This window comes from Chionomys nivalis, chromosome 8, assembly GCF_950005125.1.
Source record: "Chionomys nivalis chromosome 8, mChiNiv1.1, whole genome shotgun sequence".
NCBI classification, from domain to species: Eukaryota; Metazoa; Chordata; class Mammalia; order Rodentia; family Cricetidae; genus Chionomys; species Chionomys nivalis.
This window is the reverse complement of record NC_080093.1, coordinates 70,827,259-71,401,484: the sequence shown is the minus strand read 5'-3', so window position 1 is coordinate 71,401,484 and position 574,226 is coordinate 70,827,259. Positions and strand designations below refer to the sequence as shown.

Genomic DNA, 574,226 nt, shown 5'->3' with positions numbered 1-574,226 from the left:
TGTGTAAGCATGGTGTGTGGATTGTTCGTGTGCGCATGCACACACAGAGGTAGTTATCAAGACATCATCAGTCTGACTTCGGAGATTTCACATGACTTCCTATAGCCTGTCTGTACTTTTCTGCATCACTTCAACTTTCTGTCTGAAGCTTGTGGCATCTTTGCTGATGTCATGCTTTGAGAGCCTCAGCAGCATGTGGTATGTCTGTGGCTCCCATAGTGGTAAGTGTCAGTGATGCTCCTGCCTGGGCTGGACTCCTGCCTGGGCTGGGCTTCTGCCTGGACTGGCTGATTCAGACTGACTTTAGTTGGGAACACTACAGCAACCTTGCTCTCCATGTCTCTTTTCCTCACAGGAAAGCCCAGCCCAGAGACATTCTCCTTGCAAAACAGAAGTACAAGTAAATTCAAGCATATGACGGAGCAGGCTCCTGGCCCCTTGCCAGTTGTTAACATCCATTAGTCAAAATAAGCCCTACAGCTGAGCTCAGAGCCAAAGAGAGGGAACTCTCATGAGTCTGATGGTGAGGGACCTAGATGAAGGAAGAGGTAAGAACTGTGGCCGTCAGTGCAGACACGCATGCTGTCGCAGTCAGCAAAAGCAGCAACGTCGGGAAGAAGTAGGATGGCTACCCAGTCTCCCACCTGCCTCCATTATGTGGTACAAGTGACAGGCACCTGCAGAAAGGACAGTGACTTTATCTCAGCATCCCAACAGACCTCAGAGGGCCTCCTTGATTCTCACTGGGCCACAGAGCTGTCTCTGGGCTGGCTCGTCAGAGTCTGGAAGGGAGCTTGCAGTACATTGCCTAGCTACCCTAGAATCATCTTCTATTCTGGTTGGCCTCCTTAGCACTATCACTTGCTCTCGTTGGTGACTCCAGCATCACATACTGTTCCGATTGGCCACCCTGACATTACTTGCCCACTCTGTGAAGGGAGAACCAATTCTATCTGTATGGATGAGAAGAGGGATGGTTTACTGCAGGCATATTAATGATGTGTCTCATAGAAAGTATCTGACTTAGGTTAGCTGACCCAGCAGCTGGTTAGGAGGTGTACACTGTGGTGAAAGGGGTTCACCTAGGGGTGACCACAGGGAGCACTAGGGAGGAGGTAGAAAGTGGAGAGGCCAGAATGCCCAGCTCAGTGAGCATTATGAGCAGATTGATGATAGGGGAAGTAGTGTGTATGTGTGTGTGTGTGTGCATGCACGCGCACACACACACACAACCCACACACACACCCCACCCACCCACCCCCACAATTCTCTGGGACATAAATAACCTGAGGCTCATCTGCCATTTCCAGTCACAGTGGTTGAGGGCTGTTCCTGGGGACATTCCTTCCGTGGCCATTGTGGCCTGCCTTGGTGCAGGTTGAGCAGGTTCCTGTGGCTGAGGCAGAGAGAGAATCACAGGTGCTTTCAGCAGGAAGCTGATAATGGCCAGTGCTGGGGACACAGATGCACCAACGCACACGACACGGGCTTATTTTGTTCTGTCAGTTAGTTTGTCCTTGGACAGGTAAGACTTTGAACACAGATAGACTTACTGCTCGGGATCAAGATCCAGGATGAGCCCTCAAATGTTATGCTCAGTCTTTGAGGACCACAAAAGACCACCATGGAGACCGACTTACCAAAATGCAAAAGCAAGGTTTATTGTGCGCACAATACAAGCCAGCAGGGACCTCGTCAGTGCAGCAGCAGCAGCAGCAGCAGCAGCAGCAGCAGCAGCAAGAGGAGGTACCCCACCCTTCTAGAGGGCATTATTTAAAGGCAAAAACCAGAAATGTTATATTAGCAGGGTGTGTGCTGGCAGGTGAGCCTGTCTACAACGGTTGGAACATTAGGAATTTCCTTTGAATGATCTGCTCCTGGGTGGTGCCTGGGTGGTGCTTGGGTGGTCTCAGTTCGTGGTCTTTATTGGAAACCAGGTATTGCCCCAGGGTAAACTACTGAGACTCAGGCCTCTATTGAGCTTGTCATGGCTGGGTCCTACAGTCCTAATCCTGTGAGAGAAACACATCTCAAGCTGTGGGTGCACCATTCCCTGGGCTACGATTCTGGATTGTATAAAGAGAAAAATACCAATAATTTATTCTGGTTTGCTGTTTCAGAGGGTTCAGTCCACCATGGAGGGTATATGTGTGTGTAATGGAGCATAGTGTGTGTGTGTGTGTGTGTGTGTGTGTGTGTAATGGAATAGAATGGTTCTCATCACAGCAGCCAGGAAGCAGAGAGAGTAACTGTGCCAGCCAGTGGGGCTTTACAGCCCACAGGCAGGGCAGGTGTTCCTTTGTGGAAATGCCTCATAGACACACGTGGACACGCATGTACCTAATTTGATAGGCATCTCTTGATCCAATCAGACCGGTAATCAAGAAGCACAGCAGCCTGCACACTGCCCCTCCAGGCAAGGAAGCCAGAGGCGGGGCCTCTGGACAGAAATCCCAAAGAGGAAGCATGGCGCAGTGGTTCCAGCACACTGTGGAGGAGGGGGTGTGTAGGCTGGTCTCTGCTCTGCCAGTTCTGGCCAGAAGGATGTCAACACTATTTAAATCTTTGGGCGCAATGGCCGTCCAAGGGTTCTGAGGAGACTAACTAAACTCCTATGAACAGTTTGATTATACAATGATAGGCACGTGAGAAGGGCCCAAGAACTCAGTCCGAGGACTGAGAACAGCCTGGAACATCCCTGAGAAGAATGTCCCTACACTCTGAGACGAGGAGAAGGGAGAAGACACCGTGGGAGAGAACTGAGTCAAGGCTGAGGATGTGGGCGGCACTAAAGAGAAGATGAAGAACACCCTCAAAAACGAGCAGAACAGATGCTGGTTACAGACTGAGAGGGGACCCAAGAGCAGCCCGAAGCAGGGCAGCCACCCTGGGTGGGGGACCTGCCATGTCCCTTTTCAGAAAACCTGGTACCACCTTCTGATCCTCTTGCAAAACAGCCAGAAGCTGGCATAGGACGCTGCCCCACTCATAGCTCAGCTTTGGTGTCTTCATGTTTCCTTTCCTGGGGACCAACCCTTCTCAGCTCTGGGACAGTTAAGATGGAAAATCCAACCAAGCAGCCTGAGGAAATAACCCAAAAGCCCAAGTAAAGGGGTGGGCGGCAGACCTGGCTGCCTCCCCAGAAGGAGTACATTAATTTATTGTTTATTCCATGTGGAGCTTCGGTCTGGCAGGGCTCAGTGGGGACAGCTGGCTCTGCTCTTCTGGATGTCGGGTTCAAACAACAGCCACATTCATTTTACTGACGACTCAGCAACTAAGTCAGAGGTCAGTGGGCTCAATCATCTCCGTTTCACTCGGTGTCAGCTGGGATGACTCAGGGCTGCCAGGGGGAGCCATCTGAAGACTTTCTCAGTCTCAGTACTATCCGGGCAGTTCCTAAGCTCAGTGCCCACTGTACACGGGCTCTCCGCTGGGCTTCCCATAGCATAGTGACTCCAGGCTAGTGGACTGACTGCTTACATGCCACGCAAGGACCTCAAGACACATGGAGAACTGGGCATGGTGGCACACACCTGGGGCCCAGAGGAAGAAGAGGCAGGGTGTCAGCAAGTCCAAGACCGGACCTAGCTGCAGAGTGTGGGGTGGCCACAAATCATGTGTGTGCAGGGCCGAAACACTTTATCTTATCCTCAGCTCAGCTTTAGAAGGCACAGTGTCATTTCTAGCATATTCTATCCATTGAAGAGTCACTGAGACTAGCCATGGTGAAGAAGGGGGAAATTAGCTTTTAAAAAAAATGGAAAAAAATGGGAGAAGCCACGAAGGATGGGAAATGTTTTAACAGTGAACTGTTTGGACCGTGGCTCCCACTAACAGCTGGAGCTGTAACGAATGGGCAGTAAAGCATTATGCTGGGGGAAGAACGAAGTGGTTGGTGAAAGGGTTCTCAATGCGCCCTTCTGGGGGCGAGGGATGCAGCCCAGTGGGTAGAGAGCTTGTCTAACACGTGTGACGCCCTAGGTTTGCTTCCCAGCACTGCATAAACCAGGGTGACACTGCATGCCTGTATCCCAGAATGCCTAAAATTCCAGGACTCAGGAGGCTGGGGCAGGAGGGCCAGCATGCAAGGTCATCCTTGGCTACTGTAGTAGTTACTTTTCTTGATGCTGCCTCAAAATATCTGACAATCAGCCTAAGGAAAGAGAAGCTTGTTTTTTACTCAAAGTTCCAGGGTTCTTGTGCCAACCAAATGGATCAGCAGGTAAAGGCGCTTGCCATCAGCCTGACAACCTGAGTTCCATCCCTAGGACTCACATGCTAGAATGAGAAGACCGTCTTTCAAAAGTTGTTCTATGACCTTCACACAAGAACTGTGATACGTACATATGCACACATGTGTACGAGATAAGTGAATGAATGAGAGAATGAATGAATGAGTTCCAGGGCACAGTCCATCACAGCAGTCATTCCACAGTCGGGAAGTGAAGAACAATGAGCATGCTCTTTGCTTTTCATGAAGCTTAGAACCTCATCCCAGGGAACGGTGCTGCCCACGGTGAGAATGGATACCTTCGTTACCTAGCCAAGAGAACCCTTCACAGACATGTGCAGTGATTTCTTCCTATCAGCTGACAATCAACATCAATGATGGCAGCTACACAACAGACTCTGGGCCAGCCTCAGATCAATGAGATCATCTGGGAGACAGGTCTTCCAGCACAAACCAGGCTTGGAAGTGAGCCCTTCGTGTATGTATGGTTCAAGTCTGAAGTGTGCCCACAGGTTCTTGTGTGGAAGGTGAACACAGCCCGGTTGCACCAAGAGTTAGTTATTTCTGGATGCTCCGTATTAGCTGGTTATACAGAACAGTCACCTTTTTGGTTGATATTAGCCCTGTGATGCAATCAGCCACTTTCTGGACAGTTGGTATTAGCACAGTGGCATCCATCAGCAATGAACTTTGGTGTAACAAACCCAGATACACCAGAAGGCCCCATTGAGATGGTTTCTCAATGCCTGGTTACACCATCTTCAGGCCAGCTCACAAGCATTTACTTTCAGGATGGTTGAGGATAGTCCCAACTACTTCAAATCACTTCCCGGTGGTGCTCTTAACCACTGAGCCTTCTTTCCAGCCCAGGTCCCAGCTACTCCAGCACTCACTTTCTGAGTAGACTCTACCAACCATTCACTGGGACATTTGCTTGCTGAATGACTGATACTATTCAATCACACAAGCACTATTATTATTTATTTGGTTTTGCTTCAATTGCTTCAAGATGGGCTCGCACACTGTAGCCAGTCTGGGCTGGTGCTTTCTGTATATTGTATCCTGGGCTTGAATCTTGGCAATCTCCCTGCCTTAGCTTTTCCAATGGTGGGATTATAGACAAGAACACAATGTTCTCTTTTCAGTGGTCATTTTAAATGTGACTGGTGTCAATACACCAGCTGAAAGAGATTGCCATAGGGGATTTTTTTTTTTTTAAATTAAGTCCTGAAAGTAATGGCATACACTTTTAATTCCAGAATTCAGGAGACAGAGGCAGGTAGATCTTTGTGGTTTTGAGGCCAGCCTGGTCTACAGAGTGAGTTCTACAACAGTCAAGACTATACAAGAAGACCCTGTCTCAAAAAGGAAAAAAAAATTTAAGTATATTCTGTCTATAGGAAAATAAATATCAAAACAAATGTAAAAGGAACCAAGAGTGCCCATATTTCTTTCCAACAAAGCAGGCTTCAGATAGGAATATTAACACTGATTTAAAAAAGAATGCTAGTACACATTTTAAAGGAACAATTATACAACAACAAAAGAGGAAATTCTCTATAAAAATATGAATGAAGATCTTTAATGTGCATGCACTCCCTCCAACAAAGTCAGAATTCTCAAGGCACAAACTGATGGAACTTTAATGAGAAATAGAGGAGTGATTCATCAGATGTCGGAGATGACACCTCTTCCAGTGACTGACAGGTACAACAGGAAGAAAATCAGCAAGGCTGTATTGCATTGCACCACACTGCACTGTGTTCACCAGTACTGTCAATCACCCATATCCAAAGGGCATATAAATGTTCTGTAAGAGCACCTCAGCCATCCCCCGACACTGGAACATTCACTAGGATGACTGGTCTGCTATTCTCTACTCTTCTTCACCTTCTGATTATTCTCTCTGCATGCCAGCCCTGCCTGTCCTTTTCCTGCCTAGCTATTGGCCATTCAGCTCTTTATGAGACCAATCAGTTGTTTCAGGCAGGCAAAGTAACACAGCTTCACAGAGTTAAATAAATGGAGCACAAAAGAATGCAACACATCTTTGCATCATCAAACAAATATTCCACAGCATAAACAAACGTAACACATCTTTAATATTCTATGACAAATATTACGAACAATTCTCTTGTCACAATTTTTAAAAGTTTTAAAGTATTTTATTGTATGTGTCTAGGTGTTTGCCTGCCTGTGTATCTGTGCACCATGTGCATGCAGTGCCCTTGGAGTCCAGAATGGATCCCCAGAGCTGGAGTTACAGGTGGCTATGAGCTGCCACGTGGGTTCTGGGACTCAAACCTGGGTTCTCTGAAAGAGCAGCCAGTGTTCTTAATCTCTGAGCCATCCCTCCTGCCCTCTTACCACAAATCTGATAGAATATAAAACAGATTAAAAAGCCTTTTTTTTTCTTTTTCTTTTTTTTTTTTTTTTTTTTTTTTTTTTTTTGGTTTTTCGAGACAGGGTTTCTCTGTGGTTTTGGAGCCTGTCCTGGAACTAGCTCTTGTAGACCAGGCTGGTGTCGAACTGACAGAGATCCGCCTGCCTCTGCCTCCCGAGTGCTGGGATTAAAGGCGTGCGCCACCACCGCCCAGCTAAAAAGCCTTTTAAACACACAAATCACTACAAGGAAAGATGGAGAAATATGTATCTTAATTTACTTGCTATCTATTAAAGCAATGGAATCAATAATTAATAAGATCAGAAAAGAGAGCCACAAGGTTGGGGATGGCAAGATGGCTCGAGCAGTGGGTAAAGGTGCTTGCCTCCAAGTCTGAGGACTTGAGCTCATTCCCTGGGAGGAGATGCAAGGGGAAAACTGATTCCCCAAAGCTGTTCCCTGAATGAATGCACAAAATAAATAAATGTAATTTTGAAACTTGTCAAAGGTACAGATGGTTGCAATGGTGAATCCTAATAAGCAGTTGAGGAAAAATGATGCCGATTACCTATGACACTTTCCAGAGAGCAGTAGAAGAAAGATTTCGTTCTAAGTGATTCCCTGTGACTGGTGTTACTCTCACACCAGACCCAAAAATGACATTACAAGAAATGAACACTGCAGACCAGTATATCTCGTAAGCATAGACGCAGAAGCCCTCAGCAAAATGATCAAGTCAGATCCAATTCCATATGGGAAGAGTCATAAGCTGCCGTCAAGCAGGATTGATCCCAGCTGTGTACGGCTGATTTAACGGTCGGAAGTGAATTAGTACCATCCTTCACATCCACAGGCTGATGAAGAAACCATCTTACCATGCCCACTGGGTCAGAAGGAGCATTTTACAAAAATCCGATGTTCATGATCAGAAAAAAAAGGGTAACTAAAATTCCTAGTATCAGAAAACTAGGAATTGAGTGTGGGAAAAAGAAGGAGGAGAAAAAGCCGGGCGGTGGTGGCGCACGCCTTTAATCCCAGCACTCGGGAGGCAGAGGCAGGCGGATCTCTGTGAGTTCGAGACCAGCCTGGTCTACAAGAGCTAGTTCCAGGACAGGCTCCAAAACCACAGAGAAACCCTGTCTCAAAAAACCCAAAAAAAAAAAAAAAAAAAAAAAAAAAAAAAAAAAAAAAGAAGGAGGAGAAAGAGGAGGAGGAGGAGGAGGAGGAGGGAAAGAAGAAGAGAAGGAGGAGGAGGAGAAGGAGGAGGGAAAGAGGAGGAGGGAAAGAGGAGGAGGAGGAAGAAGAAGGAGGAGAAGGAGAAGAAGAAGAAGGTGACAGTAATGACTAAGAAGAGAGTAACATGTCTTCAACTTGATAAGGAACATCCGCAAAAAGCCGCACAGCTCCCATGTCCCTCACTGGTGAGATTCTAGATGCCCCTGCACACCCAGATCAGCAATATGGCAACAGTGTCCCTTCTCCCACCTCAGCATCACACCAGAAATCCTGTCTATTTCTTCTTCTTTTTTTTTTTTTTTTTTTTTTTTTTTTGGGTTTTTCGAGACAGGGTTTCTCTGTGGTTTTGGAGCCTGTCCTGGAACTAGCTCTGTAGACCAGGCTGGTCTCGAACTCACAGAGATCCGCCTGCCTCTGCCTCCCGAGTGCTGGGATTAAAGGCGTGCGCCACCACCGCCCGGCCAGAAATCCTGTCTAATGCAAAAATACAGAGGAGGTCAGGTGTGGGGGTGCATGCCTTTCATCCCAGCAGTTGAGAGGCAGTGGCAGACAGCTGTGAGTTTAAGGCCAGTTCTAGATGACGAGACCACCCAGGAGACCCTGTTCAAACAAGCAAATAAACAACAATAACAAAAACAAACAAAAGAAAAGGAAACAAAAGCTGGGCAATGGTGGCACACGCCTTTAATCCCAGCACTCTGGAGGCAGAGGCAGGCGGATCTCTGTGAGTTCGAGGCCAGCTAGCTCCAGGACAGGAACCAAAAAGCTACGGAGAAACCCCGTCTCGAAAATCAAAAAAAAAAAAAAAAAAAAAAAAAGAGGAAGAAAGTAATATTTTTGTTTATATTTTCAAAAATCTGGGGACTTGAGAGATGTCGAAGTGATTACGAGAACTGGCTGCTCTGTGATGCCCTCTTCTGTCCTCCATGGGTACTGCACTCATGTGGTGCACGTATACATGCAGGGAAAACACTTAAACACATAAAAATAAATAAATCTTTTTTTTTTTTTTGAAATCCTAAAATGTCAAAAACAATAAACTCCTGGAAGTTGTGGCTGTTTGAGGAAGAGATACAAGATATAAGATTAATAAACAAAAAGCCGACTGCTTCCCTATAGTCCAGGCATGAAAAGCTGGGCTCAAAATGAAGCACATAAAGCTAGTCACATTTGTACAGGAAAGGAAGGCACTGTGCTTTACACCCGCATCCCTGAACTTGGGAGAATGAGAGAGGAAAACAGATGTGTATTTGAGACGCCAGCCTGGTGCCATATAATGAGATTCAGGGTAGCCTGAACAACATAGCAAGACCTTGTCTCCAGGAAATAAGGGGAGGAAGGAGGGAGAAGAGGTACTTATTTGCAGACTGCAAATAAGATACACAAATGGCAATGTAAAAAAAAAAGCATATAAAAAGAGTGGCTAAAATCCAAAACTCAACAGCACCAAATGCCAGAACAGAAGAAGCACAACCAAATGGATGTGTTGTCTGACCGCTTTCTAAAAGAAAAACCCACGTTTATATCCATGTGTTAGGGCTCTCGCAGCCTCGCTCAGACAAGCTTCTTACAGTGGGCGGCAGCTAACGCAGACTGAAAACTGGTCCAAGCGTGAGGATGGATGGCTGTTGAGAGCTCAGCCCTAAACAGGTCATCTCTGTCACCACTCCCATGGCTTAGAGAACACAGCGGAGGAAGGCGGAAAGGATGTGAGAACAGGAGGTTTGGGGATGGCGCTGTGAAACACTGTCTTCTGGACATGACACAGCTGTTACACTCATGAAATTACAGCAGCGATGGTTGACCCACACAGACTGGACCCTTTAAACACTCCATGATAGAGGAGAGTAGATCCCGGGAGATCTAACCTCTCTCCGAGGAGCCATCGGCAGCTTCTGACTTCTACCCCCATCATTCCTTCTCTTACTAGCATCATCAATAGTAGAAGCTAAAGCAGGAACAGGTTGAACTGTATAACAGCTACCAGAGGAGAGGGGTTATTTGTTCAATGATACAGCCACAAAACAAAACCTCCCCCCAAACCCCATGAAACTGTAAGGGGCTCTACAACAAGGAAAGGGTGCAATGGGCAGGGTGGGGGGCCTTAGTGAGGCCACTGAAGAATATACATGCATAAAATCATCAAATAGCACTTTTTATTACATGTATTTATTTATTCTCAGGGAAAGGGTGCACGCAATAACCCATGTGTGAGGGACAACTTGAAGGAGTTGGTTTTCGCCTTCCATTGGTCAGGAATTGAACTCAGCTCGTCAAGCTTGGCAATAAGTGTTTTTACCAGAAGAACCACCCCACCAGTCCTGTTCTGTGGGTTTTGGTAAAGGCATGACATATGAACCTATGTAAAGATAGAAGGAGAAAACTGACTCCACAGAGTAATTCTCTGACTTTCACAAGCGTGTGGTGGCATACAGGCATCTCCCTCCAAGAATAACAAATAAAATGAAGGTTTAAAAACACTATCCAAGACAGGTGCCGGGTGAGCTCTCCGCTCTGCCGACGGAATGGCGGGCAGGGGTAAACTAATCGCGGTGATTGGGGACGAGGACACGGTGACAGGTTTCCTGCTGGGCGGCATAGGGGAGCTTAACAAGAACCGCCACCCTAATTTCCTGGTAGTGGAGAAGGATACTACCATCAATGAGATCGAAGATACTTTCAGGCAGTTTCTAAACAGGGATGACATTGGCATCATTCTCATCAACCAGTACATCGCAGAGATGGTTCAGCATGCCCTTGACGCCCACCAGCGCTCCATCCCAGCCGTCCTGGAGATCCCATCCAAGGAGCATCCCTATGATGCAGCCAAAGACTCCATCCTGCGCAGGGCCAAGGGCATGTTCACGGCCGAAGACCTGCGCTAGGGCTCCTCAGCCGCCAGCCCCTCATTACCAGGCCTCTCCCAGTTTGCCATCCTCTATTTAAGTTTCCAGCCCCTCCCTTCCTCTTCGCTGAGTGGCTCCTAAGCTGTTGGGGTTCTGCTGTTCAGATCCAGGCTGGTTAGGGAGAGAAAGCCTAATCATCTTCTCTCCCCACCCTCTCCTCCCTGTGCTGTTACACAGTGTCATTGTTGATATTAAAAGAATATTCTCTCCAAAAAAAAAAAACACTATCCAAGAGGAGAGGGAACATTCGAGCTAGTCTGGACATGGGTAGTAACTGTTCCACTCTGTGCAGAATGTGGATAATGATAACTGGGCAGATTGTGTGTGGAGTCTATTTTTGAGTCAGTCAGCTGTCATCTCAACATCACTGTGACAAGGACCTGGCATGACTTAACCAGAGGTTCACTTTGGTTCATAGTTCCAGACATTTCTGTCTGAGTTTTGGCTTGCTCCGTGGTTTTTGGACCTGTCTAGGCTTAGTATGTCTGCAGATGACGGTAACAGGGCAAGGCAGAGGAAAGCTGCTTGCCTTGAGGCAGCCAGAAAGCAGAGAGAGCAACAGGAAGGAACCAGGGACCAATCTACCCTTCCAAGGCACACCCCTGGTGACTTACTTCCTCTGGCCAGCACTCCCCAGTTGTGCCGTCAGACAGCGAATCCACTGGTGGGTCGGTCTAGGGAGTAGGTCAGAGTCCTTAGGATCCGGTCAACTCTCAATGACTGTGTCCACAGATTGGAGACCACGCAGCAGCAGAAGAGCCCTTTGAGGAGTCTTCCCAGGGGGACAATTGCAGTATTACATGCTCAATTCTTTGTTTCATCTGCGTGTATACGTGTATGTGCAGGTGCTTGTTTGGGCGGGTTTACAGGTCGGTGGAGGGCATAAGTCAACTTTGGGTGTTGTTCCTCATGAATTGTCTGCTTTTTTGTGGGGGGTGGGGAGGTACTCGGCATTCAGCCTGGGTCCTCATGCATGCATGCTAGGCAATTACTCTACCATCAATCGATAGCCCCAGCCCTCACCTTGTTTGTGTTTGTATGCGAGGCAGGATCTCAGACAGCATATGTTAACATCAGACCTGCTATGCTGACCTTAAACTTCATTTACCTCCATTTCCCCTCCATCTGCGATCCTACACTGAGATTACATGCATTTGCCACCATGGACTGCTGGCGATTGAACTCAGGGTCTCACTCATGCTAGGCAGATACTCTACCAACTGAACTACAGCCCCCGCTTGGTGTTCTGCTCTATCGCTCTCCACTTTATTCCCTTGGGAAAGAGCAGCTCACTGAATCTGGCAAGGTTGGCAGCCAGAAAGCCCCTGCAAACTTGCATCCACTTCCTACAGCGCAGAATTACAGGCAAATGCAGCTTTTCACTCCCATGCTGGGATCCAAGCTCAGGCCCTAAGGCTGGTACAAGTGCCCTTCCTTATCCACTGTGCCTTCTCTCCAGCCCCACCCTCAGCTTCTTACATGGGTGCTGGGATTCAAACTCATATCCACTGAGGGGATCAAACTGAGCTTTCTGCCAGGCGGTGGTGCACGCCTTTAAGCCCAGCACTGGGGAGACAGAGGCAGGTGGATCCTGAGAGTTTGAGGCCAGCCTGGTCTACAGAGTTAGTTCCGGGATAGCCAAGATGGTTACACAGAGCAACGCTGTCTCAAAAAACCAAACAAACAGCCGGGCGGTGGTGGCGCACGCCTCTAATCCCAGCACTTGGGAGGCAGAGGCAGGCGGATCTTTGTGAGTTCGAGACCAGCCTGGTCTACAAGAGCTAGTTCCAGGACAGGCTCCAAAAACCACAGAGAAACCCTGTCTCGAAAAACCAAAAAAAAAAAAAAAAAAAAAAAAAAAAACCAAACAAACAAAACAACTGAGCTTTCTCCTCCCCAGCCTAGTTTGGTTCAATTTTGCTATCACACTGTCACTGTTCCAAAAGCAGTCTATTAAAATCTGAAGTAAGCTCCAAGGCAGCTCTATCCGCTATGCTGGAATGTGCTCTGAGCCTGTAATGAGGCAAGCTTGGGAAGCCCCTGCACTGAGAGACGGAGCCCGGATTATCTGGGGCTCCCAGCCCTTTCACAGACCAAGCAGAGTGGTCACTCAAGAAGTCTGGGACTGTGGCAGGAAGGTAACCCACTGCTATGGTCTGTCTTCGTGGCCAGCTTCCTTGGCTCTGTTTCGACATCGGTGCAGATTCATAGAAAGGTTGCAAGAGGAGCGCTGAGAACTCCAGCCGCAGTGCCCCCAACATTTCCAAACGCCTCCCCTGACCGCATGAGCACTGGCCTTCCCGTCTGTCAGCACTGTCTAGATTCTGATTTCACAACCAGGCATGCAGTCTCTGGCCCAGCTGTTTTCTTGGCCTAGTTCTGCAGAGCTTCTCTGAGTACCTAAGCCAAGCAGCGCTGCTTCCAAGCACCAAGCCTCTCACGTGGTTCCTTTTCCCAAACTTTGGTCAGGGAGTGTGGCAAGGGTAGCCCACCGTGCCGAGTCATCCAGTCACCATAATGCAGAGCCAGCACACAGACAGGTGGCCCAGGAGGGATATAAAGGTGACTTTCAGACTCAGAAGACAGCGAGGTGTGGTGGCTCAAGCCTGTAATACTGACTTGGGAAGCTGAGACTGGATAGCTGTGAGTTCAAGTTCAGGCTGGGCTACAATATGACAGCTATCGCTGCATAGCAAGATCCTGACTCAAAAACCATAAACTAAGCAAAACCAAACCATAATTCAAAAAGCAGGGTGGCAAGCCGGTGGGATGGCTCAGCTGGCAAAGACTCTGGTCGGCCACAGTTGCGCCGGAGTAAGTGCTGTCTTTTTTTCATTTTTACAAGGATTATGGGGATAGAACTCATATCCTCAGACTTGCAGGCTATCTCACGGGCTCCTGAGCAAGTTTCTTAACAGCTCCATCCATGCCTCTGCTTTTCCATCTGAAAAGAATGGTTGCACATGACTCCCTCGTGAGGTAGTGGCAGCATGGACTGCCAGGACCTGACGAGAAGCACTGGCTCCTGATTGATGAGCTGTTTTGCTTTCTAATTTCTCAGGCGCAGGCGCAGGGTAAACATTGGAAGAATGAGCAAACAGCCGCGATCACAAGCCCGGCTGGTCTCTTGGGCCAGGACAAAGATTCGAATCCTGAGGTCCTGGAACTCATAAGCCAGAGCCCCCGACGGCTGCGGCCGCTTGAAGTAGGGCACGCAAATGACCGGGCAACAAAGCGAAGACCCGCCGACCGCGAGTGAAAATGAGAGGACGGTGGGGCGGGGCATGTAAATGATCGTGCACGGGGCGGGGCGTCTCATGTAAATAAGGGGCGCCAGGCGCGTAGGAAGCCGGGCGAGGTCCGCGCGCAGGAAAGCCCCGCGCGGCGCGTGGAGCCTAAGCGCACAGGTAGGAATGGGCGGTGGGGAAGGCTCAGGACCAGCCAGAGGTGGCCGCGGAATTGAGCGGGCCTGGGACCAGAGTCCGCGGATCCTCGGGTGGGCGTGGGGCTGCCGGGCTCCCCTCCCCGTCAGGGTCACCAGCCGTTGGGCCGCGGGTCGGAAGCAGGTGGACCGCCCGCCCTTAGCAACCCAGGCAGCCTCGGCTGTCCCAATCCGGACGGGACGCTAAGGGGATCTTCTAGAAGCCGAGACTTCCAGGCTCCTCCCAGGTTCCGGTTCAAGTAACCCAGGAACCTGAGTGTTTATTGTGGCAAACTGGACGTTGTATAAGCCAGCCAGTTTCTGATTCAGAGCCTGTCCCCAAACCAACACTCCTGGGCCCTGCCTTTCCCCAGCCCTCTGGGAAGTGTGGGGCCCATTGTGGCCTTCCCCTTACAAGTTTTTCGGAGTCTGGGGGCGTTTGCTGGGACGTTTGTCCCATCTTAAAGTCTGATGGGAAAATTGAGGATTGTGGAAATGTCTGGCCAGAAGAGAGTCATGAGATTCCACAGTCCTGGCAAGGCCTCTTAGAAATCCACCCGAGGAGTCGTGACTGCACTGGGGGACACTGAGGCAGAGATGGGAAGTGGCCAGTGTTCCATCCGTTTGTTCTCCATCTCATCTGTGCTCTGCTTGCTATTTCGGGCTCTGCTATCTAACTGAGGGAAGAACACATAAGACAGGAGGTTAGGGTTTAATGGGCAAGACACCTCTTCCTAGGGAAGTGCAATCCCTGAGCCAGTTTTTGGGTGTGGGAGAGCACCTTGGCAGGTTGAGAATCCGAGGCAAGAGAAGGCACGCTGAGCTGTGGATACAGCATGCGCAAAGGCTAGAAAGTAGGAAAACTCACTGTACCACCTAGCTAAGAGAAAAGCCAGATGTGTGGAAAGGTAGACAATGCTGCGGGAGGTCCTGGGTGCCCTGCTGGTGGGCTTGGGTGAGTCACGGGGCTAGCCTCCTGGGCCTGCTGATCCTGGATCTTGAGGGCAGGGATGGGGAACCCCGGGTGAGTTGCCAAACTGGCCACACACTGGTAATCGGGCAGGGTTGTGGTCATCTGACCGTTGGCAGTGTCTGGGTTGTGCTGTGAAGTGCTGAGGTCTTCTCCAGTGCCCTCCCAGACTGAGGAAGGCCAGGTGGTCAGGGAGGCTGTCCCTGAGGCAGGCACAATGGCCTGCTGCTACACTTGGCGACGGATGAAGAGAATGCTTGGCCTTGTCCACAACACACCTCACTTTGCTGCCTTTGGGGCCTGGGGCAGCCACCCAACTGGGGTACACATTCAAACTTGGCACAAGAAGCTTGTCATGATCCCCATGGCCCAGGAGGCCTGTTTGGGAGGTGAGGCTTGGAGGGTGAAAGCCAGAGCTCCTGCCCAGCAAAGGCTTGATTTATTTCTTGTGTGCTTCGAGCTCAGTCTCTGTTGTGAAGTTCTGAGAACACTCTGGCATTGTGGTGAGGGTACATGACGTCATTTATGCCCCATTCAAAAGTGCACCTAGGGGCAGCAGGCACTAGGGAGACCATGAACAAATCTTTATTGTCACCCACAAGGATTAATTTGGCAAAGTGAGAATCCTGACATCCAGTTATGCAGTGACTTTGCTGGGGGTCCCGCATCAGAGAGTGGCAGAGGCAGGCAGGGACCAGAGGCTCCTTTCCTCCCCACCTGGCACTGCCCTGTGCCTGTGTTTGCCGTGCCAGGACACTCTTGAGCCTCTGAGGTCAGTCTGGCTGTGTCTGGCTGGATTTCCTATTCTGGGCTGGTATATCTGCATGAGGCTTGCATGGGTGCAGATATCCAGCATGGATCAGAGCGTCTTGGAGTCCAATGTTTTGAGCCAGAGGAAGGGAGTGGGGAGTAGAACTAAGGACAGGCGCCCAGCTTCAAATCTGACCTTGCTGCTCCTACCTGTGTGATCTCAAGAAAATCTCTCTGCATCCCTGCACCTCCCATTTGTCAGGTATCTGGGATGAGAATGGTCGGGAGATGGTGTTTCTAAACCATTGCTTGGAGGAGGGCAAGGCAGTTGACTGTGTTCTCCCACTTAGGGTGACATTGCTTTTCCGAGCTGCCCCTGGCACTTCTTCACTCTGAGGGGCCAGGTGTGCTGGGTGCTGTATCAGGACAAAGATGGGGTGTTTGACAGAGTCCTTGCAGTTTAGACTGCCTGAGAGGAAGAGACTCACCGCAGACTCTGAAGAGTAATCAGCGTCACTCCGTAGCACCACGCTTGCCGGCCACTGATTGAGGGGTGAGGCCAACCCTGTTGGGTCTTGAGTGGCAGCTAATACAATGAGGAGAGATGGTGTGTCTAAGCTCCTGGGGTTTCCCAGGCACTGGCAGTCAGTGGCAGTGGTCCTGCGGAAAGATGGGAGTGGGAACAAGGGTCAGTAGGTGTCTCTTGGAGTGGTGACACAGGGCTTCCTGTCGCCTGTGGGCTACGCGTGCCGTTCAATCTCTTGAGCACATCATGTCTTTCTAAGAAGCGCTGATGTCAAGCAGTTCCAGGTGCTACCACCACTGACTCATGCAGACACTGGGGCCCACAGCCTCTTGGAGGCAGCAGAGCTTCAAGTGGGGGCCCCGGCTGAGGGACTCCTAGATGTGTGGGCATTGGGAAGGCAAGAAGTAGGTTTTAGGGGGTTGGTGGGAAGATAGGGGGTGCTCTGGGACTGAGAGCCTCCAGCCCCCAGAAGTCGTTACAGAGTGAAGGGCAATGCTCGTGTGTGTTGGGTACCAACCAAAAGGCCAGGGTCAAAACCCCGAGTGACCAGGCAGTAGAGGCCCCCGGAAGCTGACAATCCTGAGGAGAAGGTGACTCTAAGGAGGTGACTTTGGAGTTGAAATCCCGAATAGAAAAGAGCAAGTATAAAGGTGCTAAGCAGCGAACCTTACCCACAGTAAGGAGACAGTGGGATGGGATGGGATTGGGGGAGCAGAGAAGGGCAGGAGGGGAAGTCAGGGGAGGAGGGAGGAGCCAGACAGACACCTGTATTATCTTATTTAGTTTGTTTAGACCCTGGGAGGCGAGGAGCTGTAAGACGCTCAACTTTTCTGGATGAAGTGACAGAAAAATTCTGTAACTCAGTTGGGGTCACTCAGCGAACCTCTCATCTTCACCACTGGTCATAAACAATGAAAATTAGTCTCACAAGATGAGCCCCCCTCCTGGCCCATGCAGCTGAAGTCAGTTTTTTACTTGGCTGTGCCTAGTAATCTTGTGAAAGCTGCCAGACCTCCACCTAGCCAGTTTACAGATTACCGGTAGATGAACCCCTTCCCCACAGCCCTAGAGAGCAAGGAAGCTGTGTGGGGGTGGGGACAAGTACATAGGAGCCTGTTGGGTTGAGCTCCAATCCCCAAGGAAGAAAACAAGCTGCTGTAGAGACCTGCCAGGTGACACACCTCTGTTCAAGCTCCCTGGGGGAGGAGGAGCGTTTAAAAGAACAAGGTTGTCTTGGTTGGATCCGGGAACCGTCGTTTACAGACCCATTTTGGAGAACTTGGTCGGCCTGAGGTTTTCTAGGGCAGCCAGAGGGGTGTTCCGTCTTTTCAAATGAGGAAGTGAGACCCGGGGAGGGGAGGAGAGCTGTGGCCTGGCCCCTGGCCGGCCGTGGGCTGGCTGTCCTTCCAACCAGCAGAGTTGCAGTCTCCTGTCCACTGGCCTCTGGGACAGCGAGGTCCTACCGCATTGCTCTGGGGATGACCACTGAGACCAACTTTCCGGGAACCTCAGATTCCTGGCCCTGGTTCTGCTCCCTTGGAGATACTGACTATCGCTCCGCTCCAGCCTAATGCTCCTCTAGTACAGGCTGTTTGGCTACAGTTAGTTATTCTAGGTGTTCCCTCTACCTTTGGTGACTTTTGTGTTCAGTTTGGCTCCGAATTTGACTTGGTTGGAGTCCTATGTAAAGACTTTGAAGTCAGAGCCCAGGGAGACCGTGAGACTGTCACCTCCTTCTATCCTGAGCGGGTCCTATCTCTTGCTATCTGCAGTCATAGCTTATGAGAGCCTGCAGCCCCCTTGGCATTTGTAATGGTTGGGCCGAGGGAACCTCCATCTTTCTCTACAGTGTTTTTCCCACCTGAAATGTATTGTTTGAGGCTACAGTTGTTTTCAATCTTTCTTGTTTTCCAGTATATTTCTGGCTAAATAAGTCTTTGTTGTCCATCCATCTGTCATTGCTGGAGAGGTGCTAATTTCTTCTTGTGTCTGCTGCCGAAGCTGTTTGGAAATGCTGTGTGCTTGTGGGGTGTTTTGTGGCAGGTGGAGTTTTCTGTGATCTCTGCTATGGATCCTAAATCTGGTCCTTCAGGATGCAGCGGTAGGCACACGTAGCTTCTGTCTCAATAGTAGGGAATTTGTTGGTCTTTTAAAAAGGATTTTTTTCTGGCCATTTTTTTCCTAGCTGCTCTGATGTGCTTGAAAGGATATATGTGTGTGTGCATATGTGCGTGAAGTCCCGTGTCTTCCTGGATCGCTGCCCCCTTGTATGCACAACTGGGTTTATGTGCGTGAAGTCCCGTGTCTTCCTGGATCGCTGCCCCCTTGTATGCACAGCTGGGTTTATGTGCGTGTACATGAAGTCCCGTGTCTTCTTGGATCGCTGTCCCCCTTGTATGCACAACTGAGTGTATCCCCCAGAGTTTGCCGATGGTGTCTGTCTCCTCAGCCAGCTTGCCTTGGGGATACCCTGGCTGCTTTCCTAGACACCCACCCAGCATTTATATGGGTTCTGGGAAGCCAAACTCTGGTCCTCATGTTTGCACTTGAACCACTGAACCACCCTTCCCCAACCCCAATAATAGATGTTTGAAGTTCATCACATACGCCTGTATCTCAGCACTGGGTCGGCTGAAGCAGGAGGATCCTGAATGCAAGGACAGCCTGGGTGACACAAGTAACTAACTCTTGATTTAAAAAAAGAAAAAGAAAAAGCGTGTGTTTTCTATTGAGAGTGAAGTCCTAGAGAACTCATCTGCTGGTGTGAGCCCCCTCACCACGCCAGCTGTTTAAGTGGGCTGTGCGCCCCAGCTCCGAGCTCTCCTTCCGTTTCTGTTGGTCTTGGCCTAGCCTTTGAAGCAGTGCAGTCAGATGCAGACCAAGCAGCCACAGCAGACTTTGGATGTCACCTCCCCACCCTCCGCGTGTATCAGCCTGAGCTCCTTCCTGCCACATTTGAAGTGTCCTACTCCCTGGCAGTCCCTCCACACCTGCCACGCTTGCTTTTTCTCCAGTGACTTCGTGCCTGCTTGCTCCTAGGGGACTAGCACTCCAGTCTGCGCAGGAAACAGAATCCCAAGTGAGCGTGTTGCCTTCTCGTTCATAGTGCAGGGTGTGGCCTGCCCCGCCTGTCTGCCGTAGGGGTGTAGCTGCATGCATGGCAGAGCACTGGCCTCGAATGTGTGTTTGTGGGCCTGGGTTTGGTCCCTAGCATCCTAAGTCAGTGCCGTACTGAAGAAGTCAGGCATTGCAGGCCGATCGTATCCGTGTTCCTCCTCAGGCGCAAGCTCCTTAGCTGGCGTTTCAGCAGTGAGGCTGACAGAGGCAAAAGTCCTGGAGTGGGAAAACACCTGGCCAGGGTAGTTATGAGACAGTGGATGACTCTGGTCTGGCCGCCTCCGCGTCCATGGGTGTGAGACATGAACCTCGAGGGACTTTCAGTTGAGAATTGGCACAGAACTGGTAAAGCTCGGGAGAGTGGAAAGGAAAGGGATGGTTGGACAGTGGAAGGCAGACCGGGGAAGGAGGAGGCTTGTCTGGGGTGGTGGAGGTGTGTGGAGGAGGGCAGTGCTGGGGGAGGAGAGTGGGAAGTGAAGGGGACAGTGTAGGTGACCCAGCAAGGGGGACTGCCCAAGGTGTACCTGGGGACCTGGGTGGCAGGCGAGGGTGTGGACTTAAAGGACAATTCTTTGGCTCCTTGTCTGCCTAATGAGAAAGATGGTAGTGTGTGTGTGGGGGGGGGGCTCTAGAAGTTCTAGAATCTTCTCTAGCACCTTGATGAGCTACTGAGGAGGCCTCTCTAACCCATCTCCCATCCCATCATCATGGTGACCATTATTGGGGCGTGGGAACGGTCATAGGGACAGTAAGGGTGGACTTTCCCTGGTGCCCATTCTGGAGTGGTCATGGGAACCCCTTCTGCCATTCTGTCCCTCTTGCTGGGGTCCCCTCACTTCTCAGGTCAGCTCCTACCCACTGGGCGCCAGCTAATGGTGGTGGCCACATGGGAACCTCAAGCTTAATTCAGTTATTTAGTAGTTACTTCATTATTGCTGAACACAGGGCCAGGCTCAGGCTAGGCAGTACTCTGTTTATAAGTACAGAGTGCCTTCCACTCTTCACGCCAGGTCAGCATAGGGAGCCTGTGGTGCTCAGACACAGTGGGGTGACCGTGAAGTGTAAGGTCTGCGACTTGAGGGACCTTGACAACACTAAAGGGTCCTGAGAACCCCACAGGCCAAGGCCTTTGTTGATCCCACAGTAGACTGACCCTGGAGACTCATCTTTTTTCTTCACTTTGCCCATTTCTCTGAGATAACTCGCAGCATGGGGATCAGGTTGGCCTTGAACTCCTCCTGTCTTAGGCTGTCCTCATGGCTGGCTGCAGGGCATCCTGTCATGGCCTTTCTGTCAGCTCCCTGAAAACAAAGCTCTGACTAGAAGTGTAGCCTATACCTCCAGAGCAGGCCCTCTGCTGCCATGTCAGTCACCCATCTCCTGAGGTCCTGACTTCTCACCCTGAGATCCAAGTCTGTCCACCGTGTCCCCGACTCATGCTGTGTGCCATGGAGTTGGGGACCTTGTGCTTCTGAGACTTTATTCCACAGTGGGAAGGAAGCTTCTGCCTGTGAGATATATCCCTGTTGTCGTGGAACGGTCCCTTTTTTAGGTCTCAGGCTTTTCTCAGTGGATAGAGGTAAGCCCTTCCCACTTCTCTGTTAACCCCGTCCCAGACCATGGTCAGTATCTTTGCCCCCTTGAACCTGCCCACTAAGGCAAGTGAACCTGCTCCTACTTCCCAGAGGAAGAGACTGCATTCTGACCTCAGCCTGCTGGTCTTGGGCCGTCAGGGTGGAGTTGCACTTTGTCCCAGAGCCTTGACCTGTATCTGAGTTGCTCTGGGGTCCTTGCCCACGTGAGAAGCCCTTTGTGCCAGGGCTCAGAACAATACAGGGTTGAGACAGCAGGAAGAATGCAGGCGAGTGCCCCTTGCCCTCACCACACCTGTCTGCAGCTGGCACACAGGGTATTTACCTATGTCCAGTGTCTCCTGCTGTGGGTGTGGGGGAGGGGCACAAAGTCCCAGTCACCACTAGACAAGTTTTCTGTGGAAGGCTGTGAAAACAATGACAAAGCCTGAATTTTGGTTCCACCACTTCCAGCTACCTCTCTGCCAGGCACTGGACCAAGAATTACACAATCAGAGACCTGGGTTCAAATCCCGGCCACAGTAGTCACCAACTGTACATCCTTAAGCAGGTTCAGAACCTCTCTGGGCCCAGGTTGCCCTATCTCTAAAATAGAGCTGAGACACCTGCTTGGAAGTCTTCTCAGTTGGTATCAGGGGTCAGTGGGTTCTTGAGAGGGAGGGGAGCTGCACCCAGCTGTTGAGAGCCGGAAGGATGGGGACCGTGCAGGGGTAACGGCGCTGGCTTCTGCAGATCTCTGGCATCGGCCCTCACTGGACAGCATTTAATCAGTGTTCGGGAGCCAGGCATCCTGTTTCTGCGGCAGTAAGTAATGACCACAGTAGAGCTAGATGCCAGCTCGCTGGCCACAGCCCAGAGTCTTGCTGTGGGCCAGATATGGAAAATTCTAGTAGAGGAGGGGGCATCATGCGTCAACATGTCTCCATGGAAGCCCTCTGTACCCGCTCCAGATGTCCTAACAGGGAGTTGGAAATGTAGCACCAGCTTAGCTGCCGTGGGGCTGCCGTGCAGCATGCCGCAGGGCCGCCTCCAGAGTTCTCAAGGAGGGGGCTGGGCAGGGTTAGTCAGCCTGAGTGGATGCTGAAAGGAGCTGGACCTAGGTGCTGTCTTGGGCTTCAGAATTTTCCATAAGATGGGCTGCAGGGATCCTGGATGAAGTTGCCTGAAGGCTTCCCCAGGGACACTGTTGGCCTTGTGTGTTTACAGCTATCAAGTAGTGCTTAGCTTTTGGTGACTCTGTCCCCATGATAGCTTTGCGGGGGGCTTGGAGCCCTGGTCCACAGAGGGAGGAAGGGTGCCCAGGCACCCCTGCCTCATCTAGAGGAGGCTCTAGCCATTCTACAGCCTCCTGGGCTTCCTCACCTTTCTCCTCAGGACTCTCAAGCTGTCTCCAAGCCACTGGAACATTCTGCCCCTGGGGCTAGTGGTCCCTTAGATCAGTGTCCACAGTTCTTGCTATTCCTGTATGTCCTTCTGTGGCCAAGTGCCTGAGAACACTCTCCTCTGTACCAGCCACCAAGTGTCACTAGCCCCATCCTTTCTCCATCTCCAACGGGGTCTGCTTCTCCTGCTTCTGTAGAGTCCTCGGTGGCCCCCTATCACCCCCAGACAGCCCTAGTCTCTCCACCTTGGTAGACAGTGCTGCCACCTGGGCCTGCCATTATCGCCGACGCACCTGCAACTCAATCCATCCAAGACCTCAGCTGCAGGCAGGAAGTTCCAGGCCCTCCCTGGTGTCTGGTGGGTGAGTCACCTTCCCTTCCTCCAGGCCTCCTTGGGAATTTTCAATTGTCCTGCCCTCACAGGGAGCTTTGAAAGCCGACTCTTGGCTCACAGAGATCAGCCTGCTTCTGCCTACTGATGCTGGGATTAAGGCACGTGCCACCACACCAGACCGTTGTGCTGGTAATTCCTGATGGTGAGGTCGTCAGTCCTTCCCCCATCGTCCCTTCCACCCTGGTGGGAGCTCTGGGACCTCTTACCGGGACTGGCACCCTGGCCTGCTACTTGGCCTCATGTTTGCCCCTGACTCCAAGGTCCTGCCCATCACCAGGCACAAGATCATCATCTCTAAAATCTCACATTTGCTTAAAAAACTCCCGGATCTTCTCATCACACTCTGGTGCCTGTTAAAAGAATAAGAGTGAGGGCAGCTGATGCTCAAGAAGTGGAGACAAGGATCCCAAGGTAAAAAACAGTCTCAGCCATGTAATAAGGCCCTGCCTCAAAATAACACACACACACACACACACACACACACACACACACGGCTGGGCATTAGCTCGGATGTGCAATGCTTGCTCAGCATGCATCAGACCTTGGGTTCAATCCCCTGTGCCAAGGAAGAAAAGTAAAGGAGTTGAACAGTGATATTCACACCTGTAGGAAGTGTACCCAGCCAGAAAGGGTACACAGGGAGGCAGGTGGCATCTATGGGCTTTCTGACTGCTTCTCACTCCAGCCACAGCAGGAGCAGGCTGTGCCAACCCCTCCCTGGGCTGAGCCAGCACAGATAAGAGCCCTGGCCTGCACTGCCTCCCTGTCTGAGGTGGGGCTGTTGACGTGGCCACCATTTCTGGGAACCCCAGTGACTGCTGCCTGGGAGCAGTGTGTCCTTGGCCCCCAGCCAGGCCAGCCCAGCTGCCTTAAAGTTGGGAGGAAGCTACAGTCTTACTGAGACTGGAATCTTGGGTCGCTCGCTTCAGAAGCCGCCCCAGCTCCTTGCTTGACCTTGCTTCCAATGCACGTGCAGCTTGTCATATTGCCATGTGCCCACGCTTGCCCTGCACTGCAAGAGGCAGCAAGGTGGTCAAGCCCACACAGATTGTGGGTCTCAGTTTGGCTCTGAGACCACAGCGAGCATCTTACCAGTTCTGCTTCAGTCGCCAGTGGAATGAGATCCTGACGGCACCTGCCTATAGGGTGTCTGAGAAGTAAGCTAGGGTAGAGTCAGCATTACATAAAGTCATCAGGGCAGAGGCTTGGCCCAAGGTCTGTGTTCAGACAATGATTAAACGCACAGTACATAATATGCCAGGCAGTGTTCTGGGGACCAGGGACAAATTAATGGTGAAGGCAGACACAAACTTGTCTTCTCATGTCTAGCACTCTTGGAGACAGACCCATAGTAGCTCAGGTGGCAAATACAAGGTTTAAATGACCAGTTTCCTTTCTTTTTCAAAGAGGAGTTAAGTCTCGCTATGTTGTGCTGGCTGGCCTTGAATTTAGAATCCCCTGCCTCTGCCTCTCAGATGCCAGGATTATGGGCATTCGCTGTTATGCCTGGCCGCAGGTTACCCCATAAACTTTCATTTCTCAAACCAGGAGCATCCTAAGGGGGTTCCACATTTTCCTATTGTCCCAGTTAATTTGGTAAACCTTTTGTATGCTTTGCCTGTTTTTCTCAAAGAGGTGTCACGCTGGCTTGTAGGATCTGTATTACAGCTATTAACTCTTCGTATATTGCTTCCTCTAGTCTTTATTGTTTTCGTTTTCCCCTTTCGCACAGCTGGAGATGAAACTTAGGGCCCGCTGTAGGCTTCAACGTGAGCTTTACCACCTGGCCACATCTTCAGCGCCCTTCTTCTTCCTCCAGTCAAGTCCCTCTCTCCACCGTCCCTGTGCTAGGGCCAGAGATGTTTCTGCTTAGCCTTCCTTGTCGGGGTTGAGGTTGTACCAGGCTGAGGCAGAGGTGATTGCTCTGGTGACGGGGAGGGGAGCCCTCAGCATGGGGGGGGGGGCAGTTGTGGCTCACAGCAGTGTCAGTGAGAAGGGAGCTGGTGGCCACTGCTCCCTGGAGGTTTGTGGGGCCTCGGGAGGATGGGTGGAATCTTTGAAGTCATGTCACATGGGACTTGGAGTTTGTTTTTTCCATTTTCTTAAATTTAAACTTTATTTTCAGATATTTGAAGATTTAATGCAGTTTCAAAAATAACAGATAAACAATGGGGGCCCCTAAATCCCAATGATGATCTTGCACGCACATGCTTGCTCACACGTGTGTGTGCATGCGTGTGTGTGCATGCATGCCTGCGTGTGTGCATGCATGAGTGATGTTGAGTGTCTTCCTCTGTTACTTTCATATTACTTCTTCTAAGGACCTATTTCTTCTGTGTATATGGTTATTCTGTGTTCTGTGTTATCTTGCCTGACTGTATGTTGGTGGACTTCATGAGTTCTGTTGTCCTTGGAGGCCAAAAGAGGGCACTGAGTTCCTTGGAACTGGAGTCACAGAAGGTTGGAAGTGTGGATGCTGGAAACCAGACCCCAGTTCTCTGTGCTCTTAGCTGCTGAGCCTTCTCTCTAGTCCCCCCATGCCCTTTTTTGGTTTTTCGAGACAGGGTTTCTCTGTAGCTTTGGAGCCTGTCCTGGAACCTGCTCTGTAGACCAAGCTGGCCTCCAACTCACAGAGATCCACCTGCCTCACCTTCCGAGTGCTGGGACTAAAGACTTGGGTCCCCACCACCTGTAGCCCATCTATTTTGAGACAGGGTCTATGATAATAATAATAATAATAATAATAATAATAATAATAATAATAATAGCCTGGAGCTCACACATTACGCTAAACTGTAGCCAGCGCACTCCAGGGAGGAGCTGTCCCCTCACCCTGAGAACCAGAGTTATACACACGTAACCCAGGGTTACGTGGGTCCTGAACTCAGGTCTTTATAATTGTGTAGCACGTGCTTTACCCGCTGAGCCATCTCCTCAGCTCCTTGCTGTGTTGCTTTCTTACACATCTATATACAGAGTCACAGCCCAAGCCCTGGCCTCATTGGTTCCCAGAGCTACTCCTAGTGTCAGCATCTCCTTAGGCTTATGCTACTCTCACACCAACATCTTGGCCACAGTGAATACCAGGACATCGCTCAGCGCAGGAGCCCACGTGTGACTCCTTCAGTCTTGGGCCTCCTTTCAGCCCTATGGCCCAAGCACTCGTTCCTAACGTTACGTGATTCCCACTGTGTTGTGTGAGAGTCCAGACGCCTGGACTTGACTCTGAGGCAGGCTGCTTTGTGGAGCCCATGGTCTGTGGCCCAGGTAGAGCCGGGCAGGCCTGGGCTGTTGAGGGGAGTAGTGGTCCCTGGCCTTGTTCCTCATTTAGGAATGACTCTGGCCCCAGTGTGCGGAGGGTGGCCCATTGGCGTCAACAGCCAACTGCTCCGGACATCTTGCAGCTCCAGAATGAGTTTTCAAAACCCCTCATTCTTTGAGCACAGTGTCTTCCTGTGTCCCCTCAATCTTTGAGCGCCGTGTCTTCCTGTGTCCCCTCAATCTTTGAGCACCGTGTCTTTCTGTGTCCCCTCAATCTTTGAGCGCTCCCTTAAGCTCATCTGTTGTTTGCCTTCCAGAAATCATCCATCTTTCTCTGGAGCTCCAGGTCCCTCAGTGAGGAACTGCAGACTCCTGTATGGTGACAGTTAGGTTGTGATGGACCGGCGTGCCAGTGAAGTCCCTCGGGTTGCAGTGGAGCTGAGGCACATGGCAGCTGTCATTGTGTCACAGTGTAGCATTGCTTGTGGGGCTGTGTCACGCCCTGAGTGCTGCAGGTGCATTAGGAATTCACACTTGGTGACAGTGCGGACGTGTCTCTCTGCAGGGTCATCTCTGCAGGACAGTGTCCCGCAGGGTCGTCAATAGCATGAGCCGTTGGTGACTGGAACTGGATGAGTGTGTGGTCAGGTGTCCACCTTGTGCCTTGCTTCCTCTGTGTGTCTATGTCAGGCCCAGCTTGACAGGCCCACGCAGCAGAAGAAGGTAGAAGCCAGAAGCTGAAGAACCCTGCTGCAGGCTCACGGCTGCTCGGGGCAAAATGGGCCTGGAGCTGCAAGTTTCGATAAGACCCCAAGAGAGACCCAAGCAGGAGGGGGCACTGGGACTAACAAACCCACTGCTGCTCAGAGAATGGCACCCAGCTCCCCTTGCGGCACTTTTCTCCCTCCTCTTCCCCTTACCTTTCTTCTCCTCCTCTCCCTCCCATGCCCCCATTTCCTCTCTTTCCATGTGCTTTGAGCCTCTCTGCTGCCTCCACCATGCTGGAGGTGGAACCCAGGGCCTGGCACATGCCAGCCCGGCACTCAGCTGTCCCTAGTCCCTGAGCACTCCTGGACCTGGGATCCCCGTGTCCTTTCCCTCCCTATCCTGGGGTTGCCTTTATTACCGAGTCAGTTGAAGCACTTCCAGACTGTTCCAGCTGCAGTGTGGCCCCTGATGTCTTTGTTCGTTTAAGCTGCCAGCACCCCCTAAAATGGGGCTGTCAGTAGATGGCTGCTTAGCAGATGGGGATGCTGAGGCACTGTGTGTGGCTTGCTTAGTTTCACAGCTGGTTTGGGAGGGAGCCGGGATTTGAACTTGAGAAAGTTGTGAATGTATGTATGTATGCCACCGCTCTTCTGGGGCAGCTGAGCAGTGGCGTGGCCTCTGGCTCTGTGTGGAGAGGGCACAGAGTCACATGTGAGATGAACTCCACTGAACCCGGATCAACACTCACCCGCTCTCTTTTTTTCTTCAGGCACCTCTGCATCCCCAATGGGGTGGCTTTGCGCTGAGTTCCTGTGCTCTGTCGGCTGTCTGATTTTGCTGTGGGTGTCTGGCTCTGGTAAGTCACCTCCCTCTGCTATTCATGCAGCAACCATTAATGACATGTTAGGGTCCCGAGGTTCATCAGCGAACCCAGCCAAGCCCTTGTGGAGATTGTGAGGTAGCGGAAGGGGACAGCTGATGATCAGCGTCCTGACCAGTTGTTTGCATTGACACTGACGCACCTTGAAAATTGAGGTTGTCCTGGAAAGGTTATCAAAAGATGGTGGGAAAACTCAGCTCAGAGCTGAGGGGGGGAGGCTTGAGGGGTTCGGTGGCGAGGGGCAATTGCAGGATGCTCAAGAATATTCTCTCAAGGGGCAGTGGGGTCAACTTGAAGGAAGGCAGGGGAGGGCTTGCCAGTGCCTGCAGGTGTGTTCTCGGTGAACCCCCCACTCCCCCCGGAAAGAGCTACCTGGCATGGGATTGGGGAATGACACATATGTCACAAGGCCACTGAGTGACATAGGGAGAGTCTGAACTGAGGCTGGCACTCGAGTGAAGACCAGGGTGGAGTGGAGATCTGGGCAGAAAAGAGGTTTTTGAGTCAACCTGGAAGATCAACGTGAGGACCCAAAGGAACTGACTGCCTGCTTTCTCATCCATGCGGCCAGGTGTGGCTTACCCCTGCCAGCTTAGCACTAGGGAGACTGAGGCAGGAGGATTGTGAGTTTGAGGCCAGCTTGGGCAACATAGTAAGTCTGAGGCCAGACTGATGTAGCTATGGAGACACTGTAAAAAACAAACAAACAAACAAAAAACAAATGGGCACACGAATTCTGCACCAAGCCCAGACGGGGGCAGACTGTTCTGTGTGGCGGGGAAGACCACAGCAGCTGCTGGACGAGTGGGGTCAGGAGGTCAGACTTTTGTTTACTGTGTGAACACTGCATGGCGGGCTACACCCACCGGCGTGGGTATCGTGACTTTGTCTGGAACATGACCCTGCAGGGATTGGTTCAGAAAGCCCCTGAGCCCCCCCCCCAACAGTAGTCAGAGCGACCAACAGTCAACAACCCCCCACGGTCACAGGCTGCACCACAGCCCCGGGTCTCTGAATTGTTGGCAGGGAGCTGACATATAAGTGCCTGTTTCCTCCCTGTCTCTGAATTGTTGGCACGGAGCTGACATATAAGTGCCTATCCCCTCCCTGTCTCTGAATTGTTGGCACGGAGCTGACATATAAGTGCCTGTCCCCTCCTCCTGCCCTCCTTCAGTCTCTTCTGTTGGCTAAGCCTCTTACAAGAGCTTGAGCAGTACAGAACAGGGTCAGTCTCTTGCCCCATTGATAAGGGGTGGGGAAGGAGATGTAGGAGGTGGGAAACTACAGGGCCCACCTCTTCCTCTGTGCTTCTGGGGTGACGTGGCGCCTGTATGTGTGTGTGTTTGTGCGTGCGCATGCATACGTGCAGGTGTGAGTACTTGGTCCTGTTTGCACTAGCCTCTCTCTTACCTTGGTGGTGGGAGTCCCTTGCCATGATTTCATTGCTCAGGCCATCTTGTCTCTGCAGGGAGTGTCACGGTCCTGGGGGAGCCCACCTGCTTCTCTGACTACATCCAAAATTCCACTTGTGAGTGGTATCTGGATGGCCCTGTCGACTGCAGAGCTCAGCTCCACCTGTCCTACTGGCTGGACTTTGAGGTCTCTGAGTAAGTAGGTTAGGGACATAGTGCCCAGAGGTCTGTCTAGACCTTTGCTGCTCCCGGCAGGCACCAGGCTATGTTGTGCTTTGTGGCTTGTGGCAGCTTACTGGGTGGGGCCTGAGGTGGAGCCAGGTCTGGGATGAGGCATCCTGTGTGATACTGCATTTGAGCTGGGCTTGAAGCTTGGTGGTGCAGACCTATATAACCCAGCAACTTGGGGAGCTGAAGTAGGAGGGATAGGAGGGTCAAAAGTTCAAGGCCTGCCTGGGCAACTTAGATCCTGTCGCAAAATTAAACAAGCGAAAGGCTGAGGATGTAGCTCAGTGGTAGAGCACTTTCTGACAGAGGACCTTGAGTTCGGGCGCCAGCGCCCCACAGGGCACAGGGGACACTGCAGGACTCTGGACCCACTGCCACTGTGTCACGTGACCGGAATATTCAACTCGATCAGCACTTCTCTCACTTCTCCTGCGCCTGACGTTAGCAAGGGCTAGAGCTAGATCTTGTCTCAAAAAATTCTTAACTGAGGTTGGCAGGATGACTCAGCTGATCAAGGCTTGTGCCTGATGGCTTAAGTTTAATCCCAGGAGAAAACTGGAAGTTTGGTTGAGCATACTTAGCCATAGGACTGGACTGTGTGGAGTTGGCTTTGAAGGCACGGTGTGCTGGCATGGGGTCCAGGGCTTGCTCTGCGCCATTCCCTGGCAAGTAGGTGTTCTGGGTGTTCTGTGAGCATCGTGCCTAGGACAAACCTGAGTCTACAGACCCAGTGCTCCAGAGACACACCCAGACACCGCGGAGTGACCTTCCACCCTCCTATTGCCTTGAGGCGAGTAAGCTGTACTCATTGGCACAGAGCTGTGGACTCTGGCAAACCGTGGGCCTTGGGTCAGTTGGCCACTACTTGGTTTTTGGTTTTGTGTTTGTGTTTTGAGACAGGATCTCTCTGTGTAGCCCTGGCTGTCCTGGAACTTGCTATGTAGACCAGGCCAGACTCAGCCTCGCAAAGATCTGCCTGCCTCTGCCTGTGCTGGAATTAAAGGCGTGTGCCACCACAGTGGGCAGACTACTGTTTCTGTGACCAGTAGTGTTTTATTAGCATGCAACTTTTCATAGTTTGCATCTTGTCTGTGGCTGCTTTGGGGCTACATCAGCAGTTTGTTGTGACAGAAGCTATGTTGTCTTCAAAAGCCTTCGGTTTCCTGTCTGGCCTTTAACAGAAAATGAGTTTTAGCCCCTGGCCCATGAGTTGTGGGTGGCCCATCTAAGTGGCCCATTGGCAAAATTATACTGGTATATACAGGACGGGGTCTGTGGGAGGTGTGCTGGGACTTGTCACAGTTCACTGTGAGCTGAGGGATGCTGACTTTCTTAATGCCCTGGAGCTAAGTCCTGGGACTGAGGTCTACAGTCAGAACAACACAGGAGTGTCCAGAATGGGGTGGGTCAGGGCTGTGGCCAGCAAGATGCTAACACCAAGTCAGGTGCCCGCCTCGTCCTGGCTGCCTTGGTCTTCCTGTCCGGCAGTTGGGAAGCTGATGACCATGGGAAGTACCCTAATCTAGCCTGTGTCTGCAGAAACAAGACATGCACCCCAGAGAACATCGCCAGCTCCGTGTGTATGTGCCGCATAACCACAGAAGAACCGATCCTGAGAGACACCTACCTGCTGGTCCTAAGGGCTGAGGAGCAAGTGCTGTGGCATGGCTCCTTCAAGCCCAGTGATAATGGTAAGGCCTGGCTAGGCTGGTGCTGCGATGCAGGGAGGTGAGTTGCACGCTGGCTGCAGGCTGGCTGCTGGGTTGTCATGTGGCCTTGACTGTGGAAGGCTCACCTGCTCACCTGTCCCACATAGTTTGTTTATTTGTATTACTGGGGACAGAACCCAGGACTTCACAGTTGCTGGGCACTGCTACTGAGCTATACATCTCCGCGAAGGTGTAGTTACAACAGGAATCCAAAGCAAGAATTTGTTGCTGGGTGACACGGGTCAAATCGCATTACTTATCTGAACCTCGGCTTGCAAAAGAGATAGATTGCCTCCATTTTGTAGATCAGAGAAGGCAGGCTGCTTGCCTTTAGGTCACACAGCTTCTCAGTATCGGAGGCAGAATTGGAGAGCACATCTCCCCAAGGACTCAAGGTTTTATTTGGCTGTGGTTAGAACTGCTGCTCAGACCACCAAGGACCCATGAGCTATTAGAATTAGCCCATGGGTGAGTTTAGGGTCATTTCATGTTAGCTTTAACATACACGCTACAGCTGTGACTTCATGGATATGATTTCGGAAGAAGTGACGAAGCTGGGTGAGGGAGCACACACCTGTAATCCTAGCACTCAGGAGTCAAAAAAGGAGAGTCAGGGGTTCAAGGCTAGCCTCCCCTAAGGAAGGAAGGAAAGGAGGGAAGAAGGAAGGGAGGGAGAAAGGAAGGGAGGAACGGAGGGAGGGAGGAAGGAAGGGAGGGAGGAGGGAATGGGAGGGAGGAAGGAAGGAAAGGGAAGGAGGGAAGGAAGGAGGAAGGAGAGGAAGGGAGGAGGGAATGGGAGGGAGGAGGGAAAGGGAGGGAGGAAGGGAGGAGGGAAAGGGAGGGAGGAAGGAAAGGGAAGGAGGGAGGGAGGGAGGAAAGAGAAATGAAGTTGCAGATCTCAGGGCTCAGGCCCCTCATGCAGGCCCCCTTCCTCCCCAGTGAAGCCCAAGGCTCCAGATAAGCTCACAGTTCACAACAATGTCTCCGATTCATGGCTGCTGACGTGGAGCAACCCATACCCCCTGAATAGCTTTCTGTACAACCAACTCATGTACATGGTCAACATCTCCAGAGTGGACCACCCCGAGGAAGTGAGTGGGCACCATGGGTCCCTGCTATTGCCTGGGAACGGGGCTGGGAAGGAGGGCTCCATCTTTGGAGTAGGGAGCTTGGGGGTGGCAAGGAGTCGGACTAGAGAGCTCCCTCCTCACCAGGCTCCACCCCAGGCACGCCCTTCCCCTTCCTGGTCCTCCATTTTCAGTGTGCAGCTGCGTTGACCAGTTTCCTGTCACTATCAAGTTCTGAGATAATCAATTTTTAAGAGGCAAGGTTTATTCGAGTGCATGATTTCCTAGAGGGCAGTTTGTGATCGTGTGGCCCCATCACTCTGGGCTAGTGTTGACGCACCGTGGCAGGAGCAGAGCAGAGCTGCTCACCTCCTGGTGGCCGGGAAGCAGAGACTCCTAAGAACATGCCCTTGTGACCCACCCCTTACCAGATGCTACTGTCTCACAGTAGCTCAGTCTAAGGACCAGGCCTCTACCAAGTGGACCGTAGGGAACATTCTGAAGCTGGACCCTACTGTCAGGAAGAGGACCTATCCCTGCCATCCTAACTCTGTTAGTGAAGGACTTTGGGCCCCACCTGCTTCCCAAAAGGGGATGCTTGAGGTTATGGGTGGCAGAGTGGTCACTTCAGGCTGGATACACTCCTGGTCACTTTGGCTTTCGTGTGTCATTCATGAGGACCTGTCTTCTGTGCATGGGTGACACCATCACTCCTTGCTGAATGTCTAAAAGTAGATTTAGGCTGGTTGTGGTGGCACATACCTGTCATCACAGCCCTCAGGAGACTGAGAGGGAGGATGGGAAGTTCGAGACTATCCTGGGCTACATAGGCCTTTCAAACAACAAACAGAATCCCAAAAATTTCCTGCACAGGAAGGTATTATCAACTAGACAAAGGCAGGTGTCTGTAGTGGCTGCCTGGGCCCCTGCATTAGAAGCAGGTGGGGGTCATTTCCTACCACACATGTCCTCCTGCCCCTCCTTTCCAGCATTCCCAGTGGTGGGATGACCCCCAGAAACCAAGGGGTGAGCCTGCTGAAGACAGTTTAGTTAGTCGTAGTTTACAGTGTGTTCAAACCCAGCTTAATCCACTTGTCCAGATCACAGTTGATGTCGCATAGCTAATCATGGGAGGGGCTGGGGGAGGGCTGGCACCCTCTGTTTCCTCTATGGCGGCAGGGGTGTGCCCAGCATGAAGGGATCATTCAAGACAGCAGCCATGCTGCACATAGCACATCCCTACCAGCTGTGCATTGTGTGTCCCTCTGTCCTGACAGTTCGTAGTCCATAATGTGACCTATAAGGAACCCAGGTTGCTCCTCCCAACCAAGACCCTGAAGTCGGGGGTGCAGTACAGGGCACGGGTGAGGGTCCTGGCCAGTAGCTTCAGTGGCACGTGGAGTGAGTGGAGCCCCAGCGTCACCATAGACAACCGTGAGTATCGGGGCCCTGGGCTGTGAGGGTCTATCTCTACAGCCCTGTGTACTCTCCAGTTGGGAACTCCCCCTGGATGACCCTCGGGGTTTTCAGTCCTGGAATGTGGTATAGTGGTCAGAGGCTGCTGTAACAAGCAGGTCCACAGTTCTATGGTGGTCACTCTTGAGTCCATCGTGCAGCAGTGTTAGTCTGAATCCTTGTGTCCAACACAGCGTGGCTTCGCAGTCAGGACCAGGGATGGTTGTGTGGTTGGTTCCGTGGTAACTGCTGAGGTGGGGAAGAGCTTGTATGCAGCGGGCACAACATAGGCCACACATTTTCCAGCAAATATTGACGAGCTGTGATTGAGTGACCTTGGGGCTCCAGCAGCAAGGAAGTCCATGGGAACCTGGGTGCAGTGGAGCTGACCTGTGTCAGAAACAGAAATGTGGGGTTCAGGAGATGGTTCCCATGCCGTGCAAGCGAGAGGACCTGAGTTTGAGTCCCCAGGACCCACGTGAAAGCCTGGCGCAGCAGCACGCATCTGTGCCCAGGATGAGGATTAGGAGACAGGAGCCTCCAGAAGCTGGTGGCCAGCTAGCGTGTGTAGACAAGGATGAGAACAGACCCATTTCAAATAGTGTGAAAGGCAAGAACCGACCGATAGATGCTGTGGCTCACACACGCCTCCCCTCAGACCCTAACACACGCACACGTCGTGAGCGAAAGATTACAAATTGATTAAAAACCAGAAGTGCAAACAAAGAAACCAGGTAGGTGACAGCAAGGGCCAGGAAGGAGGAGAGGCAGAGTGGAGGGTGGCAGAGGTGGTGGGGGACGGTGTCACAGAGGTCTTGTCAGAGTCAGTAAGCAAGGAAGAGACACCTGTGCTCGTGCTGAATGTGTGACCTTGTAAATCCTGTGGTCCTCACAGCTTGTGAGAAAGGATGTTTCTAACCCCACTGAGCAGATGAGAACCCCAAAGGAATAACCAACTTGCCCCCCACCCCGCCCTGCTGGGCTGCTCAGCAAGGACTTGATAGAGGCAGGCTTTGAACTCAGGTCCTCCCACTTGTCAGTGCATTCCTCTGAGCCAAGGAAAACAGGAGCGACAGCTTCAAGCTGTTGTGATCTGACCTTGGATCAGGGTTGGTGATGTCGGGGGGCGTGATAAGGCCTTGGTGTGTAAGGGGGAAACTTTGGGAGACAGGTGGGAGGGCTGTCCTCAGCCAGGTCACCAAGGGTCTCAGGGGAACTGAGTGAGTGGAGGCGGACTGCACAGGGCACAGGGCGGGCTTCCAGCTCACGGCTCCCTTCACCTTGCAGACTTCCAGCTGCCCCTGGAGCAGCGCCTCCCACTGGGAGTTGGCATCTCCTGCTTCTGCATCCTGTTGTTTTGCCTGGTTTGCTACGTCAGCATCAACAAGTGAGTTTCTGCTTTGGCCGGTGCCTCAAGCTGGCCCTTCTGCGGTACTAGTTGCGGGTACCCCACTTACCTGTCCTGGCTGCCGTGGCTGAGACCAGGATGACAGCATCCCTGGTCCAAAGTCGGCCTCTCAGGGCAGGCCAGTAGCCAGCATTCTCCACAGTGGCTGTGCTCTGGAGAAGCAAGCCAAGGGGTGTGTGTGTGGGGGGGGGGGGAGGAGGTTAGTGGTGGTGGATGTTCTAGAGGGAAGGAACTGTCTTGGGCTGGGGATGGAATCTTTCTTTGGCACAAAGCTAAATGGAGTTGTCTCTGTGTCCCTCTCAGGACTCATGGTATGGTCCAGGCATTTGAGCAAATGATGTGAGTGAGGCCTAGCGAGGGTGCTTGCTGGTAGGTGGCTGTCAAGCTGCCCATAGCCTGAGCTCTTCTGTAGGCTCTGAGTGACCATGAGACCACGACCTCCAGGGGAACTGGACAGGGCTGGTAGATGGGGGGAATCTATTTCTGCTGAGCTCTACCTTGGAACTCAGGCCCAGGGCCATGTTTTTTTGTGTGTGTGAAATGAGATTAGAAGAAACTGAGGATGGGTGCCAGGGAGTTGCCCAGAGTTGGCGATGGATGAAATCGTCCTCGGCAGGTTAGGACCAAGATGGTCTTTGCATATCCAAGTGGAATCAGTGTGGAATCAGTGTGGCCTCGGTGCCCTGGGAGGAGTGCTGGCCAGGATGCTTGCAAGAGCACTGTGGCCACTGCATATTCAGAGATCGGCTCTCTCCTTTTCTACCCTCAGGATTAAAAAGGTGTGGTGGGACCAGATTCCTACCCCAGCACGCAGTCCTTTGGTGGCGATCATCATTCAGGACTCACAGGTAGGAGGATGCAAGTGTTGCATAGTGTGACTCCCAGCCACGGGTAGGGTGGGGGCAGGGAGCTGAGGAAGGTGGTGCTCCGGTGCTGACAAACTCACAGTGGGCAGCTGTGAAGCCCATATCCAGGTCCAGGAGGACCCAATATTAGTTCAGCCATGTCCCGCTGGTCACAGTGAGTCCTATGGCCAGAGTTAAGAATGGAACAGGGAAGCTGGAGTGTCTGGAGCCATTTGCTGTCCCCAATGCACCTTCATTCATGGGGTAGGGGGAGCTAAGGCTCTCAGACCTCTGTGGGGCCTACGTGGACCTCAGCTGTCCAGGCACAGCTGTCTGTGAAGACACTGAGCCTTCTGTAACGGGCCTGGGCAGACAGCACCCCAATCTCACTTAACTGTCTGTTTTAGGTGTCCCTGTGGGAAAAGCAGACCCGAAGCCGGGAGTCAACCAAGTGCCCGTATGTATCTGAACTTGAACTTGGGTCATAGCTTTTGAGGATTTGGGAAGTGTGGTAGTTACTCAGCCAACAGCAGGGTCATTCCTCCCCTCTGTGCTCCTCCCAAGGGTGTCAGGAGGCAGTTGTGGGTAACTTGAGTCCCCAATCTGCAGTGAGAACAGACAGGATATTGATTATAAAGTCAGAAGTCTTACCTATAACACCCCAATATCAATCAATACAGGATGATTCCTTGCAGGGTTCTGGAGGGCGAATAGGAATTTCTCAAGTGTGGCAAAACTGAACCCTAAGTTTTATTTCTGCAGACGCTGGAAGACGTGTCTGACGAAGCTGCTGCCCTGCTTGCTGGAGCATGGCGTGAAGAGGGAGGGAGAGTCCCCAAAGGCTGCCAAAACTAGGCCTCTCCAGAGTCCTGAAAAGGCAGCCTGGCATCCTGTGGAGGTCAGCAGGACTGTCCTCTGGCCAGAGAATGTCAGGGTCAGTGTGGTACGCTGTATGGAGCTGTTCGAGGCCCCAGTAGAGAGCGAGGAGGAGGAAGAAGAAACGGTCAAAGGGAACTTGAACATGCTGCCTGAGAGCAGTGCCGGTGGCTTCCAGGAGGGTCAGGCAGACATCATGGCCCGGCTCACTGAGAACCTGTTTTCAGACTTGCTGGAGGCTGAGGATGGGGGCATTGGCCAGTCGAGCCAGATGGAGTTGTGCTCCCCTCTGCCTTCAGAAAGTGGGCAAGCGTCTGTGGCCTGGGCTTGCGTCCCCATGGGGTCCAAGGAGGCCACAAGTCAGGCCACAGAGCAGCCTTCACACCTGGGCCCTGCTTCAGGCAGCCCAACGCCCAACGCACCTGACGTGGCCTGCACACAGGTGCCACTCATCATCACAGACAATCCTGCCTACCGTAGTTTTAGTGACTTCTGTGACTCCTCTCCACATCCTGGAGAGCTGGCCTCAGAACAGCAGCAGCACCTGGAAGAAGGGGACCCTCCAAGCCCAGCTGATCCCCATTCTTCAGGTCCATCTGTGCAGCAGGAGGACAGCTGGGAGCAGATCCTTCACCTGAGCATCCTGCGGCATGGGGCAGCTGGCCCCGCCCCAACCCCTACCAGTGGCTACCGGGAATTCGTGCAAGCAGTGAAGCAGGGTGCCACCCAGGACCCCAGGGTGCCTTGCTTTGGGCCCAGTGGAGATGCTGGTTACAAGGCATTCTCTAGACTGCTCAGCAGCGGTGCTGGCTGCACAGACACAGCAGGACCCGAGACTGACAGTGAGCATGGCGGCTACAAGCCTTTCCAAACAGGATCAGGGACTGACAGTGGGCCTGGAGGCTACAAACCCTTCCAGAACCCCGTTCCTAACCAGTCCCCTAAGTCTATGCCCTTATTCACCTTCGGACTGGACATGGAATTGCCGTCCAGTGCTCTGAACTCAGTCCCACCCAGCAACACCCCAGAATGCCTTGAGCTGGGACTCAAAGGAGGTGACAAGCTGAAGGTCCCTCCTCCCACAGATCAAGTGCCCAGTCCCTTTGGGGACGACCTGAGCCTTGGCATTGTCTACTCTTCTCTTACCTGCCACCTGTGTGGCCACCTGAAGCAGCACCATAGCCAGGATGAAGGTGGCCAGATCCACATGGTTGCTAGCCCGTGCTGTGGCTGCTGTTGTGGGGACAGGTCACCATCCCCAGGGAGCCTCTCAGAAGCCTTGGAATCCTGTCCTGGGGAAATGCCATCAGAAGCCAGCCCCACCTCAACACCCAGGACACCTTCAGACTTGTCAGTGGAGGGCAAGACTCCGGGTCATGCTATTTCCAGCCGGACCCCCAAGGTGTCTGCAGGCACCCTGGGCATGGCAGTTTCTTAGGTGAGCAAGTACGCTGTTGTTGCTGAGGTCTGCACTGAGGCCAGGGTTCATCCAAACCAGGAACGTGCCTCTCAGGAGACAGCCCAGCTGGCAGGTTTCCCAGAAATCCAGAGAATGGTGAATTGAAGATGTGAACTTAGCCTGACCCTGGGGCCTGGAGCCTGGCTGACTCCCCACCACTGGCGTGAGCTCTCCTCTCACAAGGGATTCGGGGGCTCAGTGTGCCGTGTCCCATAGCAGTCCTGAGGATCCTAAGTCCCCTTCTCTCCTACTTGTTGCTGCCCTACCTGCTCGGGCCCAGTTTTTTCTCACCAAATAGACCTGTTGCCCAAGGCTCACAGCTGTTTGACTCTCCTTGAGCTGGAAGCTGACCCTAGAAACTCACATCTGGCCTGGCAGTGGCTTAGGTAGGAATTGTAAGTTCAGGGAGGGCAGTTATTGGCCCCGAGGTGACCATTCATTGAGCAGCTGCTGTGGGTTGAGGCAGGAAGCAGAATCTGCTGTCCCAGCTAACACGGCTGTGGAGAGCACCAAGGCTACAAGACACTTCTAATTGCCTGAAGCAGCACAGTCACCACCAGTTGCCCACCTGCAGCCAGGGCTCCTGGAATCTGGAAGTGGAGATCCCCCAAACAGTGGTCACTACTGGCAGTCAAGGCGAGACCCCAAGGGGAGGCTGCTGGTTCTGGTTGGTGGCCAGGAAGTCAGGGTAAGCAGACAACAGACTGCAGTCTGACCTTGTTCTAGAAAGATGGGGCCGGGTTGAGCAGTGTCTGTATGTCTCTACCTTGTGACACCTAATACGTTTGCAAAGAGGGCAGGCCAGGCCACGTGGAGCCTTACATCAATAAAGACTCTTTATCTTGTCAGTTCTCCTTTATCTCTCTCTCTCTCTCTCTCTCTCTCTCTCTCTCTCTCTCTCTCTCTCTCTCACACACACACACACACACACACACTGAGGCCTCCCAGCAGCCTATGCAAAGCAGCTGGCGTGCAGTCCGAGAAATCATGGGATAAGGTTCCAGCAGTTGGTTTAAGGGGGGTGACTTGGGCATGGGGCGGGGCTGCAGCTGTTCCATCCCTCACCCTCCAGCCCTGGCTGCCACAGCTTGTGCCCAGGTATGCCTGCTCAGGGGAGGGAGCCGGTCACCTTTCTCCAGTTGGCACTGGCTTTAGTGGGGGCCTGTCTCCACGGGTAGGGGTCTTCCTCTGTTTGTTGTCTTTAGGCAGAATGCTGAATATGTCGGATGCTCCTTCGCACACAGAGGACGTGATGCTGCTATGTGTTGCTGAAAGTGGCATGGCATTGGCAGGCCCCACGTCAGGCAGAAGAGTGGTGGGGTAGAAATCTGCAGGCCAGTGGGAAAACTTTATAGTCTGTATTTTGAATATGGTGCTCGGAAGAAAAGACCAGACAAGTCAGCGAGGGAGGCCTAGAGAAGGCCACGTTTGAGATGAGCCCATGGCATCTGCAGAAAGCCAGGAAAACCTCAACATGCTGGACAGCAGGCAGCTCATGTCCAAAGTTTGAGGCACAAGGATCTGGTGTGGTCACAGCATCAGAGATTGGGGTCCTGGCATGATGGGGGCCAGTGTGCCCTTGGATACTGAGTGTGCCTAGTTCTGCCTGCTGAGAGGTGGTCCAGGAGAAGCCAAGCTCAGTCTTTCACATCTCAGCACGATGTTTCTAAAGGTCTCACGGGGGCTCAGACTAGCCTGCGACGCATCACTCGTTCTCCTGAGGGCTGGGATTGCAGGTGTGCGCCATGACACGGCTCCCCAGAGTGATCTCACCACACCCCTAGGCAGGAGTTGAGAGGAAATGGAGCCTCCCAAGGTATATCTCCTGTGTGGGGTCCTCCCACTTGGCAGAAGCAGAAGTCAGGTTCTTATTTGCATCCTGGAGGGAAATGACTCCCACAGGAATAAACTGACTGTGTCAGGGAATTGTTACCAGCCCACCCTTGGAACTTCCTCTGTAAAGTACCTCTTAAAAACTCCTTCTGGTTGGGCCTGATGGTGCATGTTTTAATCCCAGCAGTTGGGAGCCAGAAAGTCTGAGGCTAGCTCAGGCTTTGTAGTGAGACCCTGTCTCAAAACAGCCTCATAGTCTGGCACTTGACCTTCAAGCTCTGGTCTCTGAGTTAGCCCGGGGTAGACCACTGGTCCTCTCTCCACCTTCCCCTTATACTGCCTGTGCGGCACTCCCCGTTTGCAGATCAAGGAAGCTGCTAAGACCGTGCTGACTCCATTGGCACCCTCTTCTTGTCCCATGGGTGTCCACTGATAACTTAGGTGCCAAAGTGGAAGGTGTGTGCTTTAGGCATTGGATTCTCTGCCTCCTGCCTGCAGTCATTTAACAGAGAGGGTGTCAGCCTATGCCCTCCTGGTTCCCATACCCTGCTAGCTAAAACCTACCCACTGTGAGTTCCAACCATCACTAGTCCTGGTTCTTCATAGTATTACCCAGTCATTTATCAGGCAACTTCTCCCTGATGGACAGTTGTTCAATTTTCTCGGATCATGGGCGCAAATCAGAATTTTTACTTCAAACTTCCAGCAAGAGGATCAGGATACACAGAGAAACGTTCGTGCTTTTTACATTTCTCGACTGATGAGCCCCAGAGAAACAGCCTACAGAAAGAGAGGCCTGTTTTGGTCTACGGTTCAGGGTGCTTAGTCCACCATGGTGAGGAAGGCATGGTGGCCACAGGAGCTCTGTCGTCTGCAGTGGGGCTTGTACACACCTCAGTGGCAGGAACTGGAGGTGGTTGTCACCTTCCAGGCTCACCAGTGACCCATTTCTCCTAGAAAGGCCCCAGCATCAAAAGGGCCCCACCACCTCCAAAACAGCGCCACCAGCTGGGGACCAAGTGTTCAAACACACAAGTCTGTGGGAGAACATTTTACATCCATAATAGTGGGACTTAGACTCAAACTCCATCTGAAAAGGGACCTTGTAAACAAATGATGTGTCCAGCAGCTGCACCCCTTCAGACCTGTGTGCCGAGGTGAAAACCGAGGCTGCTGTTTCTGTACTCTCGCCCAATACCACACACCAAGTGAATTATAAGAAAAGAGGTTTATTTTCAATTCACAGTTCTGAAGTCAAGAATGGAATCTAGAAACACTCTTTTTTGATGATGAAGGAAGGCCTCAGGTGATTCAGGGCATCCCATAGAAGAGCACAGAAGTGTGTGTGCGTGTGTGTCTCTGTGTGTGTGTCTATGTGTGTGTGTGATGTGAGCATGTGTCTGCTTTCTGTGTACAGCAATTGTGATTCAGCCAGGGCCTACTCTAATGAGTTTATCTAACCCTGATTGCCTACCAAATGCTCCTCTAAATACCACAGTGAGTAATTTCCTCCTCTTAATTCGTCTCCAAAGGCATTCAACTCCGGCCAACTTTCCTAGGGAGACACACCACATTCAAACCACACAGGAAATGCTTCCCGTCGCTCAGTCGGGTGCCTTGAAATGTGGCTGGTTCAACTGAGGAGCTGAAGTTTTCGCTTAAAGTGAACAGTTGTGGGAAGTAGGAAAAGGCAAGATCTCTTGAGTAAACTGGGAGCAGGGTTAAAGGGTTAAAGGGAAGGGGAGAGGGCAGGGAGGGGAGCAGAGAAAAATGCAGAACTCAATAAAAATCAAATATATATATATATATACATGTATGTGTGTGTGTGTGTGTATATATATATATACACATATATATATGAGCTGCTGTTTATCAGCTTCTAAGTTTTGTTTCTGTATGCTTTTGCCAACGGCTTCCAACTAGAGGGGATAGGGAAAGAATTAGAAAGTCAGAAGAAGAAAAGACCTGAGGATTGGTAAGACATCTGGGGTGGGAATGCCTGCAGGCTGTGGGCGCGGTCAGCCCAGTACGGAAGGCTGGGATTTTCCCAGCAGCCGCCGCTGCCACGATGAACGCATCTGCTTTAGCTTTGTGGAAGAAAACGCTGCTTTGGGCTCATCCTGGTTCCACCCTCGTGGGCGTCTGCGGAGCGCGCGTGCCCTGTTAAACCTTTCTGACATGGATTTCCCACGAAGATCATTAAATAAAAACTGAGAAAAAAAAAAAAAGGAAAAAAACCCGCCCTAAATCACAGCAAATTTCTGCCCTACGACGGGAGTGCTGCGTTCTGTGAGTTCAAGGCGCCCGTGACGTCTCGGACTTGCCGTGACGTCACACGTGGGCTCAGGCGACATCCTTGTTCGTGGGACCCTCGGCACGGTGGTCACCACTCTGGAGTGAAACGGGGGCGGGAAGGAATGTGGGGAGGAGCAAGTGACACCCAGTGGCTACTGTGCCCAGAGGGTTCAAGGTGGAAAGGAGAAGGGAAGGGCCGTGCCCTGGTCCCTGCTGCCCCCTGGTGGCCCACATTGGCCCAGTACCGGCCTGCGTACCCGGGGCTCTCCAAGTGCAGCCCAAGGAGTTGCAACCCAGCTTACCTGAGTCGGCATCATCTTCTGCTTTTCTCCCACAGATTCTCCTGCCCTGGAGAACAGCACAAGCATTCAGGGTATACTACACCCAGCTGTGTGGCGCCGGGCCAGTCTGTCACCTCTCTAAGCTCCCATCCTCATCCGTAAATGATACCTGTCTCATGAGGCCAACTAAATACATCACTTCAATGGGCCCTCGGAATGGTTCTTGTACGCTTAAAGCTTTAAAAGCGCTGGCTAAGCTGAGTGTGTCTGAATGCCCACAGGGCATGCCCAGAGTGACTCTTCACTTTTTCCTTTGCAGTGCTGGGGATGATGAAGGCAGAGGCCCACAGCAGGCAAGGTCTCCACTGCTGAGGCACCCCACATGCCTCTGGCCCTGCAGGGTACCAACCTCTCAAAGATCCAGTTCCTTCACCCCACCTCTTGCCAGGCAGACCCAGATCAAGTCCCTCATAGAATGCCCCTCCCTAGTGTTATTAATGTGTGACCTGGACAGCATGCAGCTGTACGGCACACTGTCTCTGGAGCCTGTCCCCTTTGTCCTCTTATTTACTTCTGTGTATTGTGTGCCCACCTTGGTGTGGTCCTGCCTTGATCTCCAGCTGGGCATCTCAACTCAAGTCATTCCACACCGTTGTCCTTTGCTATCGTGGGACCACAGGCCACACTGACAGTTCTCCCTCACCAGAGAAAGCATCACAAGGTCCTTGGCCACTTTTCTTCCACTCTGTCTGTGATGTATGCTTTGCCAGGCATGTTGTGATCAAGAGGAGACAGTGTAGAGACGGAAGATAGTGGAAATGCCGCACCATGGAGAAGGAAAGTTTGGACGCATCATCGAATCAAAACCCGCCTCTCCATTCTTACGCTGTGTGCTTTTGTTTAAACCAAAGCTTCTTTTGCAATGGGTAAGCGGTCTTAAATGTTGTTGCAGGCAGAAGATGGAACGCTGAAGACAGGCATGCCCTAGTTCCTGGACCCCATGAGGATGTTTATACTGTCAGGGAGGCAATGAATGTTATAGTCAGAATAAAAATTGCAATACCAAGCCAGGGCCATCCTTCCTTCATTCAGCCACTGGGGGGGCTGATGCCCATTTGGCCTCCCCATGCCTCCTCCTATTCCTCCTATTCCTCCTTTTTCCATTCCTTTCTCTTTCTTCTTTTACTCCCTTCATCCTCTTCCTTGTCCTCTCTCCCTTCTCTCCTCCCCCACGAAGTTAATTGCAATCTTTTCCGAGTCTGGTCTGGCAGAGACAGTGCTACCAGCAGGGCACCTGTGACTTGTAAGAGGACAAGGGAGCTGGCGATGTCCTCCGTTGTCTCTCTTAAGCGCCAGTCTGTTCCAGAGCCACCCACAGGAGCTGCTGGGCACGGGCACAGCTAGTGTTCAGCCGCACCAGTGTTCTAACTGGCACGTGTCATTATCTCATGTCGCATGTACAACCGTATGTTATGGAGCCCCCCTGCCTCTTCCAGTGGGTCCTCTAACCCCACCCCCACCCCAGGTGGGCTGCATTGCTGAGGCCTTTGACTGCTGCATGCTGAATCCAGAATCATGGAGCCTGACATCGTAGTTGCTCACCCAAACTCTCTTGACCCGAGATGTCTGCCACTCAGTGTGGCACCCTGGCCTTCTCTCCCCGAGCCCTCTCTCAGTTCTCCTTCTCTACTGATCGCCCACCAGGACAGCATAGCAACCACAGCAGTGAGCGTGGGTTTCTGTTTCAGTGTCTGCACTTCCCTCCTGCTTATGGTAAAGGCTGCTTTCCATCTTGAGGAGACGAGGTTTCTTTTGAAAATAAAGTTAAATAAAACATTTGAAAAAAAAAAAACCTAGAGACTAATAACAGGAAAAGTGTAACTGGGGGTTGGGAGGCAAGCCAGTGGGAGAAGTGTTAGCTAAACAAGCCAGAGAACCTGAGTTCAGACCCATGTCAAAAGCCAAAGGGTGCCAAGCACCTGCGACTCTGGAATGAGGGAAGCAGCAGTGGGAAGATCCTAAAACTGCTGGTAGCCAGTTTAGGAGAATCGGTGAGCTCCAGGTTCAGTGAGAGATCCCGTCTCAAAAAGCCTGGTGCAGAGCCATTGCAAAACGCTCAGAATTGACCTCTGGCCTTTGCACCCACACATGTGAGTGCGCACAAGGACACACGCAGAGATCACACAGGCACAGTGTGTGGCTGTGCACACAGGAAACAATCCACAGTCAGGTCTCCCCACACCCACACCTCTCTCTCCCTCACTGCTCACCACTTCCCATCCCACGACCTGTTAACTCCTTAGACCTTCGGCTACTGTGACCTTGCCACGTTCTGCAGTTTCAGACTCTCGGCCTCCCTGGTGGCCCTCCCTCTGCCCAGCCTTCCGCCTTCTCCAGAGCCCTCCTGCTTCAGGGAACCCTATGGTATCAGGCCAAAGTCTGTTCTCTTGATGACAGAGTGGCCACTTTGGGGATCAGCTTGTGACTCCCACTTCACCAGGCTTCTGTGGACCCGATCGCACCCTCAGCTCCCCATCACAGCATGTGACTCATGCTCAGCCAATCTGAGAACCCCTTCATCACCCAGTACAGTGGGCAGCACAGGAAGTCACGTGAGGTGAGTAAAGCTGACCATTGAGAGCTTTCCCAGAACTAGTACTGGACTTGCTAGGGGCTTTCTTTGGGCTCCACGGGCTGGTAGTGACAAGCTTAGTCTTATGATTACCCAACCACCACCACCACCACCACTTTCTGTTCCCACGGAGGCCTCACTGCCCGTGCAAATGAAGCACATCCCTGAACCCATGCCTTCCACTCCGAAGGAATTACTTCATCCCTTTGGCCCACCCACGCATGAAACCACAGCCTTAAACTTTTAAAACACGGGGTCAGTAAATGCACTTTATTTTATCCCACTGATTGGTTCTGGAGCCAGGTTTGTGCGGGAAAATAGCCCCTTGCTTCTGCCTCCCACGTCCTGGGATTGCAGGTGCGCATCACAACTTAACTTGAAAAGCCAGTTCTGGGCCTGAGGAAGTGGCTAGGAGGGCGGAGCTTGCTTGGCAAGTGGGAGGCCTGCGTGATTCCCAGCACCAGATAATCCAGGTATGGCAGGTGTCATGCCTGACACCTCAGTGTGGGGGTGGGAGGCAGAGACACCCTGATCCCTGGGGCTTGCTGGCTAGTCAGCCTAGACAAATGCAGGCGCTCTAGGTTCAGCGAGAGATGCTGCCAAAAAATAAAGCGGTGAGTGATTGAGGAGGACCCTTGATATTGATCTCTGTTCTCCGACATGTGCACACACACTTGAATACCAGCATATACCCACACATGTACACATACATTCACACATGTGCACACACAAAGTAGTTCTGTTCTTTGCAACCACAACCTGCCAATTGAAACAGAGACTGGCCCTTCCTTCCTTCCTTCCTTCTTTCCTTCCTTCCTTCCTTCCTTCCTTCCTTCCTTCTTTCCCTCCCTTCCTCCCTCCCTCCCTCCTGCCCTTCCTCCCTTCCTCTCTCTCTCTCTCTCTCTTTCTTTCTTTCTTTCTTTCTTTCTTTCTTTCTTTCTTTCTTTCTTTCTTTCTTTCTTTCTTTCTTTCGACCATAGATGCCTCAAGCTCCCTATGTGACCAAGGATAATCTTGAACTTCTCTTCTGGTGCCTTCACCTCCTGAGTGCTGGGAGTATGGATGTATGCCACCTTGTGGGTTTATGCGGTACCAGGAATCTGTGTTAGTTCGCTGTGATAAAACTCTGGCCAAAAGTGACTTGGAGAGAAAAAGGTTTATCACCAGGGAAGCCAGGGCAGGAGCTCAGAACAGGAACCTGGAGGAAAGAACTGAAGCAGAAGCCATGGAAGAGCACATTTATTGGTTTGCTCCTTGCGGCTTGTTTAGCTTGCTTTCTTTCACAACCTAGGACCCCCTGCCCTGGGCTGGCACCACCCACAGAAGGTTGGGCCCTCCCACATCCATTATTAATCAGAAAATGTTGCACAAACATGCAGGACAGTCTGATGGAGGCGATTCCTCAGTTGAGGCTCCCTCTTACAAGGTAGCCCCAGTTTGTGTCACATTGACTGACAAACAAACAAACAACCTTGCCACCACAGGATGGAACCCAGGGAGGCAGGAGGTTATCATTCATTAAGATCTAACGCATGTAGCAGAAAATGTACCATTTTAACTATTAAAAACATACACTCCAGAGCTGGGAACATGGCTCAGTCAGTGTAAGTGCTGGCTAGAAGAGGCTGCAGACCTGAGACCTGTCCTCAGCACCCATGCAAAACAGCCAGATCCAGAGGCAGGCACCTGTCAATCCAGCTCTTGGGAGGCAGAGGCAGGAAGCTCCCTGGTGTTTGCTGGTCAGTCAGTTTAGCAGAATTGGGGAGCTCCAGATTCAGTGAGAATCTGTCTCAAAATACACTGTGGAGAGGGATGATGAAGATGCTCAACATTGACCTTAGGCTTCCGTATGCACATGCTACAGGCACACACACACACACACACACACATGAATGAATGCATATACATATACATGAGCTCACATGTACATACACACTCGCACACACATGCATGCACACACACACACATGCACACACATGCAGTCCAGCTGGCTTTAGTATATTTGCCATGACCTTTCCATCACTGTATAAAACTCCAGGACAATACCATCAAAAGCTAGGAGTGCCACCATCCATGCTCCCCTCCCCCAGTAACCAGAACATCTTTTCAGGGCCAGCCTCCATCATTTCTCCCTCTGAGGCTTTGAAAACAGGACAAAATATTCTCTCCAAGTGCACATCCCTCTTTTATCATTTATTAATTTTTTTTTTGCTTCTTTACTTAAAACAAGGTCTCACTGTGAGGCCTAGGCTAGTCTGTAGTTATTGTTTTAAAATAGAACATTTGTATTATTTTTTGAGAAAATCATGCATGTATATTTACGCTATCATTTTATCATATTTACCCCAAACTCCCTCCCCTAACTCCTCTTAGATCTACCTCTCACCCTCACCCCTACCTAACTTCATGTTCTCTCTCTCTCTCTCTCTCTCTCTTCTCTTCTCTCTCTCCTTTCTAACCCATGGAGTCCACTTTGGGCTGCCCAAACATTGGTGGGCGTGGGGCCATCCTCCGGAGCATAGTTGACCTACCAGGGGCCACGCCCTTAAAGAAAACTGACCCTCCCTCCCTCAGATGCTGGCAGTGGCTCCTCCGCTAGTGGTGGGGACCCATAAACCCCTTCCCACTCCGTGCTGGATTGTTGACTGGAGTGAGCTTGTGCCGTCTCTCACAGGCAACTGCAGCTGCTCTGAACTCACTAGCGCAGCAGTCCTGCCGTGCCTGAAAGACACGGTTCCACGGGTTCTCCCCAGCCTCTGGTTGTTATGATTTTCTCCTCCTCCTCACCCTCAATGGTCCCTGAGCTTGAGGAGGAGGTGGTGGTGCAGCATAGATGCCCCATTTTGGGCTGAACACTCCACTAACCTTTTCTGCACATTGAGCAACTGTGAATTTTGGCATTCACCACTGTCCACTGTTACATAAAGAGACTTCGTTGATGAGCTGTACCAGTAGAGAGATGTGAATTCAGAGGTCAGCTTAGTACTATGTCCACTTAGTCAAGCGATAGTAGTGGGTTCGCCCCAGGACCTGGATCTCTGGTCTCCTGGCTTGGTCTCACAGATATGAGCACCCACACCGGGCTCTTTTATCCTTGAATAACAGAATATTTTTAACACATAGAAAGCATGATTCCTGTTCACCTTTTAGTAATCTCCTTGATACCAGAGCTGAGATTTGTTCTTTCTTCCATCCCAGGCCCTAGCCCAGGGCCAGGCTAGCATAGGTACTCAGTAAAACAAAATAAAATGGAAATAAGGGTCCCTCCAGCCTCTCATCCCTGAGTCAGACCAAGACATAAACATTCTCACCAATGTTTGTTGATTGGCTGACTGACATTGTTGGTAACCCAGACAACAGCTGGAATGTGTGAAGGGCTGTGCTGGGAAGGAGTGGAAGGAGCTTTAGCGGAACCCATCACTTTCCATGCTAACAACTCATTAAACCCAGAATTAAACTGACAGTGACTCAACATGGCTGGGTACCCCCCAAAACCATCTGCATCTGCACCTACTTCAGACGCTTCAAGGCAAAGGAGTGGGTAGACAGGCAGAACAGAGCAGGTATTGCAGGCATGGTGGCTTCTCATGGGGCTAACAGTATTTATGACATCTCCAGGAGATCGTCTGGGGGTTTCCATGAGTGGGTCCTTGCAAAGCCTTCCATATGTGCACCAGGACACATGAATGAGGACACATGCACGCGCGCGCGCGCGCGCGCGCGCGCACACACACACACACACTGATAACTGGAAATGGTTCATGTGGTCTACAAGCTTCTCCCTGGGGCTAAAAGAATGACCTCATCACCCTTCAGCTCAAATGTCACCACCTTCAGGAGACTCCTGTGCCTCGGTCAGATGTTTCTCTTCTGAGTCTCTCAAGCCTGGGCTTCTTTATCAGCCCCAGAAGGAGCCCGGCACAATGTGGGTGCTCCTTTGGTGAAAGAGCAAGTCACACCACTGCCCTATTCAACTGGGTGCCATGCTGTCCTAGGAACCAAAGCTCTGGCCTTGTCACCGTGTGGCTCTGTGTCCCCCGACTCCCCTTGATGTTGACTGTGATGGACTGTCCGTCACCACATCCCAGGGTCAGCTTCTCTGTTGTCACCCCGCAGCACATCCCAGTTGGGACCATGAACTTGATTGCTTCAGTCTTCTGGTGGCATGCATTCCTGCTGCCTGGCTACTTCTCCTCTGTGGGCCTCGGCTTGGGTTCCTTCACCCTGCTCCCTCCCCAGCGTGTGAGCAACAGCTATCAGTAACTGCTTATTGATCGACAGACAGTTCTCAGTAAATACTCTTGTCAGAGTCTGACCTTTTTGATGTGGGGAAACCACAGTAGCCAGTGCTTTCTGTAAAGCAGGGCCTCTGTGAGGAAGGGAGTCTCTGCCGAAACTCACCGCAGCTGCCTGGAAGCAGAGTCATCACATCCCCACCTCCCTGTGGGCACCCGTTCTCAGGAGACCCAGTGTCTGTGAACCATGGCAGAGAGCAGGGAGAGTCCGAGGCCCTGGAAGGGAGGGGCCATGCCGAGCAGCTTGCACACTAGTGTACACATAGGCATGGACCAATCTGTAATGCACTTGGCACTCACCCATAGGATCACCCATAGGGGATTGATGGAGGCTCAGGGTCCTTGGGTAACATGGGGAGTTCTGGTCTCTGTATAGTACACGCCACCACCCACTCATTCCCAGAGCCCAGTTGTGCTACAATGGCTTCTGAGAGAGGATTATGCATGCTCATGTGTGTACGTGATGTGGGTGAGGTTGTCATAGTTACTTGATACACAGCAAAGTCAGCTCTGAGTGCAGAAGAAGCATATAGGAAGTGGGGGCTCTCTTGGATTTGGCCACCGTCTGTACATCTTGTCCCAGGAAAGATCATGCAAGCTAGACCTCCATTTGTTTCTCTGCATTGTTCTGAGCTCCTAGCATATCACAGGGCCTACAGTGGGTCTTCATGAATACTTTGTTATCATGCAAAAGTGTGCACACACACCCCTCTGCACATTGCCACTTTCTTGTGCATGTGTGAGCCGGAGTGGATGGAGGTTCTGCATTTTTTATGTAGGCATGTGGATGAGGACATGTGAGCCTATGTGTCTCGGCTGACCTGTTAATCATGTATGATGAAATTCATGCTATGTCCCTACATACATCCATGTCTGTGAACTCTGGGTATATATACATGTATACATATGACATATGAGCAAGAGGGCAGTGTTCACATGACAACTGGTACGTGATGTCTGTGAGATATGTTCTCTGTATGCAGAGGGCTTGCATGAGCATTTGTGAGAACTCTGGTCCCTCTCTGGCTCCGAGTCTGCCTCCTTCATCTTTCCTCTTGAGTCACCTTGGGCTCCGGGAACAATAGGACTGATAAACATCCTCATATCAAGAACCTGAAACTACCCCCAAGGGAGGGACAAAACCGCCCCAGGTGATGGAGTTATTTATGGTCAGAGTCTGCACCTGAGTAGCAGTGGGTGAGCATCTCAGGGGAATCACAGTGCCCCTGGGGAGGTGACAGCAATTCTCTTTACAGGACCATCCTTCAGGACCGCAACTGAGACGAGACCTTGGCTGCCCCAGCCACCTGCCCAGAGTGACTATCGCACGAGCCTCCTGCCCTGCTCCAATTCCCCTTCTCCTTAAGCAGAAAGCTCACATCAGGATCCCAAAGACAAAGATGGATTCGGGGTCACTGGACACCCCCTTGTCTCTCCCTCCTCCACATAGATGAATCTCCCTTCTCAGCTTCTCACCATTGCTTGTTTTTTTGTCGGGAAGGAATCCATTGGCATTGGTCGGGCTGGTGGTTTGTCTTAGCCTAGTGATAGGGTAGTGGCTAGCAGATACAACTTGGAAGCCAGATGGCAAGTCCCAAGTCCTTGCTTCTTATGTGGGTGACATAGGCAAGTTAAATTCTTTGTGCCTCAGTTTCTTCATCTGTGAGATGGGTCCATCCTAACAACCACCTTCTAGAACTGTTTGTGGAGAGGACAAATAAGGTGGAAGCACCAGGCATACAGTAAGTGCTCAATGCATTCTCTCCACTGTTGTCGCTTGTGTGTTGCCCATACTGTATACAGTGCTTTCTGTGGGTTTTGTTTGAGACAGGAGTTTTTTGTGTACCCCTGGCTGCCCTGGAACTAGCTCTGTAGACCAGGCTGACCTCAGACTCAGAGGCTGCCTCTGCCTCCTGAGCGCTGGGATTAAACATGTGCGCCACCAACACGCAGCTAAATAAAATGTTTTTAAATGAATTTTTCTTTATTATGATCATGTGCATGTGGCACAGCATACCATGGAAGTCAGAGCATGGCTTTGTGGAGTTGGTCCCCTTCTTCTGCAGCGGGTCCCAGGGTCCCCCTTTTCTGCAGTGGGTCCCAGGGTTCCCCTCTTCCACAGCAGGTTCCAGGGATGGACTCAGGCTTATGCCTCAGGTTCTTATTCTATCTTTGGAGCACACCAGTTTTTCTTTCTTCTTTGTCTCCTCATCCTTCTCTTCTTTTTAACATCTGCTCCATCACCTGGAAATAGGAGATGTTGAGCCGAGTCCATTTGGAGTGGTGCTGGGGGTGCCCGTCATTGAGTCTGTTCTTCCATGAATGGTGAAAACACTGGAAGGGCCAGGAGGATTTGGGAGTTCAAAAGGAATCAAGCTGCTGAGAAGGGAACCCAAGGGTGTTAGCCCTCCACTGACTCTTGCAAGTCTCCTGATTTAAGCCTTGGCTTAGCTCTGGGCCCTGGGCTTGGAGGCTACTCCCTGCCCACTTTGGCCTTGTGGTCAAGGAAATGAGCAAGAAGAGCTTAGTATGCTCTTAACAAGACTGGGCGGTGTGAGCATAGAGCAGGAAAGATCTCCTGATGTGGGAATCAAGGAAGCTGCCTATGGCAGATGTTACCTAAGTGGAAATACAAAGGGGAAATTGTCAGCCAGGAGATGGCAGGGCTGTCCACTGGGCAGAGGCACAGTTCACGCAAAGGCCACGGAAGCTGACTGATGACAAGGACAGGGAATGCCAGGAGGCGACTTGTGGCCACACATTGGGCTGGGAACTAGAGGGTCTTGTCACTTGCAGGCCTGCCTGGCTCAAGTCTGACAGAAGCAGCTGTGTCCTCGGTGAGTCCTAAGTGGGGGCGGAGCAGAGCAGAGAGCCTTAGACAACTCTGTTCATTCTGTAAGTATTTAGTGAGCACCTCTAGGTGCCAGACACCGGGTGTGTTTCCACGTGGCACTGCACAAAGTCCCTGTGCGTATGAAGCAGAGTTGAGGGCAGGAAGCAGATGGTCAGGGGATGTCACAGGGACATATAATGTAGCTTGGATAACATTTGTGCTGCGCAGGACCGGCAGAAGAAAAGTTGGAGAAACACCTAGATCCAGTGGGTGGGTAGGAAGACCGTGATGACAAAGGGGGGGGGCATTTGACCGCAGGATGAGGGAAGTAAAGGAACAAGCCCCACAAACACCTAGTGCCATTGGTGGAAGGGACAGCCAGGGCAAACATGGACAAGGAGAGAGGCGAGGAAGTGAGATGGGCAGGGACCCCGGGAAAGATGCAGGCTCAGTGTGCAGATGCAGAGCAGGCTTGGAAACTCAGCCACAGGCACGTACTGATCCCGTATCTATTGTAGAATGAAGGCACGAGTTGCAGTGAGAAGAGTACATTTTGGTAAAGGGGACCCAAAGGTCAGAGAAAGCCCATTTCTGTCATGTGAGCAGGGGCACGGGCGGCTAAGTGCAGGTGGGAGCTGTGGTTTCAGCGTACGTGTTATAGGTAAATAGAACCAGCAATAATTCTTAGCAAGGGAGGCATCAACGACAGTGTGCCGTGGACATTCTTGGGCCAGCTCCACACTGTCGTGGAATATTCCTTTACACTGTGTGAAGATGTGTCACTGTGATTGGTTTAATAAAAAGATAAACAGCCAATAGCTGGGCAGGAGGTACAGCGGGGACTTCTGAACAGAGAGAGCGCTGGGAAGAAGAAAGGCAGAGTCGCCAGCCAGATGGAGAGGAAGCAGGATGGGGCGTACAGAGTAAAGATAACCGAGCCACTTAAAAGAACGGAGATGAAAAGACACGGGCTAATTCAGGTTATAAGAACTAGTTAGGAACAAGCCTCAAAAAGACCGAACTTTCATAATTAATATTAAGTCTCCATGTCATTCTTTACGAGCTGGCGACCCCAAAAGAAAAGTCTGCCTACTCCTCACCTGCTCAGTACTAACCTTTAGCCAGGCCCAGGAGCAGGAAGAATACTGGTCCCTGAGCACACAACCCTAACCTCCCTCTCCACTGTTCCTCCAGCCTTCCTAACACCATCATGCTTCCCCTGGGGGAGCCTTCACTAGAATCTGTGGTCCTTAGCCTGGGAGAAGTTTGGGTGTCCAGGGGACCCTTAGAGATATTTGGAGACACTTCTGGTTTTCACAGCCTTCGGTGGGAGCATGGCCCAGGGAGGACAGACCCGAGAATGTCCAGGATAGCTTCACGGTGAAGGCTGGCTGTGCAGACCTGCTTCAATGGAGCAGTCTGTCCACAGCGCACTACAAAGGTACAGAGCCTGGGCCCCATGGCCTCCAGCGGGTCCTCCCAGGCACCACTGAGAACTTCAGTCCTTCTAAGAAGGAAGCAAACCTGTACCCAGGAGGCAGTGGGCAAGTGTAGTGATGGTTTCACCCTACAGTGCAGGCTAGTTTCTGGAAAAGAGAGTTTGACGTTTTCTTTGGCTCCGACCCTTTCACCAGCCCTGGCTGTCTTTGGCTGATGGTCTTCAGGGGCCTCAGGCCCTCAGCCCGGGGTTCCCTCCTGGCTCATGGCTACTAAGTCCCTCCCCCATGGGATGCCCCTTCCAGCTCCAGCCTCACCACTTCCTCTCATTCTCGCAACCACAGGGTCCTCTCTCCCCACACCAGAACTTCATCATTCCCAGAATTAGCCACTGCAGTCACACACCCATGCCCGTGGCTCATCCAGGCGCCGAGGCTGGGTTGGGTCACTGCCCTCTGGCCCTCCGTACTGTTCTTCCCTGGTGGTCCCCCAACCCCAGCCTCACCCCCTTCCTTCTCTTTCTCCTCGGTCGGTCTTCTGTCACCTCCCATCTTCTCAACAGAGTCACCTTCTCCTCCTCTCCACATAGACTGTAGGGTCTGATCACCCCTTACTGATTTAAACATAGAAAGCCCAGTTCCACATTTTGGGATGTTTTGGGGGAGACCTCCTCCGTTATTCAATAATCTTTTTGTACACTGTGAAGATGTGTCACTGTTACTGGTTTAATAAGAAATGAATGGCCAGTAGCTAGGTAGGATTTCCAGACACAGAGGACACGGGGTGGGGGTGGGGGGCAGAAAGGCGGCGATGCCAGGAATCGCCAGACAGACAGAGAGGAAGCATGACGCAGAGGAGATGGGGCAACAAGCCATGAGCCTCATGGCAGCACTTAAATTAGTAGAAATGGGTTAATTTAAGTTATAAGAGCTAGAAGCAAGCCTAACTTATTAGCCAAGTTTTTATAATTAATAATAAATTTGTGTCACTTTTTCTTGTGAGCTGGTGGCCCAAAAAGAAAAATCCACTACACTTCACCACCTTTTCAACTGCTCCTTGTTAGTATTCAGGCGTCTGTACTGGCCTGCCCTTGGGGTTCTGACAGGATACACCCTCAGCTGCAGCCACTAAGAACAGCTCCTGTGCACACCTTCTGTACACATTCACTGTGCTCTCTTTTAAATGAGCCCTGCCCATCTCCCACCTTCCCACCTTTCTTTTTCTCTCTCCCTCTCTGTCTGTTCCTCTCTCTCTCTCTCTCTCTCTCTCTCTCTCTCTCTCTCTCTCTCTCCTTCCCTCCCCGTCTCTCTATCTATTCCCCTCTCTACCTCTCTCTTCTCTTTTGTTGCTCCTGTCCCCAGAGTCTGTTCTCCTTCTTTCCATTCCCTCTTTTTATGTTCCCTTTCCCCTAATAAAAACCCCTCCATGTAAGTAGCCTTAGACGCATGGGCACAGGAGAGCACTTCCTAAATATAACACCAGCAGCACAGACACTGAGAGACACAATTAATAAATGGGACCTCCTGAAACTGAGAAGCTTCTGTAAGGCAAAGGACACAGTCACTAAGGCAAAACAGCAGCCTACACAATGGGAAAAGATCTTCACTAACCCCACATTGGACAGAGGACTAATCTCCAGAATTTATGAAGAACTCAAGAAACTAGACATAAAATTACCAAATAATCCAATCAAAAAATAGGGTACAGATCTAAACAGAGAATTCTCAACAGAGGAACCTAAAATGGCTGAAAGACACTTAAGGAACTGCTCAACATCCTTAGCCATCAGGGAAATGCAAATTAAAACAACTCTGAGATTTTATCTTACACATGTAAGAATGGCCAAGATCAAAAACATTGATGACAACTTATGCTGGAGAGGATGTGGGATAAAGGGGACACTCCTCCATTGCTGGTGGGAGTATAAACTTGTTCAGCCGCTTTGGATTTCAGTATGACAATTTCTCAGAAAATTAGGAAACAATCTACCTCAAGACCCAGAAATACCGCTTTTGGGTATATCTCCAAAGAATGCTCAATCATGCCACCAGGACATGTGCTCAACTATGTTCATAGCAGTATTGTTTGCCATAGCCAGAACCTGAAAACAACCTAAATGTTCCTCGACCGAAGAATGGATAAGGAAAATGTGATATATTTACACAATGGAGTACTATACAGTGGTAAAAAATGACATCTTGAAATTTCATGCAAATGGATGAAACTAGAAAAAAACATCCTGAGTAAGGTAACCCAGACCCAGATAGACAAACATGGTATGTGTACTTACTCATAAGTGGATATTAGACATAAAGTAAAGAATAACCAACCTATAGTTCACAATTCCAGAAAAGCTAGATAACGAGGAAAACCCTAAGAGAAACATACATGGATCCTCTTGTGAAGGGGAAACAAATAAGATCTTTTAAAAAAAGATTGGGAGTATGTGGGAGGGAGGAGAAAGAAGGGTGGGATAGGAGGGGAGAGGAGAAGGGGAGGAAGGAGGAGAACATGAGGAAATGGGATGCTCAAGAAGGGGGAAGGACAGAAAGGGAGAGCAAGGAAAGAGATATCTTGATTGAAGGAACCATCAAAAGGCTAGCAAGAAACATGGCACTAGGGAAATTCCCAGGAATCCACAAGGATGACCCAGCTAAGACTCTATGCAACCGTGGAGAGGATGCCTAAACTAGCCTTACCTTAATTGTCATCATAGAACCTTCATCCAGCAACTGATGGAAGCAGATGAGGAGTGATAATATGAGCAAAGGGGTCAAGACCGTGATGGGGATACCCACATAAACAGCTGACCTGAGCTAGGGGGAGCTCCCTGACTCTGGACTGATAGCAGTGGAACCTGCATAGGACCAAACTAGGCCAACTGAATGTGGTGAACAGTTGTGAGGCTTCGACAGTCTGTGGGATCACTCGCAATGGGACCAGGATTTATCCCTAGTGCTTGAACTGGCATCTTGGAGCATATTCTCTTTGGAGGGATACCTTGCTCAGCATAGATATAGGGGGGAGAGCCTTGGTCTTGCCTCGCAGTGAAGTGTCGGACTTTGTTGACTCCCCACAGAAAGCCTTACCCTTTCTGAGAAGTGGATGAGAGGTAGGGCAGTGGGGTGGAAGGAGGGAGTGGGAATGGGGATATCTATGTAAATGAGAAAAGACTGTACTAAAAAAATTCTTAATAAAAAATAAAATAGGAAAAAAAAACCCTCCACACAAGTTCTGTCGCATGGCGTCTTTCTCTCACATGCTACTTTTTTCTTTTTCTTTTTCTTTTTTTAAATTACAGCACTCATTGTCCTTCCAGATGACTGTGCAGTGCCCCTGTCTGCCCAGCGTACCTCAGGTTCTTCACCCTGCTGTAATCATGATTAGCAGGGACTTCTCTTACTCTCCGATCGCCCTCCATACAGACTGCCACCACAGAGAGCAACTCAAGTGCATAAAACCAAATGACCACAAGCCCACCTGTTTCTCAGACAGGGTCTTACCTTGTACCAGGTGAAAAAAATCATTCAGATTCCTTGTTTGTCCTCATGGACACCCTGGAAGCATGGCCTACTGTTCCCCAGGAGTCCCATTCTGGTGGGTTCTATTCTAGTTGCCTAGAGCAGTCACTTGTTCCTTAAAACACTTTGATTGGCTGCCTGTCCTTCCCTGGTACCCCCCAGGCTCCTTTGGTAGAGACCCAATCTCCAGATGGTACACTACTGAGAGATGATTGGATCATGGGGCTTCTGATTTAATCAATGAATTGCTCCATGATGGACAAAGACTTGAGTAGATTGCGGGAACCATAGAGGGTCTGCTGACTGGAGGAAGTGAGTCACTACACACAATGTCTACTGTCTTAGTTACTGTTCTCTTCCTTTGAAGAGATGTTATGACCAAAGCAACTCTTACAAAAGAAAACACATAGTTGTGGGCTTGCTTACAATATTAAAGGGTAAGTCCATGACTATCAGGGCAGGAAGCAGGCAGGCATGAGGCTGGAGCAGTAACTGAGAGCTTTACATCCTGGTCAGCATGAAGCAGACAGAGAAAGACATTGGGTCTGGTGTGGGCCTTTGAAACCTCACAGTCCACCGCAAGGGGCCTACTTCCTCCAATAAGGCCACACCTCCGAATCCTTCTAATCCTTCTCAAACAGTTCCACCCCCTGATGACTAAGAACTCAAATATATGAGCTTAAGGGGACCATTTCCATTCAGACCACCACACCTGCCTTGCTCCTTCCATGCCACCATGAGGTGTGAGCAGTCCTGTTCATCTCTGCCTTCTCTCCCATGTAGCTCTACCTCACTGAAGGCCCACAGCAATGGAGCCATGGAGTCATGCAATTCTGAATGCAGACCTTTGAAACCCTGAACCAACACAAAGCCTTTCTCGTGTAGGGAGGCTCAGACACGTTCTGCTCACTACCATGTTGCTCTCCATGGTTCCGAGTTGTAACTCATCTGGTCCTTTTGGAAGCCCAAAGTCATGGAGCCCCTCTGATAGACAAAATGGCCTGTTGAGGAACACTGCTAAGGAAAAGTAGGGGACATTTCACTGGAACAAGCCCCAAGGAAGAGCTTCCTAGGGACCCAGGAGGAAGGCTGGGCTGCATATTGTGGATCTGATATGGGGAGATTTCTTCTCACTCGCTCAGTTACCTTGTGTTTGTTTTATGGGCATATCCATCAATGGTCAAACAGAAAGGAAACACCAGTAAGTCACAGCATACTCTGTTATGTATGCATGAGCAGAGGGTCCACAGTCACCTGCTGCTATCCCCTGCCCTGTCTGACATCACATCAGCAGGGACAGGATTTGAGAACACGATACAAGTGCCTCAGGATTTTGAAAATCTCTTTCCACACTGGACTCTCCAGTGAGCCAACAATCCTAGATGCTGATTCCTTTGATAAATGTTTGGGAAATTCATCCAAAATTAAAATTTAAGTCAATCAGTAGATCTCTCCCTTGAGAAAGTCAGAAGACCAGCAAGACAGATGTGACTTGTCACAGACAAGATCCAGGAGTCTTACTCTAGCTCGTGGTGGTCTAGAACTCACCGTGTTGCCCAGGCTGTCCTTGAATGTAGGACAGTCCTCCCGCCTCAGCTTCCCCAGTGCTAGGACAACAGCTGACTTTGTATTTTTCATTTCTCAGCACTCTTTGTTCCCCATAAGATTAAAAAAACAAATGCATAATCCAGGTGTGGTGGTGCATGTCTTTATTCTCAGCTCTTGTGAGGCAGAGGCAGGCAGATCTCTGTGAATTTGAGGGCAGCCTGGACTACAGAGTGAGTTCCAGGACAGCCAGAGATATACAGAGAAACCCTGTTTCAAAAAAAAAAATTTAAATGCATAGGCAATAAATATAGATCTGTTAGTGGGTGTTAAATAAAGGTGTAGTTTGTGACAATAACAATATAAAGAGAGAAGCTGTGGGACTGTCGTGTGTGTGTGTGTGTGTGTGTGTCTTTCTCTCTACGTCTCTCCCTCTCTCCTTCCCTCTCTCTAGTACAGTCTCATTGTGTAGTTCATGCTTGGATTTGTGATCCTCCTCTTCAACCTGTTATAGTCTTGGATCACAGGTCCACCATACCCAGCACAAGTAGAGTTTTGAATGTTATTAATACCAAGTTGAACTAAACTCAAGTTACATCTTTCTTCTTTTTTTATTAATTTTTTATTTATTTTACATACCAACCACAGTTCCCCTTCCTACCCTCCCCCATTCACTCCTCAGAAAAGGTAAGGCCACCCATGGGGAACCAACAAAGTATGACTTACAAGTTGATGTAGGACCAAGCTCTTCCCTCCTGCATCAAGGTTGACTGAGGCATCCTACCATAGGGAATAGGTACCAAAACGCCAGCTCATGTGCCAGGGACAGATCCTGATCCCACTGCTAGGGGCTTCACAAACAGACCAAGCTACACAACTGCCACCCACATTCGGAGAGCCTAGGTTGGTCCCATGTAGGCTCTCTAGAGTCCCATGTCAGTCTAGAGTCCCTGAGCTTCCACGAGCTCAGATCAGCTGTCTCTGTGGGTTTCCTCATCATCCAAATTACATCTTTATAAATTCCCTGTGTTGAATGCAAAGCCACTGGTAATCATTAAAAATAATTTTAAGAAACAGGCATTCAATGAGGAGAGTATATAAACAATACAGTAGGAGAAAAATCAATCAAACCTCAGATAGAGATTCTGAGGGAACTGAGTGACAGACAAAGGCAAACAGCAAAATGCAGAGCAATCCCTGCTGGTAATCGCTTCACACTTAACAGAGTAGAGAGTGTTTAAGATACACATTGGCAGAAGGGATTTAAAAAGCATTACCCAACTATATGCTGTCTACAAGACACAAACGAGTTTAAAGTGAAAGATTTAAGAGGACATTTCAAACAAAGAAAACCCAAGAGCTCTGAGTGGTAACGCCATGAAAAACAAAGTTTAAGGAAAAATTATTTCCAAAAGTAAACAAGAGTTTATGCTAACAAACATGTAAACTCATAGGAAACATATAATTAGCCATATGCATATGCATTCCATATTGGAACACAAGAATAAATGAAGCAAATATGTACAGAACTGAACAGGAACACCAGTGTTATACCATAATAGTTGGCAGCTTCAGTGCCACACTTTCAATAATGGAGAGATCAGCTAGGCAGAAGGCATTGAGGAAGGAAAACTGGAATGATATTAAAAAACCAATTAGAGCAACAGACAAGTATAGCACCCCATCAAAATCAGCCATGGCCAGCAAGAACAGACGGAGCATTCTACAAGGCAGATCATGGGTTAAGCCACAAAGCAAGTCTTCATAAATGTGGTGGTTTGAATGAAAATGGTTCTGCTAGACTCATATATTTGAATATTTAGTCATTAGAGAGTTCAACCATTTGAGAAGGATTAAAAGAAGTAGGAGGCATGGCCTTGTTGGAGGAAGTACGTCACATTGTCATTTCCCGGTGAGCTGTGAGATTTCAAAAGCCCATACTATTCCCAGCTAGTTCTCTTTTCGCCTTGGGCTTGCAGATCAGCTGAGAGCTGTCAGCCACTGCTCCTGCACCAAGCCTGCCTGCCTGCTGCCCCTCTCCCCGCTGAGGCAGATATACACTCACCCTCTGCAGCTGTGAGCTCCAATAAGCTCTTCCATAAGTCGCCTTGGCGAGCACGTCTCTTCACAGCGACGGAAAAGTAACTAAGACGATGAACTTAAAAAGACTGAAATTGCCAGGTGTGGTGGTGTACACTTTAATTCTAGCACTGGGGAGACGGAGACAGGTGGATCTCTGTGAGTTTGAGGCCAGCCTGGTCTACAGAGTGAGTGCCAGAATACCTAGGGCTACATAGAGAAACCCTACTTCTAAAAAAAAAATTGAAATTCCATTGTTTTCTCTGACCACATTGTTAGAAAAGTGGAAAGTGTACAGCTGTGTGAGTTACACAGCACACCCTAACCAGCCAATGACTCACAGGACTCATAAAAGAGATCAGAGAGCAAAGATGAATGAACACGACCGTCCTGATTTGGATGTCACCCAAGGCCATGTGCTCAAGGTTTGCTCATCTGCGTCTGGCGCTATGAGGAGGTGGCCGAGCATTTAGGAGATGGGACCTAGTGCGGGCAAGTTAGGTGACTGGAGGTGTACTTTTGAGGGCACTATGGCAACTCCAGCCTCTCTTCCGAGCTTCTCGGCCACACTGAGATGAGCAGGTTTCTCCCTTCACAGACCGCCATCACAGCAGGTTCCCTTGCTACAGGTTCAAAAGCAATCATGGACTGTGAAAATCCCGAAACCTGGAGCCAAAATTAATCTTTCCTTTTTTTAAGTTGAGTTCTCGGGTGTTTTGTCAGAGTGCTGGAAAGCCGACACACCGGCACACCGAAACTTAGGGGGAATGTATTGAAAGCCAAGAGAATCAGAGCTGCAGACACATTCTTTAGACTAAGAGCACAGACCAATAGCCTAGCTACACTCTTTTACATGACTGTTGGAAGCTGCAAACACTGCAATCTTGGCCTTTTTTTTTTTTTTTAATTTTTAATTATACGTGTACACATGAGCAGCTGCCAGAAGAGGCCAGAGCTGTCAGATTGTTCTGCAGCCAGAATATAGGTGGTTTCCAGTTCTCTAACATGGACACTGGGAACTGAACTCAAGTCCTCTGTGCAAGAAGAGCAAACACTTCTAACTGCTGAATCATCTTTCCAGCCCCTTAACTGTACTCCTTAAGGAACTAGAAAAAGAAAGTGAAACCCAATGCTTGCTAAAGAGATTAAGTAATACACGTTAGGGTGGAAATAAATAAAAACTAGAAGAACAGAAGAGAGGATCAGCAGAACCAAAAGTTATTTCTTTGAACAGAAATTGGAAAAGTTTAACAAACCTTTAGCTAGACTAATCAAGGAAGACAGAAAATTAAATAAGATCAGAAATGGAAAGGGAGATGGTGCCTTCGTGCACATAAAAGCCAGAATTTTGTGATCACCCATCATCAAAATCGACTCAAAAAAAGAAAGAAAGAAAAGAAACTCTTAATAGACATAACAAAACAAACAAAGTAGGAAGTTGAACTGGTCACCCACAAAACTCCTAGCAAAGACAAGCCCAGTCTTTCCTGGAGAATTCTCATCCTCTTTCACAAAATAAAAGAGGAGAAAATGATTCCTAAGGCACTTATGGTGCCAACTCCAGACAAGGACACCAGAGGGGAAATTAAAAAACAAAACAAAACAAAAAAAACCTAGAACAACAGTCCTTATGATCATAGACACAAAATTCCACAAGAATACTGGGGAAAAAATGAGGAGCAAGGTAAACAGACTAATTCATGACCGCGTGGTTTGGCTGTGTATTCAAGTCTTGGTTACAAGCTGCCTAGATTTGAGAAGTGGCTGGATGATGAGGTCTCTGACCTGATGACACTGTTGGGAAGAAGTGGAGCCTGCTTGGAGTAAATACGCCTACTCCCTCATCTGTCTCTGCTTCCTGGCTCATGTGAAGTGAGCAGCCCTATTCTCCCACACCCCCGCCATCATGAAGCTCTGCCTCACCATTGCCCAGAAGTAACAGACCAAGAAGACTGAAGCCCCTGCAACTTTCAGCCTCCCAAATCTTCCCCTTTTCCCCATTGTCCTATCAAGAATATGTCAGCCATGAAAAGTCTGACTAAGTAGAGTTACCTCAGGAACGCAAGGGTGGTTCAACACAATGTGAACCACCACAGTCCATGATAGAGGCTAAGGGGGAAAAAAAAACCCCACGCGGGTATCTGTTATAATGCAAACTAGGAACAAAAGGGACTTCCCTCAGCTTGGTAAAGGACATGAGCCAAAGACTCTCAGTCAACAGCATGCTCACAAGCCCCAAAACCCTGAAACTTTCCCGTAAGGTCGCCCACTCTACCACTGCTATTCAACCTTGCACCAAATGTTTTAACCTGACAATTCAGCCGGAAAAAGAAATGTAAAAAACAACCCAAAGGTGAGACTGCCTTTGTAAATGATGGCATGATCCTAAACACACAAAGTCCGAAAGTCCATGGAGCAATCACTAGATGTGATGAATGGCCTTAGCAAAGCAGTGGTGTGCACACCAACCGTGCTTCTGCCCGTGTGAGCCCGTGCTAGCGAGGAAGGCTACCTCACAGGTAGAATTCTTAGCAACAGAGAGAACCAAGGCAATGCAAGGTGTGTTCACGGAGCAGTGCAGAACACCCTGAAGAGAATTTAAGGAAATGCAGGTAAGCTGCAAGACACCCCATGCCCACAAAGTAAAACAGTTAACATTGCCAAAATGGCAGCATTTCTAGAAGCAATCTATGAGCTGAAGGTAATCCCTGTCAAATCCCAGTGCCTACTTTTACTTTTAATGGAGAAGATGTGTTTGGAAGTGGGTAGAAATGGCTGAAACCTTCTCTAGGAAAACAACCAAGTTGGAGAACATAAAGTCTCAATTTCAGAACTTACCACAGGTCTCCAGTGTTAACTGAGTGCTGCCAGGACAGGAAAGACCAGGAGAGATCTGGGGACATATCTGGGGACAGCTGGTAGTCTAGAAGGGAACCGCATGCCTATAGACAGTTGATTTTCAAACACCAAGACAGGTCACTGGGGAAAGAAGAGTGAGGGAGGAGGCTGTGGGATATTTGGCCTTGACCCTGGAAACGTTCAAAAGCTGATGCAAAGCAAGCCCAGGGTGAGAGATCACCTCACCTCCCTAGGAATGCTGTCATTCAAAACCTCAGGATCAGGGTCTGGGGAAATTGCTCAGCCATTAAAGTACTTGCCGTGCAAGCAAGAGGCCTGGGGTTCAGCTGCCTAGAACTTACGTAAATGCCCGGTGGGCATGGGGACCCATCTGTAATTCCAGCCTTAGACATAGGAGACAGAAGATCCCAGAGCAAGCTGGCATGTCCAACTAGCCACAGAGGCAAGCCGTGGGCTTGACTGAGACCCTGCCTTGGTGAATAGGTGGAGTGATTGAAGAAGAGTTGAGACACTTCAGGCCTTCATACATCCATACACACATTATCCATACACAGGAAAAGAAGGAAGGAGAGAAAAAAAATCAGGACCAGCAAGTGTAGAGAGAGTGGGCCTTCCCAGCTTGTTGATGGGTAAGTGATACAATGCAGCCACTGTAGACCAAAAGCTAGCCAGCTTTTAAGTAAACAGAATTATTATATAGCTCAGCAGTTTAACCCCAGGTATACCCACAGGAGGCCTGAGTATTCTTGTTTACTCAAAGGCTGGTATCACCCCAAATCAAGAAAGGACAAAAAAGGCCACTATCCACACAAATGCGCATCAGTGCATGGAAGCACAGCTGGGGCAGTCCTTCCACGCCACTGGATGTTACTCAACAAGGAAGAAGACTACCAGTTATGACGCCAAATCGCCAAGTCAAAGTCTACTCTGAGTGAAAGAGGCTATTTACAAAAGATACGTTATTACCAACTTATGTGACCTTCCCAGAAAAGATGTGAAGCTGAGACACCCGCAAACATATCAGGTACACCTGGGAGTGCAGATGGGGCTGGCATCTCGCAGAAGGGCTCTGTTTAGGGGACAGAATGTTCCACCAACTTAGCCGCAGTCATGGGTGTCCAAATCACCAAGTTGACTTTTTTAAAAAATCATTGAATTGTACAGCTACAGTGCCCAAAATATATGTTAAGCAAATCTCTCCTCCAAGAAGTGATTTTTAAAAAAAAATTAAAAAGAGGAAGTGGGTTAGAGAAGGCTTATCCTGTTATTTCTTCTCAGAAGACCCCTGGGCAGAAGAGCAGAGTGACCACTTTCTCTCCTTGGCCAGCTCTGCTATTTGGAGTGCTGGGAAGGTGTGTGAGAGCCTCAGAGATCTCTCCAGGGCTAACAGCTACCCTTTGATGACTTTTAACAGAGCAAGAGGGACCCTCCCCTGAATATAATTCTACTTCAGAGGTCAATTCTCATTCACCCAGCTGGACATGACCAGCTCGCGACCATCCACTTAAGTACCAGTGGACTAAGCAGCCTTGGCTGTATCCCCCACCCACCCACATCACATCTGCAGCTCTGCTCCCCTGCCTTGAGTCAGTATCTTAGTGTGTAGCCAGGCTGGTCTTGAACCTGCTGTCCTCCTGTGTCAGAGTCCTGAGCGCTGAGATCGCTACACTGGACCACTCCTTCATAGATGTAAACCCAATTGAGCTGCTTTTCTGCAAGCTTGACAGGAATTCTCATTTCCACCCGAACCAAATCTGCCTTCTTCCCAGCTCCACCGGCAAGGAGCCCAGAGGTGAGTGTCCTATGTGGCTCTGATCCTCTGCTCTGTGTATTCTTTCCCATCCAACTGCCTCTGTACTTGTACATCCTGCCTTATATGATGTCCTCAGGATGTCGGTCGGTCTGTCTATCTGCTGTCTGCTCTACTAGAAAGGGGCTCCACGAGGGCTGTTATTGGTACATCTTTCCGTGGAATTTCCTCAGGACATACCCAAGGGTCTAGTTGATAAGGAAGGAGGGAGGGAAGGCGTGGGCTGGCTGAGTTGACAGAGGAGGGAATGAGTGGGCGGGTGGTGGAGAGGGGGTGGAGCTGACTGCCTCCAGCCCTCCCACACTCAGAAGTAGTTCTGTGAGTTGGATGGAGGGTGGGTGTAGAGTTCAAACCTTCACTCTCCACTCCCAGGGTTGTGACCTTGGGCAAGTTCCTTGACTTCCTTGACACAAGGAAAGTGAAAATTCAGAAGGCAAGGCCACTTTCAGGGTTCAACCCTCCACATGGGGGTGGGGAGCACACCCCTGACAATGTGCAGCTGCCTAGTTCAGTTCGCTGACAGCAGGGACTCTGCAGATAGTGAGTAACTCCTCTGCTATCCTGCCTGTGAGTTTGCTCAAACTCCAGGCTAAGACCTCGGAAGAGTCACTGTGAAGATCAAGAAAGGAGAAAAAGAAAGAAAATCAGAGAATGGAAAAAGAAAGACTAGCTTCCCCCAGAAACTCTCTCTCCAGACATGAGGTCCTGGTCTCAGGGAAGCCTAGAGCTGACACCAACCACGAGGGACCCTGTAGGAAGGTCCTCGAACACAGTTGTGGAAAGGAAAGCTCAAGACAGACACGAAAAGTGGAACGCTCTTTCTTAACCTGTCAGTCATGAGGGTTGCTGCCCGGCCTTTCACAGACACTGTCCAGTGTGAAGGTAGTGGTGTGTGTATCCGAGCCAATCAGGGCCATGGAGGCAGCTCAAAGTAGTCCCCACCCCTCCTTGTAAACCCCTATCTGGATGCACTCCTTTTAGGCTCCAATGAACTAGGTTTAAATACTGGCTCCAAGGCCTCATAGGCTGGGGGGTGCTGGTTTCCTCTCCTGTGTTGTGGAATATTAGTTAAAGGTGTGATGCATTCCTTTATGCTGTGGATCATTTGTTTAATGATGCAAAGATGTGTTGTATTTTTTTTAATGTTGTATTTATTTAACTCTGTGAAGCTGTGTTACTTTACCTGTCTAAAACACCGAATTGGTTTAATAAAGAGCTGAAAGACCAATAGCTAGGCAGAAGAAAGGATAGGCGGGGCTGGCAGGCAAAGAGAATAACAAAGAGAAGGCAAGAGAAGGAGGAAAGAGGACAGCAGGGGTCAGTCACCCAGCAACACGGCCAGCCACGGAGTAAGAAATAAAGAAAGTTATATTGAATAGAGAATGGTAAAAGCCTGGAGGCAAACCGTAGACAGGATAATTTAAGTTAAGAAAAGCTGACAAGAAATACACCAAGCTAAGGCTGGGTATTCATAAGTAAGAATAAGTCTTCGTGTGGTTATTTGGGAGCAGGTTCCCCCAAAAGCAAACAAACAAACAAAAAACCACTTCTGAGCCACAATCTCTTCATCTGTGAAATGGGAGCAGGCCAGTTAACCAAGGTCTGGGAGGAGTTGGCGGCTCTGTTTGGCTCTCCCTCTGTGGGGCTGCTGGGTCGGAGCTGCCTGACTTCTGTCTTCTGAATTCCCAAATGTTTACTCATTGCCCCCCACCCCTTTCTCCTGGACTTCCCATTTGCTTGGAGACAAGAAAACAGTCTGAGGAATTTCTTTTCTATTCCACCTGTCAGAAAAGGCTGCTAGCCACGCGCCAGCTTCAATGTACCTCAAGGAATGGTGAGATCAGAGTCTCCACGCTTTAGCGATTGCCAGGAGCTCACCCGTGTTTCTCTCAAGGCAGAGGACTCTGAGGCCCACAAAGGGAAGGTCTCTCCTCTGGGTCTCCAGCTGGGAGATGCATAGCCCCTGCTGGAGACTTGGGGAACTCAGAAGAGGAAAGGCACTGAAAATGTGCCGTCTCCAGACACACAAAGTGAGGGATCTGATGATTGATGGAACTCCCGGGCCTGGCCTCCCCTTGCTGGGCATGGATGAGTGCTTGTCATGCATGTTATGCTTAAACTGTTTGGAAACATAGACAAATCTTGTTTCTCACGTGTGTGTGAGTATCTTGAGGGGATCGATGCTGCCAGTGGGTGAGAACTTAGGAGCTGCCTCGAGAGTGACCGTAGGCAGGGCACTGGGTTCAGGTCAGCATCCCTTTCATTGGTGGAGTGTTGGACAAGTCCCTTCAAAGGCCGACTAAGCACTGGCCTGCTGGGTACAAGTATGGGCATTGAGTGAGGACCAGAGTATCAGTCTGCCCAGGACAGATAACGTATAAACCAGATGTGAGTTCTGAAGAGATGAGAGGATTTGGAGGGCAAGTCTCAGGGGATCCTAAAAGCTGCTGTCAAGTTAGGGGAGACACCCTTGGACTGGAAAGGGAAGAGGCTAAGGCAGGAGATTGTCTGGTTTCACAGGAATGGTACCTCAGCAGGGTCAGAAAAATGTATGGAAATCCCACTATCTTGAATCGACTTGAACTTTCGATAATAAAGTCCTTTTTCCTGAAAAAGAAAAGAAAATTAAAGCCGGGCTGTGGTGGCGCACGCCTTTAATCCCAGCACTCGGGAGGCAGAGGCAGGTGGATCTCTGTGAGTTCGAGCCCAGCCTGGTCTACAAAAGCTAGTTCCAGGACAGGCTCCAAAGTTACAGAGAAATCCTGTATCAAAAAATAAAAAAAGAAAAGAAAAAAAGAAAGAAAATTTAATATTTTTTTTTTATTATTTCTTTCTTGTATTCCCAGCTCTGTGTGGCTGCCCTGTCCTCCTGGCTGGGTATCCACATTTGACAACTGGGCACAACAAGACTCTCAGGTCTCTCTCCTTCAGGGCAGCAGGGAGAGTCCTCCTTCCTACAGTGCTGAGGCAGGGGAGTAGTGCTTAATGTAGAAAGTCTGGGTCATGCTGAGGGGGCAGGCAAGGGACAGAAAAAAAATGGACCATTTATCCACATGCAGGAGAAAGGTTACGAGTGGGTGTCCACCTTCTGTCTCTCCTGTCTGAACTGAGGGGCTCAACGTGGATACCGAGGACCTTCTCACACCTGCGGTCAGTTTCTACATCCGTGAGAAGTGGGGAGTCCCACTTCACTGCCTGTCTCATGGGACAAGACTGTGAGGTCTGTGGGATGACGTCATCTGCCTGCCAGATGTCACCCCGTAGGCCCCAAATGTCTTGCCGAAGGGTAACCTTTGGGAAGCCGTGGGCGCCTGCTTGAAGGCGTCTTAGTTTTCTCGCCCCTTCTGGAGGACCTGGCTGGGCTGGGCGGGCACTGCTTACCACATCCTCCTGATCCCCACCCCTTGCTTGGCCTCAGACAGACACCGCAGCCTCTGCTGGCGGCTCTGTGCATCAGGCGAGCGCAGCTGTCTGCCCACTTCTGTGTGTGCCTGACAGCTGCTTGCCTGTCTGACTGCAGGTCTGTCCATCCCCGGGACAGCCAACTGGCCCCAGCCCCAGCTGTGCCCTGTCTCTGGCTACCCCAGCTCCGCTGACTCCCTCTATGTAAGCCCTGTCTAAATGCCCAGCTAGCCCTCAGTCCCAGGACTGTCTCAGTGGTGACTCCTTTAGATTCTGGACTTGCACCGGACTGGACCCCTGCCCTTCTTAAACCCACACCAACCACCATCACTCTGAGTCCCTCTGTGACTCCCCCCCCCCAGGAGGCCACCTGGTTGCCCCAGTCTGAGGAATGGCTTTCTGAGGAGGACCTTGAAGAAGCAGGTAAGTAGATGGTAGCCCTGTTTCTCCCTGAGCCGACAGTCCTCGGGCTTTTGCGTCGCACCATGGTGGGACTCTGAGCTGTCCTGTGCCTGTGTCGCAGCGGGGACACAGAGGCAGAGAAGGTTATATGCAATTAGACTTGGTAGAATCAAGGCTGGGGGTCCCTTGTTCAGCCGGCTTAGAATATCTGTGGACTTTAGTGTGTGCTTGCGGGTTGTTGGAGGGTTGTGGAAATAGGGGCATGGCTAACATGATCTCTTGCCTGAGCAAACTGCCTGCAAGAAGTGTTGGGGAGAAGAAAGTGAGATCTGGATAGGGAGCTAGTCTGCCGGACAATGGGTCGTAGGCAGGAGCATTGGGAAGCTTCCATGGGGGCTGTTTTGTGGGGGAGGGCATCAGAGATGACCAGCCACTGTGGTTTATTACTTAAACTCCATCTAACCCTTCCAGGCGGGTGGGCTGCCTACTTCACAGATAAGGAGACCTGGCTCCACAGGGGAAGTATGACTTTCCTTATGGGACTCGCCAGGATATGGCAAGGTGGGCAGTCCAACCAGGTGCTGCCATCCAAATCCAGAGCATGGGTCACATGGTAAGAGACAATACCTCTTACATGGGGAGGAGAGAGGAGTCTGGAGGTTGTTGGAGACCTAGCCTGGAAGGATGTAAAAAGAGAAGGCAGAAGGGTTGAGTGGAGCTAATGTCAGTACTTAGGACTTGCCAAAGGGACCGCAATAGGTCACAGAGGCATGAGAGTGTCACAGGCAGCTACTCAGAGAATACCTATGCTCTCTGAGGCAGCCTGGGTGTGAGAGCACATGTCAGCCTTTCTGAGTCTCGCTGGAGAACCTGGGCGAGTCTCGCTGCTTCTTCCAGCCTTCTGGGTTCTTTTTTGTTGCATCTGTGAACTGAGGAGCAAAGTGGCTCTATCTCTGTGAGGCTCTTTAAGAGAACTCCCAGACGTCAGCATCGAGACTATGCTTTCACGCGTTCCCACTCCCAGCACCTTGAGCTGTGGAGGAGGAGGAGGATGCTAGGAGCTACAGAGAGAGCAGGACAGGCTAGAACAGCCCTATCTACAGAGTTGTAGGCACTTAGGGACCTCCCAGAATCCCCAGAGTCCAAGTGAGGCCAGTGGTCCCACAAAGTAGAGTGCATAGATGTCAATGCTGGGCTCCTTGGGGACACACCTGTCCTTGGGTTAAGAGTGATGGGGAGAGTCCGAGCAGAAATTGGAACCCGGCCTGTATGGTGGATGACACCCCATGGGAAGACTCACGGCCTGGAACACCACCTCAGGTAGTTCCTCAGAGGGCACCTGGCTGTGTGATCCCCACAGTGGGGTGCTTACTCTCTGCAATAGCCCTGCCCTAGAACTGCGGTCTGGGCCTCACTGGGCCTCACAGAGATTGGTCCCTCATCCGAGGCTTCCAACGTGCCCCTCTCTAGAGGCCACTTCAGGCTTCTTTAGCCTGAGAGAGGGAGGTGAGAGTTGGCACCATAAGGGGCGTCTGGCACTGGAAGGTAGGTGGCTGTCAGTAAGGAGAACAGCATGGAAAAATGGACGAGAGGCAGTCAGGCTGCGTGCTCGGGGGAGGGCTTTCCTTTCTGTCCCAGGGCCAAGCAGCACCAGACAGTCATGAGAAGGAGGGGTGTGCTTTCTCCCAAGGCCAGGCTCTGTGCTTAGCAGGGAAGAGGGCAGCCATAGCCAGGCAGTGTCCTCGACAGGGGAACGCCTTCAGGGACTCACAGCCGGCCAGCCGGAGATAGCATCTGGTTTTCTTTAATTACTAGGTGTCCGCCTTGTTGCCGCTAACAAAAAGGGAAGGTTCTTTCTCCATGCCACCCAGTCTGGTTCAAATCTGTGATTCTCCTGTCTCAGCCTCCTGAGGGCTGGCATTACAGGTGTGTGCCACCCACTGTACCACATGGCTGTGATGGTGCTTCAGCACCTGCTAGTGAGAAAACTGAGACCAAGGGAGTTAAGGTGGTTTTCAAGGCCACCCAGGGAGCCACTTGGAGGGGCTTTGTCCCATGGAGGTGGGACAAAGTCTTCCCCAAGGAAGGGGTTCTCACCCTGGCTGCCTTTCCTTCAAATGCTGGTCCAGGGCCCCAGAAACACGAAGTGGGGGGAGCTGGGAGAGGCCCCACCCACAGCCCACAGCTTGCAGGTGTCACCCCCCTCCCCCACCACTCTGGCCCGGGACGAAGGGACTTTTCATGACGACTCAAACAGAAGCGCTGAGTAAACTTGGAACTTCTGAAACAACCTGAGAACATTCCCTGGCCGGCGCCCCTGAAGGACATCTGTACCAGGGCCTCAGCCTGCTGCTGTCCCTGCGGTCCCCAGGGAGAGTCAAAACACAGAACTGTCCCAGGAGGAGGGGCAAATGTATGGCCTGGCTCCCCCTCATGCCTCAACCTTCTTCGCTATGTGGCTACAGATACGGCCCTGGGCCTCTCTGGGCCTTTGCTCCTTGATCCACTAAGTAAGTTTGGTGTGAGGACCAAAACTGAAGCTTCCCAATTCTGCCCTGTGTGGATTAAAGGCTCGGGCCTCCATCAAGCCAGGGTGAGCTGCGGAGAATGGAGGACCTGGTGCTTCTCAGCCCAGTTCTCTGCTGGAGCTTCAAGCAGTCATGCTTCAGACCAGCCCCTGTCTGTGAGCCTCAGAGAGAGGCTGTACACCTGAGCAAGGCTGCAAGAATACTCGATTTTGCTCAGGTTGTCCAGGCTGGAGGAGGTTCTGGCGCATGGAGCCACACAGCCACTGGGAGGTGGGGGATAGGTCCTTCCTCATGGCTAGCTGCCACCCACCAAGCCATGAGCCTGATGTCCTCAGCTGTAACACAACCCACCATGCTGGGGAAAACAGGCACCGGTAAACTCAGCTGCCTACTTCTTTGCTTCTTGCTTGAAGCACAACCTCTGAGCCTGGTCTACAGATGTACAGAGCTGAGCTCAGACAAAGCCAAAAAAGGTGGCTGAAGACCCACAAGAGTCAGGATTGTCTTCTGGTCCAGGCCTGCTGGTCTCATTCATCCACCTGGAAACTCTGCTGAATGGAGCCTGCGGTGTGCCATCTCTGAATATCCTCGGTCGTGTCTAATCTGAGGACAGTCTTCTCTATCCGACTCTAGGAGCCGGGACTGCTGCCCAGAGCATGTGTGTGTGATGGGGGGGGGTGTGCCTCCTGGGGATAATGACAAAGCTGATGGGAAAACCGGGTCTCCGGGGACTGCTCAGTGGCTGTTCCATCGCGTGGCCCCCATTCATCCGTTCACTCATTATCAATGTGTTCTGCACCTCATTCTACCAATGGGGGATGTTGTGGTGAAGAAAGCTGGTGATTTGTCAACCTCTGGGACTTGATGTGTCCAGACAATGATGGGTCTTAAAGACAAGACAGAGGCAGTTACTGTCCTGATATTACAACAGCTATGAAGAGGACCGGAGTGGACCCACTTCCAAGGAAGCAGGCAGTCTCTCTAGGGGGGGGGACCCTGAAGTTGAAATCTGTGGGTGAGGCTGCAGAGAACCTGGGGGGAGAGAGTTTTGGCAGAGCAATCGCATGTGCAAAGGTCCTAAGATAGGGGTTATTGGAGCACTGATGTTCTTATCCTACACAAATGCCGAGGTTTTCAGTGTCTCAGCTCGCTGAAGTTAAGAAACAGGAACCCAAGAGAGTCAATTAACACTGGAGTGCATAGGCTGCATGGTTCTTCACCAAAGAAAGGGACCCCTGTCATTTAGCCATCTGTGCAACCTGTGTGTGCACCTGCTGTGTGTGAGGCAGGGCTTAGCCACAGGGGGCTCAACAGGAACCAAGCCCATGTGTTTTCTGCCGGGTTGTTGCTTAGAAGGTGAATGGAAACGGGGGGGGGGGGCAGAACCCAGAGGAAGAGGTGACTCACTCTCTTTGGAGAGATCAAAGAAGACAGCCATGACATTTGAACTTAGCTTTGAAGACCCAGTAGGAGGCCGACAGTCAGGGAGCACAGAAAGTTCCAGTGACTGAAAGTTCCAGGTGTGAAGGGTGAAAGCCAGGCGAAGGCAACTTATGAGTGAGACCCTGGCGGTCTGGTGTGCTTGGAGCCCAGAGCAAGCCATGAAGGGGTGGTGTGTGTGTGTGTGTGTGTGTGTGTGTGTGTGTGTGTGTGTGTGTACGTGCTAGGCTTTTTTCTCCTGGTCTAGGTGAGATTGTGGAATGATGCAGAGGAAGGATGGGTTGGAGGACATAGCCAGAGACCGGGGCCAGAGAAGAGCAGCAGACAGGTCCGTGCCTGGAGGAGCCAGAGGCCCTCCCTCTGGTTCCCCCTTGGGAAGTCCCTAAACAGACACACTTCTCCTTCTGGTGACCTGCTGGCTCTTGCGCATGGCTCTTCTGGGGAGTCCCTCTGCGCCTGCCCCATGGCTCCTCTGTCAGGGTAGGGATGGGACATTTTACTTTCACAATATTTTCACCTTGCACTTTCAAGCCTGTTGCTCCCACCTCATTTATCATGAGCTGATTACAGCCTGAAATTGATCCAGTAGATTCCGTTCCTTGATCATTAGTGGGAACAGGGCAGGGGAACCAAGAACTCAGGGTCTTCCAGTTCAGGGGAGGTGGGATGCATGCCACGGATGCACAGTTCTGGTTAGGTCAGATGGGGACTTGCTTCTTGGCACGGAACCTTGAAGTGGAGGCTCTGGGACCCACGTGGCAAGGACACACTTTCCAAGGCAGTCCCGTCGGTTCAAACCTTTACTCAGTGTAGACTCTGAGGATGCAGAGAAACCATGACAAGGACTGACTGTGGGCTCTTCCCCTGGCACTTGGAATTCTGTTCTGTTTTATGTATCAGGTAAACTGAGTAGTGCAGGCACGCGTGGAGGCCAGGGGTCATTGCCGAGTTCCCTTCTCCATCGCTGTCCACCTTGTTGGTTGAGACGGGGTCTCTCACTGAACCGGGCGCTCACCATTTCGACTAGGCTGGCCGTCAGCGAGCTTTAGGGCTCCACCTGTCTCTGCCTCCCAACACTGAGGCTGCAGATACATGGAGCCATCCCTGACTCTTGAGTGGGTGCTGGGGATCTGAGCTTGGGTCCTCGTACTCGTTCAGCCGGCACTTCGCTCAACAAGCCACTGCGTCGCCCCACTAGGTGAACAGCCTTTCTTAATGTTCATGAAATCCAGTTTATCACTCTTGTTTTCTCTTTTATTCCTGAGCTAGAAGCGTGTTTAGGAAGTTGGACTGGCACCAAGGTCATTAGAACTCAACTCCCAAATAAAAACACAGAGATGACGTCTTACTTATGAATGCCCAGCTTTAGCTTGCCTTGTTTCTAGCCAGCTTTTCTAACTTAAATTATCCCGTTTCTCTTTAACTACATTTTGCCTCTGGGTTTTGAACCTTTCTTTATTCTATATATCTTTTTTCTCTTCTTACTCCTTGGCTAGATGCGTGCCTAGTGGGTTGACCCCTAGCACCTTTCTCTCCTCCTTTTCTCGCCACTCTCTCTTCTTTTGAGCCTAGATTTCTCCTCCTATTTACTCTCTCTGCCTGGCAGCCCCACCTATCCCTCTCCTGTCTAGTTATTGGCCATTCATCTCTTTATTAGACAGTCAGGTGCTTTAGACAGGCAAAGTAACATGACATAAAAGAATGCAACACATCTTTGCATCATTAAACAAACACTCCACAGCATAAACAAAAGTAACACATCTTAAACTAATATTCCACAACAGAACCTCATTCCATTTTCTTCTGGGTCGTTTATTATTTGACTTTCACATTCAGCCTACAGCATGTCTGGAACTGGCTTTTATTTCCTGACAGTACTGGGTGGTTGAAGCTAAGGCCTTGTGCGTGCCGGGAGAGCACTCGACTCTTGAGCTATGGCCCCAGCCCCAGGAATTGGCTTTTATGCACCATGTAAAGTAGGGGTCAAGGGTTGTTTTTACCTGCATGATTATTCAACTAATATGCCATCTTTGTTGTTGTTTTGATTGCTTTTATGTGTTTGTTGTTTTGAGACAGAACCTCTTTATGTAACTCTGGCTCCCCTGCAGCTTGCTACATAGACCAGGCTGACCTCAAATTCACAGAGACTCTCCTGCCTCTGCCTCCCTGGTACTGGGATTAAAAACATGTGCCATAGAGCCTGTCTTTGCTGTTGTTTTGAGAAGGCAGTCTCTCCATGTAGCTCAAGCTAAACTAAAACTTTCCAATCATTTTAAATGCCAGGCCTCCTCCACCCAAATGCAGTGGCAATTTTGTCGGCAGTCCAGCGGCTACAAGCCAGTTCATTTGCGGCCCTCTTTCTTTCCCATTGGGCAGTTTGGTTTCTTGGCAGTGACTTCCTTTAAATGACTCCGCTAATGTTGGAATAATCTTATCAGTTTCCCTGGGGAGCCCGGCTAGAGATTGTATGTATGCTGAGATTTCCTTGAAACTTCTCTGTCCATGAGCGCAGTCTGTCCAGCCCCTCATTTCTCGCTCCTCTCATTCATCTTAGCAAGTCTGACATTGTTTGAGCCTTTCTTGACTGGCTATCTCTTTGTTGTTAACGTTAAGTTACACCACTTTACTTATTTACCTGAGGGGGTGTGGCACGGCATGCATGTGGTGGACAGAGGGCAACAGAGAATCAGTTCTCTCCTTCTGCCTTGTGGGTCTGTCTTAGGGGTTCTAGCTGTGGCAAAACAAAGGTAACTGTTGGAGGAAGGGTTTGTTTCATCTTACAGCCTGTAGTTAGTCATCCAGGGAAGTCAAGGGCAGGAACCTGGAAGCAGGAACCGAAGCAGAGGCTGTGGAGGGGTGCTGCTTACTGGCTTGCTCCACTTATCAGCTGCTGCTGTCCTTGGCAGTCATCCCCTGGTCCTGCCATTTCTAAAACGCTGGAGTCTCCACGGCAACTGGACTGCATTTTCACATAGAATCTCTTCTGAGCTCTCCTCAGGGGCTCTGATCCTACCACAGGGTTTGCCAAGCCTCAACTTCTCTCCGTGACCCCTTCAAGCCTTCAAAGCCAGCATCACCTGGAGAACGCGTACACATTGCCAAGTTTCGCTGCCAGCCTGGGTTCTGCCTTGGGGGCCTCTGGAGCACAGCTTTGTGTGCTGACTCTGAGGAAACATCTAGAAGATTTCCCTCAATGATGCTGGTATCTTCTTAATCACAGCCAGTTTTTCAGCCCCAGTGGACCAGAACCACAGATTCTTAATTCATCAAAAGGCCTCAACCAGGTCTTTCCCAGGCCTCCCATGTCTGTACCACTCTCAGAATTATTTTCTACCTTCCCAGAGCTCCTTAGTTCTGGGCACTCATTGACCTTTCCAGCCCAAAGTTCCAAAGTCTTTCCACAATCCTCCCCGCAAAATACAGTCAGGTCCCATCACAGAAACACCCTGTAACCCAGTACCAATCTCTACCTTACGTGGGGGGTTTCTATTGCTGGGATAAAATGTCATGGTCAAAAGCAACTTGGGGAGGAAAGGTTTTATTTCAGCTTCTGCATCTCAGGTCACACTCCCAAACCGAGGGAAGCCAGGGCAGGAGCTCATCAGAAGTCACGAAAGAATACTGCTTACCGGCTTGATCTCCTGTTTCCTCATACCACCCAGGACCAGCTGCCCAGGAGCGAGGCCTCCCTGTGGCCTGGGCCTACCCACATCAACCATCTGTGGAGAAAATGCCCTAAAGACTTGCTTACAGGTAATACAAATGGAGGCATTTTCTTAATTGGACTAATTGAGATTCTAGCCAGATAAAACTAGTGTTGAGTTGACAAAAACAACCACCAAAAATCCCAAACAAAAACAGCCCAGGATCTCGGGCATCAAATTCAAATTGTCTGGCTTGGCAGCAAACACCCTTTGAGCCATCCCACTGGCCTGAAATGACGTAATTTTAAAATTTCACATTTGATCTTTGTATATGAAAATAGACGTTTACCCAGGTGGTGGCATACACCTTTAATTCCAGCACTCAGAAAGGAGAGGCAAACAGATCTTTGTGAGTTTGGAGCCTGCTTGGTCTACAAAGCGAATTCTAGGACAGCCAGGAGTAGACAGAGAAACCCTGTCTGGAAAAAAAAACAAACCAATGACAGAAAGAAAGAAAGAGAGAGAGAGAGAGAGAGAGAGAGAGAGAGAGAGAGAGAGAGAGAGAGAGAGAAGACTGTACATTTCATCACCCAGTGACCGCATTTCTCAGGCTGAAGGAAGATATAGCCAACTGTAGACGTAGCTCGCCACTTCACTGACCACTTGATCAAGTCAGACCTCTCCATCCGCCCTCCTCCTCCTTCCTTCCTCCCCCTCCCTCCCCCCATCTATCTTTTCTTTTTCTCCTTCAAATGGTAAATGGAGTCTCATTGTGGTTACAGGCTGACCTGAGAGCTGGGAATGTACGCCAGGGGGGTCTCTGTCTCTCTGTCTCTCTCTGTCTCTCTCTGTCTCTCTGTCTCTCTCTGTCTCTCTCTGTCTCTGTCTCTCTCTCTGTCTCTCTCTCTGTCTCTCTCTGTCTCTCTCTGTCTCCATGATATCTCATTCTGTAACCCTTCAGACTGACCTGAAATACTGCTTCAGACTCCTCAAGGCTGGGTTACAGGTGTGAGTCTGCCTACCTTGCCTTTGTTTTTGGTTTCTGCCTTTGGCAGTCTTGTACAGCAAGGTGTGGTGCTGAGCAGTGTCCTAGACTTGGGTTCAGTATGCATATGTGTGCATACTCATGTGCACGTGCATATGTATGTGCATGCATATGTGTGCGTGTGTGTACATGGTCACTTGAGCTCTTGTGGAGGCCAGAGGTCACTCTTGGTATCTTCTTCAGTGGCTCTCACCTTCCATTTTTAGACACTGAATGTGGAAGTCATGATTAGCTAGACCGGCTGGTCTGTGGGCTCCAGGGATCCTCTTGTCTCAGCACCCCCAGCGTGGTATTACTCATGTGCTCACCCAGCTTTTGCATGGGTGCGGGCATGCAAATCAGGTCCCACACTTGGACAGCAGGCACTTCACGGAAGGAGCTGCCTACCTCCCCTTTACTGTCACCCTGTTAGAGTGGAGGGCACAATGCTGTTCTAGACTTGACAGTGCCAAGTGGCAGAGTGCTAGCCCTCCTCCCTCTTGCTTGAGAGAAAGTTCTAGAGCGTTCAAACAACAGTGCCCCATCTCTCCTTTCCAGCCTGCTCACGGTTTCTGAGATGGAGTGGAGCCCGGCAGCATTTGTCTTTCTGTGACTGGTTTATTTCACTTCTTAGTTTCGCCCACACTGTAACACATGGCAGCAGTCCCTTCCCTTTTAAAGACTGAGTCTGTTCCATTGTATGCTTAGAGCATATTTTGTCTGTGGATGGACTACGATTGCTTACGCAAGTCATTTATTGTAAATATTGGGGCAATAAACAGGAGTGTGAAAACACATGAATGAAGTGCCACTTTAAATTATTTTGAATAAATACCCCCTACTTCTAGTTTTAATTAAATCTTTTTCATCATTGTACAACCCTACCAAACATGCAGAAGAGTTGATTCTGCACACCTTCACCCATACTTTTATTTATTTATTTTATTTTGAAAGATTTGTCTCTGGGTCTGGTGTCAGACATGCCTTATTGGACTTCAATGTCTATTGCCCCACAGTGATATTGAGATATTCTCCGTATGCTTGCTGGCCATTGGGAATTCCTTTGGAGAAATGGCCCTCATGCATTTTAGCATGGGGCTATTACTGAGTTGCAGCGTTTTTTTGTATCTTCTGGGTCCTAAGGCCTTGCCTGACATCTGGTTTGGGGGAGCATTCCTCTCTAGCTGCTTTAAGTTTGTGTTTGCTCTGGTGGCTTGGGTTCTATCCTGGGATGTTTGTTTTAGGATAGTGTAGTTTTAGGCTTCCGATCATCTTGTGTTCATTCCTGCATGTGGTAAGATAGGCGATCAACTTCACTGACTCCTCTGGATGAGCCTCTTCCTCAATCATTCCTTTTTTCTTGTTTGTTTGCTCCAGGCTGGCCTCAGACTTCCTATGTGTAGCCTAGGATGGCTTGCAACTCCCGAGGCTCCGGTCTCTACCTCCAGATGCTGGGATTACACGCATAGGCACTGTTTCTTGAAGCCCTGTTCTTTCACCCTTGTGGTTCTGGTGCATGTGACTATGGTGTCCATGGAGTCCAGGATGGAGCATAGGCTCCCATGTGACTAGAGTTACAGATGGTTGTGAGATGCCACGTGGGTGCTGGGAACCGAACCCAGGTCCTGTGGAAAAGCAGTCAGTACTATAACCTCTGAGCAATCTCTTCAGTCCATTTGTTGTAATAAGAGCGGCAGGGACTGCGTCTCCGGCACCCGGCCGCCCACATGGCTAGCTTATGCCCCGAAATAATTACACGGAAACTGTATTCTTTTAAACATTGCCTGGCCCATTAGTGCCAGCCTCTTATTGGCTAGCTCTTACATATTGATCTAACCCATTTCTAATATTCTATGTAGCGCCATGAGCTGGCTTACCAGGAAAGATCTTAACCTGCGTCTGTCTGGAGTGGGAGAATCATGGCGACTCCTCACTCGGCTTCTTTCTCCCAGCATTCTGTCTGTTTACTCCACCCACCTAAGGGCTGGCCTATAAATGGGCCAAGGCAGTTTCTTTATTAAATGAAAATAACTCCTCCATCATTCATTGATCACTGTAATTTTAAAATATATTTTGAAATCAAGAAAGCCTCCAACTTTACTTTTCCATCTCTGGACTGTTTTTGGCTACTCAAGATTCTTCACGATTCCATATAAATTCTATGATGGGTTTTTCTATTTCTAAAAAAAAGCACTATTAGTGTTTTGATAAAAATTATTTAACTTTGTAGTTACTCTCAGCTTAATATTGTTAATTAACATCTTAACAATATTGCCTTTTATCCCATGAAGTGATATCTTTTATTTATTTTTGTCTTGTAAATGGAGGTTTCTATCCACCTGGTTCCACAGTCATTCAGTCCCAAAGAAACACACAGAGGCACATATTAATTATAAACTGTTTGGCCTATTAGCTCAGACTTACTATTAACTAACTCTTACAACTTAAATTAACCCATAACTCTTATCTGTGTTTAGCCATATGGCTTGGTATCTTTTCTCAGAGTAGCCTTCTTATCTTGCTTCCTCTGCATCTGGTTGGTGATTGAATCTCTGCCTTCCTTCTTCCCAGAACTCTCCTAGTCTGGTTGCCCCACCTATACTTCCTGCTTGGCTACTGGCCAATCAGCATTTTATTAAACCAATACGAGTGACAAATCTTTACAGTGTACAAGAGCATTATCCCCCTGCAGTGTTTTTCTTAATTTCTTTCAATATTGTGTTATTGGGCTGAAGAGATGGCTCAGCAGTTAAGAGCACTGACTGTTCTTCCAGAGGTCCTGAGTTCAATTCCCAGCAACCACATGGTGGCTCACAACCATCTGTAATGATATCTGGTGCCCTCTTCTGGCCTGCAAGCAGACATGCAGGCAGAACACTGTATACACAATAAATATTTAAAAAATTATGTGTTACAGTTCTCCAATAAAGTGTTTTATTATTTTTGATGCTATTATAAATGTGTTTGATTAATTTCTTTAATTTTTATTATTTTTAATTGCATATAGGTCTGTGTCTACATGTGGAGATAAACATGTGCGTACAGGGGCCTGAGGAGGCCAGAGGCATTGGATCCCTGGAGCTTTAGGTACAGGAGGTTGTGAGCCACCTAATGTGGGTTCTGGGGATGTAGGGTGCTCTGGGAAAGCATCAAATGCCCTTAGCCACTGAGCCATCTCTCCAGCCCCTTGATTTCCCTTTTGATTATTGTTTGTGTATAGAAAAATGCAACTAATATTTATTTTTTTAAAGCTTTTTATTTATTATGTATACAGTGTTCTGTCTGTATATATGCCTACTCTCCAGAGAGGGGACCAGATCTCATTACAGATGGCTGTGAGCCACCATGTGGTTTCTGGGAATTGAACTCAGGACCTCAGGAAGAGCAGTCAGTGCTCTTAACCTCTGAGCCATCTCTCCAGCCCGGCAACTAATATTTATGTCTTGATTTTGTATTCTTTAACCTTGCTGGATTCCTATATTCAATTTAACTTTTCAGTGTGAGCTCTTAGTGTTTTCTACATATAAGATCCCGTTATCTTCAAACAGAGATAATTTTCCTCTTTCTTTTTAAGTGCCCTTCATTTCTTTTTCCTTCTTAATTGCCGTGGCTAAGACTTCCAGCTGAACAGCAGTGGCAAGAGTGAGTCCTTCCTGTTTCTGATCTCAGAGTGAGTTGGGTTCTGTTTGTTTATTTTACTGTGGACTTTCATATGTGCCTGTACCATGTTGAAATGCTGTTTGTTTGTGGCATGTTTCAGACTTTTCTAGGTACTCAGAATCCTGGCTGTCCTGGAACTCACTCTGTAGACCAGGCTGGCCTCAAACTCACAGAGATCAGCCTACCTCTGCCCCCCAAGTGCTTGGATTAAAGGCGTGCGCCACCTCTGCCTGACAGGCACTAAATGTTTTGATCTTCATGAGATTTTTGTTGCTGCTGCCTTGCTGTGTTGGATAGAACCATTATCATGATAGATACTTGTGCGTCTTTTCCCTATCCTCAGGAGGGACATGTTTAATATTTGATGTGGGCATGTTGGTACAGGCTGGCCTTGAACTCACAGAGATCCGCCTGCCTCTGCCTCCCGAACGCTGGGATTAAAGGCATGCACCACTACCTCCCGATTTTTGACAAGTTTTCAAAACCATCAATGGATATCTCAATTCATTAAATATGTTTTCTGAACCTACTGAATAGTCAGATGAAATTTTACTTTCTTTCGTAAATGGAATAAAATAGATGGTCAAACCTACTTCCATATGGATATAAATGATGTGAAAAAGTATTAGTTACTTGTGTATCATTATATCTAAATATTAGTATTTTGTTTGGGATTTTTGCATTTTACTTGTGAAATTTTACTTTTTTTTAACCTCACTTATTGATGTCATGGTTGGGTTACATTCCAGGGTCAAGTTGATTTAAGAAGTATGGATATGTTTTGGGGTAAAGTCTGTAAAAACAACTGTCTTGTTATTTTTGTCTTTTTGTTTTTTGTTCCCTTTTTTCTTCTTGTTAGATGTTCTGTTCTTGAACATGTTCTTATTCTCAAAGAGGCATAGTGGTGTGTGCCCGTGGCCCCAGCTGCACAGGTGTTGATATAAAAGGATCCTGTGAGCCCAGGAGTTCTGGGCTATCCTAGGCTACATACCAAACCTCCCATCTCTCAAAAATTCCACTCTCTGTTTTCTATTCTCTTGCTTGTTATTACACTCCTTTGTATGAGCTTGGTGTTTATCTGAGAGCCCTTAAAGGAAATTTTTGCTAGATATAAATTTTTCTAGATAAATATATGTATATAATATATTTGTATAATTGTATGTTTACATTTAAAAATTTCAGCCTTTAAGGTTTTTTTTTTTTATTGTTTCTTGACTTCTGTTACTTCTGAGGAAGCCAGCTGTCAGTCATATTATGTCCTCTTTGAAGGTAAATGATTTTCTCTTTGCAGTACTGTTAGTGTATCTTTGTCTTGAATTTAACTTTATCATTATAATAATCATTGGGGGCTAGAGAGATGGCTCAGCAGTTAAGAGCATTGTCTGCTCTTCCAAAGGTCCTGAGTTCAATTCCCAGCAACCACATGGTGGCTCACAACCATCTGAAATGAGATCTGACGCCCTCTTCTGGCCTGCAGGCAGACACACAGACAGATATTGTATACATAATAAATATTTAAAAAAATAATAATCATTATTTTTTTTTTGAGGCACGGTTTCTCTGTGTAGCCCTTGCTGTCCTGGAACTTGCTATGTAGACCATACTGGCCTTGAACTCAGAGATCTGCCTGCCTCTGCCTCCAGATTAAAGGCATACATACCACTGCCCATTTTGTCTTTAATTTTAAATATACTTTTATAGGGTTAGAGATGTAGCCCAATAGGTAGGGTGCTTGCTTAGTATACATGAACCACTGGGCTTGATCGCCAGCCCGGTATAAACCAGTGTGATAGTGCACACCTGTAATAATAGCATTTGGGAGGTGGAAATAGGAAATCAAAAGTTTAAAGTCGTCCCCAGTTACATAGCTACAGGATCTTGAGGCCAGCCTGGGCTATATGAGACTCTGTTTGAAAAGAGAAAATGGAAAAGGAGGAAGGAAGGAGATATTTCTGTGATGTCCCCAGATGGGGTTTTCTTTGAATTTATCTTCTTTGGGATTTGTAGAACTTTTTGAATTGGTAGCTAAATGTCTTTTGCAAGTGTAGAAAAATCTTTAGCCAGTAGCTCTGTTATTACTTCTGGCTTAGTCTCTTTCTTTCCTTTATTAACTGCTGGGTTCATTGCTTATCTAACTACTGTGAGGAAACATCTAACAAGAACAATTTTGGAAAAAAAAAAAAAAAGAACAATTTTGGGAAAAGGTTTATTTTGGCTCACAGGCACGAAGGTATCAGTCCAGCACGGTGAGGGAGGTACCAAGGAACAGAGTAGTTCACGGCATGGTGGCCAGGAAACAGAGACAAAGAACAGACAGGGAACACAGGAAGGGGCCAGAGCAAGACAGACCCCCCCAAGACACAACCCCAGTTACTGACTTCCTCAACCCCACATCTTACTTTGCACCATATTGCAACAATACCTCATATCATAAACCCATCGCAGGGGGTGATCACTCAGGAGCTCAGAACCTCAGACTTCATCACCTCTGGAAATGCCTCACAGCACCCCCAAAGGTCGACCTTCTCCGGTGTTTATTAATCTGATCAGGTTGACCGTTAAGGTCATCCTTGGCTACGTGGCAAGTTCTGTTTCAAAAACTAACCAAGCAAAGGTCCCCAGTAAAAGACACAAATTAATGCACAGAATAGTAATTCTACTTACAAAAGGTACGTGCTCTTTAAAAAAAGAAGGTGGGATCAATACCGTAAAGGGATTAATAAGAATTCACACTGCGTGTGGCTAAGCTGTGTGCGTGTTATATGAGAATCTGTGATTCTGGTTCTTGGACAGTAGGTGTGCGTGGGTGACCAGCCATCCTCACAACGCTGCAGGTGTGTCGTTTGCTGATTTCTGTGCGTCGAAACATTTCTTCCTCTGTCTGCTTTCAACTGAGCAACCTTCATCTCACAAACCCCCTTCCGATGTTTCTCATCGCTTGTCAAGTCCATCCCTTCACTGCTTATGAATTCCAGGAGTTTCGGGATTTTGATTTTCAAATATAACAAGTAGAATTCTTATCCCCGCTCCTTCCCATCCCTTCTCCCCCCCCCCAATTTCCTCCGCTCCTGTCATCAAGGCCGTCACACTTCAAGCCTGTGCTGTAGAACAGAGCTACACCCTCTAACAAAGAACTCTTTTTTAATTGTTTTTCTGAGAAAGGGTCACACTGTGTAACCTTGGTTGGCCTCGAACTCACAGAAATCCACCTGCCTCTACCTCCCTGGTGCTGAGATTAAAGGTGTGCCCCACAGAGCCAGGCCCCAGGAATTCTTAACCAGGATGCCTGCTGTGATGTAAATGCAGTACCGGGCTCTGAATCACTGTGCTTTTCCGGCGCCCTGGGCTCTGCCTGCTGGTCCTGAGCTCTGGGCACAGCTCCCCTTATCCCTTTAACGGAACTCGGGGCAGCGAGAATGAAGATGTGGAGCCTGTGGATGATGCTGATGCTTTCCAGATAGATTCTCATTTCCTTCTAAGAGGCACACTGCACACACAACATTTCCGTGGGACAGCTGATTCTGCGCACTGACCAGCCCTGGCTCCAATTCTTCCCTCGGCTTGGTGAAACTGCCAGAAACTTCTGTGGGCTCTCAGCCCACCTCCAGGTGCCTTGTGGCAGACTTCTGGCTGTTCATCTTCAGTGACTTGGGAAGTCATTGATGAGGGAAATGCAGGACCGGAGGGCTTGTTTCTTCTGTCATTTTCCATCTCACCTGGCTGCCCGACTTCTCCTCTGGCTTGCCAGTGGCTCTCAGTTGGGTCATCAGCCGATACCAGCCCCTCCATCACCCCACAGTGGAAGTCCTAGATGCATGTGGTATTCTACACAACTAAGATTTGCTTGGGCTAAAATTGCTTACCCTTAAATTGCTGTGAGATGGTTTAGACATGGGAAAGGATCACCCAGTGTCGCTTGGCTTTCCCAAATCATGCAGATCCCAGAAACACCTTCCCAGCCTCTTCCTTCTGTGCATTAGTCAAAACGTAGTGCTTCAGGCTGGGCACAGTGGCATGCACGTTTATTCCCAGCACCCAGGAGACTGACACAGGCCCAACTCTACATGTTTGCAGCCATCCTGGTCTACATAGTTATAGTCTTGCCAAGGCTATGTAGTGAGATCCTGTCTCAAGGAAAGGAAAGGAAAGGAAAGGAAAGGAAAGGAAAGGAAAGGAAAGGAAAGGAAAGGAAAGGAAAGGAAAGGAAAGGAAAGGAAAGGAAAGGGGTGCTTGTCTCCTCTCCAGGCTCCTTTATGTCATACAACAGACATCCATCCACTTAAACAGCTTGTGGAATTGTTCCCATGGGCCTCCAAGAATGACAGGGCTGACGTCATCCTTCACGTTCTTTCTTGCCTTCTTTTCGGTGCACATTCCATCCTGTGGATCACCTGCTTTGCTGTGGGTGTGGGCCATGGGAAGTGACTCATTCCCATGTTTGGCCTGCAAAGCCCCACTTGTTTTCCTCCATCTTTCCACAAATGAGAACTCGGGTTGTTTCTAGTTTCTCGCTATAAAGCCTGGTGAGGCTTCCGACAGCTTCTTGTACGCTAGTGAGCATGGGCATGGTGTGACCGGTTCCTAGAGAAGCCATTGTCTGCGTTAATTAGGTCAAAAAAAACCCCTAATTTCCGGATCAATGGTATCTTCATCTCACCCTGGCCATGATTAGCAGTCCCTGTATCAGATTCTGAGTGATCCTCCTGGCCCATCTGATAGTGTCCGTGGTAAGCCGTTGTGGTTTTATTTGCATTTCTCTGCGTGGTGAGAGGTTAAGCTCTTGTGTTCTCTGTGGCCCTTACATCAGTCTCATTTGCTACCCAAAAGCTTCCCCACTTCCCTCTGAGTTCCTGAAATGTGGTCAGCTATTAGTCTGCATCATCCCAACCCCAGCGCTGGGGCCTGGCGGAGAAACAGGCTGATAGGTCCCCCATGCAATGATGCAGTCGGTTCTCACCATCAGCTTCAGCAAAGGCCCTTGACCTCCGCTGATAACGGAGAATACTGAATTTGAGAGGCGAGGTAACCTGCCCAAGGACACATAACTGGGGCGTAGCAGGTTTCAGGTTGTCTGCTTCCCACTGTGAGGGTCTGCAGAGAAGCTCCTGGAACACCTACAGCCTTTCTTGTGAGCCTCATGTGCATCCCAGGAGAGGAGTCAAGGCAAAGAGGCCAGAGGGGTGAGAAGTCCCCTTTGGGGCTGAGAGTGTGAGGAGGGGTCACGGGGACACCTTGGTGCATAGCCACTGGCATGGCCTCAGATCATGGAGCAGGAGTGTAAAAGAAACCTCAAAGTAGAGAGCCAGCCTCTCCATTTGGTGCTAGGCCTTCTTCAATACTTCTGACCCTCCCCCCCCCCCCCCACACACATTTTAAAGAAAAACAGAAGGGAATCGCCAACTCCTGGAGTATTCGGGAAGTGGCGTGACTGGGTTGTGCCTTCTTTCTGTCAGCTTTTATATCGCACAATGGTGGGCTAGCTCCCCAGCAAGCTGGTTGTGGTTTGTTTAAGAAAATGCGATGTAAGCCCACTATATGGCACAGCGGGTAAGGTGCTTAGCTGGATGACCCGAGTTCAATACCTGGGACCCACACACTGGAGAGAAGCAGCTCTTGCAGGTTGTCCTCTGACATCCACATGTGTGCTTTGGCGTGTACACACACACACACACACAATGCAATTAAAACAGAAACATGTACCATCTATCCTGAGCCTGCAACTGGCTGTTGCAACTGTTTCATAAGCACCAAGTTATCCCAAGGGTCTGAGAACCTGGAGCCCTTCCCATCAGCACTTATAGATGAGGGCCTGGGTTTGGAATAGTTAAACCACCGGCCTGAGATGACACAGTCTGGGTTTGAACTGAGGCCCTACCAGCTTCACAGGGCGTTTACCCAACATGCTTGCTGCCCACAGCCTCTTGGCTTCACCCTGGTATCTGTCAGTGGTAACAATGTGCTATTTTCTTTTGACACAAATTTATTGGAGTAAAGCAATGGTCGGCAAGGGAAAGACAGTAAGTAGAGACAACATAGTGGAAATGTGAGGAGGAGTGAATGACAGAGGTTCTAGAACATTCCACAAAGGATTGGAAGGACTGTGGCTCAGGAAGAGGGCTCAGCTTGCACAGAGGCGGGGAGGTACTGCAGTGCGGGTACTTGGGAGAGGGTGTCTGTGCTGATTGGTTTTTGTCAGCTTGCCACAAGCTAGGGTCATTTAGGAAGAGTGTAACTCAGTTTGGAGAATGTCTCCATCAGGCTGGCCTGTAGGCAGCCTGTGGGGCATTTTATTGATTGATGATTGATGTGGGAGGGCTCACCCCACTATGCTATCTCTGGGCAGGTCCTGGGCTCTATAAGAAAGCAGGCTGAGCAAGTCCCAGGGGAGCAAGCCAGCAAGCACCATCGCTACATGGCCTCTTCATCAGCTCCTGCCTCCAGGTTCCTGTCCTGACTTCCCTCAGATGGAGCAAGACCTGAGAGCTGTAACATGAAATAAAGCCTATATTCCCTAGTTGCCCTTGGTCACGGTGTTTATCACAGCAACAGAAGGCAGATGAGAACAGTGGGCCGTTCAGACAGCTGCCGGGGTGCACAGGAGTTGGTGTTCACACCTGACACCTGCCTCCCGGCTGACCGCTCTCAACTGTGAGGTTCTGGGATAGAGAATGTGCCCATTTCAGAGATGGCAACTGAGGCCAGGGGACAGAAGGGTCAGAGATCAGCTGGCTGCCAGTACTGGGCCCCTCCTCCACTCTGCTAGTCCAGGCCTCTTTGGAAAAAGCAACAGAAATCTAACTGACAGTGATGGCGGGTGTTTGGGCTCATGTAAATGGAAGGTTCAGATATGGACGTCAGAGACAACCTGATCCATTTCTTACTGTAGCCCTGCTGTTGTGGCTTGAATCCGAAGTGTCTCCAACGGGCACCCTGGGGAAAGTGGGTGCTTGGCTTGGCCAGGCCTGGCTTGGTACCTGCTCATGAACCATGCAGAAGGGCTGCAGTTTGGCATGTCACGAGGAGGGTCGCTCATCCAGGCCGGCAGAGAAGCTGCTATCGCTGTGGTGTGAAGAGCGGGAGGAGAGGCTCTTGACAAAGGACAGAGGCTTTCTATTTTCCCTGCAGCTGAGATGTGACACAGAGTTCTCCTGGACTGGGGCTGGGTTGTAATTTGACACTGTAGAGCCGGGCATGCTTGGAGTCACCCTCTTCAGACTGTAACATCAGCATGGCCCCTCTCCTCCCTCATCTTTCTTTGTCAGCGCTGGGACCAGAAACCGGGGACTCCCATAGGCAAAGGCGGAATACTGAGTTCTGTTCCCGCCATGCTCTATTTAAAACTCACTACTGCCAGGACGGGCCCCACCCTCATGAGCTCAGCTAATCCTAATCTCTATTCTATTAAGTGTGATTTGGGCATTAGGTTCTAACATACAAAGTTGGGGGCACACAGTCAAACTATACCACAAGATTTGTGAGGGCAAGGGCCACCCAAGATCAGCGTTACTCAAAGTAGCAAGTCGAAATTTCCCATAACATTTTACTCTGATACTGATGTTAGAGCAATGACTATAATTACAATCATTAGATGTAGTAGGGCACAGAGGGCTGCGTCCTGCCACCTGGCTCCTGGCCACTGGCTAGCTTTATACCCGGAATAATTACATGGAAACTATATTCTTTTTTTTAGTTTATTTATTTATTTTTTATTTATTAAAGATTTCTGCCTCCTCCCCGCCATCGCCTCCCATTTCCCTCCCCCTCCTCCAATTAACTCCCCCTCCCTCAGCAGCCCGAAGAGCAGTCAGGGTATTCTTTTAAACACTGCTTGGCCCATTAGCTCTAGCCTCTTACTGGCTAACTGTCATATCTAGATTAACCCATTTCTAATGAGTGTAGCACCACGAAGTGGCGTCTTACCAAGAATATTCTTAACCTGCATCCATCTCAGAGAGGAGAGCTATGGCAATTGCCTGACTCAGCTTTCTTTCTCTCAGAATTCTGTTCTGTCTACTCCACCCACCTAAGGGCTGGCCTATCAAAGGCCAAGCAACAGATAGACAAATGACACTCCCACATCAATTAGAAGGCAAAGGCAGAAACAGTGAGTTCACAGGACCAAAATTAGCCTCGGTTACATGGTCAAGACTCTGTCTCAAGAGGGAAGGGAAGGAAAGAGGGGGAAACACACCCTTATGGGGAGAGGGAACGTGAGTAGCAACATTTAAACTAGGGTTGGAGTCAAATGTTTAAGGCTATTTATAGAAAATATTAAATATATAATTTTGAGAGTGAGGCATTTTGGAAGCCCCTTGGGTACACTGTTCTTGGGGTTCTGTTCTAGAAGCTTCTAGACTCTGCTGTAGCTCAGTCATCTTGGCGGTCTGTCAGAGCCTACGCTCGGCTTTCTTGCACATTACCTGGTTGAATTGTTACAAAGCTCTGGACAGGCCTCCATTGCTTCCTTTCATGAGGCTCAGAGACAGCAAGAGGCTGGCCTGGAGCACACAGCTGCCTATCTGAACTTTGGGCCTTTACTGTTTCTTTGATGATGGTCAGGTAGGCCAATTGGTACTGCTGGATCTAGGGGAACCCCAGATGAAGCATTGTCTTATTGTGGGGTCAGGATGGTGTCTGGGAAAAGCCATGTGTCTGACCAGATCTGTGCATGGGCCAGCTTCCCTCAAGGCCCTGATCCCAGCTCCATGCTGGAGGACCTAGCCTGCATGGGGTCCTTGAGCCCAGGAAGGTAGTCCCCCTGGGCTAGCACTTCCACAAGCAAAGGGCAGGAGGAGACTGGTGTTGGCCACCTATGGTTTGCTGCCCACAGTATCATCACGTCCTTGGTTCAACAAGGGCCTTTGTCCATCTCAGCTGGTCCGGGGGCTCCAGGCAGCTTTGGTCTTGCTCTCCTTGTGTGCCCCTGTAGGCTAGCTGGGCTTCCTTTTAGAATAAGAAGTACCCCTGTGGGCTAACCTTATCTTTAGTATTCAACATGGTGGGGGGAGCTTCTTTGTGAGCCTTGGACTGGTTGATCCTTTGATGTGGCAGGGACAGACCCTGTCATGGGAAGGCTAATCAGTGCCCGGTAGGAGCTGGTTCATCTCACATCCCACACACTTCTCTTGCAGGTCTGGGACACAGCATGCCACAGGGCTTGACTGCTCCCTTGCTCCTGCTGATCCTCCAGGGAGGTAAGTCTTAACCTCATGGCTGCAGTGGAGGATGGGTCCATCTCCTCCCACAAAACCGAGCATGGGCCACATGGTGCCGTAGGCTCCTGGTCATGGCCGCTGGCCGCTTACCCACAATCTACAGCCTCTGTCTACTTGACACCAAAGTTAAATGCCCCGTTTTTCACTAACCAGAACCCAGGGAACCAAAAGGCTCCAGTAAAGAGAAAGGCTCACCACCCTCATGGGAAGGAAGTCCTGCCCTTGGTCTAACCTTTGTTCTTCTTTGTGCAAGACTCCCACTTGGGCCAAGAACCTTCAGTAGGTGGGAGGGGAAGAGGGTGGGGACAGAGGACCAAACTTTGTAGTAGTCCCTGGGGGAGGCATCAGGGCTGCAAGAGTCCTGTTGAGGGCATTCTCTCCACCAAAAGCCAGAGGCTGTGTAGGCCACCCAAGTGAGGGGAACTTGACCTTCTGCAGACTCAGCAATATTTGCTCTGGTTTTTACCGAAATATCCAGTCCTTTAAATAGCTCCCCCAGGAAACAGGCCCAGCTTTTGATTTCCCTTTCTGGTGGCGACACCCTGCCTGCTCTGGAAATCCCTTTAGTGCCTGCACTGGGAGCAGGGTGTAAGAGTGTGGTTTGGGTAACAGAGCCCTGTCACACACTGAGGCTAGAATGTCGCCTCCCACTCCTCCTGTGGAGCTTGGCTACGTTGCCATTAGTGGAAGAGACAGAGAGAATGCAGACCCTGTGGAGATCCTGGGGATGGCTGCCTGGCACTAAGACATGGACAGGGCAATGGCTTCTGTGATGTGCTTGTCCTTCTAGCTTCGGAACCCCAGAAGGGACTGGGAGCAGTTGAGTGTATCTAATATCCCAGCCCTGGGGAGGTGGAGGCAGAGCTCAGGAGCACGCTGGCCTGGCTGCTTAGCCAAATTGGTGAGCTCCAGGCTGAGCGGGAGAGTCTACCTAAAAAACCTCTCTCTTCAACTCAAGTGTGCATGTGCTTGTTCACAAACTCACAAACATGGTCACATGTGTGTCTTTCACAGTCCCAGGGCTGGGTGCTCAAGGCAACAGTGCAGCGGGCTCTATGGTTAGTGAGGTTCAGCGTCTACTTCCAGTGTGGTGTTGGACCTCGTGTTTTTACGATGGGAGCCAGGATGGGGCAGAAAGGAGTTTTTATGGTGGGAGCCCCTCCCGCCACTCCTAACACCACTAGACCTGGGGACTCTAATGACCTCCTCACATGTTCTGTGGCCTGAGCGTTTGAGGGGACACATAGATCCTAATTTTAGCAGGGCCCCAGGCACCTGCTGTGCTGTTTGTTCGCTCATTCATTCATTCATCCATCCATCCATCCATCCATCCATCCATTCATTCTTTTTTTTTTTTTTTTTTTTGGTTTTTCGAGACAGGGTTTCTCTGTGGCTTTGGAGCCTGTCCTGGAACTAGCTCTGTAGACCAGGCTGGTCTCGAACTCACAGAGATCTGCCTGCCTCTGCCCCCAAGTGCTGGGATTAAAGGCGTGCGCCACCATTGCCCGGCTCTTTTTTGAGTTTTTGAGACAAGGTTTCAGTATGTACTCCTAATCCTCCTGCCTTAGCTCGCTGCTGTGTCAGGGGGCTGCTGTATGAGGTAGCTTATGTGTTACAGTCTTGACCTCACCTGAATACGGGTGTGGAGGCTGGGGACCTGTGCAGTCGGCTTAGGGATACTAGAGAGGCAATTTTAATCCTGGGGCTGTGGTCACCTAGTGAGGGTGCAGCTGCATCCTGTACCCTATAGTAACCTCTACGGGATGCCTGAGTGCCATCCAGTTGTGGGGAGTTGCCTGGCTTGTTCACTCACTCTGACCTTGGCAGCCACCTCTCAGCAGTCTGTGGGCTCTGCTCTGTCTGTCCCAGTGGCTTGTCCCGTCTCAAGTTAGGGTACAGCTCAGTGGTAGTATTTGTCTAGTGAGCACAAAGTCCTGGCTTCAGGTCCTGGCACTATATACTGTTCTCTTGCTTCTTCCCTTCCCTTCCCTTCCCTTCCCTTCCCTTCCCTTCCCTTCCCTTCCCTTCCCTTCCCTTCCCTTCCCTTCCCTTCCCTCCCCTCCCCTCCCCTTCCCTTCCCTTCCCCTCCCCTCCCCTCCCCTCCCCTCCCCCTCCCCTCCCCTCCCCTCCCCCTCCCCTCCCCTCCCCTCCCCTCCCCTTCCCCTCCCCTCCCCTCCCCTCCCCTCCCTTCCCTTCCCTTCCTTTCCCTTCCCTCTCCCTCTCCTCCCCTCTTCTCCCTTTCCCTTCCCTCTCCCCTCCTCCCCTCCCTCCCCTCCCTTCCCTCCCCTTCCTTTCCCTCCCTCCTTCCCTTTTCCCCTCCCCTCCCTTCCCTCCCCCTCCCTTCCCTCACTCCTTCCCTTCTCCCCTTCCCTCCCCTCCCTTCCCTCCCCTTCTCTTCATTTCCCTCCCTCCTTCCCTTCTCCCCTCCCCTCCCCTCCCTTCCCTTCCCCTCCCTCCCCTCCCTTCCCTTCCCTCCCTCCTTCCCCTTCTCCTCTCCTATATGTATGTGCTATGTATGTTGCCAAAGAGGCCAACTTGCAGGAGTCGGTTCTCGCCTTTCCCCATGTGAGTTCCAGGGATGGAAATCAATTTGTTAAACTTGGCAGTGAGCACTTTTATCCACTGAGCCCTCTCACTGGCTCTGTCTCCACAACTTCTGGTGGAAGCTACCTAAGAACTGCGTCTGCCAGGCGTTATGGCTGGGGGATGTTTTTTCCAGGGAACAGAGCTCAGCAGCCCGGGAAAGCTATCTATCCTTGGAGCCTTGGTGCTGTCCTCCACAGCCCAGGTCTAGTCTTGGAATCTAGGTTAGAACCCAGAAGTTGCCCACTGTTTCAGGGTCTTCACTGACGCAGAAGGAAGAAGCCACTGAAGATGAAGGTCTTTTAAGAAGTGCATTTCCAGGGTGTGGGGAGAAGATACGAGTGCTGGCATGCAGTTTTACAAAGCAAAATTCAAAATGGCTCTGCTCATTTGGCCAAACATTGAACAAAACTTGGACAATGACTCTTATTTTATTGTTTTCTTACGCATGTATACTGGATGCTAAGCCTAGTCCCTCTGCCTTGCCCCACTTACTTTCCCTTTTCCTGAACCTCCCTCAATTATTTTCTTTGTTCCCCTAGATGTCCTCCATAGCTGCAAACCTGATAGAGGCAGTAATATCTAGAGTTCTTATTATTTCGATTTAGTAATTAGTTAGATAGTTTTTCTTCCCTTTTGAGACAGGGTCTGGCTCTGGAGCCCAGGCTGACCTTGAACTAGCAATCCACCTGCCTCCGTTCCCCAAATGCTCAGAAGCCAGATGTGCCCCCATGTCTGCCACACCTGTCATTTGGAAAGTGAAACAAAAGGCTGGGGTGTTGGGGGAGGGGAGGGTAGAGGTGACTCTTCCAGCCAGCCCCTGCTGTGGCATTTACTTTGACCACATCTTGGTAGCCATGGGGTCATTGACAGTGACAGATAAACTGTCAACTGCAGAAGTCTCTCCCACTTTCACCGTCCTCACTAAACCCCTCCCCTCGTTGAAGCTGTAGGCTCAGACCATGACCCGTGCTCACTCCCTGGCCTCAGGGATCTGTCCATCTGCCTATGGGGAGTTCAGAGTGTCTGACCCTATGGTGGTCAGTGGCCCAGTTTCACATTAGAAGAACCTCATCACCATGACCAGTCGTGAAATGTTGGCGCTCACACAAGGAATTCCACTGATGAGGGTTCCTGGGTTCCAGGCTTTCAACCCAGCCTGTGACTCTACCCAAACTTGTCTTCAGCTTCAGACAGCTTGCCAAGGCCTTTCCAGTGTCTCTCACCTAAAAGGGCCTCTCTGCTATCCCTCCAGCTCGGTGCTGCCTGGACCTCACCTGCTACACTAACTATCTCTGGACTGTCACCTGTGTTCTGAAGACACAGACCCTCCACCCCTACACACTTACTCTCACCTGGTGAGTAGCCACGCCTCCCGAGCTGAGGAACTGCTTGGAGAGGGTGGTAGGATGGGAGGAACCCCGGGGTTGAGCTGACCTGTGGCCTGCTCATCAGGAAGTTTAACTACAAACAAAGGCCTGCCCCGCCCACCAGCAACATCACCCACCAAGACTGCAAGAGCGGAGAGCCAGGTCCCCACCTTACAGATGACTGAGCTCACAGGACTTGCTGGGATCACACAGATAGGAAAAAGACTGACCACACCCAGGGTTACCCCAAGGGTCAAACTCTCTTGCCCTCATAGACCTACTTAGGTTAGCAGCCCTGGTTAGCAGTCTCCAGTAATCTTATAAGCACCAAGTGCCCTCACCATAAATGATATTGAAATTATTGCTACCACGTTCCAGAGGAGGATGCTGAAGTTCAAAGTGGTTTAGCCGCTGGCTGGAAGTCTCTTAGCCAGTGTGCTCGTGATCCCATGTGCTGCTTAGGATAGAGACTGCTTGTCCTTCATGCCTTCATTCACTTTAAGTATATTACGTTCCTGCCAGACATGTTGTAAGGGCTGAGGAGCCAAACAAGACTCAAGACTGCAGGGTGTGGAGCCAGCGGTGGTCAGCTGAGGTGGTCAGTTGGGTTAGCCAGAGCACCCGCGGCAGCAGACACAGCACGTGTGAAGGCCATGGGGGAGCATGAACCACGAGTGTAGTTGAGCAGCTGCCTGTGACCTGAGCAGAGTGAGGGAAAAAGTAAACAGAGAAGTCGGTGGGTGTGTGAGGGCTGTCTGTGCTGCTGTGCTGCATGGGGAAGGGCAGCAGGTGTTAGGGAGCCTTGAAGGCCCTTCTGACTGCTGCCTGAGCAGGATGGAGCTCAGAGATGCTGGATGAGGGAGCGATACCAGGCTAGAGGCTTGCTTGGACAATGTTGTGCAGCAAGGTTTGTAGTACAGAAAATTTAGCAAAGAACTAAGTAAGTCTTCAGATCCACATTGGTCCTGGAGGGTGGCCATGTTCAGTCGCTGAACATTTTCAGAAGGAAGAAAATAAACTTCTGTGAGTCCATGTATATACTCTAAACCCCATCCTTGAGCTAAAGAACTAAAGCTTTCACTACTACCCCTCCTGACCAGTGCATAGGACAGCAGTCTGTAGGTCACTCACTGTGAGCAACAGAGACAAGTTTAGGCCCAAATTCCCAAAGCTGAGAGCTGCTGTCCTGGTCAAGGTACTGAGTGGCTGGTCCTCTGAGGCATGCAAGCTGCATCTGAACTCAGAGTGTGCTGGGTGCTGCAGGGAGGTCACTGTCCCTGGGAGAGGGCTGGATCATGACCCTCAACCTTACCTCCAGCCCCTCTCACCCTCGTGCTTCAAGTTCCTGCCCTGCCCCGGGCACTGAGCTTCACTGTCCCCATTCATGACTGGCCACTCTGTCCCTGAAGGCAAGATGAATACGAGGAACTACAGGACAAAGAAACCTCTTGCAGCCTGCACAGGTCGGACCACAACGCCACACACGTGCTGTATACATGTCACATGCCCTTATCTGGATTCATGGCCGACGACATTTTCATTGTCAACAAGATGAACCACTCTGACAACAGCTCCCAGGAATGTGGCAGCTTTGTCCTGGCTGAGAACAGTGAGTACCCACAAACCCAAGCTGAGGAGAACTCAGGACCCTTCTCTGACATCAAAGCAAGCTCTTCTCATGCCAGCAAAATCTACTGTCCTTAGAGTGTCCTTTCTAGATGCCCTGCTTTTAGTCATGGTTTGATATAGGATGTGGTCTAAATGTCTAAGTGGAGCATCACAGGCTTGGAAAGATGTGGGGCAGGACCCAGCTCAGCCCTCCCTGTCTGCCTAACTCTGATTTACCTTGGAAAGACCCCTTTTATGTGACCTAGGCTTTTGTTCCTAGTCATGAGCACCAGTCAGCTAACACGGAATGCTCCCAGCTGAATGGGAGGGGCCTAAGGTTAGGAGGGCCCCAGGGTGGATATGGCTGCAGCTGTCCCTAGAGCCTAGGCTGGGCAAAGGAGGGGTCTGGAGCAGCAGTTTTGGTACATGGCAGAGTGTGTATCTGTTTATGCATCTGTATGTGATAGGGGGCACCTTGCTTAGGCATTTTCCACATTAGGCATTAACATCAAATCTTAAGAAACTTCCTTCAGCCGTCTGGATTTCCAGCATTTGCTTTTTCTTTTCCTTAGCGGGACTGTGCTGGGCCCGAGTCCTGGCTCCAGCCTTTAAGCCTGGGAATACTCTCTCGTTTCCCATAGTCCCCAGTCCTGCTTCACTGTATTGATGCTTCACCTAGATCTAGTCCAAGGGAATAGGGGCTGTGACCAGGGACTGCTTTGTTCAAAGCCGCGCAGGGCCTTTGAGGAATGTAGGGCGCGGGGGTGGGGTGGGAGGGGGAGGGGGGAGGTGAGGTGGGGTAGGAGGGGGAATGGGGGGGGGAGGGGGACAACTCTGCTTCCTGTAGGTTCTTACCCTGTTTCATCTTCCTGGGTCTTCCTTCAAGTCAAGCCAGCTCGCCCTTTCAATGTGACAGTGACCTTCTCTGGACGTTACGATATCTCCTGGCATTCAGATTATTATGAAGACCCTGCCTTCTACGTGCTGAGGGGCAAGCTACAATATGAGCTGCAGTATCGGAACCTCGGAGACCCCTATGCTATGGTGAGGCGGCAGGGCACGGGGTGGAGCAGCAGGCGTAGGTAGGCAGGCCCCAGCAGAGCGGGGGCAAGGAACGGGACTTGGCATTCCCTCCCAGCCTGTAACCTTCTCTTACCTCCTCCCTGGGCCAGGGTACCCCTCTATGTCTCCACCTTGACTTCTCTTCTATAGCCTACCTCAGTTACAGTGGGGCAAGGTTGGAGCATTGCCCTTGCTTTGAATGGGAAGGCTCCTTAAAGAGGGCGCATCTGGAAGGTTCCAGAATGGCCCACTGTTTAGACAGAGCCTTGGGCTTCTAGAATTATACATCTATTAGAATGGCTCTTGTTGAAGATTTCAATAAAGGGATCGTCTAGAATGTTCCCTGGGAGGCTTCTCTAGCCGTCCATTGATAAGATGGTTTACTGAGGGACTTCCAGAGGTACACTGCTGAGGATGTCCTATGTCATCTAAGACATGGAGCCCAGGGGCTGTCTGTGGAGCTTCTGGTTAATAATGTGCAGGGGTGCCCATGGTTACTCTCAGAACATTGTCAGTTGGGGGTGGGTCCACTGCTACAGAGAGAGCTATTTTTCCAGGTAGCTCTAGTCAGGGATGCATGCTACCTGTGGAGCCTGCCTGCTTACTCCTGTGGAAGGACTTTGCACCCCATTGATGACTTGGGTGACTACAGAGCTTCGCGTTCCTTCCATCTTGGCAGAGGCCGGTGACCAAGCTGATCTCAGTGGACTCAAATAACGTCTCCCTTCTCCCTGAAGATTTCCACAAAGACTCCACCTACCAGCTGCAGGTGCGGGCAGCACCCCAGCCAGGCACTTTATTCAAGGGGACCTGGAGTGAGTGGAGTGACCCTGTCATCTTTCAGACCCAGGCTGGGGGTAAGTGTGACGTGGATGGGAACCCCTATGTCTGGTACTGACTCTTGTCCTGATGCAGCTTTCTCAAGGCCTGAGGTTCCCCCGCATGGCTGGGAGGTGTGTGCTCTGTTATCCGTCCCCCGACGCAGACACTCATCTTTGCGAGGGGAGCTGCTGCGTCTGATGGTGCATTTGACTCCTAACTCTGAAAGGGGAATCATTGCCCCATTTTACAGAAGAGAAAGCTAAGGCTTAGAGAGATGACATCACTTTCCTGGGATGAGAATAAAATTCCTGATAGAATCAACTTGACAGAGTATAAGGGTTATTTTAGCTTCTGGTTTGGCTCATGATTGTAAGGCCCTGTTGCACTGCGGGGAGTGTATGCCACTGTTTACTTCATGGTAACCAGGAAGCAAAGACAGAGGAAGGGATGGGGTCCCAACATACCTTTAGTGTGTCTGTAATGACCTAACCATCTCCCACTAGACTCGGAGTCCTAAGGTCCTACAATCTTCCAGTAGCATCCAGGTTGGGACCATACCTCTGACACAGGAGCCTTTGGGGGAAGGGTCATTTGACAGAGGAAGAGATCAGACCCCAGCTTCCTCCCAGCCTTCCATCCAACCCAACCATGCTCCATACACCCACCCACATTCTTCTGGGAGACTTTTCTGTTGGATCCATGGTTTGCTCTCTATGCAGAGCCCGAGGCAGACTTGGACCCTCACCTGCTGCTGCTGCTGCTGTTCCTTCTGTTTGTCTTGGTGCCCTGCCTGATTTTCTTGGGTCTGAAGGTGGACCTGCCTTGGAGGTGAGGCCAGGGGCTCAGGGAGACAGAAAAGGGGTCAGCTTGGGTCACAGCCTCTCCAACCAAGACCTGTTCTGTCTGGGCAGGGGGCTTGGTGAGAGCTGTGACACCAGTGAACAGCGTGTATGTTCTATGTGCTGGACATGGCAGACAGAGCTCTTGCCCCTGCTCCATGACAGCTGTGAGAGCCTGGCACACTGCAGACACCCCCACTCTTCAGACAGGGGAAACGGAAGCACAGGGTAGCCAAGCTACTTGCCCAAAGTCACAGAACTATGGTGTGGCAAGGGTAGGGAAGAAACTTCATGTTCTTTGAGGGGATCTTGACCCGGACCTTGTCCAGAGAGTGAACTTGGAGGCCCAAGGGGTGATCACTCACCCTGCCCATCCCTTCGTTTCAGCTTAAAGGTGGCCTGGGATTTGCTTTCCATACAGGGCTTCCGTTCTGCATGCCATGGAGAGAAAGGAGGCTGCTGATTCAAAACAGAATGTACCACCTCGGCACCAGCAGTGTGGCAGACTGCTGTGTGCAGTCCTTTGATAAGCGATAGAGTGGGGCTCTGCACACTCATTTTGTTCCCCTTCAGTGAGATACTCAAAGACAGAGACAGAGAATATGGAAGGGAGAGACCAGGGTGCTCATCACAGTTGGTGGCAGCCTGGGGTTCTCTCGCCCCCCACCATGGTAGATGAGGAAGTCAAGGCCCCAGAGGGCAGTGTGCGCCTAGCCCACAATAGATGCCAGGGGCAGGAACTTGAGCATCTGCAGGAAGCTTGGGGGTGAGGGTAACTGCTGCTTCCGTTTTACTGATGGGTGGGCAGGAAGGTGCCTGGCAGTAGAAGCTGTTGCTTCTGCAGGAGAGAGGCCAGACCACAAGGGCTTTACACACCCCTTTCTTTGCAGACTTTGGAAGAAGGTTTGGGTACCAGTGCCCAGCCCTGAGAGTTTCTTCCAGCCCCTGTACAAGGAACACAGCGGGAACTTCAAGGTGAGACACTTTGGATGCACCCTTTGGATGTTTACCCTTTGGGGGAGCCCTAATAACTCTCACCCTAACCCCAGTACTGCTCTGTGAGTCCAGAGTATTCAAAACCTGACCTGGAACCAGGCCTCAGTTTCCCTATTCTGTGAGGTGCAGAATTGGTCTTAGACTTAGGCATTGTGATGCATTTCCAGCTTAGAGTTACTGTGAAAGTGGGCAAGCTGGGTGGCCCTTGGGTGCATGAGCTAGGTGCCTGTGGTTTCCTGTGGTGACTTTGATCTGTGGTGGGAACGAATCTTACCTGGGAAGGACCTGCCCTATCCCACAGCACATCCCTCTCCCTGCCAAGTACAGCTGCCACTACTGTCATTTCGGAGTATCTGCCCTGCACTGCTGTGCAAAGCCAGCAGGGAGGGTGCCCTGGAGAGAGGATGTGATGTCAGGGAACAGCACTTGCTGCAGCCCATGGAGGTCAGAGCAGCAGGGCACCCAAGGAACAGCTGCTGCACACCTGGTCTGTGGCTCTGCCTGTACTGTAGCCCTTGCAGTGAGTTCCCAGCAGCCCTCTGGGTCTCCAGGAGGAGGCCCAGGCTCAGAGGGACCAGTGGGCCTTTCAGAAAGGGCAAGGGCGCGCCCACACCCCTTCTTACCCCGAAACACAGCATTGCTGCCTGCTATGCTGTGCTGATGTTGCTGTTGATCTTGTATATCTTGCCTTGTCAGCAAACAAACATTACCTCACTCAATCCTCAAGACACTGCCATGGGTGGGACCATCCCATAGCAGACAGAAATGAGACATAGAGGGCAAGGGCCTAACTCAAGGTCACACAGTTCAGAAGTGATCCCAGGTCAGGGATAGGGGAACATTGTGGTTCTGAAATGTTCTTTTCAGGGGACCTTCTCACACCAGGGTGATCCCTGTCAACTCAGTGGAGGCTCCCCTATTGTCATCAATATCCTGGCAGGCAATGGGCAAGAGGGTTCTCAAGGCTCTGGGGCCGCTGTGTCTGTCCAGCATCCCCTAAAGGCCTTTCCGCATATCTGGTTACTGATTCGCTCCCTCCATAGACGTTTATGGCTGACCTGCTGTGTGCCGGTACTGAGGACACAGCTGTGAGCGGGCTGAGTGCTCGCTGTAGTGCGGATACATAGCAGAGCTGTAAAGGCTTGTGTCGAAAGACAGGATATGGGTGGGGCCCCTTAGACCTCGGGACTCAGGAGCCTGGTGCCAGCACCCAGCCGATCCTACGCTGGGGCACTGGTTACTAATGTGAAGGCAGTCCATCCTTACTGCAGGTGGGGACACAGGCCCTGAAAGAGAAGGACAGCATTGGGGGCCCACAGGACAAGGGTTCATCATGGTCCTGTCTGTCTCTCTGCTGGTGTCTTGTTCCTCTGTTCTCCCTGTCTCTGGCCCGTCTCTATGTCCCAGCGTCCACGCGTCTTTGACTCTGTTCACACCCAAGCATCTGCCTCAGCCGATGACTGTCTCTTTCTCATAGAAATGGGTGGATACCCCTTTCACGGCCTCTAGCCTGGAGCTGACACCACAGAGTCCCACAGCAACCTCAGTCCTACAAGTGCATGACAGCTGTTCGCCCTCATACCCAGCCAAGGAAAAGAAGTTCCTGGGGCTGCCAGGCCTGGAGGAGCAGCTGGAGTGTGATGGGACGTCTGAGCTTGGCCACTGCTGCACAGTCCCCTTGGCAGCCGGCCCAGGCCCCTCCGCCTACAGTGAGGAGAAAGACCGGCCATATGGTCTGGTGTCCATCGACACAGTGACTGTGGGGGATGCAGAGGGACCATGTGCCTGGCCCTATGGCTGTGAGGATGACGGCTACCCAGCCCTGAACCTGGATGCTGGTCCAGAGTCTGGCCCTAATGCAGAGGATCTGCTCTTGGTCACAAACACCACTTTTCTGTCCTGTGGCTGTGTCTCAAGTGGTGGCCTCAGGCTGGGAGGTACCCCAGGCAGCCTCCTGGACAGGTTGAGGCTGCCCCTTGCTCAGGAAAGGGACTGGACAGCAGGCCCACCCTGGAGAACGGGATCCCCAGGAGGGGGCTCTGAGAGTGAGGCGGGCTCACCCCCTGGCCTGGACATGGACACTTTTGACAGCGGCTTTGCAGGATCAGACTGTGGCAGCCCTGTGGAGAGTGATGAAGGGCCCCCTCGCAGCTATATACGCCAGTGGGTGGTCAGGACCCCTCCACCTGTGGACAGCGGCTCCCAGGCCAGCTAGCATACAAAACTAGCTGCCATAAGAAGGGGCCAGAAGTGGGCGGGCTTTCGAGCCTGCCATTTACAGTGTGAATATGTAGGTATGTGTGTGTCCATGTGTGGCTCGGGTGCGCGTTCCCACATCCTTGTGTGAGAAATGCCTGTACATGCCTTGTGTTCACGGTCATACCTGTGTGTGTCTGCCTGAGCTCACTGTGTACATGCGTGAGTATAGGTGTCTCTTAGACATGAGCCTCTGACTCCTCCCCTGCAGAAGTGTGGGGTGGCCACAGTCAATGTCTAGAGACTGGTTCCGGTTCCTGCCCCAGGGCACTATCACCACACCCAGCCCTGTCAGGTGCCACCTCCAAGAAGCTATGAAGTCCAGGCTGTTATGATCTTCTCTCCTGGGGCAGGGAATAGAGTGAGCCTACAGCATCTACTGGAGTGGGAAGATTTTGGGGGAACCTAGGGCTGTAACTGTGAACCCCAGTACAGGTGGCCCCAGGCTATGCATCTTGGAGAAGCCCTTTCTGAACTCTGCAGGCTTCGCTTTCCTGGGCATTAGGAATGGTGTGGCTGCCCTGGCTCAGCCCTATGCAGTTCGCAGCCCCTTCCAGCTTCTTGATTTTTGTGGCTTTTAAGACCAAGTGCATGCCCCGAGAAGGGAGAATGGGAAAAGGCAGCCTACACCCACAGCCTGGGTACATATGGAGAATCCTGCCACGGGCACTCAGTGGGATTTTGGGCTGTGACATACACAGCCCAGTCCTCAGAAGCAGTACCACCAACCAAGGTTTTTTTTGTTTTTGTTTTTGTTTTTTGGGTTTTTTCCTTATTAAAAACAAAATTCCTGTAAGTACTCAGGGAATATTTATCAAATATCAGGCATGGGGAGAGGGTACAGAGTGCGTTACTCACAGAACCCTCTTTATGAGACCCAGAGTTCAGGGGACACAAGGGAGCCATCAAGAAACAGCTTCTAGGGGCTGGAAAGATGACTCAGTGGTTACGGGCTGCTCTTCCAGAGGGCCTGGGTTCAATTCCCAGCACCCACATGGCAGCTCACAAGCTGTTCCAGGGAACCCGAAACCCATGGCAAAACACTAATGCACATTAGAGAGAGAGGGGGTGGGAAGGAGAAGAAGGAGAAGGAAGGAAGGAAGGAAGGAAGGAAGGAAGGAAGGAAGGAAGGAAGGAAGGTAGGAAGGAAAAGGAAGGAAAGGAAAAGGAAGGAAGAAGTAGCTTCTGGGCACTCTGTAGCCAGTACCTGCTCTTCCCCTGCCTGTCCTTGATGCCACATTTATCCTAGGGACTTAGGGAAGGTCTCCTTGCATCCAGTGACTCCTGTGAGCGTGCTGTGTGAGGAAGCTAAGAAGTACGGGGTGGTACTTCTTCCTGGACAGCAGGGCAGTATAGGAGCTAGACAGTGCCAAGATTGCTTAGCCTTTGCTGGCTTTTTCTATCTTTTCCCTCCCTCCTTCTTCCCTTCCTTATCCTTTGTCCTCTTCTTCTTGAATGGTCTGTTCTTCCTACAAGGGTGCCCACCCAAGATGTGGTATGGTATTGCAAAGCCAGACAGGTTGGAGATAGCCCAGTGCCTGACCTGCTCTGGACACAGTGGGAAGCCTCCATCTTGTCTGGGACTCTAGGGTGCAGCATTGCCGCTCCATGGCCCAGGGAGGAAGGCTGTCTATCTGTCCAGTCTGCATAGCTGAACTGGAAAGCGGTCAGCAGAAATCAGCCAAAAGCTCCCTCAGACTCATGCATAAAGCAGGGTAGCTGGTGGAGACACCCAGGAAATGCACAGATGTCCTCAGTATCTGACTCAGGGCTGGCTGGAAAGTTCTGCAACACTGGTAGTTTGAACAGCGAGACTGCACCTAGGACCAAGGTGTGTGAGGCTCTCAGACCAGCAAAAACCACAGCTCCCTCCCTGCACGTGCATACAGCCCCACCCTGCTGCACCCCCCGCCCCAGACACTTAGACCAAAATGTGCTGTGGTTTCACATCCTCTGGGAGCCACAGACTACAGGTGTTCTTGGCAGCTCTCCAGGGAACCAGTTCAGCACCCCCCACTTCCCCCCCACCCCGCATACAGGAAGAACATTCAGGGCTGAGGTGCTGACCCCCACCGGATCCATTTTTGAAGGAACACCTCATGAAAAAATGTGAACGCAAAATTGGAGGCAAGAACTAGACCACCTGGGAGTTAACAGTGGGTGGACAGGAGGGCGGTGAAAGGTTTGACGGAATGACAGCTGGAATGGTGGCTGGACGGAGAGACAGACAGACACACTGCACAAGAGTGGGCGGATCAGATACAATCTAGGAGGCTAGCTGCTCTGTCTGCTCCCTGTTTTATCCCCAGCCCTACACACAACAGGTGCTTAATAAAGTTTTACTAAAACCTGGATTGTGGCCCATCTTAATTCCAGGATCTCAGGCTGTGAGCTAGATTACTCTAGACATGGTTGGTGAGGGATATCTTCTGGCCAGGAGGAGCTGGCCAGTCGCTGATGGGCGCCCAGGGCACGGCATGAGGATGAGGCTTTAGGAAGGAGGCAGGGCTTTTCAGACATCGGGAGGTGTGGCATGCATCTTTATTCCAGCAAGGGTCTCCAGCAGATACGGCCAAGAGGCAGAGCCATTGAAGGTGGTGGGTGCCCATCCCCTAAGACCAGGTAGAGCTGCTAGAAAGGTGTTCTGAAAGGATGGGGTTCACATCACACTCCACCAGCGTGCACGGGCTTTGATGTTCAGGCTTTGCCCATCTTGACTTTGAGGGCATGGGCAGGATGAGCTGGACCTGCCTGAGATCTGTCACCCAAGGAATCAAAGAGGCAAACCTCTTAGCAAACACTCATGGGTGTCTGCCACTTTGCTAGCTCTGGGACAGGGCACTAGATGTCCCCCCTCCCCCCATGCTGCTGTGTAGTCAAGGCAGACACGTGTCCTGACCTGCTTCACGCTTCTCTCTGTAGCAGTGCTGGGGCAGGAACCCAGGACCTCACAGATGCTAGGCAGGTCCTCTGACTGAGCTAGCTTCCCTAGCCCCCACTTTTACTTTTCCTATTTTGAGTCAGGATCTAAATTGACTGGGCTGGTCTTGAACTCTTGATCCTCTTACCAGAGCTTCGGAATCCCCAGGCCTGCTGTTTCAGCCTTTCCTCTGGCTACTAGGAGGAGCCAAGCCTGAAGCTGCAGGGGGGTAGGGGGAGTCACAACAGGAGAGAAGAGATAGCCTGAAGTGCTGTGAGGTAGAAGCCTGGGAGCTCCTGGATGGAGCCATGCCTGACTGAGGCTCATGAGGGGAATAGTCACTGTGAGCTTCACTCTTGCCAGCTTTTGGCTTTCTAGGCAGGTGAGCTTCCCAGCCCCATGGGGTCAGAGAGGATGCAAGCAGAAGTTCATCCTTTCTAATGGAGCACTCATGAGTCACAGCACCTCCTAGCTGTCTGTCCTCCTGTGCCATGGGCATTGGTGGTGACTGAGTTGGCCCTCTGTGGCTCTCTCTGTCTGGGGACGGGACTGAGTTTCCCGTACCTATGATGGTATGACATGTGAGCCCGACATTAACTATGTCATTCGATACTGCGGAGGTGTTAGGCAGCACACCCTATCTTGTCCTGACCAGTCGAGACATCTCCAATCTGTATGTGTCAGCCGGTTTGACGTGGATGAAGTTTCTACACCCCATAAACCTCTCCGCTGATGCAATAATCCAAATCAGAACAAATTAAACCGAATTAGAAAAAGCCCAGGTTTAATGGATACCAATGCTCCTGAGTGACTCTCCAGCCCCCCAGGGAGGAGCCAGGGAAGGAAGACCCAGAAAACCATGTGTTTATTCTCTGAGGTGCTGTTTAAATACCCTGTGGGAGTGGTCTTGAGCATCTCTGGGAAGGGGTCATTGTTTGGCGGGCTTTTTTGGAGGTGGAGTCTGGACTGTGACAACTCCCAGGGGAGGGGCTTGAGATGGAACTTCCACCCAAACATTCCAGACTCTTTAGATATATGGATGCCAGGAGCTGGGGTGACGCTTCCAACCAAACAGTGGGTTCCTGTTGCTTGTGGCAGGAAGTGCTCTATAACAACCACAGTGAAAAGACAACTCCCTTCCTAAGGACCTCAGTGAGAAGAGAGGGGGTTGAGGGCATGGTTCACAGGCACAGCGCTTGTGTGGCATTTGAGCCCTGAGGAAGGGGGATGAAAAACACCAGGGGCCAGGGTAGAGTTGCTTAGTTGTTTGTCTGTGGCCTCACGCGGAGCTGGGCACTGACAGAAGGTGGCACTCCTCCTCTGCCCGCCTCCTGATCTCTTGAAAGCTGTGTCACCTCTGCCAGAACCCCAGCAGCCTTACCCCACTGTCTCCAGGGCATTCCCACTGTGGTGTGGTCTGGGGTCTCCAGGGTCTCATGTAGGAAGGTATCAAGGAGAAATAAAAGCCACCTCTCACCCTGGGAACAGAAGCCACAGTGAAGGACTCCTCAGGCCCACTGCAAACTGTGCTCCTTTTGGCATCCTCAGAGAATAGAAAGAGCCTTGTGTCTCAGGCTGCTGTTGCCTGGACATGGCTACCACTTACCAAGTGGCACAGTCCACAGTGGCCCATCCAGCCCCAGCCACACCACAGAAAATGGGTGGAGGACTCTCGGAGAGTCCTGATGAGCCGTGTCTCCTGTGGCGGTAACTTCCTGCCGGTAGAAGAAGCATAGACCCCGATGACAAACTGGAGAGGGGACATGCTCTGTCTAGAGCTATCCACGCGCTTACACAAATGTGTAAGGACCAGGGTCCGGTTTACACAGCACCTCAGTGTGATGATTGTGGTGGGGGCCCTTATTCCCAGCTGCAGCACACACCTGCCTGGCTTTGCTCCCAAACAAACGTGTTAACAAAATCCACCTTGGACTTTGTTACCTGTCTGTTCCAATCAGCAGGGGCAAGGATTGAAGTTGCTGCGTGTCAGAGCCCAGATGGGATGGCTCTGAAGGGATGCTCAGCTATGGGAGATGACTGAATGGAGGAATGTCCTCACAGGACCTACAGAAGACACAGGAAGGGGGCAGAGTTCCCAGGAAGTTTGTAGAGGCCAGAACTACACCCAACCACGTGACAACCTGAGGTCCTGCCCTTTTAATTTGGAACTTTTTCTTTCCCGACTTGACAGCCCTGTGTAGGAACCTTTGCCTTATGCCCTTCCGTGAGCATAGGGCTGATTCTCCATCCCTCCACCCTAGGTGCTGTGGAGGGGGCTTTGAGGCAGGCAGCCTGGTGGGAAAACCATCACACCCGCCCTACCACCAGCTTCCAACTTTGCGGAAGCTGTTTTTGAAACAGGCACGAGTCACGTGTGCTTCTCAGGATGGCCGTGACATGAGCTCTCAGGATGGCCATGACATGAGCTCTCCGCAGTGTCCAGAACCGGTGTCTGGTGTCTGATGTGAGTGTCTGATGTGCGTGCAGGTGTGTGCTCTCAGTAGCATTTTTGCAGGAAGTCACCCTGGCTCCGGGAGGTTTCACAGGTTGCTGCTGCCCTCTGCTGCTGAGCTGGAGTCAGACAGCCTTCCAGCTCTCCCGCCACCCAGAGGCGGGAACCAGAGACACTGGTGAGAGTTGTGGGTGCTAAGGCCAGGAGACCAAGCGGCAGTTTAATTCAGCAAGGCCTGAGCCCCAGCCCTTGAGTGAACGGACTGCCTTGCGCACTGAGGGGTGGTGAGAGACACACACGGACACACATGTTCACACAGCTGGAAAATTGCTGTGGTCAAGAGGCCAGGGGAAGGATGGCTAGCCAGGGAGCTCAGAAGAGGCACCTCACCATAGCTGACGTGCAGGCTGCTCTAGTCCTCGGCTGAGTCAGCTGAAATAGAGGGCTCTGACCGCAGTAGAGTGACTATGACCTGAGCAGGGCTTGGAGAGGGAAGGGACTGAGCCCCCTAAACAGGCTGGAGGATGAAGACCCTGCATGAGATGCGCTCTGGGGGCGGGGGTGGGGGCTGGGAAGTTCTGTGAGCTTGCTCAGTATAAACTTGGGCTCCAGCGCAGGAGGCTGTTTTGCTGTCTTGGTAGCTCCAGGTGTCCCAGGGATGTTATGGAAGGAAAGTGAGCTGCATAACGGGCATCATTCGCAGCAAATGACATGAAGGACTGTGCTTCCCAGGGTGTGCCCTCACGTGTGTAAATGCAAAAGGCCTCCGAGTGTCCTGGAGGGGCAGGCACAGGGAGGCCTGAGCCATGTTGAAACGAAAGAAAGGATAAAGAGGGCCAGACTGTAGGTAAACAGGGAACTGAGAGGACGTGTGGCCGGCCAGGTGGCCCAGTGCCACCTCCCACAGTCCTTGGTGAGAAGTGACAAGGTCTGGCGAGGCTGGGAGCCAGTAAGCATAGCTCTTGGGGTTGGAGGCGCAGCAGCCCTGTATTGCCTTTTTGAAGTCTTTGCTACGGCTTGTTCACCATTTCTTCTACTCTGAACCGGAAGTTCTCAGCAGTCCAGCAGTTCCCTGGTTTCTAGCTGGAGGTCTCTCTCCTTCCTCCTGTCCTCCCTAGAGACTCTGGAGTCCTCTGGACTCACCAGCCTGCTGAAGTTTCTAGAGGTCTTTGTGTAGAGCTTGGAAAGGCTGCTACTATCCCGCTGTTTGGGTGAGAGGTCCGTAGGTGGACAGGCAGATGGATGCATCATAAGTGGATGATGGACGAAAGGGCAGGCGGTAGAATGAACAGACCGAGAACTGGTGGCTACAACGAAGGGAGGAGCTTTGGGAACGAATGCTCAAATAAGCCCTGTGTCTGCTTGAGTGTACCCTGAAACCTCATGTCCCCTCCCAAACATGCTCCCCAAATGGTTCACGTAGGTGGCTTTGGGGAAGAGGGTACTGCTGAGCTCTCTGAGTCCATGCTTGATGGCCTCCAGGTCCCTAGGCCTCCTATCTCAGCTGAGACCTGGATGTAAGGCAGAACTTGATGGCCGGCTTCCAGCCTCGTATGCAGCGTGACAGGCAGGCTCTGCGCCTGAGCACAGCACCTTCACTGCCCCACTCACTGTTTCCCAGAACATTACCAAGGGTCTATGTGGGGCTCCCTGTCGTGATCCCACCCTCAGCGTTTTCCACAGGGGCGTGGCTTACAGCCATCAGAGCAGTGACGTGGAGGATGAGACAGGCAGGCTGCAAGCCGGGTGAGGTCACCAAGTGCCACGCCCCTTAAGTAGGCAGGAAAGATAGACAGGGAGGGGCAGGGGACAGAGGAAGATCAGGCCAGCTGTGGCTCTCCTGACTGTCATAATGAAGGCAAGTCTTGCTGCTAAGACTTGCTTGCATTAAAAATAAAATAAAGTAAAATAAAAATCTAAGTTTTCAGTTGGGCAGTGATGGCGCACGCCTTTAAACCCAGCACTTGGGAGGTAGAGGCAGGCGGATCTCTGTGAGTTCGAGGCCAGCCTGATCTACAAGAGTGAGCTCCAAAGGTAAAGAGAAACCGTCTTGGGGGGGAAAAAAAAATCTAAGTTTTCTTTACCCCATAAAGTGAAACTTTTTTTTTTTTTTTTTTTCGAGACAATGTTTCTTTGTAGCTTTTGGAGCCTGTTCTGTAACTAGCCTGCCTCTGCCTCCCGAGTGCTGGAATTAAAGACGTGCACCACCACCGCCTGGCTGAAACTCAAGATTTTTAACTGTTGCCAAAAACAAGTTAAATGTCTTTCTAGAGAACTTGAAGGGACCAGAGGCTCCCAGGCAGGGCTAGGAGCTGCCCTGTGGAGGGGCAGGCCCGGGCCCTACTGAAGGAGGCTATGCTGGCCTTTCCCAGGGCCAATGCTTACCTCCCTCGCTGGGAACCACCAACTTGGGCAACCACACTTGGCTGGGCCACAGCTAGAAAGTAGGGGAATCCCTTGGGGAACAACGCTCATTAGGCAAACACACAAAACTAATGCATTTGATCTCACTTTAATTAAAAAATAAATAAATACATGCCAGGGGCTTGTATCTAATGAGAAAAGAACACCTAGGAGGGGTCTCCACGGAAAGTCAGAGACCTGGGCATGGTCCAGTCCCAGTTGGGAGGTCCTACCTAGAGGGGAGCAGACTCTGCTAGGCATCCATGTGGCAGGTCTCCACAAAGCCCTCCTCTGAGTGGTGTGTGGGTGTCAGAAGACTGAGGGCTTGGCCATCAGCTCTGCTTCCAAACAACATCCACCCTTGTAGATACTGCAGATGCTGGAGCCTGAGTTCAGAGCAGGACAAGGGCCTGTAGGAAGGCTGGGCATCTGGGAGCAAGAACAGCAGAGTGGAGGGGATTGAAGTTACCTTGCAGTTGCTACACATAGGCTAGGCCTGGCTGAGCTGTGGTAACATGTGTGAGGGATAGGGCTCGTGGGACAGTCCAGGGTGAGCTATAAAGCATGGGCAGAGGCTCCTCCATTGGCCTGGGGGCAGCATCTATAAGTGGATCCACTTATTCCAGTTGACATCATGGGGGAAGACACGGCCCAGGCGGATGGTACAGTCCAGAGTAGGCTCATAGAAGGTGACAGTGCTCTCATGGCAGGAGAGGGCTTCAGCCTCACTGGCCTGGCCCAGGCCTTCCACCACAGGCTTGGAGAAAAGTGAGACAGCTGCTGGCTTCCTCAGCAGGCGCTTCTGGATACAGCCGAGGGACTCTAGGCCCTGCAGATAAAGACGTGGGATTACAATAGTGCTGACCTGCTTGCCTGGGGGCCTGGCCTGGCTCCATGTTTGGAATGCACATAACTCTCCCTGAGTAGAAGATGGCCACACATGGCCTTGAGAGGAGGCAGGAGGAGGGATGGCAGGTATGGGTGTCACCGTGACAAGCACCTCTGGAGGACAGTCAGGTACTCTTCAGTCACCAAAGGCTGCAGTGGCTTCCCACCTCCTGGCTGGCCCCACATGAAACTGCCTGGAATGACTGCTAGCTGCTAGGAAGTTCAGGGAATGTCGCACTAAATGTCAAGTTCCTAGTTTGCTAGGAAGCTGGGGCCCAGGGCACCGTGGGAATGGGAGCTCAGGTGGGGTAGCAGCTGCTTGTGGGAGTAACGATCATACTGTCCTCAGCTTTCCATGCCACCCCACTTGTTTACCTCGGGCTCCCGAGAATCTGTGAGCATGTGAACCCAAGTGTGAGTTTGGAGGACAATGGCAGGGCAGGGTAAGACAGACCAAAAGTGCAAACGTTTCCAAGGGAGAGGGAGCTTGCTTCAGGGGTGGGCTGCAGCAGGCCAAGGGAGAAGGGAGTCAAAAGCCAGGTAGGGCCTCAGCAACAGTAGCAGACCCCTCTGCTGATGGAAGAAGGCACTGAAAGTAAGCTGAGGCGGTGACACCTGAGGTGCAGTCTCCCATGGACCCACCCCGCCCTGTGTGCCCCCCCACCCTAGCTGGGCTCAGATGCCAAGCCCTACCCGGAGCAGCTCAAGCACGGCAACAGGCTGCAGGACCCCCTGGTAGTACTGCAGCAGGCAGCTCTCGGGAACACCAGGCCTGGACATGATGTGGTACAGCACGGCCTCCATCATTCCTTTGCACACCGGCATATTCAGGCGCCCGTCCACACCACGCCATGGGCGGCCAATGAAACACACTCTTTCACAGCCGCTGAGAGATGAACATTTGATGTCAGAGAGGGAGGGGACATGCTGGTCACAAACAGGCTACTTTGGCTCAGGGAGGCCCAGGACTTGGCTACTATCTAGGCAACTGTTCTTCAGTCTGTTTGCTCATCTCTGGCTGAGGTCAACCATAGCCTAGACCAGAAGCCTAGACCAGAGGCTCCCCCTGCTGGCTCCCTCACAGATTTCTACCTCTGGTACAAAGCTGTCACTAACCCAGGGCTTTGGTAGCTCTAGTGGTCATGGCTGAACCCTGGAGGGGAAGATTCAGAGTACAAAGCCTTGGTGGACTAAGGCCACATACTCATGGAGGAAGGAACTTCTGGAGGGCCTCTGTGGGCCCTGACCAGGGAGGGCCACTGAAGGTGCCTCTTCAAGGCAGAAGAGTGCAACCCCTCGAAAGCCATCTCTCAGCTACAGGACTGAGGGGCTGCCCTGGGCAGGCAGCTCTGAGTTCTGGTTAATGTGGTCACAGGCTGACAGCGAAGGCCCCCTCCTCATCTAAGATGGGTGTGAGGGTACAGTGGGCTATGGGAGGAGGCCCAGGAGAGGACTGCTCAAAGCCCTTGCCTGGGAACCTCTGTTCAGGGAAAACTACCCAGGCTTGCGTCCTATGAAGAAGCCTCATACAGTGACTGACATGGGGTCACACTTTCTCCATCCTCTGTCCCTCCCTGCCAAAGACCCCCATTACCTTTCCCATGCTGCCTGGGCCATGTTGCTCTCTGTAAGTCCTGTAAGAGAGGAAAATGTGGCAGGCTCTTAGAAGGCAGAGTGGGAGGTCATGTCCCTTGTCCCTCATTCAACAGACACCAAAGTGAGTAACAGTGACCAGAAAGACAGTCTTCTGCCCATTGTATGGTACTCTACAGTACACCAGAGGCATAGCCAGTACATGGCAGGTGCAGAGCTGATCCTGGCCCAAGGGACCCTGGCACGGGGAAGTCAGCAAGCCCCTCATTTTCCAGCCAAGAGCCTTGGTCACAGGGCAGAGTGAGTGTGTAAAGCTGTCAGAAACAGCTCATAGGAGCAGCAGCAGATCTCACAGGGAAGTGCCCTGCCACTGGCCAAGGCTCAGAGGCTTCTAGGAATAAGGGTGCTCTGTCCAGAGAACCTCCCCCTGGTCACCACTGCAAGCCTGGGGCTCCCCACCTGCTAGGTTGTCCAGGCAGGGCCCTGTAGGCAGAGCCACTGAGGGCAGGGCAGGTTCCCAGTCTGAGACAGGGCTGGAGCAGTCAAGAGATGGACAAAACATAGGGACAAGTGTTAGGGTTAGTACCTCGGGGGTCTTCAGAGCCTTCTGGAAGCGGGAACTCACAGCCCAGCTGCTCTAGGCCCGAGACACCAGCACTCTCTTGGTTCTCCTGCCTGGGGATCCCTGCACCTGCATCTTCAGGAGCTGCAAACAGAGCCAAGGCTTGGGCCTCTATCTGCTCTTCTCCCCCAGGCCTAGGGCTGGCAGCCACTCGGACATCCTCGAGTGTGGGCCTCTTGGCAGGGAGCCCTATGGCCTCCTCGGCATCAGTCTCGTGGCTCTGAACAGAGCTGTGGGCACGCTTTCTGGTGCCATGGGAGCTGTCTGAAGGCACTGCTGTCCCCTCAGAGGTGTGATCTTCGCTGGTAGATCCCTCAGGGAGTCTGGCTTGGGAATCATCCCCTGAGGCTTTGGTGTCTCCTTCTGTGTCTCTCAGACGCATTGAATGCAGGAGCCAGGGATGGGCAGAGGCCATGGCCACCAAGCGTACAGTGTTGCCTCCAACTTCCATCACTTGTTGCTGTTCCAAGAGGTCCTAGAAAAAGAGACCAAGGTCTGTGTGGGAAGAAGGCATGGCTTTCACTAGGTAGGTGACGTGTGGATGGCGCTCCCAGCTAGTGTCAAGCATTCTCAGCAAGCATAGCCCAGGTCTAAAGAAACAAGCCTAGCATCCTGCCCTGGAGCTGTAAGCTGCATGGACCTTTGTGGCTCTCTCTGTCCCTACTGTGTTACTCATGACACGGCCTGATGCCTGAAATCACAGAAGAGCTGCACCTCTGACTCTCCTGCCCTATGCATCCTACAAAGGTGGCCACTGCTTCAATACAGTGACAAGACTCTCCTTGTGTTGAGGTCACACCTGCCCCTACTGTCAACTTCTATGCAGGAAGCGGCCAGGAATCACTACCACTCCTTTTTCCTATAAACCCCTCAAGCTCATTGACAGCCAGAGCCCAGGCCTTGCACCTTGCCAGGGTGCCGAGGCCAGTAGAAAGCGCCTGGCTTGTAAACCTCTCTTGGTCAGCAGGCTCTTTCTCCACAGCCTGAGGACATCTGAGGTCTCTCAGTTAGTTTCCAGGATTACAATAAGTAAGGGTAAGAACACTTTAAGCCATGCAAATGGTACTCCCTAGGAGGGACAGCTGCTTCAGGGCTCAGCCAGGGCCTGGAATGGAGTTTAGGGGACATGTTCTGACTTTCCAATTAAAGGGAAGGAAACCCCAGCACCACGGGCACGCACTTCTGCTCTGCAACTGTCTGCCCCTGGGCTGAGCCTACCTGGACATAGTCGCTGAACGTCCTGGTACGCTCGCCCACTATCTTCTCCAAGGCAGAGAACTGTCTGCTTAGCTTCTCCCTGTCAACCCCGAAGCAGTCAGCAGCTGCCACAGCTTGCAGGATCTCCAGGGAAGCAACTACATCCTCAGGGCTGTAGCCAGACTGGGCCATCTGGTGGGCAAACTCTTCTGGGGAGCAGGTGTGCAGCTGTGGATCCACCAGGCTGGTAAAGGAGGCAGGGAGGCAGGAAGGCCCTGCCTGGAGCTCTTCCAGCGGTGTGGCTGTGAACCCTGAGACCATGACGAAGAGTTAAAATCAGCAAACAGAGAAGCCCTTTCTTGGAATCAACACATGGTTACTGAGGCAAGATAGATCTGCTCTAGCACCAATTCACTGCTCCCCAAGAAGTTATGGGGTCACCTTCTGGGGATCCTAGCAGTCAGACTCTTGGTACGTGGCTAAGGGTCGGGTTGCAGTCCCACTGCAGGTAGTAATGAGTCACCTCTTAACCTTGAGTTAACTTTAACCTTGCGTGGCCCTGGGCCACTTCCATGCAGTCACGTTTTTACTCTATCCAGGAAAGCTTGCTTGCTTCCTTCCTTCTTTCTGTCCGTCCCTCCCTCCCTCTGTCCCTCCCTCCCTTTCCTTTCCTCCTCTCTCTCCCCCACTTCCTTTTCCTCCCTTTCTCTTTCTTATGTATACAGCAAAGATGGCACCAAATCTCATTACAGATGGTTGTGAGCCACCATGTGGGTGCTGGGAATTGAACTCAAGACCTCTGGAAGAGCAGCCAGTGTTTTAACCTCTGAGCCATCTCTGCAGGCTCCTAGGAGTTTCTTTTTTCTTGGTTTTTCGAGACAGGGTTTCTCTGTAGCTTTGGAGCCTGTCCTGGAACTAGCTCTTGTAGACCAGGCTGGCCTCGAACTCACAGAGATCCGCCTGCCTCTGGCTCCTTAGTGCTGGGATTAAAGGCGTGCGCCACCACTCCCACCTCCAGGAGAGTTTCTTTAGCTGAGACAACAACCTACAGGCTGGCACTGTATTTCTGCCTCAGACTTCAGACAAAACAGAGTTCTGACAGGATAAAGGGGCAGCAAGAGCAAACACAATCCACCTTGACCATACAAAGGCCAGCTGACTGCATTCTGTGCCAGCACAGACAAAAGTGTAAGCTATCTAGCACTCCTTGAGTGATCTTGTCTGAGCTCCCTAGAGTTCCTCTGCCATGAAGGAGGTGGTGGAGGCATGGAGCTGATGTCCCATCTTTCACAGCAAAGAGATAACATGATTCAACAGTGTATTCATAAACTATGGGACTCAAGGTTCTGGAGGTGTCACATAGGCGATCAGAGTCATAAAACATAGATAGGCCCAATGAGGTGACAGCTATTGACAGTAATACTACTCTTCATGTCTCTAGCGCTGGGTGCCTGGCCAGCAGCCTCAGGGTTGCCCATACCTGAACTGTGGCAGGATACTCACCGGTGGGTCCAAGCTGGGTGGGTGCAGGGGTGCTGCGTAGCCGGAACTTCACCTGACAGGAATTGACCACAATGCTGTCATTGGGGTTCAGGTTGCGCGTACTGACCACTCCAGGCATTGTGTAGTAACCCCTCATCAGCAGGTACTTGGTGTGTGAGGCCTGATGGGCCTTTACTTCCACACCCTGGCGCTTAGTCCCTGAACCTTCATCCAGGTCTTCCTCCTCCTCGTCATCATCCAAGCCTCCATCTTTCCCTAAGCTGCAGAAGAGAAGACAACTAGGTGGCTGGACTTGGACTAAGTCCACCTGCCACACAGCCATCTTTGATTTCACTGAGTGGTGACAGTTGTCACAGAGACCACTCACTCCAGGTGCCCCTGATCCCCCAGCATTTGTCTCTACTTGAGACAAATTTTTCTGTCACCACCCAAAGCCTCTACTTTCCCATGAAGCCCCAGCTCAGCTCTGCCACAGTAAGGCACCTGGGCTCACACTTCCTTCCTTGCAGCACTTCACCTAACGCCCTGGAAGGTACCAACAGGTAACACACTGGACATTGCCCTGCCAATCCTAGTCACAAACATGACAGATGCTGGCCCAGCAAGATCCCGGAACATCAGACCCCTCTGCAAAGGGTCTGCACACCCACTAGATGCAAAAGTCAGCATGTGTGCTGAATGAAAAAGGTCAGTAAAGTGTCTGCCGTGCAAGCATGGGGACCTGAGCATCCACATAAAAGCTGGGGTGGTAGCAGGTCTGTAATCCAAGTGCTTGGGAGGCAGATCCCTAAAGCTCACTGCTCAGCCAGTCTAACTGAATTGATGGGAAATTTAAGACTGTTAAAAATGAGAAGAGTGGGAAAGGCACTCAATTCAACCTCTGGCTTCTGCATCTGCATTCACATGTGCACACTCCAAGAGAACACATACATATACAACGTGCACACTCCCACGAGAACATGTACATATATAATATGTACACTCCCACAAGAACATGCACATAGAACACACGCTCAGACCAAATAACCCTGCCAGTACCAAAATAATGAGAATAAATGACCACTCCTAATGAACACCCCAAGAATCTGCATGTCCCCAAATTGTGACCAGAGTCACATGCATGGTTCTGCTCTGACCTTTTCATGACCTCACTCTCCACCATGGAGCTGTCCACCACCACTATCTGCTCCGGGATTCTGACATCAACAGAGAGGAGGCCCAGGGAGAAGAGGGCCAGGGCTGTCACACAGTAACCTCCAGGGCTATCCAAAGAAAAGGCCACCAGGTCACTTGGAGGGTCACTGCTATCCAGGTCCTTGAAGGAAAAATGATCGGGCTGGTCCAGCATATTGGCGGCCCGGAGTCTGTCGTAGAACTGGAAGGACTCGGTGCAGATGGTGGTGGGAAATCGCCAAGTGAAAAGCCTGCAGGCAAGGCAGAAAAAAAAAGGCCACTGAAGAGTGCTGTTAAAGCCTGTGCTGGGCCACCTGTGGAAGTCACAACACTCAGAACAGTCTGCACCCTTGTGCCCGGAAGCACTCTTACCCATTGTGATGGGAGACAGTGCTGCAGCCCAGCGCCAATGTAGTCTAGGCATTTCGTCCCCACTCACCTTGTTCATCCCAGGTGGGGTCAGTTCATCTAACCCTGCAACACTTCTCGCCAACAGCTGCTGACCCAAGGAGGAGGAACCTCCTTTTTTGACAGTTGATAGGACACATGTATCCAATCTCACTGTCTGCAGATGTAAGGAGAGGCCAGCTCTACAATACAGGGGCCCACTTGCTGACCACACCCATGCCTTTTGTTGCTTTACCCTCCCCAGAAGCAAAGGAGCCCAGTTCATCAGGGCGAGGAGCTGAGAAGGAAGAAGCCAAAAGGACTAGTGGTGGAGCCATCTAATGTCCAAATTGTGGCCCCTGCTGTCTTGAGGCTGGCATGATATGCCTGAATGAGGGCTTCCCCACCTGCAATGAGAGGCTAGTGGTGCAGCGGTTCTGAGGGCACCTTGCCCAGCCCTGAAGGGTGCAGGTGATGCAAAAGGCCCTGAGTTGAATGGGGGTGGAATAAGGGTAGCCCACTAGGCAGGTGCTTTGCTACCTGGGTTGCTTACAAAACTTGAAACTAACTTTCCCTCACTTGTTTCACGGCAGTGCCCCTGCATGGGAGACAGGCAGAAAGAGAACCCGTTCCTGGACCAAGCTCTCTGCTCCCAAGGACACTCACTTGTAGTATGACTGGGAAAGCTGGTAGGACATGGGCACGAAGGGCACAGCACGGTTCTTCTTGGGACCCTGGGAATGGCTGACACGGCGCCGGTTGACCAGGCTCCTCTTTTGGCACTCCATGAAGGCCCGCACCAGTACAGGTTCCCGGAACTCCCGGTAGAGACGGAAGATCTGTAATACCACATGGCAGGGTGAGGTGCTTGGCCAGAAGGGGAGCTAACCATGGCAGCATAGAAACTGCAAGGGGCCACTCACAGGAAGGCTGGCTCAGCTGACCAGCCTGGATGTCCCAAGAGGCTCTAAGGCTCTTGGGTAGTACTGGGATTTCCTAGTGACAGCGCACACTAACAGTGAAGTGACACTCCAAAGCCTTGCTGTGAGGCCTAAGTGAAACCAAGAGAGGAAAGTGACCTCACTGCTGACGGGCCAGGTGGTCACTGGGGAGTGGGTCATAAGAAGTGGTCTCCTAGAAGAAGCCATCTGAGGGTCACACACCCTGATTTTTCTAGTCAGTCTGGCTGACAGGTCTGCGTGTGCAAACTTAGACCCCAGTGGGGAAACTGCATGGGGCAGAGAGCATGAGGTCGCAATGTTTTTCACCTTTCCTTCCTACAGAACTGGAGTAGAAGCTGCGGCCAGTACTGGGGCTTGGCTGCCTATGATTTCTGCTCTTGAGAACTTGCTGGGTACATCTTCAAGATACCTGCTGCTGTGTGCTGGACCACACTGACCAAGCCTGGGGGTTCACCTGAGAGCCTAGACTGCCACAGGAAAGTATCCTTGTAGCTATCTGGCACGCTTGCAGTATTTACCCATTCCTTCTGTCTTCTGAGAATAGGTTGCTGGGGAGCCTCTGTCATCACCGACGGCCCAAGTCCTCAGAGCTAGCTCCTGGGAACCATAGAAGCACCTTGCCTGCTCTGGGGGCTAGGTGGTCAGGTGGTCTTTCTAAGTGTTTGGGGTACAAAGCCAGTCTTAGACACCTTCCATCTGAGCCTACAAGTCCCTGGAGGTAGACGCAGAAGTGGGAGAGCAGCTGGGGCAGAGGAGGCAAACAGGATGCTGAAGGCTCCTAGGCCTGGACTCCCTGCTGAGCGTGACAGGAATCTCTGCTTTCTTTTTAAACAAGCATGAGCCCACAAAGAATTGCTATGGCCGTGGCTGAGGACTTAGAATTTCTGCCTCACTGTACACCCTTGCTGTAGTTTAGGCTTACAGAGGGCTTCATGTCCTCCAGCTGCACAATGCCCATGAGGCCAAGGGACAGGTGATACCAATAGCCAGGTTCTCACTTAGAACTGTGCAAAAGGCAAAAGTCAGTGCTGCCAGGAAACAAGTGTTTGCTGGCACTGTCAAATATGGGGTCCTAAGATTCTTGTGGGAAGCAACTGTACCAGGTGACTTAAAGCTGGAGAGCTCTAATGACACCGAGGAAGGCATGTCTACTGCTGTCGGGGCAGAGCTCTAATGACACCCAGGAAGGCATGCCTACTGCTGCTCAGTGTCCAGGGCTGGGGCAGAGCTCTGAGGCAAGGTATTAAAAAGCATCTTCCCCTGCCAGGCACAGTGCTGCATCCCTTTAACCCTTGCACTTGAGAGGCAGATCTTTGTGAATTCAAGGCTAATCTACCTACACAGTGGAGTTCTGGGCTGGACAGGACTACATAGGGAGATCATCTTGAAAAATGGGTCGGAGAGATGACTCATAGGTTCAGAGTATTGACTACTTTTCCAGAGGACCCAGGTTCAATTCCCTGCACCCAAATGCAGCTAATAACTATCTGCAAACCCAATTCCGGGGAACCAGACTCACTCTTGCGGTCTCTGTGGGCAATGCATTCTATGTGGTTCACAGACGTCTAGACATGCTGGCAAAACACCCATACACAAAAATAAAAATAAGTAAATCTTAAAAAATAAACAAGAAACAACAACAAAAAGATAAAACTAAACATCTTCCCTCAGCAGCCCTACCTTTTCCAGTCCTATGGCACAGGCCTTATGAGGTGGTGTCTGCAGCCCCAGCAGGACATGCACCAGCAGAGTGGGCTGTGACGGCTAGTGCCATCAACTTTACAGAATCTAGAATCTCCTGCTATACCCCCGGGCATGCCCATGAGGGATCATATTGAGTACACTGAGGTAGGAAGACTGCCCACTATGGGTGGCACCATTCTGTGGCTGCGATCCATGGTGAAAAGGACCTGAGCGGCAAACTCAGCAAGCACTCATTCCTCTGGCTTTTGACTATAGATGCAATGTGCCTCAAGCTCTTGCTTCCTTGACTTCTCTTAGGTTGCTTATTAGAATACTTTATCATAGCAGTAGGAAAGACTACACAGTGGCCCAGGGCCTCTGAGTCACAACCAACGACAGTGAGGTCCAGGTTACTGCAGCCCCACCCCTCAGTAGCCTGGGATTGGCTTGCCGAGTGAATGCAGCATGCAGGAAGCCTTAGGTTTGATTACAGCAGCAATAAACACACAAGTCAGAACTCTAACAAGAATTAAAGGCACTCAAGGCCCCTGAGACCCCACAGCTAAGAAGAGCAGATTAAGCTCTGGTTCCCTAGGGTCTAAGGCCCTGCTGTGCTGAGGAGGCCAGCACCCACCTGGAAGGACTGGCAGGAGTTGGACTGGCTGTTAGAGAGAGACAGTGTGCTCTGGATCAGGTTCTGTAGCACCAGGAAGTGGATGTCCTCCACACTGAAACACAGCAAGTACCGAAGCTGCAGGAGGCTGCTGGCCCACAGCAGCACCCCTGAGAGGGTGAGTGCACACACGAGAAATAGTTAAAGACATTTCAATCCCACAAAAGCGCTGAGTGCTGAAGTAGTCACACAACTAAAGTAAACGGCAGTCCCTAGGACATACTAATTGTTCAAGTCTCAACAAAAACATTGTTCCCGGTCAGATGTCTGTCTATAATCCCAGAACTGTGAAGCTGCAATGGGAAAGCTGCCCCACAGAGCAACTTTCAGACCAGGGTGAGAAACAGAGTAAGATACTGTCTCAACAAAGCAAGTGCTTTCCCTTGGTGGGAAAGAGGCAATCTAGTGTGTAACTGGCTTCTAAACCAGCAGGTAAAAGTCAGCTTTTTCTTTCCCTGACTCTAATGAGAAAAGGGATCACTGTGTACTATTTTACAGAGCTAAAATTCAGATAAATATTGCTTTGCAAGACATTTTCTGTTGGGTTGAGCTCACTGAAAGACCAGGCAAATGACACTTGAGGATAGGGCTTGGGCAACTTCCTCTGTAAAAGCCAGACTCCATGGGCTCTATTAAAACCACTCAGCACAGAAAGGAAACAGTACAGACAGCACATCAAATGAACATGGCTTGTGTTCTAAAAAACCAATTATTCACAAAAGCAGGTGGCAGGCTGGATTTGGCCCTAGATTCCCCATGGAGGCTAGAGCTGAGAAATGGAGCTTACCTGTTAAGTTCATCCTCCTTCCTGACACGGTCCTTTTCATCTCCAATTGCCAACACTCGGTATCTGCAAAGGAGGAACAAGAGCATGCTGGTGCGACAGGGTGGACGCACAGAGCTGGCACTTGCTCATGGCAGTCATTCATTGCTGAAGGCTGAACACGCCAAACTCAGAACTCACAGAAACCACACCAGGTTTCACCCTTCAAACAAGCCCACTCTTATGACCTGAGGAGCGGGAAAGCATGGGAACACATGGACAGGCAGGGACAATGGGTGTAAAACTGTGGTTCACTGTGAGCAGAAGACAATCAAAGAGAGGAACTTGGAAAAGTACCCAAAGAAATGGTGTGTGTGTGTGTGTGTGTGTGCGCACTGTGCATGTGCTTATTTATAGGTCACAAGTGCATATGTATGTGCGAGTATATGTGTATGGATGTCAGAGGTTGGCCTTGAGTATCTTCTTCAGTTACTGTCTGCATTATTTATTGAGGAAGGGTCTCACAGGAGTAGTCTAGCGGTCAGTCTGCTCAGGGATCCTGTCTCTGCTTCCTCTTCTATGATTAGAGAAAGGCTGCCATGATCACCTGGCATTTTTGTAGGTCTGTCTGATCTCATGGAAACCAAACAGGAAGGTGCTATGAGGCTGAAGGCAGGAAGAAGAGGAGGCAGAGGGTAGAAACTGATGGAAGGTTATGGTGAAGGTAAGGAATGAGTTCTAGTGATTTATTGTGCTTACAGATCATGACTAATAACATACCACATATATTATTATGCACCTTATAAATATATAGCATTATCATCTGTCAATAGGAAAATAAGTAAATTGGACATGATGATGCACACCTGTAATACGGTATGTGGGAGGATGAGGTTAGAGAACATGAACTCAAGACCAGCCTGGCTACATATAAGACCCTGCCTCAAAAACCAAACAAACCACCAAGAACAAAATGAGGGATTGGGGGTTTGCTCTGGAGTACAGCATTTGCCTGATATGTATACGGTCCTGAGTTTAATCTCCAGCACTAGGGAAAAGAATAAATAAATCTTATAAATAAGTGACAATCTTGAAGGCAGAAGAACAGAACATTTCCTGTCTTTTCTGTGAGTTTTATGCAATATCATGTTACATGACACTCAAGTCAACACAAATTCATGAAACTGACTGTTAAAACTCCAGGTTTCACCAAGCCTTTCCTTTGGCTTTTAGAAAACTAAAATAAAACCTCAATTCTGCAATGGTAAATTTATTGACAGAAAAAGTGCTTTTTCAGAAAATCCCCCTTTCATTATATGGGCAGGCATGGAGGTCTCTCCTATCTTGCCTGGTCCACAAAACACTCCAGGCCAAAGTCAATGTTATCGGCCACATCTGCAACTCACTTTTCCTCTAAGTATTTAGAGCTCTACTTTTACGTCCATAACTGTCTTCATTTAGGATTACAAGCGGCCTCTTGTTTGAATGCACATGTGTGAGAAGATGAACAACAAGCATGGGCACAGACACTGAGACCCCATCAAGAGTGTGTATAAATCACACATCCATGCGGGAACTGTAGAGAGTGCTTTACGGCCAAATGAAACAAAACCCAGAAAACAGCTACAGCTGGGTGTGGTGACACATGCCCATAATCCTAAGGATCAAGAGGCTGAGGCAGGAGGAATGCCCAGACTTAGAGACTAGCCTGGGCTACACAAATCTGTCTCACAATACATGAAAAAAGGGCAACTGCCATGGAGGTCTGAAAGTGGACATCATATTCACTGCTGGATGAACCTTAGTGGTTCCAAAGGAAACACAGAGTGAAGGGTGTTTCTACAGGAAGGAGGAGTGTGACCCCATGAGGACGGAGAAAAGGGATCTACATCTGGATATGACTGTGGAAACAGGCCTGGTTTATGTTCCTTCAGATTGTCCAACTCCCCCAACTACTTTCAAACTAGTATGTTCTTCCACACAAGTGTGAGTCAAAAGTGTAAGCTCTGTTATGAGAGCCACTGAGCACAGGCCCTGGCCCCGCTCAGAATTTAAGCTTTGTGACCCTGGCCTGGGGACAGTGGCCAGTGCCTCCCTAGGACTGAAGCTGTGCAGGATGGAGACAGTTGTTCTGACACCTGGTTGTGGCCCTAAGGCAGAGAGCACTGAGTGGACCTGGAGCCACCACCTCTTCCTTTCTTCCATCTTATAGTCTCCTAATAGTAAAAAAAGAAGCATACACAACACAGAGTCTGGATTAGTTAGGTGGGCAGCAGGGACTCAGTGGAAAAAGAAACACAGGTGTCAAGGTATCTGACATCAGGTGGTCCTTGGAGGGGCAATGTAAGGCCAAGTATAGCCAGGCAGGCACTGTTCAGCTGGCTAATCTCTGCTACACACCTGCACAGTGCAAGGCTCTGCCCACTCAGGACAAGGCACCTACTTGGCAAAGAGCTCCTGCAGTGTGTCGGGGATCTCAAGATTAGGGTTCCTCAGGCCAGAGCTGAACTTTTCTTTCAGCTTCTCCACAAATTCTTTAAACTCCTTGGCACAAACCTGTAACACAAGAGCTTAGATGCCACACCTTCCCATGGGAGGGAGGCTGTGCAAACACCAAGGGCATTGTGAGCGAACTCCGCTGGCAGCCACACCCCCAAACACCATACTTGCTGTCTTTTCCACCCCTACCCTGAGTCTACCTGCCGCCTGAGTGGTGAACACTCACTGCCATGCCAGGAATCTGGAGCCCAGGTGACACTGAGAGCTCTCAGACCTGTAGCTCACCTTCCCCAGACTGAGGAGAGATGCAAACACGACCTACACTGTTCCCGCCATGCACATGGACATGCTAGCTGCCAGACACTCGTTGCTCTATTACCTCCTTCCTCTCAGCTTGGTTTCCCCTAGCTGCCCATGTAAGCTGGTTTATCCAGATCCTCCAGCACCCCCTGCTCACCTGTGGCCCGCTGCCTCATGCAGAACACTATTATAGAGAAGTCTCTACTTAGCCAGGGCAGAAGTACCTGGGCCTGCACAGCTAGCCCCTTCCCGTCAACCACCATCTGGCCCCTGACCAGAAACCCACAGAGCAGCTTTCAAAAGCCTCTGCCTGCAATTTTTAAAGAGTTGCTTTGTTTCCTTAACAGGCCCCAAGCTCAACCGCATTTGAAAGTACCAAGTCATACACATGGTCATCTTTAAAATGGATGCCTGGAGTCAGGGCTAGTGGGTCCTAAGCACTGACAAGCTGACTTCCATGTTTGCAGGGTCCTGAGGGCTGGCCAGTTCCTCAACGCCTATATTCAAAGTGCACTGGGCCCTGCAACTGCATGGGACCTACCTTTGGGTCTTCGTAGTTACCCTTTCGACTCATGAAATCTCCAACGAGTGCCTTGTCCTGGTACACCTCCGCCAAGCAGACCCTGGGGGAGGGAAGATCCAGTGCTGTTCAAGTTGTACCCTCCTCCCATTCTGAACACTGAGGGTATTGGCTTCAGCTCTCTGAGAGCTATGATCTACCTAAGCACCAGGAGACAACTAGCTTTGGGGAATGAGTACCCTGTAGTGAGCTGTACCCAATTCAAGTAAGGCTGGTCAGGCTCACATTTTCCATCCTGCTTCTATCTTCCATGGGGAGACCGATGACAATGACATTCTCCTTCAGCCCTACCCCAGCACAGGGATTTGGACAGGACCAAGAGGACCAAGAGAAGTGTGTGTGTGTGTGTGTGTGTGTATGCGTGTGAATTTGAAACTACTGTATACCACTATCAGATTCCTGGCCATAGCACTGCTGTCCACCTGCCAACCTGCCCATGCCTGTGAGGGTAGTGGAACATGGCCTGCCCAAAGGGAAGCAAAGGAGAAACAAGCACATCAGGGAAGCCCAACCAGTTAGAGCCTGCCATCTCTGCTGTCAGGGGAAGGAGAGAGCTGGGCTGAGATAGCTGTCCTTGACATTTCATCATCTTAGTACACAGGCCAAGAGATCTAGTACATAAGAACCCTAGGCCTGCTGCCTCTGAACCCCCCTTTTTCCTTTGTTCCAGGGTATGCTTGGAACAGGGAGCCCAAGCCTCAGATCTTATTCCTTGACAACTCTCTACCACTTTGACACACCTATTGACAGGTCTCCTCTTCTGAGAAGTCAGGAATAGGAGGGCATTTTTCCTTCAGAGAATTCTTTCAGGTAGGAAATAAGAACATTCTACAAATAAGCAAAAGTGGCTTTATATAAGAAAGGCCCATGGCCTGGCTGACTGCAGGTCACGATGTGCCCTGGCTGCTCTGAAACCGCAACAGTACAGGACATTCTTCTGTACCTGCCTTGCACTACCCAACTCTTGCACTGGTGGCATGTTGTGGGTACCTCCCAGCCTCACAGAATCCCTCTGGCCTTCTCTCCTTGGTTCCCTATGGAGAAAGCTGTGGAAGGGCCTGAGGGCCTGTAAGGAGACGGTAGATCAGCCCTGTAGTCAAGAAGATGCTTTGTGATTCCTAGGTACCTGCTGTCCCCACAAGGCCTGTGCTCCACCTGGAAGGACGTGGGGATAGCAGTTCTGCCAAGGGGATACAGTGTTCTTTGTTCAGTGATCCTGGGTCTGTCTTGCTTTTCCCAAGAGTGAGCTCCATGAAGAGTTGTTAGGACTGCTCTGATCACAGCAGTCCCTGCCCTCCATGCATGGGGATACCAGGACAGACGCACAGTGAGCCTCACTCTGCACTTCACACCTGGCTCTGGAAAGTCATGTCTGTTTCACCTGCAGATTCCAATACCTGGACAGTCACTGTACTCATCACACTCCACCTGAATTCCACACCCATGTCTGAACAAAATGGGTAAAGGGGAAAGAAGGAACTAGAAGTGCTGGAATAAGGGCTGGCGTGATCCAGCTGCAAATGTGGCTTACTTGTAGTTCATAAAGGCCTGGGGATTTTTGACTATGTAGCGGGCTCTTCGTCCAACTGAGTGAGATGTCTTATCCAAAGATTCTTCAAAGGTAGCATGCAAAATATCCCGCACAACCTGCCAGGTGACAAATGGTCCTTTCACCTAGTCCAAACACAGAGTGTGACAGTTAGTATCTGCAGAACCCATATATAGGACAGTTAACAAAAGGAATGGGAATGAATGTGTCTTGGGAGCCTGTTTCCCCAGGGAGGCTCAGAGCGCTCGCCTCAGTGTTCACCTACATTGTACCAAGTGAGGTCTGGGGACAGAAAAACAGGACAAATCCTCAATGTTGTATGGGACTGTGCTTTCTGGCATGCTCTGTAAGGGAGGCCCCGGTATCAGGTAAGGTTAAGAGGATGCTAAATGTACTTCGGTAGAGTTTTGTTGCTTTCTTTTGGTATTGAAATACGGTCCTCTCTGTGTAGTCAGGGCTGGTCTGGAACCCTGACTCCTAGGAAAAAGGCGTGCACCACCCCTTGCTGGGTAAGTAGAGCATTAAAGACTGATACATTCTGCGCTCTCAGAGTCATTCTGTATCGTTTGCCTTATATCACATCATCTTCCGATACACATACATACATACACACACACACACACACACACACACACACACACACACACACACACGTATCGGAAGAAACAGAATGAACTAAGATAGTAGAACATGTCAGAAAATAACGCACGGGAGAGGGCTAAAGACAGAGATTTTCCTAACAACACTAACAAGATGCCACCAAGTTCTAGAGAGGAGTAGGGGGCTATGTGATGGGGAAAGGAGGCATTTGTGAGGCAGCCGAAAAAGTTCAGATGGTAATGGGCACCTCTCCATCTTCCTTAGGGAAAAACAGGGATGGAATTTAGGAGAGGGTGGGGTGCAAGAATTAGAGACATCTTCCTTTCCAATTCGAATCCCCTTGATCCCCTTATGTTGTCTTATTGCTATTGCTAAGACTTCAAGAACTATATTGAAGAGGTATGGGGAGAGTGGACAGCCTTGGCGTGTTCCTGATTTTAGTGGGATGGCTTTAAGTTTCTCTCCGTTTAATTTGATGTTAGCTGTCAGCTTGCTGTAAATAGCTTTAATTATATTTAGGTATGACCCTTGTATCCCTAATCTCTCCAAGACTTTTGGATGTTGAATTTTGTCAAATGCTTTTTCAGCATCTAATGAAACTATCATATGGTTTTTTTCTTTCAGTTTATTTATATGATGGAAAGGAAGAAGTTAAACTTGCGTTATTTGCAGATGATATGATAGTGTACTTAAGCGACCCCAAAAACTCTACCAAAGAACTTCTACAGCTGATAAATACCTTTAGTAATGTGGCAGGATACAAGATCAACTCCAAAAAATCAGTCGCCCTCTTATACACAAAGGATATGGAAGCAGAGAGGGAAATAAGAGAAGCATCACCTTTCACGATAGCCACAAACAGCATAAAATATCTTGGGGTAACTCTAACCAAGGAAGTGAAAGATCTATTTGACAAGAACTTTAAGTCTTTGAAGAAAGAAATTGAAGAGGATACCAGAAAATGGAAGGATCTCCCTTGCTCTTGGATTGGGAGGATCAACATAGTAAAAATGGCAATTCTACCAAAGGCAATCTATAGATTCAATGCAATCCCCATCAAGGTCCCATCAAAATTCTTCACAGATCTTGAGAGGACAATAATCAACTTTATATGGAAAAACAAAAAACCCAGGATAGTCAAAACAATCTTATACAATAAAGGAACTTCTGGAGGCATTACCATCCCTGACTTCAAACTCTATTACAGAGCTACAGTAATGAAAACAGCGTGGTACTGGCATAAAAACAGAGAAGTCGACCAATGGAATCGTATAGAAGACCCGGATTTTAACCCACAAACCTATGAACACCTCATTTTCGATAAAGGAGCTAAAAGTGTACAATGGAAGAAAGAAAGCATCTTCAACAAATGGTGCTGGCACAACTGGATGTCAACCTGCAGAAGAATGAAAATAGACCCATATCTCTCACCATGCACAAAACTCAAGTCCAAATGGATCAAAGACCTCAATATCAATCTGAACACATTCAATCTGATAGAAGAGAAAATGGGAAGTACCCTACAACATATGGGCACAGGAGATCGCTTCCTATGTATAACCCCAGCAGCACAGACATTAAGGGCAACATTGAATAAATGGGACCTCCTGAAACTGAGAAGCTTCTGTAAAGCAAAGGACACTGTCACTAAGACAAAAAGGCACCCTACTGACTGGGAGAAGATCTTCACCAACCCTGCAAGAGACAAAGGTCTGATCTCCAAAATATATAAAGAACTCAAGAAACTAGACGTTAAAATGATAATTAACCCAATTAAAAAATGGGGCACTGAACTGAACAGAGAATTCTCAACAGAAGAAGTTCAAATGGCCAAAAGATACTTAAGGTCATGCTCAACCTCCTTAGCGATCAGAGAAATGCAAATCAAAACAACTTTGAGATATCATCTTACACCTGTCAGAATGGCTAAAATCAAAAACACCAAAGACAGCCTTTGCTGGAGAGGTTGTGGAGAAATGGGTATCCTCATCCATTGCTGGTGGGACTGCAAACTTGTGCAACCACTTTGGAAATCAGTGTGGCGGTTTCTCAGAAAAATTGGGATCAACCTACCCCTGGACCCAGCAATACCACTCTTGGGAATATACCCAAGAGATCCCTTATCATATGACAAAAGCATTTGTTCAACTATGTTCATAGCAGCATTATTTGTTAATAGCCAGAACCTGGAAGCATCCTAGGTGTCCTTCAATGGAAGAATGGATGAAGAAAGTGTGGAATATATACACATTAGAGTACTACTCTGCGGTAAAAAACAATGACTTCTCGAATTTTGCATGCAAATGGATGGAAATAGAAAATACTATCCTGAGTGAGGTAACCCAGACCCAAAAAGAAGATCATGGGATGTACTCACTCATAATTGGTTTCTAGCCATGGATAGAGGGCCACTGAGTCTATAATTTGGGGTCCTAAAGAAGCTGAACAAGAGGGCAAACCCAAGGAAAAACGTATAGTTATCCTCCTGGCTATGGGAGGTGGACAAGATTGCCGGGCAAAAAATTGGAATCTTGGGGGTGGGGTGGGATGGGGGTAAGGGGAGATGGAGAGAGAAAGGTGTGGGGGAGAGGATGAGGGGAACGTGGGGAAACGGGATGACTGGGGATATAGGAAGGTTGGATAGGAGAGCAGGGAAACTCATATCTTAGTTAAGGGAGCCACCTAAGGGTTGGCAAGAGACTTGAACTTGGAGTGGCTACCAGATGCCCAGGGCAATGTCCCCAGTTAGTTCCTTGGGCACCTGACGATAGGGAACCTGAAATGAACCTATCCTATAGCCATATTGATGAATATCTTGCATATCACCATAGAACCTTCAACTAGCAATGGATGGAGATAGAGACAGAGACCCACACTGGAGCACCGGACTGAGCTCCCAAGGTCCTAATGAGGAGCAGAAGGAGGGAGAACATGAACAACAAAGTCAGGACCACGAGGGGTGCACCCACCCACTGAGACAGTGGGGCCGATCTGTTGGGAGCTCACCAAGGCCAGTTGGACTGTGACTGAAAAAGCATGGGATGGAACCGGACTCTCTGAACATGGCGGACAATGGGAGCTGACGAGAGGCTAAGGACAATGGCACGGGGTTTTGATCCTACTTCAGGTTCTGGCTTTGTGGGAGCCTAGACAGTTTGGATGTTCACCTTCCTAGATCTGGATGGAGTGGGGAGGACCTTGGACTTTCCACAGGGCAGAGAACTCTGACTGCTCCTGGGACTGGAGAGGGAGGAGAAGAGGAGTGGGGGGAGGGGGAGAGGGGCGGGAGGATGGGGAGGGAAATGGGAGGTGGGGAGGAGGCGGAAATTTTTTTTTCAATAAAAAAATAAAATAAAATAAAAAAATAAAAAAAAGAATATGTACACATAAAAAACATAAGACTCCTATCAAAATTAAACAAACATATATGATAAAAAAAAAAAAAAGAATTAGAGACAAACTGATGAGAAGAGGGATGGAAAAAGCAATGCAGGTCCTAACTGGTTTCTTCTGGTTGTCATGCTGGTGACTAGGAGACAGATCAGTCCTTAAGAACTGCTCTATTTGTTGGCATCACTGCCTGCAGTGGCCTTGACCCAGCTGACACGGAGCTCATGTCCTGTTGGCCTCTAAAAAGGAGCATGGTTTAGTTAATGCTTTGTTGCATACTATGCTGGCAGGAAGCACAGAGCCAGAGGTCACGAGCTGCTATGGGAATGTGAAACACAAGAGCTCTGGCTAGGCTATAGAACCTGTCACCACTAGAAGCAAGAAAGGGTTTGCTGACTGAAAACAAGGCAAGGGAGGTACAGTGAGAGTGGAAGACAAATGTGTAGGGCTATGGCCAAGAAATGCCAAGTGGCTTTTGCCTTAGGGCACAGCTACTCCTGGGCCAGGGGTACCAAAACTACAGAGCCAAGGTGGAAATCAGGGGTTCATGGTACAAAATGCACCAAGCCACCACAGACAACACAGAAGGAATGGGCAGCAGACAAGAGCAAAATGACTTGATCTGCTCTACTGTAGCCAGACAGAAGTGCCCACACATCTGACTAAAGGCTGGGAGAATGTACAGGCTGGTTGTACAAGTACAAAGGATTCTGGGAAATATTCTTCTGGGCAGCCACTGGGAGTGGGTAGTAAGTCCAGAGCCATAGCGCTCACAGCTTAGCAAAGGGCTGGTCCTGTGGGCTGGGGTGATGGCAGGTACCTTGGTATTGAGGACATTGCTGGCAATTCGGCAGAGCATTAGCAACCCATCCTCCTGCATGGACCAGGAGACACGCAGCCGGGTCATCATCCGGAGGGCATTCTGGTCAGCTTCATCTTGGTAGCGCAGCTTTTTGCTTTTGGCTTCCGGGTGCTCTCCTAGAACCACAAGGGGAGAGGAGAGGGATCTTGAAGCAGCTTTTCTACTAGAGGGGAAGGGCCCCAACCACACTGGTAAGAAATGACCAAGGCTACCAGCTACTAGACAATGCCCAGTTCCAAACAAGCAAACCATGAAGAGCAGTTCTTTAACGCATTTCTCTCGGGCTGAATGCCATGGATTCAGGTTAGGCAGTGTGAACGTGACCCTCATAGCCAGAGAAATGACAGTGGGCCCATGATCATGGAGTCCACTGGTTTTACCATCCTGAAGCAGCTAGACAGATAGAAAGATGAAGTGATCTTTTGAAGACATAGTTACAGAGCCAATTAGGTGGCAGCAGCCTAGAGGGTTGGGGCAGGTTTTTCAGAAGTTTTGAACCAGTGTCCAATATATGGTACAGTTTCTCCCATAGCCAGGATCTATGGGTCCAGGAATCAAGGAGTGGAAAGGGAGAGCTCCACTCACTATCACACTAGTGACCTACTAGGAAAATTTTAGTTCCTGTTCCTGGGACCTTAACTTCTGGTCCCAGAGTGGGGACCAAAGGGGAGTGCTCTTGCCAGGAGCCAGAACAAACTTGCCATTGAATGAGAGGCTCATACGTCTCCCCTTGCCACTCTGGACTTCTGATGCCAACAAGATAAGAAAGGAATAACAGTGTTGGGAAGATGATCAATCCAGATTACCAAGGAGAAATTGAATTGCCTCTCCACAATGGAGGTAAAAAAGATTATGTCTGGAGTGCAGTGGCTCTCAACCTGTGGGTCCCCTTTGGCAAATCCCTATCTCCAAAAATGTTTGTATTACGATTCAAAAGAATAGCAAAATTACAGTTAAATGAAGTAACAATGAAAATAATTTTATGGTTGGGGGTTGTCCCAACATGAGGAACTGAGGTTGAGAACCCCTGCTTTAAGACATCTATGTCTTGGTGCTACCATGTTCTGTGATTAAAGTTAATGGGAACTACAGCCTAACTCAGACAGGATGACAGAGGGCACAGGCCCTTCAGAAATGAAGTTATGGGTCACTCCTCCAAGGAGAGAACTAAGACCTGCTGAGGTGCTTGCTAAAGGTGGAGGAAATACAGAATTGGTAGTAGAAGAAAGCTTGCCCCCTCCGTCTGCTTGCTTTCATTTACCAAGTCCATTTCATCCTGGCACTAGAGCCTACTTCTTTGGGATTCCAGTGCATACTGAAGATGAGCTGAGACATCCAGCCTCATGGACTAAACAACAACTGGATTCACTGGTAGACGGCCACTGCTGGACTGGCTGGACCACCCCCTGTAAGTCACCATAATAAATCCCCTTGGTGTATTCCTTCTGTACGTCTCTGCCCCTCATCATCTACCAGTCTATGATTGCTTCCACTGGGTTGTCAAGTCCTCTGAAGGTGCCTTATAGAGATGTTTCCAGAACAATCATGTTCAGAGCATTAGTGAGGCAACCAAAAGCTGTCTCCAAACCCTCAAATATCTGTGAGTCTGTGACCTCAGGGTGCATGCAGATTCTAACAGGGATAGCAAAGCCTATGTTCTAGGGCTGTCTTGAAGATCAAAAACAACAGTAGGAAGCATGTCCTGGGGTCAGGAGGTAAAGATGGGTCAGCAGATAAAGTGGCTTGCCATCAGGTCAACCTGTATTCTAGAACTCTAGAAGCCCTCTTGACACCCACACATTCACTGTGGCTTGCATGTGCATACATGCACACATACAGAAACACACGTGTATACACATATACATATACATAGGTCAATGTAAAAATATTAAAAGAACACTACTACCTCCTGCAAAGTCCACCTTGAGGCTAACCTTGACTGTCACTCAATGGAGAAGCCCCTGAAATTGAAAGCAAAGTGTGCCTCTGGGTGTATCCCACAGGCTGAGACCATGATGGAATATCAGAAAGGAGGAAGCTCCTAACACAGGCAGCATAGCATCTCTGCCTCCTGTCTGCCTGAAAGGGAGCCACTCCCTATCAACTGCCCCATCCCGCAACTCCCACCCCCGCCGCCATGAAGCTCTGTCTCATCAGCCTAGAAACAGACCATGGCACAAACCTCTCAAACTTTGAGTCAAATAGATCCTTCCTGAAGTGGTTGGTACGGGTGTTGTCTGCGACAACAAAAACACAGCAGCACAAAGTGCCTGCTCTACAAGAGCTGGCGGCACCATCATCTATTCCCTCTGGGAGCGCTGGGTTAGGATCTACATACACACATTAGCCACTGCATTTTCCTTCTGAGGAATACTGGTCTATATACTTACTGGTCTTTCATGTATCTGAAACAGGCTAAGTTGAGGTCTATGTCAAGCGATGGGATGTTTATTATGAATGCTAGCAACACAAACCAATAAAGTAGGTTCTTGCTTAAGCACTCTTCTTTGAAGAATCTGCAGCCATGGTTGGTGTTAAAGCAAATGGCCTACTTAGGAAACAGTCCCCTCAGCGCTCACTTCAGTTAGAAATACAGTTTAGATGAGGAACGAGACTAGAAAGTGCCAGGGAGGGATGTGCTGGTTCTAAAGGAACAGTGCAGGTTTAAGCAATTCCAAGCTTCCTCCTAGTTACATTTCAACAGGACTAAGCTTGGCCAGATGAGCAGAGGCAGACACTCAGAGGCAAACAAAGAGAAGAAAGGGACTTCGTTTTGACGACAACAGTCTTGCTAGGAAGATTTTCCAGGTGAGATGAAATCAGAAGCTTGCTAAACCAGAAAGCTGCTAAAGAGAAAAGCTGGCAAATCATACAGCCAGAGAAAACTGGAGAAATGGGTTCATTCTTAGATGGGCTAGAGACACAGCAAGTCAGGATTGCAGACAGGATGAACCCAGACCCTGTGGGAATAACACTGCAATGTGTGGGACATACTATGACAAGACTCAGGTCATGAACACCCCCAGGTACCTCTTCTTCTTCGCTTGATCTTTCTGATAGGCTCCTTCTTCAGCCGTTTCCGCTTCTGGTTCTTCCCACCACGCACTTTTCGGTTCCTGCCAGCAGTAGGTTCTCGGTCCAGTTCAAACTGCTCCTCCTTGTCAGCACAGAGCTCGGCATCAGCTCTCCCCTCCGACCAGAGCGGCAAACGGCCACTGCCTAGAAATAATTAGGGAATACAACTGCTTGGAAAAGCCCCTGTGGAGGCCGCACAAGCCAGCAGAATCCATGGTGATGCTGGCCTGAACTAGCCTCATAGTTGGGACACTTTAGTGTGGAAGCTCAGCACACACCTCCGGACCCAAGTGGCATTGGGCGCTTAGACAGGAACGTCTGGAGTCTTCCTGTGAGCCCATTCTCGGGGGTGTTGTTCTGAAAGGTAAGCACAGCACTGGGGTGAGCTGAGAACTTCCATGGATCTCCAATCCATTCAGTTCTTGCATGAGCCCTACCCCTGGAGGCAACTTGCCACCAGACTTTCTGTGCATCTCTAAAAATGAGCACTCGTGCATATGACAAAGTAAGCCAGAAACCAATGGGAAAGCAAACTCTAGGCTAGGCAGATATTCATGTGTCGCCTCTTAACACTGGCTTCACAAGCTCTCAGAAGTCCTGAGTGGCAAAGGGCCAGAGTTGAGGAGATAGTGACGATGGCTCCAGGTGCTGGGATGGCGTGTCCCCAGGAACCTACCTTTCTGGCTTTGTTGATAATGTAGCTGGTCCAGACCCAGTTGCGCTTCAGGTGTGCATAGAAGCTAGAGTCCAGCCCAGCAGCTCCCAGCCCATCTCCAGGGACTAAGCCTTCATCCACAACTTCTCGGCTCCCCCTGAGACAAGGCAAATAGAAAAAGCCCTTCCTGGTAAGTCAAGAGCTACCACATGGAGTGGGAGGACCATGTGTGATTATGTGACAATGTTCATTTTTCCAGGACAGGACAGTAATGAGCAGATAGAAAGAAAGAGCTTGGAGTGCTAGGTTGGGAGGTTGTTAAATTTTCAGAAATCAAAAAGTTTGATTTTCATGTGAAATTGGCAGCTTCTAAATTCTGACATGGATGGGATTTCAGAAGTTACGTTCAGAAACATGTCTAGGGTCAGATATTGGCCATGGCAACCAAACTTCTGCCCCTGGCTTCCAGCCTAAGTTGTTAGCCAAGGCCAGGGTCAAAAGATGGAGGTCACGGCAGGATCACCATCAGGGGGTGGTACGCACGTGGTGTACTCCAGCATGGCACACTTGCGCTCCAGGTTGTGCTTATCCATGGCGCTTTCCTGCTCCTTCCGTAAGCTGCCTTCTGGGTCACTGCCCTGGTCAGGGCAGATCTTCTGTGCACAGGGGCAACGCACCACACCTGGACAACCAAAGCAGGGCTCAGTGACGTATTTCCTGCCAAGTGCTGACAGTCAGAGGGAGTGTGAAGAATGGACGTTTGGTCTGTGAGGTGTCCCTACCCTAAGGAGAGGGAGCCATGGTCTCAGGTGAAGCCCTTCTCACAATGGCATGCAGAGAGAGGTGGGGAGAGAGCAGGGAAAGCAGGTGAAAGCAAGAGCGGGTTTCCTCTGACGGGATCTCTACTGGCACAGTCTGTTAAGGATGGGAGGCAAATGACAACCAGGGGAAACCTCCTTCCTGACTGATACAGGCAATGGCTTGACGGCATGGCCAGTGAGCGCAGCAAAGGAAGCTCAGGCAGCTTTTCTTGGTTAGAATGATATCTAAGATACTTTGCTCAGCTTCACTTTGAGACTCTACACATGTATGCTGACAGTTTCGGTTCAAAAGGCAAAGCACTGAGGCTTAGGGAGACTGCACTTAACCCACTCTGTCATTTTTGTTAAAGATGCCATCTCTGAAAGTTAAAAAAAGGGGCCATCATGGGGGTGGGCAATAGAACAAGCAGGGTACAAGAGAGGAAATGGTAAAAACAGGGGGTTTTATTTAGGGCAGGGGAGGGGGATAAATACAGAAGAAGGAGGGTGTAATAAAAATTGTCTGAAAAAGTTATAAGGAATTATCTAAGAACACCTATAATACATGCAAGTCTGTACATTTACATATAGTTTAAATGCAATAATCCCTTCTGGGCTGATAATGCTCCTTTCAAGAGCTATAGACCATCTAACAAAAATCCCAACACCAGGTACGAGAAGCTTTCTTTTGAGTTGTTGGCCAGTATTGTCCAAAAAACTTCTAAAACATTACAGGCTATTGATACTGCCCTTGGTAACCTCTCAGAGGAGGAAGATAAGTCCTTATTGCTGAAGACACCATGTACTTTGGGTACATGTACATGGCTAGATCTGACCTGAAAGCCTGCCCCCTGAGGACTAGCTTCAATGGTACCAAGAGGCACCATACAAGCTTTCAGCTATGATGCCTATGAACCCATCAATGACTAGCATGGCACGATAACTCTAAAGGGCAGTACTGGCACACATACTTTGGCAGTAACCAACACTTTCTAGTTGGACATAAGGCCTGCTCAGAAAGAGGGAAATATTCTTGGTCCTGGAAACCTAGCCAACCACTCAGGGCTAGAAGTCATAGATCTTGGAGGAGAACCTACAACCTCTCTTTACTGATATAATCCTGACTACACTCTAAAGAATTATCTGTATACACTCACAGAGAAGTACAGTTCTCACCTCTCATCAAGGAGACTCTCTTCTAAAACAAACAAAGACCATTATAACAAGCTACAGGCAACCCCAATCAGTTCCAACTAACACATCTACAGCACAACTCCTGCACTGACGCTCAGGGATCACTGTGGAAGAGGAAATGGAAAGACTAAGAGCCAGGAGAACAGGGAGTTTGTTGCCAAGATGAAGCCTCACCAGCATGACTGCCTATAAAAGACCCGAACAAGGATGGCACCAATACCCACACTAATGCAGAAGGGGAGGAACTAAGGAGTGCTGAGAGCAGGAGAAAGCATTTTCCCCAGAGAAGGGCACACCAACTGGCTATCCAATAGGAAATGATCAGCCCTGAAAACATACATTCAAGTAGTATCATATAACCGAGCAGGTTGTACTTATATACTTAGGAATGAATGGCACGCGCGCGCGCGCACACACACACACACACACACACACATATTAAACAACAACTAAATAAAAAGTAGCCACATGATGTAGGTGGGTCTTCTATCTATCTGTTGCTTTCATTGGTTAATTAATAAAGAAAACTGCTTGGCCTGATAGGTCAGAACATAGGTAGGTGGGGAAGACAGAACAGAATGCTGGGAGGAAGAAGGCAGTGAGGCAGACGCCATAGCTCTCTTCTCCAAGATGGACACAGGTTAAGATCCTTCCCAGTAAGCCACCACCTCGTGGTGCTACACACATTAATAGAAATGGGTTAATCAAGATGTGAGAGTTAGCCAGTAAGAGGCTAGAGCTAATGGGCCAAGCAGAGTTTAAATGAATATAATTTGTGTGTTGTTACTTCTGGGGCAAAGCTAGCTGTGCGGGAGCCGGGCGGGATGAAAAGCAGGCTTGCTCGTCTCTTCACTACAGCCACAAATTTGAGAGAGAGCAAGAGGTGGGGGTACATGATAGAGGTTTGAAGAAAGAAGGGGAAAATGATGTAACTATAATCTCAAAAAATAAAAATATACTAAAAAATAAATAAAACTTAAAAACAAAAAGCAAAACAAATGCCCTCCCTGGGCCCAGGAAACAGCACTCTAACGTGGTGTTCAGATGACCTGTGTGCATGCTGGCATTTGAGACACCCTACTTCACAATGTGACAGCATCCTGTGACATAGCGCTTCTCTACGTTACTAGGGGCAGAATCTCCCCAAATGTTTGTTGAGACAATGGATGTCTGATTAATGACTGCAATAAGCCTGTGACATCTCTGCTCATCTAAGAGAGACAAAAAAAAAAAAAAAAAAAAAAAAAAAAAAAAAAAAATGCAATTGTCAGGCCCGAGAAACTGATGCAAATTACATACTGGTTCATAAAATTTTATATAGGTATAAAATACAGGGGAATTAGAATGCTTTAAAAATCTACAGTGGTAAGAGTTTCCCTCACTTTTGAATCCCAAAGCATCACTGAAACATACTGCAGTAAGATCTGTCTGGACTCCTTAAAGCTCCCGAGAGCAATGACACACTACAGTGTGGGCATTCAGTAACTCTCTAGGTGTAAACCCTCTCTAGAGTTTCCCTCATGTGGAGAGAGAGCTCTGATGGTGTCTGTGGGGCTTTGCAGTAGGAGCTGTTCTTGCCCATGTACACTGACAGGATGTTTGCTCCAGAATGGCACTTTGCAATACTCTGGAGATGTGCTAAGGACATCATAGGGGGAAACAGGATGGGGACAAAATGCTAAACAGGCTTTCTGGGACACTTAAACAGCAATGACCATCATAGAAGACAGACATTCAGGGATAAGACTGCTGAGCCCAGCACCGTCAACCCACTTGGTCATTAGTACACAGGGCTCCCTTTCTTATCTTCTTTCTTTCATTCCCAACCCTCAGTCCATTCTCCAAATGGCAGTGGGGTGCGCTTCAAATCACAACATGTGTAAGCATTCCATAGTTTCTTTCTGCTTTTCAAATGATCCTGCACTTCCTACAGAGCCCACAAGTCTGCTCCTAACCCTCCTTCCACTCTCAGCTGCCATGCTCCTTCATCGCCTCCCTAACACACTCAAGGCCTTGGCTCAGGCCACTTCCCTGCCTTGTGTCTTCTCCAGTCCCAGTGGCCTCAGCCTACAGCGCTTAGCTCAGCAGTGGTCTCCTGAGGTGAGCCTCAGCCCTGTTACCACGATCTGCAGTCTACATCTTAACACACTCTGGGTCTCTCTTGACTCCTCCCTCCCTAGAATACAAGTGCCAAGAAAACAGAAGTGACGAACTGAATGATGCTGGATAAATACTGGCTGGTACAGATCATATGCTTGGGTGGGGCTGGAGCCCCAGAGTCAACCCAGCTTAAGGGAGTGGTTTAAATGACAATGAACTCCATGACCCCTAGACTCTCTTCTGGCTCTGTATCCTTGACCACACCAAAGGGAAAAGAAGCAGGGGCCCAGCAAGCCAGGGTACCTAGTGGGGTATTGAGGCAGATACACTGAAGATCAAACCAATAGCTTTCCACATCCTGCATGGAGTCCAAGACGTAGAGACGCCTCTCAAAGGGCCGACTGCTGTGGGCCAGGTTGTAATGTGGATCACAGATGGTGGTGTCCACAATGACTGCATTCTTCTTCAGGAAAACAAAGACCTGCAGAAGACGCCCATCAGGAGAGGAGGCATACAAACATAGGCACCATGATGCTTGGGGTTGGGTAGACATTCAGGCCCACCTCACTGGGCGGACGGCACTACCTGGTCTTTATCCTGGAACTTCTCTGTGGGTCCAAACTGTAGCAGCCCCATGTAGCACAGTCGCTGCAGGTTCTCCACCACCGAGAAAACGTACCGCCTAGAACAGAGGGCAGCTGGTCCTCCACCACACAGTCCACATAGCTCTGAGGCCAGGAAAGGGGATGAGCTGTTCCTTTTTCTTACCTAGTCCCCTAGAGCACTAAGGCCCACAGTCACCGTGGGGCTTGATTTGGAAAGTAGATACAAGGAAACAAACCAAAACATTCTAGTAGCTGTAATTCTTTAGCAGCAAATTTTACTTTTTAAATCAAGTAATAAACATACCAGCTCATGTCTTTGGTGACTATACTACTAAGAACCTTGAGGCTGCGCAGCCTGGCAGGCAATACCTTTCACTTTTCCCAGGTCTGAGCAAGCACTTGGGTGCCTACCTACTGGGATTTCCTCTTTTTTTTTTTTTTTTTTTTTTGATTTTCGAGACAGGGTTTCTCCATAGCTTTTTTGGTTCCTGTCCTGGAACTAGCTCTTGTAGACTAGGTGGCCTCGAACTCACAGAGATCCGCCTGTCTCTGCTCCCGAGTGCTGGGATTAAAGGTGTGCGCCACCACCGCCCGGCTGGGATTTACTCTTACCTCTTATACAGGAGCTGCTGCCGGATGTGCCTGGGAAGGAAGCGGATCAGTGTGTGCTTCTTCAGAGGGTCATTTAGAAAATCCTCCAGGTTGTCCACCTGCAGAGATCACCTGCAGGTTCAGCTCAGCCACAGGGCTCATGAGAAAGAACCTAACACTATGACCTCCCCATGTCTGCTTTGAGTTTCTGTATCTACCCTCCCAGTTCACCCAGCACACAGCAGAGGGCAACAATACACACCAGGCCTGTAAGAAGGCACACAGCTGCTAAAGCCCTTCCTGGAAGCAAAAGGAGCACACTCTAACCAAGAAAGGATGACTGCTAATCCCCTAAGGTCAGTGATTTTGCCTGAGGAGAAGTTTCTGGAAGTATCCACTCACACACCCACTAAAAGTGTCCAACAACATTTCATCTGCCAAAGCAAGAATTGGAACTCCAATGTCCCCAGGTAGAAAATATACTGCTAAATTGTGTCAATGGAGAGGACATACAAGTGTAATCGCAATTCAGTTAAGGACACACACATGCACGTACACACTCACACGAAGACTAGAAGAAAATACACCAACAAAATGAACAGTGAATGACTCTGAGTGATAAGGTTTTGGGTAATTTCTATTTGCTCCTGTTTTGACATTTACCAAGCTTCCAAAAAGTGTTTTACCGTTGCAGCAGATCTATTTATCTTCTTACCTCGTAAATGATATACACACCTCAAGTACACACTACCCATCCACTTAGCCGATTCTCTTATCAATTCTTTTTTTTTTTTTTTTTTTTTTTTGGATTTTCAAGACAGGATTTCTCCGTAGCTTTTTGGTTCCGGTCCTGAAACTAGCTGGCCTTGAACTCACAGAGATCCGCCTGTCTCTGCCTCCCCAGTGCTGGGATTAAAGGCGTGCACCACCACCGTCCAGCTCTCTATTCTAATCTAATCTGTGAGGAATAACAAACATCTGAAATGTCTTCCCTTGACTGACCATCTTGCAGCCCACCCACTACCCAGTCATCCATCACCTGGGAAAGCTCTGAGTACTTTCCCTCCATCATGTGAGTATAGGCTTCTAGCCCCGCTACCCCACATATGGCCTGGCCCAGAGTCACAGGTACCTTGTAGCTCACTTGAACAATTTGGACAAAGATGGAGAGGGGCAGGCAGAGAAGAATGTCACTGACAAGAGCCCAGCCAAAGCCGAAGTCCCTGTGGATCGGGATGGGAGGGACGTAGCGCATCCACGAGATTTCATCCACGTACACTAGGAAAAGCTAAGAGTCACTCCAAGCAGACAGTATGCTCAGGAAAAAACTGTCTCTCCCTGCCTTCCCCCATTACAGGTCTGTGGTTGGCACTTACTTCTGCTCCCCTTACACCTCCACGCCCAGATGCAGGCCACTGGCTCTTACCTATCTCTGTGGAGAGTTCCATTTCTGCCTCCCAGGAGCTGCTTTCCGTGTTGTCTCTGGCTTCAGAGGTGTCCCAGTCATTTCCAGAGGAGGTCTGAGCCCCTAATCTGCTGGACTCCTGTTTTCCTGTTTTCCTCTCACTGTGGTAAGTAGGCTGCTCCCCAGTGTGGCCAGCAGGATGACCGTAGATCAAGTACCACAGGAACAGATGCATCACCCGAAGGCGGGGCATCTTGGGAAGGAACCCTATGGAGCGCCCTAGTCCAGGAACTGTAGGGAGAAAAGTGTGGGCAGTGCTTGAGCAACCCCAGACTGTGTCAGGTCCAGTTCATTCCACAGCTATGCAGGGTCTAGGTGCCAGGGAGGTGATTTATCTACCACCGTGCAGAACAAAGGTGGCAAAGGTGACTATGAAGCTGCTCTTTACCTATGACAGGTTTATAATTTTTGAGTGGGGTTATGCCCATTTTCTCGTCCGTCTTTTTCACCCGTCCGCTTTCTGACTTTAAGGATGTGTTCGGGTCAGAGTCTCCTGATCCACTTGGGACCTCTGGCTCTTGGCTCTCCTCTTCTGCCTCCTCTTGGGGTGCTGGAGTCTGTGGAACTTTAACCCTGCAGGCCAAATGCAGGGTGCAGAAATACATTGGAAACAAAGGCAAGGCTTATCTGCTAGGCCTGGGGTTTCAGAGTACTCAATTGATCATGGGACCAGGCAGACGACACAAGTAAACAGTGTCTAAAACATGAAGCAACTATGTGGAGGAACCTTCAGAGGCTACCTGCCACCAAGAAGGGAAATAAGTCCAGTTTGTTAGGTCTCAGACACCTGCAACCAGGAACATAGAAAACTAATGGCAAATGGTTCAGATACTGAGACCAACCACTGGGGTTCTACCTCCAGGGTGGCCCTCTGTCCACCAGGAACCTAGCCACCTTAAAACTTGTTCCCTCACTGGTAAGTATTCAGCCTCTTAGACTAAGATGAGTGAGACATTGGGAAAACAAGTACAGTGATTTATGCCACGATGAGACTGAGCTTCCTACACGGAAGCATCAATAAGAAGTGCTCTAACTGGTTACATTTACCAGACGGATAAGCAATAGGGCAGGCGGTGTAGCTCAGGAGGGAAAGTGTTGGCCTAGCATATGCAAGGCCCTGGTCCCATCTCCATCCAAAGAAAAAAGAATGTATGTTAGAATAAAGAATACTAGAAGTTCAGAATTGGATCACCATGTAGAGTAGGTGGGCACAAGTCACAGCTGCTAGCCAACAAACCCAGGATCTCATTCAGGTGCACACAAAGCTTTCAGAAGGCTGCTCCACTGGTTGCAGGCTAGAACACAGACCTGGGCAGGGTAACTGTGAGTTCTTCCACTTGCCTGTTTGCTGTGCTGGAGTTGGAGATCCGAAAGCGAACCTGCTCAATAGCACTTCTTACAAGAGGGTCATTCTGGTCCATGGATGGGTGCACGACCAGATCCACCTGTGGGGGAGAGGTTGGAGTGTCCCAGAGGGCAGGGCAGGTTTGAACTATGGTTCCACAGCAAGATTTCCAACACACCCACAATTCAGAGAGAGGTGAAATACATGGCAGGCAGTTTACTGTTTCAGCTGCAAGAATCAGAACTCCTTTGTGGACCATGGGGCTAAGTCTTAGATCCTAAGCCATTGGTCCTGCACTTTCCATGGCCAGGCTGCCACATCTCACCAGCTCTTCTGATAGTGGGACAGCTCCCACACCTGCTCTACTGAGATCCCTGACAGTACATCAACCTGGAAAAGCAAGTGGGGCATAAGAGCAGTCTCTCTGGCTGTGTGTTGCTAGGACCCTGTCAGGGCACCTCTGAACAACTGGCAGAGGATGGAGGGATGCTTTGTTGTTACTTCCCCAGGCAGAATGGTGACAGTGGTTGCTATTTCTCGGATAAAATCTGGGAGTGTAGGAGTCAGGACATTAACTTTAGCCCTGGCAGAAGTGGCACAGGCAGGGGGAACAAGACAGGTCATGAGTGATGAAACATGATGGACTGGGTGCCCCAGGAGTAGCTTTCTATGCTGTCATTGCAGAGTGAAGGGCAGCAGCCCCACCCCCACAGTCCCAGCTCACCATTCTTGCTGGTAAAAAAGAAATTCCATGCCCCCTTCTACACTGCATCCTATACTGCTGACTTCTTTGCAAACGACAGCCAGAGAAATGAAAAGTACTTAGAGATGGCAGCTCCCATTGCCCACTGTCCCAGAGCAGCAGCAAATTCTTCAACAGCCTCAGGGTTAGGGCAAGATGTAGGTATAGGGAAATGGGTTCCAGGCAATCACTGGGAAGACAGCTACTGGGGAATCAAGTCTTGGTGGTAAACTTCAAACCCAGTTCAAAAGCATACAGCTCTCCACTCACTGCCCTGAAGCTGGAGGCTCTATTTCTGTGGTTATGTGACCCTAAACATCGACCTGACATCCTCATCCCCTCCCCCAGGCTGGGTCATTACTAGCCTTCTAGATTAGCACTGGAGAAGTCAATCCTGAGGCCAGATGTCTTCTCAGGCCAAACTAGGGGAGGACTTGTTATCCTCGACAGTGACAACAAGGCAGTCCAACAGAGTAGCTTCTGAAAAACCTACTGAAGTCATGGGTGTCCCTGCTGATGGGGCCTTAATATGTCCTTCAGTGAGACGGATTGGCACATGACTGACTGCCCCTTAAGTGGATTCATAGCAGGCAGCTGTGGAGGAAGGAGGTAGGTCAAGGGGACCTGATGGCTTTATTTTGAAGTGACTTCAGCAGATATAAAAGCCCATGAGTTCTGTCTCCATGCAACAGCAAACTATTTCTTAAGTCATTTTTTGGTATTACTTTGTATATCAGAAGAAACAAAAATTTATGTAAAAGCAGAAATGACCTTGCCTACTTATGAGATAAACAAAGTATCAAAGCAGGGCTCCCTTACAGCTGAGATGGAAAATCCAGTCAGGAATTAAGGGGCTGTGAAGACAGCCCCACTGCTTTCAGTCCTAATGTCCAGCTGTGCCATCCCATTTACTCTGACCCTGAAAAATTGATGCTGTAAAATGTGTGCAAAGTTGCTGAGCTACAGTTACTATGGGAACAGCTCCCATCACAGTACCACAGAAACAGACACATCCCACAGACTGGCCACCACCCTTCCACTGTTTCTGTGGAGAAGGTTCATGCATTCCTAACACTGCCCTACTTAACTGCACCAGGCCTGCTTCCCTCCTCTTCCTCCAGGCTGGACAATTCACTGCTCTAAGGCTCAGGTGGCTGCTCCCAGCTGCCACGGAATGTTGGCAGGATCCCTGCCCTCCACATTAAGAGATAGAATTTGATGTCCCAATCACTACAGCAAAGGATCAATCAAGATACAACAATAACAAGGGATACTAGGTCAGAAAGTTTTCCATAGCATGAGGATGGCTCTGTGGGCATCAGGAGAAGTCCAAGAATTACCTTCTTCTTGATGCCATCTTGAATGACCGTTGTCCGATACAATCTCAAGAGACCCTCCTCAGACAGGTTCCGCACCAAGCGGATAATGGATTTCTTACAGCACTTGGTGGAGACACCCTCTTGCTTCTCCTGGTCCATGATCATCTTCTGAATCCTGGATATCAGAGAAGGTCACATTCCCATTTCAACATGCAGAGACACAAAGAAGTCACAACAGGTCTGTTGGGAACCAGGAAAACTCTGGGAGCTCTTCACATGCTACATAGGGGAGCCTCTTAGAACATGAAATTCCATCTTTTTAGAGTAAACAAACTAGCTGAAGTCAGGCCACTACCCACAGCAGCTCCACAGCACCAGAGATCACACGATCTGACCATGAAAAGGAACAAGGGAAGGGAAAGAGTACTAGAATGAAAACTGTCTCTTTGCCAAGGCGGCATGCTTACTGAACACTAGCGAGGCAAAGTTCTAGTCTCCCACTGTTGGTTTGGTCTGAAGCTCTTTTTGACTCTTCTACTGATCTCTCTCAATCTTCTGATTCACTGTGACATTTCTAGATACCAATCACAGTAAAGCAAGGCCAATATGGACATCAGGACGCCCAAATAAACTTCTCAGGGCACAGAAGGGATCAAGGTGAAGATCTAGCTTATGAGGTCCCTATCCCCAGTCAGCCAGAGACAGAGTAAAAAGGCCCCACATCTGTGACCCTGAAAATGCTGACCCCCCAGAGTGGTGGCTTCTGGAGCTGCAAAGACCAGCCCTTCTTTCCTTAGCACGCAGCCCCACCTGTGCCTCTTGCTATGCCGTTACCTGCAGGCTTCTCAGTTTCCCTTCCCTTGTAACAATTCCCCAGTGTTAGGGTTTGAATGAGATGTGTCTCTACATCTCATGGGTTCAACGACTTGGACCCAGAAGGTGGTGATACCGGGAGGTTCTGGAAACTTTGTAAGATGAGGCCTGGCTGGAAGTAGGTCACTGGAGATAGACCCTGCCCTCTCTTTGCTTCTTGGCTCTCAGGAGGTGAAGCTCTTGGTAGAAATTCCTGCCACCACACACATGGAGCCAAGAGAGCAGAGAACCCCTGAGCCAAAATAAATCTTCCTTCAAGTTATTCTCATGTACCTGTCATGGTCACACAACAGTAACTCACTCAGGTACGGAGAGAAGTCAGTGCAGGCTCCGTGGCGTCTATTATTTTAATTCTCAAGGTCTACCTTCCCCAACAGCAGGAACAAAATCTACACCCTATTGACCACAATGGGACACCATAAAATGCACACGGTGAAGCAGCAGCTCCGAGGCCTTCTCTGGCTGGTAAAGAGGGCAGTGACAGAGACACTGGCACACTTACGTGAACAGGCTCTCAATCAGGCGGAGGTTGGTGACCGCTTCTATGATCAGATTCCTGCGCTTCAGCAGTCGGTATGTTTTGTGAGGCTTGTCCTGGCCTGGGCCATGCCGCCCGCCTTTCTGGGAGCCACCACTCTCCTACATAATGAAAACCCAAGACCAGGGGTCAGAAAGGGTAGGACCAGATAGACACCACACTTGAGGGACACACTCCCTTTTCAAAAGTCAGGTCCTGTTATTCAAGGAGAACCCACCTGGCCAGCTCCCTGCACAAGACCCCACCACCTTCTCAGAGGTACCTGCCAGTCGATGATCAGCTAGTTTGGGATCAGCTAGTTTCAGAGCAGGAGTTGGGCATCACCTACTGCGACGCCTCCAAAAGTAGACAGTACCTCCATGTCTACCTGGCTTCTCCCCAGTGGGCGGGAAGAGGCCAGCACCCTTGCCAAGACTGCTGTCAGGTCATGGAAAACCCAACAGCACCTTCATTACTTCTCATGTCCCCAAGGAGGAAACCAGGGCTCGAGAGGCCAGGACCTGCCCAGGGTCATAGAGGATGAATGTGCACATGCAAGGGCACTGGGACAGGCTTCTGACTTGAACACCAGAGCAAGTTTCTGGAGGCTGAGGCAGAGAAGGCTGGGAGTTCAGACTAGGCTTCCTGGGGGAAAGATGGAAGGAGGGGACAGAAGCCTGTGCTTTCCCCTCATTCCTGACCAAGGCCCAATTCACTGATTTTGTTTTTCTCTTTCAGGCTTATTTATGTGTATATATGTGTCTGTCATATAGGGACAGATGTCCAAAGAGGCCAAAAGAAGGGGTAGAACCCCCCGGAGCTGGAATTACACGCAGTTGTCAGCTACCTAGAGTAGGTGCTGAGAACCGAACCCAGGTCTTCTGTAAGAGCACCAAGTGCTTCTAAGTGCTGAGTCATCTTTTCACCCATAACTTCTTTCAATATTTTAGAAGATTGTGTTAATTTTTATGTCTGAGTATTTGTAAGTCCTGCATGTCTGTGTATCGCACGTATGCAGTACCAGAGGATGCCAGAAAAAGGCATTAGATCCCAAAACTGGAGTCACAAACGGTTGGTTGTAAGTTGCCACAGAGTGCTAGGATTCAAATCCAAGTTTTCTGCCAAAAGCAGCCTGTACTCTTAATTACTGAGTCCTTTCTCCACCCCCTCCTCTCCTTTCATTCTTAAGGTCTATCTACATCATGTGGTAAGGCCAGAATATGAAGCCTGAATGGAAAAAGAATACCTGTTGGTATCATGTGGCAGTCACAGGGCATGTTTACCTGGGTGGCCACGGCTTGGTGCAGTACTTTCAGGAATGGGAATGTATCCCAGGAAGCTACAAGTTGGTGCTGCGATGACAATATAAGAATGGCTGGGCCTAACCTGCTCCCTTGCCCACCACAGGTGCTCCAGGTCAGGCAGGGTTCTCTCACACTAGGGAAGGGAGTTTCGAGGATTTTAGAATGGTCCTTCATGATCAGAGCAACATTTTGGAGGAAACCACCCCAAATAACAGGAGGCTGAAGAAGCAGAGCTGTGCTCTGCCAAATCAGAGCACCGTGGCTATAAAACGAAGTGGTTTTATCAGAAGGAGCAGTGCTACGAGAGAGTACAGCAACTATGCCCTGGGAGGAGGGCCTGCTCTACCAGGAGTAGAGGACCTAAACGTCTCAGGAGGCATTGAGAACCAGTAAAGTGTGGAAAGAGTCTAGACTCCAATCACCGAGTGCCTGACAATTCCGCACAAGGCATGACCAAAGCCCAGGCTGCTCTTCCAGCACAGAATGGAAGCTGGAGCAGTGCCCGTGCTTCACTCCCACAGCAGGTCAGCATCCATCCCATGGCACTGCCTTTCATCCTCACAGCCTAGACTTCACATGTCCCCTCTGGGGCTGTGAAACCGGAATCAAACAGCAGCAAGAACCACCTGGCCACAGGTCTGGTCCACACCAGGCACCAGATCCTCTACTCTGTTTCCAAAGCAATGACAGAATCAGAGGCATCTTCAGGAGACAAGGGACATGGCAAGGTGAAAGGTATCATGTAATAAGCAGGGATTTCTGTGACAACTATTTTTTGTTTGTTTTTGTTTATCAAGACAGGGTTTCTTTGTATAACAGCTCTGGCTGTCCTGGGACTCAAATTATATACCAGATTGGCCTTGAACTCGAGATTCACCTGTCTCTTCTTTTCAAGTTCTGGCATTAAAGGCATGCACCTCCACCGCCTGGCTGGCAATACACTTAGGGTTTGCCCCTGTGGTGTCAGTGGTACTTGAACAGGTGACATCTAGCCAGAATGTACAATTTTGCTTTTCCTTTCTATTTTATACCAAGTGATACTGGCCTAGCATTGAAAGCAAGCTCTTAACTTTGGTTGTGGCCATTCTAAGTCACATGAATTATTGCTTTAAGACTGTCTGACATCATTCTTGAAGCTAAGGGCATGGCTCAGTGGCACTGCACTTGTCTTGCATGCAAAAAGACCTGGGCTCCATCTCTAGCCCCAAAATATAAAGAAAAATTTAAACGCAGTGTAACTAAACACAGTGGCACATGTCCGCAGCATTCAGGAGGCCAAGGCAAGAGTATTGTTTAAGTTTAGGAGTTGGAATACAGCCGGGAAACAGTGAGGTCCTGCTTCAAAATAACAATTATGATAACAAAGCATTCTGCCCTCCACCCATTCAAGGCCATCGATGTATCTCTTCTTAAGTGTGATAATCAAAAAGGCCCAGGCACTCACTACCAACTATCTTCTAAGAGGCAATACTGGCGATCTAAATTAACCAGACAAACTTTCCCTCTGAACTTAAGGGAAAAGACCACCTTATCAAAAGTCACGGAAGTTTTGGGAGTGGGCCTAGCATGGGGCAGAGGCAGCAGATGACACTGTGTCACCCTGTCACGGCCCACGCTGTGCCTGGCAGGTGACATTCTTATTGCTATCACCTACCTGCTCCTGTCCCTGGGACTCAGGCCCAGAACCAAGAGGACTGGCGTCTATCTGCCATAAGCCCCATGGTCATTACTGACCTTGGGGTTATCGAGCCGGACCTCCTCAATCACAGCAATGTCGCCACTGTGATTCTCCATGTTGTTAGGGTCGAAGGATGTATTGAGCTCAGAGGAACTGCTGGTGTTCAGGCCATTCCTAGCACGCGAGCTTCGGCGGGCTCTTTCCTCACCAGTGCCCAGTGCCTTTGGCTTCTTCAGTGGGTGCAGGTTTAGGACTTTCCACCCACCTACAATGAGAATGGGCACAGCTGGTCAGGGGAAAACAAAGAAAAGGGCTTCTCTGCTTAGCAGTCAGAGCAGGCTAGCCCGCGGCCTCCTCAGGCTCACTCTGCAGCCTTGGGGTGCAAAGCTGAACATGAAATTCACAAGTCTATCAACTGTCTACCTTCCATACATGTTTTAAAGCAGGATTTCAAGTCATCCAAGGTCACGTACACCTGAAATCCCAGCACTCAGGAGGCTGACGTGGGAAGGGTGAGTTCTAAGTGGGTTACACAGGGAAGTTCAGTCTCAAACAAGAAAACAAAATACACTGGGTTATAATAGCTCAATTGGGAGGACATTTGAACACCCCTGCCTCCACAGTAGTGTTCTATAAACTAAACCCTAAGTGGTTCTTGAAAGGACTGAGGGAAGGAATGAAGCTCACAGAACTCTATCTCTTTAATAGTAAAACCATGCTGTAAAGAAGGTGTCACTCAAGGAGACTACCTTACAAGTAAGCAGGGCAGGGCACACTCACACGACTCCTCTCCACACCTGTGACAACGGTGTGAAAAGGACACTTCTAGGCCCCAAATGGGGGTAGGACCTAGGGGTCTCCAGGCTGGCTGGGCTGAACAACTGTTTCTTGGTGATGCCCAGCAGTGCCAGGGTGCTTGGCCCTGCCGCCCCCATATGCTTCAAGCAGTCCTTACCCTTAGCTGGAGTGGAGTGATGAGGCTGAGAGCCAGCAACCCCTGAGGCTCTTGAACGCCCCCGGGACCCTCGGCCCTTACGCTTGCCACTGCAGCTGCTCTCCTCCTCACTTTCTGAGTCAGAGAGGAAGGCCTCTTCACCCTCAGGCATGAGGGACTCATCTTGCACTGAGGCTAGGCTCACAGTGGTCAGTAGTTCTCCTCGGGCCTTTTCACGTGCATACTGCCGGCTCAGATCACTCTCCTCTGCAAACACGCAGGAAATGTACTTGGTGGTTCGCTGCCGGCCTTCATCTTCCATGAATCCCTAGGGTAATCACACGGGTTAGCGCGTGGGGGGGGGGGTGTTAATGCCGACAGGTATGCAGGTGGTCCCAGTCTCATAGTGCCTTCCTGTCAGAGCTGGCATTATCCGGACAGTGTTTGCTCTCCGAAGCTAGGAGCTCTTTGTTGATAAGGCCTTGACTTGGTCTTCCATGTACTTCTGTGCCTGACACTGGACCTGGCTCATACACCCAGTTAGGATTTGTCTTGTGCTGATTATGCAGAACCCAGGGTCCTACACACTGCAGACACCCACAACCTTGCAGACCTGTTGTCTGGTTCATCGCCAATCCACGATCATCTTGCCTTCTAAAATAGGAAAGGAGCTTGTCCCTCGGCCTATAGTGAGAAAGTACAGACTTTCTATGTACCCTTCATGTGCCACGGATAGTGCCAAGGTCCCAGTTATACTTACCTTAACTAATAAAGCCCTGCCTTATGAAAAAATGCCCACAGTAGCCCACCAAAGGGTCTGGATAAGTATCGCCTCCTCTCTACCTCCCACCCACCATGACCATTTTCTGTCTTCCTTTGGGCTCAGGATGTGACAGTTTATTCTACCAACGTATTTCTGTCATGAGGTGCTTGCTGTCTCATTACAGGTTCTCAAGCAATGAGAACCACTTGATTTTGGACTAGACTATCCAGAACATACCAAACAACCCTTCCCTTTGTAATTAACTGCCTTAGCTGCTTCACTGCCGTTACAGGAAGCCAACTAACAGCAGCTTTGAATCACAAAAGGGAACACTAGGCCTACAGTTAGCTGCTTTGATGTTTTGAGGTGCCAGGCAGGTCACACCAGTGGGAGGGCAGGCAGCTCATTATAGACACTAGCCAGCTGCAGCTGACTGTCCTCACCCAGGAAGGGGCTGCAAGGGCAGCTGCTATACCATCACTCTCCAGCACTTCAGATTTAAGAAGCAGAACCAGACAGGCACTCAGTGAGGGGGAGGCCTAGTGACCTCATACAGGTTCTGCCTCATGGACACAGTAAGGCCTCTGCTTCTCTGATGTTTAATTCTACTGGCACACGAGATGAGGCACTGTAGGGATGACAGGGCATTACCTTGACAACCTTGAACCTCTGAAGGAGCCGACACAGCATTCTCGCTTCCAGCTTTCCCACGTTCATAGCAACTCGGATCTCAGCTTGGGAAATTCCTTTCGTGCCTCTGCGCTCAACTGTGAATAATACCACGCTTGAACCCCACCACTGCACAGGGGTAGCTGCTCACAGCTACTTCCCTGCTCCCTTGCTAAGCACAGAGTGGAACACAGAAAGCACACCCCGCCCCCCCCCCCCCCAGGAGTGCCCTGCTGCCAGGCTGAAGAGCACTACCTGACCCCAAGAACACCGGCAGCTCCTTTTGGGTTTCTGCTCTCTGGCTCCCCATGCTAACACTGAAGGGAAAGTGAGTAGTGGCTCTATTCAAATCGAGGCGGACCTATAGTCTCTAACTTACCTCCATCACTTTTAAGAAGCAGCAGTAGGAAATTAGCCTTCCCTTATAAATGAACTTACTTAGATAATGAACTTACCCTTTCAAAAAGCATCAAAATAACTTTAAGGGTTTTTTTTTTTTTAATTTTGGCTAGCCTTGAACATGTGATCATCCTGCCTCGGCTCCCAGGCACATGTCCCCATGTCCAGCTCCTGACAACTTTCTCTGAGAGTGCATTACCTGTGTTCCTGTTGCTTCTTTTCTCCCAGCCAGGCCAGCAGGAAGTGGGGGAGGAAATGATGGCAGCAGCTCCACAGCAGAGAACGGGGAGACGTTGCTGCCTGGTTTTGGCACTGTGTAGTCTGCAGTTCCTGCCCTGAAGCCCGCACCTATATTACTCAATATCAGCACACCTGCCTTTCACAGGCCCTTTCTAAATGGTATTGGACACTCCAGGGAGGAACCTGGCTGGGAGCTGCTACATGACCTGTAGGCAGATGATGGCAAAGCTCTTTGTTCAGAAAACACTGGCCTTTCTTTTTCAATGCATCCACACACTTGAAGCTGCCAGGCAAAAATCATCAGAACGCAGGCTTTCTACATCAGTCACACACAAAGACAACCATTAGAATGAGAGAGGTGGCAAAGATGTTTCCCTCTACATAATAGGCCATACGTGGGGACAAGACGTCTATAGATAGCTGTTTTCAGATTGTGTTATGAGGAAGCAATCTGAGCCACCATGAGAACTGTCAATCAACCAGCCTTCATAAAGTCTGAGAGATTAGCCAGCATGACCTGCTGGTAGGATCTAAGACGGAACCAATTCAGAAGGCAATCGTGGCTCCAGAGCCCCTGTATAACAGAACAGCACAGAGGCTGAGTTCTGTCACCTCCGCAGAACTGCTAGGCTCACTTCCTCTCTGTAGCAGCGCTAGGGTAGAGGCCTTGACTTTGCAATAAGATTGTGTTCTCCACCGGGCTGTTCCAGAAACAACATGTGGTGCCCACTTCATGTGTCTGCTTACCCTCTGCTTTTCTTCCTTCACGCAGGAGCACAGTCCCCCACCAGAAAACAGCAAATACAGCGCCTAATCTGAGCTCACCAGTCTCAGAGCTATAAGTCTTATCTTTAAAAACTGCCAAGAGCAGAAAACAGACTAAGACAAACAGCTAAGCTTCTTGAGTATTCCTGTGGGGGGGGGGGCACTATTGTAGGTAATCTATGCCTCTGCCTTTTATCCTGAGAATGTGCTCACACAGGTTTTATCCCAATGTGATGGTTAGCTGTAAGTTGGTTTAATGGCCAGGCACCATTCTTGGAAGAGGCTCATGAGGATATTTATTTCTGGAGGAAAGTGGCCTAAGAACAGTTTAAAGGGTGATGTGGGAAGATATGCCCAAATATGGATGGCATCACATCATCAACTGGGAACCCAGTGAGAAGAAAAAGGGGGGGGGCAGGGGGAATGTCACCTCACATTTTCTCTCTCCACTTCCTTCCTACCTGGGTCAGGAGCAGCTTCCTCTCTTGCTCTGGATCATGAAACGTATAGGTTCTCTAGGAGTTTCCCTGGGTCTTACACTTGTGCCAGCTATGGGAGGCCTCAATGTCTATGTCATGTGAAAAAAACCCTAATAAACCCCCTCATAGACATATTACAACTCTAGAGAGCTCTATTGTTCTAACACACCCCGTTTTACAGACAGGGGAAGCAAGGCTCAAAGACCTAGTTAAAGCCATGTATCAAGATAGCAGCAAGGCTCGACCCTGAACCTCACCCAAAGTTAAAGCTTGGAGAGAAGCTTCCTAGGCTTTATGCACTGGAGCCCATTTCCCACCTGGGGAGCACATTTCCCACTCCAGTGCTCACTCAATGGCAAGTGTGGGTGAAAAAGACTCACTGAGCTCGTAGGTCTGCGTGAGCATGTCCCGCTCAAACACGATGTCCACAGGAGGCACACCCTTAGAGATGACCTCCTCATCGTCGTCGTCATCATGGTCATCCTCCATCTTCCGCTTGAACTCCTTCAGTAGCTTAAGGCACCGAACCATGACATCAGTCCCTAGGAACAGGGCACACATGAGCAGATAGCAGGCATGGGCCTCATGGAGAGCAGTGCACGGCATCCTGAAAGGTCTTAGCTGAACTGGTATCACAGCTAGCTCCTTCCCTACGTGGGATGTTTGCAAAGTCTAAAACTATACATCTTGGGGCTGGAAAGATGGACTGGTGGTTAAGAGCACTTGCTGTTACAGAGGACCCGGTTTCCGTGCTCGTAACTGGCTGGATCTATTTCCAGCTGCAGGGGATCCAATGATCTTTTAGCCTCCAGGGCATCCACACACTTGTGGCACATGCCCACGCATACATTGATAAAAGTAAAAATTAACATAAATAAAATATAAATTTAGGAAGAAAAACCAAAAATACCTGCAACTCTTAGGAACAAGACTATTGTGTCTTGTGATTTTAGATCAGGAAGAAATATATGTGTAAGAGGAGTAGGGAGGAGCCCTGCCAGCTTGCCAGAGTAGCTCGAGGAATGGCCTATCCCTCTGAACAGTCTTCCAGGACCCACACTTGGGATCTGCTGAAGAAATGAAGAACAATTTTTCCTTTAAAGCCAACAAGAGGCCCTTCTGGGACTCTAAAGGTGGAAACTTAGTTCACAAAAATAACTCAAAAAGAAGCCAGGGCAAACCCGACTAACAGGTCTGAGCTAGCACCCTTTAAGATATTAGCTTCAGTGATAAATATAGACAAGGTGGGGCCCAGCTGCAACAAAACCATGCTCTGGGCTCTGAGGGAAATTTCCATCTACAGTCAGTTAGCTAACTGCAACCTAGCATACCAGGAGAAAAACCAACACTCACGTCCAACAGAAAAGACAACAGAGGGAAACTATGAAGATGCCTGGTACAGACACATGCCAACTCACTGATACTACTGACCCCAGGAGTCATCTCACAGATAAGGGAACTGAAGCAAGGAAGGGTTGGATCACCAGCCCAAGCTCCCAGTGGCTTGTCAAAAACAGAAGCAAGTCACTCTGTCAGATTTCTTCAAGTAAAAGGAGAGTTAAGGGTGAGCAGGGCAAATACCATGTGAGTTCAGAGTGTGACACTCACCCCAGTGAATGAACTCTGGGAAATTTATCACTAAGCCCTAGGACAACTGGAAGAGGTGACAGCCTTAGTGACCACAAAGAAGCCTGCCCAGAGTCCAGAAGCCAAAGGGAATGAGGGTGGTGGGTGATGAGAACATGATTGGTGTAAGCCACCTCTGCCAGTCTACCTCTTTGACTAAGTGGTATGTTCTCTCTGTGCCTCAGTTTCCTCGGCTGTAACAGAGACAAGAATAGCACCGGGGAATCAGATGGCTCGGTGGATAAGGTGCATGTATGCAAGTCTGATGATTTGAGTTCAGATTTTCTGTTCCAAGTGGTAAAGCGTGCCTAAGTGCCAGAGCACGGGAGGCTGCAGGAAGACAATCTCAAGTCCAGGGCCATTCTGGGCTTCGGTAGCAAGGCTTTTCCTCAAACGGGGAAAAATTCTTTCCAATAGATCTCAGAGATGGTGCCTGCTCAAGAGACACTCACTACTGTTTCTCTCCTTACAACTGCCCCGGAAGGACACAGTTGCTAAGGGCCAAACATCACACTAAGCTGCTAGACTGTGAGGACCTTAATTCCTTAACAAATGTTCCACAAACATTTATTCTGTACTGTGTCCAGAACAGACACAAACAAGACAGGTTTCCTCCACTATAAAAAGAGACACAATGAGTCTGGGCAAGGCAGGCGGATACCGGGCTTGCTGTGACACAGCCCAGGTTGACAGCCTGGCTCTGCCCACCACAGGGAAGTCCCTTTCCTCCTTGAGCCTCGAGTTTCTCATCCATCAAGCAGAGCTAATTCTAAATGCATCTGGAATGGACTGAGCACTTGGGGATGCTTAGAAATGAGCTGGGGGCAGGGTAGAGCAGATGGCTATCCACTGCATGGGACAATGAAGGGTGAATTGGGTAGTCTGATCCGGCCATGGAAGACAGGCACTCTAGGCAGAGAGGGTAAAGAAGAAGCAATGACAATGGCACTGAACAGCAAGGCAGGCTGTAGAAGGAATGTCTACAGGCCAGGCAAGTGATGCTGTGTTTATTCTGTACACAAGATATTTGGGGCTATGGGAAATGTGGCCAGTGGCTTGATGGGTGGTCTGTAGGGAGTAGGATCTACAGGCACTAGGGCCCTGGGGGTCTCTCTTCAGCCCAGACCCAAGCCTAGACCCCCATACTTCCCTTTCCTCATGGTCCTACTCAGTCTCTCCAGTGTAGCATAAAGGCCTGAAGAACTAGCCACTGCAGACTTTGCCACGTCTTCTTTGCTCAAATCCCCACACCAGCACCACCCTCCTGATGATCTGAGCAGTAAGCATCGCAACAAAGGAAAAATAATAAAGAGGTCAGGAATACTAGAACTCAGCTCAGTGCTAGCACATTATCTGATGTTCCTATCCCTGCAAGGCTGACCCCCCAAATCAGACAATACTGATACTGTCTGGTACTGTATCAGGTACTGTCTGGCCTGGTTTCCTCTTTTTAAAGTCTAGGACAAGTGCAAAGACAGGTTTTCCTTACTGCACAAGGAAACAAGAATACTAGTAACAACACACATGGGAGCTTGACAAAGGTTTAGACACTCTCATTGTTTTTAGGCTACAATTTCAGAGTTATCAAATAGCCAGTGCAAATGTCACCTCTCCAAACACTTGGTCTGAGTTGGCACCTGGCACAATTAGGCCCCCTCAGTGCTAAAATATAGAGAAATGTTGGAAAAGGTTGTTGGAGCTGCAGTGCTGACCAAAACTGCACCAGAAAGCTAACATGACTCAGCTACCTCCCCTATAACCAGGCTGGCCATCTGATATAGGCAACTATGTGACCAAGAAGTGTCCAGGCTCAATCTCCACCCCAAGCAATCAGCAGACTATACTCTAGGAAGGAACAAAGAGAAACCTCTCCTTCCACACACAGTCAGCCATTGGTCCAGAACGTGCTGTCTGCTGCCATCACTGCTGACACCAGCCCCCAAAGGTGGGACATGCCTGCACATTCCTGTTAAGTGCTAGACAGCGGCCACCTCAGGAGAAGGGACAAGGGCTGCTCTAACATGCCCTTGCCCCAGCACAAGTGACTCAAATCTCTGTGTTTACACCCTGGTAAAGGTCAGCCTTCACTCGAGTTTTCCCTTTAACAGTTTCTGCCATATTAAAATGTTTCTGCTTCTTTTATGTACATTAATTACTCACAGCAATTACTTTTAATTCTTATAGCAGGTGTCCTTTAATCACTTTTATGTAAATAAAACTGCTTATTTTAGCTGGTTTCATCATCTTCAAAACACACCACTAAAGTTCTAGCTTTTAAAACCTGAAAGAACCCCAGCATTTTATGCTTGTCTTTTATTCTGTTTTCCTGGTTTTTATTCTTTTCCATTCTTCTTGGCTTTGACACTCTTTTAGGCCTGTTCATTTATTTTATTAAATTTCTGTATTTCTTTATATGACTTGTTTCTCTCCTAGGTTGTATACTTTAATACTACTATAATTTTGCTAATATCCCCCTTCTTAATGGTCATAATTTACTTCGCTGTACCCTGTTATATTTCTTGGTTTAGTTTTTTACTTATTTCAAATTTAACAGCTTGAATGAGATTTAATTCACATATTGTACAATCTATACTTTCAGTGGGTACAAGTCACAGCCAACTTTAGAAGATCCTTAACCACCTCCACTCCTCTATCTGAGCTGTCCCCTAAACATTACAGCTTGCTTCCAGATTTTCCCACTGGACTTTCCTACAGGTAATCACATGGCAACGCCACCTTGGGGGCCACTCTTTCTCACTTGTCTTATTGACAACCAACTGACCCACCACAGAGGCTTCCTGTGGGCTGACCCACCTGAATGACCTACATGTCCTCTGTGTCATGTCTGTCACTGATTTCTGGTGCTGTGCAGGGTTTGAAAGTAGAAGTGTGAGTTCTACTTTATTCCTTTCCCTTCCGGATTTCAGAATCAGACCCTCAGCTCCCACAAGCCTCCACCAGACAGGGACTGAGAAGTCCTATAATGAACGCTAGCTGCTTCAGTCCATGTCTGTTTACAGAGCCCTTACATTTCAGTGGTGTTTTACAGTGCTCACGGTAACTGATCTGTACAGATTCTGTTAAACTTGTTCCAAGTTTCTGCAAACAGAATGCTTTCTCAGCTCGACTTTCAGATTTTCCACTTTAAGTACAGAAACCCAGGAGAGGGGATGCATATTGAAGTTAGTGTCTGTGGAACTGTTTATTTCTTAAGAGTCACAAAGACAAGAGATCAGAAGGGGGATCAACCCCAACCCGTGAGAACTGGATGTGAGCTGACTACGTGGTCATCAGCCCAGCGCAGGCAGATGTGTGCTGCCCAGTGCTTCCAACTGTGATCCTATTTACTGGAAGGGAAGGGCAAGTTCACTTCTCTCTCTTTCCTTCATTTCCTCAGCACAATTTAATAAACACACGGTGGCTAGTAAATACTTGAGGAAAATAATTTTGTAAATCAGAGCAGTTCAGAAGAACTGCTTTCATTACAAAGTTTATGTTGCTTTTGCCAAATAGATATGGCAAAGTGTAAGTACAAAATATGCCTAAATCCAAACTCGTTTTAAGGGGTTAAAACAATTCATATATACTCAGGCACACCTATAAATTTATATGAAGTTATACATTATCTTTATTTATTAACCTCTCTTTTCCATAATGCCTTGGAAGAAACATTTTATTTTATTTTTTTAAAACAGAACTGACAAAGCTCAAGGCTAAACCCCTGAAAACTGTATTCAGCTCTTGTCTCTTGCACAAGAAAAGCAACTGTAGTGGTGATTAAATTAAATCCACAAAACAAGGACCAAGCACTTGGCTCCAAGATGATTCACCAGGCACTCGGAGTACAAAGCAAAGGGTATGGCCAGCTCAGGACAAAGTACAAGGTCACTCAGACAAGCAAATGAACTAGGGCCGTGACGCCAATGGGAGGGCTGGCTGTGAGTCCAGGCTGCAAACTCAACAGAGATGGGAAGTTATGTAGGTACAGGGGCCCATGGCTAAGAACAACTTTTAACAATCAAGATGGGCTTGGTGTGCACATGACAGTCTAAACAGTCTAAATGTCCTGACTGATCAGCTTGGGTGCCAACTCTTTATCACTAACTATATTCTGAGTCACACTGACCATTCATGCCTTCCTAGGCCAGGCATAAGGTGATACCCCATGGACAGACACATCTTGAAGGTGACAATAGACCAGAGGGAAACAGACTGTGTTATGCAGCAGCAAGCAGGTGTCACTGATGAGTGGGGAGGTGGACCCCACCTGCCTGTCAATCACCATAAAAGAAATGTATTACTACTTACTTTCCCTTTGCACATAAGCTGGAAGTCAGACTTCCCAGGTTAAAAAAAAAAAAGAATCCATGTTTTAAATTCCAGAAACCAACTCAATGAAAACAAATGCTGCTGGCTAAACAAAACACACCTCTAGCCTGCTGTGGCGATACCTGCCTTTAATCCCAGCACTCAGAGCACTCAGAAGGCAAAGGTAGGTGTGAATGAATTCTAGGCCAGCAGTGTCAAGAGCAAAATGGTCTCAAAAAAAAAAAAAAAAACCAAAACCAAACCAAAACAAAACAAAACAAAAACTAACTAAAAAACCCCTCTAGATCTATCCTACCGGCCATGAAGCAATGGCCCCACTCAGAGCCCAGCAATTCCCACGATCACTGTAGCACCTTTAAAAGGTAGGGGCTATTACTCCCGTAATCCAGCTGAGGGAAAAGGGACATTTCTAAGCAGGACTGCCTAATCTCCAAAGCCCACTCGGCCAGATGTGTTAGCACACACTTTAATCCCAGCACTCAGGAGGCAGAGGCAGGTAGATCTCTGTGAATTCTAGGCCAGCCTGGTCTACAGAGTTCCAGGACAGCCAAGGCTGTTACACAAGAGAAACTGTCTCGAAAACAACAAAAGTCCATTTGCATAGCTGTTGGTATCAAGTGGTTACTTTGAATTCACAGGAACCTGTGTCTGGAAGAAAGCTCTGGCCACAGTATCTCCCTTCAAGCTCTTCACAGAAGAAAACATCAAATTATTTAACACCTTTCTTCCAACAACTAAAATGTACCTTTGTTCTCCTGGCCTGGATTTGCCATCTCTTACCAGGGTTCCCCTTCACCAGTCTTGGCTCCCCATGTTTCCCTGTGTCTTGGTTTCTTCTGTTACTTGATAATTCCTAAGACATGTAAAATGTGTATGTGTAGAACCAGTCCTCCTCAGTCCTCATTCATGGCAAAACTATAGAAAGGACTCCAGGCTAAATAACCAATTCCTTCAGAATTTAAAAAAAAAAAAATCAATTTGGAGGCACGTGGGGGAGGGGTGCAGGCATGGGTGTGCAATGGAGATATGAGGAGGTCAGAGCACAATTTTTTGGAGGCCGGTTTTCTCCTTGTTTTTGAGGCAAAGTCTGTGATTAATTTGAGGCTGCATTTTGTGCTGTTCTGTCCTGTGTGAGCTTAAAGCCAATTCTGTCTGCCTTCCATCTTACTGTGGGAGTGTGGGGCCTAAGATTACAGATGCCAGCTACCACATCTGGCATTTTAAAGGAGAGTTTTGGGAATCAATCTCAGGTTATTGAGTTTCGATGAGAAATGTCCCTCATAGCGTCAGCTGTTTGAATACCTGGTCCCCAATTGACAGTGCTGTTTAGAGAAAGGTTTCAGTCACATAGCCTTGCTGGAGAAAGTATGTCATTAGGGGTAGGCTTTGAGAGTAAAAATCCTTCCTCATCTACTTCTAATTTGCCCTCTCTGCTACATGCTTGTGGTTGAGATGAAGGCAGTCAGCTCCCATTCCTGGCATTATACCTACGATTTGCTCCCATGCCTCTTAGACAAACCCTCGGGAACCACAGCCAAGATGCCCTTCCTCTTAGAGCTGCCTTGGTGTTCATCACAGCAGCAGAAAGTGCCTACTGTATCAGGGATTCCAGGTAAGTGCTTCTCCCGACAGATCATCCTGCTAGCCCTTCCTGTGCAATTCTGACGGCTCTGATACAATGGCATCCCACTTTAGTCCACTGGGAAGCCTGGGGTTTCCTGGAGAAGCCTTGCAGTGTTGGATCTCAGTGTGGATTTATGTTCACTATGCTAGAAACATGACGGTTCATTTTCATCTAGAAGCCTATGTCCATCGGATCTCAATCTATTTTTGACTTTCCCCTTCTCCAACCCTCTGTATGTTTCTCTGTGTTCTTCTGTTCTCTGTGCTGTGGTTTGGAAAGTGTCCCCAAAGGCCCATTGTTAAGGATCTGGCTGGCAGCCTGTGCTGCTACAGAGTGGTTCAATTAAGATGTGGGGCCTCCTAGGAGGAAATGGGTACCAGCAGCACCCAATTTCAGGAGACATGGGGCTCTAGCCACACACTCCTCCCCAACTTTAGCTTCAACTTGGCATTCCACTTCAAGTCTCTGAGGTCTTTCTCTGCACTTTTCTCTCACTCTCTCTCATTCCACTAACTGCTGACAGCCCTTTCCTTCCTTCTCCCTTCTTCACAGCCCCTGCTCCGCTTTCATGAACACAGCACCCGTTCCTTTCTGAGGATTAAATTTTATTCTACTTTTCTTTCTTTTTTCCTCTTTTTTTGGGGGGAGGGGTGGAGACAGGGTTTCTCTGTGTCCTGGAACTAGCTCTGTAGACCAAGCTGGCCTCGTACCCACAGAGTACTGCTTTCTGAGTGCTGGGATTAAAGGTGTGTACCACCACTGCCCAGCTTTATTCTACTTTTCAATGGTTTCTGTGTCCTTGGATTCTATTAGACTTTATTTTCCTCAACAATGTGGTCACCAACAATGTGGTCACTTTAGGCTGCTGCCTGGAGACCAGTGTTTCAGAAGGCGGTAGGAAGGGGAAAGCTGCATCATCTGGTAACCAGGGAAGAGTGAGCTGTCAGATGTGTTGGAAATGTGATGAGCTGTTTTCCTTAGCTAGAAAACTCCGGCCTTCAGTATGTAGAGGACTCTGTTCTTGAACTGGTCACTTTCTTCAGAACAGAAGGCTCCAGTCCCAGGCCTAGGGTTCTAAGTCTAGCTGTCAGTGCTCTAGAGACTGGACAGTTCTAAGAGATTATGTTCCCTTTTAGAACAAGGTACTAGAAAGTTGGAACACAGTTCAGGGGTATATATAGGGCTTACCTAGCACACACAAGCCCCATGTCCTATCTCCAGTCCCTCTGCTGTTTAAGAGGCTGTGGCTGGAGGCTTAATGAGCACAGACAAGGCATTCCCAACCCACATTCCTTCCCTTTGGTCTCACCTGCAGCATGTGGCTGTGGAAGTGGAGAAAGTCTAGGAAACTATGAAAGAATGTTATCAAAGGAGACGAACTAGCAACTGCTGGGAATCACACCTCTTGATAAGCATACATTCTCCACTGCCAGAGCTCCACATTGTCTCAGACCTGTTCTCATGCCCATGCATCTAGAAACCCTCCAGGCTCCTGGCATATGGGACACAGGAGAAAAGTGAGGTGTAATGCTTCTCCCACAGACTGTCAGCCTGCCCAGTTTTAGCCCCATCCATATTTATCCTCTCAAAAGCACCTGGAATCTCTGATTTCCTAGCTTATTTCCAGTTGAGAGGTGTCAGCTCCTAGTTGCCACCCTTTATAGGAATTAACTTTTCCCAGTCTGTTCTGCCTGCTACTACACCTCCAGCAGTTTTGAGCAGCAAGTGTTGCAAGAGTCCCTGCATACCTGCTGCCCTGTTCCTTGTACTTCTCGGTTTACTCCTACAATGTCTCTACCATCACTTTGGATGCACTTGGGCGGAATACAGAGAAAAACATTTATCTTCCAAATGTCCTATCTTGCTGAAAGCTCCAAATTTCAGATTTTACAAAAATTTGGCTAAATAAGAAATAAACAGCAATGGGACAAGAGTAAAAAATAGAGAAAAATAAAGGCCTTTCGGTTGCTAAGGTTTTATAGCCTACTTGTGCTTGTGAAAGTTTCTTTTTATAAACTTATGTGCATGAGTGTTTTGCCTACATGTGTCTGTGTACCATGTGTGTGCTCTCAGAGGCCAGAAGGTATCAGAACCTCTGATCTAAAGTTTCAGATAGCTGAGAGCCCCAGTTGGAATGCTAGAAATTGAACCCAAGTCCTCAGGAAGAGCAGCCAGTGCTCTTAACCACTGAGCCATCTCTCCAGCTTCTAGCTTAAGCTTCTTTAGTCTACTCCTGGAAAGTATCAACTGCTTAACCTTTGTGCACGTGGTGGTGTGCGTGCATAGAGGTCAGACATCTGTATCATGTCTAAGTCAACTGCTCTCTACCTTAATTTTTTTGAAACTGGGTCTATCATTGAACCTAAAGCTCAACAATTAGTTAGAAGCCAACAAGCGTCAGGGACCCACTTATCTTCACCTCACACCCCTCAGTCCCCCTAACAATGAGATTACAGTAAACTCTGCTTTTACCTGGGCTCAGATTTTTTTAAAAAATGATTATTTACTTTTGTGTGCATTGGTGTTTTGCTTACTTGTATGTCTGTGTAAAGGTCCCCTGGAACTGGAGTTACAGACAACTGTGAACTGCCATGTGGGTGCTGGTAACCGCACTCAGGTCCTCTGGAAGAGCAGCCAGTGCTCTTAACTGCTGAGCCATCTCTCCAGTTCCCGTGAACTCAGATTCTTATGCTTTTTTGGCAAACACTTTACCTACCAAGACATCTCCCAATCCTGCTTAGCATCTTGGAACTTTCTTACATGTAAGATGTTGATGCTAAGATCTACCTTGTAGGGTCACAAGAAGAACAAGAAGCGCAAAGCAAGCAGTCTTGTGTGATGCACACAGAGCAGCTACGGTATCAGAGTTAAAAATCGCCATCATTTAGTAACCTTTTGCTGTGACAGTGTAACAGTTTCTCCTACATTTGTGGCAAAAGTACAGCATAGTGACATATAGTATATAATGCTTGATAATCAACTACTATGCTACTGGTTTATACAGCACTATGATAATTTTAGAATGTATTCTTTCCACCTCAAGAAAATGTTTATTTCAAGTAAGCAGTATGCCTGTATATCCAGCCAACTTTGTAACACCTTGTGCTGACTATTTCTTGATTACACCAAGAGGCCACACCAAGTGATTGACCCTTGCATTTATGTGTGAGTACATGTTGTCCTGTTCATACCTTGAACACATCCTCATGTTATCTGACACGATTGTGCTTCAAAATAGAGCTCGGTAATCAGCTCAGTGGTAGAGCCTTTGCTGGGTTCAGAGGTTTACCCCCCAGTACCAAAAAAGGAATGAATGAAAGAACGAGGAAGGGCCTGGTGTAGGAGAAAGACTGAAGGAAGATGCCTTTATAGAGGAGTCTGCTAGAATGCAGGGCTGCTATGGTTCAGTGAACATGTCTCAGGTCCCTTTTAGACGAAAGCACTGAGCACTAAAGAACTGAATAAGGAGTGTAACCTTCACACTCCGAGGCAGAAGGTCACCAAAGTAGAGGACAGCAGGGAAACCCAGGTGGAAACAGGCTCTGTTCTTACCTTTCTTGGTCTTACAGGGACCACACTCAGGGTGAATCTCCTGCAAGGGCAGGGACACCACCTTGGCTAGCCCAGCATTCAACATGTACTGGTACAGGCGCTTGAATGTCCTTTCACACAGCCCCTGCAAAACACAAGCCCATGGGCACTGCTAAGCAAGACACTTGAGAATCCCAGCATCGAGGAAACACCAGAGTTCAGGATGGGAGTTACCAAGGGACAGTAAATGAAGAACAACTGCAGGTACTAACAAGACTGCCAAGCTGCATTTGGGGAACCGAACAAGCTCTGGAGTAGCACAGAAACCACCCTGCTGTGGATACAAGAGGGGAAAGGGATGTACATAAGAGACCCTGGACAGGTAGACAGGGAGGGGGTGAGACAAGTGGGGGCAGCGCTAAGAGGATTCCCACCAGACACTTTCCATACTGTATCTTTTTAATCTAAGTGTGCATATGAATTTTTCTTTTCTCTCTCTCTCTCTCTCTCTCTCTCTCTCTCTTCTTTTCTTTTCTTTCTTTTTGTTTTTTTTGAGACAGAGTTTCATTGTAGCTTTGGAACCTGTCCTGGAACTAGCTCTTGTAGACCAGGCTGGCCTCGAACTCACAGAGATCCACCTGCCTCTGCCTCCCAAGTGCTGGGATTAAAAGCGCACGCCACGACCACGTGGCATGTGCATGAATTATTAATAAAAAGACAGCCTTCTCCAAGGCAGTGGAGCAAAAAAGAAAACAAAATTTTAAAGTTATCTACGGAGCCAAAGAGATGGTCCAGTGGGCAAAGCACTTGCTAGCAAGCCCAAGGACTCGAGTTCCATTCTCAGGACCCACCCGGTAACTGGGAGAACTAGCTCCAGCAAGCTGTCATTTGACAGTCTGTCAGGCACCAGCCAGGGAGAGGTAACCACAGACCTTTGGAGTCATCAGAGCACGTGGTCCCCAAGGTGCCGTAGGCCTACACTCCCTGGCAGACCCTTACACAGCACAGCTGAAAGTCGGCTGATGTCTGTTACATGTCTGCCACATTTCTCTAATGGCTGACAACCAAGTTTTAAAAAATCCATACTGGGTAAAATGTCCTGCCTCCAGCCAATCTACTCCTGGCCCTTGCTGCCACCTGGCTGTATAACCCCTGGCCAAGCAAGGTATGAACTGGTTGAGAAGATGCTCATGACTCAGGCCTGTTCTGAGTCTTAGGGACTGCTTCATTCACTAGAGTAGACAGCAAATGCCTATGGGCCTGGCACACATCTGCAGCCCACTCAGAGGAACCAGCACTTTCACCGTTGGGCTATACAACATATGGTTACCCAAGATATCCAGATGAATCCCGTCTGGCTCCTTCAAACGCGCTGGCTTATACATGGTGCCTGTCATTAATCTAGCTGAGCCTCTCAGTGACAAAGAGCCTTTGGAAATTCATCCATCAAAATGCAAGCCAAGAACATGGTGTTGAGCTCTGGACCATCCAGAATGAGGGAAGATGATGTGGTCCTGCCTTCCGGGGACCTGCACATTCTGCCCAGCAGAAAGATCAGCAGGAGCCCTGCCAAGGGCAGCACCCACCTCAGCTACAGACCAATTTAGTTGGCTCTCCTTGGACTCTACTGCCAGGGGCAGACTGGACATCTCCAGAGAACACAGAAAGCCTTCGTGTTCAATAAATCTCAGGCTCAGGTTCACAGAGTGCCGCCCCTCCCCCCACTGTTCCTTTTTCCTACACTGCCCTTAGCACAGAACACACAGCAGCCCAGCACGAGTCCATGACCTCACCTTCTCACCAGCAGCCTGCTGTCACATCCGAGTCTGCCTGAGTGTTGGCCATTCAAACTAAAAGTCTGAGCTGCACCTTCAAACCTTGTATCAGTTTTCTTACATCCTAACTAGGTCACCGCTCACCACTGTGTCACCTAGCCTGTTGGCCAGGATCCAGGCCTCCTCCTCTCAGAGCCTCATGCTCCCCGTTTCCTTCTTCCTGGGCTTCTCCATGCACCTACTGACACAGAAACTTCCTGAGGTTGGAGCTTCCAGACTCCAGTCTAAGCCAGGCTCTCAAGAACTCCGTCATCTTCCCTCACCTCCAGCCATCACTATGCAATCATTGTTGGCCTCTGAAAGCCCCATCTCTGCTGGGGAAAGTCTTGCCCCACTGTGAACTGCTCTGTGAAGCAGCCCCAGCTGTCTAGGGCCACACCTCCCACTTTGCTTTCACCTACTAGTCCCCCCCAACACACCCCAATTACACGGTCCTATGACAGTACCACCTGCCATCATCACCTACTTCTGCAACTGTGGAGTTTGACCCAGCTCTGACTAAAAACACTCGCTGAACCACATGCTCAGAGATAACCATGTTCCGGAGCAGTGAGGCCACAGTGCTGAGTGGAGCAAGATTAGCCCGCTTCCTGTCCTGAGGGAGGCATACAGCAGTGTCCCAGTCCCTAGTGAGCACACAGGATCGGGACATCAGAGCGAACACTGGCTCTCTTCAGCCTGTAGCAATTTTCCTCACTTCTATTTAAGTCTCCTGAAAGTTCTGTTCAACCTTCCCTTGATTTCCCATTTTTTGATCAACTGAGACAGAGAAATTACACTCTGATCCCAAACTACAGGGCATCTGGGATGGCAAAGGCATTGGTTCTCTCAATATATGGGAGGTAACAGGGAGTAGAGGAACTTGGCGGAGCTGGTAGCTGCAGATGGTTGCCATCATGAGAACCTACGGGGCAAGGCTTGCCTGAGCTTTCAAACTTAAATTTCTATCTGAAATCTCAAGGTGAACAAACAAGGAAGCCAGGTCACTTTGAGGTCCCTTGAGGAGACGGGAATGCACTGGATACCATGATGGGAAGAGGCCTTCTACCGGTAAACGATGAAATCCAAGTCTAGCAGAACACAGGGGAGACTCCTGTCTACTGTCCTCATGTATGTGATCAGAGAGACCACTGTCCCCCTTTGGAGACTAATTACTGCACTAAAAAACCCACATTCTGATGTGCAGCTTCCAGCCCTGTGGTTTAACCTCCAGGTAGTCTCTTCTAATGCCTAATACTGGCTCTTGGCTAAGTTCCACTCAGAACCATCCCTTGGCCGTCAGGCAGCAACGCCACTGAGTCTCCTCTCACACTTACCCCTTCACAGCTGCTACTCCTGAGCCCAAGACACAGAAGGTCAGTAATTGCTTTTTTTCTTCCTGTTACTTCAGCATAAAACCACTGGGAGTAAAATTGCAAGTTTCACGATGAAAGAAAATCTAAAGTCAGTCAAGGGTAAGAATTTCAAAGAAAAGCAACATTTTTTCACTGTGCAAAAGAAAGGAAAAGGCCAGGGTTGGGGATATAGCCCTGGTAAAATGCTTAGCAGGTTTTAATGTTCGATTCCCAGCACTGCAAAAAATAAAAAAAGAAAGGAAAAGGCCATTTGAAGGGCTCTGGGAGGGGCAGCAAGTCTTCAGTGCACCCCCTTTCAAAGCTCCCCAGGTGGTATGCAACTTGCCGGCCCACCTCAAGGGCTTACCAGTTCCTCCCTCAGCTTGCCCAGAGTTTCAATCTGGTTGCTTCGTGTGCTCAGCATCATGGACAGCTTCTCCATGAGGATGTCATACTTGCTCCTCCTGAAAGAGATACCAGCCAGTCACCTGCTGGTCACTCAAGACCAGCTGACCTTTAGAGACGACAGTTCATGTCCAAAGCTATAGTGACAGTGTACAGACTAGATCCCAGGGCAGAAACATCAGTCAATGATTCTCTAAACCTCCTTACCTTTGAAGAGCGCTTTAAAGGTTATGGGGGCCTCTCAAGTTCTGCCTCATGTGCCACTTGAAGAGAAGTGGGGGGTTATTTCATGATGAAGGTTTCTCCAAAATCCAGGCCCAAGGCTAGAAGCATCTTTGCATTTATGCTGCGCTCCCTTCACTCCATCAAGCCCTCTCCTGTTTCTACTTCTGGCTCCCCTGCTGTGACTGACCCACTGCCCACCTCCCCTATAATATGAAGTTGATGCATCATGATAAATGTTTCCAAGGTAACAGCATCCAAGGAAGCTGATGCTCATGAAGCCTATGTCTGGGGAAGGGAGGGAATCGTTCTGCCAGTTCAGCTAGCCATGGACAGCCTGGTTTGACTCCTCGTTTGAGGGGAAGTGAAAGCACATGCACGGCATCCTCGGTGAGGGAAAGAACAAACAGGACATGGGCACTGTATTTGGCTCTGGCACACGGGAAACAATGTCATGACCACTTTACACAAGGGGAAATAACAGGTCAGAGGCACAGGGACTCTGTCCAAACTAAAACGAAGACACTGACTTACCCTGAGCGCTTTCCCTAACCCCCAGCTGCCACCCTGTGCATTCTCTCCAGCCCTTCTGCTCTCATCAGAGGTTGCTGGGAAACCACCTGCTTGAGTGAGCTTTGTCGCTATTTTGTTTTTTGAGACAGTCTCACTCTGTATCCCAAGCTGACCTCAGCCTCCCAGGTGCTGGGATGACACCTGTAGGCCTCCATGCTAGGCCAGTCACAAGTTCGACAATATAGTTACTTAACTAATGGATAGTATGAACCATTAAAATGTAAAAAAAAAAAAAAGAAAAACTTTCCAAAACAGTATTTTTAAAACACAGGCTGAGAGATGGCAGAGTTGGCAGTAATGGAAGATGAATTAGGACTTGTGACATTTTGATGTACAGGTGTGAAGGGCACTCAGAATCACAAGATGTCTGACAAGAGTACCAACGGCTTTTACTGGACACCTAGTCAACAGTCTGCATCTGAGTATCCACCTGAGCCAAGTCATAGGCACCGCGATGGGCGTTAAAAATTAAAGTCATACTTAACCCCGAATGCTTATTCACCAGCCTGTCTGAGGGTGCACCTGGCTAAAGGGAGTAAAGGGCACAGACTCTGACAATTGGCTAGAGGAGAATCGTTCATGGTTCAGGGATGCGTCTGTTCACCTGTTTACCAGTGGCCTTTTGGTACTGCCTATCTCTACCATGGAGTTTCATGACTAAACCTGAGTTTTTGGAGCATATACAACTCAGGGATGCTTTTCTAGATCCTGTACCTGCTTGTCTATTACCCACCCTGGCTTCCTGTTCCTCCTACAGAGATGGTCATGGTGAACTAGGCAAACAGCACAATTCTTGTTTCCACGCTCTTTTCCAGGGTAATTACTCACTCAAAAAGAAAACACTTGCTCATCCCCAGACTCCGCAGTCCTTAGAAGGAAATATGCTTGCTTTCCAGCGGGACTGTATTACGCAGCTAAAATGGCACCTTCCCACACTGTGACCATCTGGATGAACCTCAATGTATCATCACACAATGATTATTAGGACGTACGACTGAAACACATTCAATCTGAGATCAACATAATTCAACAACTTTTCCACTGCATCCCATCAAACTTCAAATATTTTCTTCCCCACGCTTCAACAAAATGCTAATTACTAGTGCTATTGTTGGATTGCATCCCCCTTTCTTTCTGTATGCAGAAACCCTCAGTCAGGCTTTCTAAATGAGCGAGACAAACTTTCATCAGAAACAAACATATCTTTCTGGAAAGTTTAGCTTTCGATTTTTAAGAACCTTAAAAACACAACACAAGTAGTTACAACATACAGCCAAATATTTTGTTTTCTACAAACCACACCTGTCCACATGAAAGCGGTTCAGGAGCAGAAGGATGGAGTGTTGCTGGGCTCCAGTAGGCAATCGGATCACATGTGACTGCATTGTAATCAGCCCATTCTTGTTGAGGATCTTCCTGTGATAATGAAGCTTCCCAGCGTCGACCCTGCAGAAGGGAGTGTGTCATCCAGTTTGTTTTACGGTAGCTTTACCCTCACAATGTAGTTTCTCACATGCACATAAATACCACCCTCCCACCCCAACCCCACACACACTATCTAGCCTGCTAGCCTAAAAAAGTCAGAAGAGGCAATGGCCTGGAACAAAAAGCCACACCTTGGGGAAGACATGACAGCAGGCCCTTGCATTTGGGGTACATACACAGGCCTTGTAATTTAAAGCAGAGGCACTAGCTTGGCTCTTACTTGAAAGCCGTGGTGTGGAGGTCTCTCTGAAGCTCCCCTTGCCACCTGGACCGGCCTAACCGCTCCAAAATGCAGTAGGAGAAATCAGGAAGCTTCAGGTCAGGATCCCCCTCCAGGCCTATCAAGGCCCTGTAGCGCATGTCCTGGGAGGCCACGATGATGAGCTTCTTACCCCACCTGCAAGTTGCAATCACATGTAAGGAAACCAAAGCACAAGAAAGCAGGGCCTTCTGTCATTTCTGCTTCCTCTGAAACATTCACAGTACCCCAGGTCTGCCTCACACCTTCAGAGTCAGAGCTGCTGTGGGCTGGACAGATCGGCTGCCAAGATACATTCACAATCTCACCACCACAGCACCCTGACTGAAGAGTCTGCCTGCTTTCCCCAGAAGCCACCTTCTTGACACAGCCCCAAAGTTACTGCCTAGCTGTGGTTCTCATGGACCTTTAGATAATTCCCAATCTCATTGTTAATAACACAGTTCAGCTATCAACTCCTTAGGCCTTCCAGAAAATGAAAATGCTAACCCCACCCCAACCATGGCCAGATTCCTCAGGGTACTCAGTACTCTTGGCAGCAGCCTCTGTAACACTGTCTCCTTTACTTAGTTCTGTCGTTGCAGGCAGTGTGCTCACCTCCTGAGAACACAGCAGCAGGAGCAAACTAGGACATAAAGGGGTACCCAAACAGGGCGCTGCTGTCATGGGCCTGACCACATGGCTTCTATGTCCCAGGCCATTTTGAGGGAGAAAAGTGGAGGATTTGGGCCTTTGGGCAGAAAAGCCACTGAATATTGAGTTTAATGGGCTGTTGTGGAACCTGGAAGACAATGCTAACAGCACTTCAAACACAGAAGCCCGGCCTGTGAAATTCAGAGGGAATCAAAGACTACTGGAGCCATTCCTGTGATATTTTGGATTAGGAATCCATGGAAGTCAAATGTTTGATTTACTGGGACAACAGATGCTGGCTAACTGAGGCTAAGAAATCAGCTGTGCTTTATAAGTAAAAGAGAAACATCACTCAAGCAAAGGGGAGTTTTCTTCAGAGCAAATACACAGAAGTGGTTCAGAGGGGACCAAGACTGCATCCCAAGCTGGAAGCTGAACCACAATGTGTAAGTCCCACATTGCACTGGTTCTGAAGGCATGATGGGTGGAGAGCAGTGTGACTCTGCGTTGTGACAAGACCAGAGGTCACTGCTAAAGTTGTAGCCTCAGCTGCACAGGAGAGCCCAGGACTCAGAGGTCACAGTCATAAGTTGTCACTACATGACATGGTGGGAATCTCTGAAAGGAAGGAGACCACTGGTGAAGGGACAGTCTTAACTACAATGGATAACCCTCCATACTGAAGACACCGAGACTGTGGGACAACCACCAAGGACAAAGGTAGGTGTGGAGTGTGGCTGGTCTGGATCTCTAAGTTAGATGTGCTGCAGACGGTAGTCCTAGACCTTGGAGACCAGATCATGAGCAGCAGACACGAGCTTTGTATTTTGCTTTGATGTGCTTGTAACTATGCCTTAGTTCTTCCCTTTTGAAATAAGAAAGAATGTAACTATTTTGGATGCTACAGAATCACAGTTAAAGACTTTGAATTTTTAAAAGAGAGCTTAGATTGCTAATTACTAAAATTTTTAACTTCCTTTTTATTTATTCTTTGTATCATTCACATCATGTCTCCTTAACACACCCATCTCTCTCTTCCCCATCCCAGAACAAACTAAAGTTTAAACGAAAAGAGGAAATAAAAAGGGAGAAAGGGAAATCTTATCATGGAAGCTTCAGTGTGACAGTGAGCCACATAGAAAAGTTTAATCCATACATTTTTACATGCAGGCATTCATTGCAAAGAATCACTGGTCTGGTTCAAGGTCCCTAGTCTCTGCTATACCATCAACACTGGGCCCTCACTGGGACTCTTCCAGGACACACTGTAGCCCTGGGTCCACATGACTGACCCCGCCTCCGTGTTCCAGTGGATCACAGACGGGATGGATGTTGGGGTGGGCCAACACATAACCGTGGTTCTGGGCCTGGGTAGCTGCAGGGTTGGTCAGTCCATCAGCTTTCTCCCATCTTCATCACCAGGGTGAGCTCTCCAGCACTGCCCTGTCTAGTTCACCCTCTGCAGCATGAGCAAGGGGCAGGGCCAGCTGGCTGCTCCCACATCCTCTGGTTGGTTCTCCCATATTCACCTTCAGGACCAGCTCTACTGAGGTGCAGGGGCCACTCTGCTGAGTGTGGCAGGTGACAAGGAGCAGGACCAGGTCTCCCGCTCTTATAAACTCAGAGACAGCTCTTCCACCTGCCTCAGGTGTTGAATCACTGGAGTTTTTACAGGATGTTAGGACTTTTGAAAGGAATGATCATGGCTATAGTGATATAGTTACGCATTAAATCGAAAGGGGGTCATCTGGAAAGAGAGACCTCAACCGAGGAATTGCCTTGTTCTTATTATTAGACTAGCCTGTGGGTATGTCTATGGAACACCTTCTTGATTAATGAAGATACCATAGGGCCCAGACTACTCTGAACAGCCCTGGCCAGGCGGTTCTGGTTATATAAGAAAGCAAACTGATTTGCAAAAGACCTAGGATTGGTTCCCAGCAACCATGCAGGGGCTCACAACCATCTGAAACTCAAGTTCCAGGGGATCTGATCTGCCTTCTTCTGACCTCTTTAGGCACCAAACACATATGCAGTGCACAAACATACAGGCAAAATACTCAAAAGAAAGCAAACTGAGCAAACCATTGAGAGCAAGCCTTGCAGTATTCTTCCATGGTTTCTGCCTTAGTTCCTGCCTCCAGGTTCTTATCTTGGTTTCCATGAATGATAGACTGTGATTGGACATGTAAGCCAAATAAATCCTTTCTCCCTAAGTTTCTTCCCAAAGACCATGGTTACAGTGGTATTTTATTTGTGTTTTAATAAATAAAGCTTGTGTTTTAATAAATAAAGCAGCCACACTAGTCAGTCATAGAGGCCAGGCAACCGTGGTACACCTCTAATCCCAGTACTAGAGAGGAATACAAGCGGGGAGGGCACAGTAACTCGCTCTCTTTCAGAGGTAAGAGCTCTCTAGTGGCTTGGCTGCTTTTGCTTTTCTTTTTTTTTTTCTTTTTTGTTTTTTTTGTTTTGTTTTGGTTTTTTTTTTGGTTTTTCGAGACAGGGTTTCTCTGTGGTTTTGGAGCCTGTCCTGGAACTAGCTCTTGTAGACCAGGCTGGTCTCGAACTCACAGAGATCCGCCTGCCTCTGCCTCCCAAGTGCTGGGATTAAAGGCGTGCGCCACCACCGCCCGGCTTCTTTTTTGGTTTTTGAGACAGCATTTCTCTAAAGCTTTTTTTGGAGCCTGTCCTGGAACCAGCTCTTCGAGGCTGGCCTTGAACTCACAAAGATCCGTCTACCTCTGCTGGGATTAAAGGCGTGCACAACCAATGCCTGGCTGCTTTTGTTTTTCTGATCTTCAGGTTGAACCCCAATATCTGTCTCTGGGTTTTTATTATTCTTGCTACATATAGTATTTCTCCCAACAACAGAGAAATTAAGTAGAACACCTGGGAAGAATGGTGGCACTCTTAATTTTTTTTTAAAAAAAAGATTTACTTAATTTATGTATATATTTTGTCTGCATGTACATTTGCACATCAAAAGAGGGCATCAATCCCATAGGACTACAGTTTTGTTTTTTTTAAATATTTATTTATTTATTATATATACAGTATTCTGTCTGCTTGTATGCCTACAGGCCAGAAGAGGGCACCATACATCATTACAGATGGTTGTGAGCCACCATGTGGTTGCTGGGAATTGAACTCAGGACCTTTGAAAGAGCAGGCAATGCTCTTAACCACTGAGCCATCTCTCCAGCCCCAGGACTACAGTTTTAGCTGGTTGTGAGCCACCATATAAGTGCTTGGAATTTAACTCAGGACCTCTGGAAGAGCCTGAGGACTGTTGAGCCATCTCTTCAGTCCCCAACACTCAACTCTTTAAACAATGTGTGCGGAGTGAGGCTGTAAATGAACTACCTTGTATGCGACACTAATAAAGCCTCAGGGTTGAGATCACCATGTGGTCAATGAAGTGGGGATCTGAGTTTTGACTCTGCTACTGAAAACCATTAGAACTTCCCACTACTGGATGTGTTATGAACAATAATGTCCCAAGGAGATCCAAAGACTTTCTAAGAGCAAGGCTCTTCAAGACGTCCCAGGTAGAGTACTGTGGGGGCAATGGTTAAAAGCTCTTTCTGCTCTCATAGAAGACCTATGTTCCCAACCTGTAACTCCAGAGGGTCTGATGCCCCCTTCTGTCCTCCTCCATGTTTCATGCTGGGGTCTCTGGATCCATAGTGTGTGATGTTTAGCTTTTAGTTTCAAGTATCAATTTGACAGGGTTAATTAGTCCCCAGTACACTTCTGAAGCACCTGAGTACACCTGAGAATACTTTTCGAGGGGATAAGCCGAACGGGGAGACTTCCATGAACAATGTGGGCTGCGCCATCCCCAGGCTAGTGTCCTGAACAAAAGGGAAACAAGAAGAAAGCCAGCAGAGCACCGGCATCCATCTGTTTCATGATCTGTCAAGATGTGCACAGCTTCATGATCCTGCCATGCCTCCCTGAACATGAGGAACTAACGGCACCCTGCTCAACCATGACAAAATAAATCCTTCCTAAGTTGTTTTCCATTAGGTCCTGTCACAGCAGTGAAAAAGCACCTGACGCATCCTGTATTACCACACTATGGCTAGAACCTCACTGCGGCCTTGATAACACTGCAGACTGAGCTGCTACACTAGCGCTCTGGCCCAGCTCCAGGGAGACCCAGCCTCACTCATAGCTTGGCTCCAAGTGTCTGAGCTGGAGGACTGCCCTCTCCCAGGTTTACAGAAAGCACAGCTACCCATCATGCCTTTCCTCGAGAGCCACTCTGGCTCTTTTCTGTTCTGCTGTTTACTAACAGCTGGTCCTTGAGGTCTCAGCAGCCCAAGTGCTCTGCTCAGCCACACAGTTTTCCGTGCTCCTGCACCTGCCAGATGATTTCACTTCTCCACGTAAACAACAAAAAAAGAGGTTGTCTTTGTAACATGTGAGTCTATATAGTCCGTCCTTAAAGACTAAGATGCAAGCCATTTTTTTCCTCAAAACAGGCTCATTAAGGCAAACTACAAGAGCCCAGTTGGGTAAAAGACTTGCTGCTTATTCAATCTTGTTCAATTTCCACCCACATTATCATCAGGCCAACAGCTGTGTTAAGGACTGACTGTCATACCACCTGGATGTGTCAGATCTCGGCTGCATTAAGAACTGCTCAGTGGGCGGTGGTGGCACACACCTTTAATACCAGAGGCAGGTGGATCTCTGTGAGTTCAAGGCCAGCCTGGTCTACAAGAGCTAGTTCCAGGACAGGCTCCAAAATTACAAAAGAAATCCTGTCTCGAAAAAGAACTGCCCAGCTGCTGGTCCCAGGATTCTTGCTACTACACATCTGTGGATTGTGACACCACTTTGGTGTCTGATACCAAGTTTAAACAAAACAAAACAAAACAAAACAAAACAAAAAAAACCTACCTTCAAAGAGCTCATAGGGAAAAGCCAGAAACTGAATGGTCACACCAGGGGCTCTCTCTAGAACTTCTGAAAGGCATCTGTGCACTCAGCAGCGAGTGCACACCACAGTCTCAGAACCCTCTGGAGCCAGCAGGGAGGGGGGAGAAAGAAGGGCAGAAGACCCTGCCCAGTAACAGGGCAGGCTTGCTATGGAAGGCCAGGGGTGGCATGGCTGGAGTGTGGTAGGTACACGCCAGCAACTAAACAGCTAAGGAAAGTTCACAAGGTCAGCATGGCTGGAAACTCTAACAGGATGGCACAACTTCAAACCCAACAGTCCGCACTGCATTGACAAGTACAAACGTGCCAAGCACACGTAAGACCTGAGAGGGTCAGTGTTGGGCACAGTGAAAAGGCTCTGCCATTGTCGAGCTAATGGTCTCCTGGTAGGGAAGAATGCTGCCAATCAACACCTAAAGTGACTTTGGCCCAACTCAATGGTTTTGCTAGCTCTAAATGTGACCTTCTCACACATGGTCAAATTTTGGAGACCCAAAGACACTCAACTGTTCACTGTGCCACTCTTTCCTCGCTAGACCAGAGTAATCTGGTGGTGCCTGGGCAACAAGACACTTGGTGAGAGGTGCAGCTGAAGCTGGGATGGGGTGCTGGTCTGAGGGCAACACACCCCTTCCTTTTCAGAAACAAGGGGGCGGTGCTGGCAGGTTCCACGTGAAGCACAGGGAAATCAGCACCTTGAGGGTGGCTAGGTGAGAGCGGGGACAAGGTCACAAGGGCCTCTGGGCCACAGTAAACAGAACAGGTAGCAAATAAGAACATGACTGCTGGTGTGGCAAGTGAGTGGCTGGTACCCAGCTTATCTGAAGGGGACTGTGGCCTATGCTACCTTATAAAAATCAGACTTTCATATGGCTAAACCTTGTGGGCTCCCGGAAATCCATGTTTCTAGACATTAGAGATAAGTAATCTCTAAAATAAATACAACCTCAATCTGGGCAAACAAATCTGTGGATGATGTGGTCAGTTCCAAACCCTGGCCCCAAGCAAGGGGAAGACCATCTACCACATTTTCATCCTAGGAAAAACTTCCCATAGGTATAGAAGGTGGAGGAGAGACTGAACCAATGTGGTGAGACTTCCTGATTACTGGAGACAAATTTAGAAAGGTAAGGCAGTAGGACAGGACAGACAACTGAGTGTAGACGTCACAGAGAGAAGGGGCCTAGGAAGAGACAGCCTGGCTCGAGAGCACGCCTCTGACCAGGACAGAGATGAGCAAGGGACGCACAACTGTGAAGGAAACAACCACAGAGCATGAGGGGCTCCTTACTGAAACACTATCACTACGTGAGACGTGGAGCCAATACCTGACAGGGTAGGAGGAGCAGGGATCCACCAAAAGCTGGTGAAGATTCAGTGGGGAAACAACAGAATGCAGGGAGCCCAGGGGCCAAAGCTTCTAGAACCGTCAGTGGTCCACCTCAGGGGATAAGGACTTGCTGGTTAGGACCTAAGGAGTGATAGTGTCAGATCTGTAGGGAGCAGAGAGTGAGAGGGAGGGGAAGACCCAGAGAACCCTGGGTCTCTTCCAAGAAGCTTGCTCATGGGATCAGGAAAAGAGGTAGTTATCAGGTGGGCGAGCCTGTCGGTGTGCTCAGGAAAAAGCCCCAGAATGTGAGCAAAGTGGGAGGGCTGGGCTTATGGAAGGGGAAGGAGAAAGATGTGTCCAGACCACAGCTTTGGACACTGTAACCTTATGGCCTCAGATAACAAGGAGAGGGTAGTGTGCCAGATCCCAGAGCTCATAAGGGCAGTTTCTCCTTGACCTGGAAGATAGGAAGGAGGTGGCCCGTGGTCTGGAGTGGACAGCTATGGAAGAACAGGATAGGGACTGAGAACTCACAAAGGGAAGGTGGGGCGTGCAGTGCAGAGTTAGGACAAGAGTAAAAAGTGCTAGGCACACTGGCTACCACCAGCTCCAACTGTTCTACATCTCTGGACACAAAGGATAGAAGTCAGAACCACTGAACTCAGAAGGCAGGTCTCAGGGGTGAATGAAGGTCGAGGCTAGGGAGCTCTGGCAAACACTAAGGAGAGACACCAGATGCTACATCTGATTTCAGAGACTGCTGAGGAATGTGAGCCAATTACCTGCTGAAGGCTTCCACCATCGTACAACGAGGTTGCAGACACTTGGTCCTGATGTTACTGGTAATGTCTTTCCTCTCTTTAAAGTATCGGCAGGAGCCCTGGATGCCATCCTTATTCTCTAAGATCATGTGAATGGGGTAGACATCCTCCAAAGTGACTGGGTCCCTCCTGGATTCCAGAATTCCAGTTTCCAAGTCAATTTCTTCATATCTAGGGAGGAAAACACATACATAAAGCTGCAACTCAGTTTCAGAGATAACGTGTACCTGGCATCTTCTGCCAACTCCCTGCAGAGACCAGTGGGAAGAGATGAGACACATGGTAGCATCATCTCTCAGTCTTTAAGACAATACTACTGTGCAGCCTGGAGTGGCCTTGAATTTTTGATTCTTCTGCCTCAGCTTCCTGAGGGCTAGGATTACAAGCAGGCACCACCATGCCTGGCCTGCCGTTAATCTTGACAAGCAGGCCTTTTCTTTTTTTCATTTTGAGACAGGGTCTCACATATCTTAAGCAAGGAAAGACCGCCAAGAATGACCTTGAAGTCCTGGTCCTCCTGCTTCACCTTCCATCCCAACCTACCTGCTTTATACTAAAGCTCAACCTAACTGAGCTACACCTCTAGCCTGAGTTCTTATCTCTCTACCGCAGAGAACAATATCTCTCTAGGATCCCAACCCACCCAGAATTGGAGACCTGATTCACCTTCTTGGCCAGAGCCTTTGCCTTCCCTCCAGATCTGTTTCCGGTGTTTAGACTGCCCACCAAGGTTTGTCCTCTGACAGCTTTCTCTTTAGTCATCTCTTCGGTTCCCTTATCCATTTGCATGGTCTTGACAGTTGTTCCAATTCCACATAAGCCTGCTCCCCTGCCTCCCATCCAGTCCCGGGAGCCTAGCACACACACCCTCTCAGCTGCCTCTTATCAGCAGGCATCTTTCAGTTGCATGCCTGAAGCTGGTGAACTAAGGTAAGGTATTGTTTGCCTTTGAAGCCTGGCTAGGATCCTTCTCCAGCACAGCGGAGGTGCCACTATACAGTTTTAAACTTAAAAAGCAAAACAAAACACCACCTTGTCCTTTCTGTGAACTTTGTCCTATTTATCTCTCAATTTTCAAGTCTTCCAGGGAATACTGTGCCCTGTTTTCTCCCCCACCCACACTTTAATCTTAGTTGAAGGCACTGCGTCCTCATCCAGCCTCGAAATGTAGGTGTAGCTTAGGGAGGTGTCCAATCACAACAGACTCCTAAGGATGATCTCTTAATTACCAAGTGCATGGAATGACTCACAAAGGTCTAGCCTAGTCCTTCCCTCTGGCTGCTTTACCCCCCCCCCCCCCCCCCGCCCCATTCTGTTTACTAAACAGAACCTCCTCTTAGACTCAAAGGAGACTCAGCACAGTTAGCGCCTCACTCGGACTCTCACCGTTCTGTGCCCTCCGTTCAGTGAAGGGGTTAGTGTTCATTCAAGTGTCAGGGATTACAGGCGTATGCCACTATACCAGGCTACCTGGTATGTACTGATCCCATGTTCTCTTTATTCCCATCCCCACCATGACAAACTGGTCCCTGAGAGCTTATGCCTGGGTCTCTCAGTTTCACCCTGTCACTAGTCTTTCTCCCCACTCAGTGACTTCTCATCGTGACTTCTATGGTGAAAGGATTGCTTCTTCAAGTGGGTTAAATAATTACAGGTTCTCTTTCAGTCAAATTCGGTTAAGGCAGAGTGGATCCTGGACCCAGATTTCCTGGATTCAAGTTTTGTAAACCTTTTTACTAGTTGACAACCTTCACCACTTAACCCCTTGGAGCCTCATTTTCTCTTCAGAATGCAAACCTCTTCAGGGTATCTTCAGTCAACCCTCACAATAAGCATACATAAGTTGCAACTATTCTCCGCTTCCAGGTACATGCGGCCTTCTGTTAGGCTATCCTACTTGGTGCTGTCTGCTCGGAGCACTCTTTGCCAAGTGGCCACTTATGCCTAAATTTTAAGTCTTGTCTGGTTCCTTATTACTTCTGGGAACCTCCTCTGACCTGCATAATATAGCTTAAGAGTTCCGACTTGCCAGGCATAGTGGCGCAGGCTTGCATTCCAAGTACTAGGGTGCACAGGCAAGACGGTATGACGCCAGACTGGACTATACAGTCAGCCATTTCTTGCCGTAAAATTGAAGAGGGGTGGGCTGAGGCTAAAGGTGTTCTCAGTGGTAGAACTCTTGTCTAGAACATGCAAGGGGGTGGGATTCTATTCCTGGAGAAGGACGCATAAACAGAAGGTAAAAGTGCACTTAGCAATCCCTGAATTCTGTGCACATCTCTTAACATCTCTGGGGTCAGTTTTCTCCTCTGTAAAATGAAAAAAAAACAAGTGTCTTGCTCACAGGTCACTGTACTGATCTGAGCTCTGTCGCTTCTAGAGATGGGTCTGGGACCAGAACCCACTTATGTGGCGAGCCCAACACACCTCAGCTATTCGTTCACTGCTATGTTTGGTGCTGTGCGGACCTCCAGTGGCCTTAGTTTTCAGAACAAACGCTCCCTAAAGGTCCCTGAAGGACCTCACCTGGGTGCACTCTTTAGCCACTTTCTTGTTCCCGTTCTACCGTCCAACTTAAAGGAACTTTCTGACTCCCGCAACACACTGGGAAACGGTTCGTCTCAGCGGGTGCCCCCTCCCCCAGCTCATCACTCTTGGGCCTGCCAGGGCGCAGGGAGCCCAGGTTAGCCCGCCCCCCGCACCCTTCCCCCACGCCCCACGGTCCCGGGCAGGCGCTCTGCACCGCACCGCTGCACCCAATCCCCTCAGGGCTCTCAGCCCCCACCCCACCAAGGTGGCTGACCGGTCTTGGAGCTGCAGATCGGGTCGCTCTCGCGGCTCCTCGTAAAAACTGATGCCCGGGTGCGTGGCTAGGGCCCGCCACAGAAACTCTTGCGTGTAGGGTTCCAGCGGCAGCGGGAAGGGAGGCGAGCGGGACTCCAGGCGACTCCACAGCGCGGGCAGACACAGGCCGTCGAGCCCCTCCAGGGCCACCTCGTCCAACAACGACTCGAGTGCGTCCATGGCCGCTTCAGTTAGCAGCGCCCGGGGCGCCTGCGCACCTCGCCGCCGAGGTCCGGGCCCAGAGCGCCTGCGCACAGCGATCGGCAGCCTGGGGAAGGCGGACCAGACTCTGAGAGCAGAGGGGAAGTCCTAGCGCTCCGTAGTGACGTCACGATACGGGGGGGCGGGCTCAATGACGGAGCTAGTTCTTCATTGGTCCGGAACCTCGTAGTAACCAGGGGAACTGCAAACACTGTCAGGGCTGCTTCCGGTTTGTGCTCCCGGAACCGCCGCCTCTAGGGATGGACGGTTAGTGTCCGTGGGCCCCGCCGGGAGGTCGGGCGGCTGTCCCCTCATCCCTCGGAGGCGTCTCGGGGCGAAATGCCAGGCCGCAGGGCCCCCGGCCCAAGATGGTGTTTGGTGGTGCGGGATGGGGACCGTGACTGGGGAGTGATCCTGTAGGCAGCCCGCTCAGACCAAGGGAGTGGAGACTGGGAAGAGATTGGTGCCGGGGAGGCTTGAGGGAGATCGCGGGGGTCTCGGGATGGGCAATGGACAAGTGGTAATTGGTTGGAGATAAGCGTGCCTCCTGGGAGTATGTTTGTCAGCTACTGGCATCAGGAGTGGAGAGAAACGGTTGGGAATACTTTATGTGCTTTGGTGTTGTTGGTAGCTCATGTTAACTGAGTACTTACTATTCGGAGCTAGGGCCTTTGTAATTACCCACACGGACGCACATTTCACAGCATTCTTTTGGGGGTAGTTATTCGTTTTGCAGACAAGGGAACTGAGGCCAGGAGGGCAAGCAACGTGCCTGCTCCAAGTCAAGCGGCTAATAAGCAACATGAGGAAGACTGTGTCTGAAGTAGACTTGTTGGAGTTTGAAATTGGAGGAGGTTTTTAGAAGCCTTTCGTTCCAGGGCTTGCCAGTGCACACGGCTACAGGGACCACTTTGGTGGGCTGTGACAGAAAACCCGTTTCCGATCTGTACAGAAGCGGCTGCTCAGATCTAGTCAGATGTCTTAAGGAGCAAGTCTCAAACTATGCCGGCCAGTCAGCTTTAAGGCCAGAGACAGACTGGTTAAGAATCAGTATGGGTGCTCACAAGCCACCTGGGAATAGTTATTGTGATATCCAGCTTTCCAGATGGGAACACTGATATCTGGGGAGACTGGAATGGTCTATACTAACATGCTGTTTCACAGTGTATTACTGCTTCTTCTGGGGAATTTGCGTTTCTTTGATAGCCAATGGATGCAGCATGGAAAGACGTGCTACTATTGGATGTATTATATGTGCCCAAAAGATGACTTTGTCCTTTGTACGTGAGGCACTATAAAAAAATTTGTTGTAGGGGGCTGGAGAGATAGCTCAGAGTTTAAAAGCACTGGCTATTCTTCCAGAGGACCCAGGTTCAATTCCCAGCACCAACATGGCAGCTCATAACTGTTGCTCCAGTCTCAGGTGATCTGACACCTTTGCACAGATATACATACAAGTAAAACACTAGTGCACATGAAACAAAAATATTTTTTTTTAAAAAATGTGTTTTAGCCGGGCAGTGTTGTTACACACCTTTAATCCCAGCACTTGGGTGGCACAGACAGGTATATCTCTTAGTGTAAGGCCAGCCAGATCTACAAAGTTAGTTCCAACCAGGTGGTAGTGGCGCAGGCCTTTAATTCCAGCACTTGGGAGGCAGAGGCAGGCAGATCTCTGTGAATTCGAGGCCAGCCTGGTCTACAAAGTGAGTTTCAGGATAGCTGGGACTATTTCACAGAGAAACCCTGTCTCGAAAAACAAAACGAAAAAAGAAAGAAAAAAGAAAGAAGAGAAAAAAGTTAGTTCCAGGTCAGCCAGGACCATTACACAGAGAAACCCTGTCTGGAAAAATAAACAACAAATAAAAAATGTGTTTTTACCAGTTTACTTTGAGGGAAGGTCTATGTAGTACAGCTGTTAGATAATAGTTCTTAAATCTTTTAGGGTTTGAACACCTTGAAGCCCTTCCTTTAAAAGACCTTTGCTTGTGCCAGGCAGTGGTAGTTCACACCCTCACTCCTTTAATCCCAGCATTCTGAGTTCAAGGCCAGCCTGGTCTACAGAGTGATTTCTAGGATAGACAGGCTGGGCTACACATAGAGAAACCCTGACTCAGCAAAACAAGAAGAACTTGCTTGCATGTATTATAGCTGTGAGCCGGGCAGTGGTGGCGCACACCTTTAATCCCAGCGCTCAGGAGGCGGAGGCAGGCGGATCTCTGTGAGTTCGAGACCAGCCTGGTCTACAAGAGCTAGTTCCAGGACAGGCTCCAAAACCACAGAGAAATCCTGTCTCGAAAAACAAAAAAAAAAAAAAAACAAAAAAAAAAAAGTATATCTGTGATGTTGCCATATAAATACAAAATTTCAAAACATCAGTTCCCTTAGAATTTACATCAAACCCGAAGTGGTGGTATGTACCTTTCTCCCAGTACTCAGGAGATCACTGAGTTCCAGGGTGGCCCAGTCCACAAAGTGAGCTCCAGGTCAGCCAAAGCTACACAGTGAGATGCTGTCTCAAAACAAAAAACAATAGACTTTTACTCCTCAACTTTAATTCCCCCCCCCCCCCAAACAGTAAAAGAATTGTATTGCTTTACATTTCCTCTGCCCCTCTCTTTGTTTCTCTTGTTTTGCTTGGTTTTGAGACAGGGTCTTATGTAGCTCAAGCTAGTTTCCAACTTGCTATGTGGACAAGGTGGAGCCTGGGCTCCTGGTCCTCTTGCCTCAGCCCATGAGTACTGGGATTACATGCAAATGCCAACATCCATTTAACCGTCTTTCTCTCTTTCTTGTCTTTCACTTTTTTTAGGAGTAGGGATTAAACTCTGACCTCACTTCTGCTAGCAACTTCCTCATGGCTGAGATATATACCAAGTGGCTCTCCCATCCCTTTAAAAGAGTCTTAGTAAGTTGCACAGGCTAGCCTAGGAGTCTGTAGCCGAAGCAGGCCTTGAACTTTTGAACTTCCTGCTTCCGTATCTTGAAAATTAAAGGCATAAGAAACTATACATGGCTTGTTTTATATTTTCTCAAATTTCCCTGTCCAACTTAATAGAAAACAGCTAAACCAGATGCAATGGGTATTGCCTGTCTGTTATCCCAGCACTTGGGAGGCTGAGTCAAGATCATGACTTCAATGCTAATTTGACCTATATAGTGAGACTTTGTCTCAGAGAGCCAAAAGGAGGCAACTAAACTCTTACTTCTGCTTTAGAATCCTAACTTCTATCAATATTTACGCTATTTTGGCTAATGAATATGAACAGATCGCCTCACATGTCCATAAGTGGATGAGGAAATGAATATCTTTATCTTTTCAGATAACTGTAGACACTTTGGCACTACATCAAAACTTAGCAAGTGACAGTTTCTAAAAGGTCAATTACAATGTGGTTTGTGAACTTGGAACTCATATAGTAAAATCCATTGATCTGTGGGCTATTTTCTCCATATCCAATTTATAGCTTCAGCTATTGGTCATTTTGAAACTAACATGCAAATCCTCCAAAAATGGTGACATTAGAAATTATCCAGTATCAAAAAAAAAATCATATTAAGAGTTGAACATGGTGTTTCAGGCTGAAGAGATGGCTCAGCGGTTAAGAACATTGGCTGCTCTTCCAGAGGACTCAGGTTCAATTCCCAGCACATACAAGGCCGCTTATAACTGTAACTCCAGTTCCAGGAGATTTGACCCTCACACAGATATACATGCAAGCAAAACACCAATCACTACTCATAAGGTTAAAATTTCTAAATTATTTAAAAAAGGAAAGTGGTGTTTCACATCTATAATCCTACCACGTGTGAGCCCGAGACAGGAAAAGTCCAAGTCTGAGGCCATCCTGGTTTACAGAGTAAAACTGTCTCAGAAAGGCAAGGAAAATAACTCAGATTATTACCCTTGTCATCGTCTCTGTTTCGTAAGAAAGGGATTAAGTCCTGGGAACTGCAGAAGCAGAGGAAGCACCTTGCCACTTGCTTTCCCTTGAAAGCCTGATTTTATCACTGACAACAAATATTGTCAGTTGTTTCCCTGGTGACAGGCTCACTTCATTTGTGCCCGAGAAAATATCTGCCAGGTCCCTAAATCTGAAGAGCCATAATTAGTGTCTTGTTCGTACAAGTTCATATTATAAAAATGATATTCTATACAAGACACTGTTAGCTCATCTGGCAGCCCCCATCATTTCCAGTGTTTCTGGGAAGAACTACTGTTCTTAACTTGTAGCAGAATTACTGCGTGCATACTTCCCATTTCTTCACCTGGAATATTAAAATGATACATATGGGGACCGAGGCTTAGAATTACTGTTTTACCTGGCTGGTTCTCTCTCTCTCTCTCTCTCTCTCTCTCTCTCTCTCTCTCTGTGTGTGTGTGTGTGTGTGTGTGTGTGGTTTTTCTTTTTTTTTCATGCAGTCTCATGTAGTTCTGCCTGTTCTGGAACTCACTATGTGGACCGTGGTCCAGGCTGGCCTCAGATTCACAAAGATCCACCTGCCTCTGCCTCCCAAGTGCTGGGATTAAAGGCGTGCACAACTCTGTCTGGCTAACCAGGCTGTTGTTAAGTGAAGATTATTCTATGTTTGTTTGCTTGTGTCACGAAGCATGCAGTGGTAAAGAATACAAGAGCTGTCTATTCTAAGACTAGAAGCATTTTTGCCCATTTGTGTTTTGCCTCATTCAGAACGCAACCCAGGGGAAGTTGTAGGATTACAGTGGAAATCGCTTTGTCTTAGCAGGCCCCTCTGTTACCCAGGATATGTGGATACACTTGGAGACACATTGTTGCAGGGCATTCTGAGAAGTGACTTGGTCACTTCTGCTCTGTCAGCACCTCTGCACTCCTAGAACATGATTATAGCCACAGAGGAATCTACGCTTTGGAGCTAGGCTGTATACTCTAGGAAGGTATTTACCATAAGATTTAGTTTTAACCTTCAGAAAATCCTATTTTCCATTCTAAATTTTAATTAGTTTAAATGTGTGAGGGCCTGTGTGCCCTAGCATGCTTGTGGAGGCTGCCATGTGGATCAGGATCTAACTCAAGTCAGTAGACTTGGTGGCAGGTGCCTTAACCAGCTGAGCCATCTCACTGGTCCCTCCATCCTAATTTTTTTTTTTTTTGATTTTCAAGACAGGGTTTCTCTGTAGCTTTTTGGTTCCTGTCCTGGAACTAGCCCTTGTAGACCAGGCTGGCCTCAAACTCACAGAGACTCGCCTGCCTCTGCCTCCCGAGTGCTGGGATTAAAGGCGTGAGCCACCACCGCCCTGCCCATCCTAATTTTTTAAAACTTTGACTTATACACTACTTTTCTTTTGATTTTTGAGACACTTACTATGTAGACGAGATTGCTTTCAAACATAAAGAGATCAGCCAGGCGGCAGTGGTGCACGCCTTTAATCTCTGTGAGTTTGAGGCCAGCCTGGCCTACAAGAGATCTTGCCTTAGCTAGGCAGTGGTGGTAGGCGGACCACTTTAATCCCCACACTTGTGTCTACTGAGCTAGTTCCAGGACTGCTAGAGCTGTTACGCAGAGAAACCTTATCTCGGAAAAAAAATTAAAAAACAAACAGAAAAGCCGGGCGGTGGTGGCGCACGCCTTTAATCCCAGCACTCGGGAGGCAGAGGCAGGCGGATCTCTGTGAGTTCGAGACCAGCCTGGTCTACAAGAGCTAGTTCCAGGATATGCTCCAAAACCACAGAGAAACCCTGTCTCGAAAAACCAAAAAAAAAAAAAAAAAAAACAAAAAAAACAGAAAAAGAGATCATGCCTTTCTCTTCCTCTTGGGTGCTGGGATTAAAGGTGTGTGCTACTGTGCCTGGCACTTTTACACCTAATCATTACAGACATGTGTCTGATCTGTGGTTGAACACGAACAGCACACTGTAAGTGAATTGTGATTTTAGTCAACTAAGTAACCAGTGACTTTATTAGAAAAACATTTGCTTCCTAAACTCATAGTTTAAATGTCTAGCAAGTCTCCTCAAGCTGGGCTGTGCTTTGTTCTGCAGTTTGCTGTGCCTGCTTTTCTCTGGCCCGTTGGTTTGACTGAGGCGATTCCATCTCTGTGTTGTATTTTGTGTGATGCTCCAAATTTGGTCTAAGTGGCCCTGGATTGTCATTTCAGCTGTGCCTTCTCTGAGTCTGCTTTCCTGTCCATGAGATGGAAATGACGGTGCAATATTTCTAGGCCAGCTGTGGTGGTGGTGCATACTGTAATCCCAGCACTTGGGAGGCTGAGACAAGAAGATTGTGAGTTCAGGAGCAGCTTATGTCCATAGCACCCCCGTCTCAAACAAGGAAAATAGAAGAAAGCATTCATAGTGATAGCTGATGGTATTGGTGCCAGCAGATGGACAGACTTCTTGCAAGCTGCTGCTGGAAAAAAGAGGCATTCTCTATTCCCGTTTCCCTTTCTTCTTCTCTCCCCAAGACTAAGTCTTTTGTAGCCCAGTCTGACCTGCAACTAGATTAACTTAACTAGATCAAGGTCAACCTTGAACCCTAATCTACCAGCAGTCTCTAGCACAGAAGTGTACTCTTTGTTTAGAAGAATTTTGTATGCTGTGCGGTGGTGGTGCAGGTCTTTAATCCCAGCATTTGGGAGGCAGAGGCAGGTGGATCTCTGTGAGTGCGAGGTGAGTCTGGTCTACAGAGTGAGTTCCAGGACAGGCTCCAAAGCTACATAGAGACCCCCCCCCCCCCACACACACACAAAGGAAATTGCGGTTGCTATTTTTATGCCCATGAAGGTAATTGACCATACAAGCATCCTCCACCTATGAAAATGTTCGCCTTTGTATTAAAGTCTAATTTTCTCCAGTGAGATGGTTAAAGAAAAAGTGATTGTACTCCGTCTTTGGGGAACATGATAATTAGAGAAAGGTTCACCACATCGGTGCCATTAGAAAGGATTTTAAAGTTGGTTCATTTGTCTTCGCTGCCCTGGAAGCAAATATTCAACGTTTCCCCTGTTGATACCGACTGTTTGCTTAGCAAACTTTCTCAAAGATTAATAATGTCAAGCTGAAATTTTGCTTGGCTTGTCTAGATGATCCCAAACTGCAGAACAGGAGTGGGAACCCCTGAGGCTTTGCTCGGAGCACACTGCTGGTCAGCAGGACAGGAGTTTGGACCTTGTGTGGTCCATACCAGGCTTCTAGGGATATTTCTGTTTCTTTATTTCTTAAACCAAGCATGAAATAACCAGAAGATTGGTCTTCAGCTGGCGAAATAAATATGTGCCTATGTTCCGTGTCTTCTTTTCTTTTCTTCTGCATACCTCCAGGTGCCTTTTCTCCTCTATCCAGCAACCACTCCACCCTTTACAGCACTTTAGCTTCCAGGAACTTGGCACATGTGCTCTGCTTGTTTCTGTGGCATTTAGGTAGTGACTCAACATATCAATGTGTTCGTGCAGCAGCATCTAGAGATGGCAAAATAAATGATTACAGTGAGGAGTATGGGGATTCATTATATGGATTTATTCTCTCTCTCTCTCTCTCTCTCTCTCTCTCTCTCAATAGTTCCTCATATAGCATAGACTGACCTTGAATTTACTCTGTAGTGAGGATGATTTTGAACTCGTCTTCCCCAAGTGCTGAGGTTAAAGGTGCATATCACCTTTCTTAGTTTTATTTCCATTTTCAGATTTTTTTTTCTTTTTCTGGGGCTCAGGATGCTGCTCTGTGGAAAATGATTGCCTAGCATGTGCTGGATACTGTATTCCTTCCCTGGTACCAAAAAAAAATTATGTAAAAGTGACTTAAAAAGATGTTACTCTTTTCTTAAATTGTGTGTATGTGTGACATGCGTGCAGTCAGGACAACTTAGGGGGTCAGTTCTCTCCTACCATATGGGTCTGGGAAATGAAAGGCAGTGCCTTTACCCACTGAGCAATCTCACTGGACCAATGCTCAGTCTTAAAAGGATGTGTAGGGGTGAAGAGATGACTCAGTGGCAAAAAGCACTTGTTACTCTTCCAGAGTGTCTTAGGGATTCTGTTGCCATGACCATGGCAACTCTTACAAAGAAAAACATTTAATTGGGGTGGCAGCTTACAGTTCAGAAGTTGAGTCCATTATCTTCATGGCAGGGAACAAGGCAGCATGCAGACAGACATGGTGCTGAAGAAGGACCTGGGAGTTCTTTCATCTTGATAGGTAACCGGAAGTGGTCTGAGACACTGGGCATGACTTGAGTATATATATATATGAGAGACCCCCCCACCCCAGAGCCTGCCTCCACAGTGACACACTTCCTCCAACACAGCCACACCTCCTAATAGTGTCACTCCCTATGAGTTTATGAGGGCCAACTACATTAAAACCACCATATTCCACTCCCTGGCCCCTGTAAGCTTGTAACCATATCATGATGCAAAATGCATTTAGTTCAACTTCAAAAGTTCTTATAGACTATCACAACCTCAACAATGTTTTAAAGTCCAAAGTTCAAAGTCTCTTATGAAATTCTTGCAATCTCTTAACTGGTAATCCCCTATAAAAATCAAAAAATAGATTACAAACTTCCAACGTATAATGGCACAAGTTATACATTACTGTTCCAAACTATGGAAGAAGCACAGTGAGGAGGGTTCAAAGACTAGGCTCCCAAAGGGAGTGGCACTATTAGGAAGTGTGGCCTTGATGAAGTAGGTATGGTCCTGTTGGAAGAAGTGTGTCACTGTGGAGGCAGGCTCGGAGGTCTCACATATAAATTCAAGCCATGTCCAGTGTCTCACACCACTTCCTGTTGCCTGCAAGATGTAGGAATCTCAGCTACTTCTCCAGCACCATGTCTGCTACATGTTGCCATGTCCTGCCATAACAATAATGGACTAAACCTCTGAAATAGTAAGTCATGCAATTAAATGATTTCCTTTATAAGAGTTGCCATGTTTATGGTGTCTCTTCACAGCAATAGAAACCCTAACTAAGACACATAGGGAGGACACATTTGGTTTCCAGCATCTTTATTGGGTGAGTCACCACCCATGAGTCCAGCTCCAGGGGATCTGACACCCTCTTCTGGCCTCTACTGGCATCTTCAGATGCATAGCATGAACAGACATATATATATATATATATATATATATATATATATATATGAGCTGTAGCAAGTGTAGCAAGTGTGGATATAGCTTAGTTGGTAAACTGATTTCCTTATAAGTGTGAAAGTCTGCGTTTAATTCTAAAATCCCACATGAAACGCTGGGCATTTGGGTGTGTCTGTAGTCCCGGTATGGGGAACTGGTGAGCACTAGGGAGAGATCCTGTCTGAGAGAAAGGACTAGGGCTGCTGCAATGACTCAGGAAAAGGCACCTGCTGACAAGCCCAGCACCCTGAGTTTGATCCCTCAGATTCTAACAAGTTGTCCTTTGACCCCCATATATAAACATACAAATGCATGCACAAAATAAATACAAATTTAGTAAGAAAGATGAGCAGCACCTGAGGAAAGACACTTGAGATTGTCCTCTGGTCTGTACACGCTCGTGCACATACATGTACCTGCACACACAAGGTGAAGTAGCAAAAGATGAACTCTGCACATCAAGGGTGGCAGATTAACCTGGTGGAGTCATTCTGCAGACAGATTTGACTCATAACGTTTAATATTATCACTAGTTGTCAGCCTTGAAAAGTAGGGAGACTTCTCATCCACAGCTAATCTGGTGTTTTGAAATATCAAGAGGCTAATAATACTGGACTGTAATTCTGCATGGGAATTACTCTTTTACTCTCTCAAGTAGAGGTACCCTGAGAGGGAGGCGTCTTTTCCAGTGCTACTCAGTGCCCTGTGCCTCTCACCTGCCTGAGCCTCTAAAGTCATAGTCCTGTTACTTTTATGGGCTGTGAATTGATACGGGAAGTCCTTCTGTCTATGTGTTGCTTTTATTGGTTAATAAATAAAAGAAACTGCTTTCGGCCAATGGCTTAACAGAATATAGTTCCTGTCCTGGAACTAGCCCTTGTAGACCAGGCTGGCCTCAAACTCACAGAGACTCGCCTGCCTCTGCCTCCCGAGTGCTGGGATTAAAGGCGTGAGCCACCACCGCCCTGCCCATCCTAATTTTTTAAAACTTTGACTTATACACTACTTTTCTTTTGATTTTTGAGACACTTACTATGTAGACGAGATTGCTTTCAAACATAAAGAGATCAGCCAGGCGGCAGTGGTGCACGCCTTTAATCTCTGTGAGTTTGAGGCCAGCCTGGCCTACAAGAGATCTTGCCTTAGCTAGGCAGTGGTGGTAGGCGGACCACTTTAATCCCCACACTTGTGTCTACTGAGCTAGTTCCAGGACTGCTAGAGCTGTTACGCAGAGAAACCTTATCTCGGAAAAAAAATTAAAAAACAAACAGAAAAGCCGGGCGGTGGTGGCGCACGCCTTTAATCCCAGCACTCGGGAGGCAGAGGCAGGCGGATCTCTGTGAGTTCGAGACCAGCCTGGTCTACAAGAGCTAGTTCCAGGATATGCTCCAAAACCACAGAGAAACCCTGTCTCGAAAAACCAAAAAAAAAAAAACAAAAAAAAAAAAAAACAGAAAAAGAGATCATGCCTTTCTCTTCCTCTTGGGTGCTGGGATTAAAGGTGTGTGCTACTGTGCCTGGCACTTTTACACCTAATCATTACAGACATGTGTCTGATCTGTGGTTGAACACGAACAGCACACTGTAAGTGAATTGTGATTTTAGTCAACTAAGTAACCAGTGACTTTATTAGAAAAACATTTGCTTCCTAAACTCATAGTTTAAATGTCTAGCAAGTCTCCTCAAGCTGGGCTGTGCTTTGTTCTGCAGTTTGCTGTGCCTGCTTTTCTCTGGCCCGTTGGTTTGACTGAGGCGATTCCATCTCTGTGTTGTATTTTGTGTGATGCTCCAAATTTGGTCTAAGTGGCCCTGGATTGTCATTTCAGCTGTGCCTTCTCTGAGTCTGCTTTCCTGTCCATGAGATGGAAATGACGGTGCAATATTTCTAGGCCAGCTGTGGTGGTGGTGCATACTGTAATCCCAGCACTTGGGAGGCTGAGACAAGAAGATTGTGAGTTCAGGAGCAGCTTATGTCCATAGCACCCCCGTCTCAAACAAGGAAAATAGAAGAAAGCATTCATAGTGATAGCTGATGGTATTGGTGCCAGCAGATGGACAGACTTCTTGCAAGCTGCTGCTGGAAAAAAGAGGCATTCTCTATTCCCGTTTCCCTTTCTTCTTCTCTCCCCAAGACTAAGTCTTTTGTAGCCCAGTCTGACCTGCAACTAGAAGTGGAGACACTCTTCTGTTGTTTTCTGAGGCCTGGCAAATGGGTGTTTACGGAATTGACCTTGAACCAGGGAAAGATTAGCCTTTTTGTCCCCTGGAGGATTTCTGGATAATCTCCAGGAAGCGGATTCATAGCTAAGTCTCCAAACATTTTGCATTCCTTAGTTTCTCTAATGATCAAATTTGACTTCCCCAGACACTGGCCTGTAGAATAGTCCAGCCCAGGCTTGATACCATACTTTGACCCTCTGCTATGACCCGGTGGCCTTTTCCTTTCTTTTTTTTAAAAAAATATTTATTTATTATGTATACAATATTCTGTCTGTGTGTATGCCTGAAGGCCAGAAGAGGGCGCCAGACCTCTTTACAGATGGTTGTGAGCCACCATGTGGTTGTTGGGAATTGAACTCAGGATCTTTGGAAGAGCAGGCAATGCTCTTAACCACTGAGCCATCTCTCCAGCCCCCCTTTTCCTTTCTTTTTGACTAGTATTCTGTCTCCAGTTCTCAGCTCAGTGAAGTTGTGTTCATTCCTAACAACTGCCTTGCCATGGAGCCCACTGCTACCTTGAAACCCTTAATAGATTTTCTGTGTAGTTTAGTGTGTGTGTGTACATTTTCCTCATCAAAAAAAAAAGTTCCTTTAGGTACTTTGTAAGTTAAAATCACAGGTTTCAGCTGGAAGGAACTTAATGGCTCTATTCCAGAGTTTCATTTTAGAGGCCTTGAATTGTCTCAGTGCTCAAAGGATTCTAGGGGTCTCAAATTGTGAAGTCTACAAGGCCAAGTAATAGATATGATATGAACAACTGCTGTGGCCAAGGTTTCTGTGACAGCCACTCCTTCAGTGCCTTGTGACTCCCGAGCCTGCTTGGCATGCTCAGACCATGAAGATCTGCCTGCTAGTTTCTCAAAGCACATTTCCTCAGTCTATAAAACAGAAAGCTGAACGTGGTGTTGTCCCGCCTGGCGTGGTGGTGCCCATCTCTGATGCCAGTGCTTGGAGAATGGAAGCAGAAGGATCATGAAACCCTGTCTAGAAAATTAATAAAACCAAACCACAAGAATCACACACACACATGCGCACAAAACCCATACTGACAGTGTCTCCCCATTGGGGCATTTATAAGAAGTGTGTGTGTGCCAAGCCCCAAGGCAAAGAATCTGGCATATGAAGTGTATTTGTGTTATTGTCTTTGGTGACAATGTTGCTCTTATGATCATTGGTTCTGACACATGAGCCTTTGCTTTTCTGACACTGCTGGAGGGACCAACCCCCTAGACTTTGGACTTGACCTCAGCTGCAGGGAGACAACCAGGAAAGGTAGGAGTGGGAATGGGAGGGCACTATACCGTCTGGCAGCTTCAGCTCTGCCAGGCAGGATGACAGGCCTGTACCACCAGATCTTTGCAGTTTTTTACAAGAGTACAGAACTTGAGATTTTAAGATGTGAATTCTCCCAAGTTTTAACTGTTGGCTGAATATATATATATATATATATATATATATATATATATATATATATATGTTATAGAGACTAGACTAACATCTGTGCCCACATTGAGCTACTGAGTGATTCTCTGATCTAGCCTGATCATTGTTATTTATCAGATATGAAGGCTTATTTAAGGCTCACAGGAGCCAAGAGCCTGATAATGGTAACTTCCAGGGATGGGGGCAGTACCCAGTCTGTTCCAGCCCGTCTTCCCCACTCTTTTCTCAGTATCTCTATTTATGAACTCTTCTGTGCATCTTTTGTTTTAAGCCTGGAGGAACAAGCTATGAAACCCCATAAAAGAGTGTCAGGCCTCCCCTCCCTCTATGGGTGCTTCACTACCCATTAAGCTTCTATAGAGGAGGAAGTAGGATCGAGCTTCATTGGACTGGGGTATGTGTGCAAATTCTGACTTAAAAAAAGCTAGCTCCCCCATTTGTAGGGATTGAGAGGGATGCTGGGCATTTGGCAGACAGTGGGTAAAACCAGCTATGGTGATACACAGTAGCAACCTAAGCTGTTTGGGTGGCTGGAGCAGGAGAGTTGTCATTTCAAAGCCTGCTGGGCTTCATAAAGAAACCTTGTATCCAAAGACTAAACCAAATCAAAACTAAGTCCCCCCCCAAAAAACGTCTGTTTGTGGAAGGCACGTACCTTTTCATCAGGATTCTTTAGGTTTTCATGCACTTTTCATGGCAGTTGAGTAGGTCATTTGGGGGTCATCTTGCTTTGTGTGGTAATCCCACGGGTGGAAGGGGCCAGATAGGTTGTGGAAGGAGAATGGATTTAGTAACTTTGTGACCAGTGTGGAGATAGACTAGAATCCCTTTCAGCCTGGGAATTCTGTTTCCACAGAAGCCACTGGTTACATTATAGAAGTGTAGCTGCCAACCGGGCGGTGGTGGCGCACGCCTTTAATCCCAGCACCAGGGAGGCAGAGGCAGGCAAATCTCTGTGAGTTCGAGGCCAGCCAGAGAGAGCTAGTTCCAGGACAGGCTCCAAAGCTACAGAGAAACCCAGTCTCAGAAAAAAAAAAAAAAGTGTAGCTGTCTCTTACCTCTCTCATTTCCCAGTGGACTATCAAACACATTCCTTACATTCTGTTTCACCACATCAGAAAGCGGTTGGGGTGGGCAGGGAGGTTGGGAAAGTGTGTCAGGTCCAGAAAGCACTTCTCATAGAAGATGATCATGCCCCTCTCAGCTTTGTCCATTCATTCTAGAAACTTCTGCTGATGCTGACTGCAGTCTAAGCGTCATACTAGGTGTGGAGGATTGAGTTTTCGTAAAGCCCCATAGCAGCCTGGTGGAAGAGACAGGCCATGAGCACATGAGAAACAAAGGGCAGATGGGGATGGGGATGTAGCCTTTGTCCTACTGCTCACGAGGCAGAGGCAGGTAGAGCTCTGTGAGTTCAAGGCCTAGTTAGCAAGTTCCAGACCAGCTAGGACTACATGGTTGAGACCCCATCTCAAAAAGACAGTGTTTGTGGGAGATTATGGTAGGAGGCAGGAGGGTGAGTTCACTAGAGGAGTCCTAACCCTTTGAGTTGAAAGCTAATTGTTGGTTAGGCGGTGGTGGCACACGTCTTTAATCCCAGCACTTGGGCAGCAGAGGCAGGTGAATCTCTGTGAGTTCGAGGCCAGCCTGGGTCTACAAGAGCTAGTTCCAGGACAGCCAGGACTGTTACACAGAGAAGCCCTGTCTCAAGAAAAAAAAACTGTCTACTGTGGTTTTTTGTCTATGATGCTGAAACTGGAACCTAGGGCCTTGTGTCTGTTAAACAAGGGCTCTATCTATCAGCTTTTGTTGTTGTTTGTAGATTTTATTACATTTGTATGTGTGTGTGTGTATATACACTTGGAGGTCAGAGGATAAGCTGTGAGATTCATTCTCTTTCTACCATGGGTGTGCCTCTGTGTGTGTGTGTGTGTGTGTGTGTGTGTGTACATAGAGGTCAGAGGATAAACTGTGGGAATCATTCTCTTTCTACTATGTGTATGCCCATTCATGTGTGTGTGTGTGTGTGTACATAGTGTTTAGAGGATATGAGAGTCCTTCTTTTGGTTATTTATTTATTTATTTATTTATTTGAGAACAGGTTTCTCTGTGTAGCTCCGGAGCCTGCACTGGAACTAGCTCTGTAAACCAGGCTGGCCTTGAATTCACAGAAATTCACCTGCCTCTGCCTCCCAAGTGTTGGGATTAAAGGCGTGCGCCACCACTGCCCAGCTTGAGAGTCCTTCCCTTTCTACCATGTGGATCTCCTAGAGTTAGAACTCTGGTCCTCAAGTTTGGCAGAAAGTTCTTTTCCTGCTGAGCTACCTTGCTGGCTCTGAGCTTCTGCTTAGCTGTTACTGGAAAGTCTGGGCAAGACTGGAGGCTGGAGCTGGGTCTGATGGAGAACACGTGGATTGAGTTTGAGATCAGCTTGGGCTACAGAGTGAAGGGGCTAGGGGGAGTTCAGGATCTAGAAGAGCCAGGGGCTAGAAGAGGAACAGTGAAAAAGACTGAAGAAGTTTGGAGTGTATTTGGGAGCCAGAGTTCAGAGAACAAGCCCAGTAGATATGGGCAGAGGGTTTATAAGTTGTTTATGCATTGTCTTCCTTGTGCCTCACGGTGGACTTGAGACCCCTGGACAGGTAGGCACTGCCCCCCAGCCTGGCAGTCTCAGCTGCCATGCTGCCTTGTCCTGCTTGCAGACAGCTGGGTGTGAGGCTGCAAGCCAATGCAAAGCATGCCGTGCAGCTTATAAATTCCACTTCTAGCTGCCAGCTGCGATTTGGATTTGGAAGGGAGAGGAGGGTCTTAGCATGACTTGTTTATCTCAGGTGATTTGGCAGTAAACTGGGCCCTGGGAATTCCAGTTACAAGGAAAATGCAAAGGAAGAGTGACAGAAATATGGTTTCAGGCTTTCAGAGTGGAGTGTAGCTTAAAGGCCCAGCTCTTCCTGGGAGCACGTGGGGAGCAAAGCAAGCTTTACCTGGCTCCTGCTCTTGCCTACTGGATTTCTAGCAGATCCTTTTAAGTTTCCTCAAAAGGGGCTCTTGGACTTAGAGGTGAAGAAATGTCCCTTGGTATCTGTAGGACCCTGATCTGGGCCCCCCGTGGTGAAGTCCACAGGTGTGTTTAAGTATAAGCTATGTGTTCCGTTCCTTTTCTTCTGGACCTACTCTAGGTTACAGCACCTAGTGCGATGTGAACACTGAGAAACAATTTATGCTGTGTTTAGAAAACAGTGACAAGAAAAGTACTGCATGTTGTAAAGATGCTTTCCCCAAGTATTTTCTCTTTGCTGTTAATTGAATCTACACACGCAGGCCTGTGAACAGGAGGGCTGACTGCCACTGGGAAATAAGTAATTTTCCAGTTTCCTGCCTACTTACTGTTGTATTGCTGGAAGAGACCCCGTGACCTCATAAAAGAAAGCATTTAATTGGAGGCTTACTAACAGTTTCAGAGGGTCTGTCCGTAGTCATCATGGCAGAAAACATGGCAGCAGGCAAGCAGGCAGGCATGGGATTCACAGCTTACAGCTTGATCCACAAGTAGCATGGAGGAGAGTAGAGAAGAAAGAGACAGAGACAGAGAGCTGGCCTGCTGCAGGCTATTGAATCCTCCAAGTCCACCACCAGTGACACACTTCCTCCAGCAAGGCTATGCCTGTTAATCCTTCTCAAATAGTGCCACTTCCTAGTGACTAAGCATTCAAATATATGGCCATTCTAATTCAAACCACCACAGTTACCTATTAAGTTGGAAAGTGGAGACCTGTTTTGAATTTTTAGGGATCATTTATCAGGCCAGTGGGATGGTTAATTGGGTAGAGAAGTTTGCTGTCAAGCCTGAGTTTGACCCCTGGAATCCACAGGGTGAAAGGGGAGAACCAACTCCCACAGGTTGTCCTCTGACTTCCAAATTAGCCACCCCCCCACACCTGCAAAATAAATGTAATAAAAATAATTTATCAACTTTTAAAAACCAAAAGCTCTCTCATAACACCGATTTAACAATTTCTCTGGAAAAATCAAAACTGACAAAACAAGCCAGGTGTGGTGTACATACCAGTAATCTCAGTGCTGAGGAGGCTGGGGCAGGAGGATTGCCTGGAGTTCAAGGTCAGCCTGGGTTACAGAGTCTTTAACAACAACAAAAGTTCAAAAAAGCTAGCAAGAGAAGGCTCACGTCCCTCCACAGAAACCCGCCTTGAAGCTGAGCTCCCTGTGAGGCTGGACAGCCACTCTCCACACTGTCCCAGTCCTGCCACACTGCGGCTTTATCTGCTTGACTCTTTTCCTTTATTCATTGCGGCAGAGTCTCCCAGTTCAGCCCAGAGCTTGCTGATGTCTCTTGCTGGTCTCCCTAACCAGCTTGTTCTGGGGCTTTCCCATCTCCACCCTCTGAGATGGGAACGAGAAGAGGACTTCCATTCTCACCCAGCACTTATACACACTCTTGGAGCCAAACACCATTTAACCACTGAACCATCTCCCCAGCCCACCCTTCCTTTTTTTTCTTTCTTTCTGTCCTTAAAGCAAAGGCTCTCAGCTGGGCAGTGATGGTGCACACCTTTAATCTCAGTATTCAGAGGGCTGAGACAGGCAGATCTCTGTGAATTCGAGGCCAACCTGGTCTACAGACAGGCTTCAAAGCTTCAGAGAAACCCTGTCCAGACCTCCCCACTACAAAGGCTCTCTCTCCTTTTAAAGGATTTATTTACTTTTATTTTATTAGTGTTTTACCTACATGTATGTCTGTGCACCACATACATGCAGTTCCCATGGAAGCCAGAAGAGGGCATCAGGTTCCTAGACCTGGAGTTGCAGATAATTGGATACTGGAAACTGAATCCAGGTCCTCTGTGAGAGCAGCCAGCACTTCTACCTGCTGAGCCATCTCTCCAGCCCCTGTAGCTTATTAGATGTAAGAGTCAATCTTATAAGAGTAAAGAGTAAGTCATCTAGAATTCTAGTCACTTCTTATTTTCAGTACTGGGCATTGCACTCAGGACCTTATGTATACCAGGCAAGAGCTCTACCCTCTTTCAGCCCTTGAATGTTGCTTTCCATCCTGTGGCTTGTCATGCTCTTCCGGCAGTTCTCCACTGATTCAAGTGCCCTCAGAGCCAGGAAGAGGGTATCAAGCCCCTGGAGCTTGCCTTTCAGTCAGTTGTACGCTGCCCGACATGGGTGCTGGGAACCAAATGCAGGTCCTCTGCAAGAGCCGCATGTGCTCTCAAACCCCAAGCCATCTCTCCAGCCCCCATCTGACAAATTATGATACCTTGGATACCTCACGCACAAACCTCCTGCTTGTGAAAGCTATGGACTTCACAGCAACTTTCTAGTAAAGACATTGCTAGCTCCAAGGGAAAATGGCCTTTGTGCTTCTGAGCAAGTTGCTAACATGCTTTCCAAAGGAGCTAAGCCATTTTGTGTTCTACAGTCAGACAGTTAGGTGAGAGGGATGCTTTTAGGTAAATTAAATTGCGTGAACACAGACAAAGTTCTACACGAACTCAGACAGCAGAATGAATAATTTGGTCTCATTGGTCACAAGATGGAAGTACCATCATTCTCTTTGGGACAAACGAGTCCTTTATTCTAGTTCCTTGCAATGAAATCTGTGGCCAAGGCTTTCTGTGCCTGTGGGATTTGCAAGAGTCACCTTTATTCTCCAAAGCCCAGAAGGGAAAATGGAATGCCAAACCTGCCCCTCCGTGGTTGGCATTTGTTCCGGATCTTCTCAGGAAGCCATCTGGAGGGAAGGGAGTGCCAGCTTCACCAGGGAGCCATTTGCTTCTAATCTCTTTATTAATTGCTCTGGGAGCCTGAGACAGATTAAATGCTGCATCACAGAACAACTGCTTCTTTCACGCACCTCCCCAGCACTTTGCTGTACGTCGCTGTTCTTAAACTAGGCTTAATGACCCGGCTGAGGGACAGTGACACATGGTGGTTAAGACAAAGTCTACCTCTGGGCCGCTCTGCATAGTAGCTTTCTGATATCGCCAGTATCCCAACCTCTTTGAGTCTCATGACCTCATCTGACACTGGGTACTAATATACACGTTTCCATTTGGAGCCCAGTGTCTGGCACATGCTAAGCCCTGACCACAGGTGCAACCCATGTGAAGGTGATCCTGGTGCCAGTGATAGCGATGGTGACAACAGTGAAGGGCGCACTTTTGTGACAATGAGTAAACCTTGCAGTCGCTCACCTGCGGTTCACCTCTCCTTACCTCACTGGTTTATACCAGTGTGAATACTAGCCTTCCTCTAAAGCAGGAATTACTCCGTCCCCAGCACCGATATAAAAGCAAGCCTTTGGCAAAATCTGGCCTGCTGCCTGCTTTTGTAAATAAAGATTTATTCAAACAGTAATGCTGTTTAATTGTCTATTACCTATTACTACTTTTGCTCTACAATAGCAAAGTATCAGCGCTAGAGACCTTAGAGTCTTATGACCTTAGGCATTACACACCAGTAATGTGTGTGTGGCCTATTATAGAAGCTGTTTACTGATCCCTGGTTATCAAAAGTGGTTGTGAGTGTTCAGGAAGCTGCCTCTCCATAGCAGCTGGCTGCAGACAGGTGGCTAGCATAGTAGAGCTGTGGCAGCCAGGTGCCGACCTTCCATGAATGCAGAGCTGGGCCCCTCCCGTATGCCACACCTCTTTCCCCTGTCTGACTAGAGAAACACAGAGGGAGCAGCTGAATAGGGATAGTTTAATGGCTTTCCATAAAGATATATTTGGCATGTGTATTTTATCATGTACTATATATTTCCATACGCACCAGCTTTTATACACAGGCACTAGTCTGCAGCAGTGGGTCAGAAAGCTGTGCCCCGTCCTGTACATACATTATGAGTGGCTTAAGTTCGTTTTTAAGGGTAATTTTGACATGATTTTTCTCTTGCCTGATGACTTCAGATGAAGACATGACTCCCATAAAATAGGCAGTAGTGAATATTATCTACATCTAGGGCAAAGTAAAACTGAAGTGTCAGATCCTAACCACTGACAATAAATCCTAAGTGCAGATAAAGCCCTTCTCCAGCCATAAAGGAGGGAACGTGTTCTATTTCCAAAACCACAGAGAAACCCTGTCTCAAAAAACCAAAAAAAAAAAAAAAAAAAAAAAAAGTGTTCTATTTACAAAAGCTCAGCGGGATCACGCCTCTTTTCATTTCCCCGGGCACACATCTGTCCTCGAAAGCGAAGCACACACATAGCATTTACATCTGGCCTTATTTATTGCTCTGGAGCTGATGCAGGCAGGTCACCTTGCAGAGTGCAGAGAGCCACCCTTTCATTTGCAGGCAGAATATACTGATATTAATGTCACCTTCTTCCACTTCTCTCTCTTGGTTGTTGTAAGAATGAATGAGCTACATGTAGGAAGACACCCCAAGATGCCAGATGCAGGCAGGTACAGTGGAATCTGAGTCCATTCCTTCTATTTCTGCCAAGAAGCGGTCATCATGGAGCTCCCTGCAGCTCCCTGCAGGAGAGGGAGGCTCCTGGGTGTGAGGACCCAGCCAGCTTCCAGGGAGGTTAGATACAAATGTTTGTAATTAGAGTCCATTATCTTCATTGGAAGATAAGCAAATTATTTTCCAATTTAATGAATAAGACACTTTTAATTAACTCCAGTAGAGAGATATGCTTTCAAGTTTTAAAGTAGTTAAAGTTTGTGTGACCCACCTGAAAGTTTTGTTTTAACTGTGTTGAAATTTTATCTTTGTATGTGCTTGTGGTGTGGTGATGGAACACAAGACCTTATGCATGCTAGACAGACACTCTGCTACCATTTGGCCGTTCCTCAGGCCACAACAGAATTTTAGGAGATGAAGCAAACCCAGTGGTGATTTGGATGAACTCGCCTTCATTTCATTTTATCTACTTCTCACTAGGTGGCTCTAGCCAGCCTCAAACCCACAGCAGTCTGCCTGCCTCTGCCTTCCAAGTGCTGAGATTAAAGGTGTGTGCCACCACATCCTGCTTTGACACAATCCAAGAAGCAATTAGTGCCCCAGAGAGCCTGGGACTTAGCTCTGGTTCCAGACTGCTCTGTGTTCTCCCAGAGCAGAGCCTCAGTTGGTGTGACTGGTGAAGGAAGGACCTTGCTGGACATAGGCTGCCCTACTGACCCCTAACTGCCCTCCTGCTACCCGCCTTGCCCTGGTCCAGCACTGTCACCACTGTGGCAGTATCCTGGTCTTTTGGCATCCCTGGCCTCCAGCTCATGCATCTCTTTGAGCTCAGACCCATCTGGGTCTGCTTTGTGTGGGCAGACTAGGTTACCTGTCATATCGTGTGGTCAGCCAGCCCAAGGATCTGCTTGGAATCCACAGGCTGACAGCCAGAGCAGATGTGACTAAGGGCTTCTGGAATGTTCTCTCTAGGTCCTGTCCCAGAACATTGGGTTTCATGAAGCCATGATTAAAGTAGCCCAAGAAATATATCCTGATTCTTGAGACCCTGGTCTCTTTTTGAATGATTTGATTTGGTTGGCATGTGTGTAAATTAGTAAAATTTGTGTGGGGGGTGGGCAGGGGTGGAGAACAGGTGCCTGTGAAGGCCAGAAGAGGGTGTCTGCATCCCTGGAGCTGGAGCTACAAGTGGTTGTGGGCTGCTTGGTATATGTGTTGGAAATTGAACTTGGATCCTCTGCGAGAGCAGTATGAACTCTTGGCCACTGAGACATCTCTCCAGCTATAAACTTTATTTTTTTAAAGCAATTTTGTATTCATAGAGAGATTAAACAGAAAGTACAAAATTCCCATATAATTCCCATCTCCATATAAAACCACCCTCCTCCTCATTTTTGTGTTGCTGGGATTGAGACCAAGACCTTGCTTGACACTCTGTCACTGGATATATCCCTAGTCTTCCCTGCCATGGGACTCCATGGCACAGTGCCTTATTCTACGCTCTTTACGATCACTGAATTCTAAGTAGTTTGTTGTCTTAAGGTGGAAAGGAAAACATACACTGTCAGAAAAAACTTAAGGGGGTTGTCTGGATCTCAAGGCATGCTGGAGTTTCCCATCAGTCCCTCCTATCCCGACATTGCTGTCTGTCCCAGGGCAGGTGACCCAGGACCATGTACAGCATCAAAGCTCACAAACAGGATTAGCCCCATCTTACCCCTCCCTTCGTGTATCAAAACAACTTCAAGTTCCTGGGGCTGAGATTCTGTGTCTGGGCAGGGTGTCATCCCTGGTGTGACATACTGAGATATGGAGCCATGGTTGCCCCAGGGGACTAGCCTTGTGAACTGTGGAGATAGGAAAAGAGAAAAGGTTGGATTAAGGGGACATTGTGAGCAGAGCAGGTTTCTGTTACTCTAATAAATTCCTGAGAATATCAGTTTATAGAGGAAGTGGTTGAACTCACAGTTCGGGAGGCTTTAGCCTTGGTCTCCATTGATTTTGGATCTGTGCAGCAGCTGTGTGGTGGGAGCATTTGGAGGATGTTGTTCACCTCATGGTGGCCAGGAAGCAAAGAGAGAGGAGAAGGGCCCAGTTCCCAGTAAGACTTTACCTTTCTCCCCTGGGCCTTAGCTTCAGAAGGTTTTGCCACCTTCCAATAAACCCATAAGCTGGGACCAAGGCACATGGCATCTGGGTCACTTTCTTGGTGCTGGGACAGAATACCTGAAAACAGCGTAAGGAAGGCAAGGTTTGATTGTGGCTCACAGTTGTGAGGCTCAGTGTGTCAGGAGATGGCTTTGTCTAGCAGCATTCTCATGCGAGGCCTTGTCTGTTCACATGGCTTGTGCCAGGAAACAAAGAACACGGACCAAAACCAGGGTGGCTACAAGTTTCAAAGGCCAACCCCCTGCTTCCTCCAGCCAGGTCCTACCTCCTAAAAGCTCAAAGCATGACCTATGGACACTCAAGACCCAACTTTAGCAGCAGATGACATGAAAAATATCTGCAACAAATACCTTTTGTCTGAGACTCGGCCCCCATCTGCTCTTTCTCCCTGGACTGTCACTAAGCCTGTTGCTTCTGCCTTCTGAGAGCTCTTACCTAGTAGGATGTGTGGTTGTGGCGATCACAAAGAGCCACCTGGGAGTCAAGTGGGGCAGTTTAATAGGTTTACTGACTACAATGACTTCTGTTTTAGATTTCAATGCCAAGGCAGTCTATCAGGAGCTCTTCTAGTGGACACTCCCATCACAGTGTGAAAATGTGCTTTCAGAACGGTGCGTTTGCAGATGATGCCTTCTGAATGTATGCATACCTTCAAATGCTAGTTAGTTTAAGGCCTTCTCAGAAAAGCAACAATTCCCTCTGAAATGGCCCATTACATGAAGCGCATGTGATTACTGCTAATTCACTTCTGCACGTCACCTGAGCTGTGAGCCTGGGGTTCGGTGCAGCGCCTCGGAATGCACCCACCTAAGTTTATGGCTGTGCACACAGCAGAAGGCACTTTTATGGAAGGCGTTCTATGTAATTCCAAACAATTTAATAGAAATGTAATTCGACAGGGAAAACTACAGTCCCTTGGCCCTTTCAGAGTGCAGATAATGGCCCAGATTAAAGGGCTAGAGCTTTGTTCATTACAGTCAAATACTGTGAGTGTGTGAATTACCATTTTCCTTGCCGTTGGTCCATTTCAAAAGTGTACCATTTTCCCATTATAATAACAGCCTACATTTTCTTAGAATCATCTCATTATGATTGGTCCTGTCTTTCTAGTTTGCAAATAAAAAGCTTTTGTGGTGATAAACTAGCTGTTCCCAAGCAGCCTTAATCTCTGCTTCTGCTTTTGAACTGCTACAGGTCAGGCCCTGCGGAAGGTGGAGAGAAGCCGGTCCTGCTCTCGGGAGAGAAAGGAGGTAACTGCACCCACTGCTGTTTGCAAGAGCCTGGAGATGGGTGGGCATGAGCAGGCATTCTGTGACTTCCTTCTCCTTTCTCTTGAAGAAGAAAGTTTTCAGACCAAGTCCTGGGCCAAGTGAGAGCTGGTAGCTAGACATGTCAGCCCATTGTCACCTGTGATGATGAACTTTTGCTGAGCACATCTGGTGTGTCTTATACTCCGGATCTCAGTGGCATTTAGTCTCTGAGTCTGTGAGTCGTCAGTCTGGCCTTCCCCGGGGTCTTGCTGACAGGCCAGGCTCCCTGCTCTCACTAGGGCCTGCTGGTGTCTGTAGGACTTGCTGGGTACGAGTCAAGGTGCCTTATTCTCCACGTGCTGTCTGTTTCTAGCTCCAACCATCAGTCAGGTGTGCTCACGGGGAGTTTCCAGGGTCAAAGAGGAGGAAGCGCCAGCTGCAAGACCTTCTGAGTCTTTGGTTTCCAAAGGGTACAGGTTCACTTCCATCTCTTCTTTTAAGAATAAAAGGTTGGTTTTCAACCTCAGCTGGGTCTAGGAGCTTCAAAGCAAACCATAAGGCAGGACAGGTTTAAAGGATGTGGGAAATAAGCAGAAAGGAAGAGGGGAGAGGGTGGGGAATTGGCTTTTCCTTTTTCCTTTTTTCTTTTCTCTCTTTCCTTTTCTCCTGAGACATGGGCTCTAAGACCAGCATCAAATAGTCTAGAACTTACAATAAGCCCAGGCTGGCCTTGCACTAGAGACGCCCCTACTCTTCTCAAGTCCTGGGATTACAGGTGTGTGCCACCACCCCCTGATCCAGGCCTCACCTCGTGTCTCTTTGGTTGTGAACCTAGCCTTTAATGACCGAGCCTTCTCTCCAGCCAAGGACTCACTTTGACAAAACACTTGGCCATTCTCGAAAGCTGCCCTACTGAGCCTATTTGCTCAGGACCTCAGCACTGGGTCTGAGCGATGTGCATTGTATACTTAGAAGAGAAGTGGCCCAGGATCACTGCACTACAGTCTGAGAAACTATCATTAGGCAGAGGAAGTAGGATTGAAGGGTAGAAAACAAGTCTCCTAACCCTGTTTGCAGTATCAAGAAAGGCTTGCTGGGCTTGGGAGATGGGTCAGCAGTTAAACAGATGCACTGATCTAGAGATCCATATAGGATCCCAGCATCCATATAGGATGTATACTGTAACACCAGTTCCAGATCTGACACTCTCTCCTGGCCTCCACAGATGCCTGCACTCATGAGTGCATACCCACACAGGCACACACATATGCATAATTAGAAATAAAATTAATCTTAAGAAAAAAAAGAAAGGTGGATAGGCTATAATCTCCATTCTTGGAAGGCCGAGGAAGGATTATTTGAAGTTCAAGGTCAGTCTAGCACGTATAGCAAGACCTTGTCTAAAAAACATGAAGGGAAAGAAGTCTTTGTGTGGAGATGATAGATAGCTGCCTCTTAAAGAATGAGCAGGAGGTTTTTAGTCCAAGGAAACAACATGGTCAAAGTCAGAGAGACGTGAATAAAGAAAACCTTTAAACAAGACCTTTAAAATTCAGGCAGGCGGGAAGTGGCATAAGGACCATATATTACCATAGAGTTCTTTGATCAAACCCTGTGTTTCTGGGGGTGGGGGACTGATGGAATAAGTCCGGCCTCCTATTCTTTCTCCCTCTGCCCTCTCTTAGCAACGGAACCTCTTAATTGCTACTTTCCCAGCATCTCCATTGTATCAATCGCCTGAGAGCATTTCAGATCGCTTCTCTTCTAAACAGTGCTTGAAGTAAAGAAGAAAACATGAGGCTGTTTATCTCAATGCCCAGGTTTAATTCTGAAAGATATTTAAGATGGCTTCAGGCCCTCTGAAAAAGAGGGTGCTGGCTGACTGTCTCAACAGGCTTCCAGTTTGGTTAGAAAAACAAAGAACAAAGCTAATAGCACATTGCTGGTTTAGGGGATTCTTTCCCCAGTCACCTGAACTTGTCCTCCCCAACCCTGCCTTCTTGGACCCCTCCCCTCACTACTTGGTGGCACTGTGTGCCTTCTGCAGGTTGCCAGCCATAGATCAAGCCATGTCACCATAAAAGGTGAGAAAGATAAGCTCTCTTTTGTCAGGGCTGGTTGGAACAAGCAGCTGGGGATGAGTGTCGTGTTCCTTCTCCAGTGAAGGCTTGTGGGCCACTCCCCAAAGGGTGGGGTGGAATGCAGTTTCCACCTGGGTCAGATGAGGACTGTGCCAGTGTGGGTCATGAGCTGACACAGTGAGGGGTGTGTGTGGGTTCCAGAGAGCTTGCCAGGCCTCATTCAGCTGTGTTTGGCTCACACCCTATTAAAGTTCTCACTCCTCTCTCTCTCTCTCTCTCTCTCTCTCTCTCTCTCTCTCTCTCTCTCTCTCTCTCTCTTTCTCTCTCTCTCTCTCTTCCTTTTTCTCCCCACTCCCATGTATGTGTGTGAGTCTATACAGGTGTCTGTGTGCAGAGGCTCAGAGTTGAAGCTGAGTGTATTACTCTATTACTATTGCTCTTCTCTTTGTAAAGAACGGCCTCTCCCTGCTCGCTGAGTTTGCCTATTCCACCTAGTCCAGCTAGCCAGCTTGCCCCCGGGATCCTCTGTCTCCCAGGTACTGGTGTACAGGTGGTTGCCACCCCTGCCAGGCTTTTGTGTCTGTTCTGGGGAATCCGAATTCTTGTCTTCACTCTTGTGAGGGAAATGCCTTATTCATTGTGCTGTACCTCCAGCTCTTGAACCTGTGATTTTCCACCTCTGCCTCCAGAGTGCAAGGCTGTGTCATCACACCTGGCTTATCTGGGAGTTTTTAGCTCTTCTGCTGGGCCTCCTCAGACTAGTTCATCGAGATCTGGGTGTGGCTCCAGACATCTGAATTTGTTAACTGCTAGCAGTGTCCACGTGTAGCTGAGGATGAGATGAGGGTTTCCAGAGCTAGAGGCAGCTCGGCCTGCTAATCACTGTGCACACACAGCCTGCCTGGCACCCGGCCCCTCAGCCACTACTGACTCCAGATACCATAGACAGGGCTCAAGAGGGAGAATGATGAACAACACAGAGGTGCCTATATAAAGCCTCTAGGAACAATACAGAGGTGCCTATATAAAGCCTCTAGGAACTGAAGGGAGGACAGGCTTCCTGGAAGAGGCAGGCTGAGCTGAGGTACTGGAAAGGCCACAGTTGGTCTGAAATGTCCCCTGATGGCAGCAGCAAATTCTCTCAGTTCAGTTGGTAAAAATATTCTTGGCCTCGCCTCTAACTGAGTATTCATGATTCCTGCCTGTAGAGATTATGTAGTGTTTATGGCCTCTGGTCATGAATTATTAATGGTTTTGAAATTGTGGCCATTGTAGTTTACTCAGAAATCATTAGGAAGCAGATTTGTCATACAGTGCTTTTAAATAAAGTTAGAGAGAAATCCCAGAGGAAAGAGACAATTTTATTCACCATCTAGCCCAACCCTCCCAACTCACAGGGTGCACACTGCTGACTAGGGCACATGGTGATGGGGACATGGCGTCTGCTGCACAGGAACCCCTGCAGCTCTAAGAATTAGGGCCTCACTGTGCATTGAAGTCCATAGTGTAGGTTCCAGAGTCACAGATCTCACAGCTGAACAGGTGACCTCTGGTCCCTTGATCCCTCTCCCTTTGTCTGGCAATGCCCTACAGAGAGCTAGTGTACAGTGCAACTACCTGGTCCAGTTCCAGTGGCTTTTGCTCCATAGTGCTGTATGGATGTTTGGCTGTCTATTGTGTTCATTGTGTGAACAGGGAGAAAGCCAGTTACACTTCCTCTAGGGGCCTCCCTGGCTCAGGCTGGGCTTTAGGTGGACTCTAGCCTTCCTACTTCCTGGATGGGTATCCCCTAGTAAGTGAGCCCTATTTAGGTTACCTCCTGAGCCTCCACTCTTAACCACTCCATGAACCTCTTGTGATAATGGACTGCCATCTTTTTCAGTTGATTGGAGATTCTAAAAGCCACTCGTCTGTAAGCTCACTTTGTAAAGGACTGTAAAAGCCATTTAACTCTCTTATTTAGAAACCTGTAGCTTGCCTGCTTGCGCATGCGTGCACTCTCACACCCCTTCCTCTAGGTGCAAGAAGTGTCTTTTGCTTCCCAGGCAGAGTCAGAGAGACTGGATCTCAGGAGCTAGCCCCATCTGTAAATTCAGTGTGCCACCAAATTCATATTCCTCCTTGCTCTCTTGATGCTTTTGGAGTCACTGCCCCTATTTGGGAGCCCCATTCAGAGGCCAGGGGTGTGTGGGGCGGGGTGGGATCAGCCATCCAACCAGTGCTGGAGATATTTGGGAGAAAGGGCTGAAGATGTGGCTCCATGACAAAGAGCTTACCTAATATGTCTGAGGCCACAAATTCATCCTCAGTACAGCAATTAAAAAAAAAAAAAAGGAATAGTTGAAGGTTTACTGTGCTCCTGGTAGTAGTCCTCAGTTCCCTTTTCAAGAGACTACCACTAAGTAGTCATAGATGTCCTGTTCCCATCCACCTACTCTCTGCTTGGTGGTTCATGTGCAGATAGGGCTGTGTGTGCATTCGTGTGCAGATAGGGCTGTGTGTGCATTTGTGTGCAGATGGACTGTGTGTGCATTTGTGTGCAGATGGGGCTCTGTGTGCGTTCGTGTGCAGATGGGGCTCTGTGTGCATTTGTGTGCAGATGGGGCTCTGTGTGCATTTGTGTGCAGATGGGGCTCTGTGTGTATTCGTGTGCAGATGGGGCTGTGTGTGCATTCGTGTGCAGATGGGGCTGTGTGTGCATTTGTGTGCAGATGGGGCTGTGTGTGCATTTGTGTGCAGATGGGGCTGTGTGTGCATTTGTGTGCAGATGGGGCTGTGTGTGCATTTGTGTGCAGATGGGGCTGTGTGTGCATTTGTGTGCAGATGGGGCTGTGTTCATTTGTGTGCAGATGGAGCTGTGTTCGTTTGTGTGCAGATGGGGCTGTGTGTTCATTTGTGTGCATGTGCTTGCATGTCAGGTGATATTGTGTAGTAATAAGAGCGGCTGGGCTGCATCCCCGGCACCCGGCCGCCCACATGGCTAGCTTATGCCCCGAAATAATTACACGGAAACTGTATTCTTTTAAACACTGCCTGGCCCATTAGTTCCAGCCTCTTATTGGCTAGCTCTTACATATTGATCTAACCCATTTCTAATATTCTGTGTAGCCCCACGAGCTGGCTTACCAGGGAGGATCTTAACCTGCGTCTGTCTGGAGTGGGAGAATCATGGCGACTCCTGACTCGGCTTCTTTCTCCCAGCATTCTGTTCTGTCTACTCCGCCTACCTAATTTTCTGTCCTATTAAAGGGGCCAAGGCAGTTTCTTTATTACTTAACCAATGAAACAACAGATAGAAAGATGACCCACCTCCATCATTTCCCCTTTTTCTGTTTAAACAAAAAAGAAAGGCTTTCACTTTAACATAGTAAGATTACATATAGCGAAACAGTTATCAAGCAAGAATTACAGTTATAATATTTATATCTATTTTATCATAACTAAGGAAAACTATAACTATCTATTTATTCTTCAACTCCATCAAAGACTCCAGAAGGATATAATATTACCTAAGTAAACAAGAAATAAGAAACTTCAAACTCTAGAAATGACAGAGACATCTCGCTGCCTGGACAGTCACCCAAAGTTCTTTTGTACCATTGGGGCATCCATCTTCAGCCTTCAGGCCCATAGTATCCAGCAGATATTTCCATGAAGCAGGAAAATTCAAAGACAGTTCAGTCACTTTCTGCTGTGTCCTGCAGAATGTCTCGTAGACTCTTTCATGAATCAGGAACCCTGAAAGATCCATCTCACCTTTAGGCAAGTTCAGCAGTCCTTTTTCTGCGGGTTCTCTGTGTCCAGTTTATGCAACAGTCCAGGCATGAGCAGTTTCATGCCCAAATGGCTATCAAACTCCATAAGGAGCCTCTTCAATGCCCATCTTCCTCTTGAAGTAGATTGGTGCTGCCAGGAGCAGACGTGTCTCATTGTCATGAAAAGCCCTAAGTTATTAAAATATTAAATGCCATATTCTGCAGTCTTTGAAAGGTATGAAGAATGCCTATCTAGCTGAAATATATCTATGCACATCTAGAAAATCTAACTAACATGACTAAAAGCTTGACAATTATTGATGATTATCCATTAACAACCTATATTCATTACATTTTTAAATGAACTATATAATCATAATACCTTAATCAAGATTAGAAATACATATACATATAACAAAATTGACCTTAAAATCTATACCAATGCAAATTATTCATATCTATATCATTTCCCCCTTTAAATGTAAAAGAACATTTATAAACAATATTTGGGAATATGGGCGCAGTTTTTTCTCTCCAAACTGCTTCCTGCTGAATGGGGGCGCTGTTATTCAGGTCTTTCATGGTATAACCTGTGTGCCAGGTTCATCTCAGTGGGCAGTTGAGTGAAGCAATTTTTTGAGGGTGTTCACAGCAACCTTTCAGGAGGGCGTGGTCTATCATACCATATTGGGATAGAAGCAATTAACAGGGTCTCGTCCTCTGTGAAAACAAAAGAAGACCCTCTCCAAAGCATCATATCCTTAGACCCATATTCTGAAATCATAATACCCTTATATCCATTCTGGTTTAGCTTGGCAGCCCATATAATGAAATGTCTCTCTGCAGTTAGCTCCTTTACAGTCAAAAATTTTAAAGAAAACACAATAATACAAAGAATCCAGACTCTCTGTGAATTTTCCATTTTTACGTGGCTTGTTTTTCTTTATTTCTTTTAATCTACAACTATCTGTACTCTGTCTCTTTAAAGACTTTATCCCCCCTTTTTAAGGGCATTAACTTTATTCTCTCTCTATATATATTTTTTTCTCTCTCTCAAGCCTACGTACATCCATCCAACACTGTGACCCATAGAGGTCTTTTATGTCTGAATCTGTTTTATTGTGAATCTGTAATTTTTTTTTTTTTCAGGAGCATTTCTTAAAACGTTAAGCAGTTCTTAAAAACTTAAGTTGCACCATATAGGGGTAATACGGTACTGCCTGTGTCCTGCCCAGTCTAAACCTTAACTGCGCTGTTATTATGGTAATTACGGTAGTTCCTGCCTGAGACCAGCAGAGTTCCTCATGGTGGAGTTGAGCTGCTCCTGCCTCAGAGCCATTTGGTGCCCCTGAGCCACTCACAGTTCCAGACACAAAGCAGACCACATTGCCATCAAGCAAGCCATAGCACTTTACTCCAAATGCTCCATTCAAAAGCTCTGTCTCCTGCAGGAGCCAGACAGAGATCGCAATGGCGGCACAGCCCAGAAAGCCGGCATTTTAAAACAGCCAGTTTTTTCCTGCTGCTGAGTCAGGACAATTTCTTTGCGGCACGCAACCCACAAACAGCAAAAAGCTGTCTTAAATTCTCTCTGTGTCCTTTTTAAGCCCTCTCAGGTTTGACGTGGAGTTCATTATCACGCTGGGCGCCACTCTGTTGTAATAGGATCTAACCCATTTCTAATATTCTGTGTAGCCCCACGAGCATGGCGACTCCTGACTCGGCTTCTTTCTCCCAGCATTCTGTTCTGTCTACTCCGCCTACCTAATTTTCTGTCCTATTAAAGGGGCCAAGGCAGTTTCTTTATTACTTAACCAATGAAACAACAGATAGAAAGATGACCCACCTCCATCAATATTGTGAGTGATGTCTCTCAGGTGCTGTGCTGTTTTTTTTTTTTGAGTTGGTCTCTCACTGTCCTGGAACCCGCCAAGTAGGCCAGAGAGCACCAGAGATCTGTCTGTCACCTGCCCAGCACTGAGAATGCAAATCTGTGCTGCCATAGCTCTATTTTTTTATTTTAATGATCAGGTTTAGGGGTTGAACTCAGGTCCTTGGACTTGCAAGGCAAGCTCTCTATTAATTGAACTATCTCCCCAGTGAAAATAGGCACAGTAAAGAAACCAAAATAGGCCGGGCGGTGGTGGCGCACACCTTTAATCCCAGCACTTGGGAGGCAGAGGCAGGCGGATCTCTGTGAGTTTGAGACCAGCCTGGTCTACAAGAGCTAGTTCCAGGACAGGCTCCAAAACCACAGAGAAACCTTGTCTCGAAAAAAAACCAGAAAAAAAAAAAAGGAAAAAAAAAAAAAGAAAAGAAACCAAAATAGCCTGCTCCATGCATAAAAAAGGAAAAAGTTTATTTCAAACTGCCAAGGCTATGTCCCAGGAGAGCAAGGAGAAGCAAAAGGGGAAAGATTTTCAGGGTTAAATGGGAACTGGAGAAAGGGGGCTTGTGAACTGGGGTGGGGCTTGTGTCCAGGGACTGGGGGGGGGGGGTTAGAGACTAGTGTTGGCCTTGACAAGTTAATAGGCACCAGAGTCATTGTTAATGGTAGAGCCACCTGTTCCTCTTGCCAGAAAAAAGGAGAAAGATTCCTTAGCAAACAGAAACTTTCTTCAAATCCCTGAGGGAATGGGGGCTTTTGTCTAAATGATGGCTTTTCTTGGGGGACCAGACACCCAGCCTTATTTAACACAATAGTGTGTGATTTAGTCTGGCTTTTGCCCATTGTGTTTTTGTTTGCTTGTTTGTTTTTAGGTGAGGAAAGGGTTTTTTATTTCAGGTTACACTTCTAGGTAGCAGTCCTTTAATGAGGAATGGTATTCTTTGAAATTGTGGTGCTGAGGGTCACTCCCAAGATAGCCACCGGCATCTGTGCCCCTAGAGCCCAACTCCAACAGGTCTCTCTCTCCTTCTCTCTCCCTCTTCCCTATCCTTTCTCTCTCCCTCTGCCTTCTCACACCTACCCTGTCTTGGAAGACATCCTGTAGCAGGTCGTTGAGATCGCCTTTGTCCTTTTTATGATGCCCTTCTCTTTCCCCACAGATGTACTAGAACATGATCCTTTGTTTGGAAACTTTGGAGAGAATGCATTTCCTTTCCTTATGTCTGGAAAGTGATGCCATTCCAGTAGGTCCTGCAGAAATACCCTGTGGTGCAGCATATTCACATATGCACAGCAAACCATGACTAGCATACCAAGTGGGGTAAATACAGTCTGCAATTGCATGTCAGCTCAGATTGCATTTGGGTGCTAATTAATAACGCGAGTGTACTACTAGTTCCTGTTAATGTCTGTCTAGGCTATTAATAGTCTCTTGCTGCAATAAAAATATTTTAAGGGATAATCTAAAGCAGGAATTTAATACACATGTGCAAAGGCAGCCAAAGGTAAACTCCTTAGACTAGAATAATTGGGTCAAAGGGTATGTGCTTTATTGAAAACAATGTTTCTAGTCCATCTGCTAATAATGCATAAGAAGGGCAGAGTTCTTGATTGCTGGCCAGAATCATGTGTGACTGACTTTAAGCAGTGCCTGTGTTGACTCCTTTATGGGTCACCCTACAGTTCCCCAGGCTACCCGTCTCATTGTAGATGGCAGCAGGGCAGTTTTCTTAAGAAGGACTTGCAGGTGTGTCTAGAAGCTCACTTTTGAGAGCCACCTCTTAGCCCTTAGCTCAGTGAGAGTGGCGATTCTTCTTGTAGGGTCCCAGTGCCACCCACCCTCCAGCAGCACATACCTCCTTCCTTCCCTGACTTAATTCTCAGCATCCTCGCAACTTGACCTTCTGGGTGACTAAGAGCTGCCCTCCTCTCTCATGTGTGTATGGTCTTGTCTCTTGGGGAAGAAAGCGTGTTCTCATGGTACAAAGACTCTAGCTTTCATCAGTAGCACACACACACAGAGGAGGAGGAAGAAAGCACTTAGAGAGAAAGGAACGAGCGAGCAGGAGAGTGTGTGCTGCGTCACTAGAGCCTGCTGTGGCAGCGGACGCTCCAAGTGTGCACTTTTACGGGAATGAAACCTTTTAGTTCTGATTTCTGGGCAGAGAAGAATGAAATCCCATTTTGGATTCAACTGCCAAATCCATTCCCAGTGTGAAATTAGCATTGTCCATTTTTTTGCACCGTGAGGTCCTGGTCTCTGTAGATTTTGAGAAATTGGCCAGCAGTGGCGAACAAGTCATGCAGCAAGATAGGAAGCCTGTGACCACTGCGGGAGGGGCTCAGGTTCCTAGGTCCACTCTGCCACTCAAGTGACTCGGCCTCTGTGACTGCACAGCTCTCTCTAGGGCAGGGGTGACACAAAATTGGTGCTATAGGGCTGACATGTATTCTGTAGGTTCCAGAGGGAGAAGTGCTTTAAGCCGAGTCTGCATCGTGGGAGCTCCACAGATGTCGGAGCATGTTTGGAAGGCAAATGCTTTAAAGCTAAGATGCCAGGCTGGCCAGATGGGTAAAGGCACTTGTTGCTTAATAACCTGAATTTGATTTCTGGGAACCACTTGGTAAAAAGAGAGGATGGACTACCAGAAATTGTTCTGTGGTCTACACACCCACACCCCCCAACACACAAATAATTGTGAAACATTGTTTCAATGCCAATAGATAGAGTAGAAGTCTTTCTGGGGGAGAGGTGAGCCCTTGTTACCATGTAGTGCCATCAGAGAGCGGCCATAATCCTTCCTGTAGGACTTGACTGACTGCTGAATCCCCAGCTGCCCTGAGACCCTAGGAACTGCAGAGATATATCTATAAACCCAGCCTTCCAACCCCTAGTTTAACAAGGGCAAGGCCAAGACTCCCATACCAAACAGCAGAAAGAATCAATTTCTGATAAAATGCCAGGAAGGAGATTGACATGTCTAAAGCCTTTCTGGTATCAGCTAAGCTTCTAGCACAAGATTAAACTCTAGGAAAAAACCCTTCAGAGAACTGCAATTTCTGAGCAGAAAGAGTCTGTTTTGGGTAAGGAATGTGCCCTTGTACAGAGCATCATCAAAGTCTCCTCTATCCTCAAATCTGAGGCATGAAATTGCCTTTAATGCTGTCTCCTCCCTCCACTTGGAAAAAGCACTGTGTGGAATATAGAATGGTATTAGAAAAGAGAATGGTACCTACCAAGGAAAGGTGGCACTTACAAGTGTCTCAGGAAAGGAAGATGTCTCCAGGGTAGAAACAGCCCTTGTCTCTGGGTGGACAACAGCCACATGGCCCTAATCCTGCTGCCTCCCCTGACACGAGGACATTTGATTCCTCCCGTCTATGCTGTTAGCTCTCTGGTCATCTAGGTCTGTCAAAAGCCAGTGGCTTCAGCTTTATCGGATCCACACATAGTCTGTGGGCCCTCGGCCCTGCATAAGTGGTAGTCCTTATGCTAGCTTCATGGGAAAAGAGGGAGATTGCAGCCTCACGTTGCTGCAAACTTCAGAGGCAGGTGACATCAAGGTCTAGGTCAGGGTTTCTGTTGCTGTGATAAACACCATGACAAACAGCAGATGGAATGGACAGAGTTTATTTTCCTTCCACATCACTGCTCATCACTGACGGCAGTCAGGGCAGCATCCTGGAGGCAGGAGCTGATGCAGACGCCATGGAGGAGTGCTACTTACAGGCTTGTTCCTCATAGCTTGCTCAGTCTGCTTTCTTATAGCACCCAGGCCCACCGGCAGGGATGGTACCACCTACAGTGGGCTGGGCCCTTCCACATCAAGCATCAATCAAAAAATTCAACACAGGCTTTCCCCAGGCCAATCTAGTTGGAGTATTTTCTCAAATGAAGTTTCCTCTCCCAGAGGACTCTAGCTTGTGTCAAATTGATATAAAACTAGTGAGCATAATCAGGTATAGCTGGATCCAAGTGTTCAGACTCAGCCTCTCTAGACTCCTCCTTCCTTATGGCAATCCACTCTCCAATGCATAGAATTCCATCTATAGCAGGGCGGCTGCCAGCTATCCCAGGCTCACTGTAGAAAGTCTAGTAAGTGCGTGCCAGGGTTTGGAGTCAGAGAGCCTGACAATGAGTCCTGGCTCCTCCATCCCTCAGGAAGCTTGAACACCATGGAGCCTTGGTCGTTTCCTATGTAGGATGGTGATGGAAGCAGCCCCAGCCTCCCTGGGAACCAGGAACCGTACCTGACTTATTGTAGCCCTAAGTGGAGGCTGCTGTTTTCCCTGACCTTCCCTTCCTCCTTCCTGACGGTGTCTTCACTGTCAGCAGTTCTAGCAGAAGAGCTGAGGATCAACCAAGTCTAGTGCCCAGACTGAGACCCACCAGCCAGGTCAAAAGGGAGGGGTGAGGAATCCCACATTATCATAGTTAGAAAGGGATAATTTCTCAAAAGAAAATTAGTTTAGTATCACAGAAGACCAGAAAAAACATAGTGGGCAGGCAAAAGCCAGCCATCAACCACATGGCCACTTTGTGACAGGAGCAATAGAGCGGACAGATAGTGTAGTCCACGGCAGCTTCCGCACCAGGCGCTAGTCTCCCTCACTGCACTCAGTAGTATTGGCCTAGCGAGTATAGGGCCGAGCCAGTGTGCCACGTTGTGCCAGAAGAGAGAAGGAGGTTCAGCATGAGGCCCTTTGGGGCCCATTCTAGCCTCCATTTCTCTGTGTGTAGAATGGTGCTCAGCAGGCCTTCCTTTCCTAGTGGTGAGCAGAGTTGACAGAAGCACTAGGCCAGCCCGACTTTGGCCACAAGCTGACTCTCTCCATACCACCTTTTCTCCTCCCCGACCTTATTGTAGGCTCACAGCTACAATAAGGACCCTGGCCTGTGTCCCCTGTCTGGACAGGTAAGAGGGCACATGTGGCAATGGCCAGATGTAAGGACTAAGACTCATTTGTAAGGAATAGTTAAACCACAGTGGGCTCTGGTCAGGGCCATTGAAGTAATTGTGTATCTCCCCATCACACAGTCTCTACAGAAGTTGCTTCCAGGAACCCCATGGATATGAGGAAGCACAGGCTGTGTTTGGTGTTTGTGTGCACTGTGGGGAGAGACAAGCGGATCTGGAGGACCATTTGAACACCTAGCCTTGCTGAAATGCTGACTTCAGGTTCAGTGAGAGACTCTGCCAGAAGGAAATAAGATGGAAAGTGGTTTAAAATACCTGGCATCCTCTGACCTACACACACACACACACACACACACACACACACACACGTGCGCGCGCGCGTGCACACACACACACACACACACGTACATGTGCATATACTCCCTATCACATCCAGTTTATTCCTCATCTCATTCTCTTCCCTACTATTAGATCAATGGATTTTTTTTTCTCCTTTTTTCAGGTAGAATTTCACTCTCTAGCTCAAGATAACCTTGAACTCACTATGTGCCCCACACCTATCTCAACCTTCTAAGTGCTGGGGTTATATGTGTATGCCAGCACACCTGGCTTAGATATTGACTTTTCCAGAACTTTGTCTATTTAAGCATTTCTTTATTGTTCAGTCAAAAGTGCATTTGGCCATAAATAACAGAAAATTCAATTAAGAAAGCCCTAAACCAGTCATTAGCAACCTTTATTTAAAGGGCCAGATAATAAACATTTCAGTGTTTATGTATGTATAGTCTGAGTTACTTTTTTTTTTTAATATTTGACAGGGTCTATCTACGTAGCCCTGCTTGTCCTGGAATTTACTATGTATACCAGACTGGCATCAAACTCACAGAGATCTGCTTACCCCGGCCACCCCAGTACTAAAATAAAGTCATATGCCACCACACCCTCAGAGTTACTCAATTCTGCCATTAAATATGAAGGCAGCTTTAATGAGTGTGACTGTATTCCAACACAACTGAATTTATAAAAATATGTGGCTGGCCAGTTTTAATCTGAATGAAATTTGTAGGCCTTTAGCCTAAATAATAGGATTTGTTTGGCTTTTGTGGTAAAACTGCCAATAGTCTTATGAGATAAGCAATTTTATGTCTAACAAAAAACTTAAAAAGCTCATCTCACTTAAACCTCATGAAGAGCAAACGTTATGCATTTGCCACCTCTTATTTCTGCATTGTAGGTAAATGCCTCCATGTCATCTTCCAGGGCACTAATTTTTGCTCTAACTGTATCTTCAGTCTTTTCTTTAGCCTTTGATCGGTGTGGTTTCAATGGCTAAATCTTTTCTGTGCAATTTCAAATTAACTCTTCTATTTATAAGCTCTTGTTATTTGATGGATGCAATTTCCCCATTTGTCCTTCTGATCATAATGAACATAGCTATTGGGTTTTTTGATTGCTATTGTGTTTTTTATTTTGTTTTGTTTATTAATTAATTAATTAATTGGCATCTTTCGAGAAAGGGTCTCACAACTCAGGATCCTTCTGTCTTGGCGTTACATTACCAGAAAAACAAACGGAGTTATGTGCCATTGGATACAGCTTCAGTATGTCACAGGGGTTCTACTTACACCACTGTGATTTTCTTTGGTTATTTTTCATAATTATTGAATTGTCCCCTCTCATTCCTGTTGTTTATTTTTCTGCTCGTCGGATGATTGTAAATTTGTACCTTGATTGCCTGTCTTTTCTCTAGATCCTGATTTTGTTGTTTTGTTTTTTAATGTAATTTACCACCAGTGATTGTGGGCAAGGAATGGAATTTGCTGCAGTAATAGGACACTGATCTGTTAGTTGGTCTTCTGAGCCCAGGATCCCGTTTCCTCCAGCTATGTTTTGCCTTTCTGTGCCAAGAGTCCACTGTTATAGTCCCTGAACACTGGGCAGGTGGAAGGACCTCCTTCTGCCACTTCTTACAGTTTCCATCCAGTCTGACACCAGTCTGGGGCCTCTATCTTCCTGAAGATTGTGCTGCTTCTAGGTTTGGAGCAGCACACGACAGCTCCCCTGTGCCCAGCTCCTTCTCAGCTTCTGTCTGCCATCCAGTTCTCAGGATTTCTTAACATTTAGAATCTACCATTTGGCACCCTCTCTTTTGCCGAGGCTGTCATGGGCTTTGGATGGTGTTGCTTGTTTGGATGTGGGTAGGAGGAGGCTGCTGTGTAGATAGTTCCTCTGCCCGAGCTGAGCCAATCTGACCAGTTCTCAGGGTGACTTTCTGTGGGATTTCCACCTTCTTGGCCACCTTCCTGTCTCAGAAACCATGAGGAAGTCCAGCTGTGGAGTGGTCAGTGTAGACTGGAGGGACAAAAAGTGTCTCTAGTGATGACTGGTTTAGATGCACTCTCACTCCAGCCTGCGTGACAAAGTCTCTTCACTTCATGCCTCAGCTCCTCTTCTGTCAAATGAGGGCAAAGATTATAGCAGCCACCTCATAAGCTAATGAAAGTGTGCATTGAAATAGTGCATGCCAAATGTGCAGGAGGTGCTTAAACACCTCCCCTCTCTTGTTCTGAGCAAACATTCCTTTCTTCTCCCTTCCTTTGTTGACAGTGTTTCAGCTTGCCTCCCAAGTGCTAGGATTACAGATATGCACCACCACGCCTAGCTCGGAGCCAGTGGTCCTGGTGCACTTATTGCTTGGGTTGTGTCAGTAGTTTTTGGAGCTATAACATGTTGTTGGCTTTGTGCATATGCATGTGTGTGTGGATGTGTGCAGAGACCAGAGGCCAACGGTGAGTATCTTCCTTAATTGCTCACCATCTTATTTGTTGAGACAGGGCCTCTCACTGAACCTGGAGCTTGTCATTAGCTGTTTAGCTAATGAACTCCAGGGATCTATATGTTTTTGCACTCCCTATCCCAGTGCTGGGCTTGCAGCCATGCATAGACATGCCTGACTTTTATATGTGCTACGAATCAGAATTCAGGTCCTTAAGCTGTGCAGTGGGTACTTAGTGTCTGAGCCGTCTCCCCAGCCTCCATACTGTTGACTTTAAGGCCTGTCTTCTTCCCTGTGTACTTTCCTTCAGTCATGCTTCCCCTTCTAGTGCCTTTCCTTGTCTGGGGCCTTTCCCTTCCCAATGCAGTCTATCCAACCTTCCTTGGTCCATCTCTAGCCTGTCAAAATTGTCCTGAACTTAGATTCCGTCATCCATTTTTTCCTTTGTCTCATCCCATCTAAATGTCATCCTCAGAGTTTATAAACAGCCATTGATAAAATTATGGTCTGGCCTAGGATGAGATCAGGGACAAAGTCTCATGACATGCCTTCCTTCCTAGGAAGAGTAATTTAGATGGCTAAGTAAGATGATTAATTTGTCTAATACCTGTAATAGTATGTCCTTGTGGCTTGATTATGATAATATTAGCATGGTGGGTGTTATTTACCATGGCTAGGCACTGAAGTAAGTGTTTTCCATGTAATGCTATTTCTTACGGTAGCTCTGCTAAGTATTGTGTTACTCAGGACTTGTATTAAAAAAAATAAGAATGATAACACTATCTGGAGATGCAGAGGTGGACTGTGTACCGCAATGCAAGGCTCTGAAGAAGGGTTGCTTCTTAGAAGCCTAGGGCAGGGTGTGTATGTGGGGGCCGGGGGTCATGAGCAGATGGACTGCAGGCTTCCAGGACATCATCTCCCTGCTTCTCTTATTTTGCTAGCTCGTTCTTCGTGCTTGGTGTGAGCTAACCTTCTAGCTTACTTACTTTCTTTCTTTCTTTCTTTCTTTCTTTCTTTTTTTTTAAAGATTTACTTATTTATTATGTATACAGTGTTCTGTCTGTCTGCATGCTTGCTGGTCAGAAGAGGGCACCAGATGTCATTACAGATGGCTGTGAGCCACCATGTGGTTGCTGGGAATTGAACTCAGGACCTCTGGAAGAGCAGTCAGTGCTCTTAACCTCTGAGCCATATCTCCAGCCCCCTAGCTTATCTCTAGCTTTTTCTTTTCTTTTTCTCTTGAGACAAAGTCTTGCCACATAGACCCCACTGTCCTGGTACTTACTCTGTAGCCCAGATGGGTCTTAAACTTATCTAATCCTCCTGCCTCATCCTTCCAAGTGCTGGGATTACAGGAAGGCGCCACTGTGACTAACTTAGCTTTCCTGTTTTCTTAGTTCATCTGGCAGAAAATTCAGTGACTTCTAAATTTGTTCATCCCCTTTCATGAGAGTAGCCAGGCCTCTAATCCCAGCACCTGGGAGGCACAGGCAGGAAGATCTGAGCTACACATAGATGGAGGGAGGGATAAAGCAAGGGGGGGAGGAGGGAGGGAGGGGGAGAGAGAAAGCATGAGAGAAAGGAAGAGAGAGAGAGAGAGAGAGAGAGAGAGAGAGAGAGAGAGAGAGAGAGAACAGCTTCTTCCTAGACCTTCTAATATAAACTTCCCAGATTATTGACCCACTCTGATGTCTGCTCCTGGGCCACCCATAGCCAGCAGCATGGTCACAGGTCCTGACCTGGCTTCCAGGAATCTTAGGCTGTGACCTTGTGACTGATAGAATAGGGCGAGTCCACAGTCCAGCTGTTTGTTTTAGTTTGACAAATGAAAGGTCCTCAGGCTAGACGTGCCAGTGTCTGAGGCCTGTGATGCCAGCCCCTGTCATTTGTGCTCACTGGGAGCCATGGTCATTTCTTTTCTGGAGCTTGCTTGGCACCTTGTCTTTGTCAAAGTCTCAGAACTTCCAGTTTGATGGGGCACTGATGTGAAGTCTCATTCTAGACCGTGGAGTCAGTGAGACCAGGCTCCATCTCATGCTCTGCCTCCCCACGTCTGCAGCTGAAGAACAGGGAGGATAGCGATGACTGCTTTACAGTTGGGATGATCTGGTGACCAAGTGCATGTAAACCCTTGGAAAATCCTCCACTCAGCACAGAGCAGTGCTCAGCACAGAGCAGTGAGCCTCCTAACTATGCAATAGTGGAGAAATCCCTGAGGAAAGCTTCAGCTTCTAGGACGGGGACTTCAGGAAGCATTGGTGGGCAGAGAAGGGATCAAGAGAACAGATTCAGCCCCAACTACAGCAAAAGCTTAGGGGCCACAAGCAGTCCCAGTTGAAGGAAGATAGCACATGGTATTGATGTGGCTGCTCATGTGATCCTGGCTTTATAGTGAAGACTGTATGATTGTTCATTCATTCATTCATTCATTCATTCACCAAAGGTATTCGCTGAGTGCCCGCTAAGTGCTAGACACTCGTCTAGGAAGCAGATGTATTCTTGGAATATATGCCCTCGTGGCTGGAGGCTGACTGAGCAGTACATACAATGTGAAGGGCATCAGAAGAGCAAAACCAAAGTGGGGTGGAAGCAACATGAGTGCTGCTGAAGAATGAGCTTAGAGGAAGGAATGATAACCCAAAGGGGCTCTAGGAAACAAGAGATCTGCAGAGGGAGCTGCATGGGCTAGAGCCGTTGACCCAGGCGAGCCCTGTAGGGTCCCAACAGAGAAGCTGGCAGGTGTTTGGGGGCAGCAGGGGAAGGCAGCGGGAAAGGGTGAGATGAGAAGAAATAGAAGGACTGGACGTTTTGAGCAGGCAGACAAAGCTAGGAAGGTTTCAGGGGAATGCCAAGAGGTGACCCAAAGCATGATACGGGCATCTCCTTCTTACCATCGCAGAGGGCACAGCCGTGGTAGTCTGAAGGCTATCTGGGACAGAAGAGCCACTGATACTATTTAGTTAGTTAGTTAGTTAGTTTGGAGGCGAGAGAGTGATTTGATTTGTTACTCAAATAGCACATGAAACCAGCCTCCTTACAGATGAGGACTCACTGTTCACCAGGCTGAAGTGCTGATTACTTTCCCATTCTTTCCTAACTCCTCCTAGAGTAACTGTTGCCTCTGAAACCTAGCATGTATTCTTCTAGACCTTTCTCCATGTGTGTGCAGGGCTGAGTACCCACAAAATATGTGTAGCATTTGTGGTGGTTTTGGCTTTATGTTTAGCACAGACAGTGTCCCTCCGAAAACACTGTTTTATAGTGTACAGTAGAAGCTGTGATTTGTCTTCACTGCCTTGAACTCTTCACTTCAAACCTATTCTAGGTGGCTCTTGGCTCATATTTTGAACCTGGCATAAAGGTTAAAATATATGCTGAGCTTTTAAAAAGATAACTTTCATCTAAAACCAAAACTGGGCATGATGGCTCATAACTGTAATCCCAGCACTTGAGAAGCTGAAGCAGAAGCTAGCCTGGGCTACATAATGAGTTCTAGGCTAGCCTGGGCCACAGAGTGAAACCCTGTCTCAAAAATCAAACAAGCAATCAAAGAGCACTAACGGGGACAGACATACTGCAGATGGTTTAGCTGTCTCCACTGGAGGACATCCGGGTGGTTTCGCCTAACTTTTGATACTTTTTCCTAGGGTACCTATAAGTCTTCTTTTGGTTGGGCTCTGGGGAATAGAAAGGCCCAGTCCCACTAGATCAGATTTTGTTTTTCTAATTTCAGTGGAGTCTACCCCTTTGTTCCTTGAGTGCGTATGTGAGCTGCCAGGGATACAGCAAAGGACGCACTCAGATCTGGTTGAGAGTGGGCTCTTAGGAAAGACCCTTGTTCCTTCCTGCTGGATGGAGTGAACAGGAGGCCCAGAGGCCTGGAAGGTGGTGGGCTGCACCCACTCTTAAGCATATGCTCCTTGCAGGATAAACACTACCTTGAGCACCAGACAGACCCAGAGTCCTTCCTTTCCTTCTGAAAGCAGAGCAGTCTGCAAGCCTGACTTCTTTCATGCCAGCTTCTGCCATGCCTGGACTGCCTCTCCAGCTTGAAGCCACCCCTTTGATAACATGCCAGTAGCAACATTATAAAAGCACTATTTTGAGTAGAGCAGGCCAACTACCCTGTCACTGGTTCCCTTATTCCCTGCTGATGTTCCACATCCTGCCTTCTGCTCCCAACCTGATACCATTCTATGCTCGCCACTGTGACAGCACTTTCAAGGGTTGGTGCATAGCCTCAGGCTGTGATTGTCACTCACCAGGCTGCCTAATTTGAAGGTGTGGTGGCAGGCCCTCTTTGGGAGGCAGACCCAACCCTGCCACAGTTGCTTTTCCTGAGATACTCTGCCCAGCCACTTCCTGCGTGAAAAGGAAAGTTGGCATCTTAAAAAAACTTATGTTGGCCGAGGAGATGACTTAGTGGGAAAAGTGCTAATTTGAGGACCAGACTTTTTTGAGACAGGGTTTCTTTTCTCTGTAGCTTTGGAGCCTGTCCTGGAACTAGCTCTTGTAGACCAGGCTGGTCTTGGACTCACAGAGATCCACCTGCCTCTGCCTCCCAAGTGCTGGGATTAAAGGCGTGTGTCAACACTGCCCGGCCAAGGGCCAGAGTTTGAATTGCCAACAAGCACATAAAGTCAGGCATGGTGGTGCTTCTGTAACCCCAGTGCCAAGGGTGCAGGAGCAGGAGGATCCCTGGGACTTGCCAGTCAGTCAGTCTAGCTGAAATGGTGAGCTTCATGTTTAGTGAGAGACCCTGTTTCAAAAATGAAAGTGGACACACACCTTTATCACCACCACTCACAAGACAAAGGCACACGGATCTCTGAGTTCAAGTCCAGCCTGATCTATATAGAGAACTCCATGTGAGCTAAGATCACACAGTGACACCATATCTCAAAACAAAACAAAAACTTAAGGTGGAGAATGGTTCTTCCACTTTTAAGATACTACCTTTGAAGAGGACTGTCGATTTTGGAGACTCTCCCAATTCCTCCCTTCCCTCCGGTAACACCAGCTCCAGGGGATCTAACACCTCTGACTTCTTCCAGCACCTCCCAGGGACACACATCTAATTAAAACCAGCAACAAAACCACCAGCCATCCCTCTCTGTGTACATGTCCAGCTTCTTCCTGCTTGCTGTCATTTTTAACCAGGCTTTGCAACCCACAGTCCTGACTTCCAGTAAGCCTGGCCCCTCAGATAGCAAATGTAGATTCAGGAACTGGGGGGCTTTGTGATACACACCCGCATGGCAATCATATTTCAGATTAAAAATTGGAGACTATGGCCTGAGAATTAATTGCATTTGGGGGACTTGCTAGTAGACATTTGAATCTGGGCAATCCTGGCTAAATCAGGATTAACCATGAAATATCCTGGAGGGTGGCCTTTGATGTAGTAAGTCTGGGTCATGCCCTAGGAGCCCAAGGTCAAGGAGGAATCACAAACTGTCTTAGGACCCCAAGTTGTTAACATCCCCTCCCACTCCTGTGCCTAGGCCTTGGTCAGAAAAGCTCCTTCCACCTCCTCCAGACCTCTGACACCTGACTGAGTGCCTCCTGGCCTCCACCTGCACCCTTCACCCTCAGCTGCTTCCTGATATTCCTGCTCTCTACTCAAGCAAGCACTGTGTGGCTTCCTGTTAGGTTGGTATTAGGGCAATTTCCTAGCTATGGTCACATTGTAGTCTGTTACTCTCAGTAGTGACATGTTTTGAACCTTTGTCCTCATGGTTGCCCCTGTTCATTCTACGCATTCTTGTTCACCATAGTGGAGAGTCTCTTGGCCTGAGACTCCTCTCTGTTAAGACCTTCCCCTCAGCACATACCAACTAGCCTGCTCAGACCCAGCCATCACCAGCAGGAGGCTCCTCAGACCCCCAGTACAGTCTCATCTCCTCTTCAGATCACTTGTAACATCAGCTCGCATTGCTGCCTGCATCGGGGTGTGTATATAGGGGGTAGACTGTCAGTCTTCCCTGACAGACCACCAGTTCCATGAAGGAAATCCTAGTTCGGCAGGAAGGTTGGAGGGCAAAGAGGAAGGAATAACCTGTCACTTTTATATTCTGGGGGAGTATTATCTCGTATGAAAGCTGGTGCTCTTTTTTTTTTCTTTTTTTTTTTTTTTTTGTGCTTCTGAGGCTCAGATCCAGGACTTCCCACGTGGTAAGCTATTGCTCTGCCATTGCTTGTCTAGTCCTTCTTAGTTTATTTTGAGGCAGGGTTTTGCTACATTGCCCAGGCTGGACTCAAGCTCATGATACCTCTGCCTCAGCCTCCAGAGTAGCTGCGATTTAGGTGCCAATGTGCTAGTGGTTGGTTTTGAGCATAAATCTAGTTTGGGTTCCCAGATCCTGGTGCTTTCCCCTAGGTGTCAGAGAGATCTTTGGTACCTGCCATAGGTTAACCACAGGCTTCAAGCATGCTTCCATGTCAGAGGACCAGGCTTTCACTGTCTCTGTGATCAAATAGCATGTTCTTACCGTGTTCCATCTCTGCTCCAAGATGGACCCCAGGGTCTCCTCCCATCATGCTTTCACACACACTGTTCTTCCTGCATGCCCTTCACCCTACTTTCCTCACCTAGTGAGCTCCTTTTGAACTCAGTGCCATGGGATACCCGCCCCCCCCCCCCGTCACCATAGGCAATGCCAGACTCTGCCCTCTGCTTACTGCTGTGTGGCATAGGCACCACAGTGCATGGGAGCAATTGTTCTTGTTTCTACCTCTCAGTTCTCTGAAGACAGAGATTTTATCTTCCTCGCTTTCCTCTTCCTCCTCCTCCTTCCACACCGTCAGCTCCACATTGAGAGACAGAGCACAGAACCTGTGGGTACCATCTCTGACTTTGGAGTTGGGTGTTCACTGAGTGAGACCACAGGAGAATGAACAGGTATTTACAGCGAGTCACCCGACTGGAAGAATGGTGGGTGGGTCATAAGACTGGGGTCATAGGGAACAGTCGAGAAGAGCTACTCATGAAGCAAGCTCACACTCCCTGTGAAGGGCATTCTAGGTAGGGGAGGCAGCAAGGGTAGCAGTCTGGAGAAGAGAGCAGACTTCCCTGAAAAATGGCCAGCAGCAGGATATATGGTTCATGGATGTAGTGGAAAGATGGAAGTGAGGTCCGTGGAGAGTGCTGGCAGCACGTGACTGGCATTTATCTCTGTCTCCAGCCTGCAGCCTGCTGCCTGATGCAGGAGAAGCCCAGGGGACGGTAGCAGGGTTAATAGTAATGCCCTCCCCCCTTTCTCCCTGGTTTGGGGGTTTGGCCTTGGTGGCCTCCAGGGTGACACCAGCTCAAATAGCCTTGTCTGCTGGGCTAGGAGTGATCAGGATTACCTTCTGATAGAGTCCCTGACCTGGAAAAGTGTTGGTGTGTCAGGCAGGCAGGTAGAAACTAAGATGGGAGACGAGAGACGGACATTGCCACCTTGGTCATCTTTTTCCCCATCAGGCCCAGGGACCATTTCAGCAGGGCTCCAGCAGGCGAGCTATCAAAGCTTCCTGCAGTCAGGTTCACTATGGCAGTGCAGGGATGCAAAATCGGTCTCCTTCTGTGGTAGTCAAAGGCTGGGTACAGTGGAAGCTGAGCCCCTCCCCCCTTCCCTCCAGAGCACTGCTAGGAACTTTGGCCTCAGCTGCAGGTCCTAAAAACTCTGGACCGGATGCCAGTATGTCAAGTCTGTCAAACCTCTAACAGCTTCCTGGCCAACTCAGTGTAAGGTCATGGCCTTCCTGGTGTGTTGTATGGAGGCCTGAGTCTGGCTTTGTCTGGCCTAGCCACCTGCTGTTATCTGCCCCACCTGCCTCACTGGCCCCTGTTATGTGTTCCTGTCCCACCACCTGGATTTCTACTTTTCCAAATACCTTCAAGGTCAACTTCATGGCTTATAGGTCATCTCACCAAAGACACCTTCTTTCTCAAAAAAAAAAAAAAAGCTTTAAATTTTTATTTTTATTTTATAATGTGTATCTGTGTGAGGGGGTTGTACACACAAGTTCAGTGCCCTTCAGGACCAGAAGAGGGCATTGGATTTCCTTAGGGCAAAGTTGCAGGTCGTTGTGAACTGCCTCATATGGAGGCAAAGAACTGAACTTGGGTACTCTGGAAGAGAGTGTGCCCACTGAGCCACCTCTCCAGCTTCCAAAGAGGCCTTCTTGGGCAGCTTGCAGAGACAACCCTCCTTTCCTGCTGGCACTCCTGCTCATTGCCTCCTCCCTGAACTGTGAGCCCCAGCTGCTGCTGCTCTATCCCAACACCTTAGATGCACACTAGACCAAAGTGGGTTCTTGTGGAATATTGAAGAATGCATGGATTTGTGAATGGGAGTTGGCTCCACCCTCCATGGGGAGTGAGCATTGGTGTGTGAGTGGGATGTCTTGCCTAGAGGGTCCTTTTTAAGCAGGTCTGTATTTATACCTACGGTTGCCTTCTGTTTATAGCGTGCTTATATTTTTCACTTACAGCTCTGATGGAAGATTCCTTTTAAAGTAAACTCACTGAAGGTTTTTAAATCCTCTTCCTTCACCAGACTAGGATATAATTTATAATCCATGTGACAATTTTACAAGAGAACTTTTCTGAGAATAAAAAAAAAATCAGATGTGGGTTGAAAAATGATTCCTCAGATGGCTATGGGGAAGTTGTTTTTTTTTTTTTTTGTTTTTTCATAAAAGCACAGTGTCCTGAGGCATGGAGTCCAGAAGGCAGACTATAACCCCTGACCCCAAGTATGCAATCTCCAGGTCTGGTTATCCGATGGTTGTGGTGCATAGCTGGGAGGCAATGGCAGCCTGAGATAATCAAACACTTTTGTTTATTTGCCTTGTGGAGTCTTTTAGTCAAACACCTTTGTTTACACGCTTTGAGGAGTCTCTGTATCCAGGGCAGGAGAAACCATGTTTGCTTTTTGTTGTGTTGATTCATACCACCTCTAGGGGGCAGCCTCAGCTGCTGCTTTAGGTTTTCTTTGTTATGCTTCTGTTTGTGCTACAGGCGTATTGGATATAGAGGATGTTTGAGGATAAGAGCGTGCCTGATGGGTTAGCAGACGCGATTGAAACACAGGCTTAGAGTTTTGCCATTAAACTAATATGTATTGAGATCTCAGGACCCAGCACTAGGTCATGACAGACTCTCCAGGGAAACAGAGAAGTTGGGCCTGGGTGGGTTTTGAAGGAAGAGTAGGAGTTGTGTACTATAAGATGCATGTAGTCATCCTTATTGTGGGCATAGGGACATTAAGAACACTTGTCAGAGCCGGGTGGTGGCAGCGCACTCCTTTAATCCCAGCACTCGGGAGGCAGAGGCAGGCGGATCTCTGTGAGTTTGAGGCCAGCCTGGTCTACAAGAGCTAGTTCCAGGACAGGCACCAAAGCTACAGAGAAACCTTGTCTCGAAAACAAAACAAAACAAACAACAGCAACAACAAAACACTTATAGCTGGGTGGTGGCAGCACATGCATTTAATCCCCATGGAGGCAGAGGCAGTTGGATCTCCGCATTTGAGGCCAGCCTGATCTATAGAGAAAGTTCCAGGACAGCCAGGGCTACATAGAGAAACCATTTTGAGAAACAAAATAAATAAAGAATATTTATCATAAACCTCAAGGTATGTCTTAGTACTAATCTGCTTGCCCAGCCTGTATGAGGCCCTAGACTTGACTATTAGCATCAGCAAAAGCCCAAAGCAAAGGAAACTGAACCAAAAAACATTCGTTGAAATATTGCTTAATCCTCTGCTGAATGTTTCTCTGGACCCGCCAAAGTACAGGCTTTCGAAAACCATTAATTCTTCTGCCATACTGTCTAGAACTCAGATCTAAGTTATATTTACACAGTCCAAACTAGCTTGAGTAAAAAAAGGAGGGTAGCTGGGTGTGATGGCACATGCCCGGAATGCTAACTGTCAGAGGCAGAGGTAAGAGGATTGCAAGTTCAAGACCAGTCTGGGTCACAGAGAAAGTTCCGGCCATCATGGGTAATAGAGCAAGACCCCATCTCACAAAAAGGAAGGGAGAGAGAGGATAAAGGGAGAAAGAGAGAAAGGGAAGAAAGGAGGGAGGGGTGCCATGTTCTGTCTTTTACTGATAAAAATGAAAGCTACCTAAGTGGTGGAGGGGCAGTGCTGCCAATGAGGCTAGGAGACATGATGTGGAAAGTTCTGTACATTAGGTCTGGTTCTGCTCTGGTTTCTGGCATCCACTGGTGTGGGGGCAACTCACCCCAATGGGTAGAGAGCAGCTGCTGAGTGCCATCCTTTGAGCCTGACAGGTCAGAGGCGATGTGAGAATGAGAGGGCTTTGAAGATTCGCTAAGAACTGAGGCCTGACCACACCCTCTGAGGCCCTTCTGGCCCCCTTTGCTGCTGAATTTGTACATTTTTAAATGATTTATGTGTTTCCCGTTTGGGCTCTGGGTGCTTTAAGAGCTAGTGCAGGTTGTGAACTCTTCCTGGAGGAGTCCTTTAGGTAACACTTGTGTGAATGTTTCCAGAAGCCCTGCGGGAATCTGGCTGGTTGGTGTATGGCTGTGGAATGTTGCAGTATAGTGCCCCGTGACCCAATGGCAAACAGTACCATTGACGTTGTTCACGTGGTATATGCTGTGAATGGAGCCTGTGCAGTGTAGCCCCTGTGTGGCAAGTCGCTATCAGAATATCCACAGGCTGGGCTTCCATTAACCCTCAATTATGGGGCTGGTAAAATGGCTCAGTGGGTAAAAAGCTCTTGCCTCACAAGCCTGGAGACCTGAGTTCAACCTTCAAGTCCCACATAAAAGTGGATGGAGAGAACCAACCCTATCTAGTTGTCCTCTATACTCAATGCATATGCTGTAGTACGTGTTCCCTCCACACACACATACCACACACACAGATACAATAATAAATTTAAACCCCTGGAGTGTATGGAAGGCTGCCAGCCCCTTGCATCCATGCAAGCACCCAGCAAATGTTGGTGGGAAACAGAGAGGATGAACTTGACCCTTCCTTGAATTTTCATTCCATTATTGCTGGTTTATGTATTCACCCCTTCACTTTAGAAATAAAGAAATAAAACTCCTGCCATGTGAAGTATGCACCTAAGTCGTCAGGTTTCTGTTTCTCTACATGAGAATGGGTAACTTAGAAAGAAAGGAGCTTGCATGGCTCTGGGGGTGGGGCTGGGAAGTCCAGGACATGGCAGCGACTTGAGGCAGGGAGCACCATACCATGATGGGAGGAGGAAGGGTGAGAAAGTGGGCATGTGGGAACAGAAACAGACAGACAGGACAGCCCGGTTCTCTAACACTCCAGTGTCACAATGTGACCCTTCTCATGGGAACTTTCACTCCTACTGTTTACTAACCCACTGTTTGAGTGATACTCATCCCTCCACAAGGTGGAGCTCTTGTGAACTATACACTTCATAAGCCTGTCCTCTCACCACCTTTGCTGTGGAAAACAAATTTCAATCAAAGTTTGGAAGGAAGAGACCACATGGGAACCATAGCAACCTCTGTTCTGGAAGCAGCACTGTGATTTGGAGCCAGGCCTAGACCCCAAGGCCCAGGCTCTAGTCAGAATTGCAGGCCAGGGTCTGCTGAATGAGGGAAGGCTGAGCTAGTAGAGGGTCTTGCTTGTTCAAGTATGACCCACGGGGCCTCCCAGTCCTCCCAAATCAGAGCCACCCTGTCGCCACAATCCCCAGGTGACCAACATTTGAGAGACAGAGGCTGGAAAGAGGGGAGCCGGCTGGATGACCTTGTCTATGTCTCTTGGGTGGCACCTGCCTCATGGTGAAGAGAAAAGATATATTCCAGACAGGGTCTGAGGTAAAAGCCCATGCGTCCTGGCACACACTTACATCTCTTTGAAGTCTGGACTGCTCTGAAAATGCCATGGAATGTTTCATTCAATACCGTAATGTATCAACGATCACTTTAATATTTCAAAATGGTAAGGCAAATTGCTATGGAGTCAGTAGTGTTTTGGAATATGCATGGCATGAATCTCCTTGTCTCTTAAGTAGGGTGATAATAACTACTTCGAGAAGGGCTACAGAGACCAAAAGAGAAGGCTGGCTGTAGTAACTCCTCCCCAGAGGCAGGGTGTTACAGGACTCTCTCACAGTGCTGAGGTCTCTCCTGTGCTTCCCTGCATGCAGGGAGGAGCCAGGCTCAGTCCCAGGGACATGAGGAACCTCTTGAGGCAGCTCAGGAAGCCAGAGAGATCTACCAGTTTTTAAATTTTCTTTTAATTTCATAATGCTGCCCTTTATACTACTGCTCACTGGCTGGGCAGCCAGGTTAACTAGAATGAAACTTAAGTGACACTCAGGTTGAGGGACTGGAGATGTGGCGTCCTGATAGTTACTGCCTAGTGCAGGGTCTCGCTTATTTAAATGTGATTGTTCACGGCACCAGCTGGGAGCTGGTTAGGGATACCCACAGGGCCTCCCCTTCCTCCTGAGAGAATCGAGCAGTCCCAGGGTGACGTGTGTACACACCAGCACTTGAGAGTCAGAAGTCTGGGAGAAATAAGGCTTTCTGGAAAAAAGGAAAACTGTGGGTGACAGGGGAAGAGGCAAATAGATGGTAACGACCTGGGGTTTGCAGGACATGGGTGGAGAAAGGGGGATTATGCCATTAGCACTAGTCTGAGAGTGGCTGTTAGTGTTTCCTCCCTAGGGCCCGATTGCCTGGTAACTGGGGAGAAGTGAAGATGGAGAGAGAAGCAAACAGTTGTGTAACATCTGTAGCTGAAGGTGGAGGAGGAAGATTGGTTAGAGAAGGTCCAGGCAGAGAGCTGGACAGGAAGGGGTCCTAGGCCTGTGGATGCTAAGGAAGAGTCAAGGGAGGACAGAGAGGAAGCTGTGGGTGTCCCTGGCTAGGCCCCCAGGAAGCATGGAGACAGGTGCTCCTCTGCTCACCCAGTGTTACATCCCAACAAGCGTACTGTAAATACCTTAAGTTGAAAAATGCACAGAAGAGTCAGGTGTGATAGTGCATGCCTCTAATCCTAGCACATAGGCTGAGGCAGGAGGATTGCTGAAAGTTCAAGGCCAGAATGAACTATATAAGTTCAAGGCTAGCTTGGACTATGAAGTGAATTTCAAATTCCCCAAACCCATATACACATGTAAATACATACGTACATGCATGTATACATACATACATACAGTCATACACATCTGCTTGGGCTTTCTGTAGCCAACCTTCCTCTTTTGCTCTCAGTTATTGATGCTAAGCATCTGTCTGCCTCTCTCTCCATATGTATATTGGCTGCTATTTGTATGTATAGTATACACTATTAATCCCTCCATAATACTGTAATAAAATGTCTAAGCCAAGAAAGGTGGCACACACCTGTAATCCCACTACTTAGGAGGCTGAGGCAAGAGGACCACATGGCAGAGTCCACTGGGGCTGTATTTTGAGGCATCATCTCAAAGACACAAAACCAAACTATTCAATTGTAGTAGACTGAGCTCTGATAGTCAGATTATATGGCACAGTGCTTAAAAGCCATTTGAACCCAAGGACAGAATGTTGTGTGAAGCTTCAAGGCAGCACGTGAACTAACAAATCATTGTCCAGATACTCTTTCAGGCATGGGTAGGTCCCAGGACTCAAAGTGAGTGTTAGGAATCTGTTTCACCCTATAACTTGACTCTGCTGCTTTGCCAGTGTCATTTTCAGGTTTTCCCAGACAGACCTGGGCCCCCAGAGGAAAGAACAGCTTCTTCCTGGGGCTATCAGCAAGACCCCAAGGTTGACTTGTCTTCTTCCCCCCAAACTGTGACTCCCTGTTGCTGAGCAAAGCACATGGTGATTGTGCCTCCAAGCCAAGGCAGCGTGACCCCAGGGGTGGCCAGAAGAGCTGCCTTCAGCTCCCAGGGGAGCCGCTGAATTGAAAGATAGAGCTAAGAGGCTCCCAGAAGGCAACATGGGGCCCTCTTGCCGGAAAAAGATCTACAGAACCACTTTCTGTAATGACCATGTTGTTTCTGATCATCGGGGATTCCTCTTGCGGAGAGAGGAAAACTTGAGGTCCCTTTTCATCAGTTTGGGGTGACCTGGTGATGACTGACTGAAATGGCTGAGTAGTGTGTGTGTGTGAGGAAACTCTTAGGTGCCAAGTTTGGCTTTTGTTTTTGTTTGTTTTATTTTTGAGGCAGCATCTCATTATGTAGCTCTGACTGTTCTGGAAGGTACCAAGTCTTATCAGAGCCCTGGGCTTCATAGGGCATGGGGGGGGGGGAGTAAGGAGGCTGGGGAACCAACCTTCGTTCACAGATTGGTGAAGCTATATGTATTTGGGGCCCACTGGGCTCCCATGCAATCCCTGGAGCTCTGGGTCGCCAGAGTGATGCCCCAAGGGGAGCTGGGCCTTCGTCAAGGTTGGCCTCCCAGCTCAGCCAGCCTCCTGCAGGCTATGTGCAGCACCCAGCTTCAGTAAAAACATCCCTGCATTTCCCTCTCACACTGCTCTGTTTCTTCCTTTCAGGGTTATACTAAGGACATGGTGACAGACTTTGATGAGAAACATGATGAGTATTTAATATTGCTTCAACAGAGAAACCGGTAAGAGCGAGCCGCCTGATGGCAACCCTTGTTATTAACCAAATAAAAATTGATTTCGGTTTTTTAATAGCACACAGGGCACAGGAATGGGACCCAGAGTCCCCCTCCATGCAGAGGCTGAGGTTATTACCTGCACTTGCAGCTCCATACCTCCCCCCAACCCCCAGCCATCCAGTGCTTTACTTGTGTCTTTGATTGTACAACCACTTGTTGGTTGTACAAGTACCACCTCTTGTCTCATGGTGGAGAGGTGGGGGCAGAGGCATAAAAGACCCCTCAAGTCACTTGGGAATGGTGGTCTGTATCTCTTGGGCATCAGCTTGCCCTGGAAAGCTGAGTCTGTGGAACGGCAAAAGTCAGTTTACTTTGTGTCTCAAGTTGCTTGGAGTGGCATCTAAAGTTAGAGTGGGACCTATTGGGTTCTTGCAGAAGCTCACACCACTACAGTGTATCGTGGTCAAGGTCATAGCAACCTGATGTAATCTGAAGGCCTGTGTTCCTTTACACGGTCAAGCAAGTTCATTTTTAGTTCATTGTGGTTTGTATTTAGACCTGAACCTTCCTATGAGCTGGATATGCCTGCTTAGAGCTCAGGAGTTGCCTAGTGTTGAGGAGCTGGGAAAGGAGGACCCTTGTAACTTTCCTGTCCACATTGAGCAGCAATGCTATGGGTGTTTGTAGAAACACAGGTGGAGGAGGGGCAGAGAGCCTCCATGTTGGCAGAGAAACAAGGATCTAGATTTGTATTTAATAGCATTGGTAATGAATTCAAGTCAAACCACAAGCCAAATAGAATTCTGCTGAACCCCTAACCAGATCTGCCTGGGATGGGAAGACCCAGCAAAGGCAGTAATTTGTGTTATGGGAGGGTCTGTGTTAGGGGAGCAGACTTGACTTGCAGGTAAGTGGTCTGAAAGGTGTGAGTTTAAATCCCATTCAACCATTGGTTTGGGGAGCCCTGATGATGGTGTTGGGGGTGTATGGGATGACCTCATGCGTTACCATGTAGCACTTCCATTCGTTATACAATTTCATTAAGGTCCCTGTCTCTGGGCTGAGGATGTGGCTTAGCTGGTAGGATCCTTGCCTAGCATGCATAAAACCTTGGGTTCAGTCTCCAGCACTGTATAAAGCTGGTGTGGTGGCACATGCCTGTAATCTTAGCACTTGGGAGGTAGAGACAGAATAATCTGAAGCTCAAAGTCATCCTTGGCTACATAGTGAGTTCAAGGCCAGCCTGGGCTACAAAGACCTACACAGACAGACAGACAGATAGATCCCTGTATCTATGACAAGTCTCACTCTCATTTCCATATATGCCAGTGAGTTGGCAGTGCCAGAAGTGGTACCCCTGTGCTCAACCACTTAACAGAATTTTCCCAGCTTCCCAGGGGCAGGCAGCTCAAGTGAGAACAGCAGACAGCTCCTGCTGATTAGACCCCCATGAGTGTTTTTCTTACGCCAGGCGTTGGATGTTTTTATTCAGTCTCTGGCAGGCTGGATGTTGCCACTGAACACCTGGGTGATGGTTTAATCATTTCAGATGCTCATCTGGGAAGAGAGTTTCTTAGCTCCTTATGACCAGATTGTTTCTCATTAATCGGGGATCGATAAGTGCTATCACAGAGATGCCGGCTGACAGCATAGATGGGAATTTCACAGGGGAGGTTGTAGCATGGTGACAATTAAAAATATATTGCAGCTGAGTTGCTGTAAATGGATGGGGTGGGTATCACTGGATGCAGGAAATAAGAAAAAGCTGAAAAAGAACCCCCACCAGGGACTTGTAAAGAAAGGGATGCCCAAAATAGTGTTGAGGTTGGCTTCAAGGCACCCTTTTTTTTTTTTTTTGGTTTTTCGAGACAGGGTTTCTCTGTGGCTTTGGAGCCTGTCCTGGAACTAGCTCTTGTAGACCAGGCTGGTCTCGAACTCACAGAGATCCGCCTACCTCTGCCTCCCAAGTGCTGGGATTAAAGGCGTGCGCCACCACCGCCCAGCTTCAAGGCACCTTTAATGAAGTGCCAGCCACACATTAGGTGCCACAGTCCTCCAGTTTGTTTACGGGCCAACCTGATAGAAAGGTGAAGTGATTGCAGCCATTTGACAGATGCTCCCAGTGTAGCGAGCAAGAAGTGGTGGAACTGGATTATACTTTATTTACATTTTTTTTATATTTTCATAGTGATTAAAATTAGAGAAACCTGCCAGGGCTGCCAGTAGCTCCAAGTATATACTAAGAAAGGACTTGGTGGGTTACTTGGAGACTGAGTTGTGTGCCTGGCGTGATGGTAGAGGCTGAAGACTGAACTGTCCTTCAGGAGTGAGCCCCAGGATGCTTATCCAGGGGATGAGTCCCTTAGAAGGGGCATTGTCAGCAGAGATCTGCCCAGGCTGTATCTGACCCTAGGATGCTTGTTGATATGAGCCTTTTATTTTGGGAGTGCTTTCCATGTGCCTAGCCTCACCTAGGAAAGGAACTATTGTATGAAAAAGGTAGATTGTGTTAATATTTTCATTTTGTTTTGGTATTTTTAATTTAAAAATTATTTATTTATGGGAGGCATGTACATCATAGACTAAATGTGGAAATCAGAACTTGTGGAAATCTCTTCTTTCATCATGTATCTTTGAGGAGCTGAACTTGGGTCTTCACTTTGGCTGAGTGGCAGTTCACTCTCCTAGTGTGCACACAGCTCCGGGTTCCAGCGTAACATGGCACTCTGACTTCAGGCAGAGCTGATTCCAGGTGCTTAACTTAGGTCTTCAAAACCCTTTCTGCTTGAATCTCCTCCTGGGGCAGCAGGTCCAGATCCCTTGAGGCCATGTTCTTCTGAATGTTTCCTTCAGCCGCTTTTCTCAAGGACCAAATAACACAATTGCTAGACTCTTAGATCTGGTGAAAATCTGCGTCCCCCCTCTACTCCCCACACTGAAGCCCCCTTTGCTGCCAGCTCTCTAGACAGGAGCCTAATCTTCCCAGTCAGTCCTTGTCACTCAGCCCTTTGGTCCTGCTGCTTGATGTTACTCAGATCTGCTCAGGTGTGATTACATTTCCCGTGGCCAGAGTCCCTAGGAAGGCACTAGGACAAAGCAAAGCTGCCCTGTCCCTGAGCCTCCTTCCTGGCCCTCTCTAGCCCTGCCTGCAGGACATGACAACTCTTCGCTTCTGGTACAACCACGGTGGCTTCATGTTCACCCTACCAGGGAGCTCATCCAGGGAGACAGTTGGGCTGTAGACACCTCACCTGTCCCCTTCCTCTGCCCAAGCTGCTCGCCTTACCTTCCAAATACAGCTTCTGGGGGTTTCTTCAGGAACAATACCTCTCCCCCTCACTCCATGTGGGCTTGGGTGGGAGTGACTCTATACTCCAATTTCCTGAAACATCTTACCAGAACAAGACTGATTAGTGGGGTGTAGAAATGGAGTCCAAGCCAGGCCCTAAGGAGCTCTCCTCAGGAAGGGCTGTGCAGGAAGCATTGGGAAAGAAATGCTCTCTTCCCCAAAGTAGCATGTGTGTGTGTGGTGGGGGGGCCCTACCATGACGGGGCAGCAGTGGACAGCTCAGCTGTGGACAGTCGGGGACCCTACACTCTAGACAGCTTTATGCAAAACAGCTATCCATTTTAACAAAACGTCTTTCAGTGAAACCACCTGAATGTCACTGCGTTCATCTGCAGCAGGGAGTTTCTTTACCCATTCTTTTCACAGTATGAGTAATTATTTCCTAATTTATCAATTTCTTGTATCCACATTTTCATAAATCATCCTGCTTAAGTAGGGGCCCACATGCAGTGCCAGCCCTAGGTCCTGGGCCGTGGGACAATGTTTCAGTTGTGATGCTGGGACCCAGGGCAGTCTCTGGAGGTAAGTCAGGACATGCTCTCCTCCTGGCAGGTCAGTCTCCTGGCCGGTTCTCAGCCTGCTGACTCCTCCTCCGAGCACTCTTGAGTTCTGTGCTCCCAGGAGGGTGCTGGTCCCTGTTTTGTAGATCATCACTTAGCGACTTGTGTTTTCCTTCTGTTCTATGTTGTTGCGCAACAATTGGACACATTGCAGGCTTCCAAGGCTGACAAAAGATAAGCAGTCTGTAATCAGTGTTCCTGCCATCTTTGTTGAAAAGATGGATATGTCAGCTGCTGAAAACAGCTGACAAGTTAACAAAGAAGGCCCCCATAATGCCACCACCTTCCTCCACAACTGACGTCATCTTCTACTCAGGGCCCACAAACCTAGTTTTTTTCTTCTAATTTTGCACTTACTACATACATACTGTTCTGTTTTGGTTAATTTTTAAAGTTAGTGTACAACTTTTTTTTTCATCATGGCATCTTTATATACAGATACTCCTCCCTCCCATTTACTGTTCTGTTTGTGTGCGAGTGTATGTTTTTATGTATGTGCATACGTGTGTGTACATATGTAAGCCAGAGGTCAGCCTCAGGTGTCATTCCCCAGGGGCTGTCCTCCTTGGTCTGGGGCTCGCTTTGCCAGTCAGGCTACAGTGCTGGGCATCAAGTGTGTGCCACTACATCTGGCTTTTAGACCTGGGTTCTTGAGTTCAGGCCCTTATACTTGGTGGGCGAGCACTTCACTGAGTGCCGGCCACCCCGACCCTGTGAGGAGGCCACAGGTATGTTCCTGGGGTCTTTCCTGTGACTGCTGTAGCATAATGTCCCAACCTCCACTCCCCAGCACCGGGTGCTGGCTTGTGTTCAGGATTTGTTGGTCTCAGTACTAATGTTTTTCACTGCCAGGATTATTGCTTGGGAATTGCTGGAATGTGCTTTCTGGGAAAAGATCAAATCTGCAACTTTGTCTGTGTTTTCCTCTTCCTCCTGAGAAGGGGCTGTGAGTTGTCAGCACTGTCCGAGTTTGTCTGTTGCCTTACTGTTTCACAAGCTCCAGGAGTGACATGTCTGTTTTAGCCATGACTCTGGAGTTCAAGTACCCAGAGTTTGTATCTCAGGCCTGCCACCTAGCAGCTGGGTGACCTTGGGCAGGTTACTTACCCTCTCTGTGTTTCACTTTCCTTGTCTATGGAGTGGGGATAACAAAGTAATCATGAAGAGTAATGTCTTCCTCAGTTGGTGCTTATTCTTGTGTTCTGTGTCTGTGAGTGGCAGCTCCTTGGGACATGTTTCTCAGCATTCCTGTGCAATTGCAGCCAAGGGCAGCAAAATATGTTAGTTGCTTGACATGTTTTGTTCAAAGAGGCAGAGCCAGGAAGCTTTTGGTCTTCTTATTGTCTTTTTTATGTGGCTGTGAGGGACTTTAGGCACCTTAGTTTGCAGTTCTGTGGTTTTCTCGGTGGTTTTGCAATTTCAGCTGGCTCCAGATTTTGTGAGCCTGCGTGTGTGTGTGTGGTAATGGTGGTGGTGAAGTCCAGAGGACAGTCTCTGCTTTTGTTCCTTGCTACCATCCACTTTGTTTTTGAGACAAAGCCCCTTGCTACCCTAGAGCACGCTGATTAGCTAGACCGGCTAGTCACTGAACCCCTTCAGCACTGGATTACTATGCCTGGCTTTGTTTGTTGCTCTGTCTTTTGAGAAAGCTCTCACCATGTAGCTTGGATGGCCTGGAATTCACAGAGATGCCTCAGCCTCCTGAGTACTGGGATTAAAGGCCTGTGCCAGAGTCTGGGGATCAAACTCAGTCTTTATACTTGCAAGGCAAGCCCTGTACCAGCTGAGCTGTCCCGGGTCAGGTATCTTTACTTTTATTGTTTCTTTAGAGGCAGGACCTCACAGTCTAGCCCAGGCTGGCCGCAAACTCACTATGACCTCCTGCTCCCAGTGAGGGATTACAGGTATAACCACCATGCTTGCTTCTGTCTTTAAACACAAACATAGCAAGACGATTGTTGAACAACTCTGACTAGATAAAATGCTGTGGCCAGAGCTGGCTGGAACCTTCCCCTGTTCCTCCCTAGGAGCCATGGGTCAGCACAGGGTCATTCTTTATTCATGGTGGCTTCCTGGAGCAAGACCGGAATGCACTCTCTGTGTTCAGAGTCAAGTTTGGCATATAGAATTCACCCTTATGTGATGGTTATTATTAGTCCCAAACTTTGCAGTATAGCCTCAGGCAGATTCTTAGGACAAGGGCAGAAAACAGTCCCATTCTTTCCAAAATATAAGAATGGTCTCTAGATCAATTGCTAATATTGTGCCCCTCTGAAACCTTTGTTAACTTGGGGGATGAAGAGATGACTCAGCAGTTATGAACACTGGCTGCTCATCCAGAGGACTTGGGTTCAATTACTGCCATCCCTGTAGAGGCTCAAAACCCTCTGTAACTCCAGTTCTAGGGAACACAACACTCTCTTCTGACCTGCATAGGTACAAGACACACATGTGGTCCACATACATGTAGGCAAAACACCCATACACATAAAATAATCAATTAAAAAATTTTCCAACTTGCTAGGTTCTTAATCGCTAAAGGGAAAGCCTGTTTGCTGACTTGAGAATCTAATTACCATGGGGTATAAAGGTGTGTTTAAAGACTGAGAACCTGGCATCCCATAGCCATGGCTCTGGAGGGGCTAATGCAGACACTGTACGCTGTGCCAATGTCACGTCAGCAATGAGTTACAGACTGTCATAGTTACTTTTAAACTGATGTGATAAAACCATGACCAAGGCAGTTTACAAAAGAGAGCATTTAATTGGGCTTACAGTTTCAGAGGGGTAAGAATCCATGACCATGATGGTGGGGAGCATGGCAGCAGGCACTGGAGCAGCAGCTGAGAGCTAACACCCTGATCTACAAACAAGAGGCAGAGACGCACAGCAGGAATGGTAGGAGTCTTCTGAAACATGAAAGTCCACCCTCAGTGACACCCCTCCTTCAACAAGGCCACACCTCCCAACATTCTCAAACAGTCTACCAACTGGGGCCAAGTATTCAAACATAGGAGCTTATGGGGGATTGGGGGGTCATTCTCATTCAAACCACCATATCCCACTACCTACCACCATAGCCTCATAACCATATCACAATGCCACATGTATTTAGTTCAATTTCAAAAGTCTCCATAGTCTTTCACAGTATAAACACAATTTAAAAGTCCAAAAAGTCACCTGGTAGTGGTGGCTCATACCTTTAATCCCAGCACTCAGGAGGCAGAGGCAGGTGGATCTCTGTGAATGGTCTACAAAGTGAGTTCTAGTACAGTCGGAGCTGTTACACAGCAAAACCCTATCTTGAACAACAACAACAACAAAAGTCAGCTTGGTGTGGTGGTGCACACCTTAATTCCCAGCACTCAGGAGGCAGAGGCAGGCAGATCTCTGAAGCCAGCTGGTCTACAGGGGTGCATGTTATGCCCAAATCCGTGAAGTCTCCTCAAGGCCAACAAGGAGACCGAGTCCCATATGTAAAAGCAAAGAGCCTTTATTTTAATCAAGATTGCAAACTCCGTCTCTCTGCATGTCCAATGTGTTGGAATAAACAGAGAGCCCCGAGCGCAATTAGAATTGGGTTCTTATAGTAGTAAAGGAGGGGGTGCGGGTTCTCTGAGGTTCAGGACCCCTGATTGGCAGACATTTGTCTAAGGGTGTCCTGGTGAGTGTGTGCTGGCAGGTGATCCTATCTATAGCAGTTGGAACTTAGGCATTTCCTTTGAATGGTCTGTTCTTGGGTGGAGGTTGGGATATCTCAGCTTGTGGCTTTTTCCTGCTACCAGGTATTGCTTCAGGGTAAACTACTGAGACTCGGGCCTCTCATTAAATTTATCGAGGGCCAAGTTCTACTCTGGCAGGCGATAATGGTTGGAAGTAAAGAACTTCCTTTGGGTGACCTGCCCAGACTTAGCTTATCATGGCTGGCCCCCACAGTGTACAGAGAAACACTATCCCAAAAAACACAAACAAAGCAAAACAATTCCAAAAAGTCTCCTCCGAGACTCAACGCAGTCTCTTGATTCTAACTTCTTATAAAAATCAAAAAGCAGATTACATGTGTCCTACATACATAGCACAGAATATACATTATGATTCCAAAATGGAGGAATGGGGCAGAGTGAGGAAATACTGGACCAAAGCAAGACTGAAATCCAGGAAGGAAAATTCCAGATCCTCTAACTCCATGTATGATGTCAAAGAGTTCAGATAGCGGTACCCTTCCAGCCTCACTGACTGCAACACTCTTCTTTTCCTTGGGCCAGTTCCACTTTGTGCAGCTCCTCCTGGCAGACATCCCACAGTTCTGGCATCTTCAAATCCTGGGATCTCCAAAGCAATACAGGATTCATTTTTGTATTTTCATACAATGTCCTTTCTGGGTCTCTATGCAGGGATTCCCTGCCACATGCATTGCCTTGGTAGCTCTCTTTAACCATAGAGTAAGGGACCACAACCTCTTTTCTTTGGTATCTTTCCTGACTCTAAAGCCAGAACCATGTGGTAGACACTGCCAAACCCTGCTGCCTGCTTGGGATGGATCCTGCCACCTTCTTGATCACATTTGCATAAGTTTTCCTTTGTAGGTGGTCTTTAGGTAGAGGAAATCATTTGGACCTTTTCCTTTTAGAAATTGCAGGATTAGCTAGGTGGGGTCTTGCCCTGAGGGCAGCTCTTCCTTTATTCCACGTCCATCTGTCCTCTCCTCATCTCCTCCAACATATGCCTGGCTCCCACGTTACATTTTCTGGGGTTCTTTGCTCCTCAAACTAGACATTTTATGTCTCTTTTTTGCCCTACTTGCTCTTTTTCATTGCTGCATAAGAGTGATCGCTCGAACCCATGTGACAGAATCAATATCAGGCCGTCCTGACATCTTCTCTGCCAACAAAATTAGTTCAAAAGCTTTTCAATATAGCCTCAGGTAGATTCTTAGGACCAGGGAAGAGAGTAGCCTCATTCTTTGTCAAAATATCACAAGAATGGTCTCTAGTTCAATTGCTAATATTTTTCTCCTCTGAAACCCAGAGCTGGGCCCTCCCAGTTCACATTTCACTCAGCACCACTGTCTTCCAAGCTCCTACTAGAATGGCCCATTAAGCTCTGTTTACAGCATTCAATTGCTTTTCTGTTCTAAAGTCCCCAAATCTTCCATATTCCTCCGAAAAACAGCATGATCAAGCCTTTTACAGCAATAATCCATTCCCAGATACCAGCTTTGGTTTTAGTTACTTTTTTAATGTTGTAGTAAAACACCATGAACAAGGCAACTTATAAAAAGAAAATGTTTGATTGGGTTTACAGTTTCAGAGCTATCAGAATCCTTTTACCATCTTGATGGGGAGCATGGCTGCAGGCAGGTCAGCATTGCACTGGAGCTGCATCTGAGAGCTCACATCCTGACCCATACACATGATGCAGAGACACAGCACACTGGGCATGGTGGGGGTCTTTTGAAACCTCAAAGTCTGCCTCTGGTTACACACTTCCTCCAACAAGACCATGCTTCCTAATCCTTCCCAAAAAGTTCTACCAAATGTATGAGCCTATGAGGCCCATGTATCCAAATGTATGAGCCTCTGGGGACCATTCTCAGAGCATCACAGAGACATTGTCATCACTTTGTCAAAGTGATGACACTGCTGGGATCCAGGCAGGCAATCTTTTTCTTTCAGACTATTAAAACATTTAAAGGCCAAGGATCCCGTGCAGCTGAGGCTGGAGCACTTGGAGCAAGGTTTCTCTGTCTATGTCAATGGGGCCAATTCGGAGCTGAAGACATCCCCACGGAAAGCTGTGCACACAGACTTCTCCAGAAGCGCCTCCCAGGCCGAGGGGTCACAAGGTGAGTGCAGACCCTCCCATGCCAGGCAGCAGTGTTCTTAGTTGAAAATTAAGGGATGGGATGTAGCTCAGTGTTAGAGCACCTGCCTGGCAGAAACAAAACACTGCAAAAGAAAGTTAAAGACATAGGTTAGAGACTTTGGAAACACCCTGTCTATGTGAGCTCACTAGCAAATGTGTTAACTGTGCCCATCTGTCCAGAAAGATAGCCCAAGAGCAAGGGAGAGAAACACTCTTGAAGGTACTGGGGATGGAGCCCATGGCCTCACATGTGTTCAGCAGCCACCCCAGGCTTAAATCCCTTTTTACTCCTTTTCAAACGAGATGTGGCCTCCACGTCCCAAACCATAGGCAGCTAGAGCAAGAAATTTCCGTTTTTCTATTACCTGAGGCTCTAATGTCCATGATTTTAAGGGCTATTTTAAATAATACCTGATATGTACATATTAACTTTAATACCGAACACCTATGAAATGTTTTATTCCACTGTTCATTTTTACATTTAGTTAATCCAGCCCCTTCATGCTTTAAAGGGATTTCATGTGTCCTCCGAGAGCCTATAAGTGGGATGGAAAAATTCCCCACCTCGTCTACCTGTAGGCAAACTGGAAAATGATTTAGTATTGAATGGATAGAATAGTTGAACAGGTGGGACCAGGCTTCAGGTTGGCTGTGTCACTCTGAGGAATCTGCTTAATCTCTCTGTATTATTAGAATTCATTGCTTTATAGGTGTGGGAAGCTCCCAAGTCATTATATACATTATATACCATATTAACAACAAAAGGACAAAGGGAGAAAGTGATATCCCAAAATATTCTCTTAAGAGAGCCACTGTAGTATTTTAAACACACAGTTTACCAGAAGCTTTGTAGCCCCTGTGTCTAAGAGGGAATGCCATGGCTTTCTAGCTTTTATTGTGGGCAGGCTGCTGGTAGAGGAATTACAGGGAACAGGATTACCTGAACTTGGAACCCTGCAGTATATTCACTCATTCCTCAACTATGTCTCCATCCACCTTCTTTTACACATGGCATCCTGCCATTACATCTATGTTTTGGCAGTGACTCTTTGTGTCTGCAGAGCTACCTGATAGGCTATTAGACATGCCATTTTACAGAACGGACATTCTGCAACTCATACACTTTGCTGCTGGGTATTGGCTTGCTTGCAGCTCACTTCAATAGGACAATACATTCCTCATATACATGACCTTGGGCAGCTGGCCTGGATTGCAGATGTAGACTTCAGAGCAGCCATCAGTGTGAACTTGTCTTCCATGTCTCACCTGCCCCTTCCCTGTCTCTGCTGCAGACTGTGGACGAAGAACCCTGTTCAGAGAGGCTGAAGAAGTCTTAAGACGAAGCTCAAGGACAGCACCTGGAAAGGTCCAGCGCCGAGGATGGCACCAGGTCTGGGAACAGGAACAGAGCTGGGACCATGGCTCTGGCATTTGATTAGGATGAGGAATGGGCCAGTTGAGTCTTTAAGCCCCTATGGGCTTGGTGGCTGTGGGGCATGTCTGCATGTACTGGTTTCTGGGGTACCTGCCCCGCTGTAGGGTACTCCCTCTGCCTGGGACCTCCAGAGCCCACAGGGGAGTGCAGTAAGAGCAGACTCAGAGCTACCATATGCCAGGCATAGTCAGAGATAAAGTAAATGATGAGGACAGAGCCCTGGTGAACCTGGTGAACTGAGGTGCCCTTTTGGGTGGCAGCCAGTGTTGCTGAGACATAGCCTGCATTTCTGAGTCCTGGCCCTGAGTCCCAGTACTGTCCCAGCTAGACACAACCTCTCTACTTTGCAGTCAGCACACCCAGAGTCTGGCTTTTCATGTTGTCCACTCTTATTAGGGAACAGAGGAGACAGTTGCTCAGAAAAACTCAGGGACCTATACAAGGTTATGCCTAAGAAGTGCCCGAGTCCTGACTTAGAACTAGATCCTTGGCTCTGAGTTCTGTATTCTTCCCCAACTAGACTTTGCTATGGTCCCTTGCTAGCTTCCCTTGGGGATGGTTCTAGTTTTCTTTGGGGCTGCCTAATGTACCCAAGTGTCTCTCTATGCCATGTATGTACTGAGGTTGAATCATGGGGTTTTGGCTCCTGTTGTACCTTTTGCATGTTCAGTTGGCCTCAGGGACCATATACAACACAGATTGGAAGGTTTAGGCAGGGGCTCAGTGTCCTTGTTAATCTGGGTATGGAGGAAATTGGGCATTGTGTTTTTTTTTTTTAAAGATTTATTTATTTATCATTCATACAATGTTCCTACTGCATGTACACCTCCATGCCAGAAGAGGGCACCAGATCTCATGACAGATAGTTGTGAGCCACTACATGGTTGCTGGGAATTGAACTCAGGACCTCTGGGAAGAGCTGCCAGTGCTCTTAGGCTCTGAGCCATCTCTCCAGCCCTGGGCATTGCGTTAAGGTTTTCACATGCTTGCCACCTGCCATGTCTTCACAGCAACCCAACTGGTTGATGTGTGTCCTCATGGTGCTGCTGTAGAAACTGCGGCCCAGAGAGCAAAAAGTACTTGTTCTGGGTCACATGACCCCTAAGGGAAGAAGCTGGGTTGGGGTGTGGAAGGGACCTGATGCTGCAGACTCCTTAGTCTTCATACCTATGCTTATTGGAAACAGTTATGCCTGCATTAGCTGGGGTCTGAAGAGCAGGCCCACAGGGCCCCAGCCTAGGCGCTTGTGTCTGTCCCCAGTCATGAATGTTAATTTCTTGTTAATGAGGCCTTTCTTGCCTGCCTCACTCCACACGGCTCTTCTGCTTGTTTGGAGGGCTTTCTATTATCACGAGCCATATTTGTGTCTTAGACTGTGACTTAATGGCTGGCCCCAGAGTCTGTCCAATTTAAAAGACTTGGCCTAAGATTAATTAGCATCCCTCCCGTCTCTCCTGTGGCTCCCCACTTCACAAGACTTAATCAGGGCTAATTTCACCTCGCCTCCCAAAGCCGCTCTGCTATAATTGCCCTTCTGCACTGCAGCAGTTAGGGGTCACTCAGTGCCTAACAATAGGGACGGCTGTTTGAGTAGAAAGCTGACCAGGCTGCGCGCATAGTTCTGGAGCCGATGATCTGGCCCGGCTCGGAGGGGGCCTCCAGCCCACATTGCACAGCTGTCTGCTCTAGCCTGCCAGGAGAATTGGTGCCCGGACAACTGGGAGAGGGGGGCCAGCCTCAGAGATGCCAAGACAGATCCTGTTCTGTGGCCTGGCCTGTGTGGGATGGAGTTGAGAAGTCTGTTTCCCTCGGGACAGTGCTCAGAAAACAGTGACCTAGCCCTCTCCTCTCCTTGCATCTCTTCCCTGTCCAAGGCAACGTGAGCGGCTGGACCTCCTTTGCACGCAGACCCTGTGCCTTGACAGGCCACTGATAGCACCCCCGGGGTCCCAGCCCCCAGGCCGAGCAGAAGGCATGTCATCATTTGGCTTATGCGCTGTTTCTTCTACCACACTTCCTCTCCCCACCTGCCTCTGTGGCTCCTGGGAAGGAAAGAGATGGACTTTGGGATGCTTCTTTGCTGTGTGATTTGGAGCTGTAATGGACCCCGCTAAGCTTTGTTTTTGTTATCTCACAACTTCATGGAGCTGTGTGTGTGGTGTGTCACAGGTGGTCTGTGAGCAGTGCACTTCTTCAGCTAGGTCCCCCTGGTGGCAGGTGAGGCTCTGATGAGGCCAGTGCTTGCAGCTCCCTGGTTATGCCTTGGCCATCCTCTTGGTGTCTGCTTTTTCATCTAGAAGATGGTCGATAAGGATGCCTGCCTCAGAAGGTAGCTAATGAAGATCACCCAGCCAGTGCCTGTGGACGTTTCTGCCATGCCTGGCACAGAGGTGGTGGATTGGTAGTGGGGTCATTGTTGGGGTTAATGGAGGGGTTGAGGGTTTCTCAGTCTAGAGGTCTCCAGGCCACTCATTCTCACATTTCTAATTCTATTTTATTTGTGGGGGAGGGAAAGAGTGCATGTGAGCAGAGGCCAGGAGAAGGCCTCAGCTGTACTCCTCTCTGCTTATCCCTTTGAGGCAGTCCTCTCAAATGAACCCAGGACTTGCATTTTCTCAGCTAGGCTGGGACAGAGCATGTACCAGACATTCTCCTGTCTCGGCTCCCTCAGAGCTGGAGGAATACCTCTCCGCCATAGTCCACTGTGCGTTTGCTCAGAAGGCCCTTCACATTCTGTGGGGCTAGAAACCCCAGTCCTCATGACTGCTCAGCAGTCTCTTGTCTGCTGTGTTGTCTCTTCTGCGTTGTCATGTCTGACCTCACTTCCTCCGCTTAGTCCTGGACATTTATGGAGCACCCTGAAGATCTGGATCCTTAGTGCTGGGTTATGGGCTGCAAGTGAGGCAGGCCAGCCAGCCTTGCTGCCCTGGAACTCAGGAGATAGGAGTGCAGGACAGGACAGGACAGCAGTGGCCAGCAAGTGAATGACAGGTGCAATGAAGGAGAGCCATGCATGCCAGAGGGACAGTGGCAGGCAGCAGAGGTGCCCAGGACCCATGGAGCAGACCTGCATGTGAGGATCATGGTCTTCTTGGAAAGACTCAGTAGAGTGTGATGGGAAGGTGTTAGCAGGGGTCAGCACATGGTGATAGAGAGGCAGAGCTGGGGGCCTGGGTTACAGTTGGATGGCTGATCACACAGGCTGAGGATATGGGCAGCAGACTGAGTGGAGGGGCTTGGGGAAGCACCACGATGGTAGAGCTGCCTTTGGAAAGCTCTTGACTGTTGTGTGCAGATGGGACTGTTCTATCCACCCCATAACTCCCCTCACCCCAGGCTCACAGGAGCTCTGAGGCTGTGTTCCTGAATCCACACAGCTCTCCTCTGCCCCTTTCCACAGCCCCATTCCGTGTCCTTTCCTCTGGCACCACTGACCCCCTGCACCCCTCCAGGTTAGTTTCTCACTCCTGGATCGGTTGAAACATCCAAGAGAAACTATCTAAGTGTCTCAGCTCATTCGTGTTGCTCAGGCTGTGGCCTGTGGGAGCTGTGGGAGTTGACTGTTGTAGTTGGCCTTGGTGAGGTGCTGACTGCCACCTGAGTGGGTTGTGTGGCTCAAGGTCACCTGGTGCTAATCCTGCCTGGCTTTGAACAGCCTAGGAGCAGGGGCATGACTACAGCTTATGATCTAATATTCTGCAGTCGGGCAGTCTAGTCTTGGTGTTCTGCATCGGTGTTATTACTGTCACCAGGATAAGAAGCTCGTTGACCGCTTCTGGCCTTAGGAAGTGGAGTTAAGTGGAAAGTATCTCCAAGGTAGAAAATTCCAGAGACAAATCTTTGGGTTCACAGAAGAGGGAGGGGCCAGTCTTTGCCCTCATGCTTCTGGAGTCTTATATTTTTAATTATTTATTTACTTTAAAAAATTTTGAAATAGGGTCTCATAGCCCATTCTGGCCTTGAACTCACTAAGTAGTTGCCGTCCTTTTTTTGTTTTGTTTTGTTTGTTTGTTTGATTTTTTGAGACAGTATTTTTCCGTAGCTTTGGAGCCTGTCCTGGAACTAGCTCTTGTAGACCAGGCTGGCATTGACCTCACAGAGATCCTCCTGCCTCTGCCTCCTGAGTGCTGGGATTAAAGGTATACGCCACCACGGCCAGGTTTACCCTTGAAGTCTTGATCCTCCTTGTGTACCTCTTTCATGCCGAGGTTACAGATTTGAGACACCATGCCCAGCTGTTCCCATCCTTTTGACTAGGCTCCTCTTCTTTGGGGGTAGCCAGATGGAAGCAGGTGTTTAAGGAGGCAGGGTCCCCAGTGGCCAGTTCTTAAAAGCCACCCTACCAGGAATGGGGCCCTGGCCCTGTTCCAGTTTCAGGGTTTCTTTTAGACTGCAGGGCTCACCACAAAGGGCCAGTGAGGTCACACTATCACTTCTGCTGGCCATGGCCTGGAAAACAAGGACTTCGTTGTCACTGTATCGTCTTAGCTTTGTTGACAGCAACAAATGGCACCTCCCAAGCTGCTGTTGTCTGCTCCTGGGTTTCCTCACTTCTCAGGTCCTTGTCTTAGTCTGACAGTCTTGCCTCTTCCTGCAGGGTCGGGTTCCCTTCTGGGTCTAGACCGGCAAGTGGGAGGCACTTTGGTGCCTAGTTACTGCAATAGAAAGGGCTTTCCCAGGAGAATAGGCCTGAAGCTCATTTTTTCCAGGAGGCTCTAGAAACACCCATGATGTTCCTGTGCTTGGGAATAACCAGAAGGAGGCAGGCAGTTAAGCTAACAATGCCATTGTAACCAGTGGCCAGTTCTTAAAAGCCACCCCACCAGGAATGGGGTTATGCCTCTGTCCCAGTTTCAGGGTTTCTGTTGTTTTGCAGAGGTCACAGTAAAGGGCCAGTGGGGTCACACTATCACTTCTGCTGGCCATGGCCTGGTCAGTAGTGGAGCTCGGGGGCTCTAGAGGTTGACTGGATGAATGTGGCAGGCCCCCAAGCCACCACCTTCACTGTGGAGCGGCCTGCAGGTGATATTTTGGCATCCGTCCCTGCTGGCCTTTCCCTTGCTGCTTCTGGGCCTTAGATCTCTCTGCCGCCATCAGTGGATTAAGATTTATGGCTTCCTCAGCCTTGTAATACTTGGGTAGACAGTGGCCTAATCAACAGAGCCGCCGTTTACCAAAATGCTGTCAGCTTTGATGAACATCACTGGCTCTCGGCATTAAATCGGTAGTGAAGGGATTGGCCTTCCAGTGATTTACTGTGGGCCAGACTCTCAGGAAAGGTCTCCACAGAAGGTTTGCTGTGGGATGCAAGTGGCCTTGGCTGTCCCTCCCTGCAACATCTGCTTCCTGGGTGGCTGCAGTCATATGAGCATCTACAATACAGCTCACCTCTAGGTTGTGAAGCTGGGTCCCCTTGCTGCTTTCTGACTTGTGACCTTGTCAAGAGCTGACAAACCTGGGAAGAGCTGATCAAAGATCAGCTCCTCACCCCAGCCTGCTTTGGGGGCCTTGGTAGAGCCGTTCCACCTCTAGAGGGCACCATTAACATATCACACAACCTGTCCAAGCATGCAGGGCATCCCATGCTCGCTCTTTTCGTGTTTGACAGTACACTTGAATGCACCCTCTTAGAACACTTTATGAGGAGGTGCAAAAGACACACAAATAACTCCGGGCATGAACTGGGTGGAATGTGGGCTGAGCTCGAAGTGAGCAGCTTTGGGAGGTTTATGTGGAAAGGCTTTTAAATCCTCCTCCAGGATAGGTACTGCAAAGGTCTGGCAGGGTCTGGGTTTGCAAGTAGGCAGGAAAGAGCAGCCACTCATAAACACCCACTCCCAGTAAAGCAGTATGCCAATCGGGGAGCCAGCCTCGAGCAACGTCATCCTTCCATGCAAGGTGGAAGGTGGGAGGCCAGGAGCATGCATGTAGCTGGTGCTGGGTTGGAATCTGCCAGCCTTGGTGTGGGTGGGGCCGTCCCCCAGGTTGTGGGCAGAGGAGGCTCCCCAGGCTCTGGTGGGAGAGCAGGCCAGATGGCGGCTATTTATTACCCTCTGGGCACCCACTCAGTATTGTGAGCACTTTCTGGACCACAGAGTTAATTTCAGAACTGTTGCTTCATAACCCGCAGTGTTCACCATGGTGCTGAGTGGACTCAGGGGTAGGGCACTGGTGTCTGGGACTTAGTGCAGCTAGAGCCATGAGGGCCTGCTGACTTAGGGCCTTAGGGCTGCCCGCAAAGCTGTGTTTGCATATTGGCTATCATTGCGGAGATGTGCTGTGCTGAGCTGCAGGGAGGAGGCTGGGCAGTTGCTGAAGGGCTATGATCCTGGCTCCTTGCTGGATATAGAGTTCCTTCTGTGGATGTGCCAACCCAGAGGCCAGCCAAATTGCACCTCCCACTGTCATTTGCCAGCTTCCTTTCAGGCAGGCCTCAATCTTTGCCTCTCAGCTGGGCTTTTCCTGTGCCCCAGAGTGCCATGATAGCCCCAACAGTGCCTCACTTACAGTACTCTTCTGGTTCCAAGAACTATCTCCTAGTAGAGTGGGCAGGAGAGGGAGGTGGTGTCTGCAGCTCTGGCTTCAGTCACATGTCCCATCTTCCCCTGAGGAACTCAGTTCTAGGATTGGTGGATCTGTGGCTGGCGGGGGTTCACAAGTAAGAGCTAAGGTGTTTTCTCCAGAGCAAAGGATAGGGCAGACAGGCAGTGTGTATCCAGGCTTGTCTGGAGTTTTAGGAAAGAGGGGACAGAAAGGTTAACAGTACAGGTCCACAGGCAGCATTCAGAAGTAGCAAAGTCCTGGTCCAAGCCCTCCCCTTTCTAGAGAAAGGACCAGAAGGCCTTAAAGGGTCTGGGTGACTGATGATCCGGCTACCTCCTGCTTGGCCTGACATAAGTCTGTGGTCTGTCACTTCCTTTTCTCCCATCTTCTCCTCCTGGCCAATAGGCCCCAGTGTTACGACATTGCTGAGTGGCCCAGGGAGAAGAACATAGCATTCCTTGGCCTGGAGAGAAGAACAAAGTATCCAAGTCTAGAAGGAAGCCATCACAGCTAGAGCTAGCCCTGGGCTGTGGTGTGAAGAGGGAAGGTGGTACAATGAGGGTGTGTGGAGAACCATCCCAGGCATTAAAAGTGGCCCTTCTTGTTTCTTTATTGACACATCTTCCTTGCTCTCAGACAGTGGCCTGTTCCAGTCTCACCCTTGAGCCACACATGGACTCAGGGCAGAGAGGCAAGCAAGCCCTCAGAGACACAGAAAGGGGTTTCTATGGACTCAGCTAGACTGACAGGGCCCTGGCAGTGGCTCCAGTTGGCTCACAGTCACATGTGATAGAATGTACAGGAATCAGTGTGGGAGCCTTGTATGCTGGTGTATCAAGTGAGGTCTGGGTTTGCTAACAGTGGCTTGCGTGGTATGACAACAGATGTCACCTGTCAGCTGGCTGAGTCCTTTTGTTCTGCTCATGTGGAAATCATGAGTGAGCAGGGAGTGGCTTCTGATACTGGTAGCTCTGGGCCTGGCCTAGAACTCAAGTGCTTCTCCGGAAGACAAAGGGCAGGACAGACAGGCAGGCTTGCAGGCTGGACTGACAGACTCAGAGCCCTGAGAAACAGAGACTTATGACTCCAGGTTTTAGAAGTCAGAGGCAGTTCAGGTGAGAGGCCTTCCTGTTCTGAGAACCAATTGCCAGGAGTCAGGCACTCAGAAGCCAGTGAGATCCTGAGCTCTAAGCATGTGCTCAACCTCTGAGCCAGCCACTTTGGGATTCTCAGTAGCTACCACGGCTAGTGGTATAGCTCTCAAAACCATGAGCTTTTGAGGTGGGCAGCTCCCAGAAACTCTTCTAGATACCAAGGCCTGCAGCATCTTGCCTACCATCTCTTGTGCCTTCCACAGCCTTAGCTAACAGCCTGCTATTTCTTCTCCATACTGCACTGTCCTCAGTCATCTCCCCACCCACTCTCTGGAACTCTCTGTGTTTTTTTTTGCCACTGGCTGCAGCTGCCACCGCCTCTGCTGGCCCTCCTTGTGTCACCAATTCAGCCCACTCTACTCAGGATAAAAATCGCAAGTGTAAAGGATTTCTATGTGGTCTGATGTTGCAACATCTGGGGGCAATAGGGGAGGGTCTCCTTCAACTCCAAATGCTAACTGAGCTGGGCATGAGGCACTCGCGTCACTCCCTGTGACCCGCACCGTTTGTTGTTCTTATGGGCCCTTTGGTCCTTGCTAGCTGCACAAAGGTGGGCTCTGTGTATGTGTGTTGGTGGGGGGGGGTGATGTGCATACAGGGGAAGAAAGGGAATTAGAATTCTGGAGTGGTTGATAGCTCCCAACACCTGGCACAGGTGTTTGTTTCTCTAAGAAAGATGCAAAGAATGCTTGAAAGAAGAGATGCTGCAGCAAGGACAGCTTGTGTAGTCCAAAAAGCTTTGCAAATGTTCTGTGCCTTTCAGTTTAGCATACCTATGGTGTGTCAGCCAAACTTTCCCAAACACAGGCTCGGTTAGCTCACAAGGCTTTATTTTTTATTTATTTATTTTCGAGACAGGGTTTCTCTGTAGCTTTGGAGCCTGTCCTGAAACTCGCTCTGTAGAACAGACTGGCCTCGAACTCAGAGATCCGCCTGTCTGTGCCTCTCAAGTGCTGGGATTAAAGGCGAGTACCACCACCACCCAGCTTTCACAAGGCTCTTTGGGAAAGCCTAACACCTATAAAAATTCTACTGAAAAATAATCACTAAAACTCTGAAAATTTCTACTACATACTTCGCAAATATAAGGAAGAAATAAGCATAGGTGGTGCAACACTGCAAACCTGCTGAGCTGAGGACAGGGGCTGCAGCGGGGATTCCAGTACTCAGGGACCGAGGACAGGGGCTGCAGTGAAGATTCCAGTACTCGGGAGACCGAGGACAGGGGCTGCAGTGGGGATTCCAGTACTCGGGGACCGAGGACAGGGGCTGCAGTGGGGATTCCAGGACTCGGGAGACCGAGGACAGGGGCTGCAGTGGGGATTCCAGTACTCGGGGACCGAGGACAGGGGCTGCAGTGGGGATTCCAGTACTCGAGTGCAGTGGGGATTCCAGTACTCGGGGACCGAGGACAGGGGCTGCAGTGGGGATTCCAGTACTCGAGTGCAGTGGGGATTCCAGTACTTGGGGACCGAGGACAGGGGCTGCAGTGGGGACTTCAGTCCTTGGGAGACCAAGGACGGGGGCTGCAGTGGGGACTCCAGTACTCGGGAGACCGAGGCAGGAGTTTGAGAATAGCCTCAAGAGACATGATCTTTAAGAAAGCTAGTCAAAATCCTGCCCTACTCAGGAACAGTACCCCTTGAATCTCATTCTTTAGATAGCTGTCTTTGAGCAGAATAGCATCTTTTCTCATGTCAACACTCTGAATTTCTGTGTCCAGAAATCCGTGCAGATCAGAACTGAAGCTGGCCCTCGGCTTCACATTGAACCTCCTCCGGATTGTTCAGAAGATTTGGAGTCATCTAAGGATGTGACTGGCAAGGCCAGGGATGCCACTGTGGATCACACACAGGTAGGATCTGGCCACAGCCTGCACTTGGGGCTCCCACAAAATTGAGGTCTGGTGCAGTGTTCTTTCCAATACCTACTTTGACCATTGTCCTTCGCACATCTCACGTATTGAAAAACTCTGTGTGTGTATGTGTGTGTGTGTGTGTGTGTGTGAGAGAGAGAGAGAGAGAGAGAGAGAGAGAGAGACGCAATGAAGCACATGTGCCAGTCAAAGGACGACGTTGAGGAGTCAGTTGGTCTGTGGGTGCCTGGGATTGAACTCAGGTCATCAGGCTTGTGCAGCAAGCACTTCTACCTGCTGAGCCATCTTGTCTGCCCTTATCTCACACATTTTGTTACACATTTTAATACATAGAGCATGGGCCACACATCTGTGTTCATGGGTGGGTCAGTTGGCATCCAATCACTCTAAATGGAGAAGGGGCTAAGAGGGGAGGCCAATGTAGCAGGAGTTCTTTTGGGCCACCAACCAGCTCCCAAATCATGACACTGAGATTTAATATTAATTATGAATGCTCGGCCTTAGCTTAGGCTCGTCTCTCGCTAGCTCTTATAACTTAATTTCCAATTTCTCATCAGCTACATTTTGCCTCAGGGCCTTTTATATTTCTTTTATTCTGTGTGTCCTACTCCAGTGTCTTACTGGCTAGCAGCTGGCTGGATGGTCCAGGTGTCTTTCTTTCTCCCTTGTTCTCGCCATCTCTCCCCCTACTTATTCTGTCTGCCTGACAGCCATACCCATCCCTCTACTGCCTAGCTATTGGTTGTTCAGCTTTCATTAGACCATTCAGGTGCCTTAGGCAGACAAGGTGAGACAGCAACCCATCTTTACATAGTTAAACAAATGTAACACACCTTTACATAGTTACAGTAATTTTCCACAACAGATCAGGCCTGGCAGAGAAGAGTAACTTAACTGGGGAGGCGTTCTAGAAAAGAGTAGAATTTGTCTCTGGCCATAAATGCTCGAAAGGAGCCTGAAGGGGCTGAGGTTGGGCAGAGAATGACACCCCACCTGTGTGTATATGTGTACCTAGGCCTGTGAGGCATTCTGTATCTCAGTGACCCCAGTCAGCGGACTACCCATGGAACACCCAGAGGCTTGGGTATCAGCAGCTTGTAGCCGTGTGTGTACCACAGCTGATGGGGGAGGGGGGCAGTGCATACTTGCCGTCCCATCTTCAGCCCACCATCCCATTTCCAGTACAAGTGTTTCTTGACAATGCATTCTTGAGCTTTGGCCCATGTTCTTAGCACCATAGACACGGGAATCAACAAAGCACATGATGTGCCTATTGTTAGCCAATTCATGTTCTAGGTGAGACGGAAAAGGGCAGAATGAAATAAGACCATTTCAGGATCAGCAAGTTCTCTGAAGGAAACAGAAGAGGGAACTGGGCATGGTAGTGCACATTTATAATTGCACTGCTCAGACAGAGTGGGAAGGTCCTGAGCAAGGCCAGCCTGGGCTACATAGGGTACCCCTTTCTAAAATAATCATAACAAAACTAAATAAAATCAGAAGAGGGAGATGGATAGCGTGATGTAGCCGGGGAAAGCACTCTTGCGGCTGCACAAGAGCACTTAGACAGAAGCAGTGCGAAGAATATTCAGGCAGAGGGGACTGTCTGTGCAGTTGGCAAGAGGCTGGGCTTCAGGGAGCACCATGCCAGCACTGTGTGAATAGGAGAGCATGAAACGAGTAGAGACGGTGAATAAGGAGACAGTGCATAGTGGGCCTTGGCTGGAGTGTGGAAATGGGGTTTAAAAAGTGGAATTTGTTCTAAGGCAGCAGTTGTCAACCTGCGGGTTATGACCCTTTGGGGGTTGAGCGACCCTTTCACAGGGGTCGCATACCAGATGTCCTATATATCAGATATTTGCATTACAATTTACAACAGTAGCAAAATTAGAGTTATGAAGTAGCAATGAAAACAATGTTATGGTTGGGGGTCAGCACAACTCATTAAAGGGTTGAAACACTAGGAAGGCGAGGAACCACTGTTCTAAGGAGACAAATTTTATAATTAAAATGAATGAATATGGGATCTGGAGAGATAGCTCAGAGGTTAAGAACACTGACTGCTCTTTCAGAGGTCCTAAATAATTCCCAGGAACCACATGGTAGCTCACAACCATCTCTGATGAGATCTGGTGCCCTATTCTGGCCAGCAGGCATACATGCAATCAGAACACTGTATACATAACAAATCTTTAAGAAGGAAAAAAATGCATGAGTATATCACCTCTCCATGTTACACAGAAACAAAATTCTGGAGTGATTGCCGGTGAAAGTTCAGTTGCTAAGCAGACCACGCCCCATGGCTGAACTGCACTGGTTAGCTGTGGGCCCTGCCTGCAGACTTATAGCTTCAGTCAGGGCCTTCACCTCTGTGGCTTCTGTGCTGCTGAAATTCGAAAGACAGAAAGAGAAAGGATCTGGGAATGCTGTCCAGGAAACTCACTCTGACCTCTGTTCTATGTTTCTACTTCCTTATTTGTTCAAAAGGGAGACCAAGGGAAGGAGCTGGGACCCTGCTGCCTCCTATGCTTGTTGAAAGGGGTCTGTGTACACTTGCACACATTGCACACATGGAGTTTGTTTTCTTTTCCTTTCTTCTAATGTGTGTGTGTGTATGTGTGTGTGCGCACGCGCATGCATACATGTATATGTGCATTTATGCTGCAGCTCCTCTGGGAGGTCAGAAGTCAACATTATGGACTTAGTTTTCTTTCCACCTTTACGTGGGCTCTGGGTGATAAACTCGGGTCACCGGGCTTGCACAACTAGCGCCCTTACCCACTGAACTTTCCCCAGCGTTTGTTTCTTCTCTCCCCCCTCCCCCCTGCCGCCTCCTTTAATGTAGTCCCAGCTAGCCTCAAATCCAAGATTCTTCTGCCAGAGCCACACCTGGCTCACCACTTGCTTTTGACCCCACCAACAGTCCCCTGCTTGGGATCAGTCTGTACAAAAGAAACCTTCATTTTTTTTCAGCTGGATCACAGCCATGTTGTCTGTTATAATCCTACCCCCACACCACTCCCAGAGTGCTGTGTACCCTTTGAGCTGCAGACCATAGTTGTTTGCCCATGGGGAGGCACCTGGCACCTTCTGTTAAATGGATACCTTGTTCCTCTTTGGCAAGCTCCCAGCACCCTGCACACTGGACAGCAGAGTTACTCCCAGGCTTCTCCTGCCCTCAGCATTAGCAGCCTTCCTCAGTGCACATGCTCAGTTGCAGCCGCTGCTGCTCTGCCAGCACTTCACGTTCCCCACTGTGAGCACCTGATTATATTTCTTCCTTGCCTTTCCCCCCGACATCTTGAGAGGGCTCTCCTTAAGGCTTCACAGTCAATTTCCCCTTGGAGTTATTTCCCTGCAAAAGGAGAGAGAAACAGTGGCGTACTTGCCTGCCACAGCAGAAAGAAGCATTGAGAGATGCCATCTGCACAGGGACAGAGAAACTCAGGGCCTGGCTAAATATACCCAGCTTGGCACGAAGCAAGGGAGGCCTGAGCTGGAGCAGAAGGAGCCCTCCTCCGCATAGAGGCTTTGCGCCTCACCTTTGCTGCTGGAACATGCCAGCCTCTTGCCCTCCACCACAGCCTGTGACCTTCAGTTTCTCCGCGGCTTTGAGTTCACAGACTGGCATGATGGAGGCGTGCTCTGTCAGCCCCCATGTGTTGCCTTGCATGGTGCTGTGGGAGGGCTGAATTAGCAGTTGACGCTGATGCAGTCAGGAGATTCCGTGTGATCATCTGTGATTATTATGAATCGAGGGATTTCATTCCTTTAAAAACAATCAGATAGGTTTTTGTTGTTGTTGTTGTTTTGTTCTTTGGATTTTTGAGGCAGAGTTTCTCTGTAGCCCTAGCTGTCCTAGAACTCTCCTCATAGACCAGGCTAACCTCAAATTCACAGAGATTCGCCTGCCTTTGCATTCCGAGTGCTGGGACTAAAGGCCTATGCTACCAACCCCTGACCAATTAAAAAATAAATTCATATAAAAGCATATAGTGTGTCAGGAGGTGACAGGGCTTGTGGAAAGAGCAGAGTAAAGTTTCTGTTTAATACCGAGGCAAGGCCTCTGATGAGGCAGTAATGAAATGGGGACCTCAGGGTGTGAGCGAGTGAGCCTGAGGGGCAGTGTCCTGGGCAGAGATAGCAGGGAATGCAAAGACCCTGAGGTGAGGAGGGAGCAAGGAGGAGGGAGCAAGGAGGTGAGTCAGGATGGTAGGTCTAGGGGACAGTGATAGGGATGGCATTTCCCTTATGTTGGACAAGGAGCCTTCGCACAGTTCTGAGCAATTTTACAGCTCCAGCAAATAGAGAGTTCAAACCCAGTGCCTGGACACACGGTGTGTGCACTGCCCTGGGGGACTCAGTCTCCGTTTAAGGAAGTGGCTTCTTTAGGAATCAACAATGAACCCAAAATGTCTAATAATAGGCAGAAAAATTAAAGTTGAACTTTAAATTTTTATTTATTATTATTTGTGTTGGGGATCACATGTGTGCCGCTGTGCACACATGTGGAGGTCAGAGGACAGCTTTCAGGAGTCAGTTCTCTCCTTCAGCTGTGGGAGCACATGTGTTGGGGAGCACATGTGTGCCGCTGTGCACACGTGTGGAGGTCAGAGGACAGCTTTCAGGAGTCAGTTCTCTCCTTCAGCTGTGGGATCTAAGGACTCGGCCCAAGCGGTCAGGCTTGCATCTGGCCAGTGCCTTTACCAGCCGAGTCATCTCTCCACCCCAAAAGTCTCTTTAGAACTCTGCAGTCCCATGAATCACTGTCCAAACTGCATATAGATGCCCTGTCCACTGTATGGGAAAGAAGCATTGAGAGCACTGTATGGGGGAGGGGTCTGTTTCAATCCCAGGAGAGACACTTCCTAATCTAGTGATCACCAGACACTACATGAAGGCATAATCACTGGGACAGCTGCTAGAAGGCTTCACAGCTTTTCTTTCCATTGTGTGTGTATTAGTTTTATTTCTGTTGCCATGATAAAATGCCCTGACAAGCAGTTTAAGGGAGAAAGAGTTATTTTAGCATAGAATTTTGGGTTACAGATGGTCATAACTGGGATGTCAAGGTGGCAGGAACTCGAAGCAGCAAGTCATTACACTCACAGTCAAGATCAGAGAGCAACGAATGGATTCCTGCTTGTTAATACTCGGCTCTCTTTCTCCATCTCACACAGCTGAGGATCCCCTGCCTAGGGAATGGTGCCACCCACAGTGACTAGTTCTTCCCATTTCAATGAATGCAATCAAGACATGTCCATAGGCCCACTTGATTTAGATACTATATCACTGAGCCATTCCCCAGGTGATTGTAGGTTGTGTCAAGTTGACAAAACCAGCCGTCACAGTGCGGGTCCCACAGTAAGGTGAAGATTTTATACCCACAGTTACAGCTACATGCTGACATCTAAAGGCTATCATTAGCCAGGTCTCCATAGAAGAACCTGCCCCATCACATCAGGAGCTGTAGCAGGCCTCTTCAACATGAGACTTACAAAGTGAGGGCTGGCCTGCAGGGGAAATCTACCACATGGGTGCTTCTGCTGGGAACTCAGATAACACAGCCTTTGAGCATGTGCCGCCTTTGGTTTATTTTTACTTATTAGTTTTTGGTGGTATGCACGGGTGAATGTAGGCCCTGTATATGCTAGACAAGCACCTTCTTGAGCTATATTCCCAGCCCTTTCTTCACTTTTGAAATTTTAAGACAGGGCCTTGACAGGTTGGCTTTGAACTCACTCTGTAGCCAAGCAGACCTTTACCTTGCAATTCTCCTGCCTCAGCCTTCTGAGTAGCTAGGTTTGTCCCCCCTATTTTTTTATTGCTAATATAGCATAAGTGGGGTTTTGCCATCCATCCTATTTGATAATCTCACATTTTTTTTGGCTCCATAACACAGCATGACTGTCTTTCCACCGGTAACCCACTCAACCAGTGGCTTTGGGGAGTAATGGCGTGGCCACGTATTGGCTGTGTCTTCTGTGGTTTTGACAGATGCTCAGATCAGCTGTGGGAGTAAGAGCAGAAGGTAGTGGTTAGGAGAGGCAGGAGGCAGGGAGAGCAGCAGAGGAGCAAGACCCCCCCATTTTCAGACAGGGGTGCTGGTGTTGTGCATCCCACCAGCTCTGAGGCCTGCAACTTTCATTTCTGCTGTCTGAACACACAGGAACATCCCCATGCTCCTGCAGCACTGACCAATACCTGAGGCTCTTAGTGATTCGGGGTGCAGTGGTAAAATGAACTCTGAGCGTTCACAGCAGAGCTCCTGAGTCTGGAAATGACCCAGGTGGATGGCAAGGCTGCATTAACATAAAAGCCTCTCAGGCTGCGGAGGTGCTTCAGTTGGTAGAATGCTTGCTGCACAGGTATGGAGATTTGAGTTCAGCTCCCCAACACCCACGTAAAAAGCTAGGCGTGGTGTGCATGTTTGTAACCCCAGTGCTGAAGACAAGGGTCAGCCATGAGGCTTTCTAACCAAGTAAGCTAGCCAAGTCAGTGCTGCAGGCTCAGAGAGAGACACTGTCTAAAGAAATAAGAGAGAGGGTGACTGAGGAAGACACCACTGCCAATCTCTGACTTCTGCATATATGTGCCTGATTGAGTTCACACCTGCAAAGCACACATACACACACCACCCCTGTGGCACACCCATGGCATATCTAAAAAAACACCCAAGAAGCTTGAGCTCAGGGTGGATTTTGAAGTGACAGAGCTCGCCCTGCATCGGCACTGAGTCGCTCACTGGCTGGGGTTGTAATATCCATTACCACAGTCTGTGAGCTGAGCACTGAGATTTGAGGAAATGGGAGACAGAGAGGCTGGTACTGGGTGCCGGGGTCCTGAGACTCTTTGGTCTGTGGAGGTGCGGTCACAGGCCGGGAACTGTGCCGGGCTGGTTCTGCTCCAGTGCCATGGGCGCTTGTGGCTGTTATTGATGCTGAGCCTGGGAACCAGGTATGCAGCAGGACCACCATCAGTGCTGCTTCATGGTGCTTCCCACAGCGGTAGAGAGAAATTCCTCTTAGCCTGATCTCTCCCTGGTGGGCACACAGCTAAGAATGGCAGAGAGAAATGCCCAAATCTAATGAAGACAGCCAGGCAAGCCTGAATGGGGCTGTTCTCAAACAGCTGTGCTAGAGTCCTGGAAAACATCAGAGCATGAGAGGCAAGTAAAGACTTGGAATGTTCTAGGTTAAAGGAAAATAAAGACATGCACCACAGTTGTGTGCAGTGAGGTCCTGGGCCTGGGTGGTACCACTGAGTTTGGAGAGAAATTGCCAAATTTGAAGAGTTAATAAATTTGAAATAGACAGCATTATATATGTCACAATATTGGATTGATGTTAAATTTCCTGAGTTTGAGATACATATATTTCTGGTCTTCTCAGAAAACATCCTTTTTCTTTTTTTACTTGTTTTTTAAGATTTATTTATTTTCATTTTATTTGTATGGATATTTTGCCTGCGTGTATGACTACATCATGAATGCTTTGTATCTGTGGAGACTGGAAGAGGGTGTTGGATTCCCTGGAACTGGAGTTGTATAGTTGTGAGCTTGTAAGACACTATGTGGGTGCTTGGAATGGAACCTGATCCTCTGGAAGAGCAGCCAGTGTTCTTAACCACTGAGCCATCTCTCCAGCCTTATTCTTATTCTTAGGAGACATGTGCAGAATGTAGAGGACAGAAGAGAAGGTCACAGTGTTACAAACACAACAAAATAAAGGCTATACTTAATGTGGGTGGCAGAATGGTAACAGTTGGTGAATGTAGGCGAAAGATATCTGGGTGCCCATTATACTAGTATGATAAATTGTGGATTTTACATTTTTCAAAACAAGTTTTAAAAAATTAAAAAGCTAGGGCTGGGAAGATTGCTCAGTGGGCAATGTACTCGTCACACACAATGAGGACCTGAGTTAGAATTCTCAGAACAAATATAAAGCCACTTGAGGTAGCCAGTGCTCCTACTGGGAGGTGGAAACAGACACAGAAGACCTCAGAGGCCTCTAAGCTAGCCTGGCATACGCCATAGTAAACAATTGTCTCAAACAAGGTGTGAGCCAATGACACAAGGTTGTGCTCTACCTTGCCCTCCATATCCATACTGTGGCAAGAACCACCATCCACTCCACCCCCAACACACACACACACACACACACACACACGGGCCAGCATGCTCTGCTTTATCAGAACCAAGTCCCAGTGAAGGATGATGGGAACAAGAAGACAGACAGGAGTGCGTGGCATCCCAACCAAGTTCTCTCTCCATTGTGATGTCTGCTATTGTGCTAAAAGGGCTGCACTGAAAGGAACCCAAACTCCTCCACAGTGAGATGCATAGTTAGTTCCAAATAGTGAACAATGAGCAAAGCCACTGTTTCCCTGGGCCTGTTCACTGAGGTGGGTTCTGATCTGGAGTTTGGGCTCAGAGCCCCTTTTCATAGCTCCCCACAAGGCTGTAACTGCAGCAGTGCTGGAGAGCACACTTCTAAAGAGAGTGCGGTGTATACAGGTCATGATGATGGTGACTGAAAACCCTGTTGGAGCTTAATCTGTAGGATAACAGAATTTGCATGCAGGTCATAGCCCAGGAGCTCCCGGTGCTTGGGGAGTTAGCCTGCAGATTAGAATTCACTTCAGAAGAAGGAGTTTGCTTTGAGATGCCCTGTGCCACAGGTATGGGAACTAGAAAAGAAAAATATTTCAAATCATAGTTAAAAGGCTCACTTGTCAACATTTAAAGCTTTTTTACCTTCGTCATTTACTTATTTGGGGTGTGTAGAATGAGGACCACTTTGGGGAGTTAATTCTGTTCTACCTGGTAATTCTGGGGATTACACTCAGGTCAGGTTTGTGCAACAAGTGCCTTTGCCTCTGGGCCATCTTGTTGGTCTCAAACTGTCAGCTCTTTTTTTCCCCTCTAAAAATGTATTTTAATTATATGTATGTATGCGAGCCTGTTTGTAGTTGTGTGCTTATGTGAATACAGGTACCCATGGAGCCTAGAAGCCTGGGGTCACCCTGGGCTGTGAGTGCAGAGAATCAAACTGAGATCCTCTGGAAAAACATGCTCTTAATGGCTGAGCTATCTTTCCAGGCTCTAACATTATCAACTCTTAAGAGAAACCAAGGCACAAGGAAAGACACAAGTTCTAATAGGTTATATTAGTCAGGGTTACTATTGCTGTGGTGAAATACCATGACCAAAAGCAACTTGGGGAGGAAAGGGTTTGTTTATATGGCTTACATATAGAGTCACAATCCATGGAGAGGAAGCCATAGCAGGAATTCAAACCAGGTGGGAACCTAGAGGCAGGAGTTGATTCAGAGGCCATGGAGGACCACTGATTACTGGCTTACTCCCCTACCCTCTGCTTGCTCAGTCTGCTTTCTTGTAGAATCCAGCCCACCAACTCACAGGTGGCCCCACCCACAATGGGCTGAATCCAACCCACATCAGCCACTAATAAGAAAATGCCCTATAGGTCTGCCCCATAGCCAGATCTTATGGAGGAATTTTCTCAACTGAGGTTTCCTTCTCTAAGATAACTTTAGCTTGTGTCCTTGACATAAAACTAGCCAGCATATGGGTTGAACAATAATGTCAAAGTCTTAGAGATTTCAAAGCAGTTTTCACTTGCTTGTTAGAACAGGATATGGCTATGTAGCCCAGACTGGCTTCAGACTCTCAATTCTCCTACTTCAACCTCCAGAGCACCAGGATGACCTGTGTGTGTGTCTATGCCAGATCAGTGCAGCACAAGCTAGAGTCGTCTGAGAGGAGGACCCTCAGCTGAGAAAATACCTCCATAAGATCGGGCTGTAGGCAAGTCTGCAGGGCATTTTCTTAATTAGTGATTGATGGGGGAGAGCCCAGCCCATGTGGATGGTGCCATCCCTGGGCTGGTGGTTCTGGGCTCTATAAGAAAGCAGGCTGAGCAAAAGCCATGGGGAGCAAGCCAGTAAGCAGCACTCTTCTGTGGCTTCTGCATCAACTCCTGCCTCCAGGTTTCTGCCTAGTTTGAGTTCCTGACTTGACTTCCCTTGGTGATGGACTGTCACCTGGAAGTATAAGCTAAAATAAATCTTTTCCTACCCAAGTTGCCTTGGTCATCATGTTTCATCACAGCCACAGAAACCTTAACTAAGACAGTACCCTACCACCACCTAGCTTCAGTAAGTTTTAAAGATGGAACCTCCAGTCAGGAGGAAGATTATGTCTCAGTTCTGATTGGCCCAGGCAGACTGACAAGCTGTTTTATAAGAGGGCTGTGGACTTTTCCCCAAAAGATTTGTGTGTGTAGGGATGGGGGCGTTATGTAGAAAGAGTCCAAAAGAGCTGGAAGTGTTAGAACCCCTGGAACTGGATGACTAAGAGCTGCTATGTGGATGCTGGGAACTGAACCTCAGTCCTCTGCAAAAGAGTAAGCACTCTTAACTGCTGAATCATCCATCTCTCCAGTTCCCGGGATCTGATAACTTAATGAGTATACACAAGTAAGTTTTCCAGGGGTGGGGGAAAAGGGAAAACAGAATGGTTCTTGGGAGAGGGTGAGCATAGGGGGTGTGACTATGGTGGCTCTCTGTGAGGCAGGAATGTTGTACTTGATGAAAGCTCCTTGTTGAGCATAAATACACGATGTAGCAGTTCTTGGCTGGGTGGACTTGCCTGTGTTTGGAGGAGGAAGCTTGGCTTATACACGGTCAGAGCTGAATTAAACATGGGGGCTGCGGTGCTGATGGTAAGGTGCATGCTTAGCACACATAAGGCCTGGGTTCCGTGATAGCCCAGAATAATGCTCGTCACATGAAACAAACAATTCATTGTTGTTGTTTGGCCTTTTGAGACAGGCTGGCGTTGAACTTAAGATCTGCTGTCTTGGCAGATCTCCAAGTTCTAGGATAATTGATAAATTTTGTCTTTGTACTTTTGTCACGTTCAAAACATAATCCAAAACTAGCCGGGTGGTGGTGCACGCCTTTAATCCCAGCACTCTGGAGACAGAGGCAGGTGGATCTCTGTGAGTTAGAGGCCAACCTGGTCTACAGAGCTAGTTTCAGGACAGGCACCAAAGCTACAGAGAAACCCTGTCTCAAAACAAAACAACAACAAAAAACCAACCAAACAAACAAAACCCTCCCCAAACCATGATTTGGACCAGAAGGGTGAAAAACAAAAAACAATGGCAATGAGATAGAGTTGGGTAGGAAAGACATTATTAGTTAAGACCTGGAAAATAAGTGCTGAAATTCAAGATGAGGAGGGGCTGCGGCAATGGGCAGGCAGAGCAGCTTCAGCTCCCCAGGCCTTCAGCTGACCCACCTGGCCCACTGTGGCCATCACTGTTGCTGTTTGACTATTAATTAGAAAACCTTTTTTTGCCGGGCGGTGGTGGCGCACGCCTTTAATCCCAGCACGCGGGAGGCAGAGGCAGGCGGATCTCTGTGAGTTCGAGACCAGCCTGGTCTACAAGAGCTAGTTCCAGGGCAGGCTCCAAAACCACAGAGAAACCCTGTCTCGAAAAACCAAAAAAAAAAAAAAATAAAAAATAAAAAATAAAAGAAAACCTTTTTTTCTGAAAATGCACCTCAAGCTTTCCCTGGTCTGTGTCTTCTCTGTGTTGGGTGTCATGACGATCAGCTGTGTCCCTTTGTTGCTGACCTGCCTACCATAAACCTTTTAAGGGGCCTCGGCTGAGTCACCTTCCTTTGGAACCACCTTTCCTTTTCCAACAGGAAGGGATGGCTTAAGTAGTTCCTCTTTCTGCCATCTCTGAACTTGAGGCTCCTAGGCTGTAGAAGAACATCTTTATTCCAAACTTAGTATCAGCAGAGGAGGCATGCTATTCCCAGGGCAGGACTCATCCTGGGAGTTGTCCTATAGGTCGCTGGCAGGTAGACACACCTCCCACTTCCAGACCCAGCTCTATCTTGTTGTCCAGTATGCTTTTAGACATTATTGGATTTTGCTTTTTGATTTTTTTTCAAACAGGGTCTCACTATGCAACTCTGACTATCCTGGAATTCATTATGTAGACCAGGCTGGCCTCAAACTCACAGAGGTTCTCCTGCCGTCTCTCCTGAGTCCTGAGGTTAAAGCGATATGCATGCCCAGCTGTGTTTTTGGACTTTAGAAAGCTGCCTGGTATAGTTAGTACACAAACAACTCTTTATTAAGCAAGGGAACTGAATAATTGAGTGATTGGGTCAGTGCGAGGAAGAAAGGTATGGCCTAAGTGTTCGTGAGACTCACTGCCACATTGCATCTCCTTGATGTAATTACAGGACAATATTGTCTAAGCTCTGTGTAAGGACACATAAGTTAGTAAAGACGGGCCAACTGCCTGAGTGTGATCCCTGGGACCTAAATGGTGGAGGGAAAGAACTGACTCTCATAAATTGTTGTCCTTTGACCTTCACATACATGCCCTGCTGTGTGTGTATATCCCTCACCCCCACATATACCAAATGGTTGAATAAATATAATGACCTTTGTTTTAAAAACTTAAAAGGAATTTCTGTCCTACTTAGGGTAGAGTAGACAGTGGGGAATTTGGATAGGTGTTCTAAATTTAAAGTATATAATGCAGGGCCCTATGGCGTGGTGGGGAGTGCCAAGGATAGCCTTAGTTAGCTGTCACCATACAATGCAGGGCCTATGGAGTTAAGCTTTCTCTCGTTTTAACTGAAGTTAGGTAACTGACAAGAGGTATGTTTAATTTTGTAAAACTTTTTATTTTATGTATATGAGTGCTTTGCCTGCATGCTAAGTCTGTGCAACACATATGTTTAATGCCCTCAGAGACTGGAAGACGACATTGGATCCCCCTGGAACTAGAATTCTAGACAATTATGAGCAGCCATGTGGGTGCTGGGAATTGTACCCAAATTCTCTAAAAGAGCAGACAGACAGTGCTCTTAACCACTGAGCCACTGCTCCAACCCCAGATATTTTCCATTTTTTGATAATTAATTCATAATTTTCTATGCTCCAAACAAAACATAGCTATGACCAGATTTGGCCCTTGTAATACCAACTTCTAACTTCCTTTTTTAGACTGAAGACTTTGACAGTCTAGTGAAAGAGGAGGACTCTCTCCTTCCCAGTAGCACTAGAATTAGCCTCTGTGCTACCCAGGACCATTAGGGCAGTCAGAGCTGCCCAGCCAGCCAGCTCAGAATGAAGCACAGACTGGCCTATGACCTTAGTAGGCCCTGAGCCAGTGGGGCAGCAGCAGGAGGCCAACAGGGCGGGGCTGGTGCCATACTGAGCATGAATGATGCATACACATGCACAGCAATGCTGAGCTGGCACTAATGCACTAATGGGGCATCAGAAGGGCCACGTGGCCACCCTGCACCCCATGCGGGCTCATGCAAATGAAGCTGCCAGATGGAATGTGGCTCACTAAAGCAGCTTTTCCAATTTGCCAACAATAAAGAGTGACCTCCCAGTCAATAATCGTATAAGTGGTCTGGCTTATGCCTCACATGTATAGCCTATTTAGAATTTCATAAGTATTTTACATTCTTTTCTGTCATTTTATGTAACTGCTAATGCATAAGTGCTTTCTCATTAAGAAGATTCAAACGATCTAGAAGTAAATCTGAAAAAGGCACTCTGCTTTTAGCTGGGATGAGCTGGATTGAGTTGTGTGTGCCCCATTTGGTCATCTATGTGTTTACTCATTTATTTTTATTTCATGTCATGTTAGCCTTTACTTCTCCCTCCCCTAAGCATTTTGGTTTATGCAGTTGTTCAGGCTCCCTACCCCTGCTCCTATTAACCACATCCACAAGCTCATTGTTCACCCACCCTCAGCGCTTGTCTTCGTCGCTGCTCTGTTGCTATTGAAGAGACATCGTAGCTAAGATAACTCTTACGAAAGAAAGCGTTTAGTTGGGCTGGCTTACAGTGTCAGAGGGTTGGTACATTATCATCATGGCAGGGAGCATGGTGGCATGCATGGCACTGGAGCAGTAGCTGGGAACTATAACCTGGTCCACAGGCTAAGAGTGTGACACTGGGCCAGGCTTGGGCTTTTGAAAACCCAAGTGTGTCAGCTACTCCAGCAAGGCCACACTGTCTAATCCTTCTCAAACAGCGCCACCCCTTGGTGACTAAGCAGTAAGTCTATTAGCCTGTAGGACCACTCTCATCTGGACCACCACAGCCCTGCTCTACTCTGGAGGTGAAAAGGTTGAGTTAGTCTCTAAGCGTAGCACTGTCTTCACCCTACACACCTCACTGTGGTGCTGCTGGTGCCATTTGTGTCTAATAAACCGAGGGCTTTACAGGGGCTTTCCTTTCTTAATTTCAAAGGTTTTCTAGACATTCTGAGTAAGTAGATTTTATTTTTCCAATTTTGCCTTTCATGTTAATCTCTAATTGACTGCATTTAGGTAGCTTGTTTGATTTTCTGGTTCAGAAGTTACTGAGGTCTGATTTGTGGCCTCCAGTTCATTTTTATGAGTCTTCTTTGATACTTCAAAAGAATAACCATTCTCTTTTTGATGTAAAGTTCTCGGTATACTTATTAAATTCAATCATATTATGTGGTGATTTGAGTGGGAATGTTCCCCATAGGCTCATGTATTTGAACACTTGGTCCCAGCTGGTGGCACTGTCTGGGAAGACTGTTGAAGGAAGTATGTCACTAGAGGGGGACTTTGAGAGTTTACAGACTTGTGTGATTCCTCTTGCTCTCTCCCTGCTTCATGTTAGTGGTCAGGATGTGAGCTCTCAGCTTGCTGTTCCAGCTGCTATGCTGTTGACTGTCATGCCTCCCTGACGTTATGGTGATGGAACCGTAACCCAAATAAATCCTTCCTATGTAAGTTGTCGTGGTCATGGTGAGTTCTCAGAGCAACAGAAAATTTACTGCAGATTGTCAGTAGTGTCATTTAACTTGCTAAGTCTTAAAAGTCTGGTCTTCAACTGCCCACGTTAGAATACCAAGAGAGTATTTAAAATGTGAGCTCCAAGCCTGCTCCCCAATGTTGGGGGGAGCTTGGGCTGTGTTCCTGCCACCCCAGCTCCTGGTCGCCTAGCTAGCTTATGCCCCAAAATAACAACACACAAACTGTATTCTTTTAAACACTGCTTGGCCCATTAGCTCTAGCCCTTACTGGCTAATTCTCATATACCGATCAACCCATCTCTAATAATCTGTGTAGCATCAGTCTTACCGGGAAAGATTCAGCATGTCCGACCTGGTGGCTTGCTTCATTGCGTCTGCTCTGGAGAGGAGCGCCCCAGAGAGGAGAGGAAATGGCATCTGAGCTCACTTCCTCTTCCTCCCCACATTCTGTTCTGTTTACTCCACCCACCTATGTTCTAACCTATGAGGGCCAAGCAGTTTCTTTATTATTTAACCAATGACCTTCCTCCATCACCCCAAAGCCATGTAAAAAGCTCAGTGTCACCACTGGGGAGGCAAATGCAAGGAGATCTTTGCATCTCTGTCCAGCCAGGCTAATCAGTGAGCTCCAGATTCAGTGAGAGACCCTGCTCAGAAAGGAAGGTAGAGAGTGAAAAGGAAGACACTCAGAACTGACCCCTGACCACATGCATGTGCACACACACAAGTCCACATATCCTCTCCATTCCCCCATCGCATCTCACCTAGATACCTGAATCTCATCTGAATACCTAGAGATTCAGAGGAAGAGCTGTATGAGGGTGAAGTGCTTAGTTTGTTTGTGGTGCTGAGGTGAGACTTAGGCCCTCAAGCACACAAGGCAAGGCAAGCATTCCACTGCTCAGCTGAACCCCAGCCCAGCATTTACATCGTGAGTAAGCCTTCCTTGGAATGCTCATCAACCCATTCCTGCCATCATCAGTCTCAGCTGTTGGTCTGCTTCATCAGGCTGATTTTCACAAATGTGTCCATTTTCTTACATCTCTTTAGCTTTGTAGTGTCTGTTATATTTTTGTCTTTTTGTCTGATGGTATCAAAATGACTTTTCATGGAATGTACCTTTTTTATGTGACTACATCAGTGTCATTGTCTTTGCCCATTAAAGGCAGGTGAGAGAACTTGAAAGATGTCTCAGTAGTTAAGAGCATTGCTATTCTTGTAGAGGACCTGGGCTTGATTCCTAACACCCATATGGCAGCTCACAGCTATCTGGAACTCCAGTTCCAGGGGATCTGACATACATGCAGGTAAACACCCAAACACATAAACATTAAAAAGGAAAGAAAAGCAGAGTAGTTGAGGCTGCTCCATCTGAATGTTTGCCCTCTGGATCTTGATTTGGACAATACTTTGTAGACCTCTCCACCCAGAAGACTTTGGTGGTGCTTTTCTTTTTGTCTTTGGGGCACTCACTATATTCTTATAAAGTCACTTGGCATGATTTCTAGCATACTTAATTAGTCACCCTTGGGTGCTCTTCCTGACTTAATTTATCTTTCTAGAAGTGTTAATGATGAAATTAAAAGTTGTAAGATTGCTAGCTGCTTCTCTTTCATGGATGAGTTCCCCATGCGTCTCTGTGGGGATGACAGTCTCCCAGCTTCTAAAATCGGCTTCCACCTCTCCTGTCAAATTCCCTTTTCTTGGATATTAGTTCTTTCTTAAATTAAATTACTCAAGTTGGTGCCTGTCTTTCAAAGGGCTGAATCACCAGAGCATCTGTCCCTTCTTGGTTGTACTGTTACTTCTTCCTGTACTGTTTGGTATCTCTTGACATAAGGGCGTGAGAGTGGCTACAACGTGCGTGCGATGTGCATGCTCTGTGAGCTGGAGATCTTGACTTCTCCTCCAAATGGCAAACTCCCTGTCGACCTTGGGAAGGTTCTTTTCCAGAGAGTACCCTGCTGTCCTGCCCTTAAGCCCACAAGTTGGCTTCACATGCCCCCCTAAATCAGCTGTGACTGCCTGCTACAGGGCTTCCTCTTACCTGATTCTGGCTGACTTAGCTGTATGCATACACAAGTGTGCCCAGAAACCAGATCTCAGCAGCCTTCTGCTGAATTTTGCTGCCCATATTTGGTTTGTGACTCTCTGTGCCTCCAGTTCTCCAGGAACGTGCTCTGTGTGTCTCAGATGTCTGCAACCATTCTTCGGCGGCAGTCTCATTTGGTCTCTATCCAGCTGTATCCAGATTCCATCTCTGGATCCTTCAGCCAGCTCCTGCTTTGCACAGGCTCAGGCATGGATGCTGAGATGGGCATTGCTGAGAGGCTTGTCTGGGGCTTCTCATTAGATCAGGTCCAAAAGACTCTTATACCTTCTGTTTCCTGAGCATGAGGTCTTTCTCCTCTGTCACCCATTGGTATGCCTTTAGTGGTGGACTAGCACACAAAACATCAGATACTTCATCAATACATCTAGCTTGGAAAATTAATGAAAATCCATGGATGGCAAAGTACAGCAGAAAAGTAAAAATATTGTGCAATCTTTTTTTGCATGTGTATATTATGCGTGTGAATGTATGTTTGCATGTTCATACACATGGGGGCTCATGTGTGTGAAGGTACATGTGTATCAGTGTGTATGCATGTGAGTATATATGTATGTTATGCATGTGCATATTCACATGTGTGGGCTCACAGTGTGTGTGTACATGTATATATCTGTGGGGGGTTGTATGTAGATGTGTGTATGCATGTGTATTGGTGTATATGTATATAGGCCTAAAGTTGCCAGTAGGCATTTTCCTTGGTCATTCTCCACCTTGCTCAGAGTCTCTCCCAGAGCCCAGAGATCGTTGATTCTGGCTTGTTTAGTCTAGCTAGCTAGCTAGCTTATCCTGGTGATCCCTATCTCTGCCTACCAAATGCTGGAATTACAGTTGACTACCTTGCCTGCCTAGCTTTTATGCAGATTCTCAGATCCAGACTCCAGTTCACACATTTGTATGGCAAGCACTTTATCTGTTGAATCATCTTCTCATCCTTTGTACAATATTTGAGTCATACACAGTATAATTCAAAATTTTCTCAGGTAGTTCTATGCAAACTGATATGCAAAATGTGATTTTGAAAGGTACAGAGTAGACCCGGGCCTGGTAAGACATTCCTATAAACTCAGAAAGCAGGAGGTAGAGGTAGGAGGATCACAAGTTCTAGTCCAGGCAGAGCTACATAGTAAGTCTAAAGATAGCCTGGGAAGCTTAGTGAGACCCTGATTTATAAAACCAAGAGCTGGAGCTGGAGCTCAGTGGGAGAGCACTTGCCTGCCACATGTAAGGTCCTGGGTTCCACCGTCAGCATTTAAACAGACACACACACGCACACATGAACACAAACACACACACATGCACGCGCGTGCGCGCGCGCACACACACACTACAGAGTGGGCCCTAAAGTTGGGACACAAGTCATGTGTGCTGAGCAGTTTGTGACCCGAGAGCCCCAGGCTGTGGGGAGAGGGCTCTTATCAAATGGCTGTCTTGTTGCCCAGTCACAAGTTCCATGAGAACAGGAGCTCCATCTATCCTGTTCCTGTTCCTTGCCTTTGTCAGCTGTGTCTGCTTATACGAGACAGATATCTTCATAAGAATATTTATTTAAAGTTTTTAAGTTAATTTTTTACATTTGCTTATTTATTTGTGTATGGATGTACACATGTGTGGAGATCAAAGGATAACTTTATAGGAGTGGGCTTTTTCCTTCCATGTGGTTCTGGGAATTGACCTCCATTGGTCATCAGGCTAGTACAAGCACTTTGCCATCTGAGCCATCTGTCTGGCCCCAATTCTTAATTTTAAAAATGACATTTATGTATGTAGACATGTGTATGTGTACTCATGCGTGCACACTTGTGCATTCTTGTGCTATGACCTACAGTGGAGGTCAGAGGATAAAGTGTGCAAATTGTTTCTTTCCTTCTACCACGTGGGAGCTGGGAATCACGCTCAAGTCATCAGGTTCGGTGGCAATTGCTTTTGCCCACTGAGTCACCTCAGTGACCCCCCCCCCCAATACTTCTTAAGTAAATGAATGAATAAAAATAACTTATCAATCAACCAGTGCAAGATAAAAAGCCTTTTGGGCCCAGGAGGGTTGTGTGAATGAACTTAGACCCACTTCATTCTACTTTCTCAGGATGGCCCAGGGTGTAACGCTCCATCTACTAATGCTCAGCATGTTCTGTCTTATCCTCTGGAAAGACTTAAGGGAGGGAGGCTCATTCCGTCAAAGGAGAGTGGACTGGCGTAGTTAGTAGCAGCAGGACAGGCTGTGCACATGGAAGCGACGAGTGGAGAGGGCTGAAGCTGGGCCAGGTTACAAAGCCCCTCCCAAAGTTGCTACTGATTCTCCAAGTAGCATCAACTAGGAACCCAGGGCTGAAGTCATGATCTTATGTGAGACATTTCATATCCAAGCCATAGCACATTCTTTAAAACATGTACTAGCTCCTGGCAGCTTTGTGTCAAAGGTCATCAGTTCCGTCTTCAGTTCTTCTGGAGACATCTGCTCTGAGTTGGTATATAGCAGGGTGGTCAATAATAGCCTGGCCTTGGCCTCAACCAGTCAATATCGGATCGGAATACTGGCTCTGCCATTACCAGCTGTGTGACCTTGTCCTTCATTCTACTGAGCTGAAATGATGCCACCGTTCAGTGCACTAGGGTGTCGTAGGGCTGAAATGAGGTACACAGTGAGTTTGGCTGGTGCCTGGTATACAGCAACAGCTTGGTAGTTGAAGCTGCTGTGGCAGTTACTGATGTCACTGTGAGACCTTGGCGTTTGATAGTTACCCAGTTTTACTCTTAGCCCAGCAGAGAGAGGAGGCTTGTGGACAGATACTGGACTCCAGGCCATCAAACTCTGGCTACATTTTAGAAGTGCTTTCTATAGCCATACCTTCCATCTTCAGCATGCAGTCCCTTACCCCCAACCCCTAACTCTTCATGGGGAGGGCATTTTGTGTGCAGTCAGCTCAGTTTCTATGAAGTCTGCACCATGACCTCCAGATGGAAGGCTCCTGAACTTAGCATTTGAAACATTGAACACTGAAATTGAATATAATCAAGTTTTAAAGCAAAGTATAAAGTGAGTTTTCCCAGAGAAAATTCTGGGTGACAACTTCAAAGCCCCTTATAGATCCCACAGCAGGGCACCACTTTGAAGTGCCGATAGCTTGGCTTTCAAAGTCACCATCGTAGCCAAGGTCCCGCTCTCACAGATGGAAAGGTTCTGAATGGTTCTTTCTAGAGGGAATGCTGCTTCTTAGAGCAGCTCGCCTTGCTTCTGTAACAGATGGTTTCAGATCACATGAGCATCCCCGGATTCTAAGGTTACTCACCTCCTGCAAGCAAATGGAGTCCTTTTCTTAGTGAGAGAGAGAGAAAAAAAGTACAGCCAAGTAGAGGCCAGGTGTTCTCTCTCTCTCTCTCTCTCTCTCTCTCTCTCTCTCTCTCTCTCTCTCTCTCTCTCTCTCTCTGTGTGTGTGTTTTATACTTGTAAATACTGTTTGGTCTTCACATTTATATTGATTTATGGAAGAAAAAGAAAGCAGGTTGATACAGGGATTATTGAAATTTGCTTTCTTTGTCATGAGAAATACTAGTTCATAAACGATCCATCAGCTTAGTAAATGATGAACTGATATTGAGCTGTGGGAATTGCCATTTGCCTTTCTTTGTGCTGGCTCCCCCAGCACACTGTGTGCTCCTGTGAGGGCAGAGGTCTTGTCTCCTTGTTTGCACGTGACTGGTCATCAGCACAGCCTCCCAGCAAGTGTGGGCACATGGCTTCCATCCTAAGTGTTTAAACACACACACACACACACACACACACACACACACTACTAAGTGGGCCCTAAAGTTAAGGCACAATCAATGTGCTTTGAACAGTTTTTGATCTGGAAGCTAATGGGCTGCAGGAATGGCTTATGGAATGGCTGTCTTTTCTATTGATGGAGAACTACCCCATCATGTACCCTGCTGGTGGGCCACGTGGAGGAATGTAGTAGAATCAGTCCTTCCTCAGGGTTTTCTAGAAGGAGTAAGGACTGATGACTGCGAGCACATGTTCCACCCCACCACTTAATCACTGTGAAGAGTTACACAAGCTGAGGGACTCTGTTCTTTAATGCTCCCCATAAACATAGGGCTGTTGTAACGTAAATGTGGAATTGCAGCCCGTGAAGGTGGCAAAGTAACAGAAGAATCTGGTTCATTGGCCCTGGCTGTATGCATCCCAATGTCTCATGCCTGGAACCGGCTGTGGATGGAGCTTCAATCTACTTTGGGTATCAGTGGAGACTGTTCGGGGCCCTAGGGCTGAGTGGGTTTTCAAGTACAATGGCAGGACTCACTCTCCTGGTTGGCTTCCACCTGTTCCTTTTAAAAGTTGGGTTGGTGGTGCCACTTTTAATCCCAGCACTCAGGAGGCAGAAGCAGGCTGATCTCTGAGTTCGAGGCCAGCCAGGGCTACACACACACACACACAAAAAAAAAAAAAAAAAAACAAAAACAAAAAAACACTGTCTTGGAAAAATAAAAGTAACTGGGCCAAAATAATAGAGATTCATGAGCAGAGAGGGCTTTTCCTAGGAACTTATGAGAGTTATTGCCACGTTCAAGTGACCCCGGGGCTCAGGTATTTAGTCCGGCCAGGTTATTGTGAAGATCAGATGAGAAGGGCCTGAGTGTTGTTCAGAGCTCAGAGCATTATTCTGCTGTGAAAGATGAGCTGAAGCTAAGGCTGCCATTCAGCAGCAGGTGTCCAGAAATTCCTGTTTCCCTGGAGAGAAGGAGGAAGTCCGCTGATCTCCAACTGCCCACCACAGCTAGACTTTGATGACTTGAACCAGAATCTTAGTGTGGCTCCCATGAGGCCTGCCCAGACCATATCAGCATTATCCTTTGGACACAGTGGTGAATGCGTGCTTGCTCTAACACAGGGCTTCTTGACCTCAACACAGTCGGCACTGTGACCAGATCATCCTTTGAAGTGAACATTCTCCGCTGCCTTCCAACCAGTCCAGCAGCGTCATCGCTGGCTCCCACCTACTAGCTGTCAGTGCACTCTCTCCACACATGTTGTGATTAAAAAGACTCTAGTCGTTGCCAAATGTCCTCTTGTTAGGGAGAACTATGCCCAGTTCAGACCATGGCTCTATTATCACAGTGTAGTATATCGGGGCATGGTAAGTCAAATGATGGAAGTCAAAGTATGGCCCAGAGGAGTAAATTAATTTGCTAAGGGTCCTGTCATTGATGTCACCTCCTCTAAGGTGTGGAAGTGTCTCCTGTCTCTGCTAAGTCACCATACAGGCTTCCATGTAATTTACTCATTCAGCAAGTATTTACCAAGCTCCACTGTGCTCTAGACTGTAGTGCAGTTGCTAAGTAACCAGCCTTGGTGCTGGTATAGGGTGGGGCAGTAGGAGAAGGAACTGGAAAAGACACAAATTTATATTGTGTTCCTGCTGCTGCTGCAACTTCCCATTGCCTTAGCAGCTTACCTAACAGTGCTGGGAGTCAGAGACTCAAACTCACCGTCATCAGGCTGAGCTCAAGGTGTGAGCAGGCCTATGTCTTCTGCAGGTTCCAGGAAGGAATCTGGGTCCTAGAGGCACCTGCTCTGCTTGGCTGTATCCTTTCCATCCAGAGCCAGCGCACTAGCGTCTTCTCTCCTTCCTGACATCTGTTTCCATTCTTAGGACTTGCTGATGCTGTTCTTCCTGCCTCTCTTTGATTGCCCCATAATTCCTCCAGGCCTGCCTCGGTGATCTCAGCAGATCCTGAATTTCATCTGAGAAGGTCCTTTGCCATAGAAGGGCACATGTTCACAGGTCCCAGAGAACATCTTTTGGGGACTTCTGTTAAGTCTACTGTTATTCATTCTCTTACCCCACCCCAACAAGATTCACATCTATTTTACCCGTGGAATAGCAGGCATAGGCATTTGGGACAAGAGGAAGAAAGGAACCCTCCAACTCAAGCAATTTCAAAGAGTCCAGGCCTGGGAATAATTCTCTGTGTCTGCCCTCTACCCTCTCAGCCCCTGGTGCAGTCCTCGGAATCTTGCTTCCTCAGGGAGGACAGCATGTATTTGTAGATGAGTCTCTCTGGCTCCTTTCCTGCCTATAGATCCGCACCTGTGCAGCCTTTTTTTTTTTTTTTTTTTTTTACTGTTCTAGCTTAAGTGTTTCTGGCAGCTGGATGTTCTGGAAACCACTTTGGTTACGAGGGTGTCTGTAAGATTTCCTCCATCAGACCTTCCTTTTCCTCCCCAGTCTTCCCCGGATAATCCTGTCTCTGCTAAGGTGGCCCAAGAAATCCACAAACCACAGGGGAGGTCTTACTGTTGCCTTGGTTTTCTCTCCAGGATATGCTTTCCTGACAGCCAGGTGTTGCTTCTTCTGCTAGCTGAGTTGAAGAAAATGAGCCCTTGGTTCCCTTCCCCTGGCAGTTTTCCCCTTAGGTCCACTTCCTGCCTCTTGTATTTTGCTCAGCAGCTAGAGGAAAGCAGACCTTCAACTTAGCACTTAGCAATCTGTCCAGCTTTTAAATACCCAGGCTCAGCACTGACAAGCTTAGTGTCCCATGGAACCCCAGGTCATAGTTGCCTCAGAATTTTCTACATGACAGGATCCCTTTCTTCCAGCCCATGTCCCTCATTTACTGAGCTCATGCCAGTGGCAGCTATCAATCCAGGTTTCAATCATCAGTCAGTTTGAGTTTTCTCATTTATTTTAAATGCACATGCAATAAATTTCAATGATGAGAACTAGGGCTAAGGTCTGAAAGCAAATCCCAATTTAATGCTCCCTCTTATAAGAGCTGCCTTGGCCACAGTTGTCTCTTCACAGCAGCAGAACAGTGACTAAGACAGCACCATAAGTGCCGCACTCTATTTCATTCCCCTCTGACTGTTTTTTGCTATCTTCAAAGCAACACCAGCACCCTGGCTGAGATGTTCTGGACGTTGGGAGTAGTCATTCTTGGTTCAGAATGTCTATTTTTATACAAGTCCTCACCTTTCATGTCTCCTGGGCTCTCTACAGGAGCTGAGAAAAGGTCTGGGACTCAGCACAAACCTCCAGACGCAGGAAGATGGCTCCAGTGACGAGTACGACTCTATTGAGGAAGACGTCCTCTCTGAGACCGAGACTGAGGACCTCTTAATGCCAGGCCATACCACCGATGAGTTTCCTCTTCCCAGCCAGGACACAGTGCAGAAGGATGTCCCCAAGGACCAGGAGCTGGAAGGCCGGCCTCCCCAGGGCACAGATACCCTTGTGGTGATGGAGTTTAACCCAGCTTCTAAAAGTGAGCTCTTCTCATGAGCTTTTTTTGGCCTCTTGTGTCTCTGTGTTTAGTCCTAGGACTCAGTGTTCCACAGTGCTTGGAAACTCAGCTCGAGTGAATTCTGGACCAGAGGGAAACAGCTGGGCCCCGAGTACTAAGAGGGAAAGGCACTAAAGGTTTCCGAAGACCTCAGGCCTTCCCATGGGAACCATCTTTAGTGTATTGTGGGAAATTTAGTGGCATCTGCATCCCAACTGGTTAATGCAAAAGGGACTGGTATTGCCTTATATAACTGTAAAGGGCAGAGCTGGAGTAGGGCCCATTTGCCCTCCCCTCGCATCCCCACTGCCCTCTACCCCCTCTTTCCCTTTGCACTCACTCCTCCTCCTATTGCTTCCCCCTTCTGTCAGATCTCCCTTGAGTTAGTTCCATTCTGAGGCAACTTTCTGGCATCGGAGGCATAACTGCCTTCATAGGAGACATGGGTCTTGTTGGGTCACTAGAAAGTCAGCGTCTCTTGGCCAAAAGTCCTAGGTTTAGAACTCTCAAAAATCACAGTAGCAAGTCTACCACAGGTTGCTGCCACTCCGAATTAATCTCTTTGGGGCTGATGAGCTGGGCTAACCATAGGACTAAGGGGTGTGATTGCCTCTTACCCGTTCACATGCAGGGAAGGTGTGGCTAGGGAGAACCTGAGGGATCAAGGAAGCGAGGCAGGCAGAAGCAGCTGCTGTCCACTTGGGAAGTTTTTCAGAAAACAGCCTTGGAAAGCAGCAGGAACCCTATTGGAGCAGGGGCTTGAGCGGTGGGGCACCTACTTGAAGGTGACTTCTGACAGTTACAGCGAGATGCTGGTGGGGGAGGGGGTGGGCTGCTGTAGCTTGAGTAGTCGGGCAGCCTTCCCAACAGAGGTTGTGCTAGCCTGGCGCTGGGCCCTGCCTTCCCGGGGCAGGGAACAGCAGACCCAGGGACTCCAAGAGGGTTAGGACTTGGTGTGCAGAAGCAAAGGGTCAGTGTGGTCGGAGCCTATGAGTGAGCAGAGAGTGTGTTAGTGAACGCCCCAGGCTTGATAGTCTCCTCCTGGGTTTGTTTGTTTCCCAGGCCAGGAGGTCCCAGAATAAAGAGACCAAACACTGTGTCTGCCTTTGGGGTCTTTAGGTGTTTTTTCCTCTGCCCTAGATCCTCCTCCCCACACTTGTCCTATGTGTGACTTTCGTGTCCTTCAAAGGTTTGACATGCTAGTTATACATCTTCTCATGCACACTGAGATACAGAAATGCATTCAGGACTGGGCCTGGGGCTCAGAGTAGAAGACTTGCCTACCATGCCTGACACCCTGGTTCTGGATTATCCCTAGCACCACATACACAAAAGTTCCTAAAAACTATCTACCACCTGGCGTCAGAAGTCACCTCTGCACCACTAGTGTGAGGGCTCTTGAGGGTAGGTTTGGCAGCAGTCTGAACCTCCAGCCAGGACAGACTTCCACTTCCAAGCCTTCATTGAGCCTTTGCATGTGCCCTTCCCACATCTGGTGACCCGGGTAATATGCTCATCACCCACAAGAATCCCTCTTCATCATTACCATGTGTACCTTTGCCAGCCCTGTCCCCCGACTCTGCTTCGTGACTTCTGTCTGCATCCTGTTTTCTCATCTGTTCATCTGTCCTTCTCTTCAGCTAGACTATGAGTCCCCGAGGACTCTGAATGCATTTTCCTGTGCCCCTTCATCTCCAAGATGCCCTTGCTGGCATCATTGCTTGCACCAATTAAAGCCAGTGCCTCACTGGCCTGCCAGCCACCCTAACTTTCTGAGGCCTTACCGCCATCCCTGTGTGTGCACACGCTGTTAGTAAGGACCTCTCCTGACGGGAAATGTTAGACACTGAACCCCGCGTCTCGCTCACAGTGTCTCACTTATTTATCAATGCTGTCTATAGATTCCCCTAATCCCTTTCTAGCAAGGTTCCTGGTACAGAAAAGGTCAATACATATTTGTTGGGTGAACAAGTGAGCAAATGATAAACAAGCATGTAAGAAGAATGCCCTGTTCTCCTGCGCTCAGTGGCTGACAGAATCCATTGCTTCCCCACAGGCAATAAAATGGAGAGGGTTTTATCTGCTAAGCGGAAGGACAATGCTGAAGTCTTCATCCCCAGCAAACCAGAGTTGATCCTGAATCCACAGCCCCCCACTGTGTTTACAGACCAGGAGAGGGCCTGCTCCAGTAAGAGTTGTGGGCCCTGAGTGAATTGTGGGGGTGAGGGGTGGGTATGCCCAGTGGGCACCATGATGAAGGTCTTGCTTCTTCCTTACCCTCCTTGGAGGGCTGACCTGACCTAGAGTCACTTGCTACAGTTTTTTCTAGTGCTCATTAAAGTATTATTATTATTAATATTTGAAATTACTTTTTCCAATGCTGGGTATGGAACATATATTTCATTTCCTTGTCTTGTGACAAAGTATCCAGACAAAAGCAACTTAGGGGACAGGGGGCTGATTTTAGCTTACAGCACTAGGTCATGGTCCCATCATGGCAGGGACGTCAAGGCAGGAATCTGAAGCAGCTGGTCACATCATCATAGAGCAGAGAACAAATGCATGAATGCTCACACTCAGCTTGTTCTCTCCTCTTTTATACTGTCCAGAACCCAAACTCAGGGAAGGGTGCCACCCGCTTCTTGGCTGGGTCTTCCCACATCAATTAACATAATCAATCATTCACAGACACGCCCAGCCTGTCCTACATCTCTATATTAAGGTTTGTTTTTTTGTAAGCAGGATGTAATTAGTTTTTATTTTTATCCTCCAACAATCTGTGTGTTTTAATGGAATACTTAGTCCATTTACATTTAATGTAATTGCTGATACATTTGAGTTTAAACCTGCAATCTTATTATCTGTTTTTTTATTTGCTTTGCCTGTTTCATGTCCCTTTTTCTTCCCTCTCTTGCCTTCTTTTGAACCAATTGTCTTGTATTACTCCTCTTTCCCCTCCCTATTAAATTGTTAGTTATACATTCTTTTATTCTTTTACTCATTACTAGAGATTGCAATGTGCATTCTTGACTTATTAGCATCTACTTTAAATTAGCATATTTACCACTTCTAATTCGGCGGAAAGACCTCTAGCTCTAAATGTTTGTTCCCTTCCCATTTTAAATGCTATCACTGTTCGTTTTAACTTCCATTAGACATTGTTATTATTATTTTTGTTGTTGTTGTTTTATACAGTCAGTAGTAATTTTGAGGCATCTATGCTATTGACCTTTCCACACCCCTCACTCCTGGCTGTTTCCAGATCACTCCCACTCTCCAACTGTCATTCCCTCGAGTCCATCACATGCATGGCTTCTAGCTTGTGGTAGCTCTTCTCAGCATCATGGACACCTTGAGGAGGAGGCCTCTCAGGTGTGTTCACCTTCTGTCTGCCTGCACCTGGCCCTGTGCTATTTATCTCGCAGTCCCTCCCCTCTCCATAGGGACATGCCTTCAAATAGATTGCTTTTTACAAAGCAACTTCTGTACTATTCAGATCAAGTTTTTTAGTGTTGCTTCCGTGAAAGAGTGTTAAATTAGTCTGCCATTCTATAATGGTAACCCATTGCCTGCACTCTCCAAAACTTTGTTTCTCCTCTTATCCCTGTTTCTTTGGCCAAGCCTGTACCTCTGACCTTATGTCAATTAAACATGCATTTAACACGCAGCACTGTCCTCTTCACTCAGCGTCACGTCCCTGACTCTCCCCACAGAGGCCTCGTGTCTTCTAGAAGGGAAGTGAAAATTTGTCTCTGGTGCAGAAAGTTTGATGTCTCTATCAGAGATACTTTTCCCAGAGAAGCCATCAGCTGCAGAAATACAGTAACAGCATCAGTGTTACTAACTGATCAGTGCGAGCTGAGTTAGAGGATGCCGAAAGCCCTGTAGTTAGGGTTCCTGTCCAGACACCTGTGGCACAAGCACTGCATGTCAAAGTCCAGAGTCCTGTAACATTCCAGTCAGTCCTCATCAACAGCAAGTGATAAAAACTGGTAGTGGCTGGGTATGCTGGTGCATACCTGCAATCCCGGTACCTGAGAGGTAGAGGCCTTCAAGGTCAGACGCAGATACACAGTGAGCTGGAGACTAGCCTGGGCTAAGCGATATTCTGTCTGTAAAAGAAGAAAAAAATCAGACAGCCTAAGTACCAAAGGAAATGAATTGATGGCTCACTTAGACATGAAAAGTCCACGCCTTAGAATGGTTGAGCCCAGCCACCTGCTCTCTGACTCAGTGGATCTAAACAGCAAAGTATTTGTTCCCAAGAGTTCTCAGGTGCCTCTGAGACTGTTGGTTAGGAAACTCACTGTGGGAACCACTTCTCACACAGGTGACCAGAGATGGCCCAGGGACTCCAGGCTCCCTTTTTCTCTGCTCTGCAAGCCGGTGGGTAGAGGGGTGTGGAATGCTCCTTTCCTAATAATCACAGTGTGAGTTCAAAAGCCCCACGTTTCCTGGCCCAGGCTGTGGCCCGTGTGGATAGGGAGAAATGTATCAGGTCTATTCAGTTTGAGAAGATAGCAGAAGGTGTGTTCCCTGAATGACACCATGGGCACTGTGAAGGTCTCTGTGTGCAGAGCAACTGCATGTTCCTTCCCTATCAGAGCCAGCCACACAGGCCGTTGTACGGAAGCAGCTGTGGCTCTGGCATTGTGCTGACAGGGACAACTTGAGGGAAGTAGGATTGAATTTGGTTCACTGTTTCAGAAGGTTTATTCCCTTGTCGCTCGAATTGTGTTTCCTGGTCTGTTCTAAGGCAGATCATCACAGAGGCCAGAGTGTGCCAGGGAACAACTTCATGACAGGAAACAGAGGAAAAAGGAATACAGGAAGAGGCCAGTGCAAAGTCTAGGCCCTGGGGATATGTCTCTAGGGATCTACCCTATTCAGCTAGGTCCTACCCCCTACCTTTAACCAGCTCCCAATAATGCCATCATATTTCCATTAAGAGTGTTAGAACTCTAAAGGTCTAGACGTGTTGGGAAACACCTCACTGACTCATAGAGGTGTGTTTCACTAGTCTCCAGGCAGTTCTTTGGCTAATCAAGTTGACAATTAATAATAATTATCACATGCTAACCCAAGAAAGTGCATGTTACTGGGTCTATCTGATCAACTGCTGATGACCAGCTGCCTCTGGTATTTTGATTCTTAGAGCAGTGTATTAGTGAGGGCTCGCCAGAGCAGCAGTTCTCAACCTGTGGGTCACAATGTCTTTGGGGGTCAAATGACCCTTGCACAAGGGTTGCATATCAGCTATCTTGCATAAATCCGATATTTACATTACAGTTCTAGAAACTGGAAGTCAGGACCCAGGTGAAGGAAGTAAGTCTCTGGGGACATGCCCAGACAAAAACTTTGCCATGGCCCTTTCCTCCCTCTGTGCTCCTCACCTGCCATGAAGTAGAAAGCCTCCTCCTCCCTATCCTCTGCCTTCGTGCTCTGCCTTCTGTGGGCCTGGAATCAGCAGGGCCAAGGGCAGTGGGCTAAAGCGCTGAGGTCTTTTTATAAGGTATCCATTTGGTCATGAAAGTGAGGGAGCTGACCAGTACAGCATCTCTCTGCAGCTCTTTAAAAAAAATAGTGGAAATCCCACAGCATATGACCCATGCAGGCTTCACCGTGGGCTGATGGTTTATGAGCAACAATGGATGCTTACTGATCTCACATTTCATCATTGCCACTGCAGTGGGTCCTGGGTGACCCTCTAAGACTCTGGAATGTAGTCAGTCAGAGGCAGTTTTGCTGTGGTTCAGAATTAGAGCCTGTTGAGGCACAGTTGGTAGAGAGGTGGCTCACCTTCTGGTAGATTCTTTGTGATGTGTTTAATTCATGGCTAATCTTCTGGATTGACACACCTTTTGTTTTTAGCTAAGAGAGGAAAGCCAAGTACCAGGGAAACCAAAGGAAGTGGGGTTACTGGAAGAGGGATGGTTCTCCATCCAAAAAGAGCAGTTTGGGATAAATTAAAATGTGCAATTTGGCTTTTGCTAGTGGCTCAGATTTACGGAGTGAATAAATCTACTATTCCCTGGATCCAATATGAGAATAAATTCACCATCGTGTGGCATTCAGGCCAGTGCTGGTACAAGTGAGAGATGAGGGCATCAAAAAGAGTTAAAAGGTGGTTGCAGTGGGAGGAAGCCCACGGAAAGGTGGTGCCCGTCATCAGTGTGACTTGGAGGATGCTGTATTCTGGAAGGCAGCAGCAGTACAGCACTGCTGGTGAAACTGCAGAGCCAACCTCTTCCTAGAAGATGGTGACAATTTGATGTCATCTTCTTAGCATAATATTGCTAGAGGAGCACAAACAGCCCCCTTGATCGAGCTGTGGAAGTGTGCCGAAGCCGTCACTCAGACAAAAATGGCCCCTTTACCAGAAGAGTCGAGCACTGTGCTGGGTGGTCGAGGCCACCGTGCCCCTTGTCCTGGAGGCCATGCTGTGGTCTTCCTAGCTATCTCTGGGCCACAATTCCAGTGCAGCCCCAGACCTCTGAGCTCATGTCTACAGGCTGGCACTCAAAAACCAAGGGGCACCATGTAACTCTTTGGGCACTAATTTTTGAGTGTTGTAGGCAGCGAAGATGGGAATGTAGTTAAGGACCGTGAGAGTTTTAGAGTCCACTGTCCTGGCCAGCCTCCTGTCAACGGGATGGTTTCTGATGCTCACTAGCCATGGTCCTAGCTGCTTGTGCACAAACCACTTGGAGGGGCTGCAGCAGGTGTGGGCTTTTCAGCTGCACTTTACTGGTTAGAGATTGAATGCCTTTCACAAACACTGAGATTTACAGGGTTAGGGACTGGGTTTCTCCATCCATTCATTTGACAGAAGTTAGAGTGCTAGATGCAGACATGCAGCAGTAAATAAGACGGGGATGACCTCAAAGAGTAGCTGAGATCCATGAGGTCCCTCAAGGACCCAGCTGCAAACTCCCCAGCCTTCTACCAACCATTTTCAACCTTGCTGCCCCATTGCAGCCTCCTGATCATTCTTCAGCATGCCAAGCTCTCCCTCCCTTAGGGCCCTAGCACCTGCCTCTCCTGGGTCTGCAGAAACTTCCTTGTGTTGACAGTCATGGCTTTGTTGCCTCCAGCCTCCCCTTAGTTGTCTTCTTCTAGAATTCATCTTGAGTGGATATGTCCACTGCCATCCTGTCTAGCCTTTCCTCTGCCTACTCCATGTCTGTCCCAGCTCTAGGACTGTAAGGTCAGTGAAGGCTAGGGATGGCTGTCACACCGACTGCCATTGTCTTGCACCCAGAGCAGTGTCCACCTCAATTCGGGAAGCCTACAGTATGATATGAGTCAGGAGTCTGCCGTTCTGTAGCTCTCACCAGGCTGGGAGCCTCTTCCTGCCTTTGCCGCCCTGGAATCAGAGTGAGTTTGTGGGTTCGGATCTCCAGCAGAGAAGTTCAACACCACTGCCTTCAGCTTCCTCCTTCCTTGTCTCCTGCATCACGACTATTTTAGGTACACAGTCTTTTTGCATTAAGTGTGGTCCTCACCACCCTTTTACCCACCTGAACTCTCACAATGTTAAGGATTCCACATTCCAGCCATTTTTTTAAACAAAAGATAAAAAAGGATTTATTTCCATGAGGAGCACAGTCCCATGTGGGGAACGCTGGCTGGCATTCAGAAGCACACCTATCCCAGGCATATGACCTTGTCAGGCAGCCTCACTTCCCAGTGCCTGCCTCAGTCTCCAGACATTTGCAGTCATTCTGACTTTGGCTGCTGAGAGGGGCATTCTCCACCTTGGTTTGGATTCCAGAAGAGTACCTAGTTGTGTTATCCAGAGTCTTCTTTCTATGACAAATACCTAAAGGAACAGTTGAGAAGCAGAGAGGCTTTTTGTCCATAGCTTCAGAGGTTTCCGTTCTTGGTCATTTGGCTTCATTGCATGGTTCCTTTTAAAGGTGGGACATCATGGCCGAAAGGGTGTAGTGGAGCAGAGCTGCTGACCTCATAGTGACTAGGAACCAGGCATAGTGGCGTATTCATGTAATCCTCTGGGAGGCTCTAGTGAGACCTTGTATCAGCAAACAAACAAATCAAGGTAGGGCTAAAAAGTGAGGTATGCCTTTCAAAGGCTCTCCCTAGTGACCTGCTTCTCCACCTTCCTCAATGGCACTTCCCAAGAGTCTATTCACATTTTTCATAGATGCCTTGGAAGATGGCTCAGCAGGTAAAGAAGCCTGCTAAGTCTGACAGCCTGAATTCAATCTCCAGAACCCATATGGTGGAAGGAGAGAACCAACTTGTCCTCTGATCTCTACAGTGCACCTGCACACACACACATACGCACACACACGCATGCCCCCCCCACATAAATCGTTCAATCATATGTAAATAAGCAAAATAAAGAAAAATGTAAAATGGAATTTGTTAGAATATGTTACTGTATTGATGGTCTGACCTCTGGGTATGCCCTCACAAACATCAGAGGCGTGCTCCACCCTTCTGGGAGCTTCTCAATGCAGTCCCATCCACAGTCAAGGTCAATAGCACCCTGGCTATCCTGGAAACCAGCCCAGGGGAGCTGCATATTTGGGGACCTGGGGATGCAGGGCTACTGATGAAGGCAGATGTCACTGTGCTCACCATGCAGTAACAGCATTATATAAGGTGTGATGCATAATGGTCACCTTGCGGCAGTAAGACTTTCCATCTTCCCAGACATCACCATTTCTGTGGCAGGAACATTCAAGCTCTCCTCACACTCTGTGGAAGTATCTGGTCAACTGCTGTGGACTAAATCCCCCTACTGTGCCATGAAGCATTAGAGCCAATCCCTGTGTCTTACTGTACCTCCTCCTCATTACCCAGGCCCTTCAGACCTTCTCTGTATTCTCTTGTCCTTTGCCAACCTCTGGGTACCTTTTTACTCAGTTCTATGTTGCTATGTAGTTTAGTCTCTGCCAGTGGATGAGAACATGTGGTATTTCTTACAGTGCCTCGCTTGTGTCACTTAACATAGCATCCTCCAGTTTCATCCATGGTAATGCAAATGATAGGAACCCAACCTCTTTACTGCAGAATAATACTCCATTGTATGCATGTGTCATATAAAAGAGATTAATCTGTCAGAAACACCTCGGTTGACTTAACTTTCTCCAGTTATACTGAAATAAACATGGATATTCAGGTAATTAGTATTCTCTCTCTCCCTCTTCCTCCGTCCCTCCCTTCCTTTCTCCCCCCCCCCAAAAAAACCATTCTAACTGAGGTCCATAGCACACAGCAGTTTTGATTTGCATTTGCTTAGTGTTTTAAGTATGGTTATCATATACTTCTTAGCCCTTTGACTATTCTTTTTTAAAGTAGGTTTTGAATGTTCTTTTTTAAATATAAGGTTTGTCTTTTATTACTTTTAATTCTGTATAAGTATGTATACATGAGTTCAGGTGCCTACAAAGGCTCTGGCCTGGACCTAAAGTTACAATTGGCTGTGAGTCACCTGATTTAGTTGCTAGGAACTGAACTCAGGTCCTCTAGATGAGCAGTACATGGTTTTAATCACTGAGCCATTTCTCAAGCCCTGTCAATTCTTTTTGTAAAATTGTACTGATTTTTATTGAGCTCTACATTTTTGTCTGCTCCCCTCCCTGCCTCTCCCAAGGTCCCCATGCTCCCAATTTACTCAGGAGATCTTGACTTTTCCTACTTTCTACTTCCATGTAGATTAGATCTATATAAGTCTCTCTTACGGTCCTTATTGCTGTCTAGGTTCTCTGGGATTGTGATTTGTAGGCTGGTTTTCTTTGCTTTATGTTTAAAAACAACTTATGAGTGAGTACATGTGATAATTGTCTTTCTGGGTCTGGGTTACCTCACTCAAAATGATGTTTTCTAGCTCCATCCATTGTCTGCAAAACTTAAGATGTCGTTATTTTTTTCTGCTGTGTAGTACTCTATTGTGTAAATGTACCACATTTTACTTATTGGTCGAGGGGCATTTAGGTTGTTTCCAGGTTATGGCTATGACAAACAATGCTGCTATAGACATAGTTGAGCACATGTCCTCGTGGTACAATTGAGCATCCTTTGGATATATACCCAAAAGTGGTATTAAGGAAGGTTGTTTCCTAATTTTCTGAGAAATCACCACACTGACATCCAAAGGGGCTGTACAAGTTTGTACTCCCAGCAGCAATGCAGGAGTGTTCCCTTTACCCCACAATCTCTCTAGCATAAGTTGTCATCAGTGTTTTTGATCTTGGCCATTCTTACAGGTATAAGATGGAATCTCAGAGTTGTTTTGATTTGCATTTCTTTGATAACTAAGGATATTGAACATTTTCTTAAGTGTCTTTCAGCCATTTTAGATTCCTCTGTTGAGAGTTCTCTGTTTAGGTCTGTACTCCATTTTTTTTTATTGGATTATTTGTTCTTTTGATGACCAATTTCTTGAGTTCTTTGTATATTTTGGAGATCAGACCTCTGTCTGATGTGGGGTTGGTGAAGATCTTTTCCCATTCTATAGGCTGTCATTTTGTCTTGTTGACCCTGCCAGTTCTTTTGAGAAGCATTTATTCAGGTCTTCTTCCATTTGTTTCCCACATCAGCCGTCTAAGCTGTGTACCTTCATACCTAGTTTATGTACTCTTTTGTTTATTTGTTTTTGTTTTTTTGTTTTTCGAGGCAGGGTTTCTCTGTAGCTTTGGTTCCTGTCCTGAAACTAGCTCTTGTAGACTAGGCTGATATCGAACTCACAGAGATCCACCTGCCTCTGCCTCCCGAGTGCTGGGATTAAAGGTGTGCACCACCACCTCCCAGCTTGAAGTTTATGTCCATTTAAAAAAAAAAAAAAAGATTTGTTTTTATTTATATGTGTCTGTCATTGTTTGTCTGTCTGTGCATGTGTTTCTGTGTCCATGGAGGCCAGAAGAGAGAGTCAGTTCTCTTGGAGCTTGAGTTGCAGATGGTTACAAGGTGCCTGCTACTGTGGGTACTGGGAACTGAACTTGGGTCCTCTGGAAGAGCAGCAGTCACTCTTAGCCACTGAGCCACCTCTCCAGTCCCAAGTCCAATTTTAATCACTTTAATTTTCATTTTACCTATTTTTGTATGTGTGTGTATATGTATGTGTGCGCATTGCACATGTGTACGCATGCTTGTGGAAGTCAGGGTACAGCATTGGTTGTCATATTATTCCTTATGCCCTGTTTTGAGTCAGGGTCTCTCGTTGGCCTGCGACTTTCCAAGTATGGTAGGCTGGCTAGCCAGCAAGCCTAGGCATCCTCAAGTGTCCACCTCCCCAGCACTGGGTTTACAATCTGGTACCACCTTATCATTTTTCATATGGACTCCAGCAATGGGACTTGGGTCCATGTGCTTTTACACGACAAGCACTTAACTGATGGAGCCATGAATTTAAAGGATTTTTTGTTTGGTTATTTTGTTGTTGTTTTGGTTTTGCTATGGTTTGTTTGTTTTGGTGATGGGAATGAGAATGACTCAGAAGATTACTTTGGTCAGTATGGACATTTTACTAACACGAGTTCTTCCATCCATGAGAATCCTGTGCTGCTCTCATTTAGATGCAGTATTCTGACAAGAGCATGGCAGGAGAGTTGAGGGCCCAGGTAGGAGCTAATCAGCTCCTGTCAGTGTTTGCAAAGGGCAGGAAGTAGAAGGGTACTTTTTCTTAGCAAACTTGTACCAGGACACACAGACACAGCTGCCCTGGTGTACAAGAGGGGCTGCTTTCTCTCCTCTTTGCCAGTCATCAGAACAGTGACTGGCACAGCCTTTGTTATCTAGAGGTGACTTAAGTGTGTAGAGGGTGTGGGGGTTATGTACAAACACTATTCCTTTAATGTAAGATACCTGAGCCTCCTAGAATCACAGTAGTACTTGTGGTCTTCTGGAATCAATCCCCTATGGATAAGGGAACCTGAGGGATGACTCTGTCTGTGTTTATTCCTTAAACTATTGGTAATAAGTCATAGATAACTTTCCCCTTTTCTCTCAACACTGTAGCCCGGATTTCCCAAGCACAAGTGTGTCAGTTGCATATACTACTGTCCACTCGTGAACTTTGGAGTATTTAGCCTTAGTGTAAAAGTGTCATCTAAGCCACAGGCTATATTCGGATTTCTTTCCTTGCCACAATTACAGTCCCCCCCCACACACACTTTCTGTGTGTCTTTGTACATGTGTGTATGCCCTTACAGGTGATGTGGCAGCCAGAGGTTAACATTGGTCTTCCTCCATGGCATCTCCACCTTAGATTTTGAAGCAGGGTCTCTCTCTGAACCTGGAACTTAACATTTCAGCTGGACTGGCAAGCTAGCAAGCCTATTAGAATCCTTGTTTCCATCCCTATACTTGGGGTATAGCTGTACATGACTTTGTCCAGCTTTTTACACGGCTCTGATATGTACTCAGGTGTTCAGGTTTGTGTGTGTGTGTGTGTATGTGTGTGTGTGTGGTGTGTTTCACTGGCTCTAGTCCTGAGATGTGCATTGCAGCTACTTACTGTGCCTGCCTGCGTACTTTTAATCTGAAACAGGTCTCTAGGCTTTCATCATCCCTGCCCTCAAGACCTTGACATTTTTAAAGGGGCTGGCCAGTTCTTTTAAGGGTGTCCCTCAATAGGATCTATTGAATTTCGAGCTGTTTTCTGAGAACACAAGCTGAAAACATCTGTGTTTTCTTTCTGCAGGATCTAGCAGCCGGAAAGACAGACCCTTGTCAGCAACTCGCAAAGCATCTGCGTCCGAGGACCGAGAGGAGGATGCCTCGGCCGTGCTGAAAGCCATCCAGGTGGAAAATGCAGCTCTGCAACAGGTATTCCTCAGCCAAGAGCCTGAGCTACCCACCAGTCTGCAGCAGGTACTAGCACCAGTGGGTGGAGGGCGCAGGAGGGATGGGGCTCCCAAGGACAGGCGAGGTGTGAGCAGCAGCCCTCTCTGGCCACAGACTCTGCCCTGCACCTGTTTATGGACAGCTGATCTCCATCTGTCCAGGGTCCCACTTCAGCCCCCACCTTGCAGCTGCTGGGTTATTTCTGTCAGCCAAGCACTAACCTGTGGATCAGTGGTCTTTTACCTACAAATCTGGGATGGCTTAGGCCTATGCTACAAGATGCCAGGCCAGTGGGTGGCTGAATAGGCAGCAAGCTGTGGCTCTCCTGAAGCTGTCCCAGAACATAAGCCACAGGGTCCCTGTTGTTTCCCTGGCCTACTTTCCTCACTCATGTCACCGCCCAGACCTCTAGTAGAGCAGGGGCCTTGGGAAGCTGAGGCCGAAGGTGTTCCTCAGCATATTGCACAGTCTCTGGATCTGCTGCTGAGGCTCATGGTAACCCAACAATAGGCAGGTCCCTGCCTGGATTACAGATGTGGCCAACAGGGGTCACATCTTTGCAAGGTTAGCTCAGCTACCAGCCCACATTCTTGTCCGTGCTGCTCTCTCTGGAGGTGGTTCTTCTGGTTGTTGAGCAGAACCTGGGGTGAATCTTCTCAGAGGTTGCCTTTTGTCCAGTCTGTTGGAGAAATGTGGATAGGGGCCCTGCTTCTCTGCCCTCCTTGTAAGGGAGCAATGCACAGTAATGGCTTCACCCTTACTTATGTTGTCTGATGCTGTCTTTGCAGGATAACGAGGAACCACCAATAAAATCCTGGCCCAGTCTGCTGAAGGCTAAGGAGGACAGCCCAGAGGTCAGTGTAGAGTTGATCTCAACCAAGCTGGGCATGCGTATAACACCCCACCCCCACCTCCCAAACGCACTGCCATGATGGTCCCCAGTCATTTCCCTTCCAAAGTCCTAGGAGTTCCTCTCTGCAACCTGAACGCTGGCCTTCTACCCATTTCACAGCTGTGGAAGTTCGGGCTTGACTAGCTTGGCCAAATTTGCAAATTGAAGCCTGAGTCCAGCCAGGCCTGCGACTAGCTTCCTCCTTCCATTTCTGTTTCTCAATGGGATACACCAGGATAGACCTTAGTGTGGAGGGTAAAGCTCTGTCTATCTGTCCAGGCCAGTCAGGAGAATACCACCAGGATAGACCTTAGTGTGGAGGGTAAAGCTCTGTTTATCTGTCCAGGCCAGTTAGGAGAATACCACCAGGATAGACCTTAGTGTGGAGGGTAAAGCTCTGTCTATCTGTCCAGGCCAGTCAGGAGAATACCACCAGGATAGACCTTAGTGTGGAGGGTAAAGTTCTGTCTATCTGTCCAGGCCAGTCAGGAGAATACCACCAGGATAGACCTTAGTGTGGAGGGTAAAGTTCTGTCTATCTGTCCAGGCCAGTCAGGCATCTCGTAAAGCACACAGGAAATGTCTTCATCAAGTTCAGGTGCTCCCAGTCTTCTGAATGCAGAGATGGCCCAGACAGTATACCCATGGTGGCAAGGAGCTTATAGGTCCATCAATGGAGCCAGTAGACATGCGGGGACAGAGTGCCTGGGAGTGAGCCATGCTTGCCCTGACAGAGGTCTCTGGTCACTGCCTGGAAGGTGAGCTGGGAATGAGCTGGCTACATTAGGACCAGAAAGAAGCCCAGTGTCGTGCAGTGGTAGCACCCCAGAGTCCCCAAATGAGTTTCTTTCCTAATTGCCTTTGTCCTACTACGTAGCAGTCATCTTGGGGAGTATCCCGTCAGTGTTTTCTGACTGCCCTGTGATCCGGGTTCAAGGGTAGCCTGATCCCCTGACCCCCACAAACTTCTAGCCAGACATCACATGACATTCCGTTTTAGGTGGTGGAGGAGAAAGAAGGAAACAGACAAGCACACGTGCGTCTGTGTGGGCTCCAGTCTCTTAGGAGGAAACTGAACCCAGGTGATTTGAGCGATGACTGACTAGGAGACAGAAGTGTTCAGTCACTCATCGAAGGGTTATTACTCCCTGGTCAGAATGATCTGGGAATACATAAGGGAGTCTAAGCTGACCCTCCCCAGGCTGGCACTGTCACCTTTGTGCCCCATATCTACCAGTTGGGACCAGGGACCTGGAAAGCCCATGCCTTTGACCACTGTCCTCTTCTGTGTCAGGCTGCAGGGTTCCACTGAATATCTGTCTAATCAGCTTTTCTGCCCTCAGCTGCTTGCTGTCACCCCAGTGACCACCAATCCTGAGCTGTGCAGGGCAGCAGGGGGAGCCAACGCCAGCAGCCAAGCCATGGACAGAACGGGCCCTTTGGGAAGCAGGTACTCTCCAAAGCAGATGCAGAACCCAATGCAGAAGGCCCACAGCAGTGCGGCCAGGATGGTCTCATTAACCCTGGCTTTTTTTTTTTTTTTTTTAGAAAAGATTTATTTATTTATTATGTATACCATCTGCCTGCATGTATGCCTATAGGCCAGAAGAGGGCACCAGATCTCATGACAGATGGTTGTGAGGCACCATATGGTTGCTGGAGATTGAACTCAGGACCTCTGGAAGAGTAGCCAGTGCTCTTAACCGCTGAGCCATCTCTCCAGCCCCCGACCCTGGCTTTTTTGTTGTAGTTGTTGTTGTTGTTGTTGCTATAGGCATTTTTGCTTAGCTTTGACTACAATACCTAGCAGAAACAACCAAGAGTTTAATTGGTGCACTCAGAAGTATCAGTCCATCAGTGAGGAGGTTGTGTCAGGGAAGAGAAGTTCCTGTAATAACAGCCAAGAAGCAGAGACAACCAGGCAAGATAACAACCTAAGGATATTCCCCCAGTGAACCTGCCTCTCACTTTTTACCACCTACCAATAAAATCATCATATCAGAAATTCCGCAGTGGATAAAACCTTCTATTGGGTCAGAGCCCTTGGGATCTCATCCTGTCTATATATGCCTGAGACCGAAGCCTTGAGTTTGCCCCCCTGTTTCTCAGCTATTCCCAATCCTGTCCAGTAATGATGAAGACCTGCTGTCACGTATATCAGAGCATTTGACTAGGGACTTTAGAGTTGCCCCCTCCTCTCATTCTCCAGCTCCAGAGCATAGTACTGATATGCTTTCTTTCATGCGAGTGCTTTTGGCTTGTTCATTTTGTTCTGCACCTGAACTGGTTTAATCTGCCTCCGGGTTTCACTGGTGCACTCTCCATAGCTTGGGAGAGAGCCTGCCCCCAAACTGACTTGTCACAAAGGTACCTCAAAGCATCAGCCTCGGAGACTCCTTTTCTTTGTCAAAGTATGTTCGGTGCAGCATTCTGTCCCTTGGCATGTAGCATAGGTCCTGGAAATGGCAAGTGTTATTAGCACAATAGACTCACCTCTGATCATCAGGGAGAATTCGTTCCCAAAGAAACAGAGCAGCTGTAGCCTGCAGTGTCACACCGTCTTGGCGCACAGACACACTCCCAGGGCCATTATGCAGGAGCGTGCACGTTGCAGACTGTATAAAGTGTCTGGCTCAGGAGCAGGAAGGGACCGCAGTGAAACCTGAATGTTGATCACCAAGTGCCATGACCTGAGGTGGCATCAGGCCAAGAAGTGGACAAGGGTATGGAAACTCTTGCACAGAGTGGGAGGTGCTAGCCAAGCCACATGCCCTGCAAGTCTTAGTCCACCGCCCCCCGGGAGCTCCTGCTCATGCTGTGCTGGAAGACTGAACGGCTCAAGGCACAGCTATCCATTCTTGCATGTTTGCAAACCCCAGATGGAAATCGCTCCACTTCACCACGGCCATAAATCAGACTCTCTCAGTTTCCACCGCAGGACTGCTTTGCTGACAGCTCTGCAGCAGGCAGCACTAGCCCAAGGCTGCCTTCTTCATCCCTGGACTCCTGTGTGCTTTAGGGCTCTGCACATGTGGGGTGCACACCATCTACAGCAAAGGAAATGGGTGGGTCTCTAAGCCTGGGGTTGGCAATTTTGGTAAAGGGCCTTCTGGGAAATCTTACAGGCTTGGCAACTGGGGGTTTTGTTATTTGTTGTTAGTTTTCACAATGCTTAAAACATAAAAGCCACCCTTAGCTGCCAGGTTATACAAAACAGGCCGTGGGCTTGGTGGCCCTTTTTAAGGCTGACTCCTTGGCCTGTCTGTGAATGAGTTCTTAGTCAGCTGGCTTCTCTACCTGGACTCTGACTTCATTACTAATTGTCCAGCTGTTTACAAAAGGAGAGGAAACCCATTTATGCCCTTGAGCTCTGTGTAGGGTGCAGCCAAGCTTCTCAAGTGGGTGCTGAAGGTTCTGTGTTCCCTTTCGTGGGGGGTCCTCTTGTGCGTATTCTTTGTTATTGCCTCTTTGCTGAAACAAAATCCCATTTCAGACAACAGCATAAGCTTCTGGGAGTCCTGCAGACCATGGAAAGTGACACTGCCCATCTCAGCCGGGTGGCTGTGCCAACAGAGAAGCCTATACTAGATCCAGAGGTGAGAGCCAATACTCATGGAGACAGTCTATTATACCAATGTTGTCCTGACAGCTGGGGGGAAGGCCTCTTGGAGCAGTTCATTCTGGTTGTTGGGGATGGCTCTGATGATGGTCAGCTCAGCATCTTTCTGCCGAGTCAAACACATGACAGAGCAAGAGGCAAAAGAAGAAAGGTGTAGGCCAGAAGTTCTTGGAAAGAAAACTTAAATAGCCCTTAAACCCACAGGAAAATAGCCAGGGTTGCCCATAGTCAAGAACTGAAAATTAAGCTTCGTGGGTATGGTGACAGTGTCTGTAATCGGTAGGCTGAGGCAGGAGGATTTTGAATTGGAGGCCAACCTGGACTATATAACAGACAACAGAAGGAGAGAAAATATAAACCATAAACTGTTAGGGCTGGAGACTGCTCTGAAGGTGACGGCACTTATTGCTAAGTCTGGTGACTCAAGTTTGATGCCAGAATCCACATGACAGAAGAGAACTGACCCCTGAAAGTTAAGCTGTTCTCTGACCTGCATCTGACTCACGTGTGCGACACACACACATACATATATACAGTAAATAAGTAAGCGTAATTATGTGAGTTAGCTACAGAGACTGGTAGTAACTTCCAGGGCTGTGAGATTTTAGTGGCTGTGAGAAGCATAGCACGTGGCTCCCTGGAGCTGGTCATCCAGGCTCTATAAGCACCGAGGGCAGTGAAGATGTGCCACTCAGTGCCAGACACGGGATAGGAGGAACCCATAAACACCAGTTTCAAAGTCCATCTTTGAGAAAAACCAAAGCTCCTGCACTACCCCCACACCCAGCATAAAACAGCTGGGAGACAGAAAATCCAGGACAATGTGATTTACACAGCGAAGAGAAACAAATTACAGACCCTTTGCATTGAAAACACTGAGGGTGGCCTGGTGGCTACTGTATCCTGCGCTAGCTAAGTGTCTCCATTTGGTCTCCATGGAGTCAGTGCTCCATCCCAGTGCTGGCCCCACCTCTGCTCTTTCCTGGGGTCCCTAACAGTTGCAGAAGCTTCCCACACTGTCTCTGAGCATGCCTGCACTAGCCTGAGCTTAGTCAACAAAGCCCTCCTTCCTGATGGCTCAGGGCACAGTACACACTGAGGGCTTGAGAAGGGCCAGTCCACTGTACCATAACCTTATGACAGGGGAAGAATAAGTAGTAGGTGGCTAAGCTAGAGGACACCAAGTGGTCTCAGTGAGAGGGGCAGTGAGCACCAGGGACCAGTCCTTTCCAGTCAGTTCTCCCTCAGCTGGGATACTGGCACATGGTGACACTTCTCAGTTCATACTGTGGCCTCTGCGTTCATATCTCCATTCAGGAATCATGAATTTAAGATTGCATTGGGCAGGAGGTCCCCAGTCCTTTGAAGACAGTTTTACTCCTATCCAACTTTTTCCCTCCCGCCAACAAACTTACCTGGTCCCCGCATGCATTTGGCTCAGAAGCCTGCCAACCTCAGAGTCAGGCAGGCCACTCCTACGAGCCTGGGACTCAGGCCCAGGGCACCGAAGGACCTGGCCAGGGCCAACATTTTAGAGAAGGACAAGGGGACTCTGCATTCTTACAGTTCAGCTAATCCAAGCTGGTGCTGCGCTCCTGCCAGGAGCTCCGAGCTGACCTGTCCTCACACCACCACCCCCATCTCCATCCCCATTCTCATCTGTTGCAATCAGCCTGTCCAAACCCATGCTGGGAGTGCTCACACGTCTCACTGGCTATTAATTAAAAAAATAAGTGGGGAACAGTTGCTGTTCATTTCCTCGGCTCCTGCTCACAGAACCGTTGCAGATACTGATGCTAATTACCAGAGGGCACATGCACACAGGGAAACGTACCATTTCATGAGTGCCTGGTCTGTGGTGACCAGCGCTGCAGTTGGGCCCTGAGGGCCTCTAGGACGCCGAGGCACAGAGTTCGCTATTTATTGATGGCATTCACACACACTCCCAGACCAGACAGTCTTCCCAGGAAGGAGGGAGGCTTGAAAATCAGTGAAGGAGAACCAGGGAACCAAGCTATTCCACCCTGATCACACACGGGTGTGGTGGGAGGGGGTGAGGATGTGTGTTGGCGTGGGGGGAAGTCTTGCTTAATCTCCAGAATAGGACCTTCCCATAGATGTGGCATCCTGCTTTCCCTGCCAGGCTGGGAATGTCAAATGACTGGCCAAGACAGAGATTTTGGTCCATGCTATCAGGTTACACTCAGTGCATACTCTGGCAGTCTAAACAACAGACTGGTCTTTCTCATAGCTGCAAAGACAGCAGTCCAAGGTCAAGGTGCAGCTGGTGGATTTCTCCTTGCCGTGCAAGTGCTAGCTTCCACACTGGGCTCACAGTACAGGTCTTTTGCCCTGTGTGTGCCTGGTGTTAATCCCTGTGGCTCCCGATTTCCTCCTTTTCTAAGGCCTCCAGGCAGATGAGAAGGTGGCCCTCCCCAGCGGCCTCATTTGATTTAATCACCTCTTAAAGGCTCTGACTGCAAACATTCACATCCTGGGATGATGGGTGTAGGGGCTCCAGCACAGCCCAGCCACCTGCTGTCTTCAGCCGTTACAGCCTGCTCCTGGGCTGTCAACACTGCCGTGGGGCCAGAAGGGTGTGTCCACGCAGAATCCAGGCTTTTACGGTGGCTTTCACCTGAAGGCCTTCAGTGCACTATTTAGTAGGTGCTGAAGGTACAGTTGCTGTATTGATCTATATCTGTTTTTCTGTGCTAGAGCTAGAACTCGGGGTCTTATGCAGACTGGGCAAGTGCTTTAACCACTGAGCCACGCCCAACCAAATCACTGTGTTTTAGTTATTACTTTAAAGTTTTTATGTTTTATTACTAATATTACTAGTGTGTCTGTGTGTGCATGCTCATGTGTGCCAGAGAGTGTGTGTAGGTTAGAAAACAGCTTGCAGAGTCAGTTCTCCCTTTCCACCATGGGTTCTGAGGGTCAAATTCGGGGTGTCAAATTTGGCAGCAAGTACCTTTATCCACTGAGCCATCTTTCCAGTTCGCTCCCATGCTTTAGGCACATTACACACAGGAGCCCTTGCTCGCCTCATAATCGCTGCAATGGTCAGGTGCTATGATTAGCTGCAGATGACTGAGGCACCATGGGGCCGAATACTGTATGAAATCCCGGGGGGCTGGAACAATGGCAGCACTAAGTTCAGACTTACTGCCCTTTGGTATTTTTCTCTTCAGGAAAAGTGGAGAGTGAGGGCAGATGAGATTGAAGATGCCATCTATGTGACCATGGAAATCCTGTCTAACTGGGGCAATGCATCATGGGTGGGTCTGACAGAAGTCCAGTTCTTTGACCTAAACGACATAAAGCTGTATGTCTCACCTCATGATGTGGACATCCGGAACGCAGTGCTGCCAGGCAAGCTGGGCTGCCTTGTCAACAGGGACCTAGTGGTAAGTGAAGGGGCCTGGGCTTGGTGTGTGTTCTCTGTCCACAATGAGGATGCAGTCTCAGGTTGGGAAAGCATGCTGTCATCAACCCTAGTCATTCTCTGCAGCCAAGTGAGAAGATGCCTGTGGAGATGGTACCCTCTGAGGACCCTAGCCTGTCCCTCCCTAAATGGTTCCTCTGTGTGACCACTAAACATGGACCACTAGGGGTCACTGAGGCCATTGCCGTCATTTTGTAGATGAAAAAAGTAAGGCTTGGAGATGGGCATACATATGGCCAAGGTCACACAGAGGAAAGTAGTGGGACCAAGTTCATGAGCTACAGCCTGACCCACACACTGTCCCCACACCACCTCAGGGTGCTGCTTCTTGAGGCCACGTGTCCACACCCAACAGACACTGAATATTTTTTAAATATAGTTAAATAGTTAATAGAGTTTAGTTTTATAAGCAATTATATTTTCCCTTGTTACCATCTTTTTGTTGGTTTTTATGTTTTTTTTTTTGAGACAGGCTTTTACCACTCACCTCACCCCAGAGCCTAGAGTAACACAGTCCTCCTCCCTCTGGTTTCCTGGTTCTGGTGCTATAGGTACCTTCCTCCATGCCTTGCTTCCTCCCATCATGTTCAAGTTAGCTGCACTGAGCAGAAGAGCCAGCCACATGGTTTTCCTGTGCTGTGCCTGGCACCATTCTGATTGCCTTGGAAGAGCCTACAGAACCAAGAGGAGATCAGGGGACAGGCAGGAATCAGGTGCTCCTCTGTGTCTGCCACATCCCTGCTTGATGTGCTCAATGTGCTGGCTGGTCGTTTGTCAACATGAGCTGGGGTTATCTGGAAAGAGGAATAGAAGTTCATTTGAGAAAAATGCTTCCATCAGATTGGCAAGTCTATAGGCAATTCTGTGCAGCATCTTCTTGACCAATGCTCATTGTGGCAGGGCTGGATCTTCACCTGGGCAGGTAGTCCTAGGCTGTATAAGAAAGCATGCTAAAGAGGCCATGAAACACACTGGTAAGCAGCATTACCTCCACGGTCTCTGTTCCAATTCCTGCCTCAAAGTTCCTGTGTTGAGATCCTGCTCTGGCTTTCCATAAAGATGGACTGTGATCAGGACTTGTAAGCCAAATACACCCTTTCTCCCCGAGTTAGGTTTGGTCAGTGTTGTATCATAGCAACAGAAACCTAACTAGGCCATCCACCCAAAATTAATATTGTTCTTTAAAGTACCGAAAATCAAACCAGCAGAGCATCCATGAACAATAGGAAACATTGCTGGGCTCCCCAGGGATAATTCTGACAGTGGCTATGCCTCTCTCTGCTTCCTGGGGCTTGCTAATGGGTGGCTTTATAGGTTTGGTTTTCTTTGGGAGCAGGGACTAAAGTTGGGACACAATGTAGCTGTGTCACCCTGGACTGCTAGGTAGATCTCAAGATGCTCATGCTGGTGGGTGGACCCCCTCACTTCCCCCATAGCCTGTCTGCCAGGACCAGACAGCTAGAATGCCCTGTCTCATACTCATCCAATTGCACTGGCTTGTACAGGCCACAGATTGATATTTTGTCTCACTTGACCTTCATGTGAACCTTGCCCAGACTGTCCTCATTTCACCAAGGAGCAAAACAGACCTCAGGGGTTTGAGGGACCTGACCTTACCACACAGTAGTGGCTATTAGGATACCACTGATAGCCGAGCAGAGAAGTACCTTTAAAAAGAGTGGATTTGGAAGGAGAAGTTGCTTCATTATAAGGAATTGGGGTATGCTGGTAGATTTGGAATATCCAGTCTGCAGGCAAAACCCTCTTTCTAGGACGGGAGTGGTGAGGATACCTGTCTGTTATCTCAGCATTCAGAAGCAGGAGAGCTACGAGTCGGATGCCAGCCTGGGCTACATAGAAAGACCCTGTCTTAAACACCCATATGAGCTGAAGACATGGCTTAGGTGGTAAATGCTTGCTACAAGCATGAAGAACCTGAATTTATATTCCCAGTACCTATGGCAACGGCAGGAGCAGGATGGGGCTGAGCACAGCAGCATGTGTCCAGTACCAGCTCTAGGGAGGCAGAAATAGGTTGGTCCTTGAAGCTCCCTGGCTTGCCAGCATGGCCAAATTAGTGAGCTCTAGGGTCAGCAAGACTCTGTCACAAAATATAAGGTGGACAGCAAGTAAGGAAGGCATCTGATGTTGACCTCTGACATACACACACACTCACACACACACACACTCATACACTCAAACACACATGCATGGGTACGCACATAGTAGAAAGAGAATGACTCCCACAGTTTATCCTCTGACCTCTATGTACACACACACACACACACACGAATGGGCATACACATAGTAGAAAGAGAATGATTCCCACAGTTTATCCTCTGACCTCTATGTACACACACACACTCTCACACACACACACAAGAAAAAGAAACAGAAGAAAAGAAAAGAACAATCCTTCCTTCTGTGTCCATCCTCTCTATCCCTGGCCTCTTCATTCTGTGCCCACCCTCCATCTTGTGCCTTCTGTGTCCACTCTTTCCATCCCTATCCCTTCTGTGTCTACCCTCTCAGTTCCTGACCCATGGTGTCTCTCTCTCTGTATATATATACACAACCCCGTGAATGCTTGATCTTTCCTACCGACTGTTCTCACCTTGTGTATTGTTCCCTCAAGAACTCCTTTGCTTAGCAAATGGTATCTCTACCTGCTAGGCTGCCCTTGCCCAGTGCTTCCAGCCTTTGAAATTAGGAATTTTCCAAGTCAATAGTTATTTCCGGTAAATTTATTTCCCATTTATATTCCTTAAAAAGTTAAGAACTAGGTAGTGCATACTTTTTTATCCTAAGGGTCACTCTCTCAGCTAGCTGCTTTCAAGCTCTCCCAGGAATCTTGTGTCTTTGCTTCCCAGTGGATCTAACATTGACCCTTCTTCATCTCCCCAGTCCTTCTTAGGTCTCAAAGCTTGTGAAAACCAGGTGGTGGTGGCGCACGCCTTTAATCCCAGCACTCGGGAGGCAGAGGCAGGCGGATCTCTGTGAGTTCGAGACCAGCCTGGTCTACAAGAGCTAGTTCCAGGACAGGCTCCAAAACCACAGAGAAACCCTGTCTCGAAAAATACCAAAAAAAAAAAAAAAAAAGCTTGTGAAGTGGGCTTCCTTTCATATCTTCTCTTCCTGATCTCCATTCTCTGTGTGACAAGGCTTTCTAGGGGAAGAGAACCCATAGAATGTATATTAGAAAGGGATTTGTTAGATTGAGTTATACAGTAGGTCAGGGTAAAGGGAGTCCAGCAGTGGCCAATGGCACTAGAGAGGCAAAGACCCCAATAGCTGCTTGGCCCATGCAGCTGGATGCTACAGTAGTCCCAGTTGGGTACCGAAGGCTCCAAGGATTCCTGGAGGACCACAGGTCTCCCTTCATTCAGTTGGAGGGCTGCAGGAGCTGTATTCAGTGAAGGCTGGAGGCAGCTTCCAAATATGCAAGTAGGGAGCTAATCGAGGTAGCGGGCAGGATGTTCTTTTCTCAGATCTCATTGTAGCTGGGTCCCCACTTTGGGAGGACTTTCCCTTCAGCTAATCCTTCCTAGAAGTACCTTCATAGGAAAAAGCCCAACAAATAACAGTTGCCTTTTGTCACCTGGGCAGCTGGGTGGATAGGGCCCTCAGTACCCTGCCCCCCTCCCCGCCAACTTCCTTCTCCATAGTCTGCCTCCATCATCCCCATATCTCTGGGCACACTGATCCCGGTCATCTGCATTTGGATCGCAGCCCAGGTATCCCTTTCTCCTCACAGCTTCCTTGCCCACAGTGTGGAGAGCCCTGTCCCCTCCTCTCTAACCACAGTGTGGAGAGTCCTGTCCCCTCCTGTCTAACCACTGTTGTGTCATTGTTATTCTCCTCAGAGCCTGTCTCGCTAGAATAAACACTCCTGTACCTGGCAGGCATTTGTCTATTCTTGGTCTCACCACACCCCAGTATCTAAACCCATGTGCTGCATAGGTTTTAAACTTCTCCCTTGGAGACATTAGAGACCCACAGAAGCTGTGAAAATGACACAGAAGAAATCAATGGTGCCAAAGCTGGTTCTCTGAAATCTTTTGATTTCAACAAAACCGAAAGCCTTAAGTTAGATTAATAAAGCAGGAAGCAAAGATTTCAATGACTATAAGGGGAATGAAGGGGATAGCACTACTGACCTTACAGAAATGAGGGTTATAAGACTGTATGCCAACAAATAAGATAACCTACATGTACTGTATAAATGCCAAGGAGAGCAAATTACCAAAGCTGACTCAAGATGAAATGAAAAATCTAAACAAACCAATCCCAAGAAAAGAAAGAAACTAAACTGATTATCAAAAACCTCACAAGGGAAGCCTGGAGTGAGATGGTGCCACTGGTGAATCCTGGCAGATATTTAAAGAATGAACCTTTGACAGTTCCTTCAATCTCATAAAATGTAGAAAAGGAAGGACTGGGTCCCCATGGACTTCTAAGGCCATATTGCTGAAACAAAGCAAAACATCGGAACAGAAAACTATATACCAGTACACAAGACTTACTTTTTGAAATCTCAAATGGAGGCCAATGTGGGACCCACTCATACCTCCTGGGATGACCAGAAGAACTGACAGTCCTGCTGAAAGCCAATAGACCAGCCACCGTGGGAAACAGCATGCAATTCTTCAGAAAGTTCCACCCTTGGCTGTACAACCAAGAGATGTGCTCATCAAAAACAACAACAAAACATAATGAAAACTCAACAGAAGATGGAAACAACCCGAAAACACAGACTGACAGACAAATAATGAAAAGGTGGTGTAGCCATACAATAGACTGATTCCCAACCGTGAAAGGAATGAGGTGTTGGTGCAGGCTGCACCATGATGGACGAACCTTGAGAGCTAAGTATGAGAAGGCCACATAGTGAATGACTCCGTTTCTAGGAAATAGAGTCCAAGCAAACACAGATACAGGAACAGGCCAGTCATGGGAGTGGGTGACCAGGGGTGCAGCGCTCCTTCAGTGGGAGTGAAACATGCTGGGCAAAGATGGTGGTACTGGCTGTAGCCTGTGAATAGACTGCAAAATCATGGATTACACACTTGAGAATGGTGAATTTTGTAGTATAGGAGTTATATCTCAAAGCAAACAGGAGACACAGAGAAGCCCTGTATTGTCCATTTCCCCCCAAAGATAAGAGAAACTGTCACTGTACTCATAGACAGTCCTCATATAGTGGGGTGTGTGTGTGTGTGTGTGTGTGTGTGTGTGTGTATGTGTTTCTATGGCATTTCGTCATGTGGGACTTTATGGGATTCCCTGCACATGAAGATACAGCACAGCTTCATCCCCCACACCCGTCTCTAGCACCTGGAGCACTTGTCTGCTCTCATCTCTAGACTGTGAGGGGGGTTGTAACCCAGCTCAGTGGCAGATAGTTTGTCTAGTTTGTCTAGCATGTGTGAGGCCCTGAATTTGATCCCCAGCACCAACAAACAAACATTGAAAGCTGTCCAAATGGCATGTAAACACAATACAGTCTGAACACGTTTGGAGGTTGACTGGTTCCCAAGCAGAGTATCTTCAACCTCCTTCCAAAATGTTGGGTATTTTGTTCTTAATAGCCTATTCCTTTGAAAACTACTAGTTTATTAACATGACTTTAGTTCTAAGGCAGCTGACATTTCTCTGCCTGTGCTTGGATCTGTGTTTAATCAATGCTGGACAGAAAAGCACCTTTGGGTTTTGTAGTCACTACATAGGTTTTCTGGGCCTCCATGTGTTCAGCCCAAGTTGGAGAGGGGTATTGAAGCCCCTGAAAGCAGCCTTCAGCCCATGCTGGTGTGGGGGTCAGGGTGTCCCGTGGTTAGAATCTTACCGAGATATGTCCACACTGGCTCCCTGTTTTCCTGGTGGTCTTTTACTCCAGGTTCCTGCAGGGATGGCTGGCTTACTCATGTCCCCTTCGTGAGTAGTCTGCCTCCCCTCTCTACCTAGATTTCTAACACTGTCTGCCGCTTGCCCAGGGCTTTTTGCCTCGGGGTCTGCTACTAGAAGACTGAGATGAAGTAGAGCATATCCACGCTCCATCTGGTCCATAAATGCTTACGATAATCACTGAGACCAAACCCTCACTCCACCCCATGGGCTGTGGGCATCCCAAGGCAGACCAGAGGCCAAGCTGCACCTTGGTCTTCTATCCACAAGGAGGTGCAGAGGTCCACTTGCCCTAAGGTTCCAAAACACCCGACAAGGTACCATAGCAGCAGCAGGGAGCTGCCATGATCCTTGTCCTGCCCCTTTCTTTCTGCCTGTGTGGTGGGGAGGGTGCTACAGCTGCTCTGCTTGCTGGCCTGGTGCTGGGGTGTATCCAGGATGTGCCGGTCAGTCCCTGGCTTCCCACCAGGTCCTCACACAGACCTTCTCTGAACAGGAAATACCAGAGGGCCTGGCCACTGATGAGCCCATGACTTATCCTCAGGTTAATGCACTCCGGTTTCAAATGAAACAGTGCCCCTTACTCCCACTGACAGAAATGAGAAGGGAAATCAATTCCTGTCCCCTCTCCACCAGTGTCAGGCCACCACAGAGAGAGGGGTGAGCTTACCCTCGGGATTTTGAGATGAACTCTCTCAACCTGACACAGCTGCTAGGAACACAGAGTTCCAGCATAGCCAAGGTGCTTCCAGAGTAAGTCAGCATCCCTTGAACCCACATTCCTAGCGAAGACTGCCGAAAGCACCCACTATTGTCAGAAGACAAGCCCCATCTGTTCTTGCAGCTGGATCCAGGTTTCAGAACCCCAGCATCACCAGCCTGCCTCCCCTGATGCAGGCAGTAGGCACGTTCTCGGTGACAAGAATCATTAAGATACTCTCAGATACCAGGTGATACTTGTTTAGAGTAAAATATATTCCAAAGCCAAGCTAGCTGTGTGGCCAGGCAGGACCGAGGAGGAATGTGAGGGTAAGGCAGACTGGTGATTAGTAGGGACTGAGGTAGAAGAGTGGCAGCCTAGCTTCAGGCAGTACCGGGCTCCAAGCCCGACTTGTGGAGCCCTAAGTGCCAAGCATTCTAAGTAGGTGGAGAGTCCAGAAACCAGGCTCTGAGGGGTAAGTCGCCCAGTTTTTTTTTTGGAAATGAGCTGATGCTTTCCGACATCTGAAGCAAACAGATGACTTTTAATTATATGCAAGGTGGTGTCTTCTGTAAAGCTGCAACCATAACATATATGCCGGGAGACCAGTGTCTCTTAGTCACCAGGTCAGTCCTGAGCCAAGGAGCTATACCCAGTGCTGGAATTCAGGAGTAGGTAAGACTAGGGGTTCCTCTTACAGAGCATGCTGAACTTCTAAGACAGGAAACAGAGAAAGTCTGCACTCACCTTTGGTACCACAGGAAGTCAAAACTGCCTGGAGGAGAGGCAGGGTCACAGGAGGATGGGAATGAAGAACCACATGACATTGTTGAACTTCCCAGGGTGAAAAGAGCAGGAAGCATGGTGGGGGCAGAGGCCTACCTGCATCCAGGCAGTGCCCAGCCAACTGCCAGTGGTGTGTATTCAGGAACAAACGCTGGCGTAAATTTTTCTTCTGTTTTAATTACATTCTTTGTGTGTGTATATCAGAGAAACAATTTTTTTTTTTTTTTGAGACAGGGTTTCTCCATAGCTTTTGGTTCCTGTCCTGGAACTAGCTTTTCTAGACCAGGCTGGTCTCGGACTCACAGAGATCCGCCTGCCTCTGCCTCCCGAGTGCTGGGATTAAAGGCGTGCGCCACCACTGCCCAGCGAAACCATTCTTTTTAAGAGTTGATTCTCTCCTTCCACCTTGTGGGTCCCAGGAATCAGGCTCAGGTTGTTAGCCTTGCCAACAAGTGTTTTTACCTACTGAGCCATCTTGCTGGCCCAGCTGCAGCCTTTGCTCCCCTAGAATATAGAACTGCCATAGGAAGTGACTGGCGCAGAAAGTCCCCTGATTTGACTTTACCCATCTGCCATACCAAAGTTCTCCCTCGGTGAGGGCGCAGATTCCAGCAAGGACCTGTCTCTGGTGCCCTGTGTCTTCAAGGGCAGTCTTGGCAACACCCTGGCTGCCTCCTGCCTCACGGAGGAATACAAGCAGAAGCCCTTGCACTTGGACACCCAGAAAGGAGCAGCCAGCTCCATGCTGTGGCCCTGTTCCAGCACATGCCTCCGAAATTTCTTTTTCTCCTCTATTCTCAAATTTGAAAAATTCCACAGGGTTTGACAAAAGAAAATCAGAGGCTCTGCCTGCCAGGTTAATCAGTGCCAGCAGAGGCTCTCTCTAGGCCTCCTGGCATCCCTCCCCACCCCCAGTGCCCTCCTTAAAGCCCATTAAGCTGATTAAAATAAAGCCCACTGCATTTTGAGTTCCATCTGGCTGGCAGCTTTTTGTGGGGACAGGGCTATTGGCGCTATGAAGCGTAGTTGGAGGGGTGAGAGCAGAGGGCAGCACTCAGGATGGAGATGAGGTGGCCCCGCCCAGCCCTTGCGTGTCTGCTGGTTTTAATTAGCCAGAGTCATTGGCCTTTTGCCCTAGAGACAGGCAGAAATGTGCCTTACATTTCCCATCTTTTGGCCTTTCAGAGCAAGAAGGACCCCCCAGTGTGGACCTGCCCCTTCCACCCACCACTTCAGCTCTATTTTATTATCCATAACATGCGACAGCTTCGTGACTTTGGTCTGGCCAAGATCAAGGTTCGGAATTACTGGACAGCAGATGGGGTAAGTGGCATGCCTGGCGTCCTCACAGCTCACTTGGTGGTGCAGACACTTAGCAGTGTGCCAGTGGCCTGGTTCCTGAGTTTATGAGTCCAACAGGCACCTGCCTCCATGAGAGCCACGAGGAGCAGAACTTACATCTCCCGAGGTTTAGGAAGTGGCAGTGGTAACGCTATCTGTCAAGTCTGTCTGAGAAGAGCCTGTGTACTCGGCCTCCAGCCTCTCCATCCATCTAGCCACTGCAGCTAGGTGCTAATCTGCAAGGACCGAGCTTGGAGAATTGCTAGGAAGCAGACCTTTTTCTGTTTTTTTTTAAAGATGGTCTCTCTATGTAGCACTGGCTTTCCTAGAACTCTATAAACCAGACTGACCTCAAACTCATAGAGATCCACCTGCCTCTGCCTCCTGAGTTCTGGACTAAAGGAATGTACCGCCATGCATGGCAGAAAATGGATTCTTATTTGGTAGTTTGGTAGGTGGGATAGGAATTCTGTGTACCAGACCAGGCTCTTGGGGGTATAGAGCTAGTTCTACATGGCTAGCTTTCACTGTGACTGTGAGCTCATCTGGTTCCCAAGTCCTTGCTCTGTCCCTTACACTGTCCTCCTGCCCTCGTCCTTCCTTCTCTAGCCTGTTTTTCATGAGTTGACTTGCTTTAGTTCCTCACCCATATGGGCACACCAGGCGCTGCCAATCTCTTGATATGTTCTGAGGAGACAAATGCAAAAGGCACCAACTGCCCTGGAGGCTACCTTGCTGAGATGCTGACAGACAAGATGTAGACAAATCATGCAGTGTGCTGACGCCCTGAGCAAGGTGAAGCAGTCATGGTGTATCTCACGTGGTATTGCCAGGGAACCCCCACAGGCACAGAGTAAGTGAGAAAGGGAAGGGGTATTGGCATTATGTCTTATTTTCCTTCTCAGTACATGTGGGATCAAGAATGGCCATGCCTCATGTAAGCCATGAGGGACATAACACAGGAGATGGTGGGTGGGAGTTGACCCCAGCCTCCATCTAGCTAGAAAGACCCCAGGGAGCTGTGGGGTCTGTGGCCATATGTAAACCTGTAGCCAGAGGGAAGGCACAGCTTCTGTGAACGGCCTCCGTGGAGGAGCCCCAGGCCATGTTGGCACTTCTAACAATTCCCCTGAGCTTTGGAACTGGTGTGGGGATGGTTTCGTTGGTTCCTTCATTTATTTGCTTGTTTACTTAGTGAGACAGGGCCTTCTTCTATAATCCAGGATGGCCTAGAATTTAGCTGTAGCCAGATCTGTCCTTGAACTCTTAATCCTCTTGCCTTAGCCCTCCAGTCTGTCTCCAGCAGCCTCTAGGCAGAGCTGTCATACTTTTTGCTGCTTCAAACCCTTTGACCCAGAGGATCAAAGTCAAGCTGCTGGTGTGACATCTGAGCTTTCTAATGTTCTTGTGCAGTCTCTGCCTCCCCTCACTCATGCCAGCCTCCTGAGCGCTGACTGCTGTGGCCACACCCGTGTCCCTGCCCACCTCCCCATCCACTCAGCTCCAGACGCTTGTCCTGCAGATTCCTCAGCGATGCTTTCTCTAGGAATTTCCCGATCCTCCTCAATAGGCTTTGGGCTCCAAGGCAGTAGGGCCAGAGGTCTCTGTTCACTCTGGAAGGAGATGAACAGGCCATAGATGAGTCAGTGAAAACTGTGGGTGAGTTCACATTCCTGTAGTCCATTATCAGCTCCACTGGCCTTTCTTACACCCAGGTGAGAGGGCCCGAGGGTGAGAGAGTTGAAGCAAAACTCCCCTCCAGAAGAGCCCTTAACACCTTCTCCCTTTCCTCTGCCCCTCCTTTCTTCCCATCCCCCACCCTGTTCTTCTCTCCTCTAGTTCTTCTCACAGCCTGCACCCACCAACTGCTAGTAAGGCATCACAGGCCCGAGACCCATAAGGTCACAATCCCTCTGGCTCTATTCATGAGCCCTACTGCAACTCCCCTTGGTTTCTGCCTTTTGAGGTCTCTCTCTCTTTCTTAGTAAATTCCTAAAGTTTAAATTTGAGAAAAACAAATATCTGGAATGGACCTTGACCTGTGAGTTCCTTTCTGCCTTGGCCATCTCTTAAGTGCTCAGAGCACCCGTCCCTGCTTCAGGATCTCAGGTTTGCTGGCGCTTCCCTGCAAGTGTTCTCCTTACCTTGTTCTAGAATGGAGGTAAGATGCTGCGGCCTGCCTAAGCCAGTGCCCTGTGGCTCAGCATGGTCACTAAGCATGAATCTTGGGCACATTTTACACGCTGGACCACAACACTGAGAAACTGCGTGCCTCAGCCAAGACAGGCCCTTATTTACCTTCACTCGGCCACCCTGGGACATACAGAATAGAGAAATGGCTCAGGGCCCTCTGAGTCAGGGGCGCGTCGGAGGCTTGCTGTGGGTGGGAAGTGTGGGTTCTGGCGCCCGGGGTGGAGCACAGAGGGCTCCGCAGAAACTGCTTACATGACACGCAACCATCTGCTGTCGGAGCTTACCGGGGGCAGAAAAACACAAACAAATGCAGCTGTGACTTGGTCGATTTCATATTCTCCAGAGAACTCTTGCTGTGTTTCGGAGGAGATAAAATGAGGGTTTATAGGGAGTATAGGTTGGCCCGCAAACACGGCTTGTTAATGCGGTGTTTTGTGTATGGGAGTCTGAGCAGGGAAAGTTAAGTGAGAGAGCAAGGCGTACTTGGAATAGAGGAGCGTCCTAGAGAAACGGGCTTCACTCTAATTTGAATGTGCTGCCTGCCACATCCTCAGGGTAACAGTTCCAAGCTCCTTTCCCTCGGTAGGTTGCACTGAGTGTGAGCTACTCTGAGAAGAGGGACTTGGAGGCCACTCTTCACAGCACACAGAGGAGGACACAGCCGTGTCTGCTGTGGCAGCTGTCTTTTGCCCACAACTCCAGGAGTTAGATCTGTGAGAGGCATGCATGTGTGGGAATGAGTAACTGAATGTGGGGAGCAGCCTACCTGGCCTCCAACCATCTTGGTGACAATACTCCCTGACTTGATGTTGAGGAACCTGAGTCTGGAAGAGTGGGACCCCACACAACAGATGGACAGGGTGTCTTTGGTCAGCTGATTGGAAGTGGGTGCCTGGAGTGCTACCCTGAGAACCTTCCCTCTGCTTCATCAGGGTTCACTGGGATTGACTGGTAATGTCTGCTTAGGGCAGGAGGTGAATAGGATAACATGTCTGCTACACCTTTTTATGTTTGTACACATGGAAGACTTACCCAGCTGGAAGGTACAAAGGATTGGGCTGGCTGGGGAGCAGGAGAGCCATGTGGGTTTCCTTAACAAAGTGACAGTCATGGCAGGGAGGGAACCGGTAGTCTCTATAATAGATGATTGTCTGTCTTGCTGTGGTTTGGAAATAGGCTTCATCTGTTAGGAAGCCATTAGGATACTTCCTGGGGTGCTTTGAATCTGGAAGGTCACCTGTAGGTACATGTCCTGAATGCCCATTTCCCATTATGGAGGATAGGTGTTAGGGACTGGTGAACCCTTTAAGAAGAGAGACCTGGCTGAAGGAAGTAGGTCACCAGAGGCAGAACCATGAAGATTAGCCCAGCCGTAACTCAGACCGGGTAAACATTGCAGCTCAGATGGAAAGGGATCCTGGTAGTGGGGAGCTAAGGAATGCCAAGGTCACAGCAAGTGTAGCAGCTTACAGCCCTGCTCTCAGGAAAGGCTTCCCCAATGTAACAGCTCTGCTCTGGCAGGAGAGGGATTCCCCAGTTGTTACAGCTCAGCCCTGGTGCTCCTGAGTGTAACAACTCAGCTCTGCTAGGGGAAAGTTTCCCCAGCAAAAGTGTTACAGCCCCACTCTTCTCCGTCTCTGGCTTCCCCAGCAGTATTACAGCTCTGCTCTGCCCAGGCTCAGTGTCTGCCCTGATGAAAAAGGTCTTCACCCAAACCTCATTCAAGAGATTTATTGGGAGGGAAGAACCGGGAGAGTGGCTGCCTCAGCTAGGGTGGAGGAGGAGCAGCAGGAAATTGAATAGGTGCAGGGCTTATATAGGGCTTCTTAGGGGTGGAGTTTTCCCAGGGAGACAATTTTCAGGGTGGAATGGGTCAGATTTCAATCCCTTGAGCTCAGATTGGCTAGATCTTGTGCTCAGGGATTGGTTGGTTTTCTGCTTAGTTGGTCAGCAGCAAATTTGGCTCTAATTTCAGGGCTAGGGATATAATTTCACTGGCTCTGTTTCTAGCGCTGAAGTGTGTTTCTTTGGCTCTGGTTTTAGAGTCAGGGTGTATTTCTTTTGTACTGGGTTCAGGGCTAAAGTATTTCTTTCACTGGCTTGGGTCTCAGAGCCGGGGTGTGTTTCTTTCACTGGCTCTGGTTTTAGGGCCAAGGTGTGTTTCTTTGGCTGGCCCCTTTTCCTTACAGACCCTGCTTCACATCTGCTGGGATGAACTCTACCATGTTTTCCTCACTACAGTGAGCTGAGCCCTCTGAACCTGTGAGCAAAATAAACATTTCCTTCCAGAAGTTGTTTCCATCAGGTATTTTGTCACAGTGATGAGAAAAGCAATGCACTGCCCTTGGAAGGGGTTACTTAGTTCTCATGGCCCTGTGCTCGCTCTCAGGACAGGGCTGCTATAAAGAGGACACGCTCTCTGGGCTCTTCGGCTTTCTGTTCTTCATGTACTTTCCACACATTCCTGCTCTGTTGCTATTGGTTTTGATGCCTCCACCAAAGCTGAGCTGGATATCTGTACCTTGCCCTTGAACCTCCAAAACTGTGAGTTAAGTAAACCTCTTTTCTTGATAAAGTTACACAGCCTTAGGTATTTTGGTATCAATAACAGAAAACAGACAAATATACCATCCAAAGATGGGCTTTCCACTGATTCCCCATGTACCATCTTTTTTTTTTAAACACTCTTGAGTTATCTGTGCTTTCCTTGTTAACGGGAATGCTGTCACCACCCTCACCCTTAATGCCAAATGCAGGAGTCACCTCCAGTCTATACATCACTGGTAGTGAAATGTGGCCAGTAGGCCTGAGAAACTGCATTTCAAAGTTTAAATTCCATTGTAAATAGTCATGCGTAAGGTGGTGACTGTATATTGGGCTGCACAGCCCTGGTGCTCAGACGACAGGGAGCAAGTAGACATGGCTCTCTAGAGTGTGCATAGCTCTGTATCTTTTGGAGGGAAAAGGAGGGTCACACAAGGATATAAGTGAGTCTGGGATTTCAGGCAATGCTCAGTGATTTGAAGACAATGAACTAGGGAAATGTCTTGGCTACTGTTTGATTGCTGTGACTAAGCACCATGCCAAGGCATCTTATAAAATGAAGTATTTCATAGGGCTTATGGTTTCAGACAGATTCCAAGATGGCAGAGCAAAGGCATGGAGACAGGTGTCTGAGAGTTCATATTTTGAGCCACAGCCAGGAGACAGACATACTGGGAATGACTCCAGTCTTTCGAAACCTCAAAGCTTGCCTCCAGCGACACACCTTCTTCAAGGAAGATGTACCTCCTAGTCCTTTCCAAACAGTTTCACTAGCTGAGAACTGAGCTAGTTCAAACACGTGAGCCCATGAGGGCCATTCTCATTCAAACTACCACAGGGGGTAGGGGGAAGAGGAGTCACAGGAAGAATGTTCCTGATAGGGGCATAGCAAGAGCAAAGGCCCTGAGGGCAGGAACATGCTTAGGAACTCCCAAGACTGAAGTCACACAAGCAAGCCTGAGGGACACAGAAGTTCAAGAGGAAGCCCTAAAAGGGGGCAGAACCAGGTTGTATGGCCCTGAGTCATTAGGTCTTATTTGGTAAGAGAAGAGTAGTCAGAACAAGAGCCACTCTTATAACCTGCCCACCAGGGGGCAGTCTACAAAGACTTAGTCTGGTGATGCTAATCTTCAGACCCATGAGCTTAATGTCATAAATGTTCCCTGTATGCACATAGATGCTCATATGAGTCCTGGGCATCCTACCTCCATGCCTTAGAATCACTAGAATGCTCTGAACAGGAGATAGTCTGACCAAAGGCTCTAAAAGGCCATCACAGCTGCTATCTGAGGGATGCTGAGGGCAGGGGGACCCAGCCTAGCTAGGGACAACATGGCTTGGGCACGGGCAGTCATGCTTGGGTGTACCTGTTCATCCCATGATAACAGATGCATTGGCAGCTGCTTTTCTGGAAGGGACTGTTGAGTGTTGACCTAAGAGCATTCTCCCGCCCCTACTCCTGTTCTATCGCAGACCATTTGAATGTGAGCCCTAACTATGACCCCTTTCGTTCATAAACACTTCAGTGCCTCTGGACACTCAAGTTTGCGTGTCTCTGTTATAACCCCAGTCGCTAACATCATGAAGCCTGACAGCAATTATTGTTTTAATTTAATCACCATTCCATATTTAAACAGCTCAAATCATCTCAACATGATTTTTTTTTTGTTTTTTTAACATTTGGTTTGGATTCTGATCACAGCAAACATTTAGTCAGATGAGGTAGGTGACCTGGTAGCATTAAGCAAAGTACTTGGTAGGGGACTGGTCATTAGCATAAGGCTGAGATGTTGACCTCAGAGGTTAGGACTAGGCCAAGCTTTCCTAGCAGGGCAGATACAAACTCAGGATGGCAGCTGAGGCTCCATGTTCTTAACCAAGAGCAAGGTGTGCTAGGCAGGACAGCTGAGTGGCAGGACAGCTGAGTGGCAGGACAGCTGAGTGGCAGGACAGCTGAGTGGCAGGTTATTGGGGACTAGGCTCGACAAGACACCTCTTGCCAGAGGTAGGGGCGTGGGGATGAGAAATGTAAGTAAAGAGTACAAAGATGTGAAAATAATAAAGCAGAAAGCATAGAATAGTACCAAGAGGAAGTTCCAGTGAATACTGAAATCACCCTGTTTAATTTCCCATATGCCTTTATACCCCAATACAAAAGGGGGAAGAAGGCAACAAAAGACTCCTTTAACATGATACAAAGGGCAGCTCGAACAGTTAATTGCTTTAACACTTTGAGACATCAAGTCATTAGCATTCTGTTGTTTAGGCAGTGAAACTACCTTAGACCAAGTATCCTGAAGGCAGCCACTCTCCAGGTTACCTCATATTATAAAAGAAGGAGCAGATGTACACTTGTATAACTTGACCATCTGTCAGGATGGAATGGACCTACTTGTATGAGCTATCTTAATGTCAAAAGAACCAAGTAACCTCATCTTGAGTCGGGATGTATAGCTATACTTGTTGTCAACAATTTTGAGCTACTTTCAAACTCTCTGACCATCAGACAAGGTGAAAACAGGCTCACATTTTTGGGCCTCCACAGCAGGACAGCTGCGTGTCAGGATAACTGCATATCAGGACAGCTGAGTGGCAGAACAGCTGCGTGGCAGTTACTGACTCAGGCCTTAGTCCTTCTGGGTTGTTTTCTTTCCCACCCCTCATTCCCTGAATGCTCTATGCCCCAGCTCAGCCTACCCAAATCCAGGCCTGCCTGCTTACCACCCGTTTGGGTGGAAACAGCACCCCAACCCCTGGCATTCATATACCCAAAGAGTCTGAAATGTTTCGGTTAAGACTTCACCCCAGCTCCTGGCATCCATATATCCAAAGAGTCTGGAATGTTTGGGTGGAAGTTCCATCCCAAGCCCCTCCCCTGGGAGTTGTCTCAGTCCAGGCTCCACCTCCAAGGAAACCCGCCAAATGATGACCCCTCCCCAGAGATGCTCATGACCACTCCCACAGGGTAGTTAAACAGCAACAAACACGTGGTTTTCTGGTCTTTCTTCCCGGTTTCCTCTCTGAGGTGATGAAAAGCCACCCGGGAGTGCTGGTATTCATTAAACCTGGGCTTTCTCTAATTCCATTTGACTTGGTCTGATTTAGATTATTGTGTCATTGGAGAGATTTATTGGGCCACAAAAAATTTCACCACCCACAGCATCTTGGCCTCTCTTCTAATGCTGCCTCCCCCACCCTGTCCTGGTCCAGTTCCTTTGTCCCTCTATGGTCACCTCAGCTGCAGTTCTAACCATTTCTGAAGCTTGTCTCCTGAAAAAAGAGATCATCAGTTCCTTCCTCTCCTGTCTGCTATCCCACTGTCTCCCTCTCCCTTGAGAAAAGTAAGTGTTCACATGACAAAGATGCATAGCTTTGGTCACCCTCCCGAGTTCCTCCCTGATAGAGCCAGAGCTCTGGCAGCTCATGCACAGTAACTTGAGCAAATGCAGGCCTCAGGACTGAGGCCCCACATCCTGGTGGGCACAGGCATACACAGATGGTTAGCAGAGGGGCAGGAAGCCAAGTAGCAAGTCTGAGAGCCCAGAGCAAAGCCCTCAACAACTGGTATCAAGAGGAGAGACAGAAGTCAGAAGGGCTAGGGCCTTCCTGGAGGAGGCTGTGCTGAGCCTGTCCTGAGACCCGACAGAGCACTCTCTGGACACAACAACAGCCTGCTCTTCAGTCTCAGGCCTGGTAAAACCCAGCGAAAGCAGCAGTAGAGGAGGCAGACCCCTCGCTCCAGCCAAGTATCCCAGAGCCTCAGTTGCTTCCCTGTCTAGGACCTCCTTTGAGTGCAGAGAGAGAGGAGATTGGTTCACATTCTCTGTGAAGTGGGTCTGGTATATGGATATCTTCAGGCTGGCACAGATGAAGTCCACTGTGGCTGAGTGGTCACTCAAGGCACAGTTTGCTTTCCCAGATCCACCCTGATTGGACTCAACCAATGCTGTGTTCAGATGCTTTGCTGGATAGGCTGGCCTTGCTGGAGCTGGGGACAGTGACTTTAGGGCCTTGCACCCACCATTTCTGCCTCAGGAAAGTCACATGACCACTCCCCTTTGCTGAATAGTAGGTGTGTTCATTGGAAGGGGTGGGGCAGTTTCCATGCCAGGCTAGGGAGGAAAGTGGCCTTGGCAAGCTAATTCAGTTACCTTGGCTGCAATAATACTTATAATGTGTTAAACATGAATTATCATCTCAGTGTGTCTGGTTCTTAGGAATTAGAGAGAAAGAACATGAAGGGGAAATGAGAGCTGGGAAAGGGACCATATAGCAGCCATGGGGCTTCAGAGCGTCACTTGAGGCCGCATCAAAACAAGTACCGCCACAGCTCTCATTCAACAAAGGGAAGCGGGAGAGTATACTTGCACACAAGTGCACACTCAGAGATGGTTCTAGGTGATGCAGTCAGAAGGATGGGATTTCTGAACATACTGAATTCTGGGGTAAAGAAGGAAGAGCCTCAGGTAAAGCACTGGTAACTGGACATGGGGTAGAGGCTAGGTCTTACAACAGGAAAAGGCATCTTTCTTCTAGAGTTTTGCTGAGGGGTGCCTACCTGCAAGACCCTGCCCCAGGGCTCTGTGGTGCAGGTGTGGACCCCCATAAAGCTTCCTAGTAAAACCCTTGAGGTCTGCTGATGTTTATATGGCCACTTACATAACAACAGCCTTGCCTACCTGCAGGTTCCCATCCCAGAATTCAACCAGTAGCATAAAAAATATCCAGGAAAAAATCTCTTTTGAACATATCTTTTTTCTTATTCTTCCCTAAACAATGTGGCATAACAATTTCCATAGCATTTACATTGTATTAGGCTTTATAAGTCACTTAGAGATGGTTTGGAGGAAGCAGGAGGGTGTACGGAGGTTATATGCAAATTTGTGATATTTTATACACAGGACTGCAGCAGGAGACAATGCTGGTATCCACGGGGACCCTACAATAAATCCCCCACAGATGCTCAGTGGTGGCTGTAGGTAGAACAAAATCTGGAAGGATGTGTATGCATTTGCACACCCACTGCAAGGTGCCAGGACCATTGCCTTTAGGAAGCAGGAGATGGTATGTGGGGGCTGACTCAGGAAACTGGGGACCCAGAGTTCTGCCCACACAGGTAGTTCAGTCTGTGCCGGCCCTAACCAGAAGTGAACTCTAGCTAGACACAGGGAGGAAGGAAAGTTCTGATGCTTCTTGCAGGGTGTCTGGGACTGTGGGGCAGTACAGACTTTTGTTTCTGTTTCCTATCCAGATATCCCACACCAAACCTGCCACGGGCACAGTAGTGTGTGCTGGAAATATCTGAGATGCAAGCTGCAGATCAGGCAGGGGCCTCACTCCCCATGGCCATGACTAGCTCATGAATACCACGGCCCCTCTTTCTTTACCTCGCTTATGTCCCTTACCTGCCTTCCTTTGCCACAGTTATAATTCTTGAGCAGTAGACATCAATAGTTAGGTGGGGCTCTTGACTGTCCATGTAAGACATGTTAAGGTGGCCGGACATCCCATTAGAAAAGCTAGGTTACTCATTCACCACTGTCTGGATGGGTCCCCATCTACACCCTACCATCTCTTTAAATGAGTGTTTCTGTCTGCTGAGTGCTTCCATGGTGGTAATTTCCAGAACAGCTCATTGAAGGCTGCCCGTGCCATCCCCCTCCACAAGCTGTGTTCTGATTAATTCACAGCACACGCTTGCTCTGTGCCTCCACTAAACAGAGCACACATCCATATAAACATGTAAAAGCGCACTTTGAACATCGACTCTTCTGACAGCCAGCAAATAGTAGCCTGCCATCTCACAATTGGATGATTGACGCTGAGTTCCTGCGGTGGGATACGGGTGTGATGGCTCTCTGCATTGCTCTGCAAACCTGTCCACAGTGATCTGGGAATTTAGTTAGAGCATGCAGATTTAGTTTGCAGGGAGGCTAAGGCATGGAGAATGAGGTGGGTTCATAGCTCTGGGTCCTCAGAGCCCTAACTGCTAACCATAGATCAGAAGTCAAAGCTGGGCAGGAGTGGCCTGGGAAGAAAAGCCACAGACTGCCACCTTTCTTGCTCTTTGGTCTAAGGAGACTGTCTAGGCTAGTTGTGTGTCACTTCCCTCATGATGGCCGTGATCCTACTATGTGCTGTATTCTCGAACAATTGTGGAGGACCCCTGCTGACTTAGAGATTCACTTTGGTTAGGAGAGACAAACTAGCAGCCAAGCAGGCATGGAGGTGCAGGCCTGTAATCCCAGTGCTTGTAATGCTAGATCTCGAGTCTGGGACCCTGTCTAAAATAAAAAGCCCCCTTAGGCCGCTGTGGTGGAGCACATCTTTAATCCCTCACGGGGGAGGCAGAGGCAGACAGATTTCTATAAGCTTGACGCTGGCCTGGTCTCCATAGTGAGTAGATCAATAGTAGCCAAGGCTACATAGGGAGACCCTCTCTCCAAACAAACATAACAAACATCTGTCCCTAACCCTCCAGAAATGCTGATGAGAGAAACCATTTCTGAGATGGAAGAACTCAGGAGCATCAGGATATAGAGGGGAATGGGTGGGGTGTTCTTTAGAGCCTGGTGTTGGGGAGTCTCTGGAGGCAAGAAGGATGTGGGCCATGGCATCAAGGAGCAGTATATGAGACCAGCAAGCCAGGACCTGGGATTGTTAAGGGTAGCTGAGATTGACAGCGTGGAGTTGCTGGATGGTTACCCAGGAGGCTGCTGAGCTCTGACTGAAGTTGTTTTTAAGTGAGTCTGGCTGCTATGTGGGAAATGAAGTGTGTGTGCCGGGTGACAGTGCAGAGTAGGAGCAGAGAGACCAATTAGCTGATTCTGATGTCTCTGGAAAGATGGCAGTGGCCTGCACTGGGGCAGCAGTATCTGTGAAAGATGAAGTCAGGTTGGAGAGAAGAGAAACAAGGCCCTCCTGACAGGTTAGATGTGGTGGGGGCAGGGACAAGGTCATCAGAGGGGCTACCTAGGGTTTGGGAAGCTGACTGAGTAGGGGAGAGATTTGGCTGAGGGAAAGTGATGTAGAGCTCTGTTGGGAACTGTAACTATAGCACCTAGAGCCAGGGGCCAACAGAATCCACATTCAAGGCTAACCTGGGCTACATGGTATGTGTTTTCCTTATTTGTTATTGGTTTTGTTTTTAAAAAGTATTTGATGGATCTGAGGCACATAAAGGTTGAGATTCCCAAGAGAAGAGAAGCGGAAGGGACACCCATCCCTTAAGGGCCAATGGAGAGGTCAGGACTAGAGAGTAGGGCATGGGCATCCTCAAATCAGAGAGGCACTCAGAACCTCGGGCCATGGTGAGTACAAGACACTCAGAAAGATAGCCTTGAACCTAGGGCAGCCAAGTCACTGAGGCCCAGCTGAGCTGGTGGGGATTGCAGGAGCAGAGACAAGCCAAGGAGGCTGGGCAGGGGAGTAGCCAGCTAGGAAGATGCCAAATAACATGGGCATATCATCACTGGAAGCCCAGCCAAGGAGATCATGAAGGAGGAGGAATAGCTGCCTATTCATGCTACTGAGCCAGCCATGACAGGGGAGCAAGAGATCCTGTGACTTTGGCCATGAGCCAGTCCTGTAAATAACTCTCATAGCTGAGAGAAGGGCTCTGCTGTGATCACCCAGACAGCAGGGGTAAGCCATTGCTCTGGCTGTGGGTGCCTTGGCACAGCAGATTCTGTATTGAGTTGGGATAGGAACCTGATGGGGTGTGGGAGTAACTGATTCACTATAGGGGTGACAGCAACTTGTGGGGCACCTCTGTAGACTAGAATAAACAGCAATCGAAAGGAAGAAAACCATAGCCTCTCTCCATCCCGATGCATCTCAGAGTAATTACGCTAAATGAAAGAAGCCATATAGAAAGGGGTGCCATTGAAAAAGCTATATGTCAAAATTCTAGAAAATGTGAGTGTCAGTTTATAAAAGGGACCTGTTGAGATGGCTCATGGATAAAAACACTTGCTGTCAAGACTGATGACCTGATACACATAGTGGAAGGAGAGAACTGTCTCCTCCAAGTTGTCCTCTAACAACAGGTGTACACACACACACACACACACACACACACACCAACACGTAAAAATCTGTAGTGATGGTGAGCAGGTGAGTGGTTGTCTGGGGAAGTGGAGAGGGGTTTCAAAGTGTGAAAAGAAACTTGGGGTGATGGGCGTCTGAGCCTAAGCGTGGAGATTGTTCCAGGGAGATGTACGTGTTAAGACTCACCGAGCAGCTGAAAAGAGGTGTTTACTGTTTGATGTATACATTATATTCCGCAGTAAAGCCCGGGCAGAGCTGTACCACGGAGAGGGGGGAGTAACCAGTAGCTGGAGGAGGGGTGGTGTTATTTTAAGCATGAATAGATAAGCACCAGATGCAGGCATGTGTTTAGGTTATGAGGGGACAGGGACTTTTCTTTGAAGGTCACTATATGTCATGCTGGCCTTCATTCTCCACATCCTTGTGCAATTGAAACATCTAGAAAATTTGGTAGTAGGGCAAAGATTCCCTAGAAACTGCCATTATCAAGGCTGTGGCCGTGGTACACCTGCCCCACATCCCCTGGGTCTCTCCCTGACTACAACTGCTGCTGAAGTGGGCGGGTCCCTGGAGTGCTGGCCCTGCTGCACCTGAGCTGCTTTGCTGGGCTATGTGCTGTGGAAACATGCCCAGCTTGTGATGTCTGAGGGCACTGTTACCCAGGGCCACCTTTAGCAAGCAGTGCACAAATGGATTAGATTCTATCTTTGGGGGACACTTCCAAGGTTTGTGCCTTGGATTCATTGTAGAGTCCCAACAGGATGGACCCTAACTGCCCCTGCAATGCAGAGCTCAGACACTCTTGGGTCTTCTTCCTACCCCGTCTTATTTCCCCACTTCCTGTCTCAAGTCCTGTCTCAGGCTCTGCTTTCAAGATCCTCACTATGAGCCACTGGAGGAGTCCCAGGAGCCAGCATGTGACTTGAGCAGCAGGTCCCCTTGCTGCAGGAGCCACACTTCATTTCCGTTTACTTCACATATACATATTGACTTTTGTGTGTGAGTGTGTGTGGGTTTTTTCATTTTGTGTTTTGTTTTTGCTTTTTGTTTGTTTGTTTTTGAGACAGAGTCTCACTTTGTAGTGTATGCTGGCCTCAAACTCACTATGCCCTGGCCCTCGAGAGTGCTTGGATAGCAGGCATATATCACTGCACCCAGCTGGAGTCAGTCCTTGATGAACGCTGCTACAGGCTGTGAAAGCTGTGAAGGGTGTCACAAGGGAGTGATGGGGCATCTCTGCTCCTGGAGGAGATGAACTCCTGTGGCAATGTGAATCAGGTTGAAGCAGTGAGAGACCAGGAAGCAGCGAGACCAATTAGTGGGCCATTAACCAGTGTCCTGACAGGAGGCGATGAAAGCCGAGACAGCACCGAGGCTGCCGTCTTGAGAAAGTTCTTTGATTCCTAGAGAGAGAAAAGGGGAGTCCGTTTCACAGCTGCTGGCTCAGCTCTAGCATGCTCACATTTCTGGCACTTTACCTTTCTGTTTGGGGGCATCTTCACTTCCACAGTTTGACACACGCTTTCCTTTGTTCCATTTTTTGCATTCAGGATCTCGATATTGGTGCCAAGAATGTGAAACTCTATGTCAACAAAAGCCTCATCTTTGATGGTGTGCTAGACAAAGGAGGAGGCAAGGCCCCTTTTGATTGTACCATCCCTGTTGACCTCCAGAGTGAGAAGATTGAGAGCCCAGAGAAGGCCCTGCGTGCTGACTGGGAAGGAAGCAAAAGTGCCCTTAGAATGGCCAGCGTGAATGGGGACGAGCAGCTCGGGCACAGCTGCTCACAGCCAGCTGAAGCTTTGGTGGAGATGACAGTTTCCTCACAAGGAGATTTCCTTGGTGAAAGGGTGAATTCTACTCATTGCCCAAAAGACAATTTGTCCAAGTCACAGGAAGATGTAAGATTGTTGGCAGCCTCTGCCTCAATGGGTGATGGGCCCAGTATCCCTTCTTCTTCCTCTCCAGGGAAATGTCCTCCTCTGGAAGAGGAACCCTCTTTGATCCAACAGCTGGAAAACCTCAAAGGCAAAAGAATCCCTGAACCCTCTGGGAAAACCCCACACTGGTTACAGCCTTCTCTGGCAGGGATGGACAAGAAAGAGGCAGGCAGAAAGCCCAAACCCCTGTGGCTCAGTCCTGAAAAGGATCTGGAACAGAAGAACAGGCTTCTGTTGGATGATGTCATTGGTGATGCTTCTGGAGAGGTGGAGGCCAGGGAAAAAGGCCCTCGCCGTGAGCAAGGGAGGACTAGCAGCTGGAATGTCATCACTGAAGAGAGATCCCAGAGGGCATCATCTAAAGCCTGTGGTGACGACTTAGACATCTTTAGCCAGCCTCCTAACAGGGATCGCCCTGCTAGTGGGAGGAGGGCCCTGAAGAAGGATACCAGTGGTAGCCATGGTGATGACCAGCCAGCCAGCAAAGGTAAGCTTCGAGAAGCCTCAGTTGACATGAAGCCATTTGTCTCCCTGGACCCTGGTTTCCTTATCTATAAAACAAGGGGGCTTTTCTCAAGTAGGAGTCACAAATCTACTATCCCAGCTAGAGGAGTGGGACAAATGAGGGATAACTAGGCACTCTGCATGTTAAACTCCTAGATGTGATTGTCACTGGTGCCAGGACCTGTCCCTTGGCCCATTTTTTTTGCCATACATGGTTTTTTCAACTGGACTTCGTTCTTTATCTTTGATAAAGACATTAGTCCCTAGTAACTTCCCTGACTCTGTTAGAAGACACCCCCAGGATGATGCTGAACACATCCTGAACACCCCCAGGATGATGCTGAACACTAGCCTGAGTATAGAAAGAACCTCCAGATGGTGTAGGGTGGTGGCTAAGAGGCTCCAAGGCCATTGGAAGGAGGCAGCCATCACTCCACAGTCTTGTTGCTGGCCTTCAGGAGTACATGACTAGTGTGCCAGTCTCCTTTTCTTTTGTTGGTACAAACTGGAATATGAAGAAGTCTTTCTTTACAGTGTTAGCAACTGATAGTGATTATTTTGAAACCACTCTGTGTGTGTGTCAAAAAGAAATTATCAGGTTTCATGGCTCAAACCTGTAATCCCAGCTACTCCAGAGGATAAGGCAGGAGAGTTACAAGTTCAAGACTTGCCTAGGCTATAGAGTGAGTTCAAGGCCAGCCTGGTCAACTCAGTAATACCTTGTCTCAAAACAAAGAGGTAGTCAGACAGTAATGGTGCACACCTTTAATCCCAGTACTTGGGAGGCAGAGGCAGGCGGATCTCTGTGAGTTTGAGGTCAGCCTGGTCTACAGAGCTAGTTCCAGGGCAGCTATGGCTGTTACACAGAGGAAGCCCTGTCTCAAAAAACCAAAAACAAACAAAAAACAAACCAAAAAAAAATGCTACAACAGCAACAACAACAAAACTCCAAAGAGGTAGAAGCGCTCAAAATGTAGCTCAGTGATGCAAGGCCCTGAACTCAACCCAGTATTGAAAACAAAACAGAAGCCGGGACGGTGGTAGCGCACACCTTTAATTCCAGCACTCAAGAGGCAGAGGCAGGCGGATCTCTGGGAGTTCGAGGCCAGCCTGGTCTACAAGAGCTAGTTCCAGGACAGGCTCCAAAGCTACAGAGAAACCCTGTCTCGAAAAACCAAAAAAAAAAAAAAAAAAAAAGAAAGAAAGAAAACAAAACAGAAGCTTCATCTGTTGGCAGAGTTCAGGTTGAGACCATCATAGTCTTTGCAGTGGGTTATCTGTAAGGACATCCTGAATGTATAAGGGGGCTTAGGGTGTTGTCCGTATGTCCATGTTCATCCTGAGTAAGGAGATTCTGTGTCCATCTGTATAAGAGGGCACCAGAGTGATTCAGACTTGCCCCTGTGTTGTGGAGTGCCTTATAGTGAAGCCGTCTGAATAAATCTGGCTATGTGTTGGCTCTCTGCTCACCATCTGTAAGGTAGGATGTGACACACCTTTGTTCGAGATGTGAGGGACAAACAAGATAGGGCCTTCAGTGACGCAACAGAGCCTGGCACCTGGGAAGTGTTTGACAATCCTGAGTGAGACATCAGCTTGTGTCACCTACTACCCTGCAAACTGCCGAGCCTCAGTCTTGACTCCTCTCACCCTCTTCCCACAGTCCCTACAAAGTGTCCCTTTCCTCACTGTAACGGATACGAGCTGCGCCGCAGAGATTCTAGATGTCACTTGAGATTTGTGGGCTGTGTTTGGCAGGTCCCTGGCAGAGAGGCATGCACCAGCAGATGGTTGCTGCTCCTGCTCCCCCTTCCCTAGCCTGCGTCACCATACTCTGATTCTGCCTCTTGTTGCTGTGGCCACAGGAACCCCTGCGCTCCCTTAGTGAATCATCTCTATTCGCTGTGTCCAGTGAGTGTCTGCTTGGTCCCTCATGTGGCACATGAGATGCAGAGCACATCCCTCAGGCTAACCCACTTAACCACCTGCTGCCCTCTGCGACTTTGCTGTGGCCCACCTCTCTCCAGACTCTGAGAATGAGCGAAGAGATTAGGAAAACCTCAGAGGGATGTGATGGAATCAAGCCTGGAACCACTCAGGGCACTGAGGCAGGAGCATCACCAGCTCTAGACTGGCCTCTGCTACACAGAAAGACCCTGCCTCAAGAAACACATTAAAATGGTCAGGGGTGTGTGGGGGCTGGTAGGTAACGTACTCGAGGATCTGAGTTGGATGCTCAGACCCACCTAATCCCAGCTCTGGGGAGGTAGAGGCCATAGGATCCCTTGTTAGCTAGCCAGTCAAGCCAAATAATGATATGCAGGCTAGTAAGAGACCTTGTCTCAATGGAGGTGGACAGTCCCTGAAGATGTTCACCAAGGGTTGTCCTCCAGCCTCTGCAAGCATGCAAATCTATGTATGTATACATGCACCCACATGCACACACAATTATACACACATTAAAGGACACAATATAAACAGAAAGCAAAGCCTTCTGAGTGTGAAAACCTGGCTCAACTGACATGCTGTGGGGCAGGACAGTGGTGACAAGCAGCTACAGGGCCTGAATCCATGCATGCTTGCTCTTTGCCGAAGTCTGGTCCAAACTTAATGATTCTGAACCCTCTTGACAGCCCCATCTTACTTAAAACTCACTTAAAAAGTGAAGTTTAAGTAACTCTCCTGGGTTTTTCTTTCTCACAGCCAGTAGGGCTAGTATAGCGTTTGACCGTAGATCAGCCATACCGTCCTTGCTTGGAGCCAGTACTCCTGGGGCTGATTAGCATGGCTGCCAGCGCTCACTGAATGGTCAGCTGGGCTCTAAACAGACGGAGCTGCGGGAGTTCTTCGTGACGGCAGCAGTCCAACTGTCCGAGTTCAGAGGCCTCTGTCTCACTTTAGTTTCTTGCCAGGCATTTCCCTGCTTGGCTCAGCGATACATTAAGAATCGGGCCCTTGAGATTTAATACTTGTTAGCTGGTTTTGCTAATGAAGAAAGTTGTTTAGAAATTGTGTTATTACCCATCACCCAGTGCCAAAGCCTATATGCCTGGGCCTCCAAGAAGCGTACTGGCTGAATCCACCAAGATGCTAGTGGAGTGAGTAAGCTCACAGTGGCTTGAGAGCTCCACCCTCACCATGGTGAGTCCACCACTGTCCTCAGTGTGGCTCAGTAGGGAATCAGATTTTACTATTATGCCATCTACATTCTGGAAGCGAGGTTCCTTGGTCACAGGTAGATGAGGTCCCATCAGCCTTCACTGTGAGCAGTGAAGAGGAGTAGGCGGAGAAGTCGGGGTACTCTGATGCTAAAGGCTACTAGCAACTTCTCCCTGACCCCTTGGTTCTCCTCACAAGTCCACCAAGCCTCATTTTCTTCACTAGTTTGTTCACAGGCAGCCAAAGGCCTCTCCGGCCTGAGTGACTGAATGCTGGCTCCGGGCCCTGCAGCCAGGTCCAGAGTCTCTGGGGGCCTGGTTGGTGGGTTTGGGTCAGGTGTCCAGCCCTTGTCCAATCAGCAACAGCTGAAGCAGGTTCACTGGAAGAAAGGCAGTGCTTGTATTTGCCCTTGTCCATTCTTGTTTCTCGTGTTAGTAACCGTTGATGCAGATGTGAGGGCAGCTTCTAAACACTGAGCTGTGTAGCTGACGCCACACAGGAGGAGGCTTTGGCTCCTCGGATCCTGTCATGTCATCATCAGGGGTCCTTCCAGATTGCAGATGGACACTACTGCTTTCTGCTGCCCATTTGGGTTTAGGATTGGGGCTGGGACATGGCTTAATGAGACAGTGTTTGTCTAATGTGTGCAAGGCCCTGGGTTTCATCAGGTACCACAAAAAAGGAAAAAGAAACTTCTCATCTAGCAGATTTAGGATAGGATTGTCGCAGCGACAGACCAAGCCTTAGCTTCGTCCTAAACAGTAGACAGAGTATGTTCCCAGCAAACAGAGACACAGGGAGACACACGGATGTCCAGCTGCCTTCACACTCGAGAGGGCCAGGAGAAAGTCTACACCTCTCCTTTTAGAACCAAGTATGTGACTCCGAGAAGAGTCTGGAAGGCAGACTCAGAAGAAATGCCAAGTCCCTGCTCCCTGACAGGCACGCCGGCCAAGTTCCTGATGTGTGGTGCTTAGTGTCTCCTGGCATGCTTGCAGGCCAACCCTGCCATTGCTTTCAGTCAGAGGAATTCAGATCACAGGGACCCGTGTGATGACAACCCATGCTAGAGCTCCTTCTGCCACTTGTCACACCAGCCCCCGAGAGGAGATAATGTGGGGACTTCTCTGCTCTTTATTGGAGGCAGATAGGAAGAAGGGGACCGGGCATGAGTGGGAGAACCCGCAGGTGACAACCTCTAGGCTGATCCGGGGGACTGGAAGCAAGAAGCTGATGTCAACAGGCCTTCCTGTCCCAGCAAATACTTCCTAGGTATTTCTTGCACCTCGTGCTATCTGTGTGTGGCAGTGGGGTACGGCAGGGAACAAGGATGAAGTGGCAGGGGCCATTAGAAGAAAGTGATCAACTGGAGGAAGAGCTCTCCCAGCAGAGGTCATAGAAGGACAGAGCCCCAATGAAGAAGACTCCTGATATGTCCTTGGACAGACATCTGGTGGGGCAGAGCAAAGCGGAGTGGCGTTGAGGCAGATGGGGGTTGTATAACTGAGAAGCCACAATGAGAATGGCATGTGACAAACTCTGCTGTAGGCTCATGGCTTAGAGTGTTCAAGTGATTGGACCATATATAGACAGCATGTGGAAGTGTTTGCTGGGACAGAGAAGCCTGTTGACACCAGCTTATTGCCTTTAGTCCCCTCAGATCAGCCTGGAGGTTATCACTTGTGGGTTCTCCTGTGCCTGTCCTGTCCACTTTTTCCTAACTGCCACCAGCAAGGAGCCCAGTGGTCTTGTTGCTAGAATTGATGGTCCCTTGCAGACGTGAATCTAAGGTTGGGCAGTACCCATGTGGGAGCTGGGAGACCCATGGGGGCTGGGTTAGAACAAGGCCAGAGGGAACCAAGGATCAAGTGAGTCTCAGGTACTCCTAGACTTTGCAAAAAGAGGGTGGCACTACTGTGATAAGAAGCTGTGGGTAGGCTGGGTATGGTGGGCATAGCTGTGCTCCTGAAATCCTGGAGACTGGAGCAGGAAGATCACAAGTTTGAGGCCAACCTGAGCTATGTAGTGAGACCCCCCCCCCATCTCAGAAAAAGAGAGAATGGGAGAAAGGAAGGAAGAAAGAAAGAAAGAGAGAAAGAGGGAGAAAGGAAGGGAAGGAAGGAAGAAAGAAGAGAGAGAGAAAAAAAGAAAGAAAGAAAGAAAGAAAGAAAGAAAGAAAGAAAGAAAGAAGAAAGAAGAGCTGTTTAGCTAGTTCTCTGGGTCAGGAGATATAAAGCTGAATTGGTATGTCTCCTAAACCACTAGGACAGGGACTACCAAATGCAGGAACTTTGTCTGGGATGCCATGCTTGAAGTGAAGACCACAAAAGACTGAGAAGTCACTGTCTCTTGTAGAAAGTCACATCAAAAGTTCTGAGAACCATAGGTGTCAGGCATCCACAGTGCAAAAAGCCACCAGGGGTCTACTCTCAGGAATAGGTGGGTGCAGGAGCTCAGATAAGGCCTCAGGGTGTCTCTGTATCTTTTGGCTCCTGCTCTGAAGTTGGTGTCATTTTTAGGCAGGTTCCTCACAGTCAAATGGGCCCTCACAATTCCACCCTGTATCCCATCAGTATGGCTCAGGCAGGGGAATGACAGCCCCCTTAGCATCAGTGTGGAGAGCCGACAAGTGGGAGGGTCTCCAGAAAGCTGAGGTTTGTTCCCAAAGAAGGGAGACTGCGTTTGGAGTGGGGTTGAGAGGCCGCTATTACAACAGGAAGTAGTGTGTCTGCACAGAAAAGGGAGGACAGGGCATGATGGGAGGAAGCCACGGGATCTGGCAGGTTTTCTTTTCTAGGCAGCAGAGATTTATGTATATCTTCAGGCAGAGCGAGCTGTAGGAAGCAGTGTTGGAAGATTCTAGAGAGGATATAATTGATGATACCAAGCCCTCTAGAAAGCAGGCACTGCCCAGTATGAAAGCAACATCGAATGGCAGTGCTGCATGCCCCTGCCCACTCAGAATGGTGGGTGATGATCATTGGCTGTGTTTGGGGGCCAGGATAGACCACTGAGGTGTTTACACTGAGCTCCTAGATTCCAAGAGGGGTGTCAGAGCCTCCCTCCGAGGACTGGTTTGTGTCATCATGCTCAGGACTTGGGCTTTGTTCCATGTGTGGGAGCAGGCAGATTCCTTACCCTTTAATACACTCGGTGAAGGTGACTGCCTTGAATTGCGGTCCTCCAGTCTCCACAGACAAGTGCTGGGATTGCAGATTTAACATCTCCGTTCTTGAGCATCCTTCCTGCTGTTAAATAATGCCTGGTAGTGCTGTCAGAGTCACGTGACTAAGCCAGCCTTCAGTGCAGTGCAGCCCACACTGTGATCAGCCCAGACCCCGGGGCGATGATGTTTCTTTGGCTATGTGAGTTTCAAAGTGAGGTGACTTCTGGTAGCCTTTCCAACACTGAAGTAGCCTTCCTGGGTCAGCTACCTGTCGTCGTACCTGAGACAGACAACTTCAAAAAGAATGGCTTTATCAGGGCTCACAGTTTCAAAGCCTCCAGGCCTGAAGTATTAGGCCGTGTTGCTTTGGGCCTGCAGTGAGGCAGCATGCCTTGGTGGCAGCATGTGGTGACGGAAGCTGCTCACCTCGGGGAACTGGAAAGCAAAGAAAGGAAGAACAGAGACCAACATCCAGAGTCCCTTTCAGGTACATGGCCCCGCCTCCTAATGGCTCCACCCCCTCAGTGTGGAGGACAAGCCTGCAACATACCAGCCTTAAGATTAGAACATTCAAGATTCTAACTCAGCCCTTCTCCTGATTCGTATAATAACTGTACTCCTAGAAAGTTCAAAACCTATTAAAAATAGCTGTCTTTTCTGAAATGAGAGTCTAGAGTCCAAGGCCAACACTGAAGGTCGTGTGGGACTGGAAGCTGTGCTCCACACTCACCACTCCTGAAGCCTTGGCCCACAGCTGTCACAAGGGCCTCTCAGGCGTGGGACGCCAGGGCAGCTGAGAGCCACTGCAGAAGGCAGTTTTCAAGGTGTGACACTAATGGGGTGCTACCCACTCCTATGTTCTCTCTTTCAGAGGACACTCAGGCCACCGGGACCCTGTCTTGGTTGCAGTTGTGCGGTGAGAAAGAGCATGCGCTGCACGCATCCTGGGACTCCCTCACTGCCTTCGACCGTGCCCACCGGGGCCGCATCTCCGCCCTGGAGCCACAGGGGGACATCCTAGATGAGTTCCTGAAGCAGCAGAGGAGCAGCCGGTGTGAGGAGCCCCCAGGCCCTTGCAGGAAGGAGGAGCCGGAACCCTCCATAGAGACAGATGATGACAGTGAATTTAAAATCCCTGTCCTCCCTTATGGACAGCACTTGGTCATTGACATCAAGTCCACATGGGGAGACAGACACTATGTTGGCCTCAATGGCATAGAGATATTCAGCTCCACAGGGGAGCCAGTACAGATTTCCAGCATTACAGCAGACCCCCCTGACATCAATATTTTACCAGCTTACGGAAAAGACCCACGTGTAGTCTCCAACCTCATAGATGGAGTGAACAGGACCCAGGATGACATGCACGTCTGGCTGGCCCCCTTCACACCAGGCATGACCCACTCCATCTCCATCGAGTTCACGCACCCTTGCCAAGTTGCCCTGATTAGGATTTGGAATTACAATAAGTCCCGAATACACTCCTTCCGTGGTGTGAAGGACATCACTATGCTGTTGGATACTCAGTGCATCTTTGATGGAGAAATCGCCAAAGCCTCTGGAACCCTGATGGGAGGTACAGTATATCTGTGGGGATGTTCCACAAGTCCTTGTTTGCTGCTCACTGAGGCATTTAGGGGAAACTCATGAGCTAGCGCAGGACAGATAAAGTCCTCTTCATAGACATGGTGACCTCTCACATCCTCCAGCGTGGGTGAGCCAGAGCTGGCCTCCTAACACCAAGTGTCTGTCTAGGGACCAGGATCCTGAGCCTGAGGAGGGGCTTTTATACAAGTCAGAGTCGTGAACTGTAGCATCTTTCTTGCCTTAAGGTAAAGGGGTGGGGTATTTTAGGAAAGCCATGGGCTTCCTAGCTCCCATGGAACCCAGCTCCCAAGGTTGGGAGCATAATTCCTATACCTTGTAGGGGAAGTGCTTCATAAAAGGGCCTGCAGGAAGCCAGGCTAAGCAGTGTATACCTGCAGTCCCAGCACGAGGGTTAAGCACAGATAACAAAATCACCCTGAGACTACCCACCTTCCCCATACACGCTGTTTGAAATACCACTTCCCATAGGCTCCATCCCATGTGGATTATAGACGGAGTTCAAGGGCACTCTGGGTTTCTTAGCAAGACTGTCTCAAGATTTAAAGCAAGGGGACTCTGTGACTATAGGTCATTGTAGATCTCTTGCATAGCATGTACAAGTCCCTGGGGTCCATGCCCAGCATTGCAGAAACAGACTCTGGGATCTGGGTTGGACATCTAGTGCCTCTCACACGCCAGGGACTTATTCGGTGACAGATAACAAAGATTCTCATTCCATGAGGTCCCAACAGTAGATCAGTGTGATGCTCAGCTTGGTGAAATGCAGGGACTGAGCTGTTGGCTCACACCAGGAACTGTCAGCTGCTTGTGATCATGTAGTGTGTGGGACACGAGAACATGTTCTAGAGAGCAGATCACTGGGGCCTAGGCCAGCTCAACCTTCTCTCTTCTTGGTGATGTGCCCAGCCCCTGAGCACTTTGGAGACACCATCCTTTTCACCATGGATGAGGACATCCTGGAGGCCATATTCTGCTTGGATGAGACATTTGATATGGATGCTGAGAGCCTGTGTGGCTTTCAGCCAGAAGAGGCACTGAAGAGGCCCAGCACTGCCGACAGTGACGGTCAGGACGAGCGGCCTTTCACACAGGCTGGCTTGGGTGCCCAGGACCAGGTAGGGCTGGAGTGAGGCTGGGGGGTACCCCTAAATGGATCCCTTTTGTTGTTTGGGACAAGGTCTCACCATGCAGCATAGTCTGGCCTTGAACTTACTGTCTTCCTGCCTCAGCTTCCCAAGTGCTAGGACAGCTCCTGAGAGGATTGCTGCTCCTAACTCAGAGCAGGGAGGGAAAGTAAAGCAGGTGTCCTTTACCCTGCTGGGGCCGCTGCCTTGACAGGCCCCATTTTTCTATTTCATTTTCTATTCAGCATTTCATATTTCACTCTCTAATTATTTACTATTTTTTTAAACCAAAGTGAAGTAAGGATTCAAATTTTTATCAAAGCCAGGAATTACAGGCTGGATGTTGTGCTCAGTGTCATGTGTGTGTGTGTGTGTGTGTGGCGCATGCGCATGCATGTATAATATAGAGGTTGGCAGCCCTGCAGGCAGATGGGTGTGCTTGGGGTGGCTTCTGATCGCTCACCACTGTGAGTAGAGCAGAAACGCCTACAGGAGGTAGCCTTGCAGTTAAAACAATGGCCAGAACTGAGCCTGTGAGTACAGGCCTGGAAACCAGCCATCCGCAGGCTCAAGGCAAGTCCATTATAGAATGGATTCCATACTGGCCTGGCTAGGTTAGAGAAATGCTGTCTCAAAAAGCACAAAGAAGGTCCAGATGTAGTTTGTTGAAGAAGTACTGTCTGGCATGCGAGGCCTAGGTTCTACCCCTAGAGCCACTTATACACATAAAGCAGTAAGCATAACCATGGCTGCCCGAGAACATGACCTAACCCAAGCTCACTAATGATAGAGGCTTTGCAAGCCTGACCCCATGATGGCCCTCAAGTAGGGACTGTTGTATTCCTGCTGAGGGCATGGATTGAGTATCTTAACTGAGGGTACACCGTGAAGGAGTCAAAGTCAGAACCTGAGTGCACAATGCCAAAGAAAATGGGCAACAGTGAGCCCTTGTCAGGGTCCACTGATGAAAATGGAGAAGCCCCAGGGTCTTAGGAGAGGGTCTTCTTGTAACGAAGAGAAAGAGGAGTGAGAAGAAGGTGGGACAGCAGAAGACCCGGGAGCCAGGTGAGTACAGGAGTGTGTGAGGGAAGCTGTGGCTGGCACAGACTGCCTCCCATTGTAGTGCGGCTGCAGCAGCAGGGCCAGGCAGGCATGCGGTAGGAGGGCCGTGAGCGGGAGCCTGAGAAGGGACTGCAGCTCTGCCCAGACAGCTCATCACCCACTGCTGCTTGTGCTCCAAGAGAAGCCAGAAATCTGGGTTTTATCTCAATTTAAACGTTGGCAATTAATTAAAATGTTCCAACCCTTCCCCGGGCCACAAAGCATGGCACAGTCTGTTCTCAACCCATGGGCTCCATGGAGTTGACCTGAAGCCCTTTTTCTGCCCAGTGTTTTCCAAATGTCAAGGACCAAGGAACCTGTTGATGGTCCTGACCTGCAAGGCCAGAGTGTTTGTTTGGTTCTAGGAAAGACAAACTTCTCGCTTCCTTTGCCCTTCACCATTCCTGTCTGAAGCACTGAAGGCTTCTTTGCCCAGGAGAATTATGTTAAATAAAAAGCAATCGATCTTACATGGAGACCTCAAGCAGGGTGTAGCAGCCCACTGTGACCTATCAGGAGACACAACTGTCCATCCCGGTTGCCCCTGGGGATCAACTAGGAACTCTAACAATACAGGGGTCTCAGCTCACCCCTGAGATGCCAATTCTGAACTGCCAAAGTGAGGGACCACTTGCTATGGTCTGAGGCCATCTTTTTTCCTTTTGCTTCCCTTCCTTTCTCCTTTCAACCTCTTCTCTCTATCTCCCTTCTCCCCTTCTCTTTCTTCTTCCCCTCTTCCTGTCTCCCTTCCTTCTTCCATCTTTCTTCTTCCTTTCCTTCCACTTCTCTTCTTCCCCATCTCTTCCTCTTCCTTATCTTACCTCTCCCTTTCTCCTTCACTGCCCATCCTCCCTTCTCTTCCATCTTTCCTCCTCCTTTCTTCCCCCCTCCCCATCTTCCTCCCTCTCCCATCCTCTATCCTTTTCTTCTGTCGTCCTGCTCTTCACACAGGAGTTCACAGGAGACTCTGAGAAAGTCTGAAGACCCTGATGTAGCATCATCCCCCAGCTGCCAGTCAGAGCTGTGGTGACGTAGTCCCAGGCTCTAGATACCCACATACCTTGTCATAGGAAGGCAAGACATACAAATCCAGGGATTTCCTGGACATGGAGTGGGCAATGAATCTGGTAAAGGAACTGTATGGGTACCACTAAAACATCTTTTCTCTGTGTTTCTCCCCAACCATCCTGTAGGTACAAGGGCTAGAGCTACAAACCAGTTCCCCTGTCTCTGAAGTCACCACACCGGAGCCAGGCATCTTCTTCGGGCTGTGTGAGTACTGTCATTAGCAGAGGGTCACTGTGGCATTTTGTACTCAGGCCATCTCTGTGCTCACTGGAGGTATGGACATAAGCCTGGTGGCCCCAGGCTGCTGCAGGCTCAATAGGTGGAGCTGTTCTGGAACTTAGCCACAGCTCAGCACTTACACAAAGCAAGGCAGGCTGTATGTGTGTAGGGGGTGTGGGTGGGAAGGGGTTTTCACAAGGCCCAAGGCCAGGTCCTGTGTAATCCATGATTTTAGGCTGATTATGAAGCGTTGGCTAATTTCACAGATTGAAACCTGAGGCTGCACAGCCTAAGTAGGTCTCATCCAGGCTCCTGGCCTCTCCCCTTCCTTCCTGACAGTTCCTCCTTCAGTTCACTCACATCCACATCAGCCTCATTGTCTAGGGAAGCTCCAAGCCAGGGTCATGGCTGCCTGCAGCCTCCAACCTCCCCGCCTCCCCCAGGGTCCTGTTAACAGGCTCTCCGCACGCTCGCTCCCGCTGTCTTGCCTCCTGTTCTTACCTGCCCTCCCCGCTGCTGTCTCACCTGCTTTCAGTTTATCTCTGGAAAACGGGAGCTGTGATCACCCCACTTCTTCAGAAGCAGCCTCACCCCTCCAGGTCCCAGTGTGCCCAGCCTACCCGGCTCCTCCCCTTCCACCTTAGTCCTGGGTCTGAGTGCCTCTTCTGACTCCCTACCTGCTCAGTTCATGTGATCTGCGTATGGGGTCTCTACAGTAGCTCTGACGGAGGATGGCTGGAGCCTTCCATCCCCACACTGAGGGGCAGGCAGGTCTGGACAGACGGCAAAGGTGGCCTCAGCAGCTAGATGTTCCCAGAAGCTGCGGTGGCTACATGTCCTGAGTTAGTGACTGCTTAGTCTTCATGTCCCTATGTCCTCATGTCATACATAGGTCGCATCTAGGAAGGACATGTCTTTCTGAAGATAGCCATTAGCTCACAGAAGGAAGTGGAGCAAGGGTCTGGGTGGTGCCTAGTCCATATTGCACCTCTTCCTGCTGGCTCCTCTGCACCCCTTTCCCCAAATACCTTCCGTTGTCTTCAGTGAGAACCCGCCCCTGTCTCTTGCCCACCCAAAAGGAAAAAATGGTCTCTAAGACAGAAAAAGGTGACTTATTTTGAATCATTACAGCTCTTTCCATTCTAGGTCACTTTGTTTTGTTTTGGTTATTTATTTATTTATTTCTTAAAGATTTCTGCCTCTTCCCCGCCACCGCCTCCCACTTCCCTCCCCCTCCCCCAATCAAGTCTTCCTCCCTTGTCAGCCCAAAGAGCAATCAGGGTTCCCTGCCCTGTGGGAGGTCCAAGGACCACCCACCTCCATCCAGGTCTAGTAAGGTGAGCATCCAAACTACCTAGGCTCCCACAAAACCAGTACGTGCAATAGGATCAAAAACCCATTGTCATTGTTCATGAGTTCTCAGTAGTCCTCATTGTCCGTTATGTTCAGTGAGTCCGGTTTTGTCCCATGCTTTTTCAGACCCCGGCCAGCTGGCCTTGGTGAGTTCCCGATAGAACATCCCCATTGTCTCAGTGTGTGGGTGCACCCCTCGCGGTCCTGAGTTCCTTGCTCGTGCTCTCTCTCCTTCTGTTCCTCCTTTGGATCGTGAGATTTCAGTCCGGTGCTCCAATGTGGGTCTCTGTCTCTGTCTCCTTTCATCGCCTGATGAAGGTTAATATTCAGGAGGATGCTTATATGTTTTTCTTTGGGTTCACCTTCTTATTTAGGTTCTCTAGGATCACGAATTATAGTCTCAATGTCCTTTATTTATGGCTAGAAACCAAATATGAGTGAGAACATCCCATGTTCATCTTTTTGGGTCTGGCTTAACTCACTCAGGATAGTGTTTTCAATTTCCGTCCATTTGTATGCAAAATTCAAGAAGTCATTGTTTTTTACTGCTGAGTAGTACTCTAATATGTATATATTCCATACTTTCTTCATCCATTCTTCCATTGAAGGGCATCTAGGTTGTTTCCAGGTTCTGGCTATTACAAACAATGCTGCTATGAACATAGTTGAACATATACTTTTGTTGTATGATAGGGCATCTCTTGGGTATATTCCCAAGAGTGGTATTGCTGGGTCCAGGGGTAGGTTGATCCCAAATTTCCTGAGAAACCGCCATACTGCTTTCCAAAGTGGTTGCACAAGTTTGCATTCCCACCAGCAATGGATGAGTGTACCCCTTTCCCCACAACCTCTCCAGCAGAGGCTATCATTGGTGTTTTTGATTTTAGCCATTCTGACAGGTGTAAGATGGTATCTTAATGTTGTCTTGATTTGCATTTCCCTGATCACTAAGGAAGTTGAGCATGATCTTAAGTGTCTTGGCCATTTTCTAGGTCACTTTGGACTAGCAGACTAAAGAGCTATAATTCTTGCACTTGAGAGGCAGGGCAGGAACACCTGAGTTCAAAGCCAGCCTGTATTCTAAGGGGATATCTTGCCTGAATAAATAAATAAACAAAGAAATACGTAAAGGGCAAGGATATGGCTCATTTGCAATAGAAGCTGGAAGGCCCCGGTGAATTCAGTTCCCAGCACCCACATCAAGTCAGGCATAGCAGTGCACGCCTGTAATCCCAGTGTTGGTGGGATGGAAACAAATGAAATCTGGGACTCTCCTAATTGGTGTGTCCCAGGACCCAGTGACACCCAAGGTGTCTTCCACATGCACACACACACACACACACACACACACACACACACACACACACACCAGCAATGGAAATTGAACTGAAACTGAATTCAGCAAATCTATTAGTTGATGCACCTAGAAGTTAGGGTCACTAGTTTCTTGGGTAACTGGATGTAGGCAGAGAAATGCACACCATGGAGACTTGATGTGTCTCTGTTTTTCTGCCCCATTTGCGTCCTGTTATTCTCCATGGGGGCCGGCTGTGCACTAAAGGCTCATGGGAGGGCCATGCACCAGGGTTTGCTTCCTGTTCTTCTCCTCAGGTGCCAAACACCAGGGGATCATGGGAGGGCCATGCACCAGGGTTTGCTTCCTGTTCTTTTCCATTGTGGGCCGTGCACCAAGGGCTCATGAAAGGGCCATGCACCAGAGCCTTGTAGGAGCTTTGTGCTCACATCCAGCCATTACTAGCAACCCCAGAGAAAAGGCCACTTCTATTGCCCAGCAGATATAGCTCCAGAATTAAGTCTCTGAGTTTAGCGTATGTCTCAGGCCTGTCCATAAATCAATTATGTGGTTTACCATGGTGGAGGTAGAAAGGTAGGAGATACGAAAACCATATCTGGCCAAACTTGGGTTATTGGCTGTCCCTGCAGCCTGGTTAAGAGTGGTCAGCTGCCTAGACAACCTGACTAAGCCAGTATTTCCCTGGAGGAGGAAGGCAGGTGAAGGTGCTGCCAGGCAGAAGCCACCACTGTCCTAGCTGCCTGCTAATTTACCCCTAAAGACTGTTTACCAATGTCCTTTGCACTGAACCAGCCCAGTCCTTCTCAGAAATGCCATTGTCGTGACTGAGGTTGGCCCTGGGGTAGAGCACTGTGACCTTTGATCTTTGTACCTGTTAGGAGAATGTTGAGGGCTCTCCACTGTGTCATTCCCTCCCTCTGGGGCCTGGAGTCCCAGGATTCCTGCATCTCTTCTCTGAAGCCCTCTACATGCTTAGCCACCTGTGCCAGTGGAATACACTTGAATAAAGCAGTCCTGGGGCAGGGAGGAGGGGCAGCAGTGGGCGAACATGGCCAATCCTCTTTCCTGCTTTGAAAGGGAATATATGACTTGCTAATTTGCAGATGACTCTCATTTGGGAAGTTTTGCAAATATCAGCCACAGTGAATAGGGAAGAAGTCAAGAGGGCCAAAGCATGAGAGAAATAACAAAATTAATTTCCATTTGTATAAATTCTAATTGATGCACCCGAGGAAAATGAATATGGAACATGGATATCAGCTCACAAGAAGAGCCATTGCATCAATGGGATCAATGGGATCAGGTGCATCTTGCCAGACACAAAGGACTGCAGGCTTGGGAAAGGCTTGTTACCAGGGAGAGGAGGCATTTCTGCCTCTTCCTGTCCCTCCCTTCCCAATCTACTCCCTCTTCCACCTCCAGGCCTTCTCTATCCCAGACACTCCCCACCTCATCCTGTCACATGGATCAATCCCTCCTTGTCCTTCTATATTCAAACCATTAGGCTCCATTGCCTCCTAAACAGACCTTGATCCTGTCCCCTGCTGCCCTGTGAACACCCTTGATGAGGCTACTCTCAGCACCAAGTGTCTTCCCTGCCTGGCTCCCTTTACAGTCCCGCTGAAGTCCTTCCAAGACCCAGTCCAGCCTGTACCACTGCCCTTATGCCATATATAGGCCACCAAGGTGCTGCACACTGCAATTCCAGTACTCAGGAGGCCCAGCCTGGAGGATCCGAGGCCATCCTAGACCACAATGTTTGTCTCAACAAAGCAAACAGAACAAGTAACCTGTTGTAACTTCCCGTTGTTATGTCATGGACACCTCAGTTTCCACACGGGGTCGAGCCTGCCTGCCTTTTCAGTCTCATGCTGCTCTCCTGCCTTGGCCAGCTGCTTTCAGATATGGGATCTACTTGTTCTCTCAGTCTAGAATGTTCTTTTAGAAGTGTAGCATAGCATGCCTCTTCTTGGCATCAGGCCGGAGCCCAGATGCCCCCTCCCCTCTCTAAACACCCTGCTTGTACTCTAGCATGCTCCACCCCATCCCATCATTCAGATTGGACAGACAGCGGTGCGTTCAGCTGTGGTACTCAGCATTTGCCAGGTGTCTGTGGCCTGCAGAATGAGCACCACTCACACTGAGACTCGCTGCTATTTCCCTCACATCTCTAGTTCTGAAACCACAGTTGGTGTACACAGACAATCAGTGAGTATTTGTTCACCATTCACTGTAAATTAGGGGGGACGCACCCACTGACCACCTACCTACTTTTCTGTCAGTCAGAAACAAAATGTGATTAAGCATCTATTTGTTGGGCACTGCTGTTGTAGACTCTGGGGATAGAACAGTCGGTCCTGGCCTCAGGGAAATCAAGCCCATTAATGCAGAATACCTCTTGAGGTTAGGATGAAAGCGAGTGGAATAAGGGCAGGCAGAGTGGGGAGCACTGTCAGAAAATGGCTGAGAGGTGACATTTGAACGTGATCAGTAGAAGGAATACATCAGTCAGCCTTTGCGCCTGGATGCAGTGCTCTGTGGCCACCCGTCCTCACAATGCTGTGGCTGGTTTGCCTCATCTGAGCACCTAGGTGCTTTCCCTCTGCCTGCTCATGCCTCTGACAGCCAGCATGTGGGCCAGCACCTGCCTGCATGTGCTGCTTGCTACTGGCCAGAACAACAGGTGACCGAGCAGCCTTGGCAGCAGTGCAGGGCAGAAAGAGGAGACAACCTCCTGTGCACACACCCCACTCTGCTGGCCAAAGCTGACGCACCTCTGTGGGGAACGCAGCAGGGCCCCAGGCTGGAGTGGCCGGCAGCTTGTTTGGCTCCACACCCTGCAGGGTATGCGTGCATGACAAGCAGTGTGCTCAGTGCTGCTTAGGACCCCCGTCCTCATCAGCCCCCTAGATGTTCAAGCTGACTTTGGCACAGCAGAGAGGAAATTTGAAGGCCGAGTCACAAAAAAGATGCCGGGAAATGACAGGGCATAGGACAAGATGTCAAGGTCAAGGAGGTGAGAGGTTGTAGCCTGGCTCCCAGAGTGTTCTACAAATTCGCTGGACTCACAGATCCTCTTGTAAGAAATGTGGAGCACCTCATGACCCAGGCTTTCTGCCAGTTCCTCCCACCATGTTGTCATTCAGGAATCCAAAGAGTTGAACTTCAGAACTCAGGCCGGAACTAATACAGGTCAACTACCTTCAGGGTCAGAGAGCTTCTGAGCTTGGCCCTGTTTTACTGGGAAAGGGGAATTCCAGCCAAGCATATGACAGGGTGACGGGGTGTGACCCAAAGACCTCTGGGCAATGGAGTGAGTCCCCTGTCATGCGTGTCCCAGGGCCACAGGAGGTCTCCTAAAATGGTCTCAGGTGAAGCAGGGTGAAAGCCGAGGTAGAAGGATGGGGTCAGCAGCCACTTCCTCTACCCTGAATGCAGTGAGCGCTCATAGGAGGAGTTTGTTTGCATAAAATGTCAAATTCTGGCTGTAGGGCTTCCTGGTGTGACTGTCTCATTGAGTTCCTTCAGGCATTCATTTGGCACTGATTCTCTACTATATGCCAGGCACTGTGCCAGCACCTGGGTGCATAATAGTCTAGAGAAACAAGTGGGGTTGTTCCCCTAAGGAGTCAGCTACCTGGCGAGTCACATGGGCATTTACTAAGTAGTGTGACTTCCAGAGTTTGGTAGAGGAAGTGTGCAGAGACACAACAGGCTGTAAGTGCAGCACTGGCCTGGCGCCTGACACAAGCCCAGTCCAGAGGACGGTGTGTGTGGAGGCCTTGCCGTGGAGGAAAGGCTTAGGAAAATGAGCAGCTGATAGACCATCTGGGTAGAACTAAGAGACCCCGATGCATGAGGAGGCCTGGGGGAGTTGGAATCCAGGAGAGGAACACCTCACCGTGAAACAGCGTGAGGGGGCTAATGGTACAAAGCATGATGTGAGGTGGTCCAGCCACATGTGGGTTTCCTGCCTGCAGTATGTCCTGAGTAGGCAGTAATCTGGGCCTGAGGACCCCTGAGAGAGAAGGTTTATGAGAGGAAAGTGGAGAGGCTGAGTGACAGCTCCCTTCTGAGTTCAGAGCTTCTGGTGGTAACTGGCTGCTTTCCTTCCCTCACAGGCCTCCGACTAAACTTCACAGCCTCCTGGGGGGACCTGCACTACATAGGGCTCACTGGCCTGGAAGTAGTGGGCAAGGATGGCCAGGCCCTGCCCATCTACCCACACCAGCTCTCTGCCTCTCCTAGAGACTTAAATGACCTGCCGGAGTACACAGACGACTCACGGACCCTAGACAAGTGAGTAGCAGAAGCGTAACTGTGGCGGTCAGGGTCAAGGGTCAAGCTCTGTATTCCAGGCATTGGGCACACAGCAGACACTGCCTGGGAAGGCGTATAGCCAAAAAAAAGTAGAGGCTACCCTTTCCACAGGGGACCCCTGTTGAGGGGTGGCCAGGTTGCAAAGTCAGACCGGTGTATCCGCAGATGCTGCGTGCTGTGGTAGCACACTGCCATCAGCTAGCGCCTCGCTCAGCCGCAGTCCCTCGGCCCTGGTGTGACCCACTCTGCTTTTGCACATGCCTGCCCTAGGCCTCTCCCCTCTATAAACTGGAAAGTGAAAACAAAGTCCCTGTGGGCCACTGTGTCTTCTCTGCTTCCTCCACTTTCCAGAGAGCATGCCCAGAGTGAATGGATGGATTTTTATAGTATTTATCCACAGATGCCTGCCACTCAGAGACTGGCACTTGGCCTCCTGCTCTGGACAGCTGTCTTAGGATTTCTGTTGCTGCAAAGAAACACCATGACCAAAAGCAAGTTGGGGAGGAAAGGGTTTATTCAGCTTACACTACCAAATTGCTGTTCATCATCAAAGGAAGTCAGGGCAGGAACTCAAACAGGACAGGAGCCTGGAGGCAGGAGCTGATGCAGAGACCATGGATGGGTGCTGCTTACTGGCTTGCTTCCCCCGGCCTGCTCAGCCTGCTTTCTTATAGAGCGCAGGACCACCAGTCCAGGAATGGCATCCCAAACAATGGACTGGGTCCTGCCCCATTGATCACTAACTGAGAAAATGTCTTACGACTATCTCATGGGGGCATTTCCTCAACTGAGGCTCCTTCCTCTCTGAGGGATCTAGCTTGTGTCAGGTTGACACACAAAACCAGCCAGTATAACAGCTATGTGAATAATTCAGAGTCAAGGAAAGTTTAAGGGATGGGAGTTTAGATCTCTGTTCTGCTTTAAGTTCCCAACCCCACAACTGTCACGGTGAGGACAACATAACCAGCAGTGCGCGTGCCATTTTGGAGAGTCATGTGCCAGTCACTGGGCTGTCGGTAGATTGCAGATGTCCACCCATGAAAGCCACAGACACAGGCTAAGAATCACTGTCGTTATCCCTGTGTATAGAGGAGGAAACTGAAGTCAGAAAGCAGTCACAGGTTCCCAGCCTGGTTAAGTGGAGTCAGGATTTGAACATGAGTCACAGGATACTTCAGCCTGGCACTTAACTGCTGAGTTGGGCATCTCCTGTGCCTGAGTTTCTTCATCCATAGAACTGTGACGATAATCCCCATGATTACAGGTTGGGAGTAGGGTGATCATACTGCACCCCCTTGTTCTGCCTGTTCCTCTTGTCTCTTTAAGATGGCTCTTTACTGTGGCCTTCAGCCTCTCCTGCCACTGACTGCTTGGGGCCACCCTGGTCTGTAGATCCTGAGCCTACAAGCTGTTCCTGGCCTGTGCAGGAGAAAACCCATACCTGCCCATTGCGCCCATCCTGTCATCCACTCGCCACCCCACAGAAACCCTGTCAGCCTCCTGTCCAACCCCAGCCGTAATCTCAGTCTTTTTTTTTTTAATTTATTTATTTCTTAAAGATTTCTGCCTCTTCCCCATCACCGCCTCCCATTTCCCTCCCCCTCCCCCAATCAAGTCTTCCTCCCTTGTCAGCCCAAAGAGCAATCAGGGTTCCCTGCCCTGTGGGTGGTCCAAGGACCACCCTCCTCCATCCAGGTCTAGTAAGGTGAGCATCCAAACTACCTAGGCTCCCACAAAGCCAGTACGTGCAATAGGATCAAAAACTCATTGCCATTGTTCATGAGTTCTCAGTAGTCCTCATTGTCCGCTATGTTCAGCGTAATCTCAGTCTTGAAAGACTTCTGTGCGTACCTCTAAACAGGAAGCACATGAAAAGGCAAACAAGCCCTCGATGTCCTTGTCACACCTAAGTCTGTGAGTAGTGGTGCCTGAGCCGCTAGACAGCCATCCTGTAGCTTGTGTGCTTGAGCTAAGGCCCAGGTAGCCATGCATGCCATTGGCTGAAAGCCCTCGAGCTTCGGGGACTTCTTGCTCTCATTTTCCTTCTTTTGCTTTATTTCTTAGGTTAGAATACAAAGCAATGGGTGTCATTAAGGCAACTTCATACACACATCATTACACTTGTTCCCAGCCATCCCCGCCCCCACCTCCCTCTCTTCACCGTCCCTGGTTAGCTTCCTTTCTTCTCCCAGCTAAGCCGCTTCTGCTGCCCTATTTCAAGTGTTCCATTATGCTTCTTTCCCCATCTTAAGATCTCTCCCTTCCCTCCAGCTATTCCCTTTCTAGTTTTTTAATATAAATGCACCCCCATATGTAATGTGAGTTTTAGGCTCCATATTTGAGAAAACACACAGCATTTGTCTTAGTCTGGCTTGTTTCTCAGCATTCCCAGCTGTGTCTGTTTTCCTGCATGCACCATGATGGTTGCATTTTTCTTTATGGATGCACAAATTGCACCATGTTACTTTACCCATTCATCTGTGTGGACATCCGGACTAAGTCTGTTTCCTGCCTGTGTGTTCTGCAGCAGTGAATGCGAATGTACAAGTACTTGGTATGTGCCCAGGAGACTTAGAGCTGGGTCATATGGTAGATCTATTTTGGGGGTTTGGGGAGACCTCCATGATGATTTCTATGACTCCTAACAGCAGGATTGGGGTCCTCTTTCCATACATTCTCCCCAGCATTGGTTGTCATTTGTTTTCTTGATGGGGTGAGATGGATTCTCAGGACAGGTTTCTGTGATCATTAGGGATGTTGAATGATTTTTCAAATATTTGTTTGTCTCTCTTCTCTTGAGACGTGTCTACTCATTTCATAAGTCCATTTATTGTTTGGATGGCTTGGGTTTAGGGTATTTAACCTTTGTAGTTATTTATGTATATTGATATTAATCCTATGAAATTAATGTAGCTAATAAACATTTTTCCCATTCTAAAGGCTCTCTTCACTCTGAAGGAGTGCCCGCCCCTGTGGTATTGTTTTTTTAAGACAGGGTCTCACAGTGAACCAACCAGACTTCAAGTTCAGGATCCTCCTGTTTCAGTTCCAAGTACTGGGATTATAGAAGCATACCACCAACTCATCTCTCTCATGTTTGTTTTGATATTTTTCTTTTATTGAAAATAGATTTTTTTTTCAGTTAGGTATGGTATCACACACCTTTAATGCCAACACTCTGGAGGCAGAGGCAGGCAGATCTCCGAGTTTGAGGCCGGCATGGGCCGCAGAGCGAGTTGTCCAGCGCAGCAAAGACTGCACAGAGAAACCCTGTCTTTATAAGACAAAAATGAAAAGAGAGAGAAATTTTTTTCGTCCGATACATTCTGTTTATGATTCCCCTCTCCCAGATCTCCTGAGTTCCTCTCTGCCTCCCCTCCATCCAGATCTAAAGAATAATAGTAAAATAAAACAAATAGGAACAGGACAAAACAAACAAACAAGAGCCAAAGATAAGCATAAGAATGTCGTATAGACACAGAGACATACACATTCTCACACACAGAAATCCTATAAAAACACAAAACTGGAAGCCATAATATATACTCAAAGGACCTGTAAGGTTTAAAAACAAACAAAAATCCTGCCCTGACAGAACATGAGACAGAGAACTCCCAAAGATGCCACCGAGTTTGCGTTCTGTTGGCTGTCTACTGCCAGGCATGGGGGCTGCTGCCCTTAGCCATCTCTTCTGTTTTTATCCTTGCTGATGGTCTTAGATTCTGGGATTTATATATTTATAAATTCATATTTATTATATATTATTATTCATATATAAAATTATATATTTATATATTTGTTTGCAATATTTATTTTCATTTGTTTGAAGCCCTGGGGATGGAGCCCAGAGCCTTTGGCATGGAGGGCAAGCATTTACTACTGAGTGCCCACCCTCCCCAGCTTTCTGATGTGACAGTATGGCCCAGGCTCCTGTTGTCTCTCTTGTCCCAACCTGGCCTCCACCATATCCCTGCATATGACAGGGTCTTAGTGGTGGCCATAGTGTTTAGAGACCCCAGTCTAGCATGAGAACAGCTTGTTACTACTGGGTGTCTCGGGACAGAACCAGGTGATTGCCCAGGAGGAGGCTTCTTTTGCTACCAACCTCTCTGCCATCCATCTCCAGGGTCCCCTTTCCCAAAATCCTGCAACAGGGTTTTGGAGACTGGCAGCCAGTCTTCTGGGTGGAGGTAATTGCTTTGGAAGGAAACAGCAGTCTGCAATAGCCAGCTTCCTTCACAAACAGCAGGGTTGAACTGCCGAATTTCCTCAGTTTTAACATGCCAGCAATTGTAAGACACACCATCCATCAATTTAATAACAGCCTTTAGAGCACAGGAGAGAGAACGCTTTACCTCCATGGATGAACACTTAGATTTATTCTAAACCGCACACTATCAAATGGTAAGGGGAAAAGTTGATTTTAGATAAAGGAATTGTGGCCACAGCCTGAGTCACTCACAGGACAGTGGCCCCCAAGGGTCCAAGGGTGGGGTTGGGTGGGGCTGGTTGTCTCTGGGGCCAGGTCTCCAAGTGGCCATGCCACACAGAGGACAAAGGTTAGAGTCCAGGCTGAAGAGGCTGAGGCAGGAACAGATGCAGTAGGGCTGAGGTAACTGGTTTGGAAATCCCTCCTGCTGGCTGGGGTTTCCCTGGGGCACTCAGTCCTGTGGCTACCAAGCAGGTTGGCTCATCACAAGCATGAAGCCACCTGCCTCTTCTGGCGCTTGTCCCTAGCCTAGGTCTGCCGAGTTCCCTGTGTTTTAGAGACCTTACCAAGAGAGATGGGATCACTTCCCTCAACTGTGCCTCTGCATCTTTCAGAACGTTTGGACAGCAGAGAAAAGGCCCACCTCCCACCACAGTGTACCTTCTGACCTCATTCCCAGCTGGAGCTGGTCCTGGCTGCTGTGGTCTGCCTGCCTGGCCACACCCCACATCTCATGATTGTACTTTCCTGTTAGCCACAGCACATCTTAGGGTGCCTGCGTCACAGCTCTGTGTTTAGCTCATTTTTACAGTCACCCTTTCTGGCGTGTGGATGTAATCGTTAGCAGAAGTCTCCCAACCTGCGGCCACTGGGCTGAGGAACTCCAAAGGGGGACACAGCTGTGTGTTAGCCTGGTGAGGAGGAGCGCCACTCAGCACCTTGATGAGCATACACTGTTTTTAGCCCTTCTTAAGTGTCATTGCTTGACTTCGCTGTTCACCCACCTCCCAAGACACAGGTGGGTGAGGGAAGCGATTTTCTGAGGCCTCCCACCGTGTGGCTGACCTGCCCTTGTTGCCTGCAGGTTAATCGACGGCATGAACATCACCACCGAGGATGAGCACATGTGGCTGATCCCCTTTTCCCCTGGGTTGGACCATGTGGTTATGATCCACTTTGACAGAGCCCAAAGCATTGCTGGCCTGCGCCTCTGGAACTACAATAAATCTCCCGAGGACACCTACCGAGGGGTAAGCCGGGCAGAGCGGAGTCCACTGTCAGGGAGGCAGCATGATGAATGACTGGTGTGGGTGCTGGAGAGGAGCATAAATCCTCCAGAACCTTCCAAATGGAGGGGGGTGACATCCAGGGAAAGAAGAAGCTGTGTTTCCTGCACACAGGGCAGCCTGGGGAAGTGCAGGGCTTGCCTCTCCTGTGACTGTGGGTCCCCTTCTCGCACCATCCAGGGTTGTTGTGTCAGCTATGGGCCCGCTGTCCATTGAGCACTGGAGAAGGTGCTATGAGGCAGTCTGTGTGCCTTCCTCATTCCATCGGGTTCTCATCCTGCCTCCTCTTACTGCCCCACCTCTCAGGGTTCTAAGAAGGCAGGGAAAGAGTTGTCACTCTCGTGGGAACTACATAGCTAGAGTCTGGTCTCCGCCTGCCAAGCATGGAACCCACTTTTCTCTTTCAGTTTCTGGAGAAAAGGCAGGGGTGGCAAGTAGCCTCAGAATGAATATAGCCCTTGCAGTTTGCTGGTGGATCCCAGCAGAATGCTAGAAGATTCCTGCCTGGACAGTGTGTGCACTTATGTGTGATTGTGTGCACTCAGCAAGCTCTCAGTGAGCACAGTGCTGCTACCTGTCAGAAGGACCAGCTGGGTCTCCGTTATGTACCTAGAAAGGGCTTCCTAGGTGCTGAGGGTAGAAAGAGGGAAGCTGTGCCCATCTCCCAGATGGGGAGGGAGGTGAACGGCGGCTGGAGGCCTGCACAGCACTCGTGGTAGAGGTGGTACCCTTGACCATCTCACCGCACTGCCACAGGCTAAGCCACTGATGTCTGGGGTCCCGCACCAAGTCCCATGCCTCCCCTGGGACTGAGATACATAGATAGGATACACAGGTAAGTATCCTTTGAGCAGGGGCCTTACTCCAGGTGTCTTGTGTCCAAAATGGAACGTGACTGTCCTTGGAACTCAGGCCTGGCCCGATGTCCTGGCCTGGTACAAAAGCCATCCACTGTCTTAGACTCAGGCAAGCTGTGTCTCCTTCGCTAGGTCAAAATCGCCCACGTGTCCCTGGATGGCCTGTGTGTGTCTCCCGCAGAAGGCTTTCTTATCCGAAAGGGGCCTGGCAACTGTCACTTTGATTTTGCACAAGAAATCCTCTTTGGGGACTACCTGCAGACCCGGCTGTCACCGGCACCCACCAGGAGGTGAGGGAGTGTGGGCTGGTCCACCAGTGTCCTCTGTGCGCGTCCTCAGGGCTGGAGCCGCGGCCACATGCATTGTCTAGAAACAGCTTCTCTTCCCCAGTCCCGATCCAGAAAAGGAGCAGGCGGGAAGCTCTCTTTGGGTTTGCAGGGATGTCCTGGCCCTAGTATCCAGCATCCAGGTGTAAACCAAGTAAGTTTTACACATTTACAGCCCCCGATGTCAGAGCACCAAAGGCCACAATAGGGAAACAAAAGAGCTCCCTTCCCCAATGGCAAAATTGTTAACAGTATCTTTGCATAGCACAACCCAAGGAGGGCTGTAAAGAAGCTGGAGGGGAGGGCAGTGTAGTAGTTGTCTCTGTAGCCTTGGCCAGCCTAGAACTCACTGTGTAGATTAGGCTGGCCTTGAACTCACAGAGATCTTCCTGTCTCTTAGAATTTATGGTTAGAAGCTGGGATTTTGTACCCATTTCACAGAAGTGGAAACTGAGGCCTGAACTGGGGATCAAGAAGCCAGCAATGCTCAGGGCTTCCCCTCCATTCCCTTTCTCTTCTGCATCTCCATCCTGCCCACATTCCAGTGCCTTTGCTATGGCCAACTTGATTGCCATGCAAGGCCGCCCAACCTCTGTCCATCCAAATGGCCTGTCGCACTCAGGCACCCTTCCCTATCAGCAGCACCCAGCCCTCAGCCTAGACTCCACTCCTCTGGGAGAGCAGGGGTGTGGTTCAGAGAGTGACCCCGAGGCACATCTCACCCAGTCACACACCAGCTGCATGGCTTTCCTAAGTAGCTTCACCACTCCATCCGGGTGCCTTCATCCATGCATCCCCCCCACACCTCTAGGCTACTCTGAGGATTGCAAGGGTCTGTAACAGGAGAGCTGCGTCCCCCACCGTCCCCCACACAGCATCTCCCCTGGGTAAATGGGAGCTCACACAGGCGCCTCTGCAGTCCTTGGCTGAGGAGTATCTCTCGGTGACCCTGGAACAGAAGGGCTCACGGTGCTGTTTTGGTCTCTTCCCAGGGTGGATTCAAAGAGCCTGGAGCGAGCCAGCATGGACTATGAGGCCCCGCTCATGCCCTGTGGCTGTATCCTTCTCCCTGGCGGCTGGAGTGCTCATGGGAAAGTGCAGCTAAGGAAGGCGGCACAAAGGGCCCAGCTGAGAGGGGCTGGAAAAGAGACAGGGAGCTGGCAGGGAGAAGGCAGAGACAGAGGCAGCAAGAGCCCCTCCTTCCTAGTGTGACCTCATTGCATGATAGGGTAACATGGCTCTGGGAGCAGGCCACAATGACAGCCCCACTTCCCAGCCACATAAACTAAGTCACGGGAGCCAGGCATGATGGAGGCGGGAGGATCCTAGACTGCCTAGAGAGACACTGTCTCTTCAAGAAGAGAAAAATCCAAAAGCTAAATACAAAAAACAAAAGAAGCAAGTCAGAGAGGTCAGATTTGCCTTGGTCTCTCCAGAGGTGTCCAGATCTGGAAGAAAGCAATGCTTTTACATGTGACTACCTGGGATGTGCCAGGTAGAAACTGAGGACCAGGAAGATCCAAGGGGGGCAGGCATCACCTTTTGCACAAGGACCTTGTCAGGAGGAATCGTTCTGCTGACCTGAGGCTGTTTCCCCACCCCTAACGTGCTTCTTCCCGTGAACTTGAAAGACAGAGGAGAGAAGAAATGTCTTGTTCTAATCATTTTATTCCCAGGCAGATGGGGTCACAAGGCAGGAGAGTCCCACCAGAACCATCTGTCCACCCTGTCTGCTCCTAGAACGGCTCCTTCCTGTCCACCCAGGGCAGGGACTGCGGCAAGTGTGGTGCTGTGTTCCTTTTAACAGACATCCATCCCTGGGAGAGGGACCCTTCCATGACAGACAAGAAGAGCCCCTATCACCTCTGCCACTGTGTGGCCTTCTCGGGAAAACTGAGCTTCTCTCTTCCTTAACCATAGCACAGTCATCTTCCAGTTCCAGCTGCTGTCCAGCTGGGGTGACCCCTACTACATCGGCCTCACAGGGCTGGAGCTGTATGACGAGCATGGGGAGAGGATCCCGTTGTCCCAGAACAGTATCCTTTTTACTGGGAGCAGGAGGCGGCATGGAAAATGCTGCTGGCAGACCGGTGCAGGCTCCCAAGCCCATAATTCTAGCCCTCAGGAGGTGGAGGCAGGAGGATTTTTCCCTATGTGAGGGCAGCCTGAATTACATAGCAAGGCCCTATTTCAAAAGACCAGATGAAGGTCAGACATGGTGGTGCACACCTTTAATCCTAGCACTCAAGAGGCAGAGACAGGCAGGTATCTGTGAGTTTGAGGCCAGCTTGGATTACCTTGTCACAAAACAAAAACCAACTGATGATGATGATGATGACGGTGATGATAATGACAGCAATGGTCAAGCTGATTATGGTGGTAGTGGTGGCAGAAGTGGTGATGGAAGTTAGATGATACAGTATGATGCCACTGGACCCTTAGAGCTGCTCTTAACATGATTACAAAGGTACCTACAACCGGTTCTCTGCAGACCAGAGTCCCATGATTGAGGTGCAGGGAAGGCACTGACACTGGTGTTCTAAAGGCTCTGACAGTCTGCAGCAGAACTCAGTGGGAGAGGAATGTATTAACTGGGGGGCCATTTGCTCCTGATGTGCCCATGCTGGAGCCGTTGATTGGCCTAGAGAGTTCTGAAGGATTTCAGTTTGGTTGTTGGAATTTTCAGTGCAATGCCAGCCTCTGGAAGTTGACTTGAGATGTGTCCATGCAGAGTGACAGCCACTAAACCAAAGTCTCGTGGACACCTTTTCAGTTTCCCTCAGTGCTGACTCCTGGGGCTGTTGTTGTTTGTCAGCCCCACAAACTCAGTGATTCCTGGGAACTTCTGTACCAGGCACTGTGAGACTATACTCCATGCATCCACAGAAATCTTGGGAACAAAATATTCTGGAATCCTCATTGTCCAGAGGTGAAACTTTTGAGACCTGTTTACCCCAGGTCACAGCCCAGTTGTAAAGCTTTAAACTCTCTTGCTTGTCTTCTTTGTTGCCTGCTTATCGTCAGCATCCTTGAGTGTGTGATCTCTGGCCCTCCAGGTAGAGAAATGCCAGCCTAGCCCCAAAGTGTGTCCTATGTCTACCTGGGGACCTGGGTGTCTCTGGAGTTATTGTCTTCCTCATAACGTAGGGAATGGCTCCCGGATCTCTAAACTTCACTAATTTTACCAAGAGGGCTCATAGCCAGTGTCCTCTGAGGTTCTCCTGCCCATCTTAGAGCATAGAAGTTTTGTGCCCCTGTTACAGGTGAGGGGGCAGGGTAGGTAGTGCCCAGTGACTTGCCTGAGATTTCCTGTGACAGCGACAGAGACAGGCCCAGATTCTGCACATGCGCTTTGAGGTCCCTGCTCTAATCAGCTCCTGTTGGGCCAAGGTGGCAGATCTGACAAGACTGTGATTTGCCAAAGTCACTTGCCTGCCCAAGTGGGTGTGGCCTGTATTTCAGAGCAGTGGCAGCACTGCCATCCCTGTCTGTGCTTCTGCAAGTCCCTCATTTCCAGCTATTCCACCTGTGGTGCCCTGACTTTGAACTTGACCACTTAGCCCCCCACACAATCCCTTCTCCTTGGCCACAACCCCATTTTCTTAGAAAATAGAATATGCTGGGCAGTGGTGGTGCACACCTTTAATCCCAGCACTCGGGAGGCAGAGGCAGGCGGATCTCTGTGAGTTTGAGGTCAGCCTAGTCTACAGAGTGAGTTCCAGGACAGGCTCCAAAGGTACAGATAAACCTTGTCTCAAACAAACAAACAAACAAACAAACAAAAATAAAAAACAAAAATAGAATACATCTATTTTTACTGTCATTCCCAGTCTGCTAAAGTGTAGGACGCCAGCCCAGCATCTCCTGAGACACAGTGCTGACCGCTTGACAGCGCCTTGAGGGTGATACACTGTGACTGTGTATAAGTTTGGGTTACGACAGCTTAACCTACACCTCAGACATTGCAGCCTTTCCGGACAGCGTGAACGCGCTTGAAGGTGTATGCGGGGACGTGCGAACCCCTGACAAGCTTATTGACCAAGTCAACGACACCAGTGATGGCAGGCACATGTGGCTGGCCCCCATCCTGCCTGGTCTGGTGGGTACCTGCCCCCGATCCAGTGACTCTGGAGCCATCAGAGGTGCCAGCTGTGGCTAACGGCTCTTGTGTGACCCTTCCAGGCCCACAGTTCCTTCTCTTACTCCATGGACTTTACTCAAAGATACCAGATGTGTGAGGAGCTCCAGGGACCCTGAAGTCAGGGTCTCTGCATCTTCTTGCCTTTTCTTGTAAGGCCTCTGCAGCCCACTCCACTGTGGCGTTTCCCCCTTTCCACTCTCCTCTGCCTGGTTCTGTTCCTTATATCACATGTTGGCCATCTTGCCCTCACTCTGGCCCCCATCAGCCAAGTCAGCCATTCTTACCACTCACTCTTTCCTAGCTCTCAAACCCTGCAGTGGGTCTGATCCATCATCGCAGAGAGGGAGGAAGGTCCAAGAGAGGGTACTGGCCTCCAGTACCCTCCACCTCAGGAGCAGAGCCTGTCAGCAGAACATGGTGGGATGCAGGGTCCCTGCCCCTCTCCTGTAACTCAGTATAAAATGACATTTTCCTCTTAGAGGAGGGAACAACTCCCCAGGGCCAACCCCTCAGCCTGGCCCTGCTGTAAAGGGGCACATGCAGCCCTGTGGCCCTTAGAGCCCAGCCAAGAGCTGTTCACTGCCCTTCTCTGGCCTCTGTCATTCTCCTAGTGGCAATCTAAGAGTCTGAGCAGAAGGAGCTCCCACCCAGCCATCACGGTCTCCAGGTCTTTGCTCTCCGCAAGCTAGACTCGCCTCACATCCAGTTCTTTAACTTACTGGCCCTCCAAGTGAGGAGGGAGGTTTTTCTGATGTTGAGCCTGCTGCACTGTTCAGTTCGTGCTGACCTGAGGCTGAGTGCTAGCGGTTTGGTACTCCCCGGCAGACATGGGCTAGAAGAAACCATGGTGCCGGGGCCAGAGGACTCTGGCTTTTCCTCTGTAACTCTTGGAAAGGATAAATGGGTCAGAACCATACGCATTGCTTGGTGGGGAGATGCTCCCGGCCTCAGCAGGTGGAGACTGTCCCTGGGCTTTGACCGAGGAACAGAAGGCCAGGCTGCTCTCAGTTCTCCGCCAGTATTTAAATGAGGGCCACAACAGCAGGAGGCAGCAGGCCCTCCCAGAGCCAGCTCAGCAGTTTGTTCCAAAAGCAACCACACGTGACTGGACTCAAAATGGGGTCTGAGGAGAAGAGACCTCGGAACTTGAAGCTTCCCACAAGGGGTGTGCTGCCACTGGCATCTGGGGCCCAGCTTCCTGCCCTGGTGCTCTGGGCCCAGCCTGCAGCTCCTGCAGCTCTGTTTCCAAACACAGCTACTTTAATTAGCTTTGCTCTGACAGGTGAACCGGGTGTATGTCATCTTCGATCTGCCCACCACTGTGTCAATGATCAAACTGTGGAATTACACAAAGACACCTCAGCGAGGGGTGAAGGAGTTTGGCGTGAGTCCTCACTGTGCTCTCTGGGGATTGGGCTGTGCGCAGTTAACATTTGCTGCAGTTGGGTCTCTGTCTCCAGTTGCAACCTGGAATAATCCAAAGCAAGCTCTGAATTTGTCCCTGGACTTGGTGTTGCTCTCAGGGCTCTCTCTAGAATCACACAGCCTTAGGAAGCACCTGGGTGGCTAGGGGGAAAGAGCAGCAGCCATGGGGGCCAAAGACTGAGTCTGCCTCTATCTCTAGAGTTGATCACCCAGTATTGTGAAATTCCTGGAGCCTCAGCTTCCAAACCTGAAGTCCACGCTGACAGCATGTGTCCTTCATGCTGGTGTGGGGGCGGGTCTTCAGTGAGCTTGGGCTTGGGACTGCAGAGGGGTGGGGTGAATGTAGGAGGGGCGGGGCCTCATTCCTATTCTGTCTCTTAGCTGCTGGTGGATGACTTGCTGGTGTACAATGGCATTCTTGCCATGGTGAGTCACCTGGTTGGGGGCATCCTGCCTACATGTGAGCCTACCGTGCCCCACCATACCATCCTCTTTGCCGAGGACACTGACTCGTGTCACCAGGAGAAACACACTATCAGGTACACCCCTGACCAGCTCTAACGAGGATGGGTGGCAGGGACCTGGCCTGGGAGGCTGATGGGCCTTCTGTCTGCCTCTCCTGCAGTAAGGCAGAGGAAGACCAGGACATACAGATGACGAATGAAAACCAGGTCATCACCACCTCGAGGAGGAAGCCAGGCACTGCTGATCCAGGCAGGTGGCATGTCTCTGCCCCGCACATCCCTGTCAGAGGTTCGGTCTGGGTGGAGAGGAAGCAGGCATCAGAGTCTACTGGCCTTGCCCTGCCTGCTCAACACCTCTTTCCATCTGGGAACCTGTCCCAGAGTAACAAGCAGCTTCTGGCTGCATGTCTTCCCTGTCACCAGGAAGGAAGGGCAAGGCACACTGTGGGAAACCAGGAAAGGGCACCAAGAAGAGGACTTCCTGGGACAGGTGGCATCTGATCTGGGTCCTAAAGGATGTCTAGTAGCATAGACAAAGGCCTTATGGGTTCCATGGTAGAGCCATCTTCATGCATGGGATAGGCCACAAAGGATGCCCAGAACACAGGCTAGCCAGGTCTATGTCTGCTCTCAAGGACTGTGTAACTCACTCCTGTGTCCTGTTTCCACAGCCTTACGCCCCAAAACCTGCATACGTGAGAAGGAGATCTCCAGGCGTTGGCGGTGTTGACTGGGACAGGAGGGAGAGCCGCTCCAGGCTGGCTAGGTTCTATCACCAGTCCTGGACAGCGCCCATGTTCCTCACACTTCAGGGGTGGCCAGCTGGACCCCCAAGGGCTGAAAGAGTGTGAAGAGAGACGAGACTTTAATCACAGCCTCAGGAACTCTGGGGGTCAGATGAAAGGGTCAAGAACAGAATAGCTGCCCCCGGCCACACTGTGCTGCTGCTGGGAGCCGGGGTACCTGGTTTGGTTCCTCTTTGTGCCTCTCCTGTGAGGTCCGTAAGAGCAGGGCCTGTGACACCCCAGTCCTAGGCAGCTCCTGATCCAGGCCAGAACTCAGTACATGACCATGGGGCCAGTGCCCCTCGTTGCACAGCCCTGCTCACTAAGGGCAACAGAGACGCTGAAAGGCCGGCTATGCCACAGCTCCTCACCTATCCAGTGCCTCTGGAGGCCTGGAGGGGACAGGCCTAGGTGGCCTCTGTCCTGCTAAGGAGAGGAAGTGAGCTGTAGTGTGTGCTGAAATCTGCCCTCAGCCCCTGCCTCTCCTCCCATCACACACACACACACACACACACACACACACACACACACACGTCAGAGTTGGGAGGACCTGGGCTCAGGCTTACCCCTTCTCCCTGCAGCCCAGAGCCCCATGCCTGCATGTACATCTATAGAACAAGCTCAGATCAGGGACCCAATAACTCTCCCAGCAGTGGGTAATTTCTGGTTCCAAATATTAATTTGTTGTTTTCCTGGCTTGCAGCCCAGTGGGGCCGGTGCTGTGGTATGGAGCTCAGTACGTTCTGATGCTACCAAGAAGCACAAAAGCTTCCAAGCGGCAACACCCAGCAGCTGTACAGATGTTTTAATTTGAAGCCAGCTGATGTGCAGATAGGATTGCCTCTCTGATGAGAATCCATCATCTCTGTAGCCTCCAGGTCCCCCCCCCCCCCCGGCTCCTCCACTCATTCCCAGATGAGCCACACACCTCCCAGGAGGCCCATCAGACTAGCTCCTAGAAGGAAGCTAAGACCACGGCTTTAACAGGAATCCAACTTCCAGTCCTCGGGGTGGGCACAGGTTTTTTTTTGTTTTGTTTTTTGGACCACCTAAGACTGTGACCTTGGTGTGCTCCCTGCAGATCCTTGGTGGGTGTTTATAAGTATAAACAGCGTATAAATGCAGTCTCAGAGGGAAGACACTGGTACAAGCATTAACTCTCAAATAAATGTCTATTTTTTCTTAACAAAATCAATAAAAAATGTTATTAAGAATAGAGTGTGGTACACTGGATGGGGTCAGCCTGAGGGAGCCTTTGCTGCCTCCAGCCCTACGCCAGGGTTGATCTAAGGCTTGCTGAAAACTTGTGCATGTGCCTATCTGAGCTCTGCTTCCACACCTGCAGGTGGGGACATGGCCCTGGACCCACTTTCTCTGCCGTGTCCACCTACCACACCGGGAAACTGTGTATACATTACACACCAGGCACTAATCATTTGATCCATGTTACATATAAAGGGGCTGGGGCACAGAGAAGCTGCGTAACCTTCCCAGGGCACACGACTTTGAAAGCTGTTGATGAATGCACAGATCCTCAGGTGACTGCTGGACAGCAGGGTGACAGCCCCCTAGGGCTCATCTACAGGGCCTCATCTGGGGCAACTTCAGATTCCTGGGGTCATCCTCCACCTGCTGTCCTTACCCACTTCCTCCAGAAGAGTATGGCTGGTCCTTAGCATCAGGACTCAGTTGCTCTTGGACAGGAAGAAGGAGGCGAACATCTATACCCAGGCGACCTCAGTTCTCTAGAAAGTCACCACCCAGCTGTGGTACTGGTGAGGAGCATGGGCCCCCTGCAGAGCGTGGGTTCTGCACCTCCACACGCTCACACACACACACACACACACACAGAACGTGGGCTCTGCACCTCCACACACACACACACACAGAGCATGGGCTCTGCACCTCCACATGCTCACACACACACAGAGAGCATGGGCTCTGCACCTCCACACGCTCACACAAACAGAGCATGGGCTCTGTACCTCCACATGCTCACATACACACATACAAAGCGTGGGCTCTGCACCTACACACACACACACACAGAGCATGGGCTCTGCACCTACACGCACACACAGAGTGTGGGCTCTGCACCTACACACACACACACACAGGCATGGGCTCTGCACCTACACACACACACACACACACACACACACACAGAGCATGGGCTCTGCACCTCCACATGCTCACACACACACTCACACTCATCCACACACTGTGTTGCCGGTAAGAAGCATGGCCTCTGTCCTGTGGGGCAGACGCTGGCCAGGCTGTCCCCTAGATCCACCCAGTCCCTTAGACCCTGCTTGGCCCAGATCCTGCCTCTGGGGGACATACAGAGCGGCCTCATCTGGTGATGGAGCCAGTGAGGGTGTTCACACTGTGGCTGCCCAGAACCAGGCCAGGCGAGTGAGGCTAGATGGAGAAATAGCCTAGGGTAGTGCTCTTCAGATGTCCCCATGGCCCCTTTGTTCTGCTGGCTTTCATCTTCGCAGCCAGGAGATGAAGTCGGGGAGCACATGAAGGAGCAGGTGTGTGGCAGCAGTGCTCACAAGGAGGCCCCAACCCTGAGGACTGCTACAGGCTGGGGAGTTTGGAGAGGGCTGCATTCCCACTAGTGCCCAGGGCTGTCTCTCAGCTCACAGCCCTGGCATACGGGCAGCTCTTGGCAGCCTTGTTTCATAGGAACAGCAACAACACCAATGGTAGCCAACACATTTGAGGCTGGCTCGCTGCCAGGGAGCTGGGCCTGTGGGAGGTGGACACTGGTCCTCATTTGCTGTGGGTACCCTTCTCCCAGCACACTGCATGCTGGGCCATGGGTCTGTGGCCAGAAGACCTGGGTTCAAGTGCAGATTCCACCATCCTCTCTTCCCCAATCCAAAGCACCTTCTCATGAGCCACCCTGGCTGTGTTACCACAATGGAGCTTAGGCCCTGACCCAGGATCCCCTGCACAGCAGTGGCACCTTCTTCCAGGAGCTGTCCCAGCATCCAGAGCTTGGGTCTCACAATGCATCCCTCTCAGGAGACACTCAGCCAAGTCTCCTAGTGACCATCATTTCATGTACAGACTTAAGAGCAGGATGCACAGACCTCGGGCTGGATATCACTGGCAGGGACTCTTTCCCGGAACAATAAGCCTGCCCCTGAGTTCCAGGATGTGCTCGGCCTCAGTTGATTGCTCCAAAAGCATCTCGTAGCCACTGACTGGACAGAGAGCCACCTTCCACTCCACTCCTACCCTGTCTTTGCGGCAGGACGGTCCCCTTTCTGCCAGTCTGAGACTCTTCACCCAGCTTGCTCCCTCCCCAGCGGAGGGAGAAGAAGAGACACCCCAGGCGGCCCTATTGCAGCTTGGCCTACTTCCTCCCTCTTCCTGGTCACACAGCTTGGCTAGGTCCACAGCCATCAGCAAATCCCAGTCCTCCAAGAAAGCGAAGGTGATAGTGCAGGAGTGGGGTGGAGAGTCGTCCAGGAAGGACTGGCCAGGGGACAGAAGCTGTGCTCCCTATGGGTCTGCATCCAGCCCTCCTGACTCTGTGGTTTTTTTGTATGGGTTACGTGGGTGGGTAACCTCCTGGGATGATATGTTTCTCCATTGTGTTACCCCGTGGCAGCACCGTGTGCAGCTGTGTTCCATGTGTGCACGTCCTCTGGTGACTCCTTTTCAGAGGGGGCCAACTGCAAATGTGCAACGGGGCAGGATTCACACCCAGCCTGTCCAAGTGCGCATCAGGATGCTTGGTGCAGCCCTCACTTCCTCCCTTGCAGCAGCGGCTCCTGCCAGCCTCGTCCTCAGGCCTGGCAGCAAAGGCCCATGAATCAAGCTGACATTTCCATTACCTAGGAGATGAGTATATGACCGGGTCTGGGTGCTGCGGTGGGGGTGGGGTGGCAGGGTGCCCACTCATCAAGACCACAAACCAGGAAAGAAGTGGAGACTGGGACCTGCCCATCAGCTTTGGCCAAGGAAAATTGCCGTGGGCAGATGAGGGCATCAGGGAGCCTGCAGCCTTGGTCTGAGGATGGGGTTGTGTCGTGTACCCAGACGTAGGTATGGATATTGTGCATTTCCTAGCGTGGTCTCTGTAAACTGTCAGCCTGGCCAAGGTCAGCTTCTGAAGCTCAGTGGCCAGATGTGGTCCAGACTTGGGAAGGATAACAGCTCAGAGTGTGGAACAACGATGCTAAGCCCATTCAGACCAGCCCTCTGCCTCCCTTCCTGTACTCTGGGTGGTTTGTGGCCCCTCCCGGGGTTTCAGACCAGATGGGACCTCCTGGTTGTGGCTCCAGGAAGGACACACAGTGGTGTTAACTCCCAGCAGGAAGAAAACCCTTCAGAAGGTGACTGTGAGACCCATGACATCACTAACCTGGAACTGCTTCCTTTTCTCTAGCCAGCAGCCTTCCTGCTGCACTGGGGGACAGTTGGGTTCCAGCCGCTTCCCTGAAGGACCCAAAGCTTCCTGGCCCCATGCTCATTCTCTCTCCCTTCCCTCCTGACAATGGCCCCCTTTCCGATCACCCACATACCATAATCACAGACCACTTGCATGATTATTTATTTAGCATTTTTCTTTAAGCCAGCTCTTTTTACTGAAATGCCTATTATGGTTCATTCTAAGTCGCAACGCTTGACTCTGGAGCGTGGACACGCCCACACAGTTTTCTAATACACATTTACATAGACACAGCTATTAAAATAGATGACAGATTGGCAACTAAAATCGTTTCCTGGGCCTCCTGGGGCCCATGATCGAATCACAGGGTCCCTGGATGACCATCAAGACCTACAAGGTTCCTGGTGGTGGGCCAGATTCTAGACCAGTGACCTCGCCCGGGACCCCTCAGAGTGGCTCCCACTCCGCACAAGGCCAGTGTTGCAGCTCCCCGTGCTGGCCCTCTGCTGCCTTCATAGCTGCGCAGGACTCTGCCCAGGCCAACTTCGTCTCCCCCACAGCTGCCCACACCTACCGTGTGAGTGCAGAGTAGGAGAGAGGCACCCTCAGAGTGGCTGAGCACAGCACACATGAACACAGAAGTGTGGGGTCCCCCCTTTGCCCCCAGGCGCTCATTTCTGCATTCCTGTGCCCTCCTCCCACACCTGACCCTCCTCCACAACCTCTCTGCTCAGCCACAGCACCTTCTCTCTAGCCCAGATCTGGGGTGACTTCCTAGACTACACATCTTGGCTAGCCCCACTCTGCCCAGAGCCCCCAGCTGTCCCCAGGATAAACTGTGGGCCCCTCCTGAAGCTCTGAGTCCTCTCTCCAGCCTCCTTCCACCCTCACAGCCCCATCTTCCTCCACGCTTGTCATTTGGACCATTTGAAAGGCCTCTCCTGTCCTGCTCTGCCCTCCACAACCTGACACCAGCAACACGGCTTGGGTGTCATTCCCTTCATCACCTATCAATCACTCAGGTGGTCTCCAACAGGCCCTGCCTCAGCCCCATGGCCCCGTTTCCCCTCACTGACATGATGGCAGGGTGCTCTCCATGATCCAGACTCTGTGTCATCCTCCAGCAGCTGTAAGAGGTAGATAGAGTGAAGACTCCCATCTGTAGGGGAAGGCCCCCAGTGCTGAGGAGACAGGACTTGATGCTAGGCAGCCTGACCCCAGGGCGGGTACCACACCCAGCACACACACACACACACACACACACACACACACTGTCATCTCCCATTTCATCACTTGTCTGCTTCTCCAGACATTGCAGTGGCACCCAGTAGTGGGCACATAGAAAACACCTGTATGCAGACAGTTGCACGGATGAGTAGCTGGGTGATGAAGACGGCTGGTGCATCGGCGGATAACTGACAAGAGGAATGGCAATGAAGGATAATGGATAGGTAGATCGTGGGTGAATGGATAATTGAGGACAGAGAGATGGATGATCTATTCGTGGTTAATGGATAGATGGACAGGTGAATGGATGCTGGATGGGTGGATAGGATGGATGGTTGGATAGGTGATGATGGATGCATGCTGCTAAATGGATGAGTGAATAGATGGATGGATCATAAATGTATGGATGGATGTTGGCTAACTGGGTTGTGGTACATGGATGGGTGCTGGGCAAATGATGGATGATGGATCATGTGTTGGATAGATGACGGTGGGTGAATGTTGGCTAAATGGATGGGTGGTGGGTGGGTGGGTAATGGCTGGAGAAGACCACATTCTGCCTCGCTCCGCCAATCTCTAGAAATCCTTCAGGGCAGGATGGGTCCTCTTGGGAGACTTAACTGGGAGCGAGTCTGATTTAAATTCACTCTCCTGCTTGTCAGCTCTAATCCCAAGCAAGAAACTTCGCTCTCTGGACCCCAAACTCTCACGGTCAAGACAGGAATTGTTTTTCACCAGGCAGATGAGCCAGAACTTTTATGTAAAGTGGCCATAGACACAGGGTAAAAGATCCCCAGGGTCAGGGTGGTGCCACACTGCTGAGGTTCCCGAACACATGTCCCCCTCCAGCTCCTGGCCTGCTGTTCCTACCATGCTCGGGACTCTGGTACTCTGCCCACCCGTCTCTAGCCTGACCTCCCCAGGCCATCGATGGATGTTTGGCCCTGACTTCAGTGCCCAGGGCTCACACCTCCAGGGCAGGGTGATGATGAGGGAGCCAGCCCACACACAGCAAGAGAACAGGTTCAACAAGTATTTATTGAGCCCCTGCTGTGTGCCTGCTGTGACCCCTGCAGAGGCAGTCACTGCCTCTCCATCAATAAGCCCTGCTCGCTGTCCCCACAGGGCCCTGCCTCTCTGGGCATCTGCTTGGCTTTGTGTCTGATCGTGGGTGTCCGGCGTTCAATGGTCAATGCCCATGTCCTTCCTGGCTTCCCAGCTGGGTGGGGCTCTAAGCGTTGCGGTGGCTGCTGCCTCCAAGTCTCTGTGCAGCCCGTACAGTCCCTCTGGCCTGCCTGACCCGTCTGTGGGTCCCCAAGACCCAGGCAGCGGTGGCAGTATAGGCCTGGTGTCTCCATGACTGGAGAGCTGAGTCCACAGCACACACACCAGGCTTCCATGTCCTGTGGGAGGGGTAGTGCCAGCAATGGCAGGAAGGCAGGGGCTGGCTTGGGTCACATCACACCCAGTGCCCCAGGACCCAGCACTGACGGTTTAGCTCTGCTGCCTCATGAGCTGAGCTCCGTGGCCAGGAGTCTCCCATGTGTGGCTGGTGCCCTGCAAGAGACAAGGCAGACATTACTGACAGTGGCCGTCTTCCACCTCTGCCAACTTAGCCTCTGGCCCAGCCTTAGCTTCCATCGGCTCCTGTCAACCCACCATGCTGCATGGCCCACCACCGTCCATGGACTCCCCAGCACATGGAACCCCAGCCTGTGCTTGCTGCCCGCCAGTGTATCCCACCAGACCCCTCGCACACAGCCTGCTCACCCACCCAAACCCACGCATGCCCCTCTCACCCACCAGCCCCCTGCAGCCCATCATTCCCTTTCACTCCACTGCACACCTCCCAGCCCTCTCTCTACACCTACGTCTGCTGCGATCTAGACACTGGGGTTCTAACCCTTGCACTCACAGGCACACCCACCAACAGTCTGCCACTCTGTCTGCCCTACCCGTGTGTGTGTGTGTTCATAGGCTCAATGGTGCATATCAGACTGACCTCCCATCCCTACCATCTAGTCACTCCCTACAACTGTCCTTTAACCCTCCTCCCAGCAGGTTCACTGAGTCCTCCCTACCCCATTTACCATCCACCCACCCACCCATCCATCCCAGTCCCTTACCCTACCGCCTCTCCACCTTTCCATCCAACCACCATAGCCAGGCTCCTCATGGGCCCGGAGGCACCTCAGAAGGAGTGTGGGCCAGAAGGTACTAGGAGTGGGTGATTCCACACCCCCTAGGTTTCATTCCGCACCCCAATAGTGAGTATGCATTGGTAAGCCCAAGTTAACCTTGAACACATTGTCCCCACCCAACCCCTGCCACTGCCCTGCATTTAGAGACCTGGCAAGCTGAAGGACAGCCCTTCCCCATCCCACACACTCCCTCTTGTGCCCGGTTAGTTCTTGGCTCTACTCCCACCTTCCCTCAGGAGCCTCTTCGAAGTCCCTCTGATGTACCCAAGCCATCCCTGTCACTCATTGAGGACCACCATTCAGTGTCCTGGCACCTGCCATCCAGCGGAATCCTCCAGAGCAAGCTCAAACTGGTCCCTCATGAGGAGCCTGCCCTGACATCCTCCCCTGCCTGTCAGACCAAAATGCTGTCCCCGTATTATCTAAGAATCCACCCCAGCTCAACAGCTGGGTCAGTGAGGCAGCCATATGGAGCTAGACAGGCCAGTGCTTCCAACCGTCTCCTGAAGAGTCCCTGTGCTTTCCACTCTGAGCTCCAGCATATGGAGGCATCCTCCAGGGTCAGACAGCTCTTGGAGAGAACCCATCAGGATGAGATTCTGAGCAGACACTTGCAAACCTCTCAGGACAGAGCTCACTGCCCGTCCGTCCCAAGGCACTGGCCGTTCAGTGCTGCACTCTGGATGCAGAAGTTGGCACGGGCATGAGGAGGTTGTCATTTTGTTCTTTCGGCTTTTCTCCCCTTCTGTTTTTAATATTCCTTAATGTTACTGTTTTGTACATTTTGCTGTATTTTTAAAGGAGTGAAAAACATTTTGCAAACATTCTGGAATCATTTGGCCTTGGGGGAGGAACATTTGTTCTGGCCCCAGCTACCAAAACAGTTGCAGTCTTTGAATGAGCTTGTTGCCAACATAAAGGTGTTTGGTTTTTTGTTTGTTTGTTTGTTTGTTTGTTTGTTTTCTCACTCTCTCTCTTCTAATGAGAAGCAAATATTTGGTGCATAGAAACGTTTGGCTGTTTTTCTAAATGAGTATTTAGAAATGACTGTAACTGCTCTCACAGGAGCCAGCAGGCAGAACGGCAAATGGGAGCAGAGAAAGTGGTTCTGTGGTTTTGAAGGAGGAGCAGGCAGCATTCACCTCACTCCCAGGGATAAAATGAGGCTTTCTGACCCCTCGCTCTATGTGGCAACCCCATCATGGATTGAGGCTCCCCTCATTCTCTCACCTTCTAGAAGGTGCTCAGGGCCCAGGGCCATTGGCGTTAGGTCTCATCAGCCTGGAAAAATCCTCCCTGACTCCCTTTTCTCCTTCTCTCCTGGTTCCTTCACTTGAAGAGCATCCTCAGCCACAAAGGCTTTGTGCTGGGATTTGGGGATCCCAGCTCAACACTGCTTCTAGACCCAAGATGATGCCACAAGTGGGGACAGAAGCAACCTGCTGCACTTCAGACAACATTACCACAGGAAATCTGGGTTCAGATCTTCCAGAAGGTTCAGAGACACTGAAATTTCTGATTTCAAAATAAAACTGTCTGGCTTTACATGATGACAATTAGCGTGTTTAAAATATTTTCAGGGATACTATAGGCCATAAAGCCTGACTTCACCCAAGGGAGGCTGTCTGTGCTGCCTGATTGTTTCCCAGCCTGTCTTTGTGGACCCTGTCCTGTAATTTCCCACACCCTGTCCTCTGCTGGAAATGCCCTCTGGTGTGTCACTAAAAACTATCCCTACTCTCATCCCGTATTTCCTGTGCTCTCTTTCCTGGGAAACACTGAAGGGACCCCGGGTGAAGGCCCCTCCCTGATCCTGCTCTCACCCCCACCCCATCCTCTAGAGCAACTTACCTGGGTGGGGCCATCTATACGTCCAGATGGGAGCCCATAACCCACTGGCTTTTGTCCTGGCCCATACAAATCCTAAGCTGATATTTTCTTAAGAAATGAAGCCAAGGAAAGGGAAGGGGGGCTTCTGAGCTAGGGGTGCTCTCCTCTACCATGGTATCTGACATGTGTATATGATATAGCAGCTCTGTCCGGTCTTCCTCTTCTGATACAGGCTAAAGCGATAAAACTATACTTAGTTCTGATGGTCAAAGGTTCAAATCCATGCTCTATCAGACTCAAGCTATATGAAATGTGTGCATGTGTATGCAAGATCAGGTGTAGGTGCACATACGCGTGTGTGGTGCATGTACGCGTGTGTGCACATGTTCAAGCATGTGTGCTATGTGTGGGTACATGTGCATGTGTATTCATGGGTGGAGGGATGTGTGGGTGAGTGTTTGCTGTGTGTTAATGTCCACACATATGCTCGAATGCATCTATGTTTGTGTTCATGTGTGTGCACATGTTCAAATGCATATATATGTGTGTGTTGTGTTCATATGTGAGTGCACATGCATTCATTCTCATCTTTATGGATGCCAGAGGTCAGTATCAAGTATCTCTCCTTCTTCCCTTCTGTATTACTTTTGGGGTCAGTCTTTCTCAGAGTCTGGAGGGCACCAGTTCTCGACTGACAGCCAGTGTGAGTCCATAGCTTTTCCTCTCTACCTCTACTCCCAGTGCTGAGTTCACAAGCACACCCTTATTCCTAGCCATTCGATAAGGGTGCTGAGTATCTGAGGTCTTCAGATATGACAAGTACTTTGCCAGCTGAGCCATCTCTTAGCCCATGTCCCATCCCACTTTGGTTTTTTGAAATAGGGTTTCTCTGTGTAGACCTGGCTGTCCTGGAACTCACTCTGTAGACCAGGCTGGCCTAGAACTCACAGTGATCTGCCTGCCTCTGCCTCCTGGGTGCTGAGATCAAAGGTGTGTGCCACCACCACCCTTTCACCTATGCGCATTTTAAAAGCTGTGTGATTTTTGGCAGGTGGCTTCACCTCTCTGAGCCTAAGCAGAAAGATGTGAGATGAGACACAGAGGCATTAGAAGGCCCAGCTGGCCCCTTCAGCACCTGGCCTCTGAGTATCCAACAGGACTGGGCTCTCTTCACAGACAGAAATGTAAGTTCTTACTTGGAGAGAAATCATCTCAGGTCCCACTGGAAGGGTTTGTAGCACAGGGTCCTTGTTTCTTCTTACACCCTAACCCCACCCTAAACTTAGCCGATGTGTACAAGGCTCTAGAAACATGATTTTTCATTATTTTTTATTTTCTTTGTTATTGTTTATTTATTTCTGAGATAGGTTATCACTGTGGTGAGAAGCTAGCCTCAACCTTATGATCCTCCTGCCTCAAATTACGTTGGATTAAAGGCCATCACATCCAGACCCTTTCTTTCAAACTGATATCAAAACACGGACACACGTAACATCTGACCTGCTCCAGCCCAAGCACCTGATCCCTCTGTGCCAATATGTTTTGATCTTTCCTGAGGGCACAAAGGTCCATCTTCCCGCTCCAGGACCTGCTCATGGGATTAGGCTACATCTGCTAGTACAGCTTGGGCTCATCAGGGTGGGAGGCCCTTCCAGACCAAGGATGTCAGTGCTGCCAGGAATGTGTGCATGGGGAAACTAGGGCACTCAGGAAGGAACTGACTGCCCAGAATCGCTTTGTGACTGCTAGAATGTGGGTAGGAGGCTCCAAAGGTGGACAAGTGGCTGATTCAGTGGATCTCATAGTTGCCTAAATTAGTGGAGGGCCTGGGGCCTTTAGGAAGCAGTTTCTCTCTCCCTCTTTCTCTCTCCCTCTCCTTCCCTCCCTCTTCCTTTCCTTCCCTCCCTCTCTCTTTCTCTCCCTCTCCCTTTCCCTACATCCCTCTACATCTCCCTCTCCTTCTCTCTCTCTCCCTCCATCCCTCTCCATCTCCCCCCCTCTCTCTCCCTCACTCCATCCCTCTCCATCTCCCCCCCTCTCTCTCCCTCACTCCATCTCTCTCCATCTCCCTCTCCTTCTCTCCTCTCTCCCTCCATCCCTCTCCCTCTCCCTCCCTCTTTGTCTCTCCCCTCCCTCTCTCCCTCTCTGTCTCCCTCTCCTTCTCTCTCTCTGGTGGGGGGTAGGTGGTGACTAGAGTGTGCAGCACCCACTGTCCGAGGTTCTGAAATTCACCTTCTAGGACTCAAGGCTCCCCTTTAGTCTCTAGTACCTCAAGCTAACCTCAGGTCCTAGCAGGGCTGAGGATATAGCTCAGTTAGCAGAGCACTTGCTGAGGTCAATCCCCAACACCTTGTCAACTGGATATGGGGACACACACCTATAATTCCATCTCTCTGGAGGTAGAAGCATGAGGATCAGAAGTTCAAGGTCATCCTTGGTTACATAGAAAGTTAGAGACCATCCCAGGCTACATGAGATCCTTGTAAAGGAAAGAGAAAGACAGAAAGATATAGAAAGACAAACAGACACAGAGAGAATGTGTAGGGGATGATGGAGAAAGAAATTAAGGCTAATGTTGAGGCACCTGGCTTTGGTGACCCAGCAGCTAGAGACACTATCGTGTCTTAAATGAGCCAACGTCAGTGTGGCCCTAACTCTCCATATGCCGCTACCATGAGGTGGCTCCAGATGCACCATGGCATCGACAATTTCAGTCCCCATTTCCTCCAGTCACAGCAGGACAAAGGCCAGCTCTGCTGGTGTGCACAGTGGGCTCCTAGCCACTGCCTCCCTGCTGATGGTACTTCTGCTGGATGAATGATGTAGGTTCAAGACAAAAAACAGGCTTACACGGACCCATGTGAGAGGGAGGGGATGTGTCTGTGGAGGGTTTTGTGCTGTGTCTGGGGCCTTGTGCCTCTGAACTATCACTGACCCTGCTCTCTTCCTCATACCTGAGATCAGGCATGTTTGGGCATCTTCCCCAGAAACACCAAGCCCTTGGATCTTTTATTAGGCATTTGTCCCCAGTGAGACAGGCACATATGGGGACCACTTCCTGCCTTCCTAGATGCTTATAGGGAGGGGACAGAGACAGCACAGCTATGAGAGATGACAGCAACCCTAGCACAGTTGTCCCTGTCACCTGGGATCAGGTGCTGTGATCTGCACCCTGTAAGGCAGGTCCTGGCTGTTGCTGCACCCATTCAGAGCTGAGAGACCTTGGGGAAGTAATCTGTCCAAGGTGTTGGCACTGGGATTTGAGCCCTAAACCCTGGACTCACAAGTACCATGAAATCTTGATTGTCAGTACACTAGACTGAGAGATGCCTAGGAGATTGGGGCGCTTGTGGGTATGTTTCTAGAACCATTAGATCACCAGGGCCCTGACCAATGTGTCCAGTTAATTCACCGATGAATTAAAAATCTGCATAGACTGTTGGGTGGGGTAAAGTTGGGGAAGGTGAAGCCTGCTTGAAGAAGGTGGGTCACTGGGGCGAGCCATTCAAGGGTATGTTGACCCTAGTCCTGTACTGTTTCTACGTCCTTGCTGTGAAAAGGAGTGACCCTTCCCCCATATGTCCATCTACCATGATGCTCTGCCTCAGCCAGGCTCACAGCAACAAGGCCAAGTTGCCATGGACTGACACCTCTGAAACCGCAAGCCCAAATTAACCTGCCTCCCATAGGCTGCTTCTGTATGGTGTTTGTCTCGGAAATGGGGGTCTGACATGTTGGCCCTTTCACTCCCGCAGCAGCAGACGGTAGCGCGTGGAGATGCACACAGCTCTCGATGTGGGGATGCCAGGTGGTAGTGGCCGTTCCCAGACCCGGCAAGTGGACTTTGCAATAGCTCCAGATTCTACTGCAGTTTATTTACCGCCCTGTTGGAGGGCAGGGACAAATCGTTTCAGGCAGAAGTGACAAGGTATCAAATAGATTCTTGGCAGGCTGGAAAGCTTTTAAGAGGTGTGAGTGCCCAGCAATCTTGCCATGGGGGGAAGGTAAGCAAGGCACAGCAACAGAAGAAGGGGTGACGGCACCAGGTGCAGAGGCCCACTCTCCCCGTCTCTAAGGTTTTAGGAGTCTGTCACAAGACATATCATACTTTACAAGCAAGGCTCCCACACCTCTCCAGCCAAGGAATTGACTCTCCAGAGAAATGTACAGATTCTTCTGTTTGCTTGGCTTCTGAGACATACCGAGACACTATGTCACCCAGGCTGGCCTCAAACTTGTAATCCTCTTGCCTTATCTGTGCTTGGTGCTGCGCTGCAGCAGCCTGTGTTTTAATGAGAATTCCAAAGTGTTTCTTGGTAACGGGCGTGGCTAGAATACTATTTCCTTGGAACAAACATCATACAAATAGGAAAGCATCAGCATTGGCTAGCGTAGAGGTGGTCAGGCTTGTGACAGTCCCTAGAGCCAAGTTCCTTTACGGCAAGACAGACGCTTCTGACTTCACAGGGACCAAGCAGGTTAAATTGTTACCAGAACCGCGGGGGAACCTGCCGTGGGGATACGCTGCAATATCAACACTCCGGTAGGGAGAGAGTGGAAATGAGCAAGTTAGCCAGGGGCTCAGAGAGAGGGAGTGAACCACAGACAATATGGAAGAGGTTCCTGGGGAATGCTGTGCCACCCTTGCGGCGGGCAGGGAGGGGCCTGGCTCTGGAGCTGGGATGATGAAGTCAGGCTCATGGATGAAGGAGACTAAAGCAAAGATTCCCACCTTCACGCTGCTGGGTGGCCCAGCCTGTGACCCAGGCAGACAGCTGCAGGCAAGAACGGCTCTGAACTGGGTCCCTGATCAGTGCGCCCCATCGGCACAGGTAAACTGTTTGGAAGGCAGACTTATGTGGGACCAGACCCACACACCTGTGGTCCCAGTTCAGATGGTGGAGGCAGGAAGATTGCAAGTTTAAGGCCAGCCTGGGCTACATAGGGAGCTGCTGCCTCAACACAAAACGCAGAATCCCAGCTTGAGCCCGGATCATTTTTTGTTCAACTCTCCACCCCAGCGTGACACCAAATGGGACCCCTGACCTCCAGATGGCAGGTCTCAGAGGTCCTCAGACTGCATGTCCGTCTGTGCCTAGCAAATTGGCCTTGATATTTATTTTGAAAATATGGTCTGGTCTGCTTCCATTTTAATAACAGGAGGGACACTGGAAGTGTTCTATTGAATTTGATTTTGATCTAATCAAAACGCCAAGTTGCTCTGGGCCCACACACAAAAAAAAATCTCCCTTAAAATTCGCTCTGCTGTTCTGAGGGCAGCTGTAGCCAAAGCCCATGCAGACAGCGTTCCCACAAGCTGTCTCTGTGCCCAGCAAGCAACAAGCTCCTTCAGAGCCCTGCCTCTCAGACACACTTGGCAAATCAAACGCTTGTCCCGGGCATCATACTTGACAGAAGCCAGGAGCTGCAAACCCCAACTGCCCCAGAGGATGACACAGACACCCAGATCGGATGGCAGCATCGCTTCCGTCAAATGTCACACCTGATGTGCTCCTGAGCTAGCTGGTGGCACTGAAAAGCCCCAAAGGTGGGTTTCAAAGGCAGCGTCTCCCCGGGAGCAAAAAGACGGTGGCAGTTTCTGTATCATAGAAGGATGGAGGGGAAGAAGACAGCAATCTTGGCAGCAGTCAGCAGAAGTAAAAGAAAGTTTATATAACTCTTCACATCAGAGTAGTTGCTTGGGGAGGAAGCGGCGGGAGACACGCAGAGGTGTAGGGGCACCGACTGAGCACCAACTGGATGCTACTCACCGACCTGGTCTATAGACACAGGCAATATGGACAAGGTGTTTATCAGAGAGATGTGAGAAATGGGAGCCACGTGCATAACAAAACGTTAAGCTGGAGAGGGACAAATGCTGGAAAGAAAAGAGCGTTAGAGAGCGAGCGCAGGTATACCAAGGCCCCCAGAAGGGAAAGAGCTTGGCATGGTGTAGCTATTGCCCAAAGTGACAAGAGAGAAGAGAGAGGAAGGTGGGGAGACGGGGGCTCGGGGAGCCTATATGGAGCAGAATGTCTACGTGCCAGGCTGCGTTTCATCACAGACTAGATAAAGTGAGGTCACTGCTCAGTAAAGTTGCCTGGTAATTCTTCCTTCTTCCGCCCTCTGGATGGATCAGTCATCAGAGAGCTAGCAGGCAGGAGCTTTTCAGAGCGCACGCAGCAAGTGTTTAATAACGTGGCTCCCTGACACCCTCCTCCCCCATGCCTCCTGCCGACAAGCTGTCCCCGGCAGGAACTGAGCAGCTGCTTCACGAGGAAATATTGCAAAACTCGCCCAGGCGGTTCCAAAATATTTTCTGGGCAGCAACCCCGCAGCTGCTAAGAGGCCGGGTTCTGGGGACCGGCTGCTTCTCTAGGCTGTTAGCACTTTGCCCTTGCTGGGCCCCCATCCTCAGGACCCCGCCTGGGGAGACGGGTCCACACAGATGGTTCCTCCACACTACTGAGCCTACATGCCCTCCCGACTATACGATGTTGGATAAGCCCCAGTCTTTTGGTTTGTTGTGACAGGGTCTCACTATGCTGGACAGGTTGGCCTCTAACTTACGATCTTTCTGCCTTGAACTATGAATATTGGGATGACAGGAATGTTCCACCATGCCTAACCAGAGCTATTTTTAGCCTCCCCAGGATTCCTTGTCTTGTGTGCCATGGGGTTAAATTGACTCCATGAGTGAGAGAGCTCATTCTCTCTAGCCCCTGTGCTGTGCCCGAGATAAGGTGGCACACTCTGATGTCACCGGGGACATCAGCAGGGACCCCACTGTGGCTCTCACCACACTATGCAGTAACAGTATGGATCTTGCTTTGTTTGTCTCTCTGTGTCTGGGGCCCACAGAAGTCCATGAGTAGTGAGAGTGAATGAATGAATGAATGAATGAATGAGTGAATGAATGAGTAAAGGAACAAGTGAATGCCTTTTGAGCATCACAGAATCAGTCTCTTCAGATAAACGGATTCTTTCCTTGGGTACCTATCCTCTGTACTCTGGTGGTCCCCAGAAGCCCCAGGAAGGAGTGCAGCTATCTCTACCAACTGCCCTGATGAAGGACACATGAACATAGATGCTTGGGCACTAGGCTCTTTTCTCACCCTGGGAAGACAAGGTAGAGAAAGTCTTCCTACTTGCTTCTTGGAGCCCTAGGGCACAGCTCCCCATACCTGCCCTTCTCCACAGAAGACCTTGTAGTCCCTCAGTGCCAGCTGCCCTGTTTGCATCCCTCCTATGGGCCTGTGATCTCCTTCCATCTGGCCTCTACCTCAGAGATGCCCACCTCCACAGCCCATAGACTCAACATCTGCAAAGTCTCAAGGTTTCTTGCCAAACTCTTCTGTTGGCAGTCACACACACCTTTGAAGGGTCCCACAGAAGTTCTGTGCAACCCCACGGCTCCTTTCTCCCTGCCCTTGCATCAATGTGTGTGGTCATGGGAGCACACCTGCCAAGCGCCTGTTAGCTAGTTCATGATTTTACATTCTGGCAGCCACCTTCAATGACCCACAGAGCCCTTGCCACAGCTGGGGCAGTACCAGGCCTGTGTCACTGCTCTTATGTTCTCTGCTAGAGCCGATGAGTTGCCATCCCTATTCCAACTTGTGATGTCTGGATTCCCTAAGCAAAACAGTTCTGCGGATGCAGCTTTGTTATTGTCATTGTGAGTGTGCATATATGTGTTGTGTGCATGTGTGTGCATGAGTGTGCATGAATATATGTGTGAGTGTATGAGTATGCATGTAAGTGTGCAAATGTGTGTGAGTGTGTATGTGTGACAGCATGTGTGTGTGTATGTGTGTGTGAGCATGTGTGAGAGAAAGAGAGAGAGAGAAAGAGAGAGAGAGAGAGAGAGAGAGAGAGAGAGAGAGAGAGAGAGAGAAGAGAATATGGTGTCCGGGTCTGTTCCCATAGAAGCCCAGTCTGAGCCACTCTGACAATGTCATCAAAAAGCTCTCAAATCCATGCTTCTCTCTGGCCACACTCAGACCACTGCCATGTCTCCTAGGAAAGAGGGACTTACCCAGCCTCCAAACTGGCCTGCCTACAGCTTGCACTGCCCTCTACCTCTGGCTCTGAGCTCACTGCAGAGGCGTGTGCACAGAGAGAAAGGCTAAAGGCAAAGGTAGAAAGGTCAACAGAGACCTTCAACAAATGAGGTGGGCAGTGGGTCCAGCAATAGATAGATGATAGATAACAGGTGGAGAGATAGTGAGAGGTGACAGATATAGATGGGTAGATAGAGATAGATGATAATGATAGACAGATGATAGATAACAGGTGGAGAGATAGTGAGAGGTGACAGATATATAGATGGGTAGATAGAGATAGATGATAATGATAGACAGATGATAGATAGATAGACAGACAGACAGACAGATAGATGATAGATAGATAGATAGATAGATAGATAGATAGATAGATAGAGGACTGTTAACTAGATAAATAATAGACATATAGATAGATAAATAGGAAGATGATAGATAGATAGAGATAGATGATAATTAGATAGATAGATATATACATAGATAGATAGATGATAGATATAGAGATAGATGATTGTTAACTAGATAAATAATAGATAGACAGGCAGATAGACAGATGGACAGACACATAGATACATTGAGACAGATGATGTGAATGAGGAGAACACTGAGGGTCGAGGACTCGGACTTTAGACTCAGCTCCCAGCACTCCTGGCCTCCCAGCATAGTGACCCAGGTATAGATGGAAGCCTCCAGAACATCTTCAAAGATCTAAGAGGTTTATGCTGACTGGCACGGCTGTGTGGCCTGCAGCAACTCACTCTACCTCTCTGAGGTTGAATTTGCTCCTATGCTAAGGAAGCTTCTTGACAGGGGAGTGAGGGGTCAGCAGGATCATGAGATGAGGCCTGAAAAACACCCATGTTGAGATGGAACGGGCAGAGAAAAATAGCTCACTGAAACGGAACCACCTCACTTGCCATCTTCACCGGCAGTCGGCTCACTGAGATGTAAGCACCTCACCTGCCATATTCACCGGCAGTCAGCTTACTGAAACAGAACCACCACACCTGCCATCTTCAGCGGCTCGTTCTCTTCTGATGTGAGAAAGACCCTCAGCTCTGCCTCCCTTTGATGGCTGGAGCTGACGTTTGTTCTTATGGCTGCCAAGCATCCTTCCTAATATGTCCGTCCGCATGAGACAGATGAATGCACCCATATTCCCCAAGCAAACCTGTCCCCTCCCTGCCTCGGCAGGTCCCACCCAGGGCTAATCTCAAAAGCTGTTGGTGAAGTCAGGCCAGGCCTGGGGCTGCTGGCCTCAGTTTAGTCTGTGATGTGTGTCTAGGGGAGGATGCTAGTGCGGGGTCCCCAGTCCCCTGTGAGCACAGGAAGCACTTACGGGTGGGGTATCTCTCGTGGCGGCAGGCGAGGCGGAAGTCTTCGTCTTCACTCACATCCCCCTTCTCAATCCTGGAAAGAAACAAGAACACCACAAAGCTGGAAAGAGGGGGCAGGCAGAGCTGTGGGCACCCAGGGCCTGAGGGGCACAGTGCCCACTTTTTACCTGTGCCCACAGATCTTTACGTGAGCCCTGCGAGATGGATACCACTTTCCCATTTATGGGTAAGAAAATGAGGCATCCGGGGGACAACTAAGACATAAAACAATCAGTGAGCATCCACATGGCCAGGGCTCGCTCTCTCTCTCTCTCTCTCTCTCTCTCTCTCTCTCTCTCTCACACACACACACACACACACACACACACACACACATGGAGAGGATAGGGAGGGAGAGAGAAGGGAAAGAATGAGGGGGAAAAGGGGCAGTGAAGGGAGAGAGGGAGGAGGGAGAAGGGGATCATCCTATACACGTATATAAGAAAAATAAAGTCCTGCCAGTAGGTTGGTTGTTGTCAGCCCCTGGCTGAGCCCAGTGGGTCTCCGCTTCGCTACTGATAGAAGCTACCCATTAGGAGTCTTAAACCCCTTGTGGGCTAGCCTCACACTCTCTCCTCATTTCTTCCTTTCCTCCTTCCTTTCTCACACAGTGCCAGGACCTGGCCTTCAGTTCTTGAAGCAACTATAGAGGCATTAGTGTTGTTATTAATGAGCATAGCAGAGACCACAGTGTGGTGGCTGCTATCACTAATACAGCAATGACCACTGTGCCCACCAAACACATAAGGAAAATGAGGTACAGGGTCACACTGCCTTGTCACTGATTAACTGAACACCACAATTCCTCCCTCCCCAGTGTGCCAGGTCTCCAGATGTCCAAAGTCTCTCTGCCCCTGTATTTTCCTGCTATAAGCAGACACTTAACCCCAAAAGTCTGCAGAAGGGTGGTCAAGCCCTCACCCAGACCGGCCTTAAGGCGTAACCCTTCCCTTTAAGGCACAAGCTCTGCCCCAGCCCTACTGAGCCTGCGGATACGGGACTTCGCTGGAGACTCTGCCAGAACTGACGCTCTGAGAGGAAACCCGCTCTATAGAAGGGCTGCACAGGAGGCTGAGGCAAAGAGATCATGAGTTGGAAAGCAAGGCACCACCATCTCAACGAAGGTTAAGAGGAGGAAGAAGAAAAGTGAAGCGGGAAAATGTGGCACTGAGACCCAGCAGGCTAGGCCTTGACTCCCAGGTTGTCAGGTTCGGTGCCACCTCAGCCTCCAAGCCCCTGCTGTCCCCACAGAGCGGCTGTTCCTGGTCACAACATCCCCCCAGGGACATCAAGCTCTTGTTTGAAAACAGCTGCAAATGTCACGAGGTGACCCATCTTTGATTTGAGTAGAAATTTTCTGGGAAATACATCGCCCTGTGTTCACCTTTTAAAGAATGGCAGGCGCTGTCTCAGGAGACCTAGAAAGTACCCTCAAGAGCTGACAGGGCCTCGGTGGAATCTGCACTCTGGCGGGTGGCAGGTGGGACCGGGCACCTTGGATGTGGCATATGCACCCTCCTGGGCCTCAGGTTCCCTGAGTTTTGTCTCCATCTTGTTCTGACTGCTTAGGTTTGCGATGTCCCTCGTCCTCCCCCTCTCTTCCTTCCTCTGATGAGTAGATATACACTAGCTTTTGCTTAAGGCTGTGGCCAGTGCTGGACAAATTCATCAATCTGTCCAGAATTTCCATCACCTCTTGCCCCATAACTGTCAGTCGTCCCTTGTCTCAGCAGCAGCTCTGTCACTGTGAAGCTCCAGTCACACTGTCACTGTGAAGCTCCTGTCACAGACGGGCACTTCTTTGCCATGTTGGCCCATGTGCTCTTCTTCCACCCCAGTTAGCTCTCTTGCTGACATTTGCCTCGAGATTCTTGGCTTTTGTTTGTTTGTTTGTTTTGTTTTGAGACAAGGTCTCATTACTTTAGCTGGCATTGAACTTGAGATCCTCTTGCCTCTGGCTTCCTGAATGTGGATGACAGACCTGCTCTTCCTTGTTTTGAAGGCAACAAAGGAAAGACTTAGAATTGTCAAGGCTCTGGTCCAGGGTCAGTGGACTACAGGCAGTTGCAGCCTCCTGCCCCAGAAGTCACTGAGTTGCTCTACCTGGGCCCAAGGGCAGTCATAACTCAAGCTAAGAGCCGGATCCTGAAAGTGAAGGAGTCACAAGGGAGGGTGGTAGTGCAGAGGTGCCAAGACCACCCACATCTGCCTCTCTAAGAGGAAGAAGAGCCCAGAGCACTGCAGACCTCTGTGTGGAGGGACCCATCATCAGCTTTCCCTCATTCCCTCATGCTCTCTATTGCACAATGTCCCATCAGCGACATCCTCAAAGCCAGCTTCCTTTCCCTGACCCCAGACCGGTGTTTCCAGCCACTGCCTCCATCTGACCTATCTGTGAGAAAGGCTTCTTTCCTCTCTATTTTCAGCACACCTTGAATGCCCCTCCCCACCCTCCAGATGTTCCTTCTTCCATTGTTTCCCGCCCTAAGGATTGCCCTCTGCTCTCTGCCTTCCCTTCCAGTGCTGCTGTAGATCAGCAGTGTCGATGATGTCATCCTTGGAGCAGGACAAGGATGTGGCTGTCTCCTGGGTGTCGTTCCTAAAACCTGGGGCCGCAGTCCTCCTAGGAATAACAATTTTAAGGGTACCCCAGTCCAGAGCGGTAGCTGCAAGGAGTCACTGGGAAGTCCCATCAAAGCCCCTTCAAAGGAATATGGGAAGGCAGAGCCAAGACTCAGAAGTCACAGATTCAGAAGACATTCTTAGAAGACAAAGAGCACACTGATTTTAAATGATCAATTTAGAAAGGAATGAAGGATAGAATTAGAAGAAATAAAAGAAATAAATGACCCCGTAGATAGCAAATTAAGATCCATAACATCCCACCAAAAGGACAGTTGCAAGAAAGGGGGAGGTAGATGGGTTTTAAAAAGATGTTATTTTCGACTTTTTTCTCCTTTCTTTTGCATGATAGAGTCATTTGGAATATAACAGGAAAGAGCAGTTCCCCACAGTGCTCACGCTCTGGCCTGGTCTTTAGGGGTGGTTAATTTTGTCTCGTTTCTGCAAAGAGGCCTGCAGACGCCTTGTGAATGGCAAGGGTAGAAATCATTCCCTGGAAATACAGGAACTCCCCAGCATCAGTCCCATCAGATCACCAATTCTCCATCACACCTTTGATCTCCACAGGCTTCCTCCCACCGCAAGGCCCCAAGGACAGTGTGATGACCTCCTTATTTGTAGGAGAAGACTCTTCCACCATCATGGAAAGTGCTTCTACGGGGGAGGGGCACAATAGGCAGTCATCAAGCCAGGAAGCCTGTGGTATGATCATGCCTTCCTGCTCAAATGCCCAGAGTGCACGCAGATCAAAGACCCTGGGCAGGAAAAGAAGCAGACAGATCACACGGGACATTTCCATGATGTTCTGGGGACCCTGGAAGCCCTGTTAAGGATCTGGATAGAAAGGTGGGTCCATTATTCTGATCACATTAGAGTGTTACAGAGCAATGGCTGCTTGGAGAATAGATTCTAGAGTCACAAAATGGCCAGGAAGAGGTGAGGGGATTGCTGGGTTCACCCAGCTGAGTGTGAGGTGACTCAGCCTTACCCAAGTGACCAAGGGTGGAGGTGGGAGGAGAAAACTACAGCCACCCCCACTTATCTACAGGAAGCACCCTGAGACTTCAGTGGCTCCTGAAGCCCGGGGCTTTGCAAATCCTATACAGCAGACTGTTTTCCCTCTGTACAAACCCATGAGAAAGTTAATTCATAAATCAGGCACAGTGAGAGATTAACAATAAGATCTGATAATAAAGCATTAAAAACTTTTATTTCAAGACATAATCTCATGATGTAGCCCAGGCTAACCTTGAATTCACAGTCTTCCTGCCTCCATCTCCCAAGGGTTGGAATTATTAAGTTTGTGTCTAGCTAAAAATAAAAGCACTGAGAACAAGAAGTAAGAAATAAAAAAAAATAACTATTTAAAACTTGGTCCAGGTCTTTAACTCTAGCACTCAGGAGGTAGAAGTGGGTGCATTTCTTCATGTCCAAGCTAGTCTGATCTTTATAGAGAGTTCCAGGCTAGCCAAGGCTATAAAGTGAGATGCTGGGAGGGGTGTATTTAAAGTTTATGGTGTGCTGGATTCTATAAGTTTCCATGTGTTTCTGTGGCTCCCTAAAGCTGCAGAAGGGGCATGTAGTTAGGGAGGCTGTGGGGGTTTAGTCACCAGGGAGTGGAACTGTTTGAGAAGAATCAGAAGGATTAGAAGGTGTGGCTTTGTTGGAGGAAGTGTGTAGGGGGTGGGATTGGAGGTTTCAAAAAGTTGACACTAAGCCCAGTGTTTCTATTTGAGGCCTATGGATCAGGATGGAGCTCTCAACTACTGCTCTAGTGCCATGCTTCCTGCCATGACAATCAAGGACTAAGCCTCTGAAACTGTAAACCTGCCCCAATTAAATGCTTTCTTCTGTAAGCATTGCCTTGGTCATGGTGTCTCTTCATAGCAAGAGGGAGAAAACGGGGACTAAGAGAGAGGCCTAGTGTAGCTGTGGGGAGAACACTCTCTTGGGGTGAAGAAGAGCTGTGGAACCAGGGGCCCATCAGAACTTGACCATTCCAGCACACCTTTAACCTCAGCACTTAGGAGGCAGAGGCAGGTGGATCTCTGTGAGTTCGAGGCCAGCCTGGTCTGAAGAGTGAGTTCCAGGACAGCCAGGCTATGCAGAGAAACCTCTCAAAAAAACAAAACAAAACACACAATGCCCCCCCCCCCAAAAAACAGCAAAAAACAAAAACAAAAGTAGAACTTGGCTATTCCATGTTTTCGCTAGCTGGGACACCTATGAAAAGAGACGTGCAACAAGGACAGAGAGACCAGTAAACTGGACTGGGTTTGGAGGGCAAGCTCAGTGAGTGAGTCTGGCCATGTCATTGGAGGTAACTTTGAGAAGCTGAAGTAGGAAGTACAACAGCAACAAGAAGTGGGCTTCTGAGATGTGGGGGTTCTTGGCCCTGTGGTCACTGAGGGAAGAAGAAGATGGCTGATCCAGGCTAACAGGTGAAGGAGGGCAAGAAACAAGAAAGCAGACAGTACCTACAGTGTTCCCGCTCTGGTCTGATCTTTGTGTGTGGTGAGTTTTGCCATACTGTTGTGTTTCAAAGTCCTACAAACACCTTGGAAATGGAAAGGCTAGAAATCGCTCCCTGGAAAAGCATTAGAAAGCATAGGAGGGGGACTGATGAGTGGGGTTGGCTGAAGGGAGGGTCTACAGAATCCGGGCAGCAGATCTTTGAAGTCAGGGCTGGGCTATTATGCCACATAGTGTGTTGAACTGTCTGCTGAGAGCACTTCAGTGGGTCGAGGAGGGCCTGGGAGACAGATTGGTGTGGGTAGTGTCTTGAGTGGGAAGTGAGAATGGGAGAGAAGTCTTCAATGCATCCCGGGAGGGAGCAGAAGAAGGGACTGCGGTGGTGGGGGCGGACTCAGCACACCCTCTGGGACGGCTGAGATGTGTGGTCACTCGGAAGGCAGAGGTACCCTGTGACACCCAGAACAGCTTGCTTTGTGAGCATCTGGGAAACTCAGTGAGAGCTGTCTTTGCATGTGACACACGGAGAAAGGAGACTTACTCAATGTGGCCACACTGGGAAGAGGCGCTAACACAGAAAAACTATGAGACACACAAATACACACACCCTTAAAGTGTCCATCTTTGAGGCCCTGGCATGAGGTTTTTCTTAAGCAGAGGATAGGATATATGTATAACTAAGCAGGCCTGGTCAAGGTGTGATTTGTCTCTCCATCACTGACCCATCACTGTCTGGGCTCTGGTCTGGTCTACAAGGTGTTTGATAGACCCACAATGCCCTGTGACATCTCTCCTGGGAGACAAGCTGCTCCCTGGCTACACTAGACTTCAGCATGAAATTCCCAGGAAATTCCAGTTCCTTGGGGCCCATTCATTGCCTTAGTGAAAGGAGAGACCCAGTGTCTCTCTTCAGAGTCCCTACTCTTCTGCTAGGATGGCTACAGGAATAGAAAATGCTCAGCTTGCAGGATGCCACTGGCCTCTTCCACAGGAGGGGGTATGAGTCCCCTGCACAGGGAGGTCTCAGAAGTGAACAAGGAGCAAGAGAGGATATGCCTACTAAATTTGGAGCTCTTGTTACCTACTGACCAGACTGGGAGGTAGGACACACCCACATTCCAGCCAGACAACAGAACTTACCAGAGGTGAAGCAACTTGGTGGGGGTACTCGTGACTGGGAAATGCAGGGTCATTCTATTTATTTTCATGTGTGTGTATATACATATTTATGAAATATGAATAAATACATATATGTATATATTTATAGTGAGACAGGGTCTCACTATGTAGACCATACCGGCCTTGAACGTACAGAGCTCTCCCTCCCTCTGCCTCCCACGTACTAGGACTAGACTAAAGCATTTGCCATCACATCCAGCTCTCTCCTTTTAAAAATGTATTTACTCTTCTTTTTAGACTGAGTCTCACTAAGTTGCCGTTGAACTTACTCTGTATCCCCGTAAGGCTTCGAACTTGCCATCCTCGCCCTCAGAAGTATCCAAGTTTATAATCTGCCCAGCTTGCAGACTGAATTCAAAGTCTGGTTCCACAAGGACTCAGGGCTCAATGCAGGCTCAGAGCTAGAAGGGCGGCTGCCGTGGGAAACCCCGGCTGACCTGCTTTTAATTAACAATACGTGCATTGCAGAGCCCTTGTGGCTCCAGGTGCTGGGACACGCTGGGAAGCAAGAACCAGCTCCCTTTGGAGGGAGAGGCTGACGCGCAGGCAGGGAGCAGAGGCGTAAGCGCGTGCCTGCGTGAGTCATCAGGGCAGCGGGGAAGCGGGAGAGGAGCGGGTGGCAGGAGGCTACCTCGAGTGGGAGCTCCGGGCTCCTTGCTTCCCACAGGCTGCTGCACCCGCAGGGAGGCAGGGTGCTTGTTCAGCATGGCTGAGTTCTCTCCAGGCTCTGACCCCAAAAGGATTTATTTTCTCTCACATGCTGTTAAACCAAATCTGAGCATTTAAGTATTCAAGGGAACCCCGCTCTGCAAATATCTGCGCACCTCCAGCAGCTCCCGCCCACTCCCCAGGAGGCCAATTAAGACTCCCTCCTTGGGGACAGCAGGCAGCCCGACAGTGGGACTGCTGAATTCCAGAGGCTTCACAGACCGGGGTGCCCACTCCCAGCTGCCAGTGATCAGGGGGCTGCATCAGCTAGCCTGCTGGCATCCTAGCCCTACCCAAGAGAATGCTATGTGTTAATATGTGGGCACATGCATTTGTGTATATGTGCACTTGCACACACACACACACACACAGAGAGAGAGAGAGAGAGAGAGAGAGAGAGAGAGAGAGAGCAGACAGACAGATAGACAGATAGACACACAGAGAGAGGGGGCGGAACAATATTTCAAAGCCCCTAGTCATTCAGAACCTGTCTCCTCGTACTTTTGAAGGACTCTTGCAGAGAAAATTCCCAAAGGACCTGGGTGGCGGTGGGGGCAAAGTAGGAAGGGACAGCCCAAGTCCATCTACCCAATAGCTTCCCAGAGTGTCAGTTTGTCCCCAGACCTCAGGAGGATAGACAGAGTGGGACACAGACTCTTCTAATGATGGCACTGGGGGTAGCAGGAGTCAGCACCCTGCTCTGACTGCCATCATACCGAAGATGCTCACACTTCCCAAGCTGCATGCACTTGCCTGCCTCACACTGTGGTTCCTCCACCCGAAGACCCTTCACCACCCCTCTCTGCTCAGGTTAGCCTGTACCTGCCACACATTCATCACCAGGCCCAAGATTAAACGCCACGATGACTATGTGGCCTGGGATGGCACTAGCCAGCTGTGTGGTCTTGAACAAATCACTGAACGTCTGTGTGTCTCAACTTGGCACGTGGAATGGGACATTTTTACCCACACCTCCTAGAGATGTGGTAGAAATCAATGGAGTCACATTTGGGTGTTTAGAGTGTATGGGTCAGGTTGGGCTGTGACAAAATCATAAATGATCCATCCGAAGTAGTTTCCTGCCTCCATCGCAGGGGGTTGCTGCACTCAGAGGCCCAATAAGGCCATTAGGAGAAGGGACAGGGACACACACACACACACACACACACACACACACACACACACACACACACACAGCCTTTGTATACCAGACCCTGAACCCAGTATATCACAGGGGAGCAAAACGTTAGCATTTCCAGATGCCAAGGGCTCTGGATTCTCTCTTCGTGCGCAGAAGACCTGAGTTGCTGGGTGCCCAGAGTCAAGTTACACAGAAGTAGAGGGACAGATCAGCCCATGACACCCTTTGCTTCTCATCAGTCCTTCTGTGTGCCTTGCTGTCCCTGCTCTCGGCTGCCCTCCCCTGAAAAAGCCATGCAAAAAAGTCATCTGCTCTGAGCTGCTTGTAGGCAAAGAGCAGTAAAAACAGAAAAAAAAAAAAATAGAAGAAAATAGAACGGGGCAGCAGAGCTGAAACATTCTCCTTGGAGGGAAAGGAAATCAAATTTGATGAACCTCTGCATAATGTTAAGTTATGAATGTGCAAAGTGATATTCCGCACATATGCTGTGAAGCGCTCATCGTGGGTCTGAGCAGTCCGGGGCTGCAGGAGTTGGGGCTTGACGAGAGCGGCTGCCGGGGTGAGGTATGCATGGTATGAGCTGCACCCTCAGCAGCGCGGGGTGCAGTTTCTCCAGGTGGATTGCAGTGTTAATGAGGCATGGTGGGGGGGGGCGGGGGCGGAGCTTCAGGTCATTCACCACAGCTTTAAGGGAGCATTGCCCCCTTCCAGTCCTGACTATGGATACCTGGGCTGGGACAAGCTCCTGACCATGCCGGGAATGAATGGCCTCCTCCCTGCCAGGACACTGCAGACAAGGAGGCTGGAGCTAAATGCTAAGCAAGAGCGAGGCAGCATCCACGCGTCTCTAGGATCACTGGATCACCAGGAAAGCACCTCATGAGTTCCTAGTAGGTTTATGGTACAATCCTGGGGGTCAGGGTACTGGAGCGACACACAGGTGATACTAGCCCCCAGCGTAGGTATGTGGGGCACACATGCAGAGAAGTGACCGGAAAGAGGGGTGAGTTGATGTGCACCCCAGATGGAGCACCACAAGTGCAAAGCTCTGGGATAGGGAAGTCTCTGAGCACCTGTGGGAGAAAGGAGAAGGCAGAGAAAGGTCTGGAATAATCAGAGATGGGCCCATCCTCCGTCATTTGGTATTCATGTTCTACCCCTGCCTGAAAGTGCCCCATTGCCCCCTCTGGTCCTCCACATGCCCTGAGGGCCTTCCTCTGGGGCCACTCAGTCCTACCTACTGAAAGTATTGCTTTTACCTCATTCTCTCCCCTCCCACCCCTCCCTACACCCAAAGACCAGGTACAGGACTCACCTGTCAGGTGGTTGCAAGATTCACAAGGAGAAGAGAAAGGGGACAAGGAAGGAGGGAGGGATCGGGAAAGATGTGCTCAAGCACAGGCTCCCACTCTGGGCTCAGGCACCACTGAGAGCAAGCTAGATGCAGTTTCTCCTATGCATAGGAGGCCAAGGCCTTTATCCACCACTGCTGACAGCCTTCTGGACATTTTAGCAGGCACCACGCCCTTGAGAAGGCTGACTCCCCAATCACAAAGACTCCTTCCTCTGAGAGTCCCGTATACCTGCAGTAAGAGTCCCACTCCCACCCCCAGACACACAGTGTCTATAGCACTGAACAGGCATGCCCACAGTTTCAGAACACCTGTGTGGACATGAGCAGGTGCCTGGGTTTGGTTTTAAGTCTGCTTCTTCCCACTGAGTGGCCTGATCCTTGGGGACATGACTGGCTTGAAAAGATTCCAACATTGAGCTGCACAGACCTGGGCCCACATCCTCCATTGCTATGTGGTTTTAAATAAGCATTTTCACATCTCTGAGTCTCATCTATCACATGAAGCTAATGGTGCTCACTGGGAGACCAAAAGGATGGTGTTAGATGCCTAGACACAGAACCCAGCTTAGCTGGCGGGCTCTGTCTTGGACTCCACTCAGGGGATAGTGGTGTGGGCTGTGGTGAAGCTCATTGGGAGAGTAGCGTTAGCATATGTGAGACATTTGCTTCCACCCCCAGTACTGGGGAAAACAGAGCAGCTGGGGAACACTGGGAGTGGAGACCCCAGGCTGAGTCTGCCCTTCTTATATTCCCACAGTGTAGGAGCCCAGGCAGGATGTGCTGTGTGTGGTCAAGACAGGAGGCAGAGCGCTTCTGCCTTGCCTCAGCTGTCATCGGCCACTACCAGCCTAGGAGGTGGGCAGAGGACGGCAGCACTGGCCATGCTGGGTGGGGCTAACTTCCTGGGCATGAAAGAGGCAGTAAGGCGGGCAGGGTCTTTTATGGCCCAGAAGAGATTCCAGCAGCTAAAGCAGGGCAAGGGGGCACTAGATTGTAGCCGACCCCAGGAATGACTTTGGATGGAGCTAGGAAATACGAATGAGGTCGGTTCAGAACCAATGAACTGAGGCGGGACAAGAGGCACCCCAGATCCCCAGATACCAGGGGTCCCCCAGATGATTCTCAGGGTCTTCAGAAGAACAGTTGAGATGAGTCCGGCCTACTTGGGGTCTCCAGCTTCTAAAATCCTGACATCCATCCTCTACCCTATGTCTGCCATCCTGCCATGTAGTACTCCTTCCATCAATCTACCCATCTAACTCACCTACCCCTTTGCTTCTCTGCTCATCCACCTACCTACCCAATCACCTAATGATCTAATCACTCAATTACCCATCTGTTCATCCAACAACTTACCTATCTATCCATCCATCCTCCCATTCACCTGTGTATGTGTCCAACACTGACCTACCTCATTCACCATCTACCCATCTACCTTATCACCCGCCACTCACTTATCTGTCTATATACACATTCGTCCATCTATCTGCTACCATCTACTCATTTACCCATCTAGATTTTAACCATTCAACTGCCCATCTATCCATCCAAGCATTCAGCAACCACCCATCCATCCATCCATCCGTCCGTCCGTCCGTCCGTCCGTCTGTCCGTCCATCTGTCTGTCCATCAATCCATTCACTTATCTATCTCGCCACCCACCCACTATTTGTTGCCACCCCTGTTATTCCCAGATCACTTCTGAATACAGGTAATCAGGGTTTGTCCATTACCTTGAGAAGTCACCAATCTCTGGTGACATCACCAACCCTACTGCTGGATCACAACACTTTTGAAATCCCAGAAATCCCAAAGTCCATACTATCTCTTACCCAGCTTGTCCCAGTTCCAAGATCACCTCAGGCAGACCATTTGCTCCAGTCTTGACTGGGGTCTTGGGGATACTGAAGTCAGGCCCCGGACTTCAGAAACCTAGCACTATCCAGACGTATGCACTGACCTCTCCCGGAAGTACTTGATGGCCTCAGGATCTATGAAGGTTGGCTCCTCCCGGTAGCCCTGCTCAAAAACCTTGCGCTTGTGCCGGAACTCAATGACTGTCTTGGTGTAGGAGTTGAGCGTAGTGACAGACGCCGCCATGCAGCAGGTAAATGAACCCCAGGCCAAGCTGCCAAGAGACCAGAAGAGAGATGACACAGTGAGGGTGGGCAGGGACAAGGAGACTCATTCACGCACATTTGTCTACCTAGCACAGCTCCAAGCCCTCAGACCTGGTTCCCACTCGGCTTTGATCTGGGGGCATTTACAACAGTCTTCACATTGTACAAAGACACATCATTCAGCCATTACTGTGAGAGCAAGGAGAGAGAATCAGGGACAGTTTTCCAGAATACAGTGATGACCAATACTGGTCCTGGTAGGATGGAGAAGTCATGGCCAGAGAAGAACATTCTAGAAAGAAGGAGCAGTACATGCAAAGGCATGGAGGCATGAGGCAGCAGGATACATAAACACACTGTGGGAGGCAGGGATTCTGGAGTGGGGAAGACTGGAGATACTGAAGTTAGTGCTGGAGAAGGAGGTGGGGGCATGTTTAGCTTGAGAATTAAGTTGCCTTTGCTCTCAGATGCTCCTGGAAAATATTCTTGCACTCTGTGCCATGCACCCTTCACACCCAGTCTTGTGGCTAGCCTGGATGTTGCAGGAATTAATATACCAGACTAGTGGCTGACATGCTGAGGAGCTCAGGAGAGGCTCGCTACCATTACTGCCATCACTGGACAGGCATTGCAACTCCTGCTTCTTTACGACTCAGAGTTCAAGTTCTCCCTCTAGGAGAGGGAGCTCTGATGTCCTGCTCGGATGTCTACTCCGCATCTTTCCCCCTGTAGCTGCACTGCTTGGCCGTTCTACCCGATGAGGGCACTGAACGCGTCACAAAGTCAGAGACCCTACCCTAATTGCAGCCTTCATTTCTAGAAAGGGCTCCTGCCTGGTTCCTCTGACCTGGACTGTACACTCACAGTTGGTGCCAGGAGTGGGGAGCCCATCTGGCTCCAGTCCCACCGGCCTGATTTCCACCTGAATCTCTTCTGATCTCATTCCATGAGCTCCTTTCTGCTCTCTCAGCACCGCAGTACCTGAGAGCTCCAGGCTTTACCTGCCACCAGCCTACCTGGAGTCCTCTGAACATGGCCATCCCTAGTGCCCTATTATCAGGGCAGCCCTGCTTTCTTCTTGACAACAGCCTCGGCAAATCCCAGAAGGAAAGTCAAAGAAAAGTCTGTAGATTTGGCCTTTCTCAAGTGGATCTTCAATAATCACTTATTTCCGTTCACGCCTAACTCACTAATAGATTCCTCACATCGTTTGGAGCTAATTTAGATCTTCTAGAAGCCTGGAGTGTCTATAATAGAAAGTTTTAAGGTGTCAGCCTCTCTAAGGACTTTTATGCCTATTAAAGTGTTCAATATGTTACACATAGGGTGGGGGGCAGGGAGAGAGACAGAGAGAGACATAGAAACACAATGAGAGACAGAGGGAGGGAAGGAGGGAGGGAAGAAGGGAGGGAAGAAGGGAGGGAAGAAGGGAGGGAGAGAGAGAGACAAAGACAGAGAAAGAGACACACACACACACAGAGAGAGAGAGAGAGAGAGAGAGAGAGAGAGAGAGAGAGAGAGAGAGAGAGAGATTATAGATGACTGTAGTCAAAGCTGATCCGATCAAGTGCTCTCTCCTAAGCAATGGTGCTGAAATGCCATCTTAGTCTGTGATGTCCTTTGATGGAAACTCACAACCTGAGGTAGAAGAATTAAAAAGCACACTTGTTTGGAGAATCTGGTGTGTGTTAGTTTGACTTGCCCAGTGTCCATTTCTACTTCAATCTTCTCAGACCACCTAGTTTGGGTGGATCTGGCCTGCTTTCAACTTCTAGGGAGGAACACCTGACTAGGACTGGCCAATCAAAGTGTTACTTCCTGTTGCCCCAGTCCTTGGCTTAGGGAGGGACCACGGTCTAGGTCTGGATCAGGAGACACCATCTGAGAACTTCAGCTGGAGCTATGGAGAAGAGCCCACTATCTCTCCTGGGCTGCTGAGCTGGTGAGCTGTCTTCCAGGAACTGCTGGGGACCATCTGGTCACCACCCAACCTGAAACGTATGCTGGCCCAGGAGAAAGCAAAGGCATCAAGGAGCCGATCCTATTGTCCTTGAACCTGTCGCTCATGGAAACCTAGATCCTTTCCTTTGGAGTTTTCTCCATCAGTCAGTTCATACTGGTTTTCTGCAACTGGCAACAGCAGCCCTTATTTACATATCTGTGTAAACATCTTCTTTCGTGTAAGTTAATTTTGAGGTGAATTTTCAGTCCTTACAGCCAGAAATATTAACTTTAACTAAGCCTTTACTCCCACCCTGGTTGATCCCAGTAAAGGGATAAAGCTGAAAGTCTGCAGGCAGAGATTTGAGCAAAGCAAAAAGGTTCAAGGGAGAGAGCCTAGTCTGTAGGAGTGATGCTTGGGCTGAGTGATGGTGCCCAGGTCACAGGAATTGTCCTGGCTAGTTATAATCAATGTGACACAAGTTGAGTTACCTGAGAAGAGGGACCACAACTGGGGAATGCCTCTGTGAGACTGTTACGTAGGCACGCCTGTGGGTGCAGTTTCTTATTTACTGATGGATGTGGCAGTGCCACCCCTGCACGGGTAGTCCTGGATTGTAAAAGAAAGGAGTCTGAGCAATGCCTGAGGAGTCAGTCAGTAAACAGCACTCCACCATGGCTTTAACTTGAGTTCCTGCCTCCAGTTCCGGCTCGGCTCGAGTTCCTGTCCTGACTTCTCTTAGTGATGGGTTATGATCTGGAAGTGTAAGAAGAACTAAATCCTTTCCTCCCATTTGCTCTTGGTTGTAGTGTTTTATCACAGCAATTGAGGCCTAAGGAAGACAGGAATGATCAAAAGCTGTAGGGATGGAGCCTAGGCTGTAGGGATAGGGCCAAGACTATAACAATGGAGCCTAGGATGTAGAGATGGAGTCGAGGCTGTAGGGATAGAATCTAGGCTTTAACAATGGATGTAGAGATGGATCCTGAGCTATAGGGATGGAGCCTAGGATGTAGGAACGGAGCCCAGACTGTAGAAATGGAGCTAGAATGTAGGGATAGAACATAGGCTACAAGAATGGAACAGAGGATACAGGGATGGGACAGAGGATACAGGGATGGAACAGAGGATACAGGGATGGAACAGAGGCTGCAGGGATGGAACAGAGACTACAGGGATGGAACAGAGGATACAGGGATGGAACAGAGGATACAGGGATGGAACAGAGGCTGCAGGGATGGAACAGAGGCTGCAGGGATGGAATAGAGGCTGCAGGGATGGAACAGAGGCTGCAGGGATGGAACAGAGGCTGCAGGGATGGAATAGAGGCTGCAGGGATGGAACAAAGGCTGCAAGGGATGGAACAGAAGCAAACAAACTGGGCAGAAATGCAGGCTGACTTGTAGACCATGTCCACACCCCATCTACTCTTCATGTAGGACTTTCATTCAGAGGAAGTGCTACCCTGAGCTAGCTCAACATTGCACATTCCAGTTATCACCCAGGAACTGGGACTCTCTATTGTCCAAGCTTTTTCCATGTTTCCAGCCCAGCTGTTTAATTCTCACCTCCAGTGTCCCTTCCTCAGCCCCTACTCACCATGTCTAATAAGCCTCAGTCTTCATCACATATATAATTTTCTTGAGTCTTTCCCCCTTTAATTATCCTTTGATTTTTAAATTAATTAAAAATTGTAAGATACTTATAGATTCAAATGAAACTGTAGTACACACAGAGATGGGAGGAGGAGTTGTATTGTCTTTAGCTAGTTTCCTACAATTACAACATATTACAGAATGAGTACAACTGTGATACAGTATCAGGACCAGTACAGATGGAAGTTTCTGTCCCACCAGGTCCCATGGCTGTTTAGTCTCAAAGAAATACGCAGAGGCTTACATTAATTATAAATTGTTTGGCCTATTAGCTCAGGCTTATTATTATCTAGCTCTTACAACTTAAATTAACCCATAATTCTTATCTATGTTTAGCCATGTGGCTTAGTACCTTTTCTCAGTAAGGCATTCTCATCTCTGCACCTCGCTGGTGACTGATTTTCTGCCCTTTCTCTTCCCAGAATTCTCCTAGTCTGGTCACCCCACCTATACTTCCTGCCTGACTATTGGCCAATCAGCATTTTATTAAACAAATATGAAAGATAAATTTTTATAATGTACAGGAACATTAGCCCATAGCATTTCCTTTTCTTTATCAAAACAAAAACCCTGAATCTAATCTCTTTTGTTTAGTTTTTGTCCTGACCATTATCTATACAACTTGTAACCAACATGCTAAACAAGGACAAACATCCATAATCCTTTTTTAAGGGAATGTGGGCATAGTTTTCTAGGTTACTTCCTGTTCATTGGGGGTGCTCGTAATCTTATAGGGACCCAAAGAAAATTTAGGATTATGGTCAAGTCCTGACTGGAGTATTCTGTGATACTGAATCATCTTAGCCAGTAGCCTTGAAGCTGTTCTGGATTCAGAACTCAGAAGAAACTGCAACAGAGGTGCTCTAGAATGTTGGGTCACCTGGGCCATTTGCACCTATTGGAGATTTTTCAGGGGTCTTCCTTGATCCAACCTTATTTTTTAAACCAAGAATAAAACCACAGACTCTCATTTCCTGTGGAAACAAAAGTAAAGCCTCTTCTCCAAAGAAGCATATCTTTTTACTTAAAATTTGAAGTCAAGACATTTTTAAAATATATAGGTTATATAAACCCAAAACAATTTATAGCCAGATGTCTTTAGGCAGCTGTTACTCCTTCCTCAGCAGTCAAACAACTCAAAGACAACACAATACATACAGTATCCAGATTCTCTGTGCATTTTTCATTTTTACATGGATTTTTTAAAAAAAAAAAACTTTATTTCTTTTATTTTTATTTTTTCGTTTTTTTGAGACAGGGTTTCTCTGTATATCTTTGGCTGTCCTGGATCTTACTCTGTAGAACAGGTTGGCCTTAAACTCATAGAGATCTACCTGCCTTCGCCTCCCAAGTGCTGGGATTAAAGGTGTGTATCACCATGCCTAACTATTCTATTTCTTTTTTTTTTTGAAAACAAGAGAAAAGAAAAAGGGGGAAATGCTGTAGGATAACATCCTTGTACACTGTAAAAAATTGTCACTTGTATTAGTTTAATAAAATGCTGATTGGCCAGTAGCCAGGCAGGAAGTATAGACAAGGTGACCAGACTAAAGGAATTCTGGGAAGAGGAAAGGCAGAGACACAGCCACCACCCAGACACAGAGGAAGTAAGACGAGAATGCCTTACTGAGAAAGGTAACAAGCCACATAGCTAACATAGATAGAATTATGAGTTAATTTAAGTTGTAAGAGCTAGTCAATAATAAGACTGGGCAATAGGCCAACCAGTTTAAAATTAATATAAGCCTCTGCATGTTTATTTGGGACTATGACTATGGGACTGGGTGGGACAGAATCTTCCATCTACAACCAGGGTACTCCCTAGTCACAATCAAACTACAGCATACAGTGGATCCCTCCTTTTGTCATTTTAGAGTCACATCCATTTTCTTCCTGACTTCCTCTGGTCCTCGGTGATCACTACTCTGCTCTTCACCTTTAGAATCTTACCATTTGCAGAATTTGATACATGTGGAATTGTACAGCATGCATGTTGAGACTAACTTTTTTTACTTAGCACTGTTCTGGGAGTGACTCAAGTTGTATCTATCAATAGTTTTCCTATATGTATTGCTGAGAATGTGTGTGTCTCCCACATCCCACCCGCATTTGTGTGTTCACTATTTGTTATTTTAGCTGGCTTAAGCGAGGTATGGCTCTAGCTCATCGTGGTTTTAATGCACATTTCCTAATGACTAAAAGTGTTGAACTTTTCATTGCTTGTTTGTGATCTTCATACCTTCTTGCCTGTTTACTTTTTAATTGAGAGGTTTTGTTGCTTTGTGGTTGTCTTCATTTGCAGAGTCCAGTTCTTTCTATGTACTAGGTGGATTGATTGCTTTTGTGTTGCTGTGATAACCATGATCAAAGGTAAGTCAAGCAAAAGAGAGCTTACTTCGGCTCATGGTTCTAGAGGGTTAAGAGTCCCTCAAGGCAAGGTGGATGCATGGCAGCAACAGCAGGCCAGGAGGCTGGAGCAGGAAGCTGAGAGCTCATATCCTCAACAGTAGCACAAAGCAGAAAGTATTACCGTAGGGTGGGAATATATAAGAACACCCTGCCCTTAGGGATGTACTTCCTCCAGCAAGGCTGTACCACCTTAACCCCCAAAGTGGACCACCAACTGGGAACCAAGTGTTCAAATACCTGTGCCTCTTTCAACACACCATGTCAGATTAGCCATTTACCAGATGTGTGGTTTAAAGACGCTCTCTGGCAGCCGTAGCATGTCTCCACAGCTTCCCAGAACATGTGTCTAACACTGATGAAATCTGATTGGTTAATTTTTTTTCCTTTTATGCTTTTGGTGTGAAATCTAAACATGTTTGCTGAGTCTTCATACCCAAAGGATTTCCTCCTATATTTTTCTAAAACTTTTATAGTTTTACATCTTATGCTTAGGCCTGTGGTCTGTTTTAGTGCAGAATTTGCATGAAGGTTGGCTTTCTCTGGGTGTCCAATAGCTCCAGTGGCATTTGTGAGGAAGTTTGTCCACACGCCACTGAACTGATTAGTACCTAGTCAGAAATTAGGTGGGCATTTGAATCTGCTCCTGAGTCCCTTTGTTCAGCCCCATTGATAGGTGTGTCTACCCCTCCCCCCACACTAACATCAGTATGGGTTACTGTAACTGTAATAGGTCTTGAAATTGGGTAAACTGAGTCCCCCTATTTTCTCTTTCTTTAAAATTATTTTAGCTAGTCTATTCCTTTTGCATTTCCATCTGCATTTTAAAACATCCTATCTGTATGTATGTGTTATTAAAATTTTGATAAGTCCTATTAAAACCTGTATTCCCTGTTGAGAATTGCTGTGGACCTCACGTTGAGTGTTTTGATCCATGAACATGGTCTGCCTATTAAGATTAGTGATTTCTGCAGGGCAGCCTTTAATCCCAGCACTCAGGAGGCAGAGGCAGGTGCTTCTCTGTGAGTTCGAGACCAGCCTGCTCTACAGAGCGAGTTCCAGGACTGGCTCCATAGCTACCGAGTAATCCTGTCTCAATAAACAAACAAACAAAAAGAGAACAAAACAAGATCAATGATTTCTTTTACTGGTGTTTTCCAGTTTTTAGCATAGGCGTTCTAGAAATGCTTTATCGATCTAAAGCCTATGCATTTAATTTTCTTCCTAGTAGAAATATCATTATGTTTTTATTTTGTGTCCAAATTTTCACTGCAAGTTTATAGACATAAAACTGACTCTGTGTTGTCTTCTTATGACCTAAAGCTGTGCTTAATTCACTGATCCAGTCTGAGGAGCTTTGGCATGTTCCTTGGCTATTTCTGCAGAGACAATCATTATCTGTCCATTCCTTTCTGATCTGTATGGTTTTTATTGCCTTTTATATCGAATTATGCTACCAGAACTGTCAGTTGAGTAACAGTGGTGTTTTCAACATCATAGAGAAAATGCCCTTCAACATTAGTTCAATGCTGTCTACAGGTGCTTATCAGCTTTTGTTATCAAGTTGACATTCCCTGTTCATCCTTGTTTTCTGGAAGAATTTTTTAGGAACATGAAATAGCTTAGGTACTTTTTCTGTATCAGTTGATATGATCATGAGGAGGTTCCTCCTTTGGCTGCTAATGTGGTAGATGGCACTGATTGCATTTCAAATCCTTCATCACTGGGTGACTCTCCTCAATACGGTCTATGCTTTCTCTCTCATATTCTGGGCTCCTGCTTGTTATTCTTTTGTGAAGGATTTTCAAGACTATATTCAAGATAGTGATTAGTCTTACTTCTCATTTTTTTGCACTATCTTTGTCTGGTTTTAATATCAGAATAACATAAAATGAATTGCTAAATGTTCTCTTGTCTTCTATTATTTGACAGAAAATAGGTATTAGTTCTAATTTAAATATTTGGCAAGGTATCCCAGGAAGAGCATGTGGTCTAGAGATTTTTTTTGAACATTTTAAAGCTAATATTTCAATGTTCTTAGTAGTTACTGGAATGCCCAAACTGGAATATCCAGCTATTTCCTGCTTGGTGAGAAGGACCAGTCTGTGTTTTCAGAGAACTGCACCGGTCCATCCAATCGTCGAGTTCATGTGTGATATGTCATTGCTATGCTTTTGATGTCCTTAGGGTCTGTCATGGTTGTACCTCATTTTCATTTTAAAACACTAAAGGTTTGTCAATTTTATTCATCATAGTTTCTGAAAAGCAGAGTTTTTGCTTCATTGATTTTTTTCTACTTCTTTTTCATTGTTTATTTTCAATTTTGCTCATTTCTGCTCCTCTTTCTTTTGCTTCCTTTAGGATTATTTTGCTCTGTTGTTTTGTTTGTTTTGTTTTGGGGGTTGTTGTTGTTTTACATTCTTGGAGTGAAAACTTTCATTACTGGTTTAAAATATTTTCCCTCTTTTTAAAAAGATTCATTCATTTTTTCATTCATGTGTGCGTGCCTGTGTTCGTGGTGTATGATCGCATGCGCACACGCGTGCAGGTGCTCATGTGTATGTGTGTGCACAGAGGCCCAAAGGCATCAAGTATCCCCCTCTCTCACTCTCTGCCTACTCCTGTGAGGCAGGGTCTCTGCCTGAACATGTGGCTCGTATTTTGATGGCTAGGTTGGAAGCCCCAGTGATCTTACAGTCTCTGCCCCACTCAGAGCTGGGGTTATGTATGTAGGAGCTGGGATCGGAACTCTGGTCCTCACAACTGAGCAGCAAGCACTCTTAGCCACTAAGCTGCCCTCCAGTCCCACTCTTTCTCCTTGATAAGGAATCGCTCAGCGCTGTTCTGTCCCCTCTCAGTGCTACTTTAGTTCCACAAGTTTTGGGATGTATTTTCATTTCTTCACTTCAACGTACTTTAAAGTTTTCCCTGAGGCCCCTCGTGTGACTCAGGGGCTGTTGAGAAGCGTGCTCTTTAGTTTACAAGTGCTTCCTGACTTTCTTCCATCTTTGTTTGATTTCACTGTGGCCAGAAAACACATTTTATCTGGGTTTTCTATTTTTTTTTTTTTAACACTTGGAGTTTGTTAGTGGTCCAGGATGCTGTCTTGGCATTCTACTTTACAATGCATTCAGCTGTCATTGATGGGATGGTCTATAAGTAGCCCATGGATGTTTGTGTGTTTGAGATAGTCTTCACCTGCAGCCCTAGCTGACCTGCACCTTACCAGGTACTCAGGTTAGCATTGAACTCACATGGACCTTTCTGCCTTAGCCTCCCCCAAATTCTGGGATTACAGGGGTAAGCCATCATGTCCGACTCATCTGGGGGCATTTCTGCTGAGATCCTGGATCTTATTTGATCCTTCTTCAGCTGGCTTCTTTTGACCGCATTCTGGCAAGGAAAAGAGCCCACACCCCTTGTAACTAGCAAGAAGGCATGAGAACCAAAGTTTCCCACTAGGCCACCACTGCCATTTAAGGTGGGAAGGAATTCCTGACTTCTGTTGGGCAGAGGTCGGCCTTCCTACTGCCCATCACACCTCTGCTGATGTATCATGGCAGAGACAGAGGCAGGAGTGTGCCATCCTGCTCCTCATTGCCTTCTGCAACTCCATTAGGAAGGTGGTTTCATCAGCTTTGGGTCAGCTGGCAAAATCCCTGGCTCCTCACTGATGCCTGCAAAGGGGACACACGGGGTGTTTGTTCTATCTGGAAAAGTCCAAGTTCATGCATCCCACACGGTCTTGACTGCACTGAATGGGAGAGCTTGCTGCTGACCTGTGAGTGGGGCTACCACTCAGCAAGTGGGGAAGCCGGGGGCCTCGGCCAGGTCTAAGATGCTCAGCTGCATCCTCAGCCCTCTCCTTTTGATGCTGCTCAGGGTGGAGAACCACAGGGATCCCCTGAATGGGGGCAGCCGGGTGACTGGAGCAGCAAAACTTGGCCTTAATGTGTTCATCTCCATTAGCAGCTGGTGAGAGTCAGTGTTAATTGTCAACCTGACGGAAGCTGGAATCACCATGGAGACAGCCTCTAGGCATTCCCATGACGAGTGACTTGGTTCCTGGACACGCCTGTGAGGAACTATGTTGATTAAGTCACTTGAGGTGAGAAGGTCCAGACATTGGTGGTGATAGAGTTCCCTGGTAGCAAGGCAAGGAGGGGGTTCTGAGCTGAGTGAGCAAATGAGTTAACCCAGAGAAGATGAAAACTGGTTAAAAGCAGATAGGAAGGAAAAAAAAAAAGAGAGAGAGCAGATAAGAAGACACTGTTCCCCTCATGGACTGGGAGTGGGGCTCAGGCTATACCCCATCAACTCTTATCTTTCAGTCCGTCTTCTCCAGGCCCCCGGGTACCCGCAAAGAGCACAGCTTGAAGCCTCTGGGCCTGGAAACTTCTGGTGTCTGCAGTTCACACTGATGAGCTGGTGCAGGGAAGTATGGGGGTGGCTGGCCTGGTTTCACAGCTAAGAGCACAGTGGACACTTGGGGACAAGAGAGAAGGTGGTATAACAAGAGAGTGTGGCTGTCCACCTCCTCCATCCCCTGGGAGACACAAAGGCACGCTGGAGAGTAGATCCAAAGGCACCGGTCTACCACTCGGCAATGGATCCCAGGCCCTGCACAGAGAGGAGACCATAGCTGAGCACCAAGGGAAGCCTCCCGCAAACAGCTGCAGACTGAGGGCAGACTGTTCGAGACAGGGCACCAATGCCTACCCCAGGCCACCCTCTGAGCCCAAGAGCATTGGGAGCAAAATGGCTGCAGGGTCTCGGGGCTCCAAGGTGCAGCCGTCAGGACACCCGTGGGCAGCTGCAGCCCTTTCGCTATACTGATCCTAGACGAAAGGAGGACAGAGTTTCAGCTGACCATAGCCTCTGGGAAGAACACCAGCCAACCCAGCCAAACCCCCACAGTGGCCTTGGGGCCCTCAGGCAATCCTGGAGTACTGCAGCAGAGGTACCTGCTGGGACCAGCCTGCAGCATGGGTGGTGTCCCAGAGGTTCCTGCTCCCATGGGGTCAGGGAGATGGGAAAGGAAGGAAGGGCAGTAGTGGGGCGTGGGACAAGGGGCTCATAGTAGAGAGTCACCTCTGGACCAGGAGACAAACTTTTCAGGGACTCAACTCACTCTTCTCCTGTGTGGCATGGCTGAACTATTTAGCCTCTTTGGGTCTTTCAAGTCTCTCTCTCTCTCTCTCTCTCTCTCTCTCTGTGTGTGTGTGTGTGTGTGTATTTGAGACAGGATCTCATATGTAGCCCAGGCTGGCCTCAAGTTCATAATCCTCCCGGCACCAAGAATGTGCCAATAGGGCTGGCTGTTCTCATTGTTTACAGTCTGCAGAGACTGCCTGAAATGGGGCTTGCTCCATGTGGAGTAGGGAAGGCCCTCTTCCCCCGGTAACTCGATCAAGAGCAAAACAGAGAAGCCAGTGTTTGCTCAGCACGACATCTGTACTCTCTTGGCCTTCCCAGCAGCATCGGCCAGGGGAGGCAATGGGACACAGTGGAGAATGGGGAGAGTTGGAGGGCAGAGGTCAGTCACGCTTGAGCTACAATGTCGTCACCTAACACAGCCAGTTAGGCGCAGTGCAGGCAGGTATTCTGAAAAGCCACAAGCCAGAGACCTGCACTGCCATGTGACAGTCTAAACTCTGCAGCTATTAGAAAACTACCAGTTGAGGTTCAGGCAGTGAGCAGCCTCTGAGGCTAACTGTGGGTCTCCTTAGGGACACACACTCCACACTGTTACTTCCTTTCTGATCTCACAAGTGGGGCCAGCGACTTCTTGGGAGGCAAAGGCATGCTGAGGGGGGCACTTACCACGTCTGGTATGGAGCTGCTGGTCCACTCAACTCTAACTCTACCCGGCCTTTGCTCCCAACTGGATGCCCACCACTGTCTTGCCCTGCGTGTTCTGGGTGGGTTAAGGGGAAGTGAGACAGCCAAAGAGAAAAGCATCTTGGCGTGCTCCCCAAATGTGGGCTGCTGGACATCTGGGTTATGGACAACTGAATGCTGATGGCAGGGGTCCTTCATGGTCACTGTTGTTCACAGAACATCGGCCTTGTATGGATACGAGAAGCTGACCTCACACATACCAACAAGCCTGCCAAGCCCGAGTGGCTATCTCAGCCTGGGTGACCCCAAAGCATGGCCTCTTCTTTGTTTTTGTCTATGAGAGCTGCTAACAAGGGCCACAATCCCTGCTCCTGGCCTTGACCCACAGAGTGACACATAGTGACAAGGACCTCACACATCAGGCTGCAGTTCCCACCCGAGTCTCTTGTACCGCTTGATCATGGGACATTGTCCCGAGGGACCAGCCACCACACACACAGGTATCCTCCAGAGAATTCTCAGAAGCCCTGAATGTTCAGTGTCCCAGGGTCCTCAGGCCTGGACCTCCTCACTCAAAGTGGGTCTCTTCCACCCTGAAGTGAGCCAGAGAGGCTTAGGCAAGAATTTTAACAAATGGCCTCTCATATATGAAGCAGACGATATGGCCTCCTTTGACCTTGGTGGGACCCCACAGACAAGGAATGAGAAATGGGGCTGTCTGTCCCGCAGGCCTCTGTGACAAGGAGAGATGTGCTAGCCCTAATCCAGGCCTCGTGGTAGGTGGCTTTAGTCAGCCCTGTGGAATCTGGTGCTGTATCGGAAGCAGTATGGGGAAAGGAGCCAAGTCAGAGAGAAACACAAGGCCCGTGGTGGAAAACAAAAGCAGGCTCAGCTTGGGACCCAGTGCTACAGTGGAAGCAAGGGCTGCTGGGTGCCATGGGGCGCAGACAAACCCTGGGGCTGCACTAAAGCTGTGTGACCCAGGGCAAGCACTTGATCCTTTCCGAGCCTTGGGTCCCACATAGGCAGCAGGAGGTCACTGTTCATGTGGCCCAGGCTGCTCATGTCCTTGGTGGTAGCAGTCTAAGAAGTCTGTGGAATGCAGGTAAGGAACACCATGTCTAGAACCCCTGCCGCTCATCACCAGTGGCCACCAGACCACTGGACGCAGGTCCCTTCTGCTACCAGGGCTGCGCTCCTCAGGCAGGTTTCTTGAGTTCCCTGAGTCTCCTGAAGTCAACTGCCCCAGAGCCCTGTGGGGACCCGTGGGACCCGAGCCACCGCTGCCTCATCTCCAGCACCATGGAATAGCCACTGTGTGCCCAGAGTCACAGTGCTCAGGAAATAAGCTGAATATGCCAGCCAACAAGTGTTCCCAGCCACCAGGGCGAGGTCTAGACAGCCAGGCCAGCCACACTGTGGGCAAACACTCTCTGTCTGTTAACAGCTAGCTCCACCATTGTTGCCTGTGTCCTTGTGACCCCTCCACTCCCCGTGGAAGGGGTGAGACTAGGGTGCGACCCTTCGGCCCCTTCTCATTTCCCTAGGATGTAAACTGTTGGCTCACCGATGGTCCCAGAAGCCAACAAAACCACCCCCCACCCCACCCCCGCTTCCTACCCCTTCCCACCCCCCACCCAGCCCTTTCCGATTGCCATACATTTATCTGTAAGGTGTTCTGGAGTGGTGCTTGGCAACCATCTTCAGCACCACTGGGAGTAAGGGGGAGAGAAAGACTGGACCCCTGAGGAAGTCACCAGATCTGGAGCCAGCAGTGCCCGAAGCAGGACCTGCAGGCCACCCAGCATGCGGTCCACCCACACACTTGGGACTCACTCCTAGCTCCAGAGGATGGCCTGCTTGAGCTGAACCGCTGCTCTCAAGCCACTCCCCAGTTGCTGTGATCATTCAAGGGAAAGAAAAGAACCTGTGCCCATCATAGGGAAGTTGGGAACCTCAGCCCATGCTGGAGAAAGAGAGGCCTCATCTCTGCAAGGCAGGGACACACTGGCCATGGGGAAGTTGCTTACTACCGCTGAGTCCCATGGTCTCTCTGCTTAGACTAATGGAGCAGGATATTGTCACCACCCAGAGTCCCAGATAGTTGTATGTGCCCATGCACACAGCCCCCTCCCCCACCCCCATCCCATACACCACCCACATGCTTGCTTCTGATTTAAACCAATGAGTAAGCACCCTTGTTCTTGCCAGCCTGGGCTTCTGCCATTCACAAGCCAAAGGGTCCTGATACACTCCTTTGTCTATTCATCATTACTCAGACTCTGGTACCTGAAGGTCAAAGGTTACTTACCAGAAGGACCACCCATAATCCCAAGAATGAGGTCTCCAGTCTTCAGGGCCAAGGCTCACAGTGACCTGGAACACCTGTGTGTACATCATGTGCGCGACCATTCCCAGGAGACCTGTGGAGCAGAGCAGGCATCAGGATCCAGGGAAGGACCTTGTCCTCATCTCAAGTGCCACCCGGCCCCCAGCCACTTGCCAGCTGGCCTGTTAGAACTGGGAGAGTTCCCAGACCCCATAGAAGGGACCTTATGGGGAGCAGAGGCTGGGAGGCAGCAGGTGGTTCAGAGGATGGAGGGCAGCCCTGGGCAAATTTAAGCGAAGCAAACAGGTGAGTGTTAGAAACAGGTTCCTGAAAGGGGTCACAAAAGTAAGTATTTGAGGCTGGGGCCATGGGGTCTCTGTTAAAACTATTTAACTCATCCTGTGGGTGATATGGGAACTAATGAGTTTCCCCATTTTATTTACAAAGCAGACAAGGGGCTGGGTTTAGCCTGCAGTCATGTTTACTAACAAATGTGTTAGAAAGACCATGTGACAGAAGTAGTCTCTAGAGTAATTTTCAAAGCTCACTGTAGAGCAACCGTTCTCACAACCATTCTCAACCTGTGGGTCTCTGACCCCTTCTACAGGGGTTTCCTAAGACCATCAGAAAACACAGACATTTACATTACAATTCATAGCAATATCAAAATTAGTTATGAAGCAGCAATAAAAATAATTTTATGGTTGGGGGTCACCATAACACGAGGAACTGTATTCAAGGGTTGCAGCACTAGGAAGGTTGAGGACCACTGTTGTAGAGGGACATAGAAACAACTTCACAGATTTCTTTTTAACACAACCAGTATTTTGGAAAGGATGGAATAGTGTATAGTTTGAATCTTAAATGTCCCCATTGGAACGTCCTCACAGGTTCCAGTTTTGGACACTTGATCTTGATGCAGCTGGTGGTGCTTTTATGGAAACTGTGGACACCTTAGGACATGCGACCCAACTGAAGGTAGCCACAGCTTGGACCCGTTATCCCTTCCTCTCAACCCGTCTCATTCTCTGCCTCTTGGTCCACCATGATGTAAGCAATTGCTGTCATATCCTAGCTACCGAGAACGAGCTGTACAGCCTGCCTCCCCGACCGTGGCGGACTTAAAGCACAAACCCAAATAAATCTTTTTCCCTTAGGTTGCTGCTGCCAGGTACTGTGGTTACAGTGACCAAAAGTATCACACGGCACAGCTGAATGTAGCCGGAGCAAATGTGCTGTGGACTGTTTAACTCTGAGCGTGCGCAGTGTTGTGAGTTGGGATATCTCACCAGTTGGAGCACTCTGAGCTGGATGAATACTGGGGTGGGCTCTTTTCTAACACATGTTTTCTGTGTGGTTTGGGGCTAAGCTCTTGATCTCTCTAAATTTCCAATCTTTCCATCATCCTCAAGACGAGGATCGTGGCAAGTGTGGGCAATCTCAAGGGATTCAAGAAAGGGCAAGTGTTGGTATCTGATGCCACCAGGCACAAATCCTTACAGTCACTGGGATTATTACAAAAGTGAGCACATCTCTTGGGGAGCGGGTTATAGACCGTCATCGAAGGCCTCCTCTGTGGCCAGCCTTAAGCTACAGACTCAGTCTTAAGGAGGAGTGCTGTGAGCAAGAAGGTAGATTCACAGCGTATAACAAAAGTTTTATTACTATGATGAAGGTCATCACAAGGCTCACGCTCTAAATTCCTAATAACAGTCCTAAGCTAATCTCCCCAGGCTGCTCACACGTGTGATTATCTTAGCTGAAGGTCAGGTCCAGTCTCTAACAGAAGTCTCTGATTTGAGGGTCAAGATCCTAGGGAGACCCCCCAGCAGATCAAGGTGGGGTCTCTCCAAATGTGCAGAGCAGAGCCTTGTTCTTGGTCTCTTATATACTGTCCAGTGGGTGGCACGGGGTCTAGGACTAAATCTGGTTATCTGGAATGAGTGATGTCACTAAGTTCTGGTTATCAGGTGCAGCTTTGGGGATAGTGGGGATCCTGACTAGGCTATTTTCAGACAAGTCTAAAAGGCATAGTTTCCTGTGCTCATTACAAGGAGACAGTCCTGATGAGAGGAAGAAAGGAGACCAACACATTCCACTTCTCAGGTAACACCATCATTGAGGGAGTTGAGGCTGGAGTCCAGGGCAGGAACCTAGAGGCAGGAACTGATGCAGGGGCAATGGATGAATGTTGCTTACTGGCTTGTTCCTCATGGCTTGCTCAGCCTACTTTCTTTTAGCTCCCGGACCCAGGTGTGGCTCCTCCCACAGTAAGCTGGACCCACCCACATCAACCATTAATCAATAAAATAACCTGCAGACTTGCCTATAGGCCAATCAGATGGGGGCGCTTTCTCAGTTGAGGTTCCCCCTTCCCAGATGACTCTAGTTTGGGTCAAGCTGATAAAAACAAAACCCAAAACCCTAACCAGTTCAAAACACTAATCAGATTCAGACTGGCTTGAATTTTGTTGTTGTTGTGTGGTTTTATTTTGCTATGGTTTTTGTGGTTGTTGTTGGCCTAAACCTTATCACATAGATCAGGGTAGCTTTGAATTTAATTAGTCTTATTCTGGGCTCACTACCACACCTAGCTCCCAAATACTCTTAAAAGCTTTTCTTGGTGTGTGTTGTATACACGCATTCATGCTCAACTATGTATGTATGCGTTTAGATGTGCGAGTGTGGGGCCAGAGGCGTGTGGGTGTCTTCGATTGCTCTCCACCTTATGGAACCTGGTGCTCACCTATTGCCAAGACTAGCCGACCAGTGAACCCCACCGGGTCCCCCCTAGCAGTGGGATGGCAGGGTGCACCACCACACCCGGCGTTTTGTGTGAGTGCTGGTGATCCGCACCCGGGTGGTCACTCTTGCCTGGCAGACACTTTACTGGCAATCCTTCTCCCAGGGCTCCAGATAGTCTTATGACTAGGCCTCTTCCTCTGCTGCCTAGGCTGCTGCTGTCTCTCCTCTCACTGTCTCTCCCGCTTTGTCCTGCCGCTAAACAGGAGACAAGAGAGATGTGGTGATAAGAGAAGAGACCGTAGTGATGGCGGATGGAGTAAAGGTGGCAAGGAGATGGGAGGGGAGAGGATGCCTCATGCTTCGCTGTGTGGAAGTAAACATCTAACAACTCTTAAAAAAAAAAAAAAAGGAAGGCAGAAAGGGAGGGAAAGTCCCACTTGTACTGATTACAAGTCTCACAGCCAACCTTGAGCTACCAAAGGTGAAGCCCCAAGAGTGGAGCAGAGGAGAGGTGTCCACTATGGCCTCCTGAGCTGAGCCACAGCCCTCATGGGACCCCAGGGCTCTGGGACAGAGGATTCCAGGCTGCTGTCAGTCTCGGGCCAATGGCAGGTGCCGAGTCCCCATGATGCTGAGCCCCATGATGCTGATCCCAGGCCTTACCAAAGCTTGATGCTGTAAAGTATTGAAGAGCTAACATCCCATGGCCACATTGTGCTGGGCGTTGCTGTGTTTATTAACTGTTCTGGCTTCCTCCCCTCTGAGTATGTGTGACCGCATCATTCCACAGTCTTGTGTGTGTGTGTGGTAGGGTGTAGAATGTGTGGTATGCATGTGTGGTGTGGTATATATGTGTGTGTGTGTGGTATGTGATAGTCTATGTGTAGTGTACATGTGTGTCTCTGGTATCTGTGTATGTGTGTATGGTGTGGCATGTTTGTGGTGTGTGTGATGTGTGTGTGTGTGGTAGGTGAGGTGTAGAATATGTGGTGTGTGGTGTCTGTGTATGTAGTGTGTAGTATATGTGTGTATGTATATATGTGTGTGGTGTGGTATGTGTCATGGGTGTGTGTGGTGTGTGCACTGTGTGGTATGTGGGCACACATGTGTGCAGGTTCTTCTGGAGGTTGAGGAGGATGCTGTGTGTCCTGATTTACTGTTCTCTATCTTAGTCCTTTGGGGACATGGCCTGTTATTGAACTTGGAGCTGAGCCGGTGGCCAGCAAGTCCCAACAGTTCTGTGTCTGTGCCTCCACAGAATTGGTTACAGCTGTGCACAGCACCGTGCACAGCCTCATATATGGTTACTGGACTTTGGAGCTCAAGTCCTTGTCCTGGCTCTGTGGTACTTTCCTCCCTCACACGTGTCTCAGCCTAGCCCATGTGCATTCCTCAGGGACCTGGGAAGTGCTCAGTGGATCACATTCCTGCTATGCTAGTGTGAGGAGGTGGCATGGCGTGGGTCTGCAAGTCCAGCACTGGGCACGGGTGGAGAGAGATGATCCCTGAAACTCACTGGCCAGCCTGCTTAGCTACTCCGTGACAGACCCTGCCTCAAAAAAGAAAGGTGGAGACCAATAGTGGAAGGCACAAAGATTAACCTTGCATCTCCAGGTGACATTCATACATGTAAACACCCCACAGGAACACGTACATCTGACATACACACATTGTACCTACCACACCACAGAGACACACTACACCCCTACACATACACCATGACCCACAGACACACAACACAGTCCACACATACACATAAACCCCACACATACCACACATGCCATACCACACCATGCACATATCTAACACACACCACACACATACTCTCATACATATACAGTACACACTCATACAAACCACATACCAGCCGGGCGATGGTGGCGCACGCCTTTAATCCCAGCACTCGGGAGACAGAGGCAGGCGGATCTCTGTGAGTTCGAGACCAGCCTGATCTACAGAGCTAGTTCCAGGACAGGCTCCAAAGCCACAGAGAAACCCTGTCTCAAAAAACCAAAACAAACAAACAAAAAAAAAAAACAAAAAAACACATACCACCTCCACACACATACCATGCAACACACACACACACATACATACACACAGTCTCTATGTCTTAGTAGAGGTTCTTTATGTACCCAGGCTACTAATCCTGGCTGCTGCACGGTTGGCAAGGCTACTGCTTTCTTTTTCAGTAATAGGTTTTTTTTTTTTCAGAGAAGTTTGGTTGTCAGACACAGAGTACTCATATCTTGCCCTACCCTCAGCTCAGCAGTCAGTTTCATGCCCTCCTGTGAGGAGCCAGAGTCTGAGCACTGCTATTCACTAAAGCTCACTGCGAGCCCCATGACTCCTGTTCGTGCAGCACACCCATGGGCCAGGCAACTCTGTAGTGATGCACGTCCACCATGCAGTGCCCTCCAAAGGAGTTTCAAGTCTCTAAAACTCTCCTGGCTCCACCTGCTCACCTTCCTCCTACACCCCCCAAGCTGACTGTAGCCTCTAATACGTTTTCCTGTTCCCACGGTCGTGTGGTGGTGCTGGAGTCAGTGAGTCTCCCCACCTCCCACCTCCACCAGCCTGGTCTAGTCCCTTTTCCAAGGCTGTATCTTGCCTTTGGCCAAAGGCTTTAAGAGTCACTGGGACTATCAGAAATATGGTCTCCTCATTTGTAAAATGGGGCCAGCGGGGCGGCTCAGTGGGTAGGACCCCTTTCGGTACAGGCCTGACGACCACTGTGGAAGGGAAGAACTGACTCCTGAGCGTTGAACCGCTGACTTAGAACAACATTGATCCCGAGATTGAATTCTACTTATTCCTGAACGGGAAGGGCCTCACTTTAAGAAAACTCAATACATGAAAACTGTGCATCTCTCAAAGACACGGTGGAATTCTCTGCCTTTTAAAGATTCTGCTTTGAAAATCAGACCCATGACTGTGAATGCTAGAAAATCAGTCCACCATTGAGCCTCAGGCCCAGGCCAATTTACCTTTTAAATCACACTGCAGCTACTGGCGATGGGGTAAAGGGATGCTTAAGGGGAAGGGAGAAGAAAGGAGGCTGAGCTGAGAGGCTCGGGCCCTGTCTGGAGGCAGTTCTGGGCAAGGGTTGAAATCTACAGTCACAGTTTATATGTGGCCCACCAAAGCTTATGTCATATGTTGGAAACAGAACCCATAGATTTGGATCTAATGGAATTTGGAGGTGATTAGGGTTAGATGATATGTTGGTGTCTAGCAGAGGAAGGAGGCTCAAGCTGCCTCACTTGCTCTGAGTCAACACAGGACACCTCACTAGGTACCAGAGTGGATGCCAGTCTCATGATCTCAGGCTTCCAAGCTCCAGAACCACGTACTCACTAAACTTCTATTTTGTATCAATGTCTAGTCTCAAATATTTTGTTTCTGCAACAGGAAAAGATAAAGCTTTATATGTTCGTAGTATTTGCCAGTGGCTGGATGTGGGTGGCAAAACTGTCTTTTTTTTTATTAATTTATTTATTAAAGATTTCTGTTTCTTCCCCGCCACCGCCTCCCATATCCCTCCCCGTCCCCCAATCAACTCCCCCTCTCTCATCAGCCCTAAGAGCAGTCAGGGCTCCCTGCCCTGTGGGGAGTCCAAGGACCTCCCACCTCCTTCCAGGTCTATTAAGGTGAACATCCAAACAGCCTAGGCTCCCACAAAGCCAGTACGTGCAGTAGGATCAAAACCCAGTGCCATTGTTCTTGACTTCTCAGCAGTCCTCATTGTCCGCTATGTTCAGCGAGTCCGGTTTTATCCCATGCTTTTTCAGACCCAGTCCAGCTGGCCTTGGTGAGTTCCTGAAAGAACATCCCCATTGTCTCAGTATGTGGGTGCACCCCTCATGGCCCTGAGTTCCTTGCTCGTGTTCTCTCTCCTTCTGCTCCTGGTTTGGATCTTGGGGTTGTAGTCTGGTGCTCCAATGTGGGACTCTGTCTCTGTCTCCTTTCATCGCTCGATGAAGGTTAATATCCAGGAGGATGTCTATATGTTTTTCTTTGGGTTCACCTTCTTATTTAGCTTCTCTAGGATCACGAATTATAGGCTCAATGTCCTTTATTTATGGCTAGAAACCAAATATGAGTGAGTACATCCCATGTTCCTCTTTTTGGGTCTGGCTTACCTCACTCAGGATAGTGTTTTCTATTTCTGTCCATTTGCATGCAAAATTCAAGAAGTCATTGTTTTTTACTGCTGAGTAGTACTCTAATATGTATATATTCCATACTTTCTTCATCCATTCTTTCATTGAAGGGCATCTAGGTTGTTTCCAGGTTCTGGCTATTACAAACAATGCTGCTATGAACATAGTTGAGCATATACTTTTATTGTATGATAGGGCATCTCTTGGGTATATTCCTAAGAGTGGTATTGCTGAATATCAGTCCAAACACACTGAACCTGATAGAAGAGAAAGTGGGAAGTACTCTACAACACATGGGCACAGGAGACCACTTCCTACGTACAACCCCAGCAGCACAGACATTAAGGACCTCATTGAATAAATGGGACCTCCTGAGACTGAGAAGCTTCTGTAAAGCAAAGGACACTGTCACTAAGACAGAAAGGCAACCCACTGACTGGGAGAAGATCTTCACCAACCCCACAACTGACAAAGGTCTGATCTCCAAAATATATAAAGAACTCAAGAAAGTAGACCGTAAAAGGCTAATCAACCCAATTATAAAATGGGACAAGGAGCTGAACAGAGAATGCTCAACAGAAGAAGTTCAAATGGCCAAAAGACACTTAAGGTCATGCTTAACCTCCTTAGCAATCAGGGAAATGCAAATCAAGACAACTTTAAGATATCATCTTACAGCTGTCAGAATGGCTAAAATCAAAAACACCAATGATAGCCTTTGCTGGAGAGGTTGTGGAGAAAGGGGTACATTCATCCATTGCTGGTGGGAATGCAAACTTGTGCAAAACTGTCTTAAAGGCAAGGCTGGCCTTTGGTTTGAGCACTGGACAGATGACGATGCGTGTGTTGATAGGAAGTCCAAGAGAAGAAGGGAAGAAGTCTTAGTGGATCGAATCCTTTACAGCCATACGTGCTTGAAATGCTTATTTTGCATCTTCACAGACAGTGAGCGAGCCATTAGTGTACACGTCTGCAGTTGGGAGCTGTTGAACTGGAAACAGATGTGCACAGCATCAGCACAGAAGAAATGAGGTGGAATTTTGAGAGCCATGGTAGAGAGAATGGGAGAGCACAGGAGAGGTGTGGAGCTCAGCACGGGGCGGGTGGGGGGCAGGGACCAGCCAAGGAACCTAAACTAGCCACAGGGTGGGGAAGAAAACTGGGGCAGCCTGGAGCCAGGGAGAAAGGCACTCAAGGAAGAGAGTAGGTATCAGTCAAATGATGATGGGATAGAAAAGTGACCCTTGGACTGGCTAACCAGAGGTCACAGGCGACCTTGACAGGCTCCCTCTGGAGTGTAGTGGTGAGAACGGTGCTCAAGTAGCATGGACTGAGAAAAACTGGAGCAGAAATGATAGAGGAGGTTCTGAGCCTCTTGTCTTGGCGTGGCAGGCTGGGGAGCAACTATGGGAAAGGGTAGGGGTCAAATGGGAGGTGAAACTTATGATCCACTGTCTACTTGGACAGATCAGATAACAGCAGTGGGGGTGAGGGGTGTGCCTCTGGTGCAGGCTAGCATGAGCCCAATCCCGGAAGCAATACACAGAAAAGATAAACAGGTGACAGAGAGTTCTAGAACCCAGTGGCCGGCTGGCAACCCAGATACTCTGCCCAAGGATGCAAAGGAAAGAGAACTTGAGTAAGATTTGAGTTGGGTGGTGGTGTGTGCTTTTCTTGGGACAGTGACAGACCTAAGAAATGGTTTCCACCCAAGTCCTGTTCACTTGGCTGGACGGTCCAGGAGTGTGGGTGACTTTTGTGGCTAGACCACCAAGAAGCCCACACAGCATAGGTCATGACCTTCTGATGCTGTGTGATGGCATCTGTTTTCAGGTCAATCTTCTGCCCACACCCACCCCTACCTTAACTCTTGCACCTCCTCAAGCCCTGTGTAGCTGGGCCAGGCTTATACAAATGAGTGGCAGCAAAGGAGCTGGGACCTTGGGTGGGGATTGTCATGACCCTTCTCTGTCTATGAGGAAACATGGGCAAACCTTGTGAAGGTCTCCTGCAGGTAATCACAGCAGTTCTGACTAAGCTCGATGACAAGCAGGTCCATGACTCCGCTCATCAGTGAGCAAGGGCAAGCTGAGGTTACTAACCATGAGTGAGGCTAGGCAGGCAAACAGGGGCATCAGAGGCTTGCGGGTTGAAAAGACGGGAAACAGTCTTCCCAGAGAGCAGAAAACTACAGACAGGCTGGAAGAGTCCATGGTTCCCCAGCACACCCTTTCGGTCCCATACTCATGAGTAAAAGCCAGTCCAGGAAGCAAGGGTGGTGATGTAGGCGAAGAGAATGGTGGACCTGGCCACTCAGGGTTTGCCACATAGCATTTCCAAAACCAGGTTCTGTCCCACTACTGGGGGGAAAGGGCTGCTTCCTAATCATCCCAGAGGTTTGGCAGGTCAAGATCCAGGCTCCCTATTCTGAAGACACACTCTCCCATCTAGAAACTGCACCTGCATCAGGAGAGGTCTGGGAGCAGTGGCAGCGCCCCAGTTTCCAGGCCTCGGCTACTCCTGGTCCAGTTCTCTTTTGCAGTAGCGAATGCTTTGCAAGATTGCCATGCTCCATTTAATGGCACAAGCATGGAGGTGGCTGACTAATTAGCTTATAATAAGGTTTGTTATTAAAGATGTTATTAAAGTCTCAGTTATTACAGAGAACACTTGGGGAGCATTCATGTCTAAATAAATATTCTTGCATGCATTGGAAGTTGATCTAGAGCTGTTAGCAGGTCCTGGAGTCACATCGGGGGAATTGAGAACCAGGCAGGGCAGTAGGGGACACACCACAAGCTGGAAGCAGATACAAGAGGGCAGGAATGGGGTGAGGGCCAGCTCTGCTGGGGAGCCTGGAATGACACGCAGTCTCACTGAACCTGTGCTGAGCACCTGCTGGCTGCTAGACTTTTCTTTTTCTTTTTGGTTTTGTGATGGGAAATTAACTTTATTCATAGGCTGCCTCAAGTGCATTGGCAGGCAGGTCATCTTGAGATAAGTGAACTGAGAGGCCATAGATGAAATTAAAATGCTCACATCACATGCTTATGGAGTTAATAATGTGGTTGGAGGAGAGAGATAGAGACTCAGGGGCTTAGAGGAAGTGCAGGTTCCTTGGTAGAATCCCAAGGACCCTCTCCAAACACACACAGAGGTTCTGTAGGGTACTGGTGGCCAGCACATGCCTGCACTGTGGGAAGGACACCCGTAGGACTTCACCCTCACTGTGACTAGCCTGGATCTCACTTCTGCCCTGTCAAGAAGCTGTGAGTTTCATCTACATTTCATGGCCAGGGGACAGGGACTCCCAAGCATACACCTGGATTCGCTTCCAGCCTGGGTTCCTTCCCTGTAACACAACCAAACTGATTTCTTTCTTTTTTTTTTCTTTCTTCTGTTCTAAATGGCTCCTTAAGCTGGGACAGAGTTCTCGCCTTGGGAGATGGCTGTCACCAGTGTCTGGTCCCCTATCGTCTGGTCTAAAGTCAGCCTAGTCCATCCTGGTCAGCGGGAATGGAGCAGGGTGAAGGAGGGACAGGTCACTGTAGGGAAACTGCTCACTTCCTCCTTGACCCCTTTCCCCCCCCCCCTCACTTGCCCACTCTCCTCTCTCCAGTGCCTCTCCAGTAGCCAAGACTGCCCCCCCAACTCCTGATCCTCCCCACTCTGCCTCCAAAGTGCTGGAATCTCAGGCTGCCACACCTGGTAAAAATGAATGATCCTTCCCCAGGCAAATCCACATGGCAGACTGCCTCTCCCCCCAACCTGTTTTATGAGACAGAGTCTTACTATGTAAGCCAGGATGACCTCAGCTTCCCAAGAGCTAGGGTTACAAGCGTGACCCACCACACTGAGCAGTGTGCATCTTGCTGTTCCTCCCACCCACAAGTCAGCTCAAAGCCCTTGGGACTGGAAGGACCTTCTCTCTGGGCAGGCGGTGTGTATCTGGGGGGCAGATGTATGACCTCGTCTCAAAATGGAATGGAAAGCTCTGTGTGTCAAGGCAGTCAAAACAGGAGGTCCAGGGGTGTAGGGTGGGGAGCCCCTAGAGTAGGTGCCAACCAGGCTGAGGGGCTGAAAGAGTCTGGGGAAAGGAAGTGTGGCAGGCCATAGAAGGGCTGGGTCACAGCATCAGGGAAACTGGAGTTGAGATGGGGCTCAGGTAGGACGTGCCAGAGCTGAGGGTTACTGGAGGAGTAGTAAGGATCCTTTAAGGAAAGTTGGAAGTCACCTAGGGAGTTTGGACTTGATCCTGAGATCCTGTGGGGAAAGGAGGGCCAGCACGTTCCTAAAGCAAGACATTCTTGGGAATCAGTTGTTTGTCTGGTCAGTGGTGGGACCCAGAGCTTCACATATGACCTCACACTCTACCCTGAGCTACACCCCAAGTCCAGACCTGCTTCCTAAAAGCCCCTCTGGCTGCATAGCGGGGAAGGGATTAGAGAGAAACAGCAAGCTAGAAGCCAGGGAGAAGGGTTACGATCCTCTCAGGGAGGTGGTCAGGCCCTTGGGGGAGCTAAGAAGCAAGAGGTGGAATGGGCTGCCTGGCTCCAAGATGGATACACCCCCACAAACTCTCAGCTGGGGTGCAGCAACAGGGAGGGCCAGAGCAAGCAGAAGCAACTGAGGGTGGGGTGACTGCTGGGACCAATGTAGACAGACAACACCAAGTGTCCTCCCCTTAGAGCCCCGAGACTCATGCATGGGTGACTCGGGCTCAGAGGGGCTGTGGAAAAGACTGCTTTTCTGCACGAATCTGAGACACCCAGACAGCATCCCAGCAGGACCACTGTCTGGGGCTGAGGGGCAACAGGGCCAGGTAGACAGCACTGCGAGACCATCTCCACACCCGCGCTGGCAAGGTTTAAAGCTGCCCAGACCTATTTTTAAAGAATGAGCTATTTTTAGCCTCTCTGTGGAGAACCCGCAGCCTCTCTCGGTAGCATATTTCAGAGTTGAGAAAGTTCCTTCTTACATATAACCTAAATCTTTCCAGCTCCAATTTGAGCTAATTTCTCGCTCTGCCCTCTGAGGACGAGGGCGCGAGCTGGTTGGCATCCTCTACAGAGAGTGGCAATTAGAGGGGCGCCCTCCACCCAGTCCGCTATGCAGAGACCGTAGGCTTTCTCTGCCCTTCTACAAAGGTCTAATCTCAGACCACTTGAGTCATTAGCACTGCTCTTGTGTGGATCCTGCCTTTTAAAGTGAAGTGGCCCAAATCGGAGGTGGCATTTAACAGGGACCTCCCAATGTCACACAGTGGGTTTCCTGGGCTCCCGGCAGCCTGTGTACTCCATCTAACCCTTCCAGCCTGAGACTATGGTGGTGTTCAGGCCATGAAGGTAAGGTTCACAGGGGTCCTGTGGGTCTTGGGTGGCCAGGAGCAAATGTGTGGGGGGTAATTTTTAATATTAACAAATATGCCCCCGCCCCGCCCTGGTAGCCCATGCCCTCCTCCCTGGGCAGCTAGATATGAAACATTCGTGGCCTCAGGGCTCAGCTGCAGGAGAGGCAGAAAACAAGACGCAAATTGTGGCTTTGGGGATTTCAGAAGCCTGCATCGAGGAAACAGGACAGGAGGAATACATAATCAAGCAGGAATACATAATCATCCGGACCAGGTAAAGGGGAGGTGTAGGGGGTGGGGAGGGAGGAGACAGAAGAAAAGGGGGAGAGGGAAGAGAGCAGAAATTAAGACAAAGGAGGAGGAGGGTGGATGGGAGGAGGAAGAGGAGTAGGGAGGCGAGGACAGGGGCTAAGTCAAAAGGGGGAGGAGGAAGGAGAAGGAAGGAGAAAGACATGGGGGAAGAGGTAAAGCAAAGAAGGAGATGGGGAGGAGGGAAGAAGAAGATAGGGAGGCAGGAGAGGAGGAGGGGTGGAGAGAGACAGAGAAGAGCAGGGGAGAAGGGAATGAGTTCCAAGAGGCTGCAAAGTGAGGTAGACAGATCAGGGTCTCAAAAGGCCTGACCCCCTTCGGGTACCTCCATGACATCCCTCCCACAGTCAGCCCCCCAGACATACACTCCCCAGTCGGTATCTGTTCCCTCCTGTCTGTCTCGGATGTCTATCCCAGGAACCCACTAGCCACAGCCATGGACTCTGGCTGCCTCCAGGGGAACGGCCTCTGACCCTTGCCGTGAGACCCATGACTTCAGGGCCATGACGGCTTTCTCAGAAGCACCTCCCAGGGGCTCTCAGACATCATGCACAGTTCTAAGAGTCTCTCCATTCCAAAGGCTGGAGCCAGTGCAGAGGGCCAGCAAGGCCAGGGCTCAGAGCATGGTCCTGACAGGTCTCAGTGCCCTGGGCTCTCTGCTGACCTACAGGTCTAGAAGCCCTGGGGGCTGGAGGATCAAAGGAATTATTGTAGGAGAAGAAGGCACTGTTAGCAGTCACCTCTATGCCAGGGGACAGCAGTGGTGGCAATGTCTGGGAAGATCTCGTCTGCAAGATTGAATCCGCCTCTGCTGAGAGGGTGTCCTTGACTGGATGGGGGTGCCCTTGGCTGGGTGGTCCTGCATGCATGTCAGTTTGGAAAGCTGAGTTCCAGTGGAGCTTGGGAGAGGCATGAGCCCAGCAGGTGTGCTGAGTCCCAGAGCAGAGGCCATGCCCCCGAGGCCAGCATCATCCGTGCACTCATTCCACCCCTAATTCATAAGCACCTGCCCTGACTTCAGTACCGTGCTTGAAGCACTGAGGGCTGGAGCAACGTGAACTAGACAGATGTCCTGCCCACTGGGAGCCTCTGCCCCAGTAAGGAACAACAAGCTGTGGAAGGTGAGAATCTCCAAGAGGAGGACTGGCTCAGGGGTTAAGAGCCCTGGCAGCTCTTATGGAAGACTAAGGTCCCAGCACCCATGTGGTGGCTCTCAACCATCTTAACTCCAGTTCCAGGGGATCAGACACCCTCTTCTGGCCTTTCTGGGCTTCAGGCACACATGTGGTGCACATACATACATGCAGGCAAAACACTCACACACGTAAAAATAAATGAATGGAAAGAAACATTTTAGAAAAGAACCATCGAGGGCCTGGGTATTAGGAGCAGGGACCCGGGAATTCTGGGTTCTAGAGGCCAGGAAAGCTTCTCCAGGGTGCATGTTTCAGCAGAGCCCGGAGGCTGAGGCCCTAAGCTGGTCGGTACTGTCCCAAGCATGTGCACATCTGGTTGGAGCCTGCTGATTATGGACTGGGATATGGAAACCTCAACACTACACACTACACACATTTAGTGATGGATAACCCTGGGCTGTGGGGCTGTCCTGAGTATAGCAGTTCTCCCTGTTAGATGCAGGTGTCAACACATGCATACACACATGCAAAAGCAAATGCATATCACACACACACACACACACACACAATAGGTATAACTGTGTCTCCAGACATTGCTGAATGTCCTGGAGGAGGGCAGGAAGGGAACAGAATCATTCACAGGGCAGTCTCCCAATGTCACATGCAGCACCAGTTTTCAGTGACAATGGCTGGTGTCATCGTCTTCTGTCTACTGCCAGTACTTCCCTCTCGCTAGCTCCCTCCCCACATCGGTCTCCTCTACCCTCCAAGCCTTCTAGCTCATCTGTTCACAAGACAAACAAGCCAGAGATTGTTCCCATTTGCAGCTCTGCGCTGGAGTCTCTCCTGTTCCCCATTTTGGTCACGAGAGTGCTGCGCACACACGGACAAGCCCACAACAGGCTGAGGACTGATACATTATCAGCCCTGCCCACAGCAGCCCAGCCTCTCTGCTGGCCCTCCCACCGCTCTGTCCCTGGCATCAGCTGAACATCATGTCCTGCTCTGAGCTTCTGCTCAGGAAACTGCTGCACGTGAGGAGAGTCAGGGGACAGGCTGCTGTCTTGCAGCACACCCCAGAGAGCCTAAGATAACAGCCTCAATTCTCAAGCACTTTACAGTTTGCAAAACAGTCCAGCCATCCTGCACTGTTCTTGCCTTGGCCCACACAAGCGAGCTGGCCACAGGCTCTTAGATAGATTAAATTCGCAGAGAGGAAAACACCGTGCTGGGGCAGCACAACAAAAGCGACAGTGTATCTGAGCAGGGGCCTGTTCAACCCGAAGTCCAGATGTTTTTCCATTCCATCACAGCCCGTTTGCTCACTTATTCAGTCAGCCAATCTCAAACACTAACCATGTCCCAGGGGACAATTTTCAGACGCCCCCCCCCCAGGCCTATGGAAGTCTTATATTGTCGCATACTTGGCTCTACCCAGAGTCAGGAGCCTTGGAGATAGGAGCCCTCCCTTCTAGGCAAGCCGTCTTCTGTCCTGTGTCAGATTCTACCAGCGGCCACCTGGTAGACATTTGTCCCAAGGACAAATGGTGGTCTAGCCTGTGCCTACTTCTTGTCTCAAAGTAGCTGCTGGGGAGTTTGCAGTTTCTGGGACAGCAGGCTGCAGAGACTATATATGAGATGCCCCCGAGTAGAGAGTCGCCATCAAGGGACATGTCCTTCAAGATTTCTGAGGACTCTTGGACTCCCTGGACATACAGGCATCTGTCTGGAGGGATGGGGTGGGATGAGGGAAGGCAGGCCCAGGAAGACAAATGGCTTCTCAGGGGGGAATGACCAGGTGGAGACAGGAAGGACCCTTACATGGCCAGCACAGGGGCTGCCCCTGCAGAGGGGACTTTGGTGATTACTGTAAAGGTGACATTGCTTCCTTAGAGTTAGCAGCCCCAACTCTTGGCACAAGCCCTGAGATTCATTTCACCACGGGCAGATATGTAGTCAAGGACGTGTATTATAGCAGGGGATGGAAACCCCTAAAAATCCACCATGAGGGGCTGACTAAGCGATGACAATGGGGAGGTATATAGTCACCCTTGATCTTAGTTCTCACCCCTCTATCCTCTTTGTTACCTCTATGTTGTGGAATATGGTTTTAAGGTGTGTTACATTTGTTTATGCTGTGGAACATTTGTTTAATGATGCAAAGATGTGTTGTGTTCTTTTATGTCGCATTTGTTTAACTCTGTGAAGCTGTGTTACTTTGCCTGCATTGAACACCTGATCGGTGTAATAAAGAACTGAACGGCCAATAGCGAGGCAGGAGCAAGGATAAGTGGGGCTGGTAGGCAAAGAGAATAAATATAAGGAGTAAAAGAGAAAAAAGAGATCAAGGAGTGAGAAGCAGGAGCCGGCCACACAGTCAGCCATGGAGGAAGAGCGTAATTCAGATTACAGAAGTAAGAAAAGGAAAAAGCCCAGAGGCAAGAGGTAGATGGGATAATTTAAGTTAAGAAAAGCTGGCAAGAAACAAGCCAAGTTAAGGCTGGGCATTTATAAGTAATAATAAGCCTCTATGTGTGATTTATTTGGGAGCTGGGTGGCAGGTCCCCCAAAGATCTAAAGAGTGAAAAATAACCAACAACACCCCTAGACTACCTGAGACATATGTCTGACTCAGGATCTTTGCACCTTCTGTCCTCACTGTAGAGAGGTTCTTCCCTAATGGCCACATCTTGCTGCTTACTTCTGTCTCAGGCTTTCCCACACCTCATGGCTAGCGCATTGGAGGTTGTGTTCCATGGGCTTTGGACTAGGCCATGGATATGAGATCCTTGAGCCAGGGGAACCAACATCCCAGGGAGCTCTTGACAGCCTCCACGGGGATCAAACCAGAGGGATGGTGTCCTGGCTTGTTTTATTTCGACCTGACATAAACTAGAGCCATCTGAGAGGAAAGAACCCCAACTGAGAAAATGTCTCCATAAAACAGGGCTGTAGGAAAACCTGTAGGATATTTGCTTAACCAGTGATTGATGTGGAGGGCCCAGCACATTGTGAATGGGGATACCCCGAGCTGGTGGTCCTGGTGTCTATAAGAATTCACATGAACACAAATAAAAACACATACATGTACACATACATGCACATACCCATGTATCATCCATACAAGGAAGAATGATACACAGCTTTGGAAAACTGAGTAAGTTGGGCTCAGATCTCAACACATTTGTTCATGTTCTATGAGTTACTAAAATGCTATATTGTTCTCCAGGGCTTTATTTGGGACTAGGAAATATAATTCTTTGTGCTTAGTAATTCTAGCTTACAAATTGCTTTCTTTGAGTCTTCTGTTTCCCTGTTTCTGAGCATGTTAAAGACCTCTGACTACAACTAGGGGTTTATCTATTTCTTCATGAGATTCAGCTGGTTATTGTTTTGAGTTGTATTTAATTGTCATCCCTATTTCACGATGCTAGGGCATCATGATAAGCAACTGCTTGGCACTTTGAAGCCAGTGTTGCCAGGTAGTTGCATAACTACAATGAATAAATGCTTTCTCAGTTTGTTATTCTTTTTATATCTATCATTTCCTTCCTTGACCCTTATGATTTTCTTTTGGTCTTAAATTCTATTTAGTCAGATAAGAAACCTGCTTGTCCAGATCACTTTTGTTCCTGTTTTCTCGGTGTCTTTTACCCATTCTTCTTTCATCTACATTTCTACCTTTCTTAGAGCATACTTCTTGCATTATTGAATTGACTTGTTTTTATCCATGACCCAAGAGCTCTTCCTGTAGCTGAATTTAACCCAGTTACATTTAATACAACTCATATTTCTTTGTACAGGTTTCAGCATTTGCTGATTGGGCCACCAATATCTCAGAGGCACAGGCTGACCCAAGAAAGGCCTAGGCAGATCACAGGAACCTTGTGGTTCTGATGTAACCAGAAAGTCCAAACTCTTCAAAATGTGGTAGTAAAACAGAGCCACAAGCCCAAGAAGATTTGGTGGCTCCATGAAGAAGAGCCTCCTAACTGCCCCTCACCAAGGACTTGGTACTCTGTTTAATCCATCCCAGCCTTGTTAGAATTGTCATTGTCACAACAGCTGCAACTGAGGTGAGAGATGCTACAATAACTCAAGACACTGAAGGCATGTGAGCTGTGCACATAAGTAAGCATGACTTCGGTGTTGGAATTAACACGAGGGAAGTCTGGGTCTCCTGAAGCTTCAGGAAGGTTTTCTTCTTATGGTAATCTCACCAGCTCCAAGCTTACAGCTGCCAATCCCAACAGAACGTCTCAGATGTCTCACAGCTGAACACTATATGTTTACCCCTGAATCAAGCATGGTGGAGGTGGAGCTGGGATGTTTGGATTGACCAGGCTATGGGACAGGGGTGGGGTATGACCAACATGGCCCAAGACTGGAGAACAGGTTTCTGAGAGACAGCCACGGTCATTTAGTGAGTGTGGAAAAGTAAAGCAAAAACTCAGTGGAAACATTACAACCTTAGCACAGTTAGAGACCCATAGGGCAGAGACCCTACCACACCCTCAACCCCCACCTACAATAGCCTTTCGCTGCTGTTCTCGGCCATGTCTTCAAAAGCCAAGATCACCATCTGGACTGAATCTTCTCAGGGGCAGCTGTCATCTCTCCTCTCTGCCACCTGCAGCCACCACCAAGCAGGGTATCATGAGATAAAATTACATGGTGACCTTCAGAAAACTACCACTCTGCCTCAGATCAAATAAGTCTCAGCAGCTTGGACCTCGAGCTAATCTTAAGCCAGAAAACAAGAGCCCAGAAGGCTCTAGCAGCAAGGATGAAGGCCACAAGCCCCTGGGGATGGCTCCCAGGAAAGTATACAACTTCTGCCTATGAGGCTAGGACCCAGCTCCCTGATGGCTGTACACTAGCCACAGGAAGGGTCCACCCACATGCACAAGCTACGTAGGCCAGCAATCTTCTAACCTGACAGACTCAGAGAGGCTGGCTCTCAATGGTTCACGAGGTGCCAGAGACCCAGAGGTAAGCAAACACAGTCACCACTGGGGGCTCAGCAGCTGCTGTATGCATTCCTGGGCTTCCTCAAATTTGGATCCAGCTCTGCTGCCTGGTGCTGGGGGCTGAGATGGCATCACTCTCATAAATCCCTGGGCTCCTAACCATGGTGAGCATGGTCCTAGAGTCCTTGCTTCCTCCCAACCTTGATTTTAGTGGCCCTGTGTTGTGGGACATTAGGCTCCTGGCCTAATTGTCAGCTGGCCTCTGGCCTGGGCCACTGAGCGTGTCTTTCTAACTGGACTCATACGCACTGGGGGTCAGCCTTTACTCTGCCTTCTGGTCACCTTGTTAAGGAGGTCCTACACCAGCACAACCTGGGACCAGCCTCTGGCTGCTCTGTCCATTTGACCAGGAACCCAGGAGCCTTTCAAGTCTTGGGGAAGGCAGCAGCTGTTACACAGGGGTGAGGAGGATGGAGGTGGGAAGTGTGGACTAGAGGCAACCACACTGGGCTGGCATTGGTAACTGGGCTTAGCATCATGTCTGTCTCTCAGCCCGAGACCCTCTATGTCTATTTAGGTTTTCTCTATGACTCTGTGTATGTCTCTCTGTCTCTGTGTCTCTGTCCTGTCACACCGGGACACCATCATCCTTCTCTGTGACTAGTGGTCTCTGACCTTTCCCATCATGTCACTAGGCTCTGGACAGTGTGTAGTGACCATCCTGGGGTTGAAGCCATCATCCTGAGAGCCAACCCCAGAGTGATTATTGGACGATTTTCCTTAGTAGAAAGTGTCCAGTGCATACCCCAACAGTGACTGGGTCCTAAGGAAGCTCATGCCATCCCCTTCCTAGTAGAAGGGATGTGGGAACAAAGACTCAGGGCAGTGGGGAGGAGAGGTGGGATAAACACAAACTTGGGGCAGTGTGAAAGCTCAGGGTAGACACTGCGGGGCTCTGGGTCTGGATTTCCCACCCACAACTGTGTGCCTTAGGCTAGCTGATCTCTCTGAACTTGCTTTTCCTCATCTCTAAAAATGGAGGGGGGAGTATCATGCCAAAAGACTGGGTACACTGTTGGGGAGACAGGATATAGGAGGCCTGGGGTTAATTAAGTCCCTCTTGGGTCGGGCACAGGCAGTGTGAACTCTCCTGGACACACTAGAGCATGTTGTGTCTGAGGGATGTCATAAGCTTGACTTTTTCCTCTGCCAAGAAGTTTTGACCTCAGTTTCCCGACTAGCTTCCTACTTAAGCCCTTCCTCTAGGCCTAATCCTAGAGAGATTTCTGGCCACTCAGAAGAAGGTGGATAAGACCTGGGGCTGATGCCTAAAGTCTCCCAGGCCTGCCTCCAGACTCCTGGCACATTGCCTCTGAGTTCCCAGCATCCTTTGCTCCACCAGTCCTTTAAGTCCATTAAAACTGATAGAAACCAGCCGTTCCGCCAGCTCGGGTTTTACTTTCCGTTTTTATTAAACTTGTTAAAATTCTTAGCTCTTCCAATCCCCGAAAGGCCAGCCTCTCCCTGGCCCTGTGCCTGGGGCCAGGCTCATCTGTAGAAACGGCCTGGTGGCCTGCACAGTCCCTGGCTTTAAATCACAAATGACCAGGAGCTGCCTGTCCTGCACCAGGATTCTCACACTTGCCGGCTGCTCCCTAGAGAACCTTCGGATCCCCCCAGGGTGCTGTAGCATGCTTGGAACCGCTACCTCACTCACTGTGCTAGCATGCAGCATCATCTAAATGCCAGGCATGGGGGCAGCCGCAGGAGCCCTGGCACGGCTGTTCCCTGAGGCTGATGAGAAGGACATAACTCGAAGTAAAATCAATCATTACATATACAGAAATAGAAACACGTGCAGCCATGGTAGAAGCTGGCAGCCGGAGGGCTGAATCCAACCTGCAGGTGTTGGTGAAAGCCAGGAGAACGGATGAGGCTTTTGGCCAACATTTAAAAACTGGAGGATTTCCATTAAAATATGGGAGTTTTGGCTTCTCTTGTAAGAGTCTGAAATTCTGGCCTCACTGGGTTTCCATCCTCCTGGCGGCTGTTGTGGCCTGAGTGTGTATCCCAACCAAATTCACCTGCCATGATGCTGGGAGTCAGGATCAGAAGGTAGGCGTTGGAAAGCGATTAGGTCATGGGGGTGGAGCCCTCACAGGAGGATTAATGCCCTTCTGAGACTAGATGGCAGGGAGCTGTGTGGTGCTGCTAAACCACGAGGATGTAGCTAGAAGGTGGTTTTTATAAGCCAGGAAGCCCTCAGCAGGCATCCAAGCTGCCAGTGTCATGATCCTGGGCTTTTTGCAGCCTCTGGAGCTCAGTTTATGGTCTTTTTATTCTAGCTTCCGTCAATGCAGGCAACACTTTCCTCTTGAGCTGAGTGAGCTGCCCTGTAGCGGAGGCTCAGATGGAGCTGAAGGAAGATAGAGAATTTGATAGAAGGCGTACCGTGGTGCCATCAGCTCCTTGGCCACTGTCCTTGGCTGTCATCCTGCAATATCCCAGCACATCCACATGCCCACGTTTCCTTCCAGGCTACTGGTAACATTTAAGCTCCAATGTGAAGGGATAAGCATAGCCCCTGTGGCTTGGCCTTCCCAATGGCTTCAAAAAGGAAGGGAGCTTGGAACCACCAGCGTGTGAGGAAACCAACCTGTTTACCTGGGGGTAGGGAGTGAAAGGGACTGCTTCCAGGAGCTCTGACCCAGGTGAGTCCCAGCCTCCATCCATCCCTTTACACTCACCCTAGGAAGCTAAGAACAAGTATCTGGGTGAGGAGCTGCCATTTGGGACAAGGAACCACACAAAGAAGGCTCCTCAGGGTTGCAGTGGAGAGGGGCTTGGGGGAGGGTCTAAGGGCTCATTTTTTTCTTCAGTACACTAGGGATGGAACCAGGGCTGTGCCCACACAAGATGAACACTCCACCACTGAATTGCATCCTCTGGCCTTCTTTTTATGTTTATGGTTTTTATTGTGAGACAGGGTCTTTCGTGGTGTAGGCAGACCCTGATCCTGCCTCTTGAGAAGCTGGGAAGATTGGCCTTGTCTTAGGAATTACTTTGTGTGGCAGCCGGAGAGATGAGCCTATGTGACTGTGCCCTGCCCGTCTCCCTCACATTCCTTTTCTTCCACCGCTTTGTCTCCTCTTCTCTGTCCTTGTGTCTCCCTCTGTACAGGTGTGTCTTTCTGTCACAGTGGGCCTGGCCACCATCTTCCTCTGTCTCCTTGTCGCTTAGCCCTTCCCTCTCCTTTCCTTGGACTCCTCCATCCTTGCTCTACAGAGACCTAAAAAAAAATGGTGTTGTTTCCCACCGTTATTTCTGTCTCCAGCCTTACAGTTCAGGAGCTGGGCAGGGGTCCCTCAGTGTTCCTAACATCTAGACCATACACCCAGTACCATCACAGCCCCCTCCTCCATGCCTCTCATCCCTCTTCTCCAGCCCACAGAACCTCCCTGGGAGGGGAGGGGAAGTGAGCTGTAGCAGAGTAGCGAGGGAATGACTGGACAGGATAGACTAACCAGGGTCAAGCTCCCAGAGTGGAGCAAAGAGAACGCCAAGAGACAGGAGGTGGGGCTGAGAGGGCAGCAAAGGGGCTGTGTGCCTGCTGAGAAGCTTAGGCCTTATTCTACCATAGGAGTAAATATCCATGAGAATCATAGATCCAAGATGATTAAATGAGGTCAAGGGCAAACTCAGTTCGGTAGACTGTGGCATCTCTTGAGGGACTAGAACTTGAGTAACACACAGAGCTGGTGATAGACCCCCACCTTCAAACAACCAAAACAGAGATAGGTCAGGAGACAGCCAGGTATTGATCTGTATTTTTTCCTTTGCTTTTGTTCAACAGGCTCTGGATTCTGACCACTCCCCATCCCTGAGGAGGTCAGGGGAAAACGAAACCTTCTGGCAAAATGCTTCCTGCTTCTTCCCATCTTCAAAGCCTGAACTGACGGAGCATATTCTGCTGGGGTGAGGGTGGAGAGTTGGGACACTGGGTTAGTTCTAAGCATGGAAAGAGAGAGGTCTGCCCTTCAGGGCAGGAGACTGGGCTGAGGGTCTGGGTGATGTCTCCTTGACTAGCACAACGGTTAAAAGCATGTGACCCAGACTTGTGACCCAGCAGTTCCTCTTCTAGGCTCAAGAGAAGCAAAATGTGCCCACAGAAACACTTTTTTACAATGTCCTTAGCGTCATTACTCCAGCAGTCCAAAGGCAGAGACAGCCCCGCCCCCTTCACCTGCGGAGTCTGTAAGGAAAAGGTGATATACAATGAGCACTAAGCCAACAATGAAAAGGAATATGTGTCTAGTCCCTGCTGCAATATGGGTAAATCTCAAACAGATTACTCATAAAAGGCAATAGACTACGTGATCCATTTCTAGGAAATGTGGAGATGAGGCTAGATTACAGGGAAGAAAAGTGAGCAATGGTCACCCAGGGTTGGAAGCAGAGAGTAACTGCTCCTGGATTTGGGATTTATTTAAGGCTAGTGGTAATGTTTTTGAATTAGACTATCATGATGCCTACTAAAATTTACCTTAAAATTCCATGTTTTACATGGGAAAAGATGATGGTATGTAAATTATACCTTAATAAAGTTGTTTTAAAACATTTTTTTTATAATTAAAAGTAAGGAGACTCTTTCATGAAAAACAAAAAACAAAAAAAAATGCCATGTATACTTCTCCATGGTAACCATGAGCTGTGGGACACATGTCCCCAAGTTTACCCTGGCTGCTGCACTGCCTGCTGAGGTACACCTTTTGTTAACACGTGCCACTCATACGGAACATTTGCACACTGGACAGGAGCCTCGATCAGAGTGGTAAGACCACAGGGGCCGAAATTCTTAGCCCCATTCATGTCTACCCCAACAGCAGTGCGCCCTGGACTAGAAAGGCCCATGTGGATGCAGGCGGAGGCTCAGCCCAGCACTCTGGCATGTGTGCTGTGAAGCTAGCGTGATTGACAGGGTCCGTGTCTCTCTTTTCTCGGCTGTAAAATAGCAATGTCATAGTACCTGTCTAGCAACAGTAGGATCAAACAAATGGAAACTACTGACTCCGGACAGGACCTTGCTATGTAGTCCACGCTGGCCTAGAGCTCACCATGTAGCCCAGGTTGGCCTTGAACTCACAGTCTTCCTTCTTTGGCTTCCTGGCTGCTGTTACAGGTCTAAGTCACCATACCAGGCTGACTCTAATTTCCTGCACTGTGTTTTACAATTCCCAGGAGTTCTGAAACCTGGGAGTTTTTCTAGAACTCATTTGGCCACAGACGTGATTTGGCTTGAACTCACAGATACCACTGCTGCCCACAGGGGCATGTCCTATTATTGTGTGGAAATGTGGGCATGTGAGTCCAGGATGCTGCCAGGTTGCTTCTGGGTGCTATGGAATGGGAAATCTATGTTACCTTCTAAATCTAAAAAGGGATGAATTCTGGAACATTCTAGTCTCCAAAAGACTGGGAACTGTGGCCTATATGAGGAAGAGAATTATGACCAAGACCAAACCCTGTTGAGCTTTGCCTGGTATCACATAAGACTATAAAACCATGGTGAGGCACCAAGGGCAATAGAGCCTGAACATTTCCAAAGTTGAATCTTCTGCCAGCCCTGGAGTATGAACATTTAGAGTCAGAATTAAGATCCCAGGCAGAAGCAGACGTGTACTGCCCCTGTACACCTTAGGTTAGGAGAGGAAAACAGTCATGGCCATGTCTGCAGGACTGTGTGTAGAGAGCTTGGCTGGGACCAGGATCTCAGGGCACAAAGGGGCAAAGCCTACAACAGTTCCACACTCAAAGGGCGTCCTGGATGTCCAGGCCTAACAATGCCTTCCTGTAGACCCTTAAGTCCTTGTGCCAAACAGGGGAGCTGTCTTGGCCCTCCCCCTCCTCTAGTGGTATTGATGACTTCAGTGTCCCTAACCAAGGCACAGCTGAAAATGGGCACCAGCTTGACTGCCCACTAGACCCTTGTTAGGAAATAAACAATTTGACTGGGTGTTGTCCTTGACACCTGGAGTGGGAGGGGCTGCTCTAAATCCTAAGACTTTCCCCTGTATTAGAAGTGTCTCATTCAGGAGCCCCTGACACTGACATGAGCTTATGCAGATGAGATGAAGTGGCTGGGTCTGGTCACCAGAATATCTGGAGCAAGCCTGGCAGGAGTGAGACACAGGGTCACGATGAACCTCTCACTCAACGACCTTGTTAGAACAGTCCAGAAAGGACTGAAGCGTCTGTGTGGTTTGCACCAGAGTTGCATTGGTTAGTGTCATACGCTAGTCTTTACATGACTTTCTGTGGCAGTCCACAGCAGCCCCTAAGTCTGTCTCCACGGCCGAGGCCACAGGCCTCCTACAATTTTAGGTTACCTGGGGGCTTCCTTCCGTAAGTCCTTGGTCTCCTGGGTGAGAGACGATGGGAATCTCATAGTGCAGGAGTGACCCTAAGCCACTGCTGGATGGGACCAACCTCGGAGCAAGCAGTTCTGGCTGGGCTCAGAAGCCTCCTATGAACCAGTGGCCAGCAATGGTCACCTGCTCATCCGTGTTCCCTTTCCTTGCTTTGGTCCTCCTGACCAGCTTCTCCAGATTTCTGCCACACTCCCTGGGGTTGCCTCCTTCCCACAAGCATCCTGGGATTGACTTCCAAGAACCCTCAGTTAAAGGTCTATCTAAAGCTAGTGTATGAAATGGGCCTTATAGGCTCATGTGTTGAGCACTTGATCCCCCAGCTGGTGGTGCTATTTTAGAAGGTTCTAGAAACTTTAGGAGGTGGTGCTACATATCCTTGAGGATTATACATTGCCCTGACCTCCTCTATCTCCTGCTCTCTGCCTCCTGGCCTCCATGAGGTGAGCAGCACGGCTCCCATGCTGCCCTGCCTAACCTCAGGTCTGGAAGCAGCAGAGCCAGCTGACCTATGCTGGACCCTCAGACACCAGGATCCAAGACAAGCTTTAAGCTGCTCCTCTGGGGTATTCTGTCACAGTGATGTAAAGTCTGACTAATACTCAGAAAATTGGTGCCTGAGTAGCGAGGTCACTGCTGCGGTTACCCGACACGTGCTTGAGAAGCTCTTGCAATTGGATTTCAGAAGTTTGGAAATTGGAAAATTCAGGCTAGAGAAGCCCTCGAACCTGGCTGTGAGCTTAGTTTAGTGAGGGACTCTGGTGGGAGCGCAGAGGACCAGGAAAGAGCTGGGAATGCAGACAAGCAATACTGTTGAACTTTCATTTAGAAACAAACGTTTTTTTGGGAACCTGACTAGATGATACCATGTTGCATTGTGGCAAAGAACTTGCCAACATGTTTCCATGCCTGAGACCCTGTGGAAATCTAAGGCTAAAGGCAGCGGACTGAGTAATCTGAAGGGGAGGGGGGACAGGGGGTTGGGGGGGGGGTAAATGAGGGACGGAGGGGGGGGGAGTGTCGAAACAACACACTTTAAGGCGCCCTGGCATTCAGAATGTGACTTTAAACAAGTTTATAGTGTTCGTTAGGAGCAAAGGGCAGGGAGATCCGGAAGGCTTCTCGTTCGGTCTGAAAAGGATCACACTTAATGCTGTTGACATAGAGGATACAGTTGTTAAAGAGAATGACACCATTAAAAAAAGAAATCCATGGATGTATTGAGCGGTGAATATGATCCACACGTTATGTGTGTGTGTCTGGAGATGGCCTAACGAAACCCAGACAGTGTACAGTTTGATACATACTAACAGAAAAGGCAGGTGTTTCACAAGGTGTTTTGTGAAATTGGAAAGATCCTACCCACTTTCAGGGGATAAAAATGAAGTCACGTCTAAAAGGCTACCCCTTAAGGAGAAGGCACTGCAAGGAATGTTCCCAGGTCAGGACCCAGGCGCTCCGCTGGCATTCCAAGGTGGCCTGGCCACCATTCAAGGGCTGACAGACCCTGGTTTCATGCATGCTGTGCTAGCTTTGCAGTACAGAACATACAGGGTGGCAGGGACATGCCGGCTTCCACCCAGCTTTCAAAGGATGGCCCAGAAAGGCAGGCATTGTGTGGTTGAGCCAGATTCGCTGAAGGCAGCCCCTGAGAGAGCAGTTTGTGAAACTGTAGGGGTGGGGGTGGGGATGAGGCTGGGGTTGTGGGGGCTGCCAAGGGAGTCCATGGGGAAGTTGGAGATGCCAGAAGCATGTAGCGTCAGCTGAGGAGGCCAAACACAGAAACAGCCCAGGAGAGACGCTAAATGGGCCGCAGTCTGCGTGGTGGTAGGGGTGCTGATGCTACCCCAGGTCTTCAGAACCTGCATCAGGCCGTTTGTCCCAGGTGCCGTACACAGGGCTACAGGAATCAGCACGGGCTGCTGCTGGCTTTCAGCCTCTCCTTGAGCCAGTTGTTGCCTGTCATTTTCCTATAAACTCCAGTTTGGGAGCAGGAATGTGTGCTCTGATGCATGGCCTCTCAAGAGTGTGTGACTAGTTCTTTATGGCTCGCTTAGCTGGGTTTTAAAACTCTTACCCGCTGCTAAGAGTTCTTGAGTCTCAGAAGAGACTTGAGACTTCAACTTTCGAGCAATGCTGGGACTGTTAACACTTTGGGGACTTTTGGACGTAGAACAAATGCATCTTTCATTATGAGATGGCCACAAATCCTTGGGACCAAGTGTGGGATGTTATGGTTTGAACATCAGCTGTCCCCACAGGCTGGGGAGTTGCTGGAAACTTCGGAATAGGGCCTGACTAGAGGAAATAGGTCAGTGTGGATGTGTTCCCGGAGGCTGTGTCTTGCCCTGGCCTCCCCACCTCCCTCCCTCCATCCCTCCCCATCTCCTTTTCTCTTACCCTTTCTCTTGCTATGTCTCTGTCTGTCTGTCCCTCTGTGTGTCTGGCTTGCTCTCTCCCATCCCTGGCCACCATGATGAGACTGGCCCTGTTACAGCATGCCCTTGCTCCATGATGTTGTGCTTTACACAGGACAGAAACAATAGAACCAGCCAGAACATAGTCAGAACCTTCTGGAAACCAGAACCAAAATATACCTGTTGGGACTAATGAGTCCTGGCCTTCAGCTACTCTTCCCTGCTAGAACCTTCTAATTGAAGTTACTAGAAGCTGTGCCTAGCTTAGAGGATCAGAGGATGGGATTTTCACCTGTTGGCCATTGACTGCAATGTATTTAAGCCTCCATGGTGCTATTAAAGAGGGGCTTTGGTATCAGTGTTTGAAGGTCTGTGTGTCGGTCTGTCTCTGCGTGTGTTTTCTCAACCTCCAGCCCCTTGCCCAAAGCTCGCAAACTGGATTCTAGCGCATACATAGAGCGCAGGCGGGGCCGTGGTGCGCAGCAATACCTTTCTCTTTTAAATTATTTTTCCTAGTATTTTGTCATAGGGATGAAAACATTCATAGTTTTTAGTGAAGGAACTGCTTATTCCTAGAAGCCTAAGGCTTCCAGCTCAGAGCCTCTGTCAGTCCTCTGACTTAACAACCCCTCTGAATTTGCTGTCAGCAGATTTCCTTGAGCCCACCATTGCCCGGACCCTGCTTGGTCCAAGTGTTAAGCCCACAGCATGGAGAGAACTCCAGAGCAGACCTTTCTACCTCTGGGAGTTCCATGAGTCTGGAGTCCCATGACAAGCCTTCTCTCCATACTGACAGAGTCGGAGAATGACTGCTAAGGCTGGCGATACCCTAAGGGCCTGAACATGGCTGTGCCCGATGCCTGGCCAGCCCCTACTTCCAGTTACTGAACAAACTAATTTCTATCACCACCCTCTCTTCCTTCATCTGATTTAATTAGGCCCTTATCACCTTCAACCAAAATAATTTTAATAATATGCAAATATTCATTTATATGACTTAGATCCTCTGCATTGCTATGGTTTAAATCTCCAATGTCCCTCGCAGGCTTATGTTTTAAGTGCTTGGCTCCCATACTATGGCACGATTTTCGAGGCTATGGAAACTTTAGGGGGTGGGGACTGGATGGCAGAAGCTGGTCACCAGGGGCCTGGGAGGGTTATGCCTGACCTAGGTTCTGACCTGTCATCTCTGCTTCCTGGGCCGTCATGATGTGAATGAATAGTATGGCTACATACTCCTATTACCATGGATATAGCGTGCCCCTCCCCCACCTCCCCATCCCCCCAACCCCCTACTCCCTCACCCCGCTATGATGGGCTGAAATCCCTCTGAAGCTGTGAGCCAAAACGAGCCTTCACCATGCAAGCACTTCTGTCAGGGCTTGTCACAGCAACAGGGAAATAACGAACACAGCATTGCTCTTTCTCCTCTCTTCCTCCCTGTCTCTCTTTCTGAGACACTATGTCTCACTATGTAGTCCAGACCTGCCCCAACCTCATGATCCTTCTGCCCCAGCCTTTTGGGTGCTGGGATATGCCATGAGCCACCCTATGTGTCACTCTCTGCAATTGGGAGCCACAAAAATCTACCTAACTACTTGCCCTCTGAGGCGTGGGCAAAAGACCCAGTGAGCTACGGCAAGGTAAGGGTCAAGCTAGTGGGAGTCATGGATGGTGGTTCTTACAGCCTGAGTTTTGATGGGTGAGGTAAAGAGTGGAATTAGGCTCCCAGGGAACTCATCCTATCTGGGGGAGGCTACAGCAAGATCTAAAACCACCACGAACCCACCAATCTCCAAAGCAGACTAAGCGCCAAAGCACAGAACAGAAGGAAGTGTGACTGTAAGACCCTTACCCAGGGAAGGTGGGGACTGAGCATGGTACTCCACCCCAGCCTCCTGCAGCCAAGGGAAGACACACTTGTCAGTCACAGGCAGGAATGGACTCATAAATATCCCCTCAGATCGGGGGTGAGATGAAGGCTTCATCTTCTCGGATGAGTTAGAGTAGAACCAGAGAATGTTCTAGTTCCTAGGTTCCATAATGGATGGAGGTAGCCACTCTTTCCTTCCCACCTAGTTCCTCAGGCTAGGGGTGTCTGCAATGAAGGGGGAACCCTCGAGATCCAGAGTTTGAGCCCCCATGCTCGGTGGTCACCAAACCTCTCCCTTTCCCCAGACCCTGTGCTTGGCCCCATAGCTCACCTTTAAAACATTGTCCAAACCCTAGCTTTCAAGTCCTTGTTAGTTTTTATTTTATCCCCAAAGTTCCTTTTCTCGTTACGTAACAAAATAGGCTGTTGCTGAATTCACACAGCTGGTTATTTCCAGGGAAACGGACAGGTGTCTCTTCATGCCACGTGGATCTTACTGAAAGCCCACAGTGAGCTGGAATGTGAAGGAATTTTCCAAATGACTTGTTTTCCTACATCAGCTGCATTTTCCCCGGGAGCTGAAGGAGAGCAGAAATTGTCCTGCCTGCTCACAGCCTTTCTGGGACTAAGGTTCTGTTCCCTAGAGGACAGAGGAGGATCCAACACCCCTCCACTGACACCACAAGGCGGGGGGAAGGCCACAAGTGTGGAAATAGTCCCCCCCCAGTCCCCAAAGTACCAGAAACCCTGTGACCCACTTTGGGGTCTCAGCATAGTTTTCACAGGCCTTGAGCACTGTTCCTTCATGAATGCAGGGTTGAAACGTTGTTTTATTTTCAGACAGGGGCTTTCTATGTAGCCCAGGTTAGCCTAGAACTTTCAATCCTCTTGCCTCACCTCCCAAGTCCCAGGGATTACAGATGCTCTTTGGTTGACTTTTAGTTGTATAAATATAAATACAACACAATCTGGAATATCCTTACAACTTTGGTTTGTTTATTTTTGAAACTGTATAATTTTAAATTTTTAATTAAAATAATTCATACACCTTTGTGACACTGTGAATGGAACCAGGCTGTGCATGAGCTAGGTGAGCCGGCAGCCAATGAGCTATGACCCTGGTTTAGTCTTAAGCGATACCCAATAACTGTACATATTTGGGGGTGGTATGACATTCCAACACAGGCATGTGGTGTGTTGATTAGGACAGTTGACACAGCCATGTGCGATGGTGAGTCTTCATTGTCAACCTGATAAACTTTAGAATCACCATGGAAACAAGCCTCTAAGCGTGTCTGTGAGGGTGTTTCGAGAAAGGTTTAATGGAGCACAGCAACATCTCCCACCCCACAAACGGGCGGCACCATTCCCTGGGCTGCGGTGGAAAGGCTAAAGGGAATGAGGAGTCATCTTCTGCTTTCTGATTGTGGATGCGGTGGCTGGCTGCCTCATGCTCCTGCCTCCGTGTCTTCCCCGCCACGGTGGACTGCACCTTTGCACTGTGGGCTAAAATAAACCTTTCTTCCTTAAGTGGCTTCTATCAGATGTTTGTCACAGCAGCAAGAAACATAATAACTAATGCACGTCACCTTCGGGTCTCTGTGTGGGACCCGTCCAGAATCTCCTCCTCCCCTTCCACCCTTTCCTCCTCTTCCTCCTTGTCTTCTGGCAAGGTCTTGCAATGTAACCCATACACAATTATTGTCAACCACAGCTACCTTTCTGTACAATCAGACAGGATTCCTCCCTCTAACGACACTCTTTCAATTATTTATTACTTTAACTCTCTCTTCTGATTTAAGCAGTTGAACTCAGAGCGCTGTGTGAGTCCCTACAAGTGTGGTCCCCTGCAGGCCCCATAAGTTCACCCTGGGAACAATGGGAAACATCATTCTAGTCCTGGGTATCACCACCTGTCCAACCACTGCTATTAGAGACACCAGGCACTCTTCAGTGAGAGAAGTACCTGGACCAGGCCTCACCCAGAGAAGGCTGCTCCCTGCAGCTGTCACTCTCAGGATATTCGAGGACAGCTAGGAATACTGATGATGAGCCTTCGGACCCAGGCTAAGCCTTGCTCTGGGCAGCTCAGCATGACAGGCACCGGGCTCCATAGCTCTCTGCTAGGACTGCAGACAGGCCAGCTTCCTATCTGTACAGTCTGGTCTTCACCACTAGACTACAAGGAGTGGTAGCATGAGCCCATGGCAGACTCCCCCCCACTGCGACCCCCAGTGCACGGTGCCACTGTTAGAGAAGCAGATGTGCACACACCCTGGCTAAAGACATTATGAGAGGTCAGCTCAACCCTGAACACAGAACACCCCATAGACATCACCTTGGCATGTATTACAGAAACCATACTTTGGATTTTGAATTTTTATCTTTCTTTTGCCTGGTGCCATGCAGTTGGACCCTTTCTTATTTTGAGACAGCAGCTGGCTTTTAGCTCATAATTCTCCTGCCTCAGCTTCTTGAATGACGGGTTCACAGGAATGCAATACCATGCCTATGTAATGATGGGAGATAGTCAACAAACCCACCCGGATTCTCATTAAAACCAGACTAAGCAGGCCAAAGATAGAACTCAAGGTCAGGACTGGTTCACATGAAGACTCAAAGAGGTGTGAGTCAAACTGAGCCACAGGAGCCCGTCTCCCCCATAATGCTGCCATCATAACCAACTATAATCAGTGGGCTAATTTTCATAATTGCTAATTAACCCTAATAACTAGTTTGCATGATAAGAGCTGCCTGCTCTGCTTTCTCCTCCACCAGAGGAACATCTTCACCTTGGGCTCATCTGGTTCAGTAGATGGCAGGACCCAGTGCACCCCAGGAGTCAGTACTGGCCTCTTCCCGGACTTCAGTGGCTCCCCAGCCACCCAGAGGACCCATCGACATCACTCCACCCCTCCAAGATTCCCAGGGGACCACCCTAAACCAGCTTCCTGTGTCTTTCCAACAGCAGGTTGGACACCAGTCTTTGTAAGAGCCTTGAAGCTTGTCTCTGCCTTGCTCAGCTCTCCCCATCCCCTGAGTGTCTCCTAAGAATAAAACCCTTTCTCTCCATGACCTGATAGTTGGGTCTTTTACCACTTCACCTGGCTGCTATTAACTTCTGAGTTTCTGCTTTCTGCAGATTAATTGAAAAAAAAAATCCTTTGTCCTCCTACCTGGTCACACCCACAATGTGACTCTGTGAAAGCCACAGAGACACAGAGACCCTTGAAAGCCAGTTTGAAGTGGCTTAATTCCAGGGCCATGATTGGCCAGCTGTGCCAACCAGAGCCGGTCAATTAACCTCCCCCAGCCCTGACTTGTTCAGATGTCTGGAGTTATACGGACAGCCGGTTTGCTCCAGCAGCGCTAGCAGTGGGCCTCCCTGCTGGGAGGAAGAGCTGCTGCTTCTTCCTTTTTTTATGGGCAGAGGCCGTGCTGAGCCTGTGGAAGAAGCTAAGTGGGATGGAGATGGCTGCTGTGTTAGCTGCTTTCCCTCATTCCTGTGATTCCTGACTGAAGCAACTTAAAGAAGGGAGGGCCAGTTTTCAGCTCACGGGTCGTGGGTACATCCATCATGGCTGCTGGAGGACGGGGCAGCATCAGCACCAAGAGGCAGGGGAGACGTGGGATGCTCAGCTGGCTTTCTCCTTTCCACGCAGCCTGCAAGCCCAGCCCGTGGAATGGTGGGTAATGGTGAAGATGGGCCTTCCTCCTCCACTAGCCCATCTAACCCTCCCTCACGGACTAGCTCAGCGCTTGTCTCTAAATCTCGTCCGGTTGATATAACCATTAAAGCCACTTTAGCTGACAACTGACATGTACTCGTTTAGACTAAAGAAGGTAGAGAGGAGGGCTGGAGGCAAATGGCAGTGGGAGGGGTACCTGGATGAGGGGCAGAGGGAGAGAAAGGAATAGAGAGGAGGCTGCTGGCCAGAATGAGGAGCACACCCAGCCCCCTCCAGCACTCTGACCACCTCCCTCTTGGATCCCCCATGTCTTCTTAGTCACCCCGCTGCTCAGCCTGTCTAAAGGCAAAGGCCAGCTAGGGACCTCTGCATGGCTGAGTCAGGGGCTCCCTGGCTGTCTGGACCTGTGGAGCCCTTCTCAGAACGATACTTTCAGCTGATTACAGAGGGAACCAATGGCGGGGAATGCATTTAGCAAAACACTCAAGACTCTTCATGTGGGAACATGCACGCTGTTTTGTGAGCATGTTAAACAAGATTTGGCGGAGGCCTAATAAGCGCCCTGCTCCGGAGGCTGCGCATCGGAACACCTGCGGCAGCTGCCGTGGGACGTGGAAAGGATGGATGCTGCAGGTCACTGAGTCCCAACGCCTGCCCCATCGCCACGGTGTGGGAGAATGATGAGTGACATTTACAAGCTGCAGAAATAAGGGTATAAATTGTTTCCCAAACCGGTTCACAGATTCTGAATTCTGTGGACTCCGAGCCTGACCTCATCTTCCTGCCATTCCCTAATGGCTGCTCCTCCACTGTCTCAGAGTCCTAGGGGCCTCGCCATGGAGGGGGTGCCTGTTTTAATCGCTGCTATTTCTCACTTTGATTTCCACAGCAGCTTCCCTGTCTCACTGTGGCTAGGATGTGGCTAGGATAGTGAGACACTCCGTATGTGACAGGCAAGCACGGCCACTGAGCTATAGACCCAGCTCCCTTTAAATCACCTATTTAAAAACAGAGTCTCACCAAGTTACACAAACTGGCCTTGAACTCAGTCCGTAGCCCAGGCTAGTCTTGGCACTTGTGATCCTCCTGCCTCAGCTTCCACAATAGTTGGGATGACAGGCCTGTACCCAGTTCCCTACTGTCATTCTGCTTGGTTCCATCCAGGCCCTACCCTGAATTCAGAACTCATCCCCAGTATGAACCTGATCCTGCCATTCTCTTATCCCCTTGGTCTGAACGGCTCACTGACCCCTGTGCATGCGGGACGAACCTGGGAGGCCTCTGTAAAGCAGCAAGGTACCTCAGCTCTCCAGCCTCACCTCAGCACCTTTCTCCTCCTGTCTCTGCCTTCCTGCCATGCTGAAACACAGTCTTGTTGGCCTGGGAGCTGTGGGCTGTGTTCCTGCCACGCGGCTCCCAGCCACCAGCTAGCTTATGCCCCAATGTAACGACACACAAACTGTATTCTTTTAAACACTGCCTGACCCATTTCTATTCATGTGTGTAGCACCTTGAGGTGCGCTTACCAGGAAGATTCTAGCCTACGTCCATCCTGGGTCCGGGCTTCATTGCGTCTGCTCTGGAGCACAGCAGCATGGCATCTGCCCCAGAGAGGAGAGCTTAGGCATCTGAGCTCACTTCCTCTTCCTCCCAGCATTCTATTCTGTTTACTCCACCCACCTATGTTCTAACCTATGAGGGCCAAGCAGTTTCTTTATTTTTTAACCAATGACCTTCCTCCATCACAGTCTGGTCCCCAAGAGCTGCCATGCATGGCTCCTTCACACTCCAGTTTAGCATCACACTCCCTAGGGAGGAGTGGATGGCCCTCCCACCTGGGACAGAGACGTACCCAGGCCACATTATGATAACATCACATCTTTCTTCAATGCAAAAAACAAAAAACACAACAACAAAAAAAAAACCTTACTTTGAGCAAGTCTTCTTCCTTCATCCCCTAAACCCAGGCCAGTGACTAGAACCCAGCAGACCTTCAGAGGATGCCGACTAAACAAATGAATAAAAGACTGGAAAGGGCAGGAGCGGTCTCAGCCAGTAGCAGCAGGAACTAGACAGAGCCAGATGCTGTACTAGGCTATCGCTAAACCCTTCCCCTTTGCGCAGAATCCCCCAGGTCCTCATGGTGCATTTGATCTGGGGAGCAGGCTCTAACTTGTTGAGTTCAGCTCTCTGTTCTTTGAGAAATCCCTCTGGTTTCTATATATACCTCAATTAGAGGTGATTATGTCCCTTGTCAAAGGCAGTTCTTCCAGTGCGTGAAGAATGGGATTGTCGGGTTTATAGAAATTCAATTTGCACATGGTCTTTTAGGAGCAGATACCTTACAGAGGCCAGCCAGCATGGCTGGTCAGCCCCGAAAACAATGGCCACACTCTGGAGCACTCTCTGCTCTGCACTCTGGGACGTGGATACCATGCATCTGGGGCCAAGGTCCTGTCTTGGTGTGCTTTCTCCATCTCTCTGAGTCCTGGGGGCGGGGGCTTCTTACCACCTCCATAAGGGGAGGTCCAAGGCAGAAGTCCTCACTGCAGATGGACTTACCTTTTGTTCCTCCCTCTTTCCTTCCTTCCTTCCTTCCTTCCTTCCTTCCTTCCTTCCTTCCTTCCTTCCTTCTTTCTTTTTCTTTCCTTCCTTCCACCTTTCTTCCTTTCCTGGCCCCCATGGAGAGGGATGGAACTTGGATCTTTATGCTCTGACACTAAGCAACAACCGCAGCCAGAAGGGATCCTCTCTGCAGCCCTGTGGGATCCCCCTCCACGCACCCCTTTCTATCACTTCCCTGCCTCATGCCCAAATTCAACATACATTCCTGTGGCACCACACATTCATGCTAAGCACCACACGGCTGACCCTGGGTATGTATGTGCACTTGTCACTATAAAGCCAGACCCTCATGCCCAGCATGCTGTGGACATTTATAAATGGTAGGGTCTGGGCTCAGAGGAGATGCAGTAGCTTGTGCTCTTCCATCCTCACAGAGGATGTCCCCAGACTCCGGTACACAGCATCCCTTGGGGCTGAGCCAGGGGAGATGAGCAGTTGCACCCCCCCCGCCCCCCGCGCTGCTCTCCACACTCCTTACCTGAGAGCACCGTGAAGACGGCAGCAAAGGCGTTGAGCTTGAGCCCGTCTATGACGCTGCTGGAGTGGACAAGCTCAAGACACATGAGGCTGAAGCCGACCACCAGCAGAAGGATGTAGAGCACCTCGGAGACCACTGACAGCCACAGCACCCCTAGAGAGCGAGGCAGGAGTAGGTGAGAAACGGTCCGCCCTACCCAGCCAGCACATCCACCAAAGACAGCAGGTCACTGCAAACCCAAGCTCAGTTCTAGGTTTTCCTGTGCTGTGACACCCTGAGGGGCCGGTGTGGGGTGAAGCTGACACTAAAGGCATAGAGCAGGGTCCCTTCATCTCAGCCCTGAGGGTCACCCTACTGCAGACTCTACGTGGGCAAAGTTTCCATTGCTAAGTCCACTAGGCGAGGTTCTCTGTTACCTGAGCGACAAATGTCCCTAATCCCATTACCTGACCTCAAGCCTTGCCTGTGCCTTTACCTGCCCTGCACTCTCCCTTGTACTCTGCTGTACCTCTTTCTAGAAACCAGCACTGCCAAGTCTGTGGCTTTGGCCTGTGGTTCTCCCAGGAGCTGCTGTGCTCCGCTGTGAGCCTGGACATAGATGATTGATGGAATTTGATCACTGGCCTAATGATCTGTCACTGCCCCTTTCTAGGACTCTGAGCATGATGTCACTGAGGTGGACCAGGAGAGAAGCTCACAGGTGCCAGTGAGAAAGATCATCTGGCTTCAGCCCTTCCTAAAGGACGCCGTTCCTCAGCCCTTCTAGGTTTTGCTGTGTCTTCTGGGTTTTCCCGTATGGGTCCATCTTGGGCAACTAGCACTGCTACCCAGTTTAGGAATAGCTGCTGTTTTCCTGTCCCACACTGTCATTCCCTCCTCTTCCTGTCTGTCACTTGCACAGTGCCTGCTTTCTTCTGGTCTCTGGTTTCCTTGAGAACCCCATCCTGGCACCTTGTCTTATGCAAGCAGTTCATGTCTAGCCAGGCCAAGCTTCTCGCCACCCAACTCCGGGGCTCAGGAACGAACTCTGTGCCTCAGTTTCTTTTTCTATAAAGTAGGGGTGCTACTAAGAGCTGTGGTGCCAGCACTGTGGGAGAAGTAGTTTCTGAGTACTATGTAACACTCTAGTTCTCCCAACGAGGGACCTGGTCACTGATCCGCTGATGCCGTTATGTGGACGGAGCATGCTGACTCGTGGCAATGGAGCCCAGGGGCTTTCGACTGAGGTCATCAATGGAAGATGGAGTCAATGGGGTGAAATGAGCTTGTGGGTCCATGGAAAGGGGCGGTATAAACGGTAGGAATGGAGACCCACCCAGCATGGATTCCCATCCACGCCACACTGATGTGTTTGGCGATTATGAATCAAGCCTGGCAGGTTGGCGATAAACCCAAGACCACTCCGTTCTGTGAGAGCTGGCCACAAGATGGCTGCAAGAGCGGGTGGGAAAGAGAAACCTGGCTCAAGGTTGGGAAGATGAAGACAGTCAATGGTCAACTTGATACAGTCGAGAGCTGCCTGGGAAGAGACTCTCAGTGAGGAATTGCTTGAGTTAGGTTGGATTGAGGATGTGACTATGGGGGGGGGGTTAGTTAGTTAGTTAGTTAGTTAGTTAGTTAGTTAGTTAGGTCAATTGAAGTGAGAAGAGCAGCCTAAACGTGGGTGGCGTCATTCCTTGGGTTTGGGTCCTGAATTGTATGGGTAGAGATGAACAGTCGGCATGCATGTGTTCATTCTTTGTGCTCGGCTCTGCGCATGCATGTGACCAGCTGCTTCCTACTCCTACCTATAAGGATGGCAGAGCTGGGCTCTGAAGGGACCAGCGGTTCTGTCTTTGCCCAGGAACCTCTGGGGATCCAAGGGGCCTGGGATCAAATCCAGGCTGTTTCACTGGCCATGAGGGGCCCACTCAGAACCTCAGTAATCTCTTCTGTGGAATGGGCTCTGGAAGGGGGATCCAGGAAGTGACTGCTCCCCAGAGAAATAGTAATTGCAGTCCTTTGGGAAGGGAATGTCCTCAAGAGACATGCATAGAGAATGTGGGGATGCAGGGAGGACAGGAGGGTAGGTGCTCAGCTGAAGGATCATGTCTGACCCATGGTGGCACCATTGGGAAGCATTATCTCAGAGCTGTGTCAACCAAGGCCTTACTGTTGTCCTAGCTGCTCAACCTCACTGGAGGGAAATGCATGTTCTGGTGAGTAAACAGAAAAGGCTCCAGGGGTCCCCAAAGCCCTCTATGGGCACTGGGAGATTGGTGGGACCTCAGTGTCATTTATTGCTGGGTCTGAAACTCGGCATGACAATTACAATGTCTATTATTATGATTTTGCTTGTGTTTCATAGATAAGGTCTTACTAGATAGCCCAGGCTGGCCTGGCACTTGGATCCCCGCTTCCATAGTGCTGGGATCAGAGTGGTGTGTCACTGTGCCCAGCCTGTTATTATTCTTAGCTTCTTTGGGTTACATGGGCAGAGTCTTCATGCATGTGCTCCAGAGCCCAGTGAGAAGATAACGAGCTGAATCTAGCCAATCCCCCAGCCTAGTTCTGGGGTAAAAGTGCCGGGTTCTCTATCCTCACCAATTCAGGTGTGCTCCCTGCTGGCACTTTATCCGGCTGCCTAGTGATGCCCTGGTTACTAGTACCCACTCTGCCCCCACGGAACCAACCTCACTCCCAAGAGGCAAATAAGAGTCCCCCGAAGCAGTGACTGAGATGCAGATGGCACAGCTCAATTTCCTCACAAAGATCGAAATATTGAGTTGAACCAGAGAATGAAGAAGCAGTTCTAAAACTTCTCATTACCTCCATCCAAAGGGTCCTTAGTGGGACTAATAATGCATTCTTAAAACCTTTTTAACGCTTTTTAATTTTGGGGTGTAGGGTGAGTATCAGGATCTCATGAAGTCTATGCTGGCCTCCAACTTGCTGTGTAGCTCAGGATGGACTTGAACTCCTGATCCTCCTGCCTCCACAACCCAAATGCTTGGATTTCAGGCATATATTGCCATGCCTAATTTTATGAGGTGCTAGGAACTGAACCCAGAGATTCATGCTGGGCAAGTCCTCTACCAACTGTGTCACATCCCAAGCTCCTACTTGCCACGTTGTAAAAGGAGGCTGAGCCTCGGGCCCAGCATGTTGTGTAGTTATTTCCCATGCTGGTGATTCTCTGTGGATTTCTCTTCTACCCCACCTCCTCCCTCCGTGCCACCCAGGCATCCTTGCACATCTCTACTCAAGTCTGCATCCAGGGACCTGAGCTGCCCGGACCCATGGCTCCATCCTCAGGGGTAATGGGACACTGGTGTCTGCCCACTCTGCCCCACCCAGGACCACCTATGCTGTGTTCTGCCTTCTTGGCTTTAAGCATCCTCTCCTGGCTAGGGCGGCACCAGCTCTCCATTGCTGTCAGCCTTTGGGGACATTAGAGCCCTCCACTCCATAAAGGTAACTGCTGTGTGTCATTTGAACAATTCGCTGCCCCCGGGAACTCTTCCATCGGAATGGCTCCTTCTGCTGTTTGGAGTATCTCCACCTCTCAAGGACCCTCCCTGGCTCATCTTTTTGAGGGGGTCAATCCTGGTCTTCAATCAGATCTAGACCGAAGTCAATGGTACCAGTAGCATCTTGACCAGCTATCCGGAGGCACCGGGCACCAGGAACTCGTGAAGGGGAGTGCAGAGGCTCAGACCCCACCTGACACAGCAGGACTGGGAGCTATGTACTATAAACGGCTGCAGCCATTGTGGAAATCAGCAGGCAGGTATGGCAAACAAACAAAACAGAATGACCATGTGACCCGGCTGTGCCACTCCTGGGGTGTACCCAAAGGAGTCCAACTCTGCATGTCACAGCGACACCCGCACGCCAGTGTCCATTGCTCTTCTAGCCTCGGTAGATACATACAGAGCCAGCAGATGAGCAGATAAGGAAAACGTTATTGTATATGCATAGAGGAGTACTATTCAGCCATAAAAAAGAATGCAATGATATCATTTTTAGGGAAATACATCGAACTGGAGTCATCAGGTTAGGTGAAATAAGCCAAACACTTTTCCTCTCGTTATCAGAACCTATATTTCTATTAAGTAGAAGGGAGACTGTGGAGGGTGCCAGGAGGGGAAGGAGGATAAGAGAAGGGTGGAATTGATGGAAATACATTGTTTACATGTGTAAATGTCATAGTGATTCTTATTTACAAATAATATACACTAATTAATACGGAGAGAGAAAAGAAAGGCACTGGCAGAGGGGTCTGTTCTGCCTTTAATGGGACTGCAGACGGTGTGGATAGACACTCAGGTTCAGATCCCCCATCTTCCTTTTACACACACACACACACACACACACACACGGAAAAGAGAGTTGACTTTGGGGAACAAAGGTCAGTGCTGGGATGGCAGGTGTTGGTGTCTGGAGCACACAGAGCAGCCGGTGGGAATAATAAAGTGGTGGGAGACAGTATACCCCCCCGGGGGGGGGGACTGAGGAGAGAGGGGAGCAGCAGGTGCCTTGGTGATGGGGGAGAGATCTGTAAGCAAAGACGGGATGGGGCCGGTCCCCGAACTTGCCACTAATGGCTAGATTTGCAGCAGGGAATGGGTGACCTTCAGGGGCAGAAGGAATGGAAAGATTTCTCATCAGGTGGGGCCGAGCTGACAGTTAATCCTGTTAGCTGCACTTCTTGCCTTTTTAAAAAACAGCTTGGTGAGGTCAACTCTGACCCGCCACTGATGGGATTGATGGGTCTGCAGGAATGATTTCCGTTCCCTGCAGAGCCTCCCCAGCTGAGAGCCAGCCAGGGTTGGCTCCTCACTGAGCTCAGAGACACCTGGGGGAACCCAGCCTCAGCCTCCAGTGACCTTGAATGGGGGTCACCTCCATCCCTTGCTGCTCTCAATTGAGAAGTGGCCATGGTAGACATGGAGCCAGAATGACAGACAGTGCAGAAGTCCCTGTGGATCCCATGGGCTGGCTGCTGCTGGTGTGTGTGTGTGTGTGTGTGTGTGTGTGTGTGTGCGTGTGTGTGTGTGAAAGTCAAGTAGGGCCAGTGATGGTGAACATGTATAATAATTAACAATTACAGTCAAGCCTCGCTCTGAGAAGGAGGGGATGCCTCCCAAGAGCTACGTGGGCACAGCATGCCTCTACCACATACCTGGCCATGCAGGCTTGTGAGAAAGGGTGACCACCTCTTGATGAAAGGAGATGCCATCAAAAGGCTTGTTTTTACAGTAAACATGCTTTTAAGTAGAGTTCACACTAAATAACATGAACGTCAAGCACAATGACTGGGGCGTGGTAGCTCTTTCCTCTAACCCCAGTTCTTGGGCTTGGGAGGCAGGAGAATCAAGAGTTCAAGGTCATCTTCATCTACATATCTGGCTCAAGCCTAGCTTGAGATGCACAAGATTCTATCTAAAAATGTAATTAATTAATTAATCTATAATGAAAAACAGGGGGTAGGGAGAAGGTTTAGTGGGTAAAAGTGTTGACTTGAGGACTTGAGTTCAAATTCCTGGCATCCACATAAAAAACTGAGCACAATGGTACATGCCTGTAACTCCAGCATTGGAGGCCAGAGGCAGGTTGACTCTGGGGGCGTGCCAGACAGCCTAGCCCAAAGAATGAGCTCCAGGTGCAGGAGGAGACTCTGTCCTCAAATGATGGAAAGAAACGGTGGAGAGCGATAGAGGAAGATGCTCAACATCCTTTTTTCACCTCTGCATTCGCATGCCTGAGTTCTTTCAACACCACACACAGAAAAATGCAGAGAGTGGGTATGTAATCACCCTCATATGTGTCACACACACACATGTGCACACACATGCATGTGAGCACACACGCACACACATGCACACACGCACATACTACACACATATGCACGTGCACACATGCACATGCACACACATACACACGCACATGCACACATGAACATGCACGCACATGCACACACGTACACGCACGCACACACACACATACATAGAACGGTAGATAGGTATGTATCCTCACATGTACCGCCCACATATGGAAAGTATAGATTGTAAACACATTTAGTGACTATCCTTAGAAGTACGTCACACCATATGTATATGGATATTCTCTGTCTCTGCCTGACTGTGAGTGTGCTAGATTCATTAGAGTCAGCATCACCACAAGCAGAAGAGTGACATTTTGTGATGGAAGGACAGTGGCAGGAGTTTTCAGTTTGGTTGTATTCTCATGGGACCAGTGCTACGTATGCCACCATCATTGCACAGGTTGATGGGGCCCAGCAAGGTCACCCAGGAGAGGTGGGGAGGAGCCTGAGATTGGACCAGCAGCCATCACCATGTGGAGCCATAGTCCCTGTGTCATGAATGAAAACCAGGTCATAGTTATCAACGCTAAGGCAGAGAAGCGCAGGTGGAGGAGCCTGGGCAGGGGACACCTATCGAGTCCTAGTGTTCCTACATGAAAGCGGGGTCTCTGCACCCACTTCCTGACCCACTGCAAGGACTAGTAGTTCATCGGTGGGGCAAAGGCTAGCACCTCTCTGTCTGCACTTGCTAGATGAAGCCTCAGCTGTTCCTACTAGGATTCTCAGTGTTCCTGGCATGATGTCATCCAGGGGACCCCTAAGGCCTGAGACAGATAAAACCCTTGAGAGCTCAAAGGGAAACTGTTGCAAAGTCACAGGGAACACAAGACCCCAAGATGTGATGGTGGGGAAAGAATAACCTTTTTCCTCAAAATAAATAAATGAAAAAGAATCCATCAGCTTACTACACTGGATCAATAAGGCCCAGCACAGTGGCTGTGGGCTGAGCTGGGCAGCGCGCCCTGACGCCAAGCATGTTAAATCATGTAAATGACACAAGCCAGTCTGCTGGGGCTGGGAACGGCTCAGTGACAGCTGCTGCTTATGAAATGTCAGTGTGGGGGGATCAGTGACCAGAAGGCGTGGGCTGCCAGGAAAAGGCCGGAAGCCTTGCAGAAGCAGGAGGGGGAGTCTGGAGTCACCTGCAAATGAGAGGCTTCCTGTCCACAGCCCAGCTGGAATGTACTGTCTCAGAGCAAGGCAGAGGCAGAGCCAGGCTGAGGCTCCGTGACCCCCTGAGCTGTTTTCTGTCATATAATGGGAACATAAGGGTAGGCATTCTATTAGCAGCCAAGGGACAGAAGTTTGGAGGAAAGGGGTATTCAGTAGGGGAAACTGAGAGAGACCAAGGGGCCTAGCAGGCTCAAAGGTTCATCTGCTGCTGGGGCCTCAGCTTCCCCCTTGGGAAAGCCAGGGCTTTCTCATGCAAGCTGCCAGCAGACAGAATCCAAGCAACAGAAATGTCTTGTTTGGCCCACACAATATTTTTAAAAATATCCACATTCATTGTCAACATTCAAAAATAAGAAGTGCCTCATCAAACTCCAGCGTTCTGAAGTTCATTTGCAAACTGGGTAGGTGTGGCATAATGAGCTCAAATCCTCACATGGCCACAGAGGTTGGGCCAAGTTAAGCCAGGGTTACCTCCTAACAGAGCTCCGACAGGGGACACAGACCACACCGGGCACCTCAGCTCTTCATGGCTCCTCCCTGAGTTTACAGCCCACATGACAGGGCTAACCCTGACACTATAGGGGCATGGATTTTTTTTTTTCTGTGTCTGGTTATTGCTCAGTTGATCATGCACACACATCGGATCTCCCTAGATAGCCCAGGCTGTCTCAAATCCGTGACCTTCTCACATCAGCCTCCCAAACTCTATGATTGCAAGTGCACCCCTACTCCTGACTCTGGACGCAGCACTTCAAGGCTCTGGGTAAAACAGGTTCTCGATGGCATCAAGTCACACAGGGCTGGGGATGGGGCTCAGCTGTAGTGAGTACTTGCCCGGTATAAGCAAGGCCCTGGATTCCATCTCCAGCACCAGGAAGTTTCCAGAAAGCAATCCAGCCCCTGTGACAGACGTTTGGACTTCACACTGTGGACTTCATCTGTAGATGCATCCATGCTATTTTAAACCACCAGGCTTCTTCAAAGTCACCTCCTCCAAGACACTCCTCTGGCCCACCCTAGCCTCAGCAGTGGTTCCAGGGAGTGAAAGACCCCAGCTTAGCTGCTGTTATGCCATTTTGCAAGGCTTTCACACAAAAATGTAAGTTCAAGGAAAAGTCAGTACTCCTAGGCTGCCAAACAGGATACATCAGGCCTAGGAGGGGAACAAAAAGTTCTGGGAAAAACTACATGTGCCCTAGATAGGGCCAAGTCAGCTATTATCAGATCTACATGTCCCCGAGGAACTTGTCCCCAAATTGACCCATCTCCTCATTCGAATTGACCAATAGGATTCCTGTATCCATGCCTTTGCTTCTATATGCCTGCTCCGCCTGCCCGTTTCCATATAAAAGACCCCCTGCCCAGCCTGGAGGCGTGCAAGTCCTCCGAAGGACTTTGCCTTTGCCGCCCGCAGGTACCTGTGTACACCCAATAAACCTCTTGCTATTTACAGCCAGTGGTCTCGGACTGTTCCTTGGGTTCAGGGGTCTCCTCCTGAGGGAGGGTCCTCCCCGAGGGTCTTTCAAGAGACCCCTGCGTAAAGAAGGAGGCTTGATCCTTCCTCTTGGTGTATCTTGTAGGGGAAGAGTCTCAGTACATAAGAGGTCTTCAGGAGTCCCCTTTCCTCTCTCAGCAGTGACCACTGAACAAACTGCTTTGTCTCCGACAATGCTCTCCCTCCTCGGAGGCCACAGTCCCTGTCACTTCTAAACCATCTCTGGCAGACGTGCCCTTTAGAAGGGGCTATGCTGGAGCTGAGGACAGTCGCAGAACATCTGAGGCCTGTCATTGTGACCTTGGCCTTCAGTACCAAATGACAGAAATTGCTCTTTCTCTTCAGGCTCCAGATGCTGACTTGGGGAACACACCACTGCCTCACGTGCTGGGACTGGATGGTGGGGAGGGAGGAGGCAGGAGATCACAAGGCCAAGGTTGAGCTCTGGTCACATAGGCAGGCCTTCAGCCTGCTCTCAGGTCACCCAGCCTCCCGTTTCTGTCTGTGACAGAGGCAGGCAGAGAATTTCAAGGAGTCCTAAGGGCAGGCCTCTGGGCTTCTGTGACTTTGTGCTCCTTCCCCCGCTCCTCCTTTCCTTTTGTTCTTTTCTGTCTCCATTTTTATCCCCCCCCTTTCTCTTCACAGCTACCTATGAGATTCTTAAATTTACAATTCAATGCCATGGCTATATTTTTAAAGAGTCAAGATCCTTTATGAGACGTGGCCAGGCCAGGACCACATTCCCTCAGGTGGCCAGTGGCCAGGACCACATTCCCTCAGCAGGCCACAGTGTGAACAGACAGGTCGTTCTGAGTGACCGTTGGAAGAAGCCGTGTGAGAGAGGAATAGCAGGTGTGCACAGTCAGCGATGGAGCTCAGAGGCCCTTAGGGAGTTGGGGAATGAGGCCAGCAGGGCATGGTGGGAAACTCCCTGGACCTCGTGGACACCAGCTGCTCCTATGCCACCTGTTGCAGGTCTAGAGTCGCGTGGCTGTTACTGGGGCGGAGGAACGGAAATCTTCCCTTGTCCTCGTTGGTGTTTGCTTGTTTGTTTTTGCCCACTTGACATAGCTGGAGTTATCTGGGAAGAGGAACTTCAGTTGAGAAAACACTGCCATCACACTGGCGTTTTCTGGATTACTATGTGATGTGGGAGGGTCCTCTGGGTAGTGACACCTGGGCAGGTGTTCCTGGGCTGAGCAAGCTGTGGGGAACAACCACTACCCAGTGTTCCTCCAGGCCTCTGCATCAGTTCCTGCCTCCGGGTTCCCGTCCTGACTTCCCTCAGTGATGCGCTGTGATATGGAAGCGCAAGCCAAATAAACCCTTTCCTCCCAAAGTTGCTTTTGGTCCTGGTGTTCATCACGGCAATAGAAACCCTAATGAGGACATCCTGCCATCCACCTCAAGGCCTGCTTGCTGTGTGGTCTACGCGAGTGACCTTGCCTCCCTGAGCACTATAGCAGGGATTTAATGAGATGCATGAACAGGAAAGCACAGGCTTGGCTCTTGTTGGACCTAGAATCTTCTCACCGCCCCCCTTTTCAGAGGAGAGCATAGAGACTGGAAGAGGGGGTGGGGTGGAGAAAGCTTAAGTCTCTGGTTCCAGGAAGCCAGGTAGAGCAGGCATCAGAGGACATATGGGCTATCTAGCAGCTGGAGGCCAAGCCAGCTATGGCTTCTGCCCTTTGCCCCACTGTGACCCTCTTACATGACCTGATGAGTCCAATCCTTTCGAGTGCCAAGGCAATGCCCCTCCTCACTAACCTGGTCTGAGAACCAGAAGCCACTGTGCCTGTTAGAATTGAGTTATAAGTGGCTCCCTCAGGCTTGTGTTTTGGGCAACTTCCCCTAGGTGGTTTTGGGAAACACTGAACCTTTAGGAGGCGGGCCTTAGCCAGAAGTAGCTCACTAGGATGAGGCCTTTGAAGGTAATACCTGCCCCTGGTTCTGGCCTCCCATTGAATTTGACGCCCACCAAGATGTGAGCAGCTTCCACCATACAGTTCCGCCATCATGAATTCATCAGCCGTGCTTTCTCTGCTGCAATTGGTGGGAATGCTCTGGAACCATGAGCTAAAATATGGTTTCCCTCCCTTAGGTTGTTTCTGTCGGTGTTACGTCATGGCAGTGAGGAAAGAAACCAAAGCAGAAGAGAACCACGTCCCAAGCCTAGATCCTGCATCAACACCATAGGCACAGAAGAAATGGACCTGGCCCAGCTCTCCAGGAGCGCCAAACTGAACAAATGGGTCCCACTCCATCGTGGCCATTACTATGTCAGCCAGGAGAGTCAGGCACCATAGCTGCACTCAACAGACAGCAAACATGCATCGCCATCCCCACCCTGTGTGAGTGAGGAAACTGAGGTTAAGTGCCAAGCCCAGGACTCCAGCCAACAGGCAGCAGAGCTGGAACTTCCTCCAGAGGGAAGGGACAGTGTTGGGGTGTGCATGCCGCTTCCTGTGCCTAGAAGCATGTGGGCGAGTGACCTAAACCTTGCAGGGCCTGGGCTGCTTTATCTGAATGACAGAGCCTCCGTGGGGCCTTTCAAGAAACAACAAAATACACAAGAAGGTTCCCAGGATACAGGGAGCAAAGGCCAAGGCCACTGTGGAGAAGACTGCTGAGCCAGCGGAGCCAGCGTGGCCGTGAGGACAAGAAGGAAGTGACTGACCTTGCTAGAGAATCCCCAGGGGGATTCTGTCACAAGGACAAGAAGAGAGCCAGAAGAGTTGAACTAGACAGATGAGGAAGTGAAGGCTAGTGATCTTGAACTCGTCACTGTCGTGTCCCCCCCCTCCTGCCTCCCCAGTACTTGGATGATAGGCAAACCCACCATGCCTCACGGCTAGATCAGGATTGTTCTGGTCCAGGAGACATTGGCCTGGAGGAAAAACAGTACCACTGTGTGAGTGTGCACGCACACATGTGTGTACATGTGCAAGTGTATGTAGGTGCATGTGTGTGCATGTGTGTATCACAGGGAGGGGGATCCGTCTGGCCTGTCAGCCACCCTGTGCCAACCCTGGAAGGAGACAGCATCTTTCATCATGCCCTCTCCCTGCCTCCCCCACCTGGACCACAGGATCCCGGCTTTATCACTCTGGTAGGGAAGTTTAAAAATATCCAGACTCCCTAGCTTAGAGTTTGCTCTCTCATCTGGAGGCACCCACAAAGCTTTTGCCAATAAAAACGGCATTTCCTTTGGTGTTTATAAAGATCAAAGTCCCAGGGAATAAGCAGGCTGGCGGCCTTTGAGAGCAGCGGCTTCCCAGTGCCTGAGGTTTGAGGTTTCAAAAAAAGGAAGTTTTTTAAGGAGGCCCAAAAGGTTAGGTTTCCAGACAGTTCACAAAAGAAGGAGCCAATCCAGTTAAGATCAGATGGAAAAATAGATCCGACCTCAGTAGTAATAAAATTTAGATTAAAATCCCACGAGGCAGCTCTTGAAGCAAGCCTATTAAGCGAAGCTTTTTAAAGATGAACTCTAGGAGGCGGAGAAGAGAAAGTGGCCTTCCCTCGAAGCAGCATCTATTTCTCCAGTTTCCCGGGTTCTCTGCAGATAGGGCCAGGTCACCCACGCAGGCCACCACCTTGGGCACCCTTGCCCTTGGCTGCTTCTTCTGGAATGTTCTTTTGTCTCATCCTTCTACGGCTGGTTACTTTTCTCCACTTGGGTCCAGTTCAATTCTCAACTCCTCTGAGAAGCTCTAGGTGGAGCCCAACTCACCCTGCCACCCTGCGGGGTCCCCTCTGCTGGGCACTCCCCACCAAGACATCTCGGTTGTCCCTCTACTGCCTTTCCCTTGCTTGGGCTTTTCCGTCTGTGAAACAGGAGTTTCTATTGGTCCTTCTATCCTGATATCCTGCCTGCTCTGCCTCCACTGTCTCTCTGCAATTCTCTGGGCATACCTGGAATGGTCCTGGGAATACAAAACCAGCTTTTCCTTCCAGGGACCACACTCCCAGGATTTTGTGCCCTTGTGTTCAGGGAACTGGTTCCAGGGCGGGATTCTGCCCAGGGTAGAATGGGGAATCCTTTACAGGGCCAACAAAGGCCACCAAAGGCTACTTGGGCTATAGAGGACTCGACTAGCAGCCTGCACAAGGGCTTATGCCAGGCCCCTTCAGGCACAGCTGTATCCAGGTGCTCTGACCACGCCTTTTCCTGCACCAGCTTAGGACTCTGGACTAGGCACGTGACTGAAGCTGAGCCAGTCAGGGCCCAACCTGACTTTTGGGAAACATTTGGCTTCCCTTCCCACTAGAGGTGGCTAAATTGGGAAGGGGGAGCTGAAGCTGCGGTGGGCACCTCTGTCCTCACAGAATCTGCCCTCAGGAAGCTGGTGCAGGAAAAGGTGTGGTCAGACCACCTGGATGCAGCTGTGCCTGAAGGGGCCTGGCATAAGCCCTTGTGCAGGCTGCTTGCAGAGTCCTCTCCAGCCCAAGTAGCCTTTGCTGGCTTTTTCTGGCCCTGTAAGGATGTCTATCACAGCCCTGAGTGTCTGCTTACTGGTCACTCTTCCTCCTGGGGAGCATCTCCACTGCTCCATCTGATGCCGTTAGCCACAGCACTGACTAAGCCACCAGGGAAGACAGAAAAAAACAAGCCTCCAGAGGGGCCTGAGTGGAGGGGCTGCTCTGTCAGTTCCAGAAGCTGCAGACTGTGATCTGAGCAATTAACCTTTCTGTGGAAGCCAAGGCCAATTACGTCCCGGAGGTGTCTGGGCATCTGTGCAGCTGACCAAATGCCTCAGCCTGCCTTGGTTCTTACAGGCTGAACACAGCGCAATCAACTCCCACAGCACGTGCTGCCGCCTGGTTTGTCTGTGCCTTCCACCAGCTCCTTTCTCTTCCCTGCTCCACACACTGTCCTCAATGACCTCTGCACATCAGCTTTCCCTGTATTCTTCTGTCCAACACCTCCAAACTTCCTGTGGTGGGGACTGCAAGTGTGCTCCCCAAGTTCTCCCCTCTCTGGCCAGGACCAGCACCCCACCTTGGTCTCAGTTTTATGACTTGTCTCGATCAGGACATGAATGGGACAGGAACACCTTGCAAAACCGATGCAGTTCGGATCGTCACTGAGGACTTCATCTCTATCCAGGACAAACCCGAGTTAGCCCATCGATGGCTGAGTGACCAGATCACCCTGAGAGCCAGTCTATACCCCTAAGAGCAAGCCAGCAGAAGACTCTAGCCAGCTTGGTCAGAAGCTTTAGCAAGACAGACTCAGCCTTGCACACCTTGGACGGATGTGGTTGTTACATGGCATGATGTTGTCTGTAGATAGTTGATACATCTTCTAGGTGCCTAGGCTCCCTCCAGCTGTCCAGGTACTCTTTATTGGCCTAAAATGCCTCTTCTGTCCCAGCTGTGATCAGCACCACAGCCCATGCAGCTACAGGGCAACGGAACCCTGGAGAGTGGATCAGTTAGAAAGACCAGAGGCTTATTTCTTAGGATTTCGGAGGCTGGAGTCTGAGATCACAAGGCTGGCATGGAGTGAGACCTTCTCCCTACGTTCTCCCATCTGGAAATGGGGGGACAGAAGGGAGTGGCCTCACCACAGAACTGAAGTCCTCTGACTAAACACCTCCCCAGAATCCCTCCTCCCTCAGTTCCAAGCTTGAGAGTTTCTGGAGGGACAAAAGGAATCCAGTCACAACTGTACACTTGCCTGGTGAGGCTTCAGCACCCTCTTTCCACCCCACCACAGCGGCCTCCAGCTTACTAGTCTATGCCCTCATGGTGTTTGCGTGTCGAATTGGGTTACTCCAGAGTGTGGCTGTCCAAAACGCAGCTCTGAGGATTTGAGCTTCATTCTCTAATTCCTCGTTTCCTCACCAGAACATGGTGTCACAGGTGGGACTTCACAGCACTCTACCGTACCCCATGTGTCTAGCCTGCAAGTGTTTGCCCCCAAGGCCAGCCCCTTACCTCCTCCGTTACCTGCATTAAGCATTGTTACCAGCCTGGAGCATCTGGTGGTGAACTAACATTCCCGTCCTTCCATTCACTCCCCCTGCCCTGCCCTGTGCACTTTCATACCAGGATCAGTGTAAGATGGAGGGGCACGAATGGTTCCATTCAGGGGAAATACTGCTGCTAAAAGTTATCCCAGGCACCCCTTGGTATCCACAGGGGTGGGCTCCATATTTCCTGGGACACCAAAGCTTCGTGGACATAGGTACATCCTTATGCCCACATGAGCGCTTGGATGTCTAATGTATGGACAGAAAGGTACTGCCATACCGCGTTACCAGAGAATAACGACAGAGAGTTTTGGTGTTGCAATGTATGTTGAGACAAGGTCTCACGGTACAGCCCAGGCTGCCCTTGAACTCACATCCCTCCTACCTCAGCTTATGATTATAGCTATGCATCTCAACTTCTGGAAAATGTTGGAGCTACGGTTGGCTGCAGGTGCGGGGGCTGTGTTTATGAGCACCTCCTGGATTGCTGTACTGTTTTCATTCCTGGTCGACCACAATTGACATATCACAAGAACCTCAGCTTGCTGTGTACAGCTGTTGTCCTCAGTATAAAATGGGGAGTACCAAGGCCCTGGCAGTTCATGGGCTTCCTCATACTAACGAACCGCAGACATAGGTCCTGAATCCAACTACTTGGTCCCAGAGTTTCTGAGTCCCAGGCTGAAGGGCGTTTGTGGGGGATGGGCTCTGAGGGTGTGAGGTGTGTCTTGCAGAGTCTGGCATGCTTCTGCACCCAAACCACATACCTGCTTCCCAAGCACAAGTAGGTTCATGCACACTCAATCAACTGCACAAGTGGGACCAGGCAGTCTCCTCAAACTTACCAGTCCGTGTTCTAAGTCTCTCAGGCAAGAACAATGTATGGACATTTCCCCACAATGGCTGCCTGACACCCCCACCCCCACCAGCCTGAACAGACTCTGCTCAACACACCGAGTTTCAAGGTGTCAGGGGCACAGTAGGTGACAGCACAGAGAGAGAAAGCTGCCTGGGTCTGAGAGCAGCTGTGGGCAAGAATAGAGAGTGACCTGTGAGAGGGCTGGGGACTGGGACAGCCACTCTGACCCCATCTAACGTTGCCTCATGTTGTTAAATGTGCCCGTTCCCTAGGCTCGACAGCTTAGCCTTAGTCACGCAACATAAACTCTGGTGCTGTAGCACAGGCTCATGAGATTAAAATACAAACAAAACCCAACCAAACAACAACAGAAATGCCCCGAGCAAATACCAGCCAACGGTAGATGGTATGTCTAGACTGCAGCTTAGCGGTAATGTGGAATAATGTGAGCCACAAAGACAACAAGCAGATCATGGCCAGGGCCCTCAATATGGAGAAATCCTAAGGAAATCATGTAGATTCATCATGGAATCACGCGTGAGCTATGCATGTTCTATACAGAGTTCAAACAGAAGTGACACTTTGCAGGGTGTTTACTCGAATGAGATGAAAGTGAGATACAGATCAGGGTGAGGGCTCCTTGGAAGGAAGTGGGTGAGGATGGGGACCTGGGGGCTCCCAGCTGAGACTGGTGGCTTGCTGCCTAAATTGGTGATTCACTCATTCTTGTTGCTGGTTCTAAAGACTGAGTCTCATAAATATTCTTTTGTACTTATTCCAATATTTAATAAAGTTCATTTCTTGAAGGCAAACAGTGTAGGTAGGCTGCTGCAGGAACTGGCAGTGGGTGTGGGGAAACACAGCCCGGATTTGGTTGCCTCCTGTTGTGCAAATAAAGTTTTATCAGAACACAGCGATCACTTTACGTATTAGCTGCAGCTGCTTCAGAGTCCAAGGGGCGCACTAGATGATTCCAGCAGAGACAGTGGTACCTGTCTTTACTGTCCAGAGAAAACAAACAAAACAAATAATGGGAGGGGAAAAAATGTTTCCCAACGAGAATGTTTCAAACGAGAGCAATGAGCCAGGCTCAGAGGCTGAACTAAATTACATTTTTTTTGCACTTTTCTGAGGTCCAGGGCCTTACGGAAAGCATCCAAGTGCTCTGCCATTGAACTACATCTCTAGCCCTATCGTATCATCGTTTTGAGATGGGATCTTGCTCTGTAGCCCCTGCTGGCCTCAAATACCAATCCACCTGCCTCAACCCCCTGCGCAGATAGAACAGGGAACAGCAGGCCTGCATCACCTCCAGCTTCCGCTTATTTTTAAGTTTAAAAGTCGTGCACATTTGCACTGGTTGTTGTCCGTCCACTTGACACTAACTAACTAGAGTCACCAGGGAAGTGGGAACCTCAGCTAAGGTATGCCTCCCTTCGAGTGGCCTGTGGGCATGTCTGTAGGGGCACCTTCTTGATGTTGATTGATGTGGAAGGGCCCAGCCCCCTGCAGGAGGTACTACCCTTGGACAAGTGGGCCTGAGAAATACAAGAAAGGTAGATGGATCTGAGCAAGCCAGTAAGCGACATCCCAGATGGTTCCAGTCTCTGTTCCTTTCCTGGCTTCCCTCAATGATGGACTGTGATCTGGATGTGTGAGTCAAGCAAACTCTTTCCTCCCCTAGTTGCTTTTGGTCCTGATGCTTATACAACAATAGAAAGCAAACTAATATAACACTCACGGCAAAAAAAAATCTGGGGGAAAATATTCCACAAGCATGGAAAAACACAGACTGGCCTTCCTCCTCTGGATCCCACTTCTGGTGGATGGAGACTGCTTCCTCCCAGTGCCCAGGGGCCATGCCCCATCCCTACCACTACCCCCGTGTTCAGAGATGCTGATCATGTAGTCTGTACCCTGTCTCTTTTCCTTAATATCATCTCAGGGCATTTTTATGTGTCACTTAATTACATTCCATTTTTGCTATGATAAATAATGATGCAATTAGTGGCTGCATACACACGTCTCGGCTGACACTATGAAATATCATAGAGTCGTCCAAAATGAATTTTTGAAGGCATCTTAATGATATAAAGGCTGTCACGGCTGCATTATTGATTCCCACAGGATGCCCTGAAATAATATGAATGGGTGGGCCATGGGGAATAGCGTGAACTTGGTGCAGTAGCAAACAGAACGTTCTGTAGCCATTAAGTCTGACGATCAGGAGTGAGGAACCCTCTCAGATTCCCCACTCCCTCGCATACTGAGAGTCAGGCCTCCCAGAGTTCCTGGGCGGGGGGGTGAGATTTGGGAACAGGCGCTAGGGCCTCTTGCATGCTAGGCAAGTACACTGAGTTGCACCCCTGGCCAAGGGAAATTTGGAAGGCAGCTGAGCACAAACTGGCCTGGTGTTGGAGTGGTGTTACGTCAGCTGGCTGCTATTACAATGCTAGCTGCAGCAGCACAAACAATAAGATATGCATGGATGGGAATGCGTCTGTAACTAGATAAGCGTGCCTGGCCCTGCTCCTGCCAGCTAAATATTTTGACAATTGTTCCTGGCCACACCCATCCTGGCATGAAAATACCAGGGGCAGTTGACAAGCCACCCACGAGCAGGTGCTCAGTGTCACCAACAGTTCTATGATCACTGAAGGACCGACCTTGGTTCCCAAGGGGCTTGAAAGAGAATTGCAATCAAGGAAGGTTCTGGAAACTGCAGACCAGACAGATCTTGATCGGTGCTAAAGAGAAGTCGAAGCCGAGAGGGGGACAATTATGGGGAGGGGACTCAAGAACAGAGCACCTGCCCTACCCCCACTCCTAGAGAATGTGTTTATGCCCATGGCACCATACTGGATTGGAAATTTTCCCAGGAAATGGGGTGCAGGGTCAGAGAGGGGACAGTGGGCCAAGCAAACTGATGATCCTGGCTCTGTGTGTGTGTGTGTGTCTGTGTGAGTGTGTATGTGTGTGTGTGTGCCACCTTTCCATTCTGTTGTAAAAGAAATACTTGAAAGCACTGGGAAGTGGTAGCGCACGCCTTTAATCCCAGCACTGGGGAGGCAGAGGCAGGTGGATCTCTGTGAGATCAAGACCAACCTGGTCTATAGAGTGAGTTTCAGGACAGCTAGGGCTACACAAAGAAACCCTGTCTCAGGAATATATATATATATATATATATATATATCAAAACAGCCATGCACAGTAGGTGTCTTTGTGGGGTCACAAATAAAGATTGGTCTTTTAAGACAGCTGCAAGACAGCCTGTTTCTTGGGCCCAGTCCCCAAGTGCTCACCATTCAGTCCAAAGTACTGACTGAGTGCTGTGCTCAGGGCACTGCTTAGAGTACTGAGCATGGGGCTGAGCAGGAAGCATGAGCTCATGCTGTCCTGGGGACACTAAAAACAACAAGCTGTTAAAAGTTTCCTTTTTAACCATTTCCTAGGTGGGGCTCCCAGCCAAGCATCTAAAGTTCTCTACAATGCCAAATGCCTGAGTCCTTGGCTGCAGTGGCAGGACCACCAGGGCTCCCGCTGTCTGCAGAAACTGTCCTTGGCTGGACCGCAAGGTCACATTTATTCGTTCTCACTCCTCTGGCAGCTGTGGAGAAGGGAGGCTGGGATCTGCTCTGGGGAGACAGCAGCCCCTCCTAGAAGCTTTCCCAGATACACTCCCTGCTCTTCTTAAACCCCTTTTCCTGAGAGAAGAGCTCTAAAAGAAAATCAAAGACTCCCCATCCATCCCTGTCCCTGTCTCTGGTTTCCAGGGAGTCCCATGGAGACACCTGGGAAGGTGGGCGTTGTAAATTCCTGCAGTGTTTAGGGCCATAGGACTCTGTAAGTGCTATATAAGCATCCATCATTACTAAGCAAAATTAAGTTTTCAGTACAAAAAAAAGGGGTTCATCTCTTAGGGTCGCCCAGGAACCAAGGCTAAAGCTTGACATCGGGCTGCTGCCTGAACAAGAAGGAAAAGTCAGCCAAGAAAGTGCTTCTGAGAGGAACCCTCTGTCAGCAAGAGCAAGGGTAGAAGCTGCCATGGCTGGACAGACAGCTTGAGATACAATCACATCTACCATATGCATTGAGTCTACAACAGAAGCCAGTGTGGTTGGACAGACAGTTTAAATGAAGGTCCATCACAACATAGTTCCCATTTTCAGTAAACTGCACTGGCTGCTGGGCTGAGGACAGCCTTGCTGGTTTCTTGAGCCTTTCAGGGTCAATGTGTTTGCAACAGAAATTCTGTAAGCCTCCAAAGATAAACTTGATGTAATTCAGAGCTCACAGGAGCGCCAGTCCAGAGCAGGTGATAAGCCAGCACCCAGATTCTACATTCAAGCAAGTGTGATGTGCTGGGGGTAGGGAGTAAAAGCAGGGGTAGCCTGGAGACACAAGCTGGGGCTGGGACAGTGAAAGGATTGAAGACCCAGAAAGAGAAAAGTATTCCAGACAGAGGAGACAAAATGTCCAGAAGCAGGAGATAGAACAAGAGGCAGCTGCTGGAAACAGTGAGAGAGCCTAGATCCCAAAGCCTAGAAGGCCCTAATCCAAACCAGAGAGAGGTGGAGCCAGACTAGGAAGTCCTTGGGGCTAGAGAAGATTCTGGCCTGTCCTCTAAGGCAGAAAAGAACTATTAGCAGAGCTTTGGAAACACGTAGATTAATCTACTCCTTTTTTGCCTGCTGATGGGCATGTAAGATCCCATGTAAGATGGGATAGCTGGCCTGTTTTAGACACAGATAACAGAAAACACAACCCAGACAGGCTTCAATGATAGAATAAACTGCCAGTTGAAAATATAAAGACAGGCCCGACAGTGGTGACACACGTCTTTAATGCAAGCACTAGGAAGGCAGAGACAGGTGGATCTCTGCGAGTTTGAGGCCAGCCTGGTCTACAGAATTCCAGGACAGCCAGAGCTAAAACAGTGAAACCTTGTCTCAAAAAAAAAATCAAAAACCAAAACAAACGAGAGAGAGGAGAGAGAGAGAGAGAGAGAGAGAGAGAGAGAGAGAGAGGAAGAAGAAGAAGAGGAAGAGGAAGAAGAAGAAGAAGAAGAAGAAGAAGAAGAAGAAGAAGAAGAAGAAGAAGAAGAAGAAGAAGAAGAAGAAGAAGAAGATAGAATATGGATGGATGGATAGATAGATAGATAGATAGATAGATAGATAGATAGATAGATAGATAGATAGATAGATAGATAGATTGATTTGGAGCTTTAAACACAGCTGGATCCAGGACTCAGTTCTCTAGCTGGGGCTTTACCTTCTACCATGCAACTTGGGTCCCAGGCTGCATGCAGAGACAAGAAAATTGTTGAGGACCAAGGAGGTTCTCAGAGGCAAATATCCCTGGTCTGCAGTCAATGTCTCACTATGGCTGACACCGAGCTCAGAACTCATGTCACCAAATGCCATGCTGAGAGAAATGTACAAAGCTAGCTGCCAAGATGCTGTGGCTGGAATGTGGACCATCTCCCATGGGCTCACGTGCTTGAACACTTGGTCCCCAGCTGGTGATGCGATGCTCCCATCATTGCTCCTTCTCTCTCATGAGGGACTGTATCCTAAGGACCTGTGAGCCGGAGTAAACCCTTAACCTGCTTTCCATCAGCATCTTTGTCACAGCAGCAAGAAAAGTGACACACAAGGCTGCAGACGCCACACTCCCAGACCATATCCCACCTCCAAACCCACTGGGCCCCATCGTTTTGTTTTTTCAGATGGACTCTTTTTTTTTTTAATTTATTTATTAAGTATACAGTGTTCTGCCTGCATGCACGCCTGTAGGCCAAAAGAGGGCACCAGATCTCATTACAGATGGTTGTGGGCTACCATGTGGTTGCTGGGAATTGAACTCAGGACCTTTGGAAGAGCAGACAAAGCTCTTAACCATTGAGCCATCTCTCCAGCCCTTCAGATGGACTCTTGCTGTGGTTGTTAAGATTGTTGTTGATCTCACCCCGTAACCCAGGGCGCCCTCAAGCTTTCCACATTCCTGCCTTAGTTTCCCCAGTGTTAGACCAGCACATGCCACCATGCCCAGCCATCATTCTGACTTCACCTGACTTCTAATTGGGCCTGGATACATTTAACCAAATCACTCTGGCTGGGGCTTCTATGGGCTTTTGTGGCCACAGGCCTGGGTCTCCTGCTTCATTCTTGATCCTGCAGCAGAGGCCTGGACACAGAAATAGCTACTTGGGGCAAGACTGGAGAGTGGGTACCAGAAGAAGGGATGGTAGGTAGGCATCGAACATACCTTCCTGTAAAATGTTAGGAAGTTGTGGAAACCTGATGGAAGAATGGACCTGGAAAGCTTTGTAGACTTGTGTAGCCTCTCTGGATCGGTGGACATTTTTATTATTGGTCTGGCACTACAAGCTGCCAATCCATCACGTTAAACCACCATGCAGCACTACAGGAGGCGCCTACAGGACCTGTGTGCTCCAGATGAATGAGTCACTGGTTCCTTCTCTTTACCCAAGACAGACATTGCTAATCGATCATGAACCTGTCCCACAGAATCCACGAAGTCTCCTCACAATCTACCCCCGCCCCGGCACGTGCAGCTGTCTAGGCAGCCACTACCAATTGATCAGGGGAGAGATAAAAGAGCCCATCTTTGTTATCCTTTGAACTAGTCCAGTTCCATCATACCCAGAGTCAAAGCGGGCCCAGTGAGGATGTCAACTCATGTTTTCCTCCAGCAAGCTGTCAGCAGAGCCCAGGGATACGCTGAGCCTTCCAGCTCTCCGTTAAAACCTAGACAACTCAGTGTGGAAGAATAAGTCAGGCAACAAAGGAAGTTCTGGAATGTGGGGATGCCTGGGGGTGGGGGTAGCTTCTCACTGCTGCTCAGATGAAGTCTAACTCCCTACTAAAGACTCTGAGGCCATCCACCATCCAGGCCGTGTTCCTCACCAGCTCCTCGGCTGTGTTTCACGCTTTGACCATCTGCTTCTGTCAGGCCACCTCACAGTCTTTTCAGGGCACCAGAAGGTGACAAGGACACACACCATTAGCTCCTGGTGGGCATTCCTCTAGCCCAGCCCACATGCCCAGAAGGACAGTGTTACTTCTCTATAAGCCGTGCAAAACCTTAAGCCACCCAATGTCTGGTGCCCATCAGAGCAGCAGGAAGATGGAAGATCCACTTAGATCCTGTGTCCCTGGAGGTGGAGTCCCCTCACCCAAAATATCAAGACCCAGTCCTGTAAAGAAGGGGTACCCCTAGAAGAAAGAGCAGCACACTAGGAAGGGAAGTAAGGCTGTGACATGACATTGCATGGAGTATCAGATCATTCTATTCTCACACAGAAGGAGGAGTGTGTTATGAGGGGTGCTTAGACACTCCCAGCTCTTTCCACAGGCAAAGAAAAGGGGTTCAGAGATGAAGGGTTCATTCCCTCTCTCCTGGTAGGGAGCTGTCTCACACCTACACACTAAACAGAGTATTTGGAGATGACTGAAGAGCTGGGCAGAGTGGTGCCTGCCTGTCATTTCAGCACTCAGGAGGTAGAGGCAGGAGGATTGTCTGCTCTCGACAACAAATGAGGGAGTAGCCCTGGGCAATGGCTGGGGAACCCTGCCTGTGGAAGAACAGCATGGCCTCTCTGGAAGTCCTCCCTGAGGCATCCTTGACACACTCCCGCCCCCACTCATTATTTTCTTCCCACACGATCATTGTGTTTCAAGAATGTAATGAAAATCACCCTTTATTTTTCCATCGGTTTCTTTATGTATGCACACTGACACACACCTGACACCTAAGGCGGTCAGAAGACAACTTGTGGGAGTGAGCTGTCTCCTTCTACCACTTGCGATCCAACTCGGGTTGTTGGATATAGCAGCAAGTACGGCTGAGCCATCTTCTCAAGCCCTTAGAGACAACTCTTTCTGTCTCATCTGAAGCCCGTACCACCCCCTCCCCAGCAGCCACAGCTCCCTCCAAATTCCTAAGGCATTCAGTCTTTATCCCTAGGCCAGTTAGCAAAGGCTCTGCAAACAGTGCAGGATGGGAGGTGGGCTTCTGTGTATTCCCTAACCCTACCTAGTCTGCTGACTTTGGGGACTCTAATGTAGCAGCCTGAAATCAAAGTGATCCCCACCTAAGTATATGCTGTCTGCATGCTAGGCTGACTTAATTAACGTGGGCAGAGTCTCGAAGTCCTTATTTAACCATGGGATGTTTCCAGGATCCTTGGGGGACAGTCATCCCTCCAGGAGAGCGCCTTCCTGCTGGCTGCCTCCCTGTCTGCACCGCTAACTCTCTCTCATCATCTTCTTGCTGAGAGTGTTTTCCCCATTGGCTCTCTGATCTTGCAAAATGGGACCAAGGCATACTTTGCTCAAACAAATGCTAAGCAGCCCAAGGAGCGTGGGCTGGCCACTGGGTACAGCCACCAAGCAGGGAAGTTGCTGATCATCACAGCAAGCCCACGTCACCCTCCCAGCCAGCAGCCTACAGGAGCCCTGTGATGGGCTGAAAGGCCCTCGGGGAACCTGTAATTAAATCCCAGAAGAGTGCCAACTCTCCCAGTGGTGAGAGGAGAAAAGAGCGGGACACAGCAGGCAGGCACGTCCAGACAGTGACAGCCAAGGCGGACACAGGCTGCCCTTGCTGCAGTGGCCTACCAGATGATGTCAGGAGCCGAGCTGAGGAGCCTGGAGGTTTCATCTCAGGAAGGGAGGGGGAGGACACAGGTGATTTCTAACTAGAATCTGGCTGAGAAAGCCTGGAGACTCCTAGGGAAAAATCCACCCTGGCCCTACCTTGTTCTAAAACTCTATGACCCATCAATCTACCTGGTGAGCAAAATATGCTCTGAGCAGGGCTGGCTTGCAAAGGCTAGATCCTACTGTGTCATTCTCGGCTTGCAGCTCAGTCTGACAGCCACCGGCAGGCACGTGCAGACATCCTGACAGCACAAGTGTTAAAATACTTTCCCACCTGGTCATACAATAAGCAGCTGTTGTCTTCACACCTCCTTCTAGCTGTCCCTCTCCCTCGCTTCCTGTCCAAGATGGGTGTGCTTCCCTTCCAGGGCTGGGCCCAGAAGTGTGGCCAACATTGGTTTCATGACTTGGAACCTGTTTCAGCGACTGAAACTTTCGTCTAGGACTTTGAGCATTGCTCTACTAGCTTTTTCCAGGTCCTTTTCTCGCAAAACAACCATCATGACCATACACTATGTGAACTTATCATCCTTTATTTTTTATTTATTTATTGGGAGACAGGGTTTCACTATGTAAGCCAGACTTACACTAGAACTCAGGATCTTCCTGCCTCAGCTCCTCAGAGTCAGATGTACAGCCAAGAGTCACCATGCCCGGCCCACCCTTTCTGACACAAGATGTGTGATGCACACTCCTCCTTCCTGATTTCCTTCTATCTTTTCTTCCAAACTCCTACTCATTCTTTAAAAGCTTTTTCAGTCATGTTCCAGTTCATAAAACTTGGCTTCCTGCACAGTGAATGAATGGTATCAAGGACTTGGATTGGTCCTCACTGTGACCAGAGAACTACCTGGATTTACCTTTGGTACTGTTGTTTCAAGTTCCTGTTTTGATGATGTATCTTGGGCAATACTCTCTGCAGATCATACCCATTGCTTGTCCTTTGGGGCAGTGGCAGGAGATCAGGACAGAGACTGAGACACACAGTGTCATCCTTTTCTAATGTCTCAGGCCAACTATAGAAGCAAACCAGGGAGAGTCTCCCACCTTCCTCTCTCCACATGTTCCCGAATCAGCTGCACTGATGAACGGGGACATGATCAACACATCCATCACAGCTCATCTACTTGTCCTTGCTACGGCCAGGCCCATCTGTACCACCCGATCTATCATCTGTCCCTCCTGCCCTAAATGAGTCTCTCCTCTGTACCACCCTCATTTCTCTATCTCTGTAGTGGGCACAGGAATGTCAAAACTGTGCTTCTCACCTCTTCATCATGCCCCTGTCTCTAAGCACCTGACTGTTCAAGGTATCTAATTCAGTGGATACAATGTATTCTTTTTCTCCAACAATTGTTCCCAACATACATGGTAACATTACTTTCTGAGTGACAATACCTTTGACCAAATTACATTGCATTAAATTTACTTCTTTTTTTGTTTTTGTCTGTGAGACACAGTCTCTATTTGTAGCCTTGACTGTCCTAGAACTTGATATTTAGACCAGGCTGGCTTCGCACTCACAGAGTTCCACCTGCCTCTGCCTCCCGAGTGCTGGAATTAGACATGTGCCATCACTGCCTGGCTTAACCTTATTCATGACCTAATGTGTCCCAGTTGAATTATACCAGGTCCACAGCTGGCCAGTGCCAGCAGTCCCCTTAGTGGAAAGGTGGTATTTTGTGATGCAGAGTCTGTCTTTCTCCCTCAGTGCCTCTGACTCTCCCCTCTCTCCTGCCTTGTTGCATTACTTCTGCAAGTGTGGTTTCAGCACTGCACAATGGACAGCTCCTAGGTTCCATTCCCCCAGGGGATTGAGTGGAGCTATAGGCAGTGTTCCAGTTGGGCAGCGGAGGGTCTCCCACAACTGTGTGCCTGCTTATGAGCCATGTGCTCAGTCTGCCACAATAGCCTCAATATACATCATTCAAATATAGAAGGAGACCTGACAATGGGACCAGAATCCACTGCTCAAGTGCAGCCTGATGCTGGGCAGTGGGCAGGGCAGTCAGCCGCTGTGCTGAGCTACTTTTGGCCAGCACTGAGCCTCTCTGTGGAACTCAGAGCACCCAGATCAACTACTGCTCCTACCCCTGCACTCCCAGAAGACCCCAGAACCCATGCATCCATAATCTCTGACTTCTGTCATAGACAGAGGTCAATCATAGTCTACTGATTTATTTCTGGTGATGGGAGACTGTGAAAACCCAATGACTGAGCTGACTATAGCCTTTGTATACACTATGGTGCTTTAGGTTGCAAGTTACAGAGGTCACTGGATCAAACCCCTTAACCCATAGTCCCAGAATTGTCTCTTTTGCATGTATGTAATATTAAAAATTGAACTTGGAACCTCACACATGGTAAACAAATGCCCTACCCCTGTTTTGTTTTTAATTAAAAATTGAGATAGGGTCTCATTAAGTTGTCCAGGATGGCCTTAATCTCACAATCCTCCTGTCTTAGCCTCCTAAGCATTGGGCTTTCAAGCATGTGCAGCCATACCTGGCCAGGGGATTTTTCTTACTAGCATGCAAGAACCCCCGGAGGGCAGTCCCTGGGATAGACTCACATAGCTGCTCCAAGGCATCATTACAGATAGGGACTGTCCCTCCATTCTGGGAGTGACCAGGGATGAGTTCTCCTTTTGCCTTTGTGCTCATAGATGTCTGAAGTACCCTGAGCTGAGGTGGGAGGTGAGGCTGATTCTGTGTCTGCTCCTAGGAACAGGAAAACTTCCAGAGGCTCTCATAGTGCTAGGCACCACCTATGCAAAAGCCAATTCCTGCTAAGGGACAGGATAGTCAAACCGATTTTGACCAGTGAGGACTAGGTTTTCATCTGGGGACTGTGCTCACATTCTCTGTCTGTGGGCAACTGGACAAGAAAACAACAGCAGCAGCAGCAATGCCTTCTGGAAGGAAAGCGGGGTAGGCAAATGGAAGAGCAGATACCAGTACCACCTCATTCCCAGTCTAGAAATCTCACTCGAATTCACCTTGGAGGAGCAACAATTTCCAGCCAAAAGAATTTAGATTGCTAACGGAGACAAGCCCTGACCTGGGCTCTCCGGGGTGTGTGACAGGGGAGCAGTATTTCAGACTGAGGTCAGCAGGAACCATGCCAAGCATTATGGGGCATTTCCCAAGAATTATGGGGGACCCTGAAAGTGGGTGTGTCATAGGGGAAAAGTGAGGAGGAGTGGAAGGTGAGTCCAGATTAGAACCAAAGTAACGGAAGGAGACAAATGCTGGCTGAAGGATCCAACTCAGGAATCTGTGGGCCACAGGAAACTGTGGAAAGTTTCAGAGAAGAAAGGACACAGAGAACCTGAGCTTTGCTGAGAGAATCCTAGATCTTCTCATGCAAACAATGAAATGATAGCACTCTAGAGATTAGGAATATATTATAGTTTGAGTCTAAAGTGTCCCCCATAGGCTCTGTTTGAATGACCAACCCCCGGCTGGTGGCACTATTCAGGTAGGCTGCAGAGCTCTCAGGAGGTGAGTTCTGGGTGGTTGAAGTGGGTCACTGGGAGCGGACCTTTGGAACTTATTCCTGTACCAGGCTCCTGACTTGCTGCATGCTTCCTGGTCCACCATGATGAAAACAGCCATTAGCTTGCCTTCTCATGCCTAGAATGGAACAGGTCTGCTATGTCTTCTCCAATATGAGGGAAAGAAAGCCATGTGGATAGAGCCGGAGCAGACTCTTCCTCCCTCAAGACGTTTTCATGAGATGTGCTGTTACAGGAACACAGACGTAACTAGTGCAGTACGGTCAGTGTGAGCACGCGCGCGTGCACGCGCACACACACAGACACAGTGAAAGGCTGGGGAGAGGTTGGAGGGGACTGTTAGGACCAAGCCACATCATCAGTAGGGGCTCATCCCATAGCAGTGCTCAAGAGAAGGAAGAGGCCATTCCCAATTCAGGAGCCAGGGTTCGCTGGGCAGTTAGGTGTCTTTACCTCAGGAGCAGGGTGAAAGGACAGGACTGCCACTGACTGGGGGACAGTGACAGTGTGAGGCAAAAGAAAGAAGACGAGGTCTGCTAAGAACAGGGCACTGTTTGGGACATGCCACAGTTCTCAGAGTGACAGCAGAAAGCCTAGGAGGTTCAGGTCGAAATGCATTTACCACAGCATCTGAAGGGAGGGGGAGGGACCCACAAGCTGACATGCAGCTTCAGTTTGGAGGGCACTGGGAATTGTCAGGACAGCAGCATGCTGAAGAGCATGTCTAGACAGTAGCAGCCTTTCAGGTGGGTTTTCTTTTAGCTCTGCAGGAGAGTGGGGTAGTGGGCAGAGTGACACCTCTCGCCTGCAGCCAGCACCCAGTCTGCAGGGAGCCACAGTGGACACGGTGCAGAGGGAAACAGCTGCCCTGGAAGACCACAGCCACTGAACCACAGGCTGGCCCAGCCCTAGCTCTGCTCAGAGGGTTACTTGTCTATTTCGGCTTGAGTCCATTTGCCCCTGCACAAATATCTACAATGCACCTGCTGTATGCCAGGTACTAAGTGAGAGATGGAGCCAAGGTCAGAACAGCCATGGCCCCTGGTCTTGAAGAGGTCAGTTTGACAGAGGTTTCTGTTCCACCCGGTTCCACTGTTGTTCTGTACCAAAGAAACACATACAGGTCTACATTAATTATAAGCTGGTTGACCTATTAGCTCAGGCTTCTTATTAACTAACTTTTACATCTTAAACTAACCCATAATTCTTGTCTGTTAGCCATGTGGCTTGGGACCTTTTATCAGTGAGGCATTTTCATCTTGCTTCCTCTGCATCTGGGTGATAGCTGCAGATTGAGCCTTTCCTCTTCTCAGAATTCTCCTATCCTGGTCACCCTGCCTATACTTCCTGCCTGGCTATTGGCCAATCGGCATTTTATTAAACCAATACAAGTGACAAATCTTTGTAAGGTCCCACAGTAGCTCAGCGTCAGTCTGGTGACAAACATAGACAGGACCATCAGGCTTATAAAATGCTTTGACATGAAATCCCAGAAGCCAATGGAGAGGAGGCCTTTGTAGCTAGAGCCATTAACAGAGAGCATTACCCCATGGTTTCCTGTGCTGTTGAGATAATGACTCTATATCATGGGCTCTGAGCCGTCCTGTAAGATTACAGACCCAACTTCCTGGTACCCTTCTCCCAAATACCCCATGCCATCCTTCAGTACCACAGGGCCTTTGCACATTCTCTTCCCTTCCTGGACTCCCTTCCCCAGCTTCATCCCCTATAAGCTCACACTTTAGTTGGCTTATAGTCATGCTTCCATCTTCTGCACAGACTATCCCCCTGGGATGGGCTTCCTGAATTCCCAGGCTAGGCAGAGTTCATCTAGAATAGCCACCTTCCAGTGAATTCGACCACCACACATTGGAATCTCTTATGTAGCATTTAAATAATGCTGACACCCAGTCTGGGGCTAATTCCAGTCAATTGGAAGCTTGCGTGGTGAGGGGCTAGGTCACTTACTATGACCCAGGCCTCAGTGACTCCAGGATGCAGCTGCCGTGTGTGTCAGAGCCTGTGTTTTCTGGGCACTGACAACATTTCTAGGGTTGCTTTATTCAGGATGGCCACTCCTGCTATAGGCTAGATGGTCCAGAAGACTGGGAATTGGCCCACTGCACCTCCTACAGTGACCAACACTGCCAGCACCAGATGAAGATGCTCTCTGTGATTAGGGCTTACGTGCATGGTGACTCACAAAAAAAATCATAACACAGTTTATGGCTTGGATCTGCAGTGCCTGTCACAGACTCCTGTACTGATGTTTGTTTCCTGACTGAAGGAAGTAGGTCACTCCAGGCCTGTGAAGGTTCCATGTGGCCCCTGGTTCTGGTCTTGCCTAATGTTACCTGGTCAGCTGTGATGTGAACTGCCTTCACCACACACTCCTACCTCTACAAACCAAACAGGCCCACCATGTCCTGCCCTACATGGTGGTTGGAACATTCTGAGACCCTCAACCAAGGGAAATTATGTCCTTCCTGAATCACCCCTGTCAGGCCTTGTTACCATGACACAATCATGGTTAAGGCCTGTGGGAAGGCCTATTGACCCTTTTTGGAAGATGAGGAGACATAAGACTCAGGAATTCAGAAGGAAACGAGTCTTAGAAAGTGGAGCCCTGCCCACCTGAACCTAGGCCCTGCCTGTCAGGACACCCCCTAACTGCCTGGCTTTCTAGTATGCTGCAAAAGGCTTCTACTCAGATCCCCTGCGAGATGTGAGGCTCTGATGTACCATCTTTGGTCCTCCCTGACCTGGAAGCCCCTCTGATGACACCCAGCTCTGTTCTCAGGCAAGCAAAATCCATAGATGAGTTCTGAGAAGCCCAAACAAAGCTGCAGTCACTCTGCCAGAGGCCTCATGGCCTCACACCAGGAAAAGCCTCTAATTGGATTCCATTCAGTGGCTGTCAGCTTCCCGCGGACACTGTGCTGATGGTGGCTGCGTGGTGAGTGTCTGGGTCAGGGGGTCACTGCGCAGGGCTGGCTCCCCAGCGCCCAGTAGCTAAGCATTTAACCTGAGAGGCTTTGACATGGGTCAGAAGCTCAGTCTGCTAGTCCAGTTCCAGCTTCTAACTGTGTCAGAACTGGCCACGAGTGGCGGCCAGCTGCAGTATTCATCCTTCCCTGCTCCCCTCCCCACGAGCTCTCTGCTCAGCACAACAGCGAATGCAGAATTTCTGAGGAGCCCGTGGAGGTCTGTGGTTCTCCTACAAGAAGGCGACATGCAACCAGGCATGGTGCATGAGCCGCTGCAATTCCAGCACTCGGGATGCAGGAAGACGATGAGTGTTAGGCCACCCAGGGCTACTTAGAGAGCTCTAGGCCACCCTGTGCTGCATAACAAGTTCTAAACCAACCAGCCAGACCTTGTCTCCAAAAGAAAATAGCAAAAGAAGAGCTGAGATGAGGCTCTAGCAGCAGGCTTGCCTGGCATGGGCAGGGCTCTCCACACCCCAGAACTTCAAACCAATGAAATAGAGAACATGTTCTATTTTCAACACAGAAGATCGACCAGGGACGCTGCTGCTCAGGACACAGCTGGGTGTGTCCCCATTCAGACCTCCAGCTGCTGCTCAGTGCCCACATTTCTTTGACGTCTCTGATGTCAGTGCAGACTCAAGAGCCACCACCCTGGTGGATAGACAGGGTGCCAGGAAGAAAATCCTAGTCTGAGAGTAGGCTAGCCCTTGGATTTTTCCCTTCTGCTGCTAGCAACTGATAATTCTCTCAGGAGGCCCCTCCAATACCCAGTCCCTGTAGTTGGGACTGGCCTTCCTCCCAACCTGAGAAAAGTCACAGACTCTGGCTGGGCCAGTGTTTTGAACTCCTTCATGACGGAGATAGGTTCAGCAAAGGTACACAACCCAAGTCAACCAATGATCCCTAGTCATGGGAATTTCTGTGGGGTACCCTTCCCCTGGGGTTGCTATGCGTGTGCCCTCCAGAGGCCCTGCACCTTCTGGAGAGAGCTTCCCTGAGAAGGAAGCCAGGGCAGAAGACCCACAGGACTGGAGCCAAAAAGAGATACATCACGGGGAGCTTTTAGATTGAATCCAACCATGCCTGGAGGGTGACTTTCATTTACTTGAGCCAATATATTCTTTTTTTCCCTCTAAAACCATTAGGGCTGTGTTTCTGTTGCGTGTAAGTTGGCTGAAAAGCTACTGAGATAGCACAATCAGAAAAGTGATTGCTTCACAAGCACAAGGTCTCAGGTTTGTATCCCCAGCACCCATACAAAAAAGTTGGAGAAATGCATGTGCATCTGTATCCCCAGTGCTGGAAGAAGGAATGACAGGCAGATCTCTGTAGCTCATTGGCCAGACAGCTGCATCGAATCCATGAGTTCCAGGTTGAGCGGGAGACACTGTCTCTAAAAGTGGAGTGGAGTGACTGATGGGGTAGCACACACCTTCAATCCCAGCAGTCAGCAGAAAGAGGCAAGTGGACACCTGTGAGGTCAAGGCTAGTCTGGTCTACATAGTGAGTTCCAGACCAATAATACACACACATATACACAGAGAGACACACAGAGAGAGAGAGAGAGAGAGAGAGAGAGAGAGAGAGAGAGAGAGAGAGAGAGAGAGAGAGAGAAGAAGAAGAAGAAGAAGAAGAAGAAGAAGAAGAAGAAGAGGAGGAGGAGGAGGAGGAGGAGGAGGAGGAGGGGGGGGAAGGAGGAGGAGGAGGGGGAGGAGGAGGAGGAGAAAGGAAGGAAGGAAGCAAGCAAGCAAGCAAGCAAGCAAGCAATAGAGGAAAATGCCTAGTGTTGCTGGTTATTTGCCTCATGATGGTGAGGGGAAACTAAGAACAGATTCTTGTCACATGCCCCAGGGCCCCAGGGCACAGCAAGCGAATGAAGGGGACTGAGCAAGGTGGCTCCTCACCTTCCTTCAGCATGCCCTCCCCACGATCAACTTTACCTGCTCACGTGTACTGTAGTCTCAACATCTTTCACAGACACTGTGATTAGCTGTGTCCAAGGTCTAGGACTTCTTGGGAATGTCAGGTAGACAACTGGGTGTGGGCCATTGCTGCTCCTCGCTGATGCTGAGACACGCACTCTGAGAGTGATGGTTTCTTCCGATCTGTGTGTGTGTGTTTGCGCGCACACGCGTGTGCCAAAAATAAGTGTCAGGTGTCTTTCTCTGCTGCTTTCCACCTTACTCTTTGAGACAGGGTCTCTCACTGAACCTAGGCCTTGCCCATTTGGCTAGTCTGGCTGGTCAGTGGGCTCCAGGGATCTGGAGGTCACGTGCTACTCTTACTGGTTCTTCCGTGGTGTCATACTGGACCACATGGCCACCCTCTGATACCCCCTTTATAACTTCGTTCAAAAGACACCATCATGGTGGAGACTTCCCAAATGCTTATGTTTCTAGTGGATCCTCTCTGCGTCACTTCCTGATTGGCACGTACACAAGCTAATGCTCCCAATGTGTAAGAGTCTGTCATGGCTCATGCTATGGTGTGAGTATGTCGTGTCCCAGTAACCTCATGAATTAGGGTTTGTTTGTTAGCTCGTGGTCCTTGAGGAAGGAGCCGGGTCCCAGCACTTGAGATAAGATGTCATTACTATGAAATTAGTAAACAGGACAAGGCAAAGCCGTGTTGGAAGATGTAGGCTAAAAGGATGTGTCCTTTGGGATTAAATTGCATTCTGGCCTCTTCCTATCTACAAAGAAGTAAAGAGCAGCCTCCCCACTGCCACAATGTTCTACCCCAGTACATGCAACCACATAGTTTTGGATTAAAACTGTTGAATCCATGAGCCAAAAAAAAAAAAAAAAAAACAAACCATCCTTTCCACCCTACCCCACACTGCCCTTCTCCCAGTGTTTGGTTATGGCGTAAAAGCTGGGAATGGTAGTTTGTCTAGCTCCCCATTCTGGAATGCAGGCCGGGGAAGGCAGGGAAGCTGCGCAATGCTGTCTCCTCAGGGCCAGTGTTGGCCAGCTCTAAGCAAGGACCATGCTGTAACCACACAGACTAAACAAAGAGAGAAACCAGACACGTCTGTCATTTCATCATCCCTCAGGAGATATCAAAGGACCAAGGGTTCCATGTGGAGCAGATGCTGACCACACCATGGGCCTGACTCATGTGTTCGTCTTGCTCTTTTCTTGATCAGCAAGGCAATCTGAGGAGGGCACCAGGAAAGGCTTTGCCGCTCTTCCCTCCACACCATTCATAATGAAACAGATATGGTTGACTATATCCATGAGTCCCATATTTGTATAGCCAAACAACCGCATATTGAAAATATCCTCTTAAAAGCATCATGCCCATAACTGAGTATGTGCAGTATGATATCAGCACACTGGCACCATCAGCCAACTTGAGACAGTTTATCAGGTGCAGGAACACGTGTGTGTACACATGCAGTGCTGATTTATATACGGTACTGGAGCAGTCTTGGAATTTATTATGGGGAGCTCCTGCAGCTAACCCCCCAGATATCAAAAAAAATCTATCAGGTGACATCTGTGTCTTCATTGGGGTTCTTTGTGGGACCAATCAAAGACAAGTTTCCCTGCTCAGGGCTGCTAATTAAGGTTAAATAATTAATGCTTGAGACAAGGCAGACAAACTTGGCTTCCTCCTTGTTGAATCCCCAGCCAGTTCTTGAGATACTGTGTCTGGATTGCCAGCCGACTCCCTAACCACAGCCTTTCTCCTCAGAAAAAGCACAACGCAAAGGATTCCAGATGGGAGGACCAGGAGGGAGGACTCTGGGTGGGAGGATTCCAGATGGGAGGACCAGGAGGACTCTGGGTGGGAGGATTCCAGATGGGAGGACCAGAAGGGAGAACTCTGGGTGGGAGGATGCCAGAAGGGAGGACCAGGAGGACTCTAGGTGGGAGGATTCCAGATTGGAGGACCAAGAGGGAGGACTCTAGGTGGGAGGAGTCCAGATGGGAGGACCAGAAGGGAGCACTCTGGCTGGGAGGATTCCAGATCAGAGGATTCTGGATTGTAGTCCCAGCACATGAGGAGATTCTCAGACCCACTACTAATCAGAGAAATGCAAATGAAGGCATGGAGAAGTGCCTTCCTGCCCTGTGCTGACTGATGGGCACACGCAACTGGAGGAGACCCAGCTGGCCCAGGCACGGGCTTGAAAATGAAATATAGTCTTGACCTACATGATGACTTGTGGGTCAAGAGCAGAATCACGTATGACAATTGTCATATGAGACAATTAATAAGGAGACAGAGGCTGGAGGGTTGCCATGAGTTCCAGGTCTACCTGGGCCATATAGTAAGACTCCATCAGAGAGAGAGAGAGAGAGAGAGAGAGAGAGAGAGAGAGAGAGAGAGAGAGAGAGAGAGAAGAGCTGAAAAAATCCACACTCCCTGATAGCATCTGCAGTCACTGGTGTGATGACACCAGGGTCAGCATGTCCATGGCTCAGCCAGTCATAGAAATCAGAGCAGGTAAGAGGTGATGACAAGCCTCAGATGCCTCTGGTCTACAGATCTACTGGTCCTCACTTTGCCATTATTTCCGAGCATGCTCCCAAGGCATGCGAAGAGCGCCCATGTCTGTGAGCAGCAGCCTCCCGTAGCCCTTGTTCTCCTGGTCTCCTGATTTCACTTCTTTCTGCAGTGCCAAGTGGAACCCAGAGTCTCCCTTGCTAGGCAAGTGTTCTCCACTGGTCACCACCCCAACCTTGAGCCAGTCAGCCCTGTGACTCAATTTTCTCTCAGGCTTGACATGATCTTGTGTTTCATGCATGGCAGCCCTGGGAGTAGCTGAGCCGAGACTACCCTAGGTGTGTAGTAGGCCTCAGAACCGGAGTTCGTGTGACCATGCTCCCTGACAGTTACACAACACACTGTCCACCCAACCCATGCGTATCCCTAACTATCTCCATTTACGGGTGTTCTATGGTATACGACATACAATCCCAGAGTAGAGCAACCCCAAGGGCATTCTCACACAGGTCCAGAGAAGGACCAGCAAGAGTTTCTATGTCGCAGCACGGTGACAGGCAGTCAGAACCACTTCACTATCCGCCACTAGAAAGGCAAGCGTGTGCAGGGACTGCCCAGCGGCAGCTTCTGCTTGGTGGGGCTGGATGGCAGAGCTGTGTGGGCAGGTCACAAACACGGGGCTTGTGGAGAACTAAGAAGAAGAACTACGCCCTGAATCGCTGTTCAGCAAACTCGGCATTCTCTGGATCTGGGCTGAATGTGCTGCCTGACTTCACAACGTGAACACAACCCGAAGCGTGCAGCGTCAGAGAATTTCATCACCTTATGCACACTCAAAGGGCAGTCACACACACCTGTGTGGCAGGGGTCACTCACCCAATGAAGCTTTATTATTTTACTTTTTAGGATCAGGTCTCGCCATGTAGCCCAGGCTACCATGGAACTTGAAATCCTCTGCCTCAGCCTCCAAAGTTTTGGTATAAGAGATAGCCACTGCCATGCCTGACTTTTGATGTGGTCTCTTGATGTATCAAGGGACTAAATGCACACAAGGGCAGGGGGCAGCTGTTGATACCATGACATGGCATACTTTATACTCGTGTGTGGGGGAGGGGAATTTTTATTAGGTATACTGTCTATGTCTACGCTAGTCTTGAAATAGTCATCTTCCTGCCCCAGCCTCCCAAATGCTGAGACTACAGGTGAACCAAGATGCCTGGACCTAAAATTATCTGTCTGTCTGTCTGTCTGTCTGTCTGTCTGTCTGTCTGTCTGTCTCTATCTATCCATCCATCTATCTATCATCTATTTATTCATCCATCCATTTATTGTATGCATATATGTGTGCACATGTTTACATATCGTGCTATGCATGTGGAGGTCAGAGGACAACATGTGAGAGTTGATTTTCTTCTTCTACAATGTTGAGCCCTGGGATTTAATTCAGGTCATCAGCCCCAGCAACAAATGCTTTTAACTACCGGGTCATTCCACCAGCTCCTAAACCGGTTGTTAATAAGTAGGACTACATTCTAAAGTAACAGTAAAAGTATAGAGTAGTAACTTGGTTTTGTTGTTGTTGTTGTTGTTTGTTAATTTTTCTTGAAACAAGGTTTCTCTTTGTAGCTTTGGTGCCTATCCTGGAACTCACTCTGTAGACCAAGCTGGCCTTGAACTCACAGAGATCCGCCTGCCTCTGTCTCCTGAGTGTTGGGATTAAAGGCGTGTGCCACCACCATCCGGTGAGCAGTAGCTTGTTAAATGGCACTATCTGGTGTTACCACTGCCAGTTGGGCCCTTCTTTGTAAGTGCATATCTCTCCTTTGGGCAGCCTGGAAGGTCAACACAATCATTGTCATAAACACATAACATGTTGCACTGATCACTATAATGGCCACTCATAAGGAAATGAGAAAAATTTCATCTTTCTTTAGTCTTATGGGACCACCATCACTTACAATGACCAAATATCTTCTCTTGATGCTCCTTCCCCATCCCATTTACACTGGGTCTCTGACAAGCATCGTCCCGGGAGCACGTACAGAAATGATGATGTTAAGGCTTGGAGGATCACATAATGCCACTTATCCCTCCTGCATTTCTGCCACGGCTCTGGCAGTATTCTCGGAGTCAGTACCTCAGAATAATGGAAGACGTGTAGGCTAAGCCAACCAAAACACTACCGTGGCTCCTGACCACCCATTAACCCTCAAGCACTCACCAGAGCAACCGACAGTCACAAACAAGAAAACTCAGCCTTTTTTTGTACACTTACCACTGAGTTTAGGGTAATTTGTTACACACCCTTACTGCAGACATCACTGACTGATATACACATGATTTATCTACTCTAAGCACATGTAGAAAGAAACTCAAGCATCAGAACACCTGCAAACATAAGTATTTCACACAGAATTGCATGTGGCCAGTATGCAGAGCTGTGATAGGCACAGGACTGGACAAAACCATATATTAGTCAATCCACTGGAAATACACAGGGACAATCAGAGACTTGGCATTGATCAGAGAAGTAGTAGCCACTTGTTCTTTTCCCCAGAGTTTTGACCTCAGTAAAAACATGTTTATGAAGACCAGGTCCTAGAAATAATAGCAGGAAGGCACGACAGCTGGTGCTCAATAAGTAGCCAACAGGCCAGTGCCTATGACCCAGTCTGAAGGGTCCAGGGATAGGCTCGGGGTTCAGTACTGGCCAAGTGCCACCCCTGTCTGAAATCCAGCTGTGTTGTATGCCAAACCCCATGTTCTGAATTCCACAGGCTAATGGTGACAGACTGAACTAACTTAACTCTTGCTCTTCATCTCAAACAGTTTGCTAACTTCAGCCCTAAAGGGGACCGAGGACAAAGCCACAGGAAATGAGTGAGACAGCAAGGCAGGCATCCGCATCAAGGAGACAACACTACATCCACAGGCGGCAGCCATCTTTCCAACTCGAGCTCAAGCAGCCCTCTAGGGAAGGGAAGGGGGGGAGGCTTCAAGATGAGGTATGAAATTTAATTCCAAGAACAAGAAGGTATGGAGGAGACTAGGAGATGAAGAGGAGAATACCACTCCATCCCCAAAAGAGCTCTGGGCTTGAAGACTGACTCCAGGCTTTATAGCTGTCTGAGCATAAGCAATGTGGTCAGCCTCTCTGAGTCCCAGCTTTCCTATCTGCAAAGGAGAGACTGGAGGAACAGCTGCGCCGTGGGCTTGCTGCAAGGATGCAGGGATGGTGAGATGGGGCACACACAGCAGAGGCTCTATGGAGCACGGGGCTTAGACCATTGCCAAGGGCTAGCGATGCCCAGCATTGTGCAGGGTTTGGCACTGAATGAAACAGGCAGGGCCTTTAAGGAGTTCAGGGTTCCTGCGAAGCGAGCAAGATGGGAAACAAGGAGACATAAGACGGGACTCTGCAGAATTCACAGACAGGAGGAAGCGGGGTTTGATAAGGGACATTCTAGACAGATGACAGCAGAACTCTGGGGAGAGGACACAGAGGGGGGTGGGAAGCTGAGGATGCCCTGCGGTGAGTGCCCAGAGAGCAGGGAGAGCCGCACCCTGTAACAGTGGCCACTGTGTGAGCTACCTGTTCCTCTACTTCTTTGCTAGCCTTCTATAGTCTAAACAATTAGGTTAAATAATCTTTCTTTCAGATATACAAATTCCAGAGCATCCAGTGACTTTCGGTTTATAAGGGTGTGTGAGATAAGATGACAATGGACAGAATGTATTTTTCTAAACATTTAGAGGAACTAGCCCAAGAAGTCAATGCTGGTTGGTATATTCTGGCCAAAGTGGTGGGGGCAGGGAGTGGACACAAAGACACGTGCCCAGCAAGACTCCCAACCATGCCCCTGTTTATCGTTTCCCACCCTCTAAAAGGCCTTCATATGCTGGGTTCCTCCAGATGGTGCTGGAAGGATGGAAACCCACCTGTTGTCTCAATATCAGTCCTAAAATAAACCTGATTTTCTTCTCACCAAATCTTGCCTCTCATGTTGGACTTTGAGGAGCACGCAGACTAAGTTTGTCTACTCCAGCACTGGCCCCATCAGCAAATATCACCCATCTGTCCCAGAGAGGCTGCTGGGAAAGGCCTGACCTCTGCTTTCACTTACTCCTTCCCCCTCTGGCCACACACTGATGAGAAAGGGAGAGATTCTGAGCTGACAAGACTTGGCTTGGGTTTTTATTTCCAATGGATGTAAGAGGTGTCTGGGACACTGGGCTGTGGGTCTCCCTGTGACTGTGGAATCGAGTCCATATCTTAAGTGATCACGTGGCATCGCACTCCTCCATACACACAGAGGCACACTTGAAGAACCTAGCCCACTGCCCCTGCCCAGTTGCCTTCTGAGGGTGCTGCCTCCGGCAGATGCCACCTCCTGCCTGGACACCAGGAAATCAGCCTTCAGTGTTCAAATCAGACCACTCTACCTTAGCTCCCATATAGTATCCTCTGCGTGCCTTCCACGGTTCCAGGGAGCACAAGCTCCCTGAGTGGAAATTATAAGAAGATTTATTATCTATGTGTGAGTGTCTTTGTGTATGTATGTGCCCATGTATGCAGGTTCCCACAGAGGGTCCCCTGAAACTGAAGTTACTGGGGGTTGTGAGCCCCCAATGTGGGTGCTGGGATTTGAATTCAGGTCCTTTGCAAGAGCAGTAAGTGCTCTTAACCTCTGAGCCATCTCTCCAGCCCCTCTTGGAGTGGCTTTTATTGTACCCCAGCCCTACTGACATATCCCACCTGATTCCCCACTACTCTTTGCCTCTCGTTGTCTCATTAGAGCTGGTTGCTGCTGGAGACAGAGCAGCCCGCAAGCGTCTGTCCTCCTGGACTTCACAGGCACTGATCCTCCACCTAGAATTCCTTCCCCTGCCTTGTCCACTCAGCCCACAGGAAGCTCTGCAGAGGACACGGTCCAGTGAATGCTTGCCTGGCAACTTGATCCCACCTTGAGCACAGCCAGGCGTTACCCAGGTAACCGTACCTGGGTTTTGGGATCTAAGACCTTCAGTCAATGAATATCCTTCTCCAAGAACCTCAACAACCCTGTGCATCATGAAGATGCCTGTGTCCTGCGGACTCTCCTCTTACAGAGTCCCTGCCAACAAAGATGGTCGTCTTGTGAATGTCCTGGGGTCTAAAAAGGGTGATCTTTGACTTCCCAAGGATTGCGATTCCAGGCTCTGCACAGGTCTCCCTTGAAGAAAATGTCCCTTTACAAACATCTGGGCCCTGGTGGAAACATTCCCTAATGCCACAGTGGGAAAGACCCTGGGGTCATTAGCATCCTGTCAAGGCAGACCTAACCCTGCCATGAAGAGCCCGCTAAAAGGAGTAGGATGTGCCTTTCCCTTGTGCTCAGCACAAAATTAACCAGAGGAAGAAAAAGCACAGTGTCAGAGGAGTGACCCGAACTGGCAGGTCTCCCCAAACTCTGCACCGCCTCTGGTGGCCCTGGCAGAGAAAGAGCAGTTTGAACTGACAAGACAGAGTGAATCTTGGCAAGGCAGAACCAATCTGAATGAAAGCAAGGTCTCGCTTTCTGCATGAATGCACACACCTGGGTGTGGTGACCCTCCAGCAGATCAATAGGAGCTCTGTGAACGTGCAGTGGGGACCTCGAGATCAGTAAGGAACAGCGCCTGAAAGCAGGTAATTTCTAGTTTTGATTCCCAGCTCCAATTTCAAAGCGGCAAGCAATGAAAGCCGCCATTAAGAGAGGGTGGCAGCCAGCCTAGAGGTTTTTAGTTGAGGGGAGATGTGTCGCAGGGAAGGTGAAGGGTTAACAACCCAAAGCCTCAGGTGACTAGGAGGCTCCAGAAGGTAAGTTGACCCGACTGATGACATCTGTGGAAGCTAAGGAGCACCACACACCAAATGCTGGAATTTGTTATTTCCAGGCTTCAGGGGAACTGACCCACAGACAGACTCTGCCACCCCCAAACTTCCCCTTACATCCTCTACAACCCCAGCACCCCATGCTGCATTTGTCAGTCTCTGCTCCATGGGGAAACTGCTGCCCTGCAGTTACTCTGACAAAAGGAAGAGTTCCCTTTCTGGAGACGTCTGCTTTCTTTGATTTTCACATCTCCGTCAATCTCTACCCAAAACAAGGCAGAGGCTTTCCCAGGCCCTCCTTCACCCCTCCACTGCCCCCATCCCGTGCTCCCATATTCAGGGAGTGTAGAAAGTGCAGAAGGCCAGCTCTGGGGCCATGGGAGCAGCAACTCTGGGTTGCTCATACCCACAAGCCACAGGTTTCACCGTCTGCCACATATCTATAGGAAGAGGAGAAGGCAAGAACAGCCTCCCCTGCAGCCCTCCCCCTGCAGTCCTCCCCCTTCAGCCCTTCCACTGCAGCCCTCCCCTGCAGCCTTTCCACTGCAGCCCTCCCCTGCAGCCCTCCCCTACAGCCCTCCCCCTGCAGTCCTTCCCCCTGCAGTCCTCCCCCTGCAGCCCTTCCACTGCAGCCCTCCCCTGCAGCCCTCCCCTACAGCCCTCCCCCTGCAGCCCTTCCCCATGCAGCCCTTCCCCCTGCAGCCCTTCTCCCTGCAGCTCTCACACTGCAGCCCTTCCCCCTACAGCCCTCCCCACTTCAGTCCTCCACCTGCAGCCCTCCCCCTGAAGCCCTCCCTCTGCAGCCCTCCCCCTACAGCCCTCTCCCTGCAGCCTTCCCCCCTGCTCCTCTGGCCTAGTGGACAGGAAGGAGAGTCAGGGACATGACAGGAATTTTCACATATCACTAGACTGTCCCTTGTCCCTCATGGGCCCACAATGAAACTACATTTCCCATTGTGTATATCTGAGTACAGTGATATTACTGAGTTATAGCCAATAGGATGAACCATGTCCAAGCTGAACTGGCCACACTCTGCTGTTCTCCTTCCTGGCCAGGGGCTTCATGGAGATGCCAAAGCCCAGGAGAATCAAAGCCACTACTGAGGAGGAGATTGGGCCTGGCTGCACAGGACATGCGTGCTCAAGTGTCAGCTCTCCTCACGCAGGACCCTGTGACACAGGCTAACTTATTACTTCTAAGGCAAATGAAAACAAAGGAAGCCCCCAGGAATATGAAGGGGCGGGTGGAGTGGGTCACCACCCTCTCCCAATACACATGTGCCCCCCTCTAACCCTGACATTCATATGTACCAAGTCTTAAGACAGACGATGCTCCTGTTTCTCAAAAAAAAAAAAAAAAAAAAAAAGACAAGGATAAACATCACAAGACAGACACAAAGGAATGTTTGAAACAAGTACCTAGATACACCTAGTCCTGGGCAGCTTCATGCTGCCGAAAACAAGGCAGTGTACACTCCTGCTAGAGAATCAGTAGAACTAACAGGACCTCAGGATTAGATCATATAAGCTCAAGTGACTGATACACATGATAGATGAAAGGGGGTGGGTGAACAGACACAGGGATGAGTGAGTAGGTGCATGGATGGATGGATGGATGGATGGATGGATGGATGGATGGATGCATGATTGGATAGATGGATGGATGCATGATTGGATGGATGGATGCATGGATGCATGGGTGGGTGGGTGAGTGGATGGACAGAGGGTGAGTAGATGTGTGAGTGGATGGACTGATGGGTACATGGATGCAGGTGTGCATATTACACATATGGACAGTAGATATACATGGGTGGGTGGATAGATGGACAGAGGGTGGGTAGGTGAGTAGATGATGAATGGAACAGATGGGTGAATAAATAGATACATGCGTGGAGGGTTGGTGGGTGGGTGAGTGGATGGAGGGTGGGTGAGTGGATGGAGGGTGGGTGAGTGGATAGAGGGTGGGTGGGTGGGTGGATGGAGGGTGGGTGGGTGGATGGAGGGTGGGTGAGTGGGTGGGTGGATGGAGGGTGGGTGAGAGGATGGAGGGTGGGTGAGTGGATGGAGGGTGGGTGAGAGAATGGAGGGTGGGTGGGTGGATGGCTGAGAGGGTGGAGGGTGTTGGGTTGATGGGTGGGTGAGTAGGTGAGGGTGGGTTGGGGGGTGAACGGGATGCACACCAGGATGGAAGGTGGGCAGAAGTGGATAGTGAAGCAGTTCTGGGTATGTTTATGACCATTCCCGTCTGTGTGGCAGAACGTGTTCTCAGTACTGAAATGACGGCAATGAGCAAACACAAATCCCTTCCCGTTGTTAACTGGAGCCTTTTATTCCAATTTCCACAATTAGGACCTCCCCCAACCCTGGCAAGCAGACACTGTGTCCATCTCCACAGCACAGATAAGCAAACAGTTGAAGAGTGGAGAGGGTTGTCTTTAGCCCAGGCACTCAGCCTCCACAGCCTGTGACTGACAGTCCAGGTTCTGACTTATACTAAGCAGACAGGTAATAAATCCACAAGGCGGTTGGTCCAGCTCCCCCTGCAGCACCTGGGCTATCTGGGCAGCAGCTGGTGAAGCAGAGTTTCAGATGTCCATGCGGTATGACACATGTACACTGCAGATCCTCTGGCTTGAACTCCAATGTTATCTGAGCCCCCAAAACTCCTCACCCCTGGCTATGCCTTGCACCCCATTCCTCATGCCTTGTCCCGGCACTCTGACTGTGACCTGTGACAGTCTAGGTTGTGCCCCAGAAGACCTCAGACATGTGCTGTGTCAAATGAAGGAGGGGCTGCCTGTGGTTCGAGTGCCTCCAACCCCATCTATGATCCAGACAAAGGGACAGCAGAGGTCCTGCGGCGTCCCACAGGAAACAGGAGGACACAGTGGAGGGTGGAGAGTGGAGCCGGGCAGCCCCCTCCAGTGCGTCCTTCTCTCTACCCACAGAGTGGAGGCACAGGTGAAAACTTGGGGTCGGTGTGCTTGGCCCAGGGAGAGAACTCAGCAGAACAGGAAGGGCACAGGCTCTAAAGTGTGGAGCCCAGTCGGCAGCATGGATCAACTTCTCCCAGGACAACTCTATACAGATTAGCTTGAAATGGATCACAAAACTAAACCCATGACCCTGAGAAGAGAACCACGAGGGGAAGCTCCACGAGGCTGAATTTAGCGGCCATGTCTTGAGAGCCACACCACGTAAGGAGGCTCAAAGAGGGAATGAACTGACGTCATTGGAGTTTGTGCCCACAAGTTGCCCTTTGGGTGAGGAAAGTGTTCAGGGTGGGGGAGAAAACCCCAGCTCCAACAGCAGGCCAGGCTAAGGTCCGAAAACAGAAGGCTCTGGCCAGGGTGGCCACCAAATCACCCACTTTCAAGAGCAGACAACCACCTTGCACTGGTTAATTTTTGTCCCCTTGATACGAACCAGAGCCACCTTGGAAGAGGAAGCCCTGGTAGAGGAATTGCCTCTCTTAGCTTGGCCTGTGGAGCATTTTTGTGATTCATGATTGATGTGGGAGGACCCCACCCACTGTGGGCAGTACTACCCTTGGGCAGGTGGTCTGGGTTGCATAAGGAAGCCAACTAACAAGCCATGGGGAGCAAGTCTGTAAGCAGCATGCCTCCGCGGCCTCTGCTTCAGCTCCTACCTTCTCCTGCTTTGAGTTCCTGCCCTCTCTGTGATGGAATGTTACCTGTAAACCCTCGTCCCCAGGTTGCTTTTGGTCGTGGTATTTATCACAGCAACAGAAAATAAACTTCTAGAAACCCAGAGAAGCATTCTCCAGACTCTGCAAAGATCCAGTCAGCGTCAGCTCAGGGCGGCAGGAGGTGAGGACTGGTCTTGGCCAGGAGGTAAAGGAATTGGATCACCAGCGGGAACGTGGGACAGTCCAGCTGCTCTGGAAGACAGTATGCCGAGTCCTCTGCAATTAAATGCTGAATCACACTATGTGACTCAGAAGCTGACGTTCTGGGTATTAACCACAAAATAAAATAGAATCGAGATTCCAACAGATATTTGCACACCTGTGATCACTGTCACTCTTCCTGACAGCTGAGCTTTCCTCTGCAGGTAAATGTGGCCTGCGCTGGTGATGGGCTATTTATTATCTCACTTTAAGAAGAAACGGAGGGCGGGTAAGGAGAACACTCACTTCATTAAGAACCTGCCCTGGAGCCACAAGCACCTTTGTGAGTTCTCCAGCACCCATGCAAAGGCTGGGCATGCTCAGTTAGACTGTCCCAAACCCCAAGTTCTCGGTTCAGCGAGACCCTATCTCAAAAAATAAGATGGGGAGGAATTGAGAAAGGCACCGTATGTTAAACACTGGCCTCTGTGTGCACTCTCATGCATATGGGCACACACACACATACACATAAATACACATACGCACAAAGACATATAATCCTGACACATGCAACACCGTGAGGGTGACCCTTGAGGATTTTTCTATGAAGAACCAGAAAGTGAACAGTCTCAGCCACTGCGCTCAACTTTGACCTTGTAGCACAAAAGCAGCCACAGCCACACAGAAAGAATGGGCACAGCTGTGTCCCAATAAAACTTTATTTACAAAAAGGCAAGAAGCCCCAGCTTGCCAGCTGCTGCTGTAATGCTAAGCGAGAGCTCCCAGTGCAGGAGGCAGTGGGACAGTGGCTTCTGAGAGAGCCTCGCAGCCACATTCCCAGTCTGGGGGTTTTGATTTACGATGGCCTGTCAAGCCCTCTGTGTATTTTCCCACATCTCTGAATTGTGCTATTTTCTCTAGTTTTGAAAAGGTTTAAACAAATAAATAATAGCTCAGCAAAATGTATTCTATCCATACCAAAAGGAAAACCAGTTTAAGCGAGTTTCAGAGGAGAGAGCCGGAGGGTTGGTACAGTCCACAGTGGTTTACTGTATATTTTAGAGCCTCTAGAAGTAACTGCTGGAGGAGCTGAGAATGCTAATTACCCAATTTGATAATTACACATTACAGCCACACGTCAAAGTCTGATACCCCATAAATAAGTGCAAATATTGTGTCAATTTCAAAAGCACATTATTTGGCAATCAAAAGAAATGAATTACTGGGCTGGCGAGGTGACTCAGTGGGTAAAGTGCCTGCAGCACACACATAGGGCCTGAGGGGGACTCCGGCGCCTGTGTAAAAAGCCTGGTCAGGTGGTGTACACCAGCAACCCCCAAGGGGACAAGAAGTCCTTGCAGCTCATTGGTCGACTGAAGCCAGGAAACCCAGGTTCAGTGATGATAGCTCCAAAAGAAAAAGAAACACTTAAACACAGATGTACATGTACACATGTACCCGCAAGAACATGTGCATCAGAACACATATATACACACAAGAACACACATGAACACGCATGTATATACATGCATATACATGCATGCAGAAAGGGAGAGAGAGAGAGAGAAAGAGAGAGAGAACTGATAACACTTTAAAAAAAAAAAACTTTAGAAGTGAAATTAATGGCAGGGGCCACAACTTCACAACAGCAGGGCACTGGGTGCTGTCTCTGTCTAGTTTGGGGGCAGCTGTGGAGGGAGAGGTGCTGGGTGACAAAGATGCTCTAGACTGGGTGGCAGTGGGCACATAGCTCTGACGCTATTGCTAGAGTAGACACGTTCCATGGGCAGATTGCCCAGGAGGGCCACAAAATTTCAGTAAAGCTATCATTAAAGTGACTTAGAGCAGGCTGGGGATGTGACTAGACATCAGTGTGTTGTCTTGGCAAGCTTGAGGCTCCTCTGTCCCCAGCGCCACGATCAACAGAACCTAATGAGTGGGGTGGACAGCCTCCATGCCAGTCTACAGATAGGGAGAGACAAATGCTGGAGGCTACCAGGCAGAAGCCACCCAGAGAAACCGTGTTTCCAGCACACACATCGGCCTCTCTCCAGGCCAGCAAAAACAGTGCAGCCCAGGACAGAGAGCCAGAGGAGTCTCGTTGGCATCCATCCAGCTGACCCTGGTGGGTGGAGGGACAAGGCTAAGTGGATTCTGGCCTCTAGGAGTGCCCCCTTGGGAGGCTGCCCAGAGTTTGAGGTTCTAGGGGCTGCAGGTGTGGGTGGCTCCCTGATGCTACAAGGCCATGAAGCCTGTTGGGCATCTATGCCACATTCAAGCATCGCAATGCTGCCGGCAAGCCCAGCAGATGGCTGTGGGAGGCGGCAGATGGGATGCCGCAGGAGCAGAGGGTGCCTTGGATTCCCTCAGCTGCTCCAACACGTGGACCCTGACAGCTGTCTGCTTCAAGGCAGGGGCCTCCCAGGCAGGGGGAACACACAGTGAGCAGCCCAAAGCATATCCAGAGCCCAGGAAGCAGAAGAGGGACCAGAGCTGTGGGTGGGAAGGCGTTTCTGATGGGGAGAAACCAGCAAAAACCAGCAAGAGGCCAAGAGGATCTGGTATTGTGCTGTGCAACATCAGGCTCCCTGCTCAACTTCTCTGAGTCGCTGTCTTACAGCTCTGACACATACCTGAGAGGTGTGGGAAGAAGGAAGGGGGTGGGAGCATGTCTGAGGGGGGATGGGCTCTTGTGCCACCCTCAGTGGAGTAAACTGAACGTTAGATGAGTAGACACAAACACAAACCAGGTTGTTTCCAAGTTAGTTTGCCGCTAACCAGGAAGAACTGAGGGGCTGGGGGAACAGAACGAAACAGCCGACCAGATATTTGTCCATCTACTCTTGCGTGGATCTTCTCACTTGGGTGTCAGAACTCCGTAAACTGCATGCTGTGACCCCCACATCTTACAGAGGGACATTGAGCTTAAGAGATGGGTAGCATGTCTGATGTCCTACAGAGACTGCGGCAGAAACAGAATTAGAATCCAGAGCCCATGTTTTTTGACATGGCACTTAGATGTTGTACAATTAAACTCTAGCTCTGACACCATGTGGCCCGGAACACGCTCTAGCCTCTCCAAGCCTCAACTTCCCTGTCTGAGAAACAAGAAAAATCAAAACCCCCTTGAGGCCTATGATGAGATTTCAGTGCAATAACATGCCTGCAGTAGGCTGGTATGCAGACAGTGCCTATTAAGTGTCCACTGTGTGCCAGGGCTGAGAGAGGGTGCTGCAAAGGGACCCCATTTCCTAGAGACTTTATTCAGGAGAAAGACTTACTACACGGAGCCGGCGGCAGCCACACAACTCCACTGAGGCCTCAGCTCCTTGTCTGGGAACAGCAGCTGAGCCCACATCCCTGTATTTCTTTCTGTTCCAGGGGACAAAATCCCGGAAGTGTCCATTGAGACGGGACAGATTTACCTTGGCTGACAGCTTCAGAGGTGTCATGTGAATTTTCTGGGGGTGACATGAATGAACCAACAACAGACTAAAGACAGCATCCTCCCCAGAGTCTAGCTTGGTGAGCCAGAGGGTTACTGGGGTCACTCACAGAAGCTGTACCCTGGAAGCTACACCCCCAGAAGCTGCACCTGTGGAAACTGTACCCCTGGAAGCTGCACTGCCAGAAGCTGCACCCCTGGAAACTGTGCCCCCGGAAGCTGCACCCCCAGAAGCTGTGCCCCCCACCCCTGACAGATGCCACAACAGTTGCTCCTGTTTGCATGACTGCAGAAGGGGTCCTGAGAGATTTCTAAGTCTGAGAAGTTTCTTGGGGCTTCCTGAGTTTCGCTTCCTGAGCCTGAAAGACATGTTTCAACTGGATATCTCTACAAGTGGCTTCAGCTAAAGTCTCTTGGCCTCTTGCTGTGGACCAGGGTGGGTACTGTCCACCATGGCAGGAGTACACAGGGGGAAAGCGGCTTCCTTCCTGGTGTGCAGGAAGCAGGGAGATGAGAGAAGGGTCTAGGGTCCTTGTGTCCCCTCCTGAGGCCCAGCCCTGACAACCTAACTGACTGTCACCAGGCCTACCTGTGACACTTTTTCTAAGGGAAGTGCCATAGGCTGAGAGACAAACCTTTAACACGTGGCCTTTGGGGGAGTAGAACAGGAGTTGGTCCCTTTCTCGGAGCAATAGGCAGAGCAAGAAGACAATGAAGCAAGAGGCAGGAAGGCTGGATAGTCACGAGAGCCCCTGCACTCCCTACCCCACCCTAGCAATCCCTTCCTGCCCAGCTCACCTCCCTGGCCAGTTTGCCCAGGAATTACTTCATTCCCATATCCCTCTCCCCCACTCCACCCCGGGGCAGGAGACATTCAGGTAACACAGCCCCTGCCCATGTCATCTCAACAAGATGTCTCCACCTCACTTAGCCTCTGTTTGCTCAAGCATAGCCTGATACAGAGATAGCCTCAACTTCTCAGTTAGTTGTAGGACTGGGCCTGGCATTTACTAAAACAGAAGTAAATTGGTGTGGTGTGTGTGTGTGTGTGTGTGTGTGTGTGTGTGTGTGTGTGTGCGTTATGCAGGTGTGTTTGGGCACTTAGCGGCCAGAGAACAATATTGAATATCAGTCTTCAGACTGACATTCACCTTTCTTTATTTCTGTTTTACTTTTATATTTTACTTTACTCTTCCACAGTTCTGGAGCTTGCCAAGCAAGTTAGTCTGGCGGGCCAGTGAGTCCCAGGGAACCTCCATCTCTACCTCCCCAAAGCTGGGATTGCAGGCTTATGCTACCCATAGAGCCTCATGCTTGTCAAGCAGACTCTTTAACAACTAAGCCATCTCTCAGCCCTAGGAGCTTTTGATATTGTTCCTATTAGTAATTGCAAAGCATTCTAAGAAAAACAAATTGGCTCCCTAAAGCCGCTGTCGAGGAAGAGCAAACAACAAACCAAATCAACACCCGGAGAGAGAGCAAGCAGAGTGTCCCCAAGTAAGAGTGGCAGGGGAGGCGCAAAGCTTCAACTTCGAACCACACACAGGGGACCCTCTGTGCTGGGTCTCCCATCTTTGAGCTGGCCCTGGCTTTGTGTCTTAACCAGGTAGTGGGTTCCGTAGCTATGCGTGCTTGTCTGTGAATGCACAGAGCACCTATTTAATAGGCATGCGTTTTCATTAGTAAATTACACGGAGGAAACCACCATCTGCCCTCTATATTCACAAGTCTGTGCCCAGGCTCAACTATACAAGGGAAATGCTTTAAAACAGACTATGCCAGGCACAGCAATGTACCCCTATCTTCTGACCACTCAGGAAGTTGAGGCAGGAGGATCATGAGTTTGAGGCTAGCCTGAACAAGGTATGTAGTGAGATCATGCCTCAAGAAAAGGAAAGTGATCCATATTGAACATAGATTGGCTTTTATTGCCTTAATGAGGCAGACCAGCAGCTATTTCTATTCATTTGCATAGTATTTGCATCTTGTTTGCAATGGACCTGGTGGTATAGGGTATCTGGAATATGCTTCACACTGCTCAAGCACCATGGGCGAGCACATAGTATCGTGCACACAGCAGATGTCAGACATAAGTACTGTGCCACTTATGTAAGAGATGTGACAATTGCAGATTTGAGAAGAAAGTGAGGTCATTGGGGGGTGTGGCCTCAAAGGGGACTTTGGAAGCTTGGTCCGCCCTTCCCTCTGTGTGCTCTGCCACCGAACCCTGCCAGATGTATTGCCTCACATAAGCCCAAAATGACACGGCCAAAGACCAGGGGACGGAGCCTCTCACACTGTTAGCAGATACAAATCCTGCCTCTTCGTAAGTGATGTCAAGTGTTTGTTACAGTAGCAGGCGAACTAGCACAGACGATAAGATCTGGTTACAAATGTCAGGACATCCCAAGCAGGGTGGTTCAGCAGTGAGCAGCGGGTAGACTTCCAGGTAAATGTTCTCTTAACCGAGGCTGTGGGTCCTGGTCCCCGCCCACAAACGTGCGGGATGAGCACCGCCCAACCCTGTGCCGAACCTGGACCCCTGAGCCGCACAGCAATCTCTCAGCAGAGTGTGCTGAGCCCGCAGAGCCACTTAGAAATTTAAATCACCGCTGTTTACGCTCAACAGGCTTCTCGGCACTGAGGAAGCATTTCCAATTATAGAACATGAAAGCCGGTCACTGGTCAGGGTTAATGCAACGCTCTGCGAGGGGAAAGAGCAAGCAAAGCTACCCAGATCCCTAATTACCTGGAAAGGTAATCCTGCGTAATTGGAATTGGAGCAGCTAAAGTAATCGTTAGATGTTGTGATCTGGGAGTCGTCCTCCCCCAGGCTGAGGGGCTTACATGAGTCCATAATTAGAGACGCTGAACTTTGGGAAAGAAAGACAGAATTGGAGCTAGGGAGGTGAGGTGGGTCCGGTGACCCTGAGGCTCAGCAGCCTGGAAGGGAAGGGTAGTTGAGGAGGGAAGCGGCAGAGACCACAGGACATTGGTCAAGCGTCCGCTACAGTAGACGATGAGTCAGGGTTGACCAAAGAGTGCTGTGTGACCTTGAGCGAGCACCTATACCTCTCCGGGCTCCCGACCTTCCATTGCTCAGCTCTCCACCATTGTCTCCCGAGAACCTGCTGCTGCCCCCACACCGACAACACAGCCCGCATTTTCACAGGCCATTCGTCCCCACAGGGCTATTCCTCCTGCTGCCCTGAGACCAGACAAGAAACCACTTCTAGACCATTCCTGCATAAACCACATCCACCTCTCCTCCTGAGGGTCTCTGTCCACAGACTGTGGCTCTGACAACTTGTCTGTCCTTCTACAACAGAGATTCTCAACCTTCCGAATGCTGTGACCCTTAGGTTATGGTGAATCCCAACCATAAAATTATTTCGCTGCTACTTCATAATTGCAATTTTGCTACTGTTATGAGTCATAATATAAATATGTGATATGCAACCTCCAAGGGGGTCGGGACCCACCAGCTGAGAATCATTTCTCTAGAGCTTGGCTGGAGAGGGGGGGGGGGTATCCACACTGCCTTGCTCCAGCCACACACAGAGGGACAACCACAAATCCTGTTTGGGTGACATAGAACAGGATAGCCTGATCCTGGGCAAGGTGCCTGTATGGGGCAGGAGGTGGGGTGAGGGGCAAAATGGCACCTGACAAACAGGCTCTGCTGTGTGTTTGTTTTCAAGAACGGTTGTTACTGTGAAGCCCAGGCAGCAGGGCTGAGGACTGTGCAGGCCAGCAACGGCCCCAGGGTAGTACCAATGGCAGTTGGGGCCCCTGTGGCGCTGGTTCCACTCTCTCTCCAGTATGTTCCCATCTCCGCATACCCCTGTTCTCCAACATAAGCAATAAAACGCACTAAATTAAGTGAGCAGAAGAATTGCGCTATGATCAGAACAGGGCGGTGGGGAGGCTGAGAAACCGGAGGAGCGCGACTGAGAACCAGTTCAGCCTGGATCAGCGACCTGAAACCTGTGGCATTGTTTCACACAGATTTCTGCCCCTTCAAAGACCCTGGCTTGCTGGCTACAGGAAGTGGAGACGGAGACAGCTTACAGCAGCTCAGCCATGTAGGCTGGAGCAGAAGCAGGCTGCAGAGGTTGGAACCAGGTCACTAGACAAAAGGTATCGCCCAGATCCGCGTCCAAGGCGCCCTCCCTCTTTCCTTTTTTCATTCATCAAACTGTTCCTAAACTCTACGTGTCAGTAATATTTGGCACTCTAGGGTGAGAGAGGACAAAACATATCGCCTGTCCCGAGGGAGTGCCAGTCTGGTACAGGTGGCTCTGAAACAGTGTGATTGGGGTTGACATGACCCACTGTGGACAGGCATCTTGGGAAGGCTTGGGGGTGTGTCAAAACAGGTTGTGTCTATGAAGGGTTTGAAGTATGAATAGAAGTTCGTAAGGCCAAGCAATACCAACAAGGTACAGAGGCCTGAGAAGATGCTGGAGAGTTAGGGAAACAGATGTTAGTAGGGAGGCGGGCCTAGAGCCCTCGGCCACGCCCCATGTTGCCATAAGCAGATGGCAGATGTTCATGCTCATCATTGTCTTCTAGAGTATTCTGTAGGTGCAAAGTGCATTTTAAGCACTGCAGCTTGGAGAACAGGCGGCAGCTGAGAGGTCACTGTGGAAACCCCGGAAAGAATGGGGTACAAGGTCCTCTAGAGAAAAGGGGTGTGGCGCTTGTCATACAACTAGACCTGGAGAAGAAAAGTGAAGACGGCTGTCTCCCGGGTCTGGGGGTGTACTGGCCTCCGAAGGAGGGATGTGCGCAGGTCCCCAAGGCTTAGCTATGATACAGAACAAAGTGCAAAAGCAACACAGACCCAGCATCCTGCTGCTTAAATGAAGTCTCCATATCGCAGGGATCCTATGGCTGCTCACAAAAGGACGGGAGAACTTGTGTACAGTTCCGGGGTAGAAACCATGCTTTACCATGCGCTAGGTCTTGGTTTACCCACAGCACAGAAGAAGAAAGAGGAGGAGGAGGATTTAGGGGTGGAGAGAGATGAGGGGGAGCAGGTGAGAAGTTGTGGGTCTGATAGGAAAGAGAACTCATGATTCCATATATGTAAAAGGTCTGGACATCTGCGCCCACAAGTATGCAATGTGCATGGCGTGGCGAACGCTGATAAAGCAATGCAGTAGTTGTGAGCATCGAAGGGGAGCCCATACGAGTCCTGTCTCTAGCATCTGCACTTAGGTGTTACTAAGATTTCGCTAAGTGTGTGTAATTGTGACAGAGACCTGGAGGAACAGTGTTCTAGAAGCAGGAACAGCACATGCAAAGGCCCTGAAGCACACAGCCTCTTGGCTGACCAAAGGAACAGCAAGTATTCCGGAGCTGAGGATGGGGAGGTGGCAGAGGACGACATAATGGCTAGAAGACCAGGTCACACGAAGCCTATCAGGGCCATAGCAACAATATTGAGTTTACCCTGAGTAAGCTGTGACCCACGGGGAGGTCAAATAAGGAGATCCTGTTATGTGACATAGGCTTTAAAAATAAAAGAACATTCTAAGTTAGGTGTGAGCCCAGCACACAGGAATTTGAGACAGGAGGACCATGAGTTTGAGGTTAACCTGGACTATAGCAAGATGATACACTACACAATACACACACACACAGGCATGCACATGCACGCACGCAGGCACATGCACACGGGCTGGAGAAATGGCTCGACAGTTAAGAGCACAGACTGCTCTTTCAAAGGACCCAGGTTCAGTTCCCAGCACCCACACAGCAGCACATAATTGCCTATGAATCTGGTGCCATGGGATCCCATGACCTATTTGGTCTCCTCAGGTACCAGGCACACATATGATATATAGGCACAGATGCAAGCAAAATACCTATACACATAAAGTAGATAAATAAAATTTTAAAAACCATTCTGACACTAGGGCGTGGCTCACTGGTGAGTGCCCACACAACATGTGTAAGTCCTTGAGTCCACACCCACCATAATTAAGTAAATAAGTAGTAAACTCACTCCCAGCGACACATTTCTCCAACAAGGCCACACCTCCTAATAGTGCCACTCACTGGTGACCAAGCATTCAAACTCATAGCATGAGTCTACAGGGCCTTTCCGACTCAAACCATCACAGTAAGTAATAGGACCATGGTGGCCGCCAAGAGGCTCAGCAGCCGATAATTTGTCACAGAAACATGAAGATGTCTAGAGCAGAGGTTAAGGCAAGGAGGGAAATGCCAGCCTGAACTCACTCAGAGGCCATGGAGAAGGGGCCCCAAGCTTTCCACAATCCGCTGGATCTACCTTACATCAGAGGAAACAGAGTCTGAGAACCAGGTTCAGCAGAGACAGGAAGATCAGGAGTTCAAAGCCAGCCTGACCTATATAAGACCCTTTTTCGGGAGACAAACAACAGGCAGGAAGAGGGTAAGAGCACTTGCCACCAAGCCCGATGCCCTGAGTTCAGCCCCCATGGCACACATGGTGGAAAGAGAGAACTAATCCCACAGATCACATGCTGCCTCACAGACCTGCGCTGTGGTACACATGTGCCTATATACATGCTCACACAGTTAAACATGTGCCTACATACATGCACACACCGTTAAACATGTGCCTACATACATGTTCACACACTTAAACACGTGTCTACATGCATGCTCACGCAGTTAAATGCAAGCATTTTTTTAAAGAACAGAAAGAAACAAGGAAAGAGCCAGGTTATAATCCTACTTCCTAACTCTGTGACTGTGCTGTGCCTGTTTCCTCACCTGTGAGGGGGGCTGTGTGACCCTGCGTGTAAAGAACAGAGCCCAGAGAATGGTGCAGTAAGGCCCACTGATGTGTGTTGGGGTGGGTGTTTTGTCACCTCAGCAGACTAGAAGGACTCCAGGAAAGAGGAAGCTGGTATGCTAACAGAGTCTAGAAGAAGAGCATGCTTGGGGAGAGAGAGAAGTCACTGGGGCAGACCCCAAGGGGGTGGGGGAAGATGGCTCAGAGAAAGTCATTCATCTCTTATGCCTTGGTTCCTGTTGGAAGTGGAAAATCAAATGCAGAGGGAAGATGGGGAGCTGGCAACCTGACCCAAGAGCACCTGGGACATCAGGGGGCAGCTGGGAGAGCCATTCAGCTGCTGCAAACTAACCCTGCCATCCATAGGAAAAGCCAGAGCCTTTGAGAGGTGTGGAGGCAGAAAAGGCTTCCATCACTGGGTGACAAAGCCTGCCACACAGCCTCCTCGTAAACATTTGATATACGCCATCAGACAGTCTTCGGTGTGGCCACCAAGCCCCAAAGTCGAACAGGACCACCAGTAAAACATGACATATGCTCTCGGGAGCCCTTAGTCCCGAAAGGCCAACATGCTGCAGAGCTAACTACTTACCTTTCTCTGAAGCCGGAGCCAGGTCAATGAAGCTGCGGCATGTCTCACCTGGGGAAAGAAAAGAAGGATTTCAGAACAGGAGGTCACAGCTTCACAATCTGCCTGTCCCCTTCCAAAGGTCCCAGAGGCAACACCACCCCTAACCAGACCCACGAGGCAGTTTCTTTAACCAGAATGCCAAGCAGCCTGTTGTGTGCCAGGAGCTTGGGTGGGACCATCCCTGACCAAGCCACAGGCCTGAGCTCCTCTGCCTCCTGTCCTGCATCTCCTCTGGCCACCGACCTGCCCAGGCTACACCTCATGCTCTTCCAGACTCATCCAGTTCCTTCCTGTCCATTCTGTACTCTGATCACAATGAAACATGAAGCATATGCATGGGCGTGCACACCAGCACATGCACACACAGCTTTGGTGACATCCCATAGAAAAAGCTCAAATTCCCACTGTGAACCCAGGGAGGCTTCCTCTGGCCTCTCCAGGCTCCTCTCCACACCCTTCCTGCCCCAGTTCCTCTCATCTGCTTGGAACCTCCACAGTTCTCAGACAAAGTTTCCTAAAGGCCTCTGGTTCCTGAGCTTCCTGGCAGTCACATAACAATGGCAAGGCCCAGAACGCAGTGGTGGCCGATGGGGCTAAGGAAGACGGGGCCTGAGCACGGGGGGCCTTGAAAGTTCTCTGCTCTGATCTGTGTCACGCCTGCCCACGATCTCTCAGGCCACCCTCTGGTGCCCAGCCATGCTTGTTTCTACCCTCCGCTTTGCACTGAGAGGCCAGACCCTGCCTTTACAGATGAAAACCGCAAGGCTCTGAAATGCTGAGCCACCAGCCTGGGCCGAGTGGCAAAACAGCGCTGCTTAGATTATCATCAACAATATAGATGTGTTGACAAGCAAGAACATTCCAGAAGGGAGCGATAAGGAGAAAGGGGATGAGGAGCTGGCCTAGTGACAGAGCAGCAAACACACAAAAGCCCCGGGGCTGAAGCTCAACAACATCTCCCCTCAAGCAAGAAAATTGAATTTTTTGTTAAATTTTGAGTAAATCGTTTTAAACTTTCTTTAATGGTACACTATTTTCCCAAATGCTGGAGAGGTGGGTAAGTGGGTTCAAATTTAGGCCAGACTAGCACACTGATTGGATCTTGGATTCTTTGCCTTCATGACCTTCTCCCTACACAGAAAAGAAAACTAATATCAAAAATGATATTTCAGCCTGGTGTAGTGGCAGATGCCTTAATCCCAGCATCTGGGAGGCTGGGCTGATCTAGGTCAATTATGAACCTGAAGACAGCCTAAATTTTAGAATGAGACCCTGTCTGTCCTAGCTAGGGTTCGTACTGCAGTGATAACACCATAACCAAAAACAACCTGGGGAGGAAAGGGTTTATTTCATGCACACTTCCATGTAACCATTCACCACCAAAAGCAGTTGGATCAGTAACTCAAACAGGGCGGGAGCCTGGAGGAAGGAGATGATGCAGAGGCCGTGGAGGGGCGCTGCTTACTGGCTTGCCTCCCATGGCTTGTTCAGCCCACCCAGGACCAGCAGGCCCCATCCACAATGGGTTGAGCCCTCCCCCATTGATCACTAATTAAGAGAATGCCCAACAGCTGGATTTTATTGAGCCCTTTTCTCAATTGAGGTTTCCTCTTCTCAGACGACTCCAGCTTGGATCTAGGCGACATCAAACCAGCTAGCACACTGTCTCAAAAAATTATATTTTACAGCCTCGGTGGTAAAAACACAAATGTGTTAAGTATTAAGCACTTTGCCCATTTTAAAGAAATTAAATGTCTGTGTGGGTGAGCCTGTGGGAATATGGTGGCCCTTGACTTTCCCCTGGGCCTAAAGAGGGCGGGCTTGCAGCATCCTTTCTAACTCCAGCTCCCACCAAGCCCAGCTCCAGGTGGTAGTTAAGGTTTCTGTGCCGGGTTTTGATGTCTCTTCTCTCTACAATGCTTTGCTTGAAGTATAACTCACATGGCCCAGGATTCGCTGTTCTAAGGCAAGTCAATGGTTTTCCATGTATCCCCAGTATTGTCCCGAGTCGTGGCAACAATCCCTGTGATCAATTTTCCACATTTTCGTTGTCCCGAAAATAAACCCTGCACCTATTCACAGTCCATCCTTCCTTCCTCCAACCCTCACGGCCCAAGGCTCTGACTAATCTGTTTTCTTTCTCTAGGTTTGCTTAGTGTGGGATTTCACAGAAATGGTGCCATCCAGCCTGTGGCCTTCTGTGACTGATTCCTCTCCCTCAGCATCATGGTTCTAAGGTGTCTGCAGTGTATAGTGTATTGGCACTTCATTGATTTTTTTTTTAAGTATAGAATTACATTGCTTTGTTTTGCTTTCTGCAGCTCCCGTTACCTGTGGTCAACCACAGTCTCAAAGTAATAAATGGAAAATTCAACAAATAAAAAACTCAGATGTTTTCATCACACCCCATTCACGGTGGCCGGGCGCTTCCCACACTGCTACTCCTCAGCCCTGGAGCAGGAAATCCACACTGCATACCAGGCCTCCTGTCAGTCCCTCCGGAGCCTCTTTGTTATTAACTAACTTCACAGGACCATAATACTTGCATCTGGGTAACCCTTATTTTACTTACGAAGGTCCCAAGTGTGAGGACAATGGTGCAAAGGAGGCCCCGTACAAAGACTATGGAGGGACAGATAGCTTGGGGCCCATGCAGCAGTGCAGGGTATGGGGGAAACCAGTCCAGATGCCGCTTGCTCTATGGGAGGGTCCTAGCATCCAGCGAGTGTTGGACCACGTGCCCTAAGACAAAGCAGTCAGTGCGGGCACTGCATTTCAGGAGTCCGTTCTCTAGCCTGTGGCGCTGGGCGTGTGCTCCTTTTGAGGACACTTGCTAGGGTTCATGGACAAGGCTTTTGTGGCCAAGGTTTTATTTCTCTGGGGCATTCCTGGAAGTAAAATCATGGGTCATGACCTCAAGGAGACACAGGCTGTCTCCTAAGCAGCTGGGTCACCTGGCCTCCCACCCACAGTGGATGAGGTCTCTAGGTTTGCGACACTGGGGATGGCTTGCCTTTTGTCACTCAGGTTGTCCTTAAAGTTACCTGATGTATACCTAGGAGACGCCTAGACAGAGATGAAGAAGCAGGTGCTAGGTATAGAAATATAGATGATACATACATAGATGATAGATTCATAGATGATAGATACATAGATGATACATACATAGATGATACATACATAGATGACAGATGACAGCTCTACAGCCATAGATTACAGATAGGTGGTAGATAGATGATAGGTAGATAGATACATGACAGATATAAGCAGACGATAGAATAAAGAGTCCAGGCTTTAATGAAGACCCACTTATTGCATTTTTCTTCATCCTGAGTGTTTTGGGATCATAACTTAGGATTGCCTAACCCATTGTAAGGACATTCACCCTTTCGGTCTCCAAGTCTTGTACCTTTAATCCTTGCACTTGACCCTGGGTCTGTGTATAAAGGGGTGCAGCGTGGGCATGCGGGTGCCTGTTACTCCAGCACCACTGCTGGAGGTGACCTCCCAGCACTGGATTGCCTTGGCCATCAGAAACCCATCAGTAGGAGTGCAGGCTCCATCTTGTATGTGGTCTCTCTGTATGGCTACCATTATGCCAGCATTAGATGGTCTTTGTAGCTTTGTAGTAAGTTTGGAAATTAGAAATTCTGGGTTTAAATTTTGTTTTGGCCATTCCAGGTTTCTGGCATTTTCATGTGAAGCTTAGGATCAACTTCTCAACTTTTGCAGAAAAGGAAGTTGGAATTTTGTTCAGAATTGTGTTGAATCTGAAGAACACCGAGGACAGAGGAGCCAGCTCAATATGTCACCCTCCTTCTGTGACCACTGCCTTCCTGTCTTCTTAGCCCCACCTGTATTTCTTTCAGCAACATTTTATAGTTTTCAAAGATTGGACTTTGTGCTCTTTTCTTGCATTCATCCCCAGTATTTTTATGTTTCTTTACTATTTTATGATTATTTACAGAGTCCTTTCCTTCCTCCCACATTTGGGTTATTTGCTGCTGGTATCTGGAAATATGATTAGTTTTGGATGCAGATGCTACATGCTGCTGCCGTGTTGAACTTATTCACCGTCTGATGGTTCTTGCTGAGTTCCCAGGATCTGTTGTGCAAAATACAAGCTTAGGTTATGTGCAAATAGATACAGTTTAGTTCTCTTTCCAATTCTTGTCTCCTTTGTTTCTTTTTGTGCCCATCTGCTTGGATGAAGCTTACAGTGCAATGTTGACTAGAAGCAGCAGGAGAAGACCCCCTCATCCTGTCCCTGGTCTTTGGGGGAGCATTCATCTCATTCCATTAAGTTTGTGTCATTTGTGGGGTTTTGATTTTTATCCTTTTTTAGTATGAAGTTTTTGGTTTTGCCTGGAGTTGTTTTAAGAGATGTCCCCTATAGGTTCGTGCATCTGAATATTTGGTCCCCCTTTGGTGGCACTGTTGGTGTAGTATGCTGGTAAGTTTTATGTCAACTTGACATAAGCTGGAGTCATTTGAGCAATGGGAACCTCAACTGAGAAAATACCTCCACTAGATCAGGCTGTACAAAAAAAAGGGGGGCATTTTCTTAATTAGTGATTGATATGGGAGGGCCCAATCCATTGTGGGTGGCACCATCCCTGGGCTGATGGTCTTGGGATCTATAAGAAAACATATTGAGCAGGCCATGGAGAGCAAGCCAGTAAGCAGCCCTCCTCTATGGCCTCTTCATCAGCTTCTGTCTCCGGGATCCTGCCCTGCTTGAGTTCCTGCATTGACTTCCCTCAGTGATGAACAGTGGCGGGGAAGCATAAGCCAAATAAACACTTTCCTCCCCAAATTGCTTTTGATCACGGAGTCTCATCGCAGCAATAGTACCCTGACTAAGACAGGGGGGTTTAGGAGATGTGGCCTTGCTGGAGGAAGCGTCTCACTGGGGGGCAAAGGTTGCCGTTTACTCGCTGCTTCCTGTTCATGGTTTAAAGTGAGCCCTCATCTCCTGCTCCAGCTGCCGTGTCTCCTCGCCATCGTGGACTCTTATCCCCGTGGCATCATAAACCCAAATAAACTCTTTCTTCTATAAGTTGCATCAGTTGTGGTATTTGCCACAGCAACAGAATGGTAACTGACATGTTGTCTTTTGTCTGCTCCAGGCTGTCTCTTCCTTTCGTGGAGTAGTTTTACCACGGAAAGGCACTTGCATTCGTCCTCACCCCTTAACGACCTTCAGGCATCCCTATTTTAGAAACAAACCAAGGTTCTGAACTTCCTGTAACCCACCCAAGGCCAGCAAGTGGCGGACCAGAGTACAAAGCTCAGGACTACAGACTCCAAACGCCAGGCCCCGAAACACCCCAGCCCTCTTTCTCATTGCTGTCGGTTTCCATCTGTGCCCAGCTGCTGCTGCTGCATTTTACAGCTGGGTCCTCTACGAAATCCCCTGGGACTATAACTCTAGGCAGGCGAGGAAATACACATGGGGCTAAATAAATGGCTCTCACACTTTTATTTCTGTTACGCAAAGCGAAAAAAGTATTTGAGCAGATATGGGCTGATTCAGCCTACATGGCCTATGCAGGGCAAAGCTGACGTTTAAGGAAAAATCGTAGAGCTGACACGAGGAAGACAGGACACGTCAACAACCGAAGGCCTAACAGCTGGCATCTAAACACAAAAGATGCCTTAGCCTCCCCGGAAGAGATTAATCACCAGACGTTAATGGGGGAAGAGGCTGCCTGGCGCCATATTGATTTGCTGCTTTTACAAGTGGCCCTTACAGCGCTAGCATCAATGTGTCAGGTATTATTAAGTTGATATGTTTAATTAAAGGGTTATGAGGGATATAAACCAAAGACAGGTGCACTGACCTTTTGTCGTGCACATACATAGGAGCCTGAGGCCAGACCCGGGCACTGCCATCTTCCTGCCACCTGATGGCAGCATTCTTTCCTGGACCATGAACTGAAGAGGCTAGAAAGGGTCCTGCGGGTCATTAGATTTACGAGGTCTCCATTAGGGATGGGATCCCACACAGAGTCTGATTTCAAGAATCTAAAGTCCCCCCAAATGATTCAGATATGCTTTTGGAGAGTGTCAGTCACCCTCCAACTTGACCTTCTAAGATGGAGAGAGCAGCACCTGTCCCCAGAAATAACAGTCCCTGAAGGTTCCATGGTATCCCCAGAGCTCCCCAAGATGGTGATGTGGTCCTGTTTCAATGGAAGAGGACTCAGCTGGGGATGGGGAGCAGATGCCAGAGGAGATGCGGTTTGGGTCTCATGAGCAGCACCCTGAAAAGATGACAAGACCCCTGGGGGAGCCCTGGCTTGGGAAAGGGAAAGACATCGAGTTCGGAAGAATCTGGCACACCACAGGAAGAAGAATGGGAGGGTGCTTCAGACCCTGTGGAAATACTGTGTGACTCAGAGGCTAGAAGGGGTCCTCAGCTGTGCTTCACCCCCCTCAGAGTGCGTACTGTGTGTAGAGAAATACACGCATGGGCTCTTGCACACCTAGAAGGGGCACATTCACTCTCAGGGCCTTAGAGGGGGCTGTTGGGGAATAGTAGATTGCACTGTAAAGCTCCAAGACAATGTTAATGAAATTAACCTTGGATCAAGGGTGGAGCCAGCAATTAGTTGGCAAGTAGCCATAGAGAGTATGGAGGACCCAGGGACATGGATAGAGAGACACATAGGAAGGAATAGGAGGAATTTAGAGATTCACGGTCTTTTTTCATCTGGACCATGTGGGGAGATGTGCTTCCTGGGTCTCTGGCAGAAGGGGAAAGGTCAGTCAGTTGCTCCTGCATCACTTCTTTGGTCTATCAGGTCTTTACCTCAATATCTGATTCCCGAGTCTTTACTGGTAATAGAACGACTTAGATAAACACAACAGGGCCCCCCTCACTATGGCAAGGCACCCTCAGAGATCCACAAGTGGGGCTCAGCGTGTAGCCTGTATCAGTCACCCACCCGAGACGTCAGTGACCAGCACTGACTGGAGAGAGCCTATGGGTATGGGCAGTTAGGGAGTTTGCTGTCTGGCTGGATGTGAATTGACATAGGGGTCATCTAGGGCACTGGAGCCTGGTAGGAAGCAGATGGTGCCATCCCCAGGGTGTGCTGTGCCTATTTATGGAATCACAGACAGGGTGAAGACTTGGCAACCAGGAGGCCCTTACTTCCTAGGGTCTGGAGGAGCAGAGTGTGGACAGGCCTGCAAGTCTTGTTTGTTTGCCTGCTTATTGTCCCGGCTGTCTACGGAACACGCCTGTCCTGGGCCGTAGAGGTGAACGTGTGAGCAGTGTCTGAAACAGCTTGGAGACCACATGCCTGACCCCACACAGCGTGTTCTCGCTCTCATAAAAGTTGAAATCAATGTACTAAGCCTATCTAGAGGTGTTTAATTTTGAGTCCTAAAAACAGACTTTCTCTTTCCTGCCCACCCATGTTTATCACAGCGGTGTTTGCAACAGCGGAGATCTAGGACCAGGCGCCATACCTAGCAATAGGTGCACGGAGAAGGAAGGTGTGGGGACACATGAAGGAGTCTGGCTCAGCCACGAAGAATGAAATGCTGCCATTTTCAGGAAAACTGAAAGAACTGTTCGTCATCATGCTCAGGAAAATAAACAGTATAACAAAGACGAAAGTTGTGTTTTCTTTCACGCAAGATCTAGATTTGAAGGGGAAAAAAAGACGGACCGGAGAGATGGCTCAGTGGATGAGGTGCTGGCAGCACCAGCCGGGAGACCTGAGTGAATTCCCAGGACCTGCATAAAGTGAAAAGGGAGAACTGACTCCATGGGGTTGACCTCTGACCTCTACACATGCACTGTGGCACACATACCCATACACACCTCACACGCATACACACAAATTAATAAGAATAGTAATAATTTAATTTTAAAAACATGAAAATAGAATTTGGAAAGAAGGATGGTGGGAGTTGAAAGTGTCCAAAGTATGTCACATAAATGTGTGGAAATGTCATAACAAAGCCCCCATCCTGTAGAGTATACGTCAATTAAAAAGAATCAGTAACCTTCCATAAGTGAGCAGCGTCAGCCTTTCATACCCAAGTAACTGTATTCCATCAAACTTTACTAAAAACCTATTGTGGTCCTGGCATGGGTCTGTGTGCTGGTAACACAGCAGTGAGCTGGGAAGACTAAATCCCAGCTCCCTTAAACCTCCATTCTGACCCCACAGCATCTGTGTGCAGCAACCCCTCCCAGGCCTTCTCATCAGAGACCCGTCCCCAACTCTTCTAAATAAGGCAGCATCTCCACAACCTGAAGATCACCTGTGTTCAGCAACCAGTGAAGCTTCATGGACACAAGAGTCTTGGTCACTGCTGTGTCTTCACTGCCTGGGACACTCAAGGCTGCTGAGGACGTGGCTGTGCAAGTAATAACAAAAGACCTTTCCCAGCCTGCCTTCGCGGGAACTGCAGAGGGATGCTCTGGCAGATGGGAGGCCAGCATCCCAGCGAGGGAAGGCAGAGATGGGAATAGAATGTGTCAGGTGGACTTCAGAGGGCAGAGACACACGAGAAAGGATGTTGACACCGCAGGAGCAGTGGTGGCTCTGAGGGCAGCACACTCTGTCACCGAGCAGAGGACCTGAAGACTCTGAGATCATCACAGACACTGTATCTTTTATATTGATTTCAGGTTTACAGCTCAATATGCTGCCCAGGCTGACCTCATGATCCTCTTGGCTTCCTGAGTGCAGGGATCGTGGGTATGTACCTGGTACCAGCCCAGTTAACATCGTGTCTTTGAGTGTCAACCTTCACTCCATGGGTTGCCACCTCCCATCTGACCCTCTGTTCTGGATAGTTTTGTTTTGTTTTGTTTTTTCGAGACAGGGTTTCTCTATAGGTTTGGAGTCTGTCTTGGAACTAGCTCTTGTAGATCAGGCTGGCCTCGAACTCACAGAGATCCGCCCGCCTCTGCTTCCTGAGTGCTGGGATTAAAGGCATGCACCACCACTGCCCAACTTTGTTCTGGATAGTTTTATGTCAACCTGACAGCTAAGAGTCATTTGAGAGGAGGGAGCCACCATCAAGAAAATGCCCCCACCATACTGGCTTGTGGGGCATGCCTATGGTGCATCTTCTTGGTTGACCATTGATGTGGAAGGACCCAGTTCACTGTGAACAGTGCCACCCCTGGGCTTGTGGCCCTGGGTGTGTAAGAAAGCAGATTGAGTAAGCCATGAGAAGAAGCCAGCAAGCAGCATTCCGCTGTGGCCTCCAGGTTGCTGCCCTGCTTGAGTTCCTGCCCTGACTGCCCCAGCGATGAACTGTGATGTGGGACATAAGAACACCCTTTCTTCCCCCAAACAGCTTCCGGTGTTTCACCGCAGCAATAGAAACCCTAAGACGCCCTCTGTGTCTTCATCCTTTTTACTCAAAACCTTCACAACACACCCCCTTCTGTGCAAGAAGGTCTTTCCCAGGCTTCAAGATCTAACTCAAATGTCCTCCATCTCTGTCACCAGGATCCTACCTTGCTCACCAACCATCTGCCTCACCACAGAGACTCATCCTGGCCCCCAACTCGGAAGGTCCTTGTCTTATAATGAGGTCTCATTTTATATCAGCTCCTGACTCAGATGCAGGAGAGCAAGCCCAGACAGGAAGGAGGTTCCCAGGAGTCCATTGAGTAGGACACTGGCCAGGACAAAGCTTTGACTCCACATCCAGGCTAGGTCGCAGAGTATCACCTCCACTGGTTGCTCCTGCAGTCTGGGTCTCACTGAGAAAGAGGCTCCCATGTGGACTACAGGGGAAGCCAGGTTGTCCCAGGTCAATGGAAGGCTGGGCAGATGGACCTCCCTGGTTTAAAGGGGGCTTCGTGCAGTCATGAGTTCAAATCCTGGCCCAGCCCCTGTTAAGCAAGACACACTAGACAAATAATGCTTTTCTAGTCATTCCATTGCGGAGTCCTCCCCCCAATGAAGGATGATCATTCTGGCCTCCTACGTTGATATGAGGCCTAAATGAGGAAATGCGTGTAAACAAGATGTCAGACAAAGGGATTGGTTCCACTCCTTCTGTCATTCATCACAAAGGTTCCCTCCTTGAAAGGAAGGTGCTCTAAGGAAAAAGGGGTTTGGGTTCAAATTTATCATCTACTTCCTCCTAGCTGTGTAACTTTGGTATATAGGTCCACCTCTCTGATTCTTTTCCTTGTCTGCCGAGTGGAAATTTATCTACATCCTATGGTTTCCTCCTATGCATGGACTCTACATTCCAAGAAACCACAGAGACCAGGTCCTGTAGATACTGTGTGCTCTGTTAGGCACAGTAAGAATGTAAGAGCAGTTCTCTGACACTGATCTTCCCTGCACACGATGTTTGATGGTCTCTCTGTAGAGAATGGCTAATGGGAGGGGGGTTTATACAGCGTGGATCCACCAGACAAAGAGATAACTCAAGCAGGACAGAGGGCGCAGAGCCTCACCATGCTCCTTAGACTGCCTTGCAACTTAAAACCTATGAATAATTTATATCTGGAGTTTCCTACTTACTATTTTTATTATGTCTGACCACTGATTGGCAAAACCACAGAAGGTGAATAGGGATTAGTATACCCCTATTCCAGGTTTGTGGACAGGTTGGAATAGTAGAGTGTGAAGCTCCTGCCCTGGGTTTGGCTCAATTTCGCGGAGCTATCTTTTATTCCTTCCCTGGGTTTCAGGTAAGACAGAGTTACTCCCACATGGAGAGCCCTGAGCATCCCTGGAAGCCAGAAGCAGGAAGCCGCAATTCTGCACTCTCAGCAGGACCAGGGGTGGGAACCTGGCACAGCCACAAGCAGAAACAAGGAAAGACGCCAAAGACAGATGCCTAGTGCTGGCAGAGATGCAGGGAGTGCTGCGGATTGGCCAAGTTGCCCTTGGCATGGACACATGGAAGCTTGGGTCCTAGCTGGCGGTAGAGCTTAATTGGTGAGAGAGGGGACATGGGGAGCCCACCAACCTTGGCTGAGTCTGGGGAGTGTGATTTCATTCGACACCCTGGCAGATGGTGAAGCTGAGATTTCTGCAATAAGGGTGGGAGACAGGCAGATGATGGGGACAGTGGCAACCTTGGCCTCACAAAGTCAGCCAACAAATTACATTTGCTACTATGGCGATGTTTGGTTCGGTTTGGTTTGGTTTGAAGAGAGGGTATCGCTGTGCAGTCCAGAGCCTTGAACTCACTGTAACCCAGGCCCGCCTTGAACTGGGATTATCCTTGTGTCCATCTTGTGAGTGCTATAAGGACACAAGTGCCACAATTCCCTGCTCTGTAGCCACACCGTATGGACATCCTTGGTATCAAGCTCTTTTCCAAGTGCTTTATACATGCAGTTCACCAGTCCACCACCAGTCCTAAGAGACAGCTGTTATTACCATCCTCCATTGTACAGATGAAGAAACTGAGGCATGGAAAACTTGACCCTAACGTCACGCTGCCAGCAGTAGAGGCAGAAACCAAACCCGGGCAGTATGGAACAGAGCCTCTGTTCTGACCAGTGTCCTGCACCGTTGTCTCTTAGCAGGATTGGCAGGATCTAGAGAAACCCATTTGTCCTGTAGGAAGTCTCCAGAGAGGGCCTCCACAAATAGACGAACCGGCAGCTTCCTAGAAGAGACCCAGCTGCGGGGTCTTGGACCAGGCTGGTTCCAAGTTGGACTCTGATCTTGAGATGGGTTCCATAAACAGCCAGAGACCTGGACTTATGCACAGGAAGCTTTCTCTAAGCAGGGAATTTCAACCAATTGGGAGTCAGAGAAGACTGGAGTCTGTTCCCCAGTAAGTTAAAAGACAATGGGCAAGGGCAAAAGCCCCACGCTGGCCAGATGGAAGAGACGGTGCTGAGGGCCAGGGGGAGAGCCGGCCAGCAGGCCCTGCAGGGCGCTTCTCTTCTCATACGAGGCTGGCAGCGGAGCCTTGGCAAGCACTCCTTGGAGTTCTCTGGAGGCCTCTGCCAGTTGAACCGACAGGGCAGCAGATGGCACACACTTATTCGCTGATGATATTTCGATTTATTTATCTCCTACAGATGGTGTTAGGCCTTGATTCCTGGCAGGAGTCCAGAGTTGGGACATCTTTCTGGGGATAATGGTCCCTACAAGTGGAGGGCAGACTGAGACAGAGCCCCTGCCAGCACCCTGACTGGCACCATCACGGCCTCCAGACACCTTTGATCTGACATTTGAGGAACTGTAGGTAAACGAAGGAGGTGGATTCATTCTACAAGATTTCAGACTTACAGAACCTAAATTCCGACTCGTTATTGACATTCTAGCTGAGCATGGCAGGGCATACCTGCCATCACAAGGCCAGAGGATTACATGTTCAAGGCCAACCTGAACTATATAGCAAGACTGTGTTCCAAAAACACAAAGCAATAACTATTTTAATACCACAGTGTTAGCACGCATAGGTCTTGTATTCTAGTCCTCACTCTACCGTTTACAAACTCTGTGGCCCAGGGAGGGCCCTCTGGCTTTTAGTTTCCACCTCTGTTTATAATGAAGCTGTGAAATTGTCTGCAGTCTGAGAGGCAAAGAAAGGAGATCCATGTCCCCAGCCCCGCTCCAGGTCAAGCTTTTAATTTACACCTGGTGTGTGTGTAATGTAATAGGCTTGCTACCTGTCCACCAGATAATGCTTCCACAACCAGAAATGGCAGCCAGGTCAGCATGTCCCGTGTCTATATGAGGTCTCATGACTGAGTCTTGCTCCTGTGAGTGGGAGTGGTGTGTGGCACCTCCCAAGGGGGCTCTGTCACAGAAGCTTACCTTCTCCTTCCTCCAGACAATGTCAGAAAAACAATGTGGAAGCTCCCGGTCTCTAAGTCACCAGGTAGATAAGAACTGCCTCCCCCGACAACATCTGCATTGAAGAGTCTCTCGAGTGGGAAAGTAAGTGCCACCTGTGGACAGGAAGACCTACGCTCTTCCTGCAGCAGTCAGTATTGCCCTGGACAGAGACAGGCTGCTGTCCGGTGAGATGACGGACCTGGTGTGTGCTCAATACTCAGCAAGTAACCCTTTGTCTTTCTTCCCAGGGTCTCTTTTCTGGGAGCTTTTCCCCACTGTCTTTAGAAATCCTTCAACACCTGACCCATCTTTCTCCCCAAATGCATGTTTAGAAGAGAAATTGAAAAGGAGAGGGCAGTTATGGGGTAGCCAGAAGGCCATGCCCACTCATGGAGCTGCCTCCCTTGAAGAAATGTTCTCTGAAATGGGAGAAGGGCTAGGGTACTTTGGGGTTCAGTTGCAGAAACTGAGAACCAGGAAGGGCCTTGACCAGCTTGTGATCTTTCTGTGAGTCAGATGTTTGGCTACGGCTGGGGTTCAAGGCCTCTACTTTCCCTGAAGGGAAATCAAAGACACCAACCCTAGTGGCAAGAAAGAACCACAGTCCATGTGCACACTGTTGTCACACCCACATGCTTTTGGTGGGACCTCACAACATCTGGAGGAAGGACATCAGCTTCCTCATTTCATGGATGAGAAATCTGAAATCCAGGAGGTCAGGAGACTCACCCTAAAACACGGTGATGGATGAAGAAGATGCAGAGGCCCCGCTTTTCTTCTAGAAACTTGTTGGAAGGATCTGATGCATGGGCGAACCCTGTTTGACACAACCAAAGAATGGCCGAGCTTGGAAGCCATGCCACTCCGAAGGGTACTGAACTCAGCTGTTTTTGGACAGACCAAAGCCCAAAGTGCCTTGTGGAGATGCCATATTCCAGCAGCGGGGAGAGGACTAGGCCAAGCCTGGGCCTCCCTCGGTTCCTCCAGGGTCTCACAATGTGAGCGTCAACATCGAGCTACTTCATGGGGCCTGTGCTGGATAGTTTTATGTCAACTTGACACAAGTTAGAGTCACTGGAGAGGAAGAACCCTCAACTGGGAAAAGGCCTCCTTAAGCTCAGGCTATAGGCAAGCCTGTAGGACATTCTTCCTAATTAGTGATTTTTGGAAGAAGGCCCAGGCCACTGTGGGTGATGCCATCCCTGGGTTCTATAAGAAAGCAGGATGAGTAAGCCTGCAAGCAGCACCCGTCCATGGCCTCTGCATCAGCTGCTGCTTCCAGGTTCCCGCCCTGCTTGAGTTCCTGTCCTGACTTCCTTCGGCGATGGACAGTATATAGACGTGTAAGCTAAATAAACCCTTTCCTCCCCAACTTGCTTCCTGGTCATGGTGTTTCATTGCAGCACTAGAAACCCTGATTAAGACAGATCCCATTCTTCCTCCAGGCTCCCCTTCCCTCCCAACAGGGTACTTCCAGGAGAAAAGTTTGCTTTTATACAGTACTCTTTACTGCTCCCCTAACACTTGCTGGGAGAAGAGAGGTGAGCGAGTGTCAGGGGGACAGGGGTAGAGGTGGGTGGCCCCATGTGGCAGGGACGAAAAACAAGACAAGAAAAGGTTGTGTTCTCTAGCTAGCATTCTGATGCATTGCTTTCATTTATGCTCACACTCCGTTAGTGTACACACACACACACTTTCTATTTTAGGCAAGTCCTACTGGCTTTCCACTTCTAATTGCGATATAAAACTTCCCCTTTAAATTCATTTATGTAAGGGAAATGTGAACCAGCACAGAACAAAACAAATCACAGTAGAACACGAGTTTGCTGTTAGGGAGAAATTTATAAAAGAGCTACGAAAATGACTGCAGCCCAGTAGACAGCGGGATCAAGGAATTCTGTGTTCCCAACCCCACGCCAGGCCAAGCTCACATGGCCTCCACCTGGCATGAGCCTGGACGACAGTTCACACCGAGGCTGATCCGAAGTGTGTCTCCTGGAGTTGTGCAGTACCCAGCCGGGATGAGTGTACACAGCAGCCGGGCATATTTTTAGAGGAACAAATGTCCCAAGCAAACTAGGGAAGGGAGATAATCTTCTGGCCAGCTGCCCTGACTGGCAGGCAAAGTTCCTTCCTCAAGATGATGTTTTCTTCTGCTCCTGATGATCTGAAAGCATCCCCAGCTCAAGGGGCCATCTGGCAGCCCCTACAGTAAGTGCTGCCCAGCCCATACTCAGGAGGGAGAAGAGAGAAACAGAAACAGGCTTCTCTTGAGACATGAGGCATAAGCTATCGAGGTTTCAGGAGGGTGAATGGCAGGTTCAAGTACAAGGGCAACTGGCAGCTGATCTCACACACAAAAGCACTTGAAACGGTGGCGCCCATGTGCCATTCTCGACAAAGCTAGCTGACATCGAAGCCCAGATCCCCAGGGAAGCGAAAAACACCCAAGAATAGAGAATGCAGAGCGCAAGCACCAAGGCTGGTAAGGGCTCTACAGACACGCCATCAAAGGACACAGAAGATGATACGGTTGCTATGACACCCATACAAACATCAAAAGTCAGGTGCTTGGAGGCAGGGGGAGTACAAGTCCCCACGGTGTGTCCTGAAGCACCTGTGGCAAGACTTCAGCTTTTAAAGATTTGTCTGTCTCACCCCTCCAATCAGAAGGTTCCTTCTCCACCCAGGCCCACAGAGGCAGAGAGGAGAAGAGGTTTGAAGTCATGCCTCACTGATGAATGTAGGCGTGGACCTCACATTTTCTCAGGGACCCCAGCATCAATGCATCTCCAATCCAGGAAGACCTCCAGAGCCCTGGGAAGTAAACACACACACATTACACACACACACTCACCCTACCTAAACACACACACACACACACACTCACGCTATGTAAACACACACACAATCACCCTACTCACCCTTACCCGTGCCCCTACCCCCACCCTTACACTGGTCCACGGCCTCCTCTCCCCCCCCCGCCCCGCCGCCTCCATCAGTTACAAGGATGTGGGGTTCCTTTCAGTCTGCATTCTGCCCACGTCTTCTCATCAGACACACCCTGTCCTCAGACTGATTCAAATGCAGGCTCTGAGAAATGTGGATCTCTGTGACCAGAGACACCACTTCCTGGAACTCGTCTTACACACAGGCAAAATAGTGCAAGGTCAAGATCACTGATGGCAGCATTATTTAAATGGTGAAGGACTGTAAGTGACCTAACTTTCCATTAATTGAGTGAAGAACTTACATTTGGTTTTTGAAAGGTTCTCATTCATTAAAATGAACAAGGCAATATTCCTCAGAACATTACCAGAATATCACTATTCATATCATTAATATTAATTTTATACAGAATATTAATATCACATGGGAAAGTAAGTATCTCACGGTAGTTCCTCAAACAAGTCAGAATGCCCTGCCCCCCCATACAAGTGGTCACAGTAACTCCGAATGTGGCTGGGTTGCTTAGAGAGGTACTGTGGCTTCGATGTGATATACCCCCCCACAGGTTCATGTGCCCAAACACAGGCTCCCAGCTGGTGGCAGTGTTCCTGGGGGAACACAGGAGCTTGAGGAGGCTGGATCTGGGGGGATAAAATGGGTGCTGGAAGGAGTCTTGAGGGCTGTCTAATCCAGGCTTCCTCCCAGCCCCAGCCATTGCTTCCCAATCTGCTAGGATGTGAGGGGTTCTGAATACACATTGCACCACTGTGAGCCTGCCCTGCCTCCCGCCTGAGCCAAAATAACCCCCCTGGATCTTTTCTGTTAGATGGGTGGATCTCTGTACATAGTCCTGGATGTCCTGGAACTCACTAAGTTACCAGCGTGGTCTCGAACTTCCAGAGATCCACCTACCTCTGACTTCCAAGTGCTGGGATTAAAGGTGTGTGCCACCATGCCCAGCTTAACCCTTCATATACTAAAGGCTACTGGTTGGTCATGGATTTGGTCACAGCAGCCACCAAATTAACTAACACGCATGGTGAGCTCTGGCTGCAGGTCCAGGCACCTCAAACTCTTAGAGGCTCTTCCTGGGCTTCTTGTCCTATCTGGTTCATCCATGCAGAGGCTCAGGGACTTAAGACATGGCTGCCTCACTACATCAATCCAGCGTGATACATGTCACCTCCTCTTTTACTATACTGGCTAGACTAATTACATGACCAGTCCCCATGCAAAGGAGGCTAGGATATGCAGAGGAGCACACGGCTCTCAGGAGGCATAGCAATACAAACAAGGGTCCTCATCTGACCTTTCAGGAGCCAAGAGTATGGAAGAACGGAGGCATGGCCTAAACCCTTTCTGCTAAGTCTGTCCCCGTGTCCACATCAAGCCCAAGTCCTCTTCCTTGCCTGCTCACATTGGGTAGCCTGCGTGCTCAAACACTAAACCAGAGTGACGACATCTGGGGCAAGGCTGTGTTTCCCTATGCTGGGACAGAACATTTGCTCTGGCCAATACCTCGGCGGGTAATCTGCAGGGAAATAAGCAGGAGTTGGCCGGGCCTGTGCCTCCCCACATCTGCCAGGCCCAGTTTACTCATAACCGTCTAATGATGACACGAGGCAGATGTTCTGCGCTGATTTCCCCCTGCGGACGACTGCAAGAAGGGAAACCAAATCTATTTTCTTAAGCAAGCATCAGATGAAGCTTGAACAAAACCAATAACTTTCATGACGTTCAGCTTTCGAAGCTTCCCATCGACGCTCGCAGAGTGTCGTTTCGGGGGTTTTACTTGGCGGTTGTTTACTGTCTAGAAAGAAATATGACTGCTTCCTAGCAGTGCACTTCCCCTCCTCCGCAGCCTTCCCCAGCAGCAGCCGCCTTTTACCCTTGGAGTTTAAAAATCTAATAAGAAAAGGCCCCAGACCCTGACTTTCTGCCCAGCTATCACAGAAACAAGATTCCCCTCCAAACCCTATCGATCCCCGCACCAATGTGGGGCTCCAGCCCAGGGCCACGGTGGGGAAACTTCTCTGCCGCTAGCCACACCCCAGGCCCACATGCACTGCAGTTCTTTGCAGCTGGGCCTCTTTGAACGAAAAGCAGCATCTATACGTAGAGACTGTGCAGGGATAAGCCAGTTACGCAGGGGGATTATGCAGGGAGTGGATCGCTCAGGCTCTCCACGAGTCCTGTGCTGTATGTCCCCAGCTCACAGGGACAGACCCTGGTGGCTTAGCCATGAAGGTGGTGGAACTGTGGGCTTCCTTCTTCCCCAGTAGCACAGACAGCTGAGTCTGGTCCTTCTTCTGGGAAGGAGAAGGGTATAACCAATGACGGTTCAGGTCTGTCCTGTGTGGGGCTGTGACCAGCAGACTGTGACGTCTAAGAACCTGACAACTCTCTGTGTGTCTGTGTGTATGTGTGTGTGTGCATGTGCACACAGAAGACATGCACGGCTGTCATCTACAGTGATCAGCTTGATGGCAGGGCTGTCTCTTTACAGTATGGTGCATTTTGAAGGACAGCTGTCTAATGACATATCTAATAAATAGGCTGGGTCCTGAGAGATGCCAGCAGAAATCAGCCCAGGTTTTTGGGGCCCCTTATCTGCTAGGTAAACAGAATGGGCTGGGGTTCAGACCAGGACCTCCCCAGGCAGAGTCCAGTCTTGGGAGCCTAAGCCACAGTCCCTAGCCTAAGACTGTGGGGCAGCACCCAGGGTCCACAGAAGAAAGGCTAGACACTGGATAGATGGTGCTTCAAGGTGACCCTGGCAGAGCTAGTTACCTTTGTCCTCCTGTTTGTCACCCACAACTGTCAGCCTGGTCCCCAGTCACCTTCAGAACAAGAGTGCACATCTCAAAGCAGCCAGAACAGGAAAACTGAAGTTCTTAGCAACAGATGCAGCTAAGCTCCCAGCAACTAAACTCTGTGCTCCTTTGCTTTGTTTTTGTATTCAATTTAAAAAAAAAAAAAAAAACCTCACTGAGCACCTACTATGTGCTGGCACTGTGGGAGCGCTGAGGACTTGGGGATGAATAAGGCAGGATGTTTATATTTCAGCAGAGCAGACAAGTAACCAAGTGACAGAGAGTGATGAAAAGACTACTCTGAATGACACAGGTGCCATCGAGAAATGGCAAGGTGTCACCAGAGACGATTGTCCCAGTTGGAACTGGATGGGAGTACGGCAGTTAGGTAAAGACCAAAGGGAACGGCACTGAACCCTAAGGTCCTGGGGTGAATGAGTTCAGAGTGCTGCGGAACACAGTCCAGAAGACTATGGGGTGACAGCAGGAGGGGGAGACAGAAAGGCAGGAAGGGTGGGGTCACTCGAGCCTGGAAACAGCTGTGAGGGAGCATCGGAGCATCGGGGAATCATGGAGAGAAGGAAGTCAGAAAGCCAGGAGAGCTCAGATCTGTTTGCATTCTGATTGCTTTATTTGTTTATTTTGTGTGTACACATGCCCACGCATGCTGTGACATTCTTGTGAAGGTCAAAGGACAGCTATAGGAGTCAGAGTTATCCTTCTACCATGTGGGTCCTGAGGATCAAACTCAGGTTGGTCTCTGGTTTGGCCACAAGCTCCTTCATCCTACAAGCCATCTTGTTGGCCCTCCATTGCATTCTAAAGCTCCATCTGGAAGCCGATTGGAGGAGGTGGAGCTACCCAGGAAGCTTTAGCATAGGCTGGTTAACGGGAGAGAAAAGAGAGTCCTCACTCTTTCAACCCAAGGGTGGCGGGGACAGAGAACCGACTGAGGCCAGGGTAGTCCCCTCTGCTCATCTTGGCTTCCAAATTTCTCTCCTCAGTCCCCAGAACACAAACTTTCTCACTCCCCACCCCCAAGTCTCTACCTGTACCCGGCCCTGGAGAGTCTTCCCAGGCAATCACTCCTCCAACTTCCCCAAAGAAGGAAGCCTACTGGTCCAGCTCTACTGGGCGGGAAGACAGAGCTGCCTAGAAAACATGGTTGCCAGCAGCAGGGCAAGCTGTAGGTGGGAAGCTCTGCAAAGATGACCAGGCTGGGAGACCCCTCCAAGGTGTCATCAGGCCTTCCTAGAGTTCCCTCCGGCAACTATTGACTTCCTCCATTCCCTTCTCTATCACTATCCCCACCCCCAACAGTGGGACCAGAGGCCGGCTCCCCTACCAGGAATTCTTGGTGTTGAGAGATAGGAAGCATCTCAGAGAACCCTGGGGACCCCAGAGACCCTCATCAGAGGGGAAAGATGGAGGCAGGTCCGGAGGGCAGGAAGACAGCTCTGAAGACCTTGAAACTTGGAGTCAGGAGCAGAAAGACACACGGCTGCCACATCTGAGCTGCCCGTGGTGGTGTTCTGTGTACTTGGGAGAAGAACACGGAAGCAGAGTCTACAGAGGGGCTGAAGGGGGCCCAGCTTGGCTTCTCTTGCAGCCCGGGGCTTCCTCTCTTGGACAGGCAACTTCTGCACTGTCCTTCCTTACACAGATCCCTGGACAACCTGAACCACTGCCCCAAGAAGAGCCCTGACTGTTGGGCACAGCCTGGAGAAAGTTTAATTACAAAAGGGTCCTGAGAAAGGTATGGAGGAACTGAGAGCCAATATGTGGGGGTGGTGAGGGGGTCTCAGGCTGCCGGGTCAGGAAGAGAGATGGAGGAAAAGGGGCAGCCGGACTGTTCTGAAATCCTGGTGGTGCAGGCTGGGCCCTCGTACGGACTATGGGGAGGAGCGTGTCACCAGGCTCCCTCTTCCTCGCGAGTCCATGTGTTTTCTTCTGCACTGGTTTTTCCATATCCCCCTGCTTTGCAAAGAATTAGGGCCCAGAGAACGCCTTCATTGGAGCTTGACGATGCAATGCTATAAAGGAGCCCTCTCCAAATAAGGTCCCATCCTGACGTGCTGGCGGTCATGACTGCAATATCAATTTGGTGGCACGGTGCAGCTCACTGCTTGAGTTAACTTTGCTAAGCCTCAGTTTCTTCAGCGGGGCAATGCACACATGGCTTCTCCCTTAGTGTCCGGGAGCTGCCCGCCATCCCTCCCGACACTGTGATTGTTAGTTAGTGTTCTGTGTGGCCAGCACAGGAATGGCCTTCCTCTCTACACCTTCATTCTCAGAACCTGTGGGTGTGGCAGCACGAAGGTGCAGACTCTGAGATGGGAGACCAACAAGGGATTGTGCAAGGGGACCTGAAGTCGTCGTGGACCGCGGCGGTGGAAAATGAAAGGACAGCAGAGAGATCAGAGAGACGCAGCAGCATAAGTCTTGACCTGCCATTGTTAACTATGGAGGTGAAGAAGGGGAGCAAGGATCCAAGGATTGAGGCAATTTCTAAAAGCTGAAAACAGTTTCCACATCCAGCCAGCAAGAAAATGGGAACAATGGTCCTGCACCTCTAAGGAACTGAATTCTGATGATCAGCAGTGAAAAGGCGTCTTGTCTCCTTGATCCTACAAAAGGCTACAGCCTGGCTGGAGCTGGCTAAGGTATACTATACAATCATTCGTCGGTGTTGTTTAAGACGATGAGCTTGTAGTCATCTGTTAAGGCAGCCATAGGAGGCTATGAAATACATATCAAGGGGGAGTGGCCTAGTGGGTCACACCCTCCAGTTAGAGGCCAAGTGGACATTAGTGCCCCCTAGAGCCAGCAAGCCTCTCTGCAACCACAGAGAGCCCTTCCCCCAACCCCAACACACCCAAGAACAAGCTGGGACCCACGAACCTGGCCTTGAAGCTACCACAGTAGCTTTAGGCAGAGAGAAAAGCTAAAGAGGGTATTCCTGGGTATTAGTGGGACACCTGAATGAGCCAGAGACATGAGGGAGCCCCAGATACCACCACACACATCCTTCACTACTGCGAAGGCTAAGTGATACTTCCTCTGCCTCGTCCTAATCCCAGAATCTCGGCAGTTCCCGTAAGGGGCTCTGCAGATTTGACTGAGGTAAGGCCCAGGCGGTGGCATCACACGGGTCTTCTAAGAGAGAGGCAGAGGGATCAGAGAGAGGAAGAGAAATAGGAGATGAAAACTCAGGTGAGAATCGCCTCCCGCAGGCTCGTACGTGAGCACTTGCAGTCAGCTGCAGCACACTTGGGGAGACTGTGGGACCTTTAGGAGACTGGAGAAAGTGGGTTTCAGGGAACAACCCTAGGCTATAGCCCTGCCCTATTCCAGCCTGAGCTCCATCTCTACTTCCTAGTCAGCCGCTAAGCTGGAAACCAACGCCACAGGCTTCTGTCTCCACAGACACCACCATGGCTTCCCACCATGACCTGTGAGCTAGGAGAGATCTAAGCCAGATGCTTTGTCCCCCAAACAAGGAAAATAATAACTAATACAGAGGACAGGGAGAACAAATGGCCAAGAGGAAGGCAATGGTGACACCATAGAGCTTCATGGTGGACAGTCTGGACTTTCAGGACGGCAGAGGTCCTGAGGCCAGGTGTCCCAGCAGCCTCTAGAGGCTAAGCCTCCAGAAGGAGGCAGCCTTGTCACACACTTGAGACTTCTAACCTAAGGACTGGAAGACAACAGGACTGTGCTGCTTCACGTCATTGACTTTGCAGTAAATTGCAGACCTTTGTCCACTGTCCTTGGGCCAGACCACAACTACAGCTTCCTTGGCCTCCCTGCCCGCCTCTTTTTGTTTGTTTGTCTGTCTGGTTGGTTGGTTGGCTGGCTGGTTTTGGAGACAGGGTTTCTCTGTACAGCCCTGGCTGTCCTGGAACTTGCATTGTAAACAAGGCTGGCCTTGAACTCAGAGATTTGATTGCCTCTGCCTCCCAAGAGCTGGGATTCAGGACATGCACCACCACACCTGGTTCTCTATCTGCCTCTTAACAGCCCTCAAATTGTTTCCACCTCTAGAGAAGTGAATTAGAACATGTCATCTCCCTGTTGGGCCTCTGAGGAGTCTCCACCACAGAGTATATAGATCAGGTCCTCGCTGTGGTCAAAAGGGCAAGGTGACACATCTTAATACTCGCTGCACATCTTAAAAAGAACAGCGATCACCAGGTGTGGTGGGACATGCCTGTGATCCCAGTATTCCAGAGGCAAAGACAGGAGGATTACCATGAGTTCTGGGCCATCCTGAGCTACACAAAGCATTAAAGCAGCCAGCAGCATTGCTTAGCTGGTAGTCGCTTGCTGAGCCCCACCACCCGAGTCCAATCTCCAGGACCAATGGTGGAAAAAGAGAACTACTTCTGAACGCTGACCTCTGACCTCCACACAGGTGCTTCACAGCTCACAAAGGTGCTATAGACCGTACAACACCCTGGCACACACACACATATACACATATACAGACACACAGAGACATATATACATACAAACACTTGCACATGCAGGTACACAAGGAGAGAGAGAGAGAGAGAAAAATTAAAATTTAAAAGTTAAATTATAAAATCATTTAAAACACACACACATACACACACAAAGAACAGTGGCTAGGAGCTGGGGTCCAGGTGTCAGTATCAGCCAAAGCAACACAGGAGCCTTGTATAGGGATGAGCTTCATCCCTTCCCTGTTGTCCTGGATGGCTTTCTATTGTTGTGATAAAAAAAAAATTCTGACCAACAGCAACTGGCTTATAAATCCAGGATTGAGGGACCTCAGGGCAGGAAATCAAGGCAGGGACCTGGAGGCATGAGCTGGAGCAGAGGCCATGGGGGATGCTGTTTACTGGTTTGCTCTCGGTGGCTTGCCCAGCCTGCATTCCTAAGCCCTCCAGGACCACAGCCCAGGGATGGTACCACTCTCAGTGGACTGTGCCCTTGCACATCAATCATGACTTGCCTACAGGTCAATCTGAGGGCAGTTTCCCAAATTAAAGTTCCCTCCTTTCAGATAACTCTAGCTTGTACCAAGATGGCAAAAGAATGAGGAGGAAGAGGAGGAGGAGGAGGAGGAGGAGGAGGAGGAGGAGGAGGAGGAGGAGGAGGAGAAGAAGAAGAAGAAGAAGAAGAAGAAGAAGAAGAAGAAGAAGAAGAAGAAGAAGAAGAAGAAGAAGAAGAAGAAGAAGAAGAAGAAGAAGAAGGGAAAGAAGGAAGGGAGGAAGGAAGGGAGGAAGGGAGGGAGGGAGGGAGGGAGAGAGAGAGAGAAACCAGCTCACCTGCCCCTGTCCCTTCTATACTCTGGCTTCTCTGAAGCCCCCCACACTCTGAGCAATATCTGGACTCAGGCATTGTTCCTGCTATCCCTGTTGCCCTAGGAACACCCCTTTTGGGGCTCATGCTCTGAGAGAGGACTTCCTGAATTTTTATTACTAAATAACACTGGATCCCTCATAACCTTTTCTCTGCAATGACCCTACAACCCCCACACCTGACTGGGAACCAAGGGTTTGTGGGTGCCCATCAGCTACCTCTCCACTGGACACTCAGCTAATTGAGTCTGGGTACCTGACCTCTTTACTGAGTCTCCAGTGTGGATCGTGGAGCACGGAACACAGGCCTGCCCACCTGCTTTTGCTGGATAAGTCAGCAAATATGTGGCTGCAATGCCCACTCTAGTCCCCTCATGTGGGTTTGCAAAGAAGCAAGCTCAGAGATGAGGGCTCACTCATGTGCGTATACACACGTCACCTCATGTACACACTTGTGCATGTATCCATGCATGTGAACCACCAGTGTCCACCACCAGCTGGGATGGCCTCAGCACGTAGGGAAATGGTTCTGCCTCAAGATTGAGAGGAAGAAAGCCAGGCAGTGGTGGCACACACCTTTAATTCCAGCACTTGGGAGGCAGAGGCAGACAAATCTCTGAGTTCAAGGCCAGCCTGGTCTACAGAGCGAGTTCTAGGACAGCCAGAAATACACAGAGAAACCCTGTCTAGAAAACCAAAAACAAGAATGAGAGGAAGGAAGACTCCTTGGGAAACCCAGGTGGCAGGGGTGGAGCAGCTGGCCAGATGACAAACATGCCACAGAACCTGCGCTGTGTGATGGAACCTCCCACAGATCTTCAGGAAAGTCAGCAGAGTCCTCAGATGCTCCTCAGGGATTTGTTACTATAGACACTGCAGAAGGGACAGCATCCTATCTTGACGCTAGCCCCATCCTGACAAGCTGGCCAGGAGAACCAAGACCCCAGTGGAGACAGGAAGAGGCGTGACAACAGCTCACAAGTCACCCACAGGGCCAGGACAAGAGCACCCAGGTCTCCAAGGCTCAAATGCCCTAACGGTGCTGTGGCTCAGAAGGCCCTCTGGAAACCAGAATGTACTTCTGACCTTGAAGAACTAGCAACCGGGAGCCATTGTCACCTCAATACCTCAAGCCTTTCCAACCCCAGGAAATGCATAGCCTTCTGGGAAGCAAACTTCCTGCTCTCCAACCCTAGCTCCCCACAAGAAGCTGTCACTTCCCTGGTTATCAGGCTCTGTGAGCTCCCTCAGCTCAGTGACACCCAGCACTGGTAAGAGCAGCCAGACACCCGTCTTGTCAGCTGCTGGTATCTCTGGAGGGAAGCCTGCACCATGGATAACTAAACGTCCTATCAGGCTGTGGGTGGGGGTGGAGAGATGTTATGCCAAGCTCCCACTGGGCTCTAACTGAATACCTACCTGAAACCTGGCCATCCACAGCCACCTCAGACAGGGTCTGTACTGTATCATAGGGGAAGACCGACTACCACTAACTTCCAAGCTATGGCCCTGTTGGGAGCCCCACCACAGGGAGAGAGGAGCCTCTGTTGGGACCTCAGGACTCACCAGGCTACCTCCCTTCTGGGGACCTCTCGAAGAATAAAGAACAGCCCCCACATGACCCAAATGGCCATATGACGAGGTTGTCTGACTACCCATGACTCTGGGAGCTGAGAACCTAGGAGCTGCCTTCATTAGGATGGAATGGAGTCATTTTTAACACAAAGCTCAGACCCTCTGCATGCCTGCCCCAGCTCAGCAGCCAAGAGGACAACTCACCTTTCTCAAGGACAGAAAGCAAACAAAAATTTCATGCACAAAGATGGACAGCATGCGATGCTTGCTCAGTTAGGGATCAGGGACAGAAGCAAGGGAGGTAGGGACTGCGAAGAAGCGGTAGGGTACCCTCCAGGGAGCAGCACTGCCCAGATCACCTTCTGTGGTCCCAGTGCCATGTTCTCCCACTCTAACTTGAGCCCCTTTCTGTGCCCCAAATCTCCAGTTCTCCTTTTTTTGGGGGGGGTGCTGGAATCTGACTGTGATCATGGTCCCTTGGACCTGGGAAGCAATGAAGCATTTGTCTAGAAGAAGCCTGTGCCCCTGGAGTAAGCGCTAATGCCTGCCTGGTTGGACTGTTACCCCAGAGAAGCTTCTACCTCATTAAAGCACTCTAATGTGGGATGCTTGGCTCATCATCCGAAGTTAGATCAGAATGAACCAGTTAAGAAAGACTTGAAGTCCCGACTGACTGCCTGCAGCCCCAGCCTAAGGCAATGCTCTAAACAGAACTTTCTGGATCTTGTCATATCTCTGCTTATGAAACTCCAAGAGTCCTATCAGCTCAGACAAGCCCAAACTGCATCCCAGAGTGGGGCCACCCCAGCCATCCTGGCTTGGGCCTCATCTCTCAGGCTCCCTCACCATCCCTAGAATTACTCCAAACTGCCTTCCAAGGTCACCGCCTCCTCCAGGCAGCCGCCCCCTCCCCCAGGCTGAGTCAGTCACCCCTACTCTGCCCTCCCACCTCCCCATGAATATACCCTATTAATACCCTCTGAGGCACGGAGCACGTGGTGACCTCGCTGCAGGAAGCTCTGCAAACCAGCACTCGGGAGGCAAGCAAGCTGAAATCTCAGTGGCCAGACTCACAGGCTGTGTTATCTAAGACCCGTTATTCAGCCTTTCTGAGCTTCGGTTACCTGGGCTATGGACCTGTGATGACAATGATTAAATATTTTACAAGCACAAGGTCAACAGCTTGACATTCTGCTTCATGCTAAGCATACAAAAACCTACCATGGTACAGCTGACAGCTTCCAAATGGGGGCTGACCTAAAATAATACAGTATTTTTAAAGTCACTCTTACACAATGGTGCTAACACACAGGAAGGAGAAATGTCTGCCTGTGTCAAAGGGGATACCCAGACTGTCTAGAATAGGAGTTCGGAGAAAGTCCCTTTGAGGAAGCAGCAGTATGGAAAGGTGAGAGGGGAGCTGTGTAGCACATGCAAAGGGCCTGAGGCAGAAAGGGCATCTTCTGGGGATGGAGGATGGATGCTGGGAGGAATGACAAAGGGCAGGTGACTGCATCAGCACATCAAGAATGTCCCTGGACATCTATCTAAGTGGTAGAACCATCTGTCCAGGGCCCTTTGCCCTCTGACCACAATGACTTCTAGGAGAGGACCTTGGGTTATTAGGATGTTCTCTTAAAGGGGTTTGTGGGACCCTCTTCTCTTCCTCCTTACTCCTAGCTTGTGGTCCATTTTGCTGTGCCCTGCCCTTGTGCAGGAGTAAAAAGGCCCAATGCAACGAGACAGCTCCATCTCCAATCTCCACAAACACAAACTTCTGAAATAACCTTTTCTAATTTTGAGTTCATGACCTCAGGTGTTTTGTTACAGAAGCAGAAAACTGACTGACACAGCCAAAGACATAAACAAGTAAACCCTAGATGCCAGGCTAAGGTGTCCAGGTGTGGGCTGAGGCCTGGCTGTGGTCCTTACATAGTATTGGAGACACCCAACCTCCCCGACAGTACCCCTAACCATACAAAGCTCTTCTGATGGTGGGGAAGTGGATAGTGCCAGTCTTCCGTGCTCTCTCCTAACTCCTAGGTGGCCCGGCTTTAACTTTGCTGATGATGGGGTACCCCAAGGATGCAGAGCAATGGCTCAGAAGAAACCTGGTTCTTGGAGTGACTGGCAGGGGCCAGAGTGGCTCCATCAACCACGTCTGCTTGCTTAGAAAGGAAGTAACTTCTCTGCTCTCCATGATGCAGGGCCCTCCTTGATACAGCAGCACAGCCTCACCCCGACTGAGTTACAAAGGGCCTGAGGCAGAGACCTGGGGAATCTGGAGTAAGATGTAGCCACTGGGCACTATGGTAACAGAGGAAGGCTTTCTGCGTGAGGTCGGCATCGTACTTGGGTGAGAGGAAGTCTACATCATGATTAAACAGAGGTACATCAGTGAGAGGACTGCTACACAGATAGTAAGAGAATGAGGCAGACCCACATACCCACTTTAGGGCAATGCCTGGGATTGATTGCTGACAGATGCCGGGGAAGTTCCGAATTCTCATTCGTGCTTCCCTGGTGCCAAGGAAGTCTATGGCTGACTCTAGAGAAGAAATGGAGAATGCTTGCCCTCTGGGGGAGGGGGAACTAAGCACAAAGGAGGTAGGGCTGTCTTTAACATTTATTGTCTTCTGGGGCTGCCCTTTCTTTAGGTAATGGATAGCTATGTTCTGTAACAAACCCTTTTTGCATTTCTGGAGGGGCTTTGCACTTCTGTGTGTGAATGGCTGTGTACACAGATATACATGTTGCCCTAATCAACCTCTGTCCTCACCACACCCGGTGCATTTGACAGAAGGGGAAGTTGAGGCTTACCCAAGGTGTAGAATCAGAGCAAGCAGAGGGTCCTCCCTCTTCACTCTGGATCTTCGTGCCTGTACCCCATGCACACTGTTCTCTCATCTCAGGGCAGGGCACAAGCCCACGGGTACTGGAATGGTCTCCACCTTCAGATATGATTATTCAGAATGCACAGACAGAACCAAGAAAGTGAAATTGAATGCTGACCTTCAAGGAAAGTCCCCACTATCTTGTAGCAAATTGAAGCCAGTACAGTTTTGATGACTGAGAATATGAAACTGCTTTTTCCCTCTTATTAGAAACGGTGACATCAGTAGAGCCCAGAGAAAGGCCAAGAAGGACAATGGCACCTTCCTTCAAGGTCCTATGTGGTTCTGGCATAATTGCTTGAGGCTGTCTGTGTGCTGGTAGCTAATGGCAAATGGAGCCGGGTACTTTCAGAGGTCAGAGGTCAGTCTGCTGGGACACAGAGTCATTCGGAGCAGAGCGTGCCCAGGACGGAACACTGATTGGGATGCGAGCAATGCATCTGGCCACCGCTGGCTGTAGCACCAACATGCAGCCCCTCAGCAGGTCCCTGACTAAGTAACTGCACTCGATGGGGTGGGGGTGCACCCCAGAGCAGGCCATGTCCCAACAGACATGGAGACACACACAAAAATGCTCAGAACAGATGAGCTGGTAGTGGTAAATGGACCCAAGTGTCCCAGACATCTGTCTCCTGCAGAATAAATGCAGAGCCTGCTCCCTAAACTTAAAACAAAAAAAACTATATGGCATGAAAAGGGCAGCACCAGCCCCATGGGCATAAGCAGAACACCAGCTGGAAGCAGGGAAGCAGGCGGCAAAGTAGCAAGAAGCGTACACTACAGTCAGAGATTCGATGCCCACTCCAGAAGTGACTAAGCCAGCTCTTCTGCCTCTCTGGGCAGGGAAGACTCAGTCTGCACAGTGAAAACAGCATGGAGTGGTTCGCCGGGTACAGCTTTGTGCAGGGGCTCAAGCACTCCCTATGCTCCCCCAAGCCCACTGCCCGTGATATTGTTCCCCGGGGCGTCCTTCCAGGATACCTGAGAATGACGCAGGACTACCGAATTAGAGAGGAAAAGAAACCCAGATGGCCTAAAAAGCACATTCCACATTTTGGAATAATGCTGTCTCCGACTCAGCTGCAACCTGTTCATGGGTGGATTTACCTGTTCTCACAGGCAACATGCAAAAGGGGTTCAGAGAGCTTATACAATCTTACTGAGACCACAGAGTAGGGAGAAGGCAATAAGAGAGCATTTGAATTCAGATCTCTTGCCTGTGCACCCATGTTCTTTCTAAGATGGGGTTTTGCTCTTTAATGAACTGGTGCCCCTGAGTACACCATAAACTGTCCCTGCTTTGGGGCTGGTGATGGCTCCTGTCCCTAGCGCCCACAGCAGCTAGCTCAGGGACAGCCCAGCTCCAGGAAGATCCAGAGATCCTGGAAGAGGAGGGAACTGTCGTCTGCATGGAGACCATTGTGAGAAGACAAACTGGAGTGGGGGGTGGAGTAGGTGGGACTGGATGACCTTGCCTCTGACTAATGCTTTTAGCTAAGTAGGGGTTCACTGGGAGCCTCAACAGTTACCCCAACAACAAGACACCGAGAGTAGAGAAAACAGACAAACAATCCAGGGAGCTACAAGTGCAAATCCCTGAATAAGAGCAGCCCCCACCCTCCAACCGCAGAGACGGATACTAGGAAACCAGCTAAGAGCCTGCACGGGCTGCAGATGGCTTTGGATGGCGAATATGGCTCCACCACTTGTTGGCCAGTGACCTTAAAAGGCTCCAAAGCACTGGAGATAAGACTCGGTTCCTCCCCATAAAGTCTGAGTAAAAGCAGAACACGCCCGCCTCCTGCACAGCTATGAACATTAAATGAGATATCGATTAAACAGGACCCGGAGCAGCCAGGAGCAGCCAGGCACAGCTGTTCAGGTTGCACAGAGACGAGAACAGGGAGCCCATCAAGCCCATCCACGCCCAGACATGAATTTCTCAATGTACCGAAGACATCCTTGCTTCATCAACCGCAGGGGGGCCGCACACAGTAGGTGCTCATGAAGGGGAACATCACAACCACAGCACTCTGAATACCCTGTGGGAGCTTAAGAGCATGCCCCAAGGGGACAGAGAAAGTGCCAATTCCAGGGGCCTGCCAGCAACCTGGAATCTGATTCGCCTGAGACCCCAGGGCTGAGTAAACAAGAAGATGACAGAGGCTGCAGGAGAATGGGAGAGATCTGGGCCTGCCAAGGAGACACCGTATCAGAGGAGAGGGGACAAGAAGGGAGGGAAGGAAGCCCTGGGCCAGCACACAGCTAAGCCAGATGCTAAGCCACCCTGGTGCCCTCCAAATGCTACTCTCTCTGAGAAATGGCCATAAGGAATAGCCAGGAGCCCCGCTCCAGATCACTGGCATCACGCGCAGCCACAAGCCATTCTTACTGCCTGAGAGTTCCCTGCTCATCCCTCTTGCCCTTCCTCCAAGCCTAGCTCACTGCCACACCATCTCCAGAGGTCCCAGGCCCTGTATCTCTGTGCTTTCCCAGAGGGGTTGGCCATCTCTTCAGTTCCCAACACTCCCCAGACTTCCCTAACTCTCCCCTGGCCCTTGTGGATGTTACATCAATTAATGAAGCAAGGGCAAAAGTGCATTCCCCTAACGCAGACTCTCAGAAAGAATAGCGACCCCGTTACCGCTGTCCTTTTATAATTGGGGATAGCAAGGTCTGAAGTCAGACAACAGCATGTTAGGACAGGAAGGGCTGACAGTGGGGTATGATACTCCTGTCATCTTGATGGCCCCAGCGACCGCAGCAGGCATAAATGTGACCAGAGGCCAAGGCAGGGAAATGCCAAGGCAGTCACTGGGCAGATAATGAGCTGGAAGAATGCTCCCTTCTATGAAAAGAAGGCCTTTGCCATCCCACAGCCTCGTGCGTGACCCACACAGGGGATCACAAGCCTATAACCGGGCCCTTTGAAAGAAGCTGATCAGAAGTATACCATTCTGGCTCCCATCTGGCTGGTCTCAGCAGAGCCAAACTCCACTGTGTGGTCTGTCAGAACTGGGATCTGGCTGTGCCTCTGCTACCTTTCCAGCCATAGCTCTCTCCACAGGCTCTGATACCAGGAGGCCTGGGACTGGGTCTTGGCAAGTGTTTATGACCCGCTGCGAGACAGTGAACTAAGGGAAATCAGGCAGGAGCTTTCAAAAATGTCCCAGCTTCCCACTCCTGCCTGAGTTTATTCTTCACTATAGATTTTGCTACAGACTCGTGCTACCCTACCCTGAGAAGCCCAGTGCTGACTAGAATAGGAAGCAGGAGGCTAAGAACCTGGGCACGTATGGGACCAGGCCAGGAACACCCCCGAACTGATGTCCTGTGACCAAGGGCAGAGCCCCACCACACCCACATTTGACATAAGCCACAACCACTCACATTTCAACAGTCAAAACAAGCATGTGACCAAGTCCAGCATCAGTAGAGGTGGGGAAGCACCCACGGCCTTTGAGGACGTTCAGCTGAGATGAGGAGGAAGTGAATGAACCCAGCATCCGTGTAAATGATGACCCTCAGATCAAAACTATATCAGGGAAAACTGCTCCCGTGCTAAACATGCAGACTATTTTTCTTGTCACCATTTCCTAAACAGTAGCGGGTAACAACTATTTACATATCATTTGCATCTCATTACATATTCTAGGTAATCTAGAGATGATTTACAGTATCACGAAGGTGCGTAAGTTTTATGCAAATATTCCATTTTTAGACAAGAGACTCTAGCATCCTCAGATTCTGGCACCTATGGGGAGTCCTGCACCCCCATTCCCTTGGATTCTTGGAACAACTGCAATTTAAACCCATTATTCCATCTGTATGGGTTACTATCAAGTCCCTGAAACCAAAACACCTAACAGAAACGACTCCAGGGAGGAAGGTTTGCCTTGGCTCACGCTTTCAGATGGCTGTGTCCATGAGGTAAGGTCAGTGGCAGAGGCAGCTTAGTCCCTGGCAGAGGGGGGTTGCGTGGGGAGCTGTTCACACCGGGGTGAGCCAAGAAGCAGACAGGGGACTTGAACCCGAGGTGAGAGGAACCTTCAAAGCACCCTGAATGACATATTTCTGCAGCCAGTAACCATCTCCTAAAGGTGCCACAGACTTCAAAATGGCAGGGCCAGCTGGGGAAGGAGGTTCAAACATGGGCCCGTGGGGACATTTCAGACAGACAGGGCACGGGGCACCAGAGGGGCCACACTAACCAGACGGAGCAGCACGGATTGGAGATCTGTGCTGCCAGGCTCAGTGGTCGCTGGACCAGGTGACATCTGTCTAGCGACAATGAGGAACTGAGTGGCAAAGCTGATTTAGTGGTTAATTAGAATTTGATTTGATTTTCATCCACTTATGTTTCAATCTAACGGCCCCATGTGGTTAGAGGCTGCTGTGCGGATGGAAGGAGCTAAGAAACAAAAGAACCTTCCCGCTACTTTCAGACCCTGTGGCCCAGAGAAACTGACACTGCCTGGACTTCGTGGCTCCTCCAGCAGACACCTGGTTCCTGCTTGTGCTTGCACGCCTGAGCCAGCACGGGTAGACAAGGATCCACAGCTCTTCTACAAGGTCCTGGCTGAGCTGTCCACACACCCATTCACATCCTTCCAGCATGTCCTGACATGTTTGGGAGCCACGTGAGCTGGGCTCAAATTCCACCCTCACCTTTACCGACTGCGGGGCTGCCTCAGTTTCTCTATCTGTCCTGTGGTTATGGTAACTGTCTCTTCCCTGTTGGGCTGTGAAGCTCCAGTGAGGCGTCCCATGGAAAGCATCCAGAACCTTCCTGCGAACGCTCCTACCATGGGCTGCTCTGCGCTTTTCACCCCAGTCCTGCAGGTGAGTGAGCTAACGCTCAGAAGGTGAGTCATCAATGGAGCAGCAATGCCAAAGGTGACATTCGGATGCTGGGATGCAGCTCTGTCTCAGAGTGGAGTCTCTCCTCATAGCATCCTTTCATTTGTGACTTCTAATGATGAGAGTGATGCTTAAAAGGCACAGTACTCATTGTCCACTGAGAGATTTAAATCCCAGCAGCCTTCCTCTAGGGACCAAGCTTTTAACTTACAGAGAAAGCCAAGTGTTCCGTTTCCATCCCTTTCTAACGCCTTTGAGCATCTATTACCAGCACGCAGGAAGCCTCGGGTAGGTGCTGGCATGTTGCTGGCACCTCTCCAACACCTGTTAATCTCTTTTGAACAAGGGAGAGTCGGCATCAAACTCAGAACAGACCACACTGTCTAGAAGGGATTAATAGGTCCTGTGGTTAATCTCTATACTCTTCAACCTAACTAAAGCAGGAACTGCTTCCCTGGAAGTGTTGAGGCTTCCTGTGGCCAGCAAAGGAGGGATGGAAAGCAGAAGCTTTGGCCTCAGGGAGACAACAAACCCAGCAGTGGTCACCAACAGCCAACCAGCCAGGCTCGGTTTAAGACGGTAGGAGAGGGGGACTGGGCCAGCAAGCCCGAGGATTGGACTTTGACTCACAGGATCCATGTAAAAAGCTGGGCATGGTGGCACACACTTGTAATCCCAGCCTAACGGAGGTGGAAACATATGGATTCCTATGCCTCCTGGGACAACCAGCCTAAACCTATATGGCAAACTGCAGGTGAGAAACCCTGTCTCAAAAACCAAGGTGGGTGGTCCCTGAGGATTGACAGGTGAAGCTGTCCTCTGCCCTTCTTACATACACATAGGCACCGGAACGCATGTGCACACAAACACACACACTCAGGCACCATCCTTCTCTGATGTCCACACATCATGTTGTACCCATGATGGACAGATGTTCACCTCCAGTGAGCTGCGGAAAAAGGCTCTGTGGGATTGAGAGGCTGAGGCCCCTGTGTGAGAACCTTCCCCACCTCCTACAGGACATGGGTCCTTGAGCTGGGCCTCGGTTTGCTCACCTGAAAAGCAGATAACAATATCGACAGAAAGATCAGCAGTGAACAGAAACAAGGGTGGGCATGAGAGAGTTTGCGGGACCCAGTGCGACTCAGCTGGTAGAGTACCTGCCTAGCGTGCCTGAGGCACTGGGTGCCATCTCTGGATGCAAAGTTCAAGAGAGAACAGAACAGATGCCATCATGTGGAAGTTTTAGTAACAACCTGGAAACCCGAGAGATCCCCTGGAAGTCTCAGACACAATCCTGTCATCCCAGAGAAGCTAACAGAACACGTAGTCCAGCTTCTTCTGATGCTTCCGCTCCTGCAGCGGACTGTTCACCCATTCACAGATGACCTCATCGGAGGGCTTCTCTCAGCTGTGGGTGCAGAACAGGGTGTGGCTGGGTACAAATGGAATATCACAGATAGAGAGCCTCATAACCTTGAACAAGGGCTTTCCAGGATGGCCAGCCACATAGGAGCATGGAAAAGCTTGTGGGGAAAGACAGGATACCTCATCCCAGCCTCCCAGCCTCCCAGCCTCACCAACTCAACATTAAGACCACGGAAGCTGATGCCCCAGCTGAAGATGAGGAGGGGAGCCGATGGCCCATGCACTTCACCCCAAGCCAGATACGGGGCTGTTGGAGAACCACATGAAGAGCCACATAGAATAAAACCCACAACTGAGACAGGGTCATAAGGCAGAGAAACAACCAGAAAGAATGGGAAATGAGATTGAACTTATTACCATCGGGTAAGGACGGAGTTTGAAGCCCCACCTTACCTTTTCCCTCTCTTGAACCAATACAGATGCTACTTTCCGTTTGTGTCAGTTGCTTGCAGTCAGGCAAGCTGCCTGACTCTTGTCTGCCATCCGCTGCAAGCAGCAGGTGCCTGGGGAATGGAATTGAGCCTGGCCTCTGTGATCCCACATCTGCACCATGCTGAGACATGAAAATTATGCCTTCAGCTCACCTATTAATTTTTCTAAAGCAGGCATCAAAAGCTTGAGGTGTCCCTGGGTCAGAAGTGACTGCAGCTACCTGTCTGAGATCTGGCTGCGGAGAAAGCCTAGCTTTTGAGAGATGGCTTCAGCTTGCTGGAGGTGCTCGGTGGATATGTGCTAGATGCATTAGAAGACGCTGCCTGCGTACATGGTAACACAACATCAGAGCTACTTCCCGAGTGTACGCGAAGCTGTCTGACAGAAAACCACTCAGTGCAGAAGCTGCAACTGCTACTCATTGTACCGTGATATCATTGGGTAGGAAACATGCCCCGGGGACTAGGATGCTAGCTCAATTGGGAAAGCGCTTGCCGTGGATGCATGAGGACTCAGAGTTCTGTCTCTGATTTCTATCTCCAATGCACATAGAAAGAGCAGGGCACAGTGGTGGATACCCACAGTCCCAGCACTGGTGAGGCAGAAATGGGAGATCTCTGGGGCTCACTGGCTGGCCAGCCTAGAGCAGTGGTTCTCAACCTTCTTGATGTTGCTACACTTTAATAAAGTTCTTCATGTTGTGACCTCTGACCATAAAATTATTTCATTGCTACTTTGTAACTGTGATTTTGCTACTGTTATGAATTGTGACGTAAATGTCTGACATGCAGGACGTCTGATATGCAATCCTGCCAAGGGAGTCACGACCCACTTGACAACCTCTGCACCAGAAGACCCTGTCTCAAAGCAAAAAAAAAAAAAAAAAAAAAAAAAAAAAAAAAAAAAAAAAAAAAAAAAAACCCAAAGAGTAAAGCTATTGATGGTGAATAGCTGGTGGGTGGGGAATGTCACTTTTCATTAGGACTGCAGCCACTGGCTGGTCCCCCAGACCTCAGAGGAATACCCCATATCCATATGCACGCAGGTCATGGACTCAAATGCATGCATGTAGGACTCAATGGGCTTAAAAATAATAAATAGGGGCTGGAGAAATGGCTCAGTGGTTAAGAGCATTGACTGCTCTCCCAGAGGGTCTGGGTTCAATTCCCAGGACCCACAATGGCAGATCACAGCTGTCTGTAACTCAAGTTTCAGGAGATCTGACACGCTTACACAAATATATATACAAGTAAAGCACCAATGCACATAAAATAAAAATAAATAAATGATTTTATAAAAATAATAAATATAGAAATAATTATAAAAGAATCTCCTGAGGCTACAGGCAGAGAACCACAGGAGGGGGTGTGGGGTTGTGGGGAGTGGAAGGGCGTGGGGGTGGGGAGGTAGGGAGCCATGAGCCTGTTTCCTTCATTTTGTGCCTATCAGACCCAGACGTTCCTTCTCACTTCAGATCACAAGAGGCCTCCCGGAGGAGAGGCCTCTAGAATTCAAATGCAAACAACCACGTCATCACTTCAAGCTCACGACAGGCCATCTTATAAAAATTGGAAAGTTAAAGACTGGAAATGAACGCTCAGAGCTGAGGAGGGTCACAGGAGAGGAGCAGCCCGCGTCTGCTTTGTGCACCATCCTGCGCCAGAAGCTCCAGGCTGGGTCACACCACGGGTCTCTGGGACTTACTCTGTCACTGTCTAGCTAGCTGACATGGCTTCTGAGCGTCTACATATTTAACAATCAGGTCTAAATTCAAGCACATTCCCTTTCACTGAACCTATCAAAGTCGCAACAAGCAGCCGGCTCCTGCCTCCGTCTTCCTTCTCTCAGCAATGGGCAGGAAATCCATCCAGTTCCGTCTACCTTCCCCACCTCCCAAGTTCAAGCCACCTGTGTCCCTGCCCTGAAGCACACCGCCAGGCTTCCTGTTCCTGCCTCAACCCCACACTACACTCTTAGCCAACATCGTCAAGCAAACCACAGCCCATCACCTCCAGAATGAAAGCCCAGGTTTGGAATGAAGCCCACATACCTCCACTGCAGTCACGGCAGAGCCGCACCAAGCCCCTTCCAAAGCTTGGAACTCCTGTTCTGCTACAATCCACATCTGTTCCGAGTTCTTCCTCTCTGCCAGTGGGATCCGTTCCCACCCCAGGGCCTTTGCACTTACCGCTCTTCCTTCTGCACCTTTCTCTTCCCTGCTCTTCCCAGCCCTCAGTGACTCACAGTCTCTCCTTATGAAAGCCTTCTTTGTTCTTCCCACACAGGAGAGCTCTGCCCCACATCGACACCCACAGGCCAGGACAGTGGGCAGCGCAGCACCCACCAGAAAGTGGATGAGGAGGTGACCTTAACAGTGGCTGCCAGCAGCTGCGCTGGCAAGAGGGGAGCTCTGGCTGGGCACTGCTTTGACTTTCACTTTTAAACCACGGACATTATTTTTCAAAAATGAGTTTGTCTGTTCGTCTGCTGAGGTCAGGACTTGCTATGTAGCCCAAGCTCGTCTTCAAATCACCATCCTCCTGCCTCAGTCTCTCAAAAGAGCTAAGATTACAGGCATGCACCATCACATCCAGTTCCCATAACTCCCACCAAATTTAATTAAGGAAAGGAAGAAGAATGAAGGGAAGAAAGGCGACAAGAAGAGACGAGCTGGGACAGTTTCCTGAAGAAATATTTCAGCAAAGAAAACAGTTCAAAGAAACAATCATCAAGCCATCATCTAAACGGAAACCGAAATCAAATACTGAGAACATCCAGCCGCAGGGGAGTGGCTCAGAAAACAGTGCACCGTGAGTGGGATGGGGAAGGGCGAAGCCCGCTTCTATTGTCACTATTAAGACTGCAGGAGTGGGGTAAAATGTTACAACAGCAATTGGTGTAAAGAAAGACCACAGAACAGTTTACTAGGGAGCAGTCACAGCGGAGACCAGGAAATGACTGATGAGCTGTGATGCCTGGTCCTGTCCTAAGAAGCACAGGGTGGTGTGGGTACTACCCCAGCTCAGTCTACTTGGGCCCTACGGAACAGATGTGGAGTCCTGGGTTCCTTGTAGGGTCTGGATGGCCAGGACTCTGGGGGCTCCCAGCTGCAGGCACCTGCCAGGGTATCCATGGTCAGAGCCATCCCATGCTACCATGTCTCCAGACACTGCCCTGTGTCCCCCAGGAGGTGGGAATTCTTCCTAGGCAAGTGACTTGGTACCTCTCATTGCCAGTCTGCATCTGTCGCACGGGGGGATGGGATGTGGCTCGTGAATACACTCTCTCCCACCCCAGGACACACTAATCTCAGCAACACTTCGTGCCTAGGAATTTTGAATGGGTTTTAGAGAGCCTTTCAAATACAAAAACAGGCAAGCAACCTCTGCCCTGTGACCAGATGGAACAGCCACTGGAGACTGTCACCTGACACCCACTCATCACTCTGCACACTCTGCACCCAATGGCTTCTAGGGGTCACATTCACGAACACAGTGCCAGCCAGCACTTTGCATTTAAAACGCATATGCCGTGAGAGCCTGACTGGCACACTAGATCTACAGAGTGACCAAGTAATAAATCACTTAAAGTCTCCTTCCGGGTTTCCCCAGGACTGCAAATGTCAGCTCTAGAATTCGAGATCTCCTCATCCAACCCAAGTCCTACAGATGGGAAGTCCACCTTCCCACCCAGGCATGGTGGCCAACCTGCAGGCTCACAGCTGGGCTGGCAAAGCTTGAAACAGGGTCGAGAGTGCCACTCTTGGTTTACCAGGTCACACCAGTGCCACCAGGCCGTGCTCCTCTGGAGAACAAAGCTTCCAGTGTAGGGCTCACCTGAGCCCACAAATGACACAGTGATCAAAAGCTACTTGGAACTGGCTAAGAGAGTCTGGAGAAGGAGGTTTGGGAACACAGACCGCAGCCTGGGAGAGAGCAATTCTTACTCCATGTCCATGCCCCTGCCAGCTCCCCTCGGCAGCCATCAAGTGATAAGGTCACAGACTAGTGTCTCAAAAGTAAGTGTGCACAAAGGTCCTTGAAGATTCTTGGAACCACTGTGACACCTGTCAAATGGTCATTCAAAGATTGAGGAGTCATGGCAACATGTGTCTGTAACCCCAGAACCCAGAGTCAGAGACTGGGAGATCCCTGGAGCTCACTGACAAGCCAATTTAGCCAAAGTGAGGGAGTCCAGGTTCAGGAAGAGACCCTGTCTCAGACAAGATAGAAGAGATGGAGAATGGCACCCGGTGTCAACATGCATCTGCATGCATGTGTGCACACACAAGTGACTATTCGTCTGGTCCCACACAAGGGGCACCATGTTGAGAATCTCCCCCACAAAGTCACCCACACATGGCTGACACTTACCAGTTCCCACAATTCCATGGGCTCCTTGCTGCCCAATGCTCTGACCCCTGGCCACCTGTTATAGCATGAGTCAACCAGGGCCAGCTGCATGGGCCACAGGGTGGTTGAGAATATCCTCCCCCCGCCCCCGAGAACAATCCCGAGTCATGGCTTCTTGAGGCATTCTCTATTTCCCTGAGAGACCTGCACAAGATCCTTGATGTCCCCCTCCAAGTCTCTTCCCAAGGAAGTCCTGAAACAGATCCTCAGCATCTCCCTTCAGGGTCACCTCCGGATAATCTCTTCCTCATCATGAACACCTAGCCCGACCTGAGCTTCCAGCCACACTGTCCACCCTCATCATCTCTCTCTCTGATGGTAATTCTGGGCTTGACACAGAGGTCCCCATCCTCTTATTTCCCTCTTCCTCTCCTTATCTTAAAACTTGTGTTTCTATAGTCTCGATGTTAACCACAATGTCCCACATTCGTGAGTCAGATATCTGACCAGACTCCTTAGCAAGGTGTGTGTGCCAGAAGCTGAAGTGTGCCCTTGCAGCTTCCTTCACTCACAGAAGCATAGGCCATTTATGGATGACTAGAATAGCCATGCTTCCTCTATGAGTAGGACTCCCTAGTTCCTCTCTCACTTCCGTTCGTCCTTGTTCCTCTTCCTGGAGACCAAATAGCACTGACCCAAATGCTTAAATGTGCCCCTACTATGGCAGAGGAGAGAGAAACCCTCACCTCCCTCTTGCTTTTCATGATGTTTCTAATGTAACCTAAGGTTCCATAATGGAAAAAAAAATATTACTGACACAAAGTAACTGTAAAGGAAGCAATCCCAGTCCCAGCAATGATCTAAAACCCCTCATGGCCCTTAACTCCCCTTCTCCACCAAGTTTCCAGTTGATCAAAGCCCTGTTGAGCTGCCTGCTGGCTGCTAATGCTCCCTTTAGGTCCCACTTGCTTGCTATGTGAACTTGGACACCACTTTCCACCAGGTGTTCCATAGCACGAGGCAGCCCCACCCCACCCCACTCCACTCCCACCACTCCCCATCTCTTCACACCCAGAGGGGCTACTGCTTAGTTCATATCTGCACCTGGGATTAGTGTCAGGTTCCTCCTGCAGCCCTCGGATGAACCCTGTCGTCAGCACCATGGACGGGTCCTTGCAGCAGCATGGCTGTCAGCCTGCGCCACAACTGTGACACTCATTCAGCCTAGCTGAGCATCAGCCTAAGACTGCATCTGGGCCGGCCTGGGCTCATGCATCTCCCAGCTGGGGTTGCCACTCAAGGGCACAGTTTTGGGGTGCCCAGTTCCATGGACTATTATTAAATATTCAGGCAGATCCAAAGAAGCCCCCCTGCGAACCCAAGGATGTCAGTTCCCTGGCTTCAGGCAGGTTTTCTAGTCTTGTTTTCAGTGGGCTCTTAGGTACCTTAAGAAAATAGGAAGTTGGGTCACTTTTGAGAAGCTTTGAAGGTTCACAGAACTCCTGCACCATAGTTCTGGAAAGAAAACTACTTTTAGCTTCCTTTTACAGATGGAGGAAATGGGATCTCAGAGGCTAAAGGCTTAACCAACTTCACAGAAAGAAGCAGAGGCAGCCTGAATCCACAGTACTTGGGTCTAAACCCCATGCTTTCCAGGGTCTCCCCACCAAGTTGCCTCCTACCCAAGTCAGAAGCTGTAGGAAGAGGAAACAGGGATGTGTGTGGTGCACACGCTTGCACTACAGTTGGATCGGTTCCCTGAAGAGGAGGGGGGACATCTGTCTCCATGGCTACACTGAGCCTGAACAAAGCCTCATACAGATTCCCGTAGCCTTGACCATCGCCACCTCATCCTACAGCCAATAACAGGAGAACACTGCCGGCCCCCAGCGCTTCTGGAGTCTCCCCTTTGCATATTCCCATCATTAAACCCAACACTTAATAACCACTGACTGCTTTTAAATTGTTTACAAACTCACATTGGCAGTACCCACGATCTGACAATCCTGCTGTAGTAATCTGCCCGCCTCTAAAAACTCAAATTGAGTTATGGAGTTTACCCCATTGATCCTCTCACTCAAGGCTCTGCCAGGGCCATGGAAAGCACTTAGGGATATCTGTGTTTACACTGGGGACAATGGGGCACGAATGGTAAAGGTTGCTGGTGTGGATCTGACTGTAAATCAGCTTGTGGACCAGAAAAGAATGTTCTGAATTCTCTTTCTTTGTCTAACCCTGGAAATGGGAGGGCAGATGGGTTTTACCTCATGACCAAATCTAGCTACTGTGCAGTCAATTGTTAAGAAGGGTTCTGAGGCAGTCTCTGAGGTGTGCAGGAAAAAACAAAGTGATGGGGTCAGGGACAGGACAAGGACACAGAGTACCTGGGCCATGCTCTCCTAGGACAGTAGTCTCTATGAAGGCTCCATGTAAGTCTATCCAGAAATAAACTTTAAAAGACACTCAGTGATGTCTGCAGAGGTGTCAGGTTGTCACCGCTGTGAGTGGGACCCATAAATATCTAGTTGGTAGAGAACAGGGGTGCTCTAGAAACCCTGCAGAACACAGAATAGCCCCACAACAAAGCCTCAGCCAGCTCAGGACAGCAGGTAAGACGTCCTAGGAGTATTCCCATGCAAATGTACACACACATATGAACTCACAAATGCATGCATGCACACATGGATACATACATAACACATGTGAGCATGTGCGTATGCTCATGAACTCAAGTGAATACATACATAAACATACACAAGAACACATTCCTGTACATACAAACATAACCCCATGAACTCATGCAAAGACATGTGTGTGTGTATATATATATATATATACACACACACACACACACACACACACACACACACACACACATAAACATGTAGACACCATGGACACACAGACACTGACAGTTCTCATGAACATGTGCATGTGTGTATGAACACACGTGAACATGAATACACATGAACTTTGTCTTTGGTTCTCAGCATCTAGAAGTCAACATAGATGTCTATACATTAATGTGTCCAAAATTAAAACACCTGATTTTTCTCCATACACATCTCCCTCCCCCATTCTTCTCATTCTCAGAGGATGGCGTCTCCGCTAGTTTATGAAGCCGAATGTCTGAGGTCCCAGCTTCTATGCTTCTTTCATCAGCTTATAGAAGCCTCTTGGGTCTTTATGAAGAGCAGTTTCTACTCCATCGCCCTCCTCACACCCATCCCCACGAATCTAAGTGCCAGCCTCTCTTGCCTAGACCACTGTGACCCGTATATGTCTGCCTTCAGTTCCCTACTCTCACCCCAGGGCCTTTATACAGCTCTTTCCTCTACCTTGTCCTTTCTCCAGCTCTCATTGGGAAGTTCTGTTTGAGCATTTGGGTTCAGAGAGAAATGGCATCACCCTGAGTGCTCCCTGCCTCGGCCACCCAAGAGAAATGGCATCACCCTGAGTGCTCCCTGCCTCAGCCACCCAAGAGAAACACCATCTCCCAAGAATGCTCCCTGCCTCAGCCACCCAAGAGAAATGGCATCACCCTGAGTGCTCCCTCCCTTGGTCACCCAAGAGAAATGGCATCACCCTAGAGTGCCCCCTGCCTCAACCACCCAAGAGAAATACCATCTCCCAATAATGGTCCCTGCCTCAGCCATCCAAGAGAAATGCCATCACCTTGAGTGCTCCCTACCTCAGTCACCCAAGAGAAATGGCATCACCCCAGAGTGCTTTCTGTCTCAGCTGCCCCAGAGAAACTGCAACCTGCTGCCTCTACTCTGGAGGAGTTTATCTACTTTTTTTTTTTTTTTTTTTTTTTTTGGATTTTTCGAGACAGGGTTTCTCCGTAGCTTTTGTGGTTCCTGTCCTGGAACTAGCTCTTGTAGACCAGGCTGGCCTTGAACACACAGAGATCCGCCTGCCTCTGCCTCCCGAGTGCTGGGATTAAAGGCGTGCGCCACCACCGCCATTTTTGAGACAGGGTCTCATTAGGAAGTCCAGGCTGGCCTCAAACGGTAACCCTCCTGCCTCAGTCTCCCAAGTGCTGGGACTGCAACTGCGTAGTACACCTAGCTGCCTATATTTCTTCCCTTTTGTGTTTCTAGACTTCCAGAGCCAGCCTAGATGCTTGTTTTTTGTGGTTCTTTGAACAGGAATGGCCCCTGTAAGCTCATGTTAAAACACTTGGTCCATGGTTGGTGGAACTGTTTAGAAAGGATTAGAAGGTGTGGCCTTGTTGGAAGAGGTGTGTCACAGGGGATAGACTTGGAAGGTTCAAAAGGTCATGCCAGACCTAGTCCTTTTCTCTTCTTCCAACTCGCGGATCAAGATGTGAGCTCTCAGCTACTGCTCCAGCCCCCTACCTGCCTGCCTGCTGCCATGCTCCCCACCATTATGGTCGTGGACCGACCCTCTGAAGCTGTAAGCAAGCCCCCATTTGTTAGATGCTTTCTTTTATAAGTTGTCTTGGGCATGCTGTCTTTTCACAGCAGCAGAACAGGAACTGAGACACTCCCTTACCCAGCACTTCCTCCAAGAAAAACCGGGAGACTGCTAAGAGCAGACACCTTGGCTTGTTCATTCCTGCATCCTCAGTACAAAAGGAAAGAAAGAAACCTGGCACAGCTCATCAGCAGTACTCGGAGCATAGTGACTGCAGTATCAGACATGAGCACCTTCCAGCTACTGAGAGGAGTCCCCAGGAAGCAAGAGCCTTATTTGCTGGGCTGTAGCTGCTCCGCTATGCCTCAAGACCTGCAGGTGGCTCGGTAGCCACCAGCTGAGGCAAGCCAACGGACCAAGGCATCTCTCAGAGGCAACTCAGACACAGCAGCCCCACATCTTTCTACCCAGTGCCACATCCTGGCAAACTCTCTGTCTCCCAAGTGTTCTCTAAAGACTTCATAGCAGTAAACATGCCTTGTGTGTCCCAGGGGCAGATTGCCAGTCACAATCTAGACAATGACCTCAGGCATCCCCCGCAATATTTGGACATTTAACCTTGTTTTATCGATGGGTAAAATGGGGTACCATTTGGGAGAATGATTTACTCAAGGTCACACAGGACAGAACCCCCTGCTGCCTGCCACTCATCTGCAGCACCCTGGGACAAAGGTGCTGTCAGGGTATGGGAGAGCCTGCCTGGGTCCTAGTGCACGCTCAGCAGATTAAGGGCACGGGGTGAGAGATCAGAAAGTGAATGGATGGACAGGCTGCAGTTCTAGCTCTCATCTTGCTTCTGGGTCCTGTGTGGTCCCCCATCCACGCTTTCTCCATACTAAACTCTACCCTTGGCAGAGGATGGAGCCTCTAGGACAAGCCTGGGACCCTGCCCGTCCACCTCTCATGGGATGCTCAGAGACTCACTTGCACTGCAGGGTTGCAAGCTGCTGGGAAACTGGCCTGTGGTCAATTGTCTGTTCTGGACAACAAAGAGATTTCCAGAAATCCACTCGTCACTGAAGGCATCCAGGAAGGACCAAGAAATGCCACAGCCCCATGGCCCCACACTCCCCTATATACACTGCACCCACGTTTGCACCCACACCTCCACATTGCTAGGTCTGTCCAGGCAACACGCACCCTCTACAGGAAGGGAAGCTCAAGACCAATGTTCATCCCCATGACCCATCCACCCGGCATCCATGATGCCCGTGACTAAGAGTCATGGTGTTTGGGGGGCTGCTGTGTTGGTACCCTGAAGGACAATGTAAAACAGCAGCTTCAGAGAGCAGCTGATACATGCTGGGAATTCGAGTTTCACACCATGAGTTTCTGTTGAGACAGATCTACAGACTGCCTCCAGTAGCAGGGAAGCAATCCTTCTCCCACCCTCAAGCCCCAGGAGGGGAGATGGAGAGAACCTACCTGCAGCTAGCAGGAACAGAATGGAAACAAACCCAGAAAAAGAGAAATTAAGTCCTTGAGTCAGACTTAGAAGAAAGAAGTTAAGGGAAAGGGGGGGAAGAGAAGACGAAAACCCCACCAGAGGAACCCCTCACCCATTTGTGAATAAAGAGGAGGCCAAAGGAGACCCTTTCATATCTGAAGATAAGAAGTCAGGGAGCCAGGGGAGGGCTGCATGCCAGTGATCTCAGTACTTAGGAGGCAGGGAACTCGGGTTCAAGACCAGCCTGGCCGACATAGTAAGACCTTGCCTCAAAAAGTAAAATAGAACAAAAGGCATGAGGAAGGAATGGAAGGGGGAAGGAAAGAAAGGAGGGAGTAGGCAAATGGGCGCGCTCACCAGCACCTGGCACACTCAGGTGGGGCGTGAAGTGGGGCCTCTGGCATGCAGTCACTGTGAGAAGCGCAAAGTCATTCCTGAAAGCATGTGTTCAAGTCCCTACAAAAATATAAATCGCGAGAAGCCTCGGAGCTTGGGAGATACGAACAGATTTAGCCCAGGAGAGCTGCCAGGGAGGCAAAACGAGAGCCAAATGAGGAGGGGATGGGCCGGAAAGAGCTAGAAACACACAAAGAGCAGAGAGACATGCTCAGAGGAGCGAACCGCAGGCTTGGTCCTATGGACAATCTCGCCAGCAGTGCAGAGTGTTAGTCCACAGAGCTTGGAGACTTAGCTCACGCCCAGAGGACAATGGATGGGTCAGAACTCAGGAACAGACAGCAGATTAATTAATTCATTTATCTATATTCATTTTGTTTATTTTATTTTATTATTTGTTTGTTTATTTATTGGCAGTAGAAGCCAAGGCCTTGCTAAGTAAGCACTCTACCACTGAGCCATATCCTCAGAACTAGTTTTTTTTCTCTTTCTTTCTTTTTTTTTTTTCTTTCTTTCTTTCTTTCTTTCTTTCTTTCTTTCTTTCCTTCTTTCTTTCTTTCTTTGATACAGGGTCTCACCATGTAGACCAGGCTGACCTCAAACTCAAAAATCTACCTGCTTCTGCCTCCGGAGCACTGGAATGGCAGGTGTGCACCATTCTCCAGCCTACCAGGATTTGCCTTCCTTTGCTATGTGTTCTCTGATCTGGAGCTGGGACTAGAGCCTAGAACCTTCTCTAGCATTGGTTGAGACATCACCTTACCTACCTTTAGAAAACCAGAAAGTAGTGAAGGCAGAACTCTGCTCAGAGGAAGCAAGATCCTCGGTCAAGAGGCCACACAGCTGGTCTGGCAGGGACACACCCTGAGCCCAGAGCAAAGTGGGCAGGAGGTGGCAAATGTCTGTGGTCCCAGCACTGGGAGACAGAAGCAGAAGGATCTCTGAGTTCAAGGCCAGCCTGATATATATACAGGAAGTTCTAGGCCTTGAGGACTACGTGGTGAGACCCATCTGAATAAAAGAAGGAGAGAGAGGGGGGAGGGGCAGAAGAAAGAGAAGTGGGGGGGCATCTGAGGCCCAGAGGCCTCTTGAAGATGTTGAGATGCCAGAGGCTGAAGAATGGGCTAACCTATCTGGAAGGCAAACCAATGAGGCCAGAATAAACCTCGTTAAAACCGTCAGAGACAAAATGACTGATTTGGAAGACAGAGGTTCCATCAGCGGGTGTGTTCTGGGGGAGCCTGGTGGGAAGAGGAACAGCATAAAACCCAGAGTGCTCGCAGCGGCAGAAGCTGGAAGGATTTGAGCAACAGGAAGTTCAAGTCAGCGTTGGCAGCTAATGAAAAGGAAAAACAGCCGGTCGGTTTCCTACAATAGTAAACACGCTTTCTCGGAATCCCCAAATGTGCATTATTTGGTGTTAACTTAATGGGGGTGATACATATGTCCACCTGAGCAGATGTTTCCAGGGGAAATGCTAATAGTTATCACCTGACCTTGGAAACAATGTCTTTCCATGGGAGAAACAATGTGTCCAGACAGTGCAACATTATCTAGTAGGAAATAAATAAGCTATATGATGAAAAATATGTGGAAAGGTTGGAGTTATGGCTTAGTATATGTGATGGCCTAGGTTCCACCCACATACACACTATAGAAAGTGGGGAAGGAAGGGAGGGAGGGAGGGAAGAAGGGAGGAAGGGTGAGGAATGAAGGAAGGGCAGAAGGGATGGAAGGAGGGCGAAAGGGAGGGGGGAGAGAGGCAGGGAAATGTAGGAACTTGCATGTATATCGCTTAATGCTAAAAGTTAATCTGAAAAGGCTCCGGACTGTGTGTCAACTCTGTGACATACCGGAAGTTTCAAACCATAGAGACAATGAAAAGATCACTGGCTGCCAGGGTTGGAAGGGAGATGGAGGAACAAACCAAGCAATGACCCAAACAGGAAAAGCCATGGCATGAAATGCTGCCATGGTGGCTTCCACAGTTGTCCAAGGCCACAGGTGACAGCACCCAGCAGAACCCAACATCAACTGTGGCCTGGGGGATGGCCAGGTGGGGCCATCAGCTGTACCAATCAGACCCTTTGGTTGTGGGTTCAGGCAGTAGGGGAGTGCAGCGTATGCTAATCAGGAGGCCTCTAAGCCCTTGCGCTCAGCTCGCTGTAAACCAAAAGCTGCTCTAGAAAGCGGAGTCTATTAAGTCATCACCACCATCATCACAACCAACCCTTTCTATAATCACCAGGACAGGTTTTTAAACCATTTGAGGCTGGAGAGATGACTCAGCAGTTAAGGGCATTTGGCATTTGTGAAGAAATCCGAGTTTTCATTCCCAGAACCCATGTGGTGGTTCACAACTTACCTGAAATCCTGAAACTCCAGTTCCAGGGGTTTCATAACCTCTTCTGACCTCCCAGCTCTCTCTCTCTCTCTCTCTCTCTCTCTCTCTCTCTCTCTCTCTCTCTCTCACACACACACACACACACACACACACACAGTAGGCTTCAAAACAAAGCCTTTTGGGGCTGAGGATGTAATTCTCAGCCTAACATATGTTAGAGAGCCTGCCTAACATACAGAGAACGGCGGGACTGTATAAACTGGGTGTGGTGGCCCAAACCTGTGCTCCCACCACTCGGAAGGTAGAAGCAGAGAGATCAGGAGTTCAAGGTCATCTCCCACTACATAGAGAGTTTGGATTAGCCTGGACTACAAAATACCTTATCTCAAAAAGTAAAATATATATGAGGGAACCATGCAATAATTCAGGGAAAGCAAACAGCTGATTTCTGCCAAGGAATAAAGCATAAGGCTGCAGGGCCCCAGAGTCATTTCCTTGATCCTAAGTGCCAGAAAACATGGACTGATGTCCAGCAGATGTATGGGGGACAACCACATGTGTCTACAGTGGGAGGCTCCAGAGGCACATGGTGAGCAAGAGCCGGGCAGTGCCAAGCATGATGAGGGCAAAATACCTTCTATAGCTCATCTGCCCTGCACGCCTCCCCTCTGCAGCATACCTGCTCTCCACATCTCCCCTCTGCAGCTCACCTGCCCTCCACGTCTCCCCTCTGCAGCACCCCTGTCATCCACATCTCCCCTCTGCAGCTCACCTGCCCTCCACATCTCCCCTCTGCAGCATACCTGCTCTCCACATCTCCCCTCTGCAGCACACCTACCATCCACGTCTCACCTCTGCAGCACACCTGCCCTCCACGTCTCCCCTCTGCAGCACCCCTGCCATCCATGTTTCCCCTCTGCAGCACACCTGCCCTCCACATCTCCCCCCTGCACTTGTTCACAGTGGAGCCCTGAGACTATGAGTCAAGATAAATCTTCACTCCTCTCAAGTAGTTTGTGCCAGGCATTTTGCCACAACCACGAAAGGCTGACCCACAGTCCATCTTCTTCCTCAGTGTGACCAGCATCCAGCATGAGGACTGGCACACAGCTAGTGGCCAACACGTCTCATAATGCCAGGCATGGAAGCCCACCAATACACAAGTAAAACCGGAGGGAAGCTTCCGAAGAGAACTTGAAACTGGCGATAGATGAACATGCAGACCCAGAATCAAGCTTTAATCATTGCCACAACTATGAACGTAAATAGACTCAGAAGCAACTAATGTCCTCATTCTACCAAAGATGGGATATTTGCTCCTCGTAATTCTTAAAAGCATTAACTTATTAGAAGGGTTAGCGAGTATGAAAAACTTAATTTACATCAGTATGTTTTTAAGTCATTAGTAAAGAAAACAAAATTGGGCCCATACAGGCTGCAGAGACGGCTCAGTGGCTAAAAGCACTTGCTGCTCTTCCAGAGGACCCAGGGTCAGGCCCCAGCACCAATGTCCAGTGGTTCACAACTGCCTGCAACGCCAGCTCCATTGGGTCTGATGCCCTCTGCTGGTCTACATGGGTACCTGAATGTGTTTGTGACTACATGTGAATAAAAACAAAATAAATCTTTAAAAAACAGAACCCATATAGTTGACTATTAGAAAATAAAATGTTGCTGATGATGGTGGCATACACCTTCAGTCCTAGCACTGGGGAGGAAGAGACAGGTGGATCTCTGCGAGTTCCATGTCAGTTAGGGCTACACAGTAAAACCCTGTCTCAAAAAAAAAAAAAATAAGAGTTTAAAGAATTATGAACTGAAAGCACTTGACCAAAATAGAGAAGGAAGTCCAGCAAGAAGTACTGCTGTGTAAATCTGGTGACCTCATCCAGTCCCGGGAACATGGGCAAAGATGAAAGGAGAGAGCCAGCTCCACAGAGCTGTTCTCCGACTGGCACATTTGCTGCACATGCACACACCATACACACACACACACCATACACACACACACCATACACACACATCATACACACACACATCATACACACACACATCATACACACACATCATACACACACATCATACACACACACATCATACACACACACCATACACACACACACCATACACACACATCATACACACACACACCATACACACACACACCATACACACACACACACCATACACACACACATCATACACACACACACCATACACACACATAAATATTTTAATCAAAAGAAAAGTGAAAACTAATGGATTTGTGATGGAGTCCAGTGTTAAGAGGTAAAGACCCTCCGAGTGTGCCAAAAGAAACACGGTCTGTATCTCGGCCTGACAAGAAGACATGGAAAAGAGAAAGCACAGTAGAGAGTGAAATGCCAAAGGGATGTGACGGAAGACAACCAGGCTCAAATATGAAAAACAGTAGGCAGAGGAGAAAGCGTTCACTAGGGAGCACAGCCATTTTATCTGGAGAAAAGATCAATTCCACAATTCCACAACGAAAATATAACTGCCATGAATTTCCTCGTGATGAATAACATAGACTCGGACTCAATAAAAAACCAAACCATCCCAGTGGCAAGCGAGAACAGAGAGCCTTGCTGCAGAGAAAGCATGGCCTGATTCACCCAGCTGGTGGGAGACCCAAGGAGCAAAGACAGACAGACAGCAGTGTGTTTGTGAGTGTTTGCATGTGTGCAAAGACAGCAGTGTGCTCATGAGTGTGTGCATATATGTGTGTGTTTGAAAACTCACGCACGTGTGTATGTATAGATGCACACAAGCCCAGAAGCCAGGGGAGGGTGTCAGTCCTCTCTCACTGTCTACCTTATTCCTTTGAGGCAAGATCTCTCTCTGAACCTGGAGCTTGTAGTTTGGGGGGGCTCATTGACTGCCTGTCTCCACTCTCCTAAATGCTGAGGCCACAGGCATGTGTGGAACCACAGCTGGATTGTCTGGAGTCCAGTATTCATAATTGTGAAGCACATACTCTTAACTTCTGAGCCATCTCTCAAGCTCTAGAGTCTCTACATAATACTCTGTATGCAGCTGCTTTAAAATACACTTAGGGACTCCACCTGCTGTTTCCCATAAAATGCTTCCCATCAACACACATAGGCAAATGTATATGCAGGAAACTGTCCTGCCCACCTTTCTATAACTGAGTTAATTAAAAATTAATGACGGAAATACAGGCAAGCAAGACAAAAAGTTCTGGGAAATTTGTAAACATTTTACTAACTTATGCTTGGATACAGAAGTAACAAAGCTAAAATTTCTGAACTTGCCAAGCAAAATTGCAACTGTCAAAGTTGTATAAAACCATTTCAAAGATGCTGCTTCTCAGAACCCATGGGATGTGGCCAAAGTGATGCTCAGAGGCAAACTCCAAGCAATAAAACGCACCCATCATTTCTAACTATGGAAACAAAATTTTCAACTTGAAAATATTAACAAAACAAACCTCGGGAAAGATGGCCAGAGGAAAATGATCAGGTATCAAAGAAAATCTAAGCAAAAGGAACTGAAAAATCCAAGAATCCTGACTCATGAAGAGAAAAGCCAGGAGATGGGGGGTAGCAGCCGGAGACTATCCACCGCTTAGGCTGCAAGGGGTGGGAAGCAGCAAATGGTCAGGGCTAGGCCACACCTCGGCCTCTCTCACAAGACAAACCAGGAGGAAAGGAAAACTCGTGCTTACATGAGCGGAAGACCAGAAGCTCAAGGAAAAGCTGGTATTTTCCCTCTCCATTCTAACATCTAGGCCATACACTTGAAACTCTAGCTGAAAAAATAATTTTCTAAGAAAACACAACTCTGTAAAGTGCAAGTCAAGGAGTAGAAGACAAACTAACCCCGCCATGAAAGACGAGTTCATGCTACTGGGGCTGTCCCAGGCAACCTGCAATCCCAGCACTGGGGAGGCTAGACCAAAGGACCACAAGCTCAGGGCCAGCCTGACACGCTGAGACTGGATTAAAAACAACTAAGCTTCCCTGCTCCGGAACCCTACCTCGTCAGAGAATCCGAGTTTACCCAAAGCTGCCTCAATGCTCCCAGAGCACAGAGTCTGAGAAACTGCTGACTCCCCTGATTTTATGATCTGCCTGTCTCACCACAGAACTATCAGTTCCTCAAGGGCCTTGCTTCACCAGGTTTCTAAGTATTCCTGGTATCAGGACCTGGCTCAGGGTAGCTGCACAGTAGAATGAATGAATAAATGAATGAATGAACGAATGGGTGAGTGAGTGGATGAACAAATAGATGGAGGAGTAAATACCATGGGAGACAAAAATCCTCCCAATAAGTCTTGTTACAAAGAAGGGCAAGTTTGGAAAGCATTCATGGGTCGGGAAGAGCTTGGCAGCAAGTGAAGGCTCATATTTGGGCAGATGCCCTTGTGTCCTCATTAGCAGAGGGAAAACCAAACTAGGTTTGAAAGCCACGGAGCTTCCGACCCTTTGGATTTATTCACTGAAGGAGCTCAATGCCACAATAGACACCAGCGTGGAAGTTCCTCCACAGAACAGAAACAGAACCTCCATGAAGCCCAGCCCCCTACTCCTGGGGTAAACAGAAAGTTTCCATGTTTGCACACTGCAGAGAAGCCTGCACATCCATGGGTGTGCATGTGCAAGTGATGACATGGTGTGCTATGTTTGTGTGTGTTAGGTGTAGAGAAATGTTTGTACATGTGTAGGTATGTGTGGGGCATGTGTATTCAGGTAAAGACATGTGTGTTCAGGTGTAGACATTTATACAGATGGATGTATGGATGCATGGGTAATATGTGTGCTGGTGGGTAGGTATATGAGAACACAGAAGTATGTGTGCATAAATGAAGACATGTAGATATATGCATGAGTATGCATGTGTGTGAAAGCATGTGTGAGCATGATATGTATAGATATTTGTGTATTGATGCTCATGGATGCATAGGCTATGGGTGTACACATGTACGAATAGGTTGTGTGTGCATGAGTGTGTGTGAACATGATCATGTACAAGTATGTACATGTTCATGTGTGTGCACAAGTGTGCCTGTGAACATCTGGGGGTGTGCCTGTGTGCCTGTGTATGGGGAGCATGTTAGTGTCTGTCTCCTTGTGCTTCCTTTTCTATTTCTTTGGTTTCATCTGGTTCTAACTCTGTCTGCCCGTCATAGCCTCCCCTTTTGCTTTCCATTTCTGCCTCAGCCTTGCTCTGTGTCCCTCTCAGACTCTGCCTGCAACCCCCACCCCCACTGTGCCCGTCTCCCTTCCTTCTCTATGGCTGCACTGACACCACTGACCCTGGGAAGCTGAAACACAGGACAAGATGCCATGGCACTCTCTCCCAGCTCCACTTAAAGTCCAGCGGGATTCCTCATCCTGTGACCCCGTCCTAGTTAGCTTCCTCTTGCTGTGATTAAACACTACAACCAAAAGCAACCTGGGGTGGGGGAGGCTTTATTTCACCTTACAGCTTAGAGCCTGTCTTGAAGGGAAGTCAGGGCAGAAACTCAGGGTAGGAACCTGGAGATGGAGCTGAAGCAGAGGTTGTGGAGGAAGACTTGGTACTGGTTTGCTCCCCATGGCTTGCTCAGTTTGCTTTATTATACAGTCTAGGAACACCACCCACAATGGGCTAGGCTCTTCCATATAAACCATTAAGAAAGAAAGAAAGAAAGGAAGGAAGGAAGGAAGGAAGGAAGGAAGGAAGGAAGGAAGGAAGGAAGGAAGGAAGGAAGGGAAGGAAGGGAGAGCTGGAGGGAGGGAGGGAAGAAAGAGGGGATGGGAGAGAAGAAGATGCTTCACAGGCTTGCCTACAAGCCAATCTGATGGCAGCACTTTCTCAACTGAAGTTCCCTCTTTCCATCAGACACTAGTTTATGTCATCTTGACAAACCCAACCAACACGCCACCATCAGGAGCCCTGCACTCACAGCCAAATCCCCCCAAATGGCAAGCTTGGACAGTGTGAGTAGCCACCTCCACATCTGGACCCCATTGCCACCATCTGTAGCGGAAAGGCAGCCGGCAGGGCTGTATCAATCTTTGGACTGCGCAAACTGTTCCTAGACAGATCATGGACTCCCACTGTGGCAGACAGAAGGCAGTGAAGAAGCACGGGAAGGAAGTGACACACATGGCCTCACTGCTGTCCCTGATTCCCAGAGGAGTAGCAAAACCCCAACTTCCCCTGACAACCAGGAAGGATTTATGAAAAGCTCTGCTCAGGGCTGTACCCGCCCCCACCAGCATTCCCAACAAGGTCAACCCAGCTGGGGACCTGAGAACCTGGCCAAGCAATGATCAGCTCCTACACACAGCTCACACACTTTCAGAGGACCCCAGACCTTAGGACAATGAGATCTGGTCTCTGCTCTGCAGAAGCCCACTTGAGCACGTTAGGACTAGAGATATAAAGTATCAACTTGCAGCTGGGCATGACCGCACACATCTTTGGCCCAGCAGAGGCAGGTGGAGCTCCTTGAATTGTCTGCAGACCTGGTCTACATAGCAAGTTCCAGACCAGCCAGGGTTACACAGTGAGACAATGTGTCGATAAACAAGCAATCAAATAGCAACACAAACTATAAAAGTGTTCAGAAATCAGCAAATCATTTCAGTGAAGTGAGACAGACTAAAGGAGGCAGTGGTTGGTGAGGTTGGGGGTGAGACCTCCAAGGACAGTGAACAGAGGAGTGAATGCCAGCTGAGGGACTTGCCCAAGCAAAGGCCCTAAGCCTAGAAGTTAGTGGCACCTGGGAACTTTGAGTCATCAGTGAGCAGAAGTGGGACTGGCGAAGCAGGGTTGAATCAAGAGATTACGCAGTCTGCAGGGGGTCCTGGGCTTGTCAGATAAGGATACCAATGTTACTACTCAGGCAGCAGGTAAACCCAGGTCTGGGGCTCCCCTCAGAGCAACAATGGTGTCCTCCTTCACATCAGTCTGTCACCCGGCATCAGTGTAATCCCCCACCATGTCCCATAAGCGTTACAGAGGTCAGAGGTACAGCACCCTCAAATTTAGTAAATAGCTACACCAGCCCCTTTGGCTCCTCGGGTCACCTAGACTTTTCTGGAGTGGGGGAATCAAGGGAGGAAAAGGGAAAGATAAGTCCCTGTGAACAACAGCACAGAGCAGTCTGGCCTGAGGTGATACGAGGTCCCCAACACATTCAACAAGATCCCACTGTCCCTTGCTGAGTGGCAGCAGTCCAAATCTGTGTCCCCACAGAGACAGCGTCCCAGCGGAAGAGGAAGGCAATGAAAAAGGAAACAAAAGTGAAATGCCATAGACAAACAGCTTTCAGAGCAGCGGGGAACAGAGAGAGAGGCAGGGATGAGCAGGGGTCACAGACTCAACAGAATGATCCAGAAAGGAAAGGTGTCACAGCAAGAACAGAAACTGTGTTTGGCTGGGTGCATGCCCAGACTCTAGGTTCAGTCAGTGCAAGAGCGCTGAGGCAGGAGCGCCTGAGTTTGTTGGAGAACTAGCAAGGGGGCTGGTGTAGTAGGGCAAAGAGCCAGGAAAGGAGGCCAGAAAGGTCCAGGAGGGTCCTAAGAACCTCAAAAACACTGGAGTATCCAGCTAAGCTCCCAGTGAGATGGAAGGCATTGGAGGCAACCCAGCTTGGATCTAACAGAGCCCCTTTGGTTGTTGGCTTAATAATTCCCAACACGCAAGCCAGGTGCAGTTGGACCCAGGAGAGACTCGGTCAGTATCACAGGATGAAGTCAGACTGAGCTGGCCATGGAAGAGTGGACAGGACACCGGAGGTTCTAACATGAGGTGTGATGGGAAGGTTGTCCTGTGGGATTTCAGGGTTAGGGGCCTGAGCTTCAGAACTGTCGTGTTCATCTGTAGTGTGGTAGGAGGGTGGGTAGGGCAAACTGTAGATGCCCCAGTAAGACCCTGGTCCAGTGAACACAGATCTGCCCCAAGTCCAGGTGATTCTGTGAGCTGCCTCCATTTCCAGATGCGAGCTAAGACATCGCAAGATATTGAAGTTGGACATGCCCCTCACTGCTGGCCTGCGGCTTCTCATACCAGGTTGGATCACAGAAAGGATGTTTGCCCGAATCCTGGTTAAACCTGGTGATTCAACTATGAGGTCAAGGGTGCTCCTTCTGCCCTAGCCGAGGAAACTGAAGCTCAGAGAAAACAAACTCCCACCTAAGGTCACACAGCAGGTAAGAGGTGAGGTGGGGACTAGAACCACTGCTTCTAAAGCCTGTGGCCTTAACAACAGCACTCTGGCCCCTGCGTCACACAGCAGAAACCAACACCAAATGTTCTTTTTATACCCAAGCAAAGAAACGGCAAAGAGACACAGGGAAGGGGTGTGACTTCCAAAGCCACTTAGCAAGCTGGCAGTGGAGTCTGGGCTCAGACCCAGGAGTTGTGACTCCTGGCATAGTGCTGAAGAGAGGCTGGTTGGAGGAGCCTGGGGAGGCTGACTGAATGGGAGGTGGGGTACAAGGCATACAATGGAGTGAAGGGGGTGGGGGGAGGACACACACTGGACCTCCTGTTTGGGTTCACATCCCAGCTTGGCCACTTGCTAGATACGTGGCCTTGGGCAAGTCACTGTGCCTCTCAGTGCCCCAGCTGGAGAAGGAATGGTCAGAGCACCTGTTGCTATGAGGACAAGATGAGGTCACACTTGCTGATGGCTATGTTGCCTTTCAAAGCCCAAACACACCCTTCACACATTCTCAGTAAGAAACCTGTCTAGTGTGACACTCACTCAGTCTTGGGCACTAGCAATCTCACGGGGGAAGAGGGGGCATCACAAGGGTCCGGACTCATGCCTCCTCCAGGGAGTGTGTGGTAGCCCCTGCGCTGCCAAGTGTGGGTCACCCCTGCAAAAAGCAACTTGGGCCTGGAAGAACTGATCCCAAGAGTCAGTAACACCAACGAATGCACATTCCACAAAGTTCTGTTGAACACCTACTGTGTGCACTGCCACCCAAGCACCATATAGGGCGACAGAAAGCACAGACAAGAGAATCAACTCCAGGGGCTAGAGAGATGTCTCCGTGGTTCTGAGCACTGGCTGTTCTTCCCAAGGACATGGGTTCAATTCTCAGCACCTACGTGGCGGCTCACAACTGTCTGTAACTCCAGTTCCAGGGGACCCGACACCCTCTTCTGGCCTCAATAGGCACCAGGCACTTCTGTGGTGCAGAGACATATGCAGCCAAAACACCCACATACATAAAATAAAAATAAGTAAATCTTTAAAGAAAATTCTAGGCATCAACCCCTGAGTTCACCAACAGAACGAGCAAGAGCTATTGACCAATGTGGGCATAAGGCCGATGGTCAGAACCAGAAAAAAACAAACAAACAAAACACATGTAGAAAACATAAGATAGGGTCTGTTTCTGCCAGGTGAACGGGAGTATCTGAGCAGACTGGAATCCTGCTCTTGGGTGGATGTGCGAAGGCTGTAGAGCTGAGGCAGCCTGCTGTGGTAAAAGCCAGCATGCCTGGAGTGCAGACTCAGGGGTTGCAAGGGAGGCATTCTGAGATGCGGTGTAGTAGTCTAGGACCTTCATGACTCTGGGTGCCAGGGACTGTGGGAGGGTCTGAGGAACAGGCAGTGTTCATGGGCTTAGATGCTGTCACTGAGCCCTGTACCTGGGGTGGGTCAAGCTGCTCCCCTCCCTATCTGCAAGGTGGCAAGCAGAGGCTCTGGACACAGTCCCACAGTAGCAAGAGGGAGATCCATCCACCACCCCACACAGGGCAGACTGAGCCTAGAGTCAGGCTATATAAATCAACAGGTCCAGGGTCTCTGCTTCCGCTTTGGAGCTGCCTGCAGATTCATGCACACCGCCTGTTCACCCAGGCCTGCCCCTTTTTTCTCTCTCCAATGCCACTCAGCCAGCCTTGCATTGCAGGCTCCTGATGTCATGACCTTGGGTTTTCTGAGACACCCCTATCCTCAGGTCACACATACACAGGGCAGAGGCCCACACATCACATAGGCAACAGTCAGCAGAAGTTCCGAGCCGGGACCTTGCCCCACCTCCACACTCCTCCCAGCTCTTCTAAATATCAAATTCAGTAAAAAATCTAATTTGCAGCAAGGGACTGGAGACTCTGTTCAGGGCTGCTTTCCTCTGGCTGCATACAAGGACGCCCATGCCTTCACTTGGAGGGAGGAGAAGAGAGCCCTTTGTACTGGGGCTGCTGACTGTGTGTCTGTTCAGGGTAGGCTGGAGAGTCATCTGTGGGAAAGGGGGCCTTTAGATGTCCCCACACAGGTGCCCAGGAGCAGAGAAACAAGAACAGCAGGGCTGGGGAGCAAGGGGGCGGGCCTGCTGAGCATCCGGTGAGCCAGGGTGGATCCCCAAGCTGAAGCCCCACCAGAGTGTCCCCAGCTGCATGGCTGGGGATCTAGGCCTTCCCTGGCTGCAGAGCCAGTGAGGGAGAGTACGGCCGGATTTGCTTAGGCCTTGTTGGGATGTTTTCCCTCTTGGAGGAAAAAAAAAGAAAAGAAAATCATCACGGAACCCAGAAGACAGGTTGTCATGGCAACAAAACTTTGAGGCCAGGTACTCCCTGACACCCTTTGGAGCTCAGTGATGAAGGCGAGATCTGGGGGCTGTGTGCAGCAGCAGGCAGGGGAGACCCATCTGAATGACCTTCGACCTCCCAAATTTCTCACCAGCAACTATTTGCCAAGCTCAGGGGAAGAAAACTGATTTCTCGGGGAGGAGCAAGCTGTAGCCAACAGAAACCAAGGGAAAGAGGTAGTTGGGTTTTCTCCACCCAGCAGGTCACCCAGGGGCATTTTGACTAAAGGGTTGGGGGTGAAGGTCTCGTGCTGGCCATAAGTGCCCCTGTCTCAGGTCCCCAACTGCACAGTGCCCCTTCTCCATCACTTCTCTGGTTATTCCCTAGCACCAAGAAGACAATTCAAGCTCCTTCATCAACCCCCCCACCAGAGCCTCAAGTTCCTCATCTGAAAAATGGGTCTCTCACAAGTGGCTGCCTGGCCCAGAGGCAGGAACAATAATTCCACAGGTGACACAGATGTAACAAGATTCCACAGGTGACAACTTTAGCAGAGCCTGACGCTCAAAATGCCAGGGGGCTAACATTGCTTTGAATATGTTTCTGTTAATAATTTTTAAACACGGCAGCTAAGTCTGGACATCAAGTGTGGAGCGAAGAATGAACTACAGAGCTTCGGGCCATAGCCTTCAGGAGAACCATCAGACCATCCACTGAGAGCCCAGACACACTAGAGAGGCAGGGACAGAGTAGTCCAGGCTGCCAGGGACAAGGTCCATCTAGGCATTGCGAGGTGGCCTGTCCCCAGGCAGGACCTCCCAGATCTCAGGAAGAGCTGCAGGAGGAGGGGGATCCATGGCCATTCCCACGCCAAATTGAAACCTCAAGTCCTGTTCAAATAGCTTATGTCTTTGGCAAAAAGCCGGCATGCTCAGACAAAGTGACAGCAAAGTTCAGTGGCCTGCCCACCTCCATCTCTCGCAAGGCCCAGCAGGCAACACAGGATCCCTCCAGTTCCCTCTGCCTTAGATCCCACCCAACACTTCCATTTTGCATATCACATTGCAAATATTTATTGGCAATACACAGAAGTGTGGGGGTGGGGAGGATGGGACACACAGCAAAGTCCTAACAAGAGTGACATCTTAAGGGGAAAGGGGACATATCCTAGTAACTAAAGACTGGTCCGGGAAATTTCAGGCTATGCCGAGTGTGGTGAAGATAAAGCTAAGCAAAAGCGGAGACAGTGCTTCCACACGGGTCCTGCCAGGACAGTAGCTTACTGCGGACAAGATGTGGGCTGAGTCCACAGCCAGTACCACCCACCATATGGCACAGTCCCCTGTCAGACTGAAGTCCCCTGAGCACTCGAGCCTTGCTGCCCGCATCGCGGGTATTCACTTCAGCCCTGGCTGCCTGAGTGTGGGGAATAAAGGGGTTCAGCATACTTTCCAAAAAGCCAGTCCCTTCCCCAATTCAGAAAAAGCCTTATATTGAGCCAAGACTTCTTGGATTCCCAAGCCCCCGGGCCCAGAGCTGTCCCTGTTTTCCCGCCTGCCTCCCTTCCCTCTCACGGCATCCACTCCCAGGAGAGCTCCAGGATACTGAGGACTCCCTGGCTTGTGGCAATAGGGGTGCCCATCGGCCTCCCCTTACTCCCTGTTTTCCCCAGCCCAGTGGTAAAGGTTCAGCTTGGAGACAGGAGTAGCAGAACCCTTTGGTTTCTAGCTCCGTGGATCTGCGGTGGGAGGGGTCGCTCCTAGCAGAGGTTCCCTGGCCCCCACTGTTCTCTTCAGGGCCGCGACGGGGCGGATGGGAGCGAGGAGAGGGGGCGCTCGAGGAAATTACTTCAGGCCGGGGAGGGACCGCGCGCCCTGGGACCCGCAGCCAGGGTGCGCGCGAGGGACCCGGACGCGCCACCTCCCGGCCCGGGACCTGCGGGCGCACGTCCCGGGGGAGCCCCGAGCCAGCACTCACCCGGGCCACCGAGCTCCTCCTCACACGAGTACCAGATGCCGGTGTGGAAGTGGCGCAGCTGGAAGCGCTCGTCGCCCGCCTCCCAGCTGTAGGGCGAACCGGCCGGGCTGGCGGCGGCGACGGCGGGGGCGGCTGTGCTGTTGGCGGTGGCGTTGGCGCCCGAGTTGGGGCAGTTGGCGCCGCCGCCCTGGCCGCAGCCCGGCTTGGGCACCCGCTGCGTGCCCTGGCACCAGTACGTGGTAAGGAAGGCGGTAGTGGCGAAGAGTAGCGCCAGCAGGTTCAAGGCCACGGCCAGGAGCGCTCGGCCGCGGCGGCTGGTCTTCATGCCTCCCGCGCCGCCCGCAGCTCCGTGCGAAGTTGGCAGCGGCGCCCGCGTCAGCGCCCGCCCCAGGGTTCGGGTGCCTGCGGTCGGCGATGGCGCTCGCGGCGCAGGCCCATGGCCCCTGGCGGAGACGCGGGACGACGGGGACGCAGGGCGGTCGGGGCTGCGGAGTGGAGCGGACCAGCGCGCCCGGAGCCCGGAGCGCGAGTGCGCCTCGGCGAGCAGCCGCTGGCGCCTGGCAGCGGCCACGGCGCAGGGACGCGCGCCCCTCCGTGGGGAGACACCTGCAGGCGGCCGGCGACACTGTTCAGCGCCCGCCCGCGCTCCCTCAGAGAGGGGGCGCGCCACACTGGGCGCGGGCGGGGGACAGAGCCGCGCTGGAGTGGAGAGGGACAAGTGAGAGATCCCAGGCAAGGCGCTCCCACAGGAGCCCACGGGAATGTGGCGCAAACACTCAAAGAGGGACAAGATCTCTTACCCCGGACCCAGAACACCACCAGCTGAGCGACAAGGCAGTGTCTGTGGGTCCCCGTAGGGACACGGAGGGCAGGGCATTCAGGCTATAAGAAGCCTCTGCAAAAGCTGGAAGACCCTGGAGGCCTGGGGGTGCAGAGCCACGACGTTTGAAAGGCTAGCGCCTGGTAACCTTTGATGGCTGAGACCAATCCCCACTCACAGGCTCCCTGTATACAAGAGGGCAGAACGTTTGCAAAGCGGCAAACTGCAGAAGAGGCCAAGTGTAGGTAGGATGTGACAAACAGGCCTTCCCCATCCAGGCTGACCACACCAGAGATCCAGAACAAACAGCATGACCCAGGAGGTCACAGAAAGGACGGCAAGTTGTGGTCACCAAAAAGGGTGCCCAGAAGGGCCTGTGAATGCTGAAGGTTTAAAGCTGGTTGGGCAGGGTTAGTCAAGCATCCTGATTTTGAAGTCAGGTAAATCTAGGTCTCGACCAGCTGTGTGACTTTGAACAAGACACTTGCTCTATCTGACCCTCAATTTCTGTATCTATAAGAAGGGAAGACTGTTCCCCAGAGTCAGGGTGGGAAGGGCACCTGGCACACAGTAGGCACTCAGTAAATGCTAACATAGTTAGCAATATCTGGGCCAAGGACTTGATGAAACTCAGACCTTTTTAGCATCTCTTTTGCAAACTAGGATTGCTCATCTGTGAGCACCCCCATCTCCACCTCTGCCTCCAACATGATAAGCTACACCCTTCGCTCTTCCCACTGCATGGGGCACAGTGCCTAGATGCCCAGGGTGTGCAACCATTAATTGCACATTGATTGCAGGAGCTAATTTGAATTCTGCCCAAGCCGAGAATGACTCCAGCCACCCCCAGCTTGCCGAGTGGCAGGCTTTGCAGAATTCAAGGTTAACGGATTACGAATTGCCTTACTCCTGTGGGTGAGCTCCACTCACTGCCAGCTGCTGCCATTCTGCCTGGGGGCAGGAGAGACTAAAGCATTGTGGGCAATATCTCTGGAAGGAACTGGGGTGAGGATGGCCAGGGGAGCCGTGCACTTGTTTCTCAGAGCCCCTTTCCAGCCCCAAACAAGGAGTTTCCAACTATTTTGAGAGGGAGAACTTCTGGGTTGCAATGGTGCGATCCAGTATTGGTTAATGTAGACAAATGACCACAAGGAATCTGTTGCCCTCACCAGGCATACAGTGTATGTCATCTGAGCCTGTCCACATTTAAATCTTGGCCTGGGATGTGTGCTGACATGACAGGTCTTTGGCCTTGAGACTCAGTCGTGTCCACGTAGCAGGACACACTCCTTTCAAGCTGGGAACCATGTCCTGGGGGGTTCAAAGCAAGGGGAGCCCAGAGGAGAAAGTACCAGGGACTACTCTTTTAAGTGACACCTAGAGGAAGCACTGCTGTGACATCCTGTCTACAGTGCCTAATTTCTTGCTCACTGAGCAACCACTGTATGCTCAGCTCAGGGAAGAAGAGAGAACATGAGTGACATTAATAAGGCCAAGGCAGACTGAGCAGGGGTGAAGAGCGGGGTGGTGGGGTGTGGATGTGGGTGGAGCTTGGAGGAAGGTCTCATAGGAAGCTGGCATTGCAGCAAAGCCTGGAAGGAGGTGAAGGAGGCACCAGGAGGCTCTGCCAGGGAAGGAAAGCTCCTAACAAGGGAAGGAATGGCCAGTTCAGAAGCCTGAGGCAGGAGTCTGCATGGTCCTGGGGTGGGGGGAGGGAGCACAGCCTGAACAAGGGTCAGAAATGGGAACAGGAGAAAGGGACAGATCACAGAAATCTATGTGGCCATTTACTGGGTCACATGGAGTCCTACAAAGGGTCTGGACCAAATCTAACAATAGGAAAAGAGCACCCCAGCTGTCAAGTGGACAAAGGTTGGGACAGGGAGACCAGCTGAGGGTAGCTAAGTGATACCAGGGGCTCAGACAGGATGGTGCAAAGGCCAAGGAAGCTCCGGGTTTATTTTTGTTTCTTTGCTTTTGGCCACTCTTGGGGTGGAACCCAGGGCCATGTCTACCAGGCAAATGCTGAACCACTGAGCTGCAACCAGTCCCTCCTGAGATGGTCTGAAAAGCAGATCCAGCACGATTTGTTCCATCCCAGCAGGACAGAGCCCAGGATGTGAGGATGTTTGACGGGGGCGTCTGCAAGGTCAGGGGCTCCAAGGGAAAATTCAAGTTCGAATTGATTTTGTGCTTGCTGGATCTTTCACCAGAGGGAGGGTAGAGACCAGTAGGAGGAACTACATCCCCAGGCTGGTCTGCCTTCCTGAAATGCCTCTCATGGCATAAGCCAGCCCCGCGGATACAACAGATATTTTCATACCTTATAATGACAGAGCTGCAGCCAGGCAGGGTGGTACACCCTGTAACCCCACAGGCTGAGGCAGGAGGATTATGAATTCTAGGGCAGCCTGGAAACTCTGCATTTCAAAGAGAGAAAGGTAACAATCACAGCTTCAATGACCTTGGCCCCAGACAGGAGCCGGTGCAGGTTCAACCTGGTGCCATAGCCAAGACCTGCCAACAGCCCCCTGGCCCCAGCCTTCATCTGAACTGCCCACCTCTGCACCCACTGTCTGAGGGACCAGCCCTTTCTCACCTGCAGGACAGGTTCAAACATCACTGACTTCTGCTCACCTCTCCACAGCCACAACACCAAACTCCTTTGTGGTCCCTGACTGCATGTTGGTCAAGCTGTTCCCACTGCCTGCAGTGGCCTTCCTGTTTCATCCTGTATGCCCTTCACGGTGCTGCCAGCTTCCACTCCTGCTGGCCTTGGTTGTGCCTCTCTGACCCCCAGGGTTAGTGGCTTATTCTAAACGGTGATCTTTATCTTCAGACCTGTTTCCCTGGTGGGCCTAAGGCCTCCAGATCCCCCATGCTGGCAGCCTGCAGTCCAGATCAGGCCAGAAACATGTTTGGTTTGGCTTGGATGAAGTCGGCACCACAGTGTGCCAACACTTCCTCATTGGCCACACTCAAGAATCTAAGATTTCCCCCAAAATCTACAGCCTTCGGCTTCTCTTACGTGAAATTACCTGCCGACACTGGGCCTGACAGACACTGGTGACACTATAGAAAAGGCCAAGCAGCCATGGAACCCCCCCTCCCCCCCAGCACTCAGGGACCCTGCTAGGCTGCAGGAGCCTTTGAGCATGAGCATCCAGAACAACTGTCTCTGTGTGTGTACATGTGTGTATATGTGTATATATATTGAGCATGAGCACCCAGAACAACTGTCTCTGTGTTTGTGTGTGTACATGCATGTACATGTATGTACATACACACACACATATATATATGTAATACACACATATAGGGGTGTGTGTATTCTCATCAAAATCCAAAGGTCAGCCTCTAGTGTCATTCCGCAGGGGCTGTCCACCTTGGTTTTTGAAACAGGGTCTCTCACTAGGACCTGAGACTTGCGCGTTAGGCTAGGCTGGCTGACCATCCATCCCCTGGGATCTGCCCTGTCTCTGCCTCCTGAGTCCTGGACTTATTAATATGTACCACCATACCTGGGCTTTTAAATGGGTGCAGGGATTGACCTTGGGTCCTCATGTTTGTGTGGCAAACACCTTACCATCTGAACTGTCTTGCCAGTTCTGTATCAGGACCATGATTACCCTTGGGAAGGGAGCAGGGGCTGAGCAGGGGCTGGGAGAGGCTGCAAGGGGGCTTTGGGGACCAGACACCAGGTGTGTTCAGCTCATGAAAACTCACTGGCTAAACAGGTGGGAATTGTACGTTTGTTTTACATAAAAGAAAATTTACCAGAAAAAAAAAAAAGAAACCTAGCCGCTGTTAATAAGGAAAGTGGTACTTTTCAGGAACTGTGAATATGCTTTGAAGGGACGTGTTCCCAGGGGACTTGGATTTCCATTCTTCCTTAGAGTTAGCTGCAGCGAGCCCATTTGCCTTCTAAGCTTCCTGATTCCTAAACCTTCGGAACAGCCCCTGAACCTCCAGGCTCTCCTAATTATAGCAAGTGATTAGGCAGTTGCCAATTACTGGGGAGGTTTTTAGACACTCTCATGGTGTCTAAACCGAATGCCTGCTCCATTCCCCCCCCCCCCCGCTCTGGATGCAGGCTGGCCATGCCACTGGGCAGGGTTTCTAGAGGCGGGGGGGGGGGGGGCTGGAGCTCTGCGTGCAATTAAAGCTTCCCTCCCAGAGGGCGGAGTCTCCAGGGAGAAAGGAACTGGCCTCATTAGACACTGATGGGCGTAAACTCCTCCTCCATTGTGGGGATGTTTGTGGTGCCCAGTATAAAATCCAGGCCCAGGTACTCTAGGCAAGTGCCCCACCAGTGGTCCCTCAGCTTGTTCCCTAATACCCTCATAGAGAGCCCCTCTGGCTGTTCCAGAAGTTTCTCTCAGTCCTTGAACTACACTAGGGTATCCATGAACAAGACAGAATGGATGCTAGGTCTGGTGGCTCCTGCCTGGCTTCCTGGTACATGGGGGACTAAGTCAGGTTGGACATTAGTTCAAGATAAGTCTGGGCTACGTAGTGAGATGCTGTCTCAAAATACACAACACAATAGAAGAGACAATAAAAAGACATCCCAGGGGTGCACATTTATAGGGCTTCAGTTCCTGGGGAAGACAGTAATAAAAAAAGGCAATGGCTAAGAATCCACAGTTGCAGATGTGACAGATATAGGGCAGAAAAGAAGAGAAGAGCGATAGAGGGCGTGTGGGGCCTCACTGACAGGGGACAGTAAACCTGGGCTAAGCCAACAGATGTTCCCACTGCAGGCAAACAGCTCTGGGTGGCAATCCTGCCTCCATACATCTGACTGTACATCTGGACTGCTTCCTGGACCCCCTCCCTCCCTGCCTGCCTGCCTTGGTTTCTCATCTGTAATGGGTATGGGGAAGCAGACAGTGGTGTGTGCTGATTTTCATTGCCTCCCCATCCCATCAGTCTCAACTCTCCAGGGGTTCACGCTATCTATCTTGCAAATGAGGAAAGGGAGGCTGGTCCGTGGCCCCATCCACCACCTGCACAAAGGCCTTGGCAGAAGGGAGCGTGGAGCACATACAGGGACATGACAGGGCAGAGGCTTTGATCCAGCGACTGCGCTGGAGCAGGTGTATGACGTGCCTGGGAGAGCGGGCAGGGTGAGCCGATGCAGGTGGTGCTCTGGAAGATGTGACTCGAGGCTCACATTCTGGTTCGTGCCGCAGCCTGAAGCCAGCTCTGCGTGATGAGAGGAAACCCCGAACTCAGAACTCAACCACATTGAGAAAAGAATCTGGAGTCCACAGTGCACACACTCCCTCTGGACAGCAGCAGCAGCAGCGAGCCCAGCACCCAGAAAACATCAGAATCCATCCGGTTTGTGACAAACATTGAAACCTGTAATGATGTCTCTTTTATATTTTAATAAATAAAACTTGCCTGATCAGAGAGTAAAACAGCTCCACTGGTCAGCCTTACAGACCAGGCGGTGGTGACACACACCTTTAATCCCAGTAGCCACACTAGTCGCCATAGAAACCAGGTGGTAGTGGTGCATGCCTTTAATCCCAGCCCTAAAGAGGAATATAAGACAGGAAGAGACAGCGCTCATACAGTCTCATTCTGAGATTCCTGGAGGCAGGTTCGCCATTTCAAACTGAGGTAGAGGTAAAAGCCAGTGTCTGGCTGTTTGGCTTTCCTGACCTTCAGGTTGAACCCCAATATCTGTCTCTGGGTTTTTATTAATCGTGCTACGGGCACCAACTCTGTGTAAGGCACATCAGCCAAATGACTATATCTGAAGCTTTATGGGATGCTCGAGTCCCAAGTACACTCAGATTTCAACTGGGGAGACTGAGGCTCAAGAAGGAGCAGAGCAAGGGTCAGAGTTCAGGACCACCTTGGGTTCCACAGCCAACCTCTATTGTCTTCAGATGAGATAAGCATACAGGTGAAAAACATCACCTCTTAAAATGAGCCTGGGGGTGGCTGGCTCGCCTTCCCATTTTCTCAGTCCTTCTCAGTCCTGGCTGGTTTGTTTTACCCTAGTCATTAGGAGGGACATCTAGGACCACTGGCAAGAAAGACAGTTTGCAGTTCTGGGACAGCCCTTTCTGGGTTAGTTTCAAATCATTTTCCCCAGCAAGGTGCTTGTTTGCTTCCCTCTTCTGCCCCCTACTGGTCAAAAGCAGAACTGCCAGACTTGCTGACCCAAACTGAGTCAAGTCCCCTCAGCACTTCCAAAAGACTAAAAACTATCAGGAGTGGGATCTAGAGTTGGTCAAGTGAGGAAGATGAGAGACCTCCATCATGGTAGTAGCATCTACATGTTACATGCCACGGACACTACAGAAAGCATATTTGAAAGCAAAAATGTGCAAAGGAGAGACTGTGTGTGTAGCAACAAATTTAAATGTTCATTTCCTCCCAGTGACCTTTTGATTTCCAAGTAATCAACCTGAACTTTGTACTAACAGCACTTCAATTGCATATGCACTGTTATTATTACATTTATTTATCATGTGTGTGGGCGAGCATGTGCCACCGTGTGCCTGTAGAGCTCAGAGGACAACTTTTGATGGAAGGTTCCCACCTTCAACTATGTGAGTCCCAGCGGCTGTGTACGGCAGTGGCTTCTGTATTTCCATTTCAGAGAGAAGACTGACAGGGGGGAGAGCTCTGGTCAACAGCAGAACCAGGCTTCGGCCCTGCACGTACCACTCCTGTCTCAGCAGCTTAGGAAGCCTTGATGTGGTACCCATCTGTGTTCACTATTTTTCTGGTTGTCACTTCAAAGGCAACTAAAGGTTTTTACACTTATCGCTGTGGTGAAGTCATGGCGGCAGGAGCGTGAGGCAGCTGGTCATGCTACACCCACAGTGGTGATGGGTGGGAGGCACAGCTGGCTTGTTCTTGTGCCCACACAACTAGCTCTCTCCTTTTCATTCAGTCTGGAACCCCAGGCCACAGGGTACTTCCTACAGCTCCTGGGGGGGGGGGCAGCCCTTTCCAGTTAACCCCACCTAGATACTCCCTCGTGGACATGCTCAGAGGTTCATCTCCCAGGTGGTCCCAGATCCTGTCAGGTTGACCAGCCATACTAACCACAGAATCTTCTGGAACCTCCCCAGGAGCTGGATGCACAGTCAACCTCATTCTGTGTGCTGGGACTCTCTGACCAGAAAAGAAGAGCCATGAATTTAGAAGAGGACTTCATTAAAACAAGAGAAGCCCTGAAACATGGGGGCCGTGTTAGGGGATCCACACCGAACGCTCAGCACACAGTAGGACAGTCAAATCAAGGGATGAGGCTGAGGCAAGGGAGAGGACTCGGAGAAGTTGGCTTGATAAAAGAAGAACTCTTGTTCAAAGTCCATCTCACAGTCAAGCTGATGTAGGTGTGGCTTATCCAAGAGGGTAAGTGTGGGCGCCTCCTGGAGGCAATTCTTTAGGAAAGCATTTCACTGAGGTGGTGGCTTCCAGTTTCAGAGGTTCAGTCCATTATCATCATGGTGGAGAACATGGTGGGTAGTAGCATGGCGGCATGCAGGCACACGCGGTGCAGAAGGTGCTGAGACTTCTCACAGCTTGACTCACAGGCAACAGAAACTGGTATGTCTTACTGGGTGTGGCTTGGGCATGTATAAGACCTCAAAGTTGGCCTCCACTCCAACACACTTCCTCCAACAAGGCCACGCCTCCTAACAGTGCCACTCCCCTTGTGGGCCATTTTCTTTCAAACCACCACACAGCCCCACCTGCCACTGGTCTTGTCTATGTAGACAGCATCACACAGCAGGTGTGCTTGCAAAACTAGACCGTGAGAGCAGGCAGAAACTGCCTGGGGCTGAGGCTCAGACTGAAGACTGCTTGCCCAGCAAGCATGCATGAAACAAGGCGGTACATGCCTGTAACCCCCTCACGAAGGAGGTAGACCAGTGGTTGGTTCTCAGCCTTCCTAGTGCTGTAACCCTTTAATACAGTTCCTCATGCTGTGGTGACCCCAACCATAAAATTATTTTCATTGCGGCCGGGCGGTGGTGGCGCACGCCTTTAATCCCAGCACTTGGGAGGCAGAGGCAGGCGGATCTCTGTGAGTTCGAGACCAGCCTGGTCTACAAGAGCTAGTTCCAGGACAGGCTCCAAAACCACAGAGAAACCCTGTCTCGAAAAACAAAAAACAAAAAAAAAATTATTTTCATTGCTACTTCATCACTGTAAGTCTGCTGCTGTTACAAATCGTAGCATAAATTTTGGGGGGATAACGGTTTGCCAAAGGGATTGTGACCCACAGGTTGAGAAGTGTGAAGAGAGAGACAAGAGGATCAGAAGTTGAAGTAAGTTCAAGCCAGCCTGGGCTGGGCCGTAGGAGAATTTGTCAAAAACAAAAACCAGTGAGCAAGAGAGAAAAGTGGTTCAGCTAACTGACTCCCATGAGAAAAACACTCACTCTTCCGTTCACGAGCAATTTCTACCTGGTTCCATGACCACCCCAACCCCTCCACAGTAGGGACCAAGCCTCAATGTGAGTTTTAAACCCATGGAGGATAGTGTCGCCGACTCAGCTCTTAACCAGTGTGGCACTGTCCTCTTTGCCACTGAACTGTCTACATTCACTGTGGAAGGTCCACTTGCTCGGCTGTGGGCCATGCTCAGACACCCAGGCTATCTGCTTACTCTAGGAAGACCTGATTAGCTATGAGGTCTCACCCAGTCATTCAGGAAGTCCTGGTCAATAAACCCCAAGGGTTGACAGAATAAACAAGTGTGCTTTTGGGAGCCTGGAGGACACTTCCCACAGTTTTTTGGGCACAAAGGATGATGGAGGCCCCTGTCCTGGTTATGGGGGCACCTGTGTCCTGATCATTTTCCTCAGTGTCCAGCCCTGAGCCCCCTTACCACTCCCCAGACTTGGCATGTTCTTCTCCAGTGGCTTCAGGCATCAGATGGGCAGGGGCCAGAAAAATGGGAAGGAGATGAACAGGAGAGGCCTCTCCCCAGCAGAACCCCAGCATATCCATATTTGTCTGTGTTCTCTTGCTGTAACAAACACCAGAGACAGATAATTTGTAAAGTAAAGAGGTTTATTTTGGCCAGGAGATAGTAGCACATGCCTTTAATTCAGGAGGCAGAGGCAGGCGGATCTCTGAGTTGGAGGCCAGCCTGGTCTACAGAATGAGTCCCAGGATAGCCAGTGCTACACAGAGAAACCCTGTCTTGAAAAACAAAACCTTAAACAAAAACCAAAGGTTTATTTTGGCTCACAGCTCTGGAGGAGCTGGCATTTGCTTGGTGAGGGTCATGTGATAAGGAAGGGCAGGTGGGTGTGGAGAGAAGCTGGAGCGTTGGAGAGACCCGGGCTTTCTAGCCACCTGGGATTCCTGCTCCATGCCCTGTGGGACCAGTTGGAGGCTCTGCTGCCGAGAGAGCACAGTTCTTGCAGAGGACCCAAGTTTGGCTTCCAGCACCCACATGAGGCAACTCATAGACCTGTCGCCTGGTCATCTTAGAGCAAGCAAGGTGAAGGGGTCTGCCTATACCAGCCCCAAAGGTCACACGCTCATTTCCAAAGGAACCACCATTCTAAAACCAGACCTATTAAGCAAGTCCCAGACTTCAAGAAACCTGCCACCCTTGAAATTCAGAAAACAGCCCACTCCCACCACACACCCTGAAGCTGGAGGTCTGAAAACCCAGCAGCCTGACTTACTCCCTACCCCGCAGTTTCTGGACCTGATGAAACCCAGCCCTCCCACCTCACTCTTGACTACAAAATAAGCCATGTCGGACCCTGCCGGGTGAATACCCTGGGGCACAGGGTCTGAGGACACCGACCTCTCAGACCAATAAAAGTCTGTTTTCACTGTTCTCAGGCTGAACTGAGTCTGTTCTTTCATTTTCCTCTCCTGATTTATGGTGGCACACGCCTTTAATCCCAGCACTTGGGAGGCAGAGACAGGCAGATCTCTGTGAGTTCGAGACCAGCCTGGTCTACAAGAGCTAGTTCCAGGACAGGCTCCAAAACCACAGAGAAACCCTGTCTCGAAAAACCAAAAAAAAAAAAAAAAAAAAAAAAACAATCTAAGGCAGCCCTGCACACGGGCTGGTCCTGCACATGAGCTGGCCTTGCACATAGGAAGGTCCTACACACAGACTGGCCCTGCACACAGGAAGGTCCTGCACATGGGCTGGCCCTGCACACAGGCTGGTCCTGACCTGTGTGGGAGAAAAGGGTTCTGGGCTGTGACCACTGGAGGCAGGAAAGATAGGGTATCTCAGAACTGAGGTCACCCCAGTCAGCAAAAATAAATGACACACTCCAGACCTGTCACACCTGATGGATAACTCTTGCTACTGGCCACATACCCCAAAACTCATGTTTAAAATCTACAGCTGTTGGGTAACTAATTTACTTGGTGTTTCCCACAAGTGACACTCACGTGGACTCTGTCTAGCAGCCCAGCCACTAAACCCAAAACCTAAATGCATCCCTGCGTGTAGTTGTGTCATTTAGTACTGGCTTAAGCCGGCTCGGTGACATTCTCTAGACACTGCTGATGTAGAAGCCGACCGCATCATGGACTGGGATGCTCCCCAGCTCTCTGCCCTGCTTTCTCCAGACTCATTTCTAGCCTTTCATCCTCTGCTTCCATGAAGAGGTCTTGGTGTGATAAGATAGTTGCCTTGATTCCTGACATCACATTCCCCTCCCACACCTCATGAATGGTTGACAAGTTTCTCTTTCTCAGAATTCCCAGCACATGGTTCCCACAGTCTCTGGCAGGGAGAAAATGAGACATTCTGACTGTCTCCACCACCCCCCTTCCCCAGCCTGGTCTACAAGAGCTAGTTCCAGGACAGGCTCCAAAGCCACAGAGAAACCCTGTCTCAAAAAACCAAAAAAAAAAAAAAAAAAAAAAAAAAAAAAAATCTATTTGTGGCGGCTTGAATGAGAATGGCCCTCATAGGTTCATATATCTGAATGTTTGGTTCCCAGTTAGTGGGCCCTTTAGGAAGGACTAAGAGGTGTGACCTCACTGCAGCCCACCACGGGGCTTGCCAGGTCCAGCCGCACTCTCTGGGCCTGTGGGTCTGGGTAGAAGCTCCCATCCTTTCACCTGGGCTCAGTCGTGGGCTGCAGTCCTCTGGTGACTGAGCGGGTCCCCAGGGCCAGTGGTTCTCAGGTAGCTGTTGCTGGCTGGTACACAGGTGTCTCCGTTCTCCAGGGGAGCCCTCACCTTACTGAAGTAAGGTAGAGCCAGGGTTTGAGAAGACCAAGGTCCCTGCCAATTCCTGCAGGCCACTGGGGGGGAGCCAGGGTGAGTTCTCGGGACTAGAGGCAATTTCTGCACCAGGGCCTGAGATTCCATTCCCCCAATGCTTAATTGAGCCATGAAAGTTTGATGAAGGGAAAGAGTTTGTCAGCCCCAGAACAAGGCAGATCCATTAAGAGCAAATCCCTCAGCATAGGGCTGGCTAAACTGGAACATCAGGAGAGGCAATGGGAATTATAGAGCTATTTTGCCTGCTAAGCCCAGTCCCTGCGACAATGTTTGTTTCTGACGTGGGAGTGTCCCCATTCAGCTGGTTATCGGCTAAGAAGAAGGTCCCATCTAGCTGTGTGTCCCTCCAGGAAGACCACCTTCCTGTCCCTGTGACTTAAAGCCACAGCTGCTGACAGTCCAGCCAGGTCTACCACATGGCCTGGTGGGGCTGGGTCAGAGCATATGGGGCCACGTGACAGCTGGAGAGTGAACGCTCACCACATCCTACTGGCTGACTCCAGATACACTCTTCCATTCCTGGCCAAATCCCATGTTCTTGGAGCCCCCGGCCCCGGTGCTCCAGAGTCCCCTCAAACCACAGCTCCTTTCCCTAGGGTGTGTACCCTCACTGAGCCTACAATTTCACACATCCAGTTTCCTGCAGGAAATGGCCACAGCCACTGTTACCTACTGCACTAATAATCCCTTCTCTATTGCTCTGGCACGCACAGTAACCACAGCACTGAAGACCTGGGATTGCTCCCCTCCCTGCCGCCTCCCGAGCCTGACCTCAGCTGAAACATCTGCTTCCCATAACGGTTCAGCCCGAGTCTGTTTTAATTCTCAAGTTTGGCTTGCTAATGGCTCATCCCAGGTCTTCATGCAAGTGCTCTACCAACCAAGCATCATCCCCAGCCCCGTGTGTCTCTTTGTAGGATGCCTGTCATTGGACTGGAGGAAAACCGCACGATCCAGGATGCCCTCCTCCCCAGATTCCTTTTCAACAACATCAACCACTGGTCCTGGGAAGGACACCTATCTGGGGGAGGGAGCTAGCATTCAATTCAACCCTACAAGAGTTTCCTATAGAAGAGTTCTTTTCGGATCTTAAATGTCTTCCAAACTCATTAAGACTTGGTCCCTACCTGTGGCACCAGGAGAGAGTGGTCATTAGATGCATGTCCTGGAGGTGACACTGGGACCATGGCCTCTTCCTGTCTATTTTTGTGCTTCCCAGACAGCATGAGGTAATCCACCACATGCTTCTGCCACAAGAGTCTATGCTGCCACAGACCAAGGCAATAGGACTAGGTGACCAGGGTTTGAAAATTGAAACCACGAGCCAAAACGAACCTGTCCTCCTGTGGATTGTTTCAGGTCTATGAACACGCTCTCCCCTGACAAGTGGTATTCCAGGAGCTGCCAGGAGCTGGAAAGGCAGGCAGAGAAAAATGGAGAGAGGAGGCAGTGGTGTGGGAAGCAGGTGAAGCCCCGAGTGGCTGTGTATAGCAACACAGGAGCATAGCCACAGCAAGGACCCCAGTGCCTCATAGGAATGGGAAGGCCTTCCCCATGCAGGAATGGACTGCTGCCAGTGTGTGCAGAAAGTACCCACCTCCGTGTCTGTACAGGCACTCACCCCCCACCCCCCACCCCCTCCAGGATTCTGCAACTCAAGACTGCCCCACCTCGGAGAATCCCTATGAAGATCAGTTAAGCTCCCACTGAGCTTCCAGGCAGCCGCTGGTACGTCTCCATTCAAGCGCACGACCGCCTGATCCCAGCTTCTCTATGCAAGTGTCTGTCATCTCTTCATTGCCCCAGTCAGGTTAAGTCCAAAGCTGTGCAAGCTAAGACACAGGAGCTGTTTGCCTACCCAAGCTGAGACCCTGAGGAAGAGGATGAGCATGGAGTTGAGCTGCTGGTGGCCAGGAAAGGCCCCGCAGCAAGAAAGGGACAGTAAACCTCAAAGCCCAAGTGGAAGAGCACCGGTGTGGGGGCTGCCAGGGGAGCAGGAGAGGCATGGAGGTTGCATTCTAGCTTGCCCTGGTGAGGGAGCAGCTACAGCTCTTCTGAAATCCTTTTGTTTTGGATATGTATGGGTGTCTTGCCTGCATGTTTGTCTGTATCACATGTGTGCTTAGTGCTTATGGAGGCCAGAAGAGGGAGTCAGGTTTCCTGAACTGGAGTCACAGATAGCTGTGATCCACCATACTGGTGCTGGGACTCAAACCTGGGTCCTCTGGAAGAGCAGCCAGTGTTCTTAACTGCTAAGCCAACTCTCCAGCCCTTCTGAAGTCATATGCACAAGGACCAATTCACAGGTTCTATTACATGCCCTCCTGCATGCTCCTGATTTGAGTATTTGGTACAGCACTATGGTATTTCTGAAAACGTAGAAGGTGGAGCAGAGCTGGAGGAAGCAAGTCACCAGCGGAGGTCTTTGGGAGTACATGATCCCTGCCCACCTCCGTTCTTGCTTCCGGTTAGTAGAGATGAACACTACGTTCCCGTTGCCATCACATTCTCAAGTCATAAAGGACTGGGTCCTCTGAAACAGCCTTGGGTTGTTCACATCAGAAATGACAGAAAGGTAGTTGTCACAGAAGGAGAATCTAACATCTTGTTTGCAACAAGGCTGGATGACCAACCTCCTGATAAGCCCAGTGTCCTCAGAGGCTGGTGAGATGCACCTCCACTTCAAGCCTTCTCTTATAGCATGGAGATGGTGTGTGTGTATGTGTGTGTGCGTGTGCGCGTGTGTGCTCTGGACACCAGCATGCTGCACTATCAACAGTCACGTGCTCCTGCCCCGTCTCCTGCAAAGGACGACATGATGAGAGGATAAATGGCTGTTCTGCTGACCTCCCCAGGTGGGAACCGCCAGTCCATAGCTGTGCTTTATTTTATTGTCTCTGTGATGCTGGAGGTCAAACCCAGGGCCAAGTACATACCCGACCACTGATCCGCACCCTCAACTCCACGTCTCCGCATGTTCAGGCGAGGCTGCTTCCAGTTTACATTCTAGTGCTATTACTCACTAGGTGCTCAATGTTGCTCCCTTGCTGCTCCCCCTGACCCTGGGCCACTAAGGCCACCCAGCTGCCACATCCAGTCACCTCACAGCCATGGTGACCAGTCCTCCTCTGAATCCTAGCCATCAAGCCAGCCGCACTGACCGTGGGGCTGTGCACGCCTCTGATCTGTGGTTTCTGAGTTACTCCTCCCAGCAGGAAACTATCTTCTCCCAAGTGCCAAGGCTGGTGGATGTATGAAGGACTTAGGGGGAAGCAAGAGATAAGGCCAAGGGTCCAGCCTGGAGCGGGCTTCTCTTGATACCTCTCTCCAGACCAAGAATCTGCTAGGAATATAGCTCAGTTGGTAAAGCGCTTGCCTCACATACACAATATGCTGGGTTCAATCCCCAGCACTGAATAAACCAGTCATGTTGGTGCGCACCTGTAATCCCAGCACTTGGAAGTGGAGACTGGGAGGGTCATTAAATTCAAGGTCATCTTCAAATACAGAGTTTGAAGGCACTTTAGGATATATCAGACTTTAACTGGAAAAAGTAAAATACCAACACCACATTAAGACATCAAAAAAGGTCATGAGTCTCCTGAATCCCATGGTCACCGGCTGTGGCTTATACACCCTGGACTTGTAGCCAAACCATCAAGAGCTGACAGGACCATTTTATTGAGCAATGATGGCAGCCAGTAATTACAGCTTCCACCTCATCCAGAGGAACTGTCCTGATTCCACTTTACATTTAATAATTAGGCCTAAGTGACCCGCCTGAGGTCACCAAGATGGGACTGTGCTTCCACGGCTGGGTGAAGCATCATTTGGAATACCTTGGCTATCATTCCTACTTGGAATGGCTTTGAGACGAATTGGGGCGCTGGCTCCATTTCTCAGAGCTGACCTGGGAAACAACTGCGTCAACACTTGAACCCACATCTGCTGGAGGCTGACTTACAACCAGGCCGGTGTGTGTCCCCAAGCTCCCAAGTTCCCCAGTATCTCCAGAGCGGCCAGGAACTGGGAGAGAGAAGGCCGATACGGTCCCAGGAAGCCCTCCTGCTCCTTGTGCCAGCCAAACATGTGGCTGCCCATGGTATTTCAATGGCTTGTGCTGGGGAGGTGGCTTAGTGGTAGGGTACTTACTGTGGTCACTCCTCCCTGAGTCCAGGGGTCATGTGTTGTCCCTGCCCATACCTAGTTCTTGATCTAGTACTGGCCAGTCTCCAGAAATGGAGAGTGAGTGAGTGCTGACTTTATGACTTGTGCCATTGATTGAGGGAAGAAATGCAAGGTCAGATGCCCAGAGCTGATTACAAGAGAGAAGACCAACTCCACTACAGAAGAGGCCTAGGGACCCCGTACTTTACCAAGTCCCCGGGCCACTAGCAAATCACTCTCCAAGTCAGCAAAGAAGCAGCAGCAGCAACCTCGGAGCCCTACCATGCACTAGGAAGACAGAGGCTCCTTGGGCACACTGGCTCTATGACTTGGGAGAATATGGCCCAGTAAGAAAGAACGGGATGAAACCTGGTGTGGCCAAACTGGAGCCCAAAGGGGTTCCCCGCTTCCTGTTCTTCCTTCGGCCAGGCCAACCCCTGAAACTCCTGCAGCATTAGCAGGGCAGTTCTGCACAGCCATCAGGCAGTGGCACTCCAGCAGAGACAAGGAAAGGCAGAGCGTAAGGTACTAACCCAGCACAGCACAGGTGACGTCTACGAGGGACTAACTGGCAAGAGCAGATGAACATCTCGGGCCCCTCAGCTGGGAGGGTCCTGGCTTCTCCAGGCTGGGGAAACAGACCAGTTGAATGCTGGCACAGTACCGAGAATGAGAGTCCAAAATGACTCAAGCTTAGGTAGTGACTGCCTGCGTGGCCTGGGGCACATCACTCCCCTTCCCAAGCTTCTGCATCTTCTGTAAGCACTCTGTGCTCTGTAGGCAGGGACTCCTGGGAAGCCAGCATCTTCCAAGAAGCAGACCCCTGGGATGGTCTCTTGGGTAAGAGTGTGGAGCCTTTAGGGAACCCATAACAGAAGTCCCAGGGGACACAGATGCTGAGTGCATCTTGCCTCATAAGTTGAACCACTTCTGTCCTTCAGAAGACGGAAGCAAGGTCACCATGACTCGCAGAGTTCAGGAATCAACCCCATAAAGTGCACAAGGCTCCATCAGGGGAGACAGTGTGGGCAGGCAGCCTAGCAACCTAGGAACCCAAGTTCCAAGGATGACAACGGTATCCAGCTCCAGTCTCTGCCAGAGGACAGAAGTGCTGTAGACAGCAATGGGTTGGGACCAGAACAGAATGCTCAGTGGTGTGTGTCTTTGTGTCGAGGGCCGCCTGTAGCAGGAACGGTGGTACAAAACTGTAACCCCAGCACTCAAGAGGATGAGGCAGGAGGATCACTAAGTTCCAGTTCAAAGCCCTTGAGGCTCATTTCTGTTCCTCTTTATCTGCAAACACATATTTTCATACTGAATACAGGAGAAATAGAAACAAGGATTATTTTTAAAAAAAATCTAGCCAGGTGGTGGCGCATGCCTTTAACCCCAGCACTCGGGAGACAGAGGTAGGCGGATCTCTGTGTGTTCGAGGCAAGCCTGGTCTACAGGAGCTAATTCCAGTATAGGCTCCAAAGCTATAGAGAAACCCTGTCTCAAAAAACCGGGAAAAAAAAAAAAGGAAAATCTACCCATTTTCAAAATGCCTTCCCATATCATTTATATCACTGACTTTACGGCTCCCATTCTACCTGAGGGCCCACAGCTGATTCTCCAGCTAGCTTTCCCACAGGTCCATCAACAACCCTCTCCCCAATTCCAAGGGCACCAGCCAATTAATTAACAAGGCTTTTTAAAGGCAGTTCCAAGTACTGGAGGCAGGAAGAGAGGAAGAGCCCTCAAGTCAAGAGCTGCACTTGAGCGCCCTCCCCGAGGAGCCCAGAAAGGTGAGGCCGCTGCTCCAAGGACAACTCGTTATGCTGAGGATTAGTCAGAAGGCCCCTCTGCTGTTGCTTCCTGTGGGGAAAGCAGCATTTGGATGAGTCTGAACATTTTTCACCCACTCAAAAATTTGAGGCCCTTGCTCCAGACCAAGTACCATGAGGAGGGCTGAGAACACAGGCCAACCCCCACCTCCCCACCCCATCTCCCCTGCACCAATGACACAGTGGACAGGGTGAAGGAAGAGCACAAAGGAGGGGTCAGGGGAGCGGAGGAGGAGGTGAATGGGGAGGAGCAGACTCGGTGATCAGAACACATTCAACCAACATATTGAATGCAAGGCACACTACACTGCCCGCCACTGTCTGCCCCCACGCTCTAGCAGTGGAAAGGATGACACGGAGCCAGCTAGGGGTTTCCTCTCCCGTGACAAGAGACACCTTCTTGTGTCTTGCAGCACTGTCCTAGAATTACTACTGAGAAGCCTCAGTAGGGGATAACAAGACTCATTCATGACTCCACCAAAGCTTTCCGACTCCCTATATTATCCTACCAAGCTTTAGCCCATTTTTTAACCTAGAGATGCTGTCACCCCTCTGCCTCTCCAACCTCTCTATGAAGTCTGCTCTACTCTGGACCCACTTGGATGTTATCTATGATGACATGCCCTAGTCCTTGATATACCTGCTCCATCTTCATCCCTTCCCACCACCATACCTGCAGCAATCTGTTAGCTTTGAGGTCCTGGGGAACATTGCTTCTCTCTCTCTGACCTCTAGAGCCTTCTCAGGCAGCCTAGCACCCGGCTCACGGAGGCCTTTGGAAAGCAATGTGGTCATCTATCAGAGTTGTGTGAAAGTCCCAAGAGCCAGCTAGATGCTTTCTGCTCCTGAGAGGCAGAACTACCCACCCACCAAACTCATCAATGTAGGTTCTTGCAGGTTGGGGGGAAGAGGGGAGATGGAGGGGAATGGAAGAATTAGAGCACCAGCCTAGCTGCTCCTCTGCCTTCTCCTTCCCCTAGGCCAGCCTTCTATGACTCACATTGGAGTCCTATGCATTTCAGCTGCCCCACAGACATGTCATGATATAGACGACACCAGGTGTTCGGGTGTACAGACAATCCCAGGAGGAGCTGAGTCTCTGAAACCCACAAGTCTGATGTGCAGTGGCCCAGGAGCCGTCTATGTGGACACCTGCAACTCTACAGTCTACCTTCTGTCCTTTCCCTCAGGAGGAAGCAGGTCCCGGGATAGCAACTGTAGGCCTGGGATCTGTTCCAGAAATTCTGTGTTGGAATCTAACAGAAGGCAACAGACCAGGTACACGTCACACAGCTCTGGGAAACACCTAGGAAAAATAGCAGAGAGGAAAAACCTCAGTGTTTCAAAGCTTCTTGCACTTGGGCCACTTCCTTTAGGTCTCTGGGCCTGTGTAAGGCAAAACAGCATGGCATCAGGTATGCACAGCAGAGCTGCTCAGTGCATGGTGAGCGGGAAGCAGAAAGAAAATGGTTAAACTACCATCCTCTCCTCTTTCTTCTCACTACATCAGGGCACTCTGCCTAGGGCCTGGTACCACTATACTGTAGTGGTGGTGGTGGTGGGGTGTTGCCTCTGAGATAGTCCAGTGTGTTTTATAAATTTCCTGGGCATTTCTCACTTTACAATCAAGTTGACAACCATGATG

The 574,226-nt window shown here is 49.4% G+C and overlaps 6 protein-coding genes across 11 annotated transcripts; 4 read left to right on the top strand and 2 right to left on the bottom strand.

Annotated features, from left to right (window-relative positions):
- The first annotated feature begins 10,361 nt into the window (after positions 1-10,361).
- On the top strand, positions 10,362-10,964 carry LOC130880407 (V-type proton ATPase subunit F-like). The gene has a single exon (XM_057779418.1). It carries the CDS (start codon positions 10,379-10,381, stop codon positions 10,736-10,738), a length of 360 nt encoding a protein of 119 aa, XP_057635401.1. The 5' UTR covers positions 10,362-10,378; the 3' UTR covers positions 10,739-10,964.
- A 3,086-nt stretch (positions 10,965-14,050) lies between these two features.
- On the top strand, positions 14,051-39,057 carry Il4r (interleukin 4 receptor). Its single transcript, XM_057779889.1, has 10 exons — positions 14,051-14,166; positions 27,650-27,736; positions 29,229-29,367; positions 30,940-31,091; positions 32,049-32,200; positions 33,454-33,610; positions 34,919-35,018; positions 35,809-35,887; positions 36,292-36,341; positions 36,647-39,057. The coding sequence occupies exons 2-10, from the start codon at positions 27,667-27,669 to the stop codon at positions 38,196-38,198; spliced, it is 2,451 nt and encodes an 816-aa protein (XP_057635872.1). The 5' UTR covers positions 14,051-14,166; positions 27,650-27,666; the 3' UTR covers positions 38,199-39,057.
- A 51,827-nt stretch (positions 39,058-90,884) lies between these two features.
- On the top strand, positions 90,885-102,449 carry Il21r (interleukin 21 receptor). Its single transcript, XM_057779617.1, has 8 exons — positions 90,885-90,933; positions 94,793-94,895; positions 96,317-96,516; positions 97,402-97,559; positions 98,257-98,434; positions 99,119-99,227; positions 100,129-100,213; positions 101,712-102,449. The coding sequence occupies exons 1-8, from the start codon at positions 90,885-90,887 to the stop codon at positions 102,447-102,449; spliced, it is 1,620 nt and encodes a 539-aa protein (XP_057635600.1).
- Positions 102,450-110,364: 7,915 nt separating this feature from the next.
- On the bottom strand, positions 110,365-182,034 carry Gtf3c1 (general transcription factor IIIC subunit 1). The gene is made up of 37 exons (XM_057777636.1): positions 181,762-182,034; positions 178,920-179,129; positions 171,186-171,362; positions 170,783-170,926; positions 168,648-168,744; positions 165,133-165,256; positions 154,382-154,543; positions 152,101-152,216; positions 150,708-151,014; positions 149,809-150,017; positions 146,756-146,892; positions 145,402-145,555; positions 143,316-143,419; positions 142,363-142,547; positions 141,936-142,205; positions 141,642-141,787; positions 140,531-140,628; positions 139,899-139,995; positions 139,617-139,794; positions 135,763-135,901; positions 135,241-135,376; positions 134,843-134,921; positions 134,520-134,708; positions 131,448-131,605; positions 126,620-126,762; positions 125,050-125,131; positions 124,153-124,265; positions 121,734-121,796; positions 120,908-121,001; positions 118,295-118,467; positions 117,205-117,492; positions 116,069-116,328; positions 114,587-114,876; positions 113,333-113,843; positions 112,748-112,787; positions 111,847-112,039; positions 110,365-111,094 (listed from the first exon to the last, which is right to left on the bottom strand). The coding sequence occupies exons 1-37, from the start codon at positions 181,980-181,982 to the stop codon at positions 110,867-110,869; spliced, it is 6,315 nt and encodes a 2,104-aa protein (XP_057633619.1). The 5' UTR covers positions 181,983-182,034; the 3' UTR covers positions 110,365-110,866.
- Positions 182,035-182,208: 174 nt separating this feature from the next.
- Positions 182,209-358,515, top strand: Katnip (katanin interacting protein). 6 transcript variants are annotated; one of them, XM_057779247.1, is made up of 28 exons: positions 182,248-182,270; positions 205,574-205,629; positions 235,550-235,626; positions 245,205-245,374; positions 246,687-246,784; positions 256,250-256,381; positions 280,381-280,645; positions 282,720-282,851; positions 293,334-293,503; positions 294,265-294,330; positions 295,712-295,818; positions 297,862-297,964; positions 301,182-301,397; positions 310,008-310,145; positions 324,500-325,376; positions 332,590-333,294; positions 334,233-334,441; positions 336,745-336,823; positions 343,628-343,805; positions 349,121-349,286; positions 350,312-350,469; positions 351,498-351,562; positions 352,431-352,541; positions 354,465-354,604; positions 355,929-356,030; positions 356,453-356,610; positions 356,697-356,785; positions 357,207-358,515. In XM_057779247.1, the coding sequence occupies exons 1-28, from the start codon at positions 182,264-182,266 to the stop codon at positions 357,263-357,265; spliced, it is 4,833 nt and encodes a 1,610-aa protein (XP_057635230.1). In that variant the 5' UTR covers positions 182,248-182,263; the 3' UTR covers positions 357,266-358,515. The 6 variants fall into 6 exon arrangements, with proteins under 6 accessions (XP_057635232.1, XP_057635230.1, XP_057635231.1 ...); XM_057779248.1 differs by having other exon boundaries at positions 182,250-182,270; positions 293,334-293,458; XM_057779249.1 differs by lacking the exon at positions 205,574-205,629 and having other exon boundaries at positions 182,209-182,270.
- Positions 358,516-361,904: 3,389 nt separating this feature from the next.
- Positions 361,905-555,145, bottom strand: Gsg1l (GSG1 like). Its single transcript, XM_057780068.1, has 7 exons — positions 554,517-555,145; positions 493,920-493,967; positions 438,375-438,527; positions 402,177-402,288; positions 387,862-388,029; positions 376,389-376,459; positions 361,905-364,512 (listed from the first exon to the last, which is right to left on the bottom strand). Exons 1-7 carry the CDS (start codon positions 554,839-554,841, stop codon positions 364,415-364,417), a joined length of 975 nt encoding a protein of 324 aa, XP_057636051.1. The 5' UTR covers positions 554,842-555,145; the 3' UTR covers positions 361,905-364,414.
- Between the last annotated feature and the right edge of the window lie 19,081 nt (positions 555,146-574,226).

Excerpts from the sequence above, each read along its gene's own strand:
- Il4r (XM_057779889.1), top strand. The coding sequence starts at position 27,667 with ATGGGGTGGCTTTGCGCTGAGTTCCTGTGCTCTGTCGGCTGTCTGATT. Across the intron at positions 27,737-29,228 it reads GCTGTGGGTGTCTGGCTCTG|GGAGTGTCACGGTCCTGGGG; the intron begins GTAAGTCACCTC and ends TTGTCTCTGCAG. Across the intron at positions 31,092-32,048 it reads CTTCAAGCCCAGTGATAATG|TGAAGCCCAAGGCTCCAGAT; the intron begins GTAAGGCCTGGC and ends CTTCCTCCCCAG.
- Gsg1l (XM_057780068.1), bottom strand. The coding sequence starts at position 554,841 with ATGAAGACCAGCCGCCGCGGCCGAGCGCTCCTGGCCGTGGCCTTGAAC. Across the intron at positions 493,968-554,516 it reads GGAGGAGCTCGGTGGCCCGG|GTGAGACATGCCGCAGCTTC; the intron begins GTGAGTGCTGGC and ends TTCTTTCCCCAG. Across the intron at positions 388,030-402,176 it reads GATTATGGGTGGTCCTTCTG|CTTGGCCTGGGGTTCATTTA; the intron begins GTAAGTAACCTT and ends GTCTCTTGGCAG.
- LOC130880407 (XM_057779418.1), top strand. The coding sequence starts at position 10,379 with ATGGCGGGCAGGGGTAAACTAATCGCGGTGATTGGGGACGAGGACACG.
- Il21r (XM_057779617.1), top strand. The coding sequence starts at position 90,885 with ATGCCACAGGGCTTGACTGCTCCCTTGCTCCTGCTGATCCTCCAGGGA. Across the intron at positions 94,896-96,316 it reads TACACACTTACTCTCACCTG|GCAAGATGAATACGAGGAAC; the intron begins GTGAGTAGCCAC and ends CTGTCCCTGAAG. Across the intron at positions 98,435-99,118 it reads CTTTCAGACCCAGGCTGGGG|AGCCCGAGGCAGACTTGGAC; the intron begins GTAAGTGTGACG and ends CTCTCTATGCAG.
- Gtf3c1 (XM_057777636.1), bottom strand. The coding sequence starts at position 181,982 with ATGGACGCACTCGAGTCGTTGTTGGACGAGGTGGCCCTGGAGGGGCTC. Across the intron at positions 146,893-149,808 it reads TCCGGCTCGATAACCCCAAG|GAGAGTGGTGGCTCCCAGAA; the intron begins GTCAGTAATGAC and ends TTCATTATGTAG. Across the intron at positions 112,788-113,332 it reads AGGCTCTGAAGACCCCCGAG|GACTTACAGAGAGCAACATG; the intron begins GTACTAACCCTA and ends CCTCTCTTACAG.
- Katnip (XM_057779247.1), top strand. Across the intron at positions 205,630-235,549 it reads GCTCTCGGGAGAGAAAGGAG|GGTTATACTAAGGACATGGT; the intron begins GTAACTGCACCC and ends TCTTCCTTTCAG. Across the intron at positions 295,819-297,861 it reads ACGGGCCCTTTGGGAAGCAG|ACAACAGCATAAGCTTCTGG; the intron begins GTACTCTCCAAA and ends ATCCCATTTCAG.